We start from the raw sequence: 576,716 nt of genomic DNA, 5'->3' as shown, positions 1-576,716 counted from the left end.
TGTTGAGAGATACTTAAAAGTGTATTTTGCTTTGAACAGTTATTGGAAATTGTGGCAGTGTGTATGGGTACAAATCACAGTGCACTTCAAGCCAGAATTACAGAATTCAGAGAAATCTCTCATTCTGTGAGGCTAGTGGAGTCTCTTCATGTATCAGATAAGACATCTGAGCAGATCGTGTCTTGGAGTTTGTAGTACCTTTTCTTGTAATGAAAGTGTAAAAAACCCATTCATTTGAGTACATTTTCAGAGACAAGTTGTATAAAGAACAAAATTACATGTTGACAAAATACTTTGTTCTTCAGGTGTTGTAATGCATGTTTGGGTATGCAGGAGATTAAGTTCTGATCTCATTTAGAGCATCCAAACATGCTTGTAGATTCTCCTTTCCCCGATAAGGAAGTGAGTCAGAGAGAGACAGATTCCAGTGAAAATGTATTAGAATAACTTCTATCAATTAACCTTTTACTATGAGTAGAGTAAGGCTGTTATTAGAAGTAAGTACTTGCATGGGGCAGACCCTGTCACACTGTCCCTGTCACACTGTCCCTGTCACACCGACCCTGTCACACAGACCCTGTCACACTGTCCCTGTCACACAGACCCTGTCACACAGACTGTGTCACACAGCCCTGGGCAGGTGTGACAGAGTCCCTCACTGTTCTCCCAGCAGCACACACAGACCTGGTGTCTCTCAGGGTGTGCGGCTGCCACCTGGGATGGGGACTGACCTGCACAGCCCCTCGCTGGCACTGACATGGCCTGGGGGCCTCATACACCTGCCACAGGCTCTGGATCTTCTTCCATGTCTTGGGAAGGCAACAGCACAACAAATCTCCAAATCTCTGTTAGTCTTTGGTAGACACCTTCTCAGCACATATGGTTTTCTTTCTAGTTTGCTCTTTTCTGCTGAGTCCATTTAGAGAAATTCCCAGCAACAGTTTTTTTATGACAACACAACCCTTGTATAACCAATACTTTATTGAAAAACTGCAATAGGATGTCACTGATCTGCGAAACACTTTTTTCAATTTTCGTCAAATCTTTTTATTATATTTGGAATGGAACTGTAATAATCTTCAATTTTCAATTTCCCTTTTGTGTCCTAATTTTCTTCTGTGGAGGTTTTGTTATTTGTTCCACTGTGACCAAGTTCAATTCCATTTTCCAATTGTTATAAAAATACTAAAAAAAAGGTGTCACGCCAAATGCATTTCATGACAATTTAATCTAACCTTTCAATGCAATTCAAACACAAGTATATTTATTATAATGAATGAACTATTTCTGCATAAGTGGTTATCTTTATTTTAAGATTGTTCTTTCCCTTTCTCAGTCCCCAATATTAATTATTTTTTCCCTTTTACCAAACTTTTATATTTTGAATTTCTGCCATTAAAGCCTGTGTTACTGTGAAACTTCCAGTTGATGCTAAAAATGGAAAGAAGCTGAATCTAGTGGTTTACCATATAAGTTACATTGCACCCTCTGCAAGTTTTGTACTTCCTAGAAAGAATCAGAGGAAAGTTTTATGGATTTTCACTGTTACTAGCTGGTTATTAGGTCTGACATTAATCACATGTGCAAGTATGCATTGGGAATAATTTAGCATCAAGGGAGTGGCACTGGCATAAAACTGTTTTTAATGAGCTTCGTCTGCAGACAACTTTGAAGATGAGAAGTAATTTACATAACATCTTATTTTGTCCACAGAAGTGTTGATTTATTCAGCTTTGTAGATGCTATTAATTGGACAGTACTTTCAAAGTAGCATTTGTTCACTGCAGGTGAGATGAAAAGATCTGACCTGTGAGTGTTAAGAGCACTACAATTACTGTTTTTTCAATACTATTCAATATTGCTCTATCAATTAATATTAGTACATAAAATTATCCCCATATATTGCATTTCTATATACCTGAACAAATCCAAACTCTCTCCTAAGATGATCCCTTTATAAGCCCCTGTCTTAGTTGCTGGGAGGTCATTCTAGGTATCAGTGTAGATTCTTTCAAGCACTGTTGACATGACACAGAACTTGTAGTGATGATCATCACTATGATCACCATCACCATCAGATGATCTCTGAGTTTTCTCATGTAGTACTCTATCAGCTTCCATGGACAGACATGTAGACCCAGGATGAAACTGTTTATCAGTGTGCAAAAGCCATTTCACTAGCTCTTTTTCATATGTTGATTTGGCTGCAAATAGAATTACTATATTTGAAGAATTTTTAAAATACTGTTTATGATCTAATACGTTTAATTACTGATGAGTCGTAAAAGCATCTGCAATACTTCAGAATGCAGATAAATTTAGCTTCTGCTTTACACCTCTGAAAAAAATGAATTTCTTGTGAGTGTTGGGAGGAGATAGTAAGCTTGTTGGATTTACCATTGTATAAAGAGAAGTATGTTAAGAAGTATGCTTTTTAGTGCTCCTGGGTACTTAGTATTTAATATATACTTAGATACAGACTGAAACATAGTGTGATGTTTTAATTTAATTTCTAGATTTTTAATTACCTGACTATTTCGTTTGGATCTGATATGTCCCTTTGAGCATATTGGCTGCAGAGTGTTCACTTGATGGTTGCACTATATGGGGTTGTCAATTTAGTGTGATGAACAGCTCAGTAATTCTGGAGTCATTCCATACTTCATAACTTTACAGTGAAGTGGGAATCCCATTAATTCTTGAAAAAATATAGTTCAGGTTCTTTTGGAATCAGTAAACTGTATTTTAAAATGCCATATTAGTATATCTGAATCTAGCATTAATTTTTTAAGAAACTGCAAGTAAATTATACAATCAGATGTAATGAAAATTAAATAAAAGCTGTGTTATCTCAGGGATATAATATTTGTGTATTTTTAAATTTTTGTTCGGAGTGACTCTGTAAATGTAACTAAACAATTTGAATTTGTCACCACTGATAATGTGGACATGGTATGAATAGATATTTGAATACTTGGGGAAGAACACACTGATCCCACAAGTACTGTCTGAACAGTGCAAATCTCAATGGTCCTTTAATAGCAAGTTCCCTTAAACTATATGCCAGTGTTATTTATCTCCTTTCTGCTGCCTCTCTAGCTTAGTCTAGCTCACAGACATGCAGTCTGACCATGTAATCCCCTAAAGACAGTGCTTGTATTTGTTATCTTTCTAGGCACAGTGCTTTATCTCCTGTGAACCCATTTGATATGGGTTTCTGGTCCTTGTATGAGTGGTATACCAAGCAATGCTCTTGTAGATGTTTGCATGGAGGATTGTGAGCATGCTGTTTTTGTTGATGTCCTGTATTTTAGACCAATTTTTTTCCTTTTTTTCCACAGTACTTAAAACTATCCAAAGGTGTAAGCACAGCAATAAATGGAACAAAGTATGAATTATTATAATTATCATAGATGTAAAGAGGAAGAAATATACTGAATTTCATTGCCTGATACAGGAAGATCTATTTCAGTTTAAATTAATAAATAATGCTGCAGGGTTTTTTTGTTTTGTTTTGGGATGGGCTTTTTTGCATCATGTTAGTTTTAGAATGCTTACTATGTTTAATTTTGAGCAAGTTTTATGTTCCATTTGGGGATTTTGGTAGCTGTTCAGACAAAAATATTCTCTGTCAATGTATTCAGACAGATGGCTGTCCCGTACAGTATGTGCAAGGATGTTCTTTTCTCAGAGACTGAATTTCAGCTCTGACTGTTAAGAGTTTGGGATTATGTTCATTTTCTCTCTCAGATTCAGATGTAGTCCCTTGAGAGTAGTCTTCTGGTTATCACTAGAGGCAGTAAATGAAATCTGTAAAATGGAAGAAGTAGGTCATGGTTTATGTTCTGGTTTTGGGTTTATCACTAAGCAGAGTAATAGAAAAATCAATGCATATTGAAACCTCAGGGCATAATTTGTTGATACTGATACTGTCATGAGGAGGAGTTTGACAGGTCACTGCTTAAGTATTTGCATGATTAGATTTCATGAGAAAAGAGATGATGATGATGATGATGTTTCAACTTGAATTTCTAGTCAAATAGAAGTGAAGGTTGCCTTTGACTTTTTCTCCCACTATGTAGATGTTAAGAGAGATCACCTTTTTAATGACTTTGTAAATTCTAGGAAAAATACATTTGAAATCACTTTAAAATCTGTCACTTTTTACGACTTATTACAGATTAAGAGACCTCATTTAGAGATCTCTTAGAAAAGAGAAAAAACATCCCCAGACTGCTGAAATTAACCCCTGGTAGAGACTTGTTGTTTATTTGTTGATACAAATAAATGTGAGTGAGCCATCTGAACGACCAGCAGTCTAGAAGTCCTGAGGCACAAAATATGTCCCATTGAATCAAAATGGATGTATTGTAGAGTTATTAAAATAGTTTACTTGCATTTTACATTCCTTTTGCATTTGTATGGAAGATGTAGAAATGTGTTCAGCCTTTGTTTTTAAAATAAATGGGAAGGCAATAGGTTTGTTGTTTCAGCTCCTTAGAAATAGATTTCTGTCCTACTGAGAACTGAGAAACTAAATTCTGTTTACAGACTGTGTTTGTGAGTTCCTGGAGAATTTAGCAAGAAGTACATAAAATTGTCTAGAAAAACATGAATAAAAACTAGCTGACTAAAAAATACTTTATAATGGATTATATATGTATTATAATGAGTTATTGCCATCTTTTTCGTAGTAATAGTTTAATGATTCTCTTTAATTTAGGATGACAAAAGTGTAAGGAAACTATGATCAGAGGAGTATTTGACAAATATGCTTTCACATACTAAGTTTTTAGGTGTATAAAAGACAATAATAATACATTTTCTCATTTTAGATAAATGCAAATTTATATTATTATATAAATGCATATATAATATGAATGTATAGATTTATATATAAATGTATATATTTATAATTATTACATAAATTATAAATTATTATAACATTATTTTTTATATTATTATCCAAAATTTAAGACTTTCAGTTATTATAATTTAGAACTTTTAGTATTTTGATTTGGCATTCTCCATCTGCTGATGCAGGTAGAAGTCAGATAAATAAACAGATGTATTTTCAGCAAATCAATGAGAGAATTTACTAATATGTACTGGGTTTACATGGCCAGGTTTTAGTAGGTGGGGGCCACAGGGGTGGTTTCTGTGAGAAGCTACCAGAAACTTCCTCTGTGTCTAACAGAGCCAGTGCGAACTGGCTCCAAGACAGACATGCCACTGGCCATGGCCAAGTCCATCAGTGACTCTTCATGACCCATCTCTGATTTGACTGGTAATAAATTAAGCTGATTCCCCTAAGCTGAGCCTGTTTTTCTTATGATAGTAATTGGTGAATGACCTTTTTCCATAAGCCTTGCATTCTATTTTCTCACCTCTGTCCAGTTGAGGAGGCACAAGGTCAAGCTACCACATAAACTAACTTCAACCAGCTGATTTTCTCTCTAAGCATCCAAAATGATTTGAGAATTAAAAGACAGTAATGTATGCTTGTTTGAATTGGAAGAAAAAAGTGTTTGATTTTTGTAGGAGGGTGTTGTGTTGAGATATTTTTGTCATTGTTTTGGAGATTTGTTTGCTTGTTTTTGTTTCACTGGGTTTTTTTGTTATGAGATGTTTGTTTGTTTTTTGTTTGTTTTTAAAAAGATTTCTGCATACTTCTTATCCTATATTCCAGCATAGATAGCAAGCAAACACAGATAACTTCTGTGTTCTGAACCATAAGACAGTGGGGAAGCAAAGTTTTGTATTCTTGTTGTTGAGTTTCTTTGTTTACATTTTTTGGATGTGTGTATCTGAGTTACCACTTTATGCTTGTTATGAAAGTATTATTTTGTCATACTTTCAAGCTAGAAGTTATTTCAGCTGCTAGAATTCACATATTGCAGTATTAGAGGACTGGTTACAGCAGATGAATGGACAGAAATCTGGTATTTTAATCACACATAAATGGCAAGAGTTCAAAGTACACATGCTTCCTAATAAAACTGAGCATGTAAGTATGATAGCATGCTTTGCTTTGAGCTGACCTGCTGTTATTAATAGTTGGGGAAGATGATCCCTTAATATAATTTGCTTTTTTAAAAATAAATAATTGGATAATGGGTTAAAATCTCATGTTACTGACATTTTCATTTCCTCTTCAGTCTGAGAGTATTTATGATTTGTAGTTATATGATTGATCTTTCATAATGTAAGCTGTTGATCTGCCTCAAAAAAATGGAAGAGTGCAGACTCTGCAATGGTTTGTTAAATGCTGTTCGGCCACAGACACTTATCACAATTGGCTTTAATATGTAGCCCTGTTTTCTGGCCTTTCTTGTAGAGTATTTGATGAATCAATTTTTTCATGTTTTCTTCAGGAAACTTTTAACCTAACATCCAGCCTCTCTTTTTTGATCTGTTGTAGAGCATTAGTAAATAGCTTGGACCCACCTCATACCCCACTGACAACTCAGTCTATGGAAGGGTACAAAAAAGCTTTCAAGAGATGAGATGAAATCTGGGAGGTGTTTCAGAGGAGGGCACTCCAGAAACTTCGTTCATAAGGAAGATGCCTGTGGGATCTACGTTTTGCTATAGTAGAGCATAGGGCATATTCCTGGCAAGCTGCTTTAATCTTACATTAAATGACAGTTTTTCATCTTCAAAGTACAGTTCTTTAATATTTGTGAAAGTCTCAACACCTTCAAATGCATCTCAAAGCATGTCCTTAAAAAAATGGTTGTGTTTTGTTTATTTATAGCCTATGTGAGAATAGCGTGCTGTTAAGTTCATTCCTGAGGTGTGGTATGTAAACTTTATGCCCTGGCTCCTTCCAGCCATTCCATCTGTATGCAGGCTGGCTGACTGGACTGCAAGGGAAGAGGCACCCAAGCAGGGTGGCCAGGAACCCCCTGGTGTGGGTGGCCAGGCTGCCAGAGCAACACAAACTACATCCGGAGGAGGGGCTGGACTCTGCTTGTACGTGATGCCAAGTGTTTCTTGCGAGGAATTGCTTCTATTCTTTCAGATTTTTTCCCTTTCATTATGATGGTCTTGTTCTGGTGAAATGAATCTTGTGTGCACCTATTTCCAGTTGTGGGGTTTTGGGGGGGAATTGAGTGAAAGGGAATGCAAAGTTAGATACTCCAGGCCATGTGGATTTGCCTGACTTTCCCCCTCTGGTCTCAGTGGGCTCAGCCTCTCTCAAGGTTAGAATGTAGTTATACCTATCCTTGAATTTCCTGTGCTGTGAGCAGCAGATAACCAACACAATTCCAATGGCAGCTTTCCAGTAGTACCATGAAAGAAAAATTTCTTCAGGGTGAAAACTCTTCTCTAATAGTTGCCATGGAAACAGAGAACTGCATGATTATATGGATTCATATCTCAGCTACATGTAAATGTTCTGCAACCTTCTCTGCCTTATCATTTAGGAGAAACATTGATTCCCTAACCATTAGTGCTTTCAGCTCCATTATAGCTTAGATTTGGGCCAAACCTTTAAAGCAGAAAAATAGCTATCTATTTAAATAAATGGTTTGATTTCAGTCCTGCTGGCTGTACATGAATTTAGTAGGCAATACTGTTTTTCTGTTGTTGTTGCATAAGGTGCATTTTGTAGTTTAATTTAATATAATCCATGCTTCAAATACTATACTAATATCTAGGGAGCATCACTATGTTTTTCCCTGTCATTGCCCCTGTGACATTTCTGGTAAAAAAGATTCCTCAAGAATGTTCTAGAGGATCTGTAAGACAAGAGTTACAATCACATTGATCATAATTTGCTGCTCGTTATTACTGGACGCAAATCATTCCAGTGTATTCTGGTCAGGTAGATGAGTCACTGTGCAGTGTTGGAATGACAAATTCCTGTATTCAAGAGAGAATTGAACTTTTTTAAAAAAAATGTCACGTTAAACTTGACTTAATATCAACTGGTTTATCTTTAATAAAAGTAAGTATTTCACCAAATCTAACTTTTTAAAAAATGTTATAACTTCTTGACCACTAGCAGCATAATTACTGATCTTTTAAATGTCTTCATTTCTGTGGTGCCACTAACATGAAATGTAATCTTCTAAAGATAATTTTAGTCTGATTAATTTCTGAGTGGAACAAGATTTTAACAATATGTTTTTATTTCATTCTGATGGAGAAATTTTACTTTGTCCAATAGCAGTATAGAGGTACTCTTATCCTGAAAGGAAAAAAAAAAATGTGTAAAATGATGGCCTCTATGCTTATTTGTCGTATTTAAGTTTTGCTTTATAATTGGATTTATTTCTTTAAGTGCTGTCTGGATTTACACTGACGATTGCAGGGTTTACATTGGCCATGCCAGCACTTGGCCTATGCACCCCTCTCCAGCAAGAGCCTAGTGAGGGAATCTTTGTGGTTGGTGCATATATTGGGTTAAGGTTGAAAGAAATTATTTCAAGAATCATATCGAGATATTAGTTTATTTTGCTTTGCTGGTAACTGAAAGCATATCTTAAATCATGTTATACTTATTAGTTCTAATATTCATCCTGTTTTTGAGTTTTACTGTAGAAAGACCAAAAGGACTGTCTGTTTGTTTGAAGTGACATTTTGTAATTAAAAATTTATTCTCTTTTAAAGATGTGACTGTGAATGGAAGTTAATGTCTACAGAGAAGGTAGTCTGGGCCAGACAACAAGCTATTTTTTATCTTGAGAGCAGTATATATGATAATGGAGTGTACACAGAGCACAATGACTTCAGTGTGGGGGTCCAGATGTGTTGATATATCTATAGATATCTCTATATATCTGGATATGACCTATATAGATATATAATTCTTAGTTGACAATGTTCATTATTTGTGATGACATTGTAGTTAGTAATTCAAATGTCATTCACTTTTGCATATGAGCTATGAATTCATGTTGCCACTCATATGTGTGTATTCATGTATGCATGTTCTATGAAAATTGCATTCTTATTGTTTCCAGATGCTGTATAACTTTAAGACAATCTCAGCACTGTCAGCCAGAACATCTCCATTTTCATGGGTGGTGACTGATGAGACAGGGTGGATACCAAAGTCAGCGACTGTATGCTGAGTGCACATTGAGATAATGTTCAAAGCTTTAATGGGCTTTATAGGTAAAGAACATATTAAATTCTATGTAGTTAGATTTACTGCTAATCTGAAATCATGTGCAGCTCCTCTTATGAACACAAAAAGATGAGCATTTGAATATTACCAATGAGATTAGACAAAAGTCTGAGACCAGAGAAAAACATGAGTTTTTAAATGGAAGAAAAAGTAAGTTTCACAAATACTATCTAGACATTTAGACTCAAGGTTCTGCCAATGCTCAGTTAGAATCACAGACTGTTACCGCAGGATTTTTAGCATACTGGTTCTGCTTAATATGTAAATGTGTAGGAATAATACTCAGTCTTCATACTCTTTCTGGAGATAATCTTAGGAACACTTGCCTTGTAACTGTACTATGCTAATCAAGAGAGCTGTGTTCAGCTGTTTGTCCTGCTAACTTGTTAGCAGGGTTTCTTGCTGGAACATGCAGAAACAATCCTGAGCATCGTTCAGGAGATAATATGGTCCCAAACCATTTCCCAGGAGAGAGTTTGTGTTTGCTTGGCTCTGTCGTATAAGGCTACAGTGGTGTGGATATGGACTATGGTCAGGTAGTATGGTTCAGAGCATCTTTAATTTCTAGAGTAGAACACAACTGTGTAGTAGATATTAACTTGAAGAACATACCAAATTTTAAAAAGTTCCAAGTATTGCATGCATTGGCCAGATATTTAGCAGAAGTGACTTTGTGAAGGTCTTTAAAATCTGGTTTTGTCACTATTTTTTTCCCATCTCTCAGAACAATATGTTTAATTTTCCTTTCTTTCACTCTGGAAAACTTTATTGGTAACTAGGCTCTATATTATTCTACAAAAGGCATTTCTTTGGGTTTGTTGGCTTAAAAATGCATATGTAATATAATGTGCCATCTGTGATTGCTTCAAGTTAATAGCTGAGGCAGAGAAATATTTTCTGTATTTCCAGACAAAATGCCTGAGCCTGAGTGAATGTGGATTGATCTGTGCCAACAACCTGCTAATCACATTTCTCTTTGGTAGTCTGTTCTGAAGTGGAAGGAAGCTGTAGATGTTCACTGTGGATTGACAGATGATGCTAGCAGCTAATCTTTCCCAGGGCAGATCTTCCTGTGAATAGGAGAACTTGTTTTCTGATTCAAGAAGTAGTGGTTTAAAAAAAGAAAGTTTCTGAGTTATACTTCTCCTTCTCACCAAACCACCACTTCAATTTCTCAGTGACACTGCTGAAGTGGTTTACAGGCTCTTGGCAAATAATGGGAGTGTGGTATGAAAGCATGTGACAAACTCAAACCCATATCACACAGTCATGTCAACAAATTGAGAAGAGTAGTAGAGTTCCAATACCAGGGAAGCTGCAGTGCGTACAAGAAAACACTTCAAGGGTAATCCTTCACAAGAAAAAGATTTGATAGTTGATTTGAGACCCTATCCAAGGACAAACAGGCGAGCATAGTAGATCTAACTATACTGATCCTGTCATTTTCAGTATTTAGATTCAGTGTGTTTGTTGGCCCAGCATACACTCTGCATTTGTAACAAAGGCAAAATAGCACATCACCAGCAATGAGGAAAAAGAAATGGCCTCCTTCTGGCCTGCAGGGACCACATCTCTATTTGCAGCCCAGTCTGAGAGACTGCATCAAGCATTCTTCATTCTCCAGCTCAAGTGGAGTGTAATTCACTGACCACATGCTGGTCGTGAGATTTGTTTGTGGACAAAATAGAGTTGCTCTTACTCGTTTAATTCCACTTCAATTTCTTGTTCTTCCCTCTACATCCCCACTGCCCCTCTCCCCCACTTCCCTCAATTTTCTAATTAATTTATTTCAAGGTCTGTTATTCATTCTGCTTACTCTCCTGGAAATGTATGGCTCCTGGAGAGCTACAGGTGGTGATCCTTTCGATTTAGGAAGTTGTCATCCTTGTTTTGGGAAAAAAAATTCGGTACAAACTAAATCCCATGGAAACTCGGGACAATATAGGTGTATAGCTGCAGGTGCCTTTTCCACTGTCAGAAACATTACTGTTAGCAATCATAAAAATGCATGACCTAAGTGTAAATTCACTTAATTGGGTTAATTGCTAAGGAGACCGTCTAGGAGAATGGGGCTCAACAAGGAGGAGACAAGTACTGTTAAGTTGGCACAATTTTGCCTAAGAAAAATTATGGGGAAGCTACAGATCAATATTTTTGGGTAACAAGGTTCCAAGCTTTGTCATTAGTTCATGCAAGCCTCACCCCCTAACAGACACCTCTCCGTCATGTATTCTTTTTTCCCGTTAAGTTCAGGGTGAATAATTCCCTTGTCCTATCAAACTGTTCACCTGAGTCATTAATCGTACAAATTAGATGTTCGTTTGAAAGCAGCATCAGCATACAAGTATCATGAAGTAGGTCACACTAACTTTTACACTTTTTTAGGATGAAGTAATATTCTAAAGCAATGGCCTTGAAGTGCATGTTTGAGAAAAAACTACCCAGAAAGGCCTAATGTAACTGGTACTTAATAAAAAAAAATTTTTAGTCTTGGGAAAGTTGTTCCAGAATGTAACATTTATTTTGAAGTGACAGCACTGTCATTTAAAACAGGTGAAAGACTAATTGTGTTCATGGAGAATCCCTCAAGGTCCTTAAAACATGCCATTTACTCACAACAGGTAGTGGATGAAGAATGAAAAAAGGTGGGAAAGGCAAAGAGAACAAAAAACAACACAGGCAGCAACAATGGATGTACTTAGTGCATTAGTTCCTGTTAATCTCATCACCAATTGTACTAGATAACCTGCTTTATTGGCAAAGTGTCAATATTTGATTATTTTGTGAACTGGTTGATGTTTATTGTGCCTTTTGAATTGTGAAGAGGTGTCATAAAAAACATTAGCCTCGCTATGCGTTTAATTTGTGTACATTTATTGATGTTCCTGCAGAGCTGAATGTCCTAATAAAGTGGAACATTCAATTACCTAATTAAGTATTTCAGAGGGATATGTGCTGAAAATAAAACTTATAAGTGGTAGCAGTTTGATTTTCTTAGTAGTTCTAAATGTGTAAAATATAGAAGACAACTTCGAGCCTATACTTGAATAGGATCTATTTTAGTCATGTTACTTACAGTCTGCATCATCGGGGGACTCTTCCAGTTATTTCTTTCAGAATTGGATCAAGCCCAGTAATGACTGAACCACTTATAATCTCCCAACACTTTAATTGTCAATTATCTCATTTTTATGTGGCCTTCAGTCTCTACTGGCAGGGGAGTAGTAGTTAACCCTTCCAGAGATATGATTTTCCAGCGTGTTGTACGCAGCAGTCATGGCACAGCATGGCTCTCAGAGGACTCTGTGACATTTGTTTGCCAGCAGTGATAAAACTGTCCATTGTAGTTTTCCTGACAATCAGCAGAGTGATTATGGATTTATCTGGTACTGTATAAATGTGCACATTGACAGCTGCAAAAATGATTTAATTTTGGTTCCATACAAATATACAGCTAAGTGCTTAGTAATAAAGCAACATTGATAAAATAAATATTATGATGACTTAATGCATCCACAAAAGTGTAATTCATGCTTCTTGGAAATGAATGATGAAGCAGCAATTCTATGATGTGAGAAAAAACATTAGAAAATGATAAGATGTAGGTAGATGTATATGAATAATGCTTTTCTTGGTTGAATACAATTTGACGTTTGGTAATTCTGTGAAAACATGGTTGTTCCCTTAAACTAAAAAAAGCTTCATTAATTGCATTTAATACTCCATACATCTATTAAATGAGAGAACCTTAGGATTTCCTTAACAGTGAGGAAATATGATGTGTTCTGTACTGAAATGTTACTTTAATAGCAGTAATCCTAAAGTTATTGAGAAACATAAGTAATTGAATAAGCATTGTTAAACATGAAGAGCATGTGTACATGTGCAGGAGTATGTTCATGTGGGCATGTGAAATCATGAATTAGAAAAAGGAGACCTTTTAGCTCCATGGAATCATAGAATATTCTGAGTTGGAAGAGAATCACAAGGATCATTGAGTCCAGCTCTCTCTACAATTGTGTGAAAGCCTATATAGCCATATGAGAAGTCTCCAAATTCATTTACTGATCATATGAAATAATAAATGCTAATTTTATTAAGAAGTCATGCTAGTGTTTTGTTTAGTTCTTGTACATGCATTCCAAAGCAAAATAATTTTTTTTCACTACTGTGAGAGATCTGAAGGCATATAGTTCATGCAAAAATACTCTGTGCTCTAGTAAAAACACCTTGAAGTGACTGACTTAAGAAGCTCAATTCATTTAGTTTATAAAGAGGAGTTCAGAGTTGACTTGATCGAAGGTTGTGAGTACCTGCACTGGGAAGAGAAAGCTCTTGTAAGAGAGCCCTTTAATTTGACAAAGTGCAGCAAGACTGAAAAAAGAAGGGTTATTTAGTCTTATATTAACCTTAACCAAGATTGACTATTTTCTAAAAGCTGTGTGCTAGTGTTTTCAGAAGTTATGAGACCTTGATGCAAGAATTACTGATGGTGGTTGGTGGCATACATTATACCTGCATGCACTAAACTGTAACTATGGCCATTTTGGTCACAGAGTCTTTTTCAACTGCATGTCCTAGTGGTGGTTCTGTCATTGCTCAGTTTCACTGTTACAGAAAGCTAAAAGTGTAATTTGTGGTTTAGTGTCTTTAAGTGTGTATCAGCAAGAATCCCTCTCTCTGGCATATATGACTTTTCATAATATATTATGGGAATATATTGGCAAAGAAAATTACAGTAGTAGTATGTTGCTTCGTAGCTGAGACACATAGGCAAAAGAACTAAACTTGGATTCATGATTATGTTAGTCCAAACAGAAAACCAGTTCTGGAAAACCGAAGTTCTCAGAAGCATAAACTGTATATAAAAGATTTAACGTAGTCTATGTAATTGATTTAATCTACACTATATAAAAAAAACCCTAACAACCTAGATTTTTTTAAAGTGAAGTATTTTCAAATCCATTATGTGGTGTTACTTTAAAACATTTTCATTTTTTATTTATCTTAAAGGGGTATGATTAGTTTCTTTCCATATAAGACTGCCGTGAAGTGTAATAAATGTTGGCAAAAGCTCTAAGATCCTTAGATGATAGAGACTACAGAAGTATAGAGATGAAGTGTTAGATAGAGGTACAGCTCAAAAATCATATGGAGAGAGAAATTTCATCCAAGATTGTTCAGAAAACCACTTCATTAAAACAATTTCCCAGTTTTCTTTCTATTGGCAATTTTCCAGTAGTTAAACAAACAGTGACAGTATGGAACATCCTCAGCATAGTACAATTGGGTGACACTGCAAATACCAGAATAAAAGTAGATTCTTTCAGGGTACCCACACAAAATCTCTAACCCATATTATTTAGTGTTGTTCTTGGCGTGGTGTTGCAGTTAACAATGAGTTGTAGCAGTTCATGCAAAGTTTTCAAAATAGAATCAGGTGAATTAATGAATTTCACTCAATTTTTTTGGAAGAACATTAGAGTTCTTTAGACTCCAAGCACTTAATACAGTAATCTAGTGAGCAAGGAAAAGGTTTTATACTGTAAAAATTACTAAGCTACGTGATCCCAATCAAGTTACTCTTATGTTCCTGTTATGAATTTACTTGACTGAATAAAAATGCCTTCTCCAGTGTTCATTTATCTCCAGCTTTCCATGCCTATTAAATATTTTCATGTGCTTGATTGCTTTAGAGCTGCAGTCAAGTACCTTCAGATCTCTACCTTCCTTTTAGGCATACCCTTGCTCATTAAATTTGATCTCTTGAGAATAACATTCCATAAACAGATTGGAAACAAATTATGTTAACTCCCTGGAAATGTGAAGTATTTTTGCCCCATCTAACTGGGGAAGTGAGATAAGATTACTTCCATAGTTATACACAGATTCCTTTCCATAATTAGTTCCCTTAGATGATTTTTATCTTCCCCTTAAAGGCAAAAAAGTTGTGTCAGCTGAGTCTCATATGAAAAGAATTTTCTTTTAGGTAGAAGTTGAGAAAATCTGGACAGTGCCTACAGTATGGAGCCATTGCTGCTGTCATTCCCTTGCTTGTGGCAGCCCTGCTCCTCTGCTGTTCTGTGCTCAGGCCTTGGGAAGTGTGGGGAAGTCTGGAATGTTTTCATGATCGCCCAGAATGCTTCCTTAAATATTTTTCTGATATCCATCGAACCCAATTAAGGCATCTAAAACGTAAATATGTCTGAGTTAATCCTCAGGAGGAGTAAACATATTTCCATAATGATTCACTTAACCGAGTTTTCACTGAACAATAAGTGAATGCAAGTGCTTGAGTCCCATATATTTAAAAAAAAATGTGAAAGACTCGGTCAGAGGAATTCAAACATTTTTTTCACCATTATGTTTTGAAATAATCTCTCTCAAACTACCTGATATGGAGATGCATGATAAAAATATTCCCGAGTTTAGCCCAGGTCTGCCATAAAGGTGGGCTGGGTGATACTCTTCACTCCTCACTCATGATGAAAGGGAGAGGAACTGTGCCAGAATGTGATTTAGGATAAGAACCTGAATAGATAGGAAACACCCTTTCTCCAGAAGAGGGGTTCAGAAGGAAATAAGTTGGTGATAGGAGGTGATAAATGTGCTTAAATAGTCTAATACATTACTTAAACCATCCAGTTTATTTAGACAGTTTATTTGCCTGAAAAGTAGGCAGAAAATCCTGTGGAGTGACAGTTCTGCAATGCTAATTGAGGCCTGAATCAGGTATGCCTGGAAAGCTGAAAACATGCTTTTACTGATGTTTTGGTGCATCTGTACATATCTGAAAGTTCATTCCTGTCATGAAAAAACTTTTAGATGGATTTTAGTAGATTTTTAATTTGAAAAATAATTGCTCCCTTTGGTCCCCCATCTCACTAGAAAAACCCTAAACAACCAAGCCAGCACTTTATTTTTTTAATGCCTGCTGCAGTACTATGAAATTTACCATAGTAAGTACATGAAAATGAAATAGAAAAAGAAATATTTTCAATGCACTCTGAACATTCAGGAACTATTCAGTATGAATGTTAATTAAATGAACAATAGATACTAATATTGTGGCTATTTGAAAAAAAATATTTTTGAAACAATCTGCTGAAAGTAAACACAAATAGATTAGACATTTGTGCACACCAATCTTGTGTACCAGACCTGCTTCAGCATTAAAAATTTAATGTAGGCTGTTTTTTTTTGTTTTCCCCCAGTCAAAACTATGTTAATTCTTTTGAAAATAACAAAATTCTGTTCCTAGGCACAAATAGGATGCAAAATGTTCTGCAGGTGAAGCACAGATCCAAGTATTAGATATACACTCATTATGTTTAAACATTTAAAACTGTTTCTATTCTAAATAATGAATCTGAGGCTAATTTTATAACAATGAGGTACAAAACCCAAGGATCATATCCTCAAATGTCTTCAGTTTTTATTTGACACAAAACAATACGTTGGCAGAAATATTTTTAGAAACTGCTGAGAGCATAAGGGACAGAAAAAGATCTCTGAAGAGATTGTATTTCCCACTCCTTTTTGTATTATTAGTGTCAGTCCTCTTTCAGGATAACTTACTTATTTGTTAAGCATTCTATAATATATGTCAATCTGTGTAGTCTGATACTTCTTTTTGATTAACTCTTAAGACTTTTAATCCAGATCAGCAGATAGATGGCAAACCTGGGTTCACCTTTCAGCACACTCAAGAATGATCTTAGCAGGTCAGTTGTAGGCGGCGGTGTAACAATCTCACGTTCCACATTCTGAAGGCTGGAGGAGAAGAGCTTCATTGGGATTCTCTCTTCTGCTTCTGGATGTTTGAAGAACAGCTTTCACCAGACCACTGAAGTACTTAGACTTCTGAAATAAAGAGCTGAGCTACAGATGGTTATGCTTGCTTTGTAGGTGAACACTGGAAATTAGCAAAGCAGAAGAGTGATTTAATATTTTGATGCTGTGATGTCATAAATCAGCTTCTGCTGATATTTAATTTCAAATTTTAAACTGATTTTCTAAATAAAAACCAGAGTTTAAACTTTCTTCCTGGAATACTTAACCTCATAATGGTGTAAATGCAGTCACAGTTTTTCTATTTTTCTAAATAGCTATTATAAAAGTCAAGTAAATATATAATTGTTTTAAATCTTTCAAAGCAAGTTTGTTATCACTCCTTGAATTCAGAAAATGAAACAGTTTGAACTTTAGTTCTTTTGATATTAAGTCCTTAAATGAGAAACTCTAGTCTTTGAAGCCTGTTCAGATAAATCCCATGAAGAGTTTCCTACTTGCACATGCCTTTGTGTCACGTTTCCACGTTGAATCTCCTGTGATAATTGCTTCAGAATGAGAACAAAGATACCACTATGTTCATGTTAGTCACATGTTTGTAAAAGCTGATCTGCCAGCGCCAGTGATGGCTTTGTTCTGTGTTGATTAGGCCATGCCATGCTGTGCAGCTTGTCCTGAATGTGCTTCAGTGGTTCGGAGCAGCGTGGTGGGAAGGGGAAGCTGCTGCTTGCAGAGCCGAGCTCGTGTGCGGGGGCTGCCTGTGCCCAGCTGTGCAGAGAGCTCTGCAGGAAAATGCAGCTTTTGGTCTTTGAACTTGAGCGTGTTAAATGTTTGAATTTTGGCCTGCTTTGCACGGTGTCTCCAATCACCTTGCTGTGCTGTTTCAGGACTATTCACCAACTCTAGTTTGGGAGATCCAGGCATTGGGAGTCTGGAATGTTCTTCCACCAAAATCTGCAGCTTCACTGCTGTCCATCTCTTCTCACTGCCTTTCCTTCTCTGTTTTTTTGACTGAAGATTTCACTGAGTGCAAAAGGACATATGCCTGGTGTGTTAGCAATAAGAAATACTTCCGCTCTACCAATCTTTGCTGGCTGGCTTTCTTTTATGTTGTGTGGTTATTGAGGTTTAAAATGTGATTTGACTAAGAAAGATGATAAGAATTTTTTCTGTGTGAGTTGGTAAAACATTTCTTTACCGCTTTTCTCTGTGTATAAAAGGCTACTGTATTTGTACTAAAGTTACCATTTTGGATGTACTCTTTTTTTTTTTAAATTTCAAGTGTAAGGTGAACAGAGATCACCTGCATTATAAATTCTTCTAGTAATTTTTTACATAGCACAAAAGTTTTCATGTGAGAGTTTTGAACTATTTAATTGTGGGGTGCTTTGAAATTGTACTGAGAATGCAGTAATGTAAGCATGTAAGCATGCACACATATTACAAAAAATACTGTGTGCATAAAATTTTTGCTTTATTAGAAATACTTTGCCAGCAAATTAACTGGCAGTTCAGAGGAAAAATTAAGAAGAAATAGCTATGAAACATTGAGTCTTTTCAGAGTTCTTGCAGTCTTCTTTTTATCTGGGTGTTTTTATGTGATTTTATTAGCATGTAAATGTCTTATTATTATTAGCATTTATTAGCATGTAATGTCTTACAATATTGATGACTCAGCCTTTCAGGACAGTAAAGAACCACTTTTAAAATAAACTCCGTTTATTCACAGGATTTAAAGTTCTTTGAAATTTCAATTGAATTTTGATTGATACAGTGTTTTTCCATGAAAAGAGAAAAGTTAAAATGATACTTTTGGGAAAGTATTTTCTATTTTTTTCCTTACTGTGCTTTTTGGAGCTTTCCTTTTGAAATCTGAAATAAGTAAAATAGCAACAGTTGACGGTTTATTTGGCTAAGAAAGTAAATATTGTGAGCTGTTAAAACTGTTCAAGAGTAGGAGTTTAAAAAAAGTGAATGTGCGATACTGAAAAAAGTTGCTTGTAACAGAGTAATACATTTCCCCTCATCAGCAGTTTCTCGTGCAGAATGAACAAATGGCTCCCATTTCACCAAGATGAGTGTCAGTTACCTCAGATTAAATATTATTTACAAATGTACATAATAAACACAAAAACCTGTTAGCATTTTGGTTTACTAATAGAAGCTAAACACTGTGCTAACAGTTACAGTATCTGGTTTTGCTCTTTTGGCTCATGAGCTGCTATGATCTACTTTTGCTCATATAATAAAAATTAATGGTAGAATAATGTTCTCTCTGATACGTGTTGTCTTTGCTCAAAGAATTTATTAGGTAGTTTGTGCTGTGAAGGGATAATGTTATTACTTTATGTTTAATAAGGCCTGTTGGGTTTTATATAGAACTAATTACTTCTAAAACCAGCCTAGTATAATTTTAAAATATGGTATCACCAAGTATGAAGTCATAATAAATTGAAAAGTAAAGAGTTTAAAAAAATTTACCCTGGTTATGTTTAGTATGTGCCTCAGGGGATATAGGGATATCCTCAAGGGATATGAAAAGGATGCAAACTTTCCCAAACTGCATTTGCTGTTTTTTGAGGGGCATGCACAGTATGTACATTACTGGAAAAAATAATTCATATTTATCTTATCTGTTCTGGAAGTAAGTACTAAAACTCACCATTTAACTAATTAAACTTCCAGCTGGTGCTTAGGGAAACATACTCAGTTGCTATTTTTAAAGTATGACAGTTGCTGCAGGGATTGTGTACTCAATCACATTGAAACATCCTTGTAATTAATCAATAGCTGTGAACATCAGTCAATTTTTAAAATATATGATCAATTGAATGAATTTCTAATATTACTAAATGAATCAAATAAATTAATATTTTTTTAGTTGTACAGGAGCTTGGTACAATGATCTTTCTCCCCAGCAAATTGATAATGTACAACCAAATTTCTTACTACACATTTGCCCACTCACATGGTGGCATGAAAAATAACCTTAATCTGTGAATTTAAGGAAACCATTAAGGGGAGCTTTAGCATGAAATTGAGAAAAATTAAATTCAGTAATGGGATTAAAAGGTAGCATCTTCTCTGTGGGATGATCATCCCTGCATGTATGATTGCTTGCTGAGACAGGAGATGTGGGCATGACAAGTCTGCTGCCTGGGCATTCTTGGTTACCCCTTGGCATTCTGGAGTAGGGTGAAAAGAGTCTTTAATTGTTGATGCAGAAGGTTAACAAATCCTTCTATGGATTTGAATAGATAAACTCAGGAACTAACAATGGAACGTGGCATGGGGTTTGTGGGGGCAGGGCTGACACATGACTTTTTTGGTCACTGAAATGAAGGTCCTTAGTTGTATTTCTGTGTGAATGGAACTGAGAGTGTGGAGAGGAATCTTCATGCGTGAGAAGAGGATAAGTTGTTTTCCTTGGTCTCTCACCTGCGAAGCTTTTGAATCAATAGAAGAGATAAAAAAACCAGATTTGTGTACAGTAACTGAGAAGCTGGAGGTTTGTGCCTGTGGCAACATAAGTGGTCGTTTCATTGAGCTTTGTCATCAGGCTGAGGAAACTACCCTGCGTTTTACTGCTCCCTGTCGCTTGCTAAAGGGTCAGAATATTGAGATTAGAAAGAGATCTAGAGACTAGATCTTTTTATGAATCTTCTTTGAAGAGAGAGCAATTCCTTGACAAAATTGTCCTGCTGTCCTCTGGTGTATTATGCAGAATACCATTGCCTCACTGGTACTTGTTGTGTAGGCACTCAGTATTTTAAAATGTGAATTAGATGTAACTGATGCCATTACGCTTGCTAAGCATCTGAAACTAGATCTGTAAAGCTGCTTCAACAGCTGTTCTGCAATATTGACTCCATTGCTGGTTTTGTAATTCTTTCTGTTTTCCTGCTTCTCAAAGTGTTTATTGTGCAGATCCAGCAAACTGTTCATCATGTGTTCGCTCAATTTACTCCTTGGAGTATGTGGACTTAGGAGGGAGCTTTGTTTCCCAATTTTAAATACTAACAATGGAATCTGCCTCAAGTATTCAGAGGGAGCCAACTACGTCTACCACCTACAGCTGGCATCTTGTTTTGGCAATGGCTGTTGTTGGAGATGAGCTTGTTTGCAGAGTTTAGAGTACTCCTGTTCTGACTGTGTCTTCCGTGCCTGTATTTCCAGGTGGCCCTGCTGGCCGCTGTGGGTTGTGCCAGGGCCATGCTCCACTGCCGGTGCTCTGCTCTGCTGTGAGTGTGCTAGGTATATTCAGAAGGTCCTTGCTTTGTGTTCTGTCCTCTGTCTTCCTGGGACTAGGTGTATTCAGTTTTGGCTGGAAATTGTCCTAGGATTTGTCACAAAAACTTCCTTATCTGAGACAAGTTGATAGCTGAATACTATCCCCCAGCTGAACAGCTGCTCTGTGGGGTCTAGCTGCTTACACCTGAGCTACATTTCTCTCTTGTGTATATTTGGATCAGTTTTTGTTTTCTAGGTCATGCACCACCTATCAGCTGTTGTCCTGAGTACTGTGCTTTTACAACTGGCTAAGTGCTTCTCCCAAAAAAATAGAGATGTAGGTTTTTTACTGCCTCGAAGAAATTGCAATTGTACAACTTCTTCATAGCATTGCTTGACCTGCTACCAGCTTACCCTGCCAGGTGTCCTTTCTCCACTCCTCATGAGGTGTCAGTACTTGGGATGCTGGTAGGAGCTACTGTCTCAGAAAAGGAACAGGGACTGCACTTCCAGCTGTTTAACACATCTATGGGGTGTTGCCAGTTCCTGTTCAGCTACACATTATGAATAATCTTCCTGTTGCCACCTTTCCTATCTGCTGGGCTATTGTTAGTCCTGTTGTTGTTTGGACCTCTAGTAAGAACTTGTGCCACTATACACAAACATTTCAGATGTTGTAATTTCTTTAGCTTATAATTAAATATTTCAAATCATACATTTATGTCTGAAAATTTACAGAATTTTGTTATACCTGTTGTAATTGATACACTGTAATTGTATAAGGCTGTATGTTCACCAGGACAATTTCTTCAGTGACCCCCAAACTCCTTTCCATTCTTCAGTGTCATTTTAGTCCATTCACCTGCTTAAAGCTCCAAGATCTAGCTTCCTGCATCTGATCGTGCTGATTCCTGTATCTGATACTGATGCTTTTTAAAACCGTCAGGGTAGTTTTCTACAACTGTAAAGCTGAGATAATTTTCTTTTATCTGTGAAATAGTGATGGAGTATAATTATTAATAGATCACTGATCACAATTAAGTAAATAATGGGATTTAGTTGAGTATAATTTTGGCATCAAATATTATGTAATAATATTAGTTAATTAGCCAAAATAAACATCAGAAAAGTTAATTATTTGAAATCCCAAAGAAGAATAATTTTCTACTTATAAGTGGAAACTACTACTCAGTGAATTCTTTGCTTGTGCAAGCAGAATTTCTGCTACAAAAACACTGAGAAAATAATGACATTCTTTGTACTGTGAGAAGCAATTGTCTTTATTCTTCTATAAATCTGCTCTGCCATCAATAGAGAAGGTCTGGCATCCTTCTTTGTTTGAACTGGATCTTCTTGTCCGCTGGCTTATATTGGTGTTAGTACTTGGAAGCCCTCACAATTATCTGGATCATTGTACTGTTGCAGTTAGAAAGAAGAATTTTAGAAAAAGCCCATGGTGTTGGTGGCAACCAGTGAGTCATCTAAACATTTAATCAAATCTTAGTCATCTGAAGGTGTGTGTCCAGTTAAACTACTGTTCTGTGCTTTCTCTGGAGTCAGCAGTGAGAAGGAGGCTCCCCCAAAGGAGAGCCCTTTCTCCAGGTGTTTAACAGTGCAGATGACTGACTTGGATGATGAAGGAGACGTCTTTTTTAGGCAGCAGCATTTGTACTTGCTTTGTGCTTAGACTGTCAGCCCTGAACTTTGTGTAGTTTTGATACCTCACTTTCTTGAGTCATTCTCATTTTGACATTAAAAATCCATAACTTGTTCAACTGATCAGTGACAGAAAAAGGAAATTTGTTAACAATTTGTGAGAAGGTTTAGATGTGAAGTTCTGCATATTGAGCTATCTCTCTTACACAGTTTTATGAAAGCAGTGCCATTTTCTTTCACTGAATACAACCATCTACAAACTGAACTAATTAAAATTAATATTTTATTGTGACTATCTAGCTTTCATTACTAGATACTTACATGTCATATTTTGAGAAAAAAAAATGAGATGAAGTAGGGATTCTGCTGTTTCAGTCCCCAAGTACACAATCAGAGTAATTTATGAGCTGAGTATTAATAGTATTAATAATTCATACATTGTATTGATATTGCAAATAATAATACAAAGTATTTATAATTAATACATTGGTACTATTCCTGCATTCCTGCTCTGAAATCTTTGTGTGGGTCATCATTTGTCAGCCTTGCATTTACTGTCCAGTGTAGAGAAAGGTATTATTATTTTTATATATTTGAATAGTTTATTTATAGTTGAATAAGAACATACTTAGCCAGATTTATTTGATGCATAATAACTTGTCTAAAGAAAAGATGCAGGTAGCCAGAAAACAATTATTTTATTATTACCATATGATTCATTGTTAGTTTTACTGTTTCTTGCATTTATAGTCTGAAACACAGTAATTTTATCTTAATGACTTTTGACCATAAGATATTAGTCCATTTTGTATCTGTCATTATTCCTAACTCCTAAAGACAATTTAAATGAGTGGTTGCGTTTTGGAGCTATTTTTGTGCAATAATAAATACTAATCTAGCAGCAAAGAGATGACATAGGCAGAATAAGACGTTTCAGTGTTCATAGTTGCCCTCAGAACTTAAAATGCTTAGCACACTCTTACGAAACTGGTTAATTCTAATGTTAATTTATTTGTTAATCTTTTCATTTGCTTTAAGAAATAGGCAAAAGAACAGATCTAAATGAGAGCTCTGCCCAATAATGGGCTTGGTACCCAAGTCCCAATCCCCACTTTAGTAGGAGGTTTCTAATACAGTGGGCATTTTCTCTGACTGGTAATTCCCCAGGTTCCTACACTGATTCTGTTATAACTTCAAACATTCCTATTCTTTGCAGCCCATACATACCTAACACATGAATCAGAGCCTGAAAGCTCCTGTGTCTCTTCACTCCTTACATAATGAGCCTACATGGCATGGTGGCTTTTGTAACTTGGACCTCTCTGTGAAGTGCTGTAATGAGATGGGATGAATCTTGATTTAAGTACTGCTTTACCTAAATCCTCTGAAGAGGTCAGTGTCCTGCATGTGCTCAAAGAAAGAACACATCATGCTTTCATGTCAGAGCAGATCTACAGCAAAATGCAGTATGGTCTCAGCTGCTGGGGTTTTTTTGAATGAAACAACCTTTTACAGTCAGAGGATGGGTTAGCTGTTTTTTCTGGAGAGCACTAACCACGAACTGGAAAACCTGACTTTCAGCCCCATGCAGTTGCGGTTTTTCTGCTTCAAATGTGTTCCTTACATACTAAACTAAATTGTAGGAATGTGCATGTGAGTTGACTTCTCAGTTTTGAAGACAAAGGCAAATTATTAATGAAGACATTACTGTGTCAAAAATAGTCTTTTAAAAGGAATACATAAGATTCTGCTCTGTCTTCTCCAATGATGAGGGTATTCATTTCTTGTCTGGGAATATGCAGTGCTGAAACATGGTAGCACAGGTGAATTTCCATTCTCTCATGTGTAGTTATCCAAATGTCCATTAGACAGTGAAGCTATTGCTTTTGCCTCACCTCTGCTTACCTCTGCTTCTTAAAACTAGGTCCTAGTCGTTTTGGTCTGTTTCTGTACCCCATAGTAAATTTTTTTGCTGCCTCATGTGGAAAAAGTATTTTCTCAGGTGCACAGGGACAGCAGTACTCTCCTGTTATGTGTTTGAAGGTGCTAGTTCACAGCAGAGTCAAGGTCTTTTTGAATAAGGAGAGAAACAGGTGAATTTTACAGTCACTGAAAGTGTCAGAGAGGAAGGGACCTCCTCATGACTGTGTTGCTGTAGTTTTTCCTTGTATAAAATAAGCAAGAAAGAAAGATCACTGCCCATTTTACCATTCCTTAAGACAGAAGCAAGTATCAACTTCTGATCTTAAAGAGGTGATAAAGTAAGTGAGGAGGAAACAGTGTGGGATTGGTCATTGTAGACTGATGTCTTTTTTGAGTAATTTCTGAAAGATGTAGATGGCTGGAAGGAAAGGGATTGTTTATATGACCCATGTTCCTGTCTATTGTGTGAATGAACTGGGATGACATTGCAAGATCTTATACAGGGGATGAAATCTAGTTCAGATCACATGAAAACACCAAACGGCAATTTCTTCAAGGTGCCTTTGTCTTACTTTACTTTTAGGTGAAAACCGGCCTGTCCACTCCACTGCATCTGCCCTTTCTGTTACTGTAAAATTGTCCAAGCTAGAGAGTTTCAGCCAATGCAGCTCATGGGATGGTTCAAATGTGTCTCTATGGCTAAGCCCAAAACTGCTGAGGGGTGGCAAAGTCAGCAGGGTTCCAGGGGCGGTGTTCACATCATCCTAGAAACATGTTAAACATCCATCTTGATGCATGCAAAATGTAAATCTTCTACCTAGAAAACAGTTTCACCTATTATGCGGTGTGGTTTGTAGCTTTCTGTTTTTCATGTGCAGAAAGGTTTACTGACTCTATTGATGCTTTGACAGTTGTCCATGAATAATGTAAAAAGAGCATTTAGTAAATATCAAAACCCTTGGTTCAATACCTCTTCAGACCATTTAGGCAAGACAGAGCTGATGTAAAATTATGAAGATAACAAATGGCAGTAGAAAGGTAGTGCTTTTGCCTTTTTCTGCTTATAAGTGTAATGGAAGAGAATATAATAGGAAACTGCAAATCATACAACTAAACATGATGATTAAAAATTATCGCCTTTGAAGTTAATGCACAGTAAACTGGTGGAATCAAGTGACACAAATACCACCGAGGGAAAAAATAATGAGGGATAAATAATGCCGAGTAATGCTGCCTTGACATTTATGATAATCAGGCTGAAGACAGGGAGGATGGATTTGCTGAACTCTACAATAATATAATATAATATAATATAATATAATATAATATAATATAATATAATATAATATAATATAATGTAATGTAATGTAATGTAATGTAATGTAATATAATATAATATAACATAACATAACATAACATAACATAACATAACATAACATAACATAACATAACATAATATAATATAATATAATATAATGTAATGTAATATAATATAGTATAATATAATAAAATACAATAATAATCTTGGATTGGAAATCAGTTCCTGGGAATCAGGAAGCAGTTGTCCACTTGAGGGCTTTTAAAGGCTTTGTCAGCTGGTCCCTGTAATACAGAATGTGAACTTGGACCACAGTCCATTCACACAAGGTTGTAGTTTATAGAATGATAGTGCATCAGAATAGTTTGGAGAAACACCTAGAAATGAGCAGACTTGTACCATGTGACATGGAAGGATTCCTCAGGGTAGGGAATCTATCCTGGGAAACCACAAGTGAGGCATTATGTTGTCTCTCTGTCAGAGGAGCATTTTGGGGGACAATTAACAGCTGTAGCTGGATGAATTGTTTCAATATTTTTCTAATACCCATAGGCAGCACCAAGAGCTGTGTGCCCTGAGGAGAGGAAGTACAACTGAGCTACGGAGTTCACCACCTGTATCTGGCTGTTAGAGGGGTTGACAAATTCCTAAACAGTATTATACACCTTATTTCTGAGACTTTAAAAAGAACTTTGTATTTTCAAAGTTCTTTGCTATAGGTAGTACGACTTAATTTATTTTTTTGGATCTGCTGTACCTACACAATTATATTGTTTTCAGTTCTGCCCTTGAAATATGTCTTATGTGAGGATGGCAACCTGTGGATTTTTCTTGTCAGATATTTAAATTACTTCAGCAATTTCAGATATGAAAAATTTGTGCTTTCTAATAGAATTGTCACAGCAGTGTCTTGTTCTAAGATTCCGTTCTCAGGAGGGCTAGGCACTTACTGTAAGTTTAAAATTCATTGAGAATACTGCTCAGGGAAAAAAAAAGTTAATATTAATAAGTTAGATACATTCATGGTAGTATAAGCTGCCTACTGTACATCACTCTGGTTTTCTGCAGGTAGAAGTTTAGAAATCTCAGGTCATTTCTCCACTTGTACATTTTGTCACCTTAAGGTTTTCTTTACTCTTAGTATTTTGATTAATTTGCTGACTATGGTTCATTCATGCATCTTTCATAGATTGGGGCTGAGCCTCAGTTTTTCCTTTGAGCTGTCTCCATGCTTTTGGGTGTTAGATACTTGAGTTCTATAAACCCCACCCAGTTGATAAGGACAGTAAGTTCACAGCTTCAGTGCATGAAATTTTTGTAAGCAAAGCTGTAGCCTGAATCTCTTTTCCAGATTTCTTACGCATTTGCTAGATCTCAGTAACAGGTAATTTAAAAAAACCAAAAAACCCACTGGGTTCCTATTGCTTATTTTTTGCATCTTTTGCCTTATGCAGATAAATTATTCTGATTTAATAATTTAAAAATCTACAGTAAAACCCTGTCAGTGATTCAGTTACTGAATAAGCACTAAATAAAGTCACTTCATTCATTGCTAATAGTAAACATTAAGGGTGAGACTGGCTGCTTTTTTTAGTTCACCTTTTTGTTAAAACAGATAAAGGTTATTTTCATCTCTAGCATTTGCTGGCTGGTCACTATGTTCCATGTCAGAGGGAGCCTTGAATAATCTCTTTGAAGGCAGTATTGAGACAGAGAATTAGCATTCTCTCCAGCCAGACTCCACTGCACACAGGTTGGTTTCTTGTTTGTTATGGCAGTGCTTTCATTAGGTCAGCTGAAAAACTGCCCTTCTCTCCTTCAGAATGCAAAATGAGCAGGGAATACAGCAAAATTAAATTACAGAAATAAACTTTAGATAATGTTAACCACGAAAGCATTGACATTTAATCTCACATAAATTTTAATAATTTGCTTGAGCATACAAAAAGCAAAACCACAGATGTTTTGTGCTGGAGTTAGAGTTTGCCTTTTTTTTAGTGAATCTAGAAAACAAGATTGAGTTTTCCATAAGCAGTGAGACTGGACAGCAAACTAGATGAGGAAGTTAAGATATTTATCCCCTCTCTTGACTCTCTCCATCCTTCTAAAGTTGCTACTAACACTCAAATTTGGAAACAGGGTCAAATTTGAAAACAGGGAGGTCTGACAGAAATTTGATAGGATCACACAGAAAATTAAATAATAAAGCTTAGTAATTCCTGACACAGCAGTAGATTAAAATTTCCTTGTGAAAAAATTAACTTCACTCTTACATTTTCTATAAAAAAGCAATTTTGTGGGTTTTTTTTGTAATAAAAAACTTCCACTAAATATGCAGAAGGTTGCAAAAATGTGCCTCTCTTCTAATATCCTTATTTAGCCAATCTATGCTTAAAGAGTTCAGTTAAAATACACTGTTTCATTAATTTTGTTAAGAGTATTTTGGTTTGAAAATCAATACTGTGCATGCAGGAAAAAAGTATACAGATACATAATAAGAATAACAGATGATCAGGGAAGATCAGATAAGAAATTAGCAGTATGTTCCAATTCACGTGGGAAGATTTCTCTTAAATTTGTCTTACTATAAAACTGGTCCTTCCAATAATACCTGAGTTGTTATTTTAAATAACACAATTCCTAGCTAGAAATTCAGTAAAGTAACATTTTCCCATTTTTGTCAGAAAAAAAATTCATCCTAGTATAGTCTGTGCCCTGGACCTGTTCAAACAAAATCAGATTTCTACCACACGCTGGATTTTAATAATATAAATACTTCACACTTCTAAATTACATAAATAGAGCAGGCAGTTGTCAGCCTTGAAAATAACTCTCACATTCAGCTGGTGGATAGGAAGATGTTTATTTTGGGTTGTACAATTCCCATAATGGAGAAGAAATTACTGTTTTGATCTTCTATTTTTATATTGCTGATCAATTCTCTTTGCACAGTAAAGATACGGTTCTGATTCAGATTTACAATCGGATTTGATCAGTCTCTTCAAGACCAAAGAGAAATTTCTTCTACTTTATTATTTCATTCTTAGGAGTCAGCTGCAAGGTTTAATATTCTTGCCCTTTATTTAGCCACATACTTTGGTTTGGTATCAAAACCAAACAGATGCCCCAGGAGTGTAAGAGTCAGTGTTTGAGACTGGAAACACACCTGGCTGCAAAACACTTGTGCATTGCTGCCAGCTACATCTGCCCCAGCTGTGAGAGCAGCACTGGAAATGGGGACCTAGAGCTGCCAGGGGAACCTTCAAACCCTGCCTTCTTCCCCGCTTCATAAGAGAAACATCACTGACAGAGGTATTCTACTTTTATCTAGAAAAAGCTGCCTCAGGGAACAGTAGAATCTGCTGGTGTGGTGCTGCTCCGGAGTAAAACTCAAGCATGCTCCGGCTCTCCTTGGCAAGGCTCCGTGTGTGCTTAAGTCTAAGTATTTGCTTGCCTTATTTCTGCTTTCTGGGGAAGTAATCTGCCCCCTGTGTACAAAAGTGTGAAGAATTCATAATTTTAGAATAATAAAATATGTCTGATCCTATGTTTTAAACACAGTGCTCCTAAGATGCCAGAGGCTTTGCATTTAAGAACAGTGTATTTTAAAGCCCGCTGGTTTCCTCAGGTTATTTCTCAGGCAAGAAGTGCCAGCCCTAGCCATGGGGGAAGCAGACTCCAAGGCCTGCCATCAGCAGCTGTTTTTGGCACTCTATTAAGTAAAGCCTGATAATTCCAGCATTGGTTGCATGCAACTCAGTTTTCACCAAAGGAATGATTGCACCATCGGTTACAAAGGAAAACTTCCTGAATGAAAGGTTCTTGCTATCTGGAAAAACAAAAAATTCCGGTCATTGTACCTTTTTACCAGAAATTACTAATTACACCTCCCTGAGGTCTCCAGTGGACAGTTTATTGTGAACAACTTTTGCGTCATATTAATGCTGAGAAGGATTTTTATGTTTTTTCCCCCCAGTCCAAGTCATTGAACTTTATGCTTACAGGTGTTGTCAAAGAGTATGTTTGGCTGCAAGCCATGTTCCAGACCCTGGCATTTGTGACTGCTAAGACCAGTAAACAATCAAATACTCCAGCCATGTAGGGAAGATTGAAACAGGACTGAAAAAAAAGTGGGACATATGAATTCCCAAGGGGCTTAAGGAATGCTTCACTTGTTTTTGTTCTGGCAGCCAGTAACCAAATACTACTTTTAAAGCCTCATATTAAAAAATATCATCTTCCATTTGTTATGTAGACTATAGAAATGTCATGTGAATGCTGTGTGAAATTCAAATACTACAGCACTAAATTCACAAGATTCATACAGCTGTCTGGGCTGCTATGTATAATTTTACGAATTTTTCTTCTATTTTCTCATATTTCTCTTTTCATTTTTGTTTCATATGTTAAAGCCATGTGAGATAGCATGGTGTCATTTCTATTTACAGTCTGCATAATCCAATTTTTTCTTGCCTGTTTTGAATCTTTGTGTGTGTGTGTGCTAACCTTGTTTAACATCTAGTTGCTTTCCAAGGAAGAGCGTAGATTACAGAAATGCACACCAATGTGTGTGTGTGCCCTTTTTTTGGTTGCTCATGCTTCCAACACATTCTCCAGTGCTCTCAGGAAGAGTGAAACACCAAGTATAGGCCAAAGTTTCTGTGTGGAAAATGTAGCCTGTCTAACAGTGAAAGTCCAGTGGATTTCATTTTTATGTATGCATTTACTTGCAGTGACAACAAAGAACGGAGCATTATTTTCATCATGTAATTTTGAAGTATTTTATATCAATGGAGGAAAAATAAATCTTGTTCACATTTTCATTCCTGTAGGCTCTGGTGTAGTTGTGTTGTAATAGAACTGTCATACAACTGCCAGAACCTGCCCTGCAATTCAGCCTATTGGTGTGTGTAATGTATATTTTGTCAGGGCTAATTTGAGCAATGTTGTCAATAGCACATTATAAAAAAGCTTGTGGCAGCTGAAGCACAGGATAGCTGTAGGAGGGCTGGAGTAGCACTTGCTGCTCTAAAGAGTAATCAGAAATAGTTCAGAAACCAAAGAATTTGACCCCACTTCGATGTGAAAAGGGAGTGGAGAAAGAAAAACTTTAATCCCTCAAGTGTGGTTCAGCATCCCTGTGTCTATGTTTAGCATAATTTGGGATTTGGCACTCTGTGTGTGTGTCTCTGTGTCAGAACAGGCTGGCTGCCAATGTCAGCAAAAGTCAGTGTAATCCTCCCTCTGAGGAGGCACCTACACTCTGGGGCAGAGGGTCCTGTACAGCTTCTGCTGCACCTCCTGGTGTCCTCAGCCCTTCCTCCTCTCCACATGCTAGAAAGGATTTAGAAATGTGATAACTGCCTGGGGGATTAATAATCCGTTCTTGCCACGTCCTAAATTCATTTGTATTAGTTCATTTATTGCATAGTGAGGTTTTTATTGAATTATTGAGCTTCTGTGTGGATAAAGTTCTGCGTGAGGGGAGATACTGCACTGACAAAATCTGCTGAAAGCTGGGATTTGTGATGGATGCCATAGTCCTGGGAGTTCTTCAGCTGGAGATGGTTTAGAAAAGCAGCTGTTGGACAAAAAATTAAATGAAACATCAGCATCTGTCAATTCTTGTCTGTCAGAATTCAGAGATGGATAGTGCATTATTATTTAGAATATTGAAAGTTCTTTTTTTGTAAACAATTATTATTGTTTTATGCTGACTGTATTCTTGTTACTATTTATTCCCCGCATTCATGGGGGTTTTTTACAAGGTAGTGTGTGGCCTAAAATAGGAAGCTTATCTTCAGCAATCTGCAAACTGATGAAGCAGTCAAAGAAAATACAGAGCAATCATTTTTGTAGAAAATACTGAAGGAAAGTTACATCCTCAGTCTCTAGTGACAAGTGTCTGTTTGCTCCTTTGCATTAAAAGATGCTACAAGGTGATAGGAGTCATTACTGCTCCTTCAATAGAAATGCTGCTGAAAAGTACTGGTGTGCTTCCTTCTGGTGAGCATCTGCCTTCTCCACTTGGCATTCAGGGATGCTACACCAACCAGTTTATTTCCAAGGCCTGCAGAACAAAAAACACACAGCCAAACGTACCGCAAATTAATATGAAAGTGAGGATCTGTAGAGTAGAAATTACAGTTAGAGGAAGATTTACTGATTTTATACTGGCATTGTTTCTGCATTAACTCAGGAAAGAAATAGCTTTTCATCATTTCTGGAAAAAATTTAGGGAAAGGTGCAGGGTTAGTAACTGAGAAAAATATAAGTTTCCTGTCCTTCAGTTGGAAGATACAGTAATATATTTTTGTTGCCCAAAGTGGAAAATTTTTCTTTCAAAGTAAATAGCAGCAGAAGCAAAACAAAACAAAAAAAGCCATGAAAAGGAATGTTTTTCCAATAGGTTTTCAGGGTGAAAAATGGAAATAAATATGGAAATATTTTTAACCAAGACTTATCTGCTTTACCTTCTGATTCTCTATTCACTGAGAAAGGTAGGTTTTCTTTTTTATTTAATTCAAATTCTTACGATTGCAATTAAAATTCTTTGAGCAGAAACATAGATATAATATATTTAAACTGGGACGAGTTAAAATGCAGACTGTTAGGCATTTCTTGGATGGCCAAGAAATTACAACTAAAAGCTATGAGAAATAATTTAACCTGTGTTGGGGAAGTCTGTAAGAGCAGTTTTTATAAACTCCTATAAAACACAGGAGTCTTTATATGTAATATTATGAAAGCTCAAATTGGAAACCAAACTAATTAAATACTCTGCATTTAGAGCATCCAAAAAGACACTGCTGCAAAGCTTTATCTTATTCCTCAGTATTCATGGATGCTTTCAGATGTTTAGCTGAATCTGTCAAAAGTGAGTACAGTTCAGCTTCCATCTACAAGTTACAATCTCAAGGGAGATTCTCAAGACAGTCCTTGGTATAAGCAGTGAGATGAAGGAATAATTTTTTTTGTTTAAGAGTAAAGCAACTTCAGAAGAAACTTCAGATATTTTCCTTTATCAATTCCAAATCACTCATAATAAACATAGAAAGAGTTCTGGGTCAAGAAGCAAAAGCTTTAGTCAATATACAAAAGCAGCTCTGTTTTACAGTTTCAGGCAGTAGACTGCCTGGAATATCTTGTCTGCTACTTGAGCTCACCTCAAGTACCAAACCAAAGATGAAACATCTAAGTTTTCCTACCCAGGTAACAGGCTACTTAGTGGATTTCCTTAACTGAAAGTAAATCCATAATTTTGAAATATCTTTGGTTTTGAAAGATGAAATTTAAGGATGCTGAAGGGCCAATGACAACAGTATTATAATTACAAGAGAGTGAGAGTTCAAGAAATGTTGATACATTTCTTGGATAAAATTTCATATACAAAAGTGGGCTCCAGATTTAATGATATGATATTTAATGATATGTCAGTTAAATTGAATGTAGTGTTTTAGTCCCTTGCCATATTTTTTGCTGGTTCCCAGCTGTCCTAGAACCTTATTTATTTAAATAGATTTAACTGTGAAAAAAAATAATAAAAGCCATCCCAGTTTGATTATGTCATACTTTTAGCAATGAATCTGTCACTGTGTCCATCTGAATTGTGGCAAGATATTTGTCCTGTTTGTTTTTCTGTTAGACATAGCTTTCTCGGCAGTTATTTATGTGAATTTCAAAAATGTAGTTTCCTTGCTAGGGAACACAGTTGGTCTAGCAAAATGATTTTCTGGTGATGATTCTCATGAAACCATACTGGATAGAAATAGGAGTTGGGCAGTTATTTCCTTCCCTCATTCTGCAGTCTATGGGGAAAAAAAAGGACTGCAGAAATTAGATTTGAGGAAAACATGGTCTGCTCAGGTGGATTGTTAAGGCTTTCTTAATAAATTTTTTTAAAAGCAATAAAGGAATAGGCAGATTGGACCATTCAGGCAAATGGAAACAAGCTTTTCTTGGGAGTTTTTAATCAAAAATATATAATTATGGGAGGTAGATGAGGAAAGAAAAGGAAAAGCATTTCTTAAATGACTAGTCCTAAAAATAAGTAAGCAAGATCTTGCAGTGTTTTTTCTGTAGCAGGAACTTCCACAATATTTTGTAAACCATTTTGATCTTCCAGAAATTCCCATCAACATAAAGTCCTCATTATCTTCATGTGTGGTTTATCCTCCTCTACCCCAACTCCACTTTCCTCTTAGTAAATACAGAATAAATCCCCTTCAAAAAGCTTTAGTTTTCTGACTCAAAAAGTTGTTACATCCCCAAACTCATTCTTCAATTGGAAACCATTTCAAAATTTGTGCCTTTTTTCCCCCCATCATGTGAGTTGCTTTTGAGAATTAAAATATAAACAAAACATGAGAAATTATTTTCTAACCTAGTAATGAGAGATCTGAAATAGATTAGAGGAACCGGTTCTCAGTTACAATAAAAATAGTATCTTGGCCATGGAGAAGATTTCTTCCAGCATATCAGTTGTGTAAAGCAGTCCCAGTGTGAATAATGTTTCATAACACAGTGAAGAAATTCACTTAGTTTTAGGGGAAAAAAAACATGGTTCAAAGTCCATTAATCTCTGAAACACAGGACATTTATTATGCTCTTTTCTAATGCTCTTTTTGGCTTTTAGCCTTCTAATTGATGGAATATAGCCAGATTTCATAAACCATCCAGTCAGACCAGGCCAAGGCTTACAGGAGGCATGGAAGCTCACCAGGTACAGCTCAGCCAGTTGTGAGGCACAACTCAGCATTGACACAAACAGAATTTAAGTTTGATAGGGGTGTAAACAGAGATAAGTTTGTCTTTTGATAGTTTAAAGACATGTTATAACTTCTGTTAAAGTTCTTTTGTCTTATATAACCTTTGATTTTGAAATTTAGCCTTGATACATAAACATATATCTAATGTATGTGTACTCCTGAGAGGAAAAAAACAAACAATAAATCAAAGCCAGATTTTGCACATCATATAATCCATCATCTTTGGTTTATACAAGCGTATGCTCCCTGCTTTCCAGGGACCATGTCAAGGAGAGCAAAGTTCAAAGCACCATGCTTGAAGAGAGCGAGAGTTTCCTAAGCAGTGCACATCTGTTCTTGAAGTACTTTTGTAACATGCAACCATGAATGACCTTCTCTAGTTTGTATTTTAAAGGGAAACCTAGGATGATGTGGACATTGTTGAGATCATACAGTTATTATAGAGAGTTGTATCCAGTTTGATCAGAGGAAATTTTAACAGTGGTTTCAGTCAGAGCAGAATTTGCCTATTATTTTACAAAGTCTTAACAGTGCACAGATGGAAGAAGTGATTTATTTATTGACACAGGCTTTCTAGAAATAACTATAAAAGAGAGAACCTTGTAACATAAACACAGCATCACATAATGAAATCAACATTTATTTTTCTTAATTCTTACTCTTTATAAGATATAAGCACTAAAAGACCTTTCAAGACTTATTAGAGCCGTAGGATATCTGTAGTAGAGGCTGGAATAGGGGAAAAGGATTTTGTTTTCTCTTTGTCAAGGAGAATCAGCAAGATCTGATCTCCTCAGAGGTAGGAGGGAGTGAGTACAGTGAAAGAATTGCCTTAATGGTCCCTTCTGCAGAAGAGGAGATGCTTTTACTCAGTCTGACGTTCTCCTAAGGTTCTAGGTGAAGGATAGTCTGGGAGAGCTCCTTTCTTGGCAGATGCCACAGGAGCCATTCAGTCCATGGTGGTAGTGAGTAGCATGACTCTCAGGATGGGCCAGAGCAGCAAACCTGTCCTCTCTTAAATGGGGGCCACAGTCCACTCTCTCCTTTCTTCTGATATAAGGGTAAGGTTTATTTTGGGATGTGGGTCCTTTTTTTATCAGAAATTACTATTCAGTAGTGATGTATTTCTCTTTCCTTGTATTTTTTATTCCCTTATCTTTACTAAGAGGAGAAGGGTTGGAAAGCACAGCAAAGGTAAATATTTTCTTAACCTGGTAAAGATCAGGAAGTTCTCTGGGGTTCAAAGAGTCTCTCTTCCCTCTGGTAGGCATTCATGGTGCTGTGAGCAAAGTAATGGCTGTCAATGGCTAGCAATAAAGTAAAACAGATGAGACAGAGGACAAAACCAGACTGGCAATTAATTGTGGTTAATTGGTATAATTCACTGGCTTGTTTTTGAAAGCAGTCACAGAATATCTCCCTTGTGAGGGATGAGAGCAAATTAGAAAGCTAAATATTCTCTCATTGTAGCTCTTTGTAAGAATTTTCTTAATGTTTCATGATACATGGACTAGAAAATATCCACTTATTATCAGAATAGTGGACATTTTATGTGTACACTCACAAGCAAGTTGCTGCACTACTGTGTCTTCATCCCTTCCCACTGGTCATTTGCCTGTCTTGGCTTCCTCTGGCTGTGAAATCTGGGGGGGACTGAGCACTGCACTCAAATGGCTCAAGCTGTGCTGGATCCAGGTTTCATGACTCACTAGCAGCTGCAGCAGTGGCGTTCTAGCAGTCCATGTGTGGATAAGAGGAAACATCTCACTTCCTGTCGTGTGTTGGCAGAGCATGCAGCAGCCATGCAGTGTGGCCCTATTTGCAAGCACAGGAGAAGGGCGTGACTGTTGGAGCTGTATTTACTCTTCAAACAGCTGATCTGCATCTTCTGGGTCAGGTTAAAAAAACCCCCAGAAGCCAGGTGGAAGCTTCCCACAGGCTGAGCTGTGTTGGTGCTGCGTGACATGATACAGGTAACGTAGCCCAGTCTCTTTGGACTCTGTGATCTGACACAATATACATAATGTTAATCTGGAAAGCTCTCATAGTGCTTTCCTAACAATCCTAATCTCATTTTTCATTACATGGGGTCATTTATATTCCTGAGAGCTTATCTTAGTTTTTTTCCCTGTCAGTGATATCATCCAAAATCCTAAAATTTAGTGCTTTATTTATTTTTGCCAGTGGAGAAATCTGTTTTCTATGAATTGTAGAAATGGAAAACAGATGATCAGAACTTCAACACAGTTATTCTCCCACGTTAACTGTCCTGTGATAGCGCTTATATTGCCATCCTTCTCACGCTCCTCCAAGTTTGGGGAAATTGTAACTGTGACTGTAAACTCTACAGAAAGAAAAATAGTATGAGGTAGTCAGGTATAAAAGTCTAGTTCTGTCTTGGGGCAGAGGTCAGTCTCTTCTGCAGATACTTATTCAGGATCTTGTATTTTTATTATGAAGCTAATCATAAGTCTAAATCTATATACCATAACAGTAAGATACATACTTTGATATTTTTACTATATTGGTTTAGAAGTGAGATAAGTGAGATGACTCCCAGGTAGTAAAATGCTTTCTCTAATGGGTTCAAGAAGTCCTGTGAGGCTCTGATCTGGCTACATGCCTAATAGATAGCTAGGTTTCTAGCTTTTAAGCCCAGTATGCTGGCTTAATAAAAAAATAAGGAGATGGACTTCTGGGCATGATGTGGTAAACTGCATTAGCATTTTCTGTGTCTACAAGGCCAATTCTGCCAAACCATGAAATCATACATACTGATTTTACAGAGACTTTGGTTAACTGTGAGCCAAGATAAAATCATTAAATCATTCAACATAGAATATGAGCTGGCATTTCAGAAATTGGGCAGTAAGGAAAGAAAAGATATGTTTACTACTGATGACATTTTTAGACTTAAAGGAAACATATTTTGGTTTATGCTTATTTTTAACATCAAAGAAATTCTCTGTGGAATGGTATTTTGATCTGGGAGCACATGACAGAAGTGAAATTATTTGAATTTTAATTCAGATTGAATCCCATCCAAGTGATCAGTATCTGACTAGAATGAATATCTGACATTTAGAGATAGTAGTTCATGTGACAGGAATTGATGGTATAGTTCATTTTTCAATGAAGTAATTTTGCATAAAGTAATACTTTCATTAATTGATTAATTTCAAAGAAGTTATAAAAAGTTAAAATTGTTCTGCTTATTATTAGCCCAAGAGAAGCTGATTTTCTCTGGCTATATATAAATGTGAGGTTTACATTAGTAGAGTGGCAGAAAAGCCCATGACATGCTAAGGTTTCATGAGTATATGGTTTTCCAGAGAAACATTAAATGAAAAACAAAGGCCTGCATATTATTTAGCCTGTTTTTAAGGAAATGAGACATAAATGACTGTACTGTGCACTGACTGGTGTTTCTCTGGTAACTTTTGTACCTGTTGTGTGATTTCTAACTCAGGCTTGAGGACAAATGCAATTTCCCGAATTAAGCGCACCTGACCCCAGTGAGGAGGGTTACCTCGTGGTTACCTGTTGTGCTGGAAGCACACACACCTGCACAACTGGCTGCACTAGAGATATATGGCAGGTTGTGGTGACACTGGAAGGGTGATTTACAGAGTGTGGACATCATCTGTAGGTGCCATGGGATAGTGGATAATTCTGTAGGGTAAAGGAAGGAGCTGGAATTCTTCCTGAGGCAAGGCAGGGAGGAGAAGCTGCAGGATTCATGTATCTAAGGCTTCTTCAGACATCTGCTCATGCAGCAACTTACATTGCTCTATGAGTATGTAAATAAATGCCAAGAAAATTTTCTAAGTATTTTCTGGTTTAGTACGCATAGATGAATTGCTAAGCAAGATGGAAACAGAAGTCAGATATAAAAGAGGATTTTTGCTTGCTAGTACAGCTAGAAGTATATATTCGTTTGTCCTGTAAACAGGTGCCTTTTCTTAATGAAAATATCTTAACAGTATTTCACAAATAAAAATGAAGTGCTTTTAATGTATCAGGCTTTCAGCAGCTCTCTTTAGTGCCATGTGCGAAAAATTAAAACTAACACCCAAATACTTAGTTTCCTTTTTTTTTCACATACCATTTAAGCACTAGTATGTTTATTCCTGAGGCTTGATACTTGTGGTAGTAATATTTTGAATATCACATCTGATTTTGTCATAGAAACATATTAGTACCTTAAGGATTGCAGAATTATTAGTGCTTTTGTTTTCTAATCAGAGTTCTCAGATTAAGTTATTTAGTATCCTGCCTCTTGACAGAAATTTTAAGGCAATCCTTCTCCAGCTCCTACTAAAATTTTTTGGTTGCTCCCAAGGAGCTGATACAATGTCATTTCTCTTTTTGTAAATAGAGCTAAATCCAGATCTCTTTTTAGTTCTTGGGCATGCACTCACCAGCTGAAAAGCCTGTAATGAAGAATTGGATCATTTGTTTAATGGGTGTTCTGCATGATAGAAACAAGGGCAGATGCAGCTCCTTGCTCTTCCCAGTAAATCCAGGCCTGTGGAACATACTTTGAAGTGGTGACATTTAATGTTCTTTGGAGTAGAAATTAATTACTCTTTCTAAACCAGATGAATTAGGGTTTAGAAGGTAATACAGGCTACCTCTGAAGCCCACAAGTCAGGAATCAGAAAACTTAAATGATGTAGAACATGTAATTTTCTGCAATATTTCTTTCTATTGATTCCAGTGATAATTAAATACAAACCTTTTGGCAGTTCCCAGAACATTTTTATCAAATTTTACAGTGATGGATTGAAGGTCTTCATGTCCAGAGGTGAACAGGGTTGTTAGCATAACTCAGCCTGAGCTGGTTGAATGCACTTTGCTAGCATTATTCTCGAGGGTAAAAGATGATTTTCTTTTTGTATACTAGAAGAAATATATTACAGGTCTTTGACAACCCTAAATTTGAAAGCCCTTGATAAATTGTTTGAGCTTGGTTCACTCTGGCAAACCTTTTTGATTTGATACTTTTGGTTTCTGTAAATACTTCTATTTTTTACTGCTATTTTTTCAAACTGTCTCTTTATCTTTCAGAGCAAATACAATAGTGATACAATACATGAAAACGAGGGAGTCAGTAAATATGATTTTTTCCACTTCCTGATACATTTTATGTGAAATAAGAAAGCACTTTTCAAATCTAGCCTTAACTGGGCTAGTAATTGCTCTGGTCAATGGTGAAGAACATCCTTGTATTAAATACTGGATATACCACCCTAAGCTGAAGTACTAGTACCTCATTGAAATACCTAATTTTTTATAGATGTACCTAGTGCACAGAGTGATCTCATATGTATGGCTGTTACTGCTTCTGTGTGAATGAAACTTGTTCATTGGAGGGAGTCTGAGTCATTTGTGGTTGTGACCAAACGCAGATAAGAGCTATGTTGTGGTTTAACCCTTGCAGGCCATTAAGCACCAGCAGCCTGCTAGGATGGGGGTAGAATCAGAAGAGTATAAGTGAGAAAACCAGCGGGCTGAGAACAAGGCAGTTAATAGGTAAAGCAGAAGCTGTGCATGCAAGCAAAGCAAAACATGGGATGCATTCACTATTTCCCATGGGTAGGCAGTGTTCAGCCATCCCCAGGAAAGCAGAACTCCCTCACAGGTAACAGTGACTGGAGCAGAAAAACACCATCACTCTGAATGTCCCCAGCTTCCTTCTCCTTCCCCCAGGTGTGTATGCTGAGCACAGCACCACATGGTCTGGGATATCCCTGTGGTCACCTGGGGTCAGTTGTTCTGGCTGTGTCCCTTCACAGCTCCTTGTGCACTCCCAGCCTCCTCACTGGCAGGGTGAGGTAAGAAGCAGTAAAGGCCTTGACTCTGGCAAAGCTCTGCTTGGCAACAGCTGGAACACCCCTGTGTTATCAGCACTGTTTCCAGCACTAATCTAAAACACAGCCCCGTACCAGCTACTGTGAAGAAAATTAACTATCCCAACCATAATCAACACATGCTATTTTGTGAGGGACACCTCACAAAATCTTATGCATATAATGCTCAAAGTATAATGCATAAGCTAAATCTTTGGCTGTCCAAACATGCTCATTGGATCACTGAAATCCAATAACTACTAATCTAGTTTTGTCCTTCAATTAACTGGCGATTTAAAGATACACGAATGCCTCCAAAGTGGCAGCTTGAATATACCACTTTTAAATATAAGTATTACCACTATTTACAACAGTAAGTAGCACCAAGTGAATTTCTTTATGCTGACTATGGAATAAAATTCACTAATTCCTGCAATATATTGGTTACCATTTAAATATTCCCATATTTTTTATAAAAAAATATTTAATTGCCTAACTGTCAATAAATGGTATGTAAGTGGTGAGGGTAGCTATGAAATAGTGGATTTTCCTGGTTTTCTGGTGTTTCTTCAGCATTAAAATAGTATAGAAATGAGGAGGCTTGCAGTTTAGAGTGATTCTAACTTGCTCTCTGCTAAGACATTTGCAACACTACATCTCACACCCAGAGGACATTACAAAGAGACTTTTAATGTTTCCTTTTTAATGTTTTTAGTTCTGTAGTATGTGGTAGATGGTAATTTACATAACTAAAGTTTATGTTATCACATGGAACAATACTAGCAAAACAAGCTTGAAGATTCTCTAGAACAAGGGTAGTTTAATCAAAAAGAAGAAACTTAGTGTCTGCCAAAAAGCAAGCAGCTTTGGTTTTTGGTTTGTTGGGTTTATTTGTTTGGGTTTTTTAACCTCTTTTTGTCTTCAAAGCAACAGAAATTCATACTTACACTTAGCTTGCCACAGGCAGATCTTCTTGGCTTTGCCAGAAGCCATTTCTGTCTTGCATAAAGAATGGTTTATGAAGGAGGTTTTGAACAGAATTATATATTCTCCAATGGGTATCATTGCCTTAAAGTGATTAGTAAGGGATTTCTTAATATATGGAGGGGATCTCCTGCCGTATTGTTTGGAATAGACAATATACTCTTCAAATGCAAATAGTTTATATTATTTCAATAGTACTTTGATATGCTGGAAATCCTCTTTGCAACGCTTCAGCCAAATTAGTGGTAGAACGATAATATCAAATGAATGACTTGCAAATGAAAGTGGAGGCAGCATCTGTGTGCTGTTTGTATAAGCTCAGTTTCTGAAGAAAGATTAAATAAATAAGGTCCTGTTCCTGTACGATTATTTACGTGAATAAAGTTCCTGATATGTAAATTTTGTCAAGATAAGAGCCTTTGTAATTTCCCAGAGTGGAGCCATATCTGTTTCTCTTGTGATACACCTCCAGTATGAATGAACTTAAAATACTCAATTTTAATTCCTTGCGAACGCAGTGACTTAAGCTTCTGCCCTGAGTTAAAATCAGAATAAACAGGGAGCATTGCAGAGGCTCTTGGCACACTGACAGTTGTTCTCTTTTGCACTGTTGGGTGGAGTTGTTTATGGCCTGGGTTTGCATTGAGCTCAACTGTAGAAGGGTGAGACCTTGGATCTCCCCTGCTCACAGATCTAGTTGCCCCTGTTTGCAGACCTCAACAGCTAATGGAACTGCCTGCAGCCAGTAAAAGATGATGAGATGTTGCTGTGATTAACCAAAGCCATTTAAAAAATTGGTTAATTTTGCTGTAACATGATGGTGGCAGCTGCAAGTGTGTTTTTGATGTCTTTGGTAGCAGCTCCTGGGACTACAGGGGCTGTGCCTCTGTTACAGGGACAGAGGAATGCTGAGTGATGTAAGGACCTACAGTTTATCTTTAGCTATAGTCATAACTTTCTAATCAAAATACAGCTGTTATTTTGGTCCAGCTATTGATACAATTAATACACAGACTTCCTAGTATGTATTCCATTCACTCACTCTTTCAGCACCCTTTGAGTCTGCAGCCTGGTGGTGTCAGTACTTTTCAAGGACAACTGGAGGGGCAGATGAGTGAGGTTGAGTCAGTAGCACACTGGTGCAAGGATGAGTGGCATGCTAATGGTGGGGGTCCCTTACTGCCTTCTCCACTTAGATCCACTAAAGGATATTTTTACATGTTTACTAGCACAGTTGGCTTACTTGCACTTTCTTAATTAATTGATTCCCTGTTTCACATTGTACTTTTTCTTCTGTTTACTGCTGCTAAAACTGATTTTACCTGACTCACTCCTTTACACTGTGACTTGTATTTTCTGGCTCGTGCCTTTGGTATTTTCCTGTACTGGTGTTGCGCTACATTTTGAGGGTTTTTCTAGGGTTGTAGATAATTCTGTGATTTTTTCCATGACACTATAGTCAATTGTTTATGAAGGAGCTTTCTCAAATTTGGCTTCTGATGATTGGAAATTATAGCTTCCTGTGAATGTGCCTGAATCTGAATCTAAGCCTGGCCTTCAGCATATGAGGTGAATTAACATCTCAACTTAAGGAAGACTGGTGCAACTTCCACACAATAGTCCCAGAAAGAGCTAAACTACTTAATGATTTTTCCAGTTTTCAAGCTTTTTTTTTCCTGCCTTTTTTTGATATGTGAAGGATATGTAGGAAAGGTCATATGTGTGGGAAGAAGAAAAAAGATACTTAAAAGGATTAGGTGGAGATGCAGAGGAAGGCTTTATGGAAGGTTGGGAAGTTATGGCTAACAATTTGACTGAAGCTGCTAGAAAAATGTCAGAAGTCCTTACTGTTCTGAGTCAGAAATTAAATTTTAATGCAATTTATACCTTTAGAAATGCTTTGTCTAATGGTTTGTACTAAGATATATTTTTTTTGTGTGACAAACTAGCATATTGATATTTTAATTGAGCCTTAATATCTCTAGGTAGGTAAAAGCTTTATGCATCTTTGAAACTCCCCATGTTTCTTGTCCGTGGGTGATATTTTGCATTACATACTCCTTTCTATAGTGTCATCACAATGTATTCATGTATGTGACAAGTACTACAAAAGGGCTTTTCTCTGAGTGGAGGCTAATTTATAATGGCCTTTTTTTACCATTGCTGTGCACAGCCAGTGCCTGGTGCTGAACTGGTGGGTTCTTCTGATTAGCAAAGTCTGAAAGTGGTGTTCTCAAGGTCTCCTTATGATTTCTTTGTCATTACTGAGTTCAGCAGTAATCTTTATCCATCACAGCTCACTCTCTTGCTTCACACTCAGATTAAGGCTGAAGAAGTGAAGATGTTCTAAAACTCTGTGTGTTTTTCTATAAATTTTCATGTACAGAGATTCATACAAATCACTTCATTATCTTTTACAGCCCACTGTGAATGGGAAAAGTGGAGAAAAAATGAAAAAAAAATTCTGCCTGTCTTCATTACATTACAAGCTAAAATTATCAAATCATAATTTCATGATACCTGATGCAATATTGTGAGTCCTTGTAAAATGAATATGATCACTTTCCCAGCTAATTCAGTGTCTCGATTTAGGTACCAGTAGATAGAAATCCTTTGACTTCAGTGTTGTTCTTCAAATATGAAAGAGGAGTATGGCTTGATGTCTCCCAGAGTTGTCTGTGGAAGATGCTTATTTAGTCACCAGGAGTAAATCTTGCTGGAGCATCTCCTTCCCTTGCTGTGCCCTGGTATGTGGGCAGGGGTGCCACTGAGCTGTGAGGACGAAATTTGCTGGTGATTTCATTAACCTGTTTTTTTCTTCTTACATTGCGCTGCAGTCATAAGCTGTAGTTGAAATAAATGAATGTCAATCTTTTAACAACAAGTGCAAAGTTTGGTGTAAAATAAAGGGATGATAGAAAATAACATAGAGAAAGTTATAGAAATATTATTGTTAGTGGTGTTAGGGATTTTCACTGAATATGGTAGTAAGTACTTCTCATGCCTTTGCTTTAGAAAAATACATAATTAGCCTAGAGAGCTCTAATAAAAATTGACATTCTTAAAATGCTTGACATTTCAGAAAACCATTCAGAACCCTGATGCTGGATTTTTTCTGTTTTAATTTATTTTCCAACCCAGCTAATCAATTTTGAAGCAAACATGTAAACCTTTCTATTTAGAGCTGAATGACAGAATATATTGCATTATTCTGATGGTAGACTCAATAACTTGTTACTCCAAGAACTACATATTCAAGATAAATGTCTTTCTTGAAAACCAGTTTTTAGAGTTAATAAGACTTCTGACCATGCAAATACAAACTCAGCAAGGAAGTGAATGGAGAATAAAACTTAGGCATGGCAAAGTGAATATTTTTCTGTCTGCGGCTCTGTAAGAGTAGTTAAAACTATTAAAATTAGTTTTATCCACATATTCTCAGTAGTAGTTTACAAAGAGGTAGAAATAATAAAGTTTTATAAACGGGAAATACCCTGATATTCTGTCCATGTCAGCAGCAGCAGAAGGATTAAGCCTGAGTGTCTTAACATGTACTCTAACTGACTTATAAATAGGGAGAAGGGGTGAGCCTGAAAGTACAGTCACCATCTTCTTCTCTCAGCACAGTGAAAAGTAGTACACTAAGTCAGAGTGCAAGAGAAACTGAGTAACAAGCACACCTTGACTAAGCTACGTACAGAGTAATACAGCTTTGGGACCTAAGTGCCTGGATTTGTTATGGAACTCATAGAATTAGGAATTGACTTTATATGTCTAAAATAATTCCATATCTTACATACTTAAATCATTGACCTTTTGGCTATTAACATAAATTAAAAATCTTGTTTATAATATGAATGAACTACAGCTACAAAAGGAAATACACAGATAGGAGTGAGCTGAAAATCTGTTCCTTTTATGTAGCAAACTTCTGAAGTGAGTTCTCTATTATACAATGGTTGGGGTTACTGTAGATCTTTGAAGCATTTGAAAATTGCAAGTAGAGCCACTGGAGTGTTGTTCCTATCTTTGGTGCACTGACCAAGATGTATAGTGGATGTTGCTTTCAAACTGCTAAGAGAGGCAATTGAGATTTGGAGGTAGTTTGACAGCATCTACAGCTGTGCATCAGAAAAGAGTTGGTCCGAAGAAGTCATATCCAAAGTTGTGTACTTTTTTTTTCCCTGGAAGGGCATGCCAAAATTTGATGGATGGAGACAGATATAAGGATGGGTCAGAAGAGATAACACAAAGGGAAGAATTATGTGTTAGATAGAGCAAGAGTTTGGTGATAATATGTATCTGAGCAGGCATCTCAGTGTAATTTATTTCAGGAAAGAGCTCTAGGATCAAGAGTTTCTGATAAGGTTTTAATAACTTGGAAAAGCCAAGCCAGTTTGTAAAAATACCCTATAATAGCTTTTTGTGAAGTAATCAGGAAAAATAACACCACACAATTTACTCTGCTTTTGAAGTTTAATTTTAAAAGATTTTTGTGGATATGTCCTACCTTTATACAAAAAAGTGACTAACTGGAAACCCATATATTTATGACTGCTTGAAATGTCTGAGAAAAGCCAATTGTATGAGAATATTATGAAAATATGTATAACAAATTCTAACAGTTAGTAACTGAAAAACTGAGGATTGAACAAACAACTGAACCCTGTTTTTATTCAATTCTAGATACTGCCTCTGGATCCGCAGTGAAGCACAATCTACCTTATTAGAGGTTGGTGGCTTTTATTTTTTCACCTCTTAAATATAGTTTTAAAACAATCTTTCTAAAAGGCTGAACCTTGGTGTCTTTGATTGATATAGTGACAAGCTGTTTTGTTGAATATTTCTGTAGTACTGGACCCAAGGGATCTGTGTAATATAAGCAAATGACATTAATTCTTTATATTCATTGTGGTTTGGGATATTTTTTGTGAAATGCCTCCTTGCCTTTCTGTTTCACATACTGCTTCAGTTATTTAACAAATTAATGTAGATCAGACTTAAGTTTTTAGTCATCCTTAGCTAACCTATCTGACAAATAGCCCCAAAATCCCCAGCTTCACTGTTTAATTCATTCTTACAGAGTCAAATATCTTTCATCAATTTCCAAATTACTATCATATGACTTTTTATATATATGATAGTATGTAGATTATATGCTGGTTCATTTATGTATATGTATTGTATAGTATGCCATGACTGTTCAATGCTAATGAAATGGATACATTTTAAGAATTACTTCAGTCTTTGGGCCTTGTTTTATCATATAATTTCTGGAGAGAGCTAACTCATCTGTTAAGCTGTTTTTATTTGCATTCTATGAAACTGGTTTCTTCATTCAAAAAGATGTAAGGGCAGCTTATTAATAGTTATTTGTGATTCCAGTTGTCTGATCAGAGTTCTGGAAGTTTGGCAATCCTTCTCTATTTGGATTATGAGTATGATATCATACCTCACTGTTCCAGTCCTTACACAGCTGTGCTTAGGCTCTCAGTATGATTCATATACAAGTGAAGTTTCTTATCAGCCAGATCTGTTGGAGCCATTAGCATTTCTCAGACTTGCAGCAAATGCCCACTGTTGCAAGTAGATTTTCATGCCTGGTCCCTATCTGAGAGAAGATCACACGCTCCTTTTCTGTTTGAGAAAGAGTTTATCCACCATTGTTGCATTGCTCCTCACACTCAGTTTTCCAAGTATATGTTATACTTTCTTTACCAATAGACCCATAAGTGGCATGGCACATGCCGTTGCTTATTTTTCTGTATGAATGAGCTCGTGATCCCAGGAGCAGCTGGATATACCTGATGCTTTTTGTCTTCATTCAAAATGGCCCCAATCTCCTGCTGTTTCTAATTTATTTCTGTCATCAGTAAAGATGAATATTACTTTTGTTCTTTGCCTGGGAAAAAAAAAGGAAAATTAAGAACAAAGATGCTTATAGAGGTGTGGAAGGTGTAAGTGCAGGAGTGTGCACTTCCCTGCAGCGGCAGATAGTATTGCTTAATCTGTGCTAGGAGAGGGCACCTGCCTGCAAGCTCATCAGGTAGTGTTGTGGGTCTGTGCAGCTGCACTGAGCCACAGGTCAGGTGTAATGTAATTCAGTACTTTTCCCCAGGGAAGGAAGCAGCTGGGAGTAAGCCACTTGTCTCCTGCACAGCTCTCTTGAGCTCCTGGGATGCAGAGAGAGAGCAGGTCACATGCTAAGTGTACAGCTCTGATCACCATCTTTAGACAGTGCCTGTCATCTAAAATGACAGAGAGGCTGGGGCCAGGCAGTGCAGCTGGAATGCAACACTGCAGCCTCCCTATTACTGTCAGACCTTATGGGATTAGCCAGTGTTTGTAGGATCTGCCAGTTGTTCGTGTTTTGTTCAGGTGTGGAGACATGCTGAGCCATGCTGAGCTGCCATAGAGGAGCAATTTGGCAGAACTCAGCACTGAGGCCCAGGCTGTAGAAAAGTGGCTCAAAGTGCCTTTTGTGTGCCTCTCTCCAGTGTCTGATTCAGAGACATGGTTCTGTGATAAGACCAAGCATGATGACTTTCATGTATTTGAAGAGAAGGTTGAGATGCAAATATATGATCCTTCAGGTATTCAGCAGAAGTAATTGTGATGTGTTAATTATTGCATAAGCTGTAGAATCTCATCTAGAAGTCTCTTTGAGGCATCCTAAGAGCTAATTAAATATGCAGACATTCAAAACTAGTGCTTTTCATATATAGCTGTATTTTTGTGAAGCAGTGCACTCTCTTCCTCATTGCAATGACTCTAAGCATGAAAGATTAGATCTGTTTGGTTATAACTGTTACTTCACGCTAAATACTTACCAACAATCTTGCAGAATTCTTTTTGGATACTTTCAAATGACCAGAAATAGGTCCAATAAACCTATCTCTGGAAGGACCTTCATAGGATAGATTCTGCTTATTATAGATTAATTTCTATAACTGTGCATCTACCTTTTATATTGGAGGTATTTTTTTCAAATTACTGAGGTGTTTTAAGATGTTTTTGGTAAAGGCCTAAGCAAAGTATAAAGGCCAATCTGTTTTCCAAAGAGTAGATTGTTGTTCAAGAGTTTGTGCCAACCAGTACAGAGTGCAGTCATGTCTTATTCCTCTCAAGAGAGATGAATTACTCAACTGCCTCAGCTTCTGCTGCTCCACATTCTTATCCTTGCACTGTTGGAGTGGTCTGTTCCCCTTGTGGAGCAGATTGGCAGAAATGTAAATGTGTAGCATTTACTTCTTGGTAATAGATTTTCACCTGTGAGCTGTTTCAGATATGCACCAGTTTTCCCAAAGTGCAAATTGAGTAATTGATAGATACACTGATACATTGCAACAGGCCAGGTAATTCATCTTTCCGTTTTCCTGTTGAGAAAATTTTGTTTAGGATTATAATTTACTCAGATGTTTGACACAGTAGGGACTGTGAAAAGATGAAGTATGTCCAGGTAAGATTGCCTGAATCAATTGTATTTGTGTCTTTGACTAATTTTCTTGAGAAGTAGGCAGGACCGTGTGCCTTCAAAATTTAATTTTTTAAAAGTTTGAGTTTACTACATGCATAATTCAGTGTAGTTACTGCTGCAATTTCTTAACATCCTTGAGTACTTTTCCACCCCACTTGGGGTTAAAATGTGACTGGCCTGTTACTGAAAGGCACCTCCCAAGTGCTACTACCACTGTTGACAAAATCCTTTGACTTTGGTAAGACAGTATGCAAAGCACTGAGTACAATCATTATCAAACCAGCAGCACATACTGAGTGTCAGGCGTAGATATTTACAAATTGGGGGTGTCCAGAGAAGTCTTTGCTAGAGTGGACCACAAAAGCCAGTAGCCTTGGAGAAACACAGTAACTGAAGTAACAGAGATGGTGCATACAAGTTCCCGCAATAACCCACAAACCCTTCTTTGCAGAAGAAAACTAAACTGCATTTTTCTCAGAAGAAGCACTGTTTGCATAAACAACATAATTTATTGTAGATTACTTGCAGATGCTCAGAACGTTTCCTTTGTTCACTCTGCACTCCCTAGACAGAGGCAGTGGGAGGATGATTATCCAGATATTTGTCTTGCCAACTGCTGAAACTGATGCTGGGGTCAAACACTACGACCTTTTCTTGAGGAATGCACTTAGATCATGGGTGTGGGGAAATCTATTTGAATCAAGGCAAGGCATTAGTGGACTTCTATGCGTTGCCAGTTTTCCTAAGTAAATAAAAAGTGACTCATATGGATGAAAATAGAATGTACCAAATGGCATTGCAGAACTCTGGCATCTTTGATTTGTGACTTTTCACTTTGCATCAAGAACAGTGTGTGTTTTTCATTATAAAGAGACTAATTCTGCAAAATAGTGCTTACTGGACTTTCCAGTAATTATGCAAAGCAGTTGTTACTTATAGATTTTAAGACCCAAAAGCAATTACTAGATAGTTGCAGACCACAGAACTTTTCCTCGATATAGACATGAATTTGAAATGCATGGGTTTTTTTTAAAGATATCTCAGTAAGATGCTCCATTTGTTGATATCTGCATTATTAAAAATGCTTATTCACTAAAAAGCAACTCAGGAGATCACAGATTAATGTTTACACTACAGACTTTTTAAACAATAGGTTGTATGAATCCCACCCAAAACAACTGCAGATTGTATGAAATCTGTTATTTTCTGCTGCTATTTATGAAGTATACAATTTCATCTTAGCTTTCTTTTGAATCACCAGATAGGTTAAAGTTCTTTAGGTCCTGCCTGAGGCAAGTTTGAAACTGTGATAATAAAACTTTTCATTTGGTCTTAAATATTATTTTAAGATGTTGATTCAAGGACTAAATGCAGAATACTAGTAATGAATTCACAAATATCATGTACTGTCCTAATTATGCTAGATACAAAAGCATAAATTACATATTTATTCTAAGAATATTTATATATTAGTATACAATTCTCCTGTTTATCACTTCAGGGATGACTAAAACTGCACTAGAAGTGCACTTTCAGGTGGTTTCCAGGTCCTTGCTGAGTTTGCTTGAGAGCCTTTTGGGATATAGCTCTCCATTTTAAAGATAAGATTTCATGCTTATTCTTCAAAATAATGCCATTCTAAAATTGAAAAAGAATAGCAGAAGCATAGTACTTTGCAACTGAGAACTGGACAACAATCTGATCTAAACATGAGTTATTAATTACTGAATAGTGCATACCTGATTTTGCAGATGAGGTATAACAAATTGCTAATCTTGCATCATGGTAAATTAAACAGTTAACAGTTTCTTATATCTTTTTAATGTCATCTGCATACACCTACATGTCTATACACACATGAATTAATGCATACACACAAACAAGAGCGGTTTTAATGGAATTGGTCTCTCCTGGATGATACTGTTTTAGTCACTCCCGTGGATGCAGTAGGATGGGATATTTGATTGCTCTCACATAATAAGCTTTAGAGAATCAATAATCTGCTTTGAAGTATTTGGTTAATACAGAGTGTATCCTAGCTACTGTTTTAACCTTTGAAAATTTCTCCAAAACTTATCAGCATCTCCCTTGAAATACAAAACATTGAAAATGCCAGAACAACATCAAGATTTAAGCAATTGCCTCTGCAAATTAGATTATTACTCATTGTGATACTGCTGAAGTACCACAGAAAAAAAATCTCAGTTGAAATAACGGTGTGAAGAGTTCAGCTTTTGTGTGTACATCATGTGTGGACAAGAGAGAGACCATCTGTTGTCTACTCTGTGCTGTTCTGGTGAGAAGAGCTGTGTGGGGAGATGATGGGAAAGCAGTGAGTCGGCTTTGGCAGCAGCCAGGTGGGCTGTTCTCCTAGGAGATAAGTATGGGATAGATGATGGATCAGAAAAGTGGCTTCCACAGCTGTAGGTGATACTGATGTTAGCTGGATTGGCTGATGTTCTTGATAGACTTGATTATGCCATCACCAGAGTCTGTAACTGCAGAGCACTTCTGGAGAGGTGGTCACATTTTTCATCTGAGTAATGGCAAAGGAAATCTGCTTTGCCAAAAAAATGTTGCTAGAGGTGATCTCCAGAGAAAAAAGAGGGGTCGTGCCCTGCAGAGACTTCTTGTTTTTGCTAGGGATAACTTCATTTTGAAACTTGAGTTTGTTTCTAGAGCTCTATCAAAAACAGGTATTCAAAGTATGAAACTGTGCAAGGTGATGTATGTATACTGCTGAGGTATACAAACTGATCTAGATGGCCCGGGTGCTTCCTATCTCTATTTTCCTGTTGAGATTTTTTTGTTTCATTCTCCTCCTTTCAATTTTACCCCATTTTTCTTAGCTCAGTTTTCTCTTTCTGTCACTGTTTCAATCCATCTGGAGTAACGGCTTTCAATGAAATCCTGTCCTCAATTATCTGACATTAGAAAAAAATTTTAGGCCACTAAACTCTCACCAGCTATTAGTCTCTTCACTTAGGCTTGCCTAAAGAAGGCAAAGAAGGTGAAAGTACGGGCTATTTAACCACATCTATCCCTTAGAGAACTTACAGACTCCTACCAGATACCAGCCTGTTCATAACCATAGCAAAAAATTACCTAATGCAACAATCTTATAAGCAGTGAGTAATTTTCTTCCACAAAAAATCACAGGTGTGGAGCATTGGCAGTGACAAAATCACCAGCTACCATCTCTCTACCTGGTCTGCATAGGAAAAAGCAAAAATGGCTAGCACATTGCTTTATGGCTACAGACTTGATTGCATCTTGAAAATGTTCCTTCTTCTGTTTCGCAACAGAGTTTGAAGATGAAAATGGTCTTCTAAATTAAAATGTTCTCCTATAGCCACAGCATACATTGGAGCTAATAAAGGATTTAAATTAAACAGTAATAGAAACCGAAAACCATGTTATATGTTTCATTTCATGGTGGTTAAGGAATGTCAGCCTTATTTCTATTTCATTTATATTTTGAAGTTCAAACCCAGGTGAAAGCTGTGGCTTATGATTGAAGTCTGCCTCTTGCTTAGGCTATTGAACCTTGCTCACTTTTGGGACTCATGCATCTTAGGTACATACCAGATGTGTGTGTGTGTATGTGTGTTTTTGTGCCTGCAACACTACTTTACAAAATTCCCATTATTGGTTTTCGCAGTGAAATTCAGTTGAGCAATACTGAACCAACTGGTCACAATCTTGTGTGGAGAAGTCCTGGAAGAGTGAAATTTATGGTATTGATATTTCAGGCCTGTTGTTTAGGAAGCTCAAGTATTAAACTAGGTTCTTCAGTAGACCACGTGTAAGTTATTAGAGTACATTCCTGAGCTGCATTAACTTGCTGTCAGTTACTTGCCTCCTGATAACCAATTGTTAGAGAAATTGTCTTGAAGATCATATTTAAGTTGGAAGATGCAACCTGTCTATTTCTGATCTCTCCTTCCCTCGTTTTATAGAAAATGAGAAGCAATACTTTTCAAAGTGAGTGATATTTGTGCAGGCTGGGAATATGTCTATGTGAATTTGGTGTTGGTTCTGTGAGCAACATCTTTATCACAATCTCTGTTTTGACAGGAGCCCTTCATTTAGCTTTGTATAGTCATTTAATAAGAGACATTTGCATGTAATAGCCAAACTGCATCAGGGAAATTGTGACAGGAGCAATCAGACTGTGGATGTTTTTACATGTGAAACCAGCAGCTGGTTGCCAGCAACACTGCTCAGCCTCACTGAGTAGGGCTGGGAAGGAACACCTGGAAATTCCTCGTGAGAAGTACAGAAACCAGGAGATGTCAGAGGGTTTTTCAGAGGCATTCAGAGGCAACCACCTGAAGCAAACAAGGAATATTATCTGTCCAAGCTGCTCAAAACAAACTTGGAATAGTTGTTTCTCAGGGTGGAACTAAGAAGGGAATGGAGAGTCATGTTGGTTGTAGGAAGGAGGAAATACTTAAGCAACTCTGGGTCTTAATCCTGTTTGACCTTTGCTTTCAACACAGCATAAAACTAAAGCTTCTTTATATTAATCATAAAATTTAAGCAAGAAGTAGAAGCTGTGAAGAATCATGAGTGAGTAGCTAACAGAACAGCTCTTGGAGCTGGCTTGGGAACCACTCCAGCCTCTTGCTCTGCCTGGTTTAGGCACAGCCCTGGGGCTGTGTTCAGATGCACCTGTGGTACCAACCACTGTCAGTTCATACTCCAGCTGCTCAGCCTTGGAGGTGTGCAAGGATCAGAGTATCTCATGACCCAATTAGATTGGTTTCTATTTTTATGAGAACCTTCGGCTGAAAAAAAATTCATGAATGCAATTCAAATATTTTTGGGACTTATTTCACACAACAACATATCACATATATAAATTACGGTGTGCAGGGTACATATAAAATTCAAAGTAAACATTTTAGGATATACTTTTAATGTATATTTAACTACATTATGACAGTCTTACATAACTCAATAAATTTAATAAGCTGATGAACTTTTCATAGAGCTTGTGCTGCCAGCACTGCTAATGTAATGGAGCTTTAATTTGGTATAACATTTTTCTGTTTCCTAAGGAAACCAGGATTGTGCAACCACTTTCTACCTGTCAGTCCTCTGTATCAAGTTTTGAACTGCTGTACTAGATCCTGCTAATAGGAGGGAGGTTTTCTGCAAGCCTTGAAGAGAATTGAGTTCTTACAAGTTTCACAGTGTCCATGGCTCAGTAAAGAGGAAAACCCAAATCAGTGCCCTCCTGAATGGAAAGCTGTTATATTATTTTCCTTGGCAGCAATCAACATGTACATACCTCTGGACTAAGCACAGCAGTTGGTGTCTCCTGCCCAGAAGAGATGTCAGGAAGTACATGTACTGGGAGAGAAGCTGAAATTATTTTGTTTAAGAAGCATGAGAGGAGTAAGACGTCAGTCTGTAGGAAATCTTGTTTCATTACATCAGTTGACCACAGAACAAATTATTGCATTTTTTTTTCAGTTCACCATTCATGTTTCAGTTTTCAGTAACGTAATTACTGAATTCAGCAATCATGCAGTTTTAGACATAAGATGCCTCAGAGATGAGAACAAATGGAAAATTGAGTCTCTGTACATTTATGCTTAATGCAGCTAGAGCTATTTTGCTTCATATTTTATCTTTAGAATTATTTGCTGTGAACCATTTTTTGATTTTGCTCTCTCTAGGTTCCTAGTTGCTGTTCTTAGGATGTTGGAGTAGATTAAGCTAAACTTTGGATACTTGCAGCATTTATGCCCTCTATGATATACTCCAAAATGCTGATCTTGGGACACATGCACACTCTGACAGTCCTCACCTGTCAAGACTTTTAATTTAGAGGATCTCCTTAAATACCACGTGGCTTTTTTCCAGCCTTGATATGTTAGGAAAGTGATGCACCTTGAGAGAAGAGGGGGAGAAGAAAAGGCAGTAAGGAGCAGTTATCACTCTGGTATCATCTCAAATTAGGACATAGCTGGAGCATGGCATATAATGTCAACACAGTCATAAAATAGGGAATATAGTTTCTTTTGTATGAACCAGCCTATACAATGCCATGGCATGTTCCAGATGTTTAATATGTTTGTGCCACCAGTGCAGTTGTGGGAAGGACTGTTAGGTGAACTCTTAGTGCAACAACAACATCCGGTACTGGGCTCTCCTGGCAGGCTGGGGACAGGTTACCTGCTGCTGCTTCCAGAACATGGCATACATCTATGCTTCATAGCTTAAAAACTAAAAAATTGTCACTCTGTTTTTCTTTGTAAAGCATTTGCATCAAGACTGGGAGCTGAGCTGTATAGAAGTGCGTATAATTAGTGAAATGTTCTTCAGTAGTGGTGTGGGGGTTTTTTACTTTTATTCCATTTGGTTTCTGAAGCCTCTGGGATTAACCTTCAGCCTGAATGAGTCAGACAATCCACTTACGTTCCACTAACAGTGCACTATATTTTCAGCAGCTCTAATATAATTTGCTTTAGTACAATTAATATATATGTAATCGTATTTTCTGGTACTGAGCTATATTTAATAGAGTTGAAACATCATGCAACATGTAAACCTTAAAATGACCTTTACATCTTCTCCTAGTTTCCTGCCTCCTCAATATGATGTCCTTTTGTTCTGGTTGTTTTTTATGCTCCAAGTAGGCAGAGGGTGATGGTATGATTTGAAATCAAAGGTTCTTAGTATGTAATTAATGTTTGAAACCCATCAACATTACTTTAGGAACCTCAATAATCTAAGTGTAAAGGTGGGTGTGAGGGCTAATCGAGATGTGTGTTACATAAATGGGAAGTGGATAGAGGGATGGGAAATGTATCTCTCCAAATACTCTGTACTCTGAAATAGAACCTAGTGGTCACTTGCTACTTAGGGAGAAGAGAGGTAGGAACCTGCACTTAGAATTTGGTAGGTTGCATTATAAAAGGGTCTGGAATGTGGACAGAACATTTGAAATGTGATTTTATATGAAACTTCTCATTGTGTTTCATTCCTAATTATGCCGAATTAATCTAGATGGAGAAATCTCTGTCTAGGATAGAGCAAGAGGCAAGAGGCGTAGACAGTTGTTTTATTATCAGATACTGATAATGAATTCACTGGACTCTGTATATAATTTTAAATGTTTAAATATATAACCAGAGAATGTAATTGGTCTGAAATAAGAGCAAAAGAAAAAAAGTAAAAGGAGAGCATGATCAAACATTGTAGAATAAAAAGGCAGCAAGTTGTTCATATAGTTCTCAAAAACTGCTGACAATTTATTTGGGTTCTTCAGCATTTATTCTGCTGCAGCTAAATGCAGATTAAATTTTATTGCAGAAATTCAGAGACTCTCTTCCTTGACCACTACTGTTTTTGTGGTTGACGTTAAGAAAAAGGAAGGTCTGTGCTTCCAAAAAGCCTTGTCTAAATCTAAGGTTAAACACTATGACTGGTGATGTTTTGTGTATTTCTAGTGTATTGAAGAAAGTCTTTAAAGGACTCTGAAGAGGTGCACTGCTTCTTTTAAGCAGATGGGAAGGTAGCTTTTTATTGTCATGCTGTGACAGGCTCACAGCCCTGGAGGCAGGCACTCTGCATCAGGCAAGATAAAAGGGGTTGGATCCCTTCATAGAATCACAAAATGGTTTGTTGGGGGAGATTTTAAAGATCATCTATTTCCAACTCCCATCAGCAGGGACACCTTCCACTAGATCAAGTTATTCAGAGCCTCATACAGTCTGACATTGAACACTTCTAGGGATGGGAAGTGTCTTCTCTGCCCAGTTTCTCTGGGATACCTGTCCCAGTGTCTCACACCCTCACAGTAATTTCTTCTTGGATTATTCTCCCTTGTTCAGTCACTACACGCCCTTGTGAAAGTCCCTTTCTTGCTTTATTGTAAATACCTTTAGGTCTGGAAGGCACTATAAGGTCTCCCTAGTCTCTTTGCTTATCCAGGCTAAACAGTCACAACTCTCAGACTGTCTTCATAGGAGTGTGCTCCAACTCTGTGATCAACTTCGTGCCTCTCCTCTGGACTCATTCTGACAGCTCCACATTCTTCTTGTGTTGGGGACTCCAGAGCTGGACACAGTGCTCCAGGTGGGGTCTTACCAGAGCAGAATGGAGAGGCAGAATCACCCCATGTGGCCTGCTTCTCTTGCCTTTTATTGATGCAGCCCAGGATAAGTTTCACTTTCTGGGCTGAAGGTACACTTTGCTGGGTGCACTTCATAACATTGCTGGGTTTTATCAAGCTTTTTGTCCAAAAACATTCCTAAGTCTTCCTCCCAGAACTAGTCTTGATCTACTCTCCAGATGTCCGTAACTAGTGTGATCAGCCCCTACTCAGTCCAAAGGCAGATGTCACCAAGATGTTAAATAAAATGTGTTCCTGTGTTTCTTCCTTTTCTCCCATTAACTGCAACTGAACACCCAGTTACCTATCCCAAGTCTTTTATTCCTGAAGGAGCTTTTGCAACTGCTTGTTGGAGAATGTGAGTAAAGAAAAAGAAAACACATTTCAAAATCAAATGTGGAAGATCTGGTTCAGTTTGGCTTCAGGTCAGATGCTTAAATCTTGGCCTTAAGTAGCAGATATGGATCTTGTGATAATTTGGCTCTTTGCTGTATGTTTGTTTTAAAAGTCCTTGACTCCGTAATGGATCTTTTCCTTCTAAATTAGTTCCTATAAAAGTTCTTCATTTTACTTGATAGTCTCCTAGCAGAAAGCAGCTCCTTGGAGAATGCATGATAATGGTGTAATATTGAGGCAAAGTTCTGGCAGGATTTCATGGACTACTTTTATAACATTTCTACTTGATTTTCCCATTATAGGCTTAACAAAGCCAAGATTATCTTAATCATGTCATTCCTGTTCAAATCCAGTTGGTTATTTTTATGATGAAAATTAACATTTTAAAGTGCCTTGCTGGATTGGGGCCCAGATGATTGTTATGTCTTCCAAATTAAAGCTCCATGATCATCATAATAAGGGAATTATAGCAATAATTATTAATGAATAGTATTAGTGTGTAAATCCCCCTGTGACTCTAACTGCATATAGGAATTAGAGCATTGGTTCCAATAGTTTATAAATTAGCAGTCTTAATGCAATGTATTTACTTTCTTGCTTACTGATAATTATTACTGTTTCTGGTAAAAATAAATCCTTTGTGACTTTGAGGTGGACTGTTTGTATCACATGGGAGTGGATAATAAATTTTCAAAATTTTACCTGTTGAGGAAAGCAAGAAAGTCTGAGTAGTCTGAGTTGATCCTTAAAAGGTAAAATTCTTTATTTTCAAATCTAGGAAGAAAAGCAGCAGAGACTGAGAAGTTAAGAACCTTCAAATGTATCTTGGATTTAGGTCTCTGTGTCAGTGAAAAGGAGAATTTGAGAATAAAAATGACTTTACACAGTGACGAAACCAAGGCTTGTCATTTGACAAGCTATTTCTACTTTTCAGTGAGTATACAGCTCATTGAGGTGAACACTGAAGAGAAGTGATAGCACTAACACACCTGATCTTCCCTGGTGGTTTATCATTGATTCTTGACTCTCCATTGAGATCAACGTGGAGGAAAGAGTCTTTACTGCAAGTGTCCACTGCTGTCAGTGGCAATTTTGAATGCTGAAGCAGTTCGGGGCAGGTCTCATTTTGCTTGCGTGGAACGATATTTAGCAGTCTTTTTTAACTTTTATTTTAATAAGCCTAGGATAATTGCAAGGAAACTTCTGGATGTCAGCAACCAGGAGAACTCGTATATTTTCCTCATTCAGTTGGATGACGGGGAGCTGATTCTTTCTCCTGGCCACCGATTCTGATAAAGTGCAAGGCTTGGGTGCATGTCTCAGGTGCCAAAGTTATGATCACAAGTCCTACACCTCAGCTTTCCATACCAGCAGGGGTCCCAGTCTGGGGATTATTGGTGTCTAAAAGAAGCTTAATGTGACTGGCTGGAGTCACATGTGAAGTAAATGTCGTGTTGTAGTACCATGCAAAGACAGAAGTAGGCAAGAAATTGAGAACCACAAAAGCTGGAAATGCAACTAGGTTTTAGTTGAGTTTCTGTTTGGTTGGTGTGTGTTGGTTTTTTTTGTTGGTTTAGGTTTTTTTTCCCTTAAGAATGGTCTGAGTCTGAATCTTTAAAGGAAAACCTAGAAAAATGACCTAGTTTGGTAAGAAGGGGAAAGGCTATCACAGGGCAATGCTACAACTACCTTATGTCTAGACATGTTTTTGAGGAATTATTTTATAATTAACATGGTAGGTACCTTCCTTATATATTGCAGAACTACAGAGAGAGTTGTACAAGACACATTTTCTCCAGTTTATCTCTGATGGTTTGTTCTCTGGTCTTAATGTCGTGACAAATAAAGTCTTGTTTGTGCCATCTTTCTGAGAGGTCCCATACCTCCAAGCATTTGATACTGGTTATTGGTTTCCTCTAACAGCAGTTACTTCTTTTTTTGGATGAAACCATATGTCAAACTGAACATGGTACCGAGCATACTTACATTTAGAGAGGTGTTCCTTGATAACAGAAAGAGGGACTGAGAAGTCAGAGGATTTTTTAAAAATCCATTTATGTGAAAAGCTTGTGTTTGTTTGCAGAACAGAGGTAAGTAACAGAGGTTTACCTTCTACCTATCTGCTGACTTACTCAAGTAGACCAAATGGGGCTTAAAAGGTAGTTTCCTTACAACACAAATTGATGAACTCTAATTAAATAAGAAAAGCCGTAGGTAAATACATAAAAATAAAAGGCTTTGAATACCCATCACTCCCACTGTACCCTTGCAGAGCAGGCTTTTTCCTCTGGTATGGTGAAACAAGTATGAAGTTCCCTCTGTTTCCCCTGATTTTGTAACCCAATCTGCTCTTTTGTATCTCAAGGAAGTTCCCGATCCACTCTGGGATTTCCTACTTGCCTTGGGCTACATGGCCCTGGCTTGGTACACCCCTGTTACTGCAGCAGCTCACCCCACACTGGGTGGCAGGTGCTTCTGGGTGGGTGACATCCTGGGACAGAGGCTCTCCAAGGAGGCAGGGAGCACCTTGTGAGTTTGTTGAGCTTGGGGAGCAAAGGCTGTGGAAAAATCATGCTCCTTCCCTCCCTCCCTTCTGAGGGCTCCAGATTCCTCTGTGCAATATGTGCAACAAAACTAGAGGAAGCTGACTGAATTACCTCAGCCCTCTACAGAACATACTATGCACAGTATTTTTACTCTAAACATCATCATTTAAGAAACACATATATCATGGAGGAACTAGAGGAGGAGATAGCAGAGTGAGTGAAAGCTCTGTCATTGGCAATTTAATAGGGTTTGGTTTTGACAGACTGTGTTGTCCTCCATGCAAGGTGTCCCTTACACAGATTTTTGTCACAGTCACTGCATGGGATGCAGGACAGTGTTTACTGCTTGCTTGTGCAAACTCACCTCCCCTATCCAGCCTTAGATAGGTGTAAGCAAAAAGTATTTTTGTCTCGTCCCATCAATAGCCCCAGTTAGTTGCTTCCTTTTAAAGCAACAGAGGTGTTCATCGATATCTCAGCTTGTTTTTATGGAGATAGCAGATAAACATAGCTAAATACTTTTTGTGATAAACATAACTACTACAAAACAAATGTTTCTGACATTACAACCCTGCAGTTCTGCTGAAGTTTACAGAAACTACCAGTAGCTCCATGTCAAAATTGGAACCTGTAGGTTAGAAAAATAATTTTACAAACCCTGGCCACAGTTTTAAGCTTGTATAGTCATTTAACCATCACTAACTTGTGCTCCATGTTTTGTGCAGCACAGCAATTTTGTTTTATATTAGGAAATAAAGAGGAAGATTCTGGTAAGAGACTTCTATCAAATTTGGTGCTCCTATTAAAAAAGATTACTAGCTTTTTAAGATGTGGTAACATAGAATTAGTCTGGAAACACACTGGTAAAATAAAAATTGAATGGTTAGAGGACTCCTGTCCTTCATTGTCAGGTTATCTTAGAATATTACTCAATCTGATAGGAACAAAACCTCTTACGTGCTTTTTGGCAGAAAGTGCTCTGAAAACAACAGGAAGAGGTGGAATATGGCCAATATCACTTTAAAGCTCAAGACTAACTTAATTTGCTCTTTAGAGGTCACTAAATATATTTATATTTAATTCTCTGATTAATAAACTCTGTTATTTACTTCTAAAGTTATATGCCTGCAGTTGTTTTATATTAGACCATCCTCATCCTTGAAAGCAATGAATAAATTCTAAGAGAAATTGGGTGAAACTTCAATGTAATGAAACTTCTCAGAACAGCTGGGATGTATCAATGACATTTAGTTAAATCTTAAGTGCCAGATGGTATATTTGCAATTTATTTCAGGGTTTGGTGATAGATTCATTGTTTGTCAGCACCCAAAGCTTCCAGTGCTGATATAAATAAAAGCTTTATATACAGAATGGAGTCCATTGCTGTAAAATCTAAAAATTATAGCCCCCAAACAGTTAAGCTAACAACATAAAAGGATTAGTACCTTCTGATATTCTTCAGAAGTTAGGGTTTTCATGTGGAGTAGCTAGAAGGCTTGCATATTATTTATGTTGCTACCTTTCTTCATGGACACTTATGATGGGTTACAGTACGTGCTCATTAAGCTGTTCTCTGCAGTTTCCTTTCCTTTGAAACATGCTATGCATTTTTCTTTCAAAAAATACTGTCTCTATATGCCTGTTAACATCTCAAGTGAAAAATAACTACAAAATTAACTGGCAACTTATATCAACTCAAAGGCCAAAATAGTCAAATTTCAATTATTCATCTCACTAGTCAGATGGAGAACCATAAGATGGATGACCACAAAAAGGCAGTAATTTAACAGTCTTTTTTTTTGGTGGGGGGGAGGGGTTTGACTTTTTTCAACTTCTGCATCCCATAAGGAACAGTATTTAGTTTTATATGGTGATTCAACTCCTATGGAACATTTCCTGTATTTGTCAAGCAGCTGCTAGTTTTTGCAGACATCAGTAACTGAAAGAACGTTTGGAAAGTTTTCTTTAATTTATCTTCATAGGATCATCCACACTTCAGTGCAGATGTGTGTCTCTGTAAACAGCAGGAGAATGTTGAAGTCCTTCAGCCATCCCATCATTGGCCATATGAATAAAGATGTTTGGTCTTGGAAATATGTCAGAAAAAACCCACTGGCCAATGACTAGAAATACTTTGCATTAAATGACTTAAGCTGTTTTGGCAGGGTTTTTGTTTGTTTGTTTGTTTGTTTTAAATCTGTGAAATGTTTAGCTTAATTTGTGTGTATTAAAAATTGGTGAACATTTAAATGTGTACAAAAGATGTATTTCTGATACTGTGTCATTTCTCATTTTGATTTTTACTGCTGAAATCAAGTAAACTGCAATGTTACGGTCATTGGACCAAGAAGTATTACTCTTTCAGAAATACACCACACCCATTCAAAAGTATCCTTTATTTGTTTTTACATACTTACTGTTTGCTCATTCAAAAAACAATATTCTCACAGTATTTCCCATTTGGGACTAGAAATTGAGCTCATAGTTCCTCAAAAAAGGAATTCCCAATTGGGACTTTGGTTTTAGTGGCATTGCTTTAGCTTCTTCTAAAACAAGCAAAAGAGCTTGCATACCCTATGCAGTGGTTCCAACGCCTTAAGTTTTGTCGTTCATGTTGTGTGTTGCGCTTCTCACAAAGTGCTGTCTACTATTCCTTTGTCTGTTCAGACAGTTTTAGACATTAGTCTGTTAATTCAGATGTCAGCATCACTCCATGGAAATAGACTATTCTGTATGTGCTGGTGAAATCTGCTTTTTGTTGAAAAAAAAATCACATAAGATCCATAAAGTTTATGTGGGATTTGGGGAGGAGGAAGTAAATGGTCACGTAAACCAATTGCATTGATATAGGTTAGAAAATAAGGTTTAAAGGGAAGAAGGCTTCTCATTCCCATATTTTATAGAACTTACAGTCCTGGTCTTGTTTAGTTTTGTGTTTTCCCCCAAAGGTGAAAATTTATATATTTAATTGATTTTCCACTAAATTTTCACTAACAGAGTTTTCTGCTTCTATTAATTGCTAGGCTCTTCGCCCTGCAATCTGTGACACATATTTAGAACTCCTCATTTAATATTGTCTCTTCATTTGCAGTTAGCAATTTCTCACAGTGCGTTTCTAAGGTGGAAGATTAAAAACATGATTGTTCCTGGATTTGGGAATGCATTTTATTGCAGGGGAAGATCCTTCCTAGGAAACCCAAATGTCTGATTCAGTTTTTATTTGGAGGAACACAGTTGTTCCCAAGCTGAAAAGAACTTATTTTTCTCTATTTGTATTTTTATGTTTATTTTCTCTCTGTTCAGACAGGGCTAATGCTGTGTATTGTGTGATGGAGCTGTTGGTTCAGAGAACTGTGAACAAATATAGATGAAAAAGTCAAAAGCCATGCTCTGCCAAAGAGGAGAAAGGGCTGGTGGTGAATAGTAGAGGATGATTATCACTGACAATGCAGGCTGTTGGTGGCACAGAAATAGGAGGCTTTCTGTCTATTTTGTGTCACTTTTTGCTTCTTTACTGGCAAGCTACTGATCTAGGTTGACCTGCATTTGAAAACACTTGGTGGTACTGACTGGGAAGTATGTTTGACATGAGGATGAAGATTAAATTCCAGACTCCCACTTCAGCTTGCATGTGATTTTCATGCAGCCAAATACTATCTCATGCTGCTTAATAGGAATCACACGTTTTCTTCATTCAGAAGTGTAGTATGACATGCAGAATTAGTTGGGAATGGAATAAAATTAAGCGAGCAAATAATGTCTTTCTTGTAGCCTTCTAGTGGCTCGCTGTGGGAAAAGGCATGCTTATTTCCTCCATCAGTGCAATGCTAAGGACAGCAGTCCACTCTGAAAAGCAGCTATGTAATATGCTTTCTCTGAGTTTGCAGACTAAGTAGAAAATAGATAAAAATCCAAATGTGCAGATCACAAAGTGAGCAGAAGATGCCTTCTGACTGTCATGTACTTTGTCCTGAGTATTAATTTGCAGAGAGAATATAAATTGGTATTTCTGTGGTTTGGTATGTGAAACACTTTTTCAGGGCACAAGATTCCTGTGGCCACAAGTTCTCTAATCGGGACCATGCTGTCGCCCAGATTTCTGGAGTTGCCAGGGTGCGTTCAGCAGAGCGCTCTGCTGCAGCAGACAGAGGCAGAGTGGGCACAATGGGCACTGTCATGATTTCAGTCTCACCCTTGTGACACAAGCTGTGCTCTGGGGAGGAGCTCAGGCCTGCCCTGTTGCAATGGTTTTGTACAGTGATCCGGATCCATGGCTGCCCTGGCTGCCACCAGCCCAGCCCCACACTGCTTGTTCAGGGGCTGTGGACTTGTGCCTCCAAGGCCAGAGCTGCCTGTGGCCCCTGGCTACCCATGCCCCTGCACTCACCCAATGGCCCCCTCCCACCCAACCCCAGAAAGATGCTTGGATGCAGCAGTTTGTCTCTTGTTTGTATGGTAAAAGGCTTGTCATTAAAGCATTTCAGTCAGCTGGAAACATTTATTGGCTTGAGCTTCATGCTTAAAAAGAGCTGGCAGCCCTGAACTTGTTGCTATGCTGTGCACAGGCAGTGGCCCTGAATTTCTGCTCACAGTAATGGATACTTGGCTTCTTCTACTTTTTAGCAAAACACATAATTCAGTTGATTCCTGTGGTGCACCCTGAATTTTTGTAGGTCTTTGGATGAGGATATGGGAAGGAGTCTGGCTTTAATGCCAGGCAGCCCAGCACTGAATTGCTGCTGGGTCAAGCATAGGCTTGCTTTGTCTGTCCAGTGATGTAAGTTGTTACTGTGATGACCAATAGAGCAAATGAAGGGAGTCCTTAACTAATGACGGCTAGAACAATCAATCCAGAGGTCAGGAACATCACAGAGGAAGCATGCATAGTAGAGTGCAAAACTAGAATTATCAAAGATACAGGGAAAAATGATATCAAACAGATTGTTTCTTAAGCTCAGAATGTATGAAGATGTTCAGTTGTTCTAAGAGTTGGCCAGTTGGCCCAAGGACAAGGCTGTGACCAAAAAATCATGTGAAGAGAAGACCTGAAGAAGAATATTTTCACATCAGTATTACAGACAGTCTGTGGAGGAATGCACTGCAGCAAGTCATGCTGCACTTGATGCTAGTTTTGGATCAGCAGTGATTTGAAGTAAATGACTCTGCAAACGTAAACCATTTGGAGGGAAGTTTTTTGTGTTATCTTGGATATAGTCTTTGTTGCTGTTTGGGTTGAAAGGCCTAGGAGAACATGAAAGTAGTATTATCTACAGCTCTCTATCAGTAACTGGCTCTTGGAGCTCTTGGGACATTTGAAGTGGCATTTTTCTCAGTATATATAGAATCTCTTTTCACTTTAAATAGTCTGCAGTCTGTTGTACCGGTAACTGTGGTGACTATGTTATTCTATTTTATTCTTTTATTTTATAATATAACTATAAATAAATAATATGATATTTTAAACTTATGCTATATTACAGAACACAGTACAGTATATGTAGTAGGGACAATCATACTGGCATGCAATTTACACAATTGTAATTAATTTCATTATTGTTTCTGAATAATAATTAAAGAAAGCATTTTCATATAATTAGTATCTTTGACATCTTGGAACACTGACTTAAAGAGTAAAGCAGAACAAGCAGTGGTTTTGTTGTGGTACATGTTTAGTTATTGGTAGCAAAGTACTCCAAAGAAGATGAAAGTCTTATTTTCATCTTAAATGACTGAACTGGCAGTCTTGATTTTGTTCAGCCTCATATGACTTGGTTGGAATTGCGGACCAGTTCAAATTCTATGCCTGACTCCATACATTCTATGAGATAGTCCTGGTTAAATTTCTATTGTTCTCTGCCCTCTGGTGCTTTCCATTACTGTAGTGCTGAAAAGTCAGAGTCATCAAACAGAGCTCCCTTTGAACAAACAAGACTATGCCTCTCCCAGTGAGAATTTCTCATAGTAGTTATGAGTGGAAGTAAAACATAAAAGGCAAAGACAGATGGGGAATTGCAAAGAAACAGTGAAAGAAAGTCAGCTCTTGAGGATAGTGGTCTCAGCTTTCCTGAGCAGCCTACATGCTATCAATTTAATTTGTAATTATCATAGCAAACAAGATTTAAGAAAAGATTTGAAGGAGGGCAATGCAATAACTTTGCAGGTGTTGCAGAGTTCTTCCAAAGTGTGAAGTGTAATGGGAGGAAGCATAGAAGTGGTTCACTGAGAATTTAACAAGGGCATAATGAAAAATAACTTGCAGACTAATTGTAAGTTGGCTGCTCAGTACCAAGTGAGAATAATAATGAGAGTGGTCCATGGAACCAATGTGAACTTGCTTTTTTTTTTGACATACCAAAGAAGGAAGTGGAGGCAAGGAGAGAAATCGCACACTCAGAGCAGCAGCGCTTTGATAAGGTGCTGTGTTTGTCCAGGCCAGAGGACAAGATTTTGGATTAATTTGTTTCTGAGATGATGAGAATCTGGATGATGGTATTAATTAAGTGCATATTAAAAGATTTTATATGAGCAATATTACGCAGAAAGATTTTGCAAGTCTGGATTTCATGATCTAAAGATAATTTGGGTTGGAGATAACATTCAGACTGTACACAGTGATTCAGAAAGGATCTGGCAGAATGAGTTTGTGGGGGTGGATAATGAAAACCCTAATTTGTCTATGTGGAGCCTAAGCTGATGTCTGAATTTACAATATCAGAAATACTGTCTGAGATACCAAATTAAAAAGAATGAAGTAGTATTGAAGTAGAGGTGCAGCATCTAAAGAGGAGATAGTATTCGATGCTGTGTTTGTAGGTGAGATTGTACTAGAGTAAAGTTTTAGGAGGAAAAAAGACCAAAAAATTCTCCAGGAAGCATAGAAGAAACTGTGAAGTTGTTCCTTTGAATGACATCCAGAAGAAGAGTCAGGGACATCAGGATAAGACTGTGCCAAGCCAGCCTAAACATGAAAAACTATTGGCATGTCAGGAAGAATGAAAAATGAGCCCACTTCCTGAGGCATGGATAACTGCAAATGATAGAGACTTACAGAATTACATTTGTACTTTTTGATTGCAACAGGTAAAAACCATCAGGAAAAGAAGAGAAAAACTTCACACGGTAGTTTAAAGCTATTAAAGAGCAACAGGAAAGCAGGAAGATGTACTGGTGGTGAAGGAAAACACTAGGGAATTTTTTCCTTTGTGAAAGGAAAAAGTGGTGAGAATAGGAAGACAATGAAACAGCAGCAGGGAAATGAGTTTCTGAAGGACTGGGAAACTCTGAAATGACTGTGACTCTAAGGTGCCACAAAGGAGGAACAAATAGACAGATTGAACACAACCATTTTCTGTGCCTCAACAATGAGATAGGGAAAGGAAGAGAAAGCAAAGGAAAAAGAAAAAATCAAATTGCTGTTATGTCTATCTATTATGCCATTATTTCTGTTGGAGAAATAGACATACAGAAAGAGGAGAAACAGGAGGATTTGAGCACTGGAGTTGAAATGACGGTCATGGATGTTATAAATAAATGGTGAAATAAATTATTTATACCTAGAAAATGCGAAGGAGAATGAAATTAACTCGTTGTGAAAAACAGGGGCTTTGCTCAGTGTAGGAAGAGGAAGATGATGGAGATGGTGGTTCTTAGGGACATGGTTTAGTGGTGAATTTGGAAGTGCTTGGTTAATGGTTGGAACTGATGATCTCAAGGATCTTTTCAACCTAAATGCTTGTATGTTTCTACAAATCAAGGCTGAGGTTAGACTATAGTAAGAGAGAATAGCAAATGAAAAGAGGTGCATGAAACAACAGAATTTTAATTATTAAAATAAAATTAAGAGTTGTAAGATGTTTATAAGAAATGACTGTGTTGAATAGTCTTATAGTCTCAGAACATACTCTGCTAAAAATGAGATCCTGTGATCGAGAATACCTGACAGTCTACTGCATAGCATGTCTTAAAACCTTACATGTCATGAGTACTTCCCCATTCCAAATTGAAGAGAAAGTTCCCAATTCTGGAGTTTCTACTTTGAAAGGGTAATTTGCCAGGAGGACTGGGAGGGAGTGCATTGCACTGGAACTGGTTTTCATGATGAAGGATAAATCTTTGTAATTTTTCTTGTGGGTTTCTGACATCTATCTAGGCATAGTAAAACTGAGAATGTCTCATTTACATGAGAAGTGTGGAATAGGAGGAGTAAAGCAAGGAAAGCAGGACATTTTCATTATCTCCTTTTCATCATTAGCAAATGAGGGAATGCTAAAAATACAATTAAATACATGGAAGGCAATCAGCATGGATTGTCATACTGTCACAGCTTCTGTAAGCATGGATTGTCAGATTTTTTTGGGATGCCTGTCTAACACAGTGAAATACCTAGGCAGTACTTCAGTGTAATGATACCTATAACACTCCTATTTGTGTTTGTTGATGCCAGCAATTTCAAGAAACCAAGTTTCTAGCTCTTCCCTTCTAAATTTTAAACCCCTTCTTATCTTCTCTATTTTCCAAATAAAGTACCAGTTTATGTTTGTATTGCTTGTGCTTCTTGTGAAATTCTCTGATAGATGCAAGATTTACTTTATTTGCCAGAGCTTCTAAGTCTCCCTTTGAGATACCCACCATATTACATACAAGTTCTAAAATACCAGGCAAGTATTGTAGACATTTTAACAATGTCTTTTTCCACACAAGTAGTTATTTAACTGATGTATTACAGTACCAATGACAATAATATTGAGATGTTTTCCATTTCAAACTTCTGAATTCAATGAGTAATTTAACTTTATCTCATTAAAAAAATGTGGAAATTAGTTTCTTCCTGAGTCAATGATCAAAATTCATATTCTGGACAGAACTGTCCAATATGGCACTTGTGTTGCGTCATTTACATATGAAATCAGGTTTAAGCAATTGCTCATCTTCTTTAAGGAATCCCAAACATAGCATGAATAGGAAGAGTGATCCTGTTCTCAAAATTACCATGTCTCCTACCCTATGTCCAGGAAATATTCTTGTTAAACCACATGAAGAGGGGCTACAGTGACAGAATGAAATGTGTAAATTGAGTGGTCTTCAGTTAGCACCTACGTGTGATTGACATGCTCTCAGTCTGATCCTACTGGGCAGAAATCTAATCAACAGAGTCCACAAACATAAGAATGATTCAACTTGCCCTTAAATGGACCACAAGAGCTGAAAAGGTTCTGACAGATTTCTGACAGAGAATGGGCATATTACTCTTGCGTAGGCATTTGCTGCCATCTGTCCAGATTTAGACATCTCTCTGGAGCACACTCCCAACATAGCAAGAAGTAGGAGATGTCCACTGTAATGGTAAGTGCAGGATGAACTAGTCTGTAGTGCCTACATGAGCATTCTTTTCCCACTTAGAACTGGTTAGAGTAAGACCAGAGTGAACTTATGGTAATTGCATGACCTGGGGCATGAATCTCATCTCTGTGAGGTATATTCCCATTCTAATCTGATTAATTAAGCAGTCAGGCGCACAACATCACATTTTTTGATATGACTTGTAACTTCTAGCTTAATGCTTGTCAGATGTTATTGTGACCCAGCAGTCAGTGTGGTAATGATGAAGAATTTGACAAACCAAACTTCTGATTTTGATGTATCCCAAAGTAGTGATTAATTGCTGTTATATTATAGCTTTGGTAGCTGTTGAGAAAGGATGTGCCAGATAGGCATGCGGGAATTTCTTGGAGATGTGCTTGCCAGCCCACTGAAATGTATGGGCATGCCTTAGCATAAGGGAAAGCAGTAGATGCTGGATGTACTGAAAGGTGATTGCTTTGGTGAGACACAAACAAAGAAAAAGTTTTCTGCTGAAAAAACCTCTATTCATTCAAGTTTCCAGACTGTATGCCAAATCCTGCTCACTCCAGACAATTTTCCATTAACTTACTTGGGAGGACTCTGAAGTGTACTGTTGCAGGGGCGAGTTGATATTTTAGCCCAGATTCAGGTTTTCATCAATATGTGAGTGTCTCTGTGCTACAGTTCCATCAAGATTTTTTGTTTTGCCAGGAGTAAATAATAATTATTACCTCTTGAATATATTTTAAAAACCTCAGTAATAGTTCTTTATTTTAGTGATGATGATGTATTTTAGTGATTAAGGAGCAGACTCAAGATGTCAAAGTTAAGGAATAATTCCATGGCTTTCAGGAAACAACAACTCTGTGTGGTTCACACACCATTGACTATGCGGTTTGGCAACACTAGGGTAGTCAAAGATCCTTATTATTTTATTTTTAAATACTGCTTTGGAGTGTCACCTCAGTCATGACTTTATGTTTTGCTTTTGTCTATCTTTTTCTTATGAAACAGTGGCAGTTGTAGTTTTCCTGTGTATGGGAGGAGAAGCACGTGACAGTCAGAGATGGGGAATGCCCAGAGGCTGCTGAAGACAGGGCTGAAATACTGTTGATGAAGCTTGTTTAAATGACAGGAGTGCAGGAAAAAAGAGTATGTTGAAAAGGCTGGAAGATGTTCAGATCTGTGGGAAGAAGTAGAAACTCTGGGACATGTTTTAATTGACCTGGCAGATACAAATTATGTGTGTTGTGCTAGACAAAAATGATGTATCTATGCATGTCTATGCAGATAGAATATAATAGATGCACTCCAATAAAGGGATTCAAGTGAGAATGGACTTGTTTCCTGGTACAGACATGGTTCAGATGTGTATGGGACAAAGAATGTGTCATGGGGTAGAAAGCTTTTACATCTGTGCTTTCAGAGGTTCATTGGACTTTTATCATGGGGTTAGGAAAACATACTTGCTTCTCATGCTGCACGGAGTTAGAAGAAAAACAGTCTGCAGAGAATACAGACTTCAAATAAAAGGCTCAGGTAACGCAGCATTTTTTGGAGGTCAAAAGAAATGCAGAGTCCTGATTAAATACTCTGCAATATGTAAATGTCATGCCATGTATGTTAGAGTTATGCTTGAGTGCTGCAGGGGGAAGCCTGTGTCTGCATCCTGTTTTGGATGGAATATTGTTTGTTGCAGCAAAGCAATTGCCCAGCTCCAATTGTTTTAGCGATGAGCTGATCGATACCCCATTACTGGATGTAACAGTTGCTGCAGGAAGTGTACAGAAAATTTTAATGCATGAATTATGCATGCTGTCCTCATTCTTTAGTCTCAGAGCATAGTGACAGAGATTGTAAAGATGACTGGGGTAGTTTCTTGCATAAAGTGACTGCAGTGAAATGCTTCATATTTTCATGCACACAAGCAGCATTGAGTGGGACGGCCTATTTAGGAAGATATAAATCCCTGAGCTTACAGCACAGAAAGCTTGATTTTAAAGCATTGCAGCCATGTACAGAGACAGTTTTCGTGCTGTCTAAACCTGCTTTCTACTGAAGGTTGGCTGAGGGATGCTAATGGCTGTGCTCTCTGAGGTCACAGTTTGAAGTCTTTTTTTTTTTTTTTTTTTTTTTTTTTTTTTTTTTTTGCAATTTGCTTTCTGCCGCAGGAGAGGATCTGTGAAGTTTATTGGTTTATCCTTGTATTTTTTCAAAGATGCAAACTTGGAATAGTTACTATGAACAAAAGGACAAGAAAGAATTCACCATTTAAGGTAAAAAGGAAAAATTTTTTATTTGTGGTTATGAGTGCTGTAGAGGGATTATGCTGAGACAAGATTATGATGCAGTGTGGTTACATTGACTCAGATACCTGGGCTGGAATGCAGAGTCAGGATTCTGAGGTGGATATAACTGCAGAGATTCTACTAGTCTGATTATTTTTAAACGGTTGTTTAAATATTGCTGAGACTAAATACTGTGTTTGAATATTGCAGTTTGTTCAAGAGTGCACATTTCTGATCAATTTTTGTCTGCTATAGACCACTGTGTTGTGGGGAGGGGCAGGACAGTCACTGAGGTGATCAATATAATAATATGATCTATTTCATTAGAGGTTCTAACCGAATAATGACAATGAAATTTTATTGACTATTTTCCTCTTTCTGTGCATTTTCTGTAACATTTGCAAGCTACAGTAAAATGTGTGCCAGAAAATGCATTCCAGAATCTATTGCTTGTCTGTCCTGTAAATAACAAAGATGATCATACTGTTATATTTTGGATAAAAATCTGGGCTCTCATTCAGTGAATAGACAAACCTGTCCTTACTGTCCTTCAGAAAACTAGGTACTCTTAGAAGTTTTACATATAAGTACAGCTATTTCTAATTATGGAATTTGCTGGAAATTTAAAAAAAATAAAACATTCTACATTTTTGTAATTTGACAGTTTTGGATATATTCAAGAAAACTGTCTAACTAATATAGATGTACAGTAAAGATACCACCTTTAAAAAAAATAAGTTAAAGTATATTTTTTAAATTAAATTATTTATCACAGTAAATACTGTAAATTTCTTTATCATTAATATTTTTTGCACTTGTAGATTTTCATATTTTGGAAGAAGGAGTACAAATGCTTTACCTTTTGTGTTCAGTAACCTGAAGATGCACCCATGCTTTCAAAGAGATGTATTATCAGAAAGTATTAAGAAATAGCTAGTTTAATAAACCTGAAAACTGTTTCCTATGTGATCTCAAAGAGCAAGGTATTGCCAGTAAGCATTAGAGGCATTCACAACAGGATGCTACCCTTCCTTGGGTAAATGCCTTCTTTTGAGTTTACACTGTAATTTTACATTTGCATTTAATAACGCCTGATGGGCCAGTTTTGGATCCCTGAGTCCTTATGCCACATTTACATGGAAACTCATATGGAACCCTGTCTCAGTGAGCAGTGTTTGCATCTTAAATACAGAACAATCAGCTGCAAGAACACTGTAGCAGAGATCAGGCGTTGTTAGCATTGCCCGAGTGAAACCCAGCGATGCTCGGGCTGCAGCGGCAGCTCTGAACCCGCCGTCCTGTGCGGGAACGCGCCCCTTGTGCGGGAGCTGCACCCCCCATGATGTGATGTTGGTGCCCGGGGTTCGCCCTTTCACCGCCCTCCTGCCGTGCTGGGGAAGCACGGGTGGTGCCCGGCCGGGGCTGGCGGTGCCCGGCTGGAGCCGGAGCTCGGCCCGAGTGCGGGATGCTGAGTCACAGCGCGGGGCTGGGCGGGGCTCGCCGGGCCTGGAGCGGCCACAGCGGCGACATGCAGCCCGAAAGGGAGGGAAAGCACACCTAGAGGGAAGAGGAGCATCTAGAGGGGAGAGAGAGGGGGTTGAAAACCCTTCCTGGCAAAGCCTGGCTCTCCAGTGTGCTGCATGCACACACATTCCCAGGCTGCGAGCTGCGGGAAGGCGGCGGGGATAGCAGCGGCAGCAGTGGGGAGCTCAACGGCTCTAACGAGGAAGATGCGTGTGATAGCAGCTGCTCGAAAAGATGCTAGTCAGCCTTCATTTGCCATGGAGGATTTACTCTATTTGCTGTGCTTCTGCCACGAAATAATACCTGAAATGCGTAATTTGCAGATTAAACAGGCTTTTGACTGCGAAAACAGATGTAAAAATGAGAATAACCAACAACAGGGAAAAAACCTCCTAAATTTCATTCAGTTAATTAAGGAATACCTAACTTCAATTTTCATGGAAACGAAGTAAATTAATGGAAATGTATTTCTGTGAGAGAGAATTTCACATGTGTGCATTTAAGGGTTGCACATTCAAAATAGTGAATTTGGAACATATGTGTTTTACTGAAGTATGGCTCAGCTGTTGCAGGGCTTTGTTACTGTATCCAGATGTGTTCGTGAATGAACATTGCTCGCGTTCTTTGACTATCGTAGAAAGCATCACAGCCATAATCACAGTGTCATGGATCTTATAACAACATTCTCATTTTTTTCACATACAAGATGAGGTGCTTAAATTACCTGTTTTATGAGGAAACAGATATATTAATTAATACAAATATTCTCTAAAAATTAATGGCTGGGTTTCCAGTGCATTTGAGAGAGATATCCAGGGCCCATTGAAATTGCCTAGGGACCATGATTGTTGGTCACTTTGGCTGAGATTTTCAGAGGAGCATACATAAATATTTTAGTCACTACAGAGGAAACAACCTGAATAAAAAGAGGAAAGCAAAGGCAGCCCAGCAACTATTTGCTGTTAATATAGGTAATTTGAGGAAGAATGGATTTTTGTCGTTGATGGTGGTGGTGTTGTTCTTGTGCACAATCTCCTCAGATAACTGAGTAGATAACTGAGTAATTATGTAATTTAAAATACCAATAAATAATCCATGGTGCTATACAGAGAAAAGGGTCAAGAAGGCACAATCTTGCAAGCATCTTATTAGTAAGCGATATTGCTAGGGGAAAAAAGACAGCTTAATATGGATGGAAGTGTCCCTTAATTACGTGCTGGAAATATTGTCTTTCTTGTTCTTATTATAAAGCCAAAGATTCAATTACAGTACTCAGTTTTCTCAGTTTGCAACTTTGCAATTTTTAACCGACTTGGACTTAATTCTGGAAAATTGTATTTTGATAGAAACATTTACAGTCAGAGAAATGATCATTGCTACCAAATCTTATTTTAATTTTTTCTTGCTCTGGGCTGTAGAGTAGATCCATTCTATTCAGTTAGTAACTGAAGGGGTGACTAATAGAAAAATCAGGAACTTTAAGAGCTGATGCTTAGGCATCATGTGAACTCAAATGAACACAGATCTGTTCTCACTCCCCATTGCAGTAAAGTAGCACTGTCATACTTCTGAGTTATGGCCTTGTGATGAGTAAAAGGAAAGTTTTTTTCTTCTGCTCGATACTGGTTTTCATTTGTTACTATAAAGAGAAAGCATAATTAATGCATATTAGTAAGAAGAATTAATAACAGAATTAGTGCCTATTAAATTATCCTGCAGTTGGTATTGTTCCAAAGGTGACAAAATACTAGATTAGCTGTAAGGAAATATTTCAGCATGTATCTTTGCAAGCAGGAGCATGCTTCCAAATCATTCATAACACATTAAATATTTTTTTCCTGTAACTCACTGTATTGTACAATGTTATTAATAATTTATTTATTTTTATATTTCATCCCATAGTTGAGAAGTAATCACTAAGAATAATAAGATTACTTTTGAATTATTAAATAGATCTTCAGACACTTAACAATTTACAATTGCACAAAATAATTTAAAGCACATAACATACAGATATGTTCCCAGTGCTTATCAACAAAAAAATGTCTGTATATAATACCTGCAAGAAGTCTGTTCTCTAAGTATTAATTTTTTGGCAGTAACCAAGAATAGGCACATTTTTCCTTCTTTTAGCATTTTCCTATTGATAAAATTAAAGGGCTAAAAGAGTTGAGTTAAACTTCACCCATGAGTAACACCAAAAACTCATTTGACTGAGCTGAACTAAAAGAGAACTAAAACTTCCCTATCATTTGCTGAAGACATTGTTCACAGTACAGTAATATTTCTGTATATTGGAAATGAGGTCTTTAGTCTCTTAGGAGAAACTGGTAAGAGAAGCTTGTGTCATAGGATTTCTACTAGTAGCATTTTTACTAAAAAAAAAAAAAAAGCTGACACACTAAAGATTATTTTATAAAAATAATTACGTACTCACCTACCTGTTGGGCTGGAGGCTACAAATTCATTGATTAATGTAGGTCAGTGAAATTACTTAGAATATTTCAGCTGAGATTCTTGAGCTACATCGCATTCTTTATTTTAAAAATGGGTTTAGTATCTGAAAACTTGGTCTGATATGGGTACAGTAAAGCATAAAGGACTGGAGGAACAGTATAGCAGAAAATAAAATAGTTGTAGACAGCAAAATCTGTTCCTCAAGGTTTGGTGTTGGAAGCAGGTGTACTATATAACATAATGGCACCAAAATTTGCAGACCTTTCAGCATTGGGAGTTCAAACACAGACCATTCTTCTGGGCGCTGGAATTTGACTTAACCACAGTGTTTGTTCCTGTTCAGTCCAGCAACCAGTGCCCCATCCTGAGTCCTTCTTCAAAGGCATGGGAACAATGATCTTATTTGTTAGATACGAGGCTGCTCCCTCTGCACTCTGTTACAGGATGAAATACCCTTGGGCTGTTTGTTTGCTACTGTGTGGAGAAACCCAGCAGACTGTAAAAGTGTTATTGCTGCTCTTGACATCAGATGAATGCCACCAGTTTGATGGTTTTGTGTCACAAGACTTCATACTTGTTACTGACCAGAAAATAGTGTTAGAAATTAAATACATATTTTCATTGGTTTATCTGATGGAAATGAAAGCCTGCATTATTAATCCTACATATCTAGTTCTGGTAATGATTTTCACTTTGATATCCCAGCAGACACTTGGGGAAAGTTTAGGCCATATTTCCTCATAGGAAAACACTGACATCTGAAAAAATGTAGTCTTTTAATTAATTTGACAGGCAAAATAATGAACTTGCATGTTAGACACCATCAACAGAAAGTGCTTAGACGTTTCAGGACCTTGTATCCAGCCTGTGACAGATTCTAGTTTATGCTCTGCAGGGAAGGTTGAACTGTTCTTATGGACCAAAATACGTAGCCTTTCATGGTAGGGCTGGAACCAGACTCTTCCTAAATTTGCTCTTGATTTAAGCTTCCAGGTCTGGAAGACTGGGCCCCTTTGAAAATGCTCTTAGTGGGGGATGAGTGGGACTACATAGCTGCAGGGAATGACTGCAGAGTGGTCACAAATTTGCCTTGTCTTTGTCTTCCTCCTGGGCCAGAGCATGCTGTTCCCTTGTGCTCTTTGGTGAGAATGTTTCAGGGACAACCTTAGGGAGAAGTCTCAGCCGGGAAACAGCCAAGGGCTATGAGCTGGAAACCGGCAGACGGGTTTCCCTTGCCAAATAGGACATAAGTATCAGAAGGATTTCTGCTTTGTTTTACTTTTTTTTTACTTCTTTTAGAAAACCTTTTTCTTAGAGTAACATAAATTGAGTCCTTTCTGCTATATTCACGTGTACAGTAATTTCACGATTACAAGCCACACCGTTTTGACTAAAATTTTGCTCCCACACCGGAAATGCGGCTTATACTCAGGAGCGGCTAATATGTGAATAATTTTCTGACATTTCCAACCCTGGAAGTGCAAAGTTGAGTCGAGCAACCTGCCAGTAAAACCCACCTTTACCAGATGGTTACACATTGGTTACTCTGTTGCGCCGCGGGTGGAGCCGGGCTCCCTGCAGGCAGCGCGGGGGGTGGGGAAGGCGGGGGACTCACTCCTTCAGGCAGCGCAGCCCGGGAGAGGCCAGGGAGCTCCCTCCTGCTGGCCCCGCAGCTTGGGGTGAGGCAGGGGGCTCCCGTCCCCTCCTGCCACCACCACCGTGGGCGCCAGCAGGCTCCATCCCCGCCTCCCACTACCGCTGCGGGTGCCGGCGGGCTCTGTGCCCCTCTGCCACCATGAGGCAGCGCCGGGCCGGGGTGACCGAGCCCAGCGGTGGCTGCGGCCGACCCCGAGCAGCAGCACCGAGCTGGGCCACCTGGCCCCATCGGGAGCCCCGATCCCTCACCGCCCAAGCCGAGCCAGTAAACCCCGCCCTGCTGCGATTCTGTTACTATTTGGCAACTTTGTTGCATGCGGGTCCTCGCTGTGAATGACAGAGCGGCTTATAATTGAGTGTGGCTTGTGTATGGACAAAGAACGAAATGTTTACCAACACCTGGAGATGTGGCTTATAGTCAGTGCGGCTTGTAATTGTGAAATTACTGTAGTTTAATGGGAATGAAACCAGTAGAAGTTTCCATTGCTGCTGCTTCTGCTGTCTTTCAGTGTGATGCAGAAGGAAGAGGTTTTAGAATGGAAAAGAGGAAACCATGCAAGGGAAAGCAAGACCTCCAGATTCCCTCAAATCTTATCAGGGTGGTCTGTTTGGAGTGACTGGAAGATTATTTAGGTTGATGTAGGGTTTGAAGGTCTCATAATGAGCAGTTTTGTTGTATGAATACGGTGACACCTGTTTAGTCACAGCTTTGCCAACTTCTCATAATAATTTAGGGTAGGGTACTCACCTACCTAAGTGATTCTATGAATCTAATATCACAAATGAGGAGTACATGAATTACTGATATCATTGATTGATATTGTTCAGGTATTTCATTATGTAGAATTACATTTGTACAAATTTTGATTTGTCCAGGCAACACAGTCGTCTATTCTATGATTATTACATCTTGCATGAATCAGACACTTCAAAACAAAGCTCAGTATGAATAGAAATAATAGTATAGAAATGTTAGCTCTTCTGCTTCCCTGCACTGGTGTTCATGGGGCTCCATATCAACTGGCAATGGCAACCTCAACCCAACACAGTACTGGTTTCCTACCACAGCTAAGGTTTCAGACAACCGCATTGTCCATGGAGGCTGTAAACCAAGCCTAGGAGCTGTACTTGAACTGGTTATGAATTATGTGTAGCTCAGGATCTTCACATTGGCTACTACCACCAACACTGATCTTCTATCAGTAGCTTCTGATGTCTTGCCTGCAGCAACATCATACTTTGGGAGTTATGCAGGGTTTTTTCATGGAAAGGAAGAAAATTTGGGATCTTAACCTACACAAATAAGTACTTTTTATCTTAAGACAGAAAGAAATCCCAAACTGGCTTTCTAAGGCATTATTACAATTGTGATGGTAATGTAGCATTGATCATGGCTGCCTTTATAGAATTAGTTCTGCACTTTGTTTCATTACTTGCTTTATATATCACTTGAAACAGTGGAAACTACTGGAAAATAGTTATACAGTTCTACCATTATTCCAGAAAAAAATAATAGTTTATCTATTTACTAGGTTCAAATGCTTTGGCTTTACCAGAACTGAACATTGCAGTGCAAATAGGAATGTTCCACCATTTATCTTTTAGAACTCCTGACCCTATTTTTCCCTTTTTTTTTCTGATTTGAAGCATCCATTTGAAAAGTACCTGGGGATGGAAAAGGAGGCATTTGTGCTGCTAGAGTCAGAGAAATACTTGTTAGTTACTAATGTCCTTAGAGGCTAAAGAATGAGGTGCTATACAAACCAAAGGTGTGTGAGTTCCAGTGGGGTTTTTTCCCCCTGTTACATCACCCTAACTAGAGGAGCATTTGATGCTTCCCAGCACGCTGTGTGTGCATGGAGTCCATTTAATCTGCTGAGACAGCCTGCTGTAGGCATTGAAACATGCTCAGCAGAGCTAATGTACCAGGAGAAAAACCAGTACATGAGTTCTTGCTGAGTTTCTCTCCTTCCTTCCTCCTCCTCTCTCAACCCCTCACCCTTGAGTTAGCCTCTCTTTCTGCTCTTCCTCCTCTGCTCCCCTGTTCCAGGGCTCATATAGTGAGAGCACCTCTGACCCCAAAGCACCCTGAGCATCAGTGCTGGGGCCAGGGCACATCGTCCTCCCTTTTGACCTTTGAGCATAAGCTCTTCATCCTCTTACTAGGCAGCTTCAACACATGGTGAAACCGTGTTACCCCCTCCTCTCTTCCTGTCCTCCTAGCCTGCATAACTGCTCTGAAATCTACGGCAGCTTTCCCATCGGAAAATTTAGACTTTGCTAATTAATAATTTGACACCAATGATGTATGATAGTCTCCTGTGTATTTTGTCTTCATGGTTTTAGTAGTAAGAAGCATGGAAAAATCCAGAAAGAGAAATTTATCATTTGGTCTATTTTTAGCATCCCAAGGGTTTCACATGTACTGTATGAAATTGTAGTTTATTGATTAATTTACTAAATAGGCAAGAAGAGTTCTCATCCTAATGGCAGTGCACAAGCAGCTGCAACCCACAAGGCAGCTTCAGAATTGAGACAAGTTAATTTGTAAGGAAAGCCATGTAAATAAAGTTCTTCTAAGGAGGCTTTATGTTGTCTCATGATCCTAGTAAAGCAATAAAATGCAACAATATTCTGTACTTGGAATACTCCATTACTGGGCATTTCTGCCTGCCAAGAGAAGGATACTTTGACTTTCATGCCCAGGGCTTACCCTAGTTCTGTGAGCAGGGCTTTAGCCATACCTGCAGAGATGGGGGCATGATCTGCTTCAAAAATAGGAGCTCACTGCTAAATGCAAGGCACTGAATTCAGCCTTTCCCAGCTGTACTTCAGTTAAATCCTCCAGATTTGCTTGTTTCCTGAGCTGGGACTAACACTGATAGCAACAGAGGATGCACATGTGTATTTTACAAAAAGTTGCTGACTCTTATACACTGAAGGACTTAACTCCTGAATTCTACTCATCTAGAGCAAATAGTTCTCATATTGGTTTTAGATATTTTAGTGGTCTTCAGTTTATATACAGGAAACACCAAACAGAAGTGCTTGATTCTTCGTATGTAATTTTCTGTATTCCAGTTGTTCATATCTAGTCTGATTAGTTCTTTGGTATTGCTGAGAGGAGGAATTTTGATGTGCCATTGCAAGAAATATAAAACTGGAAGAATTTTGTTGGGATATATAGTAACCTGACTCTTGAAAACAGATGAAATAGCGCAGATGTAGAGTATGTGTCTTTAGCCTTGGAAGCAGATGGGTGAGGGGAACATGCAGAGTATGCAGAAGGGAATGACTCTCGCTGTTTCTTGTAATTATTTCATTCAAATCTTGCACTGTAGTGAGAAAATCTTCAGAATGGGTGAAAGAAAGTATTTTTTATTTAAGGAACAGTTAAACTGTTAGTGTTATTGCTGCAGGGTGTATAGGTGCAAAATGTTCTTAAACAGGCTGAGAGTGATGAGACAAATTTGCAGAGGAGCAATCCATTAAAGACTGTTAGGCAGAAAGGTGCTAACTGATGTGGTAAGTTCCAAAATCCCCAGGTTCTCTAGGGACAGGGTGTTCTGCGGAAGTACGGGGCAGCATCTTGGCCAGATTCTCTGGGACCCTGTCATGGGCAGGACTGGCAGGTTAGATACACCCTGATGTTACCCTGCATGTTGTTCTCAGGTGTTACAGTGTGGGTTCTGCCAGCAGTGTGGCTGGCAGCCAAATAAGCTGCCGTGTGTGGTACTGTGGAGGTTCTGAGCAGTAGAGCTGTCTATATGCAGGTGATCACAGGCACTGGGATGCAGCCAGACTCCTCAGCACCTTCTGGGTTATGCCATGACCCAAAACTACAGGCCAAAGTCAGGAGGTTACTATTCCTGGTATTGGTGATAGTTTCTTCAGAGGATCTGTACCTTCTGTCACTTACTAGTACATTTATGGAACAGGATCATCTTTGTGATTTTGAGGCTGGCATTTTGGATATTTGTTTGTTCGATTTTAATTCTTTGTTTGCTATAATCTTGAAGAGCAAGTAATGAAAAATCCTTCTAGTCATTGCATGTTCTATAAAATAAAGGCATGTTCACACATGAGTCAGATAAAGTAAACCAGTCCAAATCAAAATAGACACAGACACACTTGGGTGTGAAATACTGCTTACATATACTGCAGGAACTACAGTGAGGCTATATCTAGGATCACATACTAAGAAGACAGAAACACTCTTCTCCTCTTCCTCCCAATATCTTCTCCTTCGAATCTCTATTTGGGACACATTTAAAAATAAAAAAGACTACCTTAATTTTCACCTGAAATCTAGTCATTAATGAGGTAACACTTTAAAGAAGGAGATGCCAAAGAGTTGACGTCTGGCATAAAATATAGACCCCTCTTACCTGTTATTTCTGTTCAAAAGATCTGCCTGGGCTACAGCAGCCTGAAGTCCATTGGTAGCCTGGCAATAATCCAGACTATGAAGATTTTTTAAAATGGGCTTTTGTTGAGTAAAAAAAGAGAACCATTATTTTCCAGAGTCTGGTAAAGAACCTTTGCCAAGGACTTCATCCAAGTAAGCATTTAGTAGTATTCAGAAAATAGGTAGTGGTTGGTTATTTGGTTATTTTACTGCCATCATTCCTGCAGAGAATGTATGCCTATCAGAGACACTGAGGACTAGCTTATCTCACAGGATATTTTGGGTGAAAGTGGATACAGTTCAGATTTTTTGGGGAGCATAATGAAAGGCCATAAGGAGAGCTGTACTGGACCAGACAGTCCAGCGTCCTAGCTTGAACAGTCACTAGCAACAAATGTTTCCCCTGCTTCCAGCTTCCAGCCTTCAGCTACTCAGAGAATCGCTGATCCAGAGCCAGCTGGTGAGTGTTCAGTAGTCTGTGATTAGCCCATCCACCAGGAATTTGTTTAATCTCTTTCTGAGCTGGTTTTTCTCCTCAAATGCTCAGAAAACCATTCTCATGACACTTCTCTCTGCATTTGTAGTATGTTCTTGTTTTCAGTCCAATGGGAGTTTAGAAAAGTCTGTCAAAACTACCTCAAACAGGGAAAGCATGAAGATAAAAGATTTTAAAACCAGAAATATGTGCTTTCTCAGAGAAAATCCATTCTCTTAACTACCACAGTGTGTCTTGGATGCTATAATGTGCTTCCTCTTTGTTTCCCACAGTGGATGTGAGTGCTGTGCCTTAGTACTTTTCAAGGTGACTTTTTAGGAGTTTGTCTCTTTTACTATATCTCTGCTGTGCCTGCAGACACTTCACAGGTGACTTTGTTTCCCTAGTTCTGATCTGCATCTTACCATGAATTATAGAATGCCTTATACTGTCAGCTATTTTTAATGGAGACTGGAGGAAAAGGAGAAGCATATGTGTGCTGCTCATTTCTATACTTCCCATGATTGTTTTCTCTCTTAGCCTGAAAGAATTATGGACAACTGAGTCCTATATAAATGTTATTATTTTGCACTAGTAATTTTTAAATGAAATTCTGTTAAAAAGTGGAAGTTGTGATGAGACTTGGAAAAAACAACTCCAGACATCTTTTTTCAGGAGTAAAAGGAAACATTTAATGCTGTAGTTTCCATTTGTAGTGGCCTTCTATGCTTAGTCTGATTTTTGTGCACATCCAAAACCTTTCGCTTATATTACAGTAATTTCACGAATACAAGCCGCACCAATTTGACCAAAATTTTGGTGGAAACCCGGAAGTGCGGCCAATATTCCGGGGCGGCTAATACATTAACAAAATTCTAAAAGCTGCCAACACGGAAGTGAGAGCCCGCGGCAGCCCCAAGCCAAGCTGGAGCCCGGCCGGCCCCGGCTGAGGTGGGAAAGCCTGGCAGAGGCGGGGCCAGCAGTGTGGGGGGCGGGCGGCAGAGCCTGAGCCAGCAGGGCGGGGCAGGGGGGGCGGCAGAGCCCGGGCCAGCAGGGCGGGGGAGCCCGGGAGAACTGGGGCTAGCAGTGCAGGGGAGCATGGCAGAAGCAGGAAGGCCGGCGGGTGGGGCTGCCTGGCAGCGGGGGAAGCCCAGCAGAATCGGGGCCAGCAGCGTGGGGGAGCCCGGCGGTGCGGGGGCCTGCAGTGCCGGTCAGGGTGAGGAAACGCGGCGGCGGTGCAGATGGGAGGGGGCGGCCGGCGAGCCTGGCGGCGGCGGCAGCGGCTGGCCCGCCGGCAGGGCGACTACGTTAACGCAGCGGCGACGCGGGCGGCGTGCCTGCCAGCGGCGGCGGTGCCTGGGCCGCCGGCAGGGCAACTACATTAACGCAGCGGCGACGCGGGCGGCGTGCCTGCCAGCGGCGGCGGTGCCTGGGCCGCCGGTAGGGCGACTACGTTAACGCAGCGGCGGGGCGGTGCTGACGGGAGAGGGGGGCCAGTGAGCCCGGCGGTGGCTGCAGCACCACCCGGCCGGCCCCGTCAGCAACCATGAGCGGGCCGAGCCTGCCTGGCCCCGCCCCGAGCCAGTAAAGCCCGCTACGCCGCGATCCTGTTACTAATTGGCCAGTTTGTGAAAGCTGCGCACGGATTCTCGCGACGAACGAAAGTGCGGCTAATATTCGGGGTGCGGCTTATCTATTGACAAAGACAGCAACATTGTCGAGGCACCGGGGGTGCGGCTTATAATCCGTGCGGCTTGTATTCGTGAAACTACTGTAAATGAAATTTCAACTGTAACTTCTGATGAAAGAGGTACTTCAGTGATTGACAGCAGCGGTTCTTAGACCAAATGAGCAGATGGCAAAATGACAGTGGTCACTAGAGGTTGCCCAGTGGCCTGATGCTGTGAATTGAGTTGTTAGATGTAGGTGCCATGTAGTTGTGCAGTGCAATCCTTCCTCATTCCTGAGTGAGAATTTGTCATGGGGAATAAATACAAGGACTGGGCTCTGCTCTTGGCTGCAACGAAGGACAAATCAAAAATGCTAAGCTCTTGTTCTACTCAAGTTCATCAAATGTAATGTGAGCATAGCAATGCTTAATTCTTTCCATGTTTATTAAACTTCTTTATTTGGAATAAAATGCTTGGGAAACTCTATTACAGTTTTTGTTGCGTGCAGAACAGCAGCTTTTGGAACCTTCATTAGGATTCTTATGACTTTACTGTAGCAGAGATGATAGCTATGTACTTGGTTGTAATGAATTTTTCCAGCGCTGGAAGATGTCAGAACCCTTTCTGAGAATATTCTATACATCTTTGTCACTATTTCTTTCTGTGTGGAGGCCAGATGGCAATGGTTACACATGACCCACTCACTGTACTTAATTTTTCAGAGACATTTCTGCAGTAAGGTCTGTGCTGGAACATACCAGATAGAGTATATACACCAATGGCTTAGGTGTGTATGTCCATGGAAGCCAAAAGAATAATAAATAAATAATAGATAAATTTTTCATTTATTCATAATAATTTGCAAATAATGACTAAGTAAAATATAAGGGGAAGAAGTGATGTCTTTGGGGCAGCAGACTGAGATGAGGGATTTCTAAGATGAATTGCAAGTTTGAAAATGATGGTTAAACATCAGGGTGTGGTAATTTGATCCAATTGTGTATGACTTATGAGTGAATAAAACCAAAATTCATCTTCAAGTTGTGTTTGTTTGATCTAAGATCAAAAATATAACTAGAAAATCTCAATATCTGAGGTTGTGAGTGGTATTGTGTAGAGTCATAGCCATTTTTTTAAAAATTAATATTTTAAAAGCAATCTCTTTAAGAAGGTGTGAAACAAATTGCTTCATTTTAATCCTTCCCCTGTATACCAGTAAAATTTTCTTATTGGCTCAAACATATTATAAAAAGTAAATACAATCTAAAAATAGAAGTGGATGAATGTTTTTTCTTTGACAGTTCAGAAACAGCTCAAATTAGATAACAATTGGTTAATTTATAAATTATCCATATTTTGATAGCTTGGGATAAATTAAAACATTAAGAGTAGCTTTAATGTTTTTCCTGCTAATTTCTGAAGATTATATTCTTAATATATACAAAATTCATGCAATGTAGATCAGTCTACTTAAAATGCACTCAGTTGATTTTTATAAGTTATTTATGATGAGGCTGAGAACTAAATGCTGAACATATTTAAGGCTTTATACCATTAGAATCACAATTTTTGCTCTTTTAATTTATTTTGATGTATAGAGTTAATAGAACTTGGACTGATTTCATATTCAGCAAGCAATGCTCTTCTTTCTCTCCCGAGAAAGAGTGCATGATGTGATTTATGCACCATGCTTAGACATTATCTTCACCAGCACTTCATTTTAAAGTGATGTTTAGATTATAAATTATCTGGATATAATTTTTTTGAAAAAGTTAAGATGTTGAAATGAAAATTTAATACTTTGTCTAAGGGGACCAACAGTAAAACCACTGAAAAACTTCTTTTGTTGTCTTGTCCAAGAAAAATGGTTAACTGCAAATATTGTTATATTTTAGCCCAAAATTTGTTACTAATAGAACAAGAATAGCTGTAAATTAATTATTAAACAATCCCTTCTCATGAGCCATCACTTATCTACTTTAGAGTGGCCTATTATGTCATCTAGATAAATTTTATAATGTTATGTTACATTGCCCTGCATGCTTCCATAATTAAGATAAATTACTCCCTTAGAATTTGTTCTACCATATTGACTGTGTCCATACACTTACATTGCACAACTATACTGACAAAGCAACCCAAAATAGTCAGCTGAAAGCAAAGGTGCTTATACCACTCTATTTTGAAAAGTCAATAGTTAATCTTGATTATTTTGAATTCTGTAGGACTTTTTTTCTGAGATATTATTTCTCTCTGCCTGTCCCTTATTAACCTGTGCCAGAAGTGAGTCCTGTGGCTGCTGTGGGCTGTGCAGCCAGGATGGAGAAGCAAGAGGAGAGACTTAAAGCATAAGTCTATGTTGATCCATAGCTCTGAAATATAGGAGAACATTTCTGTACCCATTTGGTTGCTTCCTGGACTGATGCTCCCACACCAGTTCTCTACAAAAGGATCAAGAGGTAAAGCTTGCAGGTTTACCTGAGTCCTCTTGTGCCCCATCTGACAGTTTTACTGCAGGAAGGTACAAGGTTCTCATGATTAATTTTTCATTATGATTATTTGAAGAATGGTGGTGTTGCTTTTTACCATGACATGAATAATTTCCTTAGACCTCTCAAACTTTTGATGCATGGCAACCTGATCTTAAAGGGAAGCTGAACATCTCCACGTACTTGAATAGAAGTTAAGGATGGACCTTGACACAGTGATCTGGAAAACTGCAGGTGCCTAAATAGGAGCTTATGGTAATCAAAATCCAGAAACATGAAATGCTACTATATTCAAAGTGTTTCATGTTCACTTCTGAATTAATTTTTTGAATCTGGTGTTTTCTAGTGCTTTATTAATAATAACTTTATTTTAAAATACAGGAATGTAGAATAAGGAAAGCATTCTGTTCTTTAACTTCTTTCAAAAATATCTCAATTTTTAAGAGCAGTTGCTGGCTCTTTCTTTGGAAGGTTGTTCCAGAATCCCCCTCCTTTGATGGGTATAGATTTCATTCTACGAAAAGCCAATTTATTTTTTTAAATCTAATCCTGGAATTAAATACTTCTCTGAAGAGTTATCTGTGAAATCTGGTTTCTAGACACCATGTTCTAATATGTTTGTGCAAATTAAGTTACCTCGTATAATAAGCCCAGGAGTAGAAATTCTACTGCTTCTCTCTGTGTTTTTTTACCACTGCTATACATTAAATCAGAGACATGGAAAGAAAGCATGCCTAGGCACCAAACCAAGTCTTTAGTTCTGCCTTATTTCTCAGATGTGGTATCACTGCCCTCGGGCTTTGCTGTACTGAGATGCAGTATCCACACAGTTTGAATGTGCTCTTATACATGGTTTTACTGCAGTTTAGTGCAGCACGGCAAGTTTTGTGACTTTTTAAAGTTCTTTTATTGTCCTTCTGTTCCAACTATTCTATAGGTGCAGGGGAGCCTACAACAGAATTTGTTAGGGACAGCATATCTTTACAGATTTCACTTAAGAGAAGTTGTAAGGAATCTTTCAGTCCCACTTTTATTTGTCCTGACCAGAAGTAAGTCTGAAGTCCTTAACATTATTATGTCGTTATGAAACTAGCATCTCTTCTTGCCTTTGCATTTCATTCTTCTCTCAGGCCTTGTGAAGTCATTCACCCTAAAGCACAAGCAGGGGCAAGTCTGGGTTTTGCTTGTTGCTCTCTTAGTATAAGGTTGATGAGAAAGCATCCAGTGCATTATCCATGATAATGTGATCAACAAAATGTCTTCAAGACAGTGGTGTCAGGTGGAATATTTTTCTGGTTTAATCTGAGTAGAAATCATTAAGCCACCTCATGGGATGTAGATTGTCCAGATTTTTCTATCCAGGTTCACCAATGACTTCAGGCATGTACTGATGAAGAGGCATGTATGAACCTACCTGATGTCATCAGGGCTCTGAAAGCTCATCAAGCACATGTAGTGATGAGCAGGCAAAAATCCTCTCTGGTGGAACGCACTCTGTGGTGTTTTGCTTTTATTTTGCTTTGTCACAGTTCTGGAGTCCAGAGCAGATGGCACCAGAAAGTGGCTAAAAATTCCTCTGGAGGCTGAACTCTAAGATAGTCTTAAAGTAGTTCCTGTCTCATTCGTTCAGAACTGAGCAAGTTAGGCCATCTTGTTTGTACTGATGGTGCTGGTGCTTTGCCTTTTTTTTTTTTTTTTGTAAACCCCATTTCAATTTGCTGGACCTTTTTCAAACTTTTGAAGATTTCTGTCCAACATGAATACAATGGTGTTCTTTCCTGGTGTCCAGCTTATTCAAACACTACTGTAGTTCAGTCATTAAACTCAAGAAGGCCATCCTTTGATTGGACTGTTTGTTCAGTGAGGCTAACCAGTTTCTTATAAAAATACATATTTTGCTGCTCAGCCTTTTTCAGTATATAAATCAGTTCTGGATTTATATAGAGTTGAATTCGGTGTTGGAGAGGCATAAAATGAAAGTGGGGCAGGAAACCAAACAGCAGGAAACCTCTAGACTGTTTTTCTGGCAAGTTTTTGAATCTGCTCCTCATCCAAGTCCCTTGGCAGTGAGATAAGCCATCAAGTTTTCAGGCTATCAGGACTGCTGGTGTAGCCAATCACAGTAATGCACTGTGTCATGGCTGCAGTGGTGAACATCATATTTGGTACAAGCAGATGAAGCCTGTAGAAAGCTAATAAAAAATAAATGACATTCCTTTTCATCTTTGAACTACTCGTCATTAGCGTTTACTTAGAATAAAAAGTTAGAAATATGAGGAGAAGGTGGTCCAGCTCGATTTTTTGAATCAGAGAAAGAAATAGCTGAACTAGAGGGACTTGAAGGAGCTGTAATGGACATTAGGAAGTAAGCAATAATATACAGACAAATCTTAGTCTGGATTTCAGTTTAAAATAATATCTCAGGAAAAAAAAATTAATTTCAGTACTTCAGTGGCATGCAATTCTCTTTAAATAATTTCATTTTAATATTAATTCTAGAAACCGTAAATTGCAGTGGTCAGAAAGGCTTTTTCGTGGTAACTTTTATGGCTTATTAAACATTAATAGAAATATTCATTTATGACATTGAATCAAGCTAAGATACTTATTAGATTTAAATAATAAATGGGTGATGAATCAAATTAGAATATGCAAGTCAGTCTTTTTTATTTTAACCATCTAGGTCTGTTGTACTTCAGCATGTGTATGTACACGAGTTCTCAGATATATGTGTAACACATGCTTGAGTCATTTAAAGACTTAGCCTTCATTTTCTGTCTTACTTTTTAATGAAATGTTTTCTGATTTTAATGAAATGTGCTCAGATTGATAGGCTTTTTTAAAAGGAGCTCAAAGAGTTACACAATTCTCATGAGATGTAGGAACACAGTTATTAGGGGTTGAATTATTTTGTTACACAAACGAGCAGTTTGCAGAAATGTTTTTAACCTTATCAGCTAAATTCAGAGGTTGTATTTAAAGAAAAACCTACTTATTTTATTTTAAACCATGGTTAAATTTTTTTAAGACCTCTAAGAGGATTTCTGTAGCAAACTCTATGTAGGACAAGGTAACAGATTAGTCTAGCATTGAAAGTGCTGCTTAAAAGTCTCCCAGGACCTACAGGTAAATATTATGATAAGCCAAGCCTAGGTTGCCCTACTCAAGCAGATTCATAATTAAAACAGACCCATGTGCATTGAGGGTCACAAGCAGAGTATGAAAAAATAAATGGATGGGACAGGAGCAGAGAGAAGTTTAATTCAAAACAAATAAAAACATTAGAGTACAGCTGCCAGATACTCCATGCAGGAGAAGGATGAGGACAAAAAAGAGCTTCAGGCATTTGGAATTTCCTCCAACCCATCTGTTTTCTATGAATATTAGTTAGTGCTTAGACATTAAGTATTTAGGCCATTCCTACACTACACATCACAACCGGGCACAGCAGTATACCACAGGAAACTGGCGGTGCAGTAATGCCAGACCCTGGGCCTGTCTGTGTGTGTTCTGAGTGCTTCAGGCTTTTGCAGATCTGCCATGCTTTAGACTACATCAGTTCTTTGACTGGAGTCCAGCTGGGGCTGCCACCCCAAACTGCAAATGATTGCCTGCAAGTAGGTGTTTGGATGAGGATGTTTTCCTTTCTGATCTCAAATTATGTGATGCATCAGTATATTTTTCCCAAAATTGCAGCCTGGATGGTTTGAAAATTGCTCTAAGAGTTATCTATGCAGATGCTTGAAATTAAAACCTCGTGGAATTAAAAGAAAAATTTGCAGAACTTAACTTAGTTGTCCAATTGTCCCTGCCCAGTTGACCAAGGGAAACCAGTTGATGGAATCTTTTTGGATTTCAGTAAAGCTTTGAATACTGTGTCTCACAGGATGCTTCTGGATAAAATGTCCGTCACTCAGCTGGATAGATACATCATGTGGTGGGTGAACAACTGGCTCATGGTTTGGGCACAAAGGGTTACCGTGAATGGGATGATGTGAGGCTGGCAACTGGTCATCAGTGACATTCCACAGGGCTCCATTTTTGGGCTAGTGCTCTGCAAAATCTTTAAAATATTCATAAATAGCTTGGATGGGCAAAGGTATATTAAATAGGGTTGCTGATGACACTAAATTTTGAGGACCTGTTGACTCCCTCAGAGAAACCTTGCAGAGAGACCTCAACAAAATAGAGGACTGGACAATCAACAACTGTATGAAGTTTAACAAAGACAAGTGCCAAATTCTGCACCTGGGATGAGGCAACCCTGGATGTACAGACTGGGGAAGGGGATGGTGAAGAACAACACCACAGAAAGGCACCTGGGTATCCTGGTAAAAGGAAAGCTGAATGTGAGTCAGCAGTGCCCTGACAGCCAGGAGGATGAACCCTGTCCTGGGGGCAACAGGCACAGCATGACCAACCAGGCAAGGGAGGGGTTTGTCCTGCTCTGCTCTGAGCTGGGGCAGCCTCACCTTCAATATTGTGTGCAGTTTTGGGAGCCACAATGTAAGAAAAATACTAAGCGGTTAAAAAACATCCAGGGGAAAGCTACAAAGATGGTGAAAGGCCTTCAGAGGAAGCTATACAAGAAATGACTGAGGTCACTTGGTCTGTTCGGCCTGGGGAGGAGGAGACCGAGGGGAGAGCTCATTGCAGTCTTCAACTTCCCTGTGAGGGAAAGAGGAACGGCAGACACTGATCTCTGATCTGTGGTGATGAGTGACAGGACCTGAGGGAATAGTCTGAAGCTGTGTCAGGGGAGGTTTAGGTTAAATATTAGAAAATGATTCTTTACCTAGAGGGTAGTTGAGCATTAGAACAGGCCCCCCAGGGAAGTGGTCCTAGCACCAATCCCTGACAGAGTGCAAAAAGTGATTGGACAGTGCTCTCAGGCACATGTGACTCTTAGGGATGGTCTCATGCTAGGCCAGGAGTTGGATTTGAGGATTTTTAGGGGATCCTTTCAAATCAGTATAGTCTATGATTCTATTTAAATGATAAGTTAAAGATTCATTTTTTGTTAACACATAAATCTGTGATATTGCCGAAAGCACACAGTGGAGTATGAGACCAGTAAAATTAGAAAATGGATGGATTGGAAGCATTAAATATCAAATGGAAGCCTTCTAATAATGAGGGTCTTGAAGATAAATGTCATTGGATTTACTTTGTCACCTTTGGACCTTTAGAGGATGGAGCACTGCCCTTGAGATGGTATTTATATTATTTTCAGCTTCAAGAAGCAAGATACTTATCTGAACCTTTAAAGTCAGCTTCTCAAATCCTTAAGTAAACATGATTAAGCTTTCAAAAATGCTGATCATTTCATTCAACTCCAAATGGATATGTAGATTCATGACATTAAAATGCAAGTAGTTTTTATTTTAAAAACCATATTTGAGTTTTGAACTTGCCTTTAAGAACCCAGGTTTGCTAAAGCAGGAGCTACAAGTTGTACCTGACACTGGATCACACATGAGCTCTCTTGTTAGGGCAGTGCCGGCACTCCCACTTTGCTAGCGCCCAGTCACAGAATCACAGAGTCAAGTAGGCTGGAAAAGACCTGATATCATTGAGTATAATCTAGGACCAAACACCACCATGCCAACTTGACCATGGCACTGAGTGCTGTGTCCAGTTTTTCCTTAAATACCTGCAGGAATGGTTATTCCACCACCTTCTTGCATAGTCCACTCCAATATCTAATCACCCTTTCCATCTGCCCTGGCACAGTTCAAGACTAAACCCTGCTCTACCACTGGTCATTTGGGAGAAGAACACAACCCCTACCTGTCCACAGCCTCCTTTCAAGTAGTTGCTGAGAGCAATAAAATCACCCCCAACCTTCTTTTCTCCAGGCTAAACAACCCCAGCTCCCTCAGCTGCTCCTTGCAGGACACAAGCTCCAGCCCTTTAACCATCTCTGTTTCTCTTCTCTGGCCATGCTCCAGCACCTCAGCCTTCCCTGTAGTGAGGGGCCCAGAACTGGACACAGGATTTGAGGTGTGGCCTCACCACTGCCGAGTGCAGAGGGACAATCCTGCCCTGGTCCTGCTGACCGCGCTCTTTCTGTTGCAAACCAGGATGCCATTGCCGCCTTGGCCACCTGAGCACACACTGGCCCATGTTTAACCGCTGTCAACCAGCACCTCCAGGCCCTTTTTTCTCAGCAACTTTCCTGCTACTCTGCCCCCAACCTGTAGCACTACCTGAGGTTGTTGTGAACCCAAGGGCAGGACCTGGCACTTGGTCTTTTTCGACCTCATGCCACTGTTTCAGCCTATTAATCCAGCCTGTCCAGGTCCCTTTGCAGGGCATTCCTGTCCTCCAGCAGATCAACACACTAACCCAACTTGTTGTCCACAAATTTGACAGTGGTAGATTCAATCCCCTCACTCAGATCATCAGAAAAATTATCAATGTTTCCATACACTAATTATCTTCTTAGACAACCCTTCTTAACACAAATATTTTTCCTCTGCTTTATTTTCAAAGTGGAAATAAATTTGTGATTATGTGATAATTAGGTGTGGATGATACAAATCCTCCCAAACCGCTCCAGGCCCCTGGAATTTACTTTAGTAGATAAGGTATCCTGGATACCAAGGTTGAACGAATTCTTTAGGAATTTCTCCTCTCTCCTGTCACTTTGGAAGATAATTGGTTAGAAATTAGCTGCGCAATTGGTCAGTTTATCTTTAGAACTTTTGACTTAGATTGGATGCTGTTCTCTGTATAACTTTCTATTGGTTATAATTTCAATCCTACTTGAATCTATAAATATGACTGTCTCCCCTTTGTCTGGGGGACTTCTGCTAGACCTCCTTTCACCTGAAATAAAGAATCTTGTGGAAACATCTCACAAAGCCCCCAGTCTTTTTCTGCTGGCTGAGTGGACTGCCAAGAGAGCCCACTGATCTATATCAATACTCTCAGGCTCTGGTGGCAAAAGAAGCACTAGAGACAAAAGCAGTTTACAATTAGGCGACTGAAAAACCTTATTTTTTTTCATGTTACAAAAATCTGGGTGGCAAAATGATAGATGATGGAATTATAGATGTTGGGTTTGTGTGGGCTTGTAGCAGAAGAAATTACTTTCAGTGTCCTAAAAATCCATTTGATTTAGTTACTGGCTTTAAAATTACCTGATTGAACAGTGTCCCTTTTTTCCCCTTCTCCAAAAATCAAAATGCGTGTCTTAGAAAATGGTTTTCCATAGATGGCTAATGTTTTTGGAAAATAGTTTTCCATGGAGTACTAATTTTTTTGTCAATGTATACCAAAGGCCTGTCCTTCATCGTTGTGTGGACTGTCATACAAATGCATCCTGTCATGCATCCAAAGAGTAATTGCAGTTGCTTTACAGTACATGGGCCTATTTGAGACACCAGATGCATCCATCCTTATTCCTGTGGTACTGCCTGGAGTTATGTAGTGAAGCTGTGACCCTGTTTTTCCCAGCTTGATTCTCCCTTTACCAGGGAGTTTGCGCAATCACAGGATGGAGTTCTTGAGAGGGGACAGTGTCCCACACTGTCACGTTTGGTCAACATGCTTGAAGTTTAAGCTTATGGTGAATACACAAATGTGGATTGAGTTCAGTTTATTTTGTCATTTTAGTGAACGGGGGAGAATACAAAAATATTCTGTCTTGAAAGGAAATTGTCTGTTAGATAGTCCTTTGAGTTTACAGGGAAGAGACATGTATTCCAGTGTGATTGTGGCTAAACTAAGAGGCCTGGTTATCTTGGCACTGACATTTGAGCATTTTACTGTGTATAAAGTGGTTTTATAGCCTATATATATGTATAATAGCGCCTAACTTCTGTGCAGTACTGGAGCAAAGCCATTCATCTGGCTGAGGCAGCAGTTTGACATGACAAGCAAAGTCAAAGAAGCCACCTCTAAAAAAGCTCATATTTCGTAATAGAAAAAATGAAAGGAAAACAAAAAACTACAGTTTATTTCTTTTGCATGCAAAGGGGCATGTACATGAGATGTACTGGTTTGTATAAAGAGTACATACTATAAAAACTGTGTGGAAACAGGAATTATGTAAGATTTTTAAATAGTCTGTCTATCTAGTATTTTCTCCCCAGGACTTTGAAATAACATATAAAGAAGGAAGAGTATTAAAAAAAAGGAAAAATTTGCATAATGTACTCCTACAATATTCTGTCTATCCCCAGAAGTTTGTTACTTTGGGAATTCCCAAATTACAGCTGCCATCTTTGGGTTTAATTTTGTTTTAGAGATTTCTGTATTGCTTGATTGTGTAATTGCTTTTGAATTAATTCAAAGAAACTTGCCATCCTTACATAATCAGTTGTGAGATCCACAGTATGCATGCCTACTGTGGAGTGAGCTTTGATGTCAATCACCAGATTTTCCTTTCTCCCTGTAAAGGCACGAGCAGTACACAAACTGAATTTCTTCTGAGGAAACTGATGTGAAACTTGTGCTTCACATGCATCTTTATTTTAAATGAATACTCTCTTTGGGACACATTGCATGAGTAATCTGTTCCTCAAGAGACTCTGCATGCAGGATATTGGGAATTCAGATTTATTACTTTATATATGCAATAGATAGAACTAAAAAGCTATGAAATACCACTCTCAAAAAGATGTTGCATGTGTCCTGATGTTCCACAGTGGGTATCAGCAGTGTGGGGAAATGATGATTTATTTTCTTCAACATTCCTGAGTTGCCATCTTCCAAGTCCTGTTTTTTTACTCTTGGGGTTTTAAACCTTGGGGTTTAAACCTTAAAAACCTAACAGTTCTAAACCATTATATCTTTCTTATGAACTGCTGTGCTGCTGTATTTTACCTTCTCAGCAATATCACTGCTTTCTGCACCTTTCTTACCTCACATTAACTGTGGGTCACATAGTGTTTTACACTTTCCTGCCACTCTTCAGAAATAAACTGGAGCAGCGGCTGCAGAACTGGGCTGTGCTAAGCTGAGTCTGGCACCACAGACAGCCGAGTCCTCAGTGGAGGGTACATGGCAGGGTTCAGCTGTGCCAACACACTAGAGCTGGGCAGAAGTGGAACACCTGAAGTGCAGGTGGTGTGAGATATGGGGCGTGGTCCCTGGTGCTGGTTGCTCCTCAGTGCTTCTGGGGTCAGTGCAGGGACCCTTCCACCCACTGCTACCCTTCCACCCACTGGTGGAGTGGAGAAGAATGAAAATCCCAGAACCGTTTGAAGCACCAGAGCTGGGGATATCAGTGTTTATGGGATGGCATAATGACATTTACTGGTGAGGTTTCTGCTTCTTTCCTAGTAACACTAAGCCAGCTTTGAGGTTTTTTCACTGTTAATGAGTCATAAGTTGATTATCTTGTTCACTCCCTCAAAGAACTTCAGCAGAAATGGGAGGGATGGTTGCCTGCTAATGAATGCAACTTATCCTCCCTGGTGTTTCACACTTATCAAATACTAGAATTTATATGCAGTTTTGAGTTACCATTCCATCGAAGATTTAATTTTTAAAAGAATAATTGCTGGTTTTGCTCATAACATATTTAAATAGCTTAATTTCTTTGCTGTTTTTTTCCACAAAAATCCAATACCATTACATACTGTGTTCAATTCCTAATAATTAACTTACTCTTACTAAGCATGTAGCATCAGTGACTGCAAAAGAATATAGCATACATAAGGAATATGAAAATGCTGTAGTTTTTAGTCTGTGCACGAACAATTATTACAGAGGTATTTACTTACCTCTTAGTAAGTAAATTTCACTTATGTCTTAACTACTAAACAGATATGGTGTAAAAGAAAGTATTCTACTGCATTTTTATTAATTACAGTAGCAAATTTCTCAGACATAACATATATATGAAATATGGTCTATCAAATCAATTAGGATGCTTAACCATGAGTCTCAATTTATTCATTCTGAGCCCACAAGCAATGGAGTAGATCTTCAGAAGCATTTACAAGGCTACAGTATTTTTTGGCCTAAGTTTACAAACACTAGAGAAAACTGTTTTATTAAAAAGAAAATATGTTTTAAATTATTAATTGTAACATTATGTAATTAAAAGCATAAAACTTAAGTGGAAAGCAATAAAAACAAATAATTATCATTTATTTTCTTCTCCTACTTCCTTCTGGGGACATCGGAGCAGCTGTAATTACTGTATGCAATCATTTATGCTTGCCAGGGAAGAGCTAAATACATGTAATTGATAGCAAGAGCTCAGTTTCTCAAGTGAGGAGAATGAGTGCTTGTGCTTACATCAAGTAATTGCAGCCAGTTTTCTCTTCCCAGTTTGAGCAAGTGACCTTGTCATGATTGCAAGGGAAATATAGCTGTTTTCTTCATGAGCTGGAAGGGGTAGAAAGCAGATAAACCCAAAAGAACATGAAGCTTATGAAAATTGAAGTGATCATTTTCTAAATGAGGAAGCAGAAGCTAAAGTCTCTCTGTAGTCTGAATGATATCTCTGTCTGTGCATGCTGAATTTCACTTAGATTGTAGCCTGTTGTCCATCTCAAAGATGGACACCTAAAACAACGTGAACTAGCTGTAGGGAGAGGATACCTGCATGTAGTATGGCACATTCTCTCCAGTTCCTTGCAGTAGCAATGCGCTAAAATGTGTTCTCCTTAAAATATTTTTTCAGGTTGCAGATCAGCAAGAATGCTCATACTGGTTTAGCTCCATATATTTGAGAAGGAAAAATGTTTATTCTTGTCAAAATGGTTGTTTAGTGTTAGCTACACAGGCGCCTGTGATAAGGACATTTTGTGCACTGTATCAAATGTAGGGGTGGCTGTGCAGATGTGGGAGCTGGGGTGGTTGTCAGAGCAGCACTTTTCTTTGCAGGCTGTGCAGAGTCACTGAGTCTTGTGTCTGCTGCCCCAGCGTGAGCTGGGTCCAGTGGCAGCAGATGTTTGTGCGAGGAGAGGCTGCTCCTATTCAGGAGCTTGGGAAAGCTGAGGATTGCTTGAGTAGTAGAGGCAGATGAAAAATACATGGGGTAGGATAATTTTTTTCATATGGATTACTATTCTTAAATGGTTATTCTGTATGGTTTCCCCTGGAAGGCTGTACGTGACATCTGTGGATACATGACAGTGTGAGGCTTCTTTCTTTGTCAAAGCAAATTCACACAGGGTGTTTGCAGAGCTCATTTAAAGCTGCTCATTAGAGTTAGCATACTTATTACCCCCTTTCTGCTCAACGTGGTGTCACTGCATGACATAGTTAAGCTGAACTTAAAATTATTGTTCTCAGCTTGTAGTAAGCTTGGAAAGCTGCTGCTACTGTTAAGAGGCAGAGAAGAGTCGGAAAGTCTGAAGGCATATTAGTTTTTTTCCACCCATGTGAGATACCTCTGGTTGTGAAACTACAATTGCCTTTATCTAGAACTTACCATAGCTACAACTGGACCAGCAGTATTCCCAAGTCTAGCTCCTTTTGACTGCTGCAGAGAAGTGGATTGATATTTTTAGAGACTTGCTCGTGCTAAAATGTGGGGGAGGTTGAGTGGTAATGGCTGATTTAGACCCTGTTTTTCTGTATGTGCAGTTACTTTTCCCAATGTTCATCACTCGTTATTATCAGAACTGAATTTCATCTGCTATTTTAACATTTTACCTTCAGTAACTCGGTATCATGATCTCTTGTAATTCTTCACAGACAGCTTTTAGATCTTACTGCCTTGAAGAGTGTTCTGTCTTCAGCACTCTATCATCTCAGTGTTGTGCCCCCTTTCGTCACCCCTATGGATCTGCTGCACAGCAAAATATCTCCCTCTGGTGCCCTTGTTCCATTGTCAAAACCAACCCATTATGTCTACAGTTTTTTTCCTTTATTTTTTGCTTATTAATCTACAACAAGAGATTCTTGAAGGAAACAGTATTTTCCAGGGAAGTGCCCTGTTAGCTGTGGGTAGAAGCTGAATGTAGATCTCCAGCATCCTTTGCTTTATCAGTTTCTGGGCTTGCTTCCTTCACAGAGCCAGTCAGAAGAGGACAATGATTTAACACAACACACAGATGATTAGGCTAGTTTTCCCCTTCTTTCTAGATTTGCCAGTGGACTACAGTAAATAATCAGAAGAGCAAAAATACTGCTTTCATCATAGCTTTATCATTTTAGGTGAAAGGAAACTTGTATCATGACTGAATTCTAAAGAAAGATAACAGTAAATGCATAAAGTTTGGTGATTTCCAGCTTTAGCTAGTGGGATCCATCTACTGCAAAACCCTGCTGTTTAGGTTTATAGTAAGTGTGTGTCACATTTTACCTGGCCAGTAAAATTCATGGTGTGGTAGAACATGAAGATGCTAGCATACAATAAGGAATTTTTCAATTCTGTGTTGAGTAGACAGAAGAGTAAGTACAACAAATGATATTCCAGAAGGCCTGCTGTACCTGCTTTAAAGGAAAACAAAACATGGTGTTAGGATTAGGATAATTGCAGCAGTATGGTTGCTAGCTATAAAGTTATATTTTCTTTGTTCATTTCTTCAAGTATTATTGAGGCTTACTGAGTAATTTCAGCTTTTGCAGTAAATTGGAGAAATGAAAAAAGTGAAAAGCAACTGAAAGAAAAGTGTTAACATGACAGTATTTCCAACTCCCAATACTGCCCTTTCCAAGCTGAGAAGCCTGATGAATGTGCGTTCAGCAGCTTGTTGTGGCAGCACCGGTGACATCTGAGGGTGGCATCCAGTTAGTCAACTCCCAGTCTGCTGACTTGGAGTGGGTTACCCAAAGATCTGTAATACTCAGCCATTTGAAGGTGGCAGATTAGGACTGCTTTATGTCCTGACCCAATTAATCTTATCTTTGTTTTATGCTTTTCATTTTGGTAGAACAGGATTTCTTTTATTGCTGCATTGACAATGAGATTCAATGACTGCCTCCAGGTGGTGTTGCCTTTTTTGTTGCTCTGCATGATATCCTAATTGACATAGAATTGTGGAATCTGCTTGAGATTACAAACTGTATGCTTTAGCAAAAGAGTCTAGGATCATTAAGATTGCATAGCTGACTTCCTGCAGTGCCTATTAGGGATGAATTCATGTTTATTTGTAGTGTTGACAACAGAAGCTGAAACCATATATTCTTCTACTTTACCTAAGAGAAATTGTAAATATTGGCTGGCTACAAGCCATTATTCCTATATTAAATTTCTCTTCAGGTTTTTAACAGGTTGTGCCCCATTTGGTCTCTTGGTACTCAGCGTTAGCACAAGACAAATGCAGTTAGGATGTTAATTGTCACACTTACTAGATGAAGATTTCATGGCAGTAACAACTGTCTGACATTCAACTGCCCTCTAGATGTATTATATCAATTAAGAAGGAGTGACTAGTTTTTAAATGCGTACATTTTCAAAAATAATTTCAGCAGTTTGTGAGGTTGCTCTTTCCTGTTGGAGATGTAGATAAGAGCAGTTAAAGGCTAGATTCTTGTCTCAGTAACTCTCAGTTGGTGTGTCTTTGTAGTATCAGCAGAACTGGGAATATTGGCTTGTAGTAGGGCTTTGCAGATGATAAAACCTGAAAGTACCCTCTCCAAAATAAATTATGGTGCTTTATTTGTATTTTCCCCTGAGACACAATTTTACATGAAGAGACCCGTTCTGCAAAGTGAAAAACCATGTATTTATTTCTATTTTTGCTGCTTCATTGTTTTGTTGAATGTCGTATTCTTTTTGGAGAGGGACCATAATGGAGACTGTGAAGAGACAGACATGCTGTGTATCAGAGAGAAGATAAAACTGGAAACCAGACTCTGTCACTAGATCAGAAATGGTCTCAAAACTATGCTTTTTATGAGCACTTTGTCTGACTCTTTGAAGATTTGCTTCTAGAAAGAATAGAAGATACAGATCCTGTCATTTTTAATATGTCAGAATGTTAGGAGCCAGGAATCAGTCTTGTCACACCTAACTTTATTAATCCAAGTGAGTTGCATGAACTAGGTTTATAGTCTGCTTTGCCACACTTAAGAGGGGACAAGTGAAAGAAGACAATCAAGCATCCACTAAGACACTTAGATCTTTGGTACATTGAGCTGCTTTTACAGTCAGGACTATAGACAATGTTTTGAATGACTCTGCATTAAAGTTTGTAATAACAGGGCTTCAGGATGTGCTTCAGAGCATTAGCCTTTGCTTCAAGATTATGCAACTGTAAAAGATAAGCATTTGAAAAAATCACCCATTAAAATGTGATTTCCAAAGCATTAACTTGATTAGTTTGTTTATTTGTTTTTTTTTTTTGTTTTTTTAAAAGAAGCATGTTTAAAATCATTAGCTCTTTTTAATTAAATTTCCAGTCTATGAATGGTCTTCTTGAATAGATATTTTAACGTACTGCTGCTTTTCCACTGAGTCCATATGGCGTGCAAGTAGCTACTATAAACTATATTACAGCTTCTGTAGCAAATGTTGTGGCTTGTGCTGATTCTTTATAGCACAGTTATGGTGATAACCAGTATCCTGTACATTTTATAATTAAGCAGAACAGACATTCCCTGTTTATTCCTGATTAATTCCTGTTAATTCCCTAACTAAGAGAACTTTAGGTCTAAACTCCACAAATTAGGACCCTGTAGCTATATAGGTAGTTTCTAAATTATTTATCTAACTGTTAGTGTTATTATCTCTGTCAGCACTATTAGAATAAATCTTCTTAACAATAACAATTTATTGGAAAGATCTGTTGACAAAGAAAAAGAATTGAAGCTAAATATAACTTAAATGTCATTACTGGTAAAATGTGTCACTTTCAACAACACTCAAGTCCACTCATATTCCCAATTCCAACATGGCAAAGAACATTCCAGCATTAACCCTAATATCACCTAGGGAAAAAAAACTCAAGGAGCAAGTTTTTAAAACGTGTTTGTCTTCAAATATACTGATTTGCATTTATTACCTAATTGTATTAGATGTATGACTGCAGTACCAACCAGAGAGCCAAAACACCTTTTTAAATGTCATTTAGTTTGTATTCCTATCTCAATTTCATGAGATAGTATATTTCATTAGATATGAAAGATATGTAAGATAAAATGTATTAAATTGGGGAAAAAAATCAACAGAGCAAGTTTTGTTAGGAAATCTTACCAAGTTTTCATCCATTTAAACATTCCAGATCTGAACAGGTTGGTGTATTGCAAGCATTAGTACTGTAATATTTACGGAGAAAATACAACCATTCTCCACAGCAAGCACAAAAAATCTACTACACATTCACTCTATAAATTACTAGTTCTGGCAGTCTTCTTTTCAGTTTCACATTTTTCTGTTCATTTCAACAAAGTTTGTGAACCATAGCACATTATATAGGGGCAGCTTCTCTGCGGTGCAAAGGCAAGCTGGGTTAAGTTCATTAGCAGTAAATGGATTTTGTCTCATTGGTACCAGGATAATGCTGTTGTGTACAAATAGGAGAGTAGCAGAAGAGAAATGATGAGTTGCTAGGCACATGATGGAGATTAAGCATTTAATTCATTCTTTCTGAAAATCGGTTGATTTTTTGTCTCAAAAAAAGTGATACAAAATTTTTATTTTTAAATGTGCACATAAATTTTAATTCTAAGGAAGAATTAAAGCACCAGACTTATCAGCAGATAACCTCTTTAAAATTGTCTTACCCTTTAATCTCTTAGGACAGTTGAATGTATTCCTTACAAGTATCATGTATTGTAGCATTTACTATGTATTTTCATTAATTGATGAAAATCTCACATTAGGGCCAGGTACATGTTAAAATGTAACCAATTAGTTACTTTAGAGTGATAAAGGACAACTTTTATATGTGCTGAACACCTGTAACTACTACTGCGACTCACTGGAATGAAACATCAGGTTATGAGCATCCCTGGAATTTGCCATTTGGTGGAAATAAGGAGTTTAGCACCTCTCTGGTGGCTTAATCAGTATCAAGAAAAATCGGATTCTATATTGCATTATAAAAAGTCAGGCTGTCTCCAGTAGTAGGTGCACATCCTTCCAGAGCTTTAGGAGAAGCCATGAGATTGCAGCTTGTGTTTTTATCTTTAAGCCTCTTCAGCAAGAAGTAAAAGGGGTTTAATAGAGGACCTGTGCCACTTAAATAATGTTCTGTGCTCACCACTTTGTTCTTATAATGTGTGTTACTTTTCTTTCACACAGACCCCTAAGGAAATTTCTATTTTATAATAGTTAATTATTGAAATACTTTTGCTAGTTTTCAGTCCCATTTCTCTCAAACATTTGCAAATCTCTCTCAAAAAGAGATATTTGCCCAACCGTTACACTCTACTGAAATTACTGCAGAATTATTTACAGAAACACATGAAGGTACTATTGCACACTACTGAGAAATTACAGCAATGCAGTTACTGAAAATCAAAGCAATCAAAGAAGTGGACTCCATGCTCCACTTCTGGAACTGTTATCCTCCAACTTAAATGAACAAAGGTCTATTCAAATGAGTTTTTAGCCATGACTCAGTCTCCAAATTCAGTCTAAATGATTATGCATAAGGATCACTGTAAGGTGCCAATTTTGTGTAATTGTGCCAATGATAATAAAATGGAATAAATGTCCAAATGTGAATAGCTCTCAGATAATAAAGCTGAGGCAGTGAAGGATTGGAGGTGCTTTCAGCTAGTTACATAATGAAATTATGTACCATTATGTACCATTTACAGTAAAACTTTCGTCTATGCCATCTAAATGGAAGAGTCCCATCCTAGGAAACTGCATTGCAATTATCTGACGTTGCTGACCGCAGCAGATGAGATGCTTTGCCAATTGTCTTCTATTCTTCAGAAGACAGTTGAAAGGGATTAAAGAATAGCCATCAGTGTTTCCTCTACTGTTTTTAACCTACTGTAGTGGTACTATTTTCTAGTACTGTATGGCACTTGTCATAATTTTCCCCTTCATGCTTATAGCATATTTAAAGGCAAAATCTGCTTGTAGAAAGCATTGCTAAGGTGGCTGTAGGCCCACCAAACCACAGTAGGTGGACATGGGCAGACTTTTGCCATCAGTGAACAACTCAGTGTGCTGGAAAGTGTGAACTTTACTGGAAATGCCTGATCATCTTCACCTTAAGATCCAGCAAAAACACTATCACCATCATGTCTGATATACTTTCCTAGCAGAGAAGTGAACTGCAGGGGCATTGCAACTATTTTCACCATGACAAGAAGCAGGTTATACCATAACAGGTATTAAAAGGCATTTTCTGTCCCCTCTTGGAGATGGGCAGTCTCCTGGATTTTCTTCCTATAGAAGATGTCCTTTCATGACAACAGCCTTCATTGGCTCTGAATTGCTGTGGTCAGTTCCTGGCAGAACAGTGAGAACCGTCTCCTGGATTTAAAGTATTTGAGAAGGGCACAGAGCAGTCAGGGCTTGGCAGCTAATGATGCCTTAGGTTTTAGCTTTCATATTTTCCAGATTCTGTACTGCATTAGTATATAACTCTGAACTTCATATGAAGTATTAGCAAGTGCTCCTCACAGTTTAGTTAGACAAAACAATCCTTTTCCAGCCCAAGAACCAAGGACACCGTTGCAGCTTCAGGCCCAAAAAGTGCAAACAATAGCAGATTGAGGAGAGCAATCTGGGAGGATAGGACTTCATAACCCGAACTGGAAAATTAACCCCAATATGTAAATGGACCAAAACTTATAAAAGTGTGAAAATTCATGACTGGTGATCCATCTTGGGTGTAGCCTCGGCCAGGCTCTTGGACTGCCCAAGGTGTATTCTTTGAAGACCTTTTAATAAATACCTCCTATATTCCTTAAACACTGTCTAGCCTCTGTTCTAGGTAGCCTCTCAAGGCATCAGTTTTAGGGACAGGGTAAGTCTGGTTACTTCACCCTGAGCTGGTAGGCTAGGAGATAGTTCTTCTCTCTAATTGCCAGAGACCAGAACAAAAGAGATTGTAGATCTGGCTTCCATCACTAGTGTGTCCTTATTGAATTTGGGTTTGTTTTGGCGTTTGTAACACAGATGATCCTCCTGAACTGAACTGAACATTAATTTATTGCTGCAAAAGCTCTAGTTTAGTTTTGAGAGACAGTTTGTGGGGCTGTGTGAGTCTTGCCTTGCATTGACAAAAGATGTATTTGTCTTAAGACAATTTTTCTTTGGGGAATTACATGACCTTGTAAACATCATGAAGTGGGTAGAGTTCAGATTTAAACCCATATTGGAATTTTATTTTAAATTGTAGAGGCAGAGCTTTTTATTGTGCTTTTTTAAAATAAGCATTTGCTTTTCTGTGACATTTAAACAGAAAGCATGTGTGGGAAATCCTTCATTACAGGCTGAATGAAAAGTTAGAAGCTCAGGAGGGAAGTAAAAGGCTGTGTACCAATTATCTAGACAAAAATAGGTTTTTTTTTTTTTTTTTTTTGTTACCTTACCACTAAATAAAAGTTCATGTTAAGTGGTTACTTTCCTTGGAAAGCAGTTGTCCATGTCTTCAGGCCTGATTTGGTGTCAAAGAAGGAACATGATGGTGGTGGTGATGATCCATAAGACGAAAATACAAAGAGCACTGAGATACAGAACTGTGACTGCTGAGTTTTTAGGTATTCCTGGAAAAATAGGAATTGTAGCAGGATTTTTAAAGGGTGATAACACTTGAAAGAAAAATACAGTGTGTTTGAATATTTTCCTTCAGTCTAAGTGGCATAGATAACTTTGGGAACAAGAAGAAGCAGGACCATTGAATGAATCTGCACCTGAATGAATGTCTCTGTGGATACATATTTTTCCTTGAACTAAGTATTAAAACTGTTTATAAGCAATTTAAAATTATTTGTTTATTAAGTACAAGTATTATTCTAATTCCTCAATGTATGGAAATCATATGATTAGTTGGTAGATAGTTTCTATCAGTGTGTGCAGAGCAATGGCAATTAAGTGTTGGCAGAACATCAGCTGAAAGAGGAGAGACTTTTCTAACTGCTATTATTTTCCCTTACTTTTTTTAAACTTGTAAAAAAAAATGAATAATTCTGTGTGTTTCAATGTATAAAGGTAGAATGTTTTTAACACTTTCATGGTCAAATAAAATGATGGAATTTTTAAAAGCAAGATCAATGTTGAACAGGCAAAACACAAATTATTTTGATTTATCTTTTATTGCACACATGTGTTTTTCTTTTTTATTTTATATGTACTTTCACAGGCAGTTCAACAGCAGGAGTGACATCAAATGTCTTAAATGCTAGCAATAGACAACATCAGTTAATGGTTATCTCCAAAATTAACTTTTGAGCAACTACCTTTGTGATAAAAATCATCTTCACTTATTAAACATTGATAGTTCAAAACAGGCTAGTAAAGCTCAAAGTTTTGCAGAAAACTGGAAAAGAAAGTGTGCGAATTGGCTTTGTTTTGCTGTAACATTCTGAAACTGGGACAAACAAACTTGGCATTGGGGCATTTGGAAGTAAGCAGTCTCCAGCTGCTTTCATGACATAGGAAACTTGCCACACGATTACAAAAGCATGGATAATGCTTCAGTGATTGTCCTGGAGTTCTTCTCTGGCTCTACAAATGGAACTTTTGGCTGGCAGTGAACAATAATAATCCTTTGGATGCTTACAGAGAGCACAGGAAAGTTTTAAACTCTTAATTTCATTTTATTTCCTGCAGACATGCAGAGTATGAAACTGTCTCGTTCATATGAAAGCTAGCTAGTTGTCTTCATCTTAACTTAAATGTAATAAGCTATTTAGGCTGTTGGATGCAATAAATTCAAAATGTCTTTCTGTGAGCTCATCATATCTGATGCTAATTGTTACATTCTATAAAAATTACCTATTCCGTGTCTCTTTCCCGTTGAGTACAAGCTCAGCTCTTTGTGTGCTTTCAGAAGGAGATGATGCAATTTCTCAGGGCCCGGAAGAGCAGGCTGCTTGGCAGGGGAAGGCGCTGCATGAGCCAAGGCAGGACCAGTGTCCTCAGTGACACCAGTACCATTTGTGCTGCCTGCACACATCACCTCGTTACAGTCCCCATTTACATACTCACCCTGCTGCAACAGCCTTCCCCACTCACCTTTCATACACACAGACACATGCAAACATGCGGATCTTTCCACTTCTTATGACTGAAACCACACTCAGGTGTATGTACTTGTATGTAGACATACACCTTGCTATTTATAAGGTAATGAGAAGAGCAGAGGAGATCCAGTGATGGAAATCAGGAATCAGGCAAGAGTCTGGGTTGCCAGTCTGGACTGAAGTCAGCAAGACAAGGTCAGGTCTGGGCACAGGTGTCTGCGGCATTTCTCTGGCAAGAGCCTGAGTGCAACATAGCCCCCAGCCCAGGGTCAGCGCATGCATGAGTGGAGGCCTTGGGGAGGCTTCTCACAGCCCATTCTCATAACTGGGTTAGGGACCTATGGAGTGTGTTCAAACAGGTATGAAAATATCAAGATACAGTTCAAGAGCTCCAGAAGTTACAGTAATTTCCCGACTATAAGGCGCACTGGAGTATAAGGTGCACTTCTGGGTGTCGGCAAATTTCCGAACTTTGTCCATATATAAGGCGCACTGGACTATAAGGTGCACTTTTTTTTTGCAGCGAGGATCCACATGCAACAAAGTAACAAATTAGTAACGGAATCGCGCGATCGCGGGGTTTACTGGCAAGTGCTCAATTTGCAAACATTTTTCACAGATTGGTGTAGCCTTTCAACACAGCCCCAGGCGCCCTCCCCGTGCCGTGGGCCCTGGCACTCCCTCCTGACGCCGGCTGCCATGGGCTACCAGCTCTTGCAGGCTACCGGTTCTCGCGGGCTGCCGTGGTCTGCCAACTCACACTTCCGCGTTGGCAAATTGCTGAACTTTGTCCATGTATAAGGCGCTCTGGGGTATAAGGCACACCTCTGGGTTCAAACGAAAATATTAGTCAAAAGGGTGAGCCTTATACACATGAAATTACTGTACTTCTATCAAGGATCGGTGGTAAGCACTTTTTTCTAGCGTGGCATGGAATCAGATCAGCTCTCTTTGAGCAATTTGCCCTACTCTTCTTAATGGTAAACTTGGCACAGTGAGGTGTGTTGAGTCCTCAAGCCCCCAGTCAGCATTTTAGAAACGTAAACATTATCAGTCAAATGAGTTTTGAGATTTAAGAGAGGACATAATTATAGTTTATTTGATATTAAGACAATCTTTTGAACTTTGATATGCATGGATAAAACAGAATCTTGTATCATATCTGAAAACGTGAATTTGAACAACTTTCCAATTTGCACCAAATACTCTGTACAGACCCCAGTTATAAAAACAACAGATATTTGTCTTTTTTCCATGTAACCTGCAGCCATATGCTAAGAACACAATGCTTTGGAGACCATTTTCAGTTTGTTTATTATTTATTTTTATTTAAGAACTTTGGTACTGTTTAGTTTACTGTTTAGTATACCTAGTAGTATACCAGGTTTACTTAGTATACTAGTTTACTACCTAGATATTGAGTACTGTTCTGTACCAGCTCTTCTTTTTCAATTCTAGTAATAATATCCTGCACAGCAGTTCTAGAGGCATACCTATTGACATTTCCCCCATTTTGTGAAAACGAGTAAGTGTCAGCCCTGTGTTTCTGTTCTAGAGCATAATACTGATACAACCTTGTCTTTGTACCTGAAAAGTTTTAGGGGAAGCTTCTGAAAAGTGTTTTCAGATCTGATAGAGAGCAATTAATTTTTTTTCTAATAAAACATTTTGAAAAAAGCCAGTAGGTTTCTTTGTGTGGAAAGCAGGATACCAGACATGTCAGGACCTGCAAACATTTAAAGTTCCCTGAGAACCTATTACGTTTCTCTCCACTTAATTTTTACATATAAATTAAATCAAACACCTTTGATTGTGAATTATGAAACAGCAACACCATATGTACTGGCATGTTTCCTGCAAACTCTGAAGGAAGGAAACATCTAGGTATTATGTGAGGACTGCCACTCATTAAACAGTCTCTAAATTGGTTTACTCTGAACTTTTATATGTGGTAGAATTGCAACTGTGAGAGAGATCTTTGTCATCTACCCTGGATGTCATTGGTTACCCAGCTGAGGTACTGGAGGACAATTTAGGAGCAAGCTTTAGGGTAGGAGGTGCCACATGCTGAGACTCACCATCAGGACCGTGCAGTAGCCACCTTCATACTAAAGTTGTGTCCTTCTACTAAACCCATGTTTATGGGATAGCAGGAAACAACTCTCTGGTTTGGCACAAGGCAAAGTAAAGCAAAGCTTGGGAAATCTTTGCAGGAAATGAACTGTATCTAATCCAGTTTGATATAGTAGGCAGCATACTATTAAGCCAAATCACCATGTTTATCCCTTTTTTCTTTGCACCCTTGTCCTTGAGGCCAGTACCCTTCCCTCCTCTGGGCAAGCTGTGGAGTATATTACAATTGGAGGGATGAGAAAGCCTTTCCTCTGTCTCCTCCTCTTCTTCCACCCATGCTGCCTCTCAAGTCCATGCCAGTACTTACTGCTGAATAAGATGCAGCACTCCATTAAAACCCAAATCACTGAAATAATGAGCTGTAAAAACTTGCCAGGGGCAAAGTGTGTTTTGTTAAGATACCAGAAAAGATCCACAGGGGCCTGGTCTTTGCATTTACTCCCATCAAATGAAAAAGAAAGCAAGCAAAACAGCACAACTACTAGGAGGCTATCCTAATTTTATTTTTAGAATGCTCATATTTTCTGTATTGAATCCACTTTTCATTTTTGCTCAGTTCTGTTGGTTTTTTTTCCCTGTCATTTTTCTGTCATCTTCTGTCATGTTTCTTCTTCCTTGCTTTTCTTTTCAAGTGATTCTGGTCAGATGAAATGGTAATTGGCTCCCTGACAGGCCTGCTCGGGAATTTACAATTTATTTTTGCCTTCACCTGTTGAAAAAGGACTGGAGATTCCTTCTCTGCCAAGAGAGGAGTCCATTAGTGACACAAAAGCAGCAGCTGCATCACGGTAGGGATGCACAATAGTTATATACATCACTTACTCTTTATCTGCTACGAGACATTGGGACAGATTGTTGCCTGTAGTTCTCTACCTAGGAAACAAAGAGTCCATACCATGTTTAAAATCATCTGCTTTCTATTTTAACTCTTGAAATGACATTTCTTATCCCACAAAACCTTCTAGAAAAATTATTTAAATATAAATACAAAATTGTACAGCTAAACCATACTTCTAGTGCAGTACTGCACTGTTTCTATTTTTATGTTGTATAACCTTATCCAGAAGGTGTAGTAGCACATTGATGAATCAGGTGGCTTCTCAGGACACTTTCAAAATTTGTGATTCACTTAGACTGACTTGTCTGAGAATTCAGATTATAGTCCAAAGCCATAATGATCTTATTCATGCAGAAAAAGCAACAGCCATTATATTAATAATTCCTTTCCTTATTTTCCATGTCTTATATCGAAGCTAGAAACATTACAAATATCAATGGTTGTGTTATATTTCAATTTTAATTAAAAGAAGGGAAAACTAATAAAACCTGTAAGATTCATAAGTGCATTACAACCAAGAAATCTGAGGAATTCTGTAGTCACTTTTTCAGCCTCCTTTATTCTGCTCTTTTATGCACCATCACACTGACCTTTGGCAGGATGCTCCCTATGGAGACAAGTTACTTTCAATCTGCTAGCCTTTAGTCCTTGCCAAGGGCTGGTAGTGATGGGGTTTCAAACATCCTTTCCAGTGATGGGGTTTCAAACATCCTTTCCAGTGATGGAATTTCATATACCCTTTTTCTTTGCTTTTACTCCTTTCTGAAAAAAAAAAAAAACTTTCTGTCTGTGTAACGTGGTAGCATTAACAGTGCATGCGGTGCAGTGTGTTGAACTAATTGGCAATTAAATAATAGGGAAGGCCAAGATCTAACAGAAAATCATTGTGCACAGTTCATTAACTGCATTTCACAGAACCAAAAACATGCCACGCGATTCTTAAAAACAGGTTTAAGGAATGAACAGTTTCTTCTTTAATACTGAGTAGTTTCCATGCAGAACAGAATGGAAAGATAGGCAGACAAGCAGTTCCTGGGGTTTTCAGTTCCTCCTCCTCCTCAAGGTAGGTATCTGTACAATTCAGATTTCTGTGGATTAGTTTATCATCTCCATGAGGTGAATGGGAGTCTTGGGGATAATCAGCATCTTAATGCTATGTGTAAATATTCTTCTGTGACGTTCAATTACAGTAAAATAGGAAATATTCAGTAAGATTGAGGAAAGCACTGCAGATGCCTTTCAGGCAGATTTTACAATATCTGAGTGGCTTCATATAAAAATAATGAGAGTAGAGTAATGGAAGTATTTGAAAGCATGCCTTATCATAAGGGGTGAATAACATAAAGTACCTAACTTACAAGGACTCAACTAATACCTACAAGCAATGGTAAAGTACTATTGGAGGAAGCTTTTATTTAGTAAATAAAGGTACAAAAAGGCTGGTTCTTAATGCTACTAGTTCCTGGCACTAGACAGATGCAGACAAGAAATTGAGTGGATGTACATGTGTTTATCTGAATGTGCTTGAAATTAGGCAAAAATTGCCAAAACCAGTTTATACCGAGTGTCATCACACAACCCTTACAGAATGGCCAGGGTATCAGACCCAGCCAGCATGGGTTTAGGAGGGGAAGGCCGTGTTTGACCATCCCAGTCTCCTTTTATGACCAGATGGCCAGCCTGATTGATGTGAGAAGGGCTGATGTTGTGTACCTGGATTTCAGCAAGGCCTTTGACACTATCTCCCACAGCACATTCCTGGAAAAGCTGGCAGCCCGTGGCTTGGACAGGAGCACTCTTTGCTGGGTGAAGAGCTGGCTGGATGGACAGATCCAGAGAGTGGTGGTGAAGGGTGCTGCATCCAGCTGGGAATCTGTCACCAGTGGTGTCCCTCAGGGGTCTGTGCTTGGCCTGTTCTGTTCAATATCTTCATTGATGACATGGATGAGGGCATTGAGTCTTTCATTAGTAAATTTGCAGATGACACTAAGCTGGGAGCATGTGTTGATCTGTTGGAAGAGAGGAGGGCTCTGCAGAGAGACCTGGAACATTTGGATGGATTGCAGAGTCTAATAAGATGAAGTTTAATAAGTCCAAGTCTTGAATTTTGGCCACAGTAACCCCCTACAATGTTATAGGCTGGGGATGGTGTGACTAGACACTGCCCAGGCAAAAGGGACCTGGGGGCACTGGTGAACAGCAAGATGGACATGAGCCAGCAGTGTGCCCTGGTGGCCAAGGCATGCTGGCCTGTGTCAGGAACAGTGGCCAGCAGGAGCAGGGAGGTCATTCTTCCCCTCTACTTAGCACTGGTGAGGCCACACCTTGAGTGCTGTGTCCAGTTCTGGCCCCTCAGTTCAGGGAGGACCTTGAGACACTTGAGTGTGTCCAGAGGAGGCAACGAGGCTGGGGAGGGGCTGAGAACACAAACCCTGTGAGGAACAGCTGAGGGAGCTGGGGTTGTTCAGCCTGGAGAAAAGGAGACTCAGGGGTGACCTTATCACTCTCTACAGCTCCCTGAAAGGTGTTTGTAGTCAGGTGGGGTTGGTCTCTTTTACCAAGCAACAACTGACAGAATGAGAGGACACAGTCTGAAGCTGCGCTTAAGCGAAATATAGGTTGGATATTAGGAAAAAAAAATTTTCTGGAAAGGCTGATAACGTACTGGAATGGTCTGCCTGGGGAGGTGGTGGAGTCAGCCTCCCTGGATGTGTTTAAAAATGACTTGATGTAGCACTCAGTACCATGGTTTATTTGAGGTGTTAGGGCATGGGTTGGACTCAATAATCTCGAAGGTCTCTTCCAACCTAGTGATTCTGTGAAAAACGAAAAATGAGACATAAGAAGTGAATTGTCTTTGAGGAAAGCGTGGGAGTGTAGAAGATGTTAATAAGCAGCATTTCATTTTGAGTAATGTGATTTGAAGTATCAGTGTTAAATTAATTGGTGGAAATGCTAAAGTGCCTAGGGGAAAAAAAGGAAAGAAGAGAGCACCCAAAAATATTTGAAAAATATTTGAAAATTATATTTTTAATAATAGATAGAGAAGTCAGTCGTGAAAATCTTTGCATGTAGTCTTTAAAGTATCAAGTTTAAAGTTTCTTAATATTCTTTGACATACAGTCTATTGCATAAATTTAAAATGTTCCATGAAGCTTGTTTTTTAAGAAAGAAGCAATGAGATCTATCCAAAATATGTGGAGGTCTGTTTCTTTATCTTGCTGCTGATGAAATGATGAGTGTGCTGGTTATAAAGATTTTTTTTCTTGCAGGTAATTTATTTCTATGCAAATAGAACATCTTTCACCATAATTCATAACCCCATAGCATCTCCAGACCTTTTGCAATTGATGTAGCTATTATCAAGAAGTTCTTCTTCTACAATAATTTCTTTCTCTATCTTTGACCTCTTGATCACAACTTTGTTTGCCCCTTCCACAACTGTTTGTAGTATTCAGAAAACAAGTAGATTGAAGTATTTTTAACTGTAGGAAACAATAGAAGTTGCTACTCACTAAAAAATCATCTACTTTGAACCTCACTGGAGCATGTTACTTTATTTTGTGGACTCACAGCATCCTTTGCAGAAAACACTAAAAGGAGGTGTCGTAAAATGGTGTTGGGAACAGGGAAGAAGGTTTGGCAGTCTGAAAGGATCCCACTTTGGGGAAACACCATGACAGAACATCTTCAGTCTGCAGCTCTAGGTCTTGAAAGGCAGAGAGTTCCACGGTAGGTCAGCAAGTTGCAGCCAGCTGCCTCAGTGCTGGTACTTACTGCCTTGCAAGTAAGCGTTTAGTAGTTACTGAAGACCTCAAGAACTGGGAATTCACTGTATGCCTTACTAAAATTTTACCATACATCCCATCTAAATTATTCCAGAATCAAATTCCATGGTTTTGGTCTTTATTTGGTCTTTCTCTAGAAGGTAGCAGTACCCTTTTGTGTCCCATATTTTCAAGCTGTAATTGCATCCTGTAACCAGGATATTCCCCAGTCATCTCCTTGGTATGCCAGACCGGTTGAACAAGCAAAGTTCTTTTCTTGCCATAAGGCATTTTCTCCACTCCTTTTGTATATATGTGTATATTTTACATCTCTCCATGCTCTTTTTTTAAGTCTCTTTAAATAAATGCTTCCCAGCATCACAATTATTGATAGTGTTCAGATATGAGTCATGCTAGTTCCAAGCAAATTTGTTTATTTCTAACAAGCAAATTCACATTATAATTGTGCTTCTTAGTCTTTTAATCCCTAAAGGTCATGGAGTTCTTTTAGCCACAGCATTGTCCTGGAAACCCCAGTAAAATTGCTTGTCCACTGTATCCCTTAGAGGTTTTCCAGAGTTGCTGCTGTCCAGAGAGCATCCATTCCGGTTTATGACCTCCATAATTTATTCCTTTTTGCACTGAATGCCTTGGTTTTCTAAGCATGGAAGAACACTTTGGCTGCTTTGTACTTACTGTTAATTGTGTTTTTTAAAAACAGGCTTTTTTCATTTGCAGTTATACCCGGAGTGAATTTACATTTACTTCCAAATGACAAGTATTACCAAGCTGAACAGGTCAAAAACCTCCTCTGAAATGTAATTTCTTTTTCCATGTCCTTCTTTTCTCACTATTACATGGGAAAGACCCAAGACTTCAGAGCTTTTCTTGTATCTTGCAGTTGTGTGCCTGCCTAGCAGCACAAACATCAATACAGTTCTAAAAGGGAAGACATCAAAAAGGAAGTTTCCTGTGTCAAAGCGACCCTGACACATAGCATCAAAAAGATACACTTTAGAGTCTCTTCTTGAATTTAAGGAAAATTTCACAATGCCTGCTGTAAGAGCTGTTAACAAGGGCTGTCAGACTTCTTCCACCTGAGTGTTATTGTAAGATCTAAACTGTCTATTGGGAAGTAGGAAGAGAAGTGAATTATGAACCACATAGGAAATGAAGAATTAAATGTGTAAAATAAATAACAAAAAATTGGTGATTCGAACACAAACCACAAAACATGTTTAGAACCATTTTCAAGGTGCATATTCAGTTTTGAATATCAGTTGTTCAAAATATCGTCAAAATATATACAGATTTTAGTCAAATTCATTAAATTGTTTCACAACAACAGATGATCACTTTCAGATAGCCCTCCTCAGAATTTATTGTAGTTTATTATTATGTTTTTGCATTTTATTTTAGCTAAATCGTTTCAGTAAAATTTATGAGACACTGGATGGGTCACATTAATTTTATAACGTAATGGAGTCCAAGAGCTCTTGATATTGGCCACCTAGGACCATCATCTGACCATTTCTCTCTGTATTTGATTCAGATGCACTTGCTGTTCATTGTAGGTTCACACTCTTTGCAAGATAAATCCAAATTGCCAACCACAAACATTGTCTACAAAAAATACTAATGATGTGTTAGAAGAAATAATATTTAGATATGCTGTGAAACATAAAAAAATGGAGCACTTATTGAAATAATCTGACACGTGTTATAGACACATCACTATAATATTTTTATGAATAATAAACTTGTCCACTAGTTACTGTTTTCTTCAAACTGTATACTGGAAAACAAACATCAAGACAGGAAGGCTGATGGTAAGCAGAGGAATGAAATTCTCCTTATTTTGTTTTTTCTCCTCAATCAAATTGCTTTTCTTCTCATAAGACATGGACACGAGTATGAAGTCACACAATTTACTGAAGAGTGTAGCAAGATGTCTTAATTAATCTCCTCAACTGCAATCTCAGGTGTCAAATATGAGAGCAGAGATAAAGAGAATTTTTCTTTTTTGTCTATGTCAAAAAAATCTGTTCTTGACCACCTTATGGGGGTCATAGACAAAGGGGAATTTGCCCATGTAAACCAGGAAAAATCTAGCTTTTATTCAATTCTCATGTACAAGAAAGGGCTATATTAATACATATTATTTCTCAGTTCTTTGGTACATGCATCTCGTGCCTCCTGGAGTGAAGTTTGATGCATGTTTTCTGAAGCTCATATTTTCATGATAATCTGATAACACTTTATTCTCATAGAAACTGTACCCTTGGTGCTGGGATCCTAAACCATTGTGTTATTTCCTTTGTTCCACTGTGCTTCTACTTAAGTCCTTCAGTGTCGATATGTCATACTGGCAAAGAACTGTGTGCTCCTGTAGTTGTCATGTTTCTGCTGCAGAGTCCAAAGAATGATCTGCAAAGTTTGGACTTGAGACCATATATTGGATCACAAATACTGAAATTTTAGCTCTTCAAAATTGCCCTTGCATTTCTGTGTTTGCTATAAACAGAAAACCAGATTACAGCATTAAAATAAATTACCAAAGCAAATAGTAATGTAAGATGATAATACTGACTTATTGTCAAATTTCAATGTCTTACAAAAGGATTTTTCTGTTGTACCATCAGCACAGAAGCTATCTGTGCTGTGACCTAGAGCTGCTCTGTAGCTACTCTCTCATAAGAAGAAAAAGGTAATCTATAAAACTGTGATGCAAAACGCCTGGTTAACTTAATTGTGTATATTGAATATTTTGTAGTAATTTTCTCCACTTGAAGACTTTTTTCATATTGTTGGTACTGTAATGGAAATTGTAAATTTTTTTTTTTACCAAAAGAAGGCAAATGCCCCCACAGAATGTTACAGAACTAAATGGTGACTTTTTGTAATATTTTGAGAAATGGAAATACTAAATGACTAGGTTTGTGTTGCTATAATGATTCATTTGACAGATTCATTAGCAGACCACAGAATGTGATGTACAGCAGGTCTTGGTAGCTACAAATAACATCATCCTTCACATAGCCTTTTAAAATATTTGTACACATGCTAAACTATGTTCTCATATCTCCATCAGTATGAAAGCACAGAGATTCCAATGAAGGTAATGATGCTATTTTATTTCTGGTATTGGCTACTGCAAGTAACACTTGGTCTGTTCTCTTGTCATTTCAGCTAAACATCTGGGGGTAAATTGATCAATTTTTTTTTACCAATAAATCGAATGTGAAAAGTACCTTACATGCTTCTCCATTTAAATAAGATCAATTAAGAAAAGTTGACCACTTTGAGGAAAAGGTCAAAGGCAGGCGTGATAGAAAGTATGTGTAAAAGTTAATGGATTCAAACATCCATGAAGTCTTTCACTGAAAGACATTAAGGTGTGGATGTTCCTAATTTGTAGATCCACTAGCATATCACCAGAGATATTAGAATATATGCTGATTGCTTTTCTTTAACTGGGTAGAAGAATGTCTCCAGGTGATTATGCTTTTCTTTTTCTTAGGTAATGGATTTCTTGCCCTTCAATTGTGGTACCAGACAATGAAAAATCAGAACATTAATACTGTGTGAGCACCTAATAGCACAGTTTGAATGACCAACCTTGCTTGTTGAACAGTTTTATTCATAAATAACACCTAAAATAAAGCTAAATATTGGGAAAATTAAATAATAATAATAGTAACAACAACAATAATAATAATAATAATTATATTCTTTTATCCAGAAGTTGTGAATCAAGAATTAGGAAGTATTGCTCTTTGGCCAAAGATGAAAATTTTAGGTCATAATAGGGATAATGAATAAAATTTCTGTGCATGTTCACTGTCTGTCCAAGTTTTACTAAGCAAAGACTATAAACATGGTATGTTTGAACTCTCTTTGGTGCTGAAAAACAGTAGTAAGCACAGAACCCTAACATTACTACATACTTTCTCATGATTTCAAATCAGAGCTACTATTCGAAACAGGGAGGATTCCTATTTTGAAAGGTTGTTTTTTTTTTTTCAGATATAATTTAATTCAGTGTTCATTATACCTGTTTTGTAAGAAGCTCCTAAACAGGGAAAGCCCCTGTGCTGGAAGCCATGCCAGCTCCATGTCAGCAATGCAGTAAATAAAGATTAACTGTGCAGGACCTGCAGGCAGTTGTTTAATGAAGTCTGTGGGGATTCTGTTGTGTTGCATGGAAAAACATGGAGTTGCTGCAAGGTGTGACAGTATGACTTTGCAATTTTTTGCACTTTGGGGTTATTTTGATGTCTTGGCTTATTGCCATAGTGAAATAGCATCTCTGAGACAATACATTAATATGTTCAATAAACATTTTTAATGTTTGAAATCAGTTAAGTGAAGTGGACTTCCTAATGCAAATTTGATAATTAAAGAGAAATGTCTTTTTTTTGTGGCTGACATGCATAATCTGTATTTATTTACATACTAAAATATATCTTTGACACCAAAATATGAAACTTGGAACAAGATCCCTAACAAGAAGTTTCCTAGGCTTCATTCCTACAAATTGGTGACTGCCTCTTATGATTTTTCTGTACGTTTTCATTCTATATTTAAATATTTGCAGATATGTCAGTAGATCAGGTTTTTGGCTTTCAGAAAACTGTTTTGGTTTTGGGTTTTTGTGTTGTTTTTTTTTTTTTAATTTTTTTCTTCTTGATATTCAAGTATAAAAAGCAGAACAGAATGTTTTGCATGTTTAAAATAAAACTATTCTCTTTCGGTTTTATTTATAGACATGTTATTGCTTAGAAGTGATCTTAAAGAGTTCTCTGCATTCAGTCATTGAACTTAGTCACAGTTTTTATAATATAATTTTCACGATTTATATGCAGACATTATTGTATTTCAGAGGTAAAATACTGGCATTTTCACAAATGCATTGCATTACAAAGATAAAACCCACTCTCATGGAGCTTATCTTTCACATCATTGTAGAAATTCAGCATCAGATGCATTTCAGTGAGCTTTTCAGTTGTTTTTGAGGGGATTGCCTGATCTGGTTGCCTGGACAAGGTGATCCTGCGGCAGCTCCCTGTGCCTGTGAGAGCCTCCAGTGGTGCTCAGCAGCTCCCAGTGCACGCACAGCTCTGGTGTGGCTGGCCACCTACAGCAGCAGAGTCACCAACAGTAGCAGCCCCAAGAGCCTCGGGCTGGCTGGCTGATCAGGAAGGATCCCTTAGTGGAGAGCCCGTGTGCATTCCCAGCTCGACCCCTCCCTGCCATAGCTGCCCTTAGGCACCACCCTGCCCAGGACCTGGCCCAGATGCCCAGCTGTCCCCAGCTGCTGGCAGCAGCAGCAACTGCACCACAAGTACCTGCTCCCAAGCCTCTTGCTGTATTTGCTGGCTATTTTGTGCCTGCTGGCAATCCCACACTGGCATTCACATCCACACCAACGTAGGTAATCAGCATCCATAGCTGCTGGCAGCTTGGATACATGGATCTCTGCAGCCAACTGCCATCACTCAGACCTCTGACACGTTCTGTTGTCTCCTGCTGCTGCCATCACAGGGGCCTGGGTTCGTGGTCCCATCCCAGTGGTGGGCACCTGAATAGGGACCCGTCACCCAGAAGAGTCACAACCAGACCCTTTTGTCCCACTGCCTGCCTATTTTCCTGTCCATCTGCTTCCTTCATCCACGTTGTGGATCTAGTGCAATCTTGAGATCAAGCATGCAATCTAAGTGCAATCATGAGATCAAGATTCTGAGTAGCTTTGATTTCTTATGTCAGGCGTAGTTGTTTTGGCACAGAGATTTCCAAAGACTGTTCTCATGGTATATGCCCTTGTGTCCCTCCTTGCTAAGTGTTAAGAGAGATTTCTGTAAATGCTGTGTGCCTCTGAGGCTCTACTAACATTGATACATAGCTCATGTGTGAAAAGTATTGACTGACAACTAGGTGGCAAGAAACTAAGCTTTCAAAAACATTAGTTGTTTTTTTTTTCTCCCCAAAAATCAGAAGACAACAGAAAAAATGCTTTAGTTGTAGATTATGAAACCATTACTCATCTGCTAAAATCTTCAGAGGACACCTAAGCCTACCTCATGAGTATGTATCCTTGAAAAGTAGTTTTAGAGGATCTTTGAAATGGTGATATAAGCTCAAACCTATAAAAAACACCAATGGATCTCACCAACATCTGCTCTGAAATGTGTAAGCTTAAAACCAAAAGGCACAAATAATGTATTGTTCCAAAATCCATCAGCAAGTCCTAGTAAACATTGAATTGGTTTTCCTTCTTTCTCCTTTTTGCAGCTGCTAGTCTGATTCTAACTGTTTATTCATAGGATGAAAGAGATGTTTTTAAGTATTCTCAACAGTTCCAAGTGATTGATGTAAATTTTAAAAATGCTACTCTGATTTCAAGAGAGTTGCTAGGAAACATGCATTTGGAAGGTGAAATCTCCCACAGAGCTTGTCTTTGGCTGTAGAATAAGAAGTATGTTATAGAGTATCCTGAGTTACAGATTATATGGATAAACTGTTAAATTTTTATATATATAAATACATCTGCTGTGAACATCTTGAATATACATGATTCATTCCAGTATATGCATTTACTGATGAATAACAAGGTATTACTAAGTTCAAGAAAATGTGAAAAACAAATGAAAATGCCAAGAGCATGATAAAGATTTTATAGTCTTCATTTCATTTTTATAAAACATAAAATGATTGCTTTTTCTTAGAAATTGATCTCTTTAAGATTTAATTTCAATATGATGTTCTGATTAGTATGTTTTTCTATTATAAACTTTAACAAAATTTAAAATTAAAAAAAAACCCCAGCAATTGCACATTTAATTTTTCTGAAATTAATGTGTTTTGTCCCTTAAAAATTATTGACCAAAGTAACCTAAAAATTTGTGTTATAATGAAGGAATATCCAGTTTCAGTCATGGATATTTATTTGTATTAATAGCTGATATTTTTTCATGCTGATTTTAGAAACTTGGGTATGTTTGGTTACCTTGGAGTCAAATTTAAACTACAGTAGTTTCACGAATACAAGCCGCACGGATTATAAGCCGCACCCCCGGTGCCTCGACAATGTTGCTGTCTTTGTCAATAGATAAGCCGCACCCCGAATATTAGCCGCACTTTCGTTCGTCGCGAGAATCCGTGCGCAGCTTTCACAAATTGGCCAATTAGTAACAGGATCGCGGCATAGCGGGCTTTACTGGCTCGGGGCGGGGCCGGGCCAGGCAGGCTCGGCCCGCTCATGGTTGCTGACGGGGCCGGGTGGCCCAGCTCAGCGCCACGGCTCGGCGGGGCTGGCCGGGTGGTGCTGCCGCCGCCGCCGGGCTCACTGGCCCCCCTCTCCCATCAGCACCGCTCCGCCGCTGCGTTAACGTAGTCGCCCTGCCGGCGGGCCAGCCGCTGCCGCCGCTGGCAGGCATGCCGGCCGCGTCGCCGCTGCGTTAACGTAGTCGCCCTGCCGGCGGGCCAGGCACTGCCGCCGCTGGCAGGCATGCCGGCCGCGTCGCCGCTGCGTTAACGTAGTCGCCCTGCTGGCGGGCCAGGCACTGCCGCCGCCGCCAGGCTCGCCGGCCGCCCCCTCCCGTCTGCACCGCCGCCGCGTTTCCTCGCCCTGGCCGGCACTGCAGGCCCCCGCACCGCCGGGCTCCCCCACGCTGCTGGCCCCGATTCTGCTGGGCTTCCCCCGCTGCCAGGCAGCCCCACCCGCCAGCCTTCCTGCTTCTGCCATGCTCCCCTGCACTGCTAGCCCCAGTTCTCCCAGGCTCCCCCGCCCTACTGACCCGGCTCTGCCGCCCCCCTGCCCCGCCCTGCTGGCTCAGGCTCTGCCGCCCTCCCTGCCCCGCCCTGCTGGCTCAGGCTCTGCCGCCCGCCCCCCACACTGCTGGCTCCGCCTCTGCCAGGCTTTCCCACCTCAGCCGGGTCCGGCCGGGCTCCAGCTTGGCTTGGGGCTGCCGCGGGCTCTCACTTCCGTGTTGGCAGCTTTTAGAATTTTGTTAATGTATTAGCCGCCCCGGAATATTGGCCGCACTTCCGGGTTTCCACCAAAATTTTGGTCAAATTGGTGCGGCTTGTATTCGTGAAATTACTGTACTTAGTCTTTAAGACATAAGTGGAAGCTACTTGTACATATAGAAACAGAGTAGTACACTGTTCTGTGGGAGGCTCAGGACTTGGAAAGAGATTTGTTGATTTTTGTTGCTGAAATATTTTACCAGGTAGTCTTTAAGCAGAAAAGCCCTTATAGCAAGCTTTCAGAAGTGAGTAATGCCTGTGAGTTATGACAGTAGTAAGTGATCTTTTTCTTCTTTATTACCTTAGAAGAAAGAGCAACCAGTTGCTGGTAGAGCAAATAGTGTGGATAGGGACTGTCTGACCCTTGGTTGCTGATGTGGTAATTAAAGACAGTGTGCAAGTACCACAAAGCAACACTTCATGACCTGAAAGTATTTCAAAACTATGTTTTTGCAGCTGACTTAAGAAAAGTAAATAAACTGTATTAATGATGAATATTAAAGATGAATTATTGAGCTTACCACAAATTAGAAGATGCCTAATGTTCCTGAAAATATGTTTGTAATAGTATTACCAGATGAGCCTTCATTGCAGAGGTGTTGGTTAACTGCAGGCTGAGACAGATGTGTGACTGCTCTAAGGCCCTTGTAGGGAAAAAAAATAAAAAAATTAATGTGGATTCATAATGAATGCAAATAAGGAAAATAAGACATATTAGTTGTGTGAACTATGAAGACAAAATAACAAAAAGACAAAACAGAGAGAAATAATGAAAATAGGAAGGATGATACAACCTGAATTGGTGCATTCTTCCTCAAGTGCAGGAATCTGCATTTGCTGTCATTGAATTTCAGACAATTCTTCCCTGTCCCTCTCTCCAACCTGCTGAGGCCCTTCTGAATGGCTCACAGCACTCTGGGGTATCAGCCCTCCTGTCAGCTTTGTGTTGTCACTCAAACCTGTGAACTTACTGAGGATTCATCTTCATCCAAGTCATTGATGAATACTTTAAACCCTACTGGGCCCAGTACTGAACCTTGAGAGACGCTAGAGACAGAACTCAAACTAAACCTTGTGCCACTCATTATGGCACCATGGGATCTGCTGTTCAGCCAGTTCTCACTGTCCACTGATCCAACCTGCACTTCCAGAGTTTTATTATGAGGATGTGTGTTGAAAACATTGCTGAAGTTGATCTAGAAGTTACCCACTGCTCTCCCCTCATTCATCCAGGTAGTCGTTTCATTGTAGAAGGCAATGAGGTTGGTCAAGCATGATTCTCCTTTAAGGAATCTTCATTACATACTCCTGATTGCCTTTTTGTCATCTTTGTGGATAGGGATGGCCTCCAGAATGAGGCACTACATCAGCTTCCTGAGGATTGAGGTGAGGCTGACTTTTTTGAAGACCAGGGTGGTCTTTGCCTTCTTCTAGTCCTCAGGGACCTTTTTTCAACACCACAGCCTTTCAAAGATAATTCCAAGCAGCCTTGTTAGGGTGTCCATCAGCTCCCACTCCATTTAGCTATGGAGTCACATTTTCCTTTTGTTATTGGTGCAGTTGAAGAACCCTTTCTTGTCTTCCTTGTTTTCTTTGTCCAGATTTAATTCCAGGTGTTATTAAGTTCCAGATCACTTCCAAGATAATGGTTCTTTGTAGTTCCAAGTCAATGTTTATTAAGCAAAATCACAGAGCTGCTTGAGTTAACCAGTAGTGATAGAATCACTTGCTAACTTAGCCTGTTAAAATATTTTGATAAACTGATTCTGTGTTTGTTTATTTTTAAATTATTGGATATTTAGCACCTGTAAGCAGTTTAAAACATTGCATTATTGGAGGGGAAGAATGAAACTTCACTTTGCTCCAACTTTGTGCTTTTTTTTTATGCCATTGCATATTGTCCTTGAAATTGTAAATTCTGTTCAAGAAGAGTATCTTACTCATGGGCTATCAAATTGATATGCTTTTAGCTGGATTTCATTCATGTGAAAGGGAGACTGTAGCTGTATTCTTTATATAGGATGAAGTGGAAAATATTAGAAGCATGACTGTCGGTAATGGACTGTTTGGGCCAGTGGGCAGTGTTGTGAGGGGTGGATTTGAGATTCCATTTCCACTTCAACAAATCTGTCAAAACCAAAGATTATAATTATAGAAATCATAAGGAAATGAAGTATTTCTACAAGCCTTTATGAAGGAAACTAAAGTCACTTTTGGACTCCTAGGTGACAGCCAGCTAACACCTAAAATCTTCTGCAGGGCTGGCTTGGAACTTTGCTCACAGCAATCCCAGACCACTGGAATGAGACAAATCTGTCCAGTGGCAAGGAACTTGACTGTCATCACTTTTCCAGTAATAGAGAAAGTTGTAAATGCTAGTGGCTAAAATATTGGCTTCAGAGGTAAATTAGATTGTGTGTGAGTGATGGTTGGGAAACCAGACTTATGAACAAGATTCACCGCCCTTTTTAATGGCATGTTTTTACCAAAATTGTCAGAACTTGTTCATTGATCACAGAATCGATTTGCAAATGCCAAAATAGCAGAAAAGGACAACAAATGATACAATAAATAATATGCAATATAAATAATTGGGTTTTTTTAAATCAAAATGTTGTGTAGTATTTCTACATACTGAGCAACTAATGAGATTTGTGAGGAGTTACTTATCATAGAAGAAAATGCCAACTCTGTTAAGAAAATAAAGACGAGGAGCAATTACATGCTTACAAAAATCACTGAAAGAGTCTGAAGTAAAAACAAATACAAAACACTGATTAGGCTGAAGTATTGTGTGACTCCTAAAAGACTTTGATTATAACTTGCCACTGTGTTAATTTGCAAGTGGAATTATTGCAATTATATGTATTCATTTTTCCAGAAAGGGTAGAGAACTACATATTTCTTCTAGATTGTTGTATCTATTTATAGTCTAATCTGGATGGAATCTCTACAAATCTAAAACTTGAATATCTATAATTATCATAATATACCAAGACATGAGGATCATAATAAGCATCTTCATTTACCTCTTCTAGCTAAGTGTACCATGCCAGAGCTCCTAAACACTTTCTTCTGCCCCTTTCTTCCCCTTCAGCACTTGGGGTTCCTGACTGGAGTCTGGAGTGGATGTCAGGGGCTGATGCAGTAATCACGCTGCTCCCACACTGAAAAACCTTGACAAGCAAGGTTCAGGAAAGCTCTTCCATGGCAAATGTTGAGATTTACTGACAGAGGTGACTGGTAATTCTCATACACCTTTTTCTGCCTATATCTTCCTCTCTTTCCCTCCCTGCCTTCTTTTCTGTCAGCCCTTTTGGGTTGGTTTATTGTTTCCACCTTCCCACACATCACTTATATGTCCCACATGGCATCCCTTCCCTATGTAATGTTGAGATCTTTTCTTTGTCTCCTCTTCACCCCTTCAACATCCCCTACTGTTGCTCTGCAGTCCCTTATTTATCCCTATCCCTTCTGGATTTCAAATCCAGTAGATTACGTACCTTATTTGTACTGCTTTTGATCTTGAAAATCTTTATTCAACTGACTTCAATTACCTGCTGTTTGCAATTTCTTTTTGTGTCTATGTGAAAAATACTTTATGTCCTTGTAAAATGATGATGTCATCTGCATGTTTGGGTTTAGCAGGGAAGTGATGGAAAACAGTGTCTGCTTCCGTAGCTGTAAAATAGGTTTCTCTTTTCCTTTACTAAATGCCAAAGTGCACTGAAGATCTGAAGAAAGGCACACAGGATATGGCAGAAAATGCAGACATTTTCCTAAAGAGCATTTTGAGCTATTAAAGAATCGTTACAATTGGATACTATAGAGAAAAAGGGTTATCCTCGTGTCCTGGGAACACCTCTCATCCTAATGAAGCATCACGAGACCCTGCAAGCCTCCAGAAGCACTCTGGCAGGTCCCTGTGTTCAAAATTGAACATGCTTCCCATTCATAACCAATGCCCCAGTTTTTTCCAACTCCTTTGGGAGGATTACATTCCAGACAGCTCACCAGAACTTGTCTTTCATTGAGTCTAGCAAAGGCTCTGTAGTGATGACTGGCTCTTTTGGGAAACTGAACTGTCAAAAGGGACCTAAGTGTGTTAATGAGCATTTGTAATTAAACATGGCATGGTTGCAGTTAAATGCCTGCTCATTTTATTACATATTTTTAAAATGTCTTACTTTTTTGTTAAAATTGTGATGCTTTTTTGGAAGAAGGAAAACCGTGCACTGTGCAGACTGAAGGAAGTTTGTCTAGGTATGTAGTCACTCTGCTTTTTCAGAGGAGAAAAGCCACTTGGTTGCTCATTTGTTCAGGAATGATTTTTGATTATGCAGCAATATCCTTTTAACTCTGCAAAGAAAAAAGGTTGAGAGCTGTAAAGCAAAAGTAGAAGGTGCTGCCTGAGCACTGCTGCCCACGGTGCTGCCTCTGGCACCAGTGCTGCTGCCTCAGATCTGCCGGGACGACTCCTGGGGCGGCAGGGTGGTAGCACTGTGCACAGCTCCACCACCTCACACACACAGCAATAACCTGCGTGCTGTCTCATCTCATAGCAGCCAGCCCTGCCAAAACTCAGCAGAGCGATGGGAAACAACTTCTCACCCACAAGCTGAGATGAATCAGGGGGGATGGCTGTGCTATATATACAGAACCCACTCAGCCGAAACAAGTGAGAGTAGGGAAAGGATTTAAATCCTGGCAGGGTGGATATTTTTGTCTCTGAATTAAATAGAGTATTTATAGCATTTACTGACACAATTTTTGTTTACTGCAATTGGAACCATTGTTCAAACCAATTTTTTCTGAGCCAGTAAAAAGGGATTTTTGGAGAACTAGAGGACACAGTATATTTCCGAAATCAAAGCTAAATTCTACTGAAGAGAGGGAGGAGGGATCTTCCATCTATGACCATAATGAAAGAGAACAGAGTGCTCTTAACAGTCTCCTCTATCAATACACTTGAACACAGTTATTATCACCATGAGCTGCTGTGTAATTACCGTTGTTCCCTAAAGAGTTCCTGTTTCTTTGCTGTTTAATTATCTGCATTATTTCAGCATAACTATGCAATTTACTCATGTCATTTGGAAAGAAATGTTTCGTGCAAGGCAGTGTCATATCACAAAAATGTCATAGCCAGCACATGGCTCCTGGAAAAGTGTACAAAGTCATTTCTTGATCTGACTTACTGCTGTCTTCTGGATGAATCATACAGACACAGTAGTTCATATGTTGGTCAAGGTAGATGCCTGAAATAGTTGTGGATACTTGGTGGCATAATCTGAAGAAACTTTAGTGCCAACAGAAATGGGAAAGTAAAGATGTTTAGTAAATTTTTCTCCTTGGATACAGCTACAATAAGCATGTTTGTTTGTTGCCAATGTAAGAGCCTTTTTCTAGGGAATATTTCTAAATAAATCTTGGTTCTGGGGAACTACTGCTTAACTCTTGTCTTTGTTTTGCTGAGCACAGTTTTCATGTAACAGCCATAATTGTAGGGTCATACAGTGTTTCACTTTTTATTAAGGATTTATTCTGCTTAAAAAAGGAAAAAACATGTGACATGCAACAGCTTCTATAATTGCTGAGCCAGAAGATTTTCTTGTGATATTTCTTGTCATTTTCCTGCATTATGAGTTCAAGACACTCCAAAAACTCTATTCTAAGGGAAATTCACTATTTGAGGCATGTTCTAATTAACATCTTAGCATTATTTTAAGAAAGAAGGGACAAGTAAAAGGCCCCAATGGCCAAGACACATTCCTAGCCATGTGAGACACATGCACTGCAGCAGGCATGTCCAGCAACCACTCAGAGAGTCTCTCTCTAATAGGGGCAGGATTACCATACATAGGGAGTCAAGTGTATTTGTACTTGTGCTTTGTAATTTAAAATTTCTCCTTTCTTCATGTTGGAAGTGGGAAAAAGGGCAGTTTCAAAACAAGATCTGAAGTACCTGGATTTTTGAAATGAACAATTTAGTAAAAATTTTGATTTGGAAAGGGCAAGAGTCATGGCAAAAGGTGAACATCACTGTCAAAGTCATCAATTCCTGGGATAAGAGACTGGAAGAAGGAGCATTGAGATTACACCTTGAAAAGAGTGACAATGCATTATTAGAATCATAGAATCATTTAGGTTGGAAAAGACATCTTGAGATCATTGAGTCCAGCTGCTAACCCAGAACTGCCCACGTCTACCACTAAACTATCTCCCTAATCTACAAGTCTTCCTTTTTGGCATGCACCATGTTTTGGGATGCATATTACTGAAGAGTGTTTAAGTATGTATAAGTATATTTTATAATGAAATAGTAACAAAATTAATATACTGAGTGGACTGGATGGTATCAGCATGTGCCTGAGATACAGCATTCTGTCAGTGATAAGCTGGAAGCCTTGCTTAAAGTTCTTAACGAGTGCTAGAGTGGAACTGATCACGGAGCAAGAGCAAGGTGGGATGGATGTAAACTATGTATTTATATATTCATGACAAGAAATCCATCACAAAAACCTAGACAATTGCACATTGTGAACATGATTACACGTTTCCCTCAAGAAATAGATAACAGTCCCCAGCAAGAAACAGAACACTAGTGATATATTCTGATTGAAAGTAGTAACAAATCTTACAGAAGTATCTGAAAAATCTTAGAATATTCAAAAGAAGCTGCATGCTTTTTAGCTTGGTTTATTATATATAGAGGTGGAGTTTCTCCCGTATGGAAAAGAGACACCTTTGAAAACAACATTACAATAATGATTATATTCAGTATTTAAAAGGAAAACTCATGAAAATAAAACTACCTTTGTCAGGGACCATCAATTGTATATTGAAAGTTTAAAATAGTGATATACCAGACAAAATGAATCTGAAAGAGATGCATGTACTTCAGTTTCACTGTAGTCTTCTTTTTACAGACTTTCAAGTCATGAATGGAAATGTAGTATTTACTGAGATGAAGGATAGAATGCAGAAGAGAAGAGCAAAAAAGAATGTTCAGTTCTAACATTTACCATGTTATACTATCACCAGAAAATCTCAGTATTCTGAAATAGAGTGCTCTCTGAATAATAGAGATAATTAATTTGATCCAGAAATTCTGATGATGCATTTATTATTCAAAAGATTCTCTCCTATATTAACTCTTAAGTATTCAGTTTAGTCACATAATCTACCAGGCAAAATATGATATGAGATAAAGCCTTGTGTCAGAATTATTCACTCTCTCGTCTTTCTCTGTAACAGGCATTTTTAGTTCTCTGAATGATGGCGTTGCAGTACACAATTCCTTTTGAGATAATGGCAGAACAGAAGATAACCATTTGGTTTTTCATCTATCATCTTATTACACCCTGTTTTGTCTACTCGCTGACAGGTAAGATGATCTTCTGTGTTAATTCATTAAAGTAACTGTTGTAAGTTTAATATGTTTCAAGGACAAGTAGAATGTTTGTAGGGCTTTAATTTATTTGTGCAGATACAACAAATTACTAAATGTGAATAATGAAACTGGTAGGAAGCATATTTATTAGAATGGCTGCCGTAATAGAAATTGTGAAAAAAAGGCAGATCTGGTCTTTAAATTTGGCGTCGTCTAATTTGATACATAGAATGAAATCTTTCTGTAGCTAATAGAAAGTATATAAATTGTCTATTGTGCACAGATGATCAACATTATTTAGAATAATGAAAAAGAAAATTCTGTATTATTGGCACCATCTTGAATTCATAATTTTCGAGTAGCCCAGTGTAATGGTAATTTTCATAATACAGTGGGATAGTTCTGCATGTTCTGACTTAATTTTTGTATTAAAAATTATACCATTTTTCATAAATAGAGGTGGGACCATAAATAATAAAATATTCTGGAGTCATATTTCTACCATCTACATTTAGGGAAATGTTTGCAATTGGAATTTTAGCTCCATTTTAAGATATAGAGGGAGGTCTGTGAAAAGGCCAAATTCCAACTGTTCCAAACAGCTTTGAGATTTGTAAAGCTTGTTTCAGATTTCTGTGCCAATGTAAATGAATGCTGTGTTTTAGTTGCTGAGATGAATTTTACTGTTAGCGTAAACAGAGCATGCACAAAATAACCAATGTTTGAAAAGTGCAAAGATTGTATACTAATGTTTTGGTTAATTTCAAGGTAGGCTTTAGAGCCTTCCCTACTTTCAGGGCCACAGACTTGCTTGATCTGTGATATCATTTCAGGCATTGCTTCAATTTCACTACCATGAGACCCTATTCCTTATTATTGAGTCAAAATATCTGATTTATGCTGTGATTTAAGCTCATAGCCTTTAAGAAATTAGTCCAGCGCTCACAGGAATGATTTCTGGTGTAGCAGGAACATTATTTTATTCTATGGTTTTGAATGCTGTTCTTTACTCCATGTCTGAGTTCGATGGAGGATTTACTGATGCCTAACAAAAATCAATACCTTCAAAATATATTTGCCATGTGTTTCAAGAGCTTTTTTTCTTTGTTAAAATATGAGGCTTGCTGATAGCACCAAAATTAAAACTTTCAACTCATCACTTTCATTCAATACTGGGTTTTTCCTAAGAGAATAAAAATAATAATAAAAAAAAGACTGTGAAGTGTTATCAGTAATGTTACACATGTAATTTTGCTCTGACTTGTTGGCATCAAACAAAAAAATCAGTACAGTAACCAAACAAGTGCTGGACACTGGTTGGTAAAAGGGGTGAGTCAATCAAGGAGAACAAATGTTCAGGTAATTTCTTGACAGGCAAGATTGAATTATTAATGCTATTGTGTATTCTGCACATCACTGTTGTGCCCATTAGCTAAAAAAACCTTGGCACCAGAAGGTAGCTGCTGGCAAGTGCCTGGGAAAGTCATTGGAAGGTTGTGTGCTGTGAGGGCCACAACTAAGTGACATAGGAAGAGCAAATTAGGCTATCATGCCACTGTGTGCAGTGTGAGTACACATTGATACTGTCATAGCAAGGTTCGTTTGATCCCTCACTGGATTGTACTTGGCAGTCTTAGATTCCCACAACAAGATAGGAGCCATTGGTGTGGAGGATTGTGAATCCAAGGCAGGTTCTAATAGTGCTGCTATTGTTCAAAGAAATTTCCTAACTTATCTTCTGGTATGGAATAAATACATGCTTGCACTTTTCGTCAAAAGCCAAAGTTAAGACCTGTGGCCATCTCTAAAGGCATGACACCACCTTCCAATGTGGAAGATTCCAAGTTTTATATAATCAAAGGATGTTTGTTACTGCCAGTGTGTTACTGCAAAGCTTGAGTAGTGCATGCGCTCTCTGCTCCTGGATCTGCTCTACTTCACATAAATCATTAAATAACCTTTTGAGTGGAGAGAAAATGTGCTTCTGTCTTCTAGGGTTTATGGTGCCCATCTAGGTTATGTAAATCTGCTGTTGCAGTCTTTACTCAGTCCCAGCATTTGGATCTTGCTGGAGGATTTCTGATTTCAAATGGATGTGAGAGCTGCTGGCAGTTAGTCTTAGCAAATTTTCCTTTTTAATATATTTCTTGGCAATGAAAATGCCATTGTATCCAGAAAATATGTATCTACCATAACCAAGATGAAATATAACAGGTTGCTTGGAAGTATACTCAGCGTGGTTAAAAAATGGAAGATAGTAAAGGCAAAGAAGGAACACAAGTAGTGTTATTAAGTGAAGTTCTAGGAGATGTTCTTCCACACGTGATGTTACCAAGGGGAATGCTGGCAGTGTCAACAGCAATGGAGGATGTCTAAACTGGGGATGGTTTTTGAGTACAGATCATGAGCTCTTATTTAAATCGCAAGACAGACCAAGTTCCAGGGTGGAGAACCAAGTTAACTGGAAGCAGATATTGAAAGCAGGGTATTTAAGAAGTTGTTTTAGCACCTTTTAGCAAAACACACTTTGTCTGAAAGTATGTTTGTCTCCTCTTGCCTTCTGTTGTGCTGGATCCACAGTTCTAGGTGACTCTACTCTGTAAATTGCCTTTGGCAAACTTGTCTGTGACTCTGTAGTCTAGGCTTTTGTAAACATGTTTCCTAAACAGACCACTAATGTATTAACTGCTCTGGACGCAGGAAGCTGATAGCTTGCAGATACATTGTGGTTTGAGATGTCTCACCCTATGGGTGTCCCCAGGTTCAAAGATAGCAGCCAAGAAACCTCAAAGTATTCAGAATTCATGTATTTGACCGAGCATTGAGAACTTTCAGATTTTAACAGCTAAGAAGTATTTGGGGAACAGAAGGAGCAACCTGAAGTTGCACTGACTTGAGATGTTCAGAATTGGGCCTGAAGTGATGGCAGTTATTCTGAGACTCTAAAAGCTGAGGGGTTTTATTCGTTTTCAAATTATTTTTTTTTCTCACTGCAGGGAATTCTAAAATTATTTCCAATGTGAAATATGTATGTTTTTAGAAATTTAGAGTTTTCTTCGGAGCAAACACCTTGATTTTTTAGCAAGTTCTATTTTGTGTTAATCAAAGGCACAAATATAGATATGTTGCATTGACTGGCCATTTTTCATCACTGATGAATGTGTACTTACTTAACTGAAGGGAAGCAAAGATTTTATGAAACAGTGCATTAGAGTTATAGGCAGAGATCATCTTCTGCAATGAGACAGGAGCAGTATTTATTTTCCAGGTAAATTAGTGCTTGAAATGTAGTCTTGCAGATATAAACTGGTGAAAAAGGCATAAATAATTTGGTCTTCAACTTACTGATAGAACAGACAGTTGTTACAAGGGTTGCTTTTCAATGTGCGCTTTGAGTAGTGCAAAGCAAATGAGAACAGCAAATCACTCCTCAGGGAACATGTCAGTGATTGTCAGTCCACTGCCAAAAAAAATATTTCATGCCTATTTCTGATAATATTTGACTCTTCTCCACTTCCCCCTGACATTTCTCCAATGCACTTCCAAGTTGCCTTTGACTCCCCATTAGATTCATGTCCTGTTGCTAAGTCTGAATTTCAAATTTTTCTGTCAGCTGTAACTTCCCATATAAATCAGTGAACTAAAATGTATCATCACTAATACTAATCTATCACCAAAAGAATTAAGACTGTTTTTCAGCTACAGCTTGTTTTGTTCTTCTAAAAGACTAATCAAAACTGCAAAGTCCCTGGATTTTATTGTGCTTAATGAAGAGTAGATTACATTTGGGTTTGAAAGGGATCAATAGTGGAAAATGTCCCTCTGTTAATTTCTTTCTCATAAAACTGTTCTGCTTTTTACTTTGGGATTTGGTAGCGCAAAGCCAGACAGCATCTGAGTCAGATCATGCCTTAGGAGGCAGCTTGTCACTCTAGTAAACTATTCTGAATTGTGCAAAATGAAATAATGGTCCAGGGTTAAAAATGTCAAAAGCCCTTCTTCTTATTCGGCAACCAAATTTTCAAAAAAATCACTAGAAACTTCAGAGAAGGCTGGTAAAGCAAGAAAGCCCAGTAAGAAGCAGACCCTCTCAATGCAAGGCAGTTGTTTTGATGAGTACCTGGGGATGCTGTTAGGCAGCATGCTGAATTTCTGAGTGTGTTGCTGGTATTTCATCTGCATCAGGAAGGCTTGTGTGGGGAGATTGTGCAGAATAAATACTGCACTTTGGCTTCATCCTTAATTTGCCCATCACTGGATTTCCTTGGGATCAACATGTTAGATTCTTCAGTCACTTTTGAAGTAGCACTTAGACTTTTAAAGAAGAACCACCTAAAAATTTAAATATTGAATAGACAAATGGGAATATGTTTAAAATAAAATAATTGGTATTGGCTGAAGTTCCTCTTGGCAGTATGAGAAGACAAGAAAACTGTACCCTGTTAGACACTAGTGGAGAAACTGTGCTCTGCCAGGGGCTAGAGCTTTTCATACTTGAAATTTGTTTGAAGCAGAAAATACATCCTTAACTATGCAGCTCTTCAATGTCCTCACTGGCACATAGGAAACAGATTTTCTTGCTCCCTTGGGTCCAGAAAAACAGAGGCAGCCTTCCCAAAGACAATCTTAGTTTTTCATATAATATGAAGTGGGAGTGCTGGAGTGGTTTCATTTTCTGTTTGAGTGTTGACTGGCTCTCAGAAAATTATTTCCCTTTAGCATGTAGATGACTAACACTTATGATGTACCCCTCTCTTCTCCATCACGGTGATGCTACATTATGAATTTTTTCAACATGAACACATTACTGCTTCAGCACATAAGCTTCCTATGAATGCCAAGTACAACTTTTCCCACATGACTTAGAGAAGTAAAGAAAACAATCTAGCCCACAAACCTTAAATTATTAATGCTTGGACATTTTCCAGAACAGTAGGTTCAAAAAGGTATTTCTGAACTGAGGGCTAGGATCTAGATTATTTAAAGCTTTTTATCACAGCGTACAGAATTATTCACATTTTCCATCGAGAGATAATAATTTTCTTCCAAAATAAATGAAGTGGATGGATATACTTAGTACCTGTTTACCTTCTCTGTCTTGTCCCTGCTTGGATCTTAGAAGACCATTTCCTGCTACTTCTGTGTCTGAAATTCGTAAATAAATAATCATAATGTGTTTGGTGATCACAGTGCTCAGAAATGTGGAAGCGCCCTGTTTATGTTTTTGCATGCCTAGTTGAGATACTTTCTCTCATTCCCAGACTATCTTGTTTCTGAGAATGAGCTTCTCAGACACGAGAGGGTCCTCATTTCCCTGACATATTGAAAAATGTACAAGATTTCCTTCTATATATCAAAGGGTGTCTGGTCTTGCAAGGCTAATGCAGAGCCTGATAACTTAGTTGAACTGATAATGAATGGCTCCAAGGCTCTTACATTTTGCATTCTTTAGCACTCAAGGTTAATCCAGCCATGCACCATGTCAACAGATCTTTGTCCATCTCTCATGTTAAAATATGTAACTAGATACAACACTTTGGGATAGATCAATACTCACACCCAACCACTGTCTCGGGCAGCCACTTTTGGCAATGTTAAGTGCCAAGGAAATAGATAGGTGTACAGGAAGCAGAAAGAAAAGAAGAAGGCTCATTAGGAAATGTCACGTAGACAACAGATGACAGGGCCACCTTCCAGAGGGAAAGATTCTTATACAGAGTCTGTAATCTCATCAGGTGAGAAAATATTTTCTTGACCTTTGCACAGACTTCCTAATATTTTTAGCACTATTTAAAGGTCTGGATGTTGTTTTCAGAATTTACTGAAGAATGCCTCTAATAGTCAGATGATAGCAAGAAATTTACCCAAAACATAAGACACTGTTTGGGAGGTCAGATGGCCCATCCTCTTGTCTAAAGCAGGACTCAAACATAGGATCTGTGCTCTTCATTGCATCCTCAGTTTGCCTAATAGATCCATTTTCTTCTTCTTTCTCTACTTCTGTTTTTCATGTAGGCACAACTTCAGTGAGCTCTTTCTTTTCCTTGTACTCTTAGTCTTCCCTTTGTCACTCTCCAAACTTTGTCACACAGTCATGGTACTTCACATAAAGTGTGAACATTTTTTGCAGATCTTTTCACAGCCTCTTTCTCTTTTCTCCCATTTGCTGTTTCATATCACCGGTCCATGCTCACCTCGTGGTTGAGAATGTAAAGTTTATTGTTTTCCATACCTGAAATTCAGTGTGCACATCCTATTCTGCTCAGAAAGACACCTGAAACCGGATTCATAATAGATTGCAGCAGAAATGCCTTTATAAAGCACATTTGATAGGTGTGAGAAGCAGGCATTCACTCAGTATAATTAATAGTTCTAGCAGCATTAAAAATGCATGCTCTGAAAAGCCTAAGTGCTCTGTAACATCATTTGAGTGCTAAGGTGAAGAGTCAGCTGCATATGATATGGCTATTTGCTGCTAGAAGCTGTTGTTATTCTGTATTCATATTTGAGAAACTGCACAGAACATGTCATCAGATTTCTGGCTTAGTCATTCCAGTCTCTGAGCAAGTATGTGAATCTTGCCTATTCAGTCTGAAATTAGTTCTTCTTTTGGTCTAACTGAGTAGATTTTTATATTGTATTGTGCTTCAAAATGTGAAAGAAGGCAGATTATTTTTCAAAAGCTTTGCCTTTCTAGCTGCTCTTCTTTGCTTCTTTGACAGAATTCTCATTACATTACAGCAATTTCACGATTATAAGCTGCAGCTGATTATAAGCCGCACTTCGGACCAAAATTTTAGTCAAAATGGTGTGGTTTATAATCCTGAAATTGCTGTAATTCTTTTTTAAAAATTAAGTTGCCTGACCATATATCTCAGAGCATAACAATATCTTCTATACCTGCTCCTGTCCTCAAGGGAAACGGTGACTTTTCAACCCCAGATTTGAAGTCAAAAGGGAACTTGTTTTTTATCTGCAAACAGTCTTCTTCTAGTGTTGTAATCCAGTAATCCAGTGTCCATAGGGACATAGGGAATTCAGAAAAAATAAAAAATATATCTGCAGAAAGAGTGTTTTTATGTATATTTGGTATTTTTACACTTGTATAATTCACATTCCTTATATATTCCTGGTATATAGAGAGGCTCTTCTTTTATAGGTTTCCTGAAAACTGTCTGATTTAGTCAAAAATGTTTTATGACCAACCAGCACTTTTAAGGGCATGAGTACAAAGTCATAATTTGATTTAAGAACATTCATCTTTTACATGACAAATTTACTAATCTGAAAAGATTTTCAAAATTACAAGATGTACCAAATATCTATAGGCAGAACAGAAACTATTCCAAAATGTTAGAATTTTTCCATCCTTAACCATTGCTTTTGAAAATCATTCCATCGTTAACTATTGCTATTGAGTTAAATTATTCAGCCATCTCTGAAGACCTTATTAGTTAAAACTGTGTTTGTTTTGCTTGTTTCCCATGTATTAAAATATTCTTACAAGTCTCTGGTATCTCTAAGATTAGGAGCAAGGCTCTGATCTTGAATGGAAAGTGAACTTGTTAGCAGTCATGTACTCCTTTGTTCTCCCATGAATTTGCCTACAAGTGTCCATACTGTTACTTCAGTCTCAGCAGACACTTGTGAGAATTAGAAAACTGTTGTCTCAAAATTTTATCTATGTGGAGCATGCACTCCCTCCTCACAGAGTCATTCTGTACCTAGAATGCATATTTGACATTTTCACAGAGAAAAAAACCCAGTTACATTGTGGATTTACTGAGAAGAATTTCCCCAGAACATTCCACCTTTGCTCTTAGTCTTGCTTCTTAGACCCCAGAGAGCAACTTTGTATGTTTGGAGGAGATAAAGGAGAAGGGAGTGCAGCAGGGGTGGGCAAACCCTACCAACTTTACAACAGCATCCACAAATGAAGGACAAAGATTTGGAAATACAATTTGTGTTCAAACCTGTTTTATATTTATTTACCTTTGAGTCTTAGACTTTGCAAACTGAAAATATTTTCAGTGTAGGGCCTTTTTAAAATTACATTTTGAAGTGTAGAAGCTAATACATACCTCAGCTTAAAAGGAAAGAAAGGTGTGATCTGGAAGCAATGTAATTTTCGGCTTTAATACCCAACAGAAGGGGTTTTTTTGTCTGATGTAGTAAAGATTCTTTCTAAATACATAAAATCATTGGAGATGATTAGGCTATAAGAACAGGAATAACTATGTGTAGTTGTTTTGAATGTGGGTCTTTTGGATCAGAATTTTTTGTTCTCTGTGAAGTAAGTTGGTTTCGCTGTATTTCTAAGGGACAAATCTTCAGTTGCTAATTATCTCTGGATTTGGCCTAAACAGTGACAAATAATTAAATTCATCAGAGAAGGCACACAAGGTAGTATTAGAGGTACAAAGGGTGAGCTACTTTGGTTCTCAGGAGGCAGTGAAGGACAGACAACATTTTTGTTACCCATACTGCTTCAGTTTTGCTGAAGCACAGAATATAAGTTCAGGTGACTCACTGTTTTGCCTTCACATTTTGATTCTTGAATGTGTGATGCAAATTCAGTTTGACTGCTAGTTAAAAAGGGATTACTTTGAAACTCTATTCTGTTTTCAGAGGTGTTGCCTTCGTTGGGGGAGAAACGAAGGCAAGTGGCGACCTGGTTAGAGTGGGCCACGGCGAACACACACACACACTTACTATCCCAGTCACCGGACAAATCACTCGCTACACTGATACAGTCGACGGTGAAATGCCTTTATTTCTCGGCAAACGCCGGCTTAAGTAACTTTGGTACAGTTGTGATTGGCTAACGCCATGGAGAGGGCGGGGCCTAACTCCTCGTGCATAACGGTGTCTTCTGAACGAACTTTCCAGCTCACCACATTTCCCCCCTCTCCATGACCGATTAAGCCTTCGCAGCTGTGCTAAACTGGTGTTAGTAACAACTCGTGAAACATATTAGTAACAACACGCGAACTATTTTAAACGTCTAAATGCAATCGCAACTTGGTTATAACTTATCCAGGCTAACAATGAAACAGGGACCAAACATTAACGCGGGTACAACAACTGCAACTGGTCCCACTAGGGTGAACACATGGGTGGTAAACTAGGGCTGTTGGGTAAACAGGGGAATCGAACTGATTTAATTGTTGGAGCTTTTGGCCGTGACGTTGGAGCTTGTCTTCGAGTTCTTTGCTTGGCCGATGAAGCGGGTTTGGCAACAACAGAACACCAAAGCACGAAGATGGAACACGAGGCTGATGAGATGGATCACAGCTGCGAACCTGTCAAAAGAAACTCAGAGATCTCATTAGTTTTATCAATTTTGTTAGACAGCACAGGCTTTATGGATTTTAATGGGTACCACTTGATGACATCATCATATTTTACTGCCGCGTACTCTCTGCCCGTTACAACTAGCTTCCATCGTTTCTTTAGCGCAGGAAGCTTCTGCTGTCTCCAGAGCAGTCACTGCTTCAGAGGTTAGCTCCAGTTCACTTGCTGTGGTGTCATCACTTACATTCTTTCTAGTCTCTGGCACTGTCTTAGCAGTGCATCCTCCACAGTAACACCCAGTTCGGCTGCTTTCTGAATTTCTTTCTCTTCTCTTGCCTGCTCAATGCACTCTGTCAGAGCAGCAGATATCCATGATGGTGATCTCTCCTCAATGCTGCTCACCACCCTTTCTTCTTCCACAACGGTAACAGCAACTGCATGTACCAGCCCTTCAGATCCTTACTCCATCCTCAGGGTCTCCTCTAACTTTTCTGCTCTCTCTTCCTCTGAGGTTTGTTCTCTCATTGCTTCAGCATCTTTCATTCGTTGGGCTTCCATCTTCTCCTGTTCTGCTGTTTCATACTCCGATAAAGGAACAACAGCTGGAATATCAGAATGTTCTTCAGCTGTTTCTGCCATGTCTTCTCTTGCTTGTTACCTGCAGCTGAGTCCGCGCACCAGGGCACTGGCAGAGGAATTCTCGCATGTGTGGGCACACTCCTGCCTGGACTGCTGGATGGGGACCTGGTGCCCCTCCAGGAGGAGCGCCCGCAGTCCTGGTGCGAGAAGAAGCTGGTGGAGGGACTGCTGCGTGGATGGGAGCTAGATGTTCTTCTTCTGTGACTGGCTGGTTCGATGCCCAGATGCCTTGGAGCAAATCTCCTGTCTTTCTCCCCCCTTCTTTTCCCTGTGTTTTTTTTTTGTTTTATTTTGTTTTTTTTTTTAAACCACAACAGACGAAAACATGCATTTGAATTCCCTTAGTTTGGTGAAAACCACTATTCCTGATATTTTACAATCCCATCTTTATAATTTTCTCCCCTTGTCAGTCAATTCCAATCTGGCCACAATTGAAAGAGACTGAGGAGGTTTTGATGGCAAACGTTCTTTGCTTAGCTAATATTCCCACCTGACCAGGGCTGAGATATTAGACTAGGCAAAATGTTTTTTCCTATTATATTTTAAAACCCAACCTTTACTGAATTTTGAAAAGTGGTAAGGGATAAGTATTTTAGAAAACCACACAATTTCAATTCAACAATGAAATGCTTTTCACCGAACTAATTCACCCAATTTTGGTTCCTCAAACCTATAATGTTAAAGAAAGCAACGTCCCTGAGTTCTCTGAATGGCTAACAATATTTCGGCGCCCCGGGACTTTCACTTCCTGGTTCCGGTGGGCCCCTTTTGTCTGTGCGCGGTGTGAGTAAGCCAGTATGTTTGATGGGAACGGCTGGCGCTTTATTTCTATCAGAATCAGATTCCGATTCTATACTGGATATGTATAGTTTTGTGTGTCTTTGCTTTCCCCACCGCTCGTGCCGTGATGTTTGCTCGGCCCACCCAAAGTCGCTATCCGAGTCGGAGGAAGTGGAGTGATAAGGAGCTTCCGGCCACCGGTGACTTTTGTCCGAGCTCTGCCTTTCTTTTCCCCCTCCCCTTCTCTGTCCTTCTTTGGGGGAGTTCTCCTCCTCTGAGGGGAGTATCTTGGGGTGAGCTCGCTGGTTGGCTCTTGGGCTCTCCTCCCTTTCGTTGTCCGCACCCCTCCCCCCATGTTCGTCACTGCCCGTGTGTGAGGCGCGAAAAAGCTCTTGGCCCCGCCCCTCGCCCTCAGGCTCGGCGCCATCTTGTGACGCGTAGAGCAGCGGTTTTCTAAAAACTTCTTCAGGGCTCGCCTCTTTAAAGATGCCCCGAGGCTCACACATTTTCTTGCAGTCTGGCGACCGATTAGTAGCAGGATTGGGGGTTGAGATAAGGGACTGGGGCCGCGAGCGGTTGTCAGTTTTCGACCCCGCACGATCACCAGACGCAGTCTGAGTGGCGGCCACCTCCACTTTCGGTGTGATTTCCAAATGGTCTCGGGCCACTCTCCAAGTTTCCCGTTTTAACCACGCTCCCTCCAGAGTCCTCACAACTCCTCCCCAGCTCTCCAAACGTTTACCAGAGCTGGAGACAATCACGTTGTTAGCGCAGGCGTTAGTACACTCCCTCCAGCACCCTGAATGCAGGGTGTCTGCGGTACGGTCTATCGCCCTCGATTTTAACAACTGCATGATTACGTAAACAAAATCCATTGATTTGCATTGGATGCCACATTGCCTATGCAATTGGGAAACTACCTTGCCAAGCGCATCCATTTCTTGGCGGTACGTGAGCGTCCTCACCGTCGGGGTCAGATCCAGCTGCCTCGACCGCCCACCTCTTCCAGCGCGAGTTCCGTCACCCGATCGCCCTCAGCCGCGTGTATTGGGGGCTATTCCCCCACCCGAACACCTGAGGGCGATCCCGGGTTTCGGCGCCACTATGTTGCCTTCGTTGGGGGAGAAACGAAGGCAAGTGGCGACCTGGTTAGAGTGGGCCACGGCGAACACACACACACACTTACTATCCCAGTCACCGGACAAATCACTCGCTACACTGATACAGTCGACGGTGAAATGCCTTTATTTCTCGGCAAACGCCGGCTTAAGTAACTTTGGTACAGCTGTGATTGGCTAACGCCATGGAGAGGGCGGGGCCTAACTCCTTGTGCATAACGATGTCTTCTGAACGAACTTTCTAGCTCACCACACAGAGGAAGGAAACAAAGGTTACGGACCTGTTTTTGAGGAGCAACCTATTGATACCATCTATCCAGAAGAATCTTCAGATGGACAAGTTTCAATGAACTGCAGAGCTCGAGCAGTTCCTCTGCCTACTTACAGGTAACATCTCCTGATTTGATTTTCAGATCTTGCATATTTTATTCAGCAGCTATTTCAGATTGTGTTATTAAACGATTGACCATCTTAGAAGATTGGAGTGAAGTCTTCAAGGTGGGAAAAAATGGGGAGATACACAATTTTTGAGTAAGACTCAACCTTGATTTGATTTAACAAAATGTCTAATCAGCATTAAAAACAGCATATTGTTTTAAATGTTTTCAGCTTTTGAAGGAAATACTGATCCATAGGAAAATTAAAAGAAAAAAAAAAAGTGACCTTTTAAAAAAAATTGAGAGGCTATCTTTCCTGCTTAGGCTGAAGTTGCCTGAGATTTGCGTTTTTGTTCTTTTTTGATTCAGAATGGCTTTTAAAATTCTATTTTGCTTTGAAAGGAGTTGAATCTGGATATTCTACATCCTATGTTAATTTGCATCCAAAGTGTTGCAGAGCAGTGATCAAGAATGTGTCAGCTATGCTACTGAAGACATGAAAAACTTCTTTCTGAAAACACATTTCAACTAGTTTTAATACAGATTCTCAGATGACTTCTTGTACAATAATTATATTATTATAGAAAGCTGTGCTTTGTAGTGCATTCATATGAGTTTGTCAGCCATTATCTGCTCATTGTGTAAAGAGTATAAAATGTACTTAAGATTATCAGTATTAAGACTGTGACTAAATTACAACCTGATCATAGGCAGAAAACTGCTTTCATTGTACTAAAGACGGACACAATATCTTGCCAGCAAAAGAGATCCATTTCAGTAAATTACCCATTAGTTTATTGCTGCCAAGTTACATTTTTTTGTGGGGATCTTTTTCTTTTTCTGAATGAAGCACAGAGACAGGACCAGGACTTCTGAGTTGCTTTAGAAAGTGCGGTTTATTTTTTTTAATCTTTTACACAGGCAGAAAGGAAAGGGTAAGTTTGTCCTGCAGTTCATAGCATGGCTCAGAAGTCACAAGACCTATGTTTATAGGGTTCTTTAAGGATTTATTAACCAATAAAATACTGCCAACAAAGATATTTACGTAATTAAACCAATATTAAGAAATTTCATTTAATTACAGTGTGACCTTTCTTAGCCAATCCTGTTCTGACACACAAATTCACATTGCTGCACCCTAAGAGTTTTTATTTTTTTCTATATTTTAAACTCTGAAGCTAAACCTGTCTCAACTGTGCTTAATTTTAAGTTTTGGTTTAGAGGCTCAATGCTCTGAGAATTCCTTACATTTTGAATTCCAATTCATTTCAGTAAATTGCCCTATGACCTAACCCCAGTACTCACGTGTGTTCCCACACTGGTTTCTGGAACAGAAAAAAGCAATCAAGTCTGTTGGCTATTCTTTTAAATCTATCACAGTATTGCGGTCAACTGTGGTATTACATCTTATTTCATCTTCATTGCCACTTAAAAAAATATGCTAGCAGGTTGTCTACCTGTACAAAACCACCATTTGAATATGATCCTGCTATATGACATTTTATTACACTTACCTCCTTTTGCCATGCTTGTAAAGTGTGGAGAGATTACAAATGCTAAGATTTGAGACCCTTTGAGGTTCTTCCCCATCCCTTCCAGTTGGTCCAGAGACTCCCCCAACCCTGTCTACAAGACTGTAAACACACCATCCATAGGTGATTACAGACTAAATAAATTTTGACATTCTTATTTATCTGTTGTGGGCTCAGCAAAGTCTGAACTAGCAAAATCACTCTCAAAGAATTGCATTGCAATGACATTTAGCACTGATAGGTGATGTAATGATACTTGCAGTACAGAACAAGGACACTTTTCTTATTTTCTGACACATTATTTTTAGTATACCTCCATATGTTATCTTTGTCTCAGCCCTCTAACAGTTATTGAGCCAAAATTCTTCTATCTTGGAAGCAAATAACTCCTTCCTGCCATTTCCATTGCAGGATGACCTGTCCTCAGGACATTTATACCTAGATATTTCTGAACAGAGGATATATTTATTTTTTCTAATAGAGACATAAAGTATGTCTCACAGGGCTGAAGTGATGTGTGCGTGTGTTCATTCCACTCTTACTATTGTTTCTTTCTATGATGATTGCAAGTTCCACGTCCAAATGAGAACTCTGCATATTTTGGTACATATTTATGCAGAAATAATTTTAAGATCTTTAAATGTATTAAAGTTGCATCTTTGTGCCTAGGAACCACGCAGTTCCTTTCTAAGGTTACGGGTTCCCTCTTGTGGACACAGTAATAAACACGAATATAAAACATGAGTACTGGTACCCAGTCTGTGTTTTGTAACATTTCTTAGAATGAGTAGAAATCAGTCAGAACTGGGCTGCCAGTTTCTGTCTTAATCCTTCAAGTGAAAATTGCAGTAGTTCAGTGAATTGACTGTGGGGTTTTACCATAATTAAGGGAAGAGTGTCCAGCATCTTACTGAAGTAGTAGTAAGTAGATCTTATATGAAGCATGCCACAGTTTTGCACTGACTTTACTGGCATATAATATTTTATAAAACATTTTCATTTTCTGCAGCAGGTTTACAAAAATCTCTCATTACTCTATACTTTAGAAGTGTAGAGGAAGTACATTTTTATCCTGTCTGGCCTTGGATATTTACTTGAGATAGGTTTAAAATCTGTGTGCTTGGTGACTGGCTAATTGATTCCCAGAGAGCTCAAGCATCTCTTACTGCTTGGCCAGCCACTATGTTTTAACAAACTATGTCACATCTGTAAGAAGGAAGAACTGACACTGTTATGTTTAAAAGACCTCTGGAGTTCAAATCTATGCCTCTTGCTGAAGGAGAACTTAAAACTTGTATAGAAGAATATTAATAACTTCCTACATAATTTGTCATAATTTATGAGTTATTTTTCACATCGTATTTCTTACCAGGTTTGCTTTTGGGGACCAAATCTTACATCTGGCTTTTCTTTCTAAATAGGTGGAAACTGAACAACTGGGATATTGATTTAACAAAGGAGCGCTACAGTATGGTGGGAGGCAGACTTGTTATTGCTAATCCAGAGAAATCAAGGGATACTGGAAAATATGTCTGTGTCGTGTCGAACGTCTTTGGAACTGTCAGAAGCAGTGAAGCCACTCTGAAGTTTGGATGTAAGCTATTGTTTATGTCAGAATACAGAGAAACTGTGGTTGTCTAGGAATGCCCAATGTTTCTACACTGCAGTGTATTCTGCTAACATGTGCTGTATCTGTATTAATCTGCAAAATCAGTATCTGAGGTGCCTTAGTCTGCAGAGATAGACACAAAATAAGTTTGTAAGCATTTTATATTCTTTAGCATTCAGCTGACATAACATAGCCTGCCCAGTGAATTACTGTTAAATTATTAATTGAAGAGACTCATGGAGCCAGGTCTGGAGATAATAATGTCCAGACTCTTTTAAAATCATAGTAGGACCTGAGGGCAGATAGTCACAGAAGAAAGACTTGAGTGAGGGCATATGGTGATGAGGTGCAGTGCAAACACAATTGCAGGAGGATGGCACAGCACTTGCTACTAAAATATGCCCTGACTCCTAGGCTAAAATGAATAAACCCTGCTGGGGGAAATTTCTGTCAATTTCTGACAGTCATGAACTAGTATTATGAAGACCTGCATATCATCAAATACATGAATTGTAAAAAAACTGATGTACTAAATGAAGACTAAAGCAAAATTTTATGAACTTAAGACAATATTTGGGATTTTTTTTTTATTTTGCCTTAAGTTACCTTCTCCCCAGATGTATTTTATTATCAGAAGGCAGAAAAAGGAATCCCAAAAAAAGGGAACCCACTCTAACTGGGTCCATTCACAAAGCCCTGAGTGTCCTGACACTAAGGGTTTGGTGCCCCTCCGTAAGTCCTTGCTGTAGAAGATCAGACATAAATTTCAGTTTTCTGATAGTACTTGTGAGACTGTGGGACCACAAATATTAGGGAAAGACAGAAGCTATAATAAGCTGATGGAACATATCATCATTGATATAGTCTTACTCTGTATTTACCCAGTGTATCTTCTAGAAAAAAAATTGAATGCCAGGTCGTTACTTTGTTTTAATGGAGAAAACATGAACATTCCATTTGTGGGATATTTATTTATACCAAAAACAGGCTTCAGTCATGTCAGTCCTGAATATTCAATAGGATTAAAAAAAATAAACCAATAAAACTGATAGATGAAGAAATGGAACCAAAACAGTCTGAGGCATGTTTTCTGCCTACTAGCTCACTGGCTGCATGAGCTGAATGTTGATAGTGTGCTGAACAGAACCCTAATATACAGTGTTTCAATATGTAAACTGGAATAAGGTAAAGAGGTAAGGAATAGTGAAGAGATAGCTGGAAACTGATAAATATCTGTTTTTTTAAAAGCCTACTTTCATTCTTCTTTATACTGTTTCTCCTTTTTAATGACCACCTATAAAAGACATTTCTTTTTACAATCACTGTTTTTAGAGAACTGAATAGAGTTGCTAAAACTAATATAGAAAATGTCTGATCTTTAGTGTTTTTTTCTTTTGCTTATGCATAAACTGATTGAAAAATGTCAGCAACCATTTAGAAGAGTTCAATAGTATTGACCAGCTATAATTTTGTTTTTCTGACAAATTTACTGAAACTGTGGAACAAAACCCACATTCTATCATATACTTCATCAATTAGTTCATCTCATAATACTGTACATACTTTTTAGATCCAGTGCCTTAAAACTCACTAGAATATTTTAAACCTCACTACTCTTAGGGACAAAGTCTGCATTACTTCTTTTTTTCCCCTGGCATTTATAATTATGATGACAAAAATAATGTAAAAAATTTCATTTGGTGATGACAAATAAGTAAAATTGTTATTAGGGGTCAGCAAGTTTCTATCTCCCATGTATTCATGTATTTCTATAGTAATCTCTACAGGAGTGAAAATAATGATAACAATAAATAGTTACAGTAGTTAAAATCCCTGTTCTTCTCCCCTTGCTTTCTTTAAAACTAGTTCTGGATCCCTTTCCACCTGAGGAACGTCATGAGGTTAAAGTACGAGAAGGTGTTGGAGCAGTATTGCTTTGTGATCCCCCTTACCACTACCCAGGTAATTCAGCTAAAAGTGCTTTATTTTCAATGTCTTAAGAGTAAAAAATAAATCAGCATTTACTTTTGCATGTTTCCTTTATGTTTACTTAAGCAGTAACTTTTGTGCAGATTGAGAATCACCATTTAGGTTAGGTTTCTCTTTTGAATATATTTGTTGTTGACCATGTGTTGATCATTCATTCCACGTGGTAAATTCACCTCAACTGCTGTGATCATGGGCTTCTGTTAAAATCATGGAACAGCAGAAGCACCCCCAGAGGGTCAGATGTGAGGTTGTTTATTCTCTGGGAAGTGACTTTTTCTCATCATTAGCTCTTGAAGAGCTCTGCAGGGATTATACCCATAATCTCAAGCATCTGGAGGTCCATCGTGAGGGATGAAATCAGCTGTTAGCATCTCTACTACCTTGTAAAATGGACTAATGATATAGTTTTCATGCTCAGTTTAAGCAATGCAAGGAACTGAAGAACGGAGACATATTACTAGTTATAATATTCTAAGGTTTTGTCTAAATCACAAGACTGGTGAAAACTTCCCATCTTCTCAGTTGCATAAGTCAAGGCCCAGCTGCCTCTCTCATCCCATCCCACTCCAGTTCCTGTGGGGTGGTTGTGCCCAGGGCAAGGTGTGCACAGTGTGGCCAGGTCCCCAGTAACCTGCACTGACAGCAGCAGTGCCCCAGTATTCTGTGTAGACTGGAATGAGCTGGCTGCTGAGACATGTATAAATCTCTCTCATGTAGCTGCCTCTCCAAAAAAAAAACTATAACCTAGAAATCAGACTCAAGTGATTTATATGCACACAGTATTCTGTGGTTTAAATAGCTGATAGTGTTGGGTTTTAATATTGACTAAACTATTTTCCTCCAGATGACCTCAGTTATCGCTGGCTTCTAAATGAGTTCCCAGTGTTCATTGCTTTGGACAAACGACGATTTGTGTCACAGACAAATGGCAATCTCTACATTGCAAATGTGGAAGCATCAGATAAGGGCAATTACTCATGTTTTGTGTCCAGCCCTTCAATAACGAAGAGTGTTTTCAGTAAATTTATTCCACTTATTCCACAATCTGATCGTAAGTATTTATTGGAAATACCATGCACAGCATTTTAATTGTTTGTGTTATAATTTTGCTAATTTGTAACTACATTCATTTCTGTATGGAGAATTATAATGGCTACTGCACGGTGTTACTTGGTGTTTCAGATGCAGAGGTACAAATCATTCCCTTCCACAGTGAAAACTTTGTGAAAGAAATCTTCATGGATTAATTCACAAACTTCCTTTCAAATAATTGAGAACAGAGTTCATATTTCCAGAATCCCCATCTCTTTTATGTGATAAACTCCTGATCTCATCCTAAAATCTTCAATATCTTTTCTAGTCTTGGCATTGGTTCAAAGGAGTATGACTGTAAAGTAGAAACTTCATGTAAATGTTGATGAACAGCTTCAGGATTTGCTTTTTTCCCCCAGAAAATCCCCCATGAAATAGGAAAATCCTTTTCCCCTGATGTAACTTCCTATCCAATGGTGACCTAAGAGCTTTGTGTCTCACAGTCAATCTCCTAAAATGCCTCTGTGGCTTTGTGTTACCTGGATTATTTGCCACTGTTTCTTCAGGAGAACTGCATGTTTTCCAGATAGGAACCAAATTCCCTTTTGCCACTTCAGACTGTCAGTCACTAGATTCTCATAAACTGATCATCAGTTTTTCAGAGACCCTTTTATTTGTACAATTTTCCATATTACTGATTGAATTTGTGCAATTTTAAGTTAATGATCTTTGACCAGACATTCCAGTATTCACACTGCCATCTTCTTGTGGAACTGCCAGAGGGTTCCTACAGCAACTGCTAATAAGGAGATCTGATTACATTTACATCCCTGTGCACTCATTAAACTGTAGATGTGCTTGTTCTAGCTCCTTCCTACACTTACTTAGATAAAATTCAGCTTAAATTCAAAATAATTCAAAGTATTCTATTCAGTAAAAAACCTGGGGAAAACAGTCAGATTTTTGTCTACCCACACAGCTTCAAATGCAATTAGAAATTCTGTGAAAAATGTTAGGATTTGTCATCCAGAGAAAGATAACTAGATGCTGAATAAAACAATTATGCCTTACTAGTAAAAGTTCAGTGCTTAGTCAGACATTATGAATTGACAGGCTGTTTATGCAGTGTAAAGAAGAATTTTGTCTGGAATTCTAAGAAAAGTTTTACTCAACTATGGAAATTTTAACAGCAGTGTAACTTTCTGACATACCTTTTCTTAGAATCTTTTTTTTGATATTAGGAGCAAAAGTATATCCTGCTGATATCAAGGTGAAGTTCAAGGACACGAACGCTCTCCTGGGGCAAAATGTGACTCTGGAGTGTTTTGCTCTTGGAAAGTAAGTGTGTTTTCAAGTTCTTGTACAGCACAAATTGCTTTCATATTTCAGGGAATGAAAATACATATTTCATGATCAAATGCTCTTTTTGTAGTCTGCAATTTAACCGCCAGTTCTTGAACACGCTGATTTGTACTTTACTGTACCTTTTCAAGTCCGGTTCCTGAGCTCAGATGGAGTAAGTACCTTGAACCCTTGCCAGCCTCTGCTGAGATAAGCATGTCTGGTGCAGTTCTTAAGATCTTCAATATTCAGTATGAAGATGAAGGACTCTATGAGTGTGAAGCTGAAAACTATAAAGGAAAAGATAAACATCAAGCAAGAATCTATGTACAAGGTAGGAAGAACAGTTTTATTCTTATTGATGATCTGTGTTGCTTTCACTTATGTTGGAAATATTTGTGTTTTCACAGTTGATGTCAGTGTTGATTCATACTATCATCCTCACACGGTACTGTTCAAGTTAATAGAGCAGCATCAAAATTCTTGCATTAAATTCCAGGCATGATATTCAGTAATAACTGAAAAACTACTCAATTTGTCTGGTTATGATTGCTGGTATATTCACTTTGACAGTTCTGTGTTAATATGCATAATGTAAATTAAATCCATTTCTAGTACTTGAAGTGAAAGAACTTCTGGAAAGAAAAAGACCCCATTAGGTTTGTTAGGATTTCTTGTTTTCTCATTTTGCTTGTGTTTTCTTAGTTCTCTGTGATATTACCTACACACAGTTCTTTATTCATCCACCCTCTGTCACTTCTCTCCATGCATTTGGTTAAATTAGGTAACCAAAAATTGTATCTTACTGCTCATTAGGAAATCATCCCAAGTAACTTGGATTCTTGTCCGAGGTTTATGCCATAAAACCATGACATGAAAAGCTCACACATAACATCTGAACCACACTCAAAAGATTTGTCTCTTTCATTGACTGTACAGAAGATCTTCTGAGTTAAGATCCTCAGTTAAGTGCCAAAACTTCAGTAGATCAAACTCAAAATTAGTGTGGGAAGGTTATTATTCCTTATAATAAGTAAAACTAATAAATTGGTTTGTTTGCTTAGCAAAAGCAAATATGCTGGACCATTCTCAATATTAATTTCTTACATGTACTCTTTGGACCAAGGGAATAATTTCTTGGACATCCTTTCAGTACACAATTTTTCACAATTTCATGTCATTTAACTACCACTTTCATGGTGCTACTGAGTAATTTCCACACTGAATAATCTACAAATCAATGTAAGTTCTAATATCTTACGTCTCCTATCATTCAGGAACCATTATTTTAATTCCACATTTTCTTCTCATAAAAAGTTGTTTGAAGCCTTTTTAAATCTAGGTTGTAAGACAAAAACTTCTTTCTTTTTTGTACTGGCTCATTGCTGAGTTATCATCATTACTTTGAGTTGCCTGTTTAAGTATCATGGAAAAAAAGCAGTGGAATTAATACAACATAATATTATGTATATGCTATATTTACAATGCATCATGTATTTTGTTCTGCAGCTGCTCCTGAGTGGGTAGAACATATCAATGACACAGAAAGGGACATAGGCAGTGACCTGTACTGGCCTTGTGTAGCTACGGGCAAGCCTATTCCAACAATCAGGTGGCTGAAGAATGGTGCCTCGGTGAGTGTACTGCTGTAACACAGGCTTGAGTGGTTAGCTCATGGAAACAGCTTTTTGAAGCATGCATTATTAAAAAGTTAAATTTGATATATTGATCCAAATATTTGCTGATGACGCTTGCATGAGGCAATAAAATCTACTTTTTAAAGTTTCATCTCAATCTTCTCTTATTTCTTCAGGCTATTTAGTATTCACCTTGAATTATGAACTTAACTTTTCACACATGTTTAGGAGGTGGATATCCCTTTTTCTCCTGGCCTGTTTAAGTAAATACTTTTCACTCTGGATAACAAGTGTCTATCAGCTTCTCTTAAAATTAATCCTTTTACCACATTAAACATGAATGTGTCTTTAAAAATACAAGACAAAATAGTCAGTGGAGATATGACAATAAAGATTATTTTTTAAATTATTTTTTCACATTTTTTTCTAGAAACATAGTGTTATAGATTCTCTTGCATTGGATATGTGGTTTAAAAAAAGTAGATTTTCTGTCCTAGAATCATGTAATCATATAATGGTTTGTTTTGGAAGATGCCTTAGAGATTGCTTAGTTCCAAACCCCTAGCTTTGGGCAGGGGCATCCCTGGTTGCTCAGACCTCCATCTGGCCTGATCTTGAACAATTTCAGGGATGGGACATCCCCAGCTTCTCTGGGAAAAACATATTCAGGCATTTCAAGAGTGTATTCCAAGTTTATTGCTTATACTATATGAAAAGCCATTTAAAAACCAAGAGAATACAAGGGCACAATGCAGTTCTGCATCTGCTGAGCTGTGGTGACTCTTGTCTTGGCAAGCAAACAAAAAAAGACAATAAGGCACCCTGTTTTTCAACTGTATATCTATAGAAAAACATATGATGTTGGAGGGAGGACAGGGATATCACCATCTGCTATATGGAGGTGGCTTAAACAAGGAAAAACAATGCTTTTGTCTAACTTTGGTAGTTATTGCAAAAAAAAAAAAATTTAACAAGTGAGTTACTTGCTGGTCTCCACTAAACTTGGCTTTCACTAAGAAAAGCTGCATACTGGATTGCAGAACACAGTGTGTAAGTCTCCAGTAGTACACCAGAAGATTATGCTGCGTGTTACTATGATGATAAGATGATTTCCAAATAGAAGGTGGCAGAAATATATTAATTGCCTTAAAAATATAATTTGCTTCTGAATCAGATAACTTGTAATTAGGCAGTTCATTTAGCGCACAGCAAGGATTGCTTGTATGAAATCTGATTAAATTTTTTCACATGAAACAGTCAGAAAATGTTTTCTTTAATCTGTTCTCTTTTCAGCTAAGTACTATTCTCTTAACCTTCCACTCCATGTGCTCCAATGTACTTAGATACAAGAGTTAAAGCTTTCAGCTTGATTTTCACAAAAAAACTGAATACATTAACATGATCTTTCAAAAACTGATTAACATCTCTTTGTAATTTACAAAATGCCCCACTTTAGCTACCTTATTTTGATTGATTTTTTTTTTTTTTACATTAAAAAAAAGTGATAGAAAATAGCTTGCACTATCTCCCAGAGGAATCTGAAAAACCTCTACCTCACTGGGACTTGCTTTGACATTTCCTGTTGGAAAATGATGTAACAACAGAAAGTATTGACCAGTGAACATGCCATAACAAAGCTTATGTGCATAAAATTAATTTAATTCCTTGTTTCTTATTTATGAATCAGTACTTTTTGCATTGATATTATAACAGGGACTTGTGGGTAAATTTGTCTACTGACACTCAACTAGGACTTTTCCAGAAACTTTATTAAATGGCACTGAATCTTTCTTTAAAAAAAGGTGAACCCAATGTCACTGAAAAAGGTAAAAAAAAAAAAAAAAAGAAAAAAAAAAAGAAAAAAAAAGGAAAAAGAAAAAAAAATGTGGATGGGTGTGGATTTTTCAGCTTATGTGGTTTATGTTAATATCTTCTTCTTTTATTGATTCTGTGTTTTAGTTCCGGAAAGGTGAACTAAGAATGCAAAGTCTGACCTTTGACGATGCCGGCATGTACCAGTGTATAGCAGAAAATATACACGGAATTATTTATGCAAATGCTGAACTGAAGATTGTGGGTCAGTCGGATTATTTCTCTATTTACTATTTCAGGGTTGAGTAAGATAGCAGTTATATTTGCAAGTACTGTTTGGTAACAGATTCCTGTGAGGATGAAGCTAAGAACTCTCACTCAGTCTAGGTGAGATGGGGTTTATTTGAACTCTCTAGCTTTTTTTTGACAAATACCTGAGGACTAAATTAATCAACTTGTGGGGCGTGTTTTCTGTTCATATTAATGATGCTTGTTTCCTGCTGTTCCCCCTCAGAGGATAGGTCTAAAGTTACATGAAGTACATAGAGTTGCAACCTACACTTTTAAGCTTGCAAAACTGGTTAATAAGCATTTTCATTTTTGCTTTCATATGATCACTCCTGTGTGAGGCAAAATCTGCTTTTCAAGAAACCATGTTGTCATTTGCTTGGCCTTCAAAGCTTTTTGTCTTGACTCTCCCCTTTGGTTTTGCTTTCTACAGCCCCTTACACCAAAGTCACAATGTTTGTATGCAGTATAGCTGTGCCATTTCATAGCTGAATGTAGTTGAGAATCCATTGTGTTTTCCTGAGGAGGCTGTTGGAAGTTTGACTCTCAGATCCAGAGTTCTTAATTGCCTTAAACAATTTCTGATGTTTTTATGATTTTGTTAGAGCAGACACACTGGCTGTATGACATATTTTTCTAGGTTTCTCTTTGGTAGTTGCTGTTCTTTCCAACTTACACCTGCCTTCAGACTTTCCCAAGAACTAAATTATTCTTGGTTTTCCCAACCCATTGCACAAGAATGCTTCATTCTACACTGTTTTTCCATTACTATGTGCTCACTACCAGCTTGGTTTACACAAAATGAGCACTTTTTATATGTGCTTTTTCAAAATTCGTTGTTGGTAATATGTGAATATCGGCCAGAGTTTTGCTCTCTACTTCTGTAATTTAATAACAGCCTTATTTCCTCAGACTGTGCACACGCTGGCATGATTGCCAATGGTATGCCAAGATGCAAAATAGTTAAAAGCTATTTTTTTCTTTTATTTGGTTTTAAATAAAGAGAAATTTTGTTATCAAAGATCTGACCTCAGACACAAAAGTGTGGTGCTTATGACAGTCATGTCTCAGTACTCTTGGACATCTGAGAGTGCACCTAAAGCCAGCTGACCAAACAGAAAACCACAAAGAATAAGAAGGACACAGTTTTAGTTTGTAGAGAGGGTTAAAACCACTGGAAAGTAAACCTAACTATTCTTTGGAATTATGATTGAGTGAGCAACTTGTTAAAGAAATTTATCTCCAGGAATCTGAATTTTATTAGGACTGATCAAAAGGCCTTTTGAAATGGAGGAACTTTCAGTGGACTTTGATCTTGTTAGATTAAACTCAGATGAAAGTTCAGAAATCGATAGAAAGAAACTAGTGTAACACAGCACAGAGCTACGTAATGATTTTTAATGTTTCTTGTAGATCACTGTTCTTCCCAGTACATCTCTGTATCATTAATATTTTTCTCACTAGTCTGAGTAATGAAAAATTTAAAACAATTCAATAGTTCTGTCATTTATTGTATGTTGCAAACAAATTTTATTTTGTAGTAAAATCACTAACAGCAGTATTTGTGTTAATTTTTGCTTTCAGCTTCACCTCCTACTTTTGAACTGAACCCTATGAAGAAGAAAATCCTGGCAGCTAAAGGGGGGCGTGTGATCATTGAATGCAAGCCTAAAGCTGCTCCTAAGCCAAAATTCTCCTGGAGCAAAGGAACAGAATTGCTTGTAAATGGGAGCCGGTTAGTATTGACTGTTAGTGAACACTTTGAGCCCTAAAAATGTAACCTTACGTATCTATCTATCCTGTAGGATGTTTCTCCATTTGGCAGACTTCAGGGACAGGAGAATGCGTAACTTCAGGAAAATAATATGCCAGAATGTTGTTGGCAGTATGGATTCAAAGAGTTGGCAGGATATCCAATTTTAAACCAGTCTGGTTTAAGAATTGAATTGTACCATAAAACTCTAAGAAAAACACTTGAATGAGCACAAGTGAATAGAAGTACATTCTGTTGCTCCAGCAATCTGAGACATCCGATCATGCCATAGCAGCCTTTTAAAATATTTTTTTACTGTAGGTGTGTTTATAAATCCAGTAGTTAGATGTGAGCTTTCAAATGATGTTTGTGGTTTGTTCTTTCACTTACTATAGTCCTACAGGAAGCATTGCTTTCTAATATAGAATCCAGCTTCTCTTAGTATATTTTTGCACTTTCCGTAGCATACGTATCTGGGATGATGGGAGCCTGGAAATTATCAATGTCACAAAGCTGGATGAAGGTCGCTACACCTGTTTTGCAGAAAATAACCGTGGAAAAGCCAACAGCACTGGTATTCTAGAAATGACAGGTACGCCTTTGAATTGCATTAGTTTGTTCTGGGTAGAATCCCTTAATTCAAAGTGACAAATTTTTTTTCCAGCATTGCACTACTTTTTCAAGCTGTTCTACATCTTTTTAATTTAATTGCTCATTAACACTGAATAGATGCTTTTAAAGCATATTGCACAGTTTAAACTGGGTGTGTTTGTATCAGTTCTAACACTGTATCTCAATTTTCAGGGTTGATTTTCCATAAGAGATTGCTAAACAAGATGCATTAAATTGACATATTTTAGTGTGTTCACATTATTTTGTAGCTTAGCACTCTGAATCGGCCTAACCAAGTAGAACTTTCCATTCATTAAAGAGACATGTTTTAAAACACAGGAAATATTAAAATTTAAACAAGAAACCCAACACAAGTCATGTAAGATTCATCATGTGTCTTCCTTCTACTTGAGGCATAGTCAGTGAATAAAAATAGTTGTAATGGGATTCAGAGATTTAAACAGCTAAACAGAAGTCAGGTATTTTAGTTTTAAAATGTTTTCTTTGTTGTCTTCAGTTTGGTCCTTTGAAATGTAGTTGTATGAATAACATATGAACTAGACTTTGAGGGAGTGATTTAATGTATGATCAAACAGTTATGAAGCTGAGTTTATATTTGAAAAAATATTTATTTATTGGAATTCTCCATGTTTGCCATTAACTTCACAGAAGCTACAAGGATTACTTTAGCTCCATTGAATGTTGATGTCACCGTTGGAGAGAATGCTACCATGCAATGCATTGCATCCCATGATCCCCAATTAGACCTGACATTTATTTGGTCTCTAAATGGCTTTGTAATAGATTTTGAGAAAGAACACGAACATTATGAACGGAATGTTATGGTAAGATGCTATAGATCCTTATTTAATACATGAAAGTCTAGTTTTCTTTGTTGTGATTAGTTGCATTTTCTGTGCCAGCTGGGGTCCAGTAGGCCAAGAACATAAAACAGAATTCCAATTCAGACACCTTACAGACACACACACACTTGCAGGCAGATACCTGAAATCAGATATATAAATTGATGTAAGTATTTTTGTACCTCAGATAAATCTCACTCTGATTATTAGTGAAACTAGCTGATGAGTAGACAGCCTAATTGTAAACAGGGTGCAAATTACCTCAAAAAAGTTTGCATATGCATTCATTTTTACTTACCCATGTTTTTCTCATCAACATTTCTGGAATTTGGCACAAAACTGGGCCAGATGGTGGGTAGGAGTCAAACAGACTGTCAACAATAAGGAAGAACAGTTTATGTGAAGGCTAAACAAGTTAATACAAAGATACTAATTTTGGCTTATAGAACAATCATAGTTCATTTGTATTTTCATATATGGCTATGGTTTTAGAGTCTTTTATCAGGGTTTATTTAAAATTAACATCTCTATTGGAAATCTTTTCTTGTTATATCTAATCACATGCTAATTTGGCTAATATTCAGCAACCTCCAAGTGGTTGCCTACTTGTGTAAATATTTATTCTGTTATCCTGGATTTAATTTATACAAAAATCCTCATATTTAGATACCTTTTTTTTTTTTTTTTTCGGTGCTCCCAAGGAAACTGTGGCTATGGAGAAAAAGAAGTTGTTAATGGTAGTTGTAGTGTCTCAGAACACTGGGGATCACGTTTAGTTTCAGCTCTGTGTTCAAAATGATGTACCAGTGCTTCCTGAAGAGTCCAAGAGATTCCTTTTTTGCTTTTAGAATCTGTTTATCTCCATGTGAAAAGATGTTTAAAGTGTAATTATTTAGGTCTGATTTGGAACAAAACAGCCATTTGAGGAGTTAAGAGTTGCTTCAATCTGCTCATTTGCTGGGTTTTAAGACACAGTTAAGAAGCCACACTGCTCTCTTTCAGTGAGAGAACATATCTGTGTCCAACAAGCCGGCAGAAGTGTGCTAAGATCAGCTGATGAACAAGGAAACCCAAAGACATACACTCCTTTCTGCAATAAATCTCCTGAAAGTCTATGCCCACACTCAGTAGCAGGGTAGTACAGTAATTTCACGACTATAAGGCACACCCTTTTGACTAAAATTTTCCCCCAAACCCGGAAGTGCGCCTTATAGTCTGATGCGCCTTATGGTCATGAAATTACTGTAAGTAGTCTGCAGTGTACTTTGTGTTGCCTTAGGAATTAATAAGTATGTAGTTATTCTCCTGCACACTGGCATCTTTCAAAACATTTCCTGTAGGTAGCCATTAAGTCACACTTTTGATAGGTCTATATTTACATTCCAGTAGAGTAGTTAATGCATAGGAATACCCTGAAAACGTTTGAATTGCCTCCTAAATTCATTAGTTTGTCCTTAGATAAAGTCTGGAATGAGTCTGAGTGTCAGACAAAAATTGAGCTTAAAGAGTAAAGTCCCAGTAAACTAACTCCTTGTAAAAGAGCAAAAGGAGCAAATAAAATCAGTCTGTGTCCAATTTTATTTATTTGATGGCTTTTATCTACATGACTGATATCACAAAAAGAAATTTGTTCCATAGAACAGAAAAACAGACTGAAAGTGTTGATGAATCTGTTATTTTGGTGTGGAAGGAAGGTACAAATAGCTTTATTAAAAGAGCGAGAGAAAGGAACCTGAGCTTTCTCTATCTGTAGGTCGTGTGTCGAACATGTAAAACAAAAATTTTTATATCACTGATGTATACTTTTGGGGTTTCCTTTAAATAATGAAAATAGAAGAAAACTGGATTATTTTGTCCTTTTAGGGGAAATTAATTCTGAAATTTAATCCTGATTTTAGGCACATTCTAGCAAAGCATTGCAAGTTGACAAATGTGGGGCCAAATAAGGCCTTCAGAAAATGTGTCATTCTCTTAGAAGTTGTGGGACTATTTAGTTCCCAGCTACCTGTTTCATCTTCCTGATAGCTAGTGGTCCTGGACTCCTGATCTCAAATTCTGATTATCTCCACAGTATTTTGGACCCTTTATTGAAGTGCTTAATTTAAAAATCAAATTACCCTAACTTTTCTAGACTACCTTGGTCTCTACAAACTTTCTGTGGTCTGGAGAGGGAGGGAAAGAGGTGCTCCTCTTCATGTGGGTGTTGAATCTTGTGCTGGAATGTTTCATTTTTCAGTAGATTATAGGGATGGATGCTCCACAGGATTCAAAAGAACCTGAATTTAGTTAGATAGTTGAAGCTTAATTTAGTTAGACCTTTAAAATTTAGTCGTTTAGATCTATATATCAATTAATTTACTTGTCAGTGTATAGCCTCTGAAGGATATCCTTCTTCTTAAAGGATATTTCTTGGTTTGCTTTGCATTTCATCTGTCAATACTGGTAGAAACTATTTTAGCAGAAGCACTTTCTTGTTTCGCATTCTTAAGCCTTAATTCTGGGCTTTCAAATGCAAAGCAGGTGCAAATAGTCTTTGTTACTCTTTCCTGCGTGGGCACCTTGGTCTTCATCTGGGACAGAGGGGACAGTGGGATTGAAGTCTCCATTTGTACATATTAGGTGGGTCAATGCTTAAGTAATAACAAGTGCAGAATTTTTTAACCAATTCAGTAAATCCAATGCAATGGTTTATGTAGGATATAATTAAGAGGAATATGCACTTTCTGGATTTCTGTTCTATTCATTTGTTATTGCATTGTTGCATTAAAGGTTTTTCTCTTTTCTGGGCAAGCAAAGGGATTTTCTCTTTTCCCTGTCCCTGGCAGTTCTGAGCTGAAGTCACTGGGTGGCAGGTTTGCTCAGGCTTTCTTGGCTGTAAAGGCTGAGCTGCTTTACACTTGACAGCAGCAGCACGAACTGCTGAGCTTGAAACGTGCTCACCAGCACTTCACAAACACAGAAGAAAAGGATATTCCACTGTGAATATCAAGATGGCCTGGCATATGAAGCATGTGCTCTGTGCTATTGTTTCCTGTTGATGGAGGATCCTCATCTGTCCCTCTGATAATATCACCATTAATTTTTGTGACTATGCAGATCAAGTTGCATTGATAGAGCCACAGTATTTCAGTTCTCAAAATAATACTATTATTGCCATATAGACATAATGAAATGCTAATTAAATTCTTGTAAACACCTGCATAATTCTTCTTTCTTTAAATGCAGATTTTGGTATCTCAATCATTACTTGAAGGCAAAGCTAATTTGCATTACATTAGTACTAAAATTAATTTCTCAAAAAGCCATTTGTCAGTTCTGTTTTCATTTCCTCCTGTATGAGTATGTGAAGGGGAAAAAAAGAAAAAAAAAAAAGGAATTTGTTAGCTTTCAAAGAGTCAAATGGAATCTTCAAAATCTTACTATTAAACAGATTACTTTTATGTATAGTGGTTCCTCTGATTATTTGATTGAGGAACTGAACATTAGTACATCTTTTCAAGTCCCAAAAAGATACTCTACAAGTAACCTGAAAAACTCTTAAACAAACTATTTGTTTGTTGTTTATAGATCTTTGTCAAATATTTTTAAAGATTGAAAATATTACTTTTAAGATATTTATATAAAGAAATACATACAGTATATCCAAATAAGAATATTCCTTTAATTTCATTACAAAAAAAGGTCTTTTTTTTATACTTTTGAGTCCCACTAGTCCATCTGTATGGATAGTCAGAAAAAGGAGCTCCATGATTTAACTGGTTCAAGTCAGAAATTTGTACATAGACTTAGGAAAAGTTCAAATTTAGTCTGTAGTTGTCTTAGTGACATAATGACACAAATATATTTTAAAATTCTTTCCATACCAGGAGTATTTCTGTTTGCTACATTATTTATAAGTTGTCTTAAGTAATATCAGCATACCTGAAACCCTGATATTTTTATCACCATTTTATCTTTAATAAGTTAAATTGAATTTCTGTACAAGTGTTCAGGAAGCTGACCTGCTTGCAAATAGCTTTTTTCTTTAAGTATTCAAAGAAAGAGTAAGTGGTGATGGAAAGATGCAGTAAAGCCAGGTGATGAATTTTGTCATACAACTGACTTGTTATCTCACGGCATTTTGATATAAAGGGGTATTTCTCCAGCTGATGCTGACACATCTCAGTGTCATGACTGCTACAGAGCAGGAATTAAGACAATTAAGACCTGCTGAATCCATTCTGACTCTGAAGTGTGAATTCTGAGCTTGCAGGGTTCTCTCCAGTGTTCATAGGTGCAGGGACATGCACAAAGGCAGACAAATACATTCAGCACAGAACTTGCAGCACCCATAGCTCAGGCTCTATTCAGCTTTGAAGTAGCTTCTGAATTCAAGGTGCCAGCTCTATCTCTGCAACTGTCTTGTAGCTAACCTGTAATAGTGTAGACTTCTCTGAACACTGAAAAGTTTGCTTTTTCCTTATGCAAATATTATTCCTCTTACTTTATCTCTCTTTGAAGTACAGAAAGCTTTATAGTCTTCTAGGATGGCACTCATAATATTCTGGGCATACAAGCCAGACAGATACTTTTCATTTAAGTGCAGCACACATGGAGGAGCCTGTTTGTTTAATTGTTAAAGGTGATTAGCCCAGATACCAAAATTCACACTGCTGATTTCTGAAAGAGGTGAAATGAATTCTAGATTGGAGACAGTGTTTACCAAAACACTTTGTTCCTTCTCTAAAACTGATGGTTTTGTGAACAACAAAGAACAAATTGAACTATAAAAATCAGATTAGAAGAGTAGAGATGTGTAGCTGCCTGGTTTTTGTACATTATTTTAAGTTGCAGTTCATTGGCTGGACATGGATAGAAAAAGTCATTCTACTGCATGCTCCTGCTTCAATAGATTGCTATGGAGACACTTAGTTTTATTGTATGAATCTATATTCCAACCCAAAACTATTCTATGATAGCAGAAAATACACAAGGATTTCTATTTCCATTTTTATTCATTGCTTTCCCTGGTAATCCTCCTTGCAGAGTGTTTAGTCTAGCTCCAGCTATAGACCAGGAAGTTAATACAAAGTTCAAAAGAACTGAAGAATTGGAGTAAAATATTTGGATAGAATTGTAGAATCATAGAATATTTTTGGATGGAAAAGACCTTTTAAGAACATTGAGTCTAACTGTTAACCCAGCACTGTGAAGTCCACCTCTAAAGCATGTCTCTAAGTGCCACATCTACGTGTCTAAATACCTCCAGGGTTGATAATTCAACCACTTCCCAGGATAGCCTGTTCCAATGCTTGACAACCCTTCCCATAAAGAATTTTTTCCCTTTTATTTAGAAGAGACCGACCCCCACCTCACTACTGTAGGTAATTGTAAGGACTGATAAGGTCCCACCTCAGCCTCTTCTCCAGGCTGAACACCCTCAGTTCCCTCAGCTGCTCCTCATCACACTTGTGCTCCAGCCCCATCACCAGCCTTTGTTGTCCTTCTCTGGTCTTGCTCCAGCACCTCAATGTCTTTCTTGCGGTGAGAGACCCAAAACTGAACACAGTACTTGAAGTGTCTCCTCACCAGTGCCAAGTATAGAGTGACAATCACTGCCCTGGTCCTGCTGGGCACACTTTTTTAGATACAAGCCACGATGCCACTGACCTTCTTGGTCACCTGAGCACATGCTGGCTCATGTTCAGCTGCTGTCAACCAACACCTCCAGCTTCATTTCCTCTGGGCCACTTTCCAGCCACTCTTCCCCCAGCCTGAAGCACTGCCAGGGTTGTTGTGACCCAAGTGTAGGGCCCACACCTGGCCTTCAGCTCATAAAATTGGCCTTCACTCATTGATCCAGCCTGTCCAGATCCTTCTGCAGAGCCTCCTTGCCCTCCAGCAGATCAACTCTCCTGTCCAACTGGGTGTCCTCTGCAAACTCACTGAGCATGCACTTGATCCTCTCATCCAGATCATCACTGAAGATATTAAACAGGACTGAGCCCTGGGGAACCCTACTGGTGCTCAGTTGCCAACTGGATGTAACTCCATTCACCACCACTCTCTGGATCCAGCCATCCAGACAGTTTTTTCCCAGCAAACAGTCCACCCATCCAAGCTGTAGGAAACCAATTTCTTCAGTATAATGTTGTGGCAAATGGTGTCAAAGTTTTTTCTCAAGTCCATCAGACAACATCCACAGCCTTTCCCTCACCCACTAAACAGGTCAGCTTGTTGTTAAAACCAGATTATTCAAAATAGGAAAGCTCAGTTACACACTGATTAGGAAGAAGAGGTTATTTATGGATTAGAACAAAGCCAGAGTTGTAGTAAGCTCATTTAGTACAGTTTTTGAACGTATTAAAGTGACAGGTGATTGTTGATAAAGAATGACCAAACAAATATCTGCTTACTGAGTTTTTTAAATGAAAAAGAGTTCCAGGACTCTCTCAAGGTACTATGTCTGTACACTGATTTCAGTGCCTTGATGTATTAGGGAGGTGCTTTAGACATGAATGAGCTGGAAATCACTCTAAGTATTGCTCCAAAACTACCCTATTAGAGGTAATGACCTAATAATGACCTAGTGAGCATGGAATGAGATGGATGGAGTCAGTGGTTAAGAGCAAGGAGGGGGAGGAAGGCAGAAGACATAATAATGATGAGGGTGAAAAGCCAACAAGCAGTTTTCTCTGGCAGAAGCCTTTGAGGAAACTTATTCTACTTATAGCACAAAGAATTGTAATTGATTTAGAAGATGAAGATCTGCCAACTTCTGTGCTAAAATTAAAAAATACTCTGCAAAAGCAGTTGACTGTAACATTTATGTGCTTTTAAGTCTTACCAGTCAACCAAAATTCATGTACCATCTGTAGTTAGATAGCAAAAGCTGGGAAAGCCAGGTGTGAGCACTACTCAGAGAAAAGTAGTTTGCAGTGTACTGAGAATTTTTTTATGAGCCATAAAGCTGTGAGCCATGAGCATAAGTGAGCAAGTACCTAGGCTTTTTCTGCTGTTATAAGTGAAATTACAAAACCCACTACCACAGGGGTGCTGGTACAAAGCACAGCATCCTCAGGAATTCTCAGTGGTATGCTGAACAGAGAAGAATAATATATTTGTTGGAAATACTTCCCAGTCCACATCTCAAGCATAGAATTAACACTGTATGTCCTTTATATATAAATATAGCTCACTGAAAGAAAAGATTCTTTAGTGGGAATGACTGTCATTACTATCCTTCTGGGTTTTTTATTTTTGTGTAACTATGTCTTATAAAACAAAACAAGGTCTCAGGTGAATAGGATCAATACAGGAGTGTTGCACTGGTGATGTTCTCCCCATGTCTCTGGTATCACTATCAGGAAAATATCTATAATCACATTTACATGAACATACCTCAACAACTGTTAGATTATCTGTTCTGGTTTTAGCAACCACACAGCTAATTCTGTACTGGCAGGATCAAACCAATTCACATGAGTTCATGTAGAGTTAATAATTTTAAGTACAGGTAATAGAAAAAAAATTTTTAAATTATTTCTAGCTTTGGACAAACTGATCTCATCACCAAGAATCCCATCTCTTCCAGATTACTTTTTTATTGATTCTCTTACCATTTTACATCTTCTGTGTATTAAAGAATGCTGAAGATCAGATTTCTAATTTTAGAACCTGAATTAAAAAAAACAGTCTCTGCTTACCAAGTTCTTCTATTTCTGCCAAGTTAATTTTTTTATTATAAAAGTCTTGTAAGTCATATTAACAGAAGTTCCTTTATTGTCTCTGCAGGCCCAACAAAAGTGGATAAACACTGTTTTCCATCAAAACACTAGATTCCTGTAAATGATACTTAATTCTACAGGGACTCATTCAGATGGCTTTCAGCAATTTAGTGCACTGGCAAAGGTGATGGTCCAAAAAAACAGTGACTATCAGAAATAGGTCATAGAATTCTATTTTTGATATCACTATTAAATCATAAATATAGGACTCAAATGATGAAAAGGTTGGCTTGGAACTTGATAAATACTGAGTGGTGAACCACAGATAGCCTTGGAACATCCATGAGTACTGCTATCACTATTTCCACTCTGTGATTCGGTCGTCTCTGAGTTAAGGAAGGCATATTTAAATGTAGCCAAGCTGAGGTTTTTGGTTGAAAACATACAGTACATTCATATCTAATTTGTGGCCCGAATTCGCTGATGCCTGTGCTCACATTTTGCTTGGTAAGCTCTTCTTTTACCACCAAGAACTTAGGCTTCTTCTAGGGCATGGAAAACTTCATTACCAACTGCATAAAACCTTGCTCCAGGAGAGCCTCTGAAGCAACAAGATAAAACACCCTATTTTTGGGTTGATGATTTTTAAAGTTATGTTGCATTTTTCCATCTGTTTTTCATCATTTAGGTTATAAGACCAAGTTCTCATAAGGGAAATTATTGTTAGTACAAGTATATGGGTACATCATCAATAAATACAATAAAGTATTTAAATTAAAGTGCTAACATGTAAATTTAAGAGTACTAGTCCTAGTAAGAGTTTGTAATAATTTGTTATTGAAGTAATAATATGATTATGAGAATTCTGACCTGTTTCTAAACCTTATTGTTTTGCCCAGCATTTGCTGAAGTTTGTTTGCAGATAAAAATGCAAGCAATGATCAGAGAATCACCGACACTGTGGTTCTTTCTAGGATGACATTTAATGTTAATGAACTAATGCTCAGCAGTTCAAATAAAGAACTGTTTGTCTTTTTTATTGAAACCAAAACCAATAAAAGCAGAATTTTAAAAAATTAACAAACTAACTAACAAAAAAAAAAAAAAACCCCACACACATGCACACACACAAAAACCCACACACACGAAAAAACCAACAACCAAGTGAAAAACAGAAACTGAAAACTCAAGAGTTTGATGTTTTGCAGCTTCTCTATTGCAATTTTTTGGAGGGCAGAGGAACAGGTAGTTGCCTTCTTTGTTCCCATAGAACTGCCAACACTGACTGATTTTTCTCCCTGGAAACTGTTGACAGAATTGCTCTGCCCACTGTGGGGCTCACATGTGATTAGTCAGGTGTTCAGCCAGACTGTGCTCACTTATGCAGTAATTCCAGCAGATTTTCAAAGGATGCTGTCTGTGACAGCAGTCTCCTTGGATTTCTCAGGAATAAACTGGGCAGGTATGAACACTGAGCAGAAATGACACAATTCCAGACTCTCCTCATCTCTGTAGGCTGCATGTACTTGGACAAGTCAAATTAAATGCCGTGTCATGTTAGCCTTGAGTGAAAAGTGTGAAAATATATACAGTAATTTCACGAATACAAGCCGCACCAATTTGACTAAGATTTTGCTCCTAAACCGGAAATGCGGCTAATAATCAGGAGCGGCTAATACAACCTCAGAAGTGCCTGCCAGAGTGCTGAGCCGAGCAGCTGCAAAGTCGGCATTTTGCGATTGTTACAAATCGCTACTCTGTTGCACCGCGGGTGGAGCCTGGCTCCCTGTAGGTAGAACGGGGGGCAGGGAGAGAGGCGGGAGAGCTCTCTTTCCTCCTCTGCCACAGCCCAGGGGAGAAACGGGGGGGGCCCGGCGCCGCCATTGCTGCGGCCCGGGGAGGAGAGGGGGGACCCGGGCCGCCCCTACCGCGGCCCGGGGAGCGGGGGGGGAAGCCCGCGCCGCCATTGCTGCGGCCCGGGGAGGGGGGGGGAAGCCCGCGCCGCCATTACCGTGGCCCGGGGAGGGGGGGGAAGCGCGCGCCGCCATTGCTGTGGCCCGGGGAGCCGACAGGAGCCCCGCGCTGCCATTGCTGTGGCCCGGGGAGCCGACGGGAGCCCCACGCTGCCATTGCTGTGGCTCGGGGAGCCGACGGGGTGCTTTGTCCCCGCCCGCCGCCGCCGCGGCAGGAGCGGGGAAACTCCGTCCCTGCCCGCCGCCGCTGCCGTAGGAGCGGGGGAAGCTCCGTCCCTGCCTGCCACCGCGGGGCAGCGCCGACCCGGGGTGACCGAGCCCAGGGGCAGCGGCGGCCGGCCCCGAGCTGCAGCACCATGCTGGGCCACCTGGCCCCGTCAGCGGCCCCTAGCGGGCCGAGCCTGCACAGCCTTAGCTCAGCCAGTAAACCCCGCCCTGCCGTGGCTCTGTTACTAATTGCACGCAGGTCCTCACTGCGAACGACAAAGCGGCTTATATTCGGGTGCGGCTTATCTATGGACAAAAACCGAAATGTTTGCCAACACCCAGAGATGCGGCTTATAATCAGTGCGGCTTGTATTCGTGAATTTACTGTATATATATACATACACATGAAAATAGTTGAATAATAATTAAAAGAGAAATTACATGGATTATATCAGGAATACTGGATTGTTCACTGATCCAGCAGATCTGTTTGAACCTTGCTATCAGCACTTGTGTAGCTCAAAAAGAGAGAAAGCACAGTGTAACCTGCCTTTCTTGCTGACCTTGTAAGGCAATCAGCTGAAGTATTTCTAGCCAGAATCAAGCACATTCTTTAATGTGTGCTCGATTCTTCTTTCACTCAATTATTTATTTACCACAGTAATTTCTTAAATATGTGACTTCTTATGTTGGAGTTCATGTTAATGGATTTCAGTTTGTGCTGAAATTTTATGCCCGCAGAAATTGAAGCTGGCAACCAAAATCCTCACTGGAGTCTGGAAAGGAAAAGGGTAGTGTTATCTGGGTATTTTAATCTCCCCTAAATATAGACTATAAGCTCTCATTCTAGTTTCAGAGCATTTGGAAAAGATTTAACCTTACTTTCTTCCTTCATCCTTTCCAATCAGGAAACACAAACTGGATGACATTAGCTTTATTTCATTTTTTCTGAATGTCTAAATGCAGAGACAGCCCTAATATTTGAGCTTGTCTTGAAGATCTTTTTTGTTACCCAGAATCTGTGATGATGATAGCATTAGTTTTTACACCTAAATATTTTTCCAGTTTGTTTTTGTACATACCACTTTGCATCTGAATTGCTTTTATTCCTGCATGTAAAAGTCATTGCAGCAAGTTATCTCAGTGATCGATTTTTTTATTTTTTTGTGGGGGGAAGTTTAGTTATATTTTTGAACAATTTTTAGTGAATTAGGAAATCTGAATGTTGCCCTGTTGATATAGTGTGATATAAATCCATGAGTTAATTTTTTGTAGCACTTTCACTCCCATGAAAGTGAAGATGTATTTTGGAGAGAACAGTTGGGGTTTTTGTGAAATCCCTTTAAAACTAGCACATGTATGACCCATTGATTTAGCCTAGTAATCTTTTTCTGGAATAAAATGCAGGATGGAAAAGCAAAATATTTCAAGTGTGTTATTTTTTAACACTAAAGTTAAAGTCTTAATGAAAATATGTTTTCTTTAAGAAATAGCTGTGGTGCACCTAGTGGTCTCTACTCATTATTTTACAGGTGCACGTGTGGTTACTCAGAAGTGTCATAAGATAAAAGTACTTTATTCTGTTTTTCTCTCTGTACAGCCAAAGGTAACCAGTGGCCCACACAGCCATCTGGAAACATGGCTCCATATTTCCCAATAGGCTGGCATTGGTGAAGAGTGTTAAGGGATGATTAGGGTCTGGGATGTTGAGTGTATGAGCCTTGCTGAGCATTAAATTGCTTCCCTGGGGTCCTGCTGTTTGCCGAGGAGCAGTGAGAGCTGAGCTGGGGAAAAACATTTCCAGCCTGACAGGCAGCAAGGGAGGGCAGAGGAGTACAGTGCACATCTTGGTGTACCTTTGTTTAGGCTGTGCTTGTAGCCTCCTTGTGATCAAAACTCAGGTGCAGCTTTAGGATTAGAAAGGAAGAACCAAACAGCATCCTGCTGTTTGCTGGTAGGACTCTGTGACATGCTATCCTGCCAAAGTGTTTAAAAAAGCAAGTAATGGTGCAGAAAAATTATCAGACTGTGGTTTATTAACAAATTCTTGACTCAATTTAGTGCTCAAATATGGGCTTAAAAAAGTAAGAGGGAAATGTTGACTTGTTAATGATCATTTTACTAAGGGGTTTGTTTTTTTCACGTCCAGTAAAGAGCTGCAGCTTCTCAGGAAACATGGGGCACTTTCAACAGCTGTCCTATTGATGCCTTGGGTTTCCAGGCATCACTACAAATCAGATGTATGTTTGAGGGTGATCTGTTCTCAAAGTAAGCACTTTCTAGAAATAGCAACCACTGTAAATCAGTTGGGAGGAGTGTGTAGACAGGTATTATGTAGCTGCACAGGGGTGTTTACCAGTTTCACTAAGTGCTGTTTTTGTGACAGATTAAATCCAATGGTGAGCTGCTGATTAAAAACGTTCAGCTGCGGCACGCAGGGAGGTACATGTGCACTGCTCAGACAATTGTGGACAACTCCTCAGCTTCAGCTGACCTGGTGGTAAGAGGTAAGTTTCTCCAGGTGATACAGAAATGTGACTAGTTTTCACCTAGACAAGACACCAAGACAAGAGTGTTTCTAATTGTTTAGGATATGTTGTTTTTCATCAACAAGTAGCAGAAATTAAAATGAGTAGCCCATAAACATGCAAAGTCATGAAAGTCTACTCAGGGTACTGATTTGGTTGCAGACATTCAGAGGTCTAACTGAGCATGTATTTTCCTGAAAAGAAATAAAGATTTTTTGATTATGGGTATTTTCCTTATGTAAAAGGAGTTTTTAGATAGTTTAATTTGGTGTTCATTATTAAAAATAGATTTCAAGGATCATTTCAATGCAGCTCCTGGATACATTTCTAAGTGTCTTCTCGTTTTTTGTCAACCTGTATGGATTAAATTGTTGTGTGTAATACTTACCTTACAAGGATTCTGAGTTTTCAAATTACAGAAACCAAGACATCTGAGGATAAGTTTATCACTCTGTTTTTATCTGATTTATGTCTGTTAAGTATTACTGCAGTCTCAAAATGCTCTGCTTGCTCATATAGTATGTATCCTACAAGATCTGTTACAGTGTGAAATTTTAATGGCATGATGTCCTTTGGGCGTTTTGCTCTCTTTTACGCCTTTGGGCAGAGCACATTCTGAAGTACTAATACTCTGTTTTGCTGACAATTCAAAGCCACTATAACGTGTTCATTGAGTTACCTTGCTGTTGTGTTTTGCCCCACATTTGAGTTCCACCACAGAGCTGTGTGACAGCTGAAGTACAGCTAGGGTCATGTTTCTGAACTTCTGTCGTCTCAGGTTGTTGTGCAGTTGAATATTTCTGCATTTAATTTTTGCCCATGAAATGTCATCAGTTTTGGATGAAGTGTCAAAGCAAATATGGTAAGTGGTGAAACTAAGGAATAGATTTGCAAAATAAAAGAGTAGGATCTGTCCATATGCCTTAGTATAATGTAAGCAATTCCTTCTAAAAATTAAAAGACAAGGTGCTTTATCATGCTTCTGATTCCCCTTCCAACCCAGCAATTAGAGCCATTGCTCAGAGGCTATTTTGTAGAAAAAATTAGCATTAATTTTGTTTTCAAAATTCAGATTTTAGTACAATGAAAACAGTTCTGCTTACAGCTGCCTTTTTTGTGAATGTAAGACTCAGCATCTTACCAGGCCAAGAGCAAATATGAAATATGACAAATTTGGGATTGTAGTTTTACTGGAAGGAAGAGGCAACAACAGAGTATGAAAACAAAGAACTGTGTTCCAGAGCATCTCCTCACCGAGCCTTGAAGGATAGCCACTGTCTCTGCGGGCACATGAAGATGTTTTGTCCACAAACAATTTAACAGTTCCCATGGAGTGTTCTATATGATCTTGCTTACACTGCTAGTGGTGTTAGTGTGCTGAAGACTCTGAAGCCCCTGTGTGCACCTGCAGACCTGACTGTGTTGGCCGTGCTGGGGCTGTGTTACAGTGCCTGCCTCCAGCTCTGTCTCTGCCCTGCCTGCAGGATGTGCTTCAGGCTGTGCTCTGGGTAACAGCCTCCTGGATGGACTGCTGGGACATATGCAGCAGTTTGTCACCTGGATGCACCCAGCTCACTGCCCCTGGTACCTGGGGCTCCTGTATCAGCACCTGGCTCTGCCCACTGTATTTGGACCCATTGCTAAAGGACCAGCCTTGGGCTTAGTTGTGAGTCCAGTATCAGCAGAAGCTGATGGTGAGGTGAGAAGCTGTGAGAGGTATCTTTTGAAGAAAGAAGGAAAGTTGTTGGGACTGATGAACCTTTCCATACCTTCCAGCCTGGGGGCTTCTGAAGTGAACAGTCTTGCAGGAGGATGGCTCTCTCTCATCAGACTTTACCTATGTGTGTCCTTAGAGCTGGGGTAGCAAATGTGCATGTTACCAGGGTGGAGAGTTGACCAACAACCCCCATCTTAAAAATCAGCCCTTAACAGCAATTTCTATTTTGTGCATCCTTTGCGAAGAGTAAGAAGCTGTTTCCGCATGTAGTGAGGTATTTAGTCCTTAACTTGAAAGGGAGGTCCAAGGAATGAAATTGCTTGCTTGAAGGATATATTCACTGAAACCAAGGAACAACAACATATATGCTACTATATGGTTTTGATTCAGTTAATTTCATTTGAATCCTTTTGCTCAACTGTATGGAGAAAAAAAAGAGCTCATGAGCTGAAAATACATTTGGCACACTGTTTGTTTAGATCTGATGTAGAAATTGCTTTCCATTCTTTTTTGTTGTTTTGATTCTCTGTGGTTTCTCTGTAAATAGTGCAGAGAAATGTATTATGGTATTGTTGGGCTTTTTTAATATTCTCTGGGACTTTTTCAATCAGGTTGTTGGATAATTATCTGAATCATGTTGGCATATTATTATCTCTGAATGTTGAAGCAGAAAATAAGTCTCAGTAGTCCTAATGCATTGTATCCATTTTTACATAACAGTTAATATGTATCAGACATTTTAATATAATATAAAACAAAAGCACAATAACAAAACCAGAACTTTGTATGAACTTTGAACCTGAAGAGGGGTTTACCACATGGGGGTAATATTAAGGCCAACAAAAATGGGAAGAGACCTCTAGAAATCTCTTTTAAGATATGATTTTTCTCCAAAATAAGCAACAGTGTTTTCCACGTAACTTACAGCCAGGGCCTATAAAGCACAAGCAGAAGTGTAGGTTAAAGGTGGACCCCCAGTAAGGTCATCATTAGGTAGAATTTGAGAAGGAAATTTTTTTGCATTTTTTTCTGAGTTCAGTTTTGTTTGGTAAAAAAAGCAGCAACATTTTCAAAGTATCATCTTTTCACTTAAGATTATCCCAGTGTTGATTAGGCAAGAATCATGGAAGTTTTAGATGGTAGCTATAAAATGCAGGATCAACTGTCCTATGAATCATTCCATAGAATATTAAAAGCTGATGAACTTTAATATTTTCAGCGTATTTAATTTGTTATTTGTGTTATCTATTTTTTCCCCCAGGTCCTCCAGGCCCCCCTGGAGGTATAAGAGTGGAAGAAATTAGAGACACTGCTGTAGCACTTACCTGGAGTCGTGGAACAGACAATCATAGTCCTATTTCTAAATACACTATCCAGTCAAAAACCTTTCTATCTGAAGAGTGGAAAGATGCCAAAACAGGTAAGACTAATGCCAGAAGTAAAAAAGATAGTAAGTTTTAAAGTGTAGTTGTTAAATAGTTTGACAAATCAGGAAGTAATCACAGTAGAAGGAAACCAAGGATGCTATTAATGTCTGCTGCAGGTTTACTGTCCTATCAGTGTCTTGTCAACAGTTTTGTTCCCAGCATTTGGAGGGCCTGTGCTGAATATCAAGAGATACAGAAAAGAACCAGCCATAGTGGTTACCTGTTTTTTTGTCTCTTGCCTTGTTGCCTGAAGCATTCAACATCAACTACTGGAATCATAAAAATTTATTTGCAGGTTAATTTGGATGAAAAATGGATGTTGTCTTTTCTGTATTTGTTATGGAGAAAGCTGGTTAAAATTGTCTGCTTTTTCCTGGGAGCAGACTAAGTTCCAATTGCATTTAAACTGACACTCCTAGAGACAACATAGCTAAGATTATCCTTCTAACCACTGGATGTCATCATTGTGCCACAAAACTGCAGTTAAAGAGGAACCTACCTGAGCACAGGACATGTTAACATAATTTTTTACAGAAAGTAACATTATAACATAAATTTAAAAATATTTTTAAACTACTAGTATCTCTGAATGCTTTATGAAGGGTAGCATTGTCATAAACTATACAGAATTTTCTTATCAATGTGTTTCATTATCCCACCCTTATAAATTACAACTTGCTTTCCTATGAAATTAAGATATCACATACTCAGCATTTCAGAATATTAAGATAATTAATAGTGTCAGTCACTGTCTTCCATTTAAGTTTTCACTTGAAACTACAGATATGTAAGAAATAGACTGACATATTGAACTGAAAATCTGTTACATTTTTAGAGTAAAAAGTTAGATATAGTAGGCCTTCTGCCTTAGATAATATTTTTCTTTCAGATTATGTACTTTATGTAGTTCTCTTGGATATGATTGTCTCCATCAGCCAGCACTGATATTTTTTATGTCAAAGTAGCTTGGAATATAAACCCAGAAGATTCCCCAGCCCCTTCTTATCTCTTATATCTTGTTTAATGGCTTCTGTAAAATAGATTACTTTTAACTTAAAAAAAATTAATTCGTGTAGAAATTAGAACTGTTCAAATAACTGAATCTTTGGTTCAGTTACAGTACATGCAGAAGGGAGGGTCCTTTTAGATTAGCTTCTGCTTTTCTCAGGATAAGTTAATTTTATTTCTTATTCATTCTGTAGTTTTCACTTAAAGAAAATAAGGAAATATGAAGAATTCCAGGTGGCAACTGATACTGTTTTGTCCTGTGCATTACTGGAACTGGAAATGGAGGCGTAAGAGTTAACATAAGTGTTGGTTTCAGATCTTAGTTCTGTCTGATTCAGAGCAGAGATTTGAAACCACTCTTCTCACTTCTTGGAAAGATTTCCTACTTCCAATGTTATAGGCATAATGGGATGAACTTCTCTGAATCACTGAAGTTCTCTGCTTCTCAGAATTAATGAGATAGTCTTTGAGACATTCAGTCAGACTTTGAATCTTACCCTAAAGAATGCTGACTGGAATTTACATTTTGGGTGGGACAGGGAGGAATGTAGATTGTTTAATTCCTTTTTAAATATGCTAGCACAAAAGATATACATTATTAATTTATGAAAAGTTGAAAGTAGCTATTCTGGTGTTTTCAAAATCATTACTTTTTCACTTGAGCCACACTTAGGAATTTTCATAAATAGGTGATTCCCTCAAAATAGGTAAAATCACCATAGTAACCATCACTGGCATCCCTGCAAGCTTTCACTTAATTGCTGAGCTGCTCCCATTTGGATTCAGTGTTAACTTTCAGATTAATGAAGCACGATGAACAGTCCAAATTGATCTGTCACCAAATGTTTAGGCTATCTGTTAATGCTGCTAATTTTGAATGTGTGAAACAAGAAAATATATCTTGGCATTGCGTTTGGGAAATATTGTTATTATTACTACTAGCATTATTCCCCCAACCAAATCATTCATCTCAGGTTTCATAATACTGAGTGTGTTTTGTGAAAGAAGTGCATTCTACTTCACAGTGTGGAAATATGTATGAATGGATTATGTAAGAAGTTTTTTACATTTATGTTGCTCTTTCCAGTTAAGGGGATCAGATTCTCATTGTGCCAACTGTTCATAATTGTTCTGGGAATTTGTGGGACAGTAAAATTAAATTAAGAGATCATCTGTAGCCCAGGAAGGGGCATTAAATTTATATCACAATTTGGATGACATTAGAGGTTTGCAATAGCTCTACTGACTAGACAAAAATATAATTTGAGGAAGGATGAGGGAGGGTGGTGGGCGGGTAGAAAGAAAAATGGAAAGTGTGTTCCTTTCTCCTTCAGAATCTCACTTTGGAAAGAAATTTTAATGATCATTAGGAAGAGGGAAGTGGTGTCACCATCTAGTGCTTACATTGTTGTTGCCTGGTTTTTTTTGCAGGCATTGCATTTATATTTTAATTCCAAATCAGTTGCCTTTTCCAGTGCAGAATATCTCAGTTCTCATCCTCCTCTGAACACAAGACTCTAATTTGACAAACAACTCTTGTTTGCATATAAATGAAAGTCTTCTGTCTTTCCATAGCTGCAGACAGCTATAGAAACAACTCCTATTGTCTGTGAATTGCAGACAGTCACGAGTTACTCATTTTATTTATGATAAAGAACCTCATCCTTATGACATAACAAGTCTTTTCACAGGAATTACAAGAACATTTACCTTTGTTGATCAGAACCAGATAGCAAGTTATAACATGCTCACTAATTACATGCACCAAATTAGGACCACATTTTATAAACCACTCTTCATCAATTGATTGAACCCTGCATGTCTGGCCCTTGTCTGTCCATATAATGAATTTTTATTTTACTGTTTCTGAAGTACAGGTTTCTCATTGCATTTGTCTGTAGGTAAAATGAAATCCTACAGCTACAATATGTAATTAGTAAGGAAGTCTCATAACTACATGTACTAGCTCACACCCAGTTAAAACTCAGAAGTCAATAAGGGCTTATCCAAGATGGTGTCATAGTTTCCAAACTCCCAACCAGTGCAGTGGATACTCCTTGTAAAATGTGATATTCCTGAGGTACAACATCATGTTTACTTTTAGTTGTCTATGTGTGGCTGCAGAATAGTGCAAGTTTTGTCACACGCTGTTGCTGACCTAAGTGTGAAATTGCTGATTTCTAAAGCATTTAATATTTTCTTTCTAGACCCATCAGATATTGAAGGAAATATGGAATCTGCTACAGTGATCGATTTAATTCCGTGGATGGAATATGAATTCCGGATAATAGCAACAAACACTTTGGGGACGGGAGAACCTAGTATGCCCTCACAGAGGATTAGAACTGAAGGCGCTCGTACGTAAACAGAAAATGTCAGGGGTTTTTAAATGTGTTGCTGAATTTTTACATTCTTGCTCACCAGTTTGGTTGTTTTAGGTTTTACTTTAAAAAAACAGTTTATAAGATCCAATGTGCAGAGAATATATTTTCAGCCACCCGCTACTACAGATTGTAGTAAGCAAGTACCAGACCATGAAGATGTGATAACATCAAAGCAGACAGAAAAGAAACATCAAGATATGGCAAATTTGCTGAAACAGAACCATACTGCATCTTTCAGATACTCCCCCATATCTGTCAGCCAAGCTGTGTGTGTATGAGTGCATGCACACCTTTGGGACCATGGTTCAGGACTTAGGGAAAAAATGCATGCATTCAACAAGGAAAATGTCCATTTGCCATTTAGTTTATATTCTAACTAAAAAATACATGACAGAACGTGTGTTCTACTGGATAATGCTGATTTTCTGTGATAGAAATTTGGTCTGGTGTCTCCTTACTTCGTGTCACATATGTGATATTATGCAATACAACATACTCTCTTATCAGTGTGGTTGCTCAGTGTTAATAGCTTAGAGTATATTTAAGGCTAACAGGTGGAATAGGGATAGTATCCTGCAGTTTTCAGTGTACCATGTTCATGGCTTTTTTTGTAGCCTTCCCAGAAATGGCATATTTTCCAGTTTTGTACCAGGATGTACCTCTTTTGCAAGAATTGGTCTATTTAGCCTACTGCTGTCTGATTCCCCAGGCACAGCACTGTGCTCTGGCAGACTGTGAGACAGTTTTTGGCAAACCACAAAAAATGGTAATGTAGTCTTCTTAGGCATCAGTCAGCACTTCTTGACATGACAAAATAGGGTATAAATAATTCACAGTTTACAGATCAACTTCTGTGCCCAAGTGGGTTTTCTGCCAGAAGCTGGAATTTGTTATAAGCAACAGTAGGATTTTGGTTGCACTGTAAATGGTACTACAGAACCAGTATGCACAACTGCATGTGGTTTTCATGTATTTCTGAAAAAGGTGAATAACAAACAACAAGCCATGCCCTCATATTGTAGTTATTGTTAACATTTTCTGTGTTAAACAGCAACAAACAGTGCTGTGTCGTTGTTGTACTATGTGGGCGACAAATAATGTCTGTTACACTTAAAAGTTGTCAGCATCTTTTTCAATGTTGAAGTCTCTCTTTTGGTAGATAGCTAATTTCAGTAACTTATTAGCATGCTAAGATTGTGTGTAATTTTTTATTTTTATTTTTAATGAAACAGCTTGCTTAATGAACAACATTTTGCAGTGATTTATTGAAATTCAAGGTCTGGTTTTATGTGTTTTAGCTCCTGGGTGTATTACAGTAATTGTCTAAATATAGTTGTCTAAGTTAGTTACCTGGTGTTAACAGAGAGAGAGACACGTCCATTTAATGGTTGAGAGAATGAGAAAGATTCTTTAGAAAAGAATTACTTGTTTGGCTTTAAACAGTTAGGGATTTTTTCTGTTGTTTGGCAGCCTGTCTATCTTCTTTGACTGTTTAAGCATTCTAGCAACCCTCTGCTTCTAACATAGCTCTAAAGCTGTATATTTATAATAGACAGTGGGACTACAAGTAACAAACTCCAGCTTTGTCTCAAATTGTCATATGTATGTTTAGTCTTGATCTCCACTAATTTGTTTTCAGAAAGTCCAGAAATAAATAATGCAAATCACACATTGAATGCTGATTTAAATTTCAAATTTATTTTACATATTTTTATCCTGTCTGAAAACATTAGTTCTGCTCTGCTTTGTGTTCCTCTTCATCTGACCCTCAAAAAAAGCCTCAGCAAGCATTTCACTTACACAGTGCTTGAGCACTCGACTACAGCTTTTACTGAGAAGTGGAGAAAATGCTTGATCGTATCAGAACTTTTTTTGTGCAAAGAATACATTCATTAGGTAGGACACATAGCTCATACATGCCATCTGAGGCATATTTAATGCCCTGTAGGTAGGCTATCATGTCCTAAGTTTTCAGTGGTACTTTGTGTGTCTGTATTGAGTGACAGCTGATAAATACACAAACACCATGGAGGCCAGCAACAGAATCACTGTGCCTAGTGCAAAGAGTCTGAGAGAAATGACAATGTAAAAATTATTTATAATGGAGACCTCAAAAGTATCATGCTTTACCACCCAGCTGTCCACCAGTGATAGATCAACAGATCATACTTCATTATACAGAATAGCAGTGTAAAATGCAATTAATTAATTATAAAGTGCTATGGCAGTTTTGCTTAGGTACATCTACCCATCCTAAACATGACTATCAAGAAGACATGTTCCACTAATCCAGAAACCAGTGCTTCAAAGATAGACCCATGAGTTTAACCTTACACATGACAAGTAAATCCATTGAAGTAGGTGGAACTGATCTCAGTGTGTCAAGGTAATTACACATACAAGTCCATGGTGCTTGAGCCCTTGGCATGCCAACATCTGGGAAAGCACAAGAACAATACACAGTGTGATTCTTTGAAGATTCACGAGAAATTTTCCATTCCTGAATATTCAATTAAATATTTGTAGATAATACAGGGAGAAGGAATGATTGCTAGCTATGGTTACAGCTGGCACATTTCCTGAAGCAGCAGCTATACATTAGTCTTGGCAGATTGCTCACCATCATTACTTTAATTGTGTGTGCCACGTGTGCTCATTGGCCTTGCAGCTGTCTGCTGCATACTTTGTAGTAATTTTTCTTGTCTCTTCTGTTTCACTAGCTCCTAATGTGGCTCCTTCTGATGTCGGAGGAGGGGGTGGAAGCAATCGAGAGCTGACAATAACATGGATGGTAAGTATTGAGCACGCAAGTCGACATGTACTACCTCATATCTGATCTTGCTCCTCCTGAAACCTGTGGATGGTTTGTCTCTGGGTCTTGTGAAAACAGGATTTGTACATAGTATATAGGTTTTCAGACTTTTCTCATGAAAAAATACGTAGAAAGGAATTGTGAAGAAACCTTAGGGGTTTATGTGCTGGACATTTCTAAAATATCATCTAAAACATTCTAAAACAAAGAGATTGACACACATACTGGCTATGATAATGCATTATTAAAAGCAGTCTTCACTCTTCTATTGAAGCAATGGTTTTGAAAACTTACTTATACTGTGGATGGAGGCAAAGCAAGAAGGAAAAAGAGGAAAGCAAAATGCAGCACAAGAGAGGATAAGGATTTATAAACAAATTTTCAGAGGCCAAAGTAGCATGGAAGAGAGAATTGAAATCTATTGCAGGGTATTTGGTGAAGCTAGGGAGAAGAAATTTTAAAAAATGATTGTTGGATTCATGTCAGAACCTATCAGTATCCAGGAAAAACAGAGTCACAGCAGCATTACCTCTGGCAAAGAAAGATGATTATGTTATGCTTGAGAAAATTACTGAGTTTGTTTTATATTGACCTCTCTGTTAAGGGTATGAGATACATAAGGCACATGATGCCATTTGTGTCTTTTGGGGAATAGTTGTTTAATATAGCTGAATTACCTCTAGGAAGAGTGCTTTTTCTTGTGGGAAGTAATGTAAAGATGTCATAATTCCAATAGCATGTATTTTTGTATAGGGATTCTCCTTATGAATATGCAGATTTTAATCCATATGCATATTTCCTTCTCTTTGTATGTAAGATTGATCATATGTCGGTGAAAATTCTCAAGTGTGACAGAAATAACCAACCAAATCTTTGAGCTATCAGATTTGGGCTTTCCTGGCTGGCTTTTGTTTTGAAGTTTTGGGTTTTTGGAGGTTTTTTTTTCTTTTTTTTTTAATTGAGTCCAAAATATGTAGTCAGTCTTCCAATGTATTTTAGCAGTGAATAAAAGATTTATAAGTTTCTGAAAAAGAAGGTCCACAGTTTTTTTACAATATATTGGAAAGGTATCTTAGTTTCCCTAATAACAGGTTTGGGAGTAAATTTGTCCTAACTGGCTTAATTCTGGTCTCTTATTTTGAAAAGCAAAAGAGCAGATGCAATGGACAGGTGCAGAAGACCTCGATTATTTTAATTCACAAGCTTTTCTTCTAAAAACTTTAACAAACTACAGAGCTGCTTCCTGCATGGTATGTAAAGATTGGTACCCATGCAATTTCCAATACAGTGGTAACTTGTCTGTCAACAAACTAAACAAAGAAAATAAAACCAGGACAATAGTGACTAGTAGAAGATCAGAAGTAGAAGACCACTTTGGTATTTCCTGTACACTCAGGCAGATTCATATTCTCATTATTTCTCTTACCTAATGTTATGCTTTTCACATCTGTTCTGATTAGCTCCTTTACTCAGAAAAATTAAGCATGACTTCAAGTATTTATTTCCCAAGAATCTTCTATGCTATGTCTAGCAAGGTTTTTCAAATAGAGACTGTAGATTCACTGACTCTGACAGACAACAATATATCTATCTGTAAGGCTAAGATAAAAATATATATTGATTTCCCCAAATGTGCTGATATTTGCATATGCTACTCGAAATAGTCCTTAATTAAGATGAGAAGAACAAAATGCATGGCAGGTTCACATGTTGCTGCCAACCCCTTTTCAGCTTCTGCTATGACTCATAATCCAAGGTTGAATGAGACAGCCAGAGATGCAATCAAAGCTCTTCTAAGGCTTGTTTTGAAAGAGGAACTGAGAAGGAGAGCTAGGAGTGGCATACCCATTCTTCCCAATTTGTCTTTCCCTCTCTCATTTTCTTTTTCAAAGTTTTCAGTGGATTCTACAAACTATTCAGCTACTTATACCTACTTATTATATGCAGCCATTGGAAGGAAAGTGGCTTTCAAAATTCATATAAGACCTTTCAGAATATATTTTTTAAGTGACTTTCTAAAGTTTGCTCTGGTCAAAAATCATTCTGAGGCTAGGGCCTCATCCAGTGTGCTTACTTTGGCATATGAGATTGAATTCTGGTTTATTTTAAGCAGCTAGTTACAGTGATTGATTCAAAAGATCAGCTACATCGAAGTTTCATAAAAAATGCTCAGAATATCTCCACACGTTTTAGCTGAAGTGCTGCAGTAGTGGGCAAATACCTAAGGAGGATAATTACTCTCTGTGTCATTGCTCCAAGACTTTTGCCTCAAGATAAGCTATTTCATCTCTGTGAGATTTCCATTAGAAAGAAAGGTGATGCAGGAAGCTTATTTTTAAAGGATACTTCTCTTCAACCTCCTGATGCACTGATGAGTGATGTGGTTTTAGTTGGTTCAGTGCAGTGTCTAACAGTTGTGGTAAAAGCTCCATGAACTGAGAAGGGATCACTGAATTTAGAGCATTAATAAAAGAAGAAAAATCCATTATGGCAGATTGTCTTCCTTAATTTTCTGTCTTTCTTTCCTTTCCAGTATTCCTAGGTATAGGAAATTAGCTATAGTTTTAATAAATATTTTGGATAGGTACCATTAATGCCTGTACTGAAAGTGGTAGTCATTTCACTAAAAGATTTACCAGTTAGAAGCTAGGTAGTTTAAATCAGCAGCTGGATCCCCTCCATCATCAGTGAAAAGTGGTAGGATGAGTCATTCTTTGAACGTGTCCATTTTTCTTTATCAGCTGTACCAGTTGCCTACATGACAAACTTTCAGTAAATTAATATAATTTGGGCCAGCCACATTGATTTTCTCTGCATTTATAGATATTTGCAAGAATATGTATCTCCACACATATATGGACCCATATACTGGATAATGTCTGTGTTACCTATCTGCTGTGCCTTATTCTTTAGGTCTTTTTTGCTAGCTACAGATGTTTCATTACACAGTTATTCTTGGTTTCTTTCTGTGGGAGTTAACATGATGTGTGTTTTGAGTCCAGATGAGGAAAATTATCTTAAAATGTTTTCCTAGGAAATACTCTAATACTGCAGATCTAAGAGGGCCTATTTTTAAAGGGGGTGGAAGCAAGACATTGAAGGAAACAAGCACAAAATGGAGGTTTAATTCAGTGCTTTTACAATGTACATGTCAATGCTTTCTGCATTATTTCTATTTCATTCTAGACCTCGCTGTTTAGCAAAAATTAACATTTTATTTTTTGTCTCTACAGCCTTTGTCAAGAGAATACCACTATGGCAATAATTTTGGTTATATAGTGGCCTTCAAGCCATTTGGTGAGAAAGAATGGAGAAGAGTTACAGTTACTAATCCTGAAATTGGCCGATATGTCCACAAGGATGAATCAATGCTCCCTTCAACTCAGTATCAAGTGAAAGTGAAAGCCTTTAACAACAAAGGGGATGGGCCATTCAGTCTCACTGCTGTAATTTATTCAGCACAAGATGGTGAGTAAATGAGTTTTACACTGTGGATCCAGAGTAGCACTACCAACATCAGTAGAACCTGGTCCTTGACACTGATTTGTAGAGCAGGATACGTCTTCTGCAGGGAGGGTATGCACTGCTCACACAAAAACTTGTTCTGAACAGCCAGTTTCCCCTCCCTGCTTTCTGTGTGTGCAGAGCACTTGGCTGTACTTGCTGACAATAAGCAATACACAGCAGCGTGCAAGATTCTTCACACAGATTGTTAAAAGATTTAAGAATATCAAAAATCAAATTATTGTCTTTCACAGTGGTTGCCTAAAACATTTAGATCTTTATTCAGCAATGTCTCTGTGATCTTAAAACATGTATTTGATGTATGCTAATTTTTTTTTCTTAACAGACCACACTAAAGCCTAGTATTTTAGTAGATCAGTATCACAATTTAGCCCAAAATTGTGAAGGAAAGATAGTTCAATGGTATCTACTTACATTTCCAGCATGTTTAAAATCTCATATAATTATCCCTGTTACATTCTTTATTCTGGTTTGCATGTTAGAGCTATCAAGTGAGTAATTTAATAGAAACCTCTTTCACATTCCATTAAAATATTTTTCTTAATTCTTACTGTAATTATTTCACATGTTGTGATCTTTAGGATTGAAGTTTAAATTATATTTCCAAACTTAGCAGAAGAGAGAAAGTACTGGAAGAAAATTTACCTTAAATCAGAAGAAATACATACAACATCTTTAATTGCGTTATCATCACTCAAGCCTGCTCTAAAAAAATGCGGTTTATTAATTTCTACCAGAAACCCAAAAAACTGCTAGTATTTTTCTTTCCATACAGCAAAATCTCCTTCACAAAGTCAAAGATGTAGGCCAAAGAGCCAAGAGGAGGGATATGATAACAGGACCACATTCTCACACTTCTGATTTTGTTCTGTACTCTGTGTACTTTATGGAAGATTTATGTTCATGGTTCCCATTAGCACTAATGGGAACTTTGCTCGCAAATCGGCCACACACAGAGAAAGGAAAAAAGAGTCCTCAGTACCAAGCTGGCTGATGAGGATAATACTGATTTTTTTTTCTCAGGAAAGTGCTCCTGAGGAAATCATCTTCAACTGCTGCTGCAGCAACACAGAGGGTGTTAGGAACTAGCTATGGTGTAATGAAAGCAGTAATGGTCAAATAACACTGAAGTATCCATCCTTGCTCAGAGACTTTATCGACAGCTGACTGATAAGCTCTCAGTGTTTATGTCAGGATTATCCATACCATGTCAGGAGTAGCAAGGGTGTTTGTATAGTGTCTAAGTTCAGGGACATGGTAGAGCCTAGTAGCTCAAAAAGATGGAGGAAAAGCAAATGTGCAGTAGTGTCAGCTTCCAGATAAAGAGGTCACTTGAGTGGTTGCTGATGTTCTAACACAGAGTTTAGCAAAGTCCAGTCACCTGAAAAAAAGCATTTGTGGTTAACTGATGCCAGATGCAGACTGTGAAAGAAGTAGAAGCTCAGTGAACCTGCTTCTTTGATTTAAAGCTCAAGAATACAAACCTTACCAGTAGTGCTCACAGCTCCTGCTCCACAGGCAGTGACCTTGACTGCTGCCTATATCCAATCCAGGAACTTCAGGGCAGATTAGAGGGAATAAGATAGAAGAACGAGATAATGAAAGTTATTCTGAAGAGCATTGAGTGTTGTCTCCTGGCACCAGGATGTGAACAAAATCAATTTTCTATACCTTTTAGTGTGCTCACTGGCTGCCAGCCTGAACTTTTTGTAGTTTTGCTTAGAAGATACATGTGTGATGACCATTATATTTTCAGTGAAGAGAATATATTGTGATGAGCGTGTGATCTCTCCTTTTTGAAAAATTGCTAGAAATACTGAATTAAAAGGCTGGAAGAAAGCAACTGATACCATCTTTCTGGCTCAGGAGAGGCTGCAAAATATTTGTAGAACATAAACGACAAATAGGGATGTAAATTATTTCATAAACAAGCATGAGCAGATGAATTATTATTAGAGTATTGTATCAGCAAAAGCCCTGCAGCTGAAACTTTTTAGTATGAAATTCTTTGTAAAGTTCTGTAATTGATACAATAGAGTCTGACAGTGATTTGGGAGTAGATTAAATGATCACAACTATTCCACCTGTACTTCTGTACCTTTGAGTTAGCAAGTGATATTATTACTGTTAAACAACAAAACTTCTCAAATGTATTAGGGAAATCTTAAAGCAATATGGTCATGCAGTGTTCCATACAGAGATGTATAAATATCCATATGTATGTAAATATAGTGACAGCTTTTTCACTAAGTTGTGTATTCTATAATAAATCTATGTTTCTCTAGTTGTAACTGTGGGCATTGTTATTCCCTTCAGTGACTGGGGAATTTCTGTGTTCCCACGTGTAGTAAGCCAAGTTCCATGTCTGACAACTGCTAGTCATATCTGCCATTGCTAGTAGTGAGTAATGATTGCTAGTAATGAGTGCACAGGTCTCTTGCTTATCTAAATTCCTGTCATTGTGAAAACAATTTTGCAATAATGTATAATTTTTAAATTAGACATTTGCATTATTAACAGCCATTGAAAGACAATTACAAAAGGAAACTTTGCATATAAGATTATTTTGTTACCTAGGATACTTTTCATTAGAGATGTTAGTGATTTTTTTTTCTTAGCAGTGGCTGTTTTGATGCATAGTTGACTGGATGCCCAGTTGGAAGATTAAGTATATGAAAACTTTCCTCAGCTGGGTCTGCCATACCTGTCTGTTGCAACTTGTTTCAAAAGATTCACGACAGAGAACTGTTGTTAGCTTGGAAAACTTTATCTTTTACAGACATTGCTAAGTTTATGCATTTCTTAATTCCTTACCTTGTTTAAAATTCAAGCAGAAGTTAAATGAAGCTAGACCTTAGTATTCTAAGCCCTGAATAAAAGTCTATCCCATTATGATGGTCTGCACTCTGCGTTGGCTGCTGTTCAGAGCTAAGAATGTAAATAAAATCAACCTTATGATGCTTGCCTTACAGAAGGATGGTTTGGATTATTTTACACCTATGTTCAAGTTTCTATGTGCCACTGGACATCTGTGTATCTAATATCTGCTCTCACAATAAAATTTGTGTTGTTAGGGCTAAGTGATAAACACAAGTATTTGCATGTAAATAACTTTAAAATCTGATGTATGTAATATGTGAGTTGTTTAGTAAAAGATCACTGAATGCTTCATTCTATTTATCAAAGGCTGTTTTCAGTTTACACAATTTTCAGCATGAAATCTGTTGAAGCATAAAAAATACATAGTCTGAGCCAAGTAACAGGATCATTGCTTTGCTTTTACAGAGTCATTTTCCTTACAGATCATTACTGGACTTGAAATTTATTCAAGAAAAACCAGATTAAAGACTAACACTTGGTTTAGTGATGGCAGGAAAATTATATAAAATACTAAAATTAATATAAAATACTAAAGTGAGAAGAATCCTTGTAAACAAGCATAACATTACCACAGGATCAGATTGAATGTTTAACATATGTTTCATCTTCCAGCTCCAACTGAAATACCTACAGATGTGAGTGTAAAAGTTTTGTCATCTTCTGAAATGTCTGTTTCTTGGCACCATGTTTCTGATAAATCTGTGGAAGGATATCAGGTGAGTTTAGTGACGACACTGTGAATCTTCTTACTCATTTACTGTCAGTAGTTATAGCCAACAATAATTCCTACTTGGGCATTCCATCTCTTGGGGTTCACTTCTCTTTAGTTAGCATGTTCCATGCAGATTTTGCATCTTGAGAAACAGATTATTTTTTATGTTATGTACTTCATTACTAAAACAGATTAAGAAATGTATTGTTTGCACTTTGCAACTAACAAAAGGTTCCATTATTTCATGACAGAAAATTGTCTCTTTTATGTGATTGAATGCCTATCTATAACTTCTTAAAGCATATTGAAATTAAATTTTTGGTGTAATTTTCAACACATTTACAAAATTGTAACTAAGTCTGGTCCACTTAAATTACCAGCAGTTTTTAATATATTTCACCCCCAAACCCTATAGTAAATGGGACTACTTGACAAAATGCCCAAAATCCAGTATAACAGAGACACTGCTATTGTGCAAGACAGTGATGTTTTCTTGATGGTTTCTATTCTCCACATGAAGAAGAGCTTCGGGGCATGCTCCATCTGGTCCATCTCAATGATATTACTGGTGAAAATTGTTCTTGTCCTTCTGCAGAAATGACAACAGCCACAGGCTGGGTGCAATGAGAAATGGCCATGTAGTACTCTAGGAGGGAAGTCTTAACATCATCCATGCACAGTGGATGCTGACAAACTGCAATATACAGTCTGCTTACTTTGGCTGCAACCCAAAATAGGGGTTTGGGTCTTTAGTTTGTTAGTGACTTACCTTGTGATTTTTCTGCTACTTGAAAATATCCTCTATGTTCCAAAATAAGGACATACAAATGAGGAGTAATCTCATGGAATGTATTTTTAAAATTAAAATCTATGAATAAATAAGTAATACTTGGATTTTTTAATTTCCTGATCTCTGTTTCTGTCTCTGTGAGATTTATGCAAAATTTTTTCAATACCATAACAAGAATAGTGTCCCATGTAAAGCTTGATTTTATACAGTACAGACATAAAGTCCTTAACAGAGGACACTGGAATTTGAAATTAAGACACTAATTAGGGACTTCTGGGAATATAGACAGTGGCAACTGGTGGAGAGTGGCTCTCTGTGGTGGATAGAACAGCAAGTAGGAGTGCTGATAGAGACTGGGATTACAGTTGTGATAGACCATGAAGATGGGTGTTCAGAGCTGTAGTAGGGAATAGGGTAGTAACCCAGGTGGGGCAAAGATAAACGTGGCAAGAACATGGTAGGAAAACATGCCCATAGGCAGCCTATTTTTGGCCAATTTTTAAAGATTTTTCATTGTTTGATGTAAAGATATCTGAGTTGTGTCAGGGGTCATGAGGGGAAGAAGGGATTTTGAGAGGATTTAGCAGGAAAGGCCAGGATGAATGAAACAGTCAGCAGAAAAAAAGGAAAAAAGTCAGAAAGAAGTATGGGGGGTCTTTGGGCTGAAAAGAGAATAACTGTTAGAAAGGTGGGATATCCTGGGAATGAACCATCTATTGCAAAGACTATGGATGTTTGGGATGTGGCCTTGTTTTGATAACTGTAGTGTAATTTCACCTATTCCTGGAGGAATACACTTTCACAAATCCAGCATGAACTGACTGGCTTGCCCATGTACAGTGAGCAGCTACATTAGAACATAAATTTCTTCCTTTTTTCCCCCTCATTTTCTAGGGCAATCTTCTAATTATCAGGAATGTGTAAAAAATTCCTTCTGGTTAGATGATAAACAAACTGAGGGTCCCAAATTACTGCCCCACAATACTCAATAAGGTATTAATTCTGAGATCTTTTTCCTCAGGGCGGTCACCAGTCTCACTCTAGTAGAGGGAAAGGCAGCAAAAGGAAAGCCCATACTTCTTCACTGAGAATAAAAAGAAAGACTTGTGTTCCTGCTTGTGTTCCTGAAGATGAGAACACCCATGAGTCCTGAAGGAGCCATGGGACAGGGCAAAAATAGAGAAGGTTGTTCTGGAAGGTTAAGGCCACAGATAGCATTTGTGTATTTGCAATAAAAATTGTGGTGGAAGGAGTATTCAAACTGCATTATAAAATTCTAGTGACTATCTCTGGAAGGCTCTGTGTCTATTGGCATTGATAAAAACTGCAATAGTTACCTTTAAATTACTGCTCAGATGTTACACAGGTTAATAGAAACCATCATTCACCAGAGCACCTTCTCAGTTTCCTTTATCATTACTTGAAAATTGCATAATTGAATTTTGAATGCTAGAGTTTAAGAGGTGGAAGTACCCTGGGAGCAAAGAACCTGAGGTATTTCACCTGTGACACAATGCTTCTCACACCAGGAGGAGTCAGATTTTCCTGACACTAATGCATAGTGTCGGGATGACTGCTCCCATGGTGATGAGTGTGAGCTGATACGTTTTGCCATTACAGAGGAGTATCCTCAGCTCACACTTAAAGAAGAGATAAAGTTGGAAAACTATCTCCATCAATACAGAGGATTTAAGATTTATGAGTGCTTACAATAGACTGCTAACAGCCACATCTCTGCAGTGCTGCAGCACCAGCAATACTATCCATATTTCATGCTCTTCTTTGTAATAGATGTGGGTTTATTTTATTAAACAAATTTATCACTACTCACCACCATTGTCTCTTGTTGACTGAAATATGCTATTAGCATTCTTTCTTAATATGAGTAAAGTATATTTTTGTGTCAGTCCTAAGTAGAACTTCCAAGAATATGGAAGCTTTGTTTCATGACACTTACAGAAACAGCTTCAGTATATTGAATAGAGGAGAAGACCATGAAAGACAGGTTTTTCCCTGATTTTAGTACAGAGGGCTGCATTAATTCATGATGGCATTCCTTCACACAAATCACAAGTGGCCTATTTCCACAAAAACTCTAGAGTTTGGTTGAAATCCCCTTCTATGTCCTCTGGGGTTTCAATGTCTATGGATTACCCTAACAAAGTAAAGACAGAGCACCAGGAATAAGAGGTCTGGCTGAGCCTACTACACAAGCTTTTTAAAAAAAGAGAGAGAGGCCACTTAGTAGAGTGGAGAAATGTGACCTCTTAAAGCAATGTGGCATTTAATTCTAGATGCAAGAAAGGATTTTCCAAATTATTTAAAGGCAGTTTGTAATTATTTAAATATAAAGTGAGAAATGTTGGAATAATATAAAGAAGACAGTAGTTTTCTTAGCTTTCGGGGAAGTAATCTCTTTTTGTCTTTTACAGGAGTTGTTACAATGTTCCAAATATGTAAATATGGCTGTGTATTAGAGAAGAACTTTCTGTGTTCATGACATATAGCTCACACACTATAGGAGTAAAGTCCACAACATTGCAGCCAAGAACAATTTCATTTGGGATACAAAATTTATTTAATTTTTAAATTATATTATTTCTGTCTGAAACGTAATATGTTCTTGGTGAAGAAATTTGCATTTTCCTTCATCGTTCTCTCTGGTCTTGTTTGGTGCTCTATGTTACTGTTGTATTACACCATTAGCATCCCTATACTGCAAACAAACATTAAGATTGTAAAAAGCTTTGGGAGGCAGAGGAATTCAAAGGCTTCCAAAATATCCGACATGATTAATAAAAGCTTCATATGAAGTGTGTTTTCTATCTTTAGGTAAAGCTGTTACTTAATTAACATAATAGATAATACTAAAAATTAATAAATTAGTTTTCAATGGCCAGCTAAAATCAACAACAAAACTACTATTGGTCATATCGTGATGAATAAACTTTTGGCCACCTAGAACTTTACAGACATCCTTCTGCTGCAGGCTAGAAACTTGTTTGAACTTAGAGACAGAGATAGACATGACGTTCTCTAGCTCCTGATGTACACGCCCTCTCTCACCTGAGTCAGCCACTTACAGTTAACACCTTATGGTGTACAGCTGGTTCCATTCAGCAAGACCTGCTTATCTACAACAATATGTTCATTATAATCATATCAAATGAACTGATTTGAAGATCACTAACAGACCTTCAGCTGAAATGGCTGTCGGTTTCAGCTCCATGCCAGTTTGAAACCATTCATCTGGTGGAGGTTACCCCTCTACTGCTGAAGCCTGCAGAATGGGCTGGATGCAGAGTCCTCTCTCATTTTAGAGTAAAGGCTGTTCACTGAGGAAAATAGCCAACTTTATAAGTAAAAATGTTATGAGTGTGATTGCCTAAATTACGTTAAACTGATATTTAGGATGCTAGTGGATGATACTTTCTAAACAGAATGCAGGACAGATTAATAGAACTGAATATTATCTCTTTGTGCCTGCTAAAAATCAGGTGTGCATGCTGAACTTAAAAAGAGAAGCAGATACAGTGATTCTCCCTGCAGCAGGAAAGAGTGACAAAGGCCACTAAGATGCCACATTTATAATAATCAGTGAGTAACCTGTAACACTGGTGGGAAGGTGGCAAAAAACATTAACAAGAGACAAGCTACAAGAAGTATTTAGTTGACAATAATCTCTGTGTAGTGATATTGTTCTCATGTCCAAACTCATTTGAAGTAGGTAAATAGAAATCCCCTACTTAAATCCCCTGCATCTCTCCTATTCAACCAAAGCATGTGTTCTAAGATAAAGGAAAGCAATATTTTTATTAAATATTGTAAGTTAAATGTAAATGGGAGAAAATGAAGCCTCACCCAGCAAGGGTTGTGCCCACAACTTGTAAAGAAGAGAATTGTGGCATTAACATTTTGACAGACTATTTTCTAACCTATTCCATAAATGAAGTTTTCATGGACAACTAACGTCAGAAGAACAGAAGGTTAAAGCAGCTACTATTTAAAAGACAAGATAACACGATACCTCATGTCACCAGTAATATCTTACAAAATAAGGTTTTTCCTAGAGCCTGAATTTACCAACAATATTAACTTTTTCCTAAAAAATTTAAATTGCCTGCATGTGGCATACACAAAAATCATTCTGAAGTCAAGCAGAAGCTGAGCAGAAATGCTGAGGCTGAAAACACTCAGAATCAAAACGTAATGGGCATGGCTTTCTGCTCTTTCAGGTTTGTGCAGTACTTTAGTCTTATGCAAATGGTTATAGAGCAAACAAAAGCCAGAGACTGACAGTGTTTCGCTCTCATCTGCATCTCACAAGGCCATGCAGAATAGCACCCTATGTGAGGGACTGTAGGGAACAGCATCACTCCATAGGAATTACAGTGTTTTCACCTGGTGTTTTGTAATGCATAATGAATTCAAGTAGGATGCAGCAAGTTCTTGGGGGGAAAAGTCATGGAATTTCTGTGTGCTCTTAATTGGTTTTGTTTTTTAAGGTGCTACAAGCTTACAGTCATGTTTTTCTCATATTTTAAGTATTTTCATGTTCTTCTTCCTCTACTTTGACAAATGTCATATTGTGCTATGAAACCTGTGAATTTAGCTGAAGATCTCTAGAGAATGGTTATGTACACTTATCCAGACCTATACATGCAGCTAACATGACTGAATACTTTGAATTCCATAGAGAAAAGTACAAAAGGCCTAGATTTGTGAGACATTCAAAACAAAATACACCAAAACCATTATCAGAGTTTAGTGTCTACTAATGTAAGAAAATAATACTAAAGTTCAGAGTAGAATGCAAAAACAAAAGAGAAAGAAGAAAAAAGTCTTGTTCTTTGAAGGCATTAATCCAGCTCCCAGGCTTCTAGTGACTTAGCTGAGAACAAGTTATACCACTGTGAGAAAAGTTTGCATAATAAATTCTACATTTATTTCAGTTTCTGTATGCCTATACATAACTTGGTTAAAATCACAACCTGTAGCAATAATTCTATGCCATTGCTGTTAGATTTCTTTTAGCTGGCTTATATTCGAGTGTATATATAGGTATACATCAGTTTTTATAAAATTTCTTTATTATTAAATATGTTAAATTTAATCCTTCTGTTGTCTTGCTTACAGATTCGTTACTGGGCTGCTCATGAAAAAGAAGCAGCTGCACAGCGGGTACAGGTGAGCAATCAAGAGTATTCAACCAAACTGGAAAACCTGAAGCCTAACACTCGCTACCATGTCGATGTGTCTGCCTTCAACAGTGCAGGCTATGGACCTCCCAGCAGCACCATTGATGTTGTTACCAGGAAAGCACGTAAGTAAATGGAGCGTTAGGTTAAGCATGATCATGTCCATCATGTTTTCAAACATGGCTTCTCATTCATATACCAAGTGTTCTCACGTGGTATTGCTTTTTAGTCTGAAAATTTCTGCTGAAATTCTCCTTCCTCTCTTGTTGCCATGTTTGATGGGGATACCTTACAAAAGGCAGTAAGATATATACTCAAAGGAGGGTCACCTGCAAGCTCAGATCAGGTTGCTCAGGGAATTGTCCAGCTGGATCTTGGAAACCTAAAGGAATAGAGACTGCACAACCTCTCTGAGAAATCCCTTCCAGTCTCTGACTTACTCTGAGCATCTAGTCTGAGACTCTTAATCAATTTTGTAGTTTTTGTAACTCATCCTCCTGCCGTGCCATCCAAGAGCCTGGATCCTTCTTGATCCAGGGGACAAGGGGGCTCTTAGGTCCCCTCCAAAACTGTCTCTCCATCAGGGTGAACAAGCACAGCTCTTTCACTCTTCCTTCACAAATCAAGTGTTCCAGGTCCCCACCAGGTTGGTATTGCTCTGTTGAACTCACTCCAGATTACCAGTGTCTTTCAAGTACTAGGAATCCCAAAGCTGGACACAATATTCTAAATGATGAGCAGTTGAGGCCAGCTGTTACTTAGGCATCTATACACTGCCTTTCTGTTTAGTCAATGGCAAGAAGGATTCTGATGATTAAAATGTGACCAACTGCCATTTCCATCAACAACAGAGCAGCAGATTCAAGCAGCCTTGAGAAGTGGGTGATCTGAATCTCACCCTGGCATTAACATACAATAACAGGTTTTGGAATATTGCTCCTGACTCAATGAGGATGCCTAGCACTAGCATTGACTGAACAATATTTAAAAAAGCATCTTGTGTATTTAAAACACAGTTATCTGGGCTAAAAATGCATACAACTAATTTGAGGATTCCTGTCAGTAAATACTGTGTTGTGCTACTGGCACCTGCAGGGTTCATTAATAAGAGTCCGTTTTACAAGCTTTTTATGTAAGTTATGATTAATGGTTTCTGCAGTGGGATACTTCTGTTTCTGCTGGACTGAGTTAAATGATGTAGAAATGGCTGTAAATAGTTGACTAAATATTTGATATTGATAAATAAATATGATTTATGCCACATTTCTGGGAGGTTCTGAAGGTAGTTGCTTGCCAGAAAACAGTCATGGTCAGCAACACACTGAAGGGTAATGTTGGCCACTTCCATTCTGGCAACACAGAAAGGCAGATCCACAATACAGCCACTGCATAAAGCCATCCAAAAATGCCCAGCTGGAGCTGCAGCAGCTCATTCCAGGAAGGAGACTATCCCTTGCTTATATAAATGGTGGGCTAATTTCCATTTTCACATACTTGCATTTTCACATGTCTTGATAAAAACGCCATTGAACATTTGTGATCTCATTTATGTGTACATTGTACATATGTTGCTTTTCAGCTCCCAGCCAACGTCCAAGAATTATCAGTTCTGTAAGATCTGGTTCAAGGTACATCATCACCTGGGATCACGTGAAGTCAATGTCAAACGAGTCTGCTGTTGAAGGATACAAAGTATGATATCTGAAAATATTTTTTATCTTTATGTATGCTTGATGCAATGCATTTTATAGACAGTGTCGAATCTTTGTAATCAGACTAACACCTACTTGAATGCAGAAGAGGATGGTATTGTGCTCAGCAATCACAACCATCCAGCAGACTTAGGGGAAAGCCAGTGGGCTTAGTATGATGAGAAAATATTGGGGCACTGAAATTCATTGGGATGGTAAACCGTTTTATGGGAGAGTTCATAGCCATGACTGCAACAATGTAATTTTCCACATGATCACATTTATTGTCTGGTGGCTTAAAATAATTAATAGAAAAGTTGTACACTTTATAGTTTTTCCTTATGTCAGTATGCATTGTTTCAGTTTTCCTTTCCCATCTCCATGGAGGCTACAGTTTCTGAAACATGAGTTTTTAAAGGCTGGGAAGGTAGAGGAAGGGAAGGGACCTCTACCATCATTAAATGCAGTTATTCTGTGACCTCAGCAAGTGTATATACTTACTATAAGACATGTAGAAATCTTCATATTAGTTCCTGTTTAATGTTGCTGCTTGCTTGGCAGTAAGAAAATTAGTATCATATTGTTCATTTGCTAATTTGATTCAGGAGTTGAATTCCTTCCTGGGAATTGCTAATAGTGTTTCATAGAGATTATTTCAGAAAGAAGTGAGATCTTTTCTAAAGGTCCCCCAAGTCATATACTGTCCCATTTGCAATGGTTTAGCATCACTGAGAGTTAATAGTAAAATTGATACAGTTTCACTTATGAAAATGGTTATAAATTTTATGTCAGAAAACCCAGCTAGTTCTTACATTTTTATGTGATGGTCTCTGCCACCTTGCATTATTATTCTCCATAACTTAATTACCTATTTTGCATGTAAGTGCTGAAATTATTTTCTAAAAGGTGGCATAATTTTGTAACACATCCTGTTTAGATTAATCTTGTGTAAATATGGAAAAAAGTTATATTAGCCACTAAGTATATACATATATATATATATGTGCATGTATGTATGTGTATATGTGTATATATATATATTTATATATAATGTTTCATGTGAATAAAAACCTACTACTTTTTCATTCACACACTGTACATATTCAAATATATCTTCATGGAAATGTAACATTTCAATAACTGTATTTACCGTGACTTTCCTAGGTACTTTATAGGCCAGATGGACAGCACGAAGGCAAGTTGTTTTCCACTGGAAAGCACACAATAGAGGTCCCAGTCCCCAGTGATGGCGAATATGTTGTTGAGGTGCGAGCACACAGTGAAGGAGGAGATGGAGAAGTAGCCCAAATAAAAATTTCAGGTGAACAGATAACTTTCCTTTTTCTTTGCCACACTCCTTGGAAATCTTGGACTGAGTGTTTACCTCTTGCATGCTATTGAGAGATGGGTACATCCAAAATTGGAAAGGTATCCCTTCAGCAGTGACTGTACTGAGAATAAGAGATGTCTTAAAACATTTTCGAGGAATCATAGCACACACAGGACTTCTGCAACTGTCCAGCTCAATCCTGGAAGCACTGCCAGTCTTCCAAATACCTGACTGCTTTTACTGGTGCCCCTGGTTAGGCTGCCACTTCCAGTAGTGTCCTAGTAGCACAACTACATGGTGCAGGCCTCAGGATCTAGGTGTAAGTTTGGAATAACCCCTTAGTTCCAAGCACCTTTCACCACTATCTCATTCCTCTGTCAACTCTCACTAAAAGGAAAATAGTAGAGAAAAGGAGTGGTCCACAGTGATCCACAGACCACTTGGGGAAGTTCCATTTCTCAGTGAAAAGGGGATCTGTGGCACAAAAATGATAAGTAAGCAATGAGAAACTCCACATGCCCTATTTCAGAGTCGTCTGGAGGATTGGTAAAGAAGAGACCATGGCTTAGGATGATTCAAATTTGGCTCAATGTTGACTGTAGATACAAGTTCAGATATGGTCTACACATCTCTTTCCTGTTAGTTTTTTTATCTTAAGTAATTTCCTTGGCACTATTTGGTATGAAAGAGAACATATTAATAGACATCAAGGAATTGGATAGTATCTTTGCAAGGTTATGATTTGAACATTTACATTGTATTCTTGTAATTTTAATTTTAAAAAATAACTTGGGGAATAGAAAGGATTAAATGTCAACAATATTCTTGTCACAGAAGCAGTATTATCATTATTGTGGCTTTTTGAAATGCTTATGCTGTGTTATCTGTACTGCGAGGGAAGCTGCTCATTCCTGAAGGACTGGATCTCCCATCTGCAGGCTTATATCACCTGGTGTGAGCTCCTAAGTATCACCATTTTTGTATGAAGTTTATATTTTGTGTGTATTTTGTTCTAATGAACACCTGCACAGTTAACATTTTTTGCCTAGTTTTATTATCTGGTTATCTGGCCTTGTTGTCTGGGCACTGTTTCCTTTTTTAGCTGTTGTTAGATTAAAGAGGCTTCTTGTGTCTAATATATTCTCCTCATTAAGAAGTGTATCTATACTAGCCAAGTATCTATATTAGCCAAGTGACTAATCAAATGTTAAAAAGACTGTGCCTTGAATTTCTCCGTGATTACATTTTCATCAGGTCTTAAATAATTTCATCAACTCTTTTCTTTACCTCTCCAACTTCTGAGGCGTCCTTTAGGACTGTAGGTACTATATATATGCTTTTTCAACTCAGCTGCAGAGATACTCTTGCCTCCCCACACTTAACTGCTTCCAGCATTATTCATAAAAGGCTTTCATTAGCCATTTATTCCCTTGCATGGAGCTATGAGATGATGTTCATCTTGTTTGTCCGACCCAATCTCTAAATCCTTCCTGGAATCCTTGCTTTCTGGTATACAGTGTCTTGTCATTTTCAGAGTACCACCAGAGTGTCATGTCTCTTTTTAACTTTGTGTTTAATTTTGCCTGTGATTATGACAAAGCACAGTTGGTTTGAAGGGTTCAAGTCCCTGTGCTGTCTGAATTTTTATATGAATGTGGTGTTTTCTCTGTTAACCATATTGGTTCCATAGGTGTTCACTTCTGCTATTTTTGGTAAAAATATTTGGGTTGCATTCAGTCTACAGCTGGTCATTGTAGAATTGCACTAGAAATTCAGTGACCATTCTTCAATAATAGCATTTTGAAATCTACTAGTAGCTGAATTCTTAATCCATTTAGCATACATATTAATTGTGTGTACCGTGTTCTATGAAAATATTTTTGGGTAGTAAGTCAATCACTTAAAAAAAGCTGAAATCTATTGTGTTGTATTATACACCAGGACAATCACTTTCCACCTACATTACAAGCTGCAAAATTTGAGGCAGCTGCTGTCTTCAGCTGCTTCCTGAGCCTCTTTGTATGGAGCATGCGTTGCAACCTGCCCTTGATGTGGTGCAAAGACCCTTTAGGTCACAGCTGGTGGCTTACTTCCCAGACCAAAAGCATTGTGTTAGTACAACATCAAGCCTAAGCCAATCAGTCTTGCCAAGACTAGGACCTGTCCCAAGTGTGCCTCTGCAGAATTAGCACCGCTGGGAGAGTTAGCACCCTACAAATGCTGGTTTGCAGAGTTTTGCACTGAAGGTCTTCCACACTGCAGACAAGTTCTCATCCACTAATTCTACCATACACCAGCTTGACAGACAGGGACTGTGCCTCTGGTGACCTAGACAGAGGCAGCATTTCCTGCACTCAGTTTAGGAAGGTTTGAAAAAGAGACAAAAGGCAAGGTAATCTCTTTGGAATACATAGTATACAGCAAATTGGGCAAGAATTTCAGGTTATTTCTAGGCTGCTTTTCCAAAAAGCAGAACAAAGTATAGTTTTAACACCTGCACATGGCAAATTATGTCTGCTAATTTTTATTCTTAAGGAAATCTTCCAGTTATGCGTCAGGGGATAATTGCCCCAAAAGAATGACAGAGTACTGAATTTTTTTTTTTTTTTTTAATTATGGATTTTCTCAGAGAATTATAAAAAAGAGAAGTTTTATATGAATGCATGTTTTGGTGTTTGACCAAAATGGAATTTACTAATTTACACAGAGTTGTAAACAATAGTTAAAGCAAAGCATAAGGCATCTTAGCAAACTCAGAGAGGAGAATTGCCTTACATGACCTTTAGACATCTGATTCCAGAGTTTGCAAACCTACCTAATTTCATGCAGCTAGGGCAGAATTTTCAAATACCCTATATGTTGACCAAGAATGGCCAAATCTTTAACAAGGAATGTCTTACAACACCAGTATGTCATCCAGATGGGTGTTTTTCTGCTGTTCACTGGGTATCAAATCCAAACTAATCTACATAATAAGGCAGAGTTAGGTGTCTAAACTCCCATTATGATCAGTTGTCATCTAGGGTATAATTCAGAATTTCAAAAAAAACCTGTAGCATTTGAGATGCCCCAGTTTACCAGGGAAATCCACACAATTCTGACAGGCATGACAGGAAATGCAGGGGACCTGAGGCCTTCTGGATGGGCAGGTTGTCTTGGTTTGGGACAAATTTGGAAGGGAACTTCCAAAGAGATGATTCCTTAAAGGGCAAAATTCATCAGTCCTTCCTTCCACCTGTTTGGGAGACAAACTTCCTTTGAGAAAAGTGGAAAAAACAGCTTATTTAATGAGCAAAGTATTTATAAGCATGAAAAATGAATAATATTAAAAAATAAAACCTTTTGCTTCTTCAAAGAGATGGCAAATTCAGGAAGTCCTTCTGTGGTTCAGAGAGAGTCCTCAGTGGGTGTGTTTTGGCTCACTGAGTGTCTCCCAGTCCCTCCCATGCTGGAATGCAGCCCCAGTGCCACAGGCATGAAGTCCTGGTGTTTTTTCTGGGCTTTTGGTCCAGAGCATGTTTGAATAGTTTCAGGAAAAGAAAAAGCCACAGCCCAGGGAACTTCTCTGCTTCAGCTAGCTAACAAAACTAACTAAAAGCAAAGGACAGCTCTCTCCCACTCCCTGTCTGTGCTGCAGACAGCACCAGGAGAGAGCTGGAGCTCCAAACTCTGGTTTTGAATACAGCCACAAGAAAATCCCACCGCTCTTCCTTCTCCCCCACTGTGCTCTCGGATCTAGTTTTAAAAGTACAAAACTTATTTCTGGGCTAAACATACAAATGGGAATGCAATTCAGCATCATAAAGTCACCCCAGGACACCAGAAAGGCGGAGGCCAGACAGGACACCAGAAGACATCTTTTATCTTATGAATTAAAACTGTAGCATGTTTTAACTAACATAATTACATTTGAAAGTCAAATGGAAAAGAAACTAGAAGCAGATTTTATTTGTGTCTAAATCCCTTGTTTAAGGGGAAAACTTCCTTTTTGTTCTCCTCATCCTCTTCCACCTCACAGAAAATGCAATCACATACAAAAGGGGGTGGCAAATATCCTGCAGCTACTTTGCTCTCATGTAACTAGTCAGCTTCCACCAGGATACACTATTTTAGTTAAGAGTGATATAAACAAAGTTTACCAAACATAGTTATCTCACATGCATTTCTTTTTAGTGAACATCTTAAAATAAAAGTTCTTATCGTAAAATCACTCTCTGTATACGTGTATTTCAGCATACAGCTATAATCAGTGTAAAATACAGCCATGATCTTTTGTATTTTATTGGACAGTGCCTGTTGTAGAGTAAGGAGCTTGGGGATATTTTTCAAGCCCATTATAGTAAATTAATGAGCTACACAATTTAAAATTAATTCTTGGATTACCACAAACAGATAAAGGTTGGAACGACTTTTTTAACCAATGGAGTCTTTTTCAACAGTTAAGTAAAGGCTTATCTGTTTCCTTTGAAATATAATAAAGGCTGAGAATTTTTTTTTGCCTTTTGCATGATTTTTGGATTGCAGTGCTTTGTCATATTACTAAAATCAGTGTAATCAAAACAATCTTGCAATCACTAGGAACTACAACCATATGGTGCTTGGTTCTTTTTTCACTTCACTTGTGTAACTGCACTGGCCTCAGTGCAGTTGCTTTATGCCAGAGTAAAGAAAAATAGAATTGAGCTCTCATGTTTTAAAATTTCACCCAGAGTGGGAGAGAGGGGAAGGTTACTCTTCTCATTTGGATAAATATTGGGAAAGAAAGGAAAATACCATACACCTTCAGCTTCACATGTGAAATCAGGTTAATGTCTCAGTTTAAATAGTGACATGGTCAAAGAATAATTTATGTATTGTATATGCTTCTAGCAAGAGAACAAAATTACAGTTTCTCTGTGTTCACAGCACACATATACATACACATATGAATTCAATTTGCCAGAGGCATGTTTTAGGATCCTGAAATAGTATTTACTTTGAAGTACAGCTCTTTCAAAGGAAAATCCATAAATTTTGTCTGTACTAATTTACACAATCCTTTTAATTATTTATCTTTTTTTTTTTCAATTACTATTTCAAAGAGGACAGGTGTTTATTGTACATATTAGTATCAAATAAGTCAGGTGATCATTCAGTTCTCATGTGGTATAATTACAATCTTCTGTTTGTGATTTGAAAATCTCTATCTGTTGCAAAGATTGTTGTAGCAATAAGAGGAGGAGAACACAGGTAAAAATTGTAAGTAATACTGAAGAAAACACACTCTGTCTAGCTGGGGTATGACAGTCCTTTGTTACTCACCTTGGAAATTTTTATGCATCTGTAACAAGAATATAACAAAAAGCTTTTTCTAAAGTAAAAGTACATTTCCAAAAGAGCTCTCTTCTAAAAGAGGAGTAATTTTCAAAATACATTTGCTGTTGTGTCATGAATCAAAAATTAAGTAGAAAATATTCTATACTCTAACCTGGTACATACGTATAATTAAATCAACATATTTTGTTTTGTGGTATTTTTCTTGATTTTTCTTCATCATCACATTTCATAATTGCATTTCATTTCATCACAATTCTAATTTATTGGCATTGCCTCCTTCCAAGCTTTAGTTTGATTGAATAAGGTGACAATTCCATGCATTACAACATACTCAGTGACAGAACAAGTGTTTTCTTGAAAAGCCATATTCTCATTAATTTCAATTTTTTCTCTTCTATTTGTATTCAAACTCAAATGTTGGACAGACAGTGGAATTATTTTCATATCTAGTTATGCTTTCTTAGTCTGCATTATCTGTGCTAATCCCTGTTTCCTTTCTTCCTTTCTGCAGTGACATTAATGCTTCATTTATGATTTTCTTCTGCCTTGCTGAAGAGCAAGGCCAAGTTGAAGCTGGTCTGTCCTGTTGTACTAATTTATTTTATTTGCTGCTACTTAGTCCATTATTTTCATTGTCTGCATATTTTTCATGTTGCTCTCCAGCCCTAGGTGCTGCTTGTTCCCACTGATCATTCTTTGCTATGCTGCAGTGCTCAGGGAGCAAAGGGAGGGAGGCTGTGCCACTGTTTTGCACCTGAAGAGTTTCTGCTGTTTTCCCATTGCACCATGTGGTTTTTTAAATGTGGACTATTTGCAAGTCAGAGTGACACATCTGGTCACTATATATAGTTGGGAATAATTTATCTGTAAGAAAAATTCACAAATCCCTATTTTCTTGAACAAGGAGGAGTAGAATCCTCACTCAGAAATGCCCAGACATGCAAGCTGGCCAAGAAGATCCTCTGGCTAGGTCCCAGGGGAATCTCCTCATGCTATTATTTGTTTCATGCACAATTTAAAAGAATACATTTTATAAAAAAATATTACCAGTGGCCTTCAACTTTACTGTCCATGCAAAAGAATCTGCAATGAATATTAGTGTATATGAAGGGGAAGAGGTATTTGAGAAATAATCTATGTTTATTGCCAGCTAAGTAATAATCCAGTGACTGAAAATTTTCTGATTTTTCTTAGAGTCCAGGTCAACTTTTCATGTTGCCAGCCCAGGTCTGTGGCAGTGCTAGAGTCAATGAAAAAGAAGCCCCAGTTTCTGCCTGCTGACAATGCCAAGGTTCCAGGCGCTGTTGTCAGAATAAAACAAAATGTTTCCTTGACTCTGAATTTTCAAGTAGGACAGGACAGACTAATATCATGGGGTGGTAAAACCACCCAGACCATCAACAGCAATTCAAATAAGTTTTTCTTAGGATAGTTGAAGGTGTTCCCCAGATGCATAGCAACCAGACAATTTTGTTTCCAATCCATACATCTACTGTGCTGCAAAAACAGTAAATCACAAAGTTGTGAATCACTCCATAGTGCCTTTCTTGAAAGGTTTATGGCACAGGCGAGAGGAAAATTTCCTCGTGCACAAACAAAGGTTTCCTAGACAAGGGAAAGTTGGATGCGTGATTTAGTAATGATGCCAGTGATGCAAGATAAGTATATTATAATTAGTTCAGTTATTTTCCATTTACCGTGAATAGGGATAACAGAATTTAAATCATGTCAGCTGATTCTACTGATTTCTTTCACAATAGTCTTTCATGAAGACAGCATTTCCAGCTGGGACAAAAGCAATTTCTTTCGAATAGCCACTTGAAAGAACAACAAACCCACCACTTTCTTTTAGGCAGTTTAGTTTTACCTAAAGAAATATTTATTCCCTATTTCTGTTTTTCTGTTCTACCTGAGTAAATATGAAAACACAGAGAAAACAAATACAAATGAAGCCTAATAGTTGATAAAGAAACTAATGACTTGGAAGAGGCAAAAATCCATTCATTTTTTTCACACAGAAGTAGACAAAATTAGTTACATGCAAAGAGAAACAGAATATGAGAAGGCTTTGCAATTAACCTTTCTTAAAGTAAAAAGGAGAGATAAAAACCAGACAGCCCTAATGGAATACATGTCTTTGGATCCTGGACCAAAAGGAGAGTATTATTTACAGAAAAATGGGTAGAACTTTGGTCATTCTTTCAGAAAAAAAGAAATCTGTTTTGCAAAACAGACACAAAGGTCGACTGCCAGGAATGAGTTTTTAGATTGTTTGAAGAATCACCAGCAAAGGTAGTAGCAAAAGATTTAATGTAAAAATGAAAGCATGACAAGACAATGAACAAAAATGAACACCAAGAAACCAAACCAACAAACAAAGAAACAACAAAACCCCCAAACAAGCAAACAAAAAAACCCACACAAAATACCAGCCAAATTTAAGGGCATGTGTTTGATTTATTTAAAAGAAATAAGGACTCTCGATAGTAAGTTCACGCATGGTACATTAGAGCAGCAGTTGGGTTGTGTGATGCTGATTTTGTTTTGACACTGATGGCTTTAGTTTGCAATTGCTTGCACAATGGATCCATAAAATGCTGGTTTAGAGGAAAGATCACGCAGTATAGCACTGAGGAGAGGAAGAATCTTCAGGTACTACATATATCCAGCTCATACCTGGTCAGACTTCAGAGGAAGCTTAATAATCCTTCTTTTTTAATTTACATCCACATATTTATTTATACACACCCATTAAGTCTTTATTTTGCATTTCTCTAACTTTTAAAGGTGGCTAAAACTGACAGATCACAATTGCTGCGCAGAATTAAATTTTGTAGTCTATTCTTAGGCAAAACTTTTCTTAACTTTCATTCATGAGCCACAGAAGTGTACTGTCTGTCATGCAATGGCAAATAGTGTTTCCAGTAAAGTATGGATCCTTACATGTGGGTCAGTAATATGACAAGAAAGAAAAAGCTGATTTGTTTAATGTGCATTTATCCTGCTAATGTTCTGTTAATGTGCTGTCCAAGGGTAGGACTTGCTTTATTTAAGAAAGCTGGTGAATATATCTCTGAAACATTGCCTAAACCTTGTAAGGAACCACTATAATGAGGAGAATTGCTAACTGTTCTGGATCCAGCAAGTACATCTCAGGGGAAGGTTTATTATTCCCTTCTCTTTGTAGAATAGCAACACACAAACAGATGTTTCCTCATACTTGCACATCATTCAGCTTCACTCAGCAACCTTTTTGTCTCGTTTTCCTCCATTAGAGGCGTTCAAAATTTTTGTGTCTTTCCAACTGCATTATCCTGGTCTGACAAAAGCAAAATACATTTTCTGTGGATATTCTTAAACACAAAACCTGATTAGTTTTTTTTTTTTTTTTTCTGCTATGGCTTCATTCATTAAGAACTTCTACTTTGATATTTAGGAATAAAAACTAAATATTAATGTGCCTCATAAATCACTGAAAAATAAGATGAATATACCCCTGTACTTTCACAGTTTGTCATGCTGTGCTTGTTTTTAGGCCTGCTGAGATCTCTGCCATGTACTACCGTCTCAGTATGATTTTTCTTCATTTAACATTTTCTGGAGAGCTGCTCCAGCAATGCCTCAGGACTGTTAGCACCAGCTACAAGCACTTCTGTGCTTAGTATTCAACAGCAACCTGAGCAGTATGCTGGGTCCTGCACTGCCTATCTACCATCCTGATACAGACAAACCCTCTCTGGGATGAAAAAATAGCCAGTTCTCAGGCTCCTTTGGCCCATCTCCAAGACTGACAGCCAGGCACAGTTTGGCTGGGACTTTTCTCCTATAGATGCTTCTTAACAGGGAGCTGGACCATCGCAACACAAACCACTTAACGATAGCAATTCTTATTTCTGTTTGCCAGAGAGAGTCATGTAAAGTTTGTAAGCCATAGATTAATATTTTATGTCTTATAATATTTGTTTAAGAAATACCCTTTTGACTTTAACAGACATAAATGCCACACTGCTAGAAGTCAGCCACCTGGACTTTGTAATCTGGCAAGTAAACAAACGGACCAGGCTCTTTGACATCTCTCAGATTATTGCTGTTCCTATGAGCATTAACATTTCCAAAGGTGTCTCTTTGCTTTGTTACATTTCAAAGACTCCATTCATTTTGTTTTCCCATGCTTAAATATTTATTTTGACCTTTTGCCTCCTGGTATAATAACCTCCTGGCTTGTTGGACTGGCCAAATCAAAATACACTGATGTGTCCTGAATGGCCTTGTTTCTTGTATAAACACGCTGCATAAACATGCAGCTCTTGCAGAACAAAAGAGTGAGTCCTCCACTGTACTGAAGCAAGTCTCTTTGTCCAGTTTAGATTATCAGTACAGGTAGGGGCTGTGCTGAGATATACCAGCTGGTTTCCAGTCATCCTCTGTGGACTTCAGGATTATTCTCCCCACTGCAAGTAGTGCTGAAGTAAGACCAATGCTGTGTTGTGTTCTGTTCGATGCACAGGTGCCGCTGTTGCAGTACCAACCCTGCTCCTGGTCCTAGTGGTGCCTGCCCTGGGTGTCCTTGCCTGCTCGGGATTCTGAATGTAGCTGGATTCACCTTGTCCTCCACCTAACACAAAGGACTCCCTTTGAAGATGAGGACCATGATTTCTTTTTGATTCCTGTGGCACCACCCTAAGCCAAATAAATTACACTTTAAAAAGAATAACCCTACCAATTTCCTATGAACTCTAAAGAGGACTGAGGCATCCAGGAACTCCTTCATGAAGTAAATCAACTTTTGAACGGCTAAGAAATATTTTTAACTTGTTCCAATATGCCTTATAAAACACTTATGCTGATCTGTGACAGTTGCATGATTCGGTCCAATGGGGCAAGTTACAGTGTTAAAACCCAATAACATAGGCTGTACAGTGAAAGTAAAATCACCATTCATAGGTGCTTTAACTTGAATAACAAATTGTGAAATATAATAGAGATTGAAATGTTGATTGTATGTGATAAATGTAAGAGTACTACGTCTGTCTGTACTATCCTGTATGTTTTGTGTACTGCATATTTTTGAATAGCCCCGTCATCATTTATTGGGATTACTGGTTTTTAGAGAGACAGTCAAAGCAAAAACATTTCATTATTTAGAGCTATATTTCTTGAGGTTATTGGATAGAATTGGAAGGAATTCAAATAAAAGTCAGTGATAAGGATTTTTTTTTTGTTTTAAATATATTCGAGATACTTGAGACATGGATAGCATGCTCAGCATAAAGGAATTTACCTGTGCTTCACTGACCCAAGATTTATTATAATCTTTTCTTAAAAGAATTCTGTTGAAAAATTCAGTTATGGTAATTGTTGCTGAGTTTGGGAGTCAAATGTCAGCTTTAAGGGAAGCAGCGTAATGTATTGGTTTTGATTTAGTCTTATTCCTATTGTTATTATTAAGGTAGCAATATAACACTTAGGAGTTTGGAGATGAGTCCATGCTAAGATCAGCCAAGTGGACCATGAAATGGTAGGAAACGTATGTTATTTTTTAAAGTGAAAAGATTTAAAATATAAAAAAGAAAAAGATATACAATAAATGGCAAAAGCAGAGTAGCACAGTAAAAAAATTATTATATTTACATTTTTATGCTGCAGACACCAGGTGTTACCTTCCTGTATTGAAGGCGTACATTTGGGAGAACTATATGCTTTTTCAAGAACTTGATATAATTCTAATGTTCATAGTGTTGTAAATAAGAGTTTTAAAGTTCTGAGACCATTTCTCTATTTGAGAGAGTACTGGATGATCCAACTGTGTGTTAGTACGTGAAAGTCAGATCCCAACTGTTAGTCAAAGCTACATGTTTACTATGGCCTTTTCAAAATGGGAACTCTATTAGAGATAGAGAATGTTTTTGTTCTGACTGTGTCTAGAGTGTTTCAGTGCTGGGTTTCTTTGTTGGTTTGTTTGGGGTTTTTTAAGTTGTTAAAGAAATGCACATTCCTTTCATTTTCCATGGTATGCTGGGAATTAGTTTGAGTGTGAATGATGAAGAAACACAGTGATGTTGAATCAGCTGGCTCAAGTAATAGTGCAATGTCTGATGCTTCAAGAATTATAAGCTTTGAATCATATTTTATTAGCACAACCTTGCTAGCTACTTAGAAATAGATTTTATCTTTTTAGAACTGATACTGTAGAGGTCTGTAATAATATTTACATGAAGCAAGGATAGGTCTATTAATAATTTACACCCTTTTATTTTATTTGTATAATTTTGTACTATATATTTACATGTAAAAGTGTAGAGTCTTCATTACTAAATATCAATAACATGGTTTTAGTTTAATTTTAACTATTTGTTACAAGATGAAAGATTTTTAAATAGGCAAAAGTGATAACTCCCCTATAGAGGAATGTCAAAGTATCAAATACTATTGAGTTTCATAAATTGTATAATTATTTGAAAGAAAAATGAGTTGTCTTCATACATAAGAAACTTATATGCTGTAAGCCTTCTGTATAAAAATATGTGTTTTATTGTGTTTCATTTGGTTTTGTTTTTTTGCAGTATGACTCATTTTTATATAATATACAACCACAAGTACATCTTTTGCCAAATGCATGATTGCCTTTTACTTTTCTAATACATGGTGTAAGAAGCAAAGCTGTTTCATTTTTGCATGGAAATGACCTGGGAAGGAAAGCCACTTCTCTTTTTTCAAATCAGCAACATGGATGAGGTAGGTGTCACATACTGATCAAATAGTTGGAGACTTTTCTGTTTCACATAATTGTGTAAATTTGACTGGGACCTTCAGCTTCAAATTGTTGTCAAGAAAAACTAACTAATGTATCATGTGCTTTAAAACGCAAGGTTCTTAATTAAAGTTTATATAGATAGACATATTTGTTGTTTCTTTATATTTCAGGAAAATTGATATTGCTATTATTTGATACTGATAAATATTGAACTGGTTTTTTAGTTACTTTTTATCTTTTCTTTTCAAATGAGTAGAACAGGACTGTGCTTTGTCCTTTTTATGAATGAAAAGTAAATGACAATTAAATAAATGTATTAATGTTACTCAAAGTATTATAACTGTCTTTTGAATTGGAGCTTTCTAATTTCATAACAGTGATGTGGTCTTCTATGATAGTAAATGTGTGGATAGAATGAAGTCCTGTGTATCCCTGCCCTTCCTTCTCGTGACTATTGCTGGAGTTTAGGAGCTTTTCTGGATGATTTGCTTTGATTATAGGTGATACAGATAGAAAGATTTTCCTAAAATCAATAACAGAGAGCATCCTGAATGCTTCTGGGCACTTTTGGAAGCAAGAAATAACTAAAGAGAGTATTTTTTCAGGTAACCTTTTCTATTCCAGTAGATATATGTCGTGATTTAACCCCACCCAGCAACTAAGCTCCACACTAAGCTGTTCACTCTCTGCCTGAACATGAGTGGAGAGAAAATCAGAGGAGTAAAAGTGGGAAAGCCCATGGATTGAAATAAAGACAGTTTAATAGGAAAAGCCAAAGCAGTGCAGAGATGCAAAGCAAAACAAAGGATTCACTCCCCACTTCCCATGGGCAGGCAGGTGTTCAGCCATCTTTCCCTGCCAAGGAAGCAGGGATAAAGCATGAGTAACAATGACAGGGGAAAACAAATGCCATTCTTCTTTCATCTTCCCTTAGCTCTGTATGCTGAGGATAGTGTCATATGGTCTGGGGATATCCCTTTGGTCAGTTTGGGGTCACCATTCTTTGGGCACTGTCCATGGCCAGCACTTCTCCCAGGACTGGTTTTCAGATGGCACAGCCCTGAGCCATGCTAGAGCCCCTGGCAGCCACTTGGCAGCGGAGGATTCTGTATACTAGGGCTGGCAGAACCAGCTGCAGGTTGGGTTTGTTAGTTTTCAGTTTAAAATCTTCAGGGTTACTGTAGGTTCCATAAAAGCTCAGTCCTTACTACTAATTTATCTCTATCTGCAATTCAAAAGAGAGTGGAGACATGCACAGGGCTTTAGGGTAAGACTCTCTGTGAGGCTTTTGCTGACACCCCTTTTGCACGTCAACATTAAACTGATATTATTTGTCTTGTGAGTCTATGATGAGCTAATAATATTCATGAAGTCATATATTGTTTCCTCTGCCCAGAAAGTTTTTAGCTGTAGATACTGAGAAATAAGCGTCCGTCAGATCTCTGTGACAGGACTGAAGCAGTTAATTATGGATCCTTATTTAACTGTACTCTGACAGAATAATGCATATCAGACTCCCTATGAATCTACATGCAGCTCAAAGAGCTGCTGAAAATCAGCCAGTTCTCCATGATGCTCCTCTGAGCCTGCACTGACAGAACACCAAAGTATTGCAGGCCTCTGACATGTCTGCCAAAGCCAAGATGATATCTCTTCTGGCATAAAATCATAAGACCCTTCAGCCAGCTTCAGTACCTGATTTATCCCTAGTAAAAAGCTTGTGTTGGAATGATGCAAAAGGGTCTACAGGGGGTGTGAGCCTTGTGCAAGTAGGTTAAAGCATGCACTGGGATTGTAACATAATCTAAAAAATTATACTTCAAGCAAAAATTAATACTTCAAGCAAAAAAACCAAAACAACAGAGAGGAGTTCTGCAGTTTTTTTGCTGCAACTTTTATACAGACTTTGTGTTCCAAGAGACAAGAAAGTGCACACAGAATGACTCCACTGGGTTCTGCCAAACAAAGGTTTCTGCCATCAACCTACAACCTATTGTTGTCTGTGATGCTGCAGAGGTGATGACTTAGACAGCAGTACAGGAGAAGAGGGTAAAACAATTCTATGTAAGTAAGGGAGGAATCAATAATTCAAACACTCAAGACTGAGCCAAACATGCTAATAAAAATTACCTAGAAAATAACATTAATTTCCACTGTTAGTAACTGTGTGTTGGCATACAACAAAAGAACCTGTTCCTTTGGGGCTTATTGATTCCAGGAGGTAGGAATACATGATTTTTTAAAGTATAGAAACAACATAATCGCTGGCTTGGTCTTTTTCTAATCAGTACTGAGAAAGCTAGAAGCCTTCACTCTGTCAGGAGCACAGGGCACAGGGGGCATGAACTTAGTTAACATAGTTTATATCCCTACTTGGAATTTTCATGATGTCCTTGCTGCAATTTGATAACCTGGTAGCTTCTGGACAGTGCTCTCCCAGCACTCAGCCTTTCAGCAAACATAAACAAAAAATGGATATTTCCATCATCAAAATATTTAGCTTTTCTTTTTCTTTCTTTCTTTCGTTTTCTTTCTTTCTTTCTTTCTCTTTTTTTTTCTTCTCTCTCCCCTTTTCCTTGTTTGCTTTCCCCTTTTCCCTTCTCTTTCTTCTCTCAAAAGAAAAACTGAATAAGGAACATGAACACTGATAATAAAAAGGTATCACTAGGGAATATTATTCGTAGTTAAACTCTGAAACAAAGAAAAATCCCTTAATGACTATCCAGGTGTCCAAGAGGCTTTGCAAGCACTAAATTTCACAGGACAGTTCTGGTAAAATGAAGAGGTAGGTAAAACCAGCATGACTTTTGCTCTGTCAAGCCCAGCATAGGCTTCTTCCCAAAGCTCTGAATCAGATTTGGAGGACCAGTAATATATTTCAGTGATTTAAAAAGGCTTGACATCAGTGTCATGGACATCTTAAAGAACTTGAAGCCACGTGCTCTGAAAACTAAACAAAACCACAAGGGTTATGCATTACCTAATGACCAACATGCAATTTCTAATCTAGTTTCAAAATGAACATGATAGATGTTTGGATGCCAGCATTTATTCTAACATACAGTGTAGCAGAATGGGGGGAATGTTGGTGTGGTGTTGAATGAGAAGGTGTTCTTGTCAATAAGGATTTATGTGCCATGGACAAGCCACTCCAGCCCAGCTCAGGCACCTCCATGACAAGCTCGATGTCTTGGGAGCCAGACAGGTGAGCTTCAGTGAGCCATTTAGTCCTGAGACAGGCTGATCACCCTCATCTCTGCCTGTGGCAAGCAGAGTTCACTTCAGCTGTGCTCATTCCTGACCTCAGCTGTGCTCATTCCTGAAGCTAGTTTGGAGCACCTGGATGACTGGCTGCCTCCTAGGGCTATAAAGGAAACTAAGGGAGACTGCGTATCCCAAGGAAGGCAGCCAGTGTGTGTGTCTTGGTGGGGTTTTTTTTGCTTCAGGATCTTGAAATGCTCAAAAATTTAGGTTATCAGTGAAATACTTGGACCTTATTATAACAAAATAAAATCCTGTGGGACATCTGCTGAAGAGAAATTGAGTTTGTACCATCCTAGCACAGATGAACCCCAGGGCAATTGAAATGAAGGAGTTACTACTGTGGAATACACCACTGGAGAAATAACAGATAAAATAATGAGAAATAAAAAGATTCTTTCTAATGATAGCATTAAAAAAGCAAAGTCTTGACAGTATTAGGTTCTCAAAAATTAATGAACTAGAACCTATTGTGAGAATAATTGCATATAAACTACAACAATGTTGATGTTATGCCAAAAGCTGTGATGTCTATTGAGAATTACTATATAAAATCTAACTTCAGGGAAGTCAGCTCTGTTTCCAACCTTTAAAAATGCAAGTAAACGCAGAATTTTAAAAAATCTCATGAGAAAGAACATTTGTAAAAATACAATGGGAGATCTTGCATCTAGTAAATCCTTCTCTAAAATGATAATTATCATTGTTTTAAGTTTTTCCTTTTATTTGTAGAAAGTGGTGGTGTCTTTTCTGATTTCCACATTCCTGATTTACTAAAGAATTGTTTTTCACTGGCCTGGTGTTCTCTGATGACTTGGGATAAATATGAAAAAAAAAATTATATCTTGCAGCTCGTCGTCCCATGAGTAGATACTGACTGGACCTGTAAGGTAATTGTGTATCCAAACCACTGAAAGGACTGTGTAAGGGGATAAAATATACCAAATATATTATCATATTGCTTCTTGCTTCTCTCTTGTATAACTGCAAGCAAAATCTAGATAAAGCAAATGAACACTTCATTAAGGACACATGAAAAAGCATTATGTGGTTTTTTGACAATACCCATTTAAATATCATTATTTTTTACTTCGGCTCATAACAGGAATCCTCTGTTATTTTCTTTCGCAAAGGGTGTGCTCAACCAGAAGTAAAAAGTAATTCACTTAAAAAAAAAAAAAAAAAGGAAAATAAGGAAAATGTGTAGAAAGACGTTTAAAAAAACCCTTCAATTATGGATGCTAATGTTACTGTCCATTAAGCATCAAAAAGTAATTTTCTGTAATGGATGTATTAAAATTAACTCTCATTATAAACTGATGACTGCCAGATGTTAATAAACTATTTCTAAATGTTTATCATTAGATATAATAATGACTAAGCTCACAAAGTGTTTCATGCTTATGAGCCTGTAAAACACAGCAAGGAAAGCAAGGGCTATATACTCTTTAAAGAATAAAGCATGATAATAGAATCATAGAATGGCTTGGGTTGGATGTGACCTTAAAGATCATCTAGTTCCAGCCTCTTCTCATGGGCAGGGACATTTTCCACTAGACCAGGTGACTTAGAGCCATGAGAAAACACTTGATTTCTACCAATCAATAAGAGAGAAAACCTTCCCTTTGGCCCAGGGTGGTGTAAGAGCTGTCATGGGAGCCTTTCCACCACATTTTGTGACCAGTTTTCCACTTACAGGTGGATTAATTTATTGGCTAAGCTTCCACCCACTATTTATTTAGTCAATGCCTGTACGCTGATCAACTGTCAAAAACAAACAAACAAACAAAATAAAAAAATCAACCTTTATAATGATTGGGCTGAAGGGGAAAAGCATTAACCAGCACGTTTTTTACTCTATTCATCACATTAGCCATTAAAAAAAGCCTTCCCAGAAAGACAACACAAGATCTGATCCTGCCTAAAGGCATTTGTGGCAATTCCTGACTATAATGAAAGCAGACTGGGACTGAGAATGTTTCTAAATGATGCATATAGCAGAGGTATAAAAGAATTGCTTTCCTCTCTACAATATTTATTTTCTAGATGTTGTGATATTTTTATGAATCTCCCGCCTTTTGTTTTGTTTTGGGTTTTGGGTTTTTTGTTTGTTTGTTTTGTTTTGTTTGTTTGTTTTGTTTTGTTTGTTTGTGCACCCCAAGCACTTTCTGGGTAACTTTAAAAGCCACAAAGGAGCCCCTAAACTTTCATTTTTGCCATGCAGCACTCCTTGATAACTTGGAGGCACAGGAGAAACCTTGAACCTAATGTGTATCAGAGGAGTTCTTTGTCAAACCCTGGTCTATTTAACTTTGAACTCAGTAAAGCTGGCTTTCATTCCAGCTTGATTGAATCTACCCGAGAGCCAGGGGAGTTTTGATCCCAGCTGACATCTGGCAGAGCCTCACCTGCAAGGCTGGGGCAGCCTTTGCCCTCCTGGCCATAGCTGAGATCTGTTGTGTAATTCTTCTGTACCTCCCTGGGTACACTTCTGTAGGAAGGGAAAAGCTACAACTGCACAACAGGGAACAAAACAGGAATGAAGCATCAAGTTGCTGTTGTTACTGAGAGAGAACGGAATTTGTTTGGCATTTGCCCAGGGAATGAGAGGCAAAGTTTTCCTGGGAAAGGTCTTCATCCCCCATGCTGGGAACTCTTCTTTGTGGGCAGCAGCAGCAAGCAGGCTCACTCCATTGGGCTGTGCCAGTAGAAGAGACAAAAAGAGAGCTCTATGTTTTCAGCACAAGGAGAAATAATCACTAGAGCCTTCTTTTTCCTCCACTGAAGCTGCTACCCTCACAATATAAGCACTAGAGACAGCCCTGCACATCCACAAATACACTGACCTCAGGGGATAGCTCTCATCAGCTTGAAATCTCCCTGCCTTGGTAGCTCAGTGCTTTTCAGTTGTGCTCAGAGATCTTTAATTTTCTCATGTATGGTTAATGAGAATTAGCAGCTACACATTCTTATGGAAACCATTAAAACACGTATTGAAAATCTAATTTTCTATATCATTTGATTGGTTTGCAATATCTTAAAAGTGCTAACAGAGTAAGTGAGCTTTTAGCTGGAATAATTTCTTAAACCACTAAATTCACTGCAGTGTTGTATTTTCTGTTTACTCCTTTCCTCTGTGTAAAATTTCTCTCCTTATTCTTTCTTTGGATCAAGTACAACTGGCTGAGCTTAGAAGGTATGCTAAAGACCTGAACAACATGACTGACTTGTTTAAATCCAGTCCTCAAAGTCAAACTCCCGAGTCTAAAAGCATTCTTCTTCCAAAGGAATATGGAAAAGTACAGCAAAATGTGGAAGTAGTTCCTTGTGGTTGTCCCCTTTGCACACTGGGATTTACTTGGGTCTGCTCAGATTTCCAGGTCCTTCTGCAAAGATGGGCAGAGGCCTCTGAGCAACAGCTCTGACCAGTGAATGCCAAGATGCCTCACATACCACTCTCAAACAATAGCTGGAAATGGGGGGAATGATTGATTTTTCCTGTCATGGGATTGGTCAATGTCCCCCCTGGTCTGTCACAAGGGCGAATACATTTGGTGGATTTATTTTTAATTGCTCTGAGTTTCAGACCACAACTCCAATTCCCCTGGGGACTCAGCAGGGCACTGACCATTGCTATTGTTGTGAGGACTTGGCAGTAGTGATGAGCATCAACTTTCCCCTTGGAAAGTCTGCAGCACTAGGAGAAGGGGAAAGGGAAGGCAATGGATGCTCACAGCAAAGAGGAGACAGTGAGTCAAGAGACAGCCCTCAGGCACTGCTGGGCTGCTGTGGGCAGGGTGACACTGCCCAGACATGACTCCTCCCCTTCCATGAGGCACAGAGTGTTCATTGCCCTAGCCCAGGCTAAGCCTCTGTCCTCCTCTGTCCCTCCTAAAACATCCCCTATTCTGAGACTGCCTGCTACCTAACTGAATGTGCAGGGGGGCAGACATGGGATGAATGGGAAAAAGCCTTCCCAGCTGAGAAAGGACTTCTAGAAGCCAAAGTCCTTGCAAAAAGGCAGTGCTTTCCCCAGCCAAAATTGCTTGTTTCTCTTCAGCTAGGCAGGCACATCCTCTGCACCCCCATGCAGGGTCCCATGAGCTAAAAGCCAGCTTTTCCAGCTGTGACACAGTGGGGACCCAGGAGTATAAAACTGAATAAGGCCTCAAAGTGGCTCATTAACTTGTAGGATGATGTCAGCAAACCCTGTTTATGCCTACTGAGAGAAATCAGACACCTACCAACTAAAGGAACAGCTAAGCAATGCTTTTTTGAAGATAGCAGTGGCGCCTAACTGGTGGGATCAGGCACCTACATACCTTTGAGGTACTTGGCCAAGGAGATTAAGTGACTTGCCCACGGTCACACAGGAAATCTATGGCAGAGCCAAGAACTGATCCAACTTTCAAATTACTTAACCACAAGATTATCATTCTTCCATGTATTAAATTATTAATTCTGATGCTTGTCAGGTAGCCTGAGGCATAGGACGGGTGCTTATTAATTGGAGCCAGACACATAAACACGCACATTGATTTATATATTCATATATTTAAAACTGGATGAAAGAACTATCTGGTATCTCATTTTGCATCTTTCTTTAGTCGCTCACCTCCTGGTTTACATAGAGTTGAGGATGCGCTGGAAAACAACCAGTTTCCTCCCATATACGGAGCTCTTACAGGCTTATGGGCCTATACATGCCGTAGGATTCATTGGAAGTCGGGAAGTTTGGCTTTACCATGTATCATCCCAGTCTGTCTTTCAGATATAGATATTACTGTCACACATTCCTGGCCAGGTCTTGTTTCTCCTTTAAGCCAATGTGGCAACAGTCTATTTTCTCTAGTCTGGGTATAGTTCAAGTGCTTGTAATACCTGCAGTTCTTTGCCTATTTTTTATTCCGTTAAGAAACTAAAATAGAAAAAATCCAGGGAAGATGGAGAACAGTCACACAGACAGGCTTACGCACTGAACTGGGATGCCTACATAGAGAAGTAAGTCTCCCTCTCCTCCAGAGTCAGGGGATGAGGGTAACATCTCTGGAGGTGACTCAGAGAGGAGCCTTGGATATAGGCTCTGACTTGCCTGTTGGGGGAGACGCTCTGTCTGCACTGACTATCAAGGCAGGCCAGGGAGGCAAGACTGGCAAATGCAGGCATTTAGGCATTCAAATGTATGTGCTTTTATTACATTCCTCACACCCTGCACACCTCCTACTTATGCTTGAGGTACAGTGCTGAGGACTGTGGAAATTCTGGATTTCCATTAGATGTTGTACTCTGAGCTGATAGGCAGATAGAGGGGGATAAGCCAGCAGGATTAAACTCACCTGTAATTATGTTCTTGTGAACAGTGAGAGGTACATTCCAGTTCTGGTCTCAAGAAAAAGAGGACAGTCAGACCTTTGTAGCATCTAACCAGAGCCTGCCCCCTCCACTCCCATCAAGAGAACAGAACACGCTGGGCAGGGAAGGGTGGTGGCAGTGGGAGCATTCCTGAGGCAGAAGGTTTGAAGAACAGCAAAACTCAGGAGTGTAAGACCAGAGTTGAATTTGTAGCTTAGACTACAGGGACTGCAAACCTCTGCCAGCAGCAGTTCACTGTGTCACAATCTACTCCACAGCACATCCTAATGAGCAACCAGAAGTTGTATGTGGTCTCTGGGTAACATCAAGTCCCTGATCTTACAATATCCAGAAGCAACATATTTTGGGGTGAAGTTGTGTTTTCATCAGATTATAGTAATCAGATAAGTAGGTTTGGTGAACCAGGTTGGTGACTTTTAACTTGTGTAACTTGGTAATGAGCTGGGTGTTTGTCATTAGTGTTTTACAATGGTATGGAACCACTTCATCATGTGTAATGGATTTCAACCTGCATCAATTCAGTAATGAAATTAGAATCATTACTTCTCATAGATAAGGGCCTGAAAAACTTAAATAAAAGTGTGGGAATTATTTCTAAAAGGTGGAGATTTTCCATTGTTTTCCCTTACACAGAAGGATAAGAAAAAGTATCTCTTGTATACACATAGAAAATGTCTTCCTTCTGCAGCTGGCCAACAAAATGCAACAGGTTTGTGTTTCAGCATCTGGGCTATTTGAATAACACTGTGTGCTTTAGCATGGCAAACAGGCGTGATATGCAGAAGGAATGAGAAATCAGTAGATACAGTGACAAGTAGCATCAAATAGTGGCTGAGGAAAATACATTTAATCAGCTTTTGCATTCAAAACCAGTGTAATCTTGCTTTTTTTGTGTCTGTCTCTCTTACTGGAGTTTGTATTAAATATAGCCACAATCAGACCAAAATTCTCTTTGTCTGAGTGGAATCTACTGGGTGCTTGGTCCTTGTGAAATTTAAGCTGCTTACACAGCATCCTAGCTTTTGGTTTTTCTTCTAGACATATCTTTACCTGACTGTTCTGTGATACTGGGGGGTATTTTCAGATATCAGGTCTGCATAAACATATCAAATCTTGATTTTCGGTATCTGTTCAGACACTTTTAGGTTCTAGCTAACTGCTCTGCAATCATCACTTTTGCAGAAATTTCTAAGGGAGATCCTTGGAAAAGTGAGAAGGGAAAGACTTGGATTTGGGGATATTTCAAAGGCAAGCAGAACAGCAGTCAGAGAAAAACCTGGAGATTAGTTTTGGGAAAAAAATGTTCATAAGAGCCAGGATGGAGAGAAGCACTAGGTTGTGGCACTGGTCAAGGATTTTGCAGTAAAACTGAGACAGGAAGAAGTTAAAGTAGCGGAAAAGCAGAAAATGATTGTCAGAAAAGTGCATGGTCGAAGCTTTTATTTTTGGAGAAATTTTAACATTTTTCAGAAACTTGAAAGTCCAAATACAACTTCCCTCTAACCGATAATGAAATAATTGTATTCTAGGAGATCCAAGTCTTTAATTAATTCACTCAATTCATCAACCAGTGTGGCCCCTGAGGAGTCTGTGGCTCAGCCAAGCTATTTTACCCGGGCTCATAGAAACTGATGAAGACAAACTGATGAAGGCATTCCCACTACCCTCAGGCTGGTCAGACATAAACCAGCTCTCCTCACAGCTGCCTCTAAGCATGAGCACAGTGCCATGCTAACACAGCCCTGGAGCACTTGCCTGTGCTCTCATGTCAGGTCAGTGTGGACAGCAGAGGTCACACTTGCCTGCCCACTGGCTGGTCATACCTTTCATGTCCCGGTGCTGTGATGGCTCCTCCCAGAAAAGTCATTTCCAATGCTCAATGACTACACGCTTGTTTCTAAATAGTCTCCCCATTTCCTGATCGACTTGTAAAATCCTTTGGGTTTTCTATATGCATCTGTTTTTTCCTTTCCTTCCTCAATTTCTTGGGCTTTCCCTACAAGCACCGGCTCTCTGTGTTTATCCTTACTTGGCTGCTGCCCAAAATGCTGCCGTCAAAACACATCTGTAGAATAAGTGGTGAGTTTTTTAAAGGAATGTAAACAGCCAATAAATTGTTATGGGTTTTGCCCACAGAATCCATGCATCTTTGATTGTTAGTACTTGTTTTATTTTATTTAATTTGTTGTTGGAAATGTCTGGGGTTACTTTTTGCCAGATAACTGCTGTGAGCCCCACAGAACAAGTATGACAATATAAGAAGCAGTTTTGGGTTACTTCGGGCAAAACTTCAGGGCTGCTGAGAAAGTCCCAGAGGCAGAAAACAGGTCAAGGCAGGTTGATCTCTGCTTTTGGTTTCATTATATGTGCCCACAAAAGTGTCACAGCAGATTCAGGCATGTGGATCAACTAAGAAATCTTGTGGTTTCTTACACATGGATTTCCATAAACTTGAGGCAATCTACTCTCACTAGTACATTAGTATTACTGACAGAGAGAACAGGTTTGCCTACCCAAAAAGTGACAGAGAAAGGAAAGAAATGCTTATACCCTGCCAGTGGTGGCTACTACAAAAGGAGGATTGCAGAAGGCAGGGAGGGAAGCAAAGGATGCTGTAGGGATCTATAGCTGTAAATGATGTGGCCACTGCAACTGGAGAGTCAGAGAGAAGTGGCTGAAGACCATTCACAATGTGCCACTGGTTTCAGAAAATGATTCATTAATGCCAGTGGTGTGAAGCCCAGGCTGGACTTTGATGCCATGACAGCCTGACAGCCCCCTACCACCCCCATGCTGAGAGTCCTCCACATAAGCAGAGGAATCCACCCAGCAGCTGTGGCCAGCAGCCTTCACGTGCTCCTTGCAGCATGTATTTGCTTGGCTAATTGAAAATTATTTTTACATGAGAATCAAATGAGAGGCATATCTGTGAGAAGCTGCTCTCTTCTATCTGAGTAATGCTGCTGGTAGTGCTCAGATAATTGATGACTATGGAGCGTGGGACAGCATGTGTCTTTCCTCAGACACACTTAGGTGGGACAGGGAATATTGCTCACAGAGAACACTTGATTAGAAAGCTATGGTAAGAATCTTGGTCTCCTTTAGCTGTGGCCATACCCTTCTAGGAAAAGAGCCAAATTCTTAAACTTCTGTTGACAAGCTGAGGAAATTCAGATGTATAATTGAGTGGTTTGAGTAATATATTGAAATACAAGAGAAGTGGGGAAAAGACCACTTCAGAACATGCATGAAGGTCAAATTTTTGCCACCCCTTACTCTGCTACACATTTCCTGTTCCTAACTGGATGCATACCTGTGGAACATGAAAAAAAACAGACGCATTTGTGAGGCTTGTTCTCACTGCTGTGCTACAGGTCTTTCTTCTCTACCTGACAAGAAATAATGGTGTGTTAGATATATGTTTGTTTCCAACCAGTTGTTGATATAAAACTTGATTATTATTTTTCTTTTGCTGGTGCCTAAGGGCAAGACAGAGATTGCAACACATGAAGCAGACAGCTACAACAGGCAGAAAGGGATATCTGGCAGGAAAATCTAGACCACCTAAGTAAGACAGATTTCCTACTCAAGGAAAGATTTCTGCCTCTACATCTTGATCCAGAAAGCTTTACACATCAAGAAGGGATCAGGACAGAGCAACCATGAGGACATGATAGACACAGGAGTATTGAATTTCTGCCACCATTTGGCCCTGAAGCACCTACTTCTTTTACTCTGCCCATGGAATGAGGAGACCTTCAGGTTCATGGCAGGGTTAATGGTCTCCTATGGGAGCAGAAGTGCTGAGGTTGCTGATGATATCAGCTTCTTTCTCAGATAGGATCTGATCTGCAACCTCTCTTAGCAAGAGTATCTGGGTAATCTCTGTCTCCTAAGGGATTATAATGCCTCTTTTTAACCACTAGGCAGCAAAATGTCCTCAAGAGGAGGCACAGGGAAGGGACCATATGCCATGTACCTATCAGACCCCAGCCCCTGCTGACAGGAACATAAAACTCATGGAGCAGGAAAATAGCAAGTGATAAAGATCCCATAGGTAGGGTCCCAGGGTGGGCTGGGGGTGAAACTGCTGTCTCTCAGTCACCCCTAGCCAAGGGGCAAGCAGTGGGACTCCTCTCAGAGGAATCTCCTTCCATCACCAGGGAGCAGTCAGGCACCAGATGGCTCCTCTCTGCAGGAGCTGCACACAAAGGAATTGGCAGCAAGAGCTCACTTCTCCTGGCCCACAGCTCGAAATGTTACACAGAGGAAAGAGCCACTCTTCGTATATGGCCAGTGCCAAGCCTATATGCTACTACAACAAGGAGCTCCCAAAGAGAGACCTGGTGCTCTCCTCCACGCCCAGCCAAGCCCAGATGATGAGACATTTTCCATGTAGAGCTGCACAGCTGCACAATCCCTCCTAAGACGAGGATTCACCCAGATCGGGTCTGACAGACAGGCCAGGACAGAGGTGAGTCTGATCAAAAGGGGGTTGGCATAAGGTCTGTTTGTCCCTTGGGAAAACCAAAGCTATCCTGGGTTGACTTCTGAAATGTTTCTGGTCTCTGCTTGCAGATGGGCTAGCAGAAAACTTTTTGGGGAGAGTGATGTAGTTTATGTGTCATTTGTGGGGTCATGCACCATCCTGCCATCCTGCTTTTCTCCTTGCTGAGGCAGAAGGAAGAAGCAAGTGCACAGTGATGCATCTGTGTAGCAGAAGAAACATTTTTCAGCATATCCATCTGCAGAGGCTGCAGGTTGTTGGTGCTTCCCGAGCCTCCTTTGTATGCTTGATCAGAGTGCTGGCCTCAGGGTGCCCTGTGTGTCCCCAGTGCCATCACAGGCCACTGCGGCACTTCACTGATGCTATCTGAAAACATGGTTCAGCATTTAGGCTGCAAAATATATCAGAACTACACTTTCCCTTTCCAGAATTTTTCTGTCTCAGTTCAGACCTTTCTCTTAGCTGGTTGGTGTGCACATCTAATGCCCTAAACAGCAAGGAAGAGAGACCAATTAAATGACAATCTGCACAGGCAGGTATCAAACAGGGCACAGGACCTGTAAAGAGGTCTGCCTCCTCCTGCAGTGAATCAATTGGTTAAAATAAAAAAAAAAGAACACAGTGTATTTGATGATGAGTTTAAACAGTAACAGCAGTCTAACAACTCCCCTTCCTGGGGTCCACCACCAGTAAATAGAAATACTCAGAAATAATCACTAGTTTAATCTGCACCTGCATGTCACATTCAGGTTCAAATTTGGCTCTTTTAAGGGTTACTAATTTTCCCTTAAAAAAAAATCGGTAAGACTTCTACCAAAAATTATATTGAATTCCATACAGACTGAAGCACATGAGTTCATATATTCACTTCAGGAGTACCATTGCCTTACTCTTGCTCACTTGCCTTGGTAGGGTTGAACCTACAGGCATTACAGCAATGCAGTTTATTCAGGTAAATGGCAACCTTCAGACATATTTATGAGGACCATCCATCTTACAAGGCTTTAAAGTATTTTCAGTACTAGGTTTAGTTTCCAATTGGTCATATGAAAAAATGTGGTATTCCCTAGTTTTTCTAAGTCATTTCTCATTTTCTTTATTGTGGTTTCAGGATCTGTGTATAATATGACACTTTTTATTGTGATTTATGGCTTCAGGTGAACAATATGCTGTATGTGGTGTTAATTGCAGTGGATGGAATCCAGAGGCATTAAAATGCTTGTCTACCCTCTGTGCTAATGAGCTTTGATTTCTAACCTGTCAGCAGGGATTACATATTAGAGCTTCATGTTTATGATTCCCCACAGCAGCTCAAGTGTCAACACTGTCATCCAAGCACCCTCCATTTCCTCCTCCCCAGACTGGTTCTGACAAAAGGGAAAAATTGACTTGAGCTAAGACTTGGCTTAAGCAGTGTCTGAATGTAGTAAGGTTATAATGGAAATAAATATGGGAGCTCAGGAAAGGGTTCCAAAAGAGGAACTGGGCAGTTTTGGGGGAAAATACACCTTTTAATGATACTCCATTCCAGAGAATAAGCTATTAAGTATTTTCATAGAAGTGGATGGTATCATGCTGTCTACAGGTTTGAGCAGGTGGTGAGAAATACAGAGCTCCTAGCAGCTAATGATACTACTGAAGGAGTTTCCTTCTTAGGATTTATGGTAGCCAAACAATCTCACTACTTAGGTTTACAATTTCTCAAAGTAGGGCTAAATGCTTCCTACTTCTCTCAGGTAAGAATAAGTTAATTTGTTAATATCCACAGAAGAGGCATACCAAATAAAGCTATGTAATGTCTTCCAGAGGAAGTCTGGATTTCCTTCTCAGTTAGTTTAAAAAAAAATTAGCTTTGACTTTTTCTGATCAGTTTGGACATTACTTCACACAAATCTATCTGATATTTGACAGTACTGCTATAAAACATCTCCATCAAACTTGAAAACAAGTCCATTTATTCTCTGAAGAGAAACTAAAAGCCTGAATTAGTATGTCAATGTGCTAAGACTTCAAAAATTAAATGGTAAGACAGGATGAATAGGAAAGAACATGTAATAAATGTAAATTCATCTGTCAAGTGTTCCTTATGACATCCACTTGATATCATCAGATGCAATATGTTCTACTGCACTTTTAACTGGAAAAACAGGAATAAAAAAAATATACATTATCAAGGCAGCTGCATCAGTGTTTCATCTGGTTCCTTATAAAGTAGCTGATATAAAACTTTAGGACTGGTTTTGTTGTTTTCGTTTTTGTCTTTTTTTAAAATTATTTGGTTAATGAACTAAGTCTTTCCCATTTTTTGAAAACCTGAGTATTTGTGTTTCCTACATTTTCAGTTTTTTAATTCTCTAGCTACAATGCTGTAGCAACATGGGTTTTTGTATTTAATTGCCATGTTTGTTTTGAATTCAAACCAACCTGTCTGCACTTAATAATGCAAACAATTAAATATTCTCAGCAAGATTCTCACTGTGCCAGCTGAGCGTCCTCATAAGAATTTTTTTAACTGCTTTATATGTTGCTTTTAATTACATTCCTTTCCCAAGCGATTATATCCTCATATAAGCCCCATTCCTGCAAGCTATCCTGGCACAGAAACAGAGAATTAAAGACAGAAGAGTACTGGTAAGGGCTTCTGGGGGAAAAAAGGCATTTTGGTCAAAGCTGAGGGATGCCAGGAACACTGTAAGCTTTGCAAATTCTTCTCTCTGGTAAAAAAGCCAAAGGAAAAGTCAAGTAGTTTTGGAGGCACAAGGAAGCAGTAGGCTCTAGCTACCCACCTAGACAACCTCTAGGAGGACCAGCAGGAGCTAGGAAGTACAGGAGGACTCTTCTTTTTGGGAAAGAGAATGCCTGATGCTGGGCACCCTGAATTTCTTTTATTTCAAATCACAGGGTTTTAGATCAACTGTTGCGTGAGGAGAGAGGTGCGAAGGTGGTGTGGTGACCCCAGGGGAGAGGACTTTGCAGAGAGAAGCTGTGATGTGCAGGAAGAACCAGCACACATGGCTGGCTGCAAGGCTATGACTTGGAAAGAAAGCAAGGCTGGCAGGGAAAAGTCCATGCTGGTCACCCAGATTTTTCCTTAGAGGGAGGGAATAAAGCTGTTATAAGCAGGTCCCATTCCATGCCAGGACTAAGTGTTGTGAGTACTTGAGGACTTGGTTCAGCACAAAGAATTAGGTCAGAAGTTCTGGCCCCAGATGTGTCTATTTTTAATGGTCCCCCAAAGCAGGCCTTGATCTCTGTGTTTTAGAAGCACCAGCTGGCTCTAGTGGCTTGATGCATAAAAAAACCCTTCCAGGTTACAAGATTTGGGAGAGACACAGCTATAGCTGACAGCTGGCAAAACTCACAAATTACCAGCTAACGCAGATGATGAACTCCTGTTATCCTTGGTTGAAGCCAAGAAAGCAAAGATGGACAGCCCCAAAACTTTAGAGTTAGATGGGACTATCTCCATTTACTCACCATCTGCAGACATACATAAGCCAAATCAACTCAGCCTGCTTGCTGCGCTAGTCTTCATTTCTCAAGCACAGACTGAAGATCAAAACTCCCTCAGTAACAAAATTGCACCTTTGTATTAGAAACTGCCTTAATTTTAGCTACTCCTTCTTTTTATATTTTCTAAAATGAATCTTTTTTTTGTTATCTCTATTTGTGGTATAGGAAGCAGGTCCAAGCATGATGAGATTTAATGAAATAAAAACAAGATTTATGTTTTCAGATTTTTTTTCCCTAGCAATCAGAACTAGGCAGCAGTATGTGGTAGAGGGTTGTTTACCTTTTAATGCAAGCTGCAATTCTGACATGACTGCATGATTCTGGGAGGCCAGGAAAAGTCAGTTAATTACTGAGTTATTGGGGGTTTTTATAGCAATATACTATTTAAAAACATTCTCATTCATTCCTGCCTTCCAGTTGTACTTTCTACTTACTCAGCTAGATGTTAGCAACTGAAAGAGTTAATGTCACATTTGCACAAACACATGGTGAAATCAGGATCAGCCTTGCATTAGGAAAGCATGATTAGCTCCCTGGTACTGATGACCCTTAAGTCCTTAACACAGTTATTGATTTCCAAAATACAATCACCCTTCTGTAACAGTAACCTACATTCTTTTGTCAAGGTTAATGACATTATGTTAACTGTATTCAAGTGTGTATGGTTCAAATGAATGCAGCTTATCAAGCAACCCAGATTGCTCTCAAATGTCGCCTCTTTATTTAAAGCTAGCAGTCATAATTGATTTTTTGTAATATTTTTAAAGCAAAGCTTCCTCATAAGTGCTCATAATCTTGGCTGAAAGTGGATGTGAGAGAACACAAGGAAGAAAATTATGCAAATTTTAATTCTGTCTTTCTTAAATTCCTCCTTTGACTTTTAACAGATGAAAAATAGTTTTTGCCAGGTAAGGTGGTGTTGCCTTTATGGGAATAATTCTTGGAGGATCTCCTTGGCATAATTTGTCCACCTCTTAACCAAGTTTTTCAAGGAGTACAATCAGTGTTGTGATCTCTGTCTGAGGTTCAGTGTCTAGAAGGTAAAAAAGAAACCAAAATAAGCTGTGTTTTCTCATTCTGTAGTGGTTTTCTCCCCACTCAGTGATTCAGTGAAGAGACACATGTTTTTGATTTCTTAAGGACTCAGTTCCACTGCTAGAGGAAAGATTAGCAAAAGTAAGTGCAGAGCTGCTGTACAGTATTAGAAACAGGGAAGCAAATTTCTTTTCTGCTAGTTGCTTACCATGAGAAAGAAAAGCAGTAGCACATGAATCTAAATGTGGGTCCTCTGTGCAATCCAGCTCTGAAAGCTGAGGCAATTGCACCTCTTTCTTTATCCAAAGGTACAGGAGAGTTCGGGTCCCCATTCTGGGATGGTATGGAGGGCCAAGGCTATTTTTCTAATAAAAGCTTTTTCTGGAAGAGTGAACACCAATAAACAGAAGACACTTGTCCTTGTCACAATTTTTTTTCAAAAAGAATGTAAAGTCAATTTTTTTCCATAGTGTCACTGTAATATGAACACAAGAATGCATTGCTATTTCTTGTTACAACACACTAACAACATTGTTAAAACAAGAGTTTTATGAGTTGACATAGATGAAGAGCATAGTTATTTATGAATCTATATTATACAATAGTTGAATCTATGTACCTACAAAAAAGCATGATTTCTATCTGACTTCCACATTCCTTTTACCCTTCCTCATTGCTATTAATTGTATGTATTGTATGGAGCAATAAGAGAAGAAAAATAGCTGAGCTGTTGCACCCAGCAGTTTTGTGATGCTGTGAATTCAAAAATGAAGGTAACATAAGTGTAGTAATATTGCATAGAGGAAGCAGAATCCTGAAGAAATAAGCCCATGACAAACAATTCAAAGGCTATGTTTAGTTTCTGTGTTGAATCATGTATTTACCACATATAATGCATAAAGAGTCAAAACAGGGAAAAGCAGGTCCCTCTGCATCCACTTGTATATGAATTATTTTTGGTGCTGAATATAGATGTCCTTTAGCCACATAAAAAATTGGGATGAGAGATCTTATGTTTATAGCCTTTGGACTGTGCAGTTGTCAAGATTTTTAATTTTCTTCATTTGAGTATGATTCCCAGACTGAAAAAGCTTCCCCTTGTAAATAATTCAGCCTCTCTTCTTGTGACTGCAACAGAAGCCTGCTTTTATACCTGCCAACACTTATGTGTATAGCATAGTATGCAAAAGAGTGCCCAAATTATTACAATTTTTTGCTATGAGAAACTTGAAATGCTGTGAGTGCATTTCTTTGTTGCAAATGTCCATCCACGACTTTATTTTGAAGACTCTTTTCATCCAACACAAGTCATCCATAAACCTACAAAACAGACACCAGTGGCACTCTGCTTCTGCTTGCCTGGTGTTATCCAGTGAGAACAAACACACCCTCTTGGGGACTGAGGGCATAAATGTGCTGCTCGGGGTCCTAGCGGGTGCAGTAACTGCAGCCTCCATCTCAAACCTGGAAAGCAGTTGCAATTTCTGAACAGAAGTGGCCAAAACCAGACAGGAACACTTTCCAAGAATCTTTTGGAGAACCGTGGGAGCTGATGAGACAGTTCAAGTATTATGTCTTTCTACTACAAATAAATTTCTCACTTTTTATAGGATAAAAGAAGGCAGCTCCTATCCCAACTTCTACTGGGAGGAGACAGTTCTGTAAGTCATAAAACTTCTCCAGCAGACAGAAGTGCTGCAAGGGTGCTTCTAGTGAGAACAACTCTATGGGATGGGGATTAATGGGACACTGTGATGGGGATGCAGCAGCAGCAAGTTTCAGAGGAGTAGTGCCAGTGGCACCAGTGTTGCAGGGCTGGATAGTAGACGAGGAGAGCAACGAGCATTGGTTTTAAAGTTGATTGTTAAATTATTATTTTTCCCAAATAAAAAGAAATAAAAGACAGACTTGTTTACTTTAATCTTTCTTTCTAAACCTAGTTTTTCCACCCAAAAAATAAAACCATCTGTAATTTGGTTTAGTTTTCTACATTTAAGCAGCATAGGGAATATTTCAGTGTTTCTGATAAGGTTCTCTAGAAAAATGAGCCTGGCACATTTGCTGCCTGACACTGCCTGGCATAAACTCAGCTGCAAGGTTACAAAAGCTTTTATCCTAGTGCTAGTAAAGTGGATCTCAAACCTTTGTCTCACTGAGCAGACACTGGGATTTGTCTTCATGCAGTTATTGGAAAATATGGGGAACACATTTTAACAGATCTCTGACAAGACCTCAAATCCTGATGTTAATTGAATGTTTTTTCTAGGATATATTTTCAATGTTGTTTTTTCTCTGCTTGTCCAATTTGTATACTCCTGAGAGCGGGAAGATGACAAGAATTAATGCCTGTTTGCATTAACCCGAACTTTATTCTCACTTAATTAACCATGATTAATGTCAGGAGGCAAAGGAGCAGCATCAAGCTATTTTCAACAGCTCTGTACTGACAAGTTCAGGAAATAAAAAATCCCCCAACAGCCAAGTAGTGCCATTTCAATGTCAGTTACAAAAGAACTCAGCCAAAAGATGAATTGTTTTAAAGGCCTGTTCTTCAGCCCCAGACAACATCCTGGTAAATTGAAAATTACTGTAACCCTCTGAAACCCCATTTAAGAAGCATGAATCAAAAATAGAAGCATTATCCTCAAAATTAAAAACAACAAAAAAAATATTGCCTAGAATTACTTAATAATCATGAATCTGTGTAAACTGTACTTGAGTACTATATTCTCAGTTATTTCAGAGGAACAGAAAAACTCAGTTTTATATTGGCATTATTCCTTAATAATCTCACAAGCTGAATATACAAGTCTTATCCAATGCCAAAAATAAATCACAGGTAGACAGGACACCAGGACACCAGCTAGGTCTCACAAAGAAGACTGAACAGCTGTAGGCTGGTGGGAAAAGCAGCAGGTAGGGCAGGCCTGGCATTTGAACTGAATTGCTAGAAACATCTAGCTCCCTAAGAGCTCTTTTTACATCATTGCAAGGGTTAAAAAAGAAAGATTTAAAACAAGTTAAGATGGATATTGTAGCTTTCCTGGGTTCTTCATTGGGAAGCCTGGAACTTGCAACAGCAGAGTGAGCTCCTGGTGACTGCCTGTGCCAGGTGATGATCTAATCTGAAGAATTGAAGTAAATGGAGTGAATTGAAAATAGACAGAAAACTGATTAATTATTTTCTCCAAAGGATGTGACTGTGCAGTATTTCTAATGGCTCAGGGAAAACTACATCTGTTCTTCTTTTGCTAAAAGGGAATGTTTCTTTTTCTTGGTGTTTTTGTGGTCTGGGACCTCCATGAGGGTTCCTTTACTCCCTTTTTCCTCACGTACAGGACGAGAGAGGAATGAAGTAAGATTTTGTAAACTGCAAGCTTTAATGGAAGCAGCACCAGGCAACATCTGGGTGGGACTTCTACTTTTCCTTGTTTCCCACAGTTTGTTTTTGTATGTGCTCCTGTGTCTCCTTTCTTCTGTGGCAGGAAGAAGGCATTAGCTCATGGCTCCTCACTAGCAAAGGAGGAATAGAAAAAATGGCACAAAATGTAGCAGCCACAGATGAAAAAAGGGAGGGATAGAGAACTGAGTACAATGAAGACTGAAACAAGGACAGTTGGGGACTGATATAGGGAAAGGCAAAACAATTAGGGGAAAAGAAGCAAATACTAAGAGCCTCAAGAAAATGGAAGAGGAATGGGAAAAGTTTGAATTAATAAAGGGAAGCAGACATTTGTAGGCATGATTTCCTAGATCTGTGTTTCTAGAGTTTGTTTAAGATAGTAGATTAATTTTTTTGAAATTGAAAACACTTGTTCTTGGTTTTTTTTGTTCCTTGTTTTCCTCCTTTTTTACATTGCCTTTTTGAGACTTTCTAGGTGGCCTTGCAGTGCACGGAGAATTGGTTATTCAAAAACAATTTTTGTTTATGGAGAAGACATTGTTACGAAGACATTATGGGGTGGTATTTTCATTCTAACATGGAATGGGGAGCAAAAGCACAGACAAACTAATCACAAAGGCTGATCTTGTCCAGCCAGTGAAATCAGCAGTTTGTGCTCTCCTTTTGTCCTCATTTACCCAAATTCTTTCACATGCAATAGGAAATTATTTTGGTGAAGAATCCATGCCATAACAGTAATCTTGCTATGAATATATCCTTCAAGGAATTTTCTTTTTTACTCAAGGAGTGAGAGTTCTAGTTTTAGAAAAGCTTTCCCTGGCCTAGTCATTTCAAATGGAGTTTTTGCAAGGAAAGAAAACCTCTTTCCTTGCAGTTGAAGCGATTGGAAATGGCTGAAGGAATAAAATTGTCATGGGTGACCACTTACTGATGTCACTGTTCTCAGGCATTCAGCAGAACAATCATTTTAGGGAGAAACAATTTGCAAGTAGCACCATGTTTTCACTGGACTACGGCCTCACCACTTGTAATCTCTGGGTATGGTCTTTGGTTAGGAGATCTACTGCCCTTGGTGGGTTTCAGTGGAGTCCAACAGGCTACTTACGTAGGCTTTTGGAGCATTCCAATCTTACCCACATAATTATAATGTGCTTTGTCTTCTGGCCAGCCTGGGGAGAGTAGCTGGTATGAGTCATGTGGATTAGAACTTGATATTTCATAATAACATTGGTGGTTTTCAAACAAATTTCTTTCTTTCCCTCTTTCTTTCTCTCTCCCTTGGAATACACTGTCAACCAGTTTTTCTTTTCCTGAAGTGAAGAAGATAAAGCAGTCTGTCATCCCCCTCTCAGTCCCCAGTATGGGTGTGGAAACCATTGCACAACATTGTGGTAGAGTGAAAAGCTCTCATTTAAGTGTGTGACATGACTTTGTGCAATGCTTAAATGCAACAGAAGGAAATTTTATTGCTCACTCAGCATTTATTTAACTATTTGTAAAATTATATTCTTGGTCAAATGATTTCTGATTTAATAGCAGGAATTATCTTCTAAAACTTTAAACTCTCATTCTAAATAATTATGCTGTTGTAAATATGTCCTTTCTTCCTCTAATTTAAAAAAAAAAAAATTAAAAACCCAACTAAATGAAATATTGTGCATACAAGAGTCTGAAATAACAAAATAGGACATTCAAATTTTATCTTTGGTGAACAAATAGAAATATTATCACCAGTAATTTTAATTTGCAGAGCAAATCTTTGTTCTCAAGGTTTTCACAGCCTCATTTTTCTTTCTAAAGTAAAGCAAAATGTGTTCTCAAGAGACCAGACAGTCAGACACATGTCACAGGAGCCAGGCTTTAGATTTAATTCAGGACTAATATAAATTGTAAAAAATAACATGTAGTGCTAGCATTACATGTTTTAATGCGTCTGCATCTAAGCCCACTCAAAACATGACATACCAAATGAGGCAAAACTACTAAAATTTCTTTTCTATCTTCAATACAGATTTAGATATGTGAACCATACTGACAAAGGGGCAACACTTCCTCTGGGATCCCTGGGGTATTTCCTTTACTGTATTTCATGGCAGAACCTGACATGAGGCTTCCCAATACAGTTATTATGAAGGATAGGAACAACATTTGTGGACAGGTGTAGAGTGGATCACTGGCTGAAAGCACAGATATCTAAATAAGAAAGAGAAGACATCATATCAGTGACTGGGCAAAGCAATCTTTTAATCCCACATGCCTTTATTTTTTTTTTTTTTTTTTCCTGTGGCAATTAAATTTAGATTTTTCATGCCAGTTTATCTCAAAGTGCCTGAAACTTCATCCAAACCCTTAGAGTATTCCTGGGCTATGATAGATGTGGATAAGGCCCAACATGTTTTCCTCCCAGTTACGAATTTTCTAATATAAACAATACTTTGAGTAACATTTGATAATTATGGATGCAATTGGTCTCTAGATGTTTGTGTGCATTGGTGTATTTGAAAATATAACTTCTGTCACAGGTGCTTCTGTAAAGTTGTTTCACACATGCTGTGTTTGAGTTTGCAGTTATTTCTGGGTGCCTCTTTAAGCCTGGATTAGTCTACATTAAACACTACTTTAATGTCACTTGGTTTGCCAAGTATAATACAAAGAATATTATGACAGTTTGGCCATTCTAACTTGATAATATTTTACTATGTTCCCATTTTCACTGTTTTGCTCCAAGCCTATGAAAGTAGATTGCTTGCGAATCACAAATGGTGTACTCCTTTCAGAGGGGCGGGGGGTAAAATAAGACATTAAAAATTTCATTTTTGCATAATAACAATGTCTATTGTAGCCATTCATGTTTGTTTCCAAAGACACATAAGTAATTTTTCACATTCTTCAGAAAAAGTTCCTCACAGGCAATAGATTGATGAGCACAACTTCATTCCAAGAAATCTTGACTCCATAACATAAGATATTCTTCAGAAGCCATGAATTATCATTAGCAAAGTTTTTCTCGTCATCCATGTGCAAATACAGGATTTTTACTTCTCACCTTTTATAAATGGCTAGATCCTCAAAGAGATTAAATTGCCTTAAAATTAGGGCCTCTGCTGCAGAATCCAAAATCCATGCCCCACCAAATTCTGTGGTGCATAGGGAAGCTCAGACACTCCAAAAATGACTTTGAGATAACCAGAAGAGCATGCAAGAGGGTGATTAAATTACACACACACCTATGTTCTGGATTACCAGGGGGCAAAGTGTGCTGGCCAAAGCACCATGAGAGCAGAGCTGTTTGGGATCCTGTAAAACAAACCCCATTGGGAATCTGCTAAGAGATAAAGTAACTTGTCTGTAGATGTGCTCTGGGGAAAATTTCCTGGAGCAAATACAACAGTGGTGGAACAAAAAGTGAAGAAAATGTCCATGGGCCTGTACAACGCAGCATTAGAGGAGCTCTCACATTTTCCTACTTAGGTCTCTGCTGTCCTTGCAGGACAGCCAGTATCTCCATTTGAAGGAAGAGGGAAGGAGTGGGAAAAACTGCATCTAGCACAAAATAAGCTGTTTCTGCTCAGGAACTGATCAATCAGCAGGAAAATACCTAATATAGAGATAAAAGAATTGCTGTGCATTGAAACGTATCTTAAATCTGGCATTTACTGCTACCACTAGCACAACCTGGTTGGCCTCTGCAGCCATTAACACTGTTTCAGGGAGACATCAGGTATTATTATTATTCTTCCCTTTCTAGTTACTGCTTTAGAGTGCTGGGAAAATAAAAGGGTCATCCAAATTTCCCCTATGAACTTGCAGTGATATGGCTGGGCTTCTTTTAAGGAGTGAGAGTGAGAGTGAGAGTGAGAGTGAGAGTGAGAGTGAGAGTGAGAGTGAGAGTGAGAGTGAGAGTGAAAGAGTGAGAGTGAGAGTGAGAGTGAGAGTGAGAGTGAGAGTGAGAGTGAGAGTGAGAGTGAGAGTGAGAGTGAGAGTGAGAGTGCCCTCACTCCCATTTGTCGGCTACCCTAAGACCCAGAGTCTCTCCTTCTACTAAGGCTGAAAACAAGGTGAGACAAATCCTATCCTAACTGGAATGAAAAAGAAGGATTCATCATCTCTTATGTTGCTGAAATAATTCACTTGAATAATAGCATTCTATTCAAACAATCTTGGGAAAAGCTAAAAACCCAAGAGCTCTAGTACCTACAGGGGTAAGAAGAGTTTGGTATGGCAGCTTTGCAGTTGTGTTGGTAAACCCACACTAAACGTTTGTGTGCTTCTTTCGGGTGCATTGTCATCTCAGCAGGGGCTTTTCACAATTTCATCAGGAAGAAGGGAAACCTTCCAAAGGAGACCCAGTCCTACATCAGTGGAAACAGCAGCTCTGACTCATGTTCATAGGAGACAAAGTGTTTTTATGCTGGGTTTCACAGGCCTTGGTTGTGCTGGAAAGTATAATGGGGAGCTGGCCAGGTGATTGCATGAAAGGAGGAAGAATTTATAAACTCCTGGGGAATTGTGATTAGTGAAATCCAACTGAAACACAAAGCATGGGCCAAATGCCACATATAATAGATGCATTGTTTCTGGCAGGGCTTATCTGAGATGTATAACCCAGATAATGAAGATTTTTTTCAATTCTGATTTCTATTTTTTTCTCTAGCTCAATTTTCCTTACATGGAAATCAGTCAAGTGGCTTCAATATGAGTGAATGTAAATTATAGTCCTTTGGACTGTATGATTCTGTTTATTTCTGCTTCATTGTCTACTCTCCAAAGCTACTCAATACTTCTTTGTTTCTGCTTCTGACTGTGCTTTTATCAAATTTGCCTGCCATATACAAAATCTGGCTTTTGTCTGGACCTCATCCAAAGGCCACTGAAATCAGCAGGTTCACAAAAGTTTCAGAGCCAGCTATCACAGATGCTACTTCCATCCATGTTCTTTTCATGGAGCATGTTTTGCTTTTATAGCACTGTTCTCTTTCACCAGTACTTTTTAAAAAAGTGCAGTATATTTAATATTCATATTTTGATTTCCCTTTTAATAAGTAACAGTTTTCCATAGAATTCCTTTTCCTCCTGGGATGGTATGTGAATCCAGTGGGTCTAATGATAAATTGCCAAGCACAAATGGAACTTTAGTTCTCAATGTCACTGACTAATATTTTGCAGCTTAAATAAATATTACTGTGAAATGATTTACTAAGTCTGTACTAAAATAGATGAGAAATGCTTTTCTGAAAGCATTAAGAAAGTGGTGAATCCATTCTCTTGAATGTGGGGAATCAGAATTCAGAGCAAATCTGTGAGAATGTTTTGCTCATCCTCATCATTAGGCTTCATTATTTTGAAACAGAATTGTATAAACTTTGACTTAACTTCATTAAACAAGTAAAGGGAAGTCTCCAATGCAACATTTGCCCCCGCCTTCAATGTCTCATTTGGTTGCTGTTGAAGTTCCCTATTCATCATTGCACTCTTCAGCTCTCACCTGTTATATCATTCAAAAACTTAACAAGTGGACTCTACTCCTTCCTGCTTAACTCAAATGGAAGAGGCCAAACAAACCCATCTCCTGAACAGCCCTTCAGGGCTCTCCACATTCCCAGTATTTCATAAGAGCATCAAATTTTATGGGACACAGTGGGACAAAGAAAGAATAGGCCCGTATGTCCCAAGACCAGGCAGATACCCAGGGGCATGCCAGTGCCACAGTGCCCTGGCACTGGTTGCTGGGAGCAAGATCAATGCCAGCAACCGCTGTGTCCATCAGAGGACATCCAAAACAGCCTCACTGTGCCCAGGGACCTGAGACCTCCCTGTGCTGAATCTAGATTTGTCTGTAGATCCTTGGGCTCCCACTAAAGTCTTCCCATTTGAACCAACAACCAGTTCGAGCTGTGGCATTTTTAAAATACTTCTATCTTTTTTTTTTACTATACAAAAGTCTACAAACCCCCAAATATTTTCATCTGCTTACTAGCCTTTAATTATACTAACTGCCAAAAGGTTCTATTACTTGTCCAAAAGAAAATGCTGGCTGTTGTGTAATTTTTTAACGGTGATTGATGAAGCATATTTGTGTAACATTAGGTCATGTTTGTTGGAGTTTAACTTCTTATTTGGCAACTACACCATTAATTAGCAATATTGCTGATAACCTCCATTTTATATAACCAGCAAGCTCTTTTTCTGGATGAGCTGGCAGTGGAAAACAAGAAAAGGATTTTTGCATGGTGCCACAAGTCTGGATAAGAATGACCAGAGAAACACAGACAACATTCTATGAGATTACTATCTGTTAAACACTTTTTTTTTTTGAAAGGCATTATTTTCTGAGGTGTTCTTATTGTGATTTCCTTTCTTTTCAGCATTACACTACATTCTTTTTCATCTCTTTTTTGAATGGTCTCTGAGTTTGCAGTGAGGCCAGTAGCATATTCCTGAGGTTACACGTTTCCTGTTGCAATATCCCATTTTCAACATCTCACAACTCTTCCAAACCTCCTCCATATGGAATGCAGTTTTCCATCTAACTTCCATCTAACTTATTTTATTTTTCCAGAGAATATTTCTAACTATTTGGTTAACCTAGAACTGTAGTGCCAGTGTTTTGGGGATATATACTTCTACCTGTCTGAGAACTTCACATCTTCTTCTACTTTAAATGTAGTCTCTTCTAAGATTTAGTGCCATGATATGAAGTTTCACAAAAGGATAAACCTTATACTAGAAGCTTATCTTTTACTGTCACTATGAAAATTCAATTTTGGTTAAGAGACAGCCCTTTGAAATACCACGTTTCTATGGAGCAGTTCAAAACATCTCTGTAGAAAGTGGTTGTGATTGACCAGTGAAGGCCTCCAGTGATGTGACTTTGCCTTACCAAAGCTTCCAGAGCACATCCAAGGACCTTGCAGCCCTAAGCACACATATGACATTCAACTTGACATTAGTCATTTTGCACCACACTTACAAACCTAAAACATGGAGCTTTGTGAAGGCAGGTTACACATTACAATGAAGCTCACACATGCTGCAGTGAAAGGCACTGTAAAGAGCTCTTGAGGATGTGAATAACCCTACTTTCACAGCACTGCTTCATGGAGAAAAAAGATAGCTTGGGCTGTTGTTGTCTGGTTTAATTCCAGGCGGTTTGTTCATCCCCACATGCCCTCAGTGGAATCAGGAAGAGGATTGGAAAATTAAGGCTTGTGGGATTAGATAAGACAAGTTTAATAATTTAAAAAAAAAAAAAATAATAATGATAATAGCAATATTTAAAGGGAAGAGAACAACAAGACAGAGAGAAAACCCAAGAGAAACAAGTGATGTGCAATCCAGTAACTCACCACTCAATGAACAAAGCTCAGACTGCCCCCAAGCAGGGATCAGTGCTTCCTAGACTGCTCCTTTCCAGTTTATAAACTGGATATGATGTTCTATGGCATGGTATATCCCTTTGGCCAGTTTGGGTCAGCTGTCCTGGCCATGCCTCTCCCAGCTTCTTGATCAGTTCCTCCCTAGCAGAGCATGGGAAACTGGAAACTCCTTGACTCAGGGTAAGCAGTCCTTCATAATAATTAATACATCATTGAGTTATCAACATTATTCTCATGATGAATCCAAAAAACACAGCACTATACCAGCTACTAGAAAGAAAATTAACTCTATCGCAGATGAATCCTGGACAGCCTTGCACTGAACAATGAAAAGAAAATAAAATTGTGTGCTGTTACTCATTAATGGAGTACACTCAGAGTTTTGCACTAAGAACCCATATAACGTCAAAAAACAACATCAGCATGTTGTGAAAGATGGTATCCTAGGACATATACACTGCCTTGCTGTTTCAAACTTCCTGGTCACCATTCATTTTCTAACTCCTGAATTCTTAATAATGGTCTTTAACCTAGTCTTTGTTATGTATCTCACAACTCACAGGTGAAGAAGAATGTCTTTGTAGATAAAGTGCTGACCTGAGACCTGGGAAGAGTAGTTCTCTTTTTGGAATCCACTACATGTTTGTAGGTGTTTATGGTAGAAACCAAATCTATAAAATAATTTAAAAAAATATATAAATTAATACTTAAAAATGGGTAGTTTATTTGCCTGTCACATATTCTTTTGGGGAGTTCTTGACTTTTATTCAGTATTTGTCAGTCTCAGCTGAGGCCTCTAATACACTAAGGACATTTGCAAAGGATTGCCAGGTTTGACTGCAAGCACTTGGGAACCTGTGAGAGACAGGAAAGGAATCAAGTGGGACATGGCAGGATGTACAAGTGGCACTAGATTCAGGAAGTCAGATTTGCTCTGCGCTTCTAAAATAGGGCTGCAAGCATTTATTGTGGAGGTTTCTGTGCATTGCTGATGCACTAATGTAGAGCCTGCTGTGGCTTTTCGATGTAATAAGAAGCATAGCCTTAAAACTTTGTCCCAGAATGTAACTGTGTACTAGTGCAAAGGTTTTGCTAGTGAAAAACCACTGCAGTCCCAGAGATAAAGCAGTTACATTAATACTGTAGACCTAAATGAAGAAAAAGTTTCACCTGGATTTCTTCCCCCCAGTTTATCAATTCCGCTGTAAGAATTAGAGCAAAATGCAGAAAGAGGGGAGCGTGAATAAGGCAATAACAGGTATGCAGAGATTCATTTAGAGTCTGACTTCAAGCAAAATTCCCCAGTAGCTTCAGCTTGTGCTCAGAAATCAGACTTCTGACAGATACACCAGAAAGCTACCTTTCATGTAACTTGCAGCTCAGCAGTGCTTAGGAGAATGTTTTGTTCCCCAAAGCAGCAGTATTAAATCTCTGAGCCAGGAGAAGGAGATGTGTTTTGATTAGGTACACAGCCTTCCTCTGACAGCTTTGAAGACCTGCAGTCTAGCAGATGGCAATGTAACAAGCACAGTTGTGTTTCTCTTAGGTTGCCTGATAAATTCTGTGCCCTTGGTTTTGACTGTGTGAGGTTTTAATGAACCATAATTTATTTTCTTTGTCTTAGGTTTTTGCCTACTTCCTTTTACAAAGTGTTCCTTATTTCTCCTTAGGTTCACTGCTTGTTTGTGTAAGGAGCATGGCCAGGAAGCCCCCATTAGCTCCACTTAAGGCAGAGATGGAGCAGGCAGTGGCTGGGGTCACAGGCACAAAGCTGTGCCATAGCACTGCCCAAGTGTGGGGCACAGTCACTGTCCACCCCTGAGGTCTTGGGTCAGCCTCCTGCAGCCTCAGCACTCACACTGGGCCCTGCTCTGCTTGCATCACTTCAACAGGCATTTCAGAGTACTCTGGTAGCAGTGCCTGTACACTCAGAAAGATGGGGAATTGCCTGTTGGTGCTGGATTCCATCTGTGGATAGTGTTCTCTGTGTTTTGTTCTGGGTATGGACAGGTTTTGTTAAATTTTCTTTGAACATTTGGGTTAACACAGGAGAATGACATCCCTGTCTCTCTTTTTTTGAGTGACTATTACACGTTTAAGATTCAGTTGGTGGCATCTGGTTGATTCCTGCAAATGGTACAGAGGATGCAAGTGGTGTCATCTTCTTTAAAAAAACAGTAGGAAAGCCTTTTCAAAATATTGAGGGGATGACACTGCCAGAATATACCTATAACAAGGAATGCTGATAGATGCAAACATCTCCATGATCTAGAAAATAAGGAAATAAGGAAGTTCAGCTTGAGGTTCCAGAAAAGAGGAATCAAATTCCAAGTAAATAATGTAATTATTTTAATTGAAAAAGTATTTTTTTATTATGATTTTATTATAAACACTAATTCAAAAAAATTTTAACTAGGAGGCCTTTTTCAGGAGGTATACAGTACAGAAGGGAGAACCAGATAAACAGCAAGTATTAGGGTATTTGTCACATGCACTATACAAACATTCCCTTGCACAGCAGTCACAGCAGTGCTGTGAGTTACAGGAGAAAGAAGTAGATGATATCTTATCTTCAAATTTTAGTTTACAGCTCAGCACTGATGACAGGAATTCTCTCGGCTTAAACAGATGAGCCAATAAAAATACATGTCCTCTGTTATTCACAGAGTATCTATTGCAGCAGCTAGATAGTCTAATTTATTGATAAGAAGAAAGTCTCTGATGGGAAAAAATCCTCAGTTGTTCCTTTTGGGAAAGAGCAGTAGGAGGACATCGCTGGTTAAGCAGAGGCACAGTTCTGTTGACTTCAGCACAAGCTCACTCATGCCTCTGTGTCAGACCATTTTTGTTGTGACTTGACGGTGCTGAGACACCTCTCATCAGCTATTCCAAGGACTTCTTGTTGTAATCCTTCACATACACCTCCTCCTTCTGCACACCATTTTTGCTTTATGTAAGCAGTTTTGTAGGAGCCAAGGGGGCAGAAAGGAGGAGGTATGGCAGCATAGAGCAGCACATCTTTCATCTTTTGGGATACAACCTTGTCAGGAAACAGTAGGGAGGTGTGCCATGCCAGGAGACCCACTGGAGCAATCGCATTTTTGGGAGAAATTATGTCTCTGTACTTCCTCAGTATGAAGTGAGGGCATAAAGGTTTTCCTTCCCCAGAACCCTTGGGCAGCCCCACCTGTCTGCTGCCCACTATGCACAGCTGATTTTCCTCTTGCACACCTATCCAAAGGGCATGCTGAGGAAGCCATCCTGAGCCTGTGAAGTCCTCTGATAGGGACAGCACAAAGAGCTCTTTTCACATCCACCTCCACCCAAAAGACAGGAGCATGATGGGCTGGTATTTTTGAATACCTCATTGAAATCCTGTTTTAATTCTCTGAGAAATCAAGAATCCCAGACTTGCTCCTAACAAAACCAATGGCAAATCCCTATGACAATAAAGTGAAAAGAGCAATCCCTAAACAGGTGTCCATTTTCATTTTTGAAAGGAAAGGTGCAGACTGCCTTTGACAGTTTTTCAACTAAAACTAATACTCACTTCAACTTATGTCTGAATGATTTAAAATTCAGCAACATCCCTTTGCTCTATTGTAGTCAGACATTCAAGATCCCAGCAAAATATTTATTTTGGATAGTCTCTATATCCAATTCCTCTTTTTATCAATAGAACAATATTTACAGAGGTCAGGCTGCCAACTTTGCCAGACAGACGCCTTTGCATTCAAGAGAAAACATGATTCATCATAGGATCAGGATTTCAGCTGCAAATTAAAACTTTTTTGATAGACTGAAAGAGACAAGTCAATAAAGGAAAATTCTTGATAGCTGGAAAGGAATGTCTTCTTTGAGACTGCCAATATTCAGTTCTGATCACTAATATCTATCTTAATTGATGGATGAGATTTTTTTTTCTTTATCTAATTATATCCCATAGGCAATGTTTAAAAGAAATGGAAAGATAGCTATAAACAACTGTGCTGTATGAAGATACCAGCTTCTTTTTGTTATCTCTTTGAGACTATGAATAACTTACAATGTATTTGTGCAACACACAGGACAAAAGTGCTCTGACCCAAACCTATGATTCTCTAGATATTGCATATTATTAGTATTAAGCACAGTAAGGAAAATAACAACAATGAAAAAATCCGACATAAACTTACAGACTTTTGGCTTGTTAGTTTTCAGTGCACCATTGTATCACACGTATGAAAGTAGACTTACTCTAGCAGCCACAGTGTGTGACAGTAGGAAAAATAACCTCTGTGCTGGATGAAAAAAACATGCTTATTGAACCTTGTTTTTCAGAGCTGTTACTCATGGTTTTTACTGCAGATATCCCACAAAGTTATTTCTTGACTCTTATTGAAAATATGCAATATATTTTTCATCATGTATCCTTTTAATGATGATTAAATATCACAACCCTGCTTTTCAACTAATTGTAATGGCCTTGTTATTCTTGGTTTTGCCTGACTATGATTTCAAACTAATGATCATTAGTAACAATAACAGTCCTGTACCCTTTTATCAAGCCTTACATCTGTGGGACTCTGTGTTAAGCATTACTACGTGCATTACACCAATGCTTACGCTGAGTCACTGAGGTTAATTAACTTAATAAAGATCTTAAGGCACGTCAGAGGCAAACCCAGGAGTAAGGGCAGTCATCCCTGAGCTCTGATCTCTCTGGCCTTGACAACGTGACAGTTGCTACTAAAGGGTTAGACAGACCATAAAATGCTATGGATGCCCAAGGCATCACTATTAATCTCTAAAATCTGGACTTCTTTAGGGACAGATAATTTGTGTGGGAAGGAAAGGAGGGAATCACTTTGTTGCTAAAATAAAGCTGAAAGTGGAACTCATGGAAAGAAAAGCTCCTACTTGTCTGAATCACACTGCTTGAAGGCACTGGGTATTGCAGACAGTCGATACTATTTGTTAAGGAACCCAGAATGTCATGTTCTCAAAACCAGCCTGAAGACTGATGTACTGAAATTCAGTTCCCAAACAGTACAAAATCAGATTTCAATGCCATTTTGCTAAGGTCACTGAAGGTCCTCAATTAAGAGCCTGGGAATAGGGTTGCTCTTCATATGCAGGCTGCCAAAAGATCATGTTCATCTAACTTTTGCCTCAGAGAAGACTGACACTTTTGGACTCTGTCCTAGTCAGCAGTGAATCACTGCTTGCTCAAACACAAAGTAGGATAAATTCTGATGTTGTACAGAGCAAGAAACTTGGAAACTTTAAAACAGAAAAAAGGTATTTTCTGTGTCTCTCCTCTTCCCAATCACCATGCTGCTTTAATGTGAGAATGCTTTACAGATGATGTTAAGGCTGCTTCAGATTCTCATGGGATGGAGACTGGAAACAGTGAATTTAAAATGGCATTTTGTGCTGATGGCATATTAATATGTATGATCTAGGAAGGACTTCAGCTTTACAACAGTTTGAATTACTACTAATTTTTGAAAAATTTCTGGCCTTAAAATGAGATGTAATAAATTTCAAACCCTGCCTCTACATATACTAGATAATACACTTGCCATCTAAGTTTTAAGGTGAAATGCTTAGTTATCCCAAACCTCAGCTTATGTACCACCTGTTTCTATTTAAAAGAGAAAGTCATAATAACAAAATATAAAATTAATGTAGAACATCTTGCTATGTCTTGATCCATTTTAAAAAATAACCAAGGACCAAACCCAACTTCTCTCACTTAGCAAAGGAGCCTCTTACAAATTAATATCAGACTCTTATACTAAATTATGTGTTATTGATCTGAATCTTTGGTGATACAAGCAGAAACTGATGCATCCATAATACAGCTCAAACATGAAGAATGGAAACACCCTAAAATAAATCTGAGTGGGCTGAACAGGACAGCATTAATAGGTATGAAGAAAAAGCCTGTTCATTCTTTCCAAACGTGCTCTTGATTTTGGGCCTGTTTATTTCCTGTTGATGTCACTGAAGCATCTTGCTGCTCAACATTTCTAAAACTCAGACTTCTTTTTTGAAAACCTTTATTGGTTAAAAAAACAGTGATGTGGTAATCCTACTGCTGGTAGGAGCTGTATTAGCACTTTGACAAAGCACCCCATAACAAGACTATCAGGCTGTACATGTCAATCCTCAGTTCAGCAGTAGGTAGTCATTAGAAAGTTGCATCAGTACTCTGGAATTAACATTCATGAATCCATGATGATAGGCAGTTTAGGAAAAATGCAGACTTAATTTGTCCAACTATGCTTTAATGCTGTCATCTCTGGTTTTTTAGGTCTGAGTCTCCCAAAAAGAGGAGCAGATATTATTGGTCAAACTCAAAATATTTTTAAAAGGTTTTCAAGCATCAGGCAGCTATTTCTCTCTTTCTTTTCCATTTTTGGGCTCATTAGGATAAAAACTATTAAACCATGAAGTTGAAAATTTCTAATTCAGTGCTGTTGACATTTCCAGAAACAGAATACATGCACTTCATTTGAGAGCATTCTTCCAGGTGATGTTCAGCTAAAATGAGCTACCTCAACTATTAAGATAAACAGCCACAACATCTTTACTCTGTCTTTACCTGTACAGACTGTTTCTTAGTTTGGTCTCTTAAGAAAATATATGGCATTGGCCTTATTGGTGTATGTATGCCCGTTTGGGTACCCTCTTTAATTATGTTTAAACTCCTCACTTCTTTCAACCACATCTTGCAAATGTGTAGGAGACAAAAAGATCCTGGAAGTTAAATAAAACCTGGCAAACTACTAGAGGAGAAAGCCCTTACCCTGGGTCTTCCCACCAAAGGACACAACAACATGAACCCCTCTGCTACTGAACATCAGAAAAACCAGACACCATGTCTTGGGAAAACCACGTTCATCTTTTCTGCCAAATCTGCCAATCTTCTGTCAGCCTGGGGATGCCCTCCACCCACAAGAACACTGGGAGGCCACGTCTGTACTCTGACAGCTCCCAGGCAACAGTGACCCTCTGCCTGCCTTGGGAATGAGAGAGGGAAGGGAACAGAAATCACGGAGGCATCAATAATGGAGGCTGATCCGAGCCCCCTGCAGTCCCTTCAGTGCTGTCCCTTGCAGGTGTTACCCAAAATACTGTAAAAAGTCACCATGTCTCAGAGGAGGTCATGGTTTCCAGCCTTGCTGAGGGCAAGGGAGGACCTGTGTGAAATAACAGCAGATCTCACACACCTACAAGGAAAAAAATTACAAACAGGAGCAAGTTCTTTCTACTTTTAGTGAGGGTGGTAAACAAGAAATTCTGATAGGAAGAACAATGCTTGAGCTGTGTTTTCAGAATAACTAGTCAAGGTGGTCTTCCACATAAGAAAAGTACAATAACTTAAATAAAATACAAGCAATTGAGATTACTTAAGTCTATGTGGAATAAGAAACTTTATATATTTGAATTCATATTCATTAATAGGTAATTTCTGAAAGCATAACTTTAGGAAAAAAAGGACTCAGAAGAAAAACAAGGCTAAAGAGATCAAGAACTGGAAAAACTACAAAATCCAAACTCATACTTTCTCCTTGCTCACAATACTTGCTTCTATATTACACTGACATTTCTAAAGATTAGCTACTATAAATCATTACTCCACATTATTTCTACTGTCAAATGCAAACATGAAACATCAATGTTTTAAGTGTCTCCTGGAGAAAGTAAAATATATCTAGGAATCATGTTTGCTAGTGCACTAAAATAGTTAATTATATGAGAAAATCTTTCTTTTTCAGCACTGCATTATTTGTCTTAACATAAGCTGAGTCTCAAAGGGACTGGCCTTGGGGTCAATTAAATATTTGGATTATCACAGCTTTCATATTTGAGGAACACCAACGGAGTAAAGTGCTCCTTGGCTATTTCTGTTTAACTTGTTTTGTACAGGGAGGCAACAGGCATGGGATTTAAGAAGGTATTCTAAACTGTTACACTATTTGTAACAAACAAATAGAAAATATAGAGGAATCAGAAGCACATTCTTCTATGCTTTTCTTATGGTCCATATGAACAACAAGATATTAATTTTTCATTTCCCTTTTTGTCTATTGCTTCCATATTTCTAATCTACTTTTTTTTCCCTGTATCATGTAAGAGTTTAACACTGAAACTGTGCATGGATTCCCATATTCCCATGCACTGATTACCATTGGCTTCTTTAATTTTCGACTCGTTTTCTTTGACTTGCTAATAGCTTTTTCCAATCCATGTCATTTTCAAATGCATAAAGTAATCAAAATTCTCTGCACACATTTCCTAGGCTGTTCACCTGGTTTAGACTAATACCAGCCCCATACTGGTGGCAATGATATTTAACTTTAATTTCAAAGGCTTAAATTCAGGTATTTAAATAAAAGTTCTGAAAATCCTACCACAAAATTCCCACGTTTATTTGTTTTTATAAATAAACATTTGTTATATTTCACTCTGAACTTTCCATACATATTTTTAAATGTTTTACTTCTCTCCCTTACCAGTTGATGTGAAAGTTAATACTACAAAAATTCATAAGTAAAGGCAGTTTTCTAAAGGCTGTGCAATGTGACACCGGAAAGAGACCTGCAAAAGGGTAGAAACACCCTGAACAATTTCTCTTACTCTGAACAGCTGTCAAAGCCTTCACTGAGACATGCTGAGTTGGAAACTGAGGTTCTACTTCTATCCCAGTTTGTGGCACCCTATTTTACTAATACTAGGGTGACTGTTTTTCCATCTTAGGTGTCATTTTGCTTCGTGAAAAGGAAGCCCTAGGGACAGCCACTAGGTGTTTGCTGGTTGATCAAGTACTGCAAGGACAAGAGAACTTAACCCTTCTCAGGAGGGACTGTCATCAGCAATGAGGTGATCCCTTTCCAATCCAGTTTGGGCTCTGTCATCTCGTAAGAGCCTGGCAACAGCGAGTGGCTCTTCTCAGTGACAGCTACTGATGTGACTTCATAATGTGAAAAATTATCCCTAGATTTTTTTTCCTTGACTTAATGGGTGCTAAAATAGAAAGCTTTTTGTATCTGCATACCCTTAGGGAGCAGCTCTGTGCAGAAAGGAGGTGTCTGCAGCAAGGAAGTGCTTTGTGGACTGGCTCTGCAGGGACAAATTTAAAACCTGTGACGTCTGGAGGTTGCAACAGTTGGATTGGGAAAGGGAAATGAGGTAGAAATGCCCAAGGCAAGGCAAAGCTCTGATGTCGCTTTACATTTACATCCACTGCCAGCACCTTCTGCTGGCGCTGCAGCCAGCCCCGGGTGCGCAGGGCAGCGCAGGAGTGCTGGGCAGGGGTGGGCACCAGCACAGCCTGCCTGTGGGCTGTGGTACAGACCTGACAAGTGCGAGGGCTTAACACACACACAGACCTGCTTTCTCCCAGCCCGGGTCTCACCTCTCCTTGCTCCTTCTCTCTTGCCATCCTAAATGCTAGCAGGTAGATTATGCTTAACACTGAACCAAAGAGGTGAGGAAAAAAGGTAGAGAGGAAAAAAGAAAAAGCACAGCTTCAACCCTCAAATAAGTGTATTGATACAAGTCAAGCACACAGTATTCTCTAGGGACATGGTTTTGCCTTGCTCATAGTCTCCTAAAGAGAAAGAGAAGAGCAGTACCAGTTCCCTGTTCCGACACATACTTCCAGTTTATGTGAATAATTTTGATCCAGAATCTAAAGAATTTAATTATCTACCTCCTCATCCACAAAACAAGGGTAGGAAACAATTCATCCTTCAAATCCATTTGTTATTAAAATGTTCTGTTAAAAAGGTGTATGGAAAAACCACCTTTAAGTGCTCCTATCTACCCTTGACTTTGTACCAAGGACTTCAGTAGAAATGTAATACAGAAAAAAATTCCATTCAGCTGCCAGAAGTGTCCAAAGCTGATAGCATAGTTAATTTCTATCAGGCAAGTTCCTAAAAGGCTAAAAGCCCAGTCATGCTTAGGAGCATTTGGCTTTTATAGCACTGGGGAGATTGCCTCCTAGATCACACACGATCTCACTGCTCCTTGAATTCCTCTCTGCAAGGCTCAGAACACAGGGTGTGACTGCAGAGCACACCTCCCAGGTCAGGCACGTCCAGGAAGGAGCTTTTATCCACCTGTTGCGTTGGAAGGTGCACATTTCAATCCTTAATGCCCTAAGGTGCCCTGGTGAGGCATCTTCGTTAGCTACAGGCATTGAATAGGGTCTGTAGTTGACTGCTGTGAATTCTGCAGGGTAGAATTAGCCACAAGTGAAGTGAAAAGTGAAAAGCTGTTTTAGGACTTGCTTAGCTGTTTTAGGACTTGCTTATGGCCATTTAGTGGACAAAAAAGGTGGGTCAAAAATCTAGACCTTCCACTTACTGGTTTTTAAGATTAGTTCTTATTTCTTCCAGTGGCCAGAGCTGATTGTTGATTCATTTGATGTCAAACATATTTACAAAAACATAGAGATCATAAAGTGTCTTTGTGCTAGTGAACAACATAGATAACAATTTTGTTCTGGATGTAATCTTCACTGAATGTGTGCAGATTAATTGAATTTTCTTTCCTTAATTGATGAATGCAAACACTTGCTCAGGTTTCAGCAAAAATTTATACACTTTGAGACTTGGACACTTCCTCAAACACTTTTACTGTGCTCTGTGATAAAATGTGGTACAGAAAAATTTCTTGCTGACTTAAAAGTTGTAAACATTCTTGAGGTGATTCTCTTCAATAAAACATGAGTAATATGGTCTAACTTTATGCTTATAATATTTTTATTTTTTGCCAAAGTGCTTTGACAAAAATTCTTTGCAGACTTCTGATGATAAAAGATTTTAATATCAAACACTGATATCTAAGTTCTTGGAGTGAAGTTACTGTATCTTTCTAGCTCTAGATTAGTTACAGCATTTTACTAGTGTGACTGGAAAAAGAACTTTCCTGTGAAATCCCATGGATGAATAATAGGCAAAAATTTTTATGAAAATTAGGGGGGAAGTGCAAAAATACATATTTAATTCCAAATTATGTGAGTTGAAAATTTACAGGATTTTCCCCTTTGACTTCAGTGGAGCCTGGAGCCTTTCAGTTACCTTCTGTATTTCAGAGCAGTAATTCTTACTTTCTTCTGTAATGTCAGAGCAGTTATTCTTGTACTCCTTCAGTGTAGTTACGCCCCCCAAAATCCTCCCTTGAAGTGTGTTTGTGCATTTGTGTGTTTGTGTGTTTGTGTGTGTATGTGCATGTGTGTGTATGTGTATGTGTGTGTGTGTAGGTAACTGTAACTAAGGAAGAAAATGCTTTCTTACCTCAAATTTCTGCCTCTACCAAGCAGAGCAAAAATGAATGTGTTAGAAGCCATTGAAGACATGAACTGATCCAGAGACAAGGCACTGCACATTTATTTGATCCATGACCAGGTTCAGTCCCAGTGTGGTGCTATCTCAGCTGCCCCCAGTGTGCATGAGAGCACTGCTGGTCCTATGCTCCTCAGCCTCTCTCCATCTCCATAAATCTGCTTTTCCCTCTTTGACTCTTTGACCGCCTCAGTGAACCCATGACTGGAGTGGCTGTATGAAACCTGGAGCTGTAGATGCTGAGGCCTTGGAGGAGCAAACCAAATTATAATTATGTTGTCTCTTTAAGAATATTTTAGGACAGTATGAGGATTGTGTTTTTCATTTCCTGATTGCATCAGAACTAATAGGACTAATTGTAGGAATCATCGTAAGCATCATTTGTAAGCACAGTGGTAACATTCGCATGTATTTATCCAGGTGTAACCATTTCCATGGAGCAGACAGCTGTTATCTTTAGATGACTTTAGTATATTTGTCTTATTACAGGTTCCTGCACTGGAAAATTGTTTCTGCTGTAAACCCAGTTGCCTGTGCTTCCATCTGTGCTGACATCATGGCAAAGAAAGATAATTTCTTAGTCCAACACAAGCAAAGAAAAAGACAGCTGTCTTCCAGGCATCTGCCTGGAACTGTTTTGCCAATGCATTGACATTTCACCAATGCCTAAAGTGGGCCAGAAAGGACAGCGTTGTTTTTTACAAGTATTCTAGAAATCCTAAACCATTGTTGAATTAATGCCCTAATCTAAAAGAAACCAAAAGGCTCCAAGGCTCAAACCTGGCTGCAACATTCCTACAACTGCATTTAATCTGGTGAATGAAATGTGCCAGGGACTCCAGAAGGACTTGCAGCCTTGCCCCTAAGCCTCCACATCCCAAAGAGAGCAGCCACCTCAAACTATCTCTTGGCACTTGGCCCTGGAGCGCTAGTGCTGTGTCCAGCTGTGGTTTGGGAGGCTGCTCACACGACTCAGCCAAAACTGTTTCAAGCATCACACTAACAGGTTAAGTGAAGCAATACCAGTCTAACAGATCATGAACCAGTGTCAGGGCCTTTTCTCTGCCCAGTTTAATTCATGAATGAAGACATTACTGCCTGTGCTCAGACCTGAAGTTCTGGGCCATGTATAATGAGGTCAAGGACCTTGGGAGACTAGGAGATAGAACAGGATATAAATGAATAATGAGGCCAAATTAATAGTTAAATTAAAAAATTGAGAGGAAGATACTACTTTAAAATAATTTTCTGTAACATTCTGAATGACAGTGATTTGACCCCATGAGAAAAGCAATTTAAAACAATGGATAGATGATTAAAACCAGTATGAATAGTACAATTGGTTACTCAAAGTGTCTAGTTTCCCTTTTCGTGTGAATGTGATTTTGATCTGCAATGAAATATTGGATTATAGTGCATTGTTTTCAAGATGAGTGACTATTTGATGGTGCAGTTCATTTGCTTATTTATTTCATGGCCATGGTAATCCAACAAAAACTGTGGGTTTCTGTTTGGCAAATAAGAAAGAGAGAATTGGTGGTGCTTCTCAGTAATATTTGTGTCTGTAGATGTTCTGTGAGGCATTGCCAATCTTTTGTTAAGTACATAATGAGTATACATAACAGATCTCCTATCCCAGATTCAGTTCTAGGGGCAGGTATGTGCAGAGTTTTCCTTCTTGCTTTGCGAAAAAAAAAAAAAAAATCAAAAATCTCTGCTGCATTGCCCACATGATGCTTTTTTAGTCATGGAAAAGAACCATTCATTAGTAGATCTCAAAAGCCCTCATGGCTTTCCCAGAGGGATGCTCCTGAGATTCAGAGTTTGAAGCAGAAATTGCAGAACTGGTGAGGACACACCCTGGCTCTACCTCTGAAGCTCTCAGCCCAGGAAATAACCTGTGATCGAGCCTTGACAGGCCAAACCTGTCATCCTTACCAAAAATGATGGTGCCTGACCCACACATGAAGGAGCCCGCTGAAGGATCCCCTCAGAGAGCTCCATCCCTCTCTGCTCTGGGAGGTTATCCACAGGGCTGGGGGCAGCAATCTGGCCCTGTGTTTTCAATAGTGAAGTTATGTGGGGAATGTGTTAGGGGTTTCATGTTTCAGTGTGTGTTGTGGGTTGTGCAGCAATGAAGGGGTAGAATCGAGGCGGCTATTGATCCTAACAACACTTTTCCAGATTCTGCCGTGTTTCAGCTTTTCTTTAAATGAAACTGTTGTTTATACATATGTTGTAGTTTAAGGAAGCTCAACAAGTAATTTTCTTATCCTGACTTATTTCCTTTATGGTGTGGCAACAAAAAGAGCACTAGTACTAGCGATTTCAGGATTCTGTGCCCTGACGGATATCCCAAAACGAAAGAAAAAGAGAGAAGGAAGCCTTTTGGAGAGACATGAAACAAGCGTGCTCACACACGTGTGAACACAAGTGTGCATCAGTCAGAGCTGAGCGATTCGCTGTCCCGCAGCCTTCCAACACCCTCCCTCCCTCCGCGACCAGAGCCCAGCAGCAGTGACCCGCCGGGGGCACAGCTCTCCGGCCGGGACAGTGCCCGCACGGGGGAGGGCGGTGGGTCCCTCGGTCCCTCGCCCCGCCGCGCAGCGAGGATGCTCCGGGAGGGCGGAGGTGGTGCCGGGGCTGGGCGTGGGGCGGTAGCGCCGCGGAGAGGGAGCTAATGCGAGAGGGTGGGGGGAGCCGCCGGGATCTCCGTCTCAGCGCCGCCGCCCGCCTCCCCCGGCGCGGCTCCGCTCCTCCGCCCGCCCCTCGCTGCCGCCCGCCGGGAGCGGCTGCAGCGGCGCCGGGGCCGGCCCGGGGTCGCGGCGCCGAAAGTTCGGCTGCTCCCGGCCGCGCCATGGGCTTCGACCCGTCGCGGTTCGCGGGGCCGGTGGCGGCGGAGCTGCAGTGCGGGCTGTGCGGGCGTGTGCTGGAGGAGCCGCTGTCCACCCCGTGCGGGCACGTCTTCTGCGCCGGCTGCCTGCTGCCCTGGGCGGCGCGGCGCCGCCGCTGCCCGCTGCGCTGCCGGCCGCTGGCGGCCGCCGAGCTGCGCCCCGTCCTGCCCCTCCGCAGCCTCGTCCAGAAGCTGGAGGTCAAGTGCGACTACAGCCCGCGGGGCTGCGGCCGCACGGTGCGGCTGCGGGAGCTGCCCGCCCACCTCGCGGCGTGCCGCTACGGGCCGGCCGGCCCCGCCGAGCCGCAGCCCCGGGCCGGGCTCCCCGCCGGCCGCTCGCCGGGCAGCTCGGCGGGGCAGCCGCGGGCGGGCGGCGGGCACCGCTGTCTGCTGGCGCTGCGGGGCGGCGGCGACCCGGAGCCGGGTCAAGAGCTGAAGAGGGAGGCCCTGCGCTGGAGCAGGAGGGAGAAGTCGCTGCTGGCGCAGCTGTCGGCGCTGCAGAGCGAGGTGCAGCTGACGGCGCGGCGGTACCAGGCGAAGTTCGGCCAGTACATGAGCCACATCAGCAGCATCGCCCGCGACCTGGCGGGCAGCCAGCCCGGCAAGGTGAGTGCGGCAGCAGGGATCGGGGGCAGCGCGCCTCGCTCTGTGCCCCTCCAGCTGTGCTCTCCTCCAACCTGCTTTTCCCGTGCCTGACCTGAGAACCACCGGCCGAGTGACGGGGAGACGGTCTGCCCGGGGCCGGCAATCACCACCACAGCACCCGGGACCCAGCCCGACCCCGCAGCGCATCCCCCGGGCGGTGCGAACTTCCTTGCCCGTCCATCGCCTCTTTCGGGGGGATGCAGCCGCCGGACCCTGTTGCCAGATGATGAGTTTTATTTTTACTGATTGTTGGTAACATCCCCACGGGGCACACGCTTCTTGCCGGTCCCTCTTCCGTCGCCCTTCGCTAGCCGAAACTCCGTGCTGCGGTGCCTGGCAGATGCTGTGACCGAGCGCTTGCTCGGCCGGAGATGATGGGGAATGGGTGGGAGCGGAGATGGCTTCGCTCCCGGGCTGGCAGCTGGCAGACGGCTCCTGGTTCCTCCGATCAGGGTATCCACATCAGGCCGCCCCGCCTCGCAGGGACCCAGCTGTTCTTGTTGCTCATCTTGCTCCAGCTGGTACTGGCGGCAGCTCAGGTGCTTTTAACTTTTATTTGAGCAGCTGAGAAGTTGTCTTAAAAACCTTGAGTGTAAAATTATTGTAGACTTTGGAAACGATGGTGAAAGGACAGCCAAGCTTTGGTAGAATGGAATGACAGCTACCGCTGTTGATGAGCAGAGGCCGGAGCAGTGCTGCGCTGTCCCCTCAAATCTGAGGGCACTGCCCAGAGACCGACACGCTTCCTTAGGCAAAACAAACCATCCGAGAATTGCGGTGAGCTGGCTTCACTTGCTGTGATGGTACTGGTTGGTTTATAATTCCTGCCTGGAAGCTCACTGTGCAGGCTCAGGTGTTGCTGATGGCAGCCTTGGTGAGAAGTGTTTTAATGCAAAGAATTTTTCTTTCTATCTAAATCTTCGAGAGCCCTTGGGAAGCAAAACCCCAGGTGGAAAAGGTCTGAGCAGTGAAATTCGCATCCGAAGCAATGTAGTGTGCTGGGCATTTGCCTGCTGCATGGGAAATGGGAAAGGGAACGTTGTTCACAGGACACTAGAATGCCTCAGAACACAGGTCTCACAGTCTTCGTGGCATTGAGTAACTCTGAAAACTTGAATTTTAAATTTTTTTTTCAAGTTGCCTCTGGTTAGCAAGTCCATGAGGTTTAGGTGCTGGATCTGACAGGTGTGCTCGTACACTTGCTTCATCTCTTGGCAGATGAAGTGAGGTCATGAGAAGTGGGACAGCAGTGGCTGCTGGGGATGGGGTGTGCGGGGACAGGCGGTGTCTGGAGAATGGAAGAGAAGTGTCGGACTGTGGGTGAGGAGCTGCCGAGGTGTGCGGGGACAGGCGGTGTCTGGAGAAGGGAGGAGCGGTGTCGGACCGTGGCTGAGCAGCTGCCGAGGTGCGGGGACAGGCGGACATCGCTCCGCCCGCCGCTCCCCGGCACCGCCGGGAGGGGTCGCTGTGGGCGCTGCCGCCCGGTCACTGGGAAGGAATAAACCAGGAGAAAAGCGATCAGAGCAGTAAAAATACACGTAATTAAATTCAAATGTACCGTTCGGGCATAAAACACGCCACTGACACAGTTAATAAAATGTCGGTTTCAGCGTAAAATAAGGTAGCTTGCTGTGCTAAAGCCTACTATTTTAATTTTGTTTTTAATTTTATTTATTTACAGGTCCACTGAAGGAAAATATTTTTCTTGTATCATTATTAACTTTTACTCCGTTTATACTTCTCAGTGTTTGCTCTATATTTTAAGCCTTTTTTCAGAATAAACCCCATATTTTTACAGATGCTGTTTTGGATTCTCTTTTTTTTTGACAGAAAAACTTTGGGATAAAGAGCTGTTTTTCATTTTCTGCGTGTTCTCTGAAAGTTGCTTTGAAATGCATACTGGTATGACTTTTGGGTCTGAAAATTATAATGTGTGTATTTTTATCTGTATGTTTAATGTTTGAAATATTAACACGTATAGGGATTGTGTGTTTATAGAGACTTCCAGAATTTGGAGCATATACTTTTTTCAGTGGTGCCAAGCATTCCTCACACCAAAAACCTGTCATTTTTTCTCTTCAGCTGAAGATAACTAGAGATAATCATGTGTTACCTGCTGACTTTTCAGTGAATCATGACTTCTCCTTTGTTTTTTTTTCCCAGTGCCAAGTCTTTTCAGCCTAGTTTTCCTTCAAGCTTTATCTTATATATTCTCTGGCTAAAAATCTTACTTGCAATAATGTTTTCACTTAATAACTCCTTCTTGAGATTGTGTGTTTTAACAATATTTAATCTCTTGCTTCTTAGGGAGGAGAACGCAAGCCGTTAATGATCATGCTACACCGAGAAAATGATACTTTGGGATTCAATATTATAGGAGGACGACCCAGACAGGTAACAAGAAAAGTAACTGTAGGTGATTTTGTCCATATCTAGTTTTACTGTATCCACTGCTAATTAAGAGTAACTTTTGATGACAGTAGGTAGGAAATCTGTTCTTCAGATGGAAAAGCTATTTATTATCAGATATAACTGGAGTCATTGTTTGGAAGATGTTATCTCATGACAATTGTATTAATCTCATCTTTGGAAGGGTGTTGATAGTGTTTTTGGTTTAAAACTTTAGGCTGGTTTACACTCAGTTCCCATGTGAGTAATATGTATTCATGTGAATTGTCCAATGGAAATCTCTGGGACTACTTGTAAAAGTCATTGTTGCAGGATTAAGCCTTTGGAATTTTGTGAAACTCATTTTCTTTTTTTCTTTTTTTTTTTCCATTTACAGGAGAGAAGAAAATTTGCTTCTGTAGCTCAGATAGTTTAAGCACATGTCCTGTTCTCACATGCCTACTTTCAATTTTTCTTTATGAACTGAAATGGTTTTCACAAATGCTGCTGTATCTAAATCTCATCAGTCTAGGTTTAGAAAGTTCATTGCAAACCATAGAATATGCATAAGGATCACTAGCCCTCACTTAGAATATGCACATGAATATGCTTGCATTTATTTATTTTTTTTTACTTCATCTTCCCAAAAGCATGGATCAGGATTGTCATTGCATATGAAGTGTAAAGAAACCTGTTAAACTGGAAAACTAATAGTTGATTAAAAGGGGTTGGTAATAATTATATACTGATCAGGTTCCTGTTAAGTGGGAGAATTGTAGCCTTCTAGTATTGCTGAGGAGGGGAGTAGGACCCTGTATATTAGTTTGGCAAGCTTCTGCTCTAAAGCTATATTTAGTGGTGCCAAAGAGTCTGTTCCCATTAGCCCACAGTCTGTGCTGCAGTTACTGTTCCCTGTGGGTGAATATGAAGACCAGCAGTTATCAGATGTTGGGGCTGTAAATCCAAAGCAGGAGTTTCTTAGATTTTTCTAGTGGAAGGATGAGACAGCAGGTGGCTATAAGTTAAAATGCACATGCCATGATTATATTCATATTTGGAGTATGGCAGTAACAAAATTCAGACAATCTTTAGTTTGGATTATGTTTTGATATCTCTTTTTTACATCTGTAGGAGAACTGCAGGGAAAGGGGAGCATATGTTCAGTTTTCTTAGGATGGTAACTGACCTTCTTTAAAGGACCTAGATGTTGACAGTGCATACTGCAACAGTGATGTAGATCACAAACTGCCAGACTTTCTGACTTAATATTTTGTTGTTTTAAGGAGTAAATGATAAATATATGATAGTCTATAGCATTGTGTGTTGAGAAAACTGCCAAATGGAGAAAAGGAAATTAATTGCTATTAACACTCATATTTGGAGACAAGTTGGTGAGGATGTGAGGCAGGGATGCATCTCAGGTGATTTTGAGTCTTTGAAGTTCAATTTGGAAATTCCTTTGTGTTTTGTTCTTATTTTGACCAATGTGATTACCACAGGCATTTGATTGGCATTTCCCAGATATCAGTGTGAGACTCAGTGTATCTGGAGCTGAGGATAGAACAGGAAAAAATGCTTGAGTTTACTCAAATATTGGAAACACAAAGTTCTGCTTGGAAGTTTAAATAGTGGAACAGGAGTTGTTAAAAAGACAAAAAGAGTTCATGAGGGTGCTCTGTGCATTCAGGCTGTCCAGGGGAAAAGTGCCCTTGGTTGGTATTGGCTCTTGCAGTAGAAGATCAGAACAGTGATGTCTCTATGTTAGTCATGTGTTTGGGGATGTGTTCTTCATCCCATGTTATTTGTGTTTTATAAGGACAATGCAGCTCTTTTGCATTGGAAAGCAGGTGACTCTTGGTGACTTGGGTAATGTACATATGTACTTTCTGTTGGCTGTGTTTATTTTCAGTCCATAATAGGCATCCCCACTGCTTACCTCCTACCTGAAGGGAGGAGCAGGGGAAAGGAACAACTCATCCTAGGATCATCTTTTGTTTTGTCAGAAAGGAACTTGCTTCTCCTAAGTGTGTTTCTGAGAGGTGATTCATTATTCTGAGGGAGCAAGGCTGCTTTGATGGGTCCCAGCTCTGTCTGGCTGGGAGGACAGTGTCCCCTGAGGACAGCACGTCAAGGCCAGGCTGGAGGGAGGTGTGCTGGTGTGCTGCGGGTACTGTTGCTGCACCACCCCTGGGCTGTGTGACACAGTGCTGGAGCTCAGTATGCCTTGTGCTATGTTTTCCTGTCAGGAGTGGTGGGTACCAGCACATACAGCTGATGGGGATCACATGCCAGACTGAAATACCCTTTTTTAACAGGTCATATGTAGCTTTTGGAAAAGATAATGAAATTTCTGATGGAAAGAAATAATTTTATGTGGGTGAAGGTGCTATAATCTAGCATTTTGTTCTCTCGGGTTAAAAACTGTGCCCCTCTAGTATTTTCACTAATGGTCATTATACTTCTTTTATCAGAGTTCCATTTCTCACTGCTTAGATGGGAAGTCAGTGGAAGTTTATTTGTTCATAATTTCAAAATATTGCTAGAACTGTTACTGCATTTCCCTTTTGCTTCTTACTTGACATGTATAAGTCTCTGTGAAAAAGGGGAAAAAAAGGAGTTTATGAAAACATAGTCTGACTAATATTGTGTTGAACAAATATTTATTGACCTTAAATCTACCTGGGTTAAGTCTCCATAGGACTGTTGCCACATTGTATAAAGTATGTTTTACATGTGCCTTTACAGCTTTCTTAATAGAAAAAGTTGTAAAGCATTTTCCCCATGAGTGTGTAGGACCTAGACTAGAAACCTGTGCACGTATGAACTGTGCTGTTGATCAGGGATCCTCCAGTCACAGAAGGAAAATAAGCATCATATAAACTGCAATCAAAAGTGTAAATTAGGGGAAAAAAGATTCCTTCAGTTATTGCTAGCTAGGTTATTATTTGTATAAACACTTAAAACCCTATAAGTAGGCAGTGGCTGCTTGACATTAGTTCTTTATTAATAATTATTTAAAACTACTTTTAACTTTCATGTGATGAAATGAAGTATTTCCAGCAGGTACAACAACATCAGTTAAATTGTTGCAGCAGTGATAGAAAACTTGACTTGTTTAAAACTTGTTTTAAATTTGACCTTATGTGAGTTGTACTTAGTGTTGCCTGGAGATCAGCTGGAGATGCATTCTCTTTTTGTCCACAGCTTGTCTGTATGGATTTCATAGTTGAGCAAGTTCTCAATCTCCCATGTGAATAGGATTTGTGAGGTTAACCAGTTCCAACCAAATCCTCTCACTGTTACGTGCCAGCTGACTAATGTCACTTTGTTCCTTGGAGCTTTATTTTCAAATGCAGTAAGGCAGTTTGCAAGCAAAAGGACTGCAGGAGCTCTTTTCCTTCTGAGAGAAACACTTGTGCATCCATTTTTATGAGTGTCTTCCACTGTGCTTTTATGTACTAGTCCTGGCTGCTGTGAAATCTGAGGTGTGCTCCAAGTATTTTAGCTGGGATCAGATTACTGTTGCACACTGTCTCATTTAGACTAAAATAACCGGAAGTAAATGGGTAATCTTATAAAAATTGCTGGAATAGCTCATTAATTCTGTCCTTTTGATTAATAACTACTTTGTGTTAAGCAAGTTTAAAAAAAAAATCCCAAGGAGCTTAATTCTTAGCCAGAAAAATGAGCTGCATATTTCAGGTGGATTTACATTTTTCATTGCTGCTGATTTTAGTACCATCTCAATTTTTGTACTAACGTGGCCCTTTTTGCAACTTTCCTATTGCCTGGTACAGAACAATCAGGAGGAATCTGCTGAGGGAATTTATGTGTCAAAGATTTTGGAAAATGGACCTGCAGACAAAGCAGAAGGCCTGCAAATTCATGACAAGATTATTGAGGTAAGAAAGAACCCACACCAATGGATTAGTCTGTCATATTATCAGATTAATAAAGGATTTGATGGTTTTCACCCTAAGTATGTTGTAATTTTCCTCATTTACTGTGTCTGAACATGATTCTTGTACACTGAACTGCTTGAACATTTTTTAGAATTAAAGACACAAGATGGATTTTTCTAACAAGTAATAAATTTACTGGTATTTGGATTAAGCTGATCTAAGTGAAGCAAAGGTGTCAACACTTGAATAGCAAGCGTAGAAGCACTTTGTGTTTCTTTTCATTGGGTTGAGAAAGAAGACAAATGAATGACTGAAAATTCACAGGTTTGGTGAAACGGATTTTGTCCTGTGTAGAGACTGTTACTTTCATGACTCTGGGACAAGGCAGAGAAGATGGCTTGGTAAGCACTGCTGTGAAACTTGTTAAGCAATTAGAGGAAGTACTTTCTGCTGTATGATCACAAGGAGACCCTCTGTTGTTCTCACCTGGATCACTACAACCCTTTCATGATCATGTAATATGCGTGCAGTTTTTCTCATAAAATAACTATAAATGATAAAAGAAATCAGTAAGTCAGTTGTAAGAGTATGTTGGTGTCTAGCCTACGTGTGTACCTGTAATTAGCCGTGTAAGGAATCTCAAAGGAGCAGTTTCCAACAGTGACAGAAACAGGCTCCTCAGGGTGCTGCCGAGACAGCATTTCCCATCACAGCTCTGACATCGCGCAGTGACAGCATGCACCACTAGCTGCTGGCTTAGTTTGGGCCCCGTCAGTCCAGCTTTGCAAGTTCAGGGGAGGCTGAGAAGCATGGTGAGAACTTGCCAGTGGGATGGATGTTTGAACAAAGACACACGAAACAAATGGACTGGAAGACAAATGCAGAGTGATGCTGCTGGTTTCTTGTGTTAAGGACTAAAAGGATAAGCTGAGAGTGTTTGATTGCTGGCATTGTTCTTAGTGTTGGGAGCCTAGAGCAATGTGTAAAATCAAATGAATATATTTTCTTGGAAGAATAAAGCTTTTGCTCTTAACTGGCAGATAGAGGCATCTCTAGGAGACACCAAGTGGGCTGAGCAAAACTGAACTTGCATGATACCTCTTATTTCCCTAATGTGTGCAAAAGCTTTCACATCCAATTTGTTTGGAACAGCAGTCTCATGCTGTAAAGATCTATTTTCTTCTGACATTACTGTTTCACTTACCACATTGTGTTTTGGGGGTTTTTTACAGAATGATCAGCTATGTAGTTTCGTGCATTTGCTCAACACTTCCTGCTTTAATATATTGTGCTTTTATAGTGCCTTGTTTTTTTAAGGCAAAATGAAGTGTTTTCGGAAGAAGGAAGAATAAAGTCACAAACCAGCATTTATTAAATGTGAGGTCATAACTGTCACCATAATTGATGCTTGATTTTTGTTTAAAAATTCTGGCTGCATAAAATCATATTGAAACAGATTTCAGTTGTATGTGACATTATAGATCCAATCTAGCATAAGTATTCATACAGCTCTGAATGGAGCAGCATATTAATATGCAACAGATTTGTATATAACTTTTGTATTCAGGCAAGCATTTAAAAATATTTTGTGTTAGGCCAAAATTTCTAATATTTTTAATATTTCAGTGTTTCAAAATTTATTAGACCAAAATAAAAAGAGGAGGAGAAAAGAAGTCATTATTCCTCCATGCCAGATACAGGAAGCAGCTGGAACAGTCAGAACATTGAATTTTTCATTGCCTATGCATAGCTATCAATGTCCTCTTGCAGTGGGATGCCCTGACAGCTCTGTGTTTGTTGTGAAAGATCATTCTGAAAACTTTTGCTGTGAGGAAATAATCAGGGCACTGTAACTATTTCAAAAATGTTGGCAGATATATGGAATATGAGTTTTGGTGAAAAATTGATAGGAAGTGAGACTTCTTATTGTTTGCTTTTCACTTTTTCAGTGGTTTGATCTAATGGGTGATATTTTATGGGACCATTCTTCAATAATCAAGAGCAGAAGGAACTGATGTTACTTGAAGAGCCTTTACTAGCTTAAGTCATTTGTTTGGCAGTGGGATACCCAGGGTGTTTCTGGCATTGTGTATCTAATGGCATAATGGACAGAACTATCCTGTTAAATCAGAAAATCTGTTCTCAAGGCATATTGCTAAATAACGAACGTAATTTGTTTCAGTGGTTTATCACACGTTTAACAAAAATTAGCTGCACATGGTTGACTGTGGTGAGTTGTGCACATTTCAGATGACCATCTTGTGGGCAACCTAGTGCAGCAAATGGATTTCACAGTCCTATGGCACTGGCAGATGGAATTGAGAGCCAAGGCTGGCAAACATAAGTAGTGTTTCCTTCTATTTTATATATATCATTATCTATGCAGTAACATTGCCAAATAATTAAGGCATTTGGAAGAATGCCAAGGGAAGGAATCAGATTTCTTTCTTGAGGTATTTATTCTAAGTGTAAAAGTGCCACACAAATGACTTGAGTTGCTGGAAGTTTTTGAGATCAATGTGCCCAGGCTGTAGACCCTCTGACACTTTCATTTTAAGAAGGTTGGTGTTTATTTGGGCTTTACCCTCAGGGGAGCATATTTTGTGCAGGAGGACCTGAAAGGTGAAACAGATGCCTGTGTCCTGGCAGAGTGGTGGTGCTTTAGAGTGATAGAGCGATAGCTCCAGATTCCCTGTGTCAAGGGACTGCAGCTCTTAGTGGCGGACAGTCATGGGACCCTTGTCGATCGTTTTCACTGTTTTCATGAAGAACAGCTTTCAGGCACAGCATTGCACTCTTTAATAAAAAGGTTAATGCTCTTGTGAAAAAATTACTTGTATATGCGGTGTGAAGGTGAGCTGGGACAGTGATGTACTCAAGCAACACTTTGATATGTATATATTCAGGAATCCTATTATAAGCCCCAAATGATAATTATTTGTTCATCAAGAATAAACCCTTATGAATTACTTCTGTGTAGCAGGTTCCTGCAGGTGTCATGGTCTTCTGATGTTTTCAGATGTTCTTATGCGAAAATCTAGCTCCCTGAACTTGACACTGCATCATGTTTTCAAGAATTACAACTGTTCACATTCTGTAAAATGCATCTTATAAAACTAGATGCAGCACTGGTATCTGTGACTCCCAATATGCAACCCTTGGATATGAGCAGTGATATAAAGCCTCCCAAGCTCTAACATTTGGATCTGTGTGTTCTTCCTTTCCACCCTGCCTCTGAATCCTGTCAAGAGAAGACAAGCAGCAAGCAGTGCACGGGGCTGTTTATTAGCCTCTGCTAGTTCAAAGAATTCTGTTTGCTTCTAGGAGAAAATTATATTATTAAAGTATGTTTAGAATGGTTCAAAGTTACATAGTTCAGCAGCATTTTACATCCCCCTCACTGCATGCTAATCATTCCTACTGAGTAAATTCATTGCTCATCTCTCTTCATGCTTGGTTACCTCCTGAAGGCAGCATAAACAGCTATGATCCTTAGCAATGTTACTGATACACAGAAGTGTTTCACCTGGTGCTTTTTTCACCCATAGTTACAGTTCTGAGCAGTTAATACTGAAAACATCTCTTTCCATATGGAGGAAAACTTGTATCTCAATTTGCAGTCAGTTCAGCTTCATGTGAGTATGGCACCACATTGGCCAGAACTCCAAGCACAATACTTAATGCCTACTTATCAAGCTTTCAGAACTAATTCTTTGAGTTGTTTTTTTTTTTTTGTTTGTTTGTTTGCATGATATTAATTTTACAGAAATTGATATGTCGTGTCCTCTGTTTTTAAGCCCAACTTCAGAATAAAAAGCAACCCTGTGGTTGTTTTTCTGTAAGTCACAGTGTCTTGCAGAATAGTACTGGATCACTTCAGTGTGTACAGAAAATACATGACCAGGAAAGAATTTTCAATCCAGGTAGAATTTCTGATGTTTTTGGTGTTTGTTTTTTTTTTTTTTTTCTTTAAAAAAACCCACATTATTTCATCATTTTGAGGAAAAGGAGCAACTGTTAATTAACACTGCCAAAGTACGTTTGCCAAAAAACAAAACAGCAATGAAAAACTTTGTATGAAAATAAAAAGAGCTAGGTTGAAGTTCAAAATAGACATATGTGGAACTGTAAGCACATAATCAGCTGAAAGGCTCAAGTGTTTTTCTGTTTTTTGCACTGCAAGGAAAGACTTCTGTTCTTTAGCTCTCAAGTGAAATGAGAATATTGGCCCTTCTGCATTTTAGTCAGTTGATTCTCATGAATTAAGCAGGCATAATGAAGAAGGGAAAGGAAAGCATTTTTAGTCTGGGATCTTTAAGACTGAAAAAGAAGATAGATACATTTATATATCCTGACTGTGTATTTTGTTCATGCAGCCTGAGCTCTGTAAGTGGATGATAAATAAGGCTTCATCCTGTATTCCATGTTTCCCTTTGTTCTTTCCAGTTTTTTGGAGAGTATTCACACAATGGCTTTGAAGCACATGTCAGCAAAGCCAGTTTCAATAAAGATGAAGTCTTAAGGCTTATCCTGGCAGAAGTAACTTACATCTGCTAAGTGCCTACACAGAAACTTTTTTAACTATTGCCAGACTGCTGACTGTGCTGTATGTCAGTCTTGTGATGTTTTATCTTCTGCGTGTTTCTGTCATTACACTCACTATGTTGCTCAAGCAAAATCTTTGATACTAGTCATGTTTATTTGACTAAGAATCTCCAGTGTCAGATTATGTCTGTGGAAGTAGTGAGTCTTAAAATGTCTTGCTGGGATCAGAGCCAGAAGATTTGGGATGACTTTGAAACAAGCTGCACAAGATGTGGCCAGTAAGAGCTGTGTGGTAGAAAAGAAAACTTAATATAACTAATTTTAGTGTTGTATCTTTCAGCGCATCTAAATATGCCTTAGTGATATTAAGTTCTCTTAAATCTGTAACAAATTCATGATGTTATGTTGCAGGTAACCAGGTTTGGCACCTGCAATCATTAGATAACTCCTAATTAGTGTGAAAGATCCCTAGCATAATAAATGAGTGAAACTGCAGGCTTGGAAATGTCTGTAGATTCTTTCCTCCCCTCCCTCACCTGAAATCTTTCATCTCTCTGAATAAGTTTTTAAAGTTAGTGTGACCAAGTCTGCATAACTTCAATTGAATTGGAGCTACTTCCCCCACTGACTGTTTTACTTAACAGAAAGCCTTAGAGTTCTTTTTTAAAAAGCAAGAGATCTCTGGTTTCTGCCTGAAAAGGATTGAATTTACCTCTCCAGGTAATTGCCCTTGTTAATAAGGCTGAGGCTCTCCTGTGTTAGACCAGCATGCAGCCATCCTCCTCAAACAGAGCTTGGTGCCAGCAGGTGTTTAGAGTCAGGATTTTCCAGTGGTAATCTGGTGTGAAATGGAGCTACTGCTTAAATGGAGATACTGCAGTATCTCTGAAATGGAGATACTGCTTCCAGGGAGCTGTATCTGAAATACTGATCCTGTCCTTTTCCAAGTAAGTGCTTGTGACAATACACAATAATTTCCTTCTTTCTTCCACAGTCTTTGTTTAATGATACTTGCATTTTTAACTTCATAGCGCCTTGACTTTGAGAGGGGATGTTGCAAATGCTGTTAACCAGGAAATCCTCTAGTTAGGGCATTTTTCTAAATGTGAAAGATGGGGTTCCCTGATTGAATAAATACCAGTAGTTAGGGCTTTTCTCCTCTGTGTTTTAACTCAAGCTGCAAGTAGTTGGAGGAACTTAGTGTTCAAGCTACTGTCTGTTCTAGAAGTTGACCATGGTTATCCTAGAATGCCTGAATTTTGTAATTTGTTGCCTCAGTTCACAGACCAGCAGCCTAAATTTGGCTGGACTTGCTACAGGTCTTTATAGATGTTTGCATTCCTCTCTTTTCACTGAGCTGAAACACAAATATTGTGTTTAGGGAAACAGGTTATGTTCCTTCCAAAAAGCACTTAAAATTCTAGAAATTCACTGTCTGTGTTTTAAAGAGAAAAATGAGACTTCTATTTTTCTGTGACCTAAAACATGTTGGGGGTTTTTGTGGTGAAGTATATTAGTCTAAGACTTCACAAAATACTTTCTGTCCTAAAGAACAGGAAGAAATAAAACAAAATTGTATTTAAGAAGTGGTGAAATTTGTGTAATAGAGTAAATAGTGAAAGGCAAGATTTTATTAACAAAAATTCACTATTTGATCTCTTAGTTGACTGGATGAAGTCTTCCATCCATAAACAAGCAAAATATTATTACATACTTTTTGATACTTGTGTAACACAGTATCATGAAAAGATTCTAAAATGCCTTGTCTTCTAACAAGTGGGGTCTTTTAATCTGGCATATAAATTCAGAACTTGCTGTGGATGCAGCTTTAGAGAGGCCCAAGCCTGTAGGAAGGTTTTCCATCTGTATTTGTTTGGTCTTGTACTCACAGAGAAACCAGGCACACATGCAACTGTAATGCTGCGTTGTTTTTGTGGATCTATGTATGCTCACAGTGCTTTTATCTAAAAAATGACGGAAATGCCAAACGTAGTTGGAATATGACCACCAGATGAACTCCAACTAGTTTATTTGCAGAATTTGTATAGTTGACAGATAAGGCGGTTTTGTCCTTTTCAGTAAGTCTCTTCAGTGAGTCATAGGTGTTGGTCAGCAAGGTGCTCCCAGTAAGCAAAGAAAAATGAAGCTGTGGTGGCTGGAACGGCACAAGGCAGATGGGGCAGAAGAAACAGTGTGAGAGTGTTTCTGAAATGGGACCCAGTGTAAAAGAAGTCAAGAAAGTATGTGAAATGGAAGTGGTGAAAATAATCTTCTACCCTGTTTTTTTTTAATGCTACTTCTACCATGCTGGGTTTTTGTTTAGGCAGCTTAGGTTAGGCATGATGAAAAAGGCCTCAGGACCTTGCATGCACATGAATGTGCATAACCCCTGCTCTCCCATGAGATATTTCTATTTTTCTCTGATTGTGGGGGATCTCTGCAAGAGATGGATCACTGTAGGAGCAGAAGAGTGAAGTAGAATGTGCAAGAAAAAAGGCAAATGGGAAACTTTACAATTAAAGAGTACAAAGCACCAACCTCAAGTTTTCACAGAAGTGCTTTCTAGTGCTTGCTCATAAACAGGAAGTGTGGAAAAGATGGAGTGCATGTAGGAGTAGGGGTAACTGAGTTGTCAGATTGGATCATCTATAAACACTGTCATGAACTCCCATAGGTAAGTGAGGGGGAACAATATTGGAGCAAAACTACCATAACTGGGTCTGCAGAGTTAGTCAGTTGCTAAATTGGCAACTCAGAAGTGCTGTTAGATGGAAAGGATTTTGATTAACCTGTGGAAGAGTTGACTAATGTAAGAAACCTTCTAGATCCCATAAATGGTGTTGCTACCATGGCTGCAGATCCCTCAGCATCATGTGAACGCCTGCTCACTCCCATCTCCTTCAGAAAGTCTGATCTCACCCTGAGGTATAATGTGTCAGAAATTTGGCAAGTTGGAGCTTAGCATCTTCCTAGATGCCCTGTTTGAGCTTGACTTTGCTGCGTGTCATCTTTCTCTTCCTTCCCATGAGTATTTTTGGGGTTTTTTTAAAGCTTTAAGGTAAACCTTGCAAAACAAGATCTAAGCGTCCTTCCATCTTACCCAGCAGCCAGAGCAATGAAGTTTTATATATAGCTGAGGTAGTAGGTTCAGAGGAAATTTTTTGTTCATGTGGGGTGTTAATTAAACACTTTCAGGAATGTATTAAACATCTTGTCTAGCATCTGTCAAATGCTGTTGCTTTCATCCCCTTCCCAGGAAGAGAAGGGCGTAAGTAGGGGAGTGTTTTGTTTAGGAATTTTCCAAATAATTGTATACACACATATTTACATGTCAGTGTCTATTTATGTTAGGGAAGACAAGGTCATAGAAATGTGTCTTTATTGCTAGAGGTGCAAGGTTTTGTGTGAAAACCCTTCTCTTGGATCTTTGCTCTGGGAATGATCTTGGGCAGCCCTGAAGAAAGTGCTTTCTCATCCATTGATAAGCCAAATCTCCATGACAGTTGGGCTGTAGGTTGTGTACCATTGCCTTGGTCTGTCTTACAGATCTGGTGGACTTGCTGGTTGCTGTGGAGCTAGGTACCCTAACCTGGTGAGCTGTGGAAATCTGAGAGCAGGAAAGGCATTCTCCAATGACTTTCCTTAACCTTGTCAATAACATAGGGAGCAGAAAAGTCAGAAGCATCAGAGAGGACTTTAGGATGTATCAGGGAGATCCAACCCTTTGAGGCTCATATAATCAAGACTAGTGGGAATAATTTATGGTAAGCCCTGCTATTGAAAACTCTGATAAAGTCTGAGACCATGCTGAGTTTGTTGCTTAGACCTGAAGGATGTGCAAGGAAGCCATGTCTCTCACAGCACATGCTGCTGGCACCCTAGAAGCTCTTGGCATTTTCAGAAAGTCAAAACAGCCTTCTTCTGCCTTTCATGAAGGTTGCTCTTTATTGTGGTTGAGACAACTTCACAGTTAGAGGAGTTGCCATCTTACATGTGTTGTGTGAATGCAGTGTTTTATCTTCTTAAGTCACTGAACTGATTGTTACAATCCCAAGGATATGTGCTCCAAGAGCTTTGATCTCTTCTTTTTCTTAATCAACTAGTTATATTTTTATGGAGTAGGTAATCACTGTTGTCTATAATCGGAGGTTAAATGAAAAAAGCCTTTAGTGTCTGAAAGTGCTGAAATGCTCTAAATGAAGTAATTAGTCAGGGCTTCACTTAAAAAATTAATAACCTAGTTTTTAAGAAGCTATGTAATACAGCAGTGTGTTGAATAGGAGAATGCACCTCCTTAGAACTTTTGAATAGGAGGAGTAGTAGGAACTTTTGAATAGGAGTAGGAAGAAGCATGTGCACTGTGCTTTCCAAATGCTTTGAAAATGGAAGTGATAATTGAAAACAAAAAATTCTTGGTAACTTCTCTCCAAAATGAAAAATTCTGCAGCATTTAAAACCGTACTGTTTTGGAAAAACTAATTTTCAAATTGGCAAGAGCAGATGTGGTCACTTCAAACCACCAACAAAGACTATACTTAGTAAAATCAAATGCAATAAGCAAAGTACATTTGTTACTAATACACAGGCATTTTGGTAAATATGTCTTGTTTGGAATTGCAAATGTTTTACATTTAAATTTACATTTACATTTGCATTACAAATAATTTTACAACTTTGTATGTAGACCCAACTTGACTGAATCACAGCTGCTGCTGGAAAGGAGTGCAGAATGACTCAACACTGTTTCTTAATGAAAATTATTTTGGAAGGCATTTTCTTTATGAAATATTGTTGACAAAATAAGTCATGGCTGCTATGTTTATTTACATAGAAAGCTTATGCATGTTATTTACAGGATATGTTTTACATATTTTTTTCTTTGGGGAAAATATTTGTCTTTCAAGTAGCAAGACTGGGAAATAGAGAAGGAATGGGAGAAATGGCAGGAAAAAAATTCAGAACTGTTGACATCCTGCTGATTTCTACTTGGTTTTTAAGTATGGAAACTTTATTTGAAGACCACTGTATTCCAAACACCTATTAAATGGTTTAGCAACTTTAAAATTGGATAAATTATGATACTCTGTGTCTCAGAGAGGTCACCTAATGTGGGAGAAGTTCTGAAATGGGTTGCTAGAGAATATGAGGGGTTTTTTTCCTCTTTATCTATCTTTGCCTCCCTGTTTGGAGCATCCAACGTTTGAAACACCCAGAGGCTCAGAGCTTGCCCGTCTGTTTCCAAGTACAGTCTCTCAATCTTGCATTTGTTTCTTTAACCATGCTGATCAAGAGGGTAAATATCTGAAGTCTTTCCAGCAGCTTGTGGGAAGAAGGCATGCTATTTTAAATGGAAGGGATTTGCTGTCTTGAGTGAATTAAAACATCTGGATCCCTACACTTCTCTGTTACAGTCTGATTGATTTAGGCTAGTCTTTGGCACATGGCAAATGTGGAGCCATATGGTCTTCATGCTGTCAGCAGGATTGTGGAGCACATACCTCTCTGCCTGCCCCCAGCTTTCTCTGGTAGCTGCTACTGTGACCTAAAAGATAAATGTTCCAGGAGCTTTCAGGCTGTTGTGCCCTTCTTGAGCAGATTAGTTGCATTTTTTTGAGGGGTACAATATCCAGCATTTGGACCAGAAAACGGAATCCTTCACTTCCCCTGCAGTGCTCAGAGCCCTGATCCAAATCAGATGCCTTGTGCTAGTGCCAGATGTTCAGCAGCACTTTCTGCCTTACACTTTAACTCTCTAACTTACACTTCTAACTTGCACTCACACTGCAGATTGTTTGTTTAAATTTCTCCATAAACTCTCCAAGTGCTCGGCACAACTGGTTCTTAGTATGCTCTGAGTGTGTGATTGTACGGAAAACTGACTGTTTTAAGAAGTTTTTTAACAGAAATATACTTTCTGGTAACCAAGATAATGGTGTTAAAGTTATAACGCTCTTGTTAGTAGACCTTTTGTTTGTTTTTTTTCTTTGAGTGGTAGGCAAAACGATATTTCTCAAAAATATAGGGATTCTTCTCTGTTTCCAAATACTCAAAAATATATATTTTTTAAACAAATCTTTTTAATGATATCTCTATTTCTAATTTTTATTTAAAAATAGAGCAGGGAGAGTCTGGCTACTAGGAAGAATATCTCTGTTTTTTACGATGTAAAAAGAAACTGGAAGAAGGAAAAATGGTTCGTATGATTATTTTTTTAAAATAACTCTTAGTACTGCTAGAATTTCTCATTAAATAAATGTTGACCACAGTTTTCAGCCTTTTTTTTTGAAGTCACTTATGTACTGTAACCTTGTACTGAGTGTGGTTTTTTCTATTTGCTTTTTGTTTCCTCTCTGCTATGTGGTAAACCATAAGGAAAATCTAAAGGATCACTATTCATCCCTGAGTCCAGAGATTGTATCTTCTAATTAGCACTAATTATGGACAATATTTTGAAGATTAAAGAACACAATGACATTTCAGAATGCCTTTCAGAGAGTGAACTGTTCAGACAGTGCTGTTAATAGCAGAGCTGCTTAAGAACAAAGTTTTCATCCAATTCCTTAAACTCGTGTCTTACATTGGTCAGGGCCCTGCAGTCCATTACAAGCTTTCTGCTGAGGACATTAACACGTGTTTCAGGGAGTTTTAGTAGAAAATTAAAAACTGTATTGGGTTCATTATTTACTTCTTCACTGCATAGGTCTCTCGCTTTTTATGTACTTTAAAACCAAAAAATAAATGCACCTGCTTTCTTAATCAGAGTTGCTGCTTAGTGTATAAGTACCTGTCCTCTCAAAGAAGTTGTTGCCTGTCTATTTGGCTTTGAGCCATTAAAGATCTGCTCTGGCAGGAAAAGCCTGAACTCCATAATCCAGTTGCGAAGTTTTTCCTTTGATTCAGCCACTTAAAAATGAAATGAGACTTTGATGCTAATGGACTGGATAGAGAAAGTGTAGTGGACTACTACAAAACAGTGGAGTCCAATTATAAATTGCAGGCACCATCATTTGTGCTTCTTTTTTCCATTTTAAATGAGTTGAGTTTTCCCTGAATTCATATTGTGTATTTTACCAATAAATTATTTGCCAAATCATGATGAATCTCCTACTAAGTAGGAGAACAATTATAAGTGATGTTCACCAGCCTGTGCCAAGCCATCTGCCTGATGTTTACTTTTTTGAGTGCTGATCATGTGTTCAACAGGTTCAAAGCTCTGCAAAAAGCCCTACAAGCCAATCTAATTTTAAAACCTAGAGCACACAGGACACTTAAGATGAGATTCATACTGCCTATGGATAAATATCTTAATATTTTCTAATTCTCCAAGTATTGATGATGAGTTAGGCATGTATTTTTTAGCAAAGGTGATTAGTTCAATCTGAAACATTTCATTTAGTGGTGTCTGAGTTAGGATGAGATTCAGCTGAAGCAAACGCTCTTGAATTTTCACATGAACCAATGTATTTTTAGTGCTTTTTTAGTGCTTTCAAGATTAGATTGTTGGATAAAACTCTTTGTACCGAGTTCTTTACTATTTAAAGCCAGAAAAAACCTTACTCAATCTTCCATCATTTCCAGAATAAATAAAATTTAAGAAGAAATAATAGAATTTGATTTATTCTTCTTTGCATATTTTGTCTCACATGAGTCTGATAGTCCATTTTCTAGGATTATATATTTCACTAATTCAACGGAAGTTTGTAATATGTAAAATGCCAACATAAGTACAAAGATAAAAATTCAGGTATAAAACTCCCATGCTCTGGTACTCCTGTTTGAAATGGTCTACTCCAACTCAATAGTCATAATGACTCAATGTTACATTTTTTCATTAAACTGACCAAGCAAAATAGCCATACAAAACCGAGATCAAGCCTTATTCCACATTTCAGATATTTCAATTGCTAAATTTTTAGTGTTGTTACTCAAAATCTGGCAGGAATTAGCATGAAAAAACATGCAACTTGAAATGCTTCCCTGTTTAGGGACTAGCTTTGAAATCACTTAACATATGGTTTCATGTCATATCCAGTCTTGTTAATCTCTGCATCTTTATGACTGGAATAAAGTAAAGCCAAGTGTTGGATGGCAGTCTGTGTCCCCTGAGGGGATGGTTGGTGTCTCTCTGGTGTAGCTGACTGCTGCAGTGGAAGAATGAACCTCTGCATCAGCTGAGAGCATGTACTGGATATCAGCTTTGCCTGTTGCTCGTGCCTTTTCAGAAGTCAGCAAACTCTGATATTGGCAATTGGAGGAGTCTGAGGAGGTGTTTGTGGAACCCTGGTGATGGGTTTTAGCAAGTGAAGATGCAGATGTGTGTTTGAAATGGTTCAGGGCACCAGCCATCCAAAGCAGCAGAGCAATGCTTCATTTTTCGGCACTCTTCAGAGAAATGGAGTTTGTTCAGAGAAACAGACCGTGAAAAGATTGAGAGACTGGTGACATCCTTTTGGCAAGAGAACAATAAAAATTATTGCTCAAAGTAAGAAATTTTTATCAGCACTTTTGTTGATTTTGGGTTTAGTGTTTTGTATGGAGATCTAAGTTACAAAAAGGAAGAAAGGCATCTCTTATCAAACTAAGACACTTGTAAAATTTGGGAAGGCTTTTGGGCAAATGGTGTTTTTATTAAAGCAGCCATATAAATATTTATTATGTATTTTTACATAAAATAAGTTTATCTGTGGTTTTTTGTGGGTTTTTTTGTTCATTTGTTTGTTTTGGGGTTTGGTGGTTTTTGTGTTTGTTTTGTTGTTTGTTTTTGTGGGTTTTTTAGACCAGGACTGAGAAATAACATTTCCCTTTCTTAGTCATCTTCATTGATTTGTGTATCCAGAGTTTATTCTGGAGTTTCATGGCTGGGTGTTTCCACTCGCTTTCAACAGGCATCTTTGAGCATTGAATGACCATATCAGGTTTTAGGATGCACACATGTGAGATGCATTGATTCTGAGGATGCCTCTGTGGGGAGGCATTAAAAACTACATTTGGAAGGAGATGTTGGCTCTAGAAGTACCTTGGAGCATTTGGAGGCTACAGAGAAAACAGGGAATACTTGGCAGCAAAAGCACAAACACCAGTGTAAACTATAATCACAAAATAACAATCTAAAAAATGAGTCAGACTAAAAGAAAGTTACAAATTTGAATGTTCAGTGTGAATTTCTTACAATATTTTTTAGTGGAAGGGCTTGTAGCATTTTATTTGATGCAGGTAAGATATTAATGGGCTAGGATATCAGACACAAGGGGATAATATAAAAGAAACAGCTGAAGTTTTATCTATTAAACAGACTTTTCCAGTCTGATTTTTTTTTCCCTTTACATGGTTTTTCAGCTGTGCACTCTGGATATTATTTAACTTTTCCTTCCAACAATTTTCCAACTTCAGCTATTATATGACCGTAAAACTGTGCTTTTGGTATGGGACTTAAAGTTTCTTTTTACAATTTGTGAGCTGCACCTTGCTGTGTTCAGAAGGCAACTGCTATTGTTTTTCAAACTACCGCTTTACATGTGAGGATTTGGAAATGTTTAAGATCCAAAAGGCACTGTGAGTAACAAACCAGAATAGAATGGACTGTTTTGAGTTGGAAGGGACGTACTGCAATCATCTAGTCCAACTGCCTGACCAATTCAGTGCTGAACAAAAGCTAAAGCATGTTATTATTAGAGTCTCTTTCTCAAAGTCTAAAGTTGTAATCACTTTAAAGGATTTTTTTTAAATGCCAGTGTTTACATGAATGCTGCAATACAACTTTCAGTCTGCAGCCAAAGCACTGTTAATATGTTTGCAGTAAGAAGGATCATCAAGGGGAAGAAGGTGAATGATTGCCTTTTCTCCCTTCCATGTCATGCAGTTCAGAACAATGCATAAGGAGCAGGTGGGAGCAAAAGAGACTGCCTTAAATGCATTTACTCATTACTTCCTCCAGCAACACTTCAAGAAGTTGTGAGGTTTTTAATCTGTTTTGTAGAATTCTGGTAAATCAAAATTTCATGTCTTATTGCCTCAAACTCAGATAGTAATGCAGTGATAAAGACTTTTGTTTTTGTGACTAACCAAGAAAGTGCATGTGTCTTTCTGGAACAGAAAAGGTTAGGGAGGTTACAGGTCTGTGTTGGTCTTTGAAAAGTTTTCTGGAGAGTCTGTGTGCATTTTGGTGCTGGGGACCTGCATAGAGAAACAAACTACAGTGGAAACATCTGCAAGTGTGTACCTTGAGTTGAATCAGACACATCTCTAGCATTTATTTAAAATATTTCAATTGCTATATCCATAATGGCATGCAAATATACAACAAATGGATGTTTATATGTATATGTGTACATGTAGTTTTCCAAAATCACCTGTGAGCTGAGGAAGTTCAGTGTGGCATAAATCTTTGCATTTACTTTTAAAGTTTATTAAAAAAAAAAAGTTTCCAGACAATTTGCATTTTAGGGGAAAGGTTTGGGGTTTTTGTGGTCTTGTTAATCTTTTTTTTTCAAAAAAGAGCAATCAGTGCTTTTTTAATCTGAAGTAACATTGTTCTGTTAAACTAAATAAATTCTCTGTACTAATTGAAAGCCAGGGATAAATGCAGAGAATAGTAGACCTATGTATTTCTTCTTGCTTCATACTTTTACCTGAAATTTTGCAGTAGGAAATATTTCTTGCTTGATTTTTGAGAATAGAGAAAATGTTTTCAGTATCTCTATGTGAAATGCTGCTGAAAATATTTCAAAAACTTTGATTCCTTCTTGAACATCTGTAATCACTTCTGTTTTCACATAATGCTCAGACCACTGCATGTAAATGGCAGTTAGTTGAACTGAAGAAATAGTGACACTTTTATTGTATTTCTCTTTATTTCCTGGAGACTAACTCTGGTTTTCTTCTCTGCTCATGCATCTGGCATCTTTTCTCATGTTCTTGGTGCAGAAGCATTCAGCTCTGAGTCAGGGACCACAATCATCTGAAAGAAACCATTCGTATCTGTTCTTATTTTTTATGCGCTTGTTTGCTGCTGTTTGATAAGGCTGTTAGAGAAGGTGTTAAAATTCAAAGGCTGGATGACTGAAGTCGTGAGCTGGTCTCAGGTCAGTAAGAAGAAGGTGGTCATGCTCCTGGGCAAAGAGTGGGGCAGGAGATGCTAGGATGGACTGTACAGCAGCAATAGAAGAGCTGAGCACTCTCCAGTCTTTATATAATTAATTAATGAGTTTAATTCTTGTCATCTCCTTATTTTCTGTGATCTTAATTTCTTGGCAAAGACTTTGTTTTATTGTGTCAGGGTTTTTAATGCTGTCAGGATTTTGCATTGAGAACCTGACATTCACTGAAGTTTTACCTTATTGTTTTCTCCCTTGTTACAAAAGTAAAGTCAAAGCAAAAGTGAAAAAGGCTTCACGGCATTGCCAGGCGGAGAGGTCTTGCGTAGTTCCTGATATTTGAGTTGCACTGTAAGTATAGAGGCAAGTTGAAGAGCAGCTGGTGGAGTCTGTGTCATATAAACTTGTTCAGAGATGATTCCTCTGAAGGAAACCAAATTGGTTGGGATCTGGGCCCAAAAAGTTGGAGCTGAAAGGCTGGATCAATGAATAATAAATAACACTGTGGAGTAGATCCATGGCTACTCCCATTGACTAGCTGGGTATTCTGTTAATGACTCTGTCCACGTTTATTTGTTGAAGGTAGTCACACAGTCTCTGTGCTATGCCTGAACAGATGTATTAAGAAAAAGAGAACATCAACAAGATGAGGACTGTTGCAGGACCTGCCTCCTTTTTCTTCAGCGCCGTATTAAACACTGCTGCTTAAAGAACAGCATACTGGGTGTTCATAGGCTACTGCTCATGCAATAGTGGGGAAGGTGATTCAATAAGACTGTTCTTGACTGGTTGTAGAGTGCAAAATTTGAATAACTATTGCTCCTGGTTGACTTGTGATAGAATGCTAAGTGGCTGTAGTAGTATATTTCATTGTTTCCTCACTTTGAATGATTGAATACTCGACTGATGAAGGAATTTGCCCTTTCAGTAGGAGGCATTTATACTGTTAGTAATTTTATTACCAAGAAACTCCAAAGGAAGTATTTCTACTGACATTGCTGATTAATTTTCTATAAATAAGACTTGTAAGTGTATTTTTATTGTAGAAGCTTTGTTGAATTCAGAGACTTGTTTTAAAAATTATGACAAAAGTGAGAAGTACCTTGTCCTTCAAAAAACCAGTGTGTATAATTAATTGAATGCATGTATTTGTATACACATGCAAGCTGTATCATGTACCTTAGTCTTCATAGCCGAATGTGATGTAGACCACCCTATTTCATGGAGAGTTGGCTGAGGTCTGTGCTGTTTCACACTAGGTGCTGTATTGCAAGAGACTGACCTTCAGGGACTGCCTGTAGGTGTGAAAAGGAGCTGTGGGAAAAGCTCCCAGGAACAGCTGGAAGCTGCTGTGGTTCTTGGTGCCAGCATTCATTGCCATCAGCAGCATTGACATTAGAGTTAATCTGTGCTTGCTCCCAAGACGCTTGTACAGAGAGATGAAATCAAAACATACACATCCTTGGTTTTACATATATAAGCAGATTTGATAGGTAAGCAGATTTGAGACTGATAAAAGCCCATAAAAGTAGGGAAGTTTGGTTAATGCCCCAAAAAAATATTATTTAGATTGTAGTGAATAGTATAGTCTGATTTCATGTGCTGTGCTGCAGCTGTGGTGACCAAAAGAAGATGGCTCTTTGCTCTGGCCTCCCATGCTTTGGTGTGGAGTATAGCTCACCTACTAAATCTACTCTTGCAAGTGTTGAAACTGCTTTGGAGGCAGTGCTATAGCTTATGCCTTCCTGTGACTCTGCTACTGATTAATTATTGCTGATCTTTGTGTCTAATCAGAGCTTTCACTACATGTATTTCATCTTGGAGGGGTTCAGGGAGTTTTCAGAAGAAAGATCTACAGGCCATGGTGCATAATGCTAATTCAATAAGATTGTGACTTCCTCATAATGCAAATATGCCCCTCTGATTCCTCTTTTTTTGATTTACTTTATTCAATAATGTTAGCCGTTGGTGATGTTTAGTTAGTTTAATTACTGTTGTTGATCCTGTCAGGAAGTTTCCTTGGATTGATGCAGACAATTTCTAATCCAGCTGTTTACTATTGGCTCATGGTTGATTATAAACTTGAAAATATTGTAAGAGTCTAGGAAATCCAGATAATAACACTTGATAATAGTTGTAATGCTTAATTAAGCTGAGTATTTTAATTTACATATATTTCCTGAAAAGCCAGCACTGATTGAGAATGACATGCATTAGTTTCACATCATAGGGATGCCTTGAAAATTGGGAAACAATTGACTTCTCTGGGTGTGGACATCCAAAAAACTGGGAGACAAAGCTATGCTGCTGAGTCATTCAGTGAATCAGATTGACCCACTGATAAGAAATGGGTTAATGAACTTTAACAAAAAGGACATGGAGAGCAAGGTGAGAGAGCTTATGCTGGTGTGTCAAGACCTCAGCTGCCTTCCCTCCTGCTCCATCAGCCTCCCATCAACCCTAGCTGGGTTTTTGGGGCCAGTACGTGCAGTGCCTAACCTACATGGTTTACCTGCAATTAGGATGGTGTCCCACTGCTGGGTCAATCTGCTGCTCCTGGCAAGGGCTGTCTGTTGCTGGGACTATGCCATCTACCTACCTTTAAATAGCTCTCTTTTTCTGGGCGAGGCCCTGGAGTGCTCCTCTCCAGGGATGTGCAGTCATCTGCTGCCTGCTGCCCTTGGCCTTGCCTGCGTCCCATGAGCCAGAAACCCTGAGACCTTCTTCTCAAGGCCCATTCTGTGTCCAGCCTGTGCTGTGCTTGGGATTGTCCTGACCCAGGACCTTGCACTTGGCCTTGTTGAACCTTATGAGGTTTGCACAGACCCACATTTCAAGCCTGTGTAGGTCCCTCTGAGTGTCATCCCTTCCCTCCAGCATATTGACCACACCACACAGCTCGGTGCCATCAGCAAAGCTGCTGAGGTGCAGTGTCTGTGGCCATGGCAGTGTCTGTGTGTCCTAGTTTGGAGGGCAGGTGTCTGCTGAGAAAGGCAGGAACCTCTCTTTGAAATGGAGAATGTAAACCCCCTCCCTCCAAATTATTATAATTTTGAAATCAACGGGCTCTCAGGCAAAAATATGGGAATTAGGAATAACAGTTCTTTTCTAGGGAAATTAAAATAGAAATACAGTACTACAAAGAAACAAACTCCAAACCCTGACAAAATCAGAGTACAACCTGACACCACGTCAGGCAGGGTGTTGGTAGCAGTCCCATTAAATGGTGGTTGCATCCTCCTGCAGTGACAGATGTGATTCGGTTGGAGCAGTGCTCCTGCAGAAGGTGCAGTTTCCCTCTAAAGGTCCAGTGGTGATGTGGAGAAATCTGGTTTTCCTCTGGAGTCCAGTGGAGAAAGAGGCTCCCTTAGTGTCCCAAAACCTCTGTTTTTATCTTGGTAAGAAATGTTAGGCTCTTCCCCCTGGCTGGAGCAACTCCCAATGGGATGCAGTAATTTTATCAGTCCCACAGTGGGACTCAATGGGCCATTAGCAGAAAATGACTCGCTGGAGGAAGGATGGGTTGTGAAAAGATAAAGAACAATGCCCTGCCTGGTTTCAATGGATGGCCCATTAGCAGAATATCTCCCGTGGAGATAAGGATCACTGCCCCCCACCTTAAACAGTCCTGCTCTCAGTACAGACACTTGAGGGTGTGCATTCACAATGGGCTGTATGTACACAGAATATGTTATAAAATGTGCATATATAAATATACATATTAAAATTTCTGGGTCTGTCATGTAAAATCACTGTGAAAACTATGCAACATAAAACCTGTTATTGCTTACTGGTTAAATTCTGGCCATTAAATGAGAAGAAGTGTTTTAACAATGATTGTAGCTACTCCGAGACTTCAGTCTGTGCTTATTGGTTAATATAGCTCTAATCTACTCATGTATAGCTTTTGAGACCAAGTAAGTGAAATTACAGTATTAGGGCATGAACAATCAGTGCAAAATATTTCCACACGATTTCTTTTTGCAAAATCAGGTTGCCAAGCATCATTACAAATGATCTGGTAATGATATACTACCTTAAAAAAGATTAATTCCATCATTTTCATTTGAAAATAGCACCATGCTGTTGCTGTAATAATCCTCTGAAATTCACAGAAATATATATAAATATATATATGTAAATAAAATTCACAGAAATAATATTTCTCCTGTTTATTGAAAGAGTGAAAATGTTGTAAACTTTCCTCAATTTTCATTTGAAGTAAATGCTTTTTTGACCTGTACTTTTTCATTTTGGTCTGGCTATCCAAAATTTGAACTAAATGGATATTATTGAAATTATGAAGATTTCTGGAAGTTCAAAAAAACCCCACAAATAAACCAAACCACCTATTCAAAAACTGAATCTGAATACATTGTATTTTCACAGTTGTTTCCAAGAAAGTCATTGATCAAAGCAGATCAGAAAAGAGCTGCTATATTTAAGACAAATAAACCTAGAAAATAATAATGCATAGAAAAAGTTTTTCAGATCTTTAAAGATCAGAATGAAAAATAGATGAAATTTTTTATTTTAATGTGATTTTACAAATTTCACTTGTTAGTTTTTACAAGCTTCCACCTATTGTGATTAAGCTGGACCTCTTTATATTACCTGTTATAGTGAAAGAAAAGATTTTTATTAATTTACTTGAAAAGCAAGATTATATCAACCTATTATGTGTAAGTACCATTCAGAACATACTTGTTGACTTTTATAATTGCAGCTTAGTGAAATGATTTATATTCTTGTGAACCATTCAGAAGGCTATTAGAGGCACTTTTGTCTTGTAAAATGAGCCAAAAATCATATATTTGAAATCTGTTTTCCTTTTTTCATTAATGTCATGAGAATAGACAATAGCCTGGGCTGAAGCAATAATAACAGCATGGAGCCAGACAGAGTGAATCCTGTGTTTGAGAGTGATATGAAAGGTTATTATCCACCCTTTCCTTAATCTGCCTCTACCAGAGAGTACAGAATGTTTTCCAGCTCTCTTCTCTCTCTGTAACAGTGGCACCCAGTCATTGTGATCTTGCCGTTTACTTTTCATAGTAATAATGGTCTTGCAATACATTAAGGAAAAGCATAGTTTGATCCATTTTCTTTCAGGTAAACTTAAATTAACTCCACCACATTGATGGGTCAAAAGTTTGACTGCTTGTTTTTAAAATGAACATTTTGAAAACCTAAGATAACAACAAAAAGTCTGGGTGGCATTATCTGAATATCTTTATAATTTTTCTGATAATGCAATGAAATATGTTAGATTTTTACACTAAGTGACATCTTGTAGCTGTCTGCACTTAGGAATATGATTTAAGTTCCTAATTAACATGAGAAAATGGTTTTTTTTGTTTTTTCCCTGAAATGTCTTTGGTTTCATCCAAACACACATACAGACTACCTTTACATGTCACATGAAAGTTTCCATTTCATGACTTACAAGAAAGGATAACCTCTTGCAGTCATCAGGGAAACCTAAAAACTTTGCTTCTTTAAAAGTGTTTCTCTGTCTCAAGTGAAAGTAGCTGTGCACCAATTGAGCCTTTGGAGCAGTTAGTGATATACTTCAAACTAAATTAATTGCAATTGGATTTGGTATCTCAGCATTTATCTCATATTGGAATGCACAGAGGGTCTAATGACATACTATAAATATTCCTTGAAAATTAAATTTCTTGAGGAAGAAAAAATAATACCCCACAAAACTAGCTCTTAGCAATTTCCAGGCCAGTATAATTACAGTAGTTTCACGAATACAAGCCGCACGGATTATAAGCCGCACCCCCGGTGCCTCGACAATGTTGCTGTCTTTGTCAATAGATAAGCTGCACCCCGAATATTAGCCGCACTTTCGTTCGTCGCGAGAATCCGTGCGCAGCTTTCACAAATTGGCCAATTAGTAACAGGATCGCGGCATAGCGGGCTTTACTGGCTCGGGGCGGGGCCAGGCAGGCTCGGCCCACTCATGGTTGCTGACGGGGCCGGCCGGGTGGTGCTGCAGCCGCCGCCGGGCTCACTGGCCCCCCTCTCCCGTCAGCACCGCCCCGCCGCTGCGTTAACGTAGTCGCCCTGCCGGCGGCCCAGGCACTGCCGCCGCTGGCAGGCATGCCGGCCGCGTCGCCGCTGCGTTAACGTAGTCGCCCTGCCGGCAGCCCAGGCACCGCCGCCGCTGGCAGGCACGCCGGCCGCGTCGCCGCTGCATTAACGTAGTCGCCCTGCCGGCGGGCCAGCCGCTGCCGCCGCCGCCAGGCTCGCCGGCCGCCCCCTCCCGTCTGCACCGCCGCCGCGTTTCCTCGCCCTGGCCGGCACTGCAGGCCCCCGCACCGCCGGGCTCCCCCACGCTGCTGGCCCCGATTCTGCTGGGCTTCCCCCGCTGCCAGGCAGCCCCACCCGCCGGCCTTCCTGCTTCTGCCATGCTCCCCTGCACTGCTAGCCCCAGTTCTCCCGGGCTCCCCCGCCCTGCTGGCCCGGGCTCTGCCGCCCTCCCTGCCCCGCCCTGCTGGCTCAGGCTCAGCCGCCCGCCCCCCACACTGCTGGCCCCGCCTCTGCCAGGCTTTCCCACCTCTGCCGGGGCCGGCCGGGCTCCAGCTTGGCTTGGGGCTGCCGCGGGCTCTCACTTCCGTGTTGGCAGCTTTTAGAATTTTGTTAATAGATTAGCCGCCCCGGAATATTAGCCGCACTTCCGGGTTTCCACCAAAATTTTGGTCAAATTGGTGCGGCTTGTATTCGTGAAATTACTGTAAATTGATAGATGTGGCCATAATCAGCCTGAAAGCAGAGTGTGGACCCCTGTTTATTTCAGTAGTGGTTGAATCCCTGTTTGGACGTGTGAAGTTTAGTTTGTAGTGAACATCTGTATTTTGAGGAAAAACATTCTAGCCCTGTAATAAATAATATGAAATGTTTCCCAGTATCCTTCAGCTGAAAAAAGCAGAGGGACTAAGTTTTGGTAAGGAAAGCCTGAGGAGAGGAGAGTTTGAATTTTGTTCTGTTATGTATGCAGTATCAAACGTTACCTGGGAAGTTACAGCTGCAATTTTCTGTGCCTGGATTTGCAAATCAGATCTCTGATTTCTCCATGTCACTGTTGCTTTTCTATTTTTCACCTACAGCATTTCTTGAGAAAGGAAGCTGCTGGCCTGGCCTGACACCATGACACTTGGTCATGAACAAACAGAAAGTGCTTTACAATTCTGTTTAAAGAGTCGGCTTGTGCTGGAGATAGTGGCAATATTTTTTCTGTTCTTTTACTTTATCTTTGAGCAGTAGATTTAGAGGAACATTTTTCTGGTAGCCTGAACAGATAAATTTTCTTCAATCTCAGTGTTAAATTAGTGCTTCTAGGGAGGAGGAAGCACAGTCTTGGAAACTGCCTTTTATAAATAAAATATAAACAACTCATAAATATAAGGACTAGCCACAATCAGATCCAAGTTCTCATTTAGTCTGCACATTATTATTCTAATCCATGTTTTGTCTACATTTTAACATGTTGTGCCAAATGATTCTTTTACCTTACACTACATTGCTGTGTGGAGCTACTTAATCTGTTTTGTGATTAAAGACTTTGAAGTTCTACATCAAACTGTAAAAAACTTTGTCTTACAAACACCAAAGACATTGTCTAGAATATAGCCAAAATTTCATTTCAGCATTTTTCAAAACTACCATGATAAATTACTTACTATGTTTAATTTCACTTGATATAAATGTAAAAGAAATCAACAGAGTAATAGAGTAAAACACCCTCCAAGGCTATGAGCTCCATGGTGAGCGCCTTCCCAGTAGAAGCTGGGAGAGCTAAATGAGGAAGGAATGTGTTTGCTCTGCTCTGACTTTCTCCCTTGCTCTGGATACTGATCAGCTGCAGAAGGGCCCTTGAGCTTGATGGTCCTTTGGCTTCAGTCAGCACAATTCTTATGGGAGGATTTTCTGTTTGTTGGGATTTTGGTCAAGTCACTCTCATTAGCAGCCAAAGCTGCTGCCCAGGGTGTATCTGCATCAGAGCCCAACATCCTTCTGTGACAGCTGGGCTTCCTGCCCCAGCTCTGCCTTGACTGTGTGATCATACTCAAACCCAAATGTGTTTTCCTTTTGTAAACTTTCCATAACCTTGAAAAAATCCATGTTTTCTGTAGGCTTCTCTTTCCAGTGCCAGTGACTTAAATTTTCCTGGTTAACCCCACATGACATCTACGTGAGTGTTTGCTTTTTTGTTTTAAGTTGGCTAAAAAAATACGAAAACATTTTCTCTGTTGGGGTATTACTGAAAGTATTAAAAGTATTAAAATGATTTTGTGTTTTTTCCTAATCTGTCATGTTTGATAAAGCTTCTTTTTAAGGCTTACTGATTAACATACTCTCTTCTGAGGGTTTTGTGGGTCTTGTGTTTTGGGGTTTTTTCTCTGTTTTGTGTGTGTGTGTTTTGTGTTATGTTTTAGTAGTGTCCATAGCCTATTTCAGATAAACCAGACACAGTGACTTTCTTCTGTTGAAAAGGCTACACTCAAGTTATACTTTCTGTTGAGCCAAATGTGCCAAAATGATTTAATACATAATTGCTTCTTAACTTACTGCTAAAATCTTGACTGCAGATACTGGTATTAAAGTAGATGTGTGGAATTTTGTCTGGTGATAACTGAGAATGATGAGCAGTGGCAAAGATCTCTTACATATAACACCTTTTGAGTTTGGAAGCTATCTTTGGAAGAGCCCTAAGGCTCTCATTCTCTGTCTGCTGACTTCAGCACACTTATTAAGGCTAATGTTTCACTGATACCATTGGCAAAAATTATAGAAGAAGGAAAAAAGCCAAAGGGGCTGCCATCCTGCAGCACTAACCACTTTGCAGCATGCAATGGAAAAGTTTGAGAAGGCACAAACAATGCATAACCAGCATACTGTTGACTCACTTACGGGGAGTGATAGCAAAAGAGCAGTGAGCGTGACTAACAATGAGGCTGATGTTACTTTTGTGTCTTGGGCAGGAGTGTAATTTTTCATTAAATAAATCCTAGAAAACAGTTTATAAATTGTACCCTCAGCTTTACTGACAATGTTTTTCTCTGCTCAAAAACCTCAAAGTGTTTATAATGCATTACTCTCACAGTTCATGGTTAAAAATGTTATGTGTACACTTCAGTGAAATGTGACTATCAGGATCTGAATGGATGGCAGGGTGTCTGCATTGCAGAATTAAGAGCATTTGTGTCTGTACTGACAGATCCAAGCTATTATGTCACTTAATGTATGAAAAGTTAGGCTGATGGGAAAATGCATAGCGAGTAAAACACTAAAATATCATTAAGAAGAGACAGGCAAGTGGATGGTTTTAGGAACACATATCCTAACTCACCAGACTTGTGTGATAAACATTTGTTAGAGAGAATTGCCTTCTGAAGGCCTTCGGAGTGGCTCAGTAACCAAACACATTATCAGATTTATGATGTTTCCTAAAGTTAGAAAAACATATATTTCCATCTTGTAAGCAATAATTAATAATACTCTACAGAAGTATTCTTTGACATTCTTTTTCTAAAATAACATTTTGTGATTATAAGTTTTTAAAAAGTAGAAAAGAATACTTCCTATTTGCAACTTTCATGATAAATATAATTATCCTTCTGTGTCTATTGAAACTCAGATTAAGGTCTGCTTGCCTTTAGCTTGGAAGGGACCATTAAAAAAAAAAAGAAAAAGACCTCTTGAAAATCTTGGTTGGTTCAGGGTTGTAGTTTGCAGTTCATGGAATCTACTGAAATCAGAGATGATTATTTAACCCTTTGACAGATGGAGCCAGGATGTCTGTATCATCAAAGAGAGGAAAAGTGAAATGTGAGTGAGCAGAGAAGTCAGTAAATATGAGAATAATTGGAGTGGGCATGCCGAGGGAGTAAGGAAGGATACATTGCTGACACTTTTTTTTAGCCATCAGCTTTGAAGCCAGCTACTGGTCTGTGTAAGTGACCTCTACAGCCTAAGCTGAAAGAGGTTAGAGGGTTAGATAAATGTCCAGTTCTGTATAAACCTTTCAGGAAAACCTATCCAGAGCATTTTTACAATGACAAGACAGTCGTGCTTCTTGCAGAGGATGAGCTGAATGATCTGAATTTGTCTTTTTAATTTGACCTTGGCAGTAAGCTGGAGGTTTTAATATACTTTGAGGGTTTCCTCTGGCTTCTGTTAGTAAGTACACTTATCTGGTTAGGAAAAAAAAGGTCTTGATTAAATATATAATTAAATTAAATTCTTAAATTTTGTATCTTTGAAATGATGAATGTTGTTCATTATTGGAATCATGAGGCAGTGAAGACAGCTATGGACTGGACTCAGGCAGTCAGGTTATAACACACTTTTAACTATTGGAGATGGTGCTTAAAACTAATTACCTAGCCTATAATACTCCCACTACAAACCTGTCCCACCACAACCTTGTTTTGTTGGTATGGTAGTCATAGATGGTCTACCAGTTTCCAAAGTATGTGATTTTATAACCATTATTGTCAGTATCATCCTTTTAGCTTGAATGATTCCTGACTTTCTAGAGTTTGTTGCTACAAAGTAAGTTTAAATACTCAGAGCTTTTCTTGATGTTGGTATATCAAACAAAGCAGGTTATTCTGTTTTTCTTGCAAAATTTACAATTGGGCCTTTGTCTAGGCAAGAAAGTTGGGGTAAGATAAAGCATAATGTTGAATTAGAGCAGGAATTAGGACAAGCTGAGTGAGATGTACTGGGAACTGCCTTCTGGATAGTAAAGGCTTTTGTGTCCTCTATTGAACTTCCCTCCTTTCTGGTGTTTGAAGCAGACAGAGGATTCTGTCTTTCCATTGCATGGATGTCAATACCTGTCTGTGAAACTTCATGGTGGAGTGTTTCTGTTGCCCTTCTGATAATACTGTGGAGCTCAACAATCTCCAGTTGTCCCCAGTTAGACATAATGAAAAAGATTAGTGTAATGAATCTAAAAATCACTGCTTTTGGTTCCTGTAAGATATGTGATATCAGATGATAGACTTTGAAGTTGGGTGATCCTCAATTTCTTTTTAAATTTTTATTGTACCAGTTTTACACATTATTTATACTGACAAAAGATGAGAGAAGGAAGTTGCAAACTCAAGTAGCCAGGAGTTAAGGAATTGTCAGACTTCTAAATTCTATGCATGAATATACAGCATAATTTGGCCTTCAGTTATAGGACTACAGCTGTGAAATTTTGGAGAAAAGGGGTTATGAGATGGCATATCTTCAGATGGCATAAAATGCATCTTGAGAAACATCTGAGGAACAGTATTTAATCGAATTACCAAAGCTATTTTTGATGTTTTGTATCTTGACTTTCCAGTTTCTCGGTTTAGATTTTCTGCTTCCAGACATCATCTTCAGTTTGTTGTGGAATTGGTGTAATGTTGCTTTGGAGAGCACAGGGGATCTGGGGAAGACTGGTCATGGGTGTAGTGTGGAAGGTTTGGTGTAAACCATCAGCAAGTGCCAGAAATCCTCCTGGAGCCATGATTTAGAGTGTGCTCCACCTTTTCCATTGCAGCAAGCTGGCTGAATCACCTGCCTGTGTGTACGAGAATTATTTGAATATAGATGGTTATGGTTGTAAAGATGAGTTAGACAAATTGCCTGAAGAGGTCTGGTGAAGGAAGAATAAGATTCTGGAAGTGGTGGAAGGCTAGGCTACCTGGAACTACTTGTGAAGGAAAATGTTTTTTCCCCTCCCTATCCCAGCACATTAAAATGACCATGTGCTATTCCTGTTCACATCCTCTGTACCTCCCACTATAAACATGGATTTAGGAAAATGGTTCCCTTCACAGGCCTCTGCCGTCCTGGTTTGAGGACTAGAGGTGCTGACACAGGCTCAGCCAATGGGCAGGTTTTCTGTCGTACAGAGGTCTTTCAGCTGCCTATTTGCACTTGTTTGACTACTGCTATTTCAATTAGCAGAAGAACATTGCCTAAAATCAGGGCTTCCATTAGAAGTTAAAATTGATTACTGTTTCAAGAGCTAGTTAATAAAAGAAGGAGCAAAAATCAACCAGAAGGCTTGGCTGAATCACACAACTTTCATGTAGATAGCTTTGCTCGTGATGAGCTGAAAAAATAGTTCCCTTAAGGTATCATAGAAGGTAGAGCTTGAGGGTTTTCTTTTTCTTTTCAACTGTCTGTCTTGAGTCTTTAAAGTTAGCTTGAAAGAATGTGTTTATTTTTCTTGTAGAACTTTAAATCTTCTCTACTAAACAAACATACTGAACAAGGCCACTTGCATCGTAAACTTCTTGAATTATCAGCAGAGCAGCATGAAAGAGCTCCATTCCTGTCTTGATAACAGTGATAGATGTGAGAGACCCTGGAGAAAAGCCCATTACCTATCTTCCTCTTTTTATCAAAGAAGCAGAGTGCCCCAGGTCAATTCTGGAAGTCAAAAAAAGAGCAAAAAGCAATTAAGCATTCATTATTCACGTTTGAAAAAATAATTTGCAATATTTTTGGCAAAAGAAAAATGTTTTTGAAAACCATGCTCAAAACCAGGACCAGTTGCTGTGTATCATATTTACTAGTTTTAGGGAGGGAACTGAAGGGAAATATATGCTTTTTTCTTGTTTTTCTGTATGTCTGTATGAATATAGTTATTTCACAAAAAAATATATTGCCATGTAATCTTCCATGAATCATCACAGATTTATAGATAGAATGAAATAAGTGAGGTTTGACTGCCATAAAGGTATTGAAGGGAGGACCTGGCTGTTGAATTAATTGCCATTTGAATTGGAAGATTTATCAGGAAATATGTAATCTTTTTTTAAAATTCAGTGCAATTTGGGGGGGCTTATAACCACATTAACATTTTGCTAAAAACTAGAAGTCCAGCCAAATAATACTTAAGCAAACAATATGTGTTTAACATGACAGCAGTACCACTACTGAACTCTTCTAATGAGTTTTCTATAAGCCAATTCTTGATTTTTTGTGATTATTGTAACTGCAGAATTTATTCCCAACATACATTTTATTTCAAATAAGAATCTTTGAATACTGATGAGTAAGTAGCAGCATCATTTTAAACTCATCAATGATGCAATTTCACTCAGGGGATCAAAAGGTCAGGAAAGTAAAAACTATATTAAAACCAATCAAATAATACATAACTCTGCTAAATCTCTGAAAAAACTAAAAGTTCTTGTAAAGGAAATGTACCCTTGAAGTGATTTGCCAAGGTCATTTCTTTCTCTCTGTTAAATGGATTTTATCACAGCTAGCCACCTCAAAAAAGAAAAAAAAAAGGTTTTATGAATATGAGATATGGTATCTGACTTTCATGGATCAGGTGAGACCACAGCTTTTGAATTTAAAGAAGTGGTAACTCACCTAGGGCTACATTGGTAGAAGGCAAGCATGCAAAGACATGTTTAAGTTTTAAGGTTTTGAATGGTATCTGAACTCTGTAAACATTTCCCACCACCTGAGCTTGATACAACCTCTGACTAGCCGCAATGGCATAAAGTAAGACTAAAGATGGTCCAGAGTAACTAATTCTACCAATTCTAATTTTTCAACTTAGCACACAATTTTTGCATTTTGACTGGGGAGACCAGCTGCTCTGAAGTGATACCTTGCATTGCATGATGCCAGAGGAAGGCCATGAATACATCCATATAAGTGACAAGGGATTTTAGAACCTTTTAGCTTGCTGTTATAGACAGTTCAGGCTTATCTTCAACTGTCACTTGACAGATTTAATTCCTGTTCTAATGACAGTCTTCCTCTTCTTTACTTGGACATTCTGCAGTCCTCTTTTATGATAATCTTGGAGGTTGGGCTTCTGTTTTTAAATAGAGGAGCTTGCATGGAGGTACCCTGAGTTACGGGTAAAAACATCAATGCTGTTTTCATCCTACAAGATGGTGTTTGAATTATTCTTTTCAGTGTTGGAAGAGATCCCTTTGAGAGCCTGATGTGGACTAGAGCTGTGGATCTGCCCTCAAAGAAGGAGAGGAGACAGTCTGCATGTCCTGCAGTGTCTGAAGGTGCTTTGCCAGATGTACAGACAGCGCTGTTTTGGCAGTCCCTACTGATCTGTATTTATTTCATATTTGGTAGCTGTGAGGGGAGAAAATAGCATCCTGGACTCATAAAGCTTCAATAGTTTTAGCAGTCAAAAAAAATTCAGAATTTAGCCCAAAAAAGGGAGAATTTAGATTTATGGAACACTGTTACTTCTGAAGCTCTGCCCTTTAATACAGATTACCTTTTCACGGATCCTGGATATTACATTCATGTATCTTTAAGTCAGTGCTGCATCTGCATTTGAAAAACCCTTTCTGAAAGTGAAATTATTATTTTATTTTTTTTTTTTTAACCTTAGGCATATTATAGATCTCTGGCATTCTCATTTTCCAGAGACTTGAAAGAACAACTTTTTCTTCTGACACAAAATTTTTCCTGCCTACAGCCTGCAATTTTTTAGGGTAGCTGAATCATAACCCTTGTGCATGCAATGGACTGGTAGTTATGCTGAGTAGCAGGTGCTCAGGAAACGAGAGCAGTGTCCCGGGTGCTAGATGGTGCAGGGGGCACCTTCACAGAGCTGCCATTCATCTGGGCAGCACATGTGAATTGCAATTACAGCCAATAGACAAATCCCTTGCACACTGTTGTGGCATGTACAGCGTTACCCAAATGTGCCATGAGTAAATTGGGTGTGGGAGAAAGAGCTGGGGTGCACACATTTCTCATTTCAAGGGAAGGGAAGGGGCATGGGTATGGGTTATTTAACACAGAAGAAACCTGCTAATGAGGCACTAAAATCTCCCCTGGGCTCGAGCCATCTTTCTGCTAGAAAATTCATGCCTGTGGCAATAATTTGAAGGATCCTAGGATCCTAGCTGGAAAGTCAGCTGCCTTTTCCTGTTCTCATTCCTGACTGTATTTGTGTACCCTATGCCATAAGAGAGGGAGGGGCTGAGACGTTCTCCTATGTCTTGGCTCTTTTCATGAATTTGCTTCATATTTAGATGTTTTCGAAGTGGTTTGCTGCTTTTGCAACTTTTTCATAACTCAGCAGCTAATTTTTCTTCATCTGTGCTTGTGTGGTAATCAGTTTCTTGATGCACCCATAGAAAAGGCTGAGCTCATATCTTTTGCAGTTGATTGACGACCCTTTTTTTTTCTCTTAGAACTAATCCAGTTCTTTAATGAGTTGCCAGAGGATGTTTTAAGCACTCCTTGTGCCAATTTCTAATAACACCATGTGTTCTTTACTTGCAACAGCAAGTAGGCTTATCTTAATTAGTCATGAAAAAGTTAGAAATGTCCTAGAAATTAATTCCTACTAATACTCATCCTGCCTCTCCACCTTTTTGTAGCACCCTGAGTGTGCATGTTCAGCCTATTCAGCTATTGTGCAAGCTGCAAAAAGACAGACTCTCACAGTATAGTACCATAATTATTATCAAAACCTGTCTAGGAGTATGAGGGGGGTTCTGTAGGATTGTAAACGTAATGTTCATAAATCAGTGCTTGATTTAGCATTGTTGATATTAGCCACAATGTCCTCTTCTTATGCCATTCCTATGTTGCCTGCATATTCCTCCATGAAGATGAGAGGCCAACAAGAGATTTCAGTATCATCTGCACACATCTGCATCTCTGGTCCAACATGACCAATAATGCAACATGAATTGAAACACAGAATTTATCCATGCTTCTATTGGTCATGGTATCATGTAGTCACAAAGCTATCAGTTTATTTTTAACCCCTGAAGTAGGGAGTTGAAAATGTTTTTGCAATTATTGAAAATAACATACAATCATATCTTTTAATTCTTAGTTTATGTTGATTTTTTGGGGTTGGTTCAAAAAATGTCTTGCTGTATTGCTGTTCAAAAAAGGAGGTCAATGTTGAAATCTTGGGCATGAAGTGTAGCAGTCAACAGTGAAGAGTTTCTACCATGGTTGACTATGGTCAAAAAAATTTATGGGTCAGCTTTTAGGTACCACAGTGCAGAGGAATAATGGTTTGGATACAAAAAATATATAATAAAATTACTGGGGAGTTTAAAGGAATCCACAAAGTAAGCAGTGACATAGCACTTACGTGTTTCTGGTGCTAACCCTGTCTGAAGGCCAGGGAGTACAGTTTTTTTCTGTTTTCTCTGTTCCTGTTACAGAAATTTCTGATTTAGTTTTCTTTGCTTACTCCTCTTTGGGATAGTAGCTAATGTGTAATATGGCCTGCTTATTTTTCATCCCTGCTTTGAATTTTTCCATGCCATAAAGATTTCCAGGTGAAGACAGCATAATCTTGTCTCTCTACAGCCACAGAAAGTGCTTTCAAACGTGGGCCAGAAGCTGGTATCCATGACTTGCTGTTACTTTTGAAAATTAAGAGATTGAACAGCCTGCTGAATAGGAGCTTTAGGAGAGTGTCCACCAGACCTGTGACCCTGCCCTGCAACACTTCCCACTTTTTGGTTTCATTTAATACCTGTTGCTTCACTGTCTCTTCTAAAATGTCAGCACTCTAATGTTATTTTATGTAGGTTTCTGACCTCACATTGGAAAAATCTATTAATCTCCTGGTTATTATTATGGCCCTGCCAGCTTCTAACTCACAGCAGTTTAGGATATTGCTAAATCCTGCTGCTTTACACGCCCTCTGGACTCTTTTGTCTTGTTGTTGACCACTTCTTCTAAAGGTGCTGGCTTTTTTCCCACTCCTCCCTGTTTGAGTGGAATCTCATCTGCAAACCATCTTACTATTCTACTTGCTAGTAGAATAGTTTTATTTTGACTTTTTAAGAACTTTTTGCTACTTTTACATCGTGAGTTAACACTTGGAAATCTGCAGAACATCTGTTATTCATGTAATGTCTTTGTGTTGATTTTGTATTCATTTTCTGTTGTGATATCCAGAAGCACCTCCAACATGATGGGGATTCCATGGCAAGGTGCACAGAGAGTGTATCTGCCCATTTGTCACCAAGGAGACTTTCTGTATTTGTACAAGATCTTCCTGGCAGTTTTTCAGTGCCAGCTAATTGAACAGTTAAACTTTTACTGACTATCATATGGGAGGGATGAAAGAGGCACCCCAAGATGTGGACAGGAAAGAGAAGTTCTGGAGCTGTGGGAATGGTTTTACTCTCTTGCCCTCTTTAAGGTCTGCAGTTTGACTGCATGTGTTGGTGGAATCCAGCAGGTGACCCCAGCTGGGATGTGTCTGCTTATGGAACTCTTTTTCTGGCACAAAATATATGATCATATTTTTCCTTCTCTCTTCTGTTTTTAACTTGAAGATGCCAAACTATTGCCAATTGCTTTGGGCAGGGGACAGTATTTTTGTGTCAGAGGGGGATGCAAGAAAGGAAAGACCATATTGGCATTCAGTATGTCATCTGTGATCACCTCTGGCACATGCCACTTGATCTGCTGCTGTGTTTCAGATGCCAGTGGCTGTGGGATGGGAGACATGGCATGAGCACTTTGTCAGGATCTGACCCTACCTCTTTCTAGGTGGTGTATGTATGTGCTTGCTTATTCTTTGGATAATTACATTAATGCAGTTGTACAAGACATGGAGCATTGGAGCCTCTTCTACTCTTGCTTTCTGCCTCTTCTTCATAGGGTTTTCCAGACTAGTCCTTTGATCTAATACTGATGGATACTTTAGAAAGAAATCCTACAAGAAAATCTCTGATTTTTCTCAAGGTCTCTATGACATTTCAGATTATTTTACCTTGAACTAGTCTGCTGTCTTCTGAAGATTCTTCACCCACACCCATTATTTTCCATCACGTAGCACTAACCCTACTTCCTACCTGCCTTTGTTCTCATGCTGTCACAAACAACTTGTGAGGAAAAAAATCCAAATAGTTTCTTAAACACTATAATAATCTTATCCAGTTTTCAACTAATGAGTTTCTCTCTTTTTTTCCCACCTTAAAACCTTTCGCAGTGATTAAGGTGATCTTGCAAAGTTTTTCTACTCAACAGTGACCAGATTTTTTCCAAATCTCACTGAACAACTCAAGTATTTTTTCCTCAGAACAATACAGCAATAAATCTCTTACTTCAGCACCTACCAGATGAAAATCTCATTGTACTTGAATGAAATAACAAAAGGTCCCTGTGTGATAGGTTGGTGTTTTTCTTCTGTCAGAGTCTGGAGACAGGCAAACAGGATACAGGGGGTTTCTGTTGTCTGCAGTGAGCAATTAAGCTGTTGGCCTGCTCATGAGAGTAAAGGCTGTCTGACAAGTTTGGTTCTTCCCCAGCAACCTCCTAAGGAGCATTGCTGGTTCGAACTGGGGACAGGGAGGGGCTGCAGCTGCAAGCTGTGGCTGGAAATCATCTGGTTGAGTTGCACATCTCCAAGCCAAAGCAACCTTTTCCCCACACCTGCAAAGGGTCTCTGGTTGACCTTCATGAGCCTTTTTGGCAGGACAAGGGGAGGGAGACAAACTGATGTGTTCTACAGCAGATAATCCCCTACTTTTATGGGTCAGGCAGGCACTCTCAACCTTTGTGTCCTTGGAACACATAAGGGTGTGTGTTGGGGTTTGTGTAACCTGGGTCGCATCATCTGGCAAGCAAACAGCTGAGCTGAGCATTCAGGCCTTTTGCAACTCAGTCCTGAGCTGTAATTGCTGTTCATCACCATGCCTTTCATTACTGGCCAAATCTGTAGCTTAAATCCCTGTTGCAGTATTTCTGGCTCAATTTTAATAACTTCATGTTTCTCTCTGAGTATGAATCCATGGCCTTGTAGAGACTTTGAGGCTCTTGAAACAGTCATCTTAAAGCCTAAAATGATTATCTTCAATGCTACAAGTAGAAGTTTTTAATCATATATTGAGCAATGTGCCTGAATCCTCCACATTCATGCTGAGTCCTAGATGTAGTATAATGCTGCTCCCCATAGTAACTCTAAGACAATGCTTGCCTGGGCTCCCACAAAAACCCTTGGAAAACAGCAGGTTCGGGAACTTGTCTTTTCCATCTTGTCCTCTCTCACACATATTAATAGCACTATAGCTTCTGCCTGGGTTTCTCTTGAAGTATTGAGATCTAGATGTTTTGTGATGTTACTTTTTTTTTTCCTCATTGCTGAGACAATTCATAAGAGTAAATATGTAAATAAGAACTGGTCAGGAATTAAGTAAGCCTTTCTATTGCTTTATTCAATAGAAATTGTTAAAGACTAGGGGCTCTTTCTGGTACAGTGAGACTCTTGTGGGTTTACTTTAAAAAAAAAACCATGTAATTAGAGTTTTGTTAACTGAAAATGTAACTTCAACATGATTAACTCAGAGAGTTAATCTTACTGTAATTAAAATGTACTGTTATTTTTTTTTTTAATCCGAAGTAATTTTGTAATTAATAGCATTGACCTCAGGGTATGTACAGGTTAAATGAAGGAGAAAAGTACTATAATCCTTGTAAAGCAACTCAGAAGCAAAGATGCATTACAGGAAGAAACTGTAACTCTTGTGCTGGCAGAAACTCTTAGAGAAGGGGATTGTTTTGTAACCCCTGGCAGAAGAAAGACTACAGCTCATGAGATTTTAGAGAGCTTGAACCATCTCTGGATATTTCAGCTGCATGAGGTGCTGGCATTTATCCATTGGCTAAAAGACTTCACAGATGTGAGCTAGGCAGACTGTTGTTTTAGGCAGTCAGGAAGTGACCTGTATGGAACAGGCAGTTAAAGAAGAAAGATGTGAGTGATCTGCCCTTCTCTGGGACAGCTGAGGGGCTGCAATTCTAAAATTTAACCTTACCCTGTTAAAATTAAGCAGATCATCCCATCTGCTGTTTGTATATGATACCGCTGAATTCTTGCTAAATCCTTTGAAAGCTGTCACAAGTGTAACTTTAAGCTGGATGAAACCTAAGAAAAGCTGGATGATGTCACAGCGTTTTGATGAACTCTCTCTTCAAAGACAGAGGTGCAGTACATCTGCATGTATTGTAGTGTACTTAGGGTGTAGGGAAAGTTGCACTGTGATACTACTAGTCTATTACTAGACTTGACACATTTTAACAAGCCCTGAAAATATTATTCCATATGCATGTATAAATGTGTACAGATATTCAGGATGGAACAGGGGAAATGTAACATTTTTTTATATATGGGCTAAAATAGCCTTAAGCAAGGGCAGATGCAATATTAAATTAATCACTGCCACAAAACATTATTTTTTGTTATTTTATACCATTAAGTACCTGGAGATGATGAAGGTAGGTTGTGTTAAGGAGTGCGATGTGCACTTTTTTGATGAGCTATAACACTTGATAAGCAATAATTAGCTGAAGATGGAAGAAAGTCTGAATTTTAGAGGCAGATTATAAACAGAGCAGAGACCACCAAAGTATGTAAGGAAGGTATGTGTCTATTCAGAGTTTAAAAATTTTGGGAAACATAGCATAACATAAGTGGTTAATACAGCATAAAACTGTCCTCTGCAAGTTGATTTACATCTTGCCAGTCGGTAATTTGGAAAATTTGGTAATTTGGAAAATTTGGTAATTTGGAAAACCCGGACTGGATTCCGCCAGGAGTGCGGAATGGAGTCTGCCGGTAATTTGGAAAACCCGGACTGGATTCCTCCAGGAGTACGGAATGGAGTTGGCCGGTAATTTGGAAAACCCGGACTGGATTCCGCCAGGAGTACGGAATGGAGTCTGCCGGTAATTTGGAAAACCCGGACTGGATTCCGCCAGGAGTACGGAATGGAGTCTGCCGGTAATTTGGAAAACCCGGACTGGATTCCTCCAGGAGTGCGGAATGGAGTTGGCCGGTAATTTGGAAAACCCGGACTGGATTCCGCCAGGAGTACGGAATGGAGTCTGCCGGTAATTTGGAAAACCCGGACTGGATTCCGCCAGGAGTACGGAATGGAGTCTGCCGGTAATTTGGAAAACCCGGACTGGATTCCTCCAGGAGTACGGAATGGAGTTGGCCGGTAATTTGGAAAACCCGGACTGGATTCCGCCAGGAGTACGGAATGGAGTCTGCCGGTAATTTGGAAAACCCGGACTGGATTCCTCCAGGAGTGCGGAATGGAGTTGGCCGGTAATTTGGAAAACCCGGACTGGATTCCGCCAGGAGTACGGAATGGAGTCTGCCGGTAATTTGGAAAACCCGGACTGGATTCCGCCAGGAGTACGGAATGGAGTCTGCCGGTAATTTGGAAAACCCGGACTGGATTCCTCCAGGAGTACGGAATGGAGTCGGCCGGTAATTTGGAAAACCCGGACTGGATTTCGCCTGGAATTCCTAACAAGACTTACATTCATTGGGTAATGGTCAGGAAGTGTTTATAAGCCACAGTTTAAATAGAGGGAATGTGTTTTACTCATGTGTTTTCTGGGGATGTTTTGAAACATTTGTTTCAAGTCATGTTAAAGTAGAAGGGGTGTTTTGCTGTAGGCTTTTTGCTAGTTTGCATTTTCTCAGATGGTGAATTCTTTGATCACTTGATACCAGTAGAAATTATCTGCTCCAGAAGGTAGGATGTGAGGGTAGAATCTCATTATCATATTTAGAATGCACCTCAGGGATATCTTACCTTTCTTCATCAATAGTTTACTCATAAGAAAAGCTAAGTGAGAGCCTCAAGACCATAAATAGTTCTGTCACATGGAGTCCATAATGCAGTGTCATTTGCTTTAACTGACAGGTTTGCTAAGTTTGGTGGTCTGACACAGTCTTTAGTGTGATGCTTTCATACTCTGTCATGTTGCAGGATTCAAGCTGAACTAACTGTACAATTCTTTTATCATTTTTCTTTGCCTTTTTTGTTACAGGAGAGAAATAAATGATCCAAGTTAAAATTTAAAATTCCTTTAAAGTTTAAAGTGTTTCCAGAAGTACAGAATGCTAATTTGCTAACAGGAAAAGCTAACTCAATGATTTCCTGCCAAGTAGGTAGCAAATTTTCTGCCTTGATTCAGTAATCCAAGGTAAACAAGGTATGTGCTACTCCACCTGCATGAATTCAATGGATTTAGCAAATGTGCCATCAAGAGTTGGTCATGCTTGCTGTACCAGCTGTGTGGGTGCTCCCAGACTTCAGTATCTGCTTTTCTAGACAACCTCAAATGCTTCTTGCTCCTCCTGCAAGGCTTAACTTGGCTGAAGTGCATCTGTTGGAACACTGCCTGTCTGCCCCAGTTAATTTTTTGTTGCTGGGCCTTTGTTCCAGAATTTAATCTGTTTCTCTAAATAGAGGGTCCCCCCCCCAAAGTCAGGATCAGCACACCATGGCAGCAGCTGCCAGAGCTTGGTTCATTATCGGTGTTCTTACCTACCATGTGTATTTTCATAAGAATGGCAGACAATTAGTTGCAGATACATCCTGTGAAATAGCTTGAGGAAATCCATGCTGTGGGCTTTAATTCAGAAACCATAATGATACGTTTTCATTTTAATGAGCATTTTTGAAAGATGTTATGATGACAGCAATAAATCAAGGTTTGTTAGTTTACAATTTAGTTTTATTAGCCATTTATTTTTATTAACTTACTACAGGAAAAATATTGTGTTCTAAATGCATTTATGAGCAATTTAACAGTATTGTTAGTCCAGAATTGTTAAACAGTCTGGATTCATCAAGATACAGAATGTGTGATGGCATTGTTTTGGTATTTTTAGTTGATTTTTTTTGTGGTTTGGTTTTGTTTTGGTTTTTATTTACATATTTTAAGATGAAACTTGCTCTTAATTCCTAATTGGAGCATATGATAGCCTTTTCTTCCAACTGTATGAAAGAAGTAACAACCCATTTGTGTCTTCTGTATCTGGTGGGATTCATCCACATCAGGGGGCTCTGTTTGTCACCACAATTTTGTATTGCTGAAGTCCAAAGAAAAATGCAGTTAATCAAATCCTAGACCCTGACTTAGAACTACTGTGTTTGATTTCCATCGCTATTTATGGTTATGCCATTTCAGTGGCATAGGATTTCTTACAACTACTGCACATTTCCCCAATATTCAGTTACTGCAATGACACTGAAGGTCAGCAGATAAGCTTTCACTTATGTTCTCTAAATTGAGAAAACAGATAAGAGAAAGGGTTTCTCTCACAGGAATTGAAACATGCAAGAACACATTGAATTAATTATGTCATTATTATTTTATAACCTTAATAATGGGATTTGTCTTTCATTAATTTCTGTTGAGACTCTCATGGGTATGGTTTTGTAAGTACAGGCAAAGTAGTTTAAGTAGCCAGAAGTTGGTGCCCCCTTGGGCAGTAAGCCTTATGGCCTCATGGTTGGGATGCAGGAACTGGTTTTAAGTTGTGCTAGATTTAAATGACAGATTCACTGCATATTTTCAATTTTCTCTTAAATATTGTGCAAGGTTCTTACAAGTATAAAATGAGGCAAAATCCAGCATGAGCATTTTTTAAAAGTCTTACTGGGCTTCAAAAATATAATACTCAAGTAAATGTACACAGAAGTGTATTTTTTTCTGTATTTTTTTTTCTGATTTTTCAGTTCCCTCTGTGTTGCAGAACACACATAGACATTTATTGGCTTTTATTTTTTTGTTGATGCATTTTTTTCTTGGCGGGGAGGAGGCTGTGGGACTTTTGGGTTTTTTTCCCTCCGGAATTTACTTATAACATGACATTCCATCTATGCATAACAGCAAGTCTGAAATTCCAGGGAGATTGGCGGGTTAAGCCATGGCCCTCATAAACAAACATGCCGCCTCTTCAGTTTCATGGCTATAAGTCATTTTGTCAGTTGTCTTATTTGCTATCTGAAATCACTTGCTCTTTATAGCATATGATGCCAGAAAAAGGGCTGGTATTCATGGCCAGAAATTGAAGCTGACAGAGTTTGTAAAGAAGGAGTGACATGAGCCAGGATAAGCTGTTATAATGTGCTGTGTTTGTCAATACTGCGTTTGAAAGAAATATTTTTGCAGCCTGGTGACATGGATGATAAATGAGTGTTTGCTGCATTGTGCCACATGATCTCGATGAACTGACACATCATTGGGAATTTGTATCCTTGGGGCAAGCTGCTAAGGAAAACAAAGTTGTTGAATGAAAGTGCTCTAGACAGTCAGGACAATCAAAGCTTTTTATATGTAGTTTGAAGGTATCTTAAAAATGCTGACAAAACCAAAATGATAAAGTGACTGCAGTGTCTCAGTATTTGCGTTTCAGGGGTGTGTCTAAAAAGTTATTTCCAAGAGTGTCTGAAGGTGGGACTAATTACTGCTATTGCACTAAATGATTTCATAATGGAAAAGCAATTCACAGCCAAGTAATTTGAAGACTTATCTCCTACATACAGGAGATAACCTATATTAAGAAGCTGCAATGAGTAATGGTATAGTCCTGTTGGAATCCAGAAACAGTAATCTTCTGTCACCTGATCTTCTGTCTCCCCTTTTGCAATGAGATTTTGGTATAAAGTCACTTTGGTTGACATGTAGTAGGAGGCATTTTTTCTTCACTACACCGGTTTTGTTAATTATTTTTTTATTAATATTTTCAGAATTATGGTGATTCTGGTGCCACCAGGAACACCATCACCTGTAGCACCTGTAGAAGTATCTTAATTAATTTAATCAGCATATCTCATTGACCTGTACAATCTTGGAAAAAATCCCAACTTGATTTAACAAGTGACTTCCTCAGAGTTAAACAGAATAGGCTTTCCTACTGAGCTACTGCCAGTGGCTTTTGTATTGAAAAGGTCTTTTGGAGGAGATTTAGGGTGTGTTTCTCAGGATAACAAGGGAGTATATGTTCTGCATTTCTGAAGGTTAATGTGAAACAGTGTGAAGTTGCTCAAGATTCAAGTTTGTATTGCATTCAGGTTCCAATTCAGGTTGGTTTTGTGTTAGGATACCTTGTTGAGAAGAGCAGTGTTTTCTCTGTTAAGAAGAATATCTTCTATAAAATTTTGTAACCAAATAAAAGCAAATGAGAAAATATTATCGGGGGGAATTTAAAAGTTTTTTTCTGTCCTCTGATTTAGTAAAGAAGAAGAGTTTTTTTGACTAGAGATTTTACAGCTTCTCTCCAAATCTCTAATGATTATCTCTTAGAACCACAGGGTCAAAACCTGCCTGCAGCTATTTTGTTTTGGTTTGGTTTTCTTTGCTTCTTTGCAGTGCCTCCAGCAGCACTTCAGATATACAGCTGACATCAGAGAAAATCATCCCCTTGCTCGTGGCTGGTTAGACAGTCATTGTACCTGTCTTTGTCTCACGAGAATATTGAGCACCGTTTTGTCTCAAAAAAGACAAACCCTCAATCTGTTATGTCAACTTTAGCTTTTACCAAGGAAACATGAATGGAAAGCTGATGTTTTTGCTGTAGTAAATACTGAAGCATATGGACCTTGACTGATGTTAGCACTTTCAGGATAATAAATGCATTAACACTTCTTCATTGTCATTAACAAAACATACCTGCTGAGGCACATCTCAACTTGTGAGTGCCTTTACTGGGAGGATTAAGTACATTCAGTGTAGGGAGACTTACAGTGGTATCCACAACTTTTTCCATCAGATATGTGTATCTGTTTTCTCTTTCTTCCTTTGTATTTCTTTGGGATAAAGAAAAGAAAAATACTAAAAAATACAGGAAGCCTAAGGTTACAAAAACCCCAACAACTCTTCTCTATTAAAAAATGGACTTTGCAAGTTTCTTCCCAGTTGTGTCATGTATGCCCACTTAGACAAGATTTCACCCAAAGGATATCTCTGCATGCTTGTGTTACTTACTGAAATGTCTGAGGACTGTCTGAATGCAACTTCATTGTGGTTTCTCATGATAGACTGTAACTTGATGGCAGTGAATTTGAATCTTCTTTATATATTTTTATGCAACTATTGCTGAAATTCAAAGTTGTCTATAGAAGTAGCTGTAATAGTTTGGGAAAATAGAAATATTTTTCTTAATTGTTAAGGTTGTTGTCTCTGATTTTCATTAACTAAGGCTGAATTAGTGGAAAAAAAATCCTTACATACTAGAAAACAAAATACGTAAAACCTCTTAGTATTTATTACTGCAATTTATTGGAACTGAAATGATAATTAACACTGTTGGGCTTGACAATGCAAATGCAGAGCAAAAATATTATTTCAGCTTGCAATTCAGGTATAAGCCAAATTACAGAGGGTAAAAATGTTGAAGCACACTGAAATAGGTAATTTTTGGCTAGACATCTTATTCTAAATTTTTTGCTTTTTTGTTTGTTTGTTTCTCTATCTCAAGTGAGAGTTTTAAAGACCAGTTTAAAGAAAAAAACAAATTGCAGTGGGGTTGGAGAAAGTCTTCTGAAGCAAAAGAAAACGAGAGAACATTTCTCCTCACTGGAAATAAATACAGCAAGCAGAAATTTAATTACACTGATGCCATAGGTAGTTATATACGACTTGTTTGATGCAAAACAAGTCTTGCAAAAAGATTGTTCAGCCAGGTTCTCTGTAGGTCGGAGGGCCCACACTTTCTGTGGTGCATATTCTTGTTGACATTTCCAGAATTGTAAGGGTTTATGCCTTCGGGAGCCTTTGAGAAAAAAAAAAAAAAAAAAGTTTATACTTCCAAATATTAGAGTCCAGAAGGTGTAATAACTTTTTAACCAAAATATTCCAATTTAAAATAGAGATGTAAATATGCACAGATTTTTATTTCCTTTAAATTACCTAGCAGCTCTTTACAGGTATATACTTCTGTTATCTCTCTCTTTTCCTATAATTCATCTTTCATCATCTGATGATGTAGTTTTGCATCTTTGCCTGGCACTTGCAAGAATTGTTGCCAGGACCACAAGATGCTCCTTCCTGCTTGGATATGTTTCGTAGTTCCTAGGAATTGCATGACTGCAAAATAATTTTTGATCTCTAATATTCACCTGTCTTGCAAAAACTCTCCAAGCTCATCAGCTGATTGAAAAGATAGTCCTTTTCCTTCCCAAGTCAGAAGACAGTGGCTGAGGTGAAACCAAATCAGAAGCTTGCTCCCACCCAGAGCAAGCCTTTGTTCTGAAACACCCTCTTATGTCATCCCCAGATTTACACACAGGTATGCTGAAGCAATGGTTTGTTGGGATTTTTTCTTAGATATGGATCTAGAAACGAGGTGAAAGAAATGTAGGAATGCATTTCTAACAGGAGAAAATTAATGCGAGCTGAACAAAATCTCAGAGATGGTATCTTCAACCCACATGTGGTACAATTAGTAGTCTAGTAGAACATGCTAGTTATTCTGCAGAGTAATTGCTTTTTCTGATAGAGCTTGGTAAGGAGAAGTGTGAATTGCTAGTCATGCAATCAGTTTAATTTCCGGGTTGGGTTCCCCCCCTTCCCCCAGGTTACAGTTTCTATCCTTAAGGCATTTACCCCTGTTTTTTTCAACATGAGTGTGTTGGTGTTAAGGAATTAATTACAATTTGTTCACAGATGCTAATGATGTCTATTGTGTTTTACTTAACCTTAGCAGTTTGGTTTAGGGAAGAAAAATTATGTTCAGACTTTACTGCACATTCTCATGAATAAAATAGAAATACAATTTTTGTCATCTCAGAACTGAACCAAATTCCATAGTAATCCATAATGGTTTCAAAAATGCTGTCTTTAGTTTGGAAGAAGTATCATTAGGAGAAGTATAGTCTACTGCTTAAAAAAAAAAAGACAAAAGATACTATAACCAAAAGACAATAGAGGAAAAATACTCCCTTGATCTGTTTACTTTATTTGCCAGTACTTCTTATGTCATGCTGTTTCACCATTTCCCATGGAGTCAGACAGCTTCCTCTACTGTTTCCAGAATAAACATTTCTGCTTCCTATTGATCTGGGAAAGGCCTAGGTAATCCCTCCCCCACTTCAGTATTTTCTTTTAAATAATAAGAAGGCAGAGAGAGAGGGACCTTTCTGCAGCCTCCCTAGAGTAGGTCATGTAATCTTTCCTGCTTTGCTTTGCAAAACACAAAGTCACAACCATGAGGTTACACACCAGTCAGCATTGTGATGCTTTTTTTCTCCTTTGCACTTCTCTACCCTCTCTGGAGTTTGTACCAAATAATCCCTTTCATAGAAGGGTTTGAGTTGAAAGGAACCTTAGTTCCTGTCGACCTAGTTTCATGCCCCCTTCCGTGGGCAGGGATACCTTTCATTACACCAGGTTGCTCAAAAACCTTTTGTTTGCTCTCTTAGCATCTCTCTCTTTATAGTGTTGTGGGTGTGAGACAGGGTTTCAAACATTTTGCTGAAACAGCTTGACTGAGTTCTGTGTGTTTGAGAGTTCTCTCTTCACTACAAGGTTTTCTACTCTTCATCTCAAATATACTTTGAAGATAGCTTTGTGGAATTGGGAAGTCAGCATTTATAATCTCTTCACATAAATTGGTTTTCTATGCTTGACAATATTTTCTTTCAGCCTTTGAATATCCCTGAAGAGAGATACCTCTTGCCTGGTAAAGTTTTTTTCTTCATTAATCATTTTTAAATCCTTGTTTTTCTTCATAATTGTAGAAATTTTTGCTTCTATTTGCTTTATATGAATGGGGTTAATTTTGGGGTTTTTTTTCTGTTTTTTATTAGTCAGCAGGCTCATGTAGTTAAATTTCACTCATCAGAAACTAATCTATTAGTTTTCATGTAGGTTACGACTTCCAAGAGGACAAAGAAATAATCTCCCTGAAGTACACTTTTCTTTGAGTGAATGTATTTTTGAGTGCTTGGATGTGGAAATACATATTGTGCTTAGTACTTTAGTCTCTGTTTCTGCCCTAGTCAGACAGTCAGATCCTGGGTGGTCTGAATGTAAAAATTGTTTCTGTTTCTGTGTGGAGGTGCCAGGAGTCAATTATATCCAGGAGTGTAGGTTAGACCCAGTTTCATGGGTAAAAATGTCATAGCCAGTTTAGTGGACTTCTCTTCCATTTTGTTTGTTTTAAATACAGTTGCTCAAATCTCTGTTCGACTACAACGGGATAAGAATCATTACTTGAAATTACACAGCTTTGCTAAAGATACTTAGCCTTTATAAGCTTTGGAGAACAAATTCCAAAGTGAGTGATTAGAGCTTTAGCTAGAAATCTCTGTTACATGGCACACTGGTTGGATATTATCAGAAAGACTCATTTGTTTGTTTGTCTGTACACATATGTGTTTTCAGACTGAACTAACTAGCACCTCATTATAAGAACAAAAGAAAATGTAATTTTCTTTGATATCGTCAAAATCAAATAACTCTTGCAGCAAAAGAAAAATAATTACTCAAACATCTTTAATCTACAGTTTTTGCTATGACTTGTTTTAGTTTCATGAGGTAGATCTAAGCTGATCTTTTTGTTCTGCTACTGTTGGGTGCTGACACTTGTGTGTATCTTGCTTTTACTTAATGAATTTAGCAATACAGAAATGTCTCGTCTTTTCCTGAGCCCCTTTTGTCCTCTTGCTCCTGGAAAGAAGATCTTTGGTTCAACCATAACATTCAGAGGTTTGACTCTTCACTTTATTAATGTTTATCAAATTTGATTCCCCATACTTTAAAGATAAATGGTTGTAATTTATAGATTATGGTTCTGGTGGTTTTAAGACTAAAACTAGGCAATGACAGGATGAAGATGACAGTTGCTGTGCTTAAATTTGTGCAGTCTTGCTCTTTTAATGCATTAAATATTGCATTAATTTGAAATGTACTTGGAATTTATTTGTGTTTTCTTAATTGGTGATATACACAATCGATATTAAGCTTTTGCAAATGATAATAATTAAAATTATTAGTGGAGCAGCATTGAGATCCATTAAGCTACCACCAACACCACCAAAATACCCTTCCTTTTGCTTTAAACTGCATGTGCTATCTAGTGTAAATTCACGTGCCTGTTGTTTACTTTGGAAATTACTTATAGATACAATTAGATCTCTTCACAAAGTTTTTATTTTTTTTTTTTTGTAAAATGTTTTTGTAATTGTTTTCCATCTGGAAGAGGTAAGCATATTCTGGGGAGAAAAAAGATCAGAAAGGCAGGTAGTTGTGCTGATGTCCCCGGCTGAGACAGGAGGACATTGGTGGAGCTGGCAAATTTAATGTCTGACGTGGGGTAGGTATGTGAGTTCAAAAGTTGACTTGGAGTAGATGAAATTTTCTTGACAAATCCTTTGCTGGGTCAGCTTCTATTCTACTTTTTAAAAAGCACTTTTTTTACTCTAGATTTCAAGTTCAACTTGCAGCCTGAGACACTTTAAAAACCTGAACCTCCAGCACACAACTTCTTTTCACAGCTGAATACACTAAAATTAAAAGACTTAAAATTAAAATCTTGCAAATTTTAATTCATATATGAAAAGATAATTAAACGGGAACAGGAACAAAAATATTTTACTTTTCCCATTTCTCATGCAACCTTTTATTCAGGACTTTCAAAAGGAAAAATAGGCCTGTGCAGTTGTGCAGGTAATCCATTAGAGGGCAATGTAATATTGCACTGGAAAGAAGATGAGGCAACAGAGACCAGGGGATATACAACAGGTATAAGTTTGATAAGGTTGAACTTAGTCTTCTGTTTAAAACTGAGTTAGTGTAATTGCAGGATGTTATGTTAGTGATAGAATGAGGAAAAAATAATTTCCTTGATATTGTTAGGACATTTTAGTAGATGCAATGGATTTGTTGTTATAATGGAACTTCCTTAAAATCTTTGTAGTTAGAGAAGTTGAAAAAGGATTTAATAAACCAAATTCCATCAAATTTACTTGCCAAATTTCTCAAGCAAGAAATTTTGTAACCTTTTTGAGGAAAAGCTAAGAATATAAATTCTGTTTAAATAAGTAACTTCAGGCAAAAACTCTACTGAAATGGGAGGACTTAATATGTGCTTTTAACAGCTCAGACATAAACTATCTCTGTTCTTTCAGGTAGGCAGTAAATCATAAAACCTCAGAATTATGTTTCCAATTTTAACACTTAAGCAAAATATTGTCCCATAAACACACTGCTATAAATGTAGTCACTGGTTCCACTGTAGATAGAAATGGTTTCTAAACTTCACACATCTTGATCTCTCTGTAATCTCCTGATAACCACTTGAAAGTGTGAGGTGTGCCAGCAAAAACACTGCTTTATATTTTCTCTTGTTTCTTAGCATGTGTTAGCAACACTGATGCAAACAGAGCACTGATTTGAATCAGCTTTTGGGTTGACACAATACGTTGCCTCTTATGCTGAGATAGTCACATGAACTTTATGTTTCCTATTTTCATTTTCATATATTTTTGTTTCTAGATAGGACAATGATTAACTTAATTGAAGTCAGTAGGTTGGGACGATTCCTATGTAGGTTCAAAAGTGCAGATGTGATTATCTTCAAAGGTAGTTCTGGAGAAGTTTTAGGTTGATAAATTCCGTAGATGTGAATGTGAATGTGTAAAAAGATTTGCAAGGCATCTATTACAAGGCAGCAGGCATGGACACACACAATAATGTACTGCTCACTGATAATTGTATCATTTAATATTTCAAGGAATTTTTTTTATTGCATATGAATAAATTAAATTTATGTGTTAGGCTTAAATGCATTATTTTCCATTTGTTAATTCAGTAAAAATAATTTACCAATGCCCACAAATTTAAACCTTTTTTATTATTAAATTTTACTTTGCAAATATGAAACTAACTGGTAGTAGTGGTTATTACCCCCCTAAGTATGCAGGTACGTATGTTTGTTTCTACAGCAAGTGGTGCTGGTTCCCTGTGGAGTGACACTACAGAGCTGCTTTATTTTGCTCTGGAGTACTGAAATGGAGCTAGGGCATCCATCCAAAACCCGTGCTTGAATGACCCAGTGTTTTATTAATTGTACACAGATGAGGAACTTATACTCTCTCACATTCATTTTTTAAACTGCCTTTTTTCTTTTTTTTTTCCCCCAGATCTTCACAGAGACAACACATATAAATAATCCCAAAGCTATTAACTTTCTCATCAGTGCTATTTTTGTCAGTGATCTCTGATTAGTTCCATTATGAAAATGTTTGCATGTATTTCCCAGAGGGTTTATACACTCCAGACAGAATCATCCAGCTCTAGTGTTGCCTTGTGAATATAGCTAAGTACGACACCTAAAGGTAAAGTGTGGGGTTTTTTTCTCAGTTTTACACACACACACCCACAGACACCCTCTGCAGGACTACTGCACAGTAGTGCTTTCACTGATGAGAAAAGTGAAAAGAATGCTCTCTCTGTGGGTGAAGCCTCTGTCTGACAGTGCCACACCCTTTGCTTCCTGCGGGTTTGGGAGAGGGACTGCTCCCAGAAACACAGGTAGCACAGCAGAACTCTGATTCTCAGGGTGGATGGTCTGCAGCAGAGGGTGCTTTTTGTGCAGATTTTCCTTTTAAATAGATGGAGCACAGTAAAATTTAAAAAAAAAAAATCTGTTTTGAACATTCAGTCAGCTATTCAGAAGACATCCATTAACAGGGCATTTTGCTTTATTTTTATTTGCCCAGAGATTTTTTACAAGATATGAGTAGCTGGTTTGTATGTGATACACAGAATTTCATCTTAACAAAATAAACAACATTAATAACCTATTCAGCTTTTACAGGGGAAAACGCTGTTGTTGGTGAGTTGTCAGAGGTTTCTAGTGTGATTGATGAGCTGGATTTAAGTACTTGAAAGTTCAAAAACTGCTTTGTAAAATGTGTCAGTCGGGTTTTTTTATGGTCCCTTTTCATTTCCATGAGTCCAGGCAATACTGAGCTGTGAGCAGTGTTTACAGGCTGCTGGTGATGTTGAACTTTGCAGAGTTTTACAAGACTGATCCCACTGCTGCCTGCACTGAGCGAGGCTCCAGCACTTCCCTCTGACACAAACTGGAGAGAAGCACAGGTAGAGCAGGTAGCTCAGACACTGAGGTTCTGTTTGGCTGTAATTCAGCAGTCAGTGATTACCAGGAGCTGATGATCTCATGAGTGCGCCCGACCATCCGGTTCAGAGTGGGTGGCCTCTTGGCGTGCGACTGGGGCCACCCTGGGAAGGGTTTTCTGAATAAGTGACTTTTCCAGCTGAGGAGGAGCTGGGGGGTGGAGTGGGGAAATCTGTGGTGAATAACTGGCTCGAGCTCAGACTGGGTCCTTGTTTTAGACAGCTATGGTGGTAATTGCTGCTTACAAGCCTTGGAAAAATAAAGTATCAAGTATGATATGCAAGCTACAGCATACAGGAAAAAACTGAGTTCTCCCAGGAGAACACAACCAGCTTATTATTTAAAGTAAGAGAAATGTGTAATACACGTAGAAGATTTTTTTTCCCTTGTTTATTCAGTCATTCTCTGCTTCCCCACTCTTTTTTCCTCAAAACAACTAAGGGAGGAGGGAAAGCAATTCTTCTGAAATGCACGTATGCTTGCTAAGTTTACCAAGCTTGATTTTCCAACCCCTCCCTCCTCCTGGGAATTATGGAGTGGGAAAAGGCAAATTTGACAGTTTTCTGTTCACACCATGCTTTGGTTGGAGGACTACACAATGCCAAAGTTGAAAAATGCATCTAGAAGGGTACAGTTGTTCATGTTTCTGGTTCCCTTGTCTACATTTAACAAAATTGAGAGTGCAACAAGTGGTGACATTCAATCTAAAAGTCACTGCCTACCATTGTATAGATACTGTCAATATAGTAGGACATAGAACAAACTATGCTTCTCTATCTACAGAGACACACGTCTCACAGGTGTGCTTTTTTCCTTCTTCTTGGTGGGTGAAAGTCATTAAAATTACTCAGGAGAATGTTCTCAGGTTAGTGATTGGTTAATGATTATGCTTTTTACATCTGTTAATGTAAAAGCTTACTTCCTAGTCACATTGGTATGGTGTCTATTTATTCTAAATTTTAAAATCATTACAACCAATTTAGGTTTGAGAAAGAGCTATTGCACACTCATCACCTACAACAGTGGAGGAGGCTGGCACTACCAAATTTCGGTGCTGTACAGTCTGCCTTCTGCAAGACAGGAGGTTTGGGATCAAACTCTTTAAGGTCTTCTGAAAATTGTACAATTTATGCACCACATAATTTGTTAATGCTGTCCATGTGATCTCTGCTAATGTCAAATAAGTTTCATAAGCATTTCCATTGTAATTCTATGACTGGGAAAAAAAGAGTGCATTTGATCTTTTAAGCATGGCTTCATGGGGGGAATTGCTGCTTAAAGGGATTCTTCTTGAAGGACCTGCAGCAGAGATGGTGGGTTTGTGGCAGCTGTGGCTTGGGGCAGCCCCGTGTGTGCTCCTGAACATTTATTCTGGTGCATGTTCTGTGTGTCCACTGGGAAGCCTGAGCTATGTAGTGCAGGTCTCCTCCTCCTGTGAAACCTCAGAGCAAGGCAGTGCACATCATAAACCGTTTAGTTTTAAAGTGATCCGTATCTTTTCCAACTGAAGGAAGAAAAAGAATTACTTGAATATGTGTTATTTCTTGCTTTGAAACCTACCTATTTCAGGCTTTTTGTTCTTGTTTCTGTAGGTCTGCATTGGCCCTGCTTTCCTATATATGGGCATTGTGGGCATGGAATGAATGCAACTCACAATCATCTGGCCTTTGAAAATCTTTCTTAAAAAGACAGTTTTTTGGTAATTGTGTATTGTACTGCAGATGAACAATAAGCAGGGCAGAGAGGTAAATCTGTAAATATGTCTAAATATCTGTCTAGGTAACTGAATACCAAGATTCTCTAAGAGATTTTGGCTCTTTTTGACATTTTTTTTTTTACTTTTTTTTTTCTCCCCCTTGATTAGTTTAAAAGGCTTTCAGTTGTTTCACTGTTCAGAGCTTCTCCTTATTTATTTGGAGAAATCTACTTGTGTTAAAAGTCAGATTGCTTGGTAAGATGTAATGACATAAACACTTACCTACAACTGACTTTTTACTGTTTGCCAAGTCAGTATCATTTAGTCATTAGCTCATCTTACAAATAATTCATTCATGTTAACATTCAGCTGTATACAGCAATATGTTAATTCCTATGTAATTTGAATCAGCATATCTAAAAGAAGTCAAGATGCAGATTAAAATGAAAGATTCCAAACAACTATTACGATCTGTTTTGACACAAGGTATTAGATGCATTATCCAGAGTGGTGTGGCAGTACTGACTGAGCTTACCCAACTTACTTTGCCTTTTGCCAATGAAATTCGGGATCACTCTGCGTGCTCCAGAGAAAAAATGTACAATGTTTAGACAGATCAATCCAGTGGAGTGCTGAGTCTGTGAAAAAGATGGTAATATATAGCTGGTCCTTTCCTAACAGTGGTAGGAATATTGCCAAGCTTCTAGGAAGTTTACACCATGTTTTGGTTGTCTCGGCTGAATAAATTCATGAATGATCAGCATTTTTCTCTAAGGTACTTTTGTTGTTCTCTTTGATCATACATTTGGTATCTTACAGAGCCAAAGGGAATGTTTGTGATGTATGACTCTATAGAAGTTAATAATTCCCATTAATGAATACCATTAAAAGTATTTTTTTTTCTAAAATATGTTGAATGTCATTCTCCCCTGGGTCCCCTGTGTCTTTTAAACCTTTGCTTCAGATAGTGGTTCACTTTGAATTAAAAAAATGAGAACTCTGGCAGTCCTGTAGTAGCACTAATTTAATGGGTTCTTGGGTGCAGCTGCCTCTAAAGAGCTGGAACTTGTAAATGCCTTCACTGTGCTTCTACACTGTGTTTGGTTTCTCCTCTCTCAAAAATGTGAAGGCTTTTCAAACTGTGGTTTGTTTGTAGAGTTTGGTATTTAGGGTATGCCTTACCTCTAACGCTTTGCTTCCTTTTTCCCATTCCAAATCAGCATCTCTTTTCCCATATTCTCCTAGTTTGATTCCAAATGCCAGTTGTGATTCATCCTGCTCACAAACTGCAGCCTGGAAGCCAGATCTGGGCTTACTTGCGTTTGCTGTTGTGATTAATGAACATTTATCAGAGGGGACACAATCAGCTGGGATGCAGGTCAGGTGAAGATGAAGAAGAGGGGGATCCACTCTCTTTTTTAATTGCATTGGGAACAAATTGAGATAAAATACTCTGAGGCAATTTTTGCAGCCTGATGTATTAGATGAGTGTATGTGATGCACTAATGTTCATCAGTTTGTGTTGCTGAGAAGAAATAAAAGTGTGTTTGAAAGGTAATTTTAGGAAGCTGAGGAACCTGTGGGGTTTTTTTTACATCTTTTTCCTGGCAACTGGAAGGTTGAAGATGAAGTGAGTTTGGTTCAAATATTAGTGTCTATAATAATGGGACAAAACCATGGCATATAAGCTGATTCCTTATTAAGAAGGACTCTGGGCTTACCTTTCCTCTCATGACTGATATTAAGCATGGATTGACGAAATACTTATGGCAACATTGTTCTGGGATTTTGCAGGCTGGAGGTCATTTTAGACTAAAGACTACATGCATTATTATTTTTACAGCTGAGCTTTGTCTGTACGGCTCTTCCAGCTAAGAATTTAAGCTCATTATTTTGCAGTAAGATTGTGTGCTTTCTGACACTGTAACCTGATTTACAATGCATGCTATTAGTAAGCTGTTCCTTCTTAATGAATATAATCAGGTCTGAAGACACATGAAACACAACTGACAAATGCTGTGTATTGATTTTAAGCCTGGCCTGATTGACATACTAGAAGAATAGCCAATTTACCAATAATAGGCTATTTGTCTAGCAAAATAAGTGTTAAATCTTGACAACTATTTGAAATTACATTAAGGGGTCACTGCTCTAAGTGCCTCTTAAAGAAGATCACTTACAAAAATCTATGCATCTCCTTATCACTCATATGCACATCTCCAAACATGTAAAGGAACTGTTACAAGACATGGAATGAGAGCAAATATAAAACAAAGCATATGTCCATCTTGGGAACAGGAGTTATCACTGAGTTCTGGCTCCATCCTCTTGGACATGCTCACTTCACTTTCACTGCAAAAATTCACTTTCACTATCCAAAATTCATTTGATACAAAAAAATTTCTAATTAACTGCTGAATTTTGTTGTAAACTTGGAGGTTCACATATACAATACATTAAAAATCACTATGGGAAATATGTTGTGCATGGTGGTTCTTGTTTGGATTATTTTTTGTCGTAAAAGGTTTAAACCAGTCACTCAGTGAAAGTGTGATACTCTCTTGGTTTTTTTTGTGTGGTACTTTTAGTTTCAAGAATTTATGAGATCAGTTTGTCTTGAGTAGCATTGGCCACCCAGGTGAGCAAAGTTGCAATTATTTTCTGGTCTGCTTTTATACTGAATGTATTTGAAGGTTGCATTTCTTCATCCCTTTAAGCTTCATCTGTACAGTTGCCCTTTTTTCCCTATGATGTGTTTATCTATAGCTCCTTTATTTTTCTTCTTTTTTTCTTGGTAACCTGTTATTGCCTACTGCTGGCAACTCTTTTAAGTGTGGTTTGAAGTAACTGAAAAATGCCCAGCTTAGCACAACTTCAGCATATTCCCTTTGAAATACATTTAAACTCTTTACTGGCGCTTAGAGTTTTGTGTATGTTTAAGCTTGGCACTCAAGCAACCTTTCCTTTAAGCCATCAAGTGAGAGGGAAGCACACTGCTATCAGATACATAACTTCACATGCTTAGTGTAAAACTGAGCAGGGGACTGCAATGGTGATTAGTTCAGCAGCTTTCTCTGGACCACAGGCATCATTCTCACTACCCTGGCTGGCTTCCAGCTCAAGCAGTTGTGCTCTGCTCAGCTACTTATTTCCACTGGATCCAATGTCTGAGTCCACTTTGCTTTTCATGCTGTTATTGTGTTATTCCCCAGTGCAAGCTAAACTGTTTTTTCCCTTAGTTGGCAGCCTTTCTGGGTGGATATGAGGTAATCACTATGAATAAATCTGTTCATAGTAGACTTGTTAAGTGGCTGAGGTTCCTTGGTAGTCAGGTTATTTGTAATGTATTATGTGTATATGTATTATTTCCTCTTGTAGGTTAATATAGGAGTGTGCATATTTACAGGCATAGCCCATAATATTTAATGGTGCATTTCTGAATAGACTAGTATTTTACGAAGTATTAGAAATAACAGGATTATTTTGACACCTTCACTGATACAGGCAGAAAGGTTTATGTGCCTTTTAGAGATTTTCATTACATTAGAAGGAACCTGTGTATATGCACAGTCAATCAGCTGAGAACCCTGGTGTCACCTTGCTCTTTAAATGACACTTTTCATTCTTCACCGATTATGAATTGGACTGTTGCTGCTGCAGAGGGGAAAGGTTTGTGTGTGTATTTTGTTCAATCTTAAGCTTTTTTTTTTTTGTAATTGGGAAAGTGCTAAGCCAACAATTTTTAATAGATCAGCATGTAGAGATAGCACCCTTTTTTCATATTGCAGTTTTTAGAAAGAGTTTGTTAAATAAAACTGCTTACGTTTGCTCTGTGTTCCTCTCTGCTTCACCCAGCCAACTTTCTGATTGCAAAGTATTCCTGGACAAGCAGGATGCATATTGGTGTGCTCTTTTCTCCCTGGGTTCTCTCCTTGCTCCTCTCAGGGCAGTAAGGCAGGTTTGCCTACACACAGGTGGATGCTTATCCCCACTGCAGCAACCAGAGCTCTGTAATGTCCATGAATATCCCAGAGCTTTCTCCACACCATTATTTCAGGGGCGTGTGTGTTACCTGGCCAGCTGAGTTACAGCTGTCTTCAGTGCAGCCTGGAATCATCTATTCTCTGCTGGTTTGCAGACTTATATCACTGAGTGAGCACCTCAGCCATCCAGGACCCCACACCTGTATCTGGGCATTTGGTTGGAGTAATTTGTATGTACTGTCTTCAAGGATTTTGTTTCCAAGACTTCTTTGGGGGGTTGTGTGCTGTTTGTCCCTTCCTTCCTTTTCTGTAGTTTTCTCAAACGTTTTTACTTGAAATTTGCATGAAAAGAATTAAAACACTCATATTGTTGTGAAACGTCCTCTATCCAGCATCTGAGATTTTAACTGAAACAAAATTCACTCCCTAGCATCCCAAAATACCAAAACACTTGGAATAAGTTTCAAAAAATAAGGAAACTGTTGATAGTTATGGAGGGGGGAATTTATCACCAAATCTTTCTAGATTCCTGGAATTTTGAAATGTTTCTTTTATTATGTAAGTAATCAGTAAATTCAGTTTTGCAAAAACTAATGTGTCTGTTAAAATTAAGAATGTTTCTATTACTAGAAGAAAATAATATTTTGTACAAAAGTACAAAAGTATTGTACAAAATGATGCATACCCAGACTAGATCCTGGCGAACAAATATGCCTTCAAAGTAAATACAAAAGTACATATTTCACAAATAATCCGGGTGATGTGCAGAATGATTTGCACATTTTTCATAACTTTATTTGGAGGATTTAAAAAGTCCATTATTATGTGTGTAGTGATAAAGGGGTTGCAGAGCTGCAGCAAACTCCCAGCAGATGGCAGGATATCCCAGTTTATCCCATCCAGCCACATACTGGGTGCAGCCCAGGCTGCCTTCTGTGCATTTATTCTTTTGATATAGTCCCTGATTTAATGTAATATACCTCCAATTTCAGCAGGTGCCTTTAAGGCCATGGAACATTCCTGTTTGTTGCTCTGTGAAACTTTTATGAAGAGTGACCTTACTTGGGAATATTCTCAGTCACAGACCTTTGTGCCAGGTTGAGGTGAGGCTTTTGGGAGCAGATGGTGCCCAGGTTTCTTCAGTGGAGGAAGGGTGCTCTGTGCAGGTGGGTGGTCACAGACTTGCCAGGGCCACCTTGGCTGTGCCAGGTTGCAGAAGATGGTTGGGAGCTGAAAGAGATCCTGGTTCTCCAGATGCTGCTGAGGATTTCAAAGAGCTGAAGGTCACACCATGTGGCAGGGCTGTGTCTGTGCCCAGCACTGGGCACAGTTAAAGGAAATCCATTTCCTCTTTAATGATTTAAGCAGCTGGCTGAGCTCAAGGTGAAAATTCCTCTTCATCCAGGGAGAGAGCGCATTTTTTTAGAAAGACCATTGTGTGAAAGATAAATATTAGTTAGATATTTTAGGCTGCTGCTGGGATTTAAGGCAAACAGCCCTTCATCTGCTGCAGAGCCAATTATGTTAATGGTCTGGTAGATGTAAAAGCCATGGCCATGTCAGGCTGGGCCTCTCACACAGAATGTGTGTGTGCAGATAAAAGGGCGCCTGACACACGAGATGTGCCTGCTGCAGATTAAAGTCGGACCCTTTCTGTTACATCTGCGCTGTGATCACTCAGCAAATATTAGTAACATTTTAATGAATATTAGTAACATTTTAATGAAGTAGCAGAGAACTGAATTGCAGTGGTGTTGTTAGTAGTTGTTTCAAGTTGAAATCAAAAGAAAATATTATAAAGGGTAGGGAATTGTACAATTTAGGCTTTCCAAAGGAGAGTATAGTTTATGAAATGCAGAGTTTTGGTGTTTATGAAAATTAGGAATGTTTAAGTTAAAAGTTTAGCTGATTATGTTCATGTCTGTTCTATGTTTTATGATATTAACCAGTAGTTTTAGAAAAATCTCACAGGTCTCATGGTACCCTAGTATCTTTAGGGCTATCCCTGTTACCTACATTCTGCAAAGGCACTAGAATCAACCGATGGTGCTAACATAAGGTTATGTAAAACAATTTAATAACAGGCAAATAATTTAACTTACATCTATCTATCTATGAATATAGACAATACATTTGAAAGTAACTGAATGAGTTCGAGTGCAGAGTGTTGTATTTTCAGATTTTATAATATTTTTACTGAGATGGTTTTATTATCAGGACTGATGAGCAGTGGTGGAGGGTGCTCTCTGTGCTATGTGCTCAAGTTACCTGCAGCTGAAGGAGGGAGAAATGGAAGTCAGCTAGACAGAGAAGCTGCAATAACCCTTGTTTTAGCCCCACCTGCATCTCTAGTTGTGTTACTCAGTAGCATCTGAATTAACCTCATTAGAAATTAAACTCATCTTGGTCTAGGAAGTGAAATTTATTTTGTGGAGCCACTCAGCTGGCAGAAATCTACCTTTGAAACTAAAATTGAATACTCCTTTCTACTTTTGATGGCTTTTTTTATCCTTTGCATTGTTCCATTCCTTGGCACTCCTCAGTTCTGGTGTCACTGATTTGTACTTAGCCTTCTCTAAATATTAAACCACAAAAATTAATGAAGTGGAAAGGTAGCAGTGAGTGGAAGCAACCTTTCCAGCCCTTTTGTTTCTTCTCTGTTGAGGTGAGCATGTCAACAGCTGTCAGCAATGATGCTTATTTCTCCTACAGCAATGTGATGGATTGATATGTGTACCAAAATATGTTAGAAATTGAAATAAAATATGCATTTTTTTATAATTTATCAGCATTATGATGGCACAAAAAAGCCAGTCTTATGAATAATACAGAGATCTGCAGCAGGCATTATGTACTGTAGGTAATAAATGCAACATCTCTCCTAGTCTACCAGGAGAGTTGTAAAGCAGAACGCATTAGTTCTGCTATGTGATAATAAATCACTTTGGTTTGTCAGAAGGCTCTGGCTAACTTTTACTCCTGAGGTATGGAAGAGTGCAGTGCCATACGGCTCTGGATGGTTTTCTGAAGTGTTTAGGCTGGCTCTGAATCTCCTGGGTAATGTTTAGAGTGAGCGATACGGTTAGATAACAAGTGGCAGTATTTCTCAGGTATCGATGTTGTGATGGCTCCCGTTGTTTTATTGCCTAGAGTGGCTGATTTTGTCCTAATTGGAACTGTAGCTCTTCTCTGATGTTTTGTGTCTCTATTTGCAACATGGTCTCCATGTCTCTCCGAGGACAGTGTGAGAATGCTGAGTGACAGCATGCTCTGCTCCTTGGGCATCTTTTGGAGGGGGCAGATATCAATGACCCTTTTCATTTTACATGTCTAAGCATTGTTGTAGGCACTCACAGTAAAAAGCTAAATTTCCCTGTGCTTGCATGCATATCAGCTGATCATTTCTGCAAACAGCCCAGATGATGGCAACACAGAGTAGTAGAAGCAGACCTGGGCTGATTATTCAAGATTAGAGGAAAAACTACTTGTGTAAACTTCACTAAAATATGTGAGTTATCTTGGGTTCATTCATTTCAGTTTAATTTTCAGAGCATTATGTGTTGTGGTGTTCTTAGGAAAGATAGTCTTTATAATCCATGCTTTCATAATTTGCCCAATTCATTATTTAGCTTTAAAATGATGGAGTCTTCCATTTTCCAGTCAAGAAATAACAACAGAAAATATAGCAAAATGGTATTAAAAAGTTTTATCAGCTGAATGAAATTTGCTACAGTGTGTGTATAGCATGTTACAAAGTATTATTTTAAAAAAGTATCTAAACTGCCTAATATTATGTGGAATGCGACTGTAATCTCTGCTATTTTGTATGCTTCCTACTTGAAGAAACATTTACGAATTACTGACTATTATTTTTTCTTGTATTTACAAAGGCTTAAGGGACTTTATTATCCCAAGTGATTAGAAGACCAGTATTTCTGGCTATACCTTACATTATTTGTGAAGGGATTGGTAAAACGTGAATTTTGAGACACCTCACATAAAGTTCTGTTGCACAGGAGCAACCCACCAGCTGCTGCAAATACTCACATCTGCCCTTGGCACTCTGACCACAACTTCCTTTCCCTTTTCTTGTTCTCTTTTCTTGTTTTCTTTTTGGTGAGAGGGAGTGAGATCTTCCATCTGCAAAGAGCAGTGTGCTCCAACAATGGCAGTGCTGGCTTTCCGAAGTTACCTGTTCCTTTCTTCCTCATCCTTACATGAGTCCTTTCATGGAATGGGATTCTCCATGGCACAGTTTCCTTTGAAGATTTTGGTATCAAGCCCAGAGAGCTGTTTTTTACCCACCATTGCTGCTACTGCATGCCTAGGGAGGGAGTGGCACTTAGTACCTGCATGGTGGTCAGTGGCACTTCAGGGGGACGCGGCTGTTTTTTTGGTCCTGTGTGTGGGTGTGTGGTGCCACAAACTATCACTGCTCAGTCAGTGGAGACAACAGAGTTTCTGCATGGGCTGAACAGAGCATCAGTTCTTTCTGCTGTCAGTAGAAAGGCGGGAGGAGTAGGAAGCTCCCTGCGTTTTGTGACTCCTTTCACCTGCCCATGGTACTCCAGGTGTTTCCCTAATCCAGAATACAACACTGTTCTTGGAGTACTCCTCAGTGCCAGTGGCCTCTGAGTCCATAGGAATAGTTTGGCTCTGTAGTCCATGGAGAGCAGCATCTCAATCTTTTCTGTGGGCTGGTACAATTGAACACACCATTCTGTAGTTTGGCCTGTCTACTGATATTACATTGCCTCAGCTAAAGTTTTGCCTGGCAGATTTTGTGGCTCTTGAATTACATCCATTCAGAATAATTGTTCTGTGCTTTTGGGGCTCTGAATGGTGTAATTAGTTCTGTATTTATGGTAACTCATGTGTAAACCTTCCATCTTCAAATAATGTAGTGACTTTTTTACTCTGGAATTGTTCACAGGAAGTATTGTGTACTTTAAAGAATGACAATACCTTTAAAAATATTCTTCTGCAACTCAATGTTGTAACTAATTTTCTTTCTCTTGCTAAGATGTTAAATAATGATGAGCAGTTCCATTACTGTATTTAACAAACAGCTGTGTGCCATGTCTCACAAAGCAAAATAAGGTACCTTTTGGGGCTTTATTTTGTTTGAAATCAGTGGTGTTCTATAATTCTTACTGTGCCTTTCACTCCTGTAAGTTCTTGTAGTGTGTTTGTATTCCTGTGTTCTCACCTTGGCCACAGTCACTGGCTGTTACCACAGTCCTGTATTGCAATTTTATTTGGGGATTGAAATGCCTAACCTGAAGTTCTTATTTCTCTGTGGTCAGTGTAATTTTCAGAGGAGACTCCTACAGAATCAATGAAATGTTGTCTTGTCTGATACTGGAAATGAAGAATTTGCACAACAAGCTTTGTTAGTTCTTGCTGTATGGAGCTTCCTCTGAAAATAAAGAGAAGCTGGTGTGCAGAAAAACTGAATGGCATTGCAAATTTTAATGATTATGTCAATAACTGTCAGTCATAATTTCCCTCTGCTTGGGGAGATATCCCTAAAGCCTTTAGACTCTCTGAACAATTCTGTTTCATTTTGATTTATCCTCATTCCAAACAAACACTAATTTCCTTGTTAACTGGATCTGGGAATTGATGCAAGCAAGCTGTATTTGGGTTGGTTAGAAGAACTGTGGGGACCATGTCCCTGTCTCTTCCATGTAGCAGTCTGGTGTGCACAGTCCAGTGTGCAAAGGTGCTAGTTGGCAAAGCCCCTGTGTCTGATGGCAATACTGAGGTCCTGCCTACACCAGCTGGTTCCCTGCATGGTCGCAGCATCACTGAGCCTGCTTTGAAGCATTCGTTAACTTCCTTAGAAACTTTGGCCACAATATTTTGCTTGACAGTTTCCAATTTTACTTTTTGGGATAACTTTTTATACTTTCTATGTCACTAACACATTGTGAAGTCTTTGGTTGTGGCTGTTGGCTTTTGGTGAAACAGTAATTATCTTTGAAATCAAGCTGACTTTATCATAACACATCACAAAATGTGAGAACTGCTTCATCCCTGCCTGAAAGAAGTTGCTTTAGAAATTACAATAGAATCTGACATAGACTATTTGATCTCATGGCTGAATGTGCTTTCAACAAAATATGATGTAGAATCTGTCCTTTGATCTCATTTGTCCTCTTCAAGCACGTTTCTGGAGTACAGAATTCATTTAGTACAGAATAATGCAGTGCTGCAAGTCAGTAACATAAGTTTTAATACTGAAAACTGAAACTGCAGAGCATTATCACACACGAACAGCTTCATCACAGACAGACCTGTTTGTACAGGTGCTTTGCAAAGCTGTTATTGAGAATAAAACACGCAGAATCTTCAAATCAGACTTTGAGGAGTTTGGCACTTGAATACATTTTTTCCCCCCTGGTTGTCTATATGGCAGTTCAGCTTTTCTTTGTCAGACAGACAAAGACATAAATTCTCTACTTACTGTACATAGTCTTCACATGTGTGAGAAGGAAGGAATAAGCACAAATAAAAACCAGGGTCTTTCTGTATGTTTTACTAAGACATCCAGTGTATTTACTGTCACTGATGAGATTTTTGATTCCAGGAACTACATTAATGCATTAGCTTACAGAAGCTCCCCTGAAAGCAGAAGGAATAACACCTCCTCAAATTTAAGAGTATAATAGTAAATAATGAAGTGAATTAAGCGCTTGTTTGAAAGTTCATGGAGAGGGTTCAAAGCAAGGTATCCAAATATATACAAAGCTTCCATGTCCTGTTGTAAGTGGGAGAAATAACTGTGGTTTTACTCCCTAAAGGTTTCTGTTCATGCTATATGAGTAAGGTGGGAAAAAAAGAGGCATCAATCAGGAAGGGGTTGGAGACAAGGTTGCTAGATTAGATGGTGTAAGGTGAAAAAGAACAGGTTTTTGTCAGATGAGGAAGAAAGAAGACCATGAGCAAGTACATGAAGTCAGTAAGGATTAATGAGAAACAATAGGGAACCAAGGAAGGTGCAGAGCCACAACTCTGGCTGAGCTCCATTACACCAGGAGTCACTGTAGTCTCCAGATCAGTGTTGAAGGCAGGTTCACACACGCAGAGCTTTCTTCACAGGATCCATAGCCAACAAAACCCACTAATTCTTAGCAAAAAAAAGTTACAGAGGAAAAAATAAAATTAACAAATAGAAAGAAAATTCCCCCCATGGTCAGCGATGTAGAACCGAGTCCCTGGATCAGCAACTTCCTTTCTTGGGGAGGGCATGGAACAGGAGTTAGAAGCTTTTGTAATAATAAGGAATAATTTTGATTTTTTCAGAGGCACAGCCTAAACTTCTTGATGCTAATGAAGATGGTTTCTGCTAGCAGCTAGGTGTACCACCTTACCTGAATTTGGATTCTCTGCTCTTTTTCCTCTGTGTGGTGCTGTAGATGAGTTGCATTCCTCTGATGCAACACAGTCTGACATAATCCCTTGATGATGATGTCATGTCTGGATTTTTGGAGGTGGTCATGCTTCCCATCTTCTGCACCGTGGTGTGGCAGCACTCCTCACAGTGCTCTTCCTATTTTTGGGGTTCTAGGAGATATTTCCTTTCCACATGGCTATAACTTGGTAAATGTTTAGTATTTAAACTCAATTTCAGAGTAATTTTATATAAATTATTTTATCTATAGAGACTACTGGAAATTATTTCAGAATAATTTCAGAGTGCAACAAGAATGATGAATGGAGAATCTTAACATGACAAAATCTACCTTGCAACTTTCTTGGCTTAGATGTAAATCTGCGCTCTGACAGTGACAAATGCCCACTTCTGACTTCCTGCTATTTATTTTCCTTTGGTCAAAGTTGTTTGTTTTATGACCTACTAGTGCCCATCCTGCCTTGGAATTTTGCCCTTAAGCTTTCCATAAAAATTACCTGATATGATGATTTGCATGATAAAAAGCACCTGAAACTGTAAAACATGCATGCAGAAATAATGGTATGTAACATATGCCCAACAGCGCTCTTTCATAAACACTTGCTTTGCACTGGAGTAGACTGAGAGGAATAATATATTATGTAAGTACAATAAATATTTTCTTATCCCTAAACACTTCAAAATCTTCAGCAGGATCTTAGGAAAGATTTTGTATAGCAATATATAATTAGAGTCAAACTTTTAATACTAAAAGTTGGTGGATTGTATCCCAAACTACATGTACAGAAGCAAGAATTCATTGGGGGTTATTCCTTCAATAGCATTTGCAAATAGGTATTTAAAATTTAGCCTCTTTCATGTGCAAGTTTACTAATACTTCAACATAGCTTCTTTCTTCTTCAAACCAATCGATAGTTTAAAGCCCACAAAGCATCTGTCCTAGGTGGCAATGACAGTAGAGAAAAATCAGATCCAAGATGGTTTTGAAATTCTTGTTTGTTACAATATTTTGGGTTCAAACTCTCAAAATAATTAGTTTTTTACAAGGTTAAATTTGCTCTGCTATTAGTTTACTATCGCCATTTCTTGCTAACGTATCCATCTTATTTGTGAAAGCAAGTTAATTAAATCACTACACAATTGGAGTACATATATTTGAATTTTTTGTTGAAGTCAGTTGCATCAGCTGATGATTTCTGGAGGATAGGTAAAAGGAGGTTGACCTGAAGGTGAAAATATTAAAGCCAATTTTGGCTTTGGGGTATCTCAATTCCTGTGCAGATTGAGTTTTCTGGAAAACAACATAATAATTACAGTATCTTTATATGTTCACTGCTATAATTCATTCTTCACATGTTGCTTCCTGTTTCCTGTAAAGAATCATTAATTGCTCCAGTCCTCTTTCAAATACATGAGTTTAAAACTTCTTCCATTTCTTTTGTTAAAACCATTTTTAAATTCTTCAGAATTATTTCAAGATTCATAAATGCATCATATCAGAAAAAAGCTTGCCCTGTAGCTTTATAATTAATTTCTACAGCCAGATATATTCTCCCTTTTTCCTCCTAGTTCCAGTTTCTCTGTATACTCTTGCTCTGAGTTCTCCAAACTGTCTCACAAAGGCAGTACTACCTTTGTGAAAACACAACGACCCAACAGTCACAGCTAGAATTGTGTATAAGTAGGGGTTAATAGGAGTTTCTTAAATCTTCTCATAATGTGAGACCCTTAAAAATGGAGTGGCTTTGTTTAAGTATATTTTTTATTTTGGTAATAGAATTTTCTTAGGCTAAAAACACCAGAGTATTATGACCTAAATTTTTTGTGTAAGTATGTTTAAAAACTCTGTGCCCAAGGGATTAATTCTTTGTAGTTTACACAGTGTGGGGATTCTAAAATGAATGGCAGAAAGCACTGTTACAAAAAGAATAATTTTCCATTTAAGATGTGTGACAAATAGAGACTAGACTAATTTTAATTTCCTATATCTATCAAAGCATATCATTTGACTTGTTTATATTAGAGGAATAGATTGTTCTATATAGTGCCTTTTCATTTAAGATGTTTTTATATTTTCATGTGAAAGAAAAAAGACTATACCATACTGCTTACTGTAGGTGTGGGAACACTAATTCTAAATCGTTTGGTCCTATCTGGTCTTGGCTCCAGTGTGGACATACACTTCTGAAAGGGTTCAACTTGCTTTTGTGTTCAAACTTCCCTTTTTCCTGTTATCCAAGCCATTCTTCTATTAGGAGCTTATTTGAGCTCTTGTGACATTTCAGTATTGCCAGGCCTGCAGGTGTTGAAGTTGTGCCCATAATGATAGGAGTTCAAAGTTAGAGACTTAATTCTGTAACAAAAAATCTCTTCTAAGAGTGCTCAACATGGGCAGTGAGCTGTCAGTTGGTGAATCTATTACCAATGCCCAGATGAAAAATATGGACATTTCTGCTTAGCCTGGTTCATTTCTAATTGTTCAATTCTTCAAGGTAGCCAGAGCCTTAAGTGCCCACCTTCTCTGTTTAGAGATGGGGACTTATTCTATGTATGGAAAGATCTTGGGAGGAGAAGCTTTGCACACCCAAGTTTCAACTCCAAAGGGCTAAACCAAATAACCACTGAGAATTTCTGGGAATTTAAAGAATAAAAAGCATGTGTAGTTCAGAATGTCATGACCTCTTCTCTTTTAATTTTTTTATTTTTTAACTATAGCTATTAGCAGTATTTATCTAGTTCTGTTGGATTTGCAACTCAGCAAAGCATAAGGTCAGCAGTTTTTATTGTTAAAGACCATTTAAGAGCTCTTATTTATTGATATCTTCCATAATTTATGTTTTCTGTCTCCAGATAGGAATACAAAATGTAGGGGATAGTGTAGGTTTCTAATGATGCACCGAGTGGGGAAGCTGTGCAGAGCAATGGGTTGATATTATATTAGCAAATGTAATGACTAGATGTGTATCTTCCTTTAATCATTGAACTGTTTGTTGTGACTCACCACTGACCTCTTTAAGAACAATTTCCTTTTCATATACGTACATTTGGATGGAATAATACCTTTCCTAGGTAATTATGCCTCATGTAGATAGTATCTTTGCCAGGCAGATGGATGAATTGTGACTTGACTCACCAGTTTCCAAAACCAGCAATCAATTTCTAGTGAAGCTTTAGAATTAAAATTATTCTCTAACTAGAATAGGAAAACATTTAATTAAAATAAAAATGTGTTATACACCCTTTCTGAGATGCAGTATTTCTTTGCCTTAGGGAAACACCAAGACACTTCTAGTTTTCACAGTGATAATTATGATTTCTTTAAAAATGACCCTCTATAAAGATTTGTTTAGTCAGGTCACATATTAAGAATATGAGGGAGTGGGAGGGGAAGTCATTAAAAAAAAAAGTCCAGAACCTATTAGGAGTCCCCATGAGCTCATACCTAATATCAGAAGGTATTTCCAGTAGTCAAAAACTACTGACCGAATAATGACCCTTTTTCCCCTAAGATCCAAAAGGCAATCATATTCACAGTGAGAGGTAAAAGACAGGATGCTGAACATGGATTTACAGTGTTTTAACTGAGCCTGTTTATTTAAACAGATGAAAACTTGTGTGTGGGGAAAACCTTCATAAACTGGAACATTTTACTTCATATTTGGAGTAGTTTGCCTTTCCACCTGCTCATGTTTAACTTGAAAACTGGTCCCTGGGTGCATTGAGAAATCATTACATAATTATGTGCCTTCAGCTTATACTTGTAGTTTCACTGGTGCTGATGTTAAGCAGATAAAATTAACACTTTTATTTTTCCCTGTATGGGTGTTTTCAGGGTTGAGCACTATGCAAATTTCTTTGCACCAGATAGTTCACACCTAAAGAAGAGTTGCTCCTGTTTTCATGAAACAACTTACAACTTACCGACTACTTGTGATGGTTTGACTGTGGCTGGATGCTGGGTACCCACCAAAAGCAACTCTATCACTCCCTTCTGCAGCTGGGCAGGGGAGAGAAAATACAGTGAAAGACTGATGAGTTGAGATAAGGACAAGGAGACAACACTCACTGATTGCTGTCACTGAAACAGACTTGTGGAAATTAACTGAATTTATTACCAATCAAAATCAGAGCAGGATAATGAGAAGTAAAATAAATATTAAAAGCATCTTCTCATCACCTCTTCCTCCTTCCCAGGCTCTGTCTCCTCCCACCCAATGGGACTGAGGGACAGGGAATGGGGGTTACAGTCAGTTATGACATGTTTTTTCTGCTGCTGCTTCCACCTCAGGGAAAGGAAACCCTGCCGTGCTCCAGCATGGGATCCCTCCCACAAGAGACAATCCTCCATGGACTTGTCCTGTGTGAGTCTCTCCCAAGGGCTGCAGTTCATCATGAGCTGGTCCAATGCTGATCCCTTCCCCCAGGGTTGGTCCTTCAGGAACAGCCTGCTCCATCATGGGTCCCCCACAGGGTCGCAAAATCCTAAACCTGCTCCAGCGTGGGCTTCTCTCCATGGAGCCACAGGTACTGCCAGGAGCCTGCTCCAGTGCAGGCTTCCCACAGGTCAGCCTCCTGCAGGTGGATGTCCTGTGGATCTCCATGGGCTGCACCATGGGCTGCAGGGGAATCTCAGCTCTGGTGCCTCTGCCCCTCCTTCTCCACGAACCTTAGTCTCTGAAGAGTTGTTCCTCTCACTTACTCTCACTCTTCTCTTCTCTGGTCAAAATTATTTCTATGCAATAAGTTTTCTCCTTTTTAAATCTGTTATCCCAGAGGTACTACTGCCATTGCTGATTGGCTCAGCCTTGGCCAGGACAGGTCTGTCTTGGAGCCTCCTGGCATTGGCTCTGCTGGACATAGAGGAAGCTTACAGAAACTTCTCACAGAAGCTGTCTGTGTAAGCCCCTGCTCCAAAATCTGACCATGCAAACCCAATACATGCTATGAGCTGTACAGTGAAAGACTGTGCGGTTTCAATTTTTCTCTTCTTCAGTTCTTTCCTCACTTCCTTCAATTTATATTTGTGCTTACACTAGTTCCTTATTAATATTAAAACTGTCACAGTAGTAAAACCACCGCAGTGTATAAATTACTGTATATTAGCATAGTTTAAATCAAAATGTGAGCAACCTCCAAATTTTGTCCTTGTTTAGCTGAACTGTTTTAAAAGTTCACAGTCAGTTAAGTCATACCTCTTGGTTAAATTGGCATTACATTACATATATGAGAATATTAATACCTCCTTACAATTTCTTCATAAAACATTAAAGCAATCGGGATAATAAGTGTGAAGAGAATGCAAAAGAAAAGTGTAATTATCTTCTCCTGTGAATTTTTTCACAAAGTAAATCTGACCTTGGAGATTGACCCACATTTTTATTCTGCAAATCTTATCTGGTAACCTAGAGCAAAGGTGGCCAGTGATAGTGGGTATATGTGAAGCAAATTGTCTCAGGATCACACTGGTCTTTTGAAGATTATCAGCTTGTTTGACATTGTTTTGTGCGTCACGTCACTTGCAGATGCAGTGTGCTTACTCAATTTAATCTGAAATTCAGAATTCCTCCTGTCCATGGAATTGTTTGTCACCCTTTCCCTGGAATGTGGCTGTGGATTACTCTAAATTCAGATTTGTGGCTTAATGGAAAATTTGCACTTTTTAAAGGTTTGCTCTTTAAGGGTTTGACTGTGTATCTGTCTGTAGTGCTTATCACGTGGGATTTTCAAATACTATAAAGCCATGGTGCATTGCAGAGAATGATCAAAATTACCTGTATAATTATTCCTTCATATCTTACAGTTAATGAATTAACAGCATTGCACCTGTCAGTACACTTGCAGGAAACCCTTCATTTCTTAATCACAGTTTGTTTTCTATATAATTAATGTTGTTTGCCTCTCTTTTGCTGTGCTCTCTACTAAGACAGCAGACAGCTGAGTGTTGCCAGGTCTCGACTTCGGCTCTCTCCGTACTATCACATCGAATGAAAGCTTTCAAACTCTATATTAATTAAAGCAACTGAAGCTTGAATTGAGTTCAACTCTAGCTAATACCCTGCTAAGTACTTCAGTCAATCTAGAGATTGCTTGGTAAGTCTAATTATACTCTTAGGAATATATGGGACTGAAAGGTCATCTCTTGTTGACTATAGCTATAGACCAAGTGACATAATGAATCTTTAATAGATCGAGTTTATCTTTTGAAGGTATTATCAAGTATGGTATGATGCTGGATGAGGTGAAGTCATATGCAAAGTTTAACAAAAAATTAAAGAAAGTGAAGATGGCATTACATGGTAAATGCAAATACTTAAGAGTATGGCAGAGGACTCAGCTGAATTTTAAGTACATGAACTTACATGCTCATTTTTGAGTTGCATTGTACTCTTTATGAAGATAATCTTATTTGATAGGGACCATAGGAATGTAATTTTGAAATACTATGGGATATATTTAAAATGTAAATCCAAAATTTGTCTATCTGCTTTTATCACTGAAGGGGGTGATGGGACTCACGTATGAAGCAGAACTGCATAGGGTCACTTGAGTAGTTGTGTTTAAAATGTTAACCTGACTGGTTTGCCATCAGCCAGCCCATGAAGTTGTGTGACAAAACCATGTGAAACATTGAAATAGAATGAACTGCACTTGAAGAACACAAATTATTTTTCTTTACTTTTTAAGAAAGGATGTCAGGAATTTTTTGCTATGAGCTCAATTTCAGAATACTGAGTGTGTGCTTTGATTGGTGAGGCATATGGTTGCAGAGATGTGCTCATAAAAAGCATGTTGAAGGCAGGACCTAGTTGAGGTGCATCTATGAACAGCATTACTCTCTGTGCTATAATCTCTCCACTGATTAGTCAGTGAAAAGTCAGTATGACTTCAAATATGAAATAGTGCCCTGTAATAAGATTGATATGACTGAAAACAGAAGCAGGATAAGAAATGGACAAAAGCAGGTTAGTTGGTTGAAAACTTTCTCAATTTCACACCTGGATTTAAAGCATTTTTCATGGGGAAAAAGAAAATAAACCTCAAATGTGTGTCATAAAATCTCAAGAGAATTACTCTGTAAAATCACCTTCTGAATTGTGTTGCGTCATATTTCACTGAAGGTAACAATCAGCTAGAGGTTTATTGATTTATTGTCCAATTTCAACTAAGTCAGAAAATAGTGGGATATTGTGGCAGCTGTCATAAATGTATGAAGTCCTTTCTCTCAGTTTCTTGTTTTTCAGTATGTATCAATATTCCATTGTAAAACCACCCAGACTGGGAAAAGCTGCCTCCCCTCTTCCCTGTAAAAGAATATTCCTCTGGCAGGTGAGCAGCTCTTCTTCACATGTGGCTAGCACAAGGTCAGTCTTCCAAGCTGTTCAGAGTATAGTTGTATCCATCACAGAACAGATAAACACCCTAATGTTCTACTGTCGACATATTTATTATCTGAGTGCAAGAAGTTAACATAGATATTGTCATCTGGAAAAAACTCCACAGTACAACACATCAATGTTGTACCATAAACTTTCACATAAATTTTATGGAAGAGTTCCTTCTAGAAGCTTTAATCTGATACCCATAAAATGAAAACCCTTTTTTAAGTGTATGGTGAGTAGAGAAATGCTGCAAACTTCATTTAATTTCCTTGCTTACTTTGTAGGATTTTTGTGTATTTTCTTTTATTCTGCAGTCAAGTCTATTCATCACCTCTTAATGCAAACCCACAACTCACTATCTTCCAACCATTTTTAACAAGTTACTGCTGTGGTTTCTGGTATTCTCTTGGGCTTAAACAGTGACCCTCTGCAGCTAAAATGGAATACTGAATTAGCATTAATTTGAAGATGCACATATAAATGGAGCTTCTATTACTGTGATTGTTTTATACTGGCTTGTGGAGGGAAAGAAAAATCAGGATGATGATGATGCATACCCAATGTAAATGAAAGCCTAGCCAAAGAACAGCTGTAGATAAATGACAGTTCTTACTTTTGCAAGGTATTAGGACCTAAAATCTGAGAAGAAACCTCAATATTTATTCTCATTCAAGTCTCTGTTCTACAGGATGAGATTCATGATCATCCTTAACAGAAACTAAGGAGTCTGAAAACCTCCTGTGTTGATATTTTCCCATTCTCAATTGACTAAAAGGCACTGGAAAGAGTTGTTATTATAGCTGTGGGGTTTGTGTTTTGATTTAGTTTTTTTGTTTTTTTTTTTTCTCCCAGTCCATTCTCACAGAACAGATTAAGATGATTGCAACTTGCTCTATTTCAGTGAACAGAGAAAACAACTAATGGTCACCTGGCTGTAACAATTTCCCATACTGGAAGGCTATTATTGTCTCTCTTGTTCTTCTGGTAAAATGCCATCACCCCAGACTATTTGTTTTGTTGGTGTCTAGTCAATTGATCCCAACATATTTTATGTGCATGTGCATTGTCCAGTCCTGATTTTTTAAAATTGTTCTTGAAATTGCAAAAAATTTTGTCAGTGCAGTGACATCTGCAGGGTCTGTGCACATACAATTTTCATCTAAGCCATGCATGAAAATGGCAGGTTTTCCAGGACCTGAGACAAGTCCTTGCAGTTCTTCTTTATACCTTTTCTCAGCTTGATGGAGAAGAGCTGATAAATCCTTTAAATTGAGTGCAATTCAATCTTGACCATATTTTTCTCTTCTGCTTCTGGGAATGTCACGTGTGACAACATCAACAGCTTTAGTGGTCAGGCTATATCACATCTACTGCCTGTTCCTTATCCAATACAGCAGTTGGTCTGTCAGAGAAAGAAATGAGATTGACCTGACTGATTTCTTCTTGGAAACCCCAAATTTTCTGTTCCCTATCACATAATTATCCTTAAGGTCTTTAAAAATTGATTTTTTTAATAATTTGTTTTTACTGTCTTTCCAGTTATTAAAAGTAGAGGACTACTTTTCACTCCTTTCTGACTGCTTTTTCCATTTTAAAGGACAGGTACTGTGCTTGATCTCTTGTCTCAAAATTCTTCATTCTCTCTAAATTCCCAATGAGTTTCAATTTGTTCATTATGTACTATACAGTGGCCACCACCAAGCCTGGCCAACCTTACAATATCTGAACTACTATCATTATTTGACTTTGTTTTCCCCCCTGGTAATACCAAGTCTGTATAGCTATGTTGATTTTCTTTTCCCTTTTTGTGCCAGTAATCTGCTGCTTTGAAGGTGGGATGTGGGGATGTATTTTTTAAAAAACTATATTATAGTCTGTTGAAGATGTTTGACTCAGATCCACTGTGAATTGCTACTGTGATAAAACTAAAATTGACTATAAATCAAGCTTTCAAACAAGTTTAGGTTCTGTTGAGGCATGGCTCCTTTTGCATGGCTTCACAAGCCAAATTTGAGGCATTAGAGTTTTGAAATGTGTTTAAACCCGGCTCTGTGTAAAGTCTCTAAGGCAACAGCCTTCTCTACCAGAGCACTGTAGTTGAGGTAAAAACAAAATGATCTCCAGAGATGCCTGCGTGTCCCCAGTGACTGCCTGTGAAATCTAGATCAGTATGTTTAGGTTGATAAATAAAGGATACAGGTTGCACTGGAAGAATAAAGGTGTTTAGCATGGGTGTCTAATGACCTGCTGGTACTGAGCTGCAGGTAGTACATCTGTGACGCCTGTTCATTTCTTTATATTTCCAAAAACTTGAAAACAAGGTAAGATTTCTGTGAACACCACTCTGATTGTGTTAGTGAAGCCAGTATGGCCTAAGCCCTGTGACATTTAATTCTGAATATTACATATAACTTCACCACATATCTTGTTACAGAACACAACTTTGGCCTATGTCAATTAGCATTTTCTCAGACTATCTCATTCATGAGCTAGGGCTTGGTCCCAGGGGTCATGGTGAATGAGGACAATATTTGGGGGATGGAATGCATTTTTTTGGATCTGAGCTGACCCATCCATACTCATTCAATGTGGAGAAGATGTGGATCTGGGGGTTTTTCTGTTTGTCTATTTTAGTTGTGTTTGGGGTTTTGGGTACCTATGCGTATGTAGAGATTTTTTTTGGTTGGGCTGATTGGTTTTTTTTGTTTGTGTTAGGTTTTTTTGCAATGTGTTTTAGACATAGACAGTGAAGTTGGGTCTTAGACCTGACTACTGTTCATGCACTTTTGTAAATGCTGCCCTTTTGTCACATTATACAACTAATATACAACTTTTGGACATAAATTATATCCTTATTATGTAGACTGTCTGGTCTGCTTTGTGAAATACCTCTTTAAGAAACCTGGACTTTATAACATGCTAATAGCATGGAACATGGTCACTTACTAATCATTAGTTATGTTGGTATTGTTACTGTGAAGTAATATACAGTACAAAAATACATTGGAGGTGCTTATTGCTGTGCTCTTCTCCACAGAAAATCAGTTTTAAGCTTTATGTTAAATGAGAAAATAGAATGGGAAAAAAAGTGGCATCAGCAACATTTAATGTAGCACAGAGACCAGTGCCCAGTGAAACCCTGTATTAACTTGCTCTTTTTAAGGGTATTTATTCAATCTTTACCAAGCCTTCCAGCCTTGCAGAGAAGCATTGGGCTGGAAGGGAATGTTGCTCCATTTGAAACAGCTATCTACAGAGTGTAAGTACATTATAACTGCATTGATAGTTCCATTATCACAGCGTGAGTCTATCAGACTTGGTGAGGTTGCTAAGTAATCAGTCAATTGCAGGTCTTTCTTAAGTAGGGCTCTGGAAAATAAAAGGAATGCTGTATGGAAAGGTATTGCTCTTCGTGTTTATTTCCAGTGGTAGAACTTATTTTAGTAAAATACTGGCATATTTTATTCAAAGATGGAACTCTATAGCAAATCCACACTTACAATACTGATGCTTTAATGTGAGGCTCTGCCATACTGAATAGCACTAATGCACAAGGTTGCTTCGAGATGCAAAAGAAAAATGGATAAGAAGAAAATAGGCATGCAAATCTGATAGGCATGAGAGAATGATATCTATCACATTTGAAACAGGTCATCTGTAGCAATAAACTGCTAGTTTCAAAACTGATACCCTTACAGATATAATGATGGTTCAGAAAATAACCACTGTATCTAGCAGGAGTCGGATTGTCCATTACTGCAACAGCAGGATCACCTTTACAATTGCCTGTTGCAAGGTGTCATTAAAAAGATTGGTTGAATCATTGGGCAATCTGAACACTGATGCCAACATGTGAAAAATGCAATCTAGAACAATTTTATTTCACCTTAAGTACTTCTGGTCTTAATATCACCAGACATTTGCAGTTTGGAAACTTGGATTTCAAACCTGTCTGGTAAATCGTAATTTCATAAGTTTTTAATTGAAATTTTGGAGTATTCTTTTGTGAAGAACTTGCTTATTGAATCTTAAGGCAACAGAAAAACCTGGTAAATCTGTTAGTCCTACTTCTGCTAACCTTAATCTAAGAATAGTACAATGTAGACTGAAAGAGCCAGTCAAGTGTGAGAAAAAATAATCAGGAGTTAAAAGAATTGAGAAAGAAAAGTCTTAGAGGGATTTTATTTTAAATATTTGTTATTCCAGCTAATAGAACATCTTAAAATAATGTTAGCTTTTTATTTGGTTATATGTACTCATCTGCAAGAGCCTAAGACTACTAGCAGAGACTACTTAAGGAACAAGAGGATCCAAGAAGTGAGGGTTTCTGTGACCTTGGTCTGCTAAGATACTTGGAGCCTGCTCAATTAATGGTCTGTTCAAGCTACAGTAATATCTGTTTATATTTCACATTTACAATGGGTATTCACCAAGTGGGATTGATCATCATAGTTCTCTCCCTGCTGAGGAGATGGAGATCACCTTCTCCAGAAGATGTCTTAGAAGAGCTAAGTTTATTCTCGTCATTGACCTTTTTAGGGAGGCTCAGAAGACACATCCTCAAACAGCAGACTTGCTGAGGCAGGTTTCTTCTCATTACAGCATTAAGAGCTTGGTGTTGTTTGAGTCTAAATGAACAGGAAGCTGTGTTTGCCATTTAAGAAATTATGTTTATTCCTAGAGTGGTTTATGGGAGCAACTTGTTTAGGGATTGACCTGGTTTTCCTATTTTTCTAATAACATTTGAGTGTGGACATCAGGAGTAGAACTGTAATTCAGATTTTGGAGTCAGAGCTGCAGTTTTGCCTTAACTCATACTGCAGACTCAGTCTTGAGCAGTCTTGGTGCATCTTGATCAAGACAGAGATGTGTATGAACAGCTCTGCCTTTTGTTCTCCGACTGTACATAACCTTCCTGTAACCCTGATGCTGTATCCTTAAGAGATAAAAGTTCCAGGAGATACAGCTGCAGCACCCTTTTAAGTTGAGGGTGTGGTGTTGGTACCAGATATGTGTTTTCTTTCGAGAAGTGCCTCAAGAATCCAAGGTACTTCTGAATCCTGAACTGCTTGCCATTGTCCAATGAAGAGCATGAGTGTGTAGTAAAGGTGCTTTTTGGAGAGCACAGCATCTGTGCTTCTGCATTTCTTAACTCTGTCTGTGGATCTTATGGCATATGCTGGAATTTGCAGAGAACACCAATTTAATAAAAGCCAGTAGTGTGATCTTCCAACTGTCCCTGAATGGATATTTAGGGGCCTCATAATCTTAGACTAACACCAAATTAATCACAGCACTAAACTAGAAGAAAAGCCCATATAAAATTGGCTACATTTTTTCCATAATTTAAAGAAAAAAGAAAAAAATCAGTGTGCAGAATTGTTAGTGGTGGCTTCTGTTTACACTTTTGGTCTAAGTTAATAATGCATATCTATTTTTAATACAACTCTACAGTAATGTTTACTGCTTTAAAAAGGAAGGAAAAATATGAAATTAAAAACTGCTGAAGGAATTCATAAAGATAAATGCTGCAATATCGTAGGATTTTCAAGGGAGGTGAGTATAAGGATCAAGCTTTAAATCCATTTAAGGGTTGAGGAGAAATATACATGCCAGACAATATTGTTATTACTACTTCATAAAATTTGACAGAAACCCTGATGCATGTTTCTTGTATAGAAACACCTCACTGCCCTGCAGTTCAGATCATTTGGCTGTAAAATAAGGAGTTGAAATCATTTGCCTCCTCTTTATTTTATTTGCATCTTTCCTTAGAATCAAGCTGTGCATGTGTGAAAACAGGAGTTGAAGGGGATGGTGTCACTTTTAAATGCATTAATAAATAATGATGCATTGATATTTTATGAATAATTTCTCCCAGCAAATTTTTGGTAGAGTATAGAGGAATTGCATACTCAAGTGTTTTAATCTTAGGATACAGGTTTAGTTGCTTCCACTTAAAAGAATTTATGGATTTGTTGTTCTAATATTTTATTTTTTTTTTTATGGCAGATACTGTAAGTTCTAATAGTTTACAACCATATGTTAAAAAAAGTGAACAAAATGTACTGCAACTTTCTGTTCATGTTCAGCAGCTGTCTTATACTTTTTAGATATAAAATAAGCATCAAACCTAGAAGAGCTGTTTTTCCTTGATATTGCTTGTGGTAAAAATGGCCTCAGAATGTCAGTCCCTGACCTTGTGGACTCAAATACTTTGAATGTAAATATGTGTATTATTTCCTTGTACAATGTCATTTTGAACTCTATCTATCCTTGTTCTCACACATTTATTTTAACACAACGAGAGATTCCTGTGCTAGACAAATTACTTTTTCTACCTTGATGGCTGTAACAGTGACATAAGCAAACTGACATTTGCATTTCTCATTTCTTGCATTGTGAAGTTTTGATCCATCCTGCAGGCATCTGCTCTTTGGGTTGGGTGAAAGACATTTCAAGACTCAGTTGCTGAAGTAGACTTGTGAAATTCTTGTAGTCAAACTTGGAGGCTTCAGTACCCTGTCCAGAAGATTGGAAATTTCCCAATTTATTGTAGATTTTTCTAATTGTATTGAAAATGCAACTAAACATAATAACATAGAAGACATTAACATATGCTGTTTATTGTGAAGTGGAACCCTAAAAAATACAAATTTACCCTCATCCGTCAAACAGTCTCAAAGTCTTGTGGTTGCATTGCTAGTACTGGATAAGTGTTTTGAAGAATTTTGCATGAATTAAAATCCAGGCAAATGAAAAGAATAGTAAATGAGTTTGAGAAGGCAGGCCTGGGGATTTTATTTTTTCTCTGGAACCTGTTTTGTAGGAAATTGTGAAAACTGGGAGTTTGACGAAAGTTCACACTTCATTTGTTATTTAAGTCACTACCAAAATATCCAAGTTGCTACTAATTATGACAATATACACTTGTGGAGGTTATATTTAAACTATGTGCTATGTTCTTTACTCCACCTTTTAACACTGGGATAAGACTAGATGTAGTAATGACTGACCAGTGATACTCTGTTCTCTTGGAAGACCTCTTTAACCCATCTAGAGCTATCTCCTTGCAGAGATGAGGAGTAAATTTAGGAAGTCCATGTGACAGTCCTTATTTCATTCATTTGTGGGTGAATGGGTAACTGTAAACCTGCATAAAACAATGACAGCATTACTCCAAATCCGTTCAGAAATTAGTTCTTTGCCAATAGTGTTCAAAAATTACTGCCATGAGTGGTTGTCTTGTAGAAGGTTTATAGACTTAGAAACGCATTTGCCAAGGATTGTCAACTATGCATGATTTAGAGTAGATCACCTACTCCCTGAGCCATTGTTTCCCATAAATAGTTGTAAAATATAAGAAACTGTGTTTTTCATGTGATCTTATATACATTTAAGAAACAAAATACATGGGCATAAAATATACTGCATGTATGTAAATCATCATGGGTAGAGATTTTTCATTTTAAAGGCTTAGTAATTTAACCTACAAGAAGCAGACGTGGAGTCTTAAAAAGTTGTTAAAAAGATTTCTTTACTGCCTCTGGAGCAAAAGAGCAATCTACTTCTATTTTTAGATTTATCCATAATAAGGATAGAAACACTACTCTGTAGGTAACCTTCTAGTGTATTGCTACCAGAAGTGTATTTAGTAAAAGACATGTAAAATCATGTAAAAAGAGATAAAAGGTATGGTCAGAAATCTTAGCTGAAAGGCATTTTAAACACTGCATGGGTTCATTTCCTTTACTATTGCTATCTTGCAGGTACTTAGCATTTATAGACATCATACCCTTGTAATTGAACTTGCATGAATCATTTATTTACTATGCTGCACTTACGGGTAATATATGTCAAGGGAATTCATTTTTTATTATAGCTGATGGAGCCATTATGATGTCATAATATATACAAGGATAGAGATATAGCTTGGACAGAACTTCTGTCTCTTACATCTGTGAAAGTCAACACTGTCTACTTTTAGTTGTCTACACTTTTATTTTTGAAGCAGAAGTGCAAGATTTGGTGGTGTAGTGTTCTTCTAACCCTTCACAACAGCTTTTTGGTCAGGATAAATAAGTTATCCTAGATATGGCAGTGATATTATCTGCATTTAATTTGGTATGAAAAAGAAAAAAAAAAGGGACAAAATGTGGAAATTTGCCATGGAAGACTAACATATGCTCTTTTCCTTCAGGAGTTTAAATCAGATCAACTGTCTTTTGAGATTCAATTCCTAAGAACTAACTGTAAGGAAAAACATATAAACATATGCATTATGTTTGTTAGAGCAACTGAACTGAATTGCCTGATTTCCAGTCTAATATTTTGTTTTCATTGCAGAGATCACAAAATATCTCAATTCTATACCCTTTCCACTCTTGCTGCTCTGCCACATCTGGAACAGAGTAGGTAAACCAGTACACAATGCCTACTGAAGCTTCCCCCAGTGAGACATTCTGAATTCTTGGAGTTTTCATGTCTCAGAAAGTCCAGTGTGTGAGTAAAGGGGATGAGCAAGTTCCTTTGTGCAAAGAGAAAAACAGAAAGTCACTATTGTTTAGTAGTCTAAACAATGAATATTGTTTAGTTTAGTATTTCAGTAAAATTTAAAACTTATTAGAAACAAGCCTCCAATTTAAAACAGAAAGAATCTATGATCATACCAATGTATGTTCTTCAGTAGCAATAGTAGATATTGAAACAGAAACTGAGTCAGACAACCCTTTTGGAAAGTTTTGATGAAAATAACAATTTGATAAAATTCTATATATCTGGATGGGGAGTCTAATAAGAAAGAAATGTCTGACTTCTTACATTTAAAGGACAGTCTTAGGCCTTTCACTTCTTTATTACAGATATTACCAGAGCTTAACACAAATAAATATATAGAAATAAAAGAAAGATTTTAGTGCTATTTTAAAAGTGAAAAATCTAAAAATTCTTTCAGCTCTGCTTTTCTCTTTTAAGTAATATGTTAGTTAACCCACTAGGTATGCTAATAATTTATGAAAAGGGGATTAACACATCATCTGAGAAGCTGAGGTCAAGTAAGTAATTACTTGATTTCACTAACAATCAAATCAGGTCCATAAGATACTTTATAATCATTATTTATTTCCGAGTTCAGGTTTGATGATTTTTCACTTTTATTTATGGCAGCTAACTGCTAAAAGTTCACTGACAATGTGTCTAAAGGAAAAATAAAAGCTGGGTTTTTTTCTCCAGATGAAGGCTAAACCTCTTCTGAAATTTAAACCAGATCAATCAGGTGGTTCATCAATAAATATATGCCATCTTCTGCAGTGCTGCATGTGACCTGCAACTTCAGAAAGCATGAGCTCACTCTGAGGTAGACAAAACATGTTTGAGTTATGTTCTCTTTTTAAAAGCAAAGATTGCTTCTAATTTATTGAGGCAAGAGATAATTAATTCTCAGATTCAATACAGGGACACAAAGAATTAGATTCCATTTTTAGATCCCCAAATAAGGCTTAAAACCAGAAACTGAAAAAGTAAGAGGGCTTTTGTGAAAAAAAATCAGACATTCAAAAGTTCATGGAAAAATGTGTCTGCAGATGGTCTCTATCATGTTAAAAAAAACTCTAAAAATAAAACCATAAAAGAATATCTCATTTCAATTTTTTCCACCCTCTACGGGGAAAGCAGGAACATCATATTTCTTTTTCTTCCTTCCTTCATTTCAGTCTTATGAGGAGCTACAGTCTTCTAGGTGATGACACTGCCAAACCGTGTTTCCACATAGCTGAACATCTTGATTGCAAAACAGTGCAGCTCTTATGACTGCAAACTCCTCGTTTCTCTTTCCATCCGTCTTGTCTTTTTGCGTTCATCAGTGCCATTGCATACCTGGCTCCCGTGATGGTTATTTTTATTAGCTTGATGGGACAGGTTGTAGTGCAGGCACTCTAAATCTCCAGCCTAAAAGTAATTCTCTCCTCCTGCTGCCGTAATTTTTCTGTAAGGTAAAAATATACAGAGATTGCTTTTTATTTGTCAGAACTGAGAAAGCAAAGTCAACTAGCAGATCTATGCTAAGCTTGCAGTTCTAATTTCACTTTTATAAGCTTGGATAAGCACGCTTTAGACTTTTTGGAGACTTTTCTTGCACAGCAACACCTTCCTAATACTACATTTTCTTTGCACAACACTAGCTGCATACTTTTTGTTTTAATTGTATTTCATTTTGATGGAACAACTGGATGAGGGACAATGCAAGGCTCAGACTAGACTGGAAAATCAAGGTCAGTAATTCAGGGAAGTAATTTGCAGCATTCCTAGACAACCTTATAACAGAAAATTGTCTTCTGTATATGGAACCAGATTGTTTGACTAAGATCAGGGCTCCTTTTTGCCTTTTTGCCTCTTCTTTTGGTGTCATTCTTGTTGATGTGAAGTGTGGGAATAACAGTGTGCCCACAATTTTTTCTCTCAAATGGATAACTAACAGGTTGTCAAGTATGAACAGTCTGAAAAATTGTATGCAAAACATCTCCATTTCATTCAAATTTTAAATTGTTTCAAATAATATAGTGAGCATAGATAGTTTAACATGATTCTGAATTGAGCTTTTTGTGTAGGAACTGAAGTTTCATCAGACTTGTGCATGCTGAAGGTACATAGATTCTCCTTCCTCTCCCCCATTTTTAATTAACCATCCAATTGTTTTTAGCAGTCAATTCTCTGTGTAGTTTATGGCAGTAAATTATATCGGCAGTCATTGTTTTGTTGTGCAATAAGCTATTGCTAATTGGCATTTCCTCTTTAATAGACTCTGTTAAGAATTATGTTAAAATAATTGCTGCCAGAAAGCACAGTACAGAACTCTTAATTACTGGCTAACAGTTCTGTCCTTCAGATCCTTCCTCCAAGCTATGCTTTCACAGAGCATGTGCTTTTAATTTGAATTCAGCTCCATAAGACTCAGGAGAATCTATTGTCTATCAAAGCCAAACTCGTAATAATGAAGGATTTGTAACAGCAGATCAGACACCAGGTCTCTGTAGTCTGGTGCCATGCCTCTGGCAGTGGCTATTTCTTGATATTTTAAAAGAAGGTAAATCTCTTCCCAAAAGGCTAATGCATCCTACCCCTTTGTGTGACACTGCACATTTCTTTCTGAACCTTGCAATTCATTGTCTCATACCCTGAAGTATAAGATTTGATCATCCTTATTGTCTTACCTGGCATAGCTGCAAATGTTACTCTGTCATAAAATTATGCAGCTCTTTTTAAAACGTAGCTATGGTTTTTATCTCGATGACCTGATCTGACAGCCAGTTCCATTGACTATGTAAGAGAAATGTTTTTCTATATTGCTTCTGCATTTGCTGTTCTTTCATTTAAAACTCCTTTTGTTTTATGTAATAAAGAGTAGAACCTGATCAGATTTTAATATATCCTATCTAATTATGAATATCTGCACGAAACTCCCCCTAAGTATCATATAATTTTGGCTGCTATAAAATTCTGAAATTTGTTAATTGCTTTATTCCCTTCCGATTATTGATTCAGCCTTAGAACCAGTCTGTTGTTTTCCTGTGGTTTTTTTTTTCCCCTGATAGACATTCAGATGTACCTGGTGTATGATCTGAAGTCTATATTTTTAAATTTTATATCCTTCATTTTCCCTCATGCAGTGAAGAAATTTAGTGAAAGAAAAAGAATACATAGTAGGTCTTCTGAAGCATTTTGCTTTTGAGTTGATGACTGTGGAATAACTATAGACTTTAAACAGCTAACATTGAGATCTTTCAATCTTTTAATCAGATCATTAGTATCTGAGTAATCAGGGTGTGATATGTTATGGGAATGATATACTCTTTTTATAGACTTTTTAAATTTGCATCACCTTGTATCTGTTTAAGCTAAATTTAGTCAATCCTTGTGACAAATGATTTCTCTTAGATATTTCCTTGAAAAAGTGTAGTTTCGTATATCCAGCGGCAAATGGAATAATTGCATGGTATATAGCATATGCAAAAAACCCCTTGCCCAGTTATTATAGAAGCATAGAATATCCTGAGGTGGAAGGGACCCACAGTTTATTGAGTCCAGCTCCTGGCCCTGTGCAGGACAATCCCAAGAGTCATATCATGTTCCCAAGAGTATGATCCAAACTCTTCCTGAACTCTGTCAGGCTTACTGCTGTGACCTCTTCCCTGGGGAGCCTGTTCCAGTGCCCAAATATCCTTTGAGTGAAAAAACCTTTTCCTAATGTTCAATCTTAACCTCTCCTGACACAACTTCAGGCTGTTCTCTCAGGTCCTGTTGCCAGAGAGGAGATCAGTGCTTGCTCCTTAATTTGCTCTTGTGAGCAGCTGGGAGGTCTCTCCTCAGGCTCCCCTTCTCCAGACTGAATAAGCCAGGTGACCTCAGTTGGTCCTCATATGGCTTCCCTTCCACACCCTTCACCGTTGGACATATTCTAATTACTTTATATCTTTCTCATATTGTGGTGCCCAAAACTGCCCCCGGAAGTGGAGGTGAGGCTGCTCCAGTGCAGTGCAGAGCAGAGCAGGACAATCCCCTCCCTTGCCCAGCTGTGACTGTGCCTGATGCACCTGAGGACAGGGTTCATCCTCCTGGCTGCCAGGGCACTGCTGACTCAAATTCATCTTTCCCTCAACCAGAACCCCCAGGTCCCTCTTGGCAGCGCTGCTTTCCAGGATCTCATTCCCCAGTCTGTACATTCAAGGTTGCCTCATCCCAGGCAGAATCTGGTACTTTTTCTTCTTAATCGTCATACGGTTGGTGATTGCCCAGCCTCCTAATTTGTTGATATCTCCCTTCTCACTACTTTATTCTGTTTAAAAAACCTGTTTCATGGTCCTGTAGCGTACACTGAGCTCTGTTTCCTCATACTTATCTTTTTCCAACAAATTTTCATTTTACTACTTCTAGTGTCATTGAAGATTTCTTCTAGTATCATCTAGGTTCTTTAGCTACTTGAAAATTGTAAAACTTTCCAGAATTTTCAGTAAAAAGCCCAGTGAACTCCCACTACCACAGTTCCTAACTTGTTCAGTCCCATTTCCAAGTCATTAATAAATAGTGCTCATCTCAATAGCAACCCAGGAGCATTCACTCCTACATTTTATTCATTTTGAGGGGCAGCCACTTGCCATTACTCATTGTTCCCTATCACAACGATTTTTCAAACAGTTCTATGACTCTGTCCCTTGCCTTAGAGTTATTTATATTCCTTAAAAAACTCTAACGGAGGGAATTTTTTAATGAAAAGCTCATTGGAAACTCAGGAAAATTAAGTGCCTTGGATCATTTAATCTGCTATTTCATCAGCTGTTTCCAAAAGAGCTCAGGAAGGCGGTCTGTTTTTGTTGTTGCTGCTGAGGGCGGTCCGAAATTAGCTCAGGTTGTGCCGAGTGCCGGGCGCTGTCCGCGGTGCTGAACGGCCGCTGCGGGTCGTGCTCACGCGGGGCGTCCTGCGCTCCTGCTCAGCGCTTCCTGCATCCTTCCTGCACAGAAAGACCAGTCCAGGCTGCGTTAGCAGCAGAGTGCTGCTTGAAGTTCTGCAAATGTGCCCGTCAGTAGCAATGAGGTTACAGATAAGGTGAGGTTGAGATGAAAGCTGTTACCAGAAATATGAAAGTAATCAATTGTGGGGATCCAAATACTGAGTATAGAATAATTCTGCCTTGAAACAGATCCTGGATCTAATAAATTATTTATATTTAATGTATTAATTTTAAAAATATATCACTGGATTTTATTTTTTTAAAAAGTAGATGATAGATGCCTTTCTAAATGCAGGTGAATTGATTATTTGGTAATATTTTTCTGTGTAAAAGGCCAGCATCATTGCTGTCTTATCTTTGAATCGGTCTTTCTGCCCAAACTGATGGCTGGAACAATAGAGATCATTCTGGAGCAGCAACTTCTCTCAGCATCCAGGTCTTATCGCAGCTTTAACTGGCAAAGGCTGCTATTCATACTGTCACTCACTGATGCTACATAATAGATGGTGTCTGCCTTGCACACCATTGATAACTCAACAGATTAGGAGCTGGATTTAATTCCACACACTCAACTGACCCCAAAATCACCCAGCCTCTCCAAACAGAACAAAAAAATCCAACAGCAGAAGATAACTGATAATTTAGATTGTCTGAATGTGTGACTTTCTTTTTTGCATTGATTGTCATTGGGAATGTTGGCATACCCTCTTTTGATTGAGGCTGTTAAATACTGTTTCTCCATAAAAATTATGACAATGTGATCTTATCTATTATTTTCCCACAAGCAAGTACTGAACAAAACCACAATCTGTGTATACTCACACACAGTGATTATTTTATATCAAGAAATAGTTGTTCCTGATTTTTATTCCCTTCATATGTGAGAAACAAAGCATAAATTAACAAAATATATGTATGTATTCATTACAAACATTGCATGGTATATAATGTTTTATGATTTTTCATGAGTAGGCCTGTAGAAATAGTCTGAAGGTGGTGTCAAGAGAACAACATGCTTTATGGTATAATGACAGGGAAAGTTGTACTGACAATAATAGCTGCCATTCGATCACCATCTCACTTAAATGAGTAAAAGGCTCTTCTTGTTTGTACCTTTAAATAAATCATAAATCGTAAATCATATTTATTTTGATTTTTTTTTAATGTAAAAGGATTTAAACAAAGTAGGACATGTAAGGAGAGAAAGTTCTTCAGTATGTGATTCAGAGCTTCTCTTCTGAGTCATTGGTATTTATTTAATTTTTTGTTTTCATCAGGAACCAAATTACAAAAGAGCTTTAAGGAGACCATTTAGTAAGACCAAGGAAATAGAATCTTCCTAATACTTTTCCTTGTCCTGGGAATTGAAGTCTGGTGTAAGAGGTTGCATGTAGTTCTCCATCCAGCTGGGCAGAAGAAGAGGGGTTGTTTTCATATGTAGCCTTTATTCCCTGCACCTGCCTCAATCCACCAGCTAGTAGAATAAAAGGGAAATACACTGCAGTCTCTATTTAGTTGCAATAAATTACTTCCTTCCGTTGTCAAGGTAATGGAAAGAATTCTGTATTTGAATCACAGTTCCTTCCTAGGACTCATCCAGGACTGATGCTATAGGGTGTTTATTGTACATCTTGAGTAAAAGAGGCTTAAGTTCTCCATTAATTCAGTTTGGAGCTAAAGGATCTACTTTTTCCAGCAATAAAAATAGTGTATATGTACATCATCTAGTTAAAGCCTTAATACTTTTTATACATAAAAATTATCAAAAATGGTTATGTGACATGCAAGTGGTAAAGGGGAGTTTTGGGGATATATTAGATAATTCTCAATTGATCTTGTAAAGTTATTACTTCACAGCTAAATAATACAGGTAAATTGTTTTCTTCTCTTCTCTGTGTTCAGTTTAGCTGTTGTTTAATTTAACCATTACAGTGGTGTCCTGCTTGGTTGGAATGCTGTGTGACCATTCCTATGCACATAAATATATAATTTTTGTTCTGATAAATGCACATGAGTTTAAACGAAAGTGCAGTGGCAATTAGTTCCAGTGTCTCTTTCCCACAGGAATACAAAACTCAACCTTTCCCAGGGATTACTCTGAAGCCTGTTTGTGGAGGATGGCTGCAGTTCATCCTTCCTTTGCTGAAAAACAAAGGAGTTTTCTTTGTATTCCACTTTGAGCGGCCATGGCTCCCTCTCAACCTGTCTGTTGCTTTATCAAAGGCAAACAGAATTCTGTTTTCTCTTTCATGCTACTCTTAAGTAAGATTTCCTAGAGTCATATTCTAGGATTTTTTTTCCAAAATATCACATCATAGTATTTCCACAAAAGTGTCCTGATCAGAAACGTAAGGCCACGGTTTGCTTCCTCCTGAGGTTTTCCTGGAGTCATAGTGGCTTAGAGACAAGACTGTGGCAGTGCAGGGCTTATCTGACAAAGAGGGTAGTATGGCTCTAAACTTGCCTTGAACTCACAGCTTTTAACTTGGGGATGTTTATTTCATAGGGGTTTTTAGTTGGTTTTGGGTTGTGGTATTTTGGGGGGATTTTTTTGTTTGTTAATTGTTTTTGTTGGTTTTGTTTTGCTTTGTGTTTGATTTGGTTTGGTTTGGTGTGGGGTGGGGTGGGGTGGGGTGGGAGCTTTTTGAGTGTGTGTGTGTGTTATTTGAGATCTGTGCCTAACACTGACCTGTGCCTAACTGTGCAATGCAGTACAAGATGGGTGAGGTCTGTAGAGTAGGCATTTAGAGTGTATTGCAGCATATCCTTCACCTTTGAAAGCCCACAGTTTGATCTAGGAGGCATTCTAAATGTCTGTAAGGCAATCTTACACTGCTGAAGGTGGCAAAATATTTAGCAGAGTAATAACATAAATGGGCAGCAGTGGGAAGGTGACGAGTGCTTTGGTAATGACCTGCTACACCTTGCTTATCTGACTTGTGAAGGGATAAAATACCTTCCTGACTTCACTGCAGCCTTCTCGAGTTGGGAGGGCTGAAGATCAAGTAGTCTGGATGTGTTGTGTTGGAGCATGAAGTCAGTATGCAAAGTTCAGGGAGCCTTTTAGTTTTAAGTAGCACATTCATTTTAAACTTTGTAATAAAGATCTTTCTTCAATTTCTCTTTAATTATTTTTATTTCTTGGTTTCCTCTTTAGGCTCCTAAACTCTCCCTGATAAATCTATTTATACAGCGTTCATTCTTTCCAGTGGTAATAGTTCAGTGAGTTGCCCAGTGCACCCACTAATTGATACAGTTGATTGTCAACTAGATGTACATTTTGATGGAGTGTGATTTTTAATTTTTTTAGTATCAAAAATTGTATTTGCTCTTCTGTTTCTTGAAAACAGTGGTAAGTTTTAACTATGCAAACAGTAAATATCCTTGGTAATGAAATGCAGCTGGATGTGTTTCTCAAGTGTAACTGCATTTAGTCTAAAAGTATTAAAATATGTGTTTCTTTCTCTTCTATTAATGTGATCAGCAAGTGAAAGGGAGAAAAAAAATCCCTCTTCTGGGTATTAAACTGTTTCCTATTATTCTTTGTTTTTATACAAACTAAAGTTATAAGATGATAAACTACATGGTTAAAACATCTACTGCAGAGAAGATATACCAACTTGAAGAACATTAAAAGGGCTATTCAACCAGGAATCTTACAATCACCTTAACTATGAGGCATTATTATTCAAAAGAAATACTTCTACTCTAAGATGAAAGAAAAAATATATATAGAAAGAAAGAATATATATGCACACACATACATACATACCATACATACTCCCTATGTTCTTCCTTGCTTTAAAGATGGAAGTAGCATTAAAATAAAAATCCACTTCAGAGTATTATCTCCCCAGCTGCCCGTGCAGACCATTGGGTTGGCCTGGGAATTTTCTCATTACATGTACTGAAACAGTTAGTCAGTGATTGATGCTGTATTAATTCACAGCACAGACGCTTTGCCTTTGTTACTGAACATTAGACAAATTAGTTCTTACAAATTCACGTCCCACCCCCACTGCATCCAAGCTCCCCACTCTGGCGGGTTAGTACTGCTAATAACCTTCATTCAGAGCAAACCCAAGCTTTAGGAAGGAGGAGTTTGCTAAGGGAAGGGGCAGAAAACCGGTAGCAGCCACTGAGATCTAACAATGCAGTCATTTGCTGGCAGAGCTCAGCTCAGTAATGACAAATGATCTTTTCATTGTCAGACCCCCCAAATTAATTTTCCCTCCCACTTCTCACGAGGCCACATTCATCACACAGATTGCGTTAAACGTACTTTTGACAGGACAGAGAAAGATGAGTAGTAAAATAATTTGATTCTAGTAGCTTCTTATCTGGGGAAGTTAACCAATGGGATGATACCTGTAAAGGTAAATATTTCTGTAAATGTTCCTGAGATAAATCTGCATTAAGATTTTTCACAACATTTGGGCAGTGGTTTAAGCACAAATGAATGAGTGAGAAAGCAGTGGAAGGAAGGTGGAGTAACATCTTTAGTTGTTCCCACTGACCTCAGAGTTTAACCCTGCTTTGTACAGAGGGCACAGCAGCTGAAATAGATGTGTACAATTTATGTTTGTAATATACCATGTAGAATGAAATTGGGTTTTTTTATTCTCTTCTTTGAAATTAATTAGTCAGAGATGGTTTTCAAGTGCGCTTTTATAACTCCCGATTAAGTTTTTGCTGTGCACTGTCTCCTTTTGGCCATTTAGAAAGATGTAGGAAATTATGTTACATGGAGGAGAACCAAGAGATTTGTCAAGGTCAGCAGAAGCACTAGAGCACAAGGAGGCAGGGGAATCCCAGCACAATCTAGTGTTCTGAAATATTCTGCTTATGGCTGGATTAAGTCACATTAATTGAGCATAAAAGCAGAGTGTTTAGTGCTTAGAGTGTGACTGGAATTGATGTAAAGATTCTTGTGCAGCAAAGTGCAGAAACTGTGCTCACTGCAAACTTGACTCTAGTATTTTCAGTATATGATTGGCTCTCTGTATTTTCTTTGTTTAAAATAGCCATAATTAACTGAACTGAGAGCAGTAGCTGTGTGGTCACAGATTGTATTCAATTCATGATATCTTACCATTAGATGAGGTTCTATTTAAGTCTGAGACTCTCTTCACTTCCACCAGCACTGGCCTTTGTTGAAGAAATCCAAAATGCCTTCCATTTTGCATTTGCACTTCCTCAATTCACATGGTCCAACATCTATGAAATTTCCTTGGAAACGTTCAAGATGAGGTTGGATGGAGCTTCAAGCAATTGAATCTAGTGGAAGATGTCCCTGTCCACGTCAGGGGAATTGGAAAAATGTGATCTTTGAAGTCCCTTCCAGCCTAAATCCACATTCTGTGATGCTTTTAATATTTTTCAGCTGGCTTCCTGATCTGCTGATGGCATCCAGCACAGTGGTGTTGCTTGTTACTCTCTTTTTTGTTAGGGTCTGATGCTGATTACACTTGAGCTATGCAGAATTTCAGGTGTGGTGCAAATGTGAATTAAATATACAGATGCACTTTGCTTCAGGGAAATGCTGCTCCCAGGTTGCACTGCTTCACTCATCTCTCACCACTTTTGCTCCTATACCTAGATAGGAGCAAAATTCCACTTGCAGTTCTTTGGAATTTTAATAACATGTTGAAGGTAACATGCTTCATAATTCATATACACACACACAAACACACACATGCACATATATGTGTGATTGTGATTGTTGACATAATTCATACTTCAGTTAACTTTACATTGGCTATTATTGACACTTGTAGCCAAGTTCTATGTCTCTGGTAAATCTTACATGTTTCTCTTCAATAATGGCATCTGTGTTGCAAGGGAGGTGGAAAAAAGGTGGAGTAGAAAAGTTCTCATGTGCAGATTGTCAAAACTCTCATAGCTTCCACTTTTTGTTCAGTTATGTTTGGAAGGACTGTATTTGTTCTGAAGACCATTGTGTTTAATGTGCAGTTTAGAAAGTGTGCATATTATTTCAGATAGAGATCAAAAAGATTTTTTTGTTCGTGCTATTTTCATTCAGAATTATAGGAGGAAAAATACGTTTCATTGTCATAGAAAAACGTGTATTTCAACCTTATTTCTGTATTGCATTTTTGTTTCACTGGTGACAGCTAGATAATACCGCATTAGTGAATGCAAAACATCTGTTTACCTTCATGCATAACCACAATATTAGACAATAAAGCTGGAAGTCAAGGGAATGGAAATGAAAATAGCTTCCAGGGAAAATTAATAAAGGGGTGGCAAAGCAGAATTAGAGTGAGTTGCTCGCTTGCTTTAAAGGTCATTGCCCATCTTCTTGCCAGAAAAGAAGTGTGTTTTGGGGTTTTTTGAGGTAGGAGGGAGCCTTCTGATGTCTGTCTTAGAGTTTCTCCTGTTTACCTTTTCATATAATTAGGCAGAGCAGATTGGCATTTAGTCTTATTCTGACAACAGTAAATTAGGCTTAACTCTTTAATTACAATGAGAAGGAAATCACCTTTCTGATATCCTTCAATTAGCTGAAACAGCTGTTAAGTTATAATTAAAATTTCACATGGATCATTTGAGGTTTTGGGATGTTTCCATTTAATATAGAAAAAACATTTACATATATGCATTTGCTTTTCAACAACCTTTTCTAATCTATCAGTGCTATAGTAAGAATACTGATGCTATATTAAGCAATATATTTCTGGCTTTATGAATACACAGCTGGTTTTAGGAAAATGAAAAAGGGATATAGAAGAAGGTGAACAGAAAATATCAAAGCTCGAAGGTGTACTGGAGCTATCTCAAAAGTAAACTTCTTTTTTTCTCATCTTCTTTCTCGTTTCTCATGCTCTTTGAGATTCTAATATTACTTCAAAACAAGAAGTGTGTTTTGTAGATGAGCAGTAGCCTCAACACACACCCATAATTCTATTTACAACCTCTTGTACCTTTTAAACACCCAGACTTGTAGATATTTAATTGAAGTAATGTGTCAAGAAGTATTTCATATCCTAAGGAGAATTATATTCTGATCTTAAACAACAAAAAGTCTTAAAATACTATGGTTTACTCAATGGATAAAAGTTTTCTTTTTTAGCACCTCTTGCTTCTGTCTGCATCTAGGTGCTCAGCTGGTGGTGAGGACCTCAGCAATATGCAGAGCTGGATTATATGAACAACAGCAAGCACTGGTAAAACATTGCAGCAAAATATACTGGGTGTTTGGAAGTGGGTTACCCTGAAACTGAATTGAGCTGCTCAGCCCACTAAGATAAGAAGAGCTTTCCATACAATTTGTTGCTTCTTAATTACTTAGAACAGTGTGTTCAAAGAAAATCACAGGGATGGATATTTGCCAAGTATGAGAAAAATACCTTTTGTGATCCTCCTTTTGTCTTCTCTGCAGTCTCAGTGCATCACAAGTAGTCTGGCTTATCATGGACCTAAATGGACTGCAGGAGCACAGCTCCCTCACCACGGTCTTCACCGTGGGCTGCAGGGGAATCTCTGCTCCAGTGTCTGTAACCCCTCCTCCACCTCCTTCTGCACTGACCGTGGTGTCTGCAGGACTGTTTCTTTCACATATTCTCACTTCCTGCTCTGCCTGCAAAATGCTCAGGGCTTTCTTCCTCCTTTCTTAACTGTTATCCCAGCAGCACTACCACAGGCACTGATGGGCTTGGCCTTGGCCAGTGGCATGTCTGGCATGAAGCTGGCTCTGTCAGACATGGGGGAAGCTTCTGGCAGCTTCTCACAGAAGCTACCCCTCTATCCCCCCACTATCAAAATTTAGCCTCACAGACCCAATATATGGCTCTACAAGGTCTTCATTGAGTCAGCAATCACCATCCATAGGTTGTTATTGTTTCAGTATTGGTTTGTCCGATTGTCTTTATGCATTGTTAATCTAATTTCTACTGTTTTCAGCAAATCATTCCAGAATTAAAGCTAGGTTTTGTTCTCTTGTAGGTATGTGCATTGGGGATGGGAGGATTTAACTAAGCGATTTTGCCTTTTTTTTTCCTGGATGGAAGCAAAATTTTTTCAAACTTCTTTTATATGGCTTTTTCTGAGCCTGGTTATTAGGAATAGGGGAAGATCAGTGTTTGGCAGTATGTGCAGTAGCTTGCAGTATTCAGTTTTGTTGTGCACATTTTCAAGGTAAAAGTACAGACAAGTCTTAAAGGATGAGGTTACCAGAACATTTATTCCTTTAGTCAATCTCATCTCCTTTTTTAATTTATTTATATCTTCTTCTTCCTGCAGCTAATGCTGAGTTCTGTCTTAATAACGTACTAAAAATATTTTCGTGACCTAGGCCAAGTCACATATCATCAAGAACTTCCACTTCACCGCAGATGAGAAAATTAGTGATGCCCTTCTTCTAGAAATTGTGCACTGGGGTTTCAAATTAATATTTTAGCAATTTTGCAGTCTAGTTGTCATTTGCTTTTTAAACTTCAAATCAATGGCTTTTTAACCTTCAAATTTTTAGTATGTCAGGATGGTGGTCTTTCTGTATCTCTGTTTTACTTCTATTTGCATTATAGTTTTGTTGTCTTCTTGAGAGCACTGCATTTAGCTAACAGGATCACCCATTGCTGTTAGATGTAGTTTTCTAAAACTGTTATTTCTGTTGTTTTAGGAGTGTCTTTCTCTTCAAATACATTACCTGGGTACATACTTTTAAAGTTGTATATGTTAGATTTTCTTAAATTCCTGGATTTGTGGGAGCTCTGCAGAGGTGTCTATAAAAGTTGGTATAAAAGATGAGTTGAGGTAGCTGTAGCACAATTTTCAGGACTGCAGGGAAAGTGTGTTGATAGTTTTGAATGGCATTTTCACATTATGGGAGGAGAGTTTTTTCCTGGTTTGAAGTATATCTGCCGCCTTAACTGATATTATGAATTGTCACGCTATGTTTATTACTGTTTGTGTGGCTTGACTTACATGTTTCATAAAGATGCACAGATAATGACAATCTGTCATTTAGCGTGGCTACTTTTATGAGGTCTTGCAATTTATTTTCAAACTTGTGTGTAGGCTACTGTGTGTTTATCTACTCAAGTAAAGGAAAGCATAACTTGGATATAAGTTCAGGTGTCTTATCCTCAAAAAGAAAGTTTCTTTGGTACACTTGTGAAGAGCTCATACCTGAATTTTAAGTGGGTGCATTATTTTGCAGTTTTCAGCTGCTAGTATTTGGGAAGGGGAAAAAAAGCAAGAGTAAGGTCTGAGAGAACAAATATTTATTCAATGAGGCATGAAGCATTCAGACACAACTTTTTGGTGCATTTATCAGTGAGTTTAGATACAGGCAGATCCAGCAGGTGTAGTAAAACTTTTCCTTGGATTTTCTTTTTTTTTTTTCCCTGAGAGTAATGACATTTTACATCAGCTTCAAGGATTGCATTGTTCACTTTAGAGACATCTGCTTGCTAAAGTATTCCTTAGAAACTCTTATGTTTTTTAATTTAAAAGTTTTGTAATTTTTGCTGTGTTAAAGAGTAGATTTTTATGTCACCTGGATGCTTCTCAAAAGCTTGTACCATGCAAGCTCTTATGGAAGAGGATGTTGCTGTCATTCTCTCTAAATCAACTTAAGAGAGCAGTGTCATTACAGACATGCAGGCTGGTCTGTAGGCAAAAACTCCTATTACCACTGTCTGCTTAGCAGAAAGCAACAAGATGCTAGATTCCCTATGGAGAGAAACTGAGCTTTGCATTGCCAGATTTAGATTTTTGATGTTGGTGCATGAAATAATACTTTAATACTTGCACATACCAGTTTTAGGGTGGTATAACACCATTATGACAAATGACATTGAGATGGACTAACACAATGGAAAACCAAATGTGATGTATTTTGTCTTATTTAGTAAAAATACAGGCATTTAAAAACACATTTATCATTGTAATTCATGCACTTAGAGTTTGTCTTATGTCCGAAGCAGGAGGTAGTTGAAAATGGTCTGTGTGTGTATTGTGCGATTAAAGATTTTTAAAGAGACTTTGATTACATCTCAGTGAAGATCACGACTGAGTGTAAAACTGCATATCTTCATTTTCCAGTGCCTACATTGCATTGATTAGCAATACCATTTGCAATGTGCTGCACAAACTGATGCAACTAAATTGACAGAAAGGACAAAACAACATTAAATAGTGTCTTGCCGTATTCCACCACACAAGCTTTTATATTTCTGATGTCCAAAGGTTTAAAATATTTTAATAGAACCCTGGATTGTAATAAAATTTGAGAGCTAGACATAAGTAATTATGTCTTATATTTACGTTAAGTTGTCAAAAACGCTAATAAAACATATTTGTGGGTTTTCCCTTTAATGAGTCTAACAATAAAACAAAATAATTGCCCAAGTTCCACTAGCTTTAAAGCCCTAAAAGAGGAGGTTCATCAGTGTCTAGATATCAAGCTTGTTTGTTGTGAATTATGGCCACTTTCTGCAGTAAAATTTAGTTTGGTGGAAGAAATGGATTTTGAAGCCTGCTTTTATTAGTCTGACTAAATATTGTGGAACTAAAACAAGGAAATTCTTGCATACTGTCACAATTTGCATCCATATGGATCATAAACTCTTCTATCCATATTTCACTCATAGACTTCAAGTGGCATTATCTCATCACAGAGGGGGGAGCAAGGAATGCACTTAAATTTAGAAATTCTACTCGTTACTGAATGTCAGATAAAGGCGAAGCCTTTAAATAGGAATCTCCCTGATTTACTACCTTTAATGTGCGCAGGAAGAGATGTGCAAGGCACATCATTAGTGTGACAGGGTGAAAGGGGCAGCATGTTTCTTCTGTTACAATGGAAAGAGGATGAATCTGGCACAGCTCTGATGTCAGAACCTCCATCACCTTTCTCACAGATGATGTAGATTTTAATTGTACTCTAGGCTGATTCACATCGCACCAGCTCCTACGTGACATTGAGATAGATGAAGCCATTTGTTGGCATTATCAGAGCCAGCTGTGTGCTTGGCTGCAGCTACAGTAGGCATTATATCTCATGCATAATCCTCTCATTGAGAGAGGATCACAAGCATCTGAACCATATGGCAAATAATTTTATTATGATCAAAAAAAGGACTCTTGAAGCTAGTTAAACAGAAGAGTCCTTGAAATTCAATCAGAGGAGGTTTTTATTTTCATGTAGCATTATCATCTTAAATTAATTTTTAGCTCTGCCATCATCTGTGAAACACAGGAATGTTGTTTTTCCCCAAAAGTAAAAAATTAATGTTGTGATTACAAGAAACAGCAAGCAGACTTGCATAGCTTGATTTTTTGGTGTTTGAAGAGTGCCTTGCAGATGTTAGTGCCTTTTTTCTCTAATTACACACTTGTATCACTCAGAAGCCCAAACAAGAAGTAGGAAGTGCCTGAAATTAAAAAAGCTGGGGAAGGGGAGAGAACTGTGCACATTAAACTATGGGGGTGCTGTGTTGATGTCTTAATGCCTCAGTTCCTGAGGAAAATATACAGCCTCAGTAAAAACCCATAAGCCATTGCTTTTTAACAGGAAAAAACAATGGAAATAAAAAGGTGATAAGGAAGAAGAGAGATGCTTCAGCTCTCCAAAGTTACTTCTGAGAAGCTGGGGGCAGGGGTGGGAGCAGAATATAGGCATCAGAGACAACAGCAGCCGAACTTTTTAGCCTAGGAATGGGTGATAACAGCTCTCAGCAGGATAAGGCTTGGATCAGGGGTCTGATCCTTTTAGCTTTTGAGTATATAAGAAAAACTCTTGCCGATATCTTTGGACACCCTTGGGCACACCAACATCATACCAAGAGGCTGCCAGAGCCTCAGTACAGGGGTTGGTGGCTGCTGGGGGATGTTGTGTTAAAGGGAAGGCGGTGTCTGCTGTTTCAGAGCTTCAAAGGCAGAAAGCGGTGACATGAATCATGCTGCATGTGAATAGACTGTGTGTGCTGGAGAAGATGTGTGCTGTTGAGGACTTGGCCCTGGGGACAGGAGCATTTCTGTGGGCCACCTGGTAATAACATGCATGGCCTATCAGCAACTTTCATGCTGCAAACTTACAGAACATAAATAAGGGTTCACCAGAGCCAAATAGCAACAGCTGTCTTATCTGGAGGATACCTTTTTTATTTGGTACTTTATTGACAAATAATAAAGCCTTTAATTGGGCTGTGGGAGGAATATAGCCGTGTAATTTACAGAACCTTTAATTTTCTAGTGCTGCATGCCTGAAACAGATTGTAGTTGTTATTGCAGCCTCCTCAGTTAAGCAGAGGTCCTGGCTGAACTGCTGAAATACTGTGAATTGTGCATCTTTATTCTCACATTTAGAAAGTGTCTATGTGTGCCTTAGGGGAAGAAGAGAAACAGGGGGAGAAATCCCTGTTTCTTCTTCAATAAAGTGGTGATTAAGAATTTGTGACTTCAGTTACTAGAGTAAGAGTCAGCAAAAAACCCCCAGCCAGGCTATTGCTCTGGTGGCTTTCCCTGCAAACTGCCCATCACTCTCAGCAGGATGTGAAGCAAGGCTGTGCTCATGGAGCAGGCTAACAGGGAAGAATTGCCTTTACTGCAGCAGCTGCTGAACTGAGACTTTCTGGATCATGAATGTATGTAAATATGTCCAACTGTTTGCCCTTCACACATCTTTGGCAAGTTTGGAGTAAAAAATACTGCACTGCTCCATTAGTTTGCTTTCCTATTACCACAGCAGATGCTGTTAAGCGCACTGAGATGTGTTTCTAGGTGAGCCTCCTTGTCTGAAATAAGACAAAGAAATAAAGGCTAGAGACCCCAGATAGCATCTTGAAATTAATGTAAAGCAATCTTTGGCAGAAGGGCATGCCCCAAAGTCCACTGCAAAGACACAGAGTTGTTGGCTCTTCAGTCCATTACGTAAAGCAGATAACTGTTGTAGCTTCCGTATGTTTGTTCCTTTCTGAACTCTCTCTCCAGCAAAGTAACAGCTGTTTTGGAGGGTTTGTACAGGTTTGATTCCTGGCTGTATCTGCTGAGTGACTAAAATGACTGCATTTGGATGCCTAGCTATACTTCATAGGGATTTCATTGGCAATGAAGGTTATGCATAAATAATGGATGAAGAAGGGTGACAGGACCTGAACACTTGTGGCTTGACAGATTATCTTGTGATGTATTACAATTAGATATGCGTCAGTGTCACTTCATTTATTCAACTAGTAAGGGAGCATAACTGCTAGATTTATTTGAAGGTGGATTTATTAAGAGCCTTAGTCATGTCCTCTCAAAGTTCAGAATTGATTTTTAAACATCCTTATCAGCTTTCTAAATCACTGTGCTCTTAACAAGTATACGATTTTTTTCTCATCTTTTTTAAGTACTTGGGAATTTATTAGCACATATAATTGAGGAGTTTGTTTATTTTTAAAAATCGTTCACTTTGCTCAAGGTAAGTACTTGCAAGGTGAGAGACCACTTTGTATATTAGCAGGTCAACAGATTGATTTGGCCTCTGGGAAGAAGTTGCCTGGGTTGTTTGTACAGGAAACTGGTAGATGATAAGCCCCAACCACCACTAAATGATATTACCTAGAATTAGAACATCTAGTGATTAGGAAATCAGATGGGCAAAGATTTTGTATGTCTTTTTGCTTTTTTAATGGGGGTAATGAAAATGCCTGTCATGGAAAGATGCAGAATAAAATACTGCAGGAGATGTGAGAGATCAGATGTGACTTCATTGCAAATGGAGCCTCTCAGACTGTCAGGTTAAAGCAAAAAAGGGATTAGTGTTGCAGCCACTGTAACTTCATAAACTACCATAATGCTTTTGCCCTTTTTTCCTTCCAGATGTGTTTTTCTCTGTCATAAACTCAGATACAGAACAATTTACAACAAATACTAGCAGTGTGCTCAGCCTTTCTGGGCTGCTGTAGGCAGCATCTTTTTTTTTCATAATTTATAAAACAAACTGTATTTTTCTGGTTTTGAGTGTTTCTTAGCAAAGGCAGTGGGTGTAGGACAGCAGGTGGCCACAGAACCCAGCAGAAGCTACAATCCTCCAGATAATCAACACTGCCTCCCCCACTGCCTCCCTCCCCAGCACGTGCCAGCCAACAAACATGTTACTCATTTCATAGCAACCTCCTCGTTCTTCAGAGAGGAACTTAACGTAGTTTGGGGATAAATTACGCTCATAGCAAAGCTGATCCAAGCCAACAAGGTTTCAGAGCATTTGCTCTGTCTTGTAATAGCAGATGATAATTGATGGATGACCTGCATGCAGCACCCTGACAGGCTGGTTGGCTGCCCTTTGCACTCTGCCAGTTCAAGCCTTACAAGTGTGAAATAGCCAATTACTGGAATACCTATTGAAAGTAATAGGCCAATGAGCAAATGGCTACTGTGGGATGTGGTGGCGGTGTAGGTGGAAGAACGCCAAGATAAAGTTCTGCTCTGAGCAGCTGCTCCCACCACAGCTTGGTAATGCTATTGGATGACCAAATGATGAGAGAAAGGTATTTTCCCATTTGAACTGCAAGTGTCCTGCCTTGTATTGACTTAAAGTTTATGATGCATGATACCGTCTTGTTACCCAGATCCTAATTTGCAGAAATAAATCCTCCTTTTAAAAGGTAGTTAAATAGGTAATAGGGATAGTCACGGCCATGGATTTTGTGAAAAAGCATTAAATACAATTTTTGCTTGGAATGAAAAGTCATATAGTGTGCAGAGTGTTAATACTTGCCAGCCATTTGCTATTGACAGAACAATTTATCTTGATAAAGGACAGTGAAAAATTCCAATCTATTCACTGGCATCACATTATCAGCAGTAATATATGACTGCATCTAAGTATAAGGTTCAGATCTGATACAGCTGAGGTGTTTCTGGTAATTTTCCTGTAAATATATTGTGTACTGGACAATGAAAAAATGTCTTTTTTGCCATGTAATTGGATGACCTATTTTTATGTGAGATTTAAAGTTTTACTGTGTTTAATGGAATAGACCATAATATTTCCTTTTTGGGTAACCTGTTTCTTTTTATAAGACTTTAGCAATAAAATGGATATTACTAGATTTGACAGAGCAGAACTAGAAGACAAAGAAAGATAGAAGCTTAAGTACTAATCTGGTGAGAGGAAGATTCTGTGACCACACAAACTTGTCACGGGGAAAAAATTATATCTGAAAATATTATCATGAAATTGTCTGCTGTCAGTCGTTAGGTTAATGTGGATAGTATGTCTTCTTTTTCCAGGATAGGAATGCTTGTGGGTAATTTTTAGGCATGTACTTCTGAACTTTCTTAGCAAAAATATGTGATTCTTAATTTTAAATTGTATTACGAACCTGTCCCATTTATTTCAAAATACATTAGAAAGAGAAGTGGCAAGTAGCTTTGGAGGAAGAATTTCAAAAGCAGTTGGCAAATTCTTTTATGCGTGTTTCTGTAATTGGAAAGCAACCATTGTGTAAAGGCCAGAAGTGTAAATGAAGCCAATGTCAGTGCTCTGTATAATCTGTGGGTTTTTTCAGTTCTCAATCACTTGTTTGGTGCTGAAAGGAGAAATGACAAATGGCATTTTGCTCTTTTCCATTGAATCTTCTATTGACAATTACTAAGTCCATTTTAGATGGAAGGAATAGGAGATTGATTCATTTGATAGTCAACAGAGATCAGCCACAAAAATAAGATTATTGTTTAAATCAGGGCAAAGTTTACAAAAAAAGTATGAGGCAATGACACAGACATTTTGTTCATGATTGCTTTGTTACCTTTAAAAATGTGGCACTTTTTACTTTATATTTAAAACTCTGAGGGGAAAACTATTATCCATTTGTATTTTTCATGTTTTGTTTTCTTCTGAGTGTATCTGATTGTAAAACCCCTGTGTGTGGTGCTCTGCATGAGAAAGAGAGCCTCTCTGCTTATGTCCTGGAAGGACAGTAGATATAACTCACCTTGTGAAAATTTCCACCAGAGGCATTGGCACTGTCCTGAGACTTAAAAAAAAATTATTAGGCGCGTGCTGGGAAAAGAAATAAAGTTTCTAATGACTGAAGAAGTGAAAAAGCTCACTAAGGAAGGCCAAATCTGAATAATTCATTTCCATTTTAAGGAATAAGATGGGTTCAGAAGTTTCTATTAAGTTTTCATTTGTGGACTCCTCTGCAAGGCTAAAGATTTTGTACGCTTTTAGCAGACTGGGGACAGTTAACTCTGAGAGAGTGGGAAAATGTAATTATTTTCTCTTTTCTCTTTTTCTTCAATCCAACAACTTTCTTCTAATATTTTACTTTCCAGCTACTTGACTGCCCTGAGAGGAGAAACAGTCTGGTGTTATACCCTAAACCATTTGTCCTTCCCCAGTTACTGTGTCTGCTGAGCATTGTTTTATTGAGCAAGGCTAATACCCCCAAATTGGAGCAATTCTTCTGTCATTCCCTTGCTTGTTAACTCCTCTCTGTTGTTCCTCTGAGAAGTTATGAGGATGAGCAGAGGAATCACCCTCGCCAGACACTCCCATTGGAAAGGCTGTCTACCCAACCATGAGAGAAGGGCTTGCTGTCCCTGGGGACATCTTTTCCTCAGCAATTGATGATCAGGCTCCCAGAAGGAAGAGCTTCCTGTTCTCTGGCAAATGGGTAGGGGAGGTACTCTGGGGGGTTAAGGGCCTTTCCTATATACCCCTCCTGCTTCTCCATTTGTTAAATCTGTAGGGGAGTTCAGTGTCATTATCAGGACAAGCAAGGAAAGGAATAAAGGCTGCTCCATGTTAGCAGTCCTGTTTGGTGTTAAGAGCAGAGAGGGAAGATCTCGTGAATTCTTCCAGCTGCTTGGGATTGTTTTCATTGGGGATCAAATAATCAGTTTTTTTTCCTTTTTTTTAGCTTCCTGACACAGGCAAGAAAAATGGGCTCTATATCCCTCAAATGAATGCTCAGATTTGACAAAACAGAGATAGTTCCATTTTTCCTGGTAAGACTCTCAGCTGCCATCAAAGAAAAGACTTTTATGTCTGTCAGAGACAGAGTTCTGTAAGAAATTTTATCTGAGGAAATCGTGAAGGACAGACAAATTTTTGGCTGGAAAATGATGAGCACTGAAGCTATTAGACATGGATAAATGTGGATGTCCCAAGCTGTGCATTTATGTTCCTTTAAAGACTTAGTCCTAAATTAGTTCTGATAGTCATGTACTGGTTTCTTTGCTTATATTTACAGTGTTTTCTTTCTTCCCTTTCTTGGGTTTTTATTTATTTCATCCAACTTCGACTTGACAGTGTCAGACAATTTTATTGAAAATATGAAAATATCACAAGAGATGAAAGCAGATATGTCATCATCATGTCCTTTTTCTTTCATCTTTCATCCAAAACTGTCCATTTATTTGTGTAAGTGTGAAACTGCAGTATAGTAGTGGAGTTTAGGCAGAGTGATACAGGAGAACTTCCCAGTAGTTCTTACTGGCACAACACTGGGGTTGCAGAGTGAAGGATGAGACTTCTCCTTTTCAACACGTGAACTGATGACACACATATTCCTCTGAGATCATTGAGTTCAACCACGAACCCAGCACTGCCAAGTCCATAACTAAACCATGTCCCAAACTGCCTCATCTACACACCTTTTAAATAACTCCAGGGGTAGTGAATTCAGCAGCCTGTTCCAGTGCTTGAACACCCTTTTAATGAAGAATTTTTCCTAATATCCTGTCTAAACCTCTTCTGATACAATTTGAGACCGTTTCCTCTTGTCCTGTCACTACCTGGGAAAATAGACTGACCCCCACCTTGCTACAACCTCATTTCAGGTTGTTGTAGAGAGTGGTAAGGTTTTCCCCTCTTTTTCTTAAGGCTTAACAACCCCAGCTCCTTCAGCTGCTCCTGACAGGATTTGTGATAGTCCAAGTGTGAGTGCAAGAGGCTTTACTTGGCTTGACCAGAGATCAGGCACTCTCTAGGGCACGTGGCTGCCTTTGCTGCTGAGGAAGAAACCAACCGTACTACCAGACTCTTTTGCGTCTCTTCTGTCTGCAGCCTGACTTTGGGAGGAAACTTTCTGGTACAGAAACAAATCTAAATTGGGATGCTTACAACACTGATTTGGATTGCTCTTCTCTTTCAGTGATCCACCTAATAAGCTCACTAGTAAAAGATGTTCATGATTTTGGCTTTGGGGCAATATTCTATTCGAACCTACTGTAGCTGTCTGGTAGGCTGGGTTAAACAAAATGATGAAACAGAAGACATTAAACAAAAAAAAAAAAAAACCAACATTTTGAATTGCTTTATGATAATTAATGATATGTTGAAATAAATTATTATTTCTCGTTTTTATTTTTAGCACTGGATTTCTTGTGCTGAGATAATTTTCAGCTACTGTGTATTGGTTGGTGGAATCAATTGAATAGAAAAAGGAGAAATCATTTGGGATGATCAGCTACTGCTAAACTTCTGCCTGCCCTCATTCTTTTTGAGCTACCAAATGTTTAGGAAGGAATCTAATTGGAGGAGGGAAAAAGGACCTGAAAAAACTGTTAATGCTTGTGAGTTTTACAATCTCGTTTCAGATATTATGTAATTAAGTACTTGACTACATGAGTAACAAGTAGTGGAGATATTTGAATGGAGAGTATAAGGATTTAGTTGTGGCTGAATAAGAAGCTACTTAAATGTATTGGTTGATTTAAATATGTGCAGATTGGGGGGAAAATGCAAACTATATCTATATCTTGCCTTTCACCCTGGTGGCTTACAATCTTCCTTTCAGTCTATGTGGGTGAATTGATCACTCTCAAGCTGCTGCACTGTAGCTGTTCCAGGGGTTTTGGTTTTAGTATTTTAAGGGGACAAAGAAAGGTCATCTCCTCCATTTAAAAATCAGAAGAAAGTTTTCAATATTTGAAATTGAAAGACATTGGTTTATTAGAAAAGAAGTGAATGTTGTTATGATGTGAATGCACACCAGTCAACCACTAATGGTGCCAAACATGGATTTTTGCACCCCTGTATACCAAACATGCAAAATTTGTGGCTCTCACTCTGACTTCATTTGTAACTCTAATTTTTAACATCTGCGTCAGAAGTGTCTTACACACTTTTTGGCATTTGGCTCCTTCTCTCAGCCACAATTAATGTTACCATAACTGCTTTTACTCTCATCTACTCTGTATTTTTCCAGTATTTTTCATTTCAATCAGTTTTCTTGCATATTGGTGTGTTTGTTTTTTTTCCCTCTTCATGGTATTTTGAGCTTTCCCCAATGTAGTTCTGCCTGCTTTGACATTTAAAGGGAGTTTGTTTTTTCCCAATACAAATAAAGATGTCACTTTAAAAAAAGTGGATAAAATTCCACAGAATTAACCACATTTATTATATTTCTTACTTTGTTTTCTTTTCATGTCTTTTTGCCCTCATCCAGTTTTTTTTCATTGCATGATGTTCAGACCAATTTCAACATATTCCAAGCCTTTATGCTGGCACAACCTCAAATCCTCCCTTAGATAAGCAAGAATGACAAAACAATTAGGCTTTTTGCTGTATATAGTATTAGAGCAGGTGTTCATCAGCTGTGCCTTGACTGACAGGCTGCTGTATCTTTGAATAGAAAGTCTGTATCCACTTACAAATATTGGTTAATTTTTAATTCAATTTATTGCAAACATTGATACAGGATGATACAATTTCTATTTTTTTGGTGTGCATTCAGATATGTATCACCCCTTACTTCAGTACATGGCAACTGACATCTTTTAGGAAAAAAGATACTCATCCATGGGCTTTTACAAACATGAAACCAGAAAGAAATGCTTCCTTTTGCATGTGATGAAATACTTTTCTGGTTAGGTATAGCAGTGCTTTCATAAAAAGTCTATCTAAATGTGGCAATTAACTTCAGAAATCTTTGCACACCAAAAAAAAAAAAATTTTGAATTTTTTAAGCTTATCTATAACTAATATAGATATTGGAGGTTTGGTTCCATTTGCAATCAAAGGGAGAAAAGAGACTTGAAGTAGGTGTTGGACAAGGAGAAAAATTAATCTGTTGAGTGGTTTATCGAGACTTTTAACAGAGTCCTTTATTTGGAAGAACCAGGCATGGCAGATTATTAAAGTACAACAGAAGGTATTGAGTAATAAAGAATTAAAAAAGATTGAAGAAATCAAATAATTCAGCAGTTTGCACATCAATTACAGAACAGTGGCAGTAAATGTGAAATAAATGAGTGACATTAAAAGCCCTCTTCATGGTCCAAAGTTAATTTGAATAACATTAATTTACAGTTGACAAATTATGTCCTTTTAGCATTGGTAATCCAACCATTTATTAAACTATAAAAGCAATGGCAATTAAGTATTCCTGTCCAGAAGTGTTACTATGCTTAGTTACAGCAGGAATAGGTGTGAAATAACTTGCCTTACAAATCAGAGAGAATAAAAATGTTTGCTCTCCTAGGGAGGAAGGCAGGAGAGGTGTGATGTTGCCACGTGGTCCTGGCCAACTGCAGCATATTCTTTCTTTTATTTTACCTACAGAGTCAATTCTCAGGGGAGTGAGAAAGATTGAGGGGGGACAGGGGAAAAGGTTGGTTGCTCTGTCTTCTGCTTGCTGCTGACTGGAGCATAACAAAACTGCCAGTGTCGCTGACACCCCTTTGTCCCTCCAGTGCCAAAGGGTGAGGGAAGCCAGGAGCCTTCTCTGACACCCTATCTAGGTCTTCATTCAGCCAGTACTAAAAAGATGTCAGAAAAAAAGACTGTGTGATGTTTGCTTCCCTTCCTCGTGCCCCTGACCCCAGTTATGTTGGCCTCTGACACATGGCATCCCCAACCAGTGGAAGTACAATCTTGACCGGGCATTCCACTGCTTTTCTTACATTACCAAGGGTGGCACCTCTTGCCCGCTGCCTCTTGCTAGCATGTCACCCTGCATTCCTTGGAAATTCCATCTCCCATGTGAAAATGTATTGGGAGCAGTCATGGAGTGAAACCTCCTGCATCCTGAGAAATGGGGAGGTGAAGGGAAGGATTGGCAGACAGATGTCCCTTGTCCTTGCAGACAAATGTGAGCTTTTTGAAGGAGCTGCTGTGCCAGGATGCTGCTGGCCAAGTGGCAAGCATGCATTGTCTGAGCTGGAAATGCTGCTATGGGTCTTCTCAACATAATACTTGGGCTGAGGACTGTAGTACTTGGCATAGCACTGGATCTGAGCCATAAAATTTACATTTTTTCTAACAGGTTCTCAAAAGCATAGTATTTCTGTGGTGAGTAGTGTCTTCCTTGCCATCAGAGGATTATCAGGTCAGGGCTTGACTGAATGCCTGAATCCCACATCCCTCACATGACCTAGCCTCTCTTCTGGCCACTATGGCTGTGGGGAATAGGCATTTATTTTGCTATGAAGGAGTGTACCAGCAGGGATGACCATCCTCCTGCTTATTTAAGAAGATTCTTGTTCTCTGAGCTGCTTCTTTGACCCCAAGCATGATTCCATAAATAGAAATAAAAATTCTGATGTCAGCCTGGGTAGTAAAGAAAGTTTTATAGTGAAGTATGTCTTCCCCTAGGAATTACCCATGGGCTTCATGAGCAGTTTAAAGTGACAGGAATCTGTATTTTAATTTCCATCTCTTTTATGCCAGCACAGAAGCCCCTGTCTCTCATTAAAATTCTGTGCTTGCCTGCTGCATATTTCTTAGACCCCCACCTGTTATGTCACCCAGACTTCTGATAGAAACTTATTTGGATAATGTCTGCAAGCTGAGAATTTTCCCCGAAAAGGTTGAAGATGGAGACACTCTGTCAGGACCTGACAGGTGTAAATTTCTTAATGTATGAGAAGTATATGAAAATACAAATCATCACTGAGAGTCAGCCTGAAGCAGACTGAGAAGCTGTCATAAGCAATTTTCAGAAAGTATGAGTTATTTGGTTCTCTTCCAGAAGGAACAACTCCACAGGCATAAATTTGTGAATGGTACTTGACAATTTTAACAATTCTTCCTCTCCCAGCACTGAGCATGTGACAGAGATGTGATAGGGACTGTGTGCTCCCCTCTCTTCCCCAGCTGTGGAGGAGCTGCCATGATATTCACGGGATGAATCCTGCTTTCCTGAATGTGAGCCATTCTTCCTTTTGCTTCCTTCTGAAGCAAATTTTAAGGAGCTGATTGATCTGACAGTTAGGCCATGATGGGGCTTATTATTTTCCAAAAGAGGTTTCATAGCTTCTCTTATTTTCCATTTACTGATAGCAATGGTAGGAGAAAAAAATAGCAGATGCCTTGTGACAGACACCTTGGCTATTTTGTATGCTCCTTGGTTTTGTAGATTTTTACTTTGGGCATGTGTAGAGATCATTGCTAACTGGATGGGCCTATGCACTGGTGTATGGAAATGGACTTTAGGAAGCGTTGTGCATGACTGACAAATCAGTTCTAATTAAATAAATGTCAAGGTCAAAACAAACAAGTGATGAAGATGAGAAAGCCCTGGAGTAGTATCTGTTTCAAATTGTATTAAAGGCTGTTCAGTAGTAAAGTGCTTCAGGGGGACTATGTGAAATTAAAGAGCAATGAAGATGCTGCACAGTTTTAAAACTGAATGATCTGTTTCCTCAACTGAAATTGGAAGCTGGTGCTTAGGAAACATCCTGGTTGAGGTGGCAAAGTTTATTTCTCTCTTGCAGGTGGACTAGAGTAGATGGAGTTACAGATTTCTGGCAGGTAGGAGGGCATGCCCCTGCTCAGCACTTTGCTCTGTAAAGCATACAGAGTGATAAAATGGAGTGCCACAGTGGCTTTGTGTGCCTCGCTCCAATTGCAGTGACCTGCATACAACTGGCATGATGAACATCATGTCATGGTTATTATGGACACGTATCTAATACCAAAAACTTGATACAACATTATATGTAAGTACAGGATCCTAAGGGAGTCCTATGTAAGGATCTAGATTATTTTACTCTAAGTCTTTGTTAAACCTGTGTCAAATCTGAGTACTGACTCATTGCTGAGAAGGGACGAGCAAGCAGTATTTTTTTCAGGTAGAATATAATTTTGTCACTTTAAAGTGTTGGAGTGTTGTTTACTAGGTTACTATTGTGTTTTTTAAGCAGCTAATTGTCGTGATCTGATTTCAAAGTTATTGAGATGCTGGGAGTTGTTTAAAGTTCAGGAGGATTTGGTCAGAACTTCAGAAACTGAAGGTATGCTTCTGAACTTTTAAGAGCCTAAGCATCTTGAAAGGTTGTCTTCCCAGTACCCAGAGAGGTTTGGGGGTTTTTCTTACCTCTATTCTCCAAGTTTTGTTTTGGATTCTGGAGAAGATCAGCTACTGAAAGACGCAATACCAAAATAAAAGTACTTAAATATTAATAATATCAGCCAAGTAACGTCTCGGTGGTGGTTGATGTTAAGAGTAAACCATGTTATGGCCTTTGAGACTTTTACAGACCAAGTAGCAGAACTACTTGGTTGCAATGGTGGCAGTTACTTGAAAAGACCCATCGTCTTCAATTGAATTCAATCAGTCTAAGGCTGGTTTCTTGAGGTAGTGAAATGACCAATTCAATCTTGACTTATTTGTTTTTAATCTATTTTTCTGAAACCAGAAGTCATTAATCATTTTGGTACCTGTGTCCATATGAGAAAATGAGATGAGTTTTCAGGCATCCAATAATCTGGCTTTAGGATTTTGACATAATTTTTTATCTTTACACGACATGCTTAAAGTGGAATGTCATCACTCAGTTTCTGTATGGTTCTCAAGGTGAGGTGCCACAGGAGTTGAATACATCAGTTGCTATGAAGGAATTGAATGTTTTTAAGTGATACTGAGAAATGCAAATTCTTTCACAACCACATAGTTATCCAGAATATAAGAAATAAAACAGATGTAGGTGATCTGTTTTAAGGTATTTTTGCTTTGGACAATCTGTGTCCTGATGCACTACATGCCAGCTGCCCTGGGACATCTTCTGAACCAGCTGAGCAACTCCTTATCCACTTGCAAAGGACTAGCAGAGCATGTTATTCTCATCCAGCATTTGCCATTGCACTTTGTAATGCTCTTAGTTTCAAAAAATGTACCTGATGACACATGCAAACCTGATGTTAAAAATCTTCGTGTGAGCATCCCTGTGTGGCATTGTAGAAGGGTGATGGAAAGCTGTTCAGGATAGTAATAGTGATATTTGGCCTTTGCTAGTCAAAGGCTACTTGTTGAAAGTATGATATGGAGAAAAGATTGCCAGGTCTTAATATTTTACATGTTATTATTATCATTCAAAATAACTTTCATTTTTTAAATTAGCTGTAACCTGTTGCACCTATTTTGTTCCTGTTTTCAGATATTTTACTGCCTAATCTACTCATGAAGGAAAGTTCAGTTTGTTTTTCAAATGAATGAAAATGACTGCTGATCCTACTGTATCTTTTGAAAGCATTTTCTACCACTGTAACAAGCCAGAATCAAAATGACTAATCGTTATAAGCCAGTCCTCATTAACTTGCACTAAATTATTTTCATTTGGCAGATTAAATAGTCACTTTTCCACCCTTAATTAGAATTTGGTCTAATAGGATTGACAAGTCAATCTGGGGGGGAAATGCCCTTCTTAATTGCTTTTAAAACAGAACAGTTTTTTTAACAGCAGATTGAATTTTCTATTTATGTTATAGAAAAATTCTGTATCATAAGCAAATATATTCTTTTTGTTTTTAAAGCTTGCTGGGATTGCCCATAGCAAAATAAGGTTAACTAGTGTTATCTTTAAATAACTGTGTTTATACAGGATTGCACTGTACTAAGACTGTAATCAGGATTTTAAAATTGAAGTGTTTGAGGGAAGTAGCCTTTCACTTTCTTCATTCACTTTTCAGAGTCATAATCAAATGAGATCACTTCAAGCAATTTTCAGTGAAGCAAAAAAGGGATATTCCTCAACACCCGTTTTCCCGACTTAGTAGTGTAATTTTTTTTCAACTTAACGCCTTCAGGAACACACTAAATCTCTCTTTTGAAAGCCGTTCTCTGTAATTTTTTCTCCTCTAACTTGGCCAAGCACTATCAAATTGCTATTTTCTTTCACATCCTTGAAAATCTGACTTCTAAAAACTTAGCCAAGTGGGGATAATTGGTGCGTATCCAGACAGCTCCAGTCACATTCTTTCTGCTTCCTTTGGCTCATGAACGGCCCCAAAATTTCTCATCTTGACAGAAGCAACATGCTCCCTTCTATATGAAGTCAAAGGGCAGGTAGTACAGAGTGTATAAGTATTTGGAGTGGTTTAACAACAAGATACCCTGATGAACAGATTGTCACAACTCTCTTTAACTCTAGCAAAAAATGCTGGAGCTGATCCTCCACTTTGTGGGACACTGACGATGAGCTGCTTGCACTAACTTCAGTTAAGGATACTAGTTTGGTTGATTTGTTAAGTTTCATTTCAATGCTGTGCTTTCATACACTATTTTTGTAGCATAAATCAATAAAGCAGCAATTGTTTCCCTGGAGGTCCCATAAATAAGAAATATATTTATTTTAAGGCTTTACAGTTTTTCTGTTTTCCAGGTTTTTGGGTTTTTTTTCTTTAACCACAGTTTGACTCTTCTGTTTTGGCAAACAGTGTGTAAAGGCAGTACAGAAGCCAAAATGAATGTCCTCATCATCCTCTCTTCCCATTCAGAATACTGTTTTTTTGTTTGAAGGGACTTGCTTCCACCTTGAAGTCTTTCAGATATTTTTATTGTATGAAAATTCATTGTGAGATAAGGAATTCTTGATAAGAATTGAAAGATATAAGAAAAAGTTGGCTGCTTATGATAAGGTGGAGAACTCCTATCTTGTTCCTAGAACAAGTCCAGTGAAATCAATGATTACATATGTTTCTTGCTGTTACTCATCACTGTACACCAACCCCAAAGTAGCCAAAGCTTTTTGTTTCTCATTCAGGAGAACACATGCAGTCCCAAGTCCAGTCCATCTTTGGCCTCTTTGCTGATGCTCCCAACAGTGTTATTGAAAAAAGTGGTGTGTTTTAATGATGCAAACACCTGCCCAGTAGGAAGTTGCCTGAAACTGCCAGCTTGTTTCAGACAGAACATTAAACAGCTGTCTGGTCGTAGTAAAGTTTAGTCACTACCAACTGAGGTTGAAATTAAATTTATGACCTGCAGGTGAGGGGCTTTGTATCCATTACCTGTGCCTTGAACCATCTAGTAATTTAAATGTCTTCAGAAGGGACATGTTTAGACAATTTAGAAAGGATTTTACAAAAAAAAAGTATAATTTTTTTTCCCTATTGATAATTATGTGCATTTGGTACTGATTTTTTACTTGCATGAGAAATTTGAGAAAATCCAGATGACATCAAATATGTCTATGGACCAGGCAGGTCCTCAGAGTTACATCACAGTGGTGCTCAGAGGCAATGCATATTATGCCATTGGATGCATCCTTTTCAGCTAAGTCTTCACATATGTGAATGTCTCTCTCTGTTTAAAAAGGAGAGTCTATTGACATAGTGTCTTTGTTTTGTATAGTACCTGAATCTGCAATTTTGTGGCAGCTTTCCAGTCCCTGTAGAGCATTTAGCTTAGATTTGACAGAAACCACAGAATGGTTTTGTAATGGATATTATCTGTGCTCCTGGTCCCTGGAATGCCTTTTAGATGGGCTAATATCAGCAAAATTTTAGTGGGTAGTCAGGGAATTATATAGAAAACATGTAATTGGACTTCATGAGAAATTGTTGACTAATACCCTTCTGATGGTACCTTGGAATCATCTATGGCTGAGTAATCTCTGTAAAGCCATTTGCATCACAGCCGAGTTAGTGTCAAGGGTATACTTTGGACAGAAGGCACACTTTAGAAATTAGGATCTCCATTTTTTTTTCCATGTGAAAATGCATTACATATGCTCACTGTTTTTCTCAGGGACTATCACAGAGCCCTAAAACATTTACAGCTTTGCTTGTGCTAGAAGGAGGGTATGAAAGGAGAGAAAATATGACAGTGGGGGCTGATGGCAGCATGAAGCTGCAGCTTTCCATGTGCTTTCAGTGCCTTGTTTATTGCTTTGTGCAGCACAGCCTAGATGAGGCTCATCAAGAGCCAGCTCTAATTGAAGCTGTCCTATAAAAGTGCTGCTATGAGCAGATGTGGCTGTACCAGGAATATTTTTTTAATGCACTTACAAGTATTTTAAGACCTAAAGTATTTCTAGACAGAAACAAGATAGTTGGCACTGACTGAGCATTTAAGCTCCATCGCAGACACATATCTCAGTTTTCTTACTCCATAACTAGTGCTCAATTTCTCCTGGGAATCTGGTCAGTATTTGCCCTCATTAATGCTGTGTACTTTAAAGGTTTTTAGTTGTACTTTTTCCACCTTGACAGAAACCACACCTTTTGGGATAGATTTTCAAAAAAACCTCTCATTTGTTAAGGATATCGGGTAATATCTGGGCATATTTTTAACTTATATTTTCACAATGGGGCCTATTCTGGCTTTTCCAGGTGTACTTTTCCAAGTTCTGGCAAAGTTACTTGATGCCTGTTGAAAATGTAAGTAGATTTCATAAATCTTTTCCTACCCACCTATCACAATTCAAGCAATGGCAGCTGACATGCTGCTCATCTCCACCCAGCATGGGAAGAAAGTACAGCAAAATTTATTATGGGCTGCGACAGAATGGAAAAGAGTGGTAACTGTGTGTGGTGAAGAGTAATTACCAACCTGGGCAGCATAACCCAGGCACATGAAACTTTCTGGCTGCAGCTTTATGGTAGTTTGCTGCAGCCAGCCTGAGCTTTTTGTGCTTTTCTTCAGTTATTCCCTCTCATTATTCCCCCTCCAGAAAGTCATTGTCTTTCTGGAAAACTGATCAGTGAATTAAAAGATGGGTGAGTCCGTTTAAGTGAAATAACCTGTTATTGCCTGTAACTTTGGATTTGTGAAACAGCTTTTTTTTGGGATTCAGAAGCTCAAAAAAGAGGCATTTTCTGAAATGATCAGAAAGTTTGAGCAAATATGACAGCACTTGGAGAAGGTGGGTAACTGGACTTTATTTTAAAGCATTCAGACATTGTCCTGCTAGTAGAAAAAAGGCTTAAAAAACCCCAATGAAACAAAGAGTCATGACCGGAAGGTGAAGAAATTATATAGCTTTTAACTGTGCAAGTCAATGGCTGATTTGTGAGTGTGATTCCTCCCAGGCTTTCAGTTGTGTGTCCTGATGCAGAACTTGTGCTGCTGGTGGATTCAGGACTGTAAGACTTAATACTTTATCTTAGGAGAATAGACATTATATTAGGCAGAAGTGTCATGGTCCCATCATGCGCAGGGTACTCCCCTGGAGGACTAATCCTGGCAGCAGTGCCATGCCTTGGCTGGTGTTAGAGCAGCCAACTGGAGGCACGGGCTGGGGAGGCATTAAGGAGATGCTGGGTAAAACCAGGGAGGATGAGGTAGGAAGCAAGGAGCTCTTTTGTAGCTGAATTCTGAGCAAAGACTTCTTTGTCATAAGCGCTGTCAAACAGCCTCGTTGCCACGGCAACACTGGCTGGATAACCCATTTGGGAAAATACTTGTAGGACCTAACACTCTATCATCTGTCATTCAATAATTTCATGTTCATAATAACTAGGAAATCAATGGCCATCCTCAGAGGCAGTGTGCTGAAAGGGTGAGTGCTCCGTGGCCAGCACACAGTCCAGGCTGCTGTCAGCTCCACTGGCCCTGGAGCGCGGGGCTCGCCTGGACCTGCCCTGAGACTGAGGTGTGTGATCTAATTAAACTGTGCTGTTGACACCCGTAAGAGAGAGAAGAAAATGGCAGATAAAGCAGTTCAAGTAGTGTGAGGAAACAAAGGTTTAGGTAGAATTAGCTTTTCGTATTTTAAAATACCAAGGAAAACTATGTACTCAAGTTATCGCATGGCCAGCATGAACAAATTGTAACTTAAAGGCATTTTTTCTTATCTTGGCTTTCTAATTAAACTGCTTATCATCATAAAGACTGTGTTACCTTTATGTTACGTATTGAATATAAAGCAATCACAGAACAGTAATTAAAATTCTTAAACATGCACCCATTGACTTTACATACAATTAGTTTGCAGCAGTGTGCCATTCATTAATAACACAAGTTTTCAGAACTGAGACCTTGCTTGGCTTTGCAGGGAAAGATGTGTTTAGTAATTATTTTGGCAGTGTTTATCTGTTTTGAAAAAATGTGCTAATATGTATCTCTGGAAAGTAATTCTGTAAATAAAACACATCTTAAATTGAAGCTTAGGGAGAGAGGGTAAGTCCTTGCTGATAGGAGTATTACAGACATGAATAAAAGGTAATTCTTATCACTCTATTAACAGTATTTGAAGGATTCTCATTCTCATAATTCACAACAGGAGTTTCCTTTTCATTTTAAAAATTCTTTTGGAGCACAAAGATAAGGTGGCTCTTTTCCAGCTGACTGTTTCAGCACATCTGTGGTTCAATTAGCAGACAACACAGGGCAGATGCATGCAGGGCCACAGGCTGAAGCTTTGGGTAGTTTGTGCTAGGGAATGTGGTGAATAATCAGGTCAATTTTTATGGGTTCCTGCAAAAAGCACGTCCTTTGAAGGGAGATGTGTGATTCATTTTGCACATGTAGTACTCAGTAATTATGTGAAGGGATATCTTAGGTATTGGCAAGGGAAATGAGAAGGCACAATGTCCTCCTTGTTTTGCACCCAGAGGTCAAACTGTGAGTATTCAGGGTGGTGACTTCAAACTCTCTGGTATTTGATGCCCCACTATGGTTTCATGAGGTAAGCACTTGCACTCAGCTTTTGAGTCTTGTTTGATTACAGCACATTCAGTAACAGGCTCCATGTGTGTTCTCTGCAAAAACATTTCCAGTGGCTCAAATACTTGCAGGTCCTAATTCCTGGCTCTGAGTTGTGCTACTTAAGTCTCTAAAATCATCCACTTGCTGTTTAAGTTTAGATTGACTTGCATTCCAGTAATATGTATCTTTGGGGAAAAAAATCCTGGAATAGACCTGTTTGGGAGAAGAGGCCTGTTTCTTTCATGTTCTCCAATATACTGGGTTCAGAGAAGAGGACAGAGATTCGAGAGGTTGCTGTTCACTACCTATATGTGGAGAAACTCTGAACTCAGTTTTAGCAGAGCAGGACTCAAGATTTCATTGTGAGGGACCTGATGAAGAAGGAATCCCTGAAGGAAATAGATTTATGAAGATACATGAATGAGATCCCACAAGAAGTTTGGCATAGAAAAAAAAGAGAATGTTTATGCCCAAGGTAAAGAGCTTCATAAAGAGCAGAAGAGAGATGCAAGGGGGAGAATGTCACGTTCTTCTTTTTTAAAAAAATTAAGTAAAGATGAATTTAAAAAAAAAAGATAAGAAAGTTAAGGTAAGGGCTATGGGAGCAGCGACAATGATAGGAAGGAGTGAGAGATATATCTGGGTTTGTGGTGGTGGAAGTGAGCACCTTGAATAGGAAGTGATTAAAAATATGTTATCTCAGCAAAACTGCTCGAAGTATTTAAATTCACGATTGTAAGCCGTACCATTTTGACTAAAATTTTGGTCTGAACCCAAAGTGCAGCTTATAATCAAGCACAGCTTATATATGGACAAAGAACAAAAAGTTGCTGTTTTAGTTTGGAGGACAGGTGTCTGCAGGAGCTTCTCTTTGAAATGGAGAATGTAAACCTGCTCCAAATTATTATAATTTTGAAATCAAGGGGCTTTCAGGTAAAGATATGGGAATTAGGAATAACAGTTCTTTTCTAGGGAAATTAAAATAGAAATACAGTACTACAAAGAAACAAACTCCAAACCCTGACAAAGTCAGAGTACAACCTGACACCCTGTCAGGCAGGGTGTTGGTAGCAGTCCCATTCCATGGTGGCTGCATCCTCCTGCAGTGACAGATGTGGCTCAGTTGGAGCAGTGCTCCTGTACAAGGTGCAGTTTCCCTCTGGAGGTCCAGTGGTGATGTGGAGAAATCCGGTTTTCCTCTGGAGTCCAGTAGAGAAAGGGGTTCCCTTAGTGTCCCAAAACCTCTGTTTTTATCTTGTTAAGAAATGTTGGGCTCTTCCCCCTGGCTGGAGCAACTTCCAATGGGATGCAGTAATTTTATCAGTCACACAGTGGGACTCAATGGCCATTAGCAGAAAATGACTGGCTGGAGGAAGGATGGGTTGTGAAAAGATAAAGAACAATGCCCTGCCTGGTTTCAGTGGATGGCCCATTAGCAGAATATCTGCCATTGAGATAAGGATCACTGCCCCCACCCTCAACAGATGGTGATAGAACAGATACCTTTTATCACACTCTGTATTGTAACATGTGGCTTATAATCAGGTGCGGCTTATGTATGGACAAAGAATGAAAAGTTGCTCTCACCCGAAAGTGCGGCTTATACTCAGTGCGGCTTATAGTCGTGAAATTACTGTACTCATCATCTGACAGGATTGACAGTAGCCAAGCTGTGCTGTGGTTCAATGTTTCTTTAACTTTATATAGAAAACCAATCTAGTCTATATGGAGAAGGCACTAAAAGAGTCAGCAACAGACCCACTATTGAATAGAACTGAGAAACTGTCCTTGAGAAAAACACATCCAGATAACAAGCTAAGAAAGAGTGAGAGCAGATGTCTGGAGAGGAAAATGTCGGTGCTTGAAATGGTAAAAGTAACTTCTCACACCAGGTTGACCTAAGAATACTTCTCGATGTCATTTTTGTATAAGAAATAATATGCCCTACGTGACAAGATGATGAAGCCTTATTTCTTATGAGCATTTCTGCTGGGTACCTCCCGTGTGGGCACTACCAGGGCAATGCTCCCACAGCCTGTGACTACCTCCCTTCACACCTGGGCATTTGACAAGGGAAAGGCTACCTTGTGTGGACAAATGAACATGTTCTGCTGTGTCACTACTTGCCAACTTTTAATCAGATTATTAAAGAAATGAAGGGAAGCATCAAGAAAATTCATTTATTTGCCTTTCTGAAAGGAATTGGCAGCTTCCATGACTTGCAATGGGGATTCTCATATTTACTTTGTTTAGACTTGAAGGAGAGTGTTAGAGGTACAGATACATATAATATTTATTGGTTAGGTCTTGTGCTTTCCCCCAGCATTTGTCAGTAACTGCTATTTTCTGTCACCCTCTGGAAGATGGAAAGGAAAAGAATTTCAAGAGTGCCAAGGGAACACGAACTGTGACTGCCTCTTCCATACTTAATGTGAGTGGATAAATACATGACATTAGTTTCCAGTGCTGGCTCTCACTTCGGCTGTGCAAGTCCTCCTTCCCACTCCTCCTTCCCCTCCTCTCCTAATAGAAGAGGAAAGCCAGGAGGAAGTTATAACATGTGTGTCTCCCCTCTCCCTCTCCCTCTCCCTCTCCCTCTCCCTCTCCCTCTCCCTCTCCCTCTCCTCTCCCTCTCCTCTCCTCATTTTAGACTTCAGCTCTTGGGAGGAAGCAAAAACATTTTGAAATCATGAATGGATGAATTGGGAGATAAATGCAGAGCTGTGGCAAGGCACAGAATTTTTGTGGGGTGTAGGAAAAAGCAACTACAGAGCAGAACATGCAAAATTAAAATCTCACCAGGCAGTAAAGGAAGGAAAGGAAAAAATGTGATAAAACTGCATAGGTTTGTGTTGCTGACTGGAAGCTTGATACGAATTTTATATGTGTTCATTGCCAGAACTCTCCTCAAAGAGTTTTTTGTTCAAGGCTGGATTTAATACCATACTGGTTTTGTTTCTTTGCAATGCATATAAAAATCTCAAAATGGTTTTGTTATCCCAAATACCTCATTAGATGCCATCCTCTGGTATGTGTGCCATCATCTGCCTGGTGTTGCGCAGCTCCCTCACTATGGGATTTCTTGATACTTTTTACACTACTGCTGAATTTTGAAAATTATTTGTCATATTTCAATGTAATGCATTGCTAGATTTCTTCATTATTCACACATTATAAAATGGTGATAGCTTTACCTGATTTTATGACGTACTTTGATACCTCTATATGAAAAATTCTGTGTGAAACTTGACTTCTGTTGTGATGTGAGTAGTTTATGCCAGGTTTTTTTGGTACAAGTTAAATTTAATGATTTTTTCAATCATCTCTTTTACTTACATAGAATTGATTGCTCTTCTTTTAGTACCTGAAGGAATAAAAATATTTTCAAACAGAAAATGGACTTCTATATAAATCTTCACCTAACAGTACAGAGAGGGTTTAAACAAACCAACTGAGGATGGCAGTGATCAAGATCTTTGCTTCTCAGTTGTCTTTTATCACTTAGCTTGCCATTAGGAAAGCACATGTTCAGAAAAGCACCTAAAAGATTCAGTTTTCAGTTGAATTGTAACCTTTTGCAAAATGCTTATGCAGTGAACTCCAGTAGGCAGTAGAAAGATGACACAAGTGCCTTCTCCAGTTCCTCCTAGACATACAGAAACTTGAGCATTTCCCATGGTGATTTTGATCTGGTAATAGCTGGGTCTGCTGGTGATCAATATAGGTATGTCATAACTTAAAAGAAAAAAAGACACTCTGTAATTGCAGAAATTAACAGCTAAATAAGAGGTTTTTTGATCATTTGAGACATCCTCTGAAGTCAATGAGAACACAGCCTTATGAGTTTTGTTAAGACAGCTGGGAGAAACTAATCTAATTCGAATTTTGAGTGGATTTCTGGGAGGAGTAAGCAGTGAGGCTGTCTGCTGGCTAACTGCATAAGACTCATATTTTTTTGTAGCAAGGGTGAGCCTGTCCTGATGTAGGTTCTGAACACCTTGTGTCAGGAATGTAATCTCTCCAATGTTTTGGTCTCTGTGCAGGAAAGCTCTTTGTGCATTGTCATGTCTTGTTAACAGAAATAGCTGTAATGGATGCTTTACTAAATCTTCACTGGGGCTTACTCCATTTCTTTGAATGTATCCCTTATTTTCTGCTTTAGGAGTTCCAAACACCATTTTGGATGAAAAGTATGCTCAAATCACATTGGTTTGGAGTTTTTTTTCCCTACAATTTTAATTGTTTCTGGAAAAAAACTCCACTCTTACATGACAATCCATTGCTGAGGAATGTATAACATCCAAAATTTTCAGTAGCTAAATTACTTGCATTTCTGTTCAGATCTGTTGCTTGAGACAGGACTCATGTTTTCCCTGAGCTCACAATGGTGTTGCTCACTGCATGAGTTCCCTAATTTATTTGACCATCACTATCAGGTCCCTAAAGCATTACAATAAATCCCTAACATATCTGCTGAAGGGCAAATAACAACCTTAGGGCTTCTGGCTAGTCACTGCAGTGACAGGGTGAGGTCACTCTTGAAGGCAGTAACATTTGAAGGAGACCACAGTGGGACAGAGAAATATGTTGTATTATATGCAGATAATGTTTAACTACAGAAGATTTTCTGTGTTTTGCTAGAAGTCATTGACTTAGAAAACTTGTGATTCAGGTGCTGGGAAAGGAAAGACATTGCTTGCCATAGCAACCTTAATATCCCCTTACAGTATGTGTGTCAGTTGTGCTAGGGCTAATTTATCATGTAAAGTGTATGCTATGTGTGTCACATTTTACTGTCTGTTCATTTGTTTTGATAATCAAGATCTTGACAGATTTGTCCCACATGGTAGGATTTATAGTAAGGATTTTCTTATCACTGAATTAAGTTGATACATATAATCCCAGTGTCCTGCACAAGAACTGAATAGAAATGAAACATATTCAGACTAGATGCAAAAGTCTTGCAGAAAAAGCCCTCATCCTTTCCCAATCACTTATTCTTATTTTTTTCCTTTTTATTTTTTTCTTTTCCTGTGATTTGTTGATTTATTTAACCTCTTTGCGGAGGAAAAGACACTTAGAGAAAGTTAAATATTTCCTCTTCTGTTAAAAGACCTTTATGTTTTATAAGATGCAAAGTTTAATTCTGTAAAAAACACAAGTGAGTTTTGGAAATACACTGCTTTTACCTCCAGTGTGAACACTCATACACACAACTTGCAGTTGGAAGTTTGATAAGTAAATCCCTTTTTGGAGATGTTACTTCCTCCAGTAGTAAATGAAAGCATCTCATTCTCCTCTCTGAAGATGAGTTGAAAATGTGGGGTCTGACTTCTTATGGGAGAATACAAATGTCAACAGATTTAGCCACAGGGGTCGCCTACCTGGCCTGAGGCCCTTGTTTGGTTTTTTTAATAAATAGTTCAGTAGTACATAAATTGGCTCTGGAGTATATGAGATTATGTTTCTCCATTTTAGTATTGCAGCAGGCTGCTTTACTCTGGGCAGGCAAGTTGGTAGGTGTGGGGACACAGTGAAGGTATGTGTCTGCCTGTGAGCATCTTTAAACTCTTACAAATTAAAGTAGAAGACCTGCCTTTCTGAAGGAGCTGAGAAAGATTGTACAAGTGGGCTTGAACCTCTCGAGATAGCGGACTCCTAACAGTGTCTCCTAAAATACCTATCCTGCAAAGATATAATTTTAATTTACAATTTTTAAGAAATAGCCTTTTTTGCTTTTGATAATGTATAAGGGTGCAGAGAGCACTTACTGCATTGTTGGACAAAGCATGGTGGTCATTTCCTAGTAAGAAATGTCAGAATCACAGAATGCTTTGGGTTTGGAAGGAACCCTTAAAGATCATGCTTTTCCCAGCACTAGTACTGGAGGAAACTTCAGTGGAGAATTACAAAGTAAAGATCCCTGGAGATTTTTGTTTTGTTTCTCGCCACATTTCTCTTGCCTAGACTCTGCTTTATTTTTATGTATGACTGATATACAGTTCAAAATACATTATGGAGCTTGGACCTGTATTTCAAGAAGGGCATATTTTGAAATCCAAAACTCAAAACATCTGAGAGAGCATGTTTTCTGTGTGTGATAGTTTAATTGGGAAGGATTTTCATCCCAGATGCATTGCACTGGTATTGCTACTATTTCATCAATTGCTACTTACTGATGAGGAAGGGTGCTAAGCAGCTCTTCTTCAGAGCACAGTGATGGTTTTTATCTGCTTCAGTCTTGGCAAAATGAATGAGGCCATTGCTCTACAATTCTGGCTTTCAGAAGGTTTAAGTGATCTTGATGTTTGTATATTTTAATGCTAAATACAAGTTAAGTGCTTCACTGTAATTTGCACCATTCTTTAACTGTGAAGTGATTGAATTATTTTCCTCCACTTTATATTGTCCTTTGGCTATTTTAGGCAGCTGTGTTCTAAAAGAGTTTTTAATGCCCCTGTCCAGAGACCATACAGGAGTCCTGGCAAGCTGCAGCAAGGCTGATGCACAGCACAGGCGTGGCAGCAGCTGAGCAGAGGCTGGGTGGCAGTGATGTTCCTGTGGCCAGGCAGCAAGGGTCGGGTGGGCACCTGCCCTGCAAACCACTGATGTGTGACAAATCTCCCCTCTGAAGCTGACAAGATCTTAATTTTGGCTTTTTATTCCAGGAAAAAGGAAAGGGGTTCAGACCAAGGATCTGAAATTTTGTTCAGAGATAAAGCAGGATTTGCTATGCTAATTTCCTTTCCATAGGACATCAAAATAGACAGAAAAGAGGCATGGTTAATCGGATTTGATTTGTCTCAATCCACGTAGGTCTGCAGGAGTTTTTTTATTTTTTCTACATTTTTCTTCCTAACTCCTTATACCCGAATTCAGAAATGAAATTTCTGTTTCTTGATGGGTTTTACAGGGATCTGGGTTTTGGCAGGGCACACTGGCAAGGCTGAGCCCTGGTGTTCTGCAGGGGCTCAGGGCACCCTGAAATGGGTGGGGTGGCTGGCACAGGGCTGGGACCAGGCTTGTGCCCAGGCACCCTGCCGGCTCAGCATCCAGCAGAAAGACCCCTGCACCTCCTGACAGCTGCCACAGTAACCAAACACCAGCAATTTTCGGGGAAAGACACATCTAATAACATTAATTTTCTTCTAGAGCAGACGGTAAGGTAACTAAAGCCAAGTTGATTGGGCTTTGCTGGGACATTTACCTAATGATCTTCTAGAAAGCAGGTGCACTGGCAGGGATTTTAAACTTTAGAAAGCCCAAACAGTATACAAATTAAACCTTTGATCCTGTGGGGATTTTAAAGAAGAGGAAGCTGCATTCGATTTAAAATCATTACAAAGCATTTGCTGATGACAACAGAATTAATGGTGCTTTTATGGTGGTCAGTTAGTGGCTGTCAACAGTTGACTGTAGTTCACATTGTTATTTTAAATCAAACTAGCCAGTCTAAACCAAACTCAACTAGTCTGACTAGCTGACAGACATGGGAGTGGTGTGGGCAGTTCCTCCTGCAGCACTGTGTGGTATACTCCTGCATCCATCATTCTATCAAGTGTGTGTTGGAAGCCAGGTTTGAGATTCAGTCACATTCACCATCTAATATGCCCTTTGGGTGAAGAAGTCATGATTGGTTACACACAAGCATTCAACTCCCCCCTGTAAAATTACTTCTTTAGAGACATAGCTCATATCTGTGTTACAAAATTAATTTTTTACTATACTAATGTTAACTTCCGACAGTTATATTACAACATCTTTATACTTTGGTGGGGGAGAAAAGCAGCTGCTTATATGGCCTGGTTCAACAAAGTTCTCCTTTTTAACTTCAATACCATGAAAATCCATTCAATGCTATGAAAACTTCCCCAAACCTGGTGTGTTTACTGGCACAGTAAACTGTTTATATGGGGCAAGACAGAATTATCTATTTTATTGCTGTATCCCTCGACAGTTTTTCCAGATTGTCATTCGTATGAGCTTTGAAAGTGAACGGTGGTGTGTCCTTATTAGTAAATGTGTCTCTGTACTGGTTGTGCCATATTCATGACAAACTGTTCTTCTCAGTCTCTTCACTTTTGAAATATTGTGGTGTACCAAAACTACTCTTGTAGATTTATTGAACTAATGGCACTTGCACTCGAAGGGACTTTTAGCAAGGGACTTTCAACAAGGGACTTTCTCAAGTCATGAGCAATTCTTCATTTTGTACTTCTATACTGGTTAGCATTATAAAACTTAAAACTTTTAATTGAGAAACCGCACAAGACATGTTAATTACATTTGAGTGCTGGAGACTGCAAGGGTGGCCTCAGCAGAACTTGGATGGGTGTAACAACCCTCCATAATACATTCTTTGAAAAGCTCTGTAAAGTCTTAAAAGGCTTATTGAATTGATGCCCTTGCAAGACTAGTGTTACTTATTTTATAAGAATGTAAAAAAGAAGGGCTTTTCTAATGATGTAGGTATCAGATGAAAGAACAGAGCCAAGGAATTCCTCACCACTGCTCTTGTCCTCTGAACCAGTCTTTGCAACTTCAACACTTGAATTAATTTTGTACTGTGAGGTTCAGTTTCTTATTGAGGCTTTTCATTGATATTTGCTGTTGTTTGATCTGGGCCTGAACTTGGCATATTTCAGTTTCAAATGGTATTTATAAAAAAACCCTCAGATATAATCTTATATAATCTTCACCTGTTGGGAAAAATCCCTTTTTTTTTTTTCCTTTTAAACAGATGTAACTTGAAAACCTTTGAAACTGGTGAGGACAATAATCAAATGTACTTTTATAGATCTGTTTGAAGTTCAAAGTCATTATGTGATCATTAATGTTGTTGGACTCTATGTTGTATTAGCAGCTAACATTAGCTAAGAACCTTTCAGTTAAAGAGATATTCTAGCTTTTTGTGCAAGAACTGGTAAATTTGGAGCTTTAGAATTGAAATAGTAAAGGGGTCTTGTCGCCAACATTAGATTTCTGAAGAGGAAAATAATAAACACAGTCAAGCAAGGGGATGCATGGAGGGAAATCTCAGAGCTGTGCTATCTCTCATAGCTCCCAGAGTCAGTGAATTACAGGCTTCCTAGGCAGTGGACAGTTAGAGTGAACAGTTATCTGTTGTAAAGTTGTCTAATACCTTTTTGAACTCTTTTCTGCTTTTTGCTTCCTTTGAGGCTCAGTAATGCATGCCACTGTCAAATTTCTTGGAAAAAAAAATCCAGGCTTCCTTTTGTTGTTTTAAATGTATCATCTTATTATTTTGTTGGGTAATTTGAGAAGGAATGCATTCTGTATCAAGAGAATATGTATAATGATGGAAGATGCAGGGAAAGGGAACTATTATCTTCATAGATAATGCTTCATAGCTCTTCCAGTTTCTTTAAATGGTTTGAAGATGGAAAGACCAGGACTGCTGGCTGTATGAATCAAATATGGATATTTCTGTTGTTTGTGCAGTTGCTAGTTCCTGCTCCATCGTGAGTCTTTTGCTCAGGCAATTCAAGGAAACTATCCACAACTCCAAATCTATTTTCTTACTAGATATAACTATTTTAGAGACCATGACTCTGAATATTTTAGCAGTGTTCCCTAAGTGCATTATTTAATGTTTATTGACATGGGACTTCGCGTCTAAATTTATTTATAATCAGAGTTTTTTTCCCACAACTTTGTTCGTACACTGTAGGTTTGGCTATCCTGATTAATCCTTGTTTCCTTTAAATAATTTTAAGCTTATTTATGAGTAATTCTACTCTGTGTAATCCATAGGATTGAAGCTCTCTAGTGCAGTTAAGACCATCAGCCTGGTTTCACATGATGGTTGTAAAAAAGAGAAGTTGTGTGAGATGGTTTCCTTATAACTAACTAATGAGATAGAGAAAGTCAAGAGAAAGTCAAGGTCCTTCTAGAAGATGTCAACCAAGTTCTGACACCAACCTTTATGTATTCCTAAGGCCTTAAAGTTCAGTATTAGACATCATTTGGTTTTCTGCAACAGTTCCCTAATTATTATGGCAACAGTTTAGGGGTGATAAGGAAGTCACTCAGAATAAAAACCATGGGGAAAAAATATCCTAGACAACACACCAAGGAAGAAAAGAGAAAAAAGGTTTCTGAGCAGTCTGAAATTTGACTAGTGGATGTGGTAAGGGAATTGTACTTCTCCCAAAGAATTCTAACTGGCTCATTCCCATTGTATTGATAGATAAATGGGTTAAAACAGGGGGATATTTCTTTTTTTCCTGTCTAGAACAAAAAGAACAAGTACAACTTCAATTGTATGCAATTGTGGCAGAGAGGATTCCTGATGTGCTTGCTTTCCATTTCCCTTTAGACAGGTATTTGCATTTTTTACAAGGAATCCCATAAATCCCATAGGATCCTATAGATCCCATGTCAGTTGAATCATGGATGGGAAAAACAATCAATAGATGTCGATAGACTGGACTTGTGTAATATGATGTTATGGGTGCTCCCTGCCTTCCAGGAGGTATTTGAACCCAATGGAAAATTCCACTTATGGAGTCCATTTGATTTACAGTCAGGCAGGCCTAAATAGTCTTCAGAGAAATTACAGTCCTCCTGGGAAATACAGAACATAGAAATTCCATGTCCTGCCCCTTCTCTTGACACTTTTAATTTTGCTGTGACTTTGACCAGTGCATGAAATCTTTGTAGCTGTGGTAAAGGATATGGGATTAAACAAATATCTTTCCTAAATTAATGTTCCAGAGAGTATTGCAGAGAACATACACTCTTTTTACTTTGAGTAAGACTTTGATGTATCTTTTAGGGTTTGTGGTAAGATTTTCTAGTTTATTATATTTGCAAAAATCCAGTTTATTGAAGCCTAAGCCCATTTCAATTACTTTTTACTTGCATAGTTTGCACCTTCATTTAGCATGCTGGTTAATATATACATTATGTTATTTTAGAGTTCAAGCTGGCTAGCTTATATTCAAATTCTGAGTCTTTGGGTTATATTTACTGAAGATTTTTTAAGTTTTTCTCTGCAATCATAGGTCCGGAAGATTCCTTGTTTTTTGAATATGCAAACTGACTGATGCATAAGATCACCTGATTTCAGCATCTGAAAGAAAAGTATTTATGAAAAACATTAAATATCTCAATGGACTAAAAGATCTACCCAGAATGAGGTTAAACTTTATGAGTTCAAGCCTTTGTTCAGAACAGTGGGGATACGCAAACGCTTTTTCCAGCTCCATTTTTCTTATGATACTCCTGTTTTACAGCTATGCAGCCCTTAGACTATAAATTGTATTGCCATCTGTTCTGTGAGCCAGATTTCTGGGAATTCCTCAGAACTTATATAATAAATGCTGTGGGGTTGATGCATCAAGAGGACAGCATGAATTCAAGGGCTTGCAAAGAAAACTTGGAATTCCACATACGCTTCACTGAGTTTCACCACTGAGTTTGGACCAACAGTTTCACTATTCTCACTTAAAATAGATGTTATATTTTATTATATGTCTTTTAGCTGGGTGATAAAGTGAATATAAAAGAGTGAGTGGTCTTTAATTTGCAGTGTCATTGTCTTGAATTTTTTGCAATGATAGATTTTCAAGCATGGGTGTTTATAATTAGACATTGCTGTACCTCAATAAGGTAACTATATACCAAATGTAAGTCATCTCCTCCATACTTAAAATTAATTAGAGGACCTAAACAAGGGCACATTGTTTGAAAATGTTAACATTTTTTGTTGTAGCTCTCTTAAAATTAAACTGCACCTGTTTGCATTATTGATTGCTGGTTTGATTGTAAATTATTATTTAATTTTTATGGTATGATTAAATTGAAGGCAATAATCATTGATAACTCCACAATCTAGAAAAGCATTGAAGTATTGAAATATCTATGAATTACAATTAAAATTAGAATAACCTGATTATGTTTTTTGTAACTTTTTGATCTTTTTAGATTCAAAAAATTGGAGGGCAATAAAGATGAGGAAGAGGAAAAGAAAGAAATTGCTTTCTTACCAATGTCAAATTCAACTTGACTAAAGCACATCACATACTTCTTTTTAGCTAATAGTTCCACCAAGTTTTTTTTTGCCTTGAATGTCGTTCTGTGCTGCACAATGTTCAGTATTTTGACCACATGCAAGATCAAAGTTGCATATTTAGATGGAGTTCAGGTACCTGGAAGTACACCTTTGCTTTTCTAATAAATCTATTCAGCCCTTCAGGCTGTGCCCATAGTGGTTGGAGAAGTAGAAGACAGAACCTTTTTACTCTGTATGAGCAGAGGGCAGGAATTTGGTAAATTAATGGAGAAGCTTATGTTGTCTCCAGAGAAGTAAACAAAAACCAGAGAAAGGACAAAATAAAATAGGACACTGTGAGAGGAAACTGCTGAAAGCTTAACTGTAGTTTTCCATTGCTTATTTCATCTATTGTTTTTTGTTGTTTGTAATAATATGTCCTATTTCCCCTGATTTTTTAAGTACTAATTTTAAGAAATTATCAAGAATATAACAGGGTAAATAATGTTTCCTTTCAAGAATGTAGTTTAGCTTTCAAACTCTGTATGTGTCAGAGGAAGAAGTCGTGTCAGTGGAAGAAGAGAACACTTTCATCGAAAGATGGCATGGTTGTCGTTGCATGACTGTTGTCATGTTCATTGATCTGACTTTCTTAAGTTCAAAATTTACACATCTGAGAATCTTTCTGCACCTCACAATATAGAAACCTTCAAAGATTGAGTTGATGTTTGCTGCATGGGTTTAAACCTCTCAGCATGAACAGCATTTCATGTGAGTGTGGAGGAGTAGAACAGAGACTGATTCTTTCTAACAGTGATGATCCTGCCTCCATGGTTCATCTTTGAAATCCTTGGGCTTTGGAGGAAATTCATAACTAAACCTGCCTGCTTTGGTTCTTTCACCAAATGAAAGTTAATCTTACTGTTCTGTTTGAGAACTGTGCTGGAAGCTATGTGAAGAACTTGCTCTGTTAATGGTCATTATTTGATTCCTTCTGACTCTGCACATTTATTAAAGGAGATGAAATTTAATTAAGATTTAGTCTCAACCTATTTTTAATTTACCTAGAGATTCTAGCAAACTTTACTACTATGCAGAGTTTGCAGCAATAGTCTGTTTTTTCTTGTAGCTTTCTCTGCTTGGCTCTTATCCTGTCTATTAGGTAAAATTAGGGCCCAGAAAATCGGATTATTATATCCCAAGGGGCTGAACTGATAAGCAGCACATGATTGTTGATCTGCTTGCTACCCAGTGTTGCTGGTGTTTGAGATGCTGCTAGATGCAAAGCCAATTTTTTATCAATTAGTGCTCATTAGAATAATTTCCTGTTATTGATTTTAAATGTATTACAAAGCATTTTTAGGAAACCCAAAAAATAGTAGCTGTACATGATTTCTTAGTAAATGTAACTCTTTAGGGCCCAGTGTTAATTTTAACTAACTGGTTTCATTGGTTTCCAAGTACTATTTCTGCTTTGGATCCCGCCTACTATCCTCTCCAGATTAAACATGTTTTGAAACAAGCACTTGATATAGTCTTTATCAACAAAGTTGCTGAGAAAGTAAAGATTTTTTAAAAAGTAACATTTGCTTTTTCTATCTTGTTATGGTTTGGGCTTTTTATCTTGCATAACTACCATTGGATTACATGACGTACAATACAAGAATTAATGTCAGCCTTGAATTAAGGGTGATTTCCATTGCCCTTGATAATTAACATGTGGGTTTTGTTTAATTTTACACACACCTTTTCCTTAATACACACACTGAGATTTGGGGCACTATTAAAATCTAATTTACAAATTTTAAAATTGGATATAATGACATGTGAAAATAATAGCTTTGATAGCTGGGAGTCTGAGAGGGTGTATCTGTTGAGTTTCTGTGAAATTTGGCCTATAATTACTATTAATCTGTTATACATGCAAGAAACCTGAATGTGAGATTATTTGATAAACAGTAAAATGTGTGTCTGTATGTAAAAAGCACCAAGTCAGGCACGCCTGCATTTCCACATACCCTATATGTACATGATGAATCGTTATGGAATTATGTCTTTTATGATCACAGTGCAATTTTGACTAAATTTGGCAGTGTCAGTATTGAAACTATTAGTATATCCATCTGGGTTAATTTTCTCTCCTTCCTTATTTAGTTTAAATTTTTAGCAACATTAGCTCAGGTTTCACAAGCACTCTCCTAAAATGCTTTCAAGCACTCTCCTAAAATGCTTGCAAATATTTTAAATATATTCTGTGATCTCTGTTGCACAAGGTGGAGACCTAACGTAAGACTTGACTTGTGCTTTTCCCACCTCCATTAATGAATTAGTCTCACAATTACTGTAAAAATTGAGATGAGCGTGGGTGAAATGCATACAGCTTAGTCTCTAACCTTAATAAACAGAGTTGGTATTGACTCAAGTGAATTTTGTTTAACCACAGTACATTTGCTTCTTAATTAGTGAATATTCATCTGTCATCAGCAGCAGCTATGACACCCCTCCCTGCTAACACGTTCTGTCATAAATAATCAATGAGACGCTATTAATATTCATGAGTGGGAATCTGTGTAGTCATGTGCACTGATGCAGAGACAGGGGGAGTGTTGCCATGAACTGAGTCGAAACTCTGTGTGTGTATACGTGAGTGTAAGATAGTTAGGGAAAGGGAAGAAGAGCATGCTGCTACGCACTGCCCTGCCTTGTGCTGCCAGCTAACAGCGTGCCTGTGTGTCGGGGCTGGAGTGACTGATGAAAAACAGTAGACAAGTCTGGAGGGTGATTCCCCGTCAGTGCATTTGCCTTTCAGTGCTGGGGAAATTAGAGGCTTTGCTCTTGTGTTGCTTATTAGGATGGGCTGCAATCTGTGCACTTTTCAGAAGAGAGAGGAACACTACAAACTGCTCTATGAAGTTTCACAGGTGAGTGCAGAGGATATTACTAGCATCTCCAGAGTAAAATGTATGTGCTTTACAGACAGTGAGTAGAGATGCTTTTGTTTTGCCTTGCCTTTTTTCTTTCCTTTGCAAAATTGCTGGTGAAATTGTTTGGGGGGAGGTTGGTAATTATTAGTATTTTGGGTGCCTGTGTTTTCTGCTTGTATGCCACTCCCCCTTCAGATGACTTCCTGTGGGATTCTTTTAACATTTTTGTGCATCTTCTGCCAAGATGTCAGTCATATAGCAGCAGTCTCATTGAACCATATCAGTGATGTTTTAAGGGAGCCCTTGGCATGGGTAATAAGACTGATTTCAGATAAATTGCACTGCTACCTCTGAAAGCCTTATGTCTGTGATCTTAGGTATTCTTAAGTTAAGGAACAAAGTTTTAATGGCATGTCTGTGCTGGCTGAGAAGCATGTTAAATTTTCAGATTCATTAATTAAAATTGAAATAATTCTGAAACATGTTGTCACCTTTAAACAGGTACTGAGTACAACAGGGTTCCATGGGTGAGATGTGCTGCTTGTTCATTCATTGTGTGTGTGTTATTTCTGTACAGTACTAGACAAAGATCATAATCCCATTTAAGTATTTTGGTGTCTCTTTCAGCATCCTAACAGTGTAGTGCATAGCAGAGTAGCAGTCTGCTGCTGTTGTGTTCCCAGCTCCCTCAGAATAAGATGAGAAAAGATGAAACAAGTACTACCCCATAATAGCCCATAATTTTTGCTCAGATCCTATTGAATCAGTATTTGATTTGCAGCTTTTTGTTTGGTTGTTTTTTTTTTTTTCCTCTTGGCATAGCAGACTCACACATACTAAAGTTTAGTGCCTTTCAGCATCTGTTCTCTTCCTCTCTATAATTTGTTCTGGCTTTGACACATTGCCATTGATAGACGCTGAACACTGGCAGTTTTGGACTGCACTGCTGCTGACAGGCAGTGCAGGGGAGAAAAAACAGCTTATAATGTTGGTGGTCTATTGGCGCAGCAGCAGCTAAGTGCCCAGTGCCTACTGGTTCCCTCCAAGTTCCTCCTGACGTGATTCATTTCACAGTGGGCTAATTACAAAGTGGATTCTCTACACATGAAGCAGCCTCCTCAGTTGTGGTGTTAATGCACATTTTCATGGTAATGTGATCAGAGCCTCATTAGCCAGTTTCCAGAATGATCCTCTGCATTAATTAAATATAAAAATGACTCTTTTTATCACCATAGAGAGGAAGAAGAAGATTAACATTGTTAATTACTACTGGGGGCCATACCTCTGCATCATTTTTTTACCACAGAGCCAGCAAATGTATTCAATCCTAAATGAGTGTCCGTTTGCAGGTAACATGCCCACTGCCTTGCCTGGTGAAGATGGTCTCTAGGTGGAACACTTCCCTTTAGTTCAATATTTAGTCGTAATCCCATCATCGTTTTTTCTTACAGCAATAGCTCAGAGGAAAGCGTAGCAGCAGCACATTTCCCTCTCTTCTCTTTCCCTCTCCCCATCTCTGGATTGCCAAACTGATCTGAAAGTGTAAAATGGAGTAGAGTAGGTCAATGTCTGCATTTCTGTGCCAGGGAATAAGAAATGCAGGTTCTGCTGTGAAAGGAATTAGACATTTCTTAAAGGGCTGCATGTGTGTATGGGTAAAAGACTGTGTCTGGTTTAGAGTAAATGAATTTTCAAAATATTCCTTGCAGTAACGTTGCATGGCAGTAAATGTGATTGAAATTATCAGCAAACCCAAAGGTGGGTTTTTAAGAGATTTGAGAGAAATTCTTCTCTCTATCTGTTATCTTCTCTGCTATTAAGTTGGAGTGTCTGTGGATGTGAGCAACCAAGGTGCAAAATTAACTAATGCTTTCACTTTTTACTCTGGTGCTTGCCAGATAAAGTGTTATCCCTGGGAGGATCTCAGGGAGGTTCCTTGGGGAGTTGAAATGCAGTGAGCCTGGTGCTGCATCTTGTGCTGTTAGGGAAATGTCACTGATAAGGTGCAGAAGGAGAGCAGAGAAATGACTTAGTGTGCTCGCTGCCAGATCCTGTGTTCATCTGTAAACTCATCCCTATCTTTGTTTCAGTGTGTGCAGGTCAGAGCCCAAAGGATACTGAGCATATTTTTAACCAGGTGCTGCAGTAAAGATCAGGCAGTCTCACACCATAACTGCTTCCGTGTACAATTCTGATTTGCTGCTGGGAGGGGGGAGCAGCAGTAGAATATGATAAATTAAATTAAGCCAAGACAGGCATTACTACTTGATTTGCAAATCCCTTTTTAACTCTCCAGTCCTGTAATTCCTATACCACAGGCTTGGCTCTTTCATCTATGTGATTTCTGGAGAGCTTGGGACAAGTTAGCCTGTCAGGGACATGAATTGACTGAGGATGAGCTGTGGCTCACTAGCATATGTGGATCAGATAGATTAATTTAAATTCATATAAGAAAGCAAACCTAGCCTCATCTGCCACCTTTCCCATGCTAGGCTACCTGATACTGTGGGTGGTCTGTGCACACATATACTTAGAGATATAGTAAACAAAGGAAAGCATGTTTGCAGAGGAAAACCATGCAAATCTTGCAGTCGGGCAGGTTTTCTGTGACTGTTTTTAGTGAGGTCAGATTCAGCATCCCAGAGATTTTTGTTGTAAAGCTGCTGGAAATCATTAGAATATGTACAATTTCTCACTCTTCCCACCATTCCTTTACTCCAGACTTGTCTTTTGCTGAGGTAGCAGTTCAGAGACTATGGGGGGCCATCTCCAGAAGCATCATTTGCTTGTGTGATGGATATGTTTATTTAGATAACTGTGTTTTGCACGTGCAGACTAGGATCAAAATAAAAAGTCAAATAGTCATATTTTAAGAATGAAAGCTTTTGAGATACCACTATGCATTGGTGAAGGATCCTCATGCCTCTGAGTGCCTCTTCACCAACCCTCAGCATGGCTCAGGTTTATTTCTTGGCTTCACTGGGGGAAGGTATCAGACACACTACCCCCCTCAAATCTCCTCCATATGCCTACCAGTGCAGAAATGAAAGATGTCTCAATTTGAAATTTATGGCCCTACATGCTACTTCATGGAGCACTTTAATATTATTTCCTGTGTGCTGTATAAGCAGGATTGAGCTAATGAGTGTGCATCCAGGAAGTCTATGTCAAGTCACTTAGAGAGGGTGGGATCTGGTATATGCTCATGTCCATTAAGAGAAGACCTCGGCCATTCTCAACTGATTTTTTTCTTCTACTGCAGGGGCTAAAGAAGCAAGTTTAAGTCATTTGTTAAAAGCATGGTGAGGACTCTTCCCATTTAGCAGGAAGGATAAGAGAAAAATGGCTAGGATTGAAGGGAATCAGCAGTAATCCTCAGTAGCCTTGTTTGAGACTCAAGAAAATGCAGGTTTTCTTCAGAATATTGTGGTTGTCATATAACCATTTCTGTTTGTTTGAACTTTTGTGTTTTCAAAATGTGCATTTAACCGTGAGAAAAAGAGGGGAAAGCTGAAGGGAGACCACTGCTTTTAGAGGTAAACCAAAGAATGGTGCAAATTTCTATTTCGAGTTACATGTTAAGAAGCAGATCTAGCTCAGGTGAGCATAGAATTGAAAGGGAGAAAGGAGAAAAACCAGAAAGGAAAAGAGAGGCTATCTCAGATGCTTACAAAGTCAGTGGTGGAGCTGGGATTAAAACTAGAAGGTGGCACATTTATGTTTTATATTTGGCCTGAGATAATAGTAGAGCTTGCTCACAGCATTTTTACATCCTCTGAAGACTGATTGTGCCATTTGCTTCTCATGTTGGTTTCCATAATTACCATAAAACTCAAACTTTTACCAGTTTAGAGTTTTGATTTTATGTTCATTTTGATATCCCTTGGGCTACTTGAAGTACTAAGTTCTAGTGGTAGATCTCTTCAAAATCAAAGCTGCTCACAAGAGAGACATCAAGCCTGCCTGCTGAAACAGCAGAGACACTTCTGCGAGTTCCAGGAGATGCTGCTTGTAGCTAGCATTGGAATATGGAAGACTGGGGGCTAAGCAATATTCCTTTGCACTGGGACTTGCCTTCTCTGGTCTTGATGAAGTTTGAGTTTGTTCCAAAGATTAGTTGAGTAACTAGATGATGTGATACTGATTTTCCTCTTGAACCAACCTTCAGCCACTAATATTCTCTTTTGGTGCTTATGTCATGTGAGGTGGTTGCATGACGAGTCCTCAGTGTGGTGGTTGCCATTAGTTCTCATTCTTTTATGTAGATACCTGCCACAACTTTTGTGTACCTTTGTTTGCTATATATCAATGCCATCTCCAAATGCCCCTCATGAATTTCACCAGCTATGGGAAAGTACTAGCTTGTGTTGCATCAGCACAAACACATTTTCGGTTTATATCAAAGCTCTCTTTTTATTAGAAATTCTGTAGCAGCACACTTTTCCCTCTGGTGAGCATGAAAGGAAAAAACCCTGAATTTAATTGTCTGGAAATTAGCTGAATTATCTGACTTCAATTAAATCAGTAGCAAAAAGTAGATCTGGTTTGATCTTACTGCATTTCCTTTCTTTTTCCTCTTGCTGCTCTAAAATTTTTAGACAAACAAGTGATAACCCCCTGATTCTTATTTTTTTCTAAGTAGCTGTTCTGAATACTCATTTCTCTGTTAGAAAAGTTAAAAATAAGTCGGCAAACTTGCAGGAGTACTTTTCAGTTTAGCTGAACAATTTTAGAGATTGGCTTTTGTACTTCCCCTCAAAAAGATACTGTCTCATATTAGTAATGTATGATTAAAATGTAATCAAGTAAAGCTTGTCATATATTTCTAGCCATGTCCTAAGAACTTTCTTGGCATTTTTTTAAAGAACTTTGCTGAGCTGAAAAGACTGAAAAAGGAGTTCAAAAATTAGACTTCTTTTATAGATAAGACATTATCTTTGTGGTTAGCAGGTGCAGCATTCCTGGTTCTTCTGTTTCCTTGATTACTACTTCACACCAATAATTAAGCAGCATGAAACAATAGAAATTAAATCATAGAAATAATCCCATTGCCATAATGTTCCTGCAGGCTCAAGAAGGGACAGCAGTGTCATGACATTGCTAACAACTTGTTCCTGCTAGAGGAGCTCACTTTCCCTTGCTGGATACTGTGCCACAGATGTAGGGAGCATTGGCTGCCAGCACTGACTGTCCCCAGAGCCCTTGGCACCCACTCCTCAGCTCTGAGCTTTGAGCCACCACATGCCAATTCCTTAAAAGAGAAGAGACATCTTTCAGGCCACCTCTTGTTTGACTTTAGCTCTGTTTGGGTGGGAGGGCTCCTTGAGGGGTCCTGGAGGATTGGGATTTGGGCATGGGAACACACAGTCTGCCTGAAATAACCAGCTCTGGCTGTGTGGTTGGAGAGTGGCTGCAGAGAAGGCATCCATGCACACAATTACACATGCAAGGAAGTTGTCTTCTGGTTCTCTGAAAACCTAAACCTGTTAGCAGGAATTTTTTTTGATCATTCTTTTGAACATGACACCTGAATTACATGCCAAGTATGTAAGTATTATTTTTTTATCTCAAACCAACAAGTGATAAAACACTTACATGTTTTCTGGTAAAATCCAGGAAATTCTGAAGCGTTTCCACTGACTTCACTGGGGCCTGGCTTTCATTTTCTGTCCTTGTTTACTGTCTGGTAAAAAGGCATATAGTTCCTGTGCATACCTCAAGAGGAAAGATAAAGAAGGAGTCATCCTGAGATAAGAAAGCAGACAATAGTATGTGAGATAAGAATTCAAGGGATGGGTACAACACAGGCAGCTATAAAAAAGCCATACTGAGATTGTATCTGTAATCTGCAGGGATATTCTGTGATTCTACAATTTGATATGTAATACCATGAAAATTTTAAAAAGTAAATGGTTCAGGTACTGAATACAGTGACTTTCTCTCTCATTTTACTGTTTGTTCCTTGCATCTTGAATTTAACAACGGGGATTAAGGATTCTTCTAATGATCAGATTTCTATACATTTTTATGGAACCATCCTTTTTTGAGGCTTGCTTCCTGATGTGATTTGGTGTGGATATAATCCTTAGGCCTACAGTAAAATGTATCTTTGTGTGAGTTCTATACATTAATGATGTGATGAAGCAGAAATTGCTACCTTGAGCATTCTGTCAAAAAAGAAGCATATTTTTGAGGTTCAGTATTTTTGTTTTGAAGACATTAAATGTCAGCCAAACACTCCACCATGTATATGGGGTTAACTGACAGTAGACTGTTTCACCAGTTTTCTCTCAGGATCTGAGAGTTTAATGGAGATGTATACAGCAGGGCTTGGTGGTAACTAGCAGTATTCCACCCCTAGGGATTTGTTGAGGTCTTATAAAAATAATTTTTAAAAAATACTGAAAAATTCTTGGATCTTTGGCTTAAGACTATTTATCTTCAGATTACGTTTGACATGTCATTTTAAATGGCATGTGCTTTTTTTAATAGTATTTGCTTTTCTGTCAATCCTCCAACTTTGAACCCACTGGCTAATTTCAATCACAAAGGCTTTTCTCATTTTAGTGTAATGCAAAGTAGTTTGATGATACTCTTAAGTAGATTTTTTTTTCCAAGTGCAGGAAGATTTCCAAGTTTGCTAACATCACCTCAAAATATCAAGGCATGGAAGAATTTAGGAATTTTCGTGCTGATTACTCTTGAGACACTTCCTTTGTGGTTGCAGTGAAGATAGTTACTTTTCTATTTCTTGTGTAATAAACTTGTCTTTTTTTTTACTTTGCTCAATAACTGTAACAAAAATGAATCTATTAAGAGAGGATATTGAATCAGATACTGTTCAAAGGTATCTATAATATTATTATAACAAATAGTGGGTCAGAAAGAGAATTTTAAAAATACTTGTATGCCATTTCTAGGACTGGACCCAGAAATGGAATTGCAGTGTCTTTATGTGATGCATTGTCAAGTCTCTTCTATAATTGCTTGTATTTTAGCTTAAAATACTGATGTGGGGAGGCAGAGAACAGGGTGACTATTTGGCCATTTCTGCATAGTAGGATGACCCTCACTGTTGTGAGTTTTTATTGTTTAACTTTGAGGAAGTTAGGACATTTTACCTATTCTTCTCTCAGGTGGAAAAAGTAATACATTCTTTTCTTCTCCAGTGTGAAGGTTGAGGTTGTTTGGTTTTTTTATATATTTAACTGAAATAAAACCAAACCCTGATAATCATCAAAGTGCAGCAAAACAAACATTAATTTATTTGCATTGTCATCTGATTTTTTACAGTAATGGTTATTCTGTATAGGTTTTGGCCATGATGTCCTATGAAACAACATAAGCACAGTGGAACAAGTAATCTTCTAAACTACTACATGACAATAGAATTCCTGTGCTTCAGGTATATTGATGTCAGAGTTGAACCTGAGAGGATTCAATCTGCAAAAAGTCTACAAGTATCTTTAATTTGTCTAGCTAAACTTGGTTTTTGGGTTCTTCACCCAGCTGGAGAATTCTTTCTTTTTTGTTTCATATGTTTCAGTATTTGGGGGCGGGGGGAGTGGGAAGGGATGGGAGGAGGTGCTGTTTGTTCGGGGCTTTTTTCCTACCCCCTGGAATCATGGAGCTAGGAAAAATTGATATTCTTCTTCCATTTGATATTCTTCTGCATATCTAGGGTTGGCAGCATTGCTTGAGAGGTGAGGCTGAGACCCAGCCACGCAGTATTGGCAGTGGTGCATGGCCCTGAGGAGGAGGGTATGGCTTGGCTCTGGACTGTCAGGACTTGCCCAGGGACATCAGTGCCAACAGCAGCCAGCCATGGCTGTTTGAGCACACCTCAGACCAGGCTGTTTCTGGGAGGATCTGCAGACATGCCTGCAGGGACCATCCTGCTTGCAGCTTCTGTGCCCGTGTGCATCAAACTGGGGGAGCTCCTGGGAAAGAGCCACAAACCTGTTCCATGTTCAGTTGCTCTGTAATGTCAGAAATACCCACTGCAGTGCCAGAGCCTGTGTCCTGAGGACCACAGGGAACATGGGATTGGGTGAACTTGACTATATCTTTATGAGGACTGAACAACTGAAATAATCAAAGAAAATTATTCTTTTTGGTTACCTGTAATATAACAGAGCAATTGACTGAGCTATGTTATATGTTTGATTGTATTTGTAATGTGCTTTTTGCATATTACAGTGATGAATTTGCAGGGAAAGCTGCTCAGGGAACAATCATTATTCAGTTCTTTGACTTCCTCATGGCTAGAATGTGAAATATTCAGATTCCTTATGATATCCAGGGTTATAGGAACTGCCAGCTCAAAATAAATTTTAATGGAAGAAAAGGTTGATTATCAGTTAAAGTTCAGCATTTGGAATGCATTCTCAGAAGTCAGGGTTGCTAAACGTGGGGAAGACATATTTCATTGCAGTATAGTTTTCACTTGAATTTGTCACGTAGTCTACTATTACAGTTGGGAAAGACAGAGACACATAAGTTTATAAATGAGGAATAGTGTGAGTGTGGGTGGTATCTACATTGTTTCTCACTAAGGAATAAAATTCCATCAAAATCAAAATGCTTAATTCAAAAAAATTTAGATATTTCATCAAATATGGACTTACAGAAAAAACATGGGGAAAAAATTACTAGAAATGCCTGGATGTTATTTATATATCATCATAATTGAAGATTTAGGATGATTAACATTTGAAACTTATTCAATAGTTTGTGAGGGTGTTATTTCATGTAGTATGAAATTTGGAAGCCAAAAGTGAGTCAAGTTCTCCTTTATCTAAAATTTTTTTGCTCTTTCCAGAGTTAGGTGTACTGTTAGAGAAATCTGAGAACTTCTTTTAATGTGTAATTTCTATTCTCTCTGGATTTCCCATTCTGAAATATGTGACTTGCTGGGGGAAACTCCTGTCTATGTGCAATTGTATTTACCAGCATACATTTGTCGAGATTTGTTTGAAAGCAGTCTGTCTTGTGGGAGAGGAGGGAAGCAGCAAGAATAGCTGTGGTAACTGTAAACAACTTCCAGTAAGGTACTTGACAGAAAAAGAATACACCATCCTATGAGCAGTGCATGTTGTGATGGCAGAGAGGAATGCTGCCCTGTTCAAGAGAATTTGCCAAATCTGTCTTTCTGCTTTCTGGCTATTGTACACCATTGGATGGGTGATTACAGCATATTGAGGTGTAGGGCCCACTTCGTGCAGCAGTGGGACTTGGGAGTCTGGCTCTAATTCCTTCTCTTGTGGGTGTATTTTAAGAGGTTCTGGTTTCTCTTTTCCTGTTCTTGTATAAAGTCCAGTATTATTTAAAGCTTAAAGATTGCCTGTAGAGATCATGGCAAATGGCTAATGAAGAAACTGAATTAGCATTGCCTAATAATGATGATAGTGATCACAATAACCATCATAAAGTGCTAGATGGAGCCACTTAGCATTTATTGGTAAAGTTATAACACAAGTGGATCATTACAGTGGAGTGTTAGACCTGCCTGCATTTCCAATGCTTCCTCAACATACAGAAAGAGTTTGAGTCAGTTTGTTGAATGACTGTTTTTTCCTTCACTGTACATTAAACTTCAATTTTGATAGGAATTTTCATTACAATTTCCCCAGCACTACTTCACAGGCAGCTAATGGGACATGCTGCTTTTTCATTCATATATTTCATTGTATTATGCACGTCAGAGGCTTTTTAGTGTGAATGAATTTCTAATTGTTAATTTGTTGATATTGCTTTTTTTGGATCCAAGTAGAAATAGGATGTTTTTGGTATTTTTTCATCAGTAGTGGAGTCCTGTTGCTGTTAGTTCAACAAAGACACCAAATCTCCTCGCTCCCATAATCACAATATATTTCATATTTCAGGTGTGAATCTCACTAAACCATTTAAAATCTTTTTGATGAAGTAGTTTGAAGTTCTTAACACAGGAGGTCATTCCAATCTATCTCCAAATGACTTCTTTGTCCCCAGATTTATGTATTTCCCTGATTTAAAAGTGTCATTTGGTCATGTTCAGTAGGAGAATGTCTTTGAAAGCCTGACTTGTAGGAATATGATGAATAGTGACAGGGAAAGGATTTTGCCCAGTGAGAAAATACCAAATCATGTAGCGCTGTAGTTTCACTTACTAAATATTGTCCAGGCTCTATTGTTGAACCCTATGCTGTCAGTGTCACTTTGTCAGGATGCTTTCTGTCCTGTGACTAGTGGCTTCAAATGTACTCATCCATCTTCTTGTCCCATTACATTTCATGTGACTGATGTTCTGCACCTATTAAAATTGATGGGAAAGAACAAAGAAGAAAAATGTGCCCTTCAACTGATTATGCCTTTGAAAGAGCAAATGAGACTCTACTACTGTTTAGAGTAAATTGAACAGTTATTTCTAGGTTTATCTATATTACTTTATTTTCATATTAGTAGTAGATCCCTTATTTTGTTTTTTCAATATTTTATTGAGAGCAGTAACTTTGCATCAACATTTTATCCTTTAATTTTGTGACAATAAGTGAACATACAAACTCTCTTAGATTTTTCAACTGCCTCTGGTAATCTTGCCCATGGGATATTGCTAGCATGCCTGAATTACTCTCTTAGGAAAGGATGGAGGAATGTTTGACTAGCCTAGGCCTGTACTCTGAGGAAGAACCCATTGCTTGGACAAAGTTCACGTATGCTGGGAGAGCATTTTTGTGGGATGTCACAAGGTTCTGCTCGGTGGCACTTGCTTACCTTATGTTAAATTCTTCAGGGCAATTAATGATAGACTAGAAATTCAAAAGACTTTGTCATATTGGCTTAATTTCCTGGATAGAGATGGCTTCACAAAGTGCTAGTCCAATGCTTCAGAGTTAGACGAGGGCCATTAGCCAGCTCGATGGAGAGGACAGATGTCATATTTACTGACAACTGAAGACACAGCACTGAGGGAATTCAGAAGGAAAAGCTCCCAAGTGATCAGTATGTCTGATTATTTATAGATTTATGACAGCCTTCTCAGCATAGCAGCCAACAGATCTTTCCCATTTGTGCATAGTAATGAGATTGTCTTTTTTTTTTTCAAATTTGAGTTTTGACTATGGGAATTGGCATGCCCCAAAATGCAACATAATGGACCCTTTTAGGCTCCCTCATTGTAGAGATTTCAGCAAGTGATGTATGCAGCTCTGTTCCCTTACCTAGCGTACTCAAATTCATTAAAGTTTATTTCCATGCAGAGTTCAAATATGTTCTGGATTTGTATACTTCTGTGCAAGGAATTTGGGTTTCTTAGTCTCAGTTTTGATGTTAATCTTTTGTCTTGGTAATTCAGGCTTAGGTGTTCTGTCTGAAGCTCATAAAATGTGTTTGGCTTGTGGACTGGGAAATGCTTCAGAGACCTCTGAGTCTTGAAAGACTGTTGCATTACATTACACCATAATCTGTAACTAAGATTTTTTTATAGTCTTCAAGGCCTGTTGCTTTGTCTCCAACATTTTTCTCAGTCTGGAGATGGTATACAGTGAAGAGGATAATACTTTTACGTCGGGAGTGGATTCACTTGGGTTACTACAGAAACAGTTGTTCCCATCTAGAATTTGTGAAGAAGAATTAGATTAAGATTAAAATAGGCAAAAAAGACTTTAAGAATATTAATTTAATAATTCCTCTGTGAGGCCTCTTCTGTCTTCACTTACATACTTGACCTCCAGCTGAGAGTGGATTCATAATTTTACAATAACCTTCTTACAGAAAATTAACTCCTGAAATGAGTAGAAGTTAAGCAAAAATACAAGGGACCTGTAGTCAGATCCTATTTAGTACTCTAATCTTAGCAGGACATCTCTGGAGTATTCAAGCACATTCTCACCCTTAGCATTAGAGGCACTTGAACAAGTAACCTCACAGGAATAAGCTTCATATATCCTCTCTTCTACCCTGTGCTAAAATGACCTATGGAAAAGGCATTGTGGAAGAATGCATCCTGTATTTTACTTAGGGCAAAAGCATGCAGCAGATAGCTGATACTTTGAAATTTGCACACCTCTAACAATAATTGTTTCTCATGCATATGTCTTCAGTGAGATATGAAAAAGGTCAGAAGTGGAAAGAAATTTCAGTTTACACTTCTGGACTGCAATAACTGCAGCAACTGCTGGGCTAGGTCCCAATGAATTAATTCTGTTGTCAAGGAAAAACAGTTCTTAGCACTATACAGAAAGCTCATCATATAGTAGTGCTGTTAATTTCTAGTATGACTTGAGAAAGAATAGGTCTCAGTCTTCCACCTCCCCATACCTCGGGAGATTTTAGCTGGAATCTACTCTAAGCCTGTGGTAACAGATTTTCAGAAAAGCTGATGTTCCCACATTTTTGATTTTAAAGACACTGAGAATTGCTTATCTTTTTGTTGTGGTGAGGAAAATCTGAATGCAAGTGGAGGGATGAGAAAATTGGATTTCCTTTTATTGCACAGGAACACTGAACAACATTGACAGAATATTTACTCCTGTCTCTTCCTTCTAATTTGATTCTCTGACTACCGTATCAATCTTTGTTCATTGGTGAAACAAAATTAGAGCATCACAGGTGTTGTTGCTTGTGCCTCTGCAACAACTGCAAGATGTGAAAGAATTAAAGATATGATCCATTCTGTAAGATTTATTTACCAGTTCATCCACAATGAAATGTGCCAACTGTACAAAATGTTATGAAAATGCTCCTCAAGCCATGTCAAGCAAAAGGTCTTTTATGGTTCCCATATTTCTTCCTCTAGTGAGAGATTTGATACGTTTGGTATGGATGTGTTCAATACTAACTATTGAATTCTGATTGACTAACTTTCTTTCTACTCCCCAGCACATGTATAGTCATTTGAATAATACAAATTACACTGGCATTGCTAGCATGTACAACATTCTGGAGAAAAAACTTTACCGTTGTCAGTGACAGTACTGTGAATATTGTTCCAGGGGTAGGTTGTTTTTTCCCAGTGGGCAGTTAGGTCTTTTACCCTGCTATTAAAGAAGAAAATGCAGCATTGCTGTACCTCACCTTGCATGATTTTTGTTCAGTCCATGTAGAAGGATGGCAGGATCACCCTGGCCTCTGCTGAGCAGGATGTGATTGCAGTAGTGACAGGGTGCTCTCTTTTTTTGGGGGGATCAGAGGATGATTCATAAGCAAGCTATTCTCATGGTTACCTTTGTTCAATAGCTCTGTATTGGTCATCCCTTTCTGGATATGTGACTGTAGGCAGAATGAAGTTAAATTTCAGTAGAAAATTATCAAACCAGCAGAAAATAAAATTGATCCAGATTCACAACTAGTTCATGACCAGTTGCTGTAAGATATTTTTCTCTTTGTCCTTTCAGCTGTCTGAATGCTTACAAAAAAAAACAATACACAGAATTAAACCTTCTAATAAGGACACTTCTATAAGTGTAGTGGAGACTTATGCTTAGATCAGGGAAAAAAGGTATACTTCTTATAGATTGGCAGTATGTTGAATCCATTTGAAGAACAGGAGTGAGAACTCCAGAGGATATTTTCCTAATATGCTGCTGGAAGCACAAGGTGAAATTTGTTTCCTCTTCTTAGAAACAGGTCCATAGTTTTAAATCTGTTTAGCAATCATAGAATACCTCCCACACTACTATCTTTGTTAAGTGAATTATAGGCTGTGTAAATAAATTAGGAAGAAAACAATTTATCAGGAATAATCACCTGGCTAAAATTGCAGGGCAGCATTTTTGCTAGGACCTCTGAGAAAGTAAATTCATGGGAAATACTTCAAATCTCCCCAGTTTATATTTCATTCACAAACAACTTCTAGAAAATACTCCTTAACACAGAATAAGATGATGCTAAAAAATCTGAAATGTGTTTACAGTTGCAAGTATAACAACTTTCAGAGCTGAGAGTATATTCAGGAATATTGTCCATATGCCTCTATTGGCTGCAAAGTAACGCAGCTTGCGTTACTCCAAGTGAACATTCAGGATTGGAAACTTGCCGTTGTTTGAGAATTTAGACCTGACTTGCACCTGTCTACACAGTACAAACTTCTGATTGTCTTCTAAAAATATTTTAGCTCAAGAAGCATTTTTTTAAATTATTGATACTTACTGTTTTCACATTTGCAGCTAAATAGTTGCAGTAGCTTAGATGTTATGGACATAGCAGAGTTGATTTTCCTTATTTTTGCAAACTGCTATTAAAAAATACAAAATTTTGGTGCTGTGGTTGTTTATAAGGAATATAAGTCATTTTACAGAACAGGAAAATTCAATTAAATAGTACATTTTTTGCCTTAATATATGTCAATGATTGATACTGGGAAACTGAGAAAGCAAAGTCCTTTATCACCTATATCCAGGAATGTGGGGAAAATACTCATTAAATTAACATTAGTTTAAGAAAAATGAAACTTCTGAGCCAATTACAGTTTACTGTTTAGACTGAAACAAAAAATATGACCTTTGTTACAGAATGTGTGACTTGAGCAGGCAGTTCCATATAAAATTGAGAAGCTGCAAATGTTCTGCACTTGAGTGATGGTGAACGTGTGATCTTAGTTCTGCTTCATTAGCCCCTAGTGAATGAGTGGTAAATTTTTCCTATTTATACATTTCTGTCAGGGGATCATAAACATAGCCCGGCTAGTGCATGTTTTCAGTGCAGCAATTTCTTTTTTTCTTTCTTTTCCCCAGCTTTGATGAATAGTTTATATTCCACTTGAATAAATTTTTCTTCTTTTCAGATATTCAGATAGGTATTAGCACTGGTTAATTATGCACTCAGTACCTTTTCTAATAGAACTATCTGTCATTATGGCAAGCTTTTATGTTGTATTTGAGGTATTCAGTCTTTTCAGTAAAATACTGCTTTTGCAGTATGCATGGGAACGATCAATTTTATTTTCTGCTGATTTAATAATTTTCTACTGAAATTTAATCTTCTGTGCTATGGAGTTTGTGACCAATTGAAAGATTTTTTCCTCTGCTAGGAGAGTATCTAATGCTTCAGGTTTTTACCTCTCATTGCAGAAGTGCACCTTTAGATTTTTCTGCGCTATAATACATTTACATCTCCTTTTAAGGGTAAAAAATGTACAACTAGATTGTTTTCTGTGTCATTTACTAATTCAATATACCAGAATTATAAACAACTTTTTCTTAAGTGTTTCTCTAGTGGTGATGTTTGTGTAGAATGTGTAGTTAAAAAAGTCATGAAGGTTGGTACAGACATGATGAACACTGTACAAGTTGATAAGTAATTTGTTCTGGTCAGTGTTTTGTATACAAATGCAAAGTATGTTGTTGGCTTTGGACAGAATAGGTTTTGTGTGTTTCTGTACCTCTATATTACTGCTTTTCCTGTTTTCAGGTCTTTTTGTCCAGGATTTTCAAAGACCCTTATCCAGAGTTAGGTATTTGTCACAATTGAATTTCAAGCAGTTTCAGCACTTTTCTTAGTGTTCTGTGGCCACTTCAGTCTTAAACCGTGTTAGATGGAGCCAACCAAATTTAATTGGAAAGTGGTATCTTTGAGATACACCTGAGCAATCTTTCCCAAAGTGCTGTGCTGGTGCTATCGCACCACAACCAGTTGCAGGGATGAACCTTGTTACATCTCCGGCTCCTGGCAGCTGACTGAAGGTGACAGCAGGCATTTGACACTTTTTTTCTGATAATGGCCTATACATCCTAGAGAAAGAGCCTGAAAAAGTGTCCGAGCTTTGGATGGTGTTCTACACAGTGGTGAATTTTACATGATTGGAGAAAGATGAGGGGAAGAGGAAAGAAACTCTGTAAATGATAGTTAAAAATACATAGCATAGCTAACACGGCCATGCCTTAAAGGCTGTATTTTTTATCATTATTGTAAATCCATTCTTTGCTACCTTAGAACTGCTCTCCTAATCACAACAAGATAAGATCATAAATGGGAACAAATTTAGTAATACCAACAGATTATTATCAAAGTCTAGGAAGCGCTTTTAGAAACTGATTGCTGATTCCTTAATATTGACTATTCATAAATTCATAGAATCATTTAGGTTGGAAAAAATCTTTAAGATCATTGAATCCAACTGTGAGATTAACACTGCTGAGTCCATCACTAAACATGTCTCCAAATGACCTAGCTACATTTCTTTTAAATACCTCCAGGGGTGGTGACTCCACCACTTTTCTCAGCAGCTTATTCCAATGCCCAATAACCTTTTCTGTGAAGGGATTTTTCTAACATCCAATCTAAACCCCTAGGGCAAACAATCACTTGTTACTTAGATGAAAAGACCAACCTTCACCTCAGTACAACCTCCTTTTAGGCAGTTGTAGAGAGCAAGAGGTCTCCCCTCAGCCTCCTTTTCTCCAGGCTAAAAGCCCCCAGCTCCCTAATCACTCCATGCAGCACTTGTGCTCCAGACTCTTCACCAGTGACCCTCATTGGCCTTCACTGGAAAAAGTCTAGCACCTCAATGTCTTTCTTGTAGTGAAGGGCCCAAAACTGATCACAGGATTTGACATGCATGGCTGAGTACAGGGATGGTCACTGCCCTAAGTTGTGCTGGCCACACTGTTGCTGGAAAAGCCAGGATGCCACTGGCCTTCTTGACAACCTGGGCACATAAAAGAAGCTAGAATAAACCTAATTTTAGTTGCCATTGATGAAGACTCTTGCTCCATTAGTGCAAAACAAATTGAAGATTCAAGAAGGTAAGAGGGCTCATGAAAACTGAGAGAACAGATGACCAGAAGCATAAGGGATTCCAGTGAAAGCAATCTGTATCAGGGTATTAAATAGCTCCCATTTTCTTTATCATAAATAAAATTCCTGGTATTCTGTTCCTGTTTTAGCCTTTAATGTCTAGAAGTCTTTGTGTGCTCTTCTTTTTCAACAGGATTTAGAAACCTTACACTTGGTTGATAAAGCATCTGTAGTACATTACACAGGACATGTAATGGTAATACCCTAATCTATTTCCCTATTTACCCCAACTGTAGCATCAAAGCATCCATCAGCCTAATACAGTAATCTTGATCTGTGACAACGAAGTACCAGGGGGAAAAAATAGTGTAGGAAAGTTTTGCTCAAGATAACATATAGTCCCAAGAACATGAAATTAGTGCTTCTACCTCTTCCTCTCTATACTCCAAAATAAAGAATAACAACTTTGCTGAAGATACAAATAGAAAAATAGAATTGGGCTTGTTTGGGGACAACTTACTATGCCTTGTGTTGTTACACGTATTCTTTGGCTAGGGAAATTGTCTCTTACTTATGTTTTCATGGAAGGGTAGGTACATGTAAAAATAATTATGCTGGGATCAGCATCTTCTCAGGTTAACAATCAACTGCTGATTATCTGCTGATTCTTGCAAAACAGAAAATCTGTTCTTATACAAACACTAATTATGGAATATCTGCAGAATCATTCCAAACTAGTTTAATTATAACAGGTTTTTATACTGTTCTTAATTGCATTTTACATTGAAGAAAGGTCCAGACTAGTCTAGTCCTCTTACTAATCTGGATCTTTCTTCAGTGTAAAATGCAATTTTACACATAAACTCTTTTTATATCTTTACTTTGCTTTAGAGGTTAAACTGACTGGATTGTCCCAGATGCTTTGTTGTTGTGGCAGACAATTTTTTGAGTGGCTCCTCAACCTCTATTAATTACCATATTGGGATGAGCCTCCTGTACCACATCAAAAAGATTGCATCTGTTACATCCAATAAAATTGGTGTGTGGTGGTTATTGATGGGGCCTCAACCATCCCAGTTTTATTAAGACCACTTTTACACCTAGGTTACGAGTTAACAGTGCCATTATCTTTCCCCAGAATCCCTTGGCAGTTAGTACTGCCAGCAGCAGTAGAAATTATAGAGGGATTAATCTCTGGCTCCATCCCCCAAAAGCTTTTCTCTGGAGGTACAGAATGGTATGTTGAACTGTGTTAAGCAGTAAAAGATTTAATGAAAAAAAAAGCCCCCAGTGTCTGCCTGGATGAGAGTCCGTGTCTGTCCCTTTCCAAACCTGTCAATACCATTTTCCATCTGTGCAAGCCTGTTGGGCTGCTGCAATACACACAGGGGCTTGTGTGGTTTTGTTGCTGTAGCTGGTTTTTAAAAGCCCAACCCTGCAGAAAGTTGGTTGGTGCAGTTGATTTCAGAGGAAAATGAGGAGCTGGGGTAAAAGAAAGAGGAAATTACCCATCTCTCTAGAGTCCTTTTCATTGCAAAACGTTCTTTCAGCTGTGGGAGAGGGTCTGGCACAGTGATCTGAGCAAGGGGAGACAGATCCCGTGGATGAAGACAAAGAGCAACACTGGGCACAAAAGGGTGAGGGAAGGAGAGGGGACACGGTGACTTGGCAGGTCACTCCAGTGGCACCCTGCTCAGCCTGATAAGGGTGGGTTTTACAGAGGGGATGCTGCTGTAGACACACCTCTGTGCACAATGCAGAAGCACTGGGGTTTGGGAAAGGAATGATAAGGAGCACAATGAATAACTAACAAAGCTCATTTGATGAATGCAGTCATTTGCATTACAGTGCCAAATAGCTTTGCTCCTGGTGGCTGAGTGTCGTGCACAGCTACAAATATTAACGTTGTTTCAATGACATCTAAGGGTGGCAGTAGACTGTATGGAGGGAAAGGTTGTTAGGAACTTTGAAATTGTGCAGAAGAAAAGACAGACTGAAGAATAGCCAACTGCCCATCCCTCGCTTTTATTTTCTTTAGGGAAGTCAATGGCAAGATTGCTAAAATAGGTTTCTTTGAGTTTTAAAGAGTATATACAAGTACAGGAAAAATGCAAGACAGAACCGACATCATGGTATATATCATGCCTTCCTATTTGCATATTTTGACTTCTTTCAAATGCCAAATGATGGGCATGTTAATTGGTGGCTTTTCTGCATAGGTAATGCCTGTAGGAACATCTACATATCAGCAGACCAATCCTTGTGACATTCTTGAAGATGCTGTATAAAAAGTTAGCCCAAATCAGAGATTTTCTTGTATCTGTTTTTTATCTTGTTTTCACTTCCACTCACACGCATAATGATTTACAGTGAAATATAAATGAATACACATTGTGCTATGTTTTGTTCCTCAGGCTTCATTCCCTAGGAAAAAAAAAAAAATCTTTACTTTTAATGTCAGAGGGCGGTCATACAGGTAAAGCATATTTCATTCTTTTACCTACCACAAGCAAAGAGTATAAAAATCCATGACCCACAGACAAATGCAGGCTTCACCTTCCACTGAAGTTATGATCTACCACCAGATCCCTGACCTATACATCATCTGTAGATTATACTTTTGCAGTGGAAAAAACCAGAGAACACACGAGACTTGTAGCATATGTTAGTTCCGTTTACAATGCATGGTCTTGGTCTTCAGACACAGACAAGAGTACCCTAAATTAAGAAATAACCTTTGCCTTCTTTAGTGCCCTTTTCCCTTCCTAGTGTTTATTTCTCTGGCCGCTTTCCTTGGACATTAAGTTTCCTGAGCTCATGCGTATGGCACTTTTTATGTGTCTGTGGTTCATATACATTTATATACTCTGTATTTCCACTAGCTGATAATAGCTGATGGCAGTACAAAAAATTATGTGGTAAGTGTCAGAAGGTGGAAGGGTGGTAAATATTAGTAGAGTACCTGTGTAGCTGTTATAAGAGGTCCTTAATTTTGTATTCTGTTGGGGGTACTTTGTTGCTGGAATATTTCTGAAAAATTACAAATGGAAGTTGAGAGACAAGAGGATGACATTTAAAGATAACTATGAAGTGTTAAGAACCTTAGACCTAAGAATTTTGGGGGTTTCATCATTGCTAGGAAAGCTGGTGATGGCAGACAATTCCCAGCAGTGTGTAAGACATATTTGCACAGTGTGATGAAATGGCCAAAATTTGCATTAGCAAGCACCTCATCAGATTGTGGGCAACCTGCAACAATGACCAATCCTTCATAGATTTCAGGATCAACACCGTACTTTTCTGATTCTGGTTTTACTGTTGTGTGATCATGTTTCGTTATTGGTGCTATGAAAGTTAGTTAATTATTTCCTCCTCTTCACTTGCAGTTGCAAAATAAAGGTACAGAAAAGCAATGGAGTTTGGGGTTTGGTTTTTTGGTTGTTTTGGGTTGGATTTTTTTCTGGTCATTGGGCATATAGTTTATGATTTGAATATTTAGTTAATATGTATACAATAATATCTGAATCCATATTAAGTCCATTTCAAAATTTGGTGAGTATTTGCTTAGCCTGCAGAAATACTTAGTGGAGGTATTTGCTGCAGAATTTCAGTACCTTGTCAAGGAAATCGGAAGCCTCTGTAAGGAAGCAGGATATGCATCAAGCCAGTGTTTAGTAGCAATGGTATGTCTTCAGATTTTTGAAGGTGCATCTTGCATATATTTTCAGTTCAGTGAGTCTCCCAGTCACAGATGGGAGCACAGTAAGGAAAGTCAGAAAAATCAGAATTATCACAATCCTTTAAAAACACTTTTTCTTTGGCATAGTCCAGTAAGAAGTTTGTTCATTAGCAGCATCTCTTTCCTTCCATTGCTGTAACTCATTCACAGGTTTTTGTAGGACTCTCCTAGAGCTTAAAATGCTAAGTGTATCGAGGCAGTTTTTCATTGTGAAAATTTGCTCAGCAACAACTGGTTTACAGTATCTTTCAAACAGAACCTCATTGTAACAGTTTTCCAAGGTCCTCTGCTACTGGAGAGTAATCCATTTTCACTTCCTTCAGTTTTCGTTCTCACCTCTGTGTCCTTTTGTACTTTAGTCTACTGCCAGTGTAAAAACAAAATTGAGACATTCTTGGTTATTAATATATTATGAATACAGTGCACTTCCAACAGAGCTTAATCTCTCACACTGACTCCTAGTCATCTTTCAGGAGTATACAGAAAGTGAAAATGGGCCACTTGAAACATTTTAACCTGATTGGAAAAAAATCTCCTCTCCTTATCCTTGCAGCTCCCTGGTTAAAATTGTGTAGACTGCTGAGCTGAATATAGAAGCACAAAGTGTTGTTCAGATGACCACCCGTCACTTTGTGCTTATTGATAGACCTCAAAGGAGAGTGCTGTGTGACTGACAGATGCAAAGCAACACATGCTTCACTCTAAATTTGGCATTGTCAAAGTAGTGAAGTACTCTTAGAGCAGCCCATTTTTGCTAAGGATATGCAGCATGGCTCCGTGTAAAGCTTCATAATTTATGTGAAGGGGAAAATGGGAGAAGGAGGAAGAATAAATATGCAAGTAACTGAGAATTATAGGGTTTAACATATTTTTGAAAATGCAGCTTTACAGAGTTTGATTTCAAGGTTAACTCTATTACTTACTACACAGGTTAAAGCATATAAAGGAAGATCAAATTAGAAGCAATTTGCAATAATTTACACGGAAGCTTGAAATGCAAAAGGGGATAAGGGTGCAAACGATATGGATGCACAGATAAGGGTGAAAAAGGGTTTAGCAGCACTTAATCACTGAGTGCTTTACCCTTTACAAAGCAGTTCAGTAGGGCTAACTACCAATTATAACAGTGTCTTAACTATAGATTTGAGATAGTAACATTCATACCACAATCAATTCACATACACACAGGTAAAATTATATGTACACCAATTTCTCTGCATATAAAGGTACCTAACACAAATTTCCCTCAAGTTCAGTGAAATACATCAAATTCCTTTGCGTTTCCTGACAGGCAAGGGTTGCACCTCAAGGAGCATGGAATTGTGTGTTGGGAACACTATTAGCCTAGACCTCATCATCAGGGACAGTTTGGATATCAGAACCTAGAGGATTCATGGGCTCCAAGAGGTGTCCCACTCAGAGGGAGGTGCTGGCCCAGCCTGCTGCAGTCCAGGAGAACTCAAAGAGCCTCACTCAGGACCACTGTTCACAGGGTTGCAAGATGACTGGATCTGGTCATCAGTAAGTTTCCATTCTGGCCATAACCCAAATCAGTAACTACTGGGCTTTTTTCCCAAAGTGCAGTAAGATGATACCATTCCACTTGGGCTACAATTCACAATGCTACTACTCCACTTGGACTAGGGTTCAGGTAAATGGTTTACCAAGGCTACAAAGGGTAATTGCTTCTCCTTTGTTTCTCACTTTGATTGGGCAGTTGGTGTTTCTGATTGTTCCCATCTCAACCATGCAAGAGATCTTGATATGATCAGCCAATGTCCCACAGCTGAAAGGTCTGTGTGTAATCTAGGGACAGGGGTAGGGGATGCACACCACCACAATCCAAGAATACTTTACAAGATCAACAAGGATGGCTGGGAGTTGGTACTAGGCATAATAAACTCCTCTCAGGCAAATCCATAAGACAGGGGTGAATTTAGCAGACATCCAGTCATGTTCCATGACTTTACATCATGAGTGTGTGTGCTGTGCTTGTGTGTATGTGTGAGGAAAGAGAAAAGGAAGAGGATGGGTGATTATTTTCACTTCATAGAGAAATTGCAAAACATCCCTCCATTTTCTGATCCCTTTCTGCAATTGTATATTTTCTAGAAGCACAGGAAAAAATGGGCATCTTTTTTAAATTTTAGTGAAAGCCATATCTTTTTTTGGTAATCTATAAGGCAGCATGGAAGTGTGATAAATGCAGTATAACATCACTCAGAGGTAGGAAGAGATGTAAAGTAGTAAGTATATGGCTTCATTTATTTGATTATTCTTATTCAACTTGAGTATCAATTCTGATATGGTGATCAAGCTTCAGGCAGCCCCATCCCAGGGCTCAAAGGACACCCTGTGATTTCCCATGCAGCTGCATCTAGCTGTGGCAACAAGCTCCACTGCCCTGTCCTTGGTGTGTGGATGCAGGGTGCTCGGTTTCCCTTTTTCCTTGCCCAGCAGCACCCACACACCTTCTAGGACAGTGAGGAAACATTCTAGCATCTGCATGACCTTGCAAAAGACAGCCTCCTATGTTTCCCGTCTGTAACTTCTCTAAGGGCACCTGGCACTAGGTTTTCTCTGTCAGGAAGATAACCCTGCTCACCAAGTCATGAGCAGCATGTTGTTGAAGAGTCAGTTTGGAAGAAAAGAAGGGTCTTGCTTAATCATTTTGCAGTCATCATAGTCTGTCATGGTCTGCATTACCTTGTGGATAGCATCAATTTTAAAAGTTATATATATAAGAGGGAATTTTTTCCCTCCTGATGGACCTTAGCTATGAAATTCCCGTGATCAATGTGCAGCTGTAAAATTCTATTATTTTTATGTAGCAGCTGACTTAGACTTCTCTTTAAACAAATGGGTCTTCTATTTGCAGAATATTTTATATATGGTAGTTCTGTCCCCACCTGATGGGTATCTTTTATTCCTTTGCACAAGTGGGTGTGTTAATGCTGTGGTTTGAAGTGAAGACAATGGTCTAATCGCTTGTCTTATTAGCCCACTGGAAATAATTGAAGACTATAGCATTGAATTGCCATTTAGATACCATAGCCTTGTGTGTACATGGAGCATGGCATAACAGAGTTAATTCATTTATTAACTCCTTAACAGCATATATTTAATCAGTTTTCTGGTGTTTCAGACCTTGCAATCAATAAGTGCCTTTTACTTTCTTGCCCTTAATTAGGGTATATTTGTCGAGATTGGCTAATTTGCAAGCTGCAAATGGTACATGGTAGTGAATTCTTTACATCATTAAATGAGACAGTTGTGAATTTTTGTCAGGATACCCTTGTACGATAAAACAAAATGAATCTCACTGCTTGACATTAATCCAGTAGGCACTTTTTTTTTTTTTTTTTTTAATAACCAGCAAGGGAATTATTAAGACTAAAAGTGGCAAGGGACAAATGTCCTGTAACAAGACAGCATTAGTTTTGTTTCCCCATGCTTATAATTAAAAACCTGCTGCATTGGTGCAGGCATCTATTCATACAGAATGTTCTGCACAGTTGTAGAGTTTCTTAGGGTTGTGCCCATGTTTGCATCAGAAACGGTGTCCACTGAGGTCTGAAAACTGGTTCCTTGTATGGATTAGGCAAAAGCATTTGATAAAACCACACACGAGCAGACGGATCTCTTACCGAGATCTAATTATACAATTTTAGTCAAATCTGAAACAGATGCCCTTCTGCTTACCTATTGTGGAAGCCATTTGGTACCATTCTAATATTACACTGACACCGGGCAGGAAGGCCCCTTTTATTCCCTGCTGAATCACTTGCCTTGGGTGCTAATGCAATAACTTCACAGTCCCAGAAACCAAAGATGCGTTTGCAGGACACATGTGTGCAAATCTCCCTACAAGGTGAGCTTGCTGCCATGGGGAGGAAGAAGCATTTCTTTATGTCAGTGGTGTATGAGAGGGGAATTGACAAGCAGGAGCACCTTAATGGCTTCAAACTACCTGTTAATGATCATGGCTCTGGTGCCTGCCTGGCAGCCTCAGTCTCCAATTAAGCATCTGCCCAAGCTGGAAACAGGTCTCTTAATTGGAAAGAAACAGATTCAAAGCAGGTTGCATCTTCTGCCAAGACAGATTTATCAGCGAGGCCATGCCTCAATCCATCGTATCCATCTTCTTTCCCATCCCCACCTGGCTTTTCTCTCAGTGTTCTCTACTGCTGCAGGCACAGCCCTAGAGCAGGACAGGTAGCATGGATGGATGCTCAGCACCTTGGGGAGGTTTGGTTTTCCCTTAACCTTTTGCTGACCTGGGGTCCAGTGATGGATGCTGTCCTAATTGCAGACCCTCGACAGCACGCATACATCCATTAAGATATATTGCCTAGTACACATTCAGGAGATCTGTTTGCAGCTATCTTTTACATAGAACTGATTGTTTAATTGCAGATTAAAGATTAATGCAAGTATAATGATTCCATGAGGACACTTCAGACAAAAGGATCCTGCATCAGGCAGCCTGCATCCATTTTTCAATTTGGCCATAAATTTGGCTGGGAATTAAATAGTAAGTAGCCGTGATTGCAACACTGGTCTCTGAAGGCACTCACAGGAATGAAAATAAATGAACAGGCTCTCACACAAAGCATGTTTCATTATGGTCATTAGTGGACAGATCCTCAGCAGGGACTGAAGGTAAAATTGTCTACAAGAAATGTTGGCACATGTCTGATGAAATTGAAATAGTGAGGAAGTGAGTATGAAAACGTTCAGGTCACAGAACCTACAGATGATAAACTTATTTTCCCTGAGTTGTGGGCATAAGCTGCAGGAGGTGCAGTTGTAGGGAGACCCTGGTATGCATCTCAATGTAGCTGTGTCTTGTTTTGCAGAGTTTGAACATATTGGGGAAAATGTTTGCAATGTTGTGAATGCATAATTGTTGAATTGTTGAATGTATGTTGTTTTGTACTAAGAGTTACTGCAATTCATTACCCTGCTGATTTTGATGAATTGTTAACATTTTGCTTTCTCTTATGTTTTTCAGGTAAGGACACTATTTTTCCCTTAAAATGCCCAGCTGGCTGGTAAGGTGTTAACTTCTCTTCATTTCTCTTCCCTCGTGTTACATGCTGTGAACAGATTCATGGACTGTTTAGGTTGGAGGGGATGGCTAGAGGCCAGCAGCTACAGCTCCCTCCCACAGCAGAGCCAGCTTTGTGCAGGTTGCTCAGGGCTTTCTTCAAGGATTGAATCTGCACAGCCTCCCTGTGGAACCTGTCTCAGTGTTCCACCATGTTTGTGGCAAAGCTTTTTACCTGATGTCTGACCGGGATTTCACTTAGTTTGACTTGTGCCTGCTGAGGACCACCCGGCTCTGTGCTCTCTGTGCTGTTGGTGGCATCAGTAAAGCAACCCTTAGTCTTCTTATAGGGCTGGAACCTGTCTTGAGAGATTGGGCTGAGTTTCCAGCTCTGGATGTGGAACAGCTGAAGTTACTAATTATTTCAGCTCAGTTTGATTAAAACAGCTTTTGGAGGACTCCCTGATGTCTTGCATAGCTTTTATAAATCTTAGCAGAAACCACTAATTTTAAGTGATAGAACTTCATATTCCTTTTGTGTAAATAGTGTTTGCAGGATAATTTATGCTCTTTTGAGACTAACTAACAATCCTAAAGTTAAAATCATTGTTCTTCTGAAAAAGCATTATATTACAAGAAAGTATTTCCTTCCTTTGCCAAATAAATGAAGGAATCCACATGGGGTTTAGTGAAATGTAGCAAAAGGAATGCATATGGGGATTACTGATGTGTGTTTGACTCAGTCTGACAGAGTTTCATGTAATTAAAGTCAAAGTGCTGACATCTTCAGAGATGTTCAGTATTTGATATTTTGTTTGTTTTCCATTCAGTGAAGAATCAGAACCATTTGTTTGAAAATAAGGTCCAATTTCTTTCTGTGTTTAGAAGGTTTCTCACCTTTTGTTACCTCCATGATGTTGAATATAATTTCCTAAATTATTAAAGGGGCTCTATTGTAGTCTTAAAAAAAGAGATGATTGGTTATGCATTCATACAAAGAGAGCACTTCAATTTCCTGATAAATCCTCCACATTGTGTAGCTGTCAACATGTTAACATACATTGATAAAACTAATTTGTGCCTCCTTATGAACATGTCCCTTCCTGTATATGTATGAGAGAACAAATACTTTTGAGTAGTAGTGTCTGAGTGGTAGTGCAAGCCCTTTTGGTTTTTCTGCATTCCCTGAGAATAGGAAAAAACACAAAATGTTTGTAGCAATCTGCTATTGTCTTACTGTCTATAGCATCAAGAAGAAAGCGTTCTTCATGCTTGTTTAACCTATTTCAGTTTTTGAAAGGGACCTCTTTAGCAAGCCCCTGCTCAACCACATGCCTTGTGTCTATCAATAGACAAATGCTCCCCTTTTAAGTGCCAAAAGGGCCACTTAGCTTAAGCTGCATCTATTTAACCATCCTATACCGATGAACTTGGATAGAGGAGTGATGATCATGACTAGAGTAAGACAAGATAAATTATTACTGCCCAGTGTTTCGTCAAAACCCTTCAAAGATCAGGCAAGGAGAACTTCTGTCAGTAAGAGGAGATGTCTGCTGCATTGCTGGGGAAGGCTTCTGTTGTGGTTTTACTTGTCCTGGCGAAGGCTTGAAGTCTTCTTTTATTTTGGTATTCCCAGAAACATTGGTGTGGTTTTTTTTTCTTGGCACTGACAGTCACAATATCGACAGCTCCGGCTCTGAGTCTGCCTCTTGCATGAGCAATTGCAGAATAAGTAGTGGAAGTCACACTTGCATAATATTTGCTTGGATTATAGCACACATATTTATTCTGAGTTTAAAAATGCTTTTAAGTTTGGGATTAATTGTGTTACTTCTGCAAGGGCACAGCCTTGAAGTCTCTAGGAAGACTGTGAAATTAGAGCAGTTTCTGCACCAGAGGTGTGTAAATACTGTTGTCCTACTACTGTTCTTCTGTAACTGTAGAAGCATCTGTAGCAAAGTGGGTGGTGATAACATTTTTCTAGTGGGATCCACACTGGCATTTATTTGTAGACTCAGAGGTATGTAGAATAAAGAGAAAGGTGTCTTCCATTGAAGAGTCTGCTATTTGAGTTGAAAGAATGTGAAGCTTACTGAACCTCAGTTATGCTCTGGAGAAAATAAAATAAACAGTAAAATACAATTGGTAATACTCTGTTGAGTTTCTAAGCAACCAACATCATAGTGAAATAAGAGATTTGTGACTTCTGCTAGATTTGATTAATGCTGTTTTCACAGAGCACAATCTGATGTGGCTTGGGAGGAAATAGGAATGACTGGTCCTTGAGAATTCATGTGAAATTTTTTATTTCAAGTATTCGCCAACTCACTTCCAGTCAGCAAGGTTAGAGACTGATTTTTACAGCTGGAAATTAGAAAGCCAGCTATTTCATCTGGAGTATTAGCCTTTTTCCTTCATGTTCTGCACATTCCTTTTTCTATAGACAATGACTCTGATAAAATTTTAAGGACCACCAGGTCTACCCCAAATTTGGTGGCTTATTCAGTGAGTAAAATTCAGGTTACCCTTTGGAAGAGCGAAGTAAAGCAGCAGGCAGAGAAAACTGATACATGAAGGAGTGTCCTATGACATGAGCAATAGGGCCTAGATCCAGAAAACTATTTAGGATCTTGAGTATTTTTTAAACTTCACATTTTCAAATTTTTTTTAGGCATCGGAAGCCTTTGAACCGGAATCAAAGTGTTTTCTTTCTGAGGAAGGAAAAAGGGGACTGTTTGCTAATTAGGCAACAATGAAGTATAGAAATTCCTTGTGAAATCAGAAACATACTAATGTTGAAATGTAGATTAGCAAAGCTGATTTCTCAGGTACTGATTTACCTTACCTGACCTAATTTTTTTTTTTTCATTATTCAGTTGCCTTTGCTGAATTAGAGCACTGTGATTTGTATTGCTAGACAATGTAACCGCGTTTTTCAAGGATTCTGTGTTTGTTAAAATTGCTGGAAGAAAATACTTTAGAAGGAACAGAAAAGCAATTTCTTACCATATTTGCCAATTATTTATTATGAGTTTTTTCAGAGGCATAGATATTGTAGTGTAGACTTATCAGAAGTGTCTATTTTGTCAGCTGAGATAATAAAGCTTGAGTAAGTGCTCTTTTTACTTCAAAAGACCACCAGGTTTTTAAATATTGACTTTGGGCTTTTAGAGGGTAGTCTTACTATAAATAGGTTAGTGCCATGCTTCTTGCAGTGAATTAAGAAAGAGGAAGAGAGAGAAGATTGTTCACCCTAGGCATGTTTTATTTATCTACATGATTTATTATAAGGTTTTAACTATTCAGAGATGTTAGTAATCTGTTTGTAATTGATCAATAATTCAAGTAGCATAGGGCACATGCTCTTCCAGTAAATGTCCATGCCTTTAAAGCAGTCATCTTGTATAGATGTGCAAATACAATTCTGATAAGGGATGTTTGCATGGAAGTGCTGGTACTTCATGTACAGTGATGCTGCACTAGGCGATAACTCTGGTGATGCATGTACAGGGTGAGTTGTTAGCTCTGTGAGCAGGCAGAGGAAGGCATCTATCTTGTTTCATAGAGAACACAAGACTCACTGAACTACTTTCAGGAATATCAGTTTTTCTTCCATCCTTTTATTTCTTCAAGAAACTGGTTAAAATATCCAGGGTGAGTTTTCTGTAATTGGTAGGGTATTTCTTTTGTGCTGAGCCAAGAGCGAGATTTCATAGAGAGACCCATCAATCATAGTCAAGCAATGCTTCAAGATAATTTACTTAGAATGGATTATTAAAGAAAGATTAAGGATGTGTTAAAATAGTTTATTTGATATTAATAGCACACCTGAAATATGTGTGGTCATTCCAAGGTGCTCCCATAGTCCATTTATATGAAACAAATGAACTCTCTGTAGTGCATCCATTACGATCGAACATCTGGAGATACAGAGGTCATGAAGGGAGCTCCTTGGACAAGAGATGGTGTGTTAGCTTGGGAGAAGGGGATAGATTTAGGACAAAAAGGTGCATAAAAGGAAATACGGAAAATGTGTGCAACAGAAACGTGCAGTTATTCTGATTCTTGCAATTAGTATGTGGAAGAGAAAATCTTCGTTACGAAAATACTGAGGAGAGAAATTGTAATTTTTCAGCAGGAACAAAGCAGTAGCAGTTCTGCTCTGGGTGGATTGTGCTGAGTGGGAGGAATTAAAAGCAGTGTAGCCCAACAAGGTACTTGCTTTGCTGTTGATCCCAAACAGGATCTCAGCAGCAGCCTTCACAGTCTGAAGGAACCAAAGGAAATACTCCCTTTTTCCATTGGTGGCATCAAGAACTAATTGATGAGTGAGTAGCCATTGAATGGTAAGTGTACCTAGATTAGCTGTCCCAGGGCACCAGAGTATCAATGTGCAAACATTTAAATGGGATGGTTTTCACTATCTAGAAACTGCTATCCGTGATTTTTCTCCCAGATACATGTCTTCTTTACTGCTCCCAATCAACTCCTCAGGGCAGAGAAAGGAGGACATGACTCCAGTCTGGAATCAATGCTGCTCAGGGGCTTCTGAGAGTGAGCTCCCTCCTCATATACAAGTTTCCTGTGACCTTTGACTCCTCTTAATTCCTATTGTGTTGCATGTGATCTGAGAGAGAGATACACAGGAAGCGGTTATTAGCTCCAGGAATGCCTTTGTGAAACTTCTGGCAGTTTTTAATTTATCATGTGCTGTGTGTAATCAAAACAGAAATTGCTCAGATGCTGAAAGATTGGTAGGTACCAATTTAATTTGTGACAGGAAATACTTCTAGCTCTGATCTGGTGTTTGCAATGTGTGAGGAAGAGAAATCTGTTCTTGTGGGGTCTTTCATTCATTCTGTTTTCAAGAGCTGGAACAATCTGTCTCTGTGCTTATTTAATTAATTTGATGTCAACAGCAATAATGTGTTAAATAATATAGAATGAGTTGTAAACAAAGCAGGATTTGAATCTTCCAAATCAACCAGAAGTAATGGGCCAACCTCAGGGGATATTGTAGTGCTGAACCTTCTTCTAGAGCTTTGTTTCCTTTTTTATGAAGAGTAAATTAGTTTCCATTTTGAAGCATCCTGAAATAATACCAGTTTTGTTGTCTGACTTTGAAAAATAACTTACACTCATTCTCAAAAAAGAAAAGGAGAAAGAAAAGGAAAAGCAAAAGCTGCATTACTGAGGCATAGAGCCAGATCCTGAGTTCAATATCTGTCTGAAGCAAGACTGGAAGTGGTCCTGTGTACCAGTGACAGTATTTATATTAAGCCATTAAAACACTGGAAGGTGATCTTAATTAGCAAACATCTACATTTAGTTCATAAAATGGAAGTAAGACTACCTGAATGAAAACTTCTGGTGGATTTTTAGTTAAGCTATTTATATTTAATTATACACTTGCTGGATTTTTTAATTGTTTATTTTCCTCTCCATGGAGGCTGATGCCCATTTCCTCACTAGATGAAATAGTAACTCATTGAGGTCAACAGCCAAGCTGTCAAGAAATGAGTGATGCTTGAATAAGATTCATCTTCCTTATTTTTACCATGTGTCTGGACTTGGGAAAAACAGGGTGAGAAACAAGCACCATGAGAGAGCAGCTAAGCTCTTCCTTAGCAGAGCTTAAATAGATCAGATGCACTGGCTTGAAGCTGCCCTCTTCCCCACGGACTTCAAAGGAAGCCTGCAGCCACTTAGACATACAGCTTCAGATATCTGAAAGGCAGGTGAGGTGGGTGCTGTCTTGTGGTTTTATAATAGTAGAAGTCTGTAGTTGAATAAACCTGCCAGTCCTTCGGGCAGGAGGGACACAGTGGCCTGAGGGAACCTTCTTTCCCTCCATGTCTTTCTTATGCTTATTTATTTGACCCTGCTGTTGCCTTAATAATGAACACTGAGACCTGTGCTGGTGTTGAATTTTTCCTCTGCTTTGTGCCTGCATGGGCGCATTTAGCCTCTGTTTCTGCTGCCATGTTTCTGTTTTACTGCTCTGAAGCAACTGCAGACAAGAATTAAAGGAAAATGGGAAAGTTTCTGTTTAATGTTACATTAATCTGAGGGTTCATCCATTCTGACTGTCATTGGAGAAAAATTATCATACCTTCCAGAACTCCTGGAACCTTTGGAGAAAGAAGACACCCTTAGTTTTGTTGGTTTTTTTTTTCTTTTTTTTTTTTTCTTTTACTGTGAAGGAGCAGTCAATCTGTAAGATTAGTCCAAAAGGTACAAGGAAATATGAAATCCATCTGTGAGTTGGGCCTTCTTATGGGATTTGTGTTCAGATTTCTACTGTATGACAGGCTTGCAAAAGAGTGCAGAAACCCTAACACCTCACTGTCTTAGGTAACACTGGAGACAACAAAAAGACTTTTTTTTTCCTTTAGAGAGTTTAGGTGCAATACACAGAACAGATGTATGACATGCTGTTCCTTTGTGAAAGTACTAAGAATATTAAAATACTCCCATTATCAGTGCTTAGCCCCAAGCTTCCTTTAATGATCCTACCACATCTTGTAAGAACTAGAACTAAATTGAGTATGTGACTTCAGAAGGAAGCTACATGGTGACAATTAATGGTTCTTGTCAAAGTCCTGCACAATCAGTATCCATGAATTATGACATCTAACTACTAGCCCTTTTAATCTTGACTAAAGGTTTTCGTGTTCCTTATTAAAGTATCAATCTGTGGCTCTGATGTGTTCCCTCAAAAGCAAAAATAAACAACTAATCAAGTAGACAGTGTTCTTTGTGGTTTAATTCAAAGGCTGCTGTTGTACATATATTGCATTTATATGCTAATATCAGTTCATCAGACATTTAGGCATGTATTCTTTTCATCTATATTTTGTGTCCTCATTATTATGTCGGTCTGCTGTTGAACTTTCCCCCATTCTCCATTCAGGGAAAGTGGCTAATACAGTCAGCTAGGCAGATGAAAGAGCTACAGAGATAGGAGTTGGATCCTGCTGTTCTTGTTTTACTCACCAATAGAAGTCGTGCAACTTAAAAAAAAAAATTAAATAACTCTTAATAAAGATGTGAACATTGAAAAAAGACCTTTTAAGTGCTCCATAACAACAATGAACAAGCTTTGCCTTTCTCTACAGGGTTTCTTTTTTAATGTACTATATCTGATCCTGGTGCCTTATCTAATTTAGAGAATAACTATAGATGTGCTTTAAACTTGTGAGAGTTAAAAGCTGAAACACATTTATTCTTGGATTTGGTTTGAAGAAGAAAACCTAAAAGTTTGCTTCCCATTGCTCTCCATTACCCTGCCTATGTACCAGGCAGGACATATTCACCAGGGCAGGTGATAGTAGGACCTGGAAGTTGATCTTTTTGTAACATGTGGTATGCCCTGCATTTTAAGTATTTCTCTGTCTTGATCAAATCCCAGTCATGGCAGATTTGAAGTCTGGGATACTTAGCCTGGTTTTTCAAGTGTGACTTTTTGTAAAACTGATGCAGCAAATCCCTTTTCTTTTCTCTTTGACTAAAAAAGGGACTCACTGTGGCTCTGAGGGACAGATTGACTTGAAACCTTTTCCCTGGTGTAAGTCTGTCATGAAGTTGTAGGAGATACTTTGGTTGTTTTGATCTCTTTCCTTTCTGTTTCTCTTCATGTTAATCCAGCAACATGATGGTACTTCTTGCCTTGACTTACATTACTGGATCTACTGGTGATTAATTCTAGATGATTTCACGACCTGGGTCTGCAGCTGATTTTTTTTAAAACTTTTTTTTTTTAAGAATGACAAAAGACTGATTATGCCCAGTAATTTCAATAGTGAATTTCTGTCTTTGGCAGAGGACATCTAAGTATGGAACACAAGCTTCCATGAGCAAGAATAATAACTGGTGCTAAAAAGTTAAATGCTTCCTGAACAGAAAATGTGTGAAGGGTTAGATTTTCAGACATATCCTAAAAAGCTTTAAATTCCTCATCAGTTCAGGAAACTCAGTTCAGGCACTAAATCCAGAGAATATTCATTATGTTTTTGTCCAGTTTATTTGAGTGGGTACATTCCTAAACTAAGATAGGAAATTTCTCAAAATCATGCACACACATGTGATTTACAGTCTTTGTCATGTACCTGTAGAAAGATGCATTGATATACCAGAACTGAAAAGATGAATAATTTCTTAAAAACTAAAAGATGGAAACTCTTCTGCCTAGATAAGTGAAGATTAAAGCATTTCACCCTTCAATTCCTGATCTAATTTTAGCATCCTAATTAGAGGAATAATTATCTCTGTATACTTTGTTCAAGTTTTGCTGTTATTTTTTCTGTTCTTAATTGGTGATGTGGTTTGACATTACCTTGTGCCAATGTAGTCAACATTATTTTAGAACTTATTAAATCCAGCTTTAATTGGTATTGTGCTGTAATAGCAACAGATAATTTTTTCCCATTGCTTTTACACAGAAACTTCATTTTTAGAGTCTTAGAGGAACAGTATCTGATTTTTGTTCCATTTTAATGATGGTTCCAATCTCCATCAATTAATTAAAAAACAACTACTATGATAACTTTGTTCTGCAAATGTAATAAAATCTGTTTTATGAGTAGATCTGGAAAACAGGAAGCTCTGCATGGGAGACAGACAAATGTTATCATCTCCCAAATCATGATCTAGATAGAGACATTTGATCATGCTATATTATATCTCATAATCTACATCTGACTAAGGTAGCCCTTCAATGGTCCTACCTTGTTCTCTTTGGCTTCCTCTTCCTTTCTTACATCTCCTCTTGCTCTACATGTGCTAACAAGATTTTTGTTAGCCTTTGTATAATTAATACAGCTGCATTTAAATCAGAACAACTGCTTCGGTCCTCATTTCACTTAAAGTTGCTGTGCCTGTTTTGGATGAGGAGAAAGGCTCTCCTGGCTAAATTCCATGTATATTCCCTATCTCTCTTGGGCTGACATTCAGTGATGCAGTAAATGCTGCTCCAAGGCTCATAAATACAAGAGACCAAATTCTGTGACTGCATCTCACGTACCATTGACTGTGTTAAAATTCATTTTTCAGTTTTGTGGAAAAAAATGTTAGCTAATTAGGTAATTTCCTAACAGCAGGCTTATGCTTAATACCAAATCAGATATCATCTGTCTGCACCATCCTGAATTTATGCTGGTTCAACTTTTGTCTATTCTCCCACAATGTCATGCAATCTGCACTGTACCATAAACTTGCTAGCATGCACTCTGGAAATACATCAGAAATGTGATTATAATGCAGAGTGATACAACTGTACATATATTTAGGATCAGCAAATTGTGGAACTGCTGCATGACCTTTTCTTGTACAAGATACATTATGGCATTCTATGTACTTTGCTCTGATGTCTTTAGATAATAGTAGCAATAACACCATGACTAACACTGTGTTGTGTGTCACTGAAACAGAAAAATGTTCTGTTATTAGATCATTTATTGAAAACAGTAGAGATGAGATCAAGTACGACTTACTTTCTTACAGTAGAAATCAGCCATAATCCATGTAATGACATACTGTGTATTTGTTTTGTTTTGATTTTTTTTCTAATCTTCAGCTGCTCTGGTATCTTCTTAAAGCAGATCCTGAAGGTATGTATCAGCAAAAGGACCTATAAAGCAGCATTTTGATTAGTTTTGGTCATCAATCAGATTACCATTTTTACTGTCTTGATGCACTTGTATTTTTTCTAAGACTTAGGTACTGAATTTACTCAGAGCAGAATAGATAAATTATTTCTGCTGCAATAATGCCTATGAAAGCAAAAACAATCCAATCTTTTTAATGGTTCCATTTATTAAACACTCCTCTTTCCAGTCTCCTTCCCATGAAATATGCAGAGGGGAAACAATTGTTTAAAGGAACAGAAGGCAAAGCTCAAGGACATACATAGTAAGTGTTACAGATATGAAGATTTCTATTGTTTCAGGATGTGCTATATGAAATGTTATTGGTATGCTACTGGTATGTTCACCATGTGTAGATGAACATACCCCCTCATATGTCTTTATTGCTCTTCTTAAATGCACAATTGTTGATCAATACAGCTAATTTTGACTACTTTAAAATATCATCCTTATCTTCTCATCAGTTCTAAAGTATTACACCTTGGCACAAGTGTCTTGCTCTGGAAGTTTCACGGGTGGATATTAAGGGGTTTATACCTCACATTCTGTGGTTATGATTTGATTGATTCTTCTTCAACATCTGTCTTTTCTACAAAGACATTTCTGGCCTTTACTGCTTACAGAAAAAACTGCTTGAGTAAGGCTAACATATCCTTGGGGTGACATCTAAAAAGAGGGTTGGATGGAAAGCCTGTCATCAAGATGGAGCCCAAATACAAATTGTTGACTTGTGCTTTTCTCTGCACATTCTTGGTGCAGAGAGCAGACATATGTATTTATTCCAAAGATATCAAGTATCATATAATTTGACAATGTCTTGAAAAATAGTGATGATATGTTGGGCAATGGAAAATAACCTAAATGAAGTGCAGCTAGCAACAGTGAGATCCAACAGAATGAAGAAACATGTGGATGGATGCTGAGAATGGATTGCTATTATGGAATGCTGGTTACAAAGTAAATATGCAGAGTAAGCTCCTTTGTAATTAGTTTGAAGTATCCTGTTCTAGAGACATTTTTGCATGGACAAGAACAAAACTTGCTTGTCATAGTCACCCTAGCTGATTATGACTAGGACCATTTGCTATGGAAAAAAGACCAAACTATAAATCTTGGATGGCAGTAAGAGCATTTATACTTAAATGTGTTTCATGCTTTTACTGAAAAGTAATTTAAATGCTATACCTTTGCAATGAGTACTTCGGGCAAAGTACATCTGAGACTGTAAACACTTTAGACAAAGTACTGCTGAGATGTAAAGATGACTTAAGAGATACGTTTCAACTATTTGACTGCAGCACCGAAGTTTTTTGGTGTCCTGCTAGAGGAGCAGGCCATGAAAGTGAAGTCCTCGGGAAAGGCTTTCCAGAAACTTTCTGCTGCAAACTTAACAACCTTAAATCTGTGCAACATGCTAAAAAAGACTGCATTCACATGACTATCAGGAAGAGCAGGTTTTGATTCTTAGATATGAAAGGGAGAGAATACACTTGTAATACACACAGAAAGTAGAGGACCACCAGAGAGAACTGCAGCATTAGGTTTTATGATAGGAAAAGCACTTGCAACTAGTTCCCCTATAACATCTCTCCCAAAATCTATGCAGATCAGCTGTACTGGAATGTGTTTATAGTAAAGCAAGGATTTATAAATTTACTGCAATTCAGTTGTAATGACCAGAGGCTGCAGTGTGCATATACTCACGATATATATTATAAACGAAACATGCATTTTCATTTCAAGACTAATTCCCAAACTATATGTTTGCTAGCAGATCAATACCTAATCTGTTTGCCAATTTAATTGTATCAAGAGGGTGCATCAGACCAATAATTTTCTAGTCAGTGTCTTGTGTTAACTGAAAAAAATGGTAAAAAAGTATTTTGACAACAATAAATGAATTAAATATTTCAATGCAGCAAAAATGTTTTGCATTCTGACCCATCTAAGAAAGCAGAGAGTCAAAGCTGTTATTTATATTAGAACATTAGATATTTTAGGAGCAGAAGATGCATCATGTTATATTAATGTAGCTATTTTATTTAAATTTGCATCTACCCAGTATAAAGGAGTGGAGATAATTCAGTGCAAGACCACATGCAAAACATGTTACAGCAGCACAACTGGGAATTTGTGTCATATAAATGAAAGGAAGTCTCTAGTAGAAAAGATGCTGTAGCAGCTCTTGGCTGTCACTGTGTAAGTAGACAGATGAGTGTTTTTGTGACTTGCAAGGCTGGAAGGTTTATATTGTATTAATGGGGCTGTTTTCATCTGATTGCATGGATCAAATCCAGCATTTGGCCAGGCTGGCTAGAGCTGGAAATCTGCCAGCTATTATACTGTGCTATGTAGAAACAAAGTGAAAAAGGCTGTTTTTCAGGTTCTCTGTGCAAATGACATTTTTAAAGGATGGTCTGTAAAATTCTGTGAGCGCCTGGGAGGGTACATGGGAATGGGTTGCCAAAAGTAGCTGGCCTTGTGCTCACTCTGAACACATTTGCCAGTGCCATGGTTGGAAGGAAGCCACACGGATGGAGGTGGTTGGTCTGAGCCAGTGGGGCATTTCTTGCATTCTCTCCATGGTTCACTGGAAAAGTCAACCTCAATTCAAAATTACTGTCACTTCAGATTATTTTTGTTCTTCTAGAGGAATCCAAGGAACTTTGGGTCATCTTATTCAGAAATTGCTGTTAGGCCATATATTTAAAGCTGATTTCAAAATAGTCTTACATATTTAAAAGGAAAACAACCTGCTTTCTGAAGGTTGGGATTGAAAGGATCTCTTTTCTGCATGGATCTTCTGTACATATGAAATTTTTGCAAATTATTATTATTATTCTGTTTCAGAGAATCACTATATTTATTACTAGAGGAAAATAGATTTTTATTGCACCCAAAGGCTGCTTTGATTAAGTATAAAATTTTAGCTATGCTAAGTCCATCCCAAAGCTCCCAATATTTTCAGCTGGAAGGTTTTTCTAGAACTTTTAATTAAAATTGTTCTAAAAAGCCACAAGTTAGCTGCCTGTGTACTTAAACTGAAGTTAGCTCTTCAGTTTTGCTGGTTGCTGTCTGCCATCTAATTAATCTGTAGTGATTAAATGTACATAAAATCATCTGAAATACAAGGTAATTTGTGCAGATATGGAACAGTGAAGAGCTTTTACTAGTCCTTGACATAATTGTTTTATCTTTGGAAAATAATTTCAAAAGGCTGCAGATGATAATTATTTTGATGAAGCAAATGTGGAAAACAGTGTAGCAACCACACATGGTAAAAAAACAGCAGCAGAGACTTACAGAGGTGGAGGAGTTTGCTTTTCAGTGTGCAGCTTGTCTTTGTTTCTAGAGGTATAGGCTCTTTTTGGCTGTCCTAAAAAGTTTGGGAACCTGTCTGTGCTGTCTGGCAGTTTGCATCCCACTCCTGTTTTGTTGAACTGAGTGTTGTGTGGCTAGGAGGTGGCTTGGGGCTATGTTTTCTTTCATGATTTATGAAAGTAGTTAGAGCTGAGCTTTCCAATGGGACTGAGAAAGCAAAGAGCTCCTACAAAAATCCACAGGGTTTGTTTTTCTGTCTGCCATCAGTATTCTTGAAATCGCTCTTTCTCATTCCTGCTGAACAATTCTTAGCAAAAATCTTTGAGGGATTAGTTTGTAGCTAGAGAAACATTCCTTGGAGGGGACAATTTGACTTTAGAAGTATAAATGCCTGTGATTTTTGGCAGTTCCATGCATTTGCTTGGTCATGCATGGGGATCACAGACCCTTAATGTCACAGCAGTGGAAAGTTAAACGAATGAAGATTGGTCAGGGGTGCATTATCCCTGACTGGAGCCTCTGTAACTCTGGAGACAGGAGAGGCAGCCCCACAGGTCATGGTGGTGAACAAGGAGGGAATTACAGCACAAAGTCCGAGTGCACTTTGCTCAGAGAGGTGTCTCATCCCATGTCCCTCACCAGCCATTTGTCGTTTTCCTCCGGTGGCAGCAGAGCTCCCCAGAGCACTGAGCCCTTATGGCCATTGTTAGAGCAAAGTCCCCCAAAGGTTCAAACCCTCCAGGGCCTGAAGGACCTCATCAGCTTGTCTGTCTCCTGGTTGCCATTCCAGCTGGGAGGCTGTCATTGTGCCAGACTGTGGCTGGTGGTGTCTCTGGAGCCTGAGCAGACCACCTGTGTATGTTTTAGAGTCTTTGTGTCCCAGCCCGAGCACCAGAGAAAGAGTCAGGAGATGTCTTCTGTTGTTTCCAGAGAGGGTTTATTTTATCTAATCTAAAAGTTCTTTCCCTGACTAGCCGAGGTCCTCTCAGCAGGTCAGCCCCAGGCACACAGCCTGCCCTTGGGGCAGCATTATCTTTTTATACTATAAACTACATGAACATTTACAATTATCTTCCAATGCCTATCACTTATATTGTACAGTCTGGTTCTACTCTAAACCAATCTAAACATGCCAACATCACCTAAAAGATGGATGCTAGGAAGAAGGAGAAATGACAGAACACGCCCAAGTTCCTCCATCTTGACCCCAGACCCTTATTATAAATAATCTTAAAAAACCTACTTTTTCACCTTGTAATAATCTAACTTACACTCTACTTATTTTTTGTGACTTGTAATTCTTCATGTAAGGGTGGTAGTTTTTCACAGGGAGAGAAATCAAAGGTACAGGGCTCCTGGGCTCTGTGCCAAGGTTCCTGAGCCCCCTGCCTGGGTCTTGAGCCATCCAGGGAAGCCAGAGGGATGTCTTGGGTTCCCACACCAGACTGTAAGCCTCAGGTGGGTATGCTCACTTTTCACAAGGTGTGTGTGTGTGTGAGCCACAGTTAAGTCTTTTGCTTTGTCGTTCATGGTTTATTTAATTTTCATTTGTTGTTTTTTGTTTTGTTTTGTTTTGTTTTCTGTGGTTTCCCATAAATGAGATGGGGCAAAGTTGCAAGCGATTTTTTAATATTGAAGATGTCTATTACCAAAAAGATCAGAGAGACACTACAGGGGAGGTAAGCAAATTCAGCATAGAAGCAAATTTTATTTTGTAGCTGAAGGTGGAGAAAAAAAGTGCAAAGATAATCTCCATGTCCTCTGACTGAAGTTGAGTTTACAGTTCTGGGATGTAAACTTCTTTTCTGTCTTTATTCGCTCTTTTTATCTTCTCATACTGAGAACAGCAAAATTCCTCTCTATGGCTCTCTAAGAAGTTGCTACAGGTTTAGTAATACAAGATCTGACTTAGGAAAGAGCTGTGCATCTTAACAATATGATACATACTGTCTCCAGAAGTAGTACCTCACCTCTAATTAGACTTCATATATTTTTGTTCTTTTAACTATTGTTAGTTCTTTTCCCAAAAATGAAAGAGTATCTTGGCTTGGAGTTATATTAGTATTCAGAAGGCTCATCTTAAATATGCCACAGGAGAAGCAGCAAGTTGCTTTTCAAGGTCCTAGCTGGATGCTGGATCATCCTTATCATATCTGCACTGTTAGTTTATCATAGCACAGTCTCTGTCCTAACTTTATTATTTTAATGTATATGACCCTCTAGCTCTTAATGGTACATTAGCTTAATTTCTACTTGACAAAAACAATGTTCCAGTTTTGCACATTTTGTTCTATAAATATCATTCTACTTTAGGCAACAATACTCTGGCTCCTATCATATACGCCTTAAACTTTTTTTTTCACAAAATTAAGATAAATTTTGCATTCACAAGCCTTGTTTTGCATGTGCATTCCAGAGGGCTAATCAGTGTATACAACTGTATATATTCTAGGTTTTTTTATTTATCCTGAGGACTTCTCCACTTTATTATTTTGACACAGAAGGGAATTTCTGAATGCAGCAAACATCCCGTGAATGGTGGTTTAAAAGCCTCTCTCATGCCATGTGACAAAGAACAGACTCCAGGCACAAACAGGCATATGCTACATGTCACAAGTTAAAAGCAAACCAGTGTAGCAGCGTCCTGACCCAGCTGTACACAGAGACCCCAGTTTCGTGGTTAAATGTGCCTCCCTCCGCAGTGCTGCTGAAGCTGAGAGTCAGAAACCTGAGGGCAGATCTGGTTTTGGTGCCAGCCTGCTGCTGAAGGAATGTGCCAGAGGCGGAGCTGGATGGAGCCAGGCAAAGTGCTCACAGTGGGAGTCGTTCTTTGCAGTCATCATATTTTCCAGGAGCTGTACCTGCAAGCCATTTACATCTGTATCTGCCAATTAATGTGCAGACCTTAAATGGAGTCCTTCAGCTGTCAAATAGATTGGAAATGCAGATATGCTGGCACAAGAACTGTCCTATTTCTCCCAACACTGGGCTGTGATTCCCCTCTTGGTGCCAGTCTTAAACATTGGTGACATTTGGGGATATATGAATGAGGGTCAGATATCAGTCATGACTTTTGCCTGGCTTTGCTTTGTGCTGTTGCTCCAGCTGTTAGCAAATTTCAACAGCTGTCCTTATTAAAATTTGCTTTGTGAATGTGCTCTTTTTTGAGGTTCAGAAGGGCTTTGAAAACATTAACTCAGCCACAGCATTTCTGAGGTCTAGTGCAACAAGCATGCATCATGTTTGGGGATAGTTGCCTGCAAATATGGAAAAACAATTAGGTTCTATATTTTTTTTTAAATAAGAGTTTATTACTCTTTTATTAAGTAGAGTAGAAGTCAACTATCTTCAGCACAACAGCAGGTAAGGAAAAAGTTAAAATACAGTGAAGTATTAAAATACAGTTAAGTAAGGTTAAGTTGCTGTGCCAAGATGACAGGGCCATGTCAGTGATAAAGGCAGAACTTGGACATTCCAGTTCCATAACTTTTAAATGAAAAAGCATTTATTGTCTGAGTGCAAGACCTGGCACAATACATACCTCCACCATAGCTTCAGTATTCAGTACCTTACCCCTTTTCAGTCTCTTTCAAACCCAGCTCATTTTGATCTTTTGTGTAAGTCTTTCTAAATTCACAAATAATTGACAAGACAGGCACTAAGGAGCTTAGAGTGAACTATGTTAGTGAAGCTGCTTCAGGAAGTTCTAGTGCAGAGAAGCCTAATATGTTATGGGAGAAAAAGAAATTATTGCCCATGCACAGCAACAGCTATAATAAATGAAATACCTCTGTTGATTTATATATATATATATATATTTTTTTTTTTTTTTTCCCACAAAATACCCAAAGGCAATAATCCACTTTCTGGATTAACAGCCTGTATAATATTGCTCTAAAAAATAAAGCCATCTTTGAGCTAACTTACAGAAGGCATCAAGAGGCAGCAGAGTCTCCGCTGTGTTGTACTTGTGTAACTTGAAACCATGCTGAGTGAAAGCTTTTTTTCTGCTCTTGTAAGACATGGGAAGAATAATTTCTGTCCAAGACTATAAATCAGACCTCATCCTGGGAAATAGGTTTACAACACCCTAAATATTACTAGCTATTCATAGAGGTGTTCTCCCTGGATTAACAAATGCCATAATAGTAAATCTTAATAATTTTTCAGCATTTGGAATGGTTCTCTTTCTGTCTTTCACTAATTTTATTTTCATATCTGATTTTTTTTGCCTTTTAGAGACGTCCAAAACCAAGGTTATGTCATTTAGCAAATTGCACAGGTTTTGAGTGAGTAGGAAAAGCACCTGAAGAGTGAAGGGGTAGGAGAGGGGATTTGAGGGGAACCTGGGTAACATGGAGGGGAAAGGCAATTGTCTATGGGGTAAATAACCCTAACATTTTAATAAAAATGATTTTCAAAGCAAGATCTTTCAGTGATTCAATTTTTAGGATAACCTCCAGACATGGTTATACTGGCAAAACCTATGCTTAGGATCATTATGGAATTTGCCAGTCTTTAGGTTCAGAATACAGTGTGAAGGTGTTAAAGTACAATTTGAGGAAAAGGATGATAACACTTAGGGAACGCAAAGGCTAAGTGCAGCATAATGAATCACAGACTAAGCAGGGGTGGATTGTTGCAAAACCAGGCTAACCTGATAATCTTTTTGATTAGCAAATTCCTTATCTTGACAAAGCGTATGTGGTAGGTCCTCTTCATCCAGACTTCAGATAAACAAAAATATCTGATCTGATACCATAAAGGAAAATACTAGCTAAATTGGAACAGAAGCACTTAGGTAAGTGGCATAAGGAGGATGTGGAGTTGGCTCTGGAGGTATATCTAACTACATGTAGTGCTAAAAAGGAAAGTGAAAGGCTGAGGAGAGGTTACTGCTGGAACCCCAGAAGAGTTTGTCTTTGCAGTGATCTTATTTAATACTTTTACTAGTGACATTTTCAGAAATATCAGCAAACTTCACCTGCCAATTTTTAATGGCATGCTTAATGTCCTTTAAAATACAGATGGCTTCAGCAGGACTGGGAGGTTTACCTGGGAAACCTGAGGGTAAAAAGGAGGGGAAGAGGGGAGAAAGTTAAATGATGAGGCAAGAAGGTGGAGGAAAAAAGAGATATGCCATAATGAGTCATGTTTTATGGAAGTACAGTAATCAGAGTGCAATAATGAGAAGAAAGAGGCTGAGACTAGACCCGTTATTGTTCCACTACTGAGAGATTTCAAAACATAGCAATTGTACCCATTTGACTGGGATAGCATAAGCATTTCAGAAGAGTAACCTCCATCTAATTGCAACTTAACTCCTTAAGCCCAACCCTATTTGATAGGTGGCTAGATTATATTTTATTACTTTAAATTGAAGCTTCAGAAAGCAGTGTGTAATTTCTTTCATTCCAAAATGTCCAGTGACCTCATGGAAAGACTGCCTTGCAGAGTGAAAGGTGTGATTTCATACAGTTATGCTCAGTTCAGCTTTTCCAGTTTCTAGGCAAATAACTTATTTGTTAGGCTAGTGTGTCAATGTGCAGCTACTACTGCTCCCTATCCACACTTTTCTCATTTTTTGAGGGAGAGGAGAAGTCTTGTGTTCTATTAGTTGACCTAAGTCTGGCTGACTGTCCTGGCCCTGGACTAGAAGCATAGACCTAATGGGGAGTTGTGCCTGCTTAACTGCAAGGCTTTGATGGCAGCTCTAAAAGCACCTTTTGAGTTTGCTTCCAACCTGTTGTGCACAGTGGCTCTCCTGCTGACAGGCCTTGAAGGACCCTGTGCCTCCTCCTACCCAAATAATTCAGGGTGAAATGAGGATACCAATAACTTTTGGTACCAGTGCACCTTGGCTGCTGGTCACACATGGGATGGCATGGCCCTCTCTGAGATGACAGTGTCACAATCTGCTCCAAGTAATCCCTCTCTCGCTCAGGAGGGCTGTGGATGTACAGGATGTGATGGCTGGCCTGCAGCTTGTTTCCCCTGACTGTGACATCAGTAGGGGGAAGCTGTAAATTAAGATTGCATGGCTGCGTACCTGACCTCACAGTTTCTGGATTTTTCTAAGGGTAAGGTTTGGAGGGGTAGGATGGAGACAAAAAAATGCATGTTCTGAATATCTGTGAGCACTGGCTACCTTAACTGTGTTTTGGTGAGCCCTATGCACTGACAATTCAGAGTATGATATTTCCATTTCATATTAATGAAGGCACTCAACGCCAGTATGCAAAATCTCTGAGAATCTCCATTAAAAGTAGATTTGTCTACAATGTATGTAAATATTGAATTGTCACAGAATTTTCGCAAATTAGAAACCTGCACTCCCTCTTCTCAGATGTTTTCTTTATTGTCAAACAATATCAATAATTAACTGCAAAGTAGCCACAGTGAGAAACAGAATCATTAATATTAACTTGGCAGGTTTATTTTTAAACAGCTTGAAAAGCAGCCTTACCATTCCAGTATTTCCCATCTTTTATATGAATGGTAATCAAAGAATTTTCTTTATCATGGCAGACCTGAAACACAGTGGACAAAAGAGCTGATGCTTGGAACAAAGAAAAGCCATAGAAGGGTTGGAGACCTGTGGTCGGGTGGTTCACTTTCAGATGTGGAGGCTGGCCAAATTTCCCCGGTGGCCTGGCCTTTCTGCCATGGTTCCACATCAGCAACCGAGCCCAACAAGTGTCAGGATGAATTCAAATAGCAGAATTGATTGCTGGGAATGATTTATGCCTGTCTGCCTCTCCTTGGGTGGGGAAGGTTTGTTTAAATTTTGCCCTGCCATTTTGAGCTGGCTTCAGACATTTCTCAATTTATTGGAAGTCTCTGCTTTTCAGATGCAATTCTTTTCACCAATAAGTTTATGCTATGACATTTTACTTTACTAGCTTGTAAAGCCAGTTTACCCTGAAAGTTTAAATGCACATGGCTTTCTTAAAGAAAATATCTATCAGCAGTAACAAGAAAGCTACTCTCCAGTCCTACATGATGTGGATTTTAAAATAGGAGCCTGCTTGACTTTAAATTTGAGGGGGAAAATACACTTTCCTTCAACTGAGCCATTCTAAAACAACCTTTTCAACAAATAAGCCAAGAAGAAGCCTTTGAATCCAAGTACATCTGAGCTGTTAGAACACACAGGACTTGGTTGAAATTTGCACTTCACTACAATTTATCGATCTGGCTGCAAGCTTTTGCAGCTCCCTGCCTGCCTCCTATTTAAAGAACAAACAAAAACTTTACAGGCTGTGATGTTGCAACATTATGTTTTTGTTTCTGTGAGAATAGACTAGAATAAAATACTTACAGTTGGAGGGGACCTGTTACTATCATCTAGTCCTGACCACTTCAGGGCTGACCAAAAATTAAACGTGTTGTTCAGGGCATTGCTCAAATGCCTCTTAAATGCAGACAGGTATAGGGCATACAGACCTCTTTAGGAAACCTGTTCCTGTGTCTGAGCACCATCCCAGTAAGGAAACCTCCCACGGTGCAGCTTTGCACTATTGCCCTGTGTCCTGTGACACGAGAGAAAGCTCAGGAAGCTGTAGAGAGCAGTGAGGTGGGTCCTCATCCTCCTTTTCTCCAAGCTAGACAAACACAGAGTATTAGACTGCTTCTCATAGAACATTTCTTCCAGCACTTTGACCAGCTTTGTTTCCATCCTGCAACACATCCAAGTTTCCTTCACATCCTTCACATTCATTTTTCAAATGCTGAGTCCCTGAACTGCACACAGGTGGCCCAGGTGAGGCTGCAGCAGGTCGGAATGCATCAGGATAATCCCTTCCCTTGACAGGCTGGTGATGCTGTGTTTGATGCACCCCAGGATGGGGTTTGCCCTCTTGGCACAATGCTGACACACTGAGCCTGCTGTCAGCCAGCATGCCCAGATCCCCTTCAGCTGGGCTGCTCGTCAGCCACTCCTCTCCTAATCTATACTCATAGATCTTTTATATTTTACTACAGTTTCTTGCCTCCTGCTGAAGAAAGTTGTCAAAGTTAGTGTGAATAAAAACTTCAATGCTGGGGTTGTGGTAAGGTGACAAATACGACATCCTAGAATCTGTGTAAGAAATTCAGTTAAGAAACATTTCAGTGTTGTTTATTTGATTCAGGAACTTTTTTTATTCAAGAACTTTGTTTTTACAAACATTGGACTGTTTTTATAACTTATTAAAAGCCTTTCTAGATAGTCTGCTCTTAATAATTTTATTATAAGCACATAGAGAATTTACATCCCCCTTTATTAAATAATCCTCTGTGTATAATCTGTATATTGACATCAGGAATTCATGTTCACATAACACTTCTTTTCTGATATATAATGTAAAAAATGAGGGGCCTTATTTCTTGTTTCAGTCGTATCTATCTTTTTATGTGATGAAATGTCATATAAATTGCAAAAAGAAAACCTCATTTTTAATAGGACTTTCTTCCTGAGACAAAACAAAGATGACATCGCCCTTGTCTTGATATCCCCCAGTGTGCCATGATTAAAGTATTTCATTGTCTAGGCCATAAACTTTATTTTAAAGCATGTCTATTTTAATTCATGTCCCCTTGTAATTCATTGTCTAAATTCTCTGCACAGATCTATAATCATTATTTTTACTACAGCAGTATCTAGAAGGCCCTGCTTACTTTGTAGCTCTGTGGTGCTTGATACTATACAACCAAAAAGACAGTCCTTGCCTAGGCATTTTTTTCCAAATATGTAAGTATAGTAGATTGCAATGTTCTTTTCAGTGTTTTAATTAGGTTGTTCATGCTGCTTTCAAGATAATCAAAAGCCTGTCAATTAATTTAATTTCATATTAGAGTAAAATTCTGTTTCTCTGAGCAGAAAGAATTACTCTCTTCCTGATAATTAAAGGTGTTTTCTGCTCTGTATACTAAACTGCACCATCTGATGTTGGTGCATGGCAATTGAAAGCAGCAAGAACTGCCCACATGTATCCAAATGCCAGTTGTTTTTTTTCCATGAAGAGTTAACTCAAGAGATTTTTCCAAATCTGTTTATATTTCAGTGATATTTGTGGTATTGCAAGGCAGTGGTGCAACATATTCTGTGACCAGGAATAAGTTCACTGATGTATTTTTAAGCCATTTGAGCCTTAACAGCCTTGACATGCCTTGGAGAGCTGGAAGAGCAGCTCTGACAGCCTTGCAATACACCTGGAATTGCCCGGGAAAAGAAAACTGATGAGCATTGCATGAACTTACTCAGAAATTGCCCTTTGCTGATTTTTTGAGAGTCCATTGGAGAAATGAGTCAGCTACTTCATTCTCTCCTAAAGCTTGTATGAAGGGACTTCCTGTAGACTTCATTCTGGGAAAGATTCCTTTTGCAGATGTTAAATACTAAAGCCATACAGGAGCTACTGCAGAGACCAATCTAAGAAGATAAAGGGAGTCAAAGGAGCAAGTGAAAGATATGGGAAGAAAGCCAAAGAGGCAATAGGAATTAAATACAGGAAGGAAGTTATGAAGAAAGGCAGAGATAGGGAGAGAGGAAGGAGAAAGACTCTAGGAGGAAGAATAGAATTGGAAACACAGGGACAGAAATAGCAGCTGTAATTGATTTTAGCCAGAAAGGAGCTGCAGCTCTTAGTACAGAAGATGTGTACACAGTCATGGATGGTGCTGTCTAAATAAGATAGAATTAAGCTGGTGCTAATATTCACATCCTTAATATTTTTTTCTGCTAAGAAGGAATGCAGCAAATAAACTTTAGAAAGAAGCAACTTAAAATATTTCTGTGTCAGCACAGCAAGCCATTGCTCAGTAATCCTAAACTGAAGTAATCCTACATGAATAAATAGCCTTTAAGAGAGGATCAAAGTAGGAGAGAGAGAAACAAAAGGGAAGAAACAGTCACAATTATGTTTCATCAGATTCCTTTTCTATGCCTCTACCGTGGTTTCTTTTGTGTTCATTGTGTGTAGCTACAGTTTTACAGCTGCTTTCTCCATGTTCAATAAAAAATGTTGGTAAGCCTTCCTAAAAGCTACAGGGAACTTTCTGGTACAAAAGCATCTGATGAACTTTTCAATAGCAGGTAAGGCCCCATTACTTGCATTGTTTTATCAAATGAGTTGTTCCTCTGAATTCATTTTCTTCTTCTTTGAAAAAGAGATCTAGGAAATTGCCTTGTTCCAGAGGCAATATGAAGTTAATGTATCTGTTGTTTTGTCAGCCTGTATGACTGAGAAAATCTAAATACATGTGAGCCTGTCAAAAGTGTTTTTTAAATATTTAGTCCTGTAAAACACTGGAATGAATTTTTGAAAGTACTATTATACAAAAAAAAAAAAAATAATGCCAATATGCTTATTCTGGAGTAAAGCCATGAAAATCAATGGAGAACAACAGTGTCAAATTAGTTTCAAGGCAGCATGAGAGAAGAATGGAAAAATAATGAAAGAGACTCTCCAAGTTTTGCTTCCAAAGAAGCAAACCTTTTCTACTTCTTCAATATAAAATTAAAACAAATGCACAGTAAGAAATTACTATTAAAGCAGAGCCAGTCTGTTGTGCATTCATTACGAAAGCAGGTGCAAGTGCATTTAGGGATCACCCTAAACTTATCATTTCATGTGTGTGGCCCCCCAGCAGGGCACTGGATTGTCCTGACCAGGGTATCAGCCAGAGTCGAGACCTGTGCTCTGCTGTTGTGTTTAATGTCTCTGCAGTTTTGCAGTGTGCAGTGCTGGCACACAGAGCTCCTTCCTGGCCAGGCCAAGCTGAGCTTACAGATGAGCTGGAGAGGATGGGCTGTGGCTGCTCTTCTCTGCAGCATCCTAGGAGCCAGCACAGTGTATTGGTGCTTGCTGGGGGACATGCTGGCAGAAAGGAGCTCCCTGGCTGAGGTGAGGAGCACTGTGGCACAGGGGATGCAGGCTCCTGGTGCCAGCAGTGCTGTCAGAAGCAGGCTGGTGAGACCCAGCCAGCTGCCTGCACTTCCACAGCCATCTGTCCTGCTCCTGCACAGCTGGAGCAGTCAGGAGTTAGTCCTCCACACTGGGAGAGATATAGGTCTTGCTGTGCTACCTTAAATTGAATTTAAAAATTAAAAAAAAAAAAAATAAAGTCTGCCTAGGGCTTAACTGCATGCATTAAATGGGGAATTTTAATAATGGGCCAGCAGCAGCAGCAGTTTGAAGTATCTTACTGAGGAAAAGGTCACTGTGCCCATAAGTTATCCCAGCATTTGATCAGTGGACTCTTTTCCAAAGACTTTAAGTCTCATTATTCACTGCTTATAAAGTCACTTGAGGTATAATAAGTCTTTTTATAGTAATGAAAGAACTCCCACAATTAGCCAGAAGGCAGCCATCTATCTTTTTAAACTACTCGGTTTGGAGGGGACCAGGTGTTTGAGTCGTCTGTATGTGGATGAATTGTTATGACAGTGATAAGTGTAACATTCATGTGGTGATGCCAGCCCTGACTGAGTTTATGGAAGGGTGTTTTGTTCTTTTTTTAAGAAGTGAAAGAGAAACTTTTCTGTTAGTGAAATGTAGAGTACGATTCCCTAAAAGGAAAAAAGTGACTATACATTATTTAGAGTCCTAAAATCTGCCATTCAGCCTCTTCCATTACTCTTTGGGAACAGCAGATGATTAAAGAATGTAATTAATTTGATCTCCTAAAACTTTAATGGCAATTACGTTTTGAAGAGCCTCTGAGAAAAGTACATACCCTGTAAGAGAAATTGGAGAGTGAGCTTGTGGTGGAGCAGAGACACCATGAAGTTCACAGGAGACTATAGCATTCAGTGCAAAGGCTTAGAGATAAAAAGTGTTTGTTCTGAGCACACACACTGGTCTTTGATTGTATTTTTCCCCATCATCAAAGGATTACTGTATGTGATAGATCTCTTGAGAGATTTATTTAATCCCCTATCCCAAACAGAAAAAGTTTGCAATGATTAATATAATAAATTATGTTCTAATTATATCAAGAAGTAACACAACGTATTTTATGCATGCTGCAGCTAGTTTAGTCTTTATTGCCCTCAGGCAGAATCTTAATATCATCAAAAAAACTGTTTGTCAATATTAAAAGCAATTTGCATAGTAAATATACCCCAGCCTTGCAACATTACCATCTGGGTTAGCTGAGCATTCGTGTTGGTACCAGGAGGCGCTGGTAAAGGCAGACCTCGTGAGTGTTCATCTCTCCAGCTGTCACCCTGAGAGGATGACAAGTGCCAGCACTTCTGCCAGCGGGAGGGGACAGGTTCAGTGAGAGGACAGTGGGAGGTCTTTGTAGAGAGGAGTTCAGGACAGGAAAGATGGAAGGTTCTGGAATCAGCAGGTATGAGAGTCCTAGGGAGTAAAGAAGGGCCTGAAAGAAAAAAGGCAGAGTGAGAAGAGCCGACAGCCTGGGAGAGGGAGCAGAGGCAGCAAAGCAAAGGAAGGAGGAATGGGGTTGGGAATGAAGCTGGAAGAGCATGCAAGAAAGATGGTGATTGCAACTAGTCACAGGTCTACTGGACAGATTGAGGGAGTTGGAAAAAAATAGCAACTGATCACAAATACATATCTACCAGCAGTTGTCTCCAGGCAGCTTGCTCTGAAACTAATGCAGTAATTCTTGAATTTATTTTGGTGATTTCATTTCACTCACAAGACAAATGCGGATAACACAAACCAAGAGAATTGCAGATAATAGTATGTTCTCTCTTTCAAAACTTAAGTGAACCTTTTCTGAGCTCTTACTGTGCTTTTTGAGCTGAACTTTCTGAGCTGTCCTGATATTGTTGGACACCAACATTAAAGGATCTTTGTGAGATGTGCATTGCTCTAAAACACAGTGATGATTTGGAAGAAATATTCTCCAGTAACACTAACTGCCAAGCCTCATGTTATGAAGTACAGAAATTACATTTGCATTTTGACTACAAATTAAAACTGCTGAGTGATGATATAAAACTTGTTGCAGCACTGATCATTATCCTGGAGATGTAAATTGTAGCATCCAAATGGTTTTTAAGAGATGTCAAAAGGTGAGGACCCAGAACCACAGAGAGTATTTAGGGATGGAAATGTCCCTTACAGTGTTAAGGAGATTGAAATGCTTGCAGGCATTTGAAGTGAATGATCACCGTACCTCACCCAACCAGCTAGAAGCAGGCTATAGGCACGCATCTAAAACACAGTCCATTTCCTATACTCAGCACCATAAATGAGGTTAGGCAGTCAATGCATTTGGAATTTAAAACCCTAACCTCCTTCTCAGAGTTGAGGAGATCTTCAGTGATTGCTTTCCTTACAAGAGACTTGAATATTTTTTTCAAAATATGGAGAATGATTCTGCACACAGAATTTTGCGAGATGCTTCTAGCAGTGGTTTTGTTTTATTTAGAGGTGACTGGGTAGAAAAGGCAAAATCAAAAAGAAAAAAGATACTGAGTTTCTATTTGTTGTAGAACCAAAGTTTCACAAGCACAAGATATTAGTTACCTTACTCACTAGTTTGCTGTATTTACTGCAGATGTGATGAGAACTATTTGTCCATTCTCAGTACATCAGCCTGGGACATTTTTTCCATTCCAGTTTAAAAGTCTTCTGAATTGCCTAGGACAGCTTGTTAGGTAATACTTCCAGTCAGTGGTGTCCAGCTCTTCGCTGGGGTCTTTCCAAAATATATCATGTTCTTCGTAGAGAGAAGTTCCAGCTGTCAGACCTGCCACAGATGCACTTATCTCAGTGAACAACTCTGACAAAATGAAGCATCATCTTTAGATCAGTTGAAAGGAGGGTGCTTTTTTTTCTGACAACTGCTGTTTAAATTATCAAAATTGCCAAGAAGTCACTAGGTTGTCTCCCTCTGAGAAGAAATTTTACAGAGTGGAAATAGGTATATCTTTATGTGTTCCTAGTTTTTGTAGCATTTATTTTGTCTTGCTCAGATAAAGGCTTATGCATAGGCTTTTCAGCCATAGTAGATTTCTGCTAATTATTGGGAAATAGAAGTTGTGTGCTGGTTACACATGGAGATGCACAGAAGGCTGGAGTACTGGGTGTTGCCTGGGCCAATCCAGTATTGTTGAACCAACTACACAAACCAGCTATCAAACAGCACAAACCTCAGCTCTGCAGGTAATAGAGGTGTAATTCTTATTACAAGCCTGTGGTTCAGCTTGAGGGAAGCAGCCAGAGCCTGCCTGTTCAGCAGCTTGTGTAGCTTTTGGGAAGGATGACAAGATTTCACAGTCAGGGCAGCAAAGGATCAAACTGGAACAAGAGTCACTTAACTCATCTGGCCAAGGAAGAGGAAATGTCATTAACCAGCATAATAAAAGTTGTCCCTTTACTGAACTTGCCTGAACCCTGACCTAGATAGTGGTATTGGATAATGGCTGAATTTGCTATCTTTCAGATTACCTTGCTGAAGAAATGCAGCTTAGTACTAAACTGTAACCTAAATGTCAGTGTGTCAAATGGCGTTTCCGTAGATGAACTATCATGTGTGTGTTAGCAGAGGACTCTCCAGCATGTGTGTCACTGGGAGCTCACATGTGCAGTGACAACCTGTCCTGCCCAGGGACAACTGTTGGCCTTCAACAGTGGAAGTTTTCTTGAGTTTCTGTATGCCAAAAGCTGTAAGTCTGGAAGGAAGCTGATGTGTTTTTGTTCTTTTTTTCCCCCTGTTACCTGCAGTTAGGAAGAGCTTAAGTTCCTGTCCTAAGAAGTTCTGGTGAAACTTAAGGACAGTATTTGATTTTTGTGCTAGTCTGCTGTCCAAGGATGCAGCCAGGCAATGGTAGTCTGGATGTATTTAGGGTGGGAGATGGAAGGTGAAGAGACTGCTGTGATGAGAGCAGATTTAGCACCTGTCAGGTCAGGGGCATCTTCTGCATGGGTGTTGAAATCTCCTAGGACAGTGAGCCTTGTGTGAACTCCATCATCATGTCAGACAGCATCTCTGTCATTTAGCTAGGAACGTTGTGTGTCTAGACATCTCTGCTCTTGCAGAACACTTCAGTTATTCTTCCCATTGCCTTTACTGAATAAATGAAGCGTCTCAAAGGATTTTACTTCAGCAGAGCTGATCTTAAATTTAAACTTGCATATGCCAGATATTTACTGAGGATAGGAGGCTATCTCATGAGCTGCTAATGCAACACCTTTTATGATGATTGCATTCACATGAATATACATACATTTTCCCTTTTGTTCCTTTTTTCTGCTATTTCCCTTTTTCTTTTAATATGGAAAAAGTAAAGACCACAGGAAACATCAACACTTCTGGCTCATTGGTTTCAAAAATTCTGCCCAGCACTAAATGATCAAGAGCAGAAAAGTGTTAGAAGAGAGACAAGGTAGTTTAAATTTTCAGTCACAGGCACTTAAATCCTGGAAGCAATCTTCATTGAAGGACTGATTTTTCTTCACCTTTTCTTTAGCACTCATAATATGAAGATAACTTAACAACCATTTGTCTACGTATTTTATAGTCACTGTTTTGTCATTTAGTCCTGTTCTTACTTCTCTGCTGCCCACCTCTCTGTGTGTGGGAATAAGCCTGTGTACACTGGTGCTGGCATTAGAAGTGGCAGTTAGCCAATGTCAGTTGATGTTTGCATGAAAGACAAAGCCCATTTCCTTGTTTATTTTCTGATGCTGATGAAGTTTTGCATGTGGCTGGGTTTAGAGCAAGAATCCAAACGGGATGGCAAAGATCCAGGTAGTGGCCACTCGTCACTCTGGGGGAGATGTTGACAAGTGGCCCAGACTTTGCATCGTGTCCAATAGCCGGGGACAGGGGGAGAGAGCTTTCATTAAACAAAAGCTTAATCAAAGAGGGCAGGAGGATGGTTTACATGAGAAAAGATATATTCTTTACTTAACATTCACAACTTGCTTGTGGATTAATTAGCCCATCTGCTACAACAAATGTATTCCCTTGTCTTTGTGTTGCCTGTTAAAAGTGACTGATTTCTCTATCCACTTAAAATAGTACCCTGGATTCCACTGAAAGTAACCTTTCAGAGGCAAGGAATTTATTTAATCATCCACTAAGAACCTGTAAATGGCTTGCTGTAAATAAGTGCTCAGCTGTCTTTGACTCCCAGGGTAACTATATGTGCGTGTTAAGTTGGGGGTATAATGCAGAAAAGGAAAATCCTTAAAGAAGCTGCATGAAGAGTGCTTCCAACCCCATCTCTAGTAGTGGCTTTAGGTTTTTTAAAAAATTCTCTCTTCTCAGCCCCAAGTGGGCAGGACAGCTGCCAGCATAGAGTAATTCAGCTATAGATTTTCTTCTGAGAAAGGAGGCATTTGTAAATTAGGTGACCTTTACGGAGATCGACAAAGTGTGTTGATCAACTTCAAGTGACAATTTAAACAAGTATTGGGTCCAATGTGCTTGTATTTCATAAGAAACTAGATAAAGGAGAGAACATGTTTAAAGTCATCAAATTAAATACGCATTTAAATGAAAATAGAGGTCAGCCATAGGTTCCCAGGATAAATGAATAAGTGTATCTTTTTTGATTTTTCACTTTCATGTGACTTTAAAATGTTATTATTCTTTAGAAATAAAATTTGCATGTAAATGGTATTATTGTGAATTTATGTCTATTTCCTCAGAGTAAGTGATAAGTACTGACTGATGTGAATAGACAGAGCTTCTGGCTTTCAAAAAAGAGGGTTTTGTATGCTATCCAAACGTCTTTTCGATTTGTTGATGTGGATTTGTGATAAAATGTTATCTTGTGCCAAAATCCACGTGGTTTAGCTGGGATACAGAAGAATTGTGTGTTTTATACTTGAATAGAGGGAAAAAAATTGATACATTGCTATGTGGTATTTATTCCAAAGCATTGACTTTTAGGAGAAACACCATATAGTTATCTGAAGCTTAAAAAGCATCAAAAAAGACTGATGAGTCAGGAAAGTAATTTTTCTATTCTTAGGGCCTTAGGAATGAGAGTCCCTCAGACAGCCTATAGGACACTTCACAGAAACTGAAAAATTGTGTCCTTGATAGGATCTGAGTTAGAAACAAGAATGAAGCAGAGACTGGAATTGAAGAGTGGCTGGAAGACCCAGGCTTGAAGCTTTATCTCTAATTGCCTCCATTAGATGGGGTTGAGTCTGAACAACCTAGCAGTGTGACTTGTGTTATCAGAGAGGGTTTGCAGAACCACTCTCCTTGGGGAAATTTCTTTGGTTTTCTTATAACTTAATTTGTTCTTTGACTGCCCAGGCTCTTCCTCTTAGATACAACTGATATTTTTCCATGTAAATTACATTATATTTAGGTTATAATTTTATGGATGATAGTTTAAATGATAAAATTACAATATTAAATCTTAATATTTTTGGCTTCAGTTATCAGACAGACCACAAATACGCACTGAGCTTAGGTGAGCAACCTAACTGCCTTTTGAATTACCTGGTCACAGTCTAGGCTGCAGTGGTGTGGTACTTCTGGGTGTCCCAGGCATTCGACATAAAGAGTTTTGAGCTTTTATATGTATAGAAATGTGTTCAAAATTTTCAGGCTTCTCATCACTGCATACAGCATCAAGGCTAGCTAGAAAGATCAGCTGATCTTTATGTCGATGACTACATCACCATGCAGTTATTTCACAGGTCCTTGTGAGTGACATGCATATGAAAGTGCTGATTCATTGGAAGTCAGAAGAAAGATGTACTTGTGCACATACTCTGGAAATGTATTGAGTTGATGAATACATGAAATTAATGGTCAGCAGTATCCTAGCCATGCACATAAATATGACAGGACAATGGTTGCTTCAAAATGTTACCGTAGGCTGCTGAGTTACTGAGGCCCTTTTGAGTTTGCTGACAGTGTTCTTTTTTGCCTTTGTCCTTTTTGACAAGAAATTTCCAAGAATTTCTTGAATGAAGGAGTGATGTGGTAAAGAAATTTTCCTTTCAACCACTATTTGCAAACATTGGGGAAAAGTAATTGATGGAGTCTGTCCCATTTCTGGGGAGGGTTTAGACTTAGTTCATTAAGTTTTATGAAATTTTATTACTCATCGTCTATACAAAGAAGAACATTTGAGAAGATAAAATGACCTTGCAGCAGAATCCTATTTCTGGTTTGCCAGCAGTGTAGAAGTTTTATCAGGAATATAAATTTTAATCAGGTTTTGGTACCTTCAGATAGTCACATTTCTAGAAAACCTACCCCAGCACAAGATCATCTAATTTCTACAGCAGCTCACAACAGTTAGGTCCTGTGTTGCAGTCGACAGTGGTCCCACTGCTCTGGAAACAGCAAAATAGTATTTTCTGACTGCCATTGACCAATTAGCCTTCACATTTGTATTGAGCTGATGCTTGCAAATCTTGCCCCAAACACCTGAATTTGTATAAATTTAGCATAATCAAACCTTGCGGTTACATTTTGTCACACACTAAGGTCTCATCTAGACCAGGAGGACTTTGCTGCATTGCCTGTAGCAGAGAGAAACCTTGGCACAGTCTTTTCGTTCTGCCAAGCTATGATGCATTTGTAATGTAATTTTCTCTGGTTGATTACTTTTCTGTTCATAGCAAATTATTTATAGAGTTAGTTCTCTTTCCTTGAAAGAGCAGCAGCTGACTGGGCTAGTCAAATCTTCTATCTTTGGTCTTAATGGTTGAATAACAGCCATAGCAGAAAAGTGACAAAACATTGAAAATTGGCCTTGTTTCTTTTTGGACATCAGAGACATGTTTATTGACATCTGCATTAATAACAGTGCCATGCCAGAAATCCTTTAAAACAGTTGCATGCCATAGAAAATGCTGAAATTCAAAATTAAAGGAACCCCTCCTATTTTAGCTGTATTTTACAAAGTTAATAAAAGAGGATAAAAAAAAATTACTTTTTAAAGGTTGTAGTTTCTTTGCTGTGTTTGGATTCCATTAGGTGGGATAGTTATGGAAGAGTTCAAAGCCTTTGTAATTTCTGGCAAAGATTAAAGAACTTATTTCTCCTCCCAGCTGCGTATTCCCTCTTGTATGGATACCAAAATATACTCATCAATGTCATCAAGTGGCTTGATGTACTGCACAAATAATTCATCCCCCTATATTTTACACCCATGTTTTTATGCTACCTTTTCTCTCACCCTTGCTGTATTTTCCTGCTTTTCCCCAGGTCAATGGGAAGGACCTCTCCAAGGCCACTCACGAAGAAGCGGTGGAAGCTTTCCGCAATGCCAAGGAGCCCATTGTAGTGCAGGTTTTACGACGAGCCCCAGCCACCAAAGCTCACAGCAGCTCTCAGGATGCTCGGCTTATGGATGCCAGCACTCAGACTGACATCACTTTTGAGCATATTATGGCTCTGGCCAAGCTAAGGCCGTCCACACCGCCAGTTCCTGATATCTGCCCTTTTCTACTTTCAGATAGGTATGGTTTATCTTTTTCTGCTGATTACCTGTGGGATTGAGGCATTGCAGTGCTGGTCTTCTAGACTTCTCCTGAAAAAGTCTCAGGAACATTTCAAATAAATAATAAATGTTGTTGATAACCACTATCCCATTCAGGCTACAGTGAAGCTTTCCTAAACTCTGCTTGTAGATTAGGCCTACAGGAAGGAATATGTGTCTGTTCATCCAAAGTTAAGCCCTAGTCAAGAAGGAAAACACTTCTGTGATCCAAAGTACCAAAATGGCTTATTGAGACCTAAAATGAACTTCTCTTGTTTTCAGTTCTTCCAAATTCTTTACCAAAAAAATCAAGGAAACAAGTGATTTAATATAAAGGTCCCCTTATCAAAAACAAAACAATTCCAAAAATATTGAGATCAAAAAGTACCATTTCATCTGTCATATGGCAAAATATATGAATTAAATTGTCTCTCTTTGGAATTGAATTGGATGGAAACACCAGCAGGTGGTGCTTATACGTAAGCACCCTAGGGTGTGGGGTTCTTCCTCTTTTAACTCCACCTCATAAATAACATCATGGAGTGAGTGACCCCAGATGACCCTACAGACCCTCTGTAGCCTGCAAAACTGTAGCAGCCCTAGAGCTTTTGTGCTGATCTGCTGGCATGTTGTTTTTCTCTGCAGAACTGATGCTAATGCACTTTTGACTTTGATGGAGGTACATTTTTAGAAGTTCTAGGTCAGATGGGTTTGGCTTACTGCTGACTGCTGCCCAGCAAGGAACAGGATACATATATTTCTGAGTTTTTACTGGGTATTTCTAAACTGTGGGCTACTGTGATTGAAGTTCCTGTGCCCTCAGCATGGGGGAAGAGTTTTCAGCCTCTGCTAAGATAGATCCACACTGAATGCTGTTATGCTTGGGATCCAGCCTTGGGTCTAAAGATGTTGTAAAGACTTCATTCTTTGTGTTCCAAACCCATTTAACAGTACAGTTTACTGACATTTGTAACTGTGCAGTTGCTCAAGAGCACTTCACCATGTTGTTACCACTTAAACACAAGAGGATAATGCAAGTTATTTTATGCAAATTCTTGAACAGTTTGTGAGTCTGATATGGCCTATAGATTGTTCAAGACTATGACCAGATAATTAATGAGCTGCCCTCAGCCATGACACAGCATCTGAATCTGGAGTTATGTATCTTTATGAGTGAAAGGAATCCAAATATGTCACAGTGAAGCAGTTTGGCCCAAACCAGACCCTTTTAAGAAATCACCATGTGTAAATCTGCGTAATAGATGAACCCAGCAAAATGAACTCAGCCAAAACATGAACTTTTGCAAAGAAAACATCCTGTGCTGCTTTTTGGTACTGTTCCTTTCAGGCTGTCAGACCATTCAGAGTAGCACTCCTGAGATAAGAAAACTATGAAGTGAGGCTGGGTTGGCAGCGGGGCGAGGGAGGTGACAGGGTGAGGTGGGCTTATCACCCTTCAATTTAAAAACCCCATAATGTCTCATCTGCTGTTATTTTACTGCTTTGTTCCATATAGCTGCCATTCTCTTCACCCAGTGGAGCATGAATTTTATGAAGGTAATGAGTATCTTTCCAGCCTGCCTGCTGATGCAGATAGAACAGAGGACTTTGAGTATGAGGTAAGATCATGGGCACACTTCACCCTCTCTTTCTGTTATTACAGATATGGCATTTACACAGCTGATAGCAGGCTCCTCTGAGAAAAAGAAGCCTGGGAATACTTCTTAAAAATCATCACAAAAGACAGTTTTGTGTTATACTTATGTGATGTCACAGGATTGAATGGGGTTAGGTTAAAGATGGGAAATTTGAAAGCAGAATTCTGCAGTGGATGACTACATACAAATCTAGGAGGCTTGTTATGCATGTTCTGTCTTTGTGCAGTGGAGACTGCAACTCAAATGCTTCTCTTAGTGTATTTAATGCTCTAAAACAGACTTTTTCACAATTGCAAATTATTAGTGAAAGCTTAATTGCTTTTGCCCTCCTGCCTCTAATTTTGTGAATCAATTGTCCTTGTATTTCATGCCTTAGAAATCAGTCTTCTAGATATTTGGGTATGTGCTTGAGTGTTAGTAAGATCACACTTCAAATTGAAAAATGAATATAGATTTTATTTCTTGCTCTTTGATATTTGACACTGTAAGTATTACAATTATAAGAGACTGTGTTCTGTACCACAAATCTCCCTTTGCTGATAATGTATTGCACTGTCTGGTGACAGTGGTGGATGTGTTTCTGAGTCACTGGAAAATCATTATGTGAAGCTTCCCAAAATGATAACATGTGATTAGTGATGTTGCTCTTCATTAGATTTTCATTTCAATATCTAAATAGTCTACTTGTCAGTCACTCATTAGCTTTTCATGTTTTCCACTGTCATCTGGTAACAAAATATTTATAGGGGCAGGCATTAGAGGCAGATGGTTCTTTTTATTATTAAACAGTGCTGAGTCTTTTCATAAGTTCAAGTTACTGTATTTTAAATAAGAATGATTATAAATAATTAAAAATCTTTAATACAAGATTAAAAACATCCTATCCTCCTGTTTGTTCTACCTTAAGAAAGCTTTTTAAAGGTTTCATATAACTGGATGGCATTTGGAAGTTAAATGAAAGGCCAAAGCTTTGGCAAATATGCAGTGAGTTCACTTTTATTGTGTCTTTAGCATCTAAGGCAGTCAACTGCAAGTTCAGCCCATTGCTCTTCTAGCAGACAGGGGAATCTGAAAAATCAAATAACATCTACTTAGTGAACCTCATCAGAACAAGCAAACTTTTATTTGAACTCCTTAAAAAATCATTGCTAGGGATAAGTGAAATGATTCTTTCTTCCCAGTTGGATTTTGGTGTGGTATCTCACAGAATAAGAATCTCAGACCTTAAGTTCTATTCTACTCCCGCATGTAATATAATATTAAATTTCTCTGTCAAGTGTGTTTGTTCATGATACTTGCTCCTGAAATGAAATAGAAACATTTTTTCTAATAATATTTAAATTAATTAGTAATGTAAGCATCTAGAAAGATTTTTTTTTTAATGGTAAAATGGAAATAATTTTCACCATTTAATAAGAATATCAGTGACAATTTTAAAGAGTCTACCTAGTGGAATCAAGTTCTCTTTGTGGCTGTTATTTATCCCTAATAATGTCTGGCATAAATATTGTGACAACAGTTAAGTGTTTGGGCAGGTTCTCAGTTGCCTATATTCTCTGCTAATCACAACATCACAGTCATTAATTCACTGTCAGCTGTGATTCAGTTGCCCAAGGCATATTCACTGAGTGATTGAAATCAAGTGTTTCATGTGAAATTTAAATGGGAAATAAACTGTCTAGACTCCTTTGAGAAGAATGTTTTCTACTAAATATGTAAGTTTTTAGGAGGAACGAGAACATCTCACAGCCTTTAATTAGCAGAGCTCTAAACATGGACGATGTTCCCAAAGTTTAATCCCATATGGTAATAGTATGGTTTAGGTTACTCACTAGTTGTATTATCTGCTATTTCACATGCTTGTAAGACATTATTAAGCTCCCTTGCCATAAAATGGGGTCTGGAAAAACTGAGAGCATTTTCCTCAGAGTTATATATCTCCATGCCAAAGAAGTCTCAGAGCCAAAAGGGACTCCCCAGCTCCTGGTGCCGGTCCTGGGGAGAAACAACAGGACGGGGGGTGGAGTAGAGGGTATGCTGCAAAGCTATTATGGTCTCTACAGCAGTATTGCCTTAGGTGCACTCTGCTGTGGCCACTCAATTTCTCTGCAGAAGGACTTGCCCTGATGTTTTATGGCCTCTCAATTATGCCAGTATTACTTACTGTGAAACAAATGTGAAAACTAATATAACGGGTTTTTTAAATACAATTTTAGAAGTGTTGATGTCTGACCAAATTTCCAGCATACTCCACAAGTGCCTCTGCTGTAGCAGTAGCAACAGAGAAGGAAAAAATGCTCAAGTATTTTGGGAAGACAAAAACTGACAAAATATGAACAAAAATAATCACTGTCCATCTGATGCCAAAAGAATTTTTTGCTTTTATATATTTTCCATATATTTGTAGCTCTGAAGACTATTATTGTATAGTTACATAGTTCCTAGCTAACTCCAGCATTTTTCCTACCCTGATAGAGAGCAAGACAAAGTAAATTCCAAATACCCTATCCTAATCTTGCTTCTTCTGGAACCAAGGACGAACTACTCTCCCAGAACAGTTTCTTATAAACAACTAAAACAACGGGGCTCCAGAAGAGGTTTAAACACATGGGAGAATTACCTGTGCTTCCGACTGGGAATTCTTGGCAATATGCTAATTTGCTAAACTTAGAAAACTGTATTCATCCTATGTGATGTGGGCATTTTTCCTCACTTTCCTCTGGAGGCCTCCAATTAAAGACCAGCTTTTATATTACTTCCTTTATTAATATTTTATCAAAAGTGTGTTGCTTTGTTTCTAGATTTTTAAACCATCGTATCCACCATCTACGGGTGAAAGCAGCATGGGAAGGGGTGCAGGCTGGATGGAAGAACCACAGAATGTTCTCTATCTCACCCTGATTGATTTCTCCTGTTTTTAGGAGAAACAGGTTTATTGTTCACACTGTGCTGTACTTAGAAGGAGGATTTTATCACTGTTCCTTGATTTTATCATTGTTTTTTTAATTTGTAACAACCATCTGGTTGGACTTTAGCTAATCACACACAGCAAAAAACTCTTCTAGTGTCAAGAGCACAGTTCCATTTCCAAAATGCACATTAGCTTTCCCATTGTACAAAAAGATGGAGATAAGTAGCTTACAGGTCTCCCTAGCAAACACAAAAAGTTTTGAATGGATTAAAAACCAAACCTGGAGATTTCAGAAAGGAATTGAAAGAAGATAGTGAGCAGAAAAATAACTAGAAAAACACCTCATTATTTCCTAGAAATAGTTTGTAAATGAAGAATGCATCGGTTCTGAGACACAAGTGCAAAAATACGCAGCCAAATGAGGAAGTAAGAAAATAAGATGACTAGCAAATGGGGTGCTGGAAACAAATTTGTTTTCGAAGAAAGAAAATGTCCTAGAAAACTCTGATCACCTTCGGTTCTTGCTCACAAATGTGTGCTAATATTTAAGTACCTGAGTTACCACTATAAGAGACCAAGAGGAGGATCATATATGACAACCAGCACTGGGGATATGGACTTACACTTGCAGTGGTAGGATTAGACACTTACAAGACTCTTCTACTCCAATTGTAAGCTAGAAAAGCCCAGTGGACTGTGATCAGATTGTCACAATGCAATTAACTCAAATATGAGCCAATTGTCTTTGAAGGATGCACTCCCAGGGAGGCTCATTAGGCTCCATACAGTACCATACTTTCAACAAATGGCTGGGAAGATGGGGGATTTTCTTTTGTCAACTTGAACATTCTTATGATGCTACTGCAAAAATTGTCCTAAAGGAAATTTGAATTTCTGGTAGATACTTAGATGAACACAGAGCCAGCATCAGTCAGTGCTGGCAGAAAGGCAACAAAGGATTTGCAATTCTTGCATAGATACTCATGAGGACTTTTAAGAAGCAGGAATGGGCTGATTTGTAAGTGCTCCATTGGACTTGCAGTCAATATCACTGAAAGAGAGCCAGAGATATTCAGGACAAAACCACCTAGCCTGACCATGAGTGGCTTTCTGCTGCTGGAGTTATATCAAGTGAGTTTAGATGATACGTCACACTTGCGGGTACCTATGAGATGAGATGACTAAAAGCATCACAGTCCCCAGTAAATCAGTGTTAAACATTTCTCTAAAATTTGGCCTTGTAAGAAGAATAGAGGATATTGGTGCTAGGGAGGAATAAATAAGGTAATGGTGCACACTTAAAAACATTTCTGAACCTACTATCCAAGAGAGAGAAACTTTGCATATTTGGTTTGGGACATTAATAGTAATACAGAAATTAAGGGAACAGAGCCTTTTAAATGATGGGACTGTTAAAAATGTGCAGAAAAAAGATAACCAACAAAGATTGTTGCAAAGACAGAGCTGGTCAAAAGAAAGTATTACCGATATCTAGTCCTACTCATTCAGTCTAATGAGACAAGAAAATAAGATGTTACAAGCAGGCATAAGCTGGTAGTGTTGTTTAGTCAACAGGACCTTGTCCAAGGGCAGAGACCTTCATACCGTGTATGTACTGAAATAGCTTTTGAGCAAAAGCAGAATGGGAGGTGATTGCTTTCTGCTGCGGGATTACAGCTTTTAAAACTTCATATATCTCAGATAGGAAAAAGATTCTCATTTCCAGCTGAATGCTTCTTCCAAACAGCAAAAGCAGAACATCCTTGAGAAAGGAGTAGCAGTGGGTTGCATTACCTGTTGTTGCATATATGAGGAAGACTAGACTTAAATATGCCGTCAACATTAAAGGATTGTTTTTTGGAGGAAGGTTCAATGTTAGTCAATGTGGATGCACAAAGGAAACCAGAATAATTGCCTAAAAGACTTTCCAGCTTTGATTAATTTCAGTTTTAGGCACAAATGATTGCTCCAGCTTTCAGGAGCCTGGAAAATTATGTCAACAGTCCATCATGTCAGGAGGGAAACATTTCGGAGTGAAAGAGGCAGAATGGCAGCCATTGTGTTAGCCCACCTGTGTCTAATAACTTTAGTTCTAATGCACATCAATGCTAGTCCTGATAGATTTGGACAGTTTTAAGACCAGCACCTCTGAAAAGTTGCATAGGATAGATTTGACCCTATATGAAATTATGAGGTATTCAGATGCTCTTCTCTTAGAAACCATTGAGCAGCTTTATGTTACTTTTTTGCTCAGAAAGTTTGTGCATGTCAGTACATGTACAGACAGCCACATGAATCATGTGCAGGTAATATCTTTCTGTGGTCATATTTTATAGGGTCTTTTGTGTCCAGGCAATGAAAGGAAGAAAAAGCAGCCATGAGAAACATGGTGTATTGAGAAAAAGCCGTGTGAAACTTTTCCCATTTGGAGCATGAGCTAGAAACTGCACACATGCTATGTGGATTCTTCCTGTGCTATAGAAAATAGGACTTCTGGAAATTAGAATATTCATATGCAAGTTGCTTTACTGCATCATCCTCCTCCTAAGCACAGCAACGCATAGTGCTCTGAGGCTTGGTTAATAGTTCAGGGCAAAAATTATTACTTCTAAGATCATGTTCTGATTTGTAGACCCAAGGGACAGATTTTTCCATCAGAATAAAGAAATAAATGTGTGTGTATGCAAGTTGAATGCAAATGCTAATTTATGGTTATGCACAGTCGTTCACTTAAATGTTTTGTTAAGTATTTGCACTCATAAATCTGTTAACTGTAAATTTAGATTAGTCCGTCATGTTTGCTATAGGCTTACTTATAGATCCAAACCTGCTGAAATTCCTAAGATTTCCTATTGACCTGAGCTTTTCTGGATCAGATCAGCTGTCAGCTGTTTTCACAAACAACTAAAAATGGGCCTTGAAGAGAGATATGCCAGAAATCTTTTGGAATTGGCCATGAGTAAGTCTTTGTGTAGACGTCTTTCCACTGGACTCTTAAAAGTTGCATAGGGGAAAATTTTACCCTGGTCTTCTTGTTTCTTCTACTGTATCTGAACATTACAGTAGGTACAGTGCAGCAGTAACACACTGGTTCCCTCTTCCAGTAATACTCATCCCCTTGTGATGAGGGAAGGTATTTCAGGACAAAATTCAAATTTACCAGCTTTGTGACATTACATTTTTGAAGTGATTGATTTTTATTGGCATTTTTTTTTCTAAGAAATAAAGAAGAACTAATTTCAGATTAGCATTCTGAGTGAGGTTGTTTATCTGAATAAAGTTACTTGAACGCCTGTAAGTATTTATGGGTTGAGGCTCTCATGGGCCACTGAAGAGTGGTCTCAGTGACACTCTGAACAGCCCACCATTGCTGTAATAGTCCAGGAGAGACCTGCCTGGTGAATTCCTATTTAAGACCTTTTAAACACAACCAATAAAACAAACAGGTCTGCCTATCTTGTAAATACATATTTAGGGCCTTTTTAACATGAGGATTACTGAGCTGATAGCCTGTAACAGCTCCCTCCAGAGCTCTGATAGTCTGCAAACACCCCTGTGTGAACATTACAGGAGCTTGCAGCAACACAACTGGAACTCCTCCTCAAACTGAACAAACAGTTTTTATGGAAACAGCTTCTGTGCACACACTGCCAGCACTGCTGATTGCTGCTGTCAGGCTCTTTTGTTTTGTTACTTGATGAGTGTTTCTGCACAATGAAGCTAGTTATCAGGTTGTGCTTGTTTTTTTTCACTGTGATTGGAGTATTTCTATTTTACCCTGAACGTCTTAAAATTTGAGATAAATCCAAAATGCACCTCTAGGAAATAAAAGGCAGTTTTTTAATTCAGCAACACCAGATACCATTTAAAAGAGAAGGCTTCAAGAAATATGGATTCTTGTAGAGATATGGGTGTTGTAGTCTAGAAGAGCTGAAATGGTGGACAAAGTTGTGTCTTTCCATTGTCATCAGACCTGATTGGTATGGTGGGAGAAATAGGAAGATTTTGTTGTAGATTTTCAATGGAAAAAGCAGATGCTTCTCACTGCATGCTTTACCTTCTGGAGCTGCTGTTGTGGTGAAGGGACTGAACTGACAGGGTAAAGTGGGCTTAGACATTTTGGGACTTCATTGTAGAAGTTGTGGTTTGGATTGGAAGCGACCTCAAAGATAATCTAGTTCCAACCCCTGCCATTGGCAAGGATACCTCCCACTTGATAGGTTGTTCAAAGCCTCATCCAGCACAGCCTTGAACACTTCCAGGGATGGAGTATCCTCCACTTCTCTGGTTGTCTCACGACCCTCGTAGTAAAGAACTTGTTCCTAATATCTAATCTAAACGTACTCTCTTTCATTTTAAAGCCCTTACTTTCCACTTGTCCTATCATGATATACCCATGTATAAAGTCCTTCTCCAGCTCTCTTGTAGCTCCCTTTAGGTGCTGAAAGGCTGCTCTAACTTCTTTCTCTTTTTCAGGCTGAAAACCCCAACTCTCTCAGTTTGTTTTCATAGGAGAGAGACTTGGTACACTATGTTTATTTTCTGACCATTGTTTCAGACCTAGCAGCTATGGCTGAATCATGGTTGCCCATTGATATAGAGACATTTACTGACACCATTATTCTGATTTTTTGGTGGCAATTATTAATGTTGTATAGTACCTGCTGATAAGAAATATCACAAAGGAAGTGAACAGGTATGTGTATGCCTCTAGTCTGTGGTCTTGGTTGCTTAGCAGAGTCTGGTTTGGGGGGACTTGGAGTGATAGGCCTTTTTTTTCCCTGATTCTACCTGTCCTATCATACAAATATAAAGAGAAAAAATGGATGGTGTTTTAAAGCTCTCTTGTGAGGAATTCTCCTGGTTTTGTAAATAAATTATTGCAGTTGTTTCAGTTGGACCTGAGGAAGCACTACAATGATCAGGGCTTCTGAAACATTTCCTTGTGATTTCTTCCTTTTAATTCAAAAGAGTTCTGAGTGGCTAACTTGGCCTGCGACCCAGCTGAATGCAACTATTGACTAAAAATGGAAAAGGTCACAGTTGAAAGGGGAAAGGGGCACTGGAATGGTTTTTGGTTTATTTCTTTGAGTAACACTAGATAATAATTAAAATAAGACTGTTAGAGCATGCATTTGGCATAAAACAGCATAAGATTATGCACTTTCACTGGCATTTTTATTTTTAAAATACTCATGAATTTACATCAGTATAATTTACCCACAGACAATATTAAACATGGAATTTGTCCCTAACTGTGGCCAATTGTACACTTTAAATGAGCAAAGGATTGATAAAAGGAGCAGCTCTTTTCTTTCAGTTTTTCATTTGTCTTTTAAGTGTTGAAGTCACATTTCAAGTATAAATAAATTAAACAAAACCTCTGTTGAGGTTCTTCAGAGTTACAATGTCCTGTATTGCTACATGAATTCACAAGCAGGTGAACTAAGGACAGTTGTACTGAGAGACTTGCCAAGTCAATCAGTGGCAGAACTGGCAGTAAAAGCCAGAAGCCTTTAATTGTAATGCATCTCTTTTTTGGCCATTAAATCACTCTTCCTCCTTGCTAGTCATTGGGTCATTTAGATAGAAAGCAATGTCAGAGTAATTTCTGCCGCTGTTGTGTGTTGATTTTGAGTGTATTGATGTATATCATCACAAAATCCTGACATTCAAAGTGAATGAAGTTGCTGTCATCTCACCTCCCCTAAGTAATGAATATCTCAATTTAGGGATTTGAATTGTGTCCACAACTGCAGAGGATCATGAGAGAATGGGGAGAAAAAGACACAAAGATGGCATGGACAAATTTATCAAAGTTATTGCCATTTATTGAGTTTTAAAACAGGAGAAAAATATATCAAGTCAGTGATATTCATTCTGTTTCATGATTTCATAAAACAAGCACAGGGTTGCTCCTTACTTTACCTGGAAGCTAATAAAAATTCTTACTTATTGTCAGAGGCTTATGTTTTTCCAGGAAAATGAAGAAAAGTGACTTTAGTTCAGCAACACTTTATTGCTGGGCAACATTACAATGTATGGAATGTGCTTTTCAGTCAGTGAAGGAAGAGAAAGGCGCTGGCAATATTTTAATATTTATGGAAATCTGTGGATTATAAATCTTCTGTTTTGGAGAAATTCTTTGTTTAGACAGTTCTTACATTATTATCCCACATACTTCCATATATGCTTTACAGTCAAAATGTTCCTAAGGGTTTTATTAATGCTATTTTTCATATGCCTTCTACTTGAATGTTCATGTAATCTGTCTTGGAAACATGAAATCTAGCTATACAGACAAAAGATGGGAGGGAATAATTTATTTTACATAAAGTAGCATAAGTCATGTTAACCAATTTATTATAATGTTGCTATTTTAAAGCTTAGTATCCTAGGAAGTCCCAGAGCACAGGAAACATGGGCTGAATCCCCCTAGCAAGAGGGAACCTTTTACAATAAACTGGACTTAAAACAAGGTTTCAGTATTATGCATGCTGGGCCTTCAGAGGAGAAATCAAAAAAAAAGCAGGAGAGACCTTGTGTCTGGGAGTTTTCTTTTTTATTTAATGAGGGATCTCTTCAAAGAGAATGTGATAGTCATTCCTAGAGGGCATGGTTTGGCGAGCAGGAATACAGGTGAAACTGTATTGGGCATCAAAAAGAAGAAGATGAGTTTGCTTTGTACTTCATCTCATGATTTTATCAATCTGCACAAGTATGTGTTTGGGGGTAGAGGGCATTCTGTGTGCAACAGAAGTTTGAACAGATGAAACTCAGCATGGATATGGTGCCCATAGACCTCATTTTGGTGCCAGGAAAATCAAAATGTGTTTTGAAAGTAATTTCCTATTGCTTCATGCGCTTGATTTATAGGCACATGTATGTGATTAAAATTTGCATATTTTAACTATACATATTTTAATATGTGTGTACCTCAAGGTAAACAAGAGCATGGATGGGATGGAATTTTAATAGTGCTTTCTAAGAATTTCTAAGTTAAGCTCTTAAATTAGCTTTTTTATGGTATTTTGCCTTTCCTGTGTCTGAATTACAGGAAGATGTATTTCTCACAAGTTTAATTGAAATCTACATTTTCAACTTGATTTCAATTAATATTGCAAAATAACCTTCACGCAGTTGTAGATCTAGGCTGTTCAAACACGTGGAGTTGTTTCTGGGTAAGAGTTTGAATCTACAGCTATATGTTCCACTGTCCAGATAAATGCTTGCTGCAGCAGATGTTGGCACATCTGTTATGCCTCCTCATTTCAGTTGGCTGCCTGGGTGTTTAGAAAGTGCTGATGAGGCAGATAAATCTTCTGACACATTTCAGGCCCAAAGCAGGCAGGCAGCAGTAACAATGATGTTTATAGAGCCAAATACTCAGCAGTAACACATTTTGAAATACAGCAAATATAAAGTATTGTTTTACCTGCAGTAGGTGAAATTTATTGTATTGTATTGTTTTAGTTTATTATTTCATTTATTGTACTGTGAAAGCTAATTATTCTAAGTGATTTTCAGCATATCTGAACTGAAGTTATGACGCCCCTTAAATCTCTGGACTTTGTGTGTTGTCTAGAAAAAGGTGCTTGCTACAGTTTAGAAAGAGCTGTAAGATATGAAGAGATTCTTTATTAAACTTAAGTGAATTGGGAACCAGAAATAGCTGAGGTATATGTGTTTTTTGGAAGGAGAAGAGCTATCATCTGGGGACCTGATGTTTCTGGCCTTATCAGAATTCTTACTTTCAACAGATTTTCTTCTACCCAGTGAAGCATGTCAGAGTCAAATGTTTTTATACCATTAGGGCCTGGAAAACTCCAGAGTATCAAAAAGGACATTCATGGACAGAGCAGTATATATCTGACAGTCTCGGGTGTGGAGACTGGTTTCCAAGTACACAAGACTTTTTTGGGTCTTGGATCCCTTCCAGACCTTAATCTCTAACACAGCGAGTGATAAACAGAAATTTGGAAGTCACTGTAAAGATTTTAGTACTGATGTCATGTGCTAATATTGTCTCATTCCCTTCAGTAGATATTAGCACTAAATTTTCCAAGTGGCTTTCAATTAGCCCTATATGCGACAAGTCCAAAAATTGCAGTGATCCTGTTGTAGAGGAGCAAAGAAATGGGTGCTAATTATAGAGCTGATATAGTTATATTGGTTACTTTTTGCAGTACACGGTCTGCAACTTCTCAGGATAACTCTCAGGGTCTTTGACCACCCTCAAAATAAGAAGCACTTCCTTAAATATCTAATTGGAATTTCCTGAGTAGCAACTGATGTCTGTTGTCTCATGTGGCTGTCACAATGCACCTCAAAGAAGAGTCTGGTTCTGACTTCTCTGGACTCTTGCATTTGATACCTGAAGGAAGCAATAATATCTCCTTATTGAGAAGGTGAATTCTCTTCAAAAGGCTAACCAAATGCATTTCTCCCAGATTTCCCTTTTTGGAGATGTACTCCAGCCCTCTAGTTAGTTAGTGGACTTCGAGCCAGACATGGAGTATTGTATTTCTACCTGATAATCAAGAGAAGGTCCATTATAACATTTTATGTCAGAGACATTTCCATTGGAAACAGATGGGAGAGCTAATTCTGGAAAGCCCCAGAAGGAAAAAAAAACTTGGACTGGTTAAGTTTGATGGGTTTATTCTCCTCACCCTTAAGGAGACAGTTTAGCATATTCCCACACACTGCACAATAGAATAATTACTACTCCCGTCTGTTTACCTCATTTTAACATAAGGTTCAGTTTTTGCCTCGTCTGTGCTATCCCCACCTACTTGGCTTAATGAGAAGAAAGTGACAATGTAGGATCTAAGATTAGTGAAAAAGAAACACTTCACTGCATATTATCACTTAGCTAATTATACTTTAACCTCCTCTTGTATCCTTGCAAATTCACATTTCTATTGAGGAAAAGGCCAATAGCAAGGACCAAAGTTGACTGCTGAAAAATACTACCTATAAGCATTTCATCATGGATCTCTCTGCTCAGAAAGCAAGTATTCATGGTTTTCCCAAATAGACAATATACCAGAAGGGGTGCTGGGTCTCAAGCAGGAGAAAATATATATGGATACATATAATGGGAAAACATAGGTATGTAGTTAAGTGTCTAATAAATTAGCATTCATACTGCACCATGGGAAAAGAGCAGAAATACAGAGGACAAATAGGAAGGTGGAAGAAACAGGGAGAAAAGTAAGACCATGGCTTGTTTGAAAGAAGACAGTGGATATTTTACTTTCCAGTAAGTGCAATCATCCAGAAAATAGGGAAAAATTATTTTAAAATTGGATTTAGAGTATTTTAGGTTTGATATTTCTCATAAGGGTTGATTTTTTTTTATTTATCATTTTGACAGGAATATGGTATCATGCATGCTAGCTAAGCTTCGAGAGAAGGTTTGTGACTTCTTGGAGAATACACTGTCAGCTGTTGAGCCTTTAGCAGGCAGGAATTTGTAAAGGATTTTTTTTTTTCCTCCTTTGACTTCCATATGACACACTCACTCATACGCTCATACACTCACACACTCATACACTCATACTCATACACTCTGAAGTCCACCGTGTATCTTTAAGCTAAAATATTCTTTAAATGCAAGTCAGGCCACACAAGGTCAGCCAGTCCCACAGAATTGAAAAGTGTTTATCTCATCCTCATATGCTTAAACCCTTCCTCCCATTGCAACACTGACTTTTTTTCCTAGCACAGTGATCACAACTTCTCATATTTGTAGCACCATTATTCATCCAGCCCAGCCAGTTGCCCCATACGCTCCATGACTGCTGTCCGCCCTCTGTCCTCACCCAAAGGGAATTTCAGCTGCCACCAGGGTGTCTTTCTCCTCCCACTCATTACCAACAGGCTTTTACTGATCACATTGCTGAATACTCATTGGCAGACCTACCTTAAGTTTCTCTATTATTTGATTTTTCACATAGAAGTGTAATGCCAAAATATTTCATTCCAGAGCTTCAGGGTGAGAGTGAATTTCCACATCCATTGGAGCTTCTTTATTATCAAAGGATTCAGCAGCTACAGGGCCAAATTCTGCTGCTCTGGTTGCATGATGATATTTAATTAATAGGTGCCTATATGTCAGCACATTAATTCTGGGATTTTCTGCTAGTTTTTTTTCTTTTTTTTTCCTTTTGTTTTGTTTTGTTTTATTTTCTAATACTGGTATAATTGTCTACAGCATCCTCCCAGAGCAGTCTTTGTCTGGACACAAAACAGCATGTGGCTCTAAGGGTAGCTATAAAGCAGGGATCAGTAGGAAAGTGATTTTAAATATTTCTCATACTACATTGTGTTTGGATTATGCATTTGAAAAATGCTTGCTGATATTTCTACTTTCTGCTTTGATGTAAACAAATCTTGTGTCAGAGATTCTTAAATCTAAACCAGACTTTAAAAAATGAGGATTATATGAGACTTCAGCCTATAAGATAAAGCCCCCACCCCTTGGACTGAGCATTGTTTCTCCCCACCATGTGGAATGGAGATAACCCTCTGTTTCTTTGTGGCAAGCTACCAACCAAATCCATTCTGGCAAATCTGACACCCAATGTGATTTGTCCTTTTCGATGCTGTTTATGAGAAGTCAGGACAGTCTTCTGTCAAAATTGATAAGTGAGAAGACACCGGGGAATGCAATTTTATTTGTAACAGCACAGCTGCCAGCAGTTCCAACTTGTTTACATCTAGGCTGGCTCTGTCTTGCTCCACAGCTTTTCTATTTCCATCCAAATAGCCCCCAAGTACATTGTGGATGTGCCAGTCTGTGTGAAATCAGAATAACAGAACATACTGGGACTGTTAGAAAGAGGAAAAAATAATGTATTTCTTTAGGTTATTTTCACAACTTGAGAATGTCAGTCATTTTAAACGTGGAACCCTGAGCTCTGCCAAATCTCCATAGACATTTACAGAATGGGTTCTAAAACTGATCTATCATGTACTAAAATCCTGCAGGGTTTGTAACCTTCCATGGTGAAGATACTAGAGGAGTTAAGAGCTTTGCTTTTCTGATAGAAGCGTTGTTTTTCTGGTGAAAGTGGTGAGTGTTTGTAAATTAAATCCCCTTCAAGCTTTTAAATACAAGTTTATTCATCGTGAAAAGAATGCAATAGGACCCAGCAGTGACCTGTGAAGGGGAGGGCTGTTTCATTGCACTCTGTTTCACACTGAATACTTCTGGAACATAGCCTACAATTAGACCATGCTACAAAAACATTAATGAATTTCCTGGAAAATCCCCTTGACAGGGGAGCATAACTCTTGATGGTGTTAGAATAGTTCTGAGGTATATTATGCCTTTGTTTGCCTGCAGTATTACTTGCCTTCTGTCTGGAAGCCCCAGAATCCCAGGCGGTTTTGATCTTTTTTTATTGGCATACTTAAGAAAGCTGCAGTGATAGGCATTTCCTCTATGCAGGCTCTCCTGTGAGCTGTTTCTTTACAATAGCTCACCCTAAACTCTCAGTTGTCATGGAGGTAAAGTAAGAGAAGGGGTTTATGTTGGATTGATCTATCTAATGACAGAAGAGCTTTTCTAGAAACTGAAAATTCTTGTTTCATTTTGCCTTTTTTTTTCTTCAGTTATGAATAAATAGGTAGTCTATATGGTTTGTAATTAAAAGTTAGTGAAGTCCAGAGATGGCTGTAAATGTCATTACTCTGATTCTGTGAATTGTGGGGTGATCTGACATTTTCACTTTCTCATTATAAGCATATACCCTGTCACTGTGTTTTCAAGAATTGTAATCATGCTCTTAAATTAACTGTTAGATGATTGCCAGGAAAGATTCTCTGCCGTGTAACTGACCTGCCTGGCATGCACTTACACACAGATATATAAGCACTGCCTGTGCCTATATAGTCATATACATAAGTTTGCACACATAGACACATGCACATGCAAGAAAAGTATTATATATTTAACATCCACTCCAACTCTGAAAGCAAAATTCCTACCTTAATATGAAATTACTTTGTTATATATACAGCAGAGGAGTCACAGACTCTCTTCATCTAAACAGAGATAGGTAGTCCATAGGAAAAAAAAAAATCATAGTTGAAATAGATTGTTTTGATGACTCCTACCGATGCTAGGATTTACATCTCTTTCTTCTGAGTTTCTTCAAATTACTTCTGGTCACTTATTAAGGACATAACCTCTTAAAAAAACCATGCTCCGTGTAGGAAGCATGACTTGGGCAAGGTGAAACATGATACCTGTTTGAAACACTAAGTGTCTGTTTTAAGTGTGTATCTTACCCATTGTACACACCCTGATCGTTTGTACATGACACTCACAACTCCTCCTGCATAGCACAGATTCCAGATGAAATAAACTATGCTTGGAAATTAAGTCTAAAGAATGGCATTTATTCTGCTGATGATGCTTGTTTGTTACAAACGTCTCTGTTTTACACCCACTGTCATTTGCAACACATAATTTTAAGTAAAATGTAGTATCATTATCATCTCTTCTGAATTGGAGATGAATTTTTCTATTTAGTAGCTTCACTGTTAGGCCTCCTAGGGCTTCATTAGATTGAACTCTTCCTGTATGAGGAGTTAAGGTTCTGTTTGCATTATTTTTATTTCATCAGCAGAATTACTTGCCAGTGATGATGAGTGTGTGGCATTACGAAGATTAAATATTATACAATGCAGCAATGTAAATGACCAGTGATTTAGCAGCCTGGAAAAGATAAATCCTTCAGATCTCGTGGAGGAAAAAGACCAAGAAAGTGAATGCCATTAGTGAGATGCTGCCAGGTGCTTGGCTATATTTGAACCCCTGTCTGATAATGATCCCAATGCTTGCATCACTGAGATGCAAGGTAAGTGATGAGACAAGAGCTGCAGAGTTGGAACTACTAAACACTTTTTATGAGACTGAGGCTGATCTTTACTTAGTTTCCATAGTTTACAGAAACTAACAGGAAGCTGAAAAAATGATTGTACAGAACCTGACAGAAAGTGTGAAAAGCAGCCAAAATTCACCTATGCATGGTGATCTGGAGGAAAACTGGAGGTTGATCTTAGCCATAAAGATGCAGAATCAAGATGATTCTGAATATTAATGAATATTAATTTTAAGGTGTGTGTAGTCCGTGTAGTCCCTTAGCACTTATGTTTGATGCCTCAGAGGACTGACACTAGCTCAGATAGATGAGGATTTTTTTTCAGTGTAACTAATTTATTAAAATAAGTCAGACTTTAATGTACTTTCTCAGTTAATTCCTCATTGAGCTATTCTGTAAGTACTCTGATCTCAGCCTTTTGTGCTTCATTACTCATTCTGTCAATTATACCATTAGCAAGATGAACAGGAAAAGCAGCTTCTCAGCAATTACTACAGGTGAAAAAGGAAAAACAAAGACAAAATTAACTATTTTTTTCTTATTTTGCTTTATTATTTAGGTGTTGTTTTTTCTTAAAATGTGTGCTAAATACTACACTTCTCCACTTTGGGTCATCAGATATTGGGCCCCTTGTTCCATTCAATAAGCCTTGACTTCTTTTGAAAGGGCTATGGCACAGAATAACTTGCCTGTCACAAGACATTGATTTATGGGTAAAAAAGGACATAATCAAAAAACCTGTCAGCTAAACCTTTGTGTATTTTAGCATTTCCAAACTCTTAGGTCATCTCGCTGTGACGCAAATTGTGTAAATTGTGTAAAGGGTTTGGAGCTCTGCCTGGTAGTGGACTGTAAAGGGGTAAAACATAAAGGTGTTTCATCTTCATATGACCACTTAGTAACTCACTTATTGGTGGTAAGTGCATTGTTCTGGGTGGATATGAAGATAACATTTTCTGTTATTTATTTTTTTTTCCTTGACATTGCAATAATATCAACTAGTAAGAATTATAATCTGGGTTTGGTTCAAAAGGTCTTAATAATCCTTCACTGGTACAGAAAAATTGCTGAACCCATGTCACAAAAATACAAACTTTGAGCTGTGAATAACAGGTTCTGTTACACTGGGGAGTAACACTAATTTTTTTTTTTTTTTAATATGTCTCAATGGCAAGATAATATTGTCATTGTAATGAGGAGTTTAATGTTAACAGATCACACAATGTCCATTTAGGAAAAATGCTATTGTTTTTGGATTTGATGCTGTTCCTTCTAGTGGACCCATTACTCTGGCATACTGTGTGGGTGAAAGAAGCTCAGTAGCTGTGACAGTTTTGATAGTCTTACAGTGCTTTTCAAACACTCCTGAACCATTTATTCTTTAATGTGCTGCTATTCTAGCAGTGTTTGCATTGTTTTCTGCTTATAGATAAAGAAAACAAGTCACAAAAAGTTGTATGAGGTGACTATACCAAAGCAGTTACAACTGAACCTTTGCTAAAAAAATTTGTCTTATGCAGCAAGATATTCCTACTTATTTTTTTTTAAGCACGATGAATTTGAGAAGGTAGGGAAAATTCAATCCTACATGATCTGCATCTCTTTTCTGTCTTTTGTGTCTTTTCTGTCTGCAGAAATTGACTACTTTGTAAATTTTCATCCCAAGAAGGGATAGCCCTTATTCTAATTTCCATGTCTGCCTTTTAACCACATAATTTATAGCAAAACACTTTAACGTATTGTCTTTACTGAGGAAGTCCACTGAATTTTTGTTCTGGCCACACAGAGAAAAAAAGAAACAAGTCAAAGATTTAGGAATTTGGCATTGATTTCTGTCACTTGGCAGCAAAGTATTCTTTGTGTTGAGAGGTGGCTGCCCCTAATGTGCCCAAAAGAGGGGAAGGCTGTCATCTCCTGAGCTCTTCCTCAGCTTCAGTCCCTCTCCTCCCACCATCTGCCTGTCAGCACTATTCATCAATGTCCAAATATTATTTCTCATAGATTTGGAAAATGCTGAGTTTTGAAGACTGACAGTTCAGTCCCTACATGCACACAGACAAAAACCAAAGAGAAAGCAAGTGTATGTGTGGGTGCACGTGCACGCACATGTGCATATATCAGAAAATATTTCAGAAAAGGAAATTATGTCCTTACAAATTCATTACTGCTACCAAACTTACTGGTTCTTCTGTTAAAGACCAGTTGTGAGGAGAAAAACTCCACAACACTATAAAGCATCTGTTGCAAAATACTATGTCAAATGTATTTGACTGTGGTAGTCCAGGTTCTCTAGCATCTCACTTGCTGCACTTTTATTGAAGTTGTTTCATGTGTGCTTGTTACACAGATTTAGAGATCAGACTTGTGGGCTTTTGCTCTGAAAGATGGTTTACTATTTTATGCAAAGTGTTTTTAAATTTTCGAAAGATATTTTTCAACTCTGGTTTGTATGCTTGTGACCAGGATGTATTGTGTTTCCTGTAAAAAAAGAGATGAGGTTGGTAGTGCAGGTGTGCCATGGGCAAAAGGCAGTTATCTGGAATGATTTCCACTGCAAAGCAACAGACCTCATCCACCTTCTCCCTCATGCTGAATGAGATACTACTTGAATGTGTACTTGCATCTAGACTGAAAAACATGAAATGGTTGTTGGACCTTTAATACCAAGATCTCAGTTGTAGTTATCTACAGCTTCTAAGCAGCCACAACCATGTGCAGTCATCAGACTACACCCCTCAGAGTTATTGAGGAAAGAGATGGTCCAAGATGACCAAGTGCTCAGGTCTTAGATCTGCTACTGGGCAGGGAAGTGAAAGCTGTGGCAGCTCCAGCACTGTGTGCAACCAGGGCTACTGCTGCCCAATCAGAGGACATTAGTCACTGATACTTGTCATCAGCTGGTTCCCTGAGGTGGTTTTGGGAAATCTCTTAGACACGCAGGATGAAGCCTCTAGGCTCACCCTCATTTTCCTTTGCTCTTTCTTGCCCTAAATTTTTTTTTTCTGCTCATTGAGCCAGCACATTACGAGAATTCAGTTTGTTTGCAGTGTGAAACATTGGTACAGTTTTGTGGCAACATTTTGAGTCAAATAATTCATAAGAATTTCAAGGTCATTTGTGTCTGAAGAAATTGTGTTCAGAGCAATCCTTGGGGCCCCTGTCTAGCCTGAGCTTGGGGATACAGGAGGTTGTGCCAGCAGGACAATGAAAGTTAATGGATTTCAGCTTGTGCGCAGCTCCCCGTTTGCCTTGATTTAAAGATCCCAGTTTTGGTCCTTTATGGTGTATTTAGGTTTCCTTATAGGCCTCCAAGGAACCGCAAACTTCTTTATTCCTTAAAAGTATACCTTGTTGCTGTAATTGAAACCATTTTGTTACTGTAATTTCTCCCTAATATTACAGTTCCAGTCAAGTGGTCTTTCCCTCTGGAGACATTAATTACTATGGGTTTTGAATAGGCCTCCCTCCAGTACACATCCTTTTGCTCCCAATGCCAAAATCAGGTCACTGTAACTACCTCACCTAACGAAAACATGCTTCTGTGTTTCTTCTTTCAAACCCAGTATGTAATGTGTACTGGTAAATAATTCCACTCTTTACCACCTTATGTAGAACTCCTACCATATCTAAGAAAAAATGAAATACTGCCAATTTTATGAGTTTTTCTACATTTTCTTTGTTTCCATGAAGACACTGAATGCCCAAAGTCCAGGGAGAAACTTCTAGGGTTTGTACAGGTAATGAACCTGTGTAGATTTGAATTTTGGTGAGGGAGCAGGGGGGCAAGCCATAGCAGTGCACTTTGTGGAAGATTTCAGCTGAAATGAAAATGTCACAAGGCAAGGCTTGTTGGCTAACCCATGTGTGTGAAGTGCAGGTTTTTCTGTAAGTTGTGGTATTTTGACACCTGGGCCCCACAGCTTGCTGGACTCAGTAGTGAGTCCTCACTGCTGTGCATCCTGGTCCTGTTTGTGGAATAGTCTGTATGACATTTTTGGGAATGGGGGAAACAAGCTCTGTATCATAGAGAACTCTGTGTCTGAGAACTGAAACAAAGGTTGGTCTCCTTTTATTTCATAGCCACAGAAGCAGAAACTGTCAGGGTCCAACAAATGCCAGCTAAAGTTTCCCACCTGCAACCAAGCTAATATTGTGTGTTATTTGGTTCATCCTGCTTTATTACAATTATTTGTTACACAATGTTCAAACCAAGTGAAGCTTTGCATTTTTGTGAATGGTTCCCCTATGAAACCCTAAAGATGCTTAACTCAGATGGGTGTATGTAGTAGTTATCACTCTACCATCTGCCCAAAAACTAGCACTATTCATGAGATGCCACTGCTGGGACATCTGGCACTAAAAATATGTTTTCTGCATCATCTCACCATTGAGGAAGATGTCACGGCTGTTTAGCTCCACAGGAGATTCCTTGAAGCATCTTTCTTTTATCTAACAGCTTTTGCAATGAAGTACCACTAAACTGGCCAGGGAAGGAATTAGGCCATTAATGGAAGACTGAATTTCTGCTTTATGGCTTGGATTGCTGTCAGAAGGGAGTGGCACTTGTGTGATGGATTGATTGATGGTAGCCAGTCTGTCTTACATGCTGTAGATCAGCTGGTGTGATGTGACTAGGACTGTGTAATCTACTGTAAGTCAGCTTCTATTATCCAAAAGTCAGAGACCTGCAGAATCAGTGCACAACTGTATTTCTCAAAGTTTGGCATGTCTTACTGTACAGTTTCTGTATAGTTTGAGCCTGCATTGTACTGGGATTTCCTTCTTAATTCATGGAATAATTTCCCCCTTAAAGATGCAACCATAACATTGTGTCTCAAGGTTTAGCAGGATGAGTAGGTCATACAGCATGAGTATCTCAGCAGTTTAGTGCTCCCTTGTGCTGTGTGGTTTTTTCCACCCTTGGAAGGAGCCACCACAAAAGCCTGTAAATTTTCTTGTAGGAGGTGGAGCTGTGCCGCATTGGCAGCCAGGAGAAGCTGGGGCTGACTGTCTGTTACAGAACCGATGATGAGGAGGACACTGGAATCTATGTCAGTGAGGTAAGGACATGACATTGGGGAGGACAGTGGGAGAGGTTCATGGGGGGCTGCACATGGCAGGGAATGAACATGCAAGTGCTCTTAGAGAGAAGTGCAGAAGTGTTGGCCATCAACCTGCTTGTGTCACTCCCAATTCATTTAGATTATCAGTTCAAATCGTGTTGCCCAAGCAGAGTAATTATTACTAGTGGGCTTCTTTAGTGTAAGTGTTTTTAACTACAACATTGTAGTTGGTAAAGCATAAAGCAGTCTGAGAATGGTCTGAATTTTGAAAGAATGTGCCCTCATGATGGAGATCAGGCAGAGGTTTTGAGTAGAAAAGTGCCTTCTCCACAACCCTGCTTGCATTCTCCCTCTGCCTCAGTAATCCTAACAGTGGTCAATCACTATTGTACTGTTTTTGTGTTTGTTACATTTGTGGTACACACAGTCATACCACAGATGGGTGGAGAGAGTAGCTTTAGAGATTAATATGTTGGAAAACCAAAATATAGACTTCTGAATACTGAGGTAGGATGAACCCTCAGGTTTTCACTGGCTCCACTCAGAAAACATGGCACCCAGTACGGATTGTTAGTGATTCACAAGTCAGTCCAAAAGACTTCCAAGAACACCATCTCCCTTTGAGTCTCCAGTTATTCAAAGAGGGTCTTTTTTCTGGGTAGAACAGAACTTTTCTGAGTCCAAGGTCACTGCTGATTGTTCTGCATGAACTGTGATCCCAATTGGTCGCTTTTTTGACATGCTGAACCAAATTTTGACATTAGAGAAAGGTTCTTCACTAAAAGGGTGGTTTGTTCCAAGGTTGTCCCACCAAGTCTGTCAGAATTAGAGGAGCAACCAGGCAAAATTTTAATCATATGGTTTTGTTTTAGGTAGTCCTGTAAGCAGCTGGTTGGTTGGGCTTAGTGGGATCCTTGTGAGTCCATTCCAACTTGAGCGAGTCTGTGATTCGAAATCCTTAGTCAAGCTCATGGATAGAGCGGATCAGAGAAGACAATTCTCCTGTGTATCAGTGAATGGGACAAAGGCAAGATCACACATTAAGAGGCTGGTAGCAGCATTAACTAAGCTGAAAAGCATAGGCTTGGAACAAGAATGAGGAATTAATATAAATTACCAAAGAATATATCTTCTACAAGTTGTATAAGCTGTGCTGTTAAAGTCTGTTTGACCTCGTGAGGACAAAGAAAGTTCAGAAATCTCTTAATGTATTCCAGGATTATATCTGAAATGTTCTGCTTATCCTACCTGATAAAATTTCCTCAGACCTTTGAAAGTGAATGTATTGACACTATCTTTTGTACTTGAGTAAGGGCTTCAGATTCATTGTTTTTTTCTATGACAATACACATGAAGAAAATAATATCTAACAGATGTAGAGGATGTAGCCTTCAAACTAAATGCTCAACTCAAATTTTTGGTTTGAAAAAAGAACTTTTGTCATGATAAGGCAAAATAAATTATTTAAGATAACCATCAAGTGAAAGGTGATAGATTGAATTGTCCTGCAACAAACAGTAGGCCATTGCTCAGGGATGAGCTGTAGTGTCTTTGATAAACTATCACTGGAACCCTAAATATCTGTTTAGGTTAAACTAACTTAAAATTAACTGTTTCAGACTAGGAATGATTTTCAGGACCTGAGAGTGATCTATACAATATGGATCCTTTGGGGTTTTTCCATGTTTCCTTGCGAACAGATTGATTACTAAGATATTAATTTAATCGTAAATGTTTCCATGGAAGAAAAAGAATCGTACCCAAAGACAGGCCCATTTGTAAACAGGTATCAATTGCTGTAGAGGCTTCTCAGTTCATAGTGAGCTTCCAGAGAAAAGGGTGTCTGTCATTAATTTTTAATGCTCTGACAGCTGAAGGTTAATCCCTGACAGTGGCATAGGAAAGTATTAATTTGAAAATCATATGCTCCCAAACCTTTCTGTCTTGAGGCTTTTATTTGAAACAAGCTCATATGATCATTTAAAGAACTGTTCCATTTCTGTGATTCTAAAGGAAACTTCATATTGCCTCTGTACTACGTAAAAGAGTACTTTTTCAACTCATGCAATTGTGCAGCTGTTATAATTTCCCATAAAAATCTTTTCATGTTCAGTTAGTGGTTATTGTCCTGTGCAGGTTGATCCAAACAGCATTGCTGCCAGAGATGGACGGATCCGTGAAGGCGACCGCATTTTGCAAGTATGTGACAATAGACTCTTCCTTAAACTCTTTCTTCAGACAAACATGCAGTGCCATCTTCTCTGTGAACTGTTAATGAGGGAAGATAGTTCTCTTTGTTACTGTGATCGATGAGAAAATCCATGTCTGTCTGTTTTTTAACACAATAGCCGGGAGCTACTGTGCATGTACTGAAAAATGAGACTGACAAACTCGTTCTGGCTCATGCACTTACGTCCCATGCCTTTTTTTTTCCATATTTATTAGAAAATCTCATTTCCACTATGTTCATCTCAGTGTCAAATTCTAAACAGGATCCTGCAGACATAAATATAAGTGTCAGAGACGTGCTGATCATTCACCAATTGCATAAATTTGGGTAAAACTCATTTATGCTAAGCATAGACAGCAAGTTTTCACACAAAAAATTGTGCTGTTTAGAGAAGGATGATCTTGAACGTACTTAAGAGGGGGTTCATTAGGTTTTTGTTAATATTTTCTTTCCTTCCACAAAAATACATTGCTTTTCTGAATTCTTTTCTAATCTACCACCTTGGCGCATTTTTCTCCCTTTGTTTCTGTTGATCCACTTGCTTGAAGAGCTACCCCAAAGATAGGTTTATGTGTTACAGCATAGGTGGGTGTGGGTGGCTGGTTCTGCACAGGGCAGTGTACCTATTCAGAGAGGGGAAACAGTGAGAATGGAAGTGGGTTTCCATTTTCAACCAGCAACGGGTAGTGCATTTTTTACCCTAGTGCAAAATCATGAAACAGCTACCAAAAATCTCTTGACTGGATTTTTTTTTTGCTGTATTGCAGCATTTTAATTCTGATTCCAAGTTGATTTGCCTTGTATTTTTGCCTTTTTTCACTGAAGCCCCAGATGAAACTCCTGGTGGTGACAGGTTGGTTTTCTGTAACATGTTCCATAATTCTATAATCTAAACAGATGAGCTTTCAGGTTTTCACAAGATCAGTCTGTTCCTTTCTTCCAATCTTTTTATTTCTTCTGGAAATATCTTTGCTGAAACCTGTATCTCTTACCCTGGTAGAGCTTAAATCAGCTTTGGGAGTCTAGCTGCACAACAATGTCCATTAGCAGGGTTACCAAAGTGGTCCATTTTCCAGAGAAGAAATAATAAATTAAATTTTAGTGTCAGGGTTCAGCTGTTTTTTTCTCTGTGTGGCTGGGATTGTGAAAACATTCACAGGATGGTGTTGCGCCTTAGAAAGCACAGATCCCACAGTGTGAGGGCATTGACATCCTCAGCAGGACTTTGGGTGAAGGGACCATACCGTGGCTGCATGTACAAGAGGAAAAGTTAGGGCACTGCCTTCCATGTCTTTATGTGACATACCTACTGAAGATATAGAAGTATTTTAAACTTTCAAAAACTAGAAAACCCCCCTTTTTTTTTATTCAACCAAGTAGAAACAACTTTCCATTCCTAGTCTATGTATGTCAAAATAAGAAAAGAGAGAGTAAGTCCATTTTCCACTCCTTTCCTTGTTTCGTAAAATTTCTGGGTGGACAGCCAACAGCAGTTTAGTCAAATGTTCTCCAGTTCCTAATGAAATTCAATTCATTTCAATTTTGAGTAAAGATTCCAGGGGTGAGAGAAAACACAGATAATTCTGCCATCCTCTTGTGGACTGGAGCATTACTTTAATGTCAGTGCTGATATATAGCTATGAATTTTATCATTAAAGTTAACACCCGGAGAGTTATGTGGGGTTTACTTTCATATCTGAAAACACATTGACCCTCTATCTCCTCTTATTGATGAGATAGCCCAGAGAAATAGAAGGTGATGGTGCCATTATGGGGGGATTACAGTGAGGCTGGGAGAGATACAGATCCTTGAGCACAGGGACGTTTTCTACAGGCAGCAGGCGGCATTGGTTGAGGCTGTGGGGGGAATGCTGTGTTATGTGTATTCCTCACAAAATGACAGCAGGTTTCCTCTCGTTTTTGAAGCTGGAACTGCCCCCTTTCCATACTCAGAAACCCCCAGCCTTCACAGTCTAAGCATTGGAAAACTGCCTGAGTACTTTATATGAAACATTACAATGTCAAGGGAAAGTTTTAAGAGGACAGTGCTCATGGAAGTTGCCTAAACTGCTATTTTTAGCTGTGAACTTGCAGGCTAGGTACAGTCCATGGAGCAGGCTGAAGTCCTGTTCTTTCCCCATGATAGTGCAGCTGGGATGGGGTGGCCACCTTCATTCAGGCAGTGGCCAAAGGTGGCTTCAGCCTGGCTGCCTCCCATGGGGAGCAGCTGGTAGGAGTTACTCAAGCTGCCACCATGTCTGGGGATGGTTTGTGCAGGCTGGAAATCTGCTCCTGAGCCTCTCTGTGGCTGCACCTCTGCTTTTCAGCTTAGGGCTGCTCTGTGTTACCTGGTTTCTCACAGACCACAGGTATCCCATCATGGAAGCTTTGAAGAGTCTCAGACATTTCACTCACTGCCAGTTAGGTGATCAGGGATTTTCTGTAATCTGAATTAATGCTGTGGTTTTGAATCACGGCTTTCAGGCCAAACATATATACAATAATGCAACTCTCTCTTTGATTTTCAACTATAAGTTACTATTACTTTGAAATGGAGCCACTAGAAGGTTTTTTTCCCCAAATAAAATATTCAGTTATTTCTGCAATCCAGTTTTGATTTCACTCCTTTTGAAATAGACCAAATTTTGGAGGTTTTGTTGCCACAATGAGAATAATCCACTTCTTGTACTATGAATTGGACAAAACCGAATTCATATGGGAAATAAGATTTTTATTTGATTCTCTCATAAATGGTTTTTGGACAATGAAAATTGTGTTTATTACCATGTAGTCATGGGTGTTGTTGTTTTAATGGGGTTACAGAACAGAGAAAGGTAGCAAGAAAAGACGAGTTTCATTGAAGAGCCACTTTTATTTTGATTATCCCCATGTAAGGGGGATACATATGTTTTGTGTGGTACCAGCTACTAAGCTGTCCGCACAAATATGAAATGATTAAATGGAGCAGCAACAAGCAGTGGCCTGAAAGTATTGCCTGGTGAGAGATAATACTGTAGCTCTCTAATTGCCTCTCTACCAGCATTCAGTGTGACTGATTTCAGCTGTAGCATTACCAGTCTTCTTCCACCAGCACTATTATCTCAGAGTGACACTTCCATTACTCTGAACGGAGAAAGATGAACGTCACCTGTCAGGGGCTGGTTAATTGTGTTGCTAGATGTATGTTACCAGGGCGCAGGTTGGACATTTATGAACATAACTGCTTCCTCTGATGTCCACCATCCTTCAACGATCAATACAGCTCTTACAGTAAGCGCATAATTGAGTGAAGGCACTTACCACCGAGGGGCCGAAGATGAGCCCGTTGCGCAATTTTCATTGTCCATACATTCAGCACAAATGAGCTGATATCTGCCCTTTATTGTGTGTTGCTTTGTGGAAATAGAAACTAATGTGCCACTTTCATTTGTTTCCTAGATAAATGGCCAAGATGTCCAGAATAGGGAAGAGGCAGTGGCGTTGCTCTCCAGCGAAGAATGCAGGAAAATTGTGTTGCTGGTCGCGAGGCCAGAGATGCAGGTTAGACTAAACAGATGCACTGAACCAGAACCTGGGTTATACCATGCATTCACTGTCACTGCAAGTAATGAGCTGCCAAGAAATAGGAAAGCCAAAGTTACTGGCAAAAGGAGCAAACAGTTAATTGCAGCGCTTCGCCCTTTTATATCCAACAAAGAAAACAATATGATATTACTAGGCATGTTTTCCCCAAGCTAAACAAGTTCCTTTCCAGCAGAATGAGCAGGTATATGAATAAAACTGGCAGCACCAGTATGGTATTAGTAAAATATGAAGTAGGACTTGAAAACTGTTCATTACTCATTAGATGATTCTGCTTTGTTCAGGAGATAAATTTACCATACTTAACATTTATCAATTTTGTCTTTCATATGAAGTTTAGAATTTATATGAACTTAGACAAAGTGTTAGCTTGTCATTGGTGAGGGGTTGTTTTATGATACGTGATTATAAAGAGGGGTGTAAGCATTGTATGTATCAATTATGGGACTTTTGCTACAGTATCATTCAGTAAATGAGAATCTGTTTTAACAGCAACCTGATCACAAAAATGTGACTGCATCTTGGGAGGTGCACTTTCAAAAGCTCTTAGAAACATTTTTATGGTTTTAAAAATAAAATTATGCTTATGCCAAGAATTTTTAATATCATTGCAGGGGTCAGATGTTAGATTGATTATCAGATAAAGAAGGGATAGAGTGGTAGAAGACTACTGTTTTTACATCCCTTTATATTCTATTTGTAGACCTTTGAAAAGCAAAAGGACATTATGTTGTCACTGTTCTCTCTATCTGCCAACAATGCAGAGTTGGTTAAGTTTCCATTTGTCTCTCATTCTACTGTTCTGATATTTTCAGTCTCACTAGCTGTATATTCTATATAAATTAAATTAATTAAGTATAATTCAGTGCCGGGTGCAATATCTACTTGACTACTGTAGTTATAAAAGAGTGTCAATTTCAGCATTCATGTCCTTTATGTTTTTCAGGAAGCTAAACAATTCTTATAAAACCAGTGACAAAGTACAGCAAAAATAGGTGTGCCTCACTTTGTACTGCAAAATTGTAATCCTTATTTGCTGAAATTTTGAAAGAGGTTTTTCAATATTATTCCAACCATTTGTCATTCTGTTTTTCTTTAGGGAACAGAAACTCACCTACTTATGAAATACATGCCCAGAAAAAGTTCAGTCTCTGAATTTGTTTAGACTGGCATACATGAAATAAGGAGTCAATATGATAAGATTAGTATGAGATAAGGACTAACTCACGTGTGCCAATGTAGCTTCCCACATGAACACTCCTTACAAATAATAAGTGTGGTTTGGTTTAGAGTCTTTGGTTCTGGTTTGTTGGGGTTTTTTTGTTTTCTTTAAATGTTTTAAGAACATACTTATACAAAACTGATGAAAAAGTCAGAGTAGGTCAGAGATCAGGCTGATTTCTGCTAGTTGTGTTGCTTTGACTTGGTAAAAACCAGCAGGATTAAGCAGACTTTCATTTCTATAATAATGGCAGCATTGCAACCTTAAAGGGTGACTGCTGAGCACATTCCCTCAGTAACAGGGTAGAAAACCTCTCTGACCAGGTATCTGTGCAGTGAATAATGAAGTTTTGAAACAGAGCACCAGAGGAACACACCACACACATGCATTCTCACATGTGAATATGTACACGGTGTATGTAATGCACATATATGCTAAGGCATATATTAGTTTTCTTTTAAAAGCTGTAACATAACATAAGCATTCTCATTAGTTATATACTGGGTCTACCAGAATCAAATCAGCAGATTTACCCTAGAGAGATTCATCTTTCATCCTCCAAATTTGTTAATCTCCACTATTTCCTCACATGAGGTGAATTAAACTGCATCCTTTACAGTAGAGGAAGGCTATAGGCTGTGCTTGTGCTTTCCTTGGGGGAAAAAAAGGTAAACAAGACAAGTAAACAAAACTAGCAGATGTTTCATATGAGGGTTTGAAAGTCCCATAAAGGACAAACATAAAAATTATATGTCCTCAAGAAAAAAAGTCTCCTCTTAATCCTTAACCGTAGGTGACTGGTTTTACCAGGGGAAATGAAAGGCTTATTATGTTCTTTATAAGAGCAAAGAATTTGTTGACACGGGTAAAACCACATCAGTTTGCTAAGGAAACAGTGATGTTCTGCCAGTATTCTATTTAGCAGTACTGCACGGCATCAGTCACTCCTTGTGCAGCGTTGAACTACTACTACTACTACTACTACTAATACTACTACTACTACTACTACTAATACTAATACTAATACTACTTCTGGTTTGGTGTAACTTTTCTGACTGCTCTCTGTGACCACACCTGTCCTGGGTGTGAGACAGTGGTAGTTCTGCTCTAGGTGTTGGCCTGTGCTACATCACTCTTGCTGTCTTGGGACATGAGTACTTTGTAGTCTTATAATTGTCTTATGCTGAGGCTTGTCCTTTTAGCATGTTTTTGTCACCATCATCCACCAGTTTCTTCATCAATGATGAAACAATAAAGAAGTGTTTCCTTCTGCTGCAATCCTGTCATTATAGCCAAGAGTGCCACTGACCAGTGTTTTTATTTTTGATGCAGTGTGCCATCTGGCAAGGGATTGCAGATACGAAGGATGTATGCCATGTGCACACATGACCATCATGAACAAAATGAGAAGAACAGCGTTTTCGGCAAGGGTGCCCCTTTTATGAGTTTTGAAAGATGTGAAGGGTGTGAAATGGCTTCAAGAAGAGATATGGACTGACAGAAAACATAGCCTCCCCTCCTGTCCTTTTGCAGCACTGTGCTCACCAAATGTCAATGTACTATTTTACACTTGGGGAGAAAAAGCAGGCAAACAGATAAGCCTTGCTTCGAGACACACTGGGAGAACAAAAATTGCCTCCCTTCAAGTCACCTCATTTTTCTATCACCCTGTTCTGTTTATTTGTTTACCTGGAAGATCAATGGGAAGATAGTGGCAGAAATGCAGCAGTTTCCATTGAGGTGATGGCAGCAGGGCTGGAATGGAGGTTGTTAGAGAGAAGAGCCCAATTGCTTCCTGGCCCCATTAGTAACATTGCCATTCTTGCAGCGCAGGGTCTCTCAGTAGTAACAAACATGACAGGTTCAGGATTATGTGCTGTGCCTTTCATACCTTTTGAAAGGAAATAATGTCTGTGCTGTGCAGTCTCCTTCATTATGACAGAAAATCAGTCATACTGTTTTACGAAAGGATAAAAGACATGAATCCCATCTTTTTATCCTTTTTCTTTTTTTTTTCTTTGAGACGTGAACTCCTATCGCCTGGCTTTCTGAAGAGAATCATTAGAATAAAAAGAACTAGTCAAGCATTGCCATTTGGGTTTACTCTATTTTAGCATGTGCCCTTGCTAACATAAAATAACATCCTGATGTATTCTTTGCAGCTGGAGGAAGGGTGGCTGGATGATGAAAGGAATGAATTCTTAGAGGAGTTAAACTTGGAAATGTTGGAAGAGCAGCATAATGAAGCAATGCAGTACACAACCAATGAGGTGGAGCAGGTAGGACAACTACTAAACATATAGTTTGAAATTTTTCTAGGTATACTTTTTTATTTATGTAGAATGAAACAGTGTGCTGTAAAATGGAGTCAAAGGCTTTGATAGAGTTCTCTCTCCAAATGCTGTGATCTCTGGCACACTGTATGTAAGGAAAGGAACAATACATGCTTAGGCCCAGTATGTCAAGTTAACAAACAATTTAAGAAGGTGTGATAAGTGCAGATTTCTCCTTTTCTCTGAACTCTCAGAATAATCCTGCTTTCCTTCATTAATTCTGAAGTATTTGGGATTTATGATGTTATACTTCATGTCAGTTTTTATTAAACTGGTGGTACTAACGCCAATGTCATGGGTTCAATCCTCATATGGAGGATTGAACTTTAGAGTTGGACTTTATGATCCTTTTGGGAATGCTTTCAAACTCAGAATATTCTGTGAATCTGTGAATATCAGCGTAGCACCTAGAGCTCTGAGCTGAGCTAGGTGCCCCTCTTGTTGTATGTATGCAATGTATGAGCCAGCCTTGCACCACAGCTTGCAAATCAAGATGGAAGAGGTGTTTAAATAAACAACAGGTGTTTGGTTAATGCGAGTGTATTTCTCTTACACCGACAGTGCACAGCTCAGCATTTGTTTTGTTAATGGAGACAAATAAGCTATTGTTACCATAGTCTCAGCTTGCTGCTATCCTGACTTTTACCTGCCCATATGTTCTGTAGGCTGCGTTACTGAGGCTAACGTTCCATACAGTTTCATCAAGGGGTCTCCTCAGATGTACGTTGTTGTGAAAGGTGTGAGTACCCGCTCCTGGATCAGATGATTTGCCAGTAGGCACACGTGTGTGGAGCCAAAGAAATAAAATTCAGCTTCTCCTGGCTTCTGGATGTACGCAGATGGAGAGAAACTGGTTTTCCACCCGCAGAACTTTGTGACTTAGAATGTTTTCCCCCATTTTGAATTGCTCAGAGAGCCTGAGGCATTTTATCTTTGAAGAGAGGGAAAAGGATTATGAGAGCCTTCTCTTTTCTGGAAACCAGGAAGCTTCTTTGACTTCAAATGCCTCAATGCTTGGTCTCCACATTGGGGGCCTAAATGTGCATTTAGTCTGTTTCCTCCAGACTGACCCCTCCTCCAGCCTTGACACTGGGTCATTGAGTAGATGATAGCTCATAGTAACGCTCTTCCCTGTATATCAATGAAATATTCGTTGGGACAGAGGCACTGACAGAATAATTAAGTCAATTATCTGAAATATGATAGATCAGATTACAAATATTTGATCTTATAAACATTTAATTATTTACACACAGTGGAATAACTGTGATGGGGGGAAGGGAGCCTTGCAGCAGGATTTTACCTGCCTTTTAGTTGTAACACTTCTTTCCAGGCAGTGAATGAAGCCTCAGTTTCTCAGCTTAAATGTGCTAACTGCTGCTCTGCCAGCTACTTTCAGCTCATGTATGGCATCTTGTTAAATGTTTTAATCAAAATTTTATCTTGGATACCAAATATTTCCTATCAGAAAAGCCACTTGCTCTTTGCAAAACAATTTTGTTTGCATGGTGACATTTTCACACAAATCCCCAGTTCTGGTAGAAATTCTTGAACAAATCTATCTATGAACTCCTACTAGGCACTTGCATTACATGTTGGGACCTCTGAAATCACTTTACAATTGTGACCTTTCACTGCAAAGTTCTTGTCAAGATTTGGCTTTTTTACTGAATTTGGGTTGTGGATAGTGTTAATTAGCAAACAGTGATGTTCTGTGATGTGCTTTCACAGAACCCATTGAAATTGTTTATTCCCCGTTGGAATCTTTTTCTTTTTTTTTTTCTTTTTTTTTTTTTTTTTTTTTTTTTGCTATATTGAGATTTTATACTACTGTAAAGAACACTACTCTGCAAAAAATTGTGGTCACTTGTGATCTGTCAGTATCTGACATTGCATTGCTTGAAGTAATTCTAGGACAGCCAGACATTTCTTTGCCCTTCTGATGAGTAATCGAATCAACCAAATGCTGCTTGGTGTGTAATGGGGCATCAGTAATTTGTGACAGCTGCTGTCTCTCTAGACTCTGTGTAGTGACTTGTCAAGTCAGAAAACTGGTTCTTTACTCTTTGTTAGGCCAGGAAATCTTGCAGTTTCCTGAGGGGAATCACACCATCCGTTGGAGCTATGAAACCATTCTCATTGCAGCTGCTAGTGGCCAATCCGAGTATCTTCAAGCTCCCTGGTTGGCCGTGGAAACCAGCCTTGATTTTTGTGAGCAAAACTTAGTCCTCTGGCTTCATAATCATCTGAAATCATGAATCTCAAGATTTGCAGGAATGAATACACTCTCTATCAGAATATCCTTCCAAATATCAGCCTATTTTACAAAATACCCTTTTAACATTTAATGTGAGCTGTCACAAAAAAAATTTGGTACAGTTTGTAATAGAAGAGTCAAGTAGATACTCATGGCTTTCCTGTATGTTTTTGACCTACTCTGTAGAATTCAATCAAGAATTGTATCTTCTCTGTACAGAATAGTCCAATAAGCCTCAAGGAAAGATGTAATTCTCCATTTTTTATAACTCATTGTATTCCTTTCCCTTTACAACATCATGGTTCATTGTGCAGCAGAGATAATTTTCAGAAGAATACCATACATTTGCCATGCAGAAATTCTTATTGGTATTGTGGAATATATCAGAACCTATTAAGAAGAAGAAAGAATTGGATAGAAAAAATTATCCTAGTTCATTCAAAGCTGAAATGCAGAGAAAGTATCTGGGGAAAAATCCTTTTTTTAGAGAGAAGCCTGTTTTAAAAGACCAGCATTGTTTGCAGAAGAACATTTTCCCTTTTAATGAACCACTGAAATCAATTCCAAATTTCCCTCACGGTTTGAGTACCTTATGGTTAGCCTGCCACTGGAGATTCCTCTCCCTGTGACCACTCTCCCTCTCACTACCAAAGACTGACCAGAGAGCCCAGCTGTGTTTGTTAGAGCCTTCAACTGAATCATACTGCGTTCAGACTTTAGTAGCAGTCTGGGTTTTGAGTCCCAGTATATATCATAAATTGTAAGATAATAGAAATGTGCCTGAATTCCTGCAAGATTAGCCATTTTATAGGCAGGAATTCTTGCTGGAGCTGAAATGCAGAATCTTTTGAGGTTCATTTATTGCTTGATTGTACACACCACTGGGTTTAACTTCTCATTATCTGAGCTCTTGCTGCAAAGATGAGGCCTAAGGAGCCCTTTGGTATTTCATAACAGAAGTAATTGTAGCAGAGATTGACAATGTATGTTTGAAAACAAGCACATTGTTTGAAGTAGATAACACCAGGAAAAGCAACACACTGAAAATTGTGGATTCTCTCTTGTTTTTCGGAAGAGATGCAACATGGAATTAGACTTGTTATCTTTCAAAATAAAATTAAAATTATCTCATTCTGTAAAAGAATGCTCAGTTTGCACATGTTTAGGAGCTCTAGCAAGTGTGAAATGTCCAGGACAAAATTGCCAGAGTCACAATGGATTTTTTAATAAAGTATATCTCGAAACCAAGCAGTAAAATAAATATATGTATTACAATTATTTCCTTAATTGACTTAACTGCAGGTATCCACATACTGGGGAAAAATTTAATGTGATATTGATATCTGCTTTAGTTTGAGAAGAATCTGATTATATAGGCACTTGTTTTTTTCCTGCAGGAACCCAAAGTCACTATCTGACATTCAGATGCCTGTACTATAAACACTAATTTTTCATCAGATCAATCGCACTCATCTGGTTTCCACTTGGGCTTTGCTTTGTGTGTGCATGTTAATTCCAGATAATGTAACTTCAGTAGATGGCAGTGTATTATATTCACTCAGTATAAATCAAGTTGAAGAAGCAAAGCTTAAATTGTTGATAAAAATGTTGTGGAAAACAAATGCTACCAATTCTGAAAGTGTTGATTGCAACTCAACTATAAAGTCTCTTTCCAACACCATACAAGTAGACTCGTTAAGTGGTTTTTTGCAGATGTACTCAAATATATGCTTTGGGTGGTGTAGTACCATGCAGAAGACATAAGAGGAAGTATCACGAAGCTCTGCTTCTGTAAACTGTGTAGCTGTGCTAACAGATAAATCACCCTCTTTGGAGTTTTAGTCATATGGATGCAAGTTATGCTCTATCACTCACTCTCAGTGTCACATAGCAGATCCTGACCCTCCTTGTTTTGTCATGTGAATGGAGCCCTGCATTTGGAATAGGCACCCAGAATCCTGACTGTTCTGCTGCACTGCCCTCCTGCTGTCTGGTGGAGCTGTTCTCCCTGCTGTTGGTAGTTCAATATTTTCGAGAGTAGTGAGAAATATGGATTGCACATTGCAGTGGCTGGGGTGAAGTGTAAGCTGCCCAGGTTGGAGTCACTTCTCTGCTGAGAGGTTTGGGGGCTGAGGAGGTCAAGACAAGCTGCAGCAGCTCCAAAGCAGGTGAGAGAAGGGAACAGAATAGCATATGTAGCAGCACTCACCTGAAGGAGGTGAACTAGGATATTAAATTAAACCTAAATCTCCTGAGGCATCTTTTCAGAAATTTCTAACTGGCTTGTCATAGACACAGAGTTCTCATGATGGTGTGTTTCTTTCAATATTTGCTTTATTCAACTCTTATACTGAATTGGGGGTAGAGGGTATTTTTTTGTTTTTCTGACACTAGGCCATTATTTTTTTCTAATAGTTCAAGGAATGAAACTAGATGAAGGGTATGTGATCATGAGGTGCACATGAAGACAGGAGAAGGGATGACATAGACACATTTTCATCCTGTTTTACTGTTTTTCAAAGTAGATAAGAAGGGAATTATGACAGTGACCTCTTTAAGTTTGTTTTCTTTCACTGGGTGCACTGTACCTTTTTTCTCTCCTGATTATTACAGTCATTATACATAATTATGCAATTATGCCTCCTAAAAGAGACATGGTGTTTAGTTGGTACTGTGGGTAGTTAGGTACTTGGTCATATAAATTGCACTCTGCATGATTCTTTGCTTATCTGGTTTGAAAAATAAAGTGTCTGTCTCTTCAGAGAGGTATTATCTCACATTCTGTGGAATATAAATAGGTTGAGAATATAAATAGGTGAGGTACAATGAGTGGAGTGCTAATCAGCAGTCAGAAAGCTTGACATACCCATGGCAAAGTATTCAGTGTTGTTCTGCTGTTTTCATTTTTAAGGAACATAAACTCTAACAATGAAATAAATGAGTTTTCAGAAAGAGTTTCCAGGGATAAAATGGAATGAGGTCCTTCTGAGCAAAATCCTAGAATCCGAAATGAAATTTTTTTTCGGAAAAAGGCTACTGAACACAAGAAGTGTAGGAGAAAGCCATGGAGGGTGTAATGGAGCAAACAAAAGGTCACTGCTTGAAAAAAGAGACAGTAGTCATTTTGCACCCTGTTGGGTTGTACTAGTCATGGCTTCATTGGCTGCTTGCTCTGTTTGAGGTGATACCAGTACTGAGGCTTTCTCTCAAGTTTGAGAAGATTTCAGCTCCACCAGTTTCTGGCCATAATCCAGAATCAAAAACAGCTCACCATCTGGTGATCATTATCTTTAAACATTGCAAAGACATGGCTTAGCTAGGCAGGGAGATATTTCTTTCTGGACTTTAGAAGCTATGTTGCTAGTACTGTAACTCACATTGCTCAGTATGGAAACCACAGCATGACTCTCCAGAAATGTTTAAAAGCTGTGAGCAGTAGGACTGTTATTTAGTGATCTGTTTTAATTCAGCTTAAATCAGATCCCAGCTATTTAAGCAAAACAAAGCTAGAAAATATTCTCCTATAATATGATCTGCATTTGATAATGCTTTTGGTTTACTCATTTTTGTAGCCAAAGAAACATGAAGAGGAAGATGGCACTACAGACACTGCAACCTCATCATCCAACAATCATGAGAAGGACAGTGGGGTGGGACCTACAGATGAAAGTCTCAGAAATGATGAGAGCTCAGAGCAGGAAAATGCAACCGAGGAGAAGAACAGTGCTACCCTGCAGAACAAACGGGATCTGGGCCACAGCCAGGATACATTAGGCAGTGTTGAGCTCCAGTGCAATGAAAGCTTTGTGTCTGGGGAATACATTGAATCTGATTTCATAGGGAACCCAGAGGAGGAGTGTGAAAGGTTTCGGCAGCTGTTGGAACTGAAGTGCAAGATTCGAAACCATGGGGAGTATGATCTTTATTACTCAAGCAGCATGATAGAGTGCAACAGAAGAGAACAAGATGGAGTGGAGCATGAGCTGCAGCTGCTTAATGAGGAACTGAGGAACATTGAACTCGAATGCCAGAATATTATGCAGACTCACCGGCTCCAAAAGGTGAGAGATCAGTATGGAGACATTTGGGCTTTACATGATGAAAGTTTCAGGAATTATAACACCAGCATAGATGTACAAAGAGGCAAACTGGATGACATCCTGGAACACCCTGAGAAATCTGATAAGGACAGCTCCAGTGCCTATAACACTGCTGAAAGCTGCAGGAGCACTCCTCTGACTGTGGAGCGATCCCCTGATAACTCTCTCCAGAGGGTGATCAGCATAACCAACAGGAAAAACCTGAGGACCACAATTGTTTCCAACCAGTCATCCTCAGGACAAAGCAGCAGGGAGACAACCTCAGCCAAAACCAAACCCACTGAGCAGAACAGTGCTGCTGAGAACACAGTGCTGGCATCAGAAAGCAGCAAATTCACAGAGCAGGAAAGGCAAAGCAGCGAGCACATTCCCTATTTGTCTCCATATCACAGTTCTTCTTACAGGTATGGGAACATACCTGCTCATGCAAAGCATTATCAAAGCTATATGCAACTGATCCAGCAGAAGTCTGCTGTGGAGTATGCCCAAAGCCAGCTCAGCCTGGTGAGCATGTGCAAAGACTCACAGAAGTGTGCGGAGCCCAAGATGGAATGGAAAGTGAAAATAAGGAGTGATGGGACGAGATACATCACAAAGAGACCAGTTCGAGACAGAATCCTGAAGGAACGTGCCTTAAAAATTAAAGAGGAGCGCAGTGGGATGACGACAGATGATGACACGATGAGTGAGATGAAGATGGGTCGCTACTGGAGCAAAGAAGAGCGGAAGCAGCATTTGGTGCGCGCTAAGGAGCAGAGGAGGCGGCGGGAGTTCATGATGAGGAGCAGGCTGGAGTGTCTTAAGGAAAGTCCACAGAGTGGCAGCGAGGGCAAAAAGGAAATCAACATTATTGAACTGAGTCACAAAAAGATGATGAAAAAGAGAAACAAGAAAATCTTGGACAACTGGATGACAATACAAGAACTGATGACACATGGTGCTAAATCCCCAGACGGCACAAGAGTGCACAATGCCTTTTTATCAGTAACTACTGTATGAACACAACTTCTAACAGAGAGTATACTACCAGTTTAGGTAGAGTACAATTGCCTCGTTCAATGTGGCATTTTTATATATTTTGTGACTGTTTATAGTTTGATCTTTTTGTAAGCAAAATGACCTGGTATTTTTCATTTGTTTTTCATATAACAGTACCTTCTTTATCTGGCAGTCTTTCTTTATCCTGCAATATATTCATATTATTCATTTGTAGAAAAAAATAGAAAAGTAAAGCAAAAAATTTCTTAACCTAATGCATATGCTGTAACTTAAGATCTGGATTTATTTCTCTAATTTTGCTTTTTCTACTTTAGTAACAATACAATACCAAACCAAAATGCTTTATACTGTATCCTGGGCTTAACAAGTTTTGAATTTTTACATCTTAGATTGAATCTGTTCATAAAACATATGCCACATCCCATCATATAGATAAGAATGACATTTTTCAACTGCATATTTTACAGTACATTTAATCTGTAAATTGTAATTGTATTTGTCCAAGTAAAGTGTAGGTGGGCAATTCTCCTGTGTTATGTAGTGGCATTGGTCTTGTAGCTGGGAAGTATGTGATAATTGTGAAGATGAAAGAGAAATAAATTATTGCTTATCTTTAAGAAAAAACAAAAACAAAAACAAAAACCAAGCATTGTTTTATTTAGATTGAGAATTTGACTTTTCATATAAGCCATTTCACTGCACATAATATTTACAGCATACAGAGATTTCAAGAGCAAAGGACACAATTCCATAGGATATTTCTTATTAATTGGCTTTCAATTTTGCAGAACACACAGAATGAGTGGGTCTTTCTGGCTTTTCCTTACCTGTTATTATTAGATAATTAAATGATTAATTGATGTATTACTGTGTTGTAAGATGTTAGGTAACTGCCACAAGTCCTCTCCCTGGCTGAGCTTGCTATTTGTTCTACACGTACAAAACATGAACTCAGCATATGCCTAATTTTGAGCCAAATCTCATGCAAGAAAAACTAGCAGTGACATTTTCATAGAACATGAGTTAAGGGAAAACAGAGAATGAAAAGCAACTAATTGAGTTAAGGGTGTAAAATTATTTTTGAGGAGCATCCAAGTAATTTAAAAGACCCTCAGTGGAGCTGGCTGGAGCTCAAGAACAATGGCAACTTGCTATCTGGGTGCTTGATGGGACTCCCTGACTATCCATGCATCAGAGGCACCTCTGCTGCCTCTGGGGCATCTTCTGCAGCAAGCTGAAATGACTGATCTTGGGTAGTCAGTGGGGTTGAAGACCTGGCCTAATAGCTCCATTTTCATTGTCCCTGTGCTTGACTCACAGAAGTTCCTAACTGATTGCAGTGCTTTCCATAGCAGGATTGGGTGCTGAAGTCACTTGGCATCAGGCCTCAGAAGATATGCGTAAAGTTGAATAAGGGCACATTATGGTATTTCCAAACTACCCAAATCTGGGAATCATTCATTTGTTTTTTAAACACTTTTGGCTTTTGTTGACATTGGCAATGCTCTTTGCATCTCCAGGCATACAAATACTGCAAGAACATTGCTCTCCAAGTGCTTAGGAAAATTATGCCACTGACAGTTCACAGTTGGATAATCAGAAAATTCTCTTTTCAAGACTCAGGGTGACATCACGCTAAATCCTCACTAAACATAGAGCTGTTCAGGCTCAATGAAAACCTCCACTGTTTTCTTTCAAAATAAATTTTTAAAAGTGTGGAATCTCTGATCAGAAAGGATCACAGTATTGCTTTCCTGGGGCTGATACCAGATTGTGTCTCCAGGTGAGCCTAGGAATTGTATTTGACCAACCTAAGTCATCTAGGAAGGTGTACACATTCTCCTGGAGACATCAGAGCCCAGAGGTTTGGCTGTTTCTCTTATTGCATTCCAGTAATAACAGGAAACACAGGTCTCTTTCCTAATCTGAGTTCAACTGCTGTCAACTCAAGACAATGGTTACTGTTACATCTTTCCCTTAGACAAAGTACTTACTGATTTTCTCCCATTATTAAATCATGACTGAGAGCTCCCATCAAGCTAGTGTGACGCTCATATTCAGAGAACAACATGAATCTTCAGAAAATGTAATATCATTATTTCATCACTCAGAAATAAAAGTAGGAAAATCCATGTCTAGAGAAAAGTCCTAACAGGAGGGTGGTGGAGTGGGGAGTCCAAGTGGAGAAGAGGAGCTAAGCAGTAGATAATAATTAGAGAAACAAATAAAGAATAAACAATATTTATAGTATGCTAATAGGCTGTAAATGGACATATGTCCAAATCTGGGGGAATCTGTCAAAATCCAGTATGACAAAAGAGAAAACCAAGAGGTGATACAGAGATAGTGTTGGTAGCACATGTGATGTGATTTCTTGCTCAGCACATGCCTACCAGTGCCCGGCCAACTTCTTTCTTCTTCACCTGAGGAAATATCATGTCCCTACCTAATCCTTAATCTGGGAAGTTTCAAGCAGCCCACAGTTTTCTGTCCTTTTTTCTTAATGGAGGTTATTAAGTATCATTTTCCTTTTTCCCTGGGCAGTTTTGGCAAGTATTCCTTTTTGCCTGGTGATCAATCCTGCTAGCATGAAAATAACCATGCAGCTGAGAGCAGGGCTGCAAAGCCACCCAGGGTGATGGTGTAGAGGGGCTGAATGGCAGGTGAGTGTTTTACTGTTCACTGCTCTCAGCTGCTTTCTCTTCAGGGCAGGACTCAGCATTGCACTCTCTCATTCCAGCAGTTTTGTATCAGTTAAATCCAATGCTGACATCCCACATGTGGTTTATTTCTGCACTTTTTTTTTTCAAAATGTCGTAATTTTTACTGAGGAAAATAACATTTTAGCACCAAGGCAAATTAAAAGAGAAGGAACAAAATGTTTTTTATGTTGTCATAAATCTTTAAAAACTTGTCTGTTGAGAACTTTTTTCATATGAAGGAACATAAAACTGCTTTCCAACTGGAACAAGACCAGATCTTGTTTAGCAGGATTGCTCTGAGATAAAGAGCAAAAGTCAGTAGCTGCATGGATGTGTTACCATGGCCACATCGCTGCTGGGAAGGGACTTAATGTCCCACTCGTCCTTCCCCCAGCACTGGTACCCAGCTGAGACCAGTGGGGGATAATTTTTCCTTTGAAACCAATGAAATGGCCTTGTAAAAAGACTTGTGCCACTTGACAACTGTATTGCCAGCTGATTTAGGATCACTGCTCGCCATAAGTAAGATTAAAATCTGTGGGATCCCTGAATCATCCTCCCAATGTAAGTATCCTAAAAGGGAGAAGGGTATGATCATGACAATAAACTAAACTTGCATCAGTTTTGTCTTTTTTAAGAAAGAGACTGGGAGTATTATTTGAATCGAATACAAACAATCAGAGATGAAATCTAGTCTGTGCTTGGTACATTGCCCTGTGAGAGGGCACAAGGACCTCACAACAACTTCATAATTAGACTTTCTGGACTCACAGGGATTTAGTTATTCATTACTATCATGGTACTTAACTTTATTTATTAGTTTTTGTTTAACTAACATTCATTTTCAACCTCCATTTCTTGGTGCAAATTACAGAGTAGCACCCTTTTCTTTTCATGACGTGGCATTGATGCAAAAATATTTCCTGGTTCAAAGCTGGAATTGCCACAGGTTCTTAATCTTTAGACTGCTGATCACAAATATGTATGTGCTGAGTGCTCTAGTAATATCCACTTTATGCACCTACTCCTTTTTCAGAGTATTAAATGCCCTTCAGGAATGAGGATAAAATGAAGGTTGTGGGAGCCGGCATTTGTCTACAGCAACACAGAGTAGCTGTCAGAAGCCTGGTGGTGTTACTCTCAGAGAGGCCAGCCAGCTAATACCTGGAGGAAGAGAAAGAGTATTGCAGAGGGATCATGAGCAGGTTTTATTATCTTTAAATGCCTTTGCTCTGAAACATGTTTCTTTGTTTAAAGAACATTCCACATGCTTATATGGCAATTGCTGCATTTATAAGACTTGTACAGATTTTGCCCAGATATTCTGATGTTGTTAATCTTGTTCTAATGCCAGTTAGTACATGAATGATGGAGTGGTTTTCGATCACACCTCTGAGACAAGGTGCAACCTGGGATTTGGGATGCACCTGGCAAGGCAGCAAGCTCAAGTATACTAGTCCCTGGGCCCTTCTCAGGAGTGAGCAGGTTCCTGTCCTTCCAGGAGAAGGGTCCACCTCTCACTGTCAGAGCCTTCAGCCATGTGCAACTTTTCCTGTTCCTGGCAATTAAGGATCTTGGCTTCCCTTTCCAATTCATCTGGTTCTGAGCCAGGAAAAAATGGCATTTGTGTAGAGGTTCAGAATCTCAATAGCTGCAGGGTTAAGAAGTGAAATTACTCTGCTGTAAAGATTGTTTAGATGGAGCTCAAAGGAAGAAAGGATTGTCCTGTGTACTCATATACCATCCTGGTTGTGGCAGCTGTGGGTAGAGGGGCTGAGCTACAGGCTTATTGCTTACAACTGATATGACAAGTAAAGTAAAATGTATGTGCTTCTTTTCACAGGCACTAGACCATGGGGAGGGACTGAGCCCTTACTCACTAATTAGTCTCTCTCATGCTAATATTCCCTACTGATAGCTTCTTTCTGCTGTAAATTTACAAGATGTCCCAAAACAAAGATGTCCTTCTGGCATACAAAAATCTGTAATTTGAGTGTCATCGAGGAGATTATGATGTGTTCTGGGATACACTCAGGTACCAGGGAAGGGCCATCAGCAATGTTTCACAAAGTTCTTTCCCTTCCCTTCCCTTCCCTTCCCTTCCCTTCCCTTCCCTTCCCTTCCCTTCCCTTCCCTTCCCTTCCCTTCCCTTCCCTTCCCTTCCCTTCCCTTCCCTTCCCTTCCCTTCCCTTCCCTTCCCTTCCCTTCCCTTCCCTTCCCTTCCCTTCCTTTCCCTTCCCTTCCCTTCCCTTCCCTTCCCTTCCCTTCCCTTCCCTTCCCTCGGTTCCTCCTTCTTCTGGAAGCAAGACTTCTGGATTTGAAAGGTAATAAATGTTGAAGGGGGGACTTCATTAAATAAGCAATATTTTTTCTCATAGATCAGCTTATCAACACAAATGGAGACCTGTGTCTGACTGTAAATTTTCATCTGTAGTCAATTTAGGTGGTTTGGTTCATTTGGCACATTTCCTATGCCACTTGAAGTTCATTCACTGAAGTGCTGCAAATGTCTTTGGTGATGGCTCAGTACAGAGTGCATTTTTAAATGCTGGAGGAAAGGAAAACCTTTTAAAGCATATGCTCTCTCATTTGTGAGACACATGTACAAAAATGCATATTAACCCAAAGGCTTTTCTAATTAAGAGACTTGTTGCAAACAGTAAATTGTATTAATCTGTGGATATATAACATAAAGATGTATTTCACTTACAGTTGAATTTTAAGGACCTCCATTGCCCAAAACTCAATTTGAGAAGTAAGACATTGGCTCTACTATTTGATACATTTTAAACAATTTAGTCCCTATTTTTTCTGCACTTTGATACTAAACCAGAATGATGCTAAAGTCTGTTTTGGCCTAGGAACAAAACAGTAAATTTCAATTAGTGCAGTGTCTGTGTTAGGCATTTATTGAGATCAGATGTTGGTCATCAAACCCCATAGCTTTAATACTTTGTCATCACTTGGGAGCATCTGCACTGCAATAAGCATTAGACATACTGTGGTATTTGTTCTTCCAACACATTCCCAAAAGTATCTAACTTATTCCAGAGCACTAGGAGCAAATCAAAGCTGATGTCTGGCTGCAGTGACAAAAAAAAACTTGAAAGCACAGAGAATTTTAAGTATGAAGTGAATACAGGAAACTCTCATCTTGACAGTGGAGAAGAAGCCAAAAGACGAAAATTAAAATTGCATGATGAGAGATGAAAAGGTTGAAGCCACTGTTTTGACTACTGGACCTTACAGGAAAGATATTTGGAGAAAGACTGAAAGAAAAAGTTAAGTGGGTGAATAGCACATAAAATTTACCGCTGATGAAAATATTACTTTCTTTGCACATCAAAGGCAATCCTCTTATTTTCATAAGTTATTTAACCCCATTGGCAATTTCTGCAATGCATAAATTTCTCTGATGGAATGAAAAGTATCTTCTTAATGTTGTATAGACACTATATGGAGAAGGTTGAACAGTATAAATATTCATATGAGCAAAGATGCTGTCAAACTCCAGACTTGACATGATATCTAAAATGAAAATATAACAAAGATATAATGATTTTCCTCTCCTTTTTCTGCCCAAATTTGGGACCTGGCTGTGTAGTCAGGGTAAAGAAATGCACCTGGAAGATTGTGTTTTGGTTTGGTACAGGGAATTCAAATGAAAGCTTCTCAAACTCGACAGTTTAATTTACTTCTCTTAAGCTCTTTAATACCAAACTTATCAGTTCTCTCTGTTAGGCATTAACTTGTTAAATGAGTCTTAATTATACATAAGCAGATGGAGATTTGAATTAAAATTACCTTACACTCGAGTGGCTTTAGTTCATTATAACATATCTTCCTCTTAATCATTTAGGCAGTCTCATCATCTTTCATATATAAAGTTATTAAAGTATTCCAATTTCCATATTTCTTCAGATACATCCGCTATTAAATGGCACATAATACACATTAGTTGGTGACTTATACCATTCAATAGTTAGTGAATTATTCATGTCAGTACATTCATTTTTAGACTTTTATGTCATCTGTATTATTTTATTTTAAAGGGTTTATATTTACAGAATGTCTCATTTTTTACCTCATCTCAATTTTCAGTGCAAATTTGAATATCTAACCATTTCTATTGGTGTGAAAAGGATTAACATCCACTGCAGGTTTTGCAATCCCATTGTCTGAGGAATGGAAGTGGACCCAAAGTGGCTCCCACTACCAAACAAGTGCATGCTTAGGGAGGTTTGGGAGTGAGATTAAAAAAGTCAGCATTATTCTTTTCTTTTGTCATGCTTTTGCACTATCATAATCTCTGGATTTTGTAAAACCAAGATGTTCCTTAGAATTTGCCTGTCCTGCAAAATTACAAGGGAGAAAATGTACTAAGGAAAAAAAAAACTGAAATTTTTTGCTTTAACTGCACAACTGATTTCTTTCTTTAGGAAGGATGTCCTTTGGAGGACATTTGTCCAACTAATTCAAGCTGGACCTCTAACTTTTAGATAGCTTTAGCAAAGTAAAAACAGTCTGTCTTAAAGTATGTGAGTTAATACCTTTCAAAAGAAAGGATACAAAACAGGTGCCTGTGTATGAAATGCTACTCTTTCACCTGTTGTGAAAGAATCCTAAATGCATATGCTGAGAGGCTCATGTGTCTGTCTTAGACAGAGAAAAGCACCAAGTGATTTAATCAACTGGTTCTATGTACCTCGTGGGTAAAATCAAGAAAGAATTGGACAAAAATTGTCATTTTAGTTCCAGTAAGCAATTTACAGCCATTCACAAAGGAAAGACCAGTGGGACTTTTCAAAGACAAAGCATCCAATATTCCCTGCTAAAGGCAGCATACTATTCTCAGAATCCCTTTAGCTAATGTATTAACCAGGCATCTTCAGTGTCAAATAATGGGTCTATAATACAGAAATCACAGTGTTAGCTGGATGATGAAGAACGACAGCTCAGTCAAAATGCTGAGTTCGCACTGGCAAACACTGCAGCCACCATTGATCAAAGGGATGGGCTATAAGAGCCTTCTGCAAAAAGAGGATACTGACATTTACCTGAATGTTTTTGGAAGGAAAGGAGGTGACTGCATCCTGGGGGCCTCAGCAAGACACTTTGACCATGTGGCCATTTCACTCCCCGGTTTCTCTGAAAACACTGATACCCTATAAAATGTGGATTTGTCATGGTTAATCTCAATGAATTCCAGTTGTACTTCCTTGAGAGAGAGAGAATGTTGTTGCTTGCCTAGAGGGAGGTTTATAAAAAAAGCCAGCAAAGCATGTGAAGCCTTGAGGAGATGGGGGGAGGAGATAGCGTTTGGAAGGGACCTACAGCCATCACCTATTCCAGCTGTCCGACCAATTCAGGGCTGACCAAAAGTTAAAGCATTGTCTTTAGGGCATTGTTCAAATGATTGAGGCATGAACCACATCTCTAGGGAGCCTAGTGTCCGACCATCTTCTCAGTAAATAAATGATCCCTGGTGTCCAGTCTCAACCTTCCCTGGGTGCAGTGTTACACCATTCCCACATGTCTCATAACTGGACCAAGGAAGATGAGATCACCACCTCCCTCTCCACCTCCTCTACTCAGGAAGCTGTAGACAGCAAGTAGGTCACACTTCCACCTCCTTTCCTCCAAACTAGACAAACCCAAAGCCTTTAACCATGCCTCATAGTACATTCCTTCCAACCCTTTCACCAGCTTCATTGCTCTCATCTGGATACATTTGAGCACCTTATTCTTGAATTGTTGAGTCCAGCACAGAGCACTCCAGGTGAGGCCACACCAGTGCTGAATACAGTGGGATAATCACCTCTTTTGACCAACTGGTGATGCTGTGCTTGATACATCCCAAGAAGGAGTTTGTGTTCCTGACAATCAGAGGACTCTGCTGACTTACATCAAGCCTATTGCCAAACAGCATGCTTCAGATCCCTTTCTGTGGGGTTGCTCACCAGCCACATGCTCTCCTTCAGCAGGGTGCCACAGCACAGTAGTGAACATGGCAGTTAAACAGAGCTGAAATACGAAACTCCTTATGAACGTGACCTAAGAACTTTTAATGAAAAAAATCAGCTTAGCTTCCATGAACCGCTAAGGTCAGGGCATGAGGAGTAAGAAGGATGGGGAAAAGTAGCAGGTGCTGTGATGGTCTCTTTTCCTCATGGTGATGCTGAAGAATAAACATGGTGCAGTGTTCTGCAGCTGTAAGATGGAAGTGGTAATATCAGCACTCAAGGATAAAGAAGGTCATTTATTGTATCTTTTACCCCATAATTGGTACACATAGCTTGGTATCAAAGCACCAGCTTGCAGGAGGCTGTGTTTGTGTACACAAGCAACAGTGCTTACAGCTCCCTGCTGTAGACTCACATCCACAGCAGCTCCTCACCATGCCACAGGGGGACCTACTGTAAATGCAGCAGTTTTCTGCTGGAAAGTGTAAAGATATAAAACGTCAAAGATAAACAAAACATATCACATATCCTATAAATACACTACTTTATGCCCATTGGCAAAAGTACTGTTCAAGGCAAAAGAGGAGTTTAACTGAACTCCTCTAAAATGTTACAGGGAAGTGTGTTATTGTGTTTATTTATACTCATCTTGATGGGTCAGGACACAGTAATCCATGAAAGAGGAGACAAGAAGCTTCCCTCATAGCAGGAGGATATTTTCATTATCCAATTGATAGTGCAGAAGAGAGATGGACAAAAGGTCGCCTCTGCTTGCAGAAGGAGACCAGTGAAATTGACTGCACACTTTTCATCACCAGTCATACAACTACATGGGTTCATGGACCTGTGTAAGTCCAGGGGATTGGCATTCAGCAGAGCAGCAATCAGCATCCAGGCAGGGTGAGCTCAACTAGAATTGTGGCTTGGAAAAATATAGTGACAAAAGCCATAAATTTTGCTTAGCCATTTCCCTCACCTCCTCTGCTTAACTCTTCATTCGTGACCTGGCCAATGTGGCAGAGTGCACCCTCAGGAAGTTTAAACTATACAAAACTGCAAAGAGTTACTGACACCAGGTGCTTGTGCTGCCAACCTGGACAGGTTAGAGAGATGGACCAACAAGCATCTCCTGAAGGTCAACAAATGGAAATTCCAAGCTCTGAGCTTGGGAAGGACTAAGCCCATGCACCAGTGTATGCTGGAGGCTATCTGTCTAGATAACAGCTTTGCTGAAAAGCCTGATGAGCCTAAGCCTTGTCCATGTCAGTGGAGAGTGCCATATCCAGTCCTGTGTTCCTCCCACAAGACATACATGGGCATGCTAGACCGGGTCAAGACTCATACACATGATTAAGGGACTGGAGCACCTGTCAAAAAAGGACAGGCTGAGACAGCTTTGTCAATTCAGCCTGGGAGCCTGGAAGACAAGTCTCAGGAAGATCTAATCAATGTGTATAAATACTTGATGAGGGAAGAAACACAATGGAGTCAGAATGCTCTCAGCGTGGATCAGCAAAAGAATAACAAGCAGTGACAAAAACTGAAATACAGAAAAACCTGATTAAACAGAAAAAAAGCTTTTCTTTGATGTGTATGGTCAAACATTGTCACAGGATGTCCAGAGATGTTGGAGAGTCTCCAGCCTTGGAGATATTCAAAACCTAATTAAACACACACATTCCTCATCAAACTACTCTAACTGACCCTGCTTGGAGAAGGGTGTTGGATGGGGAGATCTCCAGATGTGCATTCCAGCCTCGGTGGTTCTGTGATTCTGTGGTCAATTAAATTACAAGCACAAAGCTTTTGAATACAGGGAAGGACAATGGAAGCTGATCAGTCATGTGGGGTGTACAAATCATCAAGTGCTTTGCTTTCTGGTTAGAGCTCACATAGAACTCTTGACACATTTTATGTATAAAATCCAGTCCATTCCCTGCAAATGATGAAATCTGGCAATATCCTAAAGGACACCGGCAGAACCATTCCAGAGGATGTGATCTCACAAGCAAGCAAAGCCCATCAGTCCACATCTGCATGAGGGTGCCAAAACCCACTGCCCTGGATTTCTGGAACAAAACAATGCATTTTCCATGGGTGGGGTTTTTCCCCACTAGCAACCTGACACCAGTATGTGAATGCAATGTTAACTTCTAATTGCATCATATTAGCAGTTTGACATTGCATCTTATGAATGCTTGTTTTTCCAGGATATAATGGAGAAATACAATCATATTAACACTGTGGAAGCAAACACAGAGGTAGTATAAATTGTTAATGCAATCTCCTTTCAAGCAGCTTGTTTGAACAGTGCACTGCTGTATGAGAAAATGCCAGCTTTTCAGTCTTCCCAAATAGTGCAGTGCTTGCAGTCTGCTGCAGAATAAACATATACATTCTGTTTAAGGTAACAGATGTTCATTTGCTGTATGCTCCCATGAGCACCCAATCTTTGGGCTGCATTCTGCTACCATTTGTCTGAGACCCACCTGTGAGCCAGCACAGCAGTTTCTTAGACACGAGGTTACCTCACTGATATGTCATATACAAAAATGGTGGGGTTTGTAGATGTATATTCTTCCAAGTCTTTCTGTTTTTCCTTCCTATGAGTGGGATCATTAATTCTTCTGACTTGCATCATCAGACTGAAAATGGCAGTTTCCATGCATAAATGCTGCAAAACTGTTTGAATTCTTCAAACTCTGGAGATCAGCCTTTAAACCAACTAATTAAGTTTTCTGCTTGCTGCCATTGAAAGACTCAGTCAGATATAATTAAAACTGAGCAGCAGATGACAGCAGTGGCATTTGTCGGAATCATCCAGTGGTTCAAATACCACTTCTGACAGAAATGTCAGAATGATAACACTCCCATCTCTCCCATGCATGCCAGGAAAAGCAGGAAGAACTTTTATTATAAATGCCTTACTGATAACCTTTATGAATCCCAGAGCACCAAACACAACACACAAAATTTCATTATCCCAAGAGAGGATGCTCATTTCCAATGAAGTACATCCTGCAGCTCATTGGGCTTCCTTGCAGTGTCTGTGCCTATTGGGACACCCATTCAGAAATTTAAAGAGAAAAAAAGCCCTGATCCTGAACATGGGAGATTCTGGCCTTGCAGACCGCTAAGCTGGAAGAGATTCCTCAGAGAGTTAATGAGCTGAAACCAAATCAACATATTCCTCTTCTGGAAAGGGCAAAGCTATAACATGGCTGTGTAAGCTATCCTTGAGCTGTGCAGAAAGGTGAGAAGACAGAGTCCTTTCTGCCCAGAGTTTAAATAGAACTGTTATTGCTAAAGATCACAGAACAGCAGAGTAAACAGCAGAGACAGCCAAGAACAAATGCATAGAAGAAAATTACTTTTAGAAACATTTTGAGATTACATTTGCTGCAGCTTCATACACAGGTTTTTCCTATTTTGTCTCATCAGTTTTGCCAACAGATTTATAACACACTCTTCTTGCCACTCTGTTTTCCTTGCTTGACAGTTTGGGTATTTTCTTCTTATTTCTGTTTTGTGTAGCTATGTTTTAAACAAACGGAGAGCAAAAAGGAGAACATGTCTGAAAGGGAATCAGTGGCACTTTGAGACAACCACACCACCACTGCTGCTGCTTCAAAGTCCCTCGGCTCTACTCTTGCCTGTAGCAATTACATGTTGCCTGCGTGCTGCCAGAAAGCCACCGTCACAACAGCAAGCCTGAGGGGAGGGGATGTGCTGGTTGTGACTTTTTGGCAGTCCCCAGGGGAAGATCCTGGCAGTGGGTGGCTCAGCTTGGCCTCAAGGTGCTGAGCTGGGGCAGTGGGATGAGCAGGGAGCATCACTGTTGCTTATGATTCATCTTGGTTGCAGAGGAGGAATAGCATCAGAGCAGCAGTGCCTATTGCAAATGCCTGAATCAGAGGTTTTGCTTACTGTAACTGAGATGCAAAGACATGACAAACCGTTAAAAATAATAATAATAACAAAATAATAAAAATAATAATAACTGGATGGTTCTATTGAGCAATGGCAGACCAATAGTAGATCATGGACAAGTAAGATACCACCAACCTGAGTATTTTTTTAAGTATTGTATTTCTAGAGGGGAACTTGATCACTTACTTTACTACTCTGTCTTACCATCAGGAAAAAAATTTCTCCTGGCCATAGTCAGACCTGAGGCCACCTTTTCCCCTAATTATCCCAAGAGATTTTCCTGTTGGGGTTGAGCAAATATTTCTATTATTTTGCTTTTTTGTATGTCAGAGAAGGAAGACACAAGTACTTCTTCTACCTGCAGGGGTACTTGTATTGCATTATTACCCTAGCTCTGCAGTAGTGTAGATTTGCAGATGATGGTGTGTTACCTGACCAGGAGCAGAATTACTCTTTTTCTCTTGAACTTAGTAGACATTGCACTGTACTGTGCACTGAATGCAAGGACACTGTCTTCTGTCTGAGCTCTTTTCTTTTTAGTAAGAAATCAAAGAACATTTACACTTTCCTTTCTTTTGACCTTTATTAGATAAGTAGGCACCTTAATCAGGATGTTTTTAGGTAAGAATGAAGTCTGGAAGGATTGTATTCTGGGATGTAAAGGTCTCAGGGATCACTCTTAGTGTTTGTGGCAGAACTGCATTGAAATTAACATATTACAACAGATTGTGTCAGACTGAATTGCAAACTTTTCTGAAGCAAGGTGAATAGAAAGGTCACATACCTCATCAGCTCATCTATCAGGCTGCATGAAGGTATCTGAAGAGGTTAAATTCTTCTTCCAGGAAATAAAATCAGAATTTCCCATTTTCAGGTCCCAGCCGTACCTCTGAATTTGCATTTACTGTGAACGAGAGCTAGCTTTGTTACATAGGTGTACTGTTTCAGTTTCAGAAAAGATGCTTGTCTAAATTATAATATGCCATTAGGAAAGATCCTTTTTTAGCAACTGCAGTTAATACAGAGTTCTTTTCTGTCTTGCTCACCTAGGCACAAGTGCATATTGCACCCTTTGTATTCGGTCAACTGAAGAACCTTCAGAATGACCTCCTGCCCTAAAAATTGATTTAACACCTTTTGCTATTATGCAAATAAAAGGGGAAAAACAAGCTCCTGATTTCTTTCAACAGGCTGAAGCTGGCAGCTCTGGACTGCTTACTCAGGTGGCAGCGTGTAATGGGAAATGCCTGCACATCGGTGCCTGTCAAGCTGCACAATAGGAGAGCAGCTGAGCACTGCAGCACCCATCCCCGCTCAGAGCTGGGATAATGGCATTGCAGCTCAAGTGCAAGGATGAGCTGGCCCGGCTTCATGCTTCAGCGTGCTATTGAAGTGACAGGCAATTTTCCATTGGTGGCTTGAAACTCTTTTTATTTTATTAATCCTTTTGTCATGTAACAAAACCAGAGTCTTTTTTGCTGTTAAACACTGCTGCAAAATCTCATAGTTCCCAGTGGCTTTGGGCAAACCAGGTAAATAGATGGGCTCATGCCCACCTTCACCTCCACATGCCTGGGCAGTGAGCAGTGTCAGCAAGCTGAAAATGTCAGGCCACTGCTTTGGAGATGCAACCTGTTCTTGTGGAAAGAGAGGTTAAGGCTTAACTCATGCAGGAGATGTGCATGAACATCTGCCATGCTTCATGGCACAGTGAACAATGCGTGGTTATCACCAAAAGCCAATGAATTCTTTTCAGAAGTTATCTTCTCCCTAGAACATGTCCCATAGAACTACAGCCCAATCCTAGATAAAATACTGCATTTTAATATTTTTTCCTTTTCATTTCGTCTCTATCCCTTTTTTCTTTTTTTTTTCGTCTTTTTTTCTTTTTTTATAAAGCATGCTGTCTTTCAATTAACATAGTAATGACCTATTGTCACCTGTTACCATGCTAATCCTGAGCTGGTGTGAAATTACTTTATAATAAACACTATGTAGTTCTGACTTTCAATTAATTTTTCCCATGCTGTGTTAAATCAGATTAACTGTACCCCACCCTTTTGACCACAGACATAATTCCTTCCTTATAATGAAATAGAGGATTAATTTATACGAAGCATATCTATACACATTTGCAAATAAATGTAAAGATAGACTTTGTACCATATTTGCACTGCTCACAGTGTCAGGTTGAATACAGACTCTGAGATTATTAATTTTTATGTTCACCAGGGTGGCAAAGCATATTGCTGGTTTATTATTATTATTGTTATTTTCACTAAATGTCTACAACTAGGAATAGATAAACAAATTGTGTACTAAGGAACTCGTACTTTCCACAGGGAATTACACCTAGTGCTGTGCAGCATTATAATGATCTCAAAAAAAGCAAACGCCGCAAAATGAACCCAATCACCATTAATTTACTGAATTGCCTGTCATCCTTCTGGGGTGTACATATTTACAATGTGGCCAAATATAATAAATGCAACTGTGTTGTATTTTTAATAGTAATTAACATTATGAAGATGGTTGATAGCCTGAGTGAAGCCTTTCAAAACATGTATACCAGTATAAGGAAACTGTATAAGGCAAATTTTTAAAAACATCTTCATCCTCAGTGCAGAAAAAGCTTTCTAAAACTTTTTCTGGTCTTGGTTACTTCCAGGATGCAGTAGACTGCTGTGCCATTTCATAATCAAAAGTAATATAAACACAGAGTTGACTCTTGATTTTTCTCTGCACAATCATTTTCTGTCTCTTGCATAATTTTGAAGTCCAAAGGTGCAGAATTATTGCAGATATGAATTTTCTCCTTGGAAAAGTTAAAAAAAAGATGAAAATTAGGTATTTCTACAAGCTTATGGATGCCTATATTTCCTTGTGCTTGTTGCTCATTTGATTCATTTCAGCATGCCTAAGTGGTCCAAAATCTGAAAGTTTTCATCCAAATTTAGCTCCTTGAGAATCATATTGGCAAATGGTCAGGCCAAACCTCAACTCAACCAGTTGTTTTGGTTTTTTTTCCCTTAGCTAGCTGCATTGTACTGGACAGTTCAGAGCTAGGCTGGAGTACCCTGTACCCAGCTGGACCACTCCAAACAGGCATCCAACATCAGGAGCAGTATCAGGACTATGCCACAGGTTCAGATTTGCCTCTCATTCACAATTCCTCATTTCTGGAGCAGCCTGTCAGCCACCTTTTGCTGATTCAGCAGCAAATCCCAGGGAAAAGTCAGGGGCACCCTTTGCATTAGTTAGGGTGAACGTGCTGTCCAGTGGTGTACCTTTGGGACAGTGAATGATTGACTTTAGGCAGACAAGACCAGGACTAGCTGAGATTAAATACAGTTTTCTTTTGTGTTTCCTATTGATTGTTTGAAACAGTACCACTGCTGTAGGCAAGGAAAAAGTCATTACATATTCTGCGTTTATTGGCTTAATAGTGAAATTTCAATGCACCCATTTTATTGCTTTTCTCATACTATTTGTGAAGTCTAAGCATACAAAAATAAAGCAGAAAACCATATGCATACCTAGGAGGATGAGAAACAGCAAAATTACCTATAGGTTGTGAGAGATGGATATCCTTGCCACTGTGTGCAGACTGTATAAATAAAGTGAATATACTGGCATTAGCATTTGGAGTAATACATTCCAGGAACAACAAAGTGAGCTAAACCTAGTTAGATCAGGTCAAACAAGCACAATCTCCACAAGGGGATTAAGGAGCCTGGAAGAGACATCAAATTATTTTTTCATTTTTCTTAGGACTTTCTATTGCACATCAGTAATGAAAAGTCTTATCTCTGTCTTTTACTATGTAGCTTTTCAACTGTGTGTATGATCTGACTTGGACTGATTCCAGCTTTGTTATTATTGAAAATCTGCTTTCAAATGCAAACATAAAAACACCGATGTAATAGCCATTACTCTGTTTACAATTATAGCACTAAATGAATGAGTCATTAATAGCTTTTTTACTTTATTACTTCAAAATGTTTTACCAAATATCCATAAAACTTCACCATTACAACCACTTCCACCCAAATGCAGCTACCATATCACCACATGTATGGATTGGTTACAAGCTTTAGCCACATTAATATAATCTCTCTCATACACACATTTCTTTCAACTCTCCTCTTTGCTTTGAAGAAAGCGAAGAGAGGAGAGATCACATAAAATTCTCCTGCCATTATAGCCAAGAGAGGATAAATGCCTTCAGTTATGGTATTCCAGTCAGCAAAGTTCACTCCAGTTTCCCAGATGTTAAAGTATTGACAGCTCCTATCTATTCATGTGCTGCAAATCAGCATGTCCAAAAAATAAACAGGTATGTGACAGTAGTCCTCTCACCTAGTAAAGCAGGCCACCAGTTCTCTTCTCCCATTGTATTGCCTAGCTGCTTCAGTAGACATAGGACATTAATTAAAGTGTCAGGGAAAAGTAAAAGCAGTAGACCACATTTCAGTTTGAAGGGGTTGGTAAGCACTGATGATCTTTCTTCTTATGCCTGCTTGCTTTCTACTTCTTTGATCATATGATGTGATGGAGAGTGGTGATGCTGAGCTGGCATGCTCAGCAGCAGGCAGAAGCACAGTGATGGTTAGTGAGTTCCACCATTCCACGTTCATCTACCATAGGGTGTGGGGTGGGGGGAATGTTGCTGAACGCATACGTGGGACCTCTTCACCAAATAGAAGTGTCATTAAGTTTCCTTCTCCAACAGAGATTTATATTGGCTGTGGGATTTATATTTGTTGCTGCCTGACTCTGGACTCTGCTCTGCCCTTTTGGAAACCAGCTCCACACACAGAGGTAAGGGCACATAACAGAGGACCTGTCTTCTAGCCCTGCAGCACTGAGAGGAGATAATAAAGCCCAACTACTGTGGACAAACGAGAAAAAACATGGTAAGGGGAACAAATCCTGGGATGGCATAAAAGGCATTAAAATTAAAGAGACATGAGTAATTTAGTTTGGAAAAAAGAAACAAAATGTATTTTCAGAGAGAATGGGGTCATGAGTTTTACTGATGATGCGTAAAGACAAATCTCTGAGTTTCAAATGTCATGCAGTACTGCTGTGGGCAATGAGTTAATGTGAAGCATCACTACAGCTCATGAAAAATATCCAAAAGTAACATGAAAATATTCTTCAGATGGTAGGACAGGAGGAAGCATCTTCTTGAGGAGTATACACCTGCGTTTTGCAAAATCCATTAAAAAGGAGAGAGACACCATTGCACAGTCTCCTAGTGGGGGTTGTATTGTTGGAACAAATCAATTTCTGACTGTCAATATGCAAGTGAAGCAAAAACTGGCTGATTACCAGATCCTTTCCCAGGTATCCATGCATTAGCACATCGCTCATTAATGACATATAGTGAATATAAAAACATCCTCCCAAACCAGGAGTTGCTGTCAGATGATGTGCCTCAACAGCAGGAGAAACAAGTCGGTTACAAGCTGCAGAAAATGAATGTGTTTTCTTCTATCCAGCTCAACACCCTGCACAGATGTAATTCAACTGACAATTTTTGTGCTCAGGATATTTGAATACAAAAGCAGCTATTCCACTGACACAGTCAATGAAGAAGAGAGCAAAGGAACAGGTATCTTAAATGAGTTCAAGAAGTAAGAATTAACAAGAAAGTAATGATAATAGAATTGGTTTCTGCAGCAACAGATGGAAGCATACATATAACTGGATCCGATGCTTTGCTGCTTATAATCATCAGCAAGCACTCTTTGGAAATGTGAATGACTTTTAACATTATGGGAGCAGTAGTAAAACAAAAAAATCCCCACCTCCATTAACTCCATTTGATTCAGAGGCCTTTGTGTTTCAAAGGCTGCTTGATTAAGCTGTTGCAGCTTGTAATGATCTGATTTTACTCGCTGAGATGAATGAGAAAAAGTATGGTTTTGCTGTGGCTTTTCTACTGCTTAAGATCAGAAGTCATTCAATCAGGAAATGAAAACTCTCTCATGATCCTTCTGAAAATAAGAGTTTGCTCTTCATTTCTCTTTTCTGAGTGACTTGGCTTAAAGGCAAATGAACATAAAAGTTGTAAGAAAATGGGATAATATTACTGAGATGCTTTGTACAGTGAGTAGATTCCAACCTGACAGAATGAAGTACTCAGAAAGCAAATACTACAGTGTTTCATGACTATGTGAAGAATCTCAGAGGACTGTGAAAGCAAAAGAAAGTGGAAATGTCAAGAGGAATCGTGACTCTTTCATAGATACTCGTAGGACACCTCTGTCTCTGGCTGCCCTTGAATAAGAAAATGTAAGAGCAGAAGGACTAGAAAAGAAAGCAGAAACCTCCTCCAATCCTACAGAGCAGGGCTTGTGCTTTGTAATGTCAGACCTGCACTGTTATATGCAGAACTCAGATGGGAGAAGGTGGCTCTGATCTGCAAGTCTATGTCTCAGAAGTCTAACTCAGGTCTACAAGACAGAATCAGCATTTAAGGGGAATAGGCTTTGCAAAAAGCAGTGTGCTGAGTATCACCCAGTGTCCTGGCTGCTAAAATCACTCCTGGCCGCCAAAATCACTCCTGGCCATCCCCGTGGCTTCAGAGAACTTGGCTTTTATTCTCTGCATGTGTCAGTGTTGCTATATCTGAGACAATCCCCAGGTGAGTCTGGCCTGGGAGTAAGGAGCTTTCCTGCTGTAGGAGATGCACTAGAAAAACTTTCAGTGGAGCCTTCATATGGTGAGAGTGCTTCAGAGATTCTGCTACACAGCATTTTGACAAGGTCTGTGATTTCAGCTGGGGTCTCTGAGTAGTTGTAATAAGTAATTACACCTCCAAAAACAAGGGAAGATTTTTCAGGACCAGTTCAGAAAGAGGATGCTCTCCTTGCCCTTCAGGGACCAAAGAAGTTCAGGTAATCAACTCAGGTGGCCTTGGCTCAGCGCTATCATGTGACAGGTTTTGGGCTTCTGTCCCATGAAAAGTTCAAATGCTTGGATTTAGGTTCAACAGGGAATCAGGGTGGGAGGTTAGCAGTTATGTGTCCCAGGTATGATATGGGTTAGAGAGTTGACCTCTACAGCTCAGTGGCATCTTGTGGGTTTTGTTGCTGTGCTCTCACAGTGACGCTGGTGCAGGAAAATAAGGCTCTGGGAGGTTAGTTTACCTGAGGTGCAGCTTTGCTACAAACAAATCTTTATGACAAGATAATCTACTGCAGATGGAGACACAGCAATAAGCCCTTCTGCTCCAGCAGTATCTTCTACATTGATTTCCTGACTCCTGCTTTGCTCTCCTGCACTGGAGAGCTGCCTTTCTACATAAATATCTTTCCCTGAGAAAATCTCTTGGGGAATAACTCCGTATTTTTCAACCAAGTTGAGGTTACCCATTTTACATTGCTGTCCTTCTGCTGTAAAAACCTTTTCAGCTGCTCTTTTCATTTTCTTACTTCCAGGAATGGTGAATTCTTACCGCAAGGATGCTCTGTATTTGGAGCAGTTTGCAAAAGACATCTAAAATACATTAGAATTTTAAAAGTTTAAACTTTTCTTTTTCCCTGGGAATTAAGTGTGCAATTTAAAAGAATATTTTCTATCTCTTTCATGTGCCATATCACACACAGTGGTCGTGGTAGAAAAGTTACATCAGTCCACTTCTAGAACCCACAAACAGAGAAGAAAAGTTGGGTCAGTTCTTGTGCGCTTTTCAAAACCAGAAAACTATTTATTTACTGCAACAGAAATTGACCTAACGAGCAAACTAACCAGCCTTAATTCAATGGAAGCATTTATATCTGCTAATGTGCCATTTAATGTGCTGTGTAATACAATTCTGCATTCCTAACTGAAGAAAATTTTACGTGTGCTGTATCAAATGTCTCATTGGTTGAATTTCATATGTCTCCCCAAGTCTAATTATACACCTGCATCAGGGTGGAAAAAAAAATAACAAAATTTGTTATAACTAGTTCCTGCTGTCTGAAGTGAAATAACCACGACAGACATGACCATTTCAGATATGATCTGAAATCATCAGAAGCTGAAAAAAAAACCTCCTGCTGAGTTCAGTGGGTCTTGTCTCCAATCTTGTGTTAACACTCTTGTGACGGACCATACCTGTGCTCCACCAGCATTATAAAAACAGGTGGAGGGAGCCCAAAGTATTTTGGAATGCCCAGGCCTAGAGCAATATTAAAAATGCCATAAACAGCTGATAATTCCCTCATCTGTGTCTCTAGCCGCATGACAAATAAACACAGCTTTTGAGCAAGCAGGGAGAAGAAACATAGACAACATCCTTAAAAAATGCATTAGGACTGTTTTGATGAGAAACTCAAGTAACTGCGCTGTTTGTGGTTGTGAAAAAGATTATTGCATGCTGTCAGTTTTAGTGGGATTTTTTTCCTTATGGTTCTTACAGTATTCTCAGTGAAACAACTCTCAAGCAATAGGATTTTCAAAAGGCTTAAGATAAATACAGTGTGATGCATTTTGACTATGAAAAGGGTTGTATTACTTTATAGATATACACCTCTGGTGCAGTGAGATACTCCAGTTGCCTGTAAAAAGTGGGTAGGAATCCTTTGTCTGTTCCCTTCAGCTGTATTGCCTTACTGTTAACACATTACAAGTCTCATACTGGACATCAAAATAAGTGCTAGGATGGTGTGAGTATCAACAAAACAGAGTTCACTTCACCTATATTATCAAGCATACAAACAAGCAGGCAAAGCTTGTGGAGACACTTATTTCTCAAAAAGAGAAGAGCATGTGCAAGCTAAACTTAATTTCTTATGGTACATTCCCTTGCATGACTTGTAACATGCAATCAGGAATTCCTGCTCTTGTGGACAGGTTTACTGAAACACACAACCTACACAGTGAGCTCTGCAGTCTTCAAGCCCTCGTCTTCTTTCAGCCTTCAGTAGCAGAATGTTTGTCAGCTGTAGGAGATGTACATTATCCTTAACTCCAAAAAGTGGCTATTTTAAAGCAGCTATTTTATTAAACAACGTTCTCCTTTCTGAATCCCAACTTTTATATACTGTAAAACAAATGCAATGTGAAACTGTTCGTAGGCTGGTTTGATACATTCGTGGATAAAAGAAGAACCCATAGTCTCCTGCTGAAGAATGATTCTTGCTTTCTGTAAACAAGAAGCCATACCAAAGAAGGGATGAAAATTAATGTGGTTACCTCTGAGAGGGAAGCTGTAACCTTCACAGAGACTTTCTTTCCAGCTGTGTTCAAAGGCACTGTAATGACTTCAGAGAACTGCAGTGACTCATTTTAGTTGATGACTACATAACTATTCATTTACACTTAATGAGTTTATTCCATCAGGTATAGGACAAATTCTAAACAAATAATGCCACTGAATCATACACATCAATAAATTTGAGCACTAAACTGATTCTGGGCAACAAAGGTAATGATAGAGAGAGCGGAAGAAAAGCTGCTTCCAATTAATGAAAATGCCCTCTGTATTTTCTAATAGCTCAAGCATTAATTTGAAAATGGCTTTCTTGGCAATAATTTACAGACAACCACTTCATAATGGAGAAACAATTCAAATTTATGTGCACTCAAATGGTGATGATCTGATTAACTTATTAAATTCTTGTTGATTCTACAGTCCAGATGAAGTGTACCATTCTTCATGGGTTTCATACCTCATAGTTTTAAGTTCTCACATCAGACTTCAGGCTTCAGTTGCTAGTGAAGGTCTTTTGTCTGGGATATCTGGTGCAGAGTGGACAGAACCAAGATCCCAGGGACTGATTTTATTTGTCTCTTTCCATTAATTCCAAAGATATATTTTCTTCCACATTGGAGGAGCACTTGATTAAATTTAGCACTAGAATTCGCATAGTCCTCAGTTGCTGTGTAGTATAATTGAAACGGTGTGAAATATTAGATACACACAATTCAAGTTAAAGCTGATTCAGTCAGGGGATATCCATGCTGGATTTAAGTTCAAGAAGCTTAGCTTGAACCATGTCAAGCTTAATGTCCTTCAAAGGAAGCGAGTTAGCTTTTGAAGTAAGACAAGATAAAAAATTATCCATGGGAAAAGACAAAAGAACACAGTCAAATCAGTCTGCCAAATCTAGTGTCCAGTGGTTTTAAACAATGATCAGTAATACCAATTTATCTGTAATGTATTTGTCAGCTGGAGCTACCCCAGCTTTAATCACCATCCCTTTGGATTTTTGGTACATGCTAGATAATTCCAAGGACAGTACAAAGTTGTTCAGACCCTCAGATACTGTATAGAAAAGACTACTGAGGTGCCGCACATTAGCATAAATTATTGTAAATAAACATTAACTATCTCCAGCATCCCTTTCACAGTAAAAGAGAGACTTCTTGTGGCTATGCAGCGTGGCACATTAGAAAGTTCAACATATTGCTGTTGAGCAAACATGAGCCCTAAAACAACCAGCCCTTCATTTACCACTGTGCTTCACGGCTGACCTTTACACTTATTCTCTGTCTTGTTTCCGTCTTGGGCCATTGCAGCCTTGCAGAGTGTTATCAGTGTAGTCCAACATTGTTCAGACAGAAGATGGGCTTGAAGCATAACTATATTTTCAGGTGTGACTTGGGTGTCATGACTCGCTCGTGCACATCCCCCTGAAGCTGCAATTGCCTATATTCAAGACAAAGAGAATTGTTTAAAAACATTCAAATATTTTAGCCTATTATAGGCAAAACTGAAACTTCTTTCTCCAAAACTGCCCTGAGTCTTGTCCAGTGTATGCAAATTCTGAATAAGCCTAGTTTGTTAACTGGATGAGAATGTACATTTTTCCTATTCATTGAACATTTATCTTGATTTTTATCTGTACAAAATTCCAGATTTCTCCATTTTCTGTATTTACCTGGTAACATTATCAACCCCAATATTTAAGTGTATAATCTGTTACTTTCAATCATTCTAATAATGACACTGGGAGTCCTTCTCATTCACCCAAAATAACACCCTCTCTTTTTGGAGACCAAAATCTGAAGTCTGGATCAGTCCTTCTTTAAAATTCTGTGGAAACTTAGAAAGGTTGATTTTTCATCCGAGTACAATTTAAATAAAAAGTGTCAGTTTGACAGAAATTATCTGCAGAAATCCAGTTTAACTGACAAGAATCAGTAGCTGTTTTCACTAGAGTTCCTCTGCACAAGACCACTCTGAAGAGGTGAGGTACATGAACTAAATATGTAAAGTCAGCATTCGTACATTGGGTGTCTTCTAGAAATTATCCACAACCAGTAAAGAACATTTTATTTCCAAGTGAAAGTAGGCACAAATGGTTTAATGCTCTTTGTTGGCCTTGCATGAGCTTACCCATGTTGTCTTCCCATCTCTCCTTGTTTCACTCAACTTCCAGGACCATTTGCCCCTTTCTGTTTGTCCACAGGTTCTTTAAAATGCTGTGTTGGTGTGGCTGAGGCAAAAGACAATTTTGTCTGTCTTTATTAGACCTCTTGCCATAGCAAAAGTGAATTTCCTGCCTGATACAGATGTTTATTCTATGTTTCAGACAGAACAATTCTTTTAAGTCCATCACAGGAAGCACAGTTAGAAGTAGCACCAAATAAATGAAGTAAAGCCAAGGTAGATTCCATGAGCACAGGCTAATTCTACCTACATATAGGAAAGACCATGATCCTAGTAGCTAAATATGTCACCACCATTAACATTATTCCTGTCAGCCTGGGATGGGGTTAATCATGGCTCAGCTTTTTAGTCTAGTGCTCAGTGACACTGGATTGCCAGGATGACACCCTATTCTGTCTCTGCTTTCCTGGCACAAAAGAAAGGCAGACACCTTTCTTCATAGCTGCATGCATGCTCCTCTCTCTTCCCTGCACTGCTAGGAACTCTTGCTGAAAGGTAGTCCAGCAAAATTTTATCCTAGTACTAAAGTGTGTTCATTCTTTGCACATGTAGAATTCCAAAAAATCCTGCTATTTGAGATGGGAAGGCTTTCTTTGGTAAAATGACTCTGCTTATTGGCTCAAATCTTGCAATACAGCTTGCAGCCCAAAGCACATTTTTATGACCACATTTCAGTGTTAAAAAATATCCCATGGTCTCTTGAAAATACAGTATCTCTGAAAGTATTGCTGCCACAGTCTTAACTAAAGCAGTATAAATGCATAAATAGAAGGGACAAGGTGAAGTCTTTCAGAGCATTCCCCTAAAATAGTAACAGGTCTCTAACTAGGTATTTTAAGAATTTTCCCCTATTAGCAAACTATATAGCCAAAACTAGCTGTCATTCCAACTAGGTGGTTAAAGGGCAGTATCCTCTTATCAGCCAACCGGAATTATCACACAGAAAAAAATCCCATTTTTCTTCTTTAATTCAGGTTGCAAGAATGTATCTATGTTTTCCCAGAAAACTTTCTGCAGAGAGACCTCCGCTCACTCTTTCTTTGGCAGTGCTTGGTGAGTGTTAATTCTGGTGGTCAGTGCTGGGCTCTCACTGAATACAACACAGTATCCAAGGGGCCAGTGGTGAGCCTGGGACCGAGGTCAGTGGCAAATAAAGCCATAAAACACTTGTGCATTGCTGGATGCAGGTCAGTAATTTTACTTCTCCCATTAATTTCAATGGTCTGATCACATCAGGATGAGGTAGGCTGCTAGATTTCCATTATCCAGTAACGCTGAGGTATGAGGAGCTGCCTCTTGCAGGATGGAGGGTGTCACTTTTACCTAGTCTAGGCATCACTGCAAGCTAAGGCTGTGTGTGCAGGCTATAAATTAACTGTTGCAGCAGCCTGAATCACTTATGTAGCACTTCAGGAGCTATATGTCAGTGTATATCAAAATAGCAATGTATCAACAACTGTCTGAGGTGCAGAACATGAGATAAAAAGAAAATGGGGTAATTTAAAAAAAAAAAGAAAAGGGATTGGGCAACTATGAGTTGCTGATGAGCAGCTTCAGAAGCCATTGCTCATATGCCAGCATTTGCTAAGATCAGTTCTGGAAAGGCTGTAGGCAAGGAGAGGGACAGGTGGACTGGATACAGCATGGAGACCCCTCAGCTCTAGCAGCTTGTGCTGGACTCTGGCTTGGCCTCATGCCATATCATTGAGAGGTAATTAGTTCAGGGTCATTTAAAACGTGCTCATTTGACCAAATGCAGCACATACCTCCTCAAAATGAGAGGGATTTACATCAGTCTTGCCGTTTGTATTGAGGTTGACGCTAGCTGTAATGGGAGCTGTATATTTGTAGACGCCCCCAGAAAGATTTGCCCTGTCATGTACTGCCTGATAAACAAGAGAATGAGATTTGGATACCACATGAAACAAAAAAAGGGGGAAAGGAGATGAGGAATGTCATTTGATGGACACTGATAGGCATTTATTCACCATGACCTAATTCACCGCTCGTTTCTAGGGCCCAGGGCAATGAATAACATATTAAGTAATATTAACGTGAAATATGGTTTCTGCTAAAACAGCAATATTAGGAAAGAAACTACCATTATATGCAAAAAATATACACAACCCCCTTAATTTTTTTCCAGAATCCTTTCTTCAGCTGCAGACTATGGCAATTTGGCTAGTTACATAAATTCCAGTATTATTACCATCTCCAAAGCCTAGGACTTTTCTAGTTACTTCAACAAACAACACTATTTTTCTAATTCTATTTTCTTCTGTTCCTAAGTATCTTCCAATCCCTTTTTAATGTATGAATGAAGCAGGAAGGCAGCTTATGTTTTTATGTCTCTCAGCACTTTTAAAGACATTAACCAAAGCTGTTTATATCTTCTCTCCATAGAAAAGCAGAAGCTTGGAAACAACTCTTTATTTTCTAAAATGCTGGAAATGCGAGTGCATGTTCACAGGTGTATTTGATATAATATTTGATATCAACATGCACATTTCTTTCATGAGGAAAGCAGTAAGCAGATGAAACTGGGAAGCACTAGTAAGAAAAAGCAAAAAAACCCCACATGAAATATGATATAAAATTGCAGCAATAGTATTTATGTTCTTTTACATACATTTCCATGAAGTATAAATCTGGATAATGCTGAGATTATACTCCTTCCCCTCTCTAGTGGAAGAAGAAATGCAAATACTCTAGACATTACAATTCATTTCGTGCCTCTCTTGGAAACACATGTATCACAGAGAGGATTTTTTTTTTTTATTATGTATTTGACTTGTAGCTGAAAATAAAAATAACTGTACTAAAACAAGGGAAAATTTTTGCATTAACAAAGGGAAACCTCAAAATTTAGCAAAAAATTATAGTATAGTTTGTCAGAGTGAGAGCAAGGGTACCTGAGATCAGTTTTAGCTCCAGATCTAGGCTTTACTCATCTACACACCCTCACCAGCAGCTCTGTTTGCAAAACATGTCCTTGATCATCACTGTAAAGTCCTCAGGGCAAGGAATTGGAAGCTCCTTGCATTGACCCCTGTGCAGGAGACAGGTCCATGGCTGTTCGAACAAAAAATGCAGAGGTGTGGCATTTGTCCTCTGCAAAGTGGCTTGCTGGGTGGAAAGACAAACTCAAATATCACCCCAGCATAAAAACACTGCATATGGCTGTGATGGGGATCCAACCCAGGCTACAAAATCGTGCTCAGTATTATGAGATAAGGGGAAAAACAACAAAGTGCTCAATACCCCATAAGAATGAGGAAATGAAATTATTTACTTTTGAGGGTTGAAAAATAACCATGCTAAAAACAAACCAATTTAGAAAAGCAATTTTTACAGAGACAGAAAATATTGAGAATCTTTGCAAATAATTAAGCAGTGTAATTGTAGATTATCTTTACTTAATAAAGAGAAAGGTTAAGCATCTCCAGAGCTTTAGAAGACTGTTCTGTTATTATGTCACAATTGATAGGAATTTAATTGTTCCACTTGAGGATTATTTGCCTCTTATCCTCATGATTATATATCTTTTTGGCTCAGAAATCAAAACTAGTTATCAGCAAAAGTTATTAATTTCTCTTAAACAGAGAGTTTTCTTTTGAGATCTTCTGTTGATACACACTAGTCTTGAATACCTTTCTTCTGTAATTTATAGAGAATGGCTGGTTTCTGTCTCAAATTTACCCAATTTATGTATTCTTTACCACAGGCTAATGGTTTCATCCATCTCAGAGGAGTATATAAGCTTTTCAATTTAAAAATTGAAGTCCTTTCCTTTCCCTGAAAAATTAACTTGGTTGAAAGAATACAAGAGGTCTCTGTTTAGCAAAAAGTTGCAGATGAGATAGATGTCCCTAGATAGTTCTAAAAATCTGGAGTTTGATGTTCCAATCAATCGGGAATCACCTGCAATCCACGTGCCACCATAGCCTCAGGCACTGATGTTCATCATTCCTGTTTCAGTGGTTACAAAGGGATCAAGACATCAGCATATATGTGTGTACATGTAGCATGTACATAGTATTTTTTTATTCACGTTGTCTTTTAACACATGAATCATTACATCGCAGACTTCAATGGCAAATGCAAGACTCCAACAATGGCACAGAAAGCAACCACCTCTGTGCTTGCTTGAGAATAGGATTACCTTTGTTTTCATGCTCATTTCCCCTCACCACTATTGTGCTTTTTAGCATAATACAAGCCTGAAATGGTCCTGTGCTTGCCAATTGGTGGCCCGCCATGAGAGCTGATTTAAGCAGTTAGCAAAATCCCCCATCTGGTATTTGGACTTCCAATGTATGTCCTGCACATTAGCACAGCTGAGCTTCCATCTGAGACCCTCTGTGCATTTCCACCAGGTGAGCCAAAATACTAAGCCAGGAGGTGCTTTACTAAACCTGTCTCAGCTGGAAGTTGGTCTCTGCAATATTTTTCAATGTTATTAAATTAGTTCATTCCATTCACAGATTCAGATGTTATTTTAGAACAGTTTTCCTCTTTTCCCCAGGCAATCTGTTTTTTATTACAAGCTATTTTTATATGAATCTTGTTCTTCAGAATTCTTGGAAGAAAGAAAAATGGTCTCTGAGCTTAAGGTGTGCCCGGTGCTAGCTGTTCACTGATTTATCATGTGAATTTGGCATTATGCCATTTTTTCTTCTGCTCAACTCTTATCTTGCTCCCTGAAAGCTTTGTTAAAAAGACCAATACCCAGGAAACATAGTACCTGTGATTTTTATGGAATACATTGTGTAGTTAAAGATTTTTGAAGTACACTGATTTTTTCAGAAATTATCTTATTATTGGGTCTCAAGTATTTTCCCTGACTGAAGAGAGGTGGTAATAATATCCATCATGAATGTATCCGAAATGTCTCTTTGGGTCATGCTACCATAACCAGTCTCATCTCTTTTTAGTTGCAATGCAGTCTATGGCTAGATGCTTATGTTATTTGTAGGCCTAATTCCTCCCACCTTTGGACACATAAAAGTATCTTCAGAGTCTAATTTAAAAGCATAGGAAATAATAGGCACCTTTTTTAAAGTTTGGGCTCTCACTGTTAGCACCTGTCAAAAGTTTTTGAAGCCACTGCTGTTTTGAGACAAGTGAAGGGAAAATTGTATTGTCAGGGAGATCTCAAGTGATGATTGTATAGAGGAAAAGAGCTTATTAAGACAATTACCAAGGGTAAACAGAGGGTGCTCAGCCCTGATGGTTATATTTGGTTTGCCTAGCAGCCAAAAGGCTGCCAGCTGTTCAAGCACATGGCCAATCACATCCCAGCCAGGGGCACAGCCTCTGCCTGACCAGCAAGCAAAGCACATTTGATAGAAGACAGGGGAGATGACAAAATCTGTGTGTAGGTGCAAGATGCATAGATTCAATGTTAAAGGTACTTTCAGCAGATGAATGTGGTATGACTTAGAGATGGCCATACTGGGGAATATATTGGGGTCACTGAAGAAAGCTATTGCATGGTAAATTTCTCTGAAAAACGAGGAGAGCTGTTTTACCATGAGGCTGGACACAGGCAGGCCAGAGAGATTACGGAGTTACTCAAATCCTAATGAGTTTGAGTAAACCCTGAGCAACCTCTTCTTGACTCTGCTTGGACAAGGTGGGTCAGACTGGAGACATCCAGAAATCTTTCCAATCTCTGCAGTTCTGTGACTTGGTGAAGCATAAAGCCTGTGAAAGTGATAAGGACAATCTATTAAGTTGGAATGCCAGAAACGTGGAACATGAAGTGTGTCATTGAAGGCTAAGAGGAACATGGAATGTGGGTGAAGAAATGAGGCTGTTGTCAGGAGGTTTCTAGGGTACTCTGGGGCTGTGAAAAGGATGATCAGAGTACCCATAAGACCATGGGCTTTGCAGCATGGATGGAACTTGATATAGCAAAAAGGATACATAAGAGATAATGGAGGTAGGATTCACAAGAACCAGATGGATATACTAGCAGAGAAGATGAGGAATATAGAGAATCTCTAGGAAATGTGTCTTGATTAGTTCCATGGTTCTGAGAGGCTTCCTATGTTTCAGCTTGTGTTCAGTTCATCAAATGTTTTCTACATCTTTATGCAGAATCTTCACTGCTGGTTTTGTTTTTTCCCCAGTTGTTGTTATTTGGATTTGAGGGCTTTTTCCTCCTTAATTTTTGTTTTAATGTCATGCATCTCAGCGAGACCATTTCTCACTTTCTTGAGTTAATTGTAGGCAAGAGGTGGAACCTGCTTACCATATGTTACTTTTTAATGAATTATTTCTTTCTGCATGCTACTCTTTGATATGAATTACTTACTTTGGCTCTTTTATTGTGGTTACAGGGTGCTAATGCACTTCTAGTATGTCATAGGAGTCATTTCCATCAGAAGAGTTTAGCTTTGATCAAGCTTTTCCTGTTATCCTTGTTGATTACTACTATTTGCATATTACTTGATTCCCCAGGTTTGTGATCTGTCGTTTGGTCTGGTTCCATCCTCTCTTGTCTCTCCAGGCTCCTTGTTTGCTTTGCTTTCCTGCTTTGCTCTGCTTTGGTGTAAGAGACATTTCCAAACTTGATAATTTCAAAGGCAAAGGTTTGCTTTACACATTTGCTTTTTTAACTTTTGGCAGTTTTAGTTTATTTCATTACAAATGAGTCTTTGATATTCATCAGAGATCCTGTGGTGAATTGTTTGCTATTAAATACCTGGTTGAAATCGGGAGTCAGGTAAAATGGCACTGTTTCAAAGAATTAGTGCTGACAAAATGAGGAAAGCAGTAGCTTTAGCATCAAGGTTTTGTCACAGTCAGGTGTGCTTCCACATTTGTTTTCTGTACAGATGTCATGCTTCTGTCTACGTGAAAGTTTAACGTGAGCTCCTAAACTCACACAGTGAGAAGTGACTAGTTTTTATGGTGTTTGGGACAATGAAGGTCATTTCAACTATTTGCCTGTGTCTCCCCTGCAAAGCCATACATCCACCACTCTGTTTTGTAATTTCCAGGATGCTCCTCATTATGTTAACTGCCTATGAACCTGCTCGTTGGGTAAATGAGGTATTGATAAATGGGAACTAAAGTTAAATCCAATTATGAATGGTAGTGCAAGTTTCTGGTCCGTACCTGTCATCATCCTTTAGTGTTCTTCTTATTGCTGAGTGGATTAATCCATTTGGCTTTATTAATAATTCTCATATTTACTTTTTCTTCTGCTGCATATGCATGCTCTGAGGCTCATGCCTCCTTCTCTTCGATGTGTTACCTTGGATTGGCTGCCATTCCATATCAAACTCACCACCTCCAGAACTGATTTTTCAAGACTGCCCTTGAAGTCATCTCTGCTTACCTCACCTCTAGCACTGTCAGTGACACAACTTTCTCTCACCTCTCTGGGATATGGCTTATTGACCTCTGCCACTTATTCTTCCAGATGAGCCAAATTGTTGCTGTCACATTTTTCTATTGCCTCACCTCTGTGTTTCTTCGTTGGGTTCCATGAATATATCAAATTCAGAATCCTTGCTTTCAAGTCTCTATATGAATTCTCCACTTTTATAGTTGCCAAAAAACATTTTTCACACCCCCTTTCCTACTTCCAGTGGCATTCCTCAATGTGATTATTCATTTAAAATAAGTGGAAACTTCTTAATGACAGGGGATGGATTAAATATTCTACAATTTATTTGCTTTCCTTACGCTCATCTATGGCACTAATTATTCAGTAGGATGAAGAGTAAGGTGGAACATAAGCACAGCACCAGCTGTGACCTGCACCCTTTTCCTTTTACCTTGCGAGCGGCAATTTCAGCTGCTGCTCCAGATCAAATAATCCATAGTGTGAGAGGATTGAATATAGTGAGATAGATTCAGTCTAATTGAGAAGTTCACAGTGTTCAGGCTCTGCCCTTCCAGAAAGTTGTAGGCTGGGATCCATATGTCCCGTAATATATTTCTATATATCCTGTGCAAGTGATCGAAATTAGGTTCATGCCACAGCTTCCTCTCCTCATTTTCCTCCAAGACCTTTTTCTTTCCAATACATTTTTTTTGTGATCATTTTAAAACTGGTCAGGCTAGTTCTGTTCCAGTGCCCAAACACTCTCTGAGTGAGAAATGTTATCCTGTATCCAACCTAAACCTCCCCTGAATCAGCTTCAGGCCATTCCCTGTCACTGTTCATGAGAGAGAAGAGATCAGAGTCTGTCCCTCCTTTTCCCCTTACAAGGAAGCTGTAACTGCAACGAGGTCTCCCCTCAGTCTCCTCTTCTCCAGGCTGAACACACCAAGTGACCTCAGCTGCTCCTCAATGGCTTTCCCTCAAGGCCCTTCACATGCACAGAAACACAAACACCCAGGCCAAGAATACATTCAGCAATCTTTAAATAATCCTGTATTATGGATGCAAAGGGACACTTTGAAGCACAAAATGCTGGTTTCCTTGTTTATAAGTATAAAATACACACATGAAAGAAAATGAAGAGCTGTAAGACCTATTACTAGAGAGTTTCCACTCTGCTTTGGTTATTTTTGTAATTTTGGAGGCTTTCTCCAGAGCCAGAAGGATATAATTTCTTGATGCTACAATAACGTCTTTCTTCAAGCATGAAGTATTTTGTGTTCATTTTTGCAGCCTTAGTTCTGCTGGAATCAGGTAGAGCAAGGAACCCAGCACCTTTCTCTTTAGAAGGTGCTCTCAGTGCACACAGCAAAGATTATCATTTTTGTAAGCAATGAGAAATCTTTCAACTAATCTATGTAGGTGTTAACTTTCCTAATTTCCACATTTTTGTGAGAAACAAAGTTAGCTTTTTTATGGAGCAGGTGACTAAGCCTGAGAGTATAATCTCGGCACAAAGCCAAACAAAAAAAAGTGATTTACACCTCACTTAGATTACTAACACCTGAATAAAGCATTCTTAATTATTTCTGAAGGTCTGTCTGCAAATTTTTCACTATTTGAATTACTCCTACATATTATCAAATGTTTTAATTTTTTTTTAATATGGTAAAAATTTTATGTTGATAGTTGGTTACTATAATTGAGATGTGGTCATAAAATTGAAACAAAATTATCAATATAAGTTATTGGTTTGCAAGGAATGTTTACTAGTAATATGAGCTGAGAATATTCTGTGCATAATGAATATAATTCCTTTTCAGAGGAACTGAGATACATTTTGAATTTGCAAATATCAAACATGCTAATCTGAGCCCACATCTTTTTGATGAGAATTAAATGCGCAGATTTCTTTGAGAAGTAGGGTCTTTAATTTCTCTTCTGGAGGACAGAGTTTTAGCAAGTAGGTATTAGAGAAAGTGAAATATCTTGGAGAAATCATGAGAAAATGGGGGAAAAAAGAAAAATGGGGGAAGAAAAGAAATAGGGAGAAAAAAAGATTAAAAGAAATTGATGTTGGGCATAAGGGAGATTAAGGACAGCATTCTGACTAGGGGCTTCAATTTGCAATGCAAAGTCTGTATTCCAGAGAAAACATATTAGGCTTATCCCCAGAGTGAACCAGATTGAAAAATTGTGTTTTCTGGTTCTGAGTGTTTCCCATAATGTAGTGTTGTGCAACTGAAACTGCCGGTCTTCCTGTTTATCATCCCAAGTTTTTTTGTGAAAACTGCAGCATCAGCCCTTTGCAAGATAGGGTCATGAGATAGGAAAATTGTTGTTTCATTTCAACAATTTTACTACTTTTCTTTATATAATCTAATAGTGTGCTATAGCTATAACCTTCTCTGCCAAGTAAGCACAAAAGATTGCCCTTTAACTACTTTCTGCATTTTGCTATACCTGGCAAGCAAGAAAAATCCATGAATTTTACTAGTTCTTAATAAATACTCAACAGTGATATGAAGCAGCAGGGGAGATGCAAAAGAAATGATAATTCTATTAAATGAAAAGGAGTTCTATTAAGCCAGTTCATTTATGTTCAGGAAGGAGAAGGAATATGCTTACATATGATAAAAATATACTCATGAAATTTCTAATATTTATAGAACATTGTTCAAAAACCATTTCAATGTGAATAATGAATTGCCCTTAATCTTCCCATCTGAGCCAGGCTTACCTTCAAGTCTTCACTCTTACCCCATTTCTTTTGTGGGAACTCCTCCTTTCTGCAGGAGGGAGAAGGCATGGCATTAGGGGATCTCCCACTCTTGGGGCTGGAAAGGCATCAGTACGAATTACTTACTCCCCAGCCTAATTCATTATATTTCTGGAGCTGTAGTAGGGAAGCATTTTTAATCAGAATGCCACCTTAGGAAGAGCCCCATGCTGCCAGCACGACCCTGAAAAGTCCCAAGAGCCAAACAGCAAAAAAAACTGCTCTCAGGAGATTGCTTATCTGAGGAGCACTGCACACAGTCCCACTAGACACAGTGATGATATCATAGCTATTCACCTCTCTTTGGCAATATTTTAGATTCTGATGGTTGGATAATACTTACCCATGTCTGAAATCAGCATAGAAATTTGTCATTTTGTACTAAGTTTTCCTCCAAAATGTCCGTCTGCTATTCAACTCATCAACAGAGTTGTTATTCCAGCAGGAGTTAAACTTCTTATAGACACTTGGCCACACTTCAGCTCCAGTGCTGTCTTTTACATGGTAACAGCCTGAAAAATGCAAAACCTGGTCTTCCTGAGTCCCATTTCATATATTCAGAGTGTTTAATCCTTGTTATAACACTTTTCATAGTGTTTACATGTTAGATTGTAGATGAGACCAAGACATGAAATAAACTGTCACCATTACAGCTCCCAGTCCCATGATCAGAACTGTTATTTCCTCACCAATGCATACACAAAGCTGGGATGGGTTGGAGGCAAATGTGCATAGGGGAACAGTCATTACCACAGGGATAGACGAGAAAGGAAAGGAGCGAGCTGGACACAGGAATGGAGGAGGAGGAACAGAAGATTGTAGGGCTGCAGTTTGGTTTGGTGCAGCTTATAAGGTATTGATACCTGCAGGGTGTCCCAGCTAAACCTTCCCATTGTACAGTGCACCTGTGGGTGGTGGAAGAGCGCTCCTACTCTCAGATTAATCCAGTCCATGGATTTTCAGGGAGGTCATCTTCCAGCCTCCATCTTTCTAAAAATTCTTCAGTGACTCAAAAGAAATCTGGGTAATGTTGGTATTGCAATTTTTTGCTTGTTTGTTTGTTTGTTTGTTTGTTTGTTTGTTTGTTTGTTTTTTATGATTGTGTCATAGTTCATAAAATAAAAGTATTTTTTGACTTCCAGAAAATCATACCAGTGCCTCTGGTGTAACACTTCTTCTAAACAGGGACTGTCCTCTGCAGCTGGCTACTCAAGCTAAACTGTCCTGTCCTCCCCAGCTAAGGCACATGGAGCCCACTACAAATTGAGCTAATATCTTAAACTGGTTTTTTGGCATTGGGCTAATAGGGTCCTGAGCAGTGATATCAATGACATTTTCCTGCACTATAGCAGCTACTGTGGAACCTGCTTTTCATATCCTAGTGCCTCACTTCAGCTTCCTTACTGTCACATCACTACTAGTCTCTTGGAGGAACAAAAAGATGAGAATTACTCACTTTTCTGTTAAATTACCCTAAGACTGCAAGAGACTTATCTGCGATAAAACCTGAAAATTGTCTGTTTATACACAGTTATGTTCAGGACCTATCACTTTTTATGTTTTGATGTTTACATCTCTCCGCTAATTTCACTTTTTTAATTGCTTCACCTTCTGTCATTAGTCTCTCATGGATCATCATTTTCACATTTCCATGCTGCATTCCCATGGTCTGCAAACAGCTTGCTAAATGGAGGGGTGTGGGTCCAGCACCCTGCTGGGCTCTTTCAGTGCCAATGCCTGAAGCTGCCAGGGCTGAGCTCCTGGGAGGCTGTGCAGCTACCTGCCTGCTCTGTCTTCAAGTGGGCAGGAGTTGCATTAAACAGGCAGGAGATCCCCCTGGACTGTGCTTGCCAGCTGTCCAAAACTCTTCCAGTTGGGATGTGTTGCTAACTCACAGGGCAGAATAAGGTGTGGGAATAGATGGGGGTCACCTGTGGCAAGGGCAATTCACTCCTTCATTCAGAGATGAAGAAGACAAAATACAGAACACAGCATGCTGTCTATATTCACTCCTAGAATGTATAATTTGTCAAAATAATGTTCTTTTAATACCCAATTAGACTTTCTTACCAGCCTGAGGCACTAGCATTTCTTATGGTTAATCAAGACCCCTGTTGCCAGGGTAAGTTCTCCTGTACAGCAGCCACGTTTTCCCACTTCAATCAGGTAGGGAAAAAACAGCCTGATTTTGAGTCAGCTATTTTTACAGAATATCCCTGGTACCTTCTGGAAGAAATTTGTGAAATACTGAGTATGTTATGCTCTGATTTCAGAGATTATTCAAACACCCCATGGAAAAGCCTTACAGAAAAACCTGTGTAAGTAGATAAATAAATAATGTGTAGGGAACAGATATAAATTTGGGTTGTAGTGAGGAAAGAAAAGTTGGAAAAGAGGGTGAAGCAATGCAGTACCACTTTAGTTCAATCTTCTACAGTCAAACAAAAGCAGTCTTTAGACCCACATTCAGTAATTTAAATCTGCTGACCTTTAATTCTCACCTACAATCTATAAAACAATATGAAATCATATTTCAGGTAAATATGTCACCTGTTCCAGAGAAAACTCGGTAAGCTAAAGACTGAGGGGATGTGGCAAGGGATAGTCTGTTAAATAAAGCAATGGTATGAAGGACATTCCATATAATACAAATATTTCACGTCTTGATATTTACTGTGCCAACTGTGACTGTGAAATTTTTCCCTTTTTGCATGACATTTTTTGCAGTTCCCATTTTCATTTTTTCCTGTATGCTCTTATTTAAATTCACATCACACCATAGTTCAGCTCTATTGAAAAAAAAAACCCCACTGTATTCTTCCTCTGATACATTCCTGTGTGCAGTTTTGGTAGCACTTACCTCCATTGATATTGTTAAAGTTTCATAGCAAGCCTTCACACTGTTCTGCTTTTGTGTAATCTTTATAGTAATAGGGCTAATTCAATAATATTCACACTGCCAAGTGAAGAAGCCCATAATGTAAAACTCAATTACCTTTTCCATTCCTTTTCTCAGTTGCTCTTCTGCTGCGCTTAGTCTTTTATCTTCTTCACTGTAAACAGGTAGCTTATTTAAATTTAATAGACACCACTGCCTTCCTCATTTCATTTTTTTTCCTTTGAACCTTCTAGACACTCTCATGAGATGTTCATTCACCTTAGTGTAATACCATAGTAATAGAAATACAGGGGGAAAAAAATTTAATGATTGCATAAAAGCTACAGTAAACGCCTAATGAACACTTTGTTTATGAAGAATTTTGCTTAAATTCCTAATAGCACTTTGGTAAATTATGCAAATTAAATATTCATTACTTTGTACTTCATTAGTTCACATTTGGAAAATTTTTTTCTTCTTTATAGTAGCCTGGGGTAAAGACTTTTTTAATATGGCTTATTCTGTTATTTTTTCAGAAAATCTTTAGTTAAAATGTAAGAGGAAAGTTGTATTTATTCCACAACAACCCAGAATATTTTCTCCCACAAGAATACTAGGTATGTTCACAAATTTTTCAGGGTTCTTATTTCAACAACCAAAGTGACTAAATATTTAAATTGATTTTTGCAGTAAGTTTGCTTGCTGATCATATCCCCGCTCAGAAAGAATTACAATTCCATTAGCATGAGCAATATCTGACAAATGGGGAAGCACAAAGCGCGTGCTCCGCGCTGCTGCGCTGCATTGCTCACAGTCAGCGCTGGCTGTGACCCTTCCAGCAGGTTTATTTGGTGCAGGAGGCAGGTGCTGCTCACCAGCCTTGAAAAAGTGGAAATAATTACAAGGAAGGTGGGAACTGGGGGCCCACTAGCCCTGCTTGCCCCCTGAAGGAAGGTGGCCATGGGATTGTGCCTGCCCACAATTCTCTGGCCAATGCACAGAATTTGTTTTTGCTGCTGTTTGAAACGTTGGAAGGATGTTAACTGAATGAAATCTCTTGAAAGGCTTAGTGCTCTGATTTGCTTTCCTCACACAATCCTTCATCCTCAGACGTGGTATCTGGGGATACAGTCCATCTCCAGAAAGTCTCCTCACAAGCTGTGCAATGCTTAAAAGCAGAAAAGCACTTTCTGATTGTTTATGGGCAGTAAGCCACATCAAACTTTGTTGTTCAGACTTGAAACTACAGAGGTTGGCAATTCCAGATAAATTTCAGATGTACTGCAGGGAGGGGATTCATTAAAATAAAATCTTAAAAGAGCTTGGGTTTAGCTTGCTGGTTTTCATTGAGCACACAGTAAATAGATGTAAAGGAGAATCCCTGATCTGGTGATTAGCAACAACACAGAGAGAAACAATTTGTTCTGTAAGTCAGCTGTCATATTGCTCCTAGCCAAAAGAAATATTCTTTTAATTCTCTTTCCAAGTAGTCCTAGGAAATAGGATGGGTTTGCATGGGTAATGGGATGAGGTGAGTGTGTTGGCCTATCCATACTCAATCAGTAGGGTTGCAGAATATTGAGATACTTATTGGATGCTCAAGACTCAATGTAGGGTCAAGTGTAAAGCCAAGCCACTGGTGGTTTGGGGAGAATATGAATGAAGGGCTGCAAACCATGCTTCATGTGATTTCACTGAGGTTACACAGGGAACCCATGGAACCATCTTAGTTGCTGCTGTAGGATGCAGTAATAACAGAGTAAACCTGCGTTTAAATGAGATTGTGACTGCTTGAGGTCCTTATCCTTCCCCAACCAGCAGGCACTGTGCACATTTTGGCAAGCCAGTTATTCTTGTTGTGCCTCTGGCACCGCAAGTGGAACACTGGGGAGAGAATAGGGCATTGCTCAAAAGAAGCAGTTGCATCTGTACTAGGCTAATAAATCAGAAACAGGCAAACATTAAATCTGAACAGTATCTCACTCTCTGTCTGCCTGCATTTTGCTGCATACTAATTTTCTCATTTTTTGTGAGAACTGCATCCAACACAGATCAAGTTCTACCTCAGAGGCTGCATGAAAATCAAATCACGTGTGGATCTTGTTTTATTTGCTGGGAGCAGGCATCTCCAGACTATGTTTAGAGCTTCTAGGGAATGCAGTGGAAGAGGTACAAATGAAGGTAAGATGCCTTATTACTAGTCACTTTCTTAACAGGTAGTTGTTTAAATAGCAATAAATAAACATCAATTGAAAATTTTAAGGCAATAGCCAAGAACGGATCAGCGTGCTTGGTCTTTGCATGTTTTATTAAGCATGGTCCACCTGACCATGAGTTATTTCCAGTTTAACTGGACACATTGCTAGGAGCCAGCCCATTAGAGTTGTGTAGTGCAAAGTTTCTTTAGCTCCTTGCAAAAGGTTTCTTTTAAAAGATGTGCTGCTGCATTGTTGGCATCCTGTCACATTGTACATACACACAGATCTGAAGCCTAGGCAGAGAGCTCCCTCACCAGTCAGAGGATTCAGCTCCTTCCTTCATGTATCCTCTGCTTCAATGGACTGCAGCACTGGTTTGTTACTGGTTTCCTTTCCCTAGACTTTTCATCCTCAGAATTAATGTCTATTTTCTTATTCACCTAACTTGAGTGCAACTCTCTCCAAAATATGTCTATATTACTCCCCAGTTAAGTGTTGTCTATCAGTTTTCATTTTCACACATCTGTGTGTGCTTATTGGGGTGAGGACTCTGGCACACACTATCCTCTGATCTGTGTCCAGGTTTGCATCTCAACAGACCTATGTTGCTTATTGTGATTCAGCAGTTGTGGATTAATTTCCAGGCATGCAGTGCAATATCTAAGGGATTCTGGGCCCTTTGGTGGAGTCAACAAGGCTGACCATATGGTAGCTCTCTGGAATTACAGTTTTCTACTTCAGGAAGGTATGACAAAAGCAGCATAGGCACAGGCACACATATACACACCAGGATTTTAAAACATGCTTCTTAACTGAGCTCTTCTTGTAGCGACTGAAGAGCACTGCTTCTCTCTTGCTTCAGCCACCCCTTCTGCCCAAGGTCTCTCATAGAATCAGTCCTGAGGACATTCACCTGAAGTGAGAAGATGTCTCACTTTACATCCACTGGTGCAACAGGACTCATCAACATCATGGTGTGTTGAACACAGACAGATTTCTCCAACAAAGCAGTGACTAGTTATGAACTTTGTCTAATTAAAAGTGACCAAGCGCCACTTACAGAGATGGCTTCTCTAGTGGAAGTAAGAGGATTGTATGTTTAATGCAAAAAATACACAGAAATATGCTTCTAAACATAATGAGCAAATTAATATGGTCCCAATCTATAAATAAAAACATCTGATGACACAAGCATTAACATACAAAATTAATATCTTCTGCAAGGCACTTACACAGCTTGAAGCACTACTCAGGATGGTTAACGAATCCCCTTGTGTATATTATCCAACAAGATCTATGTCATCAAATATTTTTATTGTTAGTTGAGAGTGCCTACACTCTTTAATGCAGCTGTAGCTGAGAGTTCAAGTTGTGATTGCTACTGCAGTGTCTCCATGTAAAACAAAATCGTAAAACAAAATCATAATACAATCTACTACTGCACATCTAACCCAAATCAGGCAGAGCCATATGAATTCTGTGCTTAGTTCACAATGCTTTTGACATGTTTGAAATGATGTGGCTAGGATAGACGTTGTACTTCATGACTGTTCATGGGAAGATGGGAATAATGACATGGCACCATAGGCAGGAAGGGTTTCACCGTATTTGTTCTTAAGTGTCCTTGCATTGCTGATCATCAAACAAACAAACAAACAAACAAACAAATAAATAAATATAATCAGTAATGCAGAGCCATTTCAGAAACAACATAAAAGGATGAGATGGTTTATAGCCATCTCATTGGTGACAGAGACATCAAATGCAGACAATATTCAGTGTCCATTTTGATTCATTGCAATCAGGCAGGAAATGAGGTTTGAGTGACAACATTATTTACTAAGTCATAGGCTGCTGAAAAGTTTCATCATCCATGCAAAACAGTGGAGCTTTTCATTAACAAGTCTTGATAAGATACAGTGAAAATATGAGTAATTTTCATTAGCTATTTTTCAGTAAAAGGCATGGAAAATAAATTATAATAAAACCCTGCTCTTCATAACTCTGCCTTTGTGTTTGCAGAAGAAACCTTATCACAGTATCTTTTATTAATATGGAACACCTATTGCAGAATTTGTTGTTTTATCCATTTTTGTCCAGAAATACGAATGGTTCTCTTCATTTTGCCTTCAGCCAAAGCTCCCATTTGTGATTTAGAGCAATAGCTTCCCCAGTATTCTTACATCAGTGGTGCCCATGAAATACCTGACAGTTTAATTGCTGTGAGCTCTATTCCAACCAAAGGTTTTTTTTCAGATACAAACTCCCAGTTGCTTTCAGAAAAGCTGGTATGTGTGCAGTGGCTCATGTGCCCTGCAAGGACATTCATATTGTACCTAATGCTGAATTAAAACCAGCAGAAAGAGATGAAAAAGGTGAGGAGAGTGCACAGCCCCAGGGCACTATAATGAATATCATTCTTGTGGAAGATGTCATTATCGCTGGCATTTGAGATTGAAAATAGGAGATTTTGTAATAAACCTCTTATAATAATAGTAATAACAATGCTTTAGAACAATTTTTAAATTAACCTTATTAGTAAACTCATTTAGGTTTAGTCTTTCCCAGCAGAGGAATTCTTTAGAGGGCTAACACAAGCTACATGTTTCCTCCTCTTCTGACAGCTTTCCTTGAACTCTACACAGAAATCAATTTACCTGCTCAATATTCATACAGGTGGCAGCTTCTACATAGAAATATTCCTTTAAACAAAAGCCAATTAAAGTCTGGCAAACTGTTTTCAGAAAAGAAAGCTGTGGGTTCCAAAGTGCTGAAAACCAGAGCCAGCTACAGAGAAGGAAAAAAAAAAAAACTATTTTCTTTTCCAATTTAAAAGCAGACCTATCCTGGTGTGAGATTTTTCTAAGTGACATGGGACTAAAGGAAGACACTATAGTTAAGTATAGAAGAATAATAATTTTCCTTGGCTTTCTGAAGCAGCACACAAATACCTGTGAGTAATGCCACAGTGAGCAGGACACTTTATAAAACCTAAACAACTGTCACACATAGGTTATAAGGTCATTTCTCACACATAAGATAAGCTGGAAATCCATCCCATGGATAAAATCTGAGGAAATGTTATGAAATTTACAACAAAATAAAAAATGAGTTTCACATGCTATGTTATTTCTCAAGGGCATTTTGCTAAACATATGCATACACTCTCAAGCTTACCCACAAAAAAAAGAAATAAATCAGTATCACAGGGATTTAAAAGATGTTCTTTAATTGCATGGTATATCATATTTTCTTATCTATACAATGAAAATATACAATTATATAGTAATGCAGTTCATGGTATTATTCACTTCCTTTTCCTGATTGTATTCAAGATACTGGAGGTAAATTTTACTGTTGCCTCATGGAGGATAAAAGTGAAGCATGGAGTTCATGGTCAAAGGCCATAATGATTTATCTCTTGTTTCCTAAATGGAGCATCCAAATCCAAGCCCAGTGCAGTGTGTAACTGTGTGTCAAGTAAAATGTTCTGCATCTCAGCATGTGGCTACTGCCCTCTTTGCCTTTTGAGCTCAGCAGAGGCTGGTGATGTTCAGCATCTCTGAAAACCAGAATTTCCTAGTTCACCCTTTAGGCAATCAAACTCAAGCCTCTTGTTTTAAATTAAGTTCTTAAAATTTTCTGAGGGAGTGGCTGAACAAGCCAGGAGTGGCAAACCTGCTGCTTTATGCACTGGCCAAGGACATGCAGAGCAGCCTACAAGGCAAGATACAAGTTTTCCCAGGGGTTGCCCTCACTTCCAGAGACCTCCATCCCAATGGCACTACCCTGCTGGTAGCTGCCACCATCCAGATGAGCATATGAAGTCAAGTTTTCACCAAAAACATTGGCTTCCTCTTTGCCAAAAGTGGCCTCTATTCATGATAAAGGAAAACATAGCCTGGGGCCTGAATGTCTTGGATTCCACCTTCCACCTCATGTTCATCCCTGGCAACTGGGGCCATGCAGAATGCCGGCACTAGCAATCCTCATATTTCAGTGGCTCCTCTGCAAAAGAAGCCCCATGCATTTAGAGGCAACCTAAATTCAGATGCCTTTCCATCATGTGGAATGTAAGATATTTCTGTTCTCTGAAATGGGGAGAGGGAGTTGGAAGGGATCTCTATTCCAATCATCTTTCTGTCTTTTGTAATTGAAAGGAGACAGATCTTTGTGCATTATATTAAATTGAAGGAAGGAAGGAAGTCAATAGAGCACCTTTAGTTGATCTAAAAATAAATAAACTACAACTTGCTTTGAGGAGGCTGTCAGAACTCCAGCCAAGCATTGATCTGAGCCTGAACAGTATTTGGGTTGAAATTTTGCAGCACTGATTTGAATCTTCTCTGAGGTGAGAGAGGGAAACCCCCTTAACACACAGCACTTGTTTGGCAGCCAGAACAACCAGGCTGCCCCTGTGCAGCTGTGCTGCTCTCTCCTCCCCATGTTCCACACAGAGGGCCAGTGCGAGCCCTGCTGCAGTGTCACCCCTCACTGTAGCATCATCCTGACTTGGCAGTGCAGAATTCAACAAATTCTGCAAAACGTCCTGTTGGAGAAAGACTGGTGGGCAGAGCAGATCTGAAATTCATTTAGTTACCCTAAAAGTGGTAACTGAGTGAGGGAGGGAGGATCCCTCAGCTGCACTCCTGTAAGCTCTGGGTCATCCAGCTGCAAATGGAAAACAGAAGTCCACAGGAAAGTGAATTTCCTTGTAGGATGAGAACGTACAATGTGAAACAACTTACCAAACATTCTGTCAGTGTGCCATGTGTATCTTCAGAGAGCAAGCAAAAGAAGGGGAAGGGGGTAAAAAGGGTTTAAAGGATGAAGGGACAGAGACCCATGTCTGCAATTCCCTCGGCCCCACACCTTGCCACAGCTGCTCTGGGCTCCACACCATTGATACCTGTAAAACCCTGGAGTGGAAATCAAAGCATGAGCAATAGGACTTTTTCAGCACTATACCATTTCAAACACGTACATAAAATGCACATGGTGAATGATTGCCAGAATCAGTGAGTAGATCTTGCCATGGTCTCCATGACCAACAGGGCAGAGCGGGAACTTCCTGTGCCCTTGGGCACTCCCATTTTGATTAAACATCTGAGAAATTTCCCAAAAGACTATTACACTCAATCAATATGACATTGCTTCAACTAATGAAATTCTTTTAACATCCAACATCCTTTGAATTGTGGATTAGAGAGGGCAGGTTGGTTCAGATACTGAACTACATTTTAAATTACATAATTATCTAGTAATATCACTGTATGTATTAGAACACCTATTTTCAATGAAAAGCCCCAATGTTCTTGAAATTCTGTTTCAAAACCTGTAAGAACTGATTATTTTAGTATTTTGAAATATTTTGAAAGCTGAAACAAGCTTTCAGGCTTGTTAATGTCATTCAAAGTAAATTGCATATTCTTTAACATAGGAAAATAAGTGAATACACCATGTAATTACTACTAACATATCAAATTCTTGAAGATAAGGCAGGCAAAAGCACAACTACTTATGTGACTGTATTGCTGGATTGTAGATGTTTTATTGCTAGTAAAATATTTTTCTGTCATGTGAAACATCTATTTCATTATAAAAATGTTTTTATACAGAAAATTTTATAAAGGTAAATAATTAATAAATTATCCAGTTCTGATTTTCCTTGTTTAGATTGCCATAAAGCTTGTCTTGGGTTTTGTTACTGTATTAACTGCTCACATTTTTAATATTTTTGTTTTACATTTCTCGTGTGGCAAGTAAAATGTTTTGGCTAACTGGAATGTGGTAGGTATTATACTGATAAGGAACTGCCAAATGTTTTCACAAAAAGTCTCATGCAAAACTCTAACATATAAAATTCTTTTTATATTGTAGTTTATCACAGTTACCTCTACAAGTGCATTTTAGTCCAAGTCCCCCACAACTGGTCTTACATTTGAAATTAGTAGGTTATGTCTGAGACTGAGGTACTGTTTTTCTGTGCAACTGAAATATGTCAGACTAACTTTTTTGGAGTAAAGTATTAGAAGGTTTGTGGGAGTAGGTTTGGGCTAGGTTTTTGTTTGTTTGAGAGTGGGGTGTTCTAAAAAAAAAGACCAAACAAGTGGAGACAAGACAATGAAGCTGAGCTCAGTTTTTGCAGGTGCAGTGAGTATGGACATTTCCCATCCCATTTACATTAAAAAATCACAGAATGGATAAGATTGGAAGGGCCCACGATGGATCATCTGGTCCAACCTCCCTGCTCAGGCAGGGTCATCCCCAAGCACATGGCACAGGGGTGTGTCCAGGCAGTTCTTGAATAGCTCCAGTGAGGGAAACTCCACAACCTATTCCAGTGCACAGTGAAGAAGTTCTTCCTCACATTTAGGTGGAACTTCCTGTGCATCAGTTTCTGCCCGTTACCTAATAAGTCTAATAAGACTACCTAATAGGACTGCCACAGGTAAAAAAAAGTGAACTTTATCATAAAATTATTATATGTACATTTGAATTTCAATAATGTTTAGGATGAGATGAGATGAGATGAGATGAGATGAGATGAGATGAGATGAGATGAGATGAGATGAGATGAGATGAGATGAGATGAGATGAGATGAGATGATGAGACAGAAGAATATTTGGGGCTATGCCTTATTTGTCAGCTGTGTCCATTCAGAAGAACTGTAGAGAAAAGGCTAGGAATTGAATGGCACATTTGACAACTCTTTTGGGGAAGCTCCCCGAAGAGGTGAAGGAAAAGGAAGAGGAAAACCCTTGGATGTTCAAATCAAAGGGATTTTTCTGCTTGGAAGAAAAAAGTCATTGTGAGCATACATATTATTTTCATGAATTAAAATGGCTAAAATATTCAATGCAAACTGGCCTGATTTGATCATGACAACATTTAATCCAAACCCTTTTGACCTTACATCAAATGAACCACAAAGAAAAAGCAGTACCTTTTCCCTAATTACAGTTCCAATGTAACTCAATCAAAAATTTTTTATAGGACAAGGTCAGTTATAACTTGCCATGCACAAAAAAGTATTCTTAAAAAAAAAGCATGCAAGCCTGTATCAGTGAGCTGAACAGATCACAACTTGGCTGCCAGCCTAGACCTAATCTATAGACATATCCAATTCTTCTCATGGGAAAGTATTTTATGTCATGTCAGATTTTGTCTGGTCTTATACAAGGATAAATGTACAATGCAGGAAACACTGTACTTCAAATTTAATTTCTCTCTAGGAGCATGGTGAAAGACTACTTCACCAATAAACAGCACTTCCCAGGTGTCTTGGACCATGTAAGACACCTCATGCACTAGATTCTTGCTGGTCTTGCAGTCAGAGCAGCGTCTCTCCAAGTCCTTGAAAACTGCAGTAAGCATGAACCATGAGTGTTTATTTTAACAATGAATACTCTAAAAATCTTGAGTTGAGGAAATAGAGGAATGAAGAACAAAACAGTCATCAGAACAATAAGGTGTTGAAGACATGATAAAATAGATAAAAACATGTACATAGGAAACCACCAAATTCTCATATTAGACTTCAGCAAAGTCAATAGCAGGATGATCTACTCACCACAGGAGCACAACTATGAAACCTTTGTAGAACAATCAGCTGAAATTCAATCTCGTTATAGGTTCAGCTCCACAGCATGAATTTTGCTAACATTGTGAAGGATATCTGTTCAACAAATACATTTCCTGCTTTCATCTATCCAAATTGCCCCTGTCCAAAGCCAAAGTCACTTCATTCTGGACTGTGACTGAGGGATGTTTTTGGATATGTCTTCTGCAGGCTGGAGTTGATACAGCCAAAACACAAAACCTCACAGGTCTCAGAGCTTTTGCAGTTCTTTCTTTTAAAAAGCTGTATCACCTTAATTCTGATAATTTGCCTTTCTTACACATGTTCCCCTTCAAATGCCACTGATTAGTGCTTTTTCCTCCAGCAGCAGAGGCAGAAACTGTGAGGACTAGGAAAAGTGGCACTTTCAGGACTGGAATCCTAAGTATGACCAAGGACATCTATTTCTCACTATTGGCTGATGCAGAAGACTGTAGGCATGACCCAATATCCTTTAATCCAAGTGGTAAAAGGCATGAAGGAAACTGCATAAAAATATGAGGGAAAAAACATGCTGGTTTTCTGTGTAGTTGAGTAAATAGTCTCCTGCTTAAAACAACTTTTTTCCTCATTACATTATAAAATGTATTCTTCACTGACTCAGTTTCCCCAGATGTCAGATCAAGAATTTCAGTTTGCATGTGAAACATGGCTGGTAAATACACCTTTGGGAAAAAGCATCCCTGGAGTACTAAACAGGTCATCAGGTTACTGTTATATTTAATTCTCATTTGTTCTTTCCCTTTTTTCACTTAAAAGTTTCTATCAGCTGTTTTTTTCCAGTATAATGAATTAATTTATATAATGCCCATAATTCTAAGATGTTTAGTGAAATAATTTTAAAATATGTTTTCAGGGTCACTTTGTCTCTATTAAGCTTTTAAAACAGATAAAGTCCAGGGTCTTTGCTTTCTGAGTACAAAAGTAGGTTTTGTCTCTGAAGCCAAAAACAATTTAAAACATATGAAATGTAGTAGAATTAATCTGTCCAGATCCTAAAGAAAGACTGTATTTATAGCAGCTGATTTATTTGTTTGATATACAGTGTGTGCTCTGGTTTATCATTTTTAAGGTGTGTGAAGGGGTCACAATATATATTACAAAAATAGCAAGGCAATGATTTACAAGACTTCACATTGTGCCTATTGACCTTCTCAATAAGAAAGGTTGGTGATTGTAACAGCACTGAAAAATTAAACCCATGGGAGTTAATTTAATGTAATACAAACTCTTTGACAACCAGCAAAATAGCCATATCAGCTGTTTCATCCTTAGATTATGTTTTAGTTGTAAAGTGCAATTTTTAATAAAAAGTGCACAAGCTTTCTTTATTCTATGAAGCCTCTGTTTCCTCCTCCATGGAAGCAGCTGCTCCCTACTTTTCTTGTGGCAAAAATTGAAGCATTGTGTTATCCCCTCAGTGGGAGAAGAAAGAACACAGGGAAAGAAACTGCTTAACAGCAGTGAAAATCATTTTGTCTAGTTCCCTTCTGAAAATTAATCTCTGAGCTCTGAAGAAAAGATGTACATCTGTTTGTCCTTTCTTGTGGACAAATACATTAGTTTGTCCACACGGAAAACAATATGAGACCATGTACAGCTTGAAATAATCGATACCTAGGCTTAACAATTGGGTAATGCTTCATGTTAACACACTCACTGTGAAAATGAGCAGTTAAGGGCAAGAAATCTCTTCTAATTATCAGAGCTGTGTTTTGTGGACAATCCAGAAATAATGGTGCCTGAACACATCTAAGGGATTTTCAGGTGAAGGAAAGACAAAAAAGCATTAAAACTGTGATGTTCCTCATCATTTACCTCATTTTTTGCAGAATTATCTGGCTGCCTTAGTAACTTGCACAAATGAAAGCTGGCAAGAAAGAGTCTTGTTATCTCTGGTTTATCATCCCTAGAATGTTCACTTCATCCTCTTTTTGCAAAGAATCAAACAAAAATCAGCTTAGAGGTACACAGAAATTGCCAAAGATATTTGTTAATAGCCACTGTCCTCTAAAACAAAAGAAAAGCTATCAGCAAAATAATGTAGTTAACATGTCAGGCATTCTGATTCTGGCTTATACCTTAGGAGGGGCCTTCCAGAGTGAAAGTTAATGGTAGACATACAATATTGGAGATAGAGCTAGCACCTTTGGGCTGTTGGAAGAGTGTATTTTTGGTCTTTTAAGAAAAGACAGCCTTTTCCATAGCTGCTGTTATGATTGTGTGAAATGTGGAAGCTCACTGAAGGTTCATGCATTACACTAGAATTTATTTTACTGACTAGGGTAGCAAATGGCAGACAGTTGAGGGCAAGGAGATTGGTGTGTGTGCAGAAGCATATGACAGACACAAATAAGGCAATCTGCAGAATGCACGCTGGTGGGAGTTCTTTTCCAATTTAACTCACCTGTGTGGGAAGTTCATTATGGTATTTCCTTTATAACTTCTTTTTCTTACAGAATAGTAGAATAAAACAGTTGATGGTGTAGCTATAGACAACTTTTTTACATCTTCTAGTGAAAGATTGGTAAACATTCTGCCTCTAATTCTCATTCCAGTTGCATATTACATAAGGAAAGAAGAGATCTCTTCATAGTGTGTTTTAAGTCATGGTTTGATGTGCTGTGTACTGTAGCAATCTCCACACAGACATTTCAAGTCCCACTCGATCTGTTGATTATAATGCCCCAGAGAGACAAAATGGATTAATATTTCAGCACTGTGCCTATTAATGGTTAACAATTTCATTGGAACATGATATTCCTGCACTGATAGTAGATGAGCTGAAGTAGCAGGGTTGATTGTATTAGCTTGTCAAAAAAGATATAGGCATAGTTAGTGAAGCTTTGATAATAGTTAAAATTAAGGAAGTACCATAAGGTAATAGATGTCTCTTTGTGCTTTTCCTGATTCTAAGATATTTGTCAGATCTGAGAAAAACCCATAAAAGGCAGGTGAAAATATCTGTTATAACCAGTCAGTGTTAGCAGCAAGAGAGCAGGCTGTACTGTTGCTGGGACATGAGCAAAGATAATAATGAGATAAAATAAAGATTAAATAATTTCAGATTACTAAGGGTGTTTTTCTAAAACACACGTTTGTCCTCCAAGGCTCCTGTTTTGCTTTTTTATGGAAACCCAAATGAAGCAAAACTAATTTAAATGCTAAGAAGGTGGACAGCACTAGTTTAGAAGAAGTGCACATGACCATCCCAAAGAAAAGATGAATGGAAATAGATTCTCAAGTTCTTTACCACAATGGTAAATACTATTTTAAGACATGGTTATCAAAGAAGCATTTTCCCTTCCCCTTCTTTGTTGTTTGTTCAGAATTTTCGAAGTGTTCAGTGGGTATCTGAATCTTTATAAAGTGGAATCAACCACTATATCAGTAGTACTGTCTGGAGTCAAGGGGGTAATGAAAGAGATTTATTTCTCCTTTGATTTGAAAGTGTTTTCTGAAGAGGTAGGTTTCTAATCTTCTGTACCTGAGTTCCCTAGGTTGCACACATCTGAATATAACTCCCCAAAACCTATGAGAAAGGCATCCCAAGCATTCAACCTGAACTGCTTAGGTCAAAAATTAAATAGAAAAAACAGGGTAAAAGCAACTCCAGAAGAGTTGTATTAAAAGTCCTTGTATTGCTGACCATATGGCAGGTGGAGATAGAGGATTTCTAATCATTTACTGTCCTGTCACCACAGGAAGCTCATGCTGGGCCTTCTGAAGTTTCACAAGTCACTGGGAACTAATAACCGTGTGGAAGGTCACGTAAGAAATGTTCAATAATGAAGCAACTGGGGCAGTATCTTGACATTTGTGATAATAAATATTATCAATAACATCAGCTAGTGTTCAGAGAAACACCTGAACTTCACATGTCAAAACTGCTAGTGAGAAGTATCGGAAAACCTTTTAGACTGACATTTTCCTGGGAGAGGTGATCAGCTCCAGGAATCCTTGTGCCTCGGGCATAATTCAATTCCATCTCTATCCTTCATCTCCTTGATCACAGGAATTAGAGCTGGAGGAGACTCCCAAGTCACCAGACTGCTATGTATTTTCAAGTCTTTCCCGGTGCTCATTTAATGAGAGAAAGTCCCTTCAATATCACTTGTACCATTTCTTTCAGGAGACCATTTCACATCTTTACAGGAGGGAAATAACCCCTCTTGTAGATTCTTCAGTGGCCCTTAACAGCAGTATCTGTGTTGCTGTACTGAGAGCTGGAAGCAAATTACATCTGCTTTGCAATTTCCAGTGGTGCAACTTAAGTGCACGCAATGTGGAGTGACACAGAATCTGACCCCTAGGATTTCACTTAAGAAAAGTGCTCTAGTAGTTGAATGTCTCTACTTTTTTCCTTTGCCTTTTCACTTCTTTTATAGATTTTGTGCTTTAAATCCTTACAGGAGTTGTAGTCATATACCACACCAGGCATTGTGCAGAGGGAGAAGTCTCAAGCCTCTTTTGACTAATATTTACAAGCACTGGTTTCTCAAAAGATTAGTTAGCAAAAGATTTTGCTAACAAATACATTAAAGTGATACAGGAAAATCAAATTATAAAATCATTGTAGATCTACTAACAGCCATCTTCAAGCCTATAGCAGCAAACCTCCTAGGCCCAGCTAAGGCCAAGATAAAGAACTCAAACCAAAGAGGGGGAAAAAGCTGATGTGGACATTGCAGCTTATGAGAATGGGCTTAATAAATGAGCTCATGTTTGTGTTCTCCAGTCTCTGCTATATTGCCTGTGTCCCTGAACCCATAAACAATTCAGGTTATGGACACATAAATCCTATTCAAATTTTCAAATGGCTTCAGTTCTCCTAATTTCAAAGCCTACCTCTTTCTTGTGACTTTGGACACAAGCTGAGCCAAATATCAGATATAAGAAGACAGCCACAAGCAGTTGAGTCTCTACAGTTAATTTCCATAGGTTTCCACTTGTCATTGAGTTGGAATGGCTTGATGTTCGTGCATATGTCACCTAATCCATAGGTGGAACAGAAAAGCATTAGCTTAAAGCATTGCAAAGGTCACAGTTGCCATTTTGTGTAAGTAGCCTTAAGATGAGGCTCAATAAAATAAAATATTTCTTTTTGGTACAAACCACCTCCATTATTTTATCCAACACTTTTTACTTCTGTAACAGACAAGGAACACTTTTTAGTTTTGTTATAGACAAGGAACATTCATGCAAATAGACAGCACAGCTTATCTGCCAGCTGGTAACTCCTTACATCTCAGTGGTTTGGTTGCTAGTAACAGTCCTGTTACATCCATAGTTTGGAAAAAGCAAGAGGCAGGGTTCTCAGAGACTGAATACGATGAAAACTTTCCAAAAGGAGAGAATGAGCATGGAACATGTCTTGCTCTTCTTTAATGTGACACATCTTTCCAGCCCAGCACTCTCACACAAGGGACTGAAATCACATGCCGAGAAAGAGGGGTCAGCCAGCACCAACATAGTTTGATCACATGTAGCTTAATGTCATGAACATGAAAGTTTGTCTGGTTTCTTCATTTACACATCAGTGAAGGTATGCTAGGTGGGTAATCAGAACCAAATAAAACCTGCTGGTTTTATAGACTGGCATTGCTGGCTGAAGCTTTCTCATTTTACTTCTAAACACTGAGGCAAGGCAGCTTTAGTGATGATTTCCGTGCTACAATGCAAACTTTAGGATCAGTTATAAGCAGCAGTTGGCAAAATACACATTCTGCATTGACTAACTGCTATAAATGCAGTAATTTGGCTGGATTTAAGTGCAATTTGATACATCTGTTCTACTGGGGTTTTTTGCATGTAACCTGGCCCCAAGTGTCTTTACAGGTCTGCTCTTCAGTCAATGTTAACCACAAAAGCAACAGTACCTGCATGTACAATATACAAACATCTGGGTCAATCTCAGGTCAAAGCTCAACTAAAGAGGCAGCATGCAATAAATATAAATGAAGTATATTACTATGATAAATAAAAGTGGGCTGCATTAATGCAAACAAGCTTGACTGATAGCAAGTACATTTCCAAGACACAGGGTCAAGCTTGGTGCATCAGTGAGGCTGAGGAGCTGAATGAGATGTATTGCTGCAAGCAACTTACAGATCCCCACACAGTCATAATAGAGTCATTCTGCCAGTAGATGTTCTGTTCCTATTTTCAAATCTTAGCTGTCACTGTCAAAGAAAGTGCTGTTTCTTCCCTGCTTCGACTTTTTTTTCACAAGCACCTGGAATTGGTGGGTTTTGTTTGGTTTCATCATTGAGGTTTGCTCTCCTATTTCATTCTTTCTTCTCTGCAATACTTACTGCCAGACAAATGATTCTTTAAAAAATACGAGAATTTTTTTAGCAATAGTATACCAATATTTGACGTTTTTATTTAGAAGCCACATACTTTGGAAAAATATAGCAAGAGTAATTTCTGATGGAAGCTTGCCTTTTTGAAGTTTTGTATGTAGCTTGTATCCAGTGGTGGGCTGAGTTCTGACAAGGACTAACTCCATACAGTGTAACTGTGCAGACAGGGAGCAGCTCATTCATGAACAACCTGCCCTGCTGGGTAGGTTTCCAGTGAGGGTCCCTGGAGTACTGTGAAAACAGAGCCACTGTAAAATGTGGACATAATTTGTGCAAGCACTTAGGATATTGCTGAAGGACTCAACACTTAGCTAAGTATCTAGAACTGCCCTCTGGGGGATTGTGGTGCAGAGAAGCAGAGTGGGCAAAACTAGGACAAGATTAGACAAAAGAAAACAAACAAATAAACAAACCAAACAAGGACTGCAAAAGGGGAAAAAACACCCAAGAAGGACAAGTCAAAAGATTATGTATAAAGTCCTACAGAAAGGAGTGGAAGGCACAATTTCTACCATATCTGATTTCTTTTCCCATCATTTAATAGAGGCCTGGAGAATGAGGAAAGTGTGATGAAATGGTAAGCAGCAGCACACAAGTCTTCTGTATTTGAAGTTCAAATGACTAGTGACATAGTATGTTCTGTTAAATGATGTCCATGAAAAGCAAGCACATGGTGAATCATTTATCCACACAGGTTTGCAAAAAGACTGTTGCAGAACTCATCTCTGGGCTGATATCACTGCTATTTAATGTAGTTTCTAGCAAGACATTTATCATATTTATGGCTACATCTAATCCTTTTTACTATGTTCTTTTTTCAAAAGTTCTCCTAGAGAAAGGCTGTTCCACAACTTTATGAAGCTGTGAACTGGAGAATAACACATGACCTAAAGCAAATGGAGGTGAATGATGCCCACATTATACTGGTAATCCAAACCTGTCAAAGAATGCCAATGCATCAAGCACTATAAACCAACTTTGCCATGCCTACAGATTTTAGAATAAGTAGTAAAATGCAATTGAAGGAGTGTGGAAAAAGTTCCCTTCATGTTACCCTGCATAAATATTCTCAGCAAATATATATACTTGTATCGCTTTTTGAAAACAGAAGTCTCATCCTCATCTGTGCATGAGTTTCTGGCTTTTCAACAACAGAAAATGAGCACTGCCTAACCCTTCTGAATAACCACTTCCTCGGAGACTACACTTAAAAAAATTATTCAGAGCTTGTTAAGAATGTAGTTGGCTTTCAGAATACTAAGTGTCTTTCTATAATTTGGATTGTTGAATAAAATCCAAACACTGAGTAGCAGCTGCTGGACCACACACCATGTGAAAGAAAGAAAAAATGTTTTTGTTGAGAGATTTCTCAGGAGTTTCATACCATGCAAATCCTTCTGCTTCAGCTAAATCCCTGGAGTATGCAATCCTGATATAGTTAAACTGTTCTTGGATCATTTACTTCCCAAGAAGCTTACTTTGCTGCATGCTTGGTGTGCAATTAGTTATGAAGAAAGCCCTGTCCTTTTGCAAAGCAGAAAACAGCTTGTGGTATCTCAGCTGACACCTGATCTGCATTTCGTTTTTAATAAGTAAAATTCATTGAAATATTACACAGGTTCTCTGAGGAGATAGCAAACATACCAAGAACTTCAGATTGCTTCTATTAGGTCAGACAGAGTGTTCATTTTTCCCTGTATCTGGGATAAGCAGGAATACAACAGCAAAGGAAGAGTCTAGTGATGCTTCTTCCTCAGTCTCTTAAATTTCCTGAGCCTCAAGAACAGAGAGAGCTCTGTGGTTAATTAATGGTCTCTTTCATTAATTTTTCAATTGCTTTGAAAACCCATTGATATTTTGGTATCTCCTACATTTTGTGGCAATTAATTTTAGCCAAGAAATTAAAATCTTCAGTTTTCTTTAATGACTGCAAACTTAGAGAAAATTTGAACTTTTCTGGATTGGATCCTTAGGCATCCTGTGATTTTGTTTTCCTCTTCTTCAAAATTTTTATACTCGCTCATCTGTCTCACTGGTATGAGTCATTCTATGGTTAATTTTATTAACATTTGTTAGTGAGACCTGTTGATTCAATAGCATGTGTTAATCTGAAGACATTCAGGTAAGGTGTTACTCATTTCTTGATTTTCTTTTTAATTAGATCTTTTTCATGACAGCTAAAGTTGCATGAACTTTTAGTACATGCAACTGCATGCAAAACGTTTCCTCATGCTGGCCAGTTTCCAAACTGTAGTTGATGAATTCTACATATTAGTGGAGAGGGAGAATTTGTGAAATATTATTGCTTTAAATTATTGCATAGATTATATTTTGTTATTAGAAGTCAAGCTCGTGGAAATATTATGCTACCACCTATACTTTTCTGAGTTTCTGGTACCTTTGTTCAACATACTTTTAATATTAGAGATGTTCCAGAATGTTTTATGCTTTATATCTCTCATTTGGATTTTATAGATGCACGTGTCTACTATGGTTAATCAAAGATTTTACTGGAATAAAAAATATAGTGATGAAAATGTTCTGGTTGATGGACTGACAAATAATAAAATAATATAAGGGATTACAAAAACACTCTGAGGAAGAGAAAATGATCATTCATTTCTTTCCAAGAAACTGCTGATAACAGAACTAAATTTCCCGCATGAGTATGCACAATCTGAAGATTAGGTCAGACTGTGCTAACCACTTGGAGCTTCTTGGAGTTTAGCAGAAGATCCCAACCAGGTTTTTATTTTGTCCAGTCCCATAGCAACATTCTCTGATCTAGGCCACAAGGGTATGGATTGGAGTCAGGGTTAAGTAATGAGAAACATCTTCAAGCCATGAAGCTGCCTGGAGTTATCCAGTAGTACAATGCTGAAGGCAATGCAAGGTAAAATTTGACTTGTACTAGGTAGATTGTTGCAAAAAAAAAAAAAGATCTTAAATGGTGAATGTGGACACACATGCACACATATGTGTGAGTGAATGCTCAAAGCTGAACTTCTGAACTCTAAAGCAGGAGCCTGTTACTTGCCAGCCTCCAACTAGTAAGGGCTAGGAGCAGGGTTTAATAACACCAGCATTAGAAATATATGGTATGTCCTGAACAACCCTCTTGATAAAGAGACATGAAAAAAGATGGCAAGTTAGGGGGCCGATCATATGTTGTGCTCCTGCACACAGACTGTCTGGGCTCTGGGAAAGAAGAACGCACACAAGAATGGGGATGAAGACTTCTCTGGCGTAAAGATCCTGGAAGGGGTTGAAGAGGTGGATAAAGATGAGTACAAGAGGCATGCAGAGACCTTGATGGGTGATTCCCATGAGCAGTGGTATAACAGGAATTGACATGACTTTCTGCCCAATATTCCTGGGCCAGCAAGGTTTACTCTGTGGGAAAGGGAAATCAAGATTGAGTGAGTGCAAGACTGGGGGAACCAGTGAATCTGATACAGTCAAGTAGGGAAAAAAAGCCAAAACGAAATCAAACAAACAAAATAAAAATAAAAAAACTAAAAAATAACCACCAAAAAACAAAGGAAAAAAACACCAAACAAACAAACAAAAAACAAACCAAACCAACCAACCCAAACAAAAAAAGAGAAATTTTCAAAATGAGAGCAAGGGAGAAAGATAAAAACCCCTGCTGTGTGCCAGTCCTGGGCTCCAGGTCTTGATCTGTACTGCCCATGTATTTTTCTAGTGTCTGGTCACAGCTTTCACTTCCCACCAATCAAGTTAGCAAAGGAGCCCCCACAATGCAGTAATCCTGCCTGTCTAACCCCAGAATTTTTGCAGTCTTTGTCAAATGATGTGATAATTTAATCAAAAGAGTTTGAATATACCTTTTACGTATCCCACATTGGCTTGTTGGTGTTTAAGTAGTACCCAAGAAACTAAATGAGAAATTATAGAATTGAGTCTTCCTGCCTGGAAGACAGGGTAACTGCATCTCTTATCTTGATTGATGGAATGAATCCTGGTTTAAAGAGCAGCACTCTACCGTCCCACATCAGAAGTCCTTCAAAAAGAAAATGCTGTTACCTTTTCCTTTTTTGTTTTGCCTAACCTGGGAAGAGGAGCAGGGGGCACACAGTGAGCATTTTTACAGTTTGTTCATTGCTTAGGATGGAGGATGATGTATTCTGAGCAGTGCTTTGGAATAGGCACATGAGAAAATCAAGGAGACTGTAAATTTAAAAACTTACCTACAGTTATCAATGTACCTCTGTCTTTAAATCTACCTTTAATATTTTGTTCATAATTTCATATTTTCTGTATTACCCCTCAGTTTGTTTTGGGGCTGGTCAACCCAATTGTTATGTAAGTCAACCTTTTGTCTGTGGTGGCATTTTTGTTTACTTCTGTGCCAATGAATAACACAAGATTCTGTAAAATATCTACATTCATAGATGATTGGTGCCAAGTTACACAGGCCTGTCTATTAGAGTGACTTTAATCCATTTAATGCACACTTCATTGATGTTGTGTGGTGGCAGTAATTGTGGCAGGCAGTAATAAGACAAATGCCTTACAAAAGCCTTCTTAACTAGACCAACAAAATTAATTATTCCCAGACATGCAGTTGAGATTAGTTCAAAATCATATTTATTGCCATAATCAACTGATTACCATCTTGGTTTAGTACTATTTTGTCTAGGTCAGATTGCTTAAAGACTACCTATGCTAGAGAAGCCTGGATAATCTCACAACTACTTTAAAATCAGTTTGTGGAGTTTTTAGGCATAAGTTACTCAGGTCTGTTGATTTGAAGCAATTATCCCCCATACAAGGGTTGGTTTTTTAAAATATCTTTCTCAGCTCTTAACTGAGTAGTTCATCATCTTCATGTGAAAGAAGAACTTCCTCTAGTTTCATTTCAAAAATAGAACAGGCATTTATTTATTGTACACTCCTGCATTTCCTGTCTCATGATTAATTACATTATTATTTCTAGTTATGGACTTGTATTATTGCTGGGATTTCATTTGTTCCTACTATACTTTTAAAAAACTCCTCATTATATGTTGCCCAGAGACATGATATTATTAGCCTCTCTTATCAATTACGTTCACAAAATATATTGGTTATTATCTGTTTCTTTTGTTCCTCTTTTGCTCCATTCTATTGGATTTCTCCCATTTGTGATAGTTTCTTTCAATTCACACTTGCAAAAAAAGCATCTAGAGACAAAGTTTCTTCTCTCCTGACTGTGAATTCGTAGCTATCTTGCCATATAACAAACCTTCTCGAAGAAATCGAAATTGAGTTTTACAATAATATTTTTTTTCCTTGTTGACTCTGTTGTCTTTTGACTCCTTCAAAAATACCTGATCTGTTTAGTCCAGATTGCCCTACTCTTTGGCCACAATAAATGTAATCATCACAGTTTTGGTCTCTATACAAGCCTATTCTTCCAGCCCAGTGATTTATTTATCTTCACATCCCACAATAAAACTGAAAATAGGTTCACTTTACAATGCCTTCTGAATTAGAATATTTTAAATTTGAGGGTTTTAGTAACTTTAGTGATCTTGTACAACTGATAGAACAAAGCCCTTGGGGTCCATGTCCCCATGTTAGGAGTCTCTACCACCTACCAGCCTTCCTTATGCTGCTTTAATTTAATGCTCTCTTGGCCGTGCCATGTATAAGAAAAATTCCCTCACAGGTGTAGGATTCAAATTATTCCATTATTCATGGCTGGCAAGCCTGTAGTGTAGGCTGAGGAATGAGCAATGTCACTGCAGCAGTAATGTAGTGCCCTCTCCTCTGCCCTCTTTCCCTACCCCACCCTGATCCTGAGAGGGCAGTGGGGTACAGAGCTGCCTCTGAGGGGTGTTGGCTAAGTGGAGGGGAGATCTTCATTATTCCCCATCACAGAACGGTGATCTCTGTAAACACATAGCACTCCTAATGAGTAAATATTGCAATTAACCTAAAACATTTAAAAATTAGAAGGTCTTATCTATTGCAAGATCTGTGAACTCAATTATGTATGGTTGGTCTACCTTTACCTGAGGTCATTGTGTGTAGATTCACAAGAAAGCTTTAGAAGATTTTTAATATCAAAATAATAGGAAGTTTCCTTTTAAACAAGTTAGAGTTTATTTGTGGCATATAAGCAGGAAATAAATGTCATTCTGGCATATTTATTTGTTTTATGCCAGACCTTTGAGCAAAAGCCATTAGTGATTTGGAACCAAATGTTCTTCTTTGTCTTTGGCCTGAAGCAGGGGAGCATGATGATCTTGAAGTCCAAAATTACATTACTGTCATCTAAATCAGAATTTTTGTGATATTGAGTAAACAAATTATGGCATGTAATTTAAGATTAGTATGTGGCAATATTGGTAGTGGTATGGGTACATAGCTTGTTCATTTTTCCCCTATAGCCCCACTGATATTCAGTTGGTTATAACTTTGGGTTTAATAGAGTCCTGCATTTTTAAAGGTTGCCTGTTGCTAGAAACAGTTTAATTTGGACACATTCTTGTAGGAGCAAGAAAATGAAAACCATTCAGCCTTTGTTGTTTCACCAGCTCTTAATGGGTCCTGGACCTTGATTACAGCAAGTGGAGAACAGGAATGGTCTTTCATAGAATCACAGAGTACCAGCTTGGAAGGGACCTCAAGGATCATCTGATCCAGCCTTTCTTGCCAAAAAATACAGTCTAGACAAGTTGGCACAACAACCTGTCCAGCTGAATCTGCCACTTCCTTGGGGAGGTTATTCCAATGGCTGTTTATCCTGACTGGGAAAAATGTTCCTCTTCTGCTCTTATGGTCCAGTTCTTAAAATAATTAGAGATGCCTCTGCCCAAATTAGGGTGATGAGGCAAATGAGACCATAGCTAAAGTCAATAGTACAGATCTTATTTAATAGTAAATAATGAGAGAGAGAGTGGGAGAGAGAACACGGAAGAGAAAGAAATAGAAAAGAGGCAGGAAGAACAGAAAGATAGTGACAGAGACGGATTAAAGAAAATACCAGCTCTCTGTGGACCCCACTGGCATCCCAGTCCTCTCCAGCTGGTTTTCTTGGTGATGAGGGTCCCCAAAAAAACACAGAATCCAATTAATATATGTTCAGGACAGGTGGGATTACCCAGGTACCTCCCCTCGTGGTGGGAGGGCAGGGGCAAGTTTGATAGAGTCTCTGGCAACAGTCTCTGGGTCTGTTGCATCATTTTGCACCACAAGCAGTCCTGTGGAGCAAGGGCTTAGGAATGGGGCACCCCCTCAGCTGCTTCTCACATGAATATCTTATGGATGTAGCCTTCCTGGGATTGGGGGGTTTCATAGATGAACCTGTTTGTGTAAGGGAGGATGGGTGGCAACCTGGCCTCACAAACCCAGACAGGGATGATTTTCTGCTGGATCTGGCTTTCTTGTGGAGGCATTTGTTTCCCTCAGCCTTGTTTACTTCTCTCTAGACCTGAGATGATTGGACAATAGCATTCCCTTTATCATATCTAGGCAGCTTAAAGTTCAAAGTTCCAGTCTCCAGGGATGATTGAGCCACAGTGATTGTAGCTTCTTTTCATTGTTTTTGCTACAACAGGGCAAAATCCTTTATAGTAACATTTAAGGCAATGAATTATTTCAGTCTCTGGCATGCGTCCTATTGGAATATCCTCAAGAATAACCCATTGCCCCTCATCTTTTCCATGTGATTCATTGGAAAAACAGGGTCTCTATCTTTTCTGTAGTCATCCTTTAAATACTGGTACATGGTGCCATGATCTCCTTCAAGTCTTCCCTTGAGGCTGAACAAACCCAGTTCACTCAGCCTTTCCTCACACCAAGATTTACAGTCCTTTTGTAACCCTTCTCTGGATGGTCTCCAGCCTGTCCACATCTTGTGTAGCATGGGCCAAAACTGAACACAGTAATCCTGATGTGCCCTGACAAGTACTAAATAGAGTGGGATAATGACTTCTTTATAATGTCACAAGGGCTGGTGATGCCCTTGATGCAACCCAGAATGCTGTTCGCTTTCTCTGCCACAGCAGCCCAATTTGCTTGTAAGAAGCTTGTTGTCCATCAGGATCCCCAGGTTCCTTTTCACTGGGCTGCTCCTCAGCTGGGTAGGTCCCTGCTTGTGCCACACTCGTGGATTATGTTTTCCCAGGTGGAAGACCTTAAACTAGTCCTTGTTGGACTTCATAAGGTTTGTGTTAGCCCAGTCTTTCAATCCATCCAGATCTTTCTGCAGGGTGACTTACCTCTCCAAAATGTCCACTTCCCCACTCAGTATAACTGGGTATAATTGGGAACTCAGTCAATATACACTCGATCCCATCATGCAGACCACATATGAAAATCCTAAACAACAGCAGGCACAATATCGATCCCTGGGGGAACCAACTTGCGGGGAGCTGCCAGTTTAAAATATTTACCACTATCCTCTGGGTACAGCCAGTTCCCCACTCGATGCACAGACCACTTACCTAGAGCCCCATGTATCAAGAACTCTATGCCTTGAGCTATCTGCTGATACAAATATTATCATACTGATGAAAGTATTCCCGTAAATCTCTTCAGGGCAATTGTATGGTCAAACTGAGTCAAACCTTTCATTTCTTCTCTCGCTGTAGCAAAATGTCAGATAATATTTTCTTAAACTATGTAATAGTGTGTAACTGTTATCCCAGTTAAATCTGTCTCACATAATGATATTATAACAAAACAAATAAAAGAGGGTACCTTGGGGTAGCCGTGAGAAAAGAAAGGAGTCATCCAGGTCTCTAATGCTTATTCTTGTGGGATTTTTTTCTGTTCTGTCTTCACATTGTAACCTCAGAACTCCTTCTATCTCTATTGGTACCACTCACCTTTGTTATCTTTAGGTCTTGCATTAATTGTCATGTTGCATTAACTATCACTTTAATCATGACCTTTCTCCTGTATCCATGTATGGTTAAAAATTAATTGTCTGCTGTTTTCTGGCTTTGAAATTAATAAAACTATCTATTAACTCATCATAATTTCAGTCCCCAAAACAGGTTTGTGGGATGCAGATAAATTAAAGAGATACTCCAACCCTGAAAGATGCATGTACAATTAAGTGTCTTCTTTATTCAATGGCTGTCTTCTATTGTGTGGAATATAACCTATTATCATTTATATGGGTATTTTATGTAGCTGTACAGTTTGATGGAAGAGTAAGTATCCCCTTCTTGCCCAGACTGTGTGTGACATCCCTCGGTAGAAGTATTTTGAACACTAATTAGGTTTTTCACTGCCCCTCTCTTTAACATCTTCTAGAAGTTAGCTCCCATCCAGCAACCACCTTGAAGTTACCATAGATCTTGCTAATTATCTGTTTCCCCATAATTCCAATGGGTAAGAACCTGTCCAATCTGTGACAAAGAGGCTTAAATTATGCAGTAAGTGCCCTGGATTCTCTGACTTTCTAACTCAGTAAACTGCAAATACTGCAGCTTCAGGTGAATTTAAAAGGATGAGATTATTATTGCATTGAAATGTAATAATAAATGTATAAAATGAATAATCCATGAAAGAAATCCCTTGCATTATTTGCCACAGTAAATTAAGCTTGTTTTACCCTGCACCTACATTTCTGCACTGCTTCTGAAATGTAAGGAAAATGAAGAGCTGAGAGTGAAAAAATTATCAGGCTCAACAATAGCAGTTATGATGGTTAGAAGATAATTTGGGATTTGGGGCATGAAGGAGGCAGTGGGAAATGATTTGAGACTCAGGATTCAGAACTTGCTGTGAATGCTTTGGCTTTAAAGAAAAGCCAGTAAAAAGCTTATTTGGTTAACATCTTAAATAGCATGAAAGAAGTGCAATTTCAGCCTGTCTGCAAATGGGAAAACAATGCTGATCTGCTTATACTCGTGCCAAACATTTGGTAGAATTTCACTATCCAGAAAGCAACAGTTTTGCAGCCCGACCCACATGGGGACAGTAAATGTTACATAGCCTCAATTTTGGGATGGAAGGACATGCCTCAAGTAGTTAAGAGGAAAAACTGAAGAGAGAGTGTTTCTTAAAGGTGACACTTTCTCTTACAGTGGTACAAGGACAGAGATGGATCAAGATGTCTCCTGGCTCTCAGGGCCAAGCCAATGCTTTTGCCTAGGGGACTGGGGTTCCCACCTCAACTGTTCTCCCAAAGTCACTGTTCCTGTCATCAGCAGCCTCGGGGCGGAAGGGACGAAGAAATACTGTCCTCTCTAGGGTAGCAGCATTTGGTGGCCAATTCCCATCAGAAAACTGTGAGGTTCTCTGTATTCACTCCACATCAAATAATTTTGTAGCTGAAACCAGCAACCCACAACCCTTGCTGACAGATGAAGTGAAATGCTTCTAGTGCTTCAGCTCTCCTCTTCCCATCATACAGATGGGCACAATAAATACCCAGTTCATTAAGACAGGGGAAAAGGACAGGCATGTGTGAGGCCTCTCAGGGTGCAGAAGAGCATGTCGCATTTTGGAGGCATGGCAGTGCCCCTGCTTGGAAAACATTCCTCTCTCTATGGAATCTTGAATATTTGTCTTTTTTTGCCATTTTGTTCTGGTCTTGATTTTATTGATTACATGCAAAATACTCCAAACATTTATATTCTGGTTTTTGGCCCTCCAAGGACTCTCTGAGATGTTTAGAGCCCAACTACATCCATACCTAATTGCTCTTTACTGGCATTGATGGCATAAATAGAAAAAAGGACAGTTGTGTTTAAGACTGCCTTCTAGTACTCTTATTCTGAAGTATTAGCTGATAAAGGAGCAGATGTATAAATTTCCTGGGCTGTCTGGTACTGGGGTCTTTTCCACAGGGATGTGTTATGATCCAGCTTCACTCACAGTTGGTAAGGATTAATGCTCCAAATACCTTTTGTTCTTCTTCTCAGTTCTGCTCTACATTAAATACTTGACTTGAAGATGGCATACTCCTCTGCCTAAATGATAGCTAAAATGGAGGACTACAAGTCCTTTCCAAGTGAGTAAGGAAAGACAATGGAAATGCCTGAAATAATATCCATGGTGAGAAGATTCATTTATTTCTTTCTAGCAGTTCACAGTATTATTGGCTTGTTCCTTTGTATTAAATATTTTTCACTTTTTTTTGCTGATATAGAAATGTAATTTGCATCATACCTTTTTCCCAGGAGGCAGATGCTAGAAACTCCTTAGGAGCTGATTAAGATTTTTCTCACTGAGTTCACGTTTGTCATGTAATGATTGGTGAGTAGCCTGACTTGTTTGAAATACTAATGCTAGAAGTTTGGCTTAATTGACTAAGCCCTGGATTTTCTATAAACTTCATGAATTCTTTCCTAATTTCTTTCATTACAGTGACCTGCCAAGAAGTGGGTCAGCAATCATCATTAAAATGTCATTTATATTCTGTGTAGCTTCATTCTCCAAACCTGCTATATATTGTACCTGCAAGATGAAATTTTTGTGCTAGCTTCTGCAAAAGGGACAAGACTATCACAGAAAAGTATATGCTGAAAACACAAAGAATTGTGTTTAGCTTTGACTCCAGCCAAAAGAGTTTTATCATGGAACCATACCTGTTGATCTAATATTTGTGATGCTTTCCCATTACCCATTCAATCCAAGACTCCTTTCTGAATCACTTGATTTGGGTCCTTTTAAGACTTGCTTTACAACACTGGACAGTGGCATACCTTTCATACAATTGCACCTTTTCCTATATTACTGTCTAATTAATGTCCTTGGAAACAGTTTCTCTGCTTTCCACTAACTAATCAGGCAGAGAGTCCAACCTATTAGCAGGTACACTGGTGAATATCTCAGCATCAATATAGAACAAATAGACAGGGCTATGAGAGACAAAATCAAATTAGTCTTCGTTAGGTTTCAAGTCAGTTAAAGATAGGCTTCTATTGATTTTAAAATTTTCTGGGATGCCAGGAAACTTAACAGAGCTGCAAGTCGACCCTTTACTCTGTTTAATGCTTCTGCAAGGCTTTTCATCCTGCTCTTTTTAGTCATCTACCATTTCCTCACATATTCCTTCACATTTATTTCTGTTAAACTTTCCTGGCTGTTTTTCACCCAAAGTCTGAACTACTTCAATGTGAGCTGTTAATCTTAGTGTGCAGTCTGAGCTTTTAAAATTACTTTATCCATCAGTTTTGCCTACATAGGAATAACTACTTGCAAATGAAACACACCTCTTGTGCTTTCACCTCTGAGGTATACCCTGTTTAACACCTATCAAAATACCCCTCTAAGTGCAGGAAATGGTGATTTCTTCAGTTTTGCTGAAGACTGAATGTGGTAATGGAACCATTGGGATCAAGGAAGGATTTTAAGCTGCTAAAATCCAAAAATCTCCCAAAACCGAGGAAGAACTTACTGAAAACAACAAAAAAACAGCAATTCTAGTAGTCTCTGTGTAAATATACCTTGAGTTAATGAAAGTATTTTTAAAATTATTTACATGGGTGTAAATTATTATTGGCATGTAAGCCACATGTCTCACTGCCCAGACCCTTAGAAGCAGATATTCTCAGACTGAAACACACCAACAGAATTACATGTTTCAGAAAAGAGAGATGTTCCAAACCTTCTTTTTTTGTCAGAAGTGCAATAGGAGATCTTCATGTGTATTGACCTAATGGCTATCACGTTCTCATAGGAAAAGGGAAACCTGCACAACTTTTCCTTCTGTCCAAGGGAATTCAAGCTCCTTCAAATCTCAAGATTTATTGGGCTAAAGAAAAGGATAAAGAAGGAGCACACTTGTATCCTAAAATTACCTGCACTTCTTTAGGAGTGAAGAGGCCAACATTTTAATCATTTCTCCTGGGACCATGACTTTTTAATAGAAAATTGAAAAGCAGTGCTGGGAATGGTGCTTCTGGGTTGGGAAAAGTGAGGTTGAAATATGTCAGGTCTCCTTGTTGTGGGCAGATGTGGTTGGACATGATCTCTCCCACTTTCTCTGCTCTCAGCTGTCATACTTTTGCAGGAAGAAATGAGCCATGCTTGGTGCTGTTAAAAAGAATGTGTGTGTCTCTGTCCTGAAGAGCTGGCTGTGGGCTCCCAGGTGAAACAGAGATAGGGAACTCGTGCTCCAGTACTGCAGCAGGACATTCAGCTCCCTGACCCTCCACAGGAATCTTCAAGTTCAGTGTCTGGGTTCTTTGGACTTGCCATTTTGTGTCACTGAAGTCCCCATGAGCTGAATGCTAGCCTCATTTAGGGTTCACTCTTTACTCCTGGGCATCCTATTTCTCTAATCAATGCTTCCCCTCTTACCCTGCTGAACTCTGTGCTCATTTATCACAGAATCTAAGTGGGATTACAATTTTTCACGGTTTAATCATTCCTGTTAAGTGTTATCCTTTCACTGGTATGGTCTGGTATACCAGGGGCATATGAGAAAAAAAACAGGGGTACTAGAGTAAAAGCCCTTAGTTCTCTGCAATGTGTATGAGGTATCCCACCTACACATATCCAGAATCTCTCTCTCTCTTTGCTCTAAAGTTCCTTTTGAAGGAGTTTAACAGTTTTTTTGTAGAGTACCTCCTTCTTTATGTCAGTCAGGTCTGGGATTTCTTTCAACCCACTGTTATTTCTTCTTCCTCAAGTCTCCAAATTATCTATTTTTCAGGTCTTTGCTTTCAAGATCCTGAAGTCTCTTATCTCTATCGTTAACTGTATCTGAATGCCTGTTTAAGCCCGCCTCAACTTCAGTCACTCTACCTTTTGTTGTAATTCCCTGAAAGAGGCTTGCATCAAAGCTTCCATTGATGTTAGCTCAGACAGTAATTCTCTAATGTCTGCCAATCTTCCTCTGTTGTACTTTGTTTGCAGCACAAGGCTGGGCCTCCGGGACCTCCTGGGCTCCCAGAGCTCCTCTTTGGCCGCTTGCAAAGGCATTGTTAATACCAGAAGTGCACCTCTGTAAAAGTGTGCTGCCGTAAGGGATCACCAAATATTTTAGGAGAGACTTTGGGGTAGTTTGCGTTTTCTCGAAATAATTGAAAATTACATACTGATGGCTGCTTTGAATAACTGCTACAGCCTTCAAGACATGCCTATTGCTCTGAATAGCCTCTACTATCCACTTTTCCTCTTAGATGCCTAAACTTTTCAGACATTAGCAAAGGGTGAGATTAGCCTCTCTGATCGAACTTGGGACGTATCACTAATGACTGCACCTTCATGACACTTTCACATGCAGATAATATAGAATTACTTAGGAAAATGTATCACAAGTCCCAACCCCACTTACCATGTAAAAGTGGCTGCCCGGCCTCAGATCTACAGGTTCTAGCTTCTCCTTTTGCCAAAAATCAAATTCCTGCAAATACAATTAAGCATATTACTCACTGTCCTGCCGTATGAATATGGCAAAAGGCCTAACCCTCCATTCTGCATTTATTTGAAGACAGTCTGTGCCTTTATTCTTCTTAGTCATTATACTAATGCAGAGAAGAATAAATACCTTCTTTTTCTTCCCCTCCCCTTTCTACACTGTGTTCTAACTACCACAGCAAAAGTCATTTGTTATCTACTTGAAGTAGTCGTGCTCAGCCTGAAATTGTTCTCTCCTCAGCTTCTTTTACAGCCAGTACCTGTCCAGATTGAAATCAAATGCTCCATCCAGTGATGAGGCTGCCTGCTGTGCTCTCCCTGGCCAAAGTGAAAAAGTGTACATCCAGTTATCCAGTGCTGCAGTGCTCAGGAAAACATGCTGTAAAATGAGTAAATAGGAAATTCTGAGGAGACAGATGAATCCTAAACACTATCTTCCTCTGGACCTCACACGTCTTTGAGTCAGCGACACAGAGTTCAGAGGGGATTAATTTCCCAAAACACTTATCTGGAAATAGATATCCACAGTGTGAAAGAGGACACCACACGACCTGCTGTTACAACCATGCTGAAAAATATCACAGTTGTTATCTGCTATAAATTTGCCCTTTGGTAAACAACACCCCTTGCACTGAAACAATTCTGATACCAAGGATACAAAAGCAGAAAGGTGCCCAGGTAGGGCAGAGAAACTTGTAACGGGAAGAGCACCCCACACTGTGCTGGGGGTGATCACATCTCAGATCTCAGCTCATACAGCTTTTTGGGTGGCTTAACAGCTTGGCTGTGCTCACCAGAAGCACAGCAAAGCAGACAAGTGTCTAAGCAATGTCTGCTGTAGCCACCCACTTTGCCCTGCTGGAAACACCATGTGCTTCATCCCAGCCCTGACGACTGTTGTGAAGACTTGCTTTCCCCTGAGAGTGTGTTTATTAGAGTACTGCAATGAATCCTGCAGCTGCTGTGTTCCCTGTCGCAGGAACTTTTCGCACAGCCTAAAGGAGAGAATTCTGCACAGGTGATATTTTTCCCCTCTAAATTAAAACATGGAAACCCCTTATCCCTTTCTCTGGAGATGAAGAAATGAATCAGCAATCCTCAAGCTCCAAAAACAAATGTATGGAACTGTTTCCTTTGCTTTAATCTACAGGGCATCCTGCTCTTGCTTTTTTTTTTTGTTCAGTTTTCTCCTGGTCCAAAATCTCATAACCCTGATTTAGGTGCTAATATGCTGCAGTTGAGTTCCAATCCCCAGGCAGTTTCATCATCTCCAAGCTGTGCAGGCTTAAACCCTTAACCTGTCGTAATACCATGATTAAGACCCATCATACATTTGAACAGTTTGAAAGCCCATGTCTGCTTCCTCACCAGACACTCTCACTCTCCAGAGAAAGGCAAAATCAATCGCTCCCTACAGGAAACAGAGGGAAGCCAAATGGGTATTTTCCATGGCCATTTACAGCATTATAGCCCAGCTCCCCGACCAGGTGTATTCTAAACTTTTACTGTTCACAGCCTTGCTGGTCTTTCTGCATAAAACAGAATAATAATCTCCTTCACACTGCTGATATTCCCAAGTGACTTTAAATTACCATAAACTTCCATTGCAGTATTAAATACGTCCTATGACTTTTAGATCAAAATGTAGCACTTTGCACTTGTGTAAGTCATAGGTCTTCCCAATGCATTATTTGTGATTTGGGTACTCCTGAAACAGCCCCACTTCTAACAGTAATCATAAGGATTGAATAACTACATAGTGTCTAGTTTGAGAAGGTGGGTTTCATGAGTCCATGAAATCTCACTAGGAATGTTATGGGTAACACTGCCCTGCTCGAGGGTGCATTCATATGTGTGTTAGTTACCTCCTACTTCCCTTTAGGGTAGAATAAAAGAAGTTGAACTGGATGCTCAATGCCAGAAAACAGATTAAATCAAATCAAAACAGGAAAACCATGCTTCTGCACTTCTTCACAGATGGTAGATATGCTAAAACACAGTATTTACAGCAGCCAAACAAAAATAACTGCATATGTAAAAAGCCCCTTTTTTTTCCAGTTCACATATCAGTCCAATTTCTAACTTGCCTTCAGTGATCAGGAAGAAAAGAGCTCTTATTGTTTAGTGACATTTCCTAATATTTATAGTTTTCTGGTAGTAACCTTTTGTTTGGTAGATAGCAGAGTTTGAACAGTATGTTGATTATGTCATTAAACATTTGCCTGAAGATCTGAGTGTTAGCATCAATGACAGAGTTTCCTAGACATGTCACATTTTCTTTGGCTGTCATGAAAAATTATAGCTACTGTGACTCACACTTTAATAGCAGCTATTTGTGATACTTTAACCTAATGTACAGCCCCAGAGGAGAAACAAGAGACACAATAAAGCATCTGCCACTGACTTGCTTGAATGGAGGGATTCCAAGCATTATTAGGATGCCAAATTAAAGAGAAAAGGCTCATGTGCCAAATGTCAAAGGGTCTTGGTCTTTGTTAAATTTACTGTATTTATGTGTTATTTATGAAAGTATATAAAGAAAAAGAAAAGAAATATTTCTTTCCTCTCTGATGTCTCTTTCTCTGTACTTATCTGCATAGTTCTTGTGATAGAAAGGGTTAAATACTTTTTGAAAAAGTCACACAATTAATCATTACACTTTTTAACAAGTAAATACATAATGGAATGATTTATTACCATTTAGTGTATCGTATTTTTTCAATATAAATTTTAAAAAGTTAAAAAAACAATTGAACCATATGGTTGTTCTGAGTGCCAAATGGAAAAGAGACATTTGTGATGTTTTTCTCCATATTTTCTCTTAAATAAATTGCTCTTTTCTGCAAGAGAAAGCCAAAGTAATTAATATTTCAGGTATCTGTAACATGGAAACTGTTCTTTTCTTGTTCATCTGCAATCTTTACCTATTTCTGTCAAAACTTCTTCTGCCATCCTTACATACATCAGGAAACTTCATAATCAGTCCATGTATACACGAGAATAGAAACACTTGCCTCCATCTAAGTTAAATTCATTCTTACTTGGAAAATTTTAAGAGTGTAAAGAAAAAAAGTGGTGCACAAGTGCCAGATTGGTTTCTATAAATTCAGAGATTTAACCCATATGATTAGGATGACAATGCCAAAAGCTGAGCCCCAGAGGAAACACAAACAATTGCCACTGATAGCAGCCTGTTAACATATTTTCCCATGATGGAGCTCTTGAAATCTGTTCTAAGAGCAAAGATTAATGCATCATTCTGCACCAATATCATCAGCCACCTAGAAATCTTAACCCTGGAGTAAAGGAACCCTTTAGGCTTTATAACAAAGGACAAAACTCTTCAGTCCTGTGTGTGGCTTCACTGTATATCATTTTATTACCTCACAGGAAAAAAAAAAATCCATGAAATGTGATGTTGTTTTCACTTGTCCTCATGGGCATTCAGTAAATCAGGACACCCTAGAGCAGCTATGTTCACATTTCAACATAAAACCCTGATATCACCTAAGCAGCTTTGTGAAATATGTCCTCAATAAACAGGACTGAAAAGTGAAGCTGTTATATGAATTGAAGAACAAAACATTCTTGAGGAAACTTGGATTCCCTTTTCAGACTTTGCTATCCAACATACTGTATATGTTAGGCTGATACCCACAAATTTATAACATTTTATCAGAACCTTGTTGATTGCACCGTTTAAGCAAGGCAAAGCTAATCATGATTTTCAGGAAACCAGAAGTCTGACTGACACCATCTTTCTAAATTTCCACAGACTGCATTTTTTATTTTCTTTGACTGCACTGACCCCTCTGGAACAAGTCTCGTGCTTCTACCAGATGTATTAGCACAAGTACAAGTATGTGCCTTAACTTTACTTTGCAATGCAGCCCTAGATCCTTCCTCACAGAAATACCAACATGCACTTCTGACCAATGACATATGGTTGGGTGGGAGTTATCTTACACTACTTTTTGTAAGAGGATTATGAAGACAGAGCAAAATATTTTTATTATAGTTTGATACCAAGGAACTTGTGTGAGTGTTGCCTTTCTCTCCTCAAAATTTAAATGAAACTTTACTAGAACAGGATTGCGGTTGTCACACATTGTTAAAAAACCAGAGACACAACTAAGATTTGGAACCCTACTAAGATTATCCTTTCAAATGAAGATTGCAAAAAAAGGAAAGAGCGCAATCTCCATGACAATTCTCTTCAAAACAGGTTCTTCAACACTTTGTAAAGGATGAGGAACAGGAATTCTACACTTAATCCTAATGGGCACCAATTGAACATACAGCTCAGAAAGACAGAAGCTGTCCTTGTGTAGGACCCAAATTTTTGTCTCAGTCCTATGAGAAGTCGTATTAGCAGTTACATCTGCAATCTCTCACTGGTTGTGGCTTAGCCTAGGATCCTATCCATGGCAAAGTATTCAGGAGACACCATCAGTGTGGTCTTGTACTCGCACAGCAGTACATCCACCTCACTGGGATTCAGACATTTTAGAAACAAAGACCATCTAGCTCTCCTCCATAGACCAGTAGCAAAGCATAATTTCAATGTGAGTTATTGATCAAAAATTTCCTCTGAATTGGATATTTCCCTGTCTAGAATGAAGAAAGCACAACATCAGAACATTCTACAAACTGTGTTTTTGCTTTTATAACAATTCAAATGTGAGAAGGTATTTGTGGAGGTAGGCTAAATTGTTACTGAAGGACAGAGGAAGGGGGAGAAGGAGGGAGGGAGGTTACAGAAGGAAAAGCAATCTACAAGGTGGAAGGAAACATAAACCATCCTGATTTATACTTTTTCTCCACCCCTTCTGTTGATTGCTTTTCCTTCTAGAGACACATCTTTTATCTTCTTCTACAAGGTGGGATGTGAACTGATTTACACTGCCTTTCCAACAGATTGTTAACCCGCCCTCCTAGTCAAGAAAAAACATTAAAAAATTAATAAAGTGTACCTTGTTCAGCTAGTTTTATTTGTCTTCGCTGTATGTTTGAGGTTTTCTTATTTCATGAACGTCAGCTATGTTGTTAATATATAAAACACCACCTAACTTGTTGCTTTAACTAGTAATAATAATAATAATAATAATAATAATAATAATAATAAGTATACCATAGTGGCTTAAGTGAACCATTCAGCAGTAGGTCCTTGGAAAACATCAGATGTAAATGAGCCTTGGATTATTCTGTGTATCCACTGTGCAATGGGTAAATATGTATAGCACACAGAGGTCAATTTATACCCTGTTTACCAACTCTGATGATATAAACTGCTATTGTTTCTTGCAGAAGATGTTCAATAGGTGGAGCAGTCATTAAGAAGCAAACTGGTCTCACAAAGTTGCCCCATCCTCGCCCCCACATGGTGTTGGGTGAGTCTAAAGGCAGCTGTATGGGAAACCCCACAAACTTACAGGAAACAGTTGAGTTCTCCTCTCAAAAGAATGGAAGCCAGCCCTGGGATCCACAGTGCAGTCAGGTGGGCAGGGGAAGGCTCAGGGGAAGGTGATCGTGCCCTGGGATGTAGAATGAATCAGAGGTCATGTTTTCAAGTGTGAGGTTCACTCTCATGTTTGGAACACTGTTTTCATCTGTATCAGACAGTTTAAATAACACTTCATGTAAACATTTCAACAATACAAGTAATGACTGCTTGTGCCTTGTGTGAGAAGTCCAAACACAAAGACAAAACATTGCCTTTCCACAAGGAAAGATTCCACAAGGACCACATCTGGAAAATGATACAATGTAGGACAAAAAAAAACATTATTATCTTTTCAACCAAACTTTTCTGAAAAATTCTCCAGTTGCCTATTAACTTTTCAATACAGCACCAACATTAGAGAAACCCAGGTGTTATGAAAGACAAACTATGGTGAGTTACTGTTCCCAGCAGGGGATTACCATCAGGTTTAGTTTCTCCACCACTGTGACAGTAGATGTGAAGCATGGGAAATGAACCTGCAGCTCCTGTTTTTATGGTACCGGAACAGCAGTTTCCCTTTACCGCTGATGAGGCTGCCAGGTTGATGGATCCTTTAGCAGGAAGCCCTATTGCTCCAGGTAGTGGTGCAGTGGCTTTCCTGACTTAGCTGCCTGATTGCAGACCACCTACATCGGACCTTGCCAATTTTTGATCTGCTGAGGTCCCATGTGTTTATATCAGAGCCTCTTCCTGCTGCTGTAGGTAGGAGAAGAAAGTATCTAGACAAGTCTTATTTCAGTCACAGTTAGTACAGCAGCATTTTTTTCACATCACCTCCTATGTCCCATTGCCCTTTCAATGTGAGGTCCTTTTGGGCAGTAGTCTTTGTTACAGACATTTAATAAAGCACCTGTTTGACATAGCTGCGCTGCCTGCTGGGGGCCTCCAGGAATACTAAAGCTTAAGAGCACATGGAAACAAAGACAGCTTTTCAAAGGTCTCTCTCTACAGCCTCTGCCAAAGTGACCTGTCAGGGCTTCATCTCAACCTGACATTTTGACAGTGCTCTTCAAGTAAGAACTGAGAAGACTGGATTTTGTCAGAATTTGACTTGAAAGGATTTTCAACAGCTCCATTTCTTATTTATTCCCTTCAGGCAATAAAAGTTTTACATGTGAGAATCTCATGAAGCAGAAAATCCAGCTTTTAAATGGCATTCCCTCTTGGTTACAGAGGATACTAGAGTGGCTAAGTCCATATCATAGCCTCAACATGATTTGTGGCTGCTCACACTCCCTGCAGGAAAGCTGTGCCATTTCTCAGGCTGTCTTTATCTAGATGACATATTTTTAAAAAGTTGCGTTCTGAGTCTGCATAAAACTTCCACCATCGCCTTCGAACATAAGCAGCATATTTTTAATACAAAACAGACCCCTCAGCTGGGGTCTCAGGTAAGTGATACAGTATGAAGTAAATAATTCAATATTTCTTTTGTGTTTTACATTATAGCACAAGATATTAGAAATGATACCCTGGCACAGTAGTGCTGACACCTTTGAAAATGGTTTTGTGCTGGCTCACTCACCATATTTGCCTTCCATGGAAGAAAAATATTGTGAAGCCACTTAGGAGGAAATGAGTTCTGGAGGTAGTTAATCACTACCTGTGCAAGTGCAAGGTGTGGGATGCGAGATAGGATTCACAGGCAGCAAACAGCAGGCAAGACACAGAGAATGTATATTCCAAGTGCCATTAATTTGCATTGAGTACATGGGGCTGGAGGAAGTGGTCTGGTTAATTAAACCACATCACTGAAATGGATTCAAAAGAGCTTTAGTTTAGCATTAAAATCAGCTTTAGCCTACATTCCACACGGGTTATATTCAGATAATTTATTCTGTATCTGGAGAAGTTCAGGTATACACTATGCAGCAACACTGGCTTTGTAGAGCAGGTTTGCTTGTGAAAACATTCCTCAGTATCTGTATGCCATTCCTCTCTCTTCACTCTTTTGAAAATATCAGTACAGACAAAAAATTAAAGGATGAGATTCATGGAAGGCTGATTTTATAAGAGACAAAAGTGAAGTGGCCTGCTTTTCATCTCTAGGTATCTGTAACAAAAACCACTGGAGTTTGATCCTGTCTATTTACTCCTTTGTGTTCACCCAGTAAATCCCAATGCAAACCGGTTGGACCAGCTCAGACTTAAAATATTAGCAGTGATGCATGTCTGCGTTGATGAACACTGATGAGGCAGATAGAAGAAATCAGACTAAAATAACATCTGTTTGATCAGCACCTGTCTCTATTCGCTTTTATTATCTTCATCACATTCCCCAAACAATGAAATGGGTGTTATTTGCGTAGATAATACATGAGGGAAAGGAGTCCACTATATTCACAGATGGTAGTCCTTCATCTCAAATTAAAATTATCATCTTTTGGTAGCCCAAAATTTGCTTAAATGAAAGCAATAAAGCCCACAAGAGTGTAAGGAACAACCTTATCATAGTATGTCTACCCTATTTTCTTTGACAATGAAAGATTATCTTTAATTTAAATATTTTTAAAATTTTAATTTCGTCTGAGGTTTTACCATCTGTGTGTCTACTGAACTCCTCCCTGTGCTCTTAGTAAGGTTCTCAGTTTCTCAACTTGGAATCTAAAAATAAGACATGCTAGAAAGATGTTTAGCAGAGCTTATCAAAATTGACTTTAAAAGAAAATTTTAATACCTGGAAAGTTACGGAGCTATTCAATGTGAACTGTATACACTCACATTTTCTATTTCCTGAAATATTCCATTAAAGAAGAATGAAAACAGAAGTACACTAGAAAAGTTGTCAATAATTCCAAGAATTTTTAGAGAAGAATATGACTCACTGAAAGCACTACTGATTAGCTAAAAGCTTGAGCTTACAGTCAGATTTATGATCAAGGGAATGATCATCTTTTCAGTCTGCAGAACAGTTCTGCTCCTGTGACCTGGAAGCATTCAGGACAAGAAGATTAATCTTGTAAGGGTTTATAGGACCAGCTCCTGAGAAACCATAGTCACAGAAGAACTGAAGGGATCCAAACCACACAATGCAAAGACAGGTAATTCTGTACTTAAATAAAACCTCTGTATGAAAGTGTTTTCTTTCTTCAGTTATTCAGTGTGTGAGGCAGTACAGGCACAAGAAGGAATTAGGTATTGGTATTGAAAGTGTCTGTTACAGGGAAGTTGTTTTGTGTCTTAAGCAAAAGAGCTGCAAGCACAGAGAGCAATGGCTGCCCAGAAACACTAACAAAATTGAAGTCTGAGAATATTTAGTAGTTATAAAAAATGTTTATCACACCCTCCACACTTCATGCCACCTGGACTTTCAGCTTACTTCATTTTCACGAGGTCCTTTGTGATCAGCATGATGTACAAATTACAAGCTATAAAAACCATGGTATCAACATGTGAAACAAGGTTCCTAAACAGGATATGGCAAAACAGTTGGTAAAACTCGAATATCATGAAAGAGATCAAAAAGAGGTGATTTATAAAACATTGATTTAAAATAAATATTTTAAATTTCCATCTACCAGCCTCTTCCAAAAGCATGCATTGCTTTTCAATACTCAGTTCCAACATGCAATTTCAAAGCACATAAAATTCCTAATAAGAAGCCATATACTAATAAGGGACAAATAAATTCAAATGCAAGCTAGCTGACAGGCCACAAAATGCAAAACACCAAGAAAATAAGCATCTATTTTGTCTCTCTTTGCAATGTCTCCATTTGTAATAACTGGTTTTACTATCCTGCAACAGACAGTAAAATAGATACCTACAAAACTGACTGCAGATAGGTGAAATATCATTAATTAAGAGATAATACCCCTTGAAATCAGACACTGCCAGCAGTTTCCGGTTATGATCCATTAATATTTTAACTAGCAAGTCATTAATAGTGGTAATAACCAATTCTGAAGAGGTTATTGCTTGAATAAACTATTTTTAACGATTTTTAATATTCTGAAAAGCCTGGTCTGCTTTAACTTTAAATTTTGATCCTTTTTAATGCCTCTGTACGAAGAGCTATTTCTATTCACACCGAAATAGGAGCATTTCTATGAGCACATTACACAATCTCACATGGATTTCGTTCACAAGGTGTACAGCAAGAGATCTCTCCTGCCTGTATTATTATATCTGTGATGCTGATGTCAGTCATGCCTTCTGTCATCTGCCTTCTTTCTTTTCTGATGACTACTGTAGAGCTTGCCTTGATCAGGGAGGCCTGAAACACTTCAGTCATAGCCTCTAATCCAATATCTTGCATCAAACTGTGGCTCTCTTTTGATTTAGCTGGGTATGTGCAATTACTCTCAGATGAGCTTCTGAGGGGCAAAGAGATATAGTTTACTCCAGGCAACATTATTTTTGTGCCTGTACACAGAGTAAACCTAATATTTAGACTCTGTCCCTCCGTATCTATTAAAATACTGGAATTTATTTCACAGGTATCTCCCCAAGAAGGTTAAATCATATAACTCTGGAGAAATAAGTTGACACAAAAATGTATATTTCATGAGAATGGTCCCTGGCCTATATCATGTTCATACAAATATAGCTAGAGATAGGAAAGACAGATAAGAAAGATAAGACATAAAGAGCTCTTACCCCTCTGGAAAGCAGAGATCACTTTCCCTCTGGAGACAGTATTTCCCAACTCTGATCCTATCAGGCTAGCCAGGAAGGAAATGGTATCTATTTTATGACACTCCCAAATACCCAACTCTAAACCTCTATTGGAAATACAGCTTTCTAAGCAGTCAACCCTTTCCTTGACTCAACAGAGGTATTAAAAAAGCTACAGACAAAATCTTGGCCTCTCTACTTGTATCATAGGCAAGAGGAGCAGGATCTAACACTGTCCATAAAGCAGATCCAAGAACTGGCAGATAACATCAATGCAAAGAATATTGGATTTTCTCATATTTTCCTATTTTCATTTTCTCACCCTCATTAAATTATATTCTGGCTTTATAAAAGGCCATTTTATCCAAGATATATTCAGAAGTCAAGTGTTAGCAACAGTTTTCTGTTTCCAGAGACATAACAATGCCTCTTTTCTGCTTTGACAATTATTTTGCATTGTTAAGAACAATAAATCTTTTGGTGGGCAGGTGTCCTGCTGAAGCTCCATCCCACAATGTTTCAGCAATAGATATCTCCTGTGTTGGGTCTGGCAGTTCCTGAGGGTAGAAAGGCTGTCAAACACAACCCAGCAGCACTGTGAGAGGGACTGCTGAGGAGCCAGTCAAATAATCTCAGTCGCTTTAGCATCTCAGAGGGGATGATTTCAGACAAAAATGTGAGAGTGCGTGAGGTCTCTTCCACAAATAATGCGTATAAAATCAATTGGCACCATCTGCCCTTCAAAGCACTGCTTGTGTGCATTATGAATATACTATCCAAGAAAATAAAGGCATGAATGAACCAGTATGTTTGATCTTTTGAGATAGAATTGACATGGAACACAAACAGTAAAAATATCTCCCCCGGCCCTTTTCATGATTCTTCAGAGGCCCAGATAATTGCAAAGTCTGCCAGGAAATCCACAACTTTATTGTGTCCAGATTTTGATGCTTTGCTTCTTCCTAAAAGTATATCTATAACCCAGATCTTACAGGTTCAGACTGTTCCCAATGTCTCCATTTGTTCCCAATTACCACAGTATGCCTCTCTCCAATTCCTTCTCTAACTTTTTGCAAAGATAATAGTTCCACTTTCATACAAAAAAAAAATCATTCATAGAAACACATTCATTGATAACATCACAGATAATGAGAGGTTTATAAATTAACTGGTAGCAGTCTGGTAAATACTACACTGGGGAGGGGAAGGGTGATTTAAGGCACTGTAATATGACAAGGAATCTCACTTCAAATCTGCTAGTTAAACTTCTTCCAAGTGAATAAAGACTGAAGGATATTACCTTCTCCTGTTTGGACAAGTTGCTTGTTGGCTTGTGAGGAAGTGTTGACAGGCAGTCAGTGGCAGACTGACACACACAGAAGTGGAAAAAAATACAGACTAATTTCTTCATTCTTCCCTCTTCTGCTAGGAAATACCAAAGCTCATACCATTACCATGCAGCTAGTTGTCTGCTTTTCAAAAGGAAATACTTTATGGCTAAAAAACATTTTCTTTCAAACATAGAAACTTTACCACTGAGAAGAAGCCATGGTTTCTGGATGAATAAGTGGAAGTCTGGGCTTCATGCTTATAGGACAGGCCATGGTTTCACCTCGTGGTCCTGTGTATGTCTCATTGAAATGCTAATCTAAGGCTGAGAAAGCCATCATCATACAAAATACAGATGGCAACACAGCAGGCACAACAAAATACAGAATGGGGAAGCCTCACTGCCAGAGTTCATTCCTCCAGGTTATGGTGAATCTGGGAATATGTGAGGAAAAGTGTTAGGTTCCAAAAAGCAATCATACTAAACTTAAACCTGTTGCAGTGGGAAGGACATAAACCAGCAAAGTGAGGCCAGGGTAAAAGTGAAGTTTGGCTTCTCTCCTGTCCCTGTTTTTTTGCTGGGTAGAAGAGGATCTTAGTTGCTATGGCTGCCAAGAGCCAGTGATGCAACTCACTAAAAATAACTCACACTGCTCAGAAAGACACAGATCTTACAGATCAAGCAAAATTGAAGTAATTCCTTCTGTTATTTACTCACTTTCTTCCTCTTCCTCCAGAAACACTCCCAAAATGTAAGCAGGACATTAAAGCAGCAAATATTTTTGTGATTATTTATACCTGACCTCCATCAGACACACCCTTAGATCTGCAGTCTGCCATGCACTGACCCCTGGAAACAGAACACAACTCTATGAGAAATACTTGCAACCCACTCTGAGGTTTAACCTCCATAAGTCATTTTCAACTCACCATGATTTACCAAAATATGAGTATTGGTCTAATACCGATACTCAACTGTGAGGGACAAAAGGCTCTCTAACAATTTAAAGTTAGAAAGTGAATGCTTATTCAGCATTGGGCAGCAGTGTGGGGCAATCCTCTATACACACTGCAAAATTACAGGTGATCGCAGAGTCTATTTATTGACAAAAGGTTCAAACAAATCCATATTCATAATACCAGCCCCTCCCATCCCCTGCTTCCTATGGTAATTAGCTTGAATGGCTATTAAGCATGTGTGGTTGGCTTCTTGAATTAAGTCTGGGGTCGTTTTTGTGGGGAGGGGTCTTAAAAGGAGGAAGTAAGGTGAGTCTTCCTCATCCTGAACTCGACTTTTCTATCAATGGTTTTTGGGGCAACTCCAGTTTTGCAAAGAATGAGTTTCTGGTTGCAATTGTTTGTGTTCTTTGGACCTACCTACTAGTTTCATCCTTTCCCATTGCAAGCACAGCTGAACAAACATAAATTGACAGGCAATCAATTAAGTTTCAGGTAACTATCTCCAGGCCAGTTTCCTCTAACTTTTAACTAAAATTCTAATTTCTTTAAGATTAGTGTTTCAACCATCTACATAAAGTTTAGTCAGAAAAACCATTGCATGTTCGATGGGAAAGGATCAGGATTTACCTCAGGACTGAAAAATGTGGTAAGTAGGGATGAATAAGAAATAAGATTTGAAATGCATGTGTAATACAGTGACTCCTGTCCTGTATCAATCTGCCCAAGGCCACCTTTGTGCTGCAACACAACAGCAATGCTAAACACCTGCTGTCCCTGCAAGATATGTTGAGATCAGCACAGAAAAGACCCGTCTGTTGGTGCAGCATGTCCTCATTGAGAGCTTCTCTGTGGGACTGCATAGCTGGGGCACTCAGTGCATAGTAGTGACACAAAGAGAGTTTCCAATTTTCTTTTCAGCTCTTCTTTACAATGATGTTGTCAACTGGAAAGGAAGAAGGAATGAAGAATAAAGCAAGAATATTCAGCCACACCTAAGAACAGAAAAAGTTGGGGTAAATGCCAGTTACAGGTACAGAGGAAAAGAAAAGAACATTTATAAATATGTCAATTAAAAAAAAAAAAGAGAGATATAAGAGGAAAAAAAAGAAAAACAAAAAGGAGGGAAGGAAGCAAGAAAGAAAAAGATGAAAAGATGTTTTAAAAATAACCAGGTGCACAAATGTCTAGAGACTGAAATGTGTTGCTGAGGTTTAATCTATTTTTCACAACAGAATAATAGCTAGGAAAGTTGAAGAGCTACACAGGCATAAAATTCTGCAGGTTTTTTATACTTTCTTTCTGTAGTTTTTTTATACTTTCTAGCAGTCGTGAATATTTGGTTGATGCAGAAGTTTGCTCCATAGTTAGAGGGTGACTGTGGGACTGAATATTTTGGGGATAGTACCTAGAAATTGATCTGTGCATAATTTGAATGTACAGTAGTTTCACAAATACAAGCTGCACGGATTATAAGCCGCACTTCCGGTGCCTCGACAATGTTGCTGTCTTTGTCAATAGATAAGCCGCACCCCGAATATTAGCCGCACTTTCGTTCGTCGCGAGAATCCGTGCGCAGCTTTCACAAATTGTCCAATTAGTAACAGGATCGCGGCATAGCGGGGTTTACTGGCTCGGGGCGGGGCCAGGAAGGCTCAGCCCGCTCATGGTTGCCGACGGGGCCGGGTGGCCCAGCTCAGCGCCACGGCTCGGCGGGGCTGGCCGGGTGATGCTGCCGCCGCCGCCGGGCTCGCTGGCCCCCCTCTCCCGTCAGCACCGCCCCGCTGCCGCGTTCGCTCGCCCGGCTGGCAGGGCTGCCGCCGCCACCGCCCGGCTCGCCGGCCGCCCCCTCCCGTCTGCACCGCCGCCGCGTTTCCTCGCCCTGGCCGGCACTGCAGGCCCCCGCACCGCCGGGCTCCCCCATGCTGCTGGCCCCGATTCTGCTGGGCTTCCCCCGCTGCCAGGCAGCCCCACCCGCCGGCCTTCCTGCTTCTGCCATGCTCCCCTGCACTGCTAGGCCCAGTTCTCCCAGGCTCCCTGGCCCTACTGACCCGGCTCTGCCACCCCCCTGCCCCGCCCTGCTGGCTCAGGCTCTGCCGCCCGCCCCCCACACTGCTGGCCCCGCCTCTGCCAGGCTTTCCCACCTCTGCCGGGGCCGGCCGGGCTCCAGCTTGGCTTGGGGCTGCCGCGGGCTCTCACTTCCGTGTTGGCAGCTTTTAGAATTTTGTTAATGTATTAGCCGCCCCGGAATATTGGCCGCACTTCCGGGTTTCCACCAAAATTTTGGTCAAATTGGTGCGGCTTGTATTCGTGAAATTACTGTAATCTCTGAGTAAATTGCCTTTATTAAAAGTTCACTTACTAGAAAAGGGAAGACATTAGTTATTAAACACTTGAGCTGTGTTTACATTTGGAAGAGGTAGCAGATAACTTCAAGTTAAAACTACTGCCTGTCCATGCTGCTATCTGCAGGCCTGAAATTAATTTGTGATTATGAACAACCTGATTTAGTGGGTGGCATTCCCTGTGGTGGGGGAAATTGGGACTGGATGGTATCTTCAAGGTGCCTTGCAATGATTTTATGATTTTGTGTCATAGACCCATTTTGTAGAGGAGATTGTGTGATATGAAGAGGGCATGGGCGTAGGCTGGGGCTTTGCATAAAACTGGACATACTTTGCTGAAGAGATAAACTAGTGACCCATTTTCTAGATCACCTGGCCTTTTTTCTGGTTTCCATCCCAATTTCTTCTTTCTTTTGTGCTTTCCACAGCTTTAAAATTGTGTGATCCTACTACTGGTAACTGGAGCAGAAACAGCTCTCATTGTTGACAAGTAATATATAAGTAATATATATCACTATATATTTATTATTCATTCTCTCTTTTCCTTCTATTATTGCCCTAAATATGTGGTATATATTTGTTAAGATAAAAAGTTGCTAAGCACCTATTAACCTTGCATAAATCCTTCTTTGAAAGACATATCTTATGTAAAAGGAAAAAAATTAAAAACTCCCACATTTTCCCCTTCAGTCTTTTGCCATAACCTCTATGAACTCTCTGAAGACAGTACCTGTAAAAACTGTTTGCTCTACCAGTGAATCTCCATGTATGCTTGGATTCATTGCTACTTAGTGCGATGACTTTTCAGTCATGGTAGCAAAACTTGTAAATGTAAGCAAAGTCACACACAAACAAGGAGTTTCTGCTGGCTGTTCACCTCTTGCTGTGAAGCAATAGCAAGATTCCTATTCTGGAAGAATTAGTGTACAGATGATGTGGGGTACTCTTAACATGGTCTATTTGAATCCACACTAAAAACTGCCTTCTATGTGTAAGGGGGAAATATTTCACATGCATATCACAACCAAGGAGTCAAAACTTGGTTAATTGCTGCTGGTTCAAGATAAGAGGTGCACTACTGCATTTTAATACAAGCATTACATGAGAGTTGGGTAACAGACCTATGCAATTTGACTTGTCACTGCATCCTGTAATATTTCCTAAATCTCTGGATATCTGACGTACAGGCATTATCACAGATACAGATTTTGGTGAACCCATTGCATAGCAAATTGACATATAGGCTAGATTTATGTGGAAGTCCACAAAGGAGAGGGTACTGCCAGGCACTGCAATCCAGAGAGGCTGGGGGGCAGGGGAATGGGGCATGGAGGTGAAGGGGGAAGTGCAGAGCCACAGAGACCTAAAGTAGGACCAATATTTACTTTACCACCTTCATTAACAGTCACGAAGATTGCAAAATAAAACCACATTCATTAAATTTGCAGATGATGCTAAATTAGGAGACATTATACAAGTCAGGATCAAGAAATGTAATATAAAGCAGCTCAGAGAAATACAGGATGAGAATACCAAAGTGAGATTCAGCTTGTAAAAAAGGAAGCTAATGCATGCCACAAGGGAAGAATAACTTGGGCAGGGAGAAGCCACAAATTCAATAGAAGGCAAAAGCCCCAAGGTAACAGTGGCAACAAATTGCAGAGGAGCTTTCCCAAAAGGATGGGTGCAAAGGCTGGGACAACTGTGGGTTGCAAATGCAGAGACACTGATCCATAATCAGAGAGGTTCGAACCATCAGGTTTTATGATGGATACCAATTTAGCTTCAAGAAAAATATACATGACAACTCCCTAACTCAGACGGACTTGTCAGGTAAAATTTCTACAGATTGCTTCTGGTGTGTAAATTGTCTCTGGCATTTGGGATACAGAATCTGAAGGCAGGCAAAGTGGAGTGAGCTCAGAGACAACAGTGATTCAAGGATGGTAGAAAGTGACAAAGGACACTTCTATGACCTAACAGTGTATCACACAGCAAAGTCCCACAAATTCCTGAAAAAAGAGCAATTAAATCCTGCAAAAGAATCACATGTAGTCCTGTTGTCATCTTTATTAAGCTGTAAGAACAAGAAAAATTAATATTCACTAGCATAAACTAGTCATAACATCTGGAAGATCTTACTTGTGGAATGTTTTTTGAGTAGAGATGACAAGCAAGATAACTCTGGAGAAGCAGCCCTGCATTGATAAGATGGTGATGACAGGAAAAACCTTTTCCTTCTTTGATATCTATATTAAGTTTAAAAGATCGGTGTCACAGCTGTGTGTTCTGATATTTATTTCCATGAAGTAAACTGGGGTTCAGGAAAATAAAAACAAATGCAATAAAAAAACAAGAAGCTTCTAAGGAATCGGCATGGAAACAATGTTTAAAAGAATAAAAAATCCATTAAACTAAAAAATATCTTTTAGACCTTATGTTTTTAACTAAAACTAAAGTGATAAAAATAAAGATGTAGAATTGCTTCAGAGTTCATTCTGGAGGAAAACCAGGAAGCTGTGGGGAGGATACACAGGGGAATGTGATCAAAGATGGATTAATATCCTACATGCCCAAAGGTTGCAAATGCCATCTCACAATAGATACAGCAGGAGTGAAAATGGCCACAGGGGATAAAAGGAAATTCTAAAACAGAAGGGCATTCAGAATTATAAATTATGCTATATGAAAAACTGTATGACAAAATCTAGAAGACACTTAATATATGTTCAGTTCAACAGCATGGGTTAGTACAGAATGCTAAATGCAAAAATAAACAAGAATGTTTATTAAATCCTTTGTTTTCTAACCAAGCTAATCAAGTATATGACAAAACAGTAAGATTTTTTTTTCCTGGACTTTCAGTCTTACTCAGGTTAAGAGTTTCTGTGAAGTTGAACAATAGTGTGAAAAAAATTGCATCCATGAGTGAGTGTGTTCTTTGTTTGTCTGACATTATTTATGCCTTGCTGAACTATATCTGCATTCAGAAGTGAATGGAAACACATCCCATGTTATGAAAAAAATGTCCCCAAGCAAATCTCAGCTGGTAAAACTTATAAGCATTTTGTCTCAAATAATCTTGGATGGTAGATTTGAAATTTTAATTTGAAAATCCAAACCACTAGCCTATCTGCACTCAGTGGAATAAGTGCGTGAACCTTGCTGTTGATTCTGTGTTATGCATGTGCTTGACTTTATTTATGCCTGACAGGTGGTCCCTCTGCCTGCAGCTCAAAAGGGAACTCACTGGAGCTCCTGGCAGCAGGTGGAACTGAGCTGAGGAACGCTTCTCTGTCAGGTCAGAGTAGGTCCCAGCCCCACAATGAGACCATGCTGGTCCTCCCTGTCCTTGGGGACATTTCAACATTTCATAGTAGGGTAGGGCCTTTCCAAGTGCAGTTCATAATCAAAAGCTAACCGTGGGGGGAAAAAAAACACTCCTTTATGTATTTTTCAGATAGTTAGAAGCAGTTCAGGTTTGTTAAACAACGGAAAGAATTTCTACATAATTCATCAAATATGAAATACATTACATGACAATATAACTGATTTCTAGCGCTTACTTAATTTTCCCTGCTGTTTTCTCTACAGCACAAGGCAGCAAAGAGCTGCAAGCAACTACACCTTTTGTAAACCCTAAGTGAAATATTTGCTAAGCTCAGGTAGAAAACCACTGACGTTAAGGGAGCTGCAGGGGTGTCAATGGGAGCACAAGTCTGAGTCGGTGTGGTACACAGTCATCTCAGGGGGAGTAATTTGGCCTGCAGTCTTTATTGCTGCTGATGGTAGGCAAAATGAGGGGAAGTTAAAGCTGACAGTAAAAGCTCACGGTAACTTTGCAGGAATGGCAAATACAAAATCCATCTTTTTGTCTGTAAGCTATGTCTGTTTGATGAAAAGACAATACATACAGAGTAATTTTTACAAAGTCATTTTTTTTTCAGAACAGAGACAAATTTAACCATACCTAACACAAAAATCCTGCCAAAATCTCCCAGTTTTCTGTTCCTGCAGAGAATCTTTCTGAAGGCAGCCTGTAACTTTGATCTTTCCTGTTACAACCATGAATTAGAGTCAGTTATAACTAAGAGCTTTAGAGACCCCACTGCTCCTGCACCAGGATGTGATTTTAAATGGTTCCTAGAGAAAAGGTAACTGAGATTTATGATTCAGTATTTTGACCCTTAAGCTGTGCCAAGGGAAATATAGGTTGGATATTAGGAAAAAGATTTTACGGAAAGAGTGATAAAGTACTGAAATTGTCTGCCCAGGGAGGTGGTGGAGTCACTATCCCTGGATATGTTTATAAAATTACTGGATGTGGCACTCCATGCTGTGATTTAGTTGAGGGCATGGGTTGGACTTGATGATCCTGAAGGTCTCTTCCAACCCATTGATTCTGTGACTGGAGGATCATCCAAAACTTTAACATAAAGGTAGGCAATGAAACACTGGGGCAGGGTAGAAAGCATGTTGAAGAAAGTACTGCTAGACAAGGTTGCAGCAGGACAGGGAAGAAGATATATAAACAGGCTGATGTTCCTCTCCACACAGGTGGTACATGTTCATATATATGTATATCATTACTATTTAAATCCTGATTGTTCATCTAGGGGTTTTATGTTATAGACACTTTAAGAGCTTGGATCCTGCAGCGCTGAAGCCCAGTGTAGTCCCACACTCAGCTGTGTGCAAACCTGAACTCAGCACAGATCTCCTCCCTATCTCTCTTGCTCTGCTCAGGACTCCCCTGGGAAGAACACTGAAGTATTTGCTTTGCCTGGCATAAGCTGATATGGTATTTGGAAATGGGCAGCAGAAAGACAGAAGGTGACAGGAGGAGTCTACTTGGCATGTAAGTGTGCCCTTGGGTATGCTGTGAAATACAACGTGTGGATGTTCCTAGGCATTTCAGAATAGTGGTTATACAGTCAGAATCAAAGTTATTTCAGCTGGAAAGCCATAAGGCTTGAAAGATGACCTTGGGCTGGCTATACTCTGGTTCAGAAAAATATCCCTTTATAAACTGGAAGATCTGGAAACTATAATTTGTCAGACTTCCTATCTAACCCCACCTTGTTTTCCATAATGACGAATGGGACAAAGAATCCCACAGATAAGCACAATTCAGAGCCTTCAAGAACAGAAAGAGAGGTTCTCATTAACTTCAAGAGAATCAAGTGCTTTAATACAGTCTGAGATTACTAAGAGTTCACTTTGTTATTCTAATCTTATGTATAAATCTATTCACAAATCTCCAATTCAAGTGCAATTAATGATGCCATGTAAACATGACCTCTATGAACTAGCATAATTCAGCAAGGGAGGGACAAGTCCTAAAGAAGAAATATGTGATACTGGTTTTTCAATAGTTACAACTGCTGTTTCTTTTGTTTCCCCTATTAAAATTATGAAGATTACTTTTTTATTGATATTCTTTATTTTATGTATTTGGAAACAGGAAAAAAATTAATGTCATGCTCTCCATGTAAAAGTGCAGACGAGTTGTTTGGAAATAATGACAAAAAAGTGTTTCTGTTTCTAGGGTGTTTTCCTATGGCAATACTAGAACACATTGAATTGAACTTGGACCTATAAAAGTAGCTTAAGAAGTAAGATAATCCATTGAAACAGGGACAGCAGGAGGGAGAGGATGAGAGAGAGAAAATCCTGTTCATTCAAATTTGAAAGTTACTTCCTTCTTTTTACAGGATGTCACGCCAGAATGAAGATCAATCACAGCCCTCTTTACGGATAGTTTTCCACCTTAATGAAGTGAGTTCATCATGACTTGTTACGACAATGCTTCATTTTGACCCACTGTTCCACTCCTTTTTCGACTCTTTTGATTAAAAGCATTGTTCTGCTGTGTTCCACGTGATAGCTGTATTAGTTAGGGTAAGTAGCTGATGTATTACCACAGGATAATACAGTTTGAAGGCAGTTTAATAGGGGCTGGCAGATTTCAATATTATTAGAGGGTCATAGAGTGTCTGACATTTCAATTTGTTACCAGACCACTCATACCACTAGGGCAATCATTAAACATAGACTCTAATAAGGTTTCTGCTTTGTAGGGTCATTCATTATTGACAAGGAGAAAAGAAATAAATACCTTCCCAGGGGCAGCCTCAGTATGTAATACAGTAAAAATCATCTGAGTCTGGAACCATATTTTCTAGATTTGCTGGCAAATCAAGCATTACATTTTCCAACTAAACTGAATGAAGGACTACAGATAAAAACATGAATACTTAAATTCTGTCTTTACATGCTGTCAGAACACTCATTATAATCACATATATGTACAAAAAAAAAATGATAATTAGGTCAAGTTGGCTTATTTTACCACGGTGATGGAAGCTAATAATGCACTTGTGCTGTCTTCAGTTTTATGAGGTCTGTACACCTGGGACAAACTTTGCATAGAATAATTAATCATTTTATACCACATAGCTCCAATAGCTATTTAACAGATGAGCCATCTTCACCTTTCAACTAGGTAGACCTGTGATTTAGCTTGGAAACTAAAGGAATATATTCTTCATAAAGGCTTATTAATATTTTCCTCCTTAGATTAATGTTTTGTTTATTTGGGTTATGCTTTAAAGTTCCTTTTTAATGTCAGATTTTCCCTGAATGATCTTAAGTTCATTACCCACATCTTTTAAAAATTAACTGTGTTGTACTTTAAACACAAATTGAGAAGAAGAGAAAAATAGTTTGGAAAAAGGTGAAAGATATCATTAAAATCACAACTAAAAGGATCTGGGTAGAACTATTTAATTTCTGAAATTTCATTTGAAGAAAAATTAATTTGTGTGTTTATTTTTCTCAGTTTTTTGGGAATATAAATTATACAGAAAATTGGGTTTTTATTATGTACTACAGCATTTGGTGAGGAAAGAGTAGTGCTGCACCAATGGATACAAGCTAGAAAGAGACTAATCCTGCAACTGCATACTGTCTTAAGTAGTCCCATTGGCCTGATCAGAATTCATTCAGAACAATAGAACTTTTAACCTGATTTTTGAATCAGATAAACTGGGGCCAAAAGAGTGGTTCAAGAGATTATCAAGTTTAAGAAGAAATTAGCTATTTTCATTTACTGATAAAACAGGTGAAATGCAGCATTGGTGGTGATAGTGAATTAGTTTATAAAACTTCTTCCAGATTTAATAATATGTTATTAATAACTCAGGTAAAAAAAAGCCTCTCACAATTCAATAAGGTGATCCTTTCTTTTAAATTCATGACAAGAGCTTTAATTGGATCAGAAGAGCAATCAGCAGACAAATAAAGTGAAAATATAATTTAATTCAGCCAGTGTAGTGAGAACGAATTTTTGCTACCATTTGTTTATTCATTCCTGGGTACCAACTTAGTCAACTCCAACATGACAGCTTCTCTCTAGCTCATCTTTGGAAGTCCCCAGAATAACCATTTAAATCTTAACAGTGCAGTACCTTGGCTCAGTGGAGCAAGTTGTTCTCATCACAATTCCCAGCTCCCCAATCAGGGAAAGTAATGTCCATTAAGTCAAGCAAGAGATGCTGAACTAAGAAACTGTTCTGCCTACAAGCTGTCACAAGATACTGCAGGAGAGGCAGAAAGGGATGACTGTAGCCAAGATGGCTTGAACATATGTAGAAGGACTCTATATTAAAGTGTAAATGAGTAAGAGAGGCTTCCTGGAATGAATGGAGTAAAGAAATTTGGTTATACAGAAAAAAGCTTAAGGACTTATCAACAACATCTGAACTTGTCCAGCTTAAAAGCTGATAATTCTAACAACATTCACATATGTTGAGGTACTTACTTAAAATGTGACAGTGCTGTTAAATATACTATAGCCATTCTATACAAGCCTACCTTATATTCAGCTCATATGTTTACATAACACTATGCATTCTATCAGAGACTCCTGCAATATCGGAAAATGAAGTTTTATGTTATTGATCACAGTGTAAATAAGATATTTATTTGGAACCATTATTCAAATGTTCATTTGATCATTGTTTTCTTCAGAATAATTTACCATACGTCTAACAACTAGGCAACCATAGTTACATTTTTTTCTGGTGGAAGAAATGTTGTCTTCCGGTATGCTGCTTACCATCGGTAATTGAGGATTATCAGACCTGAACAGAATAAAAAAATGTGTTTTACAGGATTTTTTTCTTCATATGAAATGCATTGACAGAATCACTTAATCACAGAATATTTGAAGTTGGAAGGGATCTTAGGAGATCATCTAGTCTAACCTGTTTTATAGATTCCCAAAGAGAGAGTCTTTCTACCCTCTCTGGACAACCTGTTCCAAATTTTGAACCCTCTCACAATTTTTTCTCACGCAAGATGTACTCCCGTCTGTGTTGGCAACTGGATTATTCCTCACCACATGCAGGACTTTGCGCTTCTCCTTTCTGTACTTCAGGAGATTCCTGTTGTCACATTTCTCTAGCCTGACGATGGTTCCTGTGAATGTGAGCACAGACATCTGGTCTACCTACCAACCCTCTGATCTTTGTGTCACTTGCTAACATATTGAAGAGGCACTCTGCTCCATCATCCAAATCATTAATGAAGCTGTTAAGCCATATAGCCATCCCTAAGGTTTCAGAACTAGTGATTGACCTCGAGCTGGACATGTACAGCTGAACACAGTTCTTTGAGCATGGCAGTTCACCCAGTTTTCAACCCACTGTCCATTTATCCTGTTTTTCTACGAAGATATTATGGCAGACAGTGCAGAAAACTTTACTAAACTCAAGATAAACAACTAAGTAAGTCATCTCATAACAGAGATATATCAGGTTAATCAGGTATTACTCACAATCAGGTTCTAGTCCTTCATATATTTGAAAACAATTATTTTTTCCATCACTTTAGCACAAAAAAAGATAAAAGATACACTTAATTACTTGGAAGATGGAAAAATGTGTTTACAAAAACAAAGAAATACAAAACCAGCATTGCTAGTAGTTTGGTTGTTCCTTTAGTGGCTGAGTGCAAAGCCCAAAAAGGGATTTTGGGATACTCCCTGGCTGGACTCAGTCTGAAGGGAGCTGTTTCAGGCACAGGAGACATAAAAGTTTCTTTCTGGACAGAAGAGGTAGCATAAGTATTGTCAAGTGAGTTCCCACTTCTCATTGTGGCACAGAAAGAAAGGATAGATGAGACAAAGGCAGGGAGCAGGAGTCAATTTAAATTCAAAATCATCAGGATTCCATTGATTTTTCTGGAGGCAGGATTGGGCCCATGAGGTTTAATTGTCTTGTGTTCCTTTATAGAAATGTATGAAACGTGCAATTGTTTTTGCAGTTAGATTACTTTGCTTTTCCCATTTGGTTAGCTGAGAAATGATAATACAGAGCATTATCTGTTGAAGTGTGATTGCAGTTTCTATGAACACAGACAATCTAACAGTAGCAGCCCCCACTGCTGCTGGAGAGAAAAGAATAATCCAAAGGCACCAGGAAAGGGGTAGCTGTCAGATCTTTTATATTTTAGAAAGAGGAAAGGATTCTGCAAAAAAATTAATATAAATTGATGTGCCTAATTTAATTTACATAAATCAGAGGGTGAAAGAACAAGTTGTTAACATCTTGGTATTACCTGTCATCTGCAGCGCAATTACTGCTACAAAACATAAGGAGTATTGAAGACCATAAAAGTTTTACATTAGCAGCTACTAATTTACCAGCAAAAGCAACCTGCTTCAGAGCTGCTAGTTACAGTTGAAAATAGCATCTCCTTGTGCTTTTTTGACTTTAATTTATTTGTTTAGATGTTTTGGAAAGAGAAATTAGGTATTTTTATTCATATGGTTATAAAACATTACCATAGTAGCAGAAGTTCTAAATTCCTAGCATCCAAACAATGGCCAAACTAATTAACATCAATACCACTGCAACATTGGAACCATTTGTTTTATGATCCATCCTTTTTAATCTTCAGCAACTCAACCCATTACACTCCACTTTTCTTGGTCTTTCTCCTCCTGTGCCTTTGCCTCCCCCCCAGAACCTCTATCAATAGCAGGGATGTTACTGCCTATATTTTCTGCTCCATTGCTGGGGAAAGGAACGGACTGGAAGTGGATTATGTCTAGTTTCCTGGGGTTATTTCCTCCAACCAAGATAACTCTATTTCCTTTGCAGTAACATGAAGGAGAAGAGCAGCTCCCAGATATGATCCATATGACCTAGGGTCTGAGAAAAATGTATGAGAAAAATCAGTGCTGGGACAAACAGTGATCCAATGAAGGATGATCTGAGTGTTCTAGCACAACATCCTCCAGCGTAAGGTGAGTTCTCTCACAGCAGTACATTTGTAAAGGGGTAGAACTGCCCCATGGTAGACCAAAATGCCATAACATTCAAGATGTTTGAAGGCTTCATGATTCTTCTTGATGTCTGTTTGTGCCTTCAGTTCTGCTGGAATAATCTACTTGGGTTTTATCCATCTATAGAAGTACTCTAATCTTCTTATAATCAAGAGAAAAAAATATTCTTTGGTGCATAATTCACAAGAGAATGAAGCTAAAACACTCTGTAAGATAAATAACATAGCCATAGCAATTCAACTGGGTAATCTTTTCTGATGTAAACAGACAATCATCAGAGACATTCTCACATAAATCCCCAGCAGACACTTCAAACAGAGAAATGGCACAAGCTGATCTAAGGGATATCCAGCCTGGGAGAGGTATCTAGATGTGTGCAGGTAATGTCTAGGATGTCTGCCCTGGCTCAGTGCCTGAATTCAGCAGTGTCTGGACACTTAACGAATGCAGGTCCGTTTTCTCTATTTCACAACAAAATGGATCAAACTAAATTGAATTACAGCTGTTTTAATGTTGAATGAGAATGTCTATAATGAGGATCAATGCAGTTCAACAAACCTGTTTTAACCAATACTATTATTTCATTCATATGCACTTTTCTAGCTCTTCTCACACAGCACATCTCAGGGAATGGCACATCATGAAAACACATTTTAGACACCATCAGTGCCTAAAGGGTTGTTACAAAGCTCTTCCAGATGAGTGGTGCACATCAAGATGTGCTGCCCCACTGTTACATGTCTATAACACATATTTCATTGGATGTGAAAAGGAGTCCTTTGGTTTTTGAGAGGAATAAACTTGTGTAGGAGATTACTATGCAATATAAACCCCCCATCACATTCATTGCAGTGCCACAACCAGCTGTGGTTGCTGGAACTGGGATGAAAAACAGTAGCAATTACTCTTCAGAGTTTCTTTAGTTTCCTTCCCTAATCCCAAACCACACAAATGCAGCTTCTTGTGCAAAGTCTGCCTTGCTGTACAAAGTCTGTCACATCTGAGAGAATGTGCAATTTGTTGCTGTAGCAGCACAGTAGCTGTTGATAAGGACATGAAACTGGCTTATGAACCATGCCTCTCATCCCCTTTTTAAGATCTACCTTATGTCTGACTTCCTGGTTCTTGGCCAAAAATGTGAACAGGAAGAATTAGGAAGTGTGGAGAACTTGGAAGGATCATGTATCAAGCTTTAATATAATTTTAAAAAACAAACAAACAAAAAACCAAAACACCCAAACAACCAAAACCCAAATACACACACACACAGACACACACACAAACACAAATGTACAAAAACATACTATAGATAGAAATCTGTAGACATTTTTTATTCACAAGTGGAAGAATCATTTTGGAGATAATAGTACCAAAATAATCTTGGCATCAGTTTAATTTTTTCCTCCTGAACAGCCTTCTCAACTCTCCACATTAGCTCAGAAGTTAAGTATCTCAAAGAAATGTGATTAAATGGAGAGTCTTACAGAAAATCTCTGTGGAGGTCAAGTGGGAGATCTGAATTCTGTTGGAGATGCATGAGAAGATATATGCTGAGTGGTATGCAGAAACCACTCTGACAATGGAAAAGACCTTTCAATGAACTACAGTTATTCAGTAAACCGGAAAACATTCACCTGTGCAGCCCATCCACTGGGAGCTCTAATGCACACATGTATTTAGCAGTCTTCTGCTGGTAAACCTGGATGTGTTTTTTCACTCATTTAATCACCAACCACCTTCCCATAACTCTTTACTTATGAGCGTGTTAACTAGGGCTGATCAGAGCCGTGAGCAGGAAATGTAATTTTTTCTCCAATTGCCCTATTCATTATCCTCCTCAGCATTTACATTCTGCACATTAGGATGCTGCATATAATGTGATCATTTACTATGTGGCTGTGACTGCCAAATACAATGAACAAAATAGAGTCTTCTGAGAGAGTTAATCTACATACAGGAAAAACACAGCTTGTTTTAATGGGATCTAAAAGTGATCAAGTGTAGAGCAATGTTTGTATAATACACAGTCTTTGTTATGTCTTCTTTTATATATAGAATGAAGTTGGTTAATATATACAAAAGTCAAATAATTAATGAAGAAATACATTACTTCTCAGGGCAGAGTAGGTCAGGATGTAACACATACCAAATTGTTCTGTTTTCAATAGATCCAGGGATAGGCAAAAAGAAGACTTTTTTCTCTCCTATTCAGATGATTTTAGATATAAAAATATTATCAGAGTCTAGGAACTGGGAAAACACAAAACTATTGTGTTCCCCTCCCACCCCCCCAAAAGGCTGCTTCAATCCAGCCCAGGCAGAAGACTCAAGAAAATATTTATCAAATCTCGAAGCAAGATTTCAGAGGAGCTCTGGCTTATCAAGATGCATTCTGCCATTCCTTCTCTTACTTCTCTCTTCCTCCTCCCTGCCTCCCTCTTTGCAAGGGTTGGTGTCAAGATGTAGAAGCTTTAAAACACAAGACTGATTGATGCAATGTAATTTTCAAAAATGTGGTTTTTTTTCTGAAGATATCCTTTTTTGTAAAAGAGACATGGGACCATGGAGATGAAATTCAGGTTACAGAAGGTATTTGCAAAAGAGTCTGTATATTTCCTTGAACAGATATTTTTTTACTGCAGTGTTCACCTGCATAGCTGAAATTATATAGAGGAATAAAATCTTTTCATGGGGAAAAAAATGTACAATTAAGCTGCTTTTTGTGTGATTTTCCTACTAAAAAGTAGATATTAAATGACCAGTGCCATATAAATGGTATAAGACATATAAGACATGTAGTTTTCACAGCCGAATCAGAAGCACTCAATGTACACCTGAATTATTCATCCATTACCTGGCCTTTCATCTGAGGTTTTTTATGCTTGGAAACAGTCCTTGTATAGATCTCCTGCACAGTTCTTCTACATGTAGTAGAGGTTAAATCTAGTGTCTGCAGCTCATAAGCAAACAGAGCCTGCTTTGACACTGGCACTGCTCTACCCTAGTAAAACCTATGCTTCTAACTTGAATACAAATTCATGCAGGACACTTTGAAATGTGCACATTTTAACTGAAAATTACTGGGTATTTTTTGGGAAAGAGTGGGAATAATGTGCTATTACTGACTGAAATTTTAAAATTTGTTTGGCTATCTATGGACCTGTAGACTACTGTGAAGCATATAATGTTTTATTGCCTATATAATCCCTGCACTAATGATATTACAATTTTGAAACACTTTGGATTATCATGGGTATGAAACATGCCCTTTGGTAAACATAACTTGCAAATCTTATGTTGTTGCAGAACATCAAGTGCAAATCAGGTCACAGGTTAGTCATTACTTAATACAAAATCACAGATACTGCACCAAAACAGAGTTTTTGTGCGGTACTTTCAGGGGAAATAATAATTAAGTATAACATCTCCATGTGTATCTTCTTTCAATAAGGAGAAAAGACTAACCATGGGAAAGGGAAACTTGTTTCTGTGGAGATGTATAGTAGAATATTCAATAAAAATGTGCTGTGATGGGTCAATAACCAAGGTCTTGCCTATGCAGAGTGTGTTTTTTCCATAAAGACTGAGATAAAGCCCAAATGTGATGTTGTGACACAAATTTTCCCATCGCTTGTTTGGACACATAGACAATTTTACTCTGCCACACTCAGAGGAGACCTGAGCCCTGGGTGAGGGAAACTTTAGTGAGTGCAGTACTGCTATCAGGTACTGAGAGAGGTGAATGAAAAATGTCCCACCTCTCAGGCCATCAAAAGCAGGTCCTGCCTTCATTATTTATTCTCTGCATTGGCTGGCAAATCTATTTTTGTCATTTTGATAACAAGTAGAGCTAATCTCATCCAGCTATACATAAAGATTTAGACATGTTGATAGAGATTATAGAGATATGGGCATAGACATAGATAATAGATATCTGAATACATATAGAAATAAGAATTCCATATAAGAATTATATATAAAATATATGAATAATATTCTATATTGTTGAATAAGACAAATACACCAATAGATACAGATGCAGGCATAAGCACAGCTCTGCTTTGTTTACCCTCTGCCCCCTCCCTAGCACCCTGACACAACATCAGCATTGGAAACTAGATTAGCACCTCATGCACCCAGCAGGTGGATCCAGTTCTGGAAGCAATAAAGGGAAAAATAAAGCAGAAGGTGATTAAACACCATAGCTAGTTGAGCATAGGTCCTTTTGGGGGCTTGGAGGAGCAGAAAACTGTGAATCAGAGAACCAGGAAAATACAGAAGCTGCTGTTCTTTCAGTTCACTTCTCCAGTGTTTTCTTTCCAAGGTTTCAGTTTCCCTTTTCTCTTTTGCTCTGTGCTAGTGTGATTTCACATTCTGCAGTGAAAGAACAGGCTGCAGATGTGCCTTGAGAGAACCAACACTTCTTTTTTGAAATGACAAAGATAGTGAAGATCTCTGAAGCACAGGGAACAAATGCCACTCTATTTCTTTTAGCCTCTAAACACTTAAGTTTGACTGCAGTTTTTCTGTTATCAATCTTTTGATCTTTTTTCAATGACTTTATCTCTCCTTTTCTCTCCCATACCTTCTGCCTCTTGGAAAAGATTTATTGGCAGATAAAACTTGTATTATAAATATATTTGAAAAATT

General features: G+C 38.7%; 2 protein-coding genes across 4 annotated transcripts in view; both read left to right on the top strand.

The window, feature by feature from the left end:
* The window catches only part of CNTN1 (contactin 1), a 217,568-nt gene extending 11,869 nt beyond the window's left edge, over nucleotides 1-205,699 (top strand). Inside the window, exons 2-24 of the mRNA XM_033057359.2 lie at nucleotides 46,348-46,393; nucleotides 128,605-128,734; nucleotides 140,817-140,958; nucleotides 143,902-144,074; nucleotides 145,956-146,051; nucleotides 146,923-147,129; nucleotides 148,352-148,448; nucleotides 148,604-148,785; nucleotides 149,961-150,085; nucleotides 152,048-152,165; nucleotides 153,773-153,923; nucleotides 154,406-154,533; nucleotides 155,223-155,398; nucleotides 167,689-167,809; nucleotides 170,809-170,967; nucleotides 174,190-174,339; nucleotides 177,087-177,157; nucleotides 180,412-180,646; nucleotides 184,196-184,299; nucleotides 190,222-190,408; nucleotides 191,863-191,975; nucleotides 193,139-193,295; nucleotides 203,128-205,699. Coding sequence (XP_032913250.1) covers nucleotides 128,623-128,734; nucleotides 140,817-140,958; nucleotides 143,902-144,074; nucleotides 145,956-146,051; nucleotides 146,923-147,129; nucleotides 148,352-148,448; nucleotides 148,604-148,785; nucleotides 149,961-150,085; nucleotides 152,048-152,165; nucleotides 153,773-153,923; nucleotides 154,406-154,533; nucleotides 155,223-155,398; nucleotides 167,689-167,809; nucleotides 170,809-170,967; nucleotides 174,190-174,339; nucleotides 177,087-177,157; nucleotides 180,412-180,646; nucleotides 184,196-184,299; nucleotides 190,222-190,408; nucleotides 191,863-191,975; nucleotides 193,139-193,295; nucleotides 203,128-203,207 — 3,084 coding nt within the window. The 5' untranslated portion in view covers nucleotides 46,348-46,393; nucleotides 128,605-128,622 and the 3' untranslated portion in view covers nucleotides 203,208-205,699. The remainder of the gene's footprint in view (nucleotides 1-46,347; nucleotides 46,394-128,604; nucleotides 128,735-140,816; nucleotides 140,959-143,901; nucleotides 144,075-145,955; nucleotides 146,052-146,922; nucleotides 147,130-148,351; nucleotides 148,449-148,603; nucleotides 148,786-149,960; nucleotides 150,086-152,047; nucleotides 152,166-153,772; nucleotides 153,924-154,405; nucleotides 154,534-155,222; nucleotides 155,399-167,688; nucleotides 167,810-170,808; nucleotides 170,968-174,189; nucleotides 174,340-177,086; nucleotides 177,158-180,411; nucleotides 180,647-184,195; nucleotides 184,300-190,221; nucleotides 190,409-191,862; nucleotides 191,976-193,138; nucleotides 193,296-203,127) is intronic.
* Nucleotides 205,700-248,041: 42,342 nt separating this feature from the next.
* Nucleotides 248,042-480,112, top strand: PDZRN4 (PDZ domain containing ring finger 4). Of its 3 annotated transcripts, XM_033058933.2 has the most exons (10): nucleotides 248,042-248,683; nucleotides 251,030-251,116; nucleotides 254,908-255,012; nucleotides 439,941-440,194; nucleotides 441,731-441,833; nucleotides 462,641-462,739; nucleotides 464,879-464,941; nucleotides 468,411-468,512; nucleotides 471,939-472,055; nucleotides 477,939-480,110. In XM_033058933.2, exons 1-10 carry the CDS (start codon nucleotides 248,042-248,044, stop codon nucleotides 479,463-479,465), a joined length of 3,099 nt encoding a protein of 1,032 aa, XP_032914824.1. In that variant the 3' UTR covers nucleotides 479,466-480,110. The 3 variants fall into 3 exon arrangements, with proteins under 3 accessions (XP_032914824.1, XP_042635165.1, XP_032914825.1); XM_042779231.1 differs by lacking the exon at nucleotides 468,411-468,512 and having other exon boundaries at nucleotides 477,939-480,112; XM_033058934.2 differs by lacking the exons at nucleotides 248,042-248,683; nucleotides 251,030-251,116; nucleotides 254,908-255,012 and adding an exon at nucleotides 381,999-382,324 and having other exon boundaries at nucleotides 477,939-480,103.
* Nucleotides 480,113-576,716: the final 96,604 nt, after the last annotated feature.

The sequence above is a fragment of the Catharus ustulatus genome, chromosome 4, assembly GCF_009819885.2.
Source record: "Catharus ustulatus isolate bCatUst1 chromosome 4, bCatUst1.pri.v2, whole genome shotgun sequence".
NCBI lineage: Eukaryota > Metazoa > Chordata > Aves > Passeriformes > Turdidae > Catharus > Catharus ustulatus.
The sequence above is the reverse complement of the archived record's forward strand: the minus strand, read 5'-3'. Positions and strand labels throughout refer to the sequence as shown.

What these genes read in the sequence shown, in the direction of transcription:
- PDZRN4 (XM_033058933.2), top strand. Translation starts at nt 248,042, where the DNA reads ATGGGCTTCGACCCGTCGCGGTTCGCGGGGCCGGTGGCGGCGGAGCTG. An exon ending in TCGCGAGGCCAGAGATGCAG is followed by an intron (nt 468,513 to 471,938) that starts GTTAGACTAAAC and finishes TATTCTTTGCAG; the next exon opens with CTGGAGGAAGGGTGGCTGGA. An exon ending in CAACCAATGAGGTGGAGCAG is followed by an intron (nt 472,056 to 477,938) that starts GTAGGACAACTA and finishes TCATTTTTGTAG; the next exon opens with CCAAAGAAACATGAAGAGGA.